The 576,716-nt window shown below is 43.0% G+C and overlaps 4 protein-coding genes and 1 non-coding gene across 8 annotated transcripts; 2 read left to right on the top strand and 3 right to left on the bottom strand.

Moving 5' to 3' along the window:
• Positions 1-100,796: 100,796 nt before the first annotated feature.
• Positions 100,797-317,960, top strand: syt12 (synaptotagmin XII). Of its 2 annotated transcripts, none has more exons than XM_080190463.1 (9): positions 100,797-101,218; positions 256,298-256,411; positions 262,169-262,228; positions 270,022-270,215; positions 284,941-285,333; positions 303,639-303,854; positions 304,335-304,455; positions 307,207-307,340; positions 309,604-317,960. In XM_080190463.1, the coding sequence occupies exons 3-9, from the start codon at positions 262,195-262,197 to the stop codon at positions 309,775-309,777; spliced, it is 1,266 nt and encodes a 421-aa protein (XP_080046589.1). In that variant the 5' UTR covers positions 100,797-101,218; positions 256,298-256,411; positions 262,169-262,194; the 3' UTR covers positions 309,778-317,960. The 2 variants fall into 2 exon arrangements, with proteins under 2 accessions (XP_080046589.1, XP_080046588.1); XM_080190462.1 differs by having other exon boundaries at positions 256,295-256,411.
• On the bottom strand, positions 242,758-242,949 carry LOC145344678 (U2 spliceosomal RNA). Its single transcript, XR_013886961.1, has one exon. It is a non-coding gene; the product is annotated as a U2 spliceosomal RNA (small nuclear RNA).
• A 7,477-nt stretch (positions 317,961-325,437) lies between the features above and the next one.
• ighmbp2 (immunoglobulin mu DNA binding protein 2) lies at positions 325,438-390,246 on the bottom strand. 2 transcript variants are annotated; one of them, XM_080190461.1, is made up of 16 exons: positions 390,195-390,246; positions 386,383-386,461; positions 383,013-383,182; positions 380,163-380,358; positions 377,058-377,158; positions 376,455-376,618; positions 374,539-374,739; positions 374,151-374,298; positions 370,319-370,493; positions 361,049-361,231; positions 349,188-349,306; positions 346,443-346,537; positions 342,835-342,958; positions 336,217-337,155; positions 330,724-330,908; positions 325,438-329,854 (listed from the first exon to the last, which is right to left on the bottom strand). In XM_080190461.1, exons 2-16 carry the CDS (start codon positions 386,451-386,453, stop codon positions 329,660-329,662), a joined length of 3,066 nt encoding a protein of 1,021 aa, XP_080046587.1. In that variant the 5' UTR covers positions 386,454-386,461; positions 390,195-390,246; the 3' UTR covers positions 325,438-329,659. The 2 variants fall into 2 exon arrangements, with proteins under 2 accessions (XP_080046587.1, XP_080046586.1); XM_080190460.1 differs by lacking the exon at positions 390,195-390,246 and adding an exon at positions 389,673-389,887.
• A 122-nt stretch (positions 390,247-390,368) lies between these two features.
• On the top strand, positions 390,369-408,968 carry mrpl21 (mitochondrial ribosomal protein L21). The gene is made up of 7 exons (XM_080190459.1): positions 390,369-390,521; positions 397,539-397,599; positions 405,567-405,652; positions 405,987-406,150; positions 406,347-406,399; positions 407,772-407,875; positions 408,690-408,968. Exons 1-7 carry the CDS (start codon positions 390,467-390,469, stop codon positions 408,752-408,754), a joined length of 588 nt encoding a protein of 195 aa, XP_080046585.1. The 5' UTR covers positions 390,369-390,466; the 3' UTR covers positions 408,755-408,968.
• Positions 408,969-409,911: 943 nt separating this feature from the next.
• LOC145343922 (EF-hand calcium-binding domain-containing protein 4B-like) lies at positions 409,912-573,534 on the bottom strand. 2 transcript variants are annotated; one of them, XM_080190455.1, is made up of 18 exons: positions 573,073-573,534; positions 508,925-509,177; positions 482,192-482,303; positions 476,651-476,822; positions 474,066-474,212; positions 473,447-473,537; positions 470,382-470,477; positions 459,595-459,782; positions 455,192-455,263; positions 453,812-453,866; positions 437,640-437,719; positions 430,435-430,714; positions 425,419-425,554; positions 422,382-422,463; positions 420,379-420,493; positions 417,416-417,523; positions 414,590-414,666; positions 410,134-412,938 (listed from the first exon to the last, which is right to left on the bottom strand). In XM_080190455.1, the coding sequence occupies exons 2-18, from the start codon at positions 509,120-509,122 to the stop codon at positions 412,851-412,853; spliced, it is 2,097 nt and encodes a 698-aa protein (XP_080046581.1). In that variant the 5' UTR covers positions 509,123-509,177; positions 573,073-573,534; the 3' UTR covers positions 410,134-412,850. The 2 variants fall into 2 exon arrangements, with proteins under 2 accessions (XP_080046582.1, XP_080046581.1); XM_080190456.1 differs by lacking the exon at positions 508,925-509,177 and having other exon boundaries at positions 409,912-412,938.
• Positions 573,535-576,716: the final 3,182 nt, after the last annotated feature.

The following is a 576,716-nucleotide window of genomic DNA, read 5'->3' as shown; positions in this document are numbered from 1 at the left end:
TGGTACCAATTGTCCAGCAATTTGTAGCCATTTTTATTTGATGGCATACCTCCCCTTCGCACAAATTGCTGAACTTTTTACATGCTAATAACTTTTTCCAGTAAAGTCTGGATTAATATCCACCCAGGGCATGGCACCTGGAATAAGATCACATGGCAACAGTAGTCCTCATTGTGTGTGACTTTGTAAGTAAGTTAAGCTATAGAAATTTGAACAACATTCCAGTGTATAATGACATAAAATTTAATTTAAAAAAATTGAAGCACTGAACAAGGCCAAAGGAAACAGGGACATAAGGAGGGCTTTGTTTCAATACTTGTGGAGGTTACAATTACATCTCAGATTGGATCCTACCACATTTGAGAAAAATGACCGCAATGCTGAAGTACTAGATTCCTACTCTGTAGAGGAGCCCATTTACAAACCATCATAGCGAGTGGCTGTGTGTAGATTTTCCATTTCATTTCCTACCTTCACTTCTCACTGAAGTTCTCTGCTCTCCCTCTGCATTTTGTTTTTTAAAAAATCTGATTAATGAGATTAGATCAAGGCTGCACAGCAAGTAGTGAACACAATTTATATTCGTGGCCTGTGAAAAAAAAGAATGTCTTTTATTTTTAAAATATCAACTTCCATTGCAAAGTATGGTCACAATACTACTGCACCCTGGTATCATGAAATCAAACAGCAAAGAAGGAAGCCATTCAGTCCACTGTGTGCTGTCTCTGTGAATGTGTTATCCAAATAGCCCCATTCTCCAGCTCTTTTCTTGCAGCCTTTTGAATACATTTCTGACTATTGAATCTATTTCTGCCACATTTTCAGGCAGTGCATTCTACCTGTTAAACACATTGCTGCATCGAAAATCTCCCAATTGGTTATTTTGCCAATTATCTCAAAATTGGCAAATTTTAATAGGATTATAATTTCATAGAAACAATCAGAGAAACCCTACAGTACAAATGAAGGCCATTTGGCCTATCAAGTCTACACCAACAACAAACTCACCAAGGCCCTATCCCCATATAGAGTCATAGAGTCATAGAGGTTTACAGCATGGAAACAGGCACTTCGGCCCAACTTGTCCCTGTTGCACTTTTTTTAAAAATGCCGAAGTTAATCCCAATTGCTCGCATTTGGCCCATATCCCTCTATACCCATGTATCTATCTAAATGCTTTTTAAAAGGCAAAATTGTACCCACCTCTACCACTACCTCTGGCAGCTTGTTCCAGACACTCACCACCCTCTGTGTGAAAAAATTGCCCCTCTGGACACTTTTGTAACTTTCCCTTCTCACCTTAAATTCATGCCCTCTAGTTTTAGACTCCCCGGTCTTTGGGAAAAGGTATGACTATCTAGCTGATCTATGCCCCTTGTTATTTTATAGACCTCTATAAGATCACCCCTCAGCTTCCTACACTCCAGAGAAGAAGTCCCAGTCTATCCAGCCTCTCCTTGTAACTCAATCCATCAAGTCCCGACAGCATTCTAGTAAGTCTTTTCTGCACTCTTTGTAGTTTAATAATATCCTTTCTATAATAGGGTGACCAGAATTGCACACAGTATTCCAAGTGTGGCCTTACCAATGTCTTGTACAACTTCAGCAAGACATTCCAACGCGTGTATTCAATGTTCTGACTGATGAAACCAAGAATGCTGAATGCCTTCTTCACCACTCTGTCCACCTGTGACTCCACTTTCAGGGAGCTATGAACATGTACCCCTAGATCTCTTTGTTCTGTAATTCTCCCCAACACACTACCATTAACTGAGTAGGTCCTGCCCTAGTTCAATTTACAAAAATGCATCACCTCGCATTTGTCTAGATTAAACTCTGTCTGCCACTCGTTAGTCCACTGACCCAATTGAGCAGGATCCCATTCCAATTGGAGATAACTTTCTTCACTGTCCACTATGCCACCAATCTTAGTGTTATCTGCAAACTTATTAATCATGCCTCCTTAATTCACATCTAAATTATTAATATAAATGACAAATAACAGTGGGTCTGGCACTGATCCCCGAGGCACACCGCTGGTCACAGGCCTCCAGTTTGAAAAACAATCCTCTACAACCACCCTTTGGCTTCTGTATTTACTCTGCTAGTCCTCCTGACACTAAGAGGCAATTTCAGCATGGCCAATCATCCCAACTTGCACATCTCTGGACTATGAGTGGAAACCGGAGCACCTGGAGGAAACCCACACAGACATGGGGAGAATGTGCAGACTCCACACAGAAAGTGACCTAAGGCTGGAATTAAACCTGGGTCCCTGGTGCTGCAAGGCAGCAGTGACCGTAATGCTTAGATGCTAATTATCACACAAATTCCTTTTGCTGGAATTTCACAATGTCTATGACATCACAAAGCATGATGTTATAACTGAACGTATCCGTGTTCTAGCAACATGACTTTGAAATAGCATTTGCTTCTCTCCAACCCATACATGTTCCATGGTCCTCTTAACTGAAAGCTGGACGAGAGCTGGATAATACTGGTGCTGCCAATGTAGAACCCAATATTTGTTGCCATTATAGTGCCCATTTTGTTTTCAGGTCACGCGCTTGACCAAAGTGATTTACTCAAAGCATTTGACTACATGTTACTGCATCTTTCAGAATGGAAGTTGTTTTCAAAAATATTTGGCAGTCCTCAGAGTTTGAGAAGGGTGAGATCGAAGAAGCATGGTCAAATCCCAAGGCCCAACAACTATCATATGTGGAGTCTGAAGAAACCTTGGCTGTTTTGAACTGGTACTCGACTTTTTTCAGGGGAATCATAAATAATCGAGAGTAATATTTGTATGAAAAGTATGAATGAAAATAATGGCAGCTTCTCTATCTCTCACCCCTTTTCAATTAAAATGCATTTTTTCTCAATGAGGGATCAAGAAGTATATTCGATTCTACTTGAATTATTGCCAAACACCATTGGCATCTCAAATTTAATCATTGGCAGGAAATATAGTTTACTGAGAGCTCAAAAGGACTTTTAACTAGTGGAGCTGAATTTCTTTTGAAGAGACAATTAAAATCGCGGAGACAATTAAAATTGCTTTCTGAGACAATTTCAACAAAAGATTATGGAGTCACTGAAGGATACCTCTAACATTAGTATCATCTTCTTTAACAGGCTGAACAACTATACTGTTGGTTCGATTGCTGACCCCTTGGATGTCATGTGGGTTGGGTTGAAACGAACTTACGGGTGCTCAGATATTTCAATTAAAAATACTAAAAATAATGTCAGAAACAAAAATCAAGAGGTAAGTACAGCAATCTTTGGTACGGCACCTGAACTGAGTTGTAAAGAAAGTGTATCGTTGATTTAACCTTCCTGAAATTAACTTGGCAATAGTACCGTTTGTTCCTGTCTTTTTCCAAACCTCTTCACCCCTTCTGCATTTTCCTCTTTCCATCATGAAGCATCTCACTGAGATATTCTTCTTTGTGTTGACTGGAAGGTGCTGTTGATGGGGACTTGGCACATTGCTGCATGGCACGTCAGTGGGAGAGGGAGAGAGTGCTGAAATTGGTGGCTGGAATATTCCGCATGTTCACGTCCAGCCGCCGCTGCTAGCAGGGATAGAGAATTTGGTACTGAGCCAAATCTGCACCCACTGCAGCAGGACCAGAGAAACTCGCTGGCATGAACAACGGGAGACTAGAGTCAATTGCTTTATCCTGGATGGTGTTGAGCTTCTTGATGGTTGTTAGAGCTACACTGATCCAGGCATTGGAGAGCATTCCCGTGACTTGTAAAAATCTTTGATTTGTAAAATGAGATAAAAAATGAAAATTGTTGTTCATTTTGAAGTATTGTTTATTCATACAATTCAGCAATATGTAGAATGAACCCTAGGTTATTTTTGACTGTGCAAACCCCCATGCACTGGAAGCCGACTACACCATCTCAAAGTGCAATATTAAAATAGCTGAGGAATTCTCAAACCCAGAGCATTATGCAATATTTAAACATAAAGGTGTTGGCATATCTGATGACGTGCCTAAATAATCCAAATCTTTGTTTCAACATTAATTGAGAATGTTTGGTCACACTTTGAGCCTGTTTTTGCCATTTCCTTCTTAGTATGACTCTGAAGATGTGGAAGCATCGGTAGATAGCATCCAACGAAAAGCAGCTGCTGTAAGGGAAAACTCTTCCCTGCTCGAGGTAAGCATGCTTTTGTTGTGAAGCAGCCAATGTAAACACAGCAAACTTGCACAGGCAGCAATGAGCCACTGACCTGTTGATCCGTTAGTTTCATTTGTTCATGCAATGTGAACCAGAATTTATTTCTCATCCTTAGTTGCCCTTGAAAAGGTGGTGGTAAGCTGCCTTCTTGAACTGCTGCAGTCTATGTGTATCAATAAATCTACAGTGCAGTTAGCCAAGGAGCTCCAGGATTTTGGCCCAGTCACCATGAAGGAAACTTTCAGGTGTCAGCATTCCCATGCTGCCTTTATCATTCTAGGCATTAGAGTTGTGGGCTTGGTAGATACTGGTGAAGGTGGCCTGGCATTTTGCTGCACTGCAATATATAGATGGTGCATACTGATGCCACCATGTGCCAGTGGCAGAGGGAAAGAATGCTGAAATTGATATATGGAGCATCAATCAAATGCTTTATCTTGGATGGTGTTGAGCTTCTTGATTATTGGTGGAACAACGTTCATCAGATAACTGGAAAACATTCTTGTGACTTGTAAATGGTGGACAGATTCTGGGGAGTCAAGAGGTGAGTTACTCTCTGTAGAAAATTCAGCCTGTGACCTGTTCTTGTATTAACAGTACAGCTGGTTTCATTAGATTCTGGCCAAAGATGTTGATAGTGAAGGGTTGGTGATGGTACTGTTGAATATGAAGGGAAGATGATTAGATTTTTTTCTTATTGGAGATGGTCATCGCCTGGCATTTTTATAGCACAAATGTTACTTGTCATTTATCAGCCTAAGCCCAAATGTTTTCCAGGGTCTTGCTGCATGTAGGCACAGACTGCTTCAGTATCTGGGGATTTGTGGATGAAACTGAACAATCATCAGTGAATGTTCCCATGAGGACACGTTTCAGGAGCAAGGAAGTTATTCCCAGAATCTTGCCAGAGCACAAGTACTGCACGTACTGCATGGAGCTGTTGAGCTTAGGGATAAAGTGTCCTTGTAGGAAGTCGTTGATGTCGATGATTTGAGGAACCCACAACATTCCACCTGATGTTGGGGATGGCAGTATGGCGCAAGGACTTTGCTGCATTGACCCATTCGTCTTTGATGAAAACATTGCAAATAGTTTTGAAAAATTCTACAAGGATTGGCATATTGACCGCAGTGCTGCACTCTCTGACATGTTTAAAAAAGTACAGGCTTTTACCCTATTAAATCACATGGGGCCCGAGGCCATCGAAAAATTCAAGCCATTTGTCTTCCAGACAGAGGAGGAGAAAGAAGACCTGGAGATAATACTGAAATAATTCAAGAACATTTTTCTCCGAGTAAAGAGCTTATTCCTGATAGACATGCATTCAATTTCACGAACCTGAAAGCAGGTGTGTCGATGCAATCTTACATGGTCACCTTAGAGATATTGGCAAAGAAATGTGTATTCACAGCACTCACTGAAGACCTAATCAGGGATTGAATAGTTTGTGGAATATATAGCAATTTAATCTATAAGCAGCTGCTGTAAGGAAAAGACTTAACTTTACAAGCAACCATCAATATCTGTATGTTAAATGAATTCTAGGTGAGAAACCAAGGTATTTGCAATATAGGCGACAGCCCGATCCAACTGCATCGGCCAGCAGAACAGCTGGTTTTGCATATGGTAAAAGATGCAATGAGTTCAGGAGCCACTTTGCTAAATGCTGCACATCCAAACTTCAGCAGCCCTCCTCTGCCATCAGCAACATAGCAGTGGCTTGAACCTCTGGGGTAGGAGCATCAGTAAGGTGAATGAATTGGAGTTCAACCAAGGGAGTGAAGCTAGAGAGCCTCCAACAATAAATACTCTGTTGCGATAATGTTGACAATGTCACAGGAAAGAATGAGATCTTCACCACTCTGAACAAAATTAACAGTAACACCAGATTTAAAGTCAAGATAGATACTGGAACAAATGATACTGTATTATCCAGCCACAGGTTAAACAGGTAGACCAATTTGCAGCACCAGATTGCACCTCATGGTTTATGGTGGACAGACAACCCACACTGAAGATGTAGCAACTCTCCACTGCAGACAGGAAAATTTCAAATTCTATTTAGTTGACCTGAAAGTAAATGGACTTCAGGACAACAATGCATCGGGGATGATTCAACTCAGACCAGAAGTGCACAGTCTACAACTCCAAGCCCCAGAGATGACAACATATAGAGACCTCTTCAACTGTGACATCATCACTAAGCTGCCAGTTGTATACCACATGACACTAGATGATTCGGTACCACCAACAGTTTGTGCTTTGAGAAAAGTACCAGTGACCATGAGGCAGAAGATAGTTAATGAGCTGCATTCGATGACGACACTAGTTGTTATAACTCCTACAGACAATACAAAGGTTTCAGCAATGGTAGCCACGGTAGAGAAAGATGGCACTGTCAAAATTTGTATTGACCCAGCACTTGAACAAAGCGCATCACCCTATGAAGAGAGTGGAACAGGTGAAAGCAGATGTACCAAATGTCAAGGTGTTAAGCATTCTCAATACAAAATGGCAGCTCCCGCTTGATCAGGAATCATCAACAATAATCACATTCATATCACCAACAGCAAACATTGTTTTCTTTGTATGGGATCTGATGGGATCCAATGGCAATGAGATTTTCTAGCGATGCATGGAGCAACTCTTTGCAGGCCAATCTTGTAAGTTTATTGTTGACATCCTTCTTTGGGGCCATACGATTCAGGAACATGATGCATGTCTTTGACTCATCCTTGATAGAATCAGAATCATCCAATTAAATTTTAATCCAGTTAAATGTAGATTCAGGGTCAACCAGGTTCATTACATGCACCATTTACTCACAGGCAATGGTGTAAAGCCTGATCCAGATAAGTAAGAAGTCTCACAACACCAGGTTAAAAACCAACAGGTTTATTTAGAATTACAAACTTTCGGAGCACTGTTCCTTCCTCAGGTGAGTGAAGAATTGGATTCACAAACAAGGCATATATAGGCAGGGACACAATTGCGAGATAATGGTTGGAATGCGAGTCTTTACAGGTAATCAAGTCTTTACAGGTACAGACAATGCAAGTGGAGAGAGGGATAATCACAGGTTAAAGAGGTGTGAATTGTTTCAAGCCAGGGCAGTTAGAGAGGATTTTGCAAGCCCAGGCCAAATAGTGGGGGTTACACGTAGTGTGACATGAACCCAAGATCCCGATTGAGGCTGTCCTTATAGGTGACCAACATGGCTATCAGTTTCTGCTTGTCGATTTTGCGTTGTTGTGTGTCTTGAAGGCCACCTTGGAGAACGCTTATCTGAAGATCGGAGGCTGAATTCCCTTGACTGCTGACAGGAAGGGAACATTCCTGCCTGGTGATTGTTGCACAGTGTCCGTTCATCCATTGTCATAGCATCTGCATGGTCTTGCTGATGTACCATGCCTTGGCACGTTCTTTCCTGCAGCATATGCGGTAGACAACGTTAGTCGAGTTGTGTGATCACATCATGATCCAGGCAAGATAAGGGTTTAGTTCAGACGACCATTCCTGTGGGGAAGCAGGCCTTACAGTGCTTTCTTGGTATGACAAATTTTTTGCCTAAGTCCATCCTGTGCTATAGTGAGGTCATTGTACTTCTTTGTTAAATTCCCCACCATGACATCAAATAGTAATGGCAAGAGCACCACACAACAGTCTTCAACAGACTCAAACAAGCACTCGCAGCCCCACTGGTGCTACAATACTTTGGTGTTCGAGCACCTGTACTCATTTTGGAAGATACCTCTCAGCATGGACTTGGTGCAGTCTGCATGGCAGACCAATAGCCTTTGCTTCAAGGGCCATCACTCACACTGAGACCCTTCATGCACAAATCAAACTCGTCGAGAGTAAGAAAAAGAGCCTGTTATAAATTTCATGATTTTGTATAAGGTACCCTGCAATGGTTGAAACAAATCACCAGCAACTCATAACTGTCTTAAAGAAGCCTCACCACAATGTATCAGCATGGCTGTAACGCATGAAATGCTACAACTTCAGTGTTGTCTACAAACATGGCAAGGAGCTGGACTTGCCTGATGCCCTCTCCAGAACCTTCTCCACCACTGATTAACCAGAAGATGTAAACATTATGACAATCAAGATGGTTATCTTCTCGTAGAATTCAGGAACTCAGGTAGGCTTTACGGGTAGACATCACATGCAGGCATCCCACAGAGGCTCATGACAGACAATGCTCGCCAATTTGTCACCGCTGAATTTCACAACTTTGTGTGCATATGGAACTTGGAGCATATCACGAGCAGCCTCCATATCCACAGTCCAACAGTTTGGCAGAACGGGCAAATTGCTGAGCTAAGCATCTTCTTGAGAAATGTGCACAGGATTGCACAGATTATATGCTGCACACAACCTGTGAAATCTACCATGGCAACGCCTGCCCTTGTCAGCAAGACATTTTTTTTTCCAAGCGAACCACAATTTCTACTGCCAATGCTCTGCTGCAGTCAATTTTAAAGCTTCCCACATCCATACTTCTAAATATAGGTCACTACTCCATCATCTCTACAGGGTCTTTTCTGCATTATCCAGGGCTGATAATGATGGTGTCTTGTGTCATTGCCTGTATATATATTTCAGGGAGTATGACCATGTCACACTGTTGCTTGATTAGACTGTGGGACAGGTCTCCAATTTTAGCACAAGTCCACAAATGTTAATGAGGATTTTTCATGGTTGATTGGGCAAAATATGAATTTGGTCACCCCTGAACAACATGTTGTGAGATAGATTGGTCTGTGGAATTAACAATGTGACAGTTCAAAGAAAATTATTGGCAGAATCCAATTTCAATCTGAAGAAGGCTGTTGAGATAGCCTGCATTGGAGAATGCAGAGAAAGGAGCTCTGGAACTCCAGGGGATATCAAATAGCAGTGTCATCCAATTGAGAGAAGGGGCTTCATGCAACATCCATCCCTCAACGAAGAGCAAGGGTATCAGGCAAACATCCCAGAATCCCTTATGATGTTGGAGCCCAAGTCGCATCACCAGGCAGTCAATGAAGGTCAGAGACAGCCTTCAGACTTCTAAGGAGCATATTCCAGAAGGTTGTAGATGCTAGACAGTGGACTTTTGAAAGCGCTGCAAAAGAGCTGAGGCTAAGATAGAGGGACAGTCAAAGCACATGCTATTTCACAAAAAGGCGAAGGCCAATACCGGACTGTATCTTGCAAATAGACCCCCAGTCAGGAACATGGACAATGCAATTAAATTGCCTCTCCATGACACATGTTGCCCCAAAATGGTGGAGTTGTTATTAAATGAGCTCTGCATATCTTCAACTTGAACTGGACAAGCCTTCCCAAATATATAAGAACATAAGAAATAGGAGCAGGAGTAGGCCATCTAGCCCTTCAAGCCTGCCCCGCCATTCAATAAGATCATGGCTGATCTGTCGTGGCTCAGTTCCACTTTCCCGCTTTCTCCCCATAACCCTTAATTCCCTTGCCTACCAAAAACCTATCTACCTGTGTCTTAAATATATTTAGCAAGGTAGCCTCCACCACTTCAACGGGCAGAGAATTCCAGAGATTCGCCACCCTTTGAGTGAAGAAGTTCCTCCTCAACTCCGATCTAAACTGCTCCCCCCTTATCTTGAGGCTGTGCCCTCTAGTCCTGCTGTCCTTTCTGAGCAGGAAGAATCTCTCTACCTCTACCCTATCCATCCCCTTCATTATTTTATATGTCTCTATAAGATCCCCCCTCATCCTTCTAAACTCCAACAAGTACAGATCCAGATATGTGACAATTAATGCACACAAAGGGCTATACAAGTACATTCGCCTGCCCTTTGGAGTCTCATCTGCATATGCCATTTTTCAATGGGTTTTGGAGAACACGCTCCAAGCGTTACCTCAAGTAATGGTGTAACTGGACAATGTCTTGGTCATGGGGTCTTGAGAACACGAACACCTGGCAAACTTGGAAGAGGTCTTATGGCAATTCATGGAAGATGGGGTACAGCTGAATAGAGAAGACTATATCTTCCAAGCAAGTGACTTGTTTGGGCTATTGGGTGGATGGAAAGGGCGTTCATTTAGTGAAGGACAAGGTGAGGGCCTTTAAGGAGGTTCCAACCCCAAGGAACCCCATGGAATTGAAATCCTTCCTTGGGTTAGTGAATTATTGTGAGACGCTTATTCCTAATTTAGCTTCTTTGTTGCACTTCCCCCTCCCCCCGCCAACCCCGCCACCACATGCATTACTACAGAAACATCAGTGGTGGTCTTGGGGGATGCAACAGCTGGAGGCTTTCAACAGTGTTAAACAGCAACTTTGTCCTCCAGTTTATTGGCTCATTTTGATCCCAAAAAGGACTCATGTTTGACATGCGCTGCTGCCCCTTATGTGGTTGCAGCGATACTGGCACACCGCTGTGTGGAACAGAGAAGTTTATTGAATACGTTTCCAGGACACTCTCAGCCGCTGAATGAAGGTATTCCAAGATCGAGAAAGAAGGGTTGGCAGTTGTCTAGGATGTTAAAAAAATTCCATCAATATGTCTACAGTAGATGCTTCATCATAGTAACGGATCTTAATATATTGCTGGGACATTTTAATGAAGACAAGGCAATGCCCCCCCACCCTCCCCCCATTACCTCTGCCCAGATACAGCATTGGGCACTGTTACATGCAGTTTATGCGTACCTCTTAGAGCACCATCCTGGGACCTGAAAGCTAATGCCGATGCATTGAGTCTTCTGCTCTTGCCCATAAGCCCAGCTGTGGAAGAAGTTGTGCAGGCCCTCAATTTTTTAAACATGTTGCCTGTGTCTAAAAGGCAAATCAAGGTCTGGATGCAAAATGACCCTGTCCAGTCCAAATTGAAATATATAATATTACATGGGAGATTCAGAGGACATCCCTCAGGTGAAATAAAAAACTAGTGGACAAAGAAAAATGACCTTAATGTTGAGGGTGGCATCATCCTCTGGGGTTCCTGTGTAGCTGTCTCTTGCCCAGGGCGACATCCGGTACTTATGGAATTCCACCATAGCCATCCTAGGATTTCAAAAATGAAAATGTCAGCCAGAAGCTAAGTATGGTGTCCTGGCCTTAATGCAGACATTTCCCGACTTGGGTCAGACAAACTGAGTCTTGCCAAGAGAATCAAAACCTACCTCTCTCAGCCTCCCTACATTCATGGGGGTTGCTTGGTAGGCTCTGGGTATGAATGAATGTGAAATTCACCAGACCTTTTTTGAGCTCCATATTCATAATTATAGTCAATGCACATTCTAAATGGTTGGCAATACATCGCATGGGTTCTACCGCTTCCCATCGTATCATTGAGAAACTATGACAACATTTCTGCATGCACAGGATACCTGAAGTCCTGGTATCCTGACAACGACACTGCCTATACTACCACAGAGTTTCATGCTTTCCAGTGAAATCAAACACATTAAGACCACACCCTATTATGCGTTATTGAATGGGCTGGCTGAAAAAAGTGGTACAGACTTTGAAGCTCAGCCTGAAGAAGCAAACTGCAGTATCCATAGAGACTAAACTGACTACAGGACTACCCCTCACACAATGACAGGAATTGCCCTGATGGAATTGTTAATGGGATGGAGGCTTCGGACAAGATTAAGCCTACTGTTCCCGAATCTGGCGGGGAGGGTAGAGCCCCAACAAGAGAACCAGAAGAAGAACCATAATTCTGCAAAATCAGAAAGAGCATTCAAAATTGGCCACCCAGTCCACATGTGGAATTTCAGGGATATCTCTTTTGGGTCCCCAGGATCATAACAGAGAAAACAGGGCCCGTGTCTTTTAAGGTCCAAAGTTGTCAGAAAGCACCTGAATCTTTTCAGGAGTAGGGAGCCCATGCCAGTACAGGACTCATTGCCAGCCCTGGAGATAACCACTTCTAGCATTGAGCCATGACTGGAGGTCAACCCCATGCCTATCTCTCTGGGTGATAAGGACACAGATTCTAAGATGGATGTGGAAGAGCCCAGTACCCCTGCTTAAATGAGAAGAATTAGTGCTGGTGGCTTTACGATGTTCCCTTCGGAAGTGAAGGCATCCAATTCGCTACACGCCGCTGCTCCTGTCCTGCCTCCAATTGACTCCAGGCCAATCACTAAGTGTCAGTAAAGGCTCCCCCTGCTGAGGCACAGGAGAAGAAATGGTTTGAGGGGGGAGGGATGTTATGATGGCCATGAGGGATCATCAATATATCTCCCCGTTGCCCTCATAGAGTACAAGCTCCCCTATTAGGTGACTGGAGGCTCGCCCAGTAAAGAAGGAGTGGCGAGGGTGTGGGTCAGAGGGGTGAAGGAGGTATGGGTGAGGTGGGGGAGAGAAGGGGGGTGTAGGGCGGAGGGCTGTGCATGTGTTTAAAACCAGCTGGGCTCCACTCAGGCTGACTGTCGAGAGACCCAGAGCTGACCTGCACTCTGTAGCCACTGAATGTTCTGAACACACTAAATAAAGGGTGATTGGTGACGGAATACTGACCTCAGTAAGATTATTACACATAGTATCTGCAAGAAGTCCCAAAATGTTTTATAACTAGTGCAATTTCAAAGCAGTCAAAGTTGGTGCTTAGGTAATTCAGGAATGAATCATAGGATTGTAGAATCCCTGCAGAAAGAGGGCATTTGGCCCATTGATCCTTCCCTGAGAACAATCCCATCCAGGCCCTATTCCCATAACCTTATTAACTTACCCTGCTAATCCCCCTGACACTAAGGAGCAATTTAGCATGACAAATCAACCTAACTCACACATATTTGGACCAGTAAAAGATGGACCAATAATGCATCCAAAAATAGATCCAACAGTGAAAAGAGCTTTTCCTAAGAATTCTGCTGGCAAAGAAACAACAGCAAGTCCAATACATTTTCCATTTGAATATAAGTGAAATCATAGAATCCCGACAGTGCAGAAGGAGGCCATTTGGCCCATCGAGAGTGCACCGACCACAATCCCACCCAGGCCCGATCCCCATAACCCCACATATTTACCCTGCTAATCCCCTGACACTAAGGTCAATTTAGCATGGTCAATCAACCTAACCCACACATCTTTGGAGTGTGGGAGGAAACTAGAGCATCCAGAGGAAACCCACGCAGGCATAGGGAGAACATGCAAACTCCACACAGTGACCCAAACTGGAAATCAATCCCGGAACCCTGGCGCTGTGAGACAGCAGCACTAACCACTGTGCCATTATGCCACCCCAGGTAAAGCATATATTTATCGCTGGATTTCCTTTGGAAGTTTCTACTTGTTCATTGCTGTGTAGAAGTGTTACTTCCTGTGTTCATTGCTATCACACTGACAGTGTTCACAGTATCCCAGAAAAAGGCCTACCATGTGCTATGCTTTTTCTCTTGTGTCAGCTTAAATTACGACAGCTTTGCAAACGAATCAAAGAGGATACCATCAAGAAACACAAGAAGATCAAAGTCGATTTGAGCAAGAAACTCAGAAAGAAAAGCCTAATCAATGAGATTGGCTCACCAACCAATTACAACCCCAATGAAAGTTTATGCCAGACACTTGAATACGTTGTCGCCACTATGTCTGATCTGGAGGTGATGATGATGGACATGATAAGCAGCATCGAGGAGCATCCCAATGCAGACAGAATGCTGGAGAAGGACCCCTCAACATCCAAGAAAGAACCAGAGACGAGAAACCTGCCCCACAAGCCCAAATCTTTATCGTCAGTGTTGGAGGAAGTCAGGTAACCCCACAGTAAGAACATATGTCTGAAAATGGTAGGACTGTTAAAATGATATTGAATCTACAATAAGGAAACAGGCTCCTTGGGCCAAGTGATAAATCCTACCTGAGGCTCTGATGGAGCTCTGATCAGCTTTGACAAAGGGTCATCCTGACTCAAAACATTAGCTCTATTCTCTCCCCACAGATGCTGTCACGCCTGCTGAGATTTTCAGGCATTTTCTGTTTTTATTTCAGTTTCCAACATCTGCAGTACTTTGCTTTTGCTTCCTACTTCGCTTCATCTCACTCTCTCAACATTTCTTTCTAATCCTTTCTCCCTCATATAATTACCTAGTTTCCCATTAAATACATTCATGCTATTCATATCAACTTCACCTCTGATAGTTCGTTCCACATTTGGCTTTTTGGTTAAAAAGATTTCTCCTTAAATTTCTCTTGGATTTATTAGTGACTATCCTACATTTATGACTGGAGGTTTTGAACTGCCCTATAAGGAGAAACATTTTCTCTGCTTCTACCCTACCACGCTCCTTCATAATGTCCAAGACCTGTATTAGGTCACCCACTAGCATTCTGTTTTCTAGAGAGCAAAAAGCCACCTTTTCAGTCTTTTCCAGATGGTTATAACTTCTTTGTAAATCTTTTTCATACCTTCTCTTTAGTTTTATATTTTTCTATATTAATTTTGTAATGTGGAGACTGGACTGCATACATCTCCTAATGTGCACTAACTAAAATTTTATACAAATGGAGCTCATCTTCTTAGTTTAACTGTTCTATTCCTCAATCCCAGGAGGGAGAAAAAAACAGGGAAATACTGGTCTGAACTGGCTTTGTATACTTTAAAATGGAACACCAGTAAAATGGGAAGATAAGAATACTGCTCCGAACTGGTCTTGGATACTTTAAATTTGAACACCAGTAAAATGGGGAGATAAGAATACTGGCCTGATCTGGCCTTGTATACTTTAAAATGGAACACCAGTAAAATGAGAAGAATACTGATCTGAACTGTTTTCTCCTTCTGGGGGAGTAGAATGCTGGGATTGGAATACTGGATCACAGAGCTGTCTAGGAATGCAGAAATTGAATGTTCATATATTTCTTATAAGAATTCCACCTCTCACACCACTGACACTTTTCACCTGTATCATCAAATGATCCTAACCATTTACCATCACCATAGAAGGTGATTACAAGGATGAGTTTAGTACTCATCAAGCACTCTATTTTGGGCTTATAAGAAGTGGAAGTTTTGTCATCTTAACGTTGCTAGTTACCACCAGGTCTTTTTATTTCTCTGCAATTGATTAGCTTTGTAACAAGAAGCGTAACATATGTTGAATTGTTTCAATATGTTGTGATAATTAGATGCCACACAGAAACGCAGAATAACTGGGAGAACTACAATAGGTAGCAACAACAACTCGCATATACGGAGCACCTTTATCATAATAACACATTTCAAAGTGCTTTGCAGGAGCATATTCTGACAAAGCTTGACACTGAGTCAAAGGACACAATAGGATAGGTGACTAATAGATTGAGAATGTGGGTTTTAAGAAGGAAGGAGAGTGTGGGAGAAACTGAGAGGCTTGGGGGAGGGGGAATTTCAGAGATGGAGACCTGGAGTTAATCAACTTGTATACATACCTTAGCAGTTTTACAGTGCACTCCCTATAGCAGATGAAACATTGTCAGAGCAAGACACCCACTATAAATGGTGGACTTGAATTTTTGAGCTTCTCCTGCTGCAGATTGTCAATAATGACAAATAGACCTCTTTTCATTTTTGTGATGCAACATCCGTGCTCAAGCATAGAACAAACTACTCCAACCCTCTCCCAATGGACAAAGGACCCATCCATGAACCCAGTGTGAAAGCTGCCTTTTCTCACATCAGTCTCATTTATCAGCCTGGCATAACTGTGGTAGCGTGGCCCCTTTAAGGGGGGTGGGTGTGTTCCTGAGGGCTGCGTGGTTAGGCTGGACCCTATGGAGTGTCAAGGCGGGAAGCTGAGCCAATCAAATGCAAGGACGAGTATCCTGGGTCAGGAAGGATCAGCTGTTGAAGCCAGGGAAGCATAGTGTGCAGCCACGTCGTTATTCTGTCAGACCCTATTTGTATATATAGTTAATTATAGCGCAGCAATAAAGCCCCTTTGTTCTGAATCCTCACTGAGTAGCCCTTGGTTTATTGTAGTAAGGGTCCTAAGAGACTGGAGTCTGGGCAGGCCCAACCAATGGATCTCCATCCAGAACAATTCTAATGCGAAACACTGGTGTGGAAATGAGAAATCTCCTGCAACTGACACTGTGGAAGGAGGAATGTTCTTCTGCAGTTAAGGCTAAAGCATGTTGTTGAGATTAGTGCAATCTCTGCTCTAAATCTGGGCCATGCTATCCCCTGAGTGTGATAACTGCTCAAATCGTAGCTGCAATATTTTCCGTTGTGAGTTAATTAGGAACTGAAGATGTTCCTTGTGCCAACAAAACATACACATGGGATTAAGTTGTATCCATCAGGTGGGCTTTTTTAATCTGTGTTTCTCATCCTGTTGCCACTGATGCAGCTTCTAGTTCTATTGAGTTATTAATAGAATGATTGAATCATATCCCCTGGTAAGCTGATGCTTGGCTCAGCTGGTAAATTGTTAATGCGTCATGTAGCTGCTTAGCAAACATTTCCCCTACTGTGAGGACTTAGACAGGGAGACAGTGTTTAGAGATCAAAACAAATGGAGGATACTTGATGAGTGGTGGCCTCCAAAGATGTCCCTTTTAAAATTGATGGCCATCTCCTCATACTATGACTGTTCCTTCAGCACAATCCTTCAATGCTGGATTGATAACTAAGGGTAGTCAGCACCATAGGCCAGAAAGCGGAGAACATGAATGAAAATGCTAGCTAATGCCTGAGCTTCCCAAACCCCTTGATATGTCAAAGCCTTCTTGTCTGGACCAGGTCAACTCCCTTTCATTTGTACCATGATTTTTTTCTCTGATGTGATTTCTTCTGCTGATGATTTATTCACATGGTTATTGTCAGCACTTTCCCACTCTCAGTCACATTTGATGAAGCTTGTGTTGCTGAGTAAAACTGTAGATTGGCATCCTAGAGGCAGATCATGAATATTTAGACTGATACAAAGAAGGGGTACTTATGTATACAGGGATACCAATCCCCCAGCGTAGACGTCTACTGTTACTGTTGAATGTTTGCCCATGTCTTATAACCCATTTGATTGTGGCCTAGTCAGGTCAAGCTGGGGGAAGTCGGATGGTGGAAGATAGGCTGAGGTGGGGAGATTTAGATGGTTGGGTCTAATTAAGTTGGGTTGGGGATTTGGGGGACAGTAAACAGAGTAGTCAAGGGGTCAGGGGAATAGTCAAGTGGGGAAGTAGGGGGGACGGGCAGGTGGTTCAGTGGGAATGACTTGGAGAGGCGAGTGTCAGTCCTAAAGTTACTCAGGAGTTAGACTAGGATTTTTCTGTCCAATATTTCCTGGTAAGTAAGTCAGAATCATCCAAAGTCTCTGACTCTTAATTCAGAGATTTTCAGAGGATACCAGAGGGCAGAGGAATTGCCCATTGGGCGTTCAAACTTCCTGGTCTATCCCCACGGATTCCTTGCATTGGGACTTCCATAGATCATCTTGTTAGGGCTCCTTCCAAAAACCTTAGAGCTGGTCTTTGAGTGGCCATCCTCCTGATTTGAATGAGAGTGAATGCTGTGGAGCTGTTTAAGTGCAGTGCCCCCTGAATGAAGTGCTCAGATAACCCCTGGGATACATGAATCAGACACTTTGCGCCTATAGTGCGGCATTTTTCACATGCCAAAAACAAATTCTTTCAAACTCCTTAAAGATCATGTTCTGGATCATGCCATCTATGGTGACGGGATTCTGCCATTTGTTAGGAAAATTCGCCCATTGTTTCACTGTCCGCTGGTGGCACTTGCCCTACACCCTCTTCCATTGGTATTACCATTTCTCCCGACAGGTTATCTTTGCTTCCTAAATTTCCCAAAATCCATCATCTCATAAACCAAGCCAAAATCTCTTAAAAATCAAGAGTTTTGATATAAGGATCCTTATATCAAGAATGAGTTGCTATCTTTTTTTCAAACGTAAGTCAATATAGGACAAAGATACTTGATAGGACATGAGAGAATTGACAAAATGGAAAGCATATTTTGCTCTAAACTGTAGCCAAAAGTGAACAGGATAGGAACTAAGGACCTAATTTTCCCCTTAGAGAAAATACCACAATAATATGGAAATCTGGGCAGTATTCAACAGCTTACAAGGGGAAATACTAACAAATTAATCTCTGGGTTCAGTGATCCAATGGAGAATGCACTGAACTGGAAAAACGGAAGTCAATGCAGCTGAGAAACTTGCTGAATACAAACTGAAATAGTCCTTCCTCTAAGGGCTGCTTCTCAGTCCAACAAAATGCCCGATTGTTTGCACTTTGCTGTATCATTCTGAAAATATGTGCGCCATGGGGCTCAGGAATCTTTCACTAATATTTCACGGTGTAATGTAAACAACTCAGAGAAAGTGAATAAAACCAGCCTGGAGTCTTACAATATTTAAAACTTCAGGGCCAGATGGTGGTACAGTGGTTAGCACTGCTTCCTCACACTCCAGAGGTCTGGGTTCGATTCCTGGCTTGGGTCACAGACCTCACAGCTGCAGAGACCCGAGTTCAATTCCCGGCTTGGGTTGTTTTGTGGAGTTTACACATTTTCCCCACGTCTGCGTGGGTTTCCTCCAGGTGTTCCGGTTTCCTCCCACTGTCCAAAGATATGAAGGTTAGGCACATTGGCTATGTTAAATTCTCCTTTAGTATCCTGGGATGCACAGGTTAGAGGGATTAATGGGGTAAATATGTGTGGTTATGAGGATAGGGCAAGGGCGGGATTGTTATCAGTGCAGGCCCAATGGGCCGAATGGCCTCCTTCTGCACTGTAGTGTTTCTATGATTCTGTTCTATGATGCAGATCTGATCACTGGATAAAGTAAAACTGCACTGACAGTGAATTACTGGAAGCTGCATCACTTTCTGTAGATAGTCAGTATATGTTAGTCTTTATGGCTTGACCAAGGCTGGTTAGGGCCCTAATATGCTGCTCCCAAGTCTCCATTGCTTTCAGAGGATAATGCAAGTTCAGCAGGTCATAAGGAAGGCAAATGGAATGTTGGCCTTTATTTCAGAAGGAATGGAGTATAAAAATAGGGAAGTCTTGCCAAAACTGTACAAGGCACTAGTTCATCCACACCTGAAATACTACGCACAGTTTTGGTCCCGTTATCTAAGGAGAGATATACTGGCATTGGAGGCAGCCCAGAGAAGATTCACTAGTTTTGATTCCGGGTATGGAGGGATTTTATTTTGAGGAGAGGCTGAGTAGGTTGGACCTGTGCTCAGTGGAGTTCAGAAGAATAAGAGGCAACCTTATCGAGACATATAGGATTCTCAGGGATTTTGAGAGGGCGGATGCGGAGAGGTTGCTTCCCCTTGTGGGAGAGTCTAGGACCAGAGGGCATTTCTCAAAGTAAGGAGTCATCCATTTAAGACAGCGATGAAGAGGAATTTCTTCTCTCAGAGGGTAGAAAATCTGTGGAATTCTTTACTGCAGAGGGCTGCAGAGGCTGGGTTGTTAAGTATGTTCAAGGCTGAGACAGACAGGTTTTTAATCAGTAAGGGAATCAAGGATTCTGGGGATAAGGCGGGAAAGTGGAGTTGAGGATTATCATAGCAGGGCAATCATGATCTCACTGAATGGTTGAAAAGACTTGATGGGCCAAATGGCCTACCTCTGCTCCTGTGTTTTTTTGTCCCAAGCTCCACAGCATGAATTAATATGGTTTGTGTGTGGATTTTGGTGATTGGGCAACAGCAACCAGTGATTGAGGTGTGGACGGGATGGATAGATCTAGGGGAGAGAAGATAACCATGCATAGCAGCCAGTAGCTCTATTCCATTCACACCAACATAATATAACGGGGGCAATTCTCCCAGCCCACTGCGTTGCCAGGAGATGTAAGCAGAAGCCATATCGTAGGCTTCCTGCTGGCCGCCATGATTTCCACATATCTCCGAACGCCGGATTTCCAGCGTCATCAGCTCTGCATTCAAAATTGGGATGGTCCAGGGGTGGCAGGAGCCAGGACTGGCCCAGACACGTCCAGAAGGCCAGTAGACGGGCATAGGGACAGGGGAGTCAGAGGGGAAGCAATAGAGGGTTCTGGTCAGCAATTGAACTGGCCCACAATTGGGAGGCTAGCATGCAGGGCTAGCGCTGAAGCGCCGATCTCGGTATTGACAGATTGGCACATACGCAGTGGCCCGCTCAGCACTATGCTGCCGGCCTCTCCAGTGGGAATAGGCCCCAACCTCTGATTTTTATCAAACTTCATGCTGACGGCACTCTGTAACATACAATGTGGGAGATTCATTTTGAAAATCCCGCTAAAAAACCTCTGGGATATACTCCCGTTTTCACTCAAATTCAGCACTTAGAATTATTTGGGAGAATGCCACCCAAGATTTCTTAGCACTGAACAATAATGAAGAGAGAAAGAATAGAGAAAGAAACATGTGGGGGTGGGGGGGGGGGGGCGGGGGGATGTGATTAGAAGTCAACACAGCAACAACCTTAAACTACAAAACACATTGTAGAATTTAGTTTCCAAAACACTTGACAAAACAGGGCAATCATTTATGCAAAAGGTTTCCAGAGTCAGTAAGTACCATGCCATTCTGTCACAATAGCCCAATGCTCATTTGATCATGACATAAAGGTTATCTTCAGGTCCCCGTTGGTCACAACCCTGTGCAAGCTGTCCGCCTGCAGTCAACATCCAGGTAAACTTTGGGAGAACTTTCACAAGCATGTGTGTGTGTTGAGGAAATAAATTTGCAAGATTTGACACCGCTAAGGTAAAATGAGTGAGGTGCAGAAATTGTGTCCTTGTGATGAATTTGTGAGAGTTGGCTTGACTGTTACCTGTATTTCCTGGACAGTATTGTTAACAATGAGAATGCACCAGAGAAAACCATTGATTTGAACAGCATGGCAGTACAACTGCATTCAAGACCTTAGTAGACAGGGGATCAACCATCCAGTCAATTCCAAAGCATTACACTCAGTCCTGAAACATGCTGTGGTTGATGTGCATGAATGAAAGTGAAACAAATTGAACTTTTTGATTTTAAGACTTGAAGAAGAGCTATTTTGATGTAGCTTTGGCATTTCCTTGGGCCCTGATTGTTGACTTTGACTTTCACTGAGTGATGCCCATTGTAAGTTGTAAGTAGATCTGGAGGATTCTTGGGTATATCCTGGTATTGGTAAAACGGGGACACCTTTGCTGCAACCTCCAGATAGTGTCCACGGGAAAAATTAAAATTCTGAAATTTAGGGTGGGATTTTCCAGCCCCACCCGTCATCGGGATCAGCCATTAAAAGTCAATGGGTCTCACCACAAGAAGGCCAGAAAACCTGGCCTTAAACAATACATGGGAAATTTTTCAAATAGAGTGTGGCAGCATGCAGCCAGGCCAATGACAGGCGGTGGCAAGTACGCTCCCTCCATTCAAAGGCCTGTCATTTCTGGTAGAATCTTCAGGAATTCTATTGCTCTCAGCTTATTCATGGCAGCTCTCAACTTAACTTATGCACTTTTAATCAATATCCTTAACACCTTTAACAAACAACAAAAATTATCGATCTCAATCTTGAAATGTTCAATTGAACCAGCATCAACACGGAGAGAGTTTTACGTTTACCATCCCTTGTATGAAGAAGGATTTTGAGATAACACTCCCAAATGGCTTGCTTCTAATTTTAATGTCAGGCACCTTGTTCTGATCTGCAGAAATAGTTTCTATCCACTCTTATTAATTCCTTGAACCATCTTAAGTCCCTCAATTAGATTCTTCTTTAACCCTTAAAATTCAAGGGAACAGAAGCCAAATCTCATCATTTAACCCTTTTAACCTGAGTACTAATCTACTTCACTTCATAGAATCATAGAAATCCTCCAGTGCAGAAGGAGGCCATTTGGCCCATCAAGTCTGCACTGACAACAATCCCACCCAGGCCCTATCCCCAAAATCCCACATATTTACCCTGCTAATCCCCCTAACATATACATTCCAAGACACTAAGGGGCAATTTAACATGGCCAATCAATCTAACCCACACGTTTTTGGACTGCGGAAGGAAACCCATGCAGACATGGGGAAAATGTACAAACTCCACACAGACAGTGACCCAAGCCTGGAATCGAACCCAGGTCCCTGGAGGTGAGAGGCAGCAGTACTAACCACTGTGCCACTGTGCCACCCCTTCTATCCTCTTTGTATCTTTTACTGATTTACGTTTGCCACCTTTGCCATAGTGCTTTCTCGTTCTCTTGCTTGGCCAATCTGCATACATTCTAGAGCCATTTTTCACTTACTTCCATCTGTTTTACCAAATCTCCTTGCAGGTTATCAAATCCATTCATTATGCTTAGTGGCAGGCATCAACACTCCTAACTTTTGGCCCTCACTCACCCATTTTTGTCTGCCATCTGTATTTTGTTTAGGCTGACAAAAGGCATTCGCTGATAGTTTCTGACAAAGGGACCAGAGGCCTAACATTGTTGTCTTTACAGATGTCGATTGACCTGCCTCACAATTCCACCATTTTCTATTCTTAGTTCAGAATGGTTAGGTTTGTACTTTTGTTCTGCCTTTGTTTTCAGTACTGTCACACCTCTTCTATAGACAGTTTACTAACTTCGCCATCTAGTGGTGGAAGGACCATATTAAGGAAACCAATAAAATATTACCTCAGCTTGCAGTTTATTTTTAATTTGTAAAAAGGTATAAGCCATTAACCAATTTGAGGCTGTTCATACTCATAATTGTTCTTCAGTCTAGTTCCCTGCCATCTTGTTCACATATCAACAGATGGGCTTCAAACTTCTGTAAAGTATTGAGGTCAGGCCGACAAGGCGGTGTTCCAGTTTCAGGATTTTACCTCATGAAAGCGCGTATCAGACACAGAAATCAGCTGGCCCAATTCACAACTGTCTCTCAGTGTCCAGTTGTTTATCTGAATGATTGAAAACCTGGGTGAAGATGACTCAGGCAGACAGACTAATTGTCACATCAGCCTTCAGGCAAGGCTCAGGGAAGAAGCACCAAAATGTATGCTATATGTCAGAAGCTCTTGCTGAGATTAACTTCCTTCCAGTTTGGCAAGCTGGAAACCTTCCCACTTCCGAACATGAGAGGGACTAAGGTTGAGAACTGACCAATTAAGGCATTTCTTAGAATCCCTACAGTGCAGAAGGAGACTATTTGCTCATCAAGTCTGCACCATCTCTCCAACAGTGCATCTTATCCAGGCCCAACCCCTGCCCTACCCAGGTAACCCACACATTTACCCCGCTAATACCCCAAACCTACATACCTTGGAATACTGGACACCAAGAGGCAATTTAACATGGCCAGTCAACCTAACCAGCATGTCTTTCAGACTGTGGGAGGAAGCCGGAGCACTCAGAAACGCACACAGACACAGGGAGAATGTGCAGACTCCACACAGACAGTGACCTGAGGCCGGAATTGAACCTGGGTCCCTGGCGCTGTGAGGCAGCAGTGTTAACCATTGTGCCATCATGTGACCCTATTTCTTTAACCTATCTCTGAAATGGGGGCATCTCATTACCTTTTTAATGTCTCTTGCGTTTTGTCTTTCTCACAAAAGATTATTCCAAAGACTGCACACATGGAAGTTCCTGCAAAGATTTTTCAACTAATAACTCTGGTGTTAATTTTAATATAGATATTCTTATAGTCCTAATTCTTGGCTGAGATTATTGATAGGCTAACTAAGTCTCAGTGTTGGCAAGGACGGGGCATTATATCAATTTCAAGCACCTCTTATGCCAATTTAAAAGAATCTTTGACTGTTCTAGGAAGACGCTGGTGGATTTTAATTCAGAATACCACCAGGATGCTGTCCTTACGGAAGAAATGTTCAAGCAGACAGACAAAGTCAAAGAGAAGATGAACAGTCTACTGCACCAGTGGGAAATTAGTCAGGAACAAGAATCCAGTTTGCATAAAATGCTTGGTGACTTCAGAACTGAAACGAATGATGTATCTATCAGGTAAAGCAGAGAGATCCATTGCCTCATTCCTCACCTAGTGTGTAACTGAAAGTTTGCCCCCATTACTTAGAACTGATGGGCACACTAACACAAGGGAATAAGAATCTTTATTTTGTTTCATTCGTTCGTGGGACATGGACATCACTGACTGGCCAGCATTTATTGCCCATCCCCAGTTGCCCTTGAGAAGGTGGTGGTGAACTGCCTTCTTGAATCACTGCAGTCCATGTGCTGCTGTGGGTTGACCCACAATGCCATGAGGGATGGAATTCCAGGATTTTGACCCAGCAGCTGTGAAAGAATGGCAAAATATTTCCAAGTCAAGATGTTGAGTGGCTTGGAGGGGAACTTGCAAGTGGTGGTGTCTCCGTGTATCTGCTTCCTTTATTCTTCTAGATGGAAGTAGTCATGGGTCTTGGTGGTTATTTTCCAGACGTCGCTGGATTCCGGGGAAGTGCCGGAAGATTGGAAAACGGCTAATGTTACGCCGTTGTTTAAGAAGGGTGCCAGGCAAAAGGCGGGGAATTATAGGCCGGTTAGTTTAACGTCTGTGGTAGGTAAAATGTTAGAATCCGTCATTAAGGAGGAAATTGCGAGGCATCTTGAAGGGAATTGCTTGACAGGGCAGACGCAACACGGTTTCATTAAAGGGAAGTCGTGTCTGACAAATTTACTGGAGTTCTATGAGGATGTGTCTAGGGCGGTGGATAGAGGAGAGCCGGTGGATGTGGTCTTTCTAGATTTTCAGAAGGCGTTTGATAAGGTACCTCACAAGAGGTTACTGCAGAAGGTCAGAGGACATGGAGTTGGGGGTAGGGTGTTAGCATGGATAGAGGATTGGTTGTCAAATAGGAGGCAGAGAGTGGGGGTCAATGGGTGCTATTCGGATTGGCGGTTGGTGACTAGTGGGGTGCCCCAGGGGTCGGTGCTGGGGCCTCAGCTATTTACCATTTATATAGATGATCTGGAGGAGGGAACCGAGTGTAGGGTGTCGAAATTTGCTGATGACACCAAGATTGGGGGAAAGGCAAATTGTGCGGAGGGTGTGGAGAGTCTGCAGAAGGATCTGGATAGGCTGGGCGAATGGGCCAGGAAATGGCAAATGGAATTTAATGTTGGCAAGTGTGAGGTGGTCCACTTTGGTAGGAAGAATGGTAGGAAGGACTATTACTTACGTGGCGAAAAACTGCAGCAGGCGACGGTGCAGAGGGACCTCGGGGTCCTTGTGCATGAGTCGCAAAAACCCAGCCTGCAGGTGCAGCAGGTGGTCAGGAAGGCGAATGGGATGCTGGCCTTCATAGCGAGGGGGATTGAATATAAAAGTAGGGAGGTCTTGCTGCAGCTGTATAGGGCATTGGTGAGGCCGCAGCTGGAGTACTGTGTGCAGTTTTGGGCGCCGCACCTGCGCAAGGATATTTTGGCCTTGGAGGGAGTGCAGAGGAGGTTTACTAGGCTGATACCGGAGTTGAGGGGGTTGAGCTATGAGGAGAGGCTGAATAAACTAGGCTTGTACTCGTTAGAGTTTAGAAGAATGAGGGGAGATCTCATTGAGACGTATAAGATGATGAATGGGATGGATAGGATAGAGGTGGAGAGACTCTTCCCGCTCAAAAAAGACAGTAGGACTAGGGGGCACAGCCTCAAGATAAAGGGGGGGCGGTTTAGAACGGAGTTGAGGAGGAACTTCTTCACTCAAAGGGTGGTGAATATCTGGAATTCTCTGCCTGTTGAAGTGGTGGAGGCTGCCTCGCTAAGTATTTTTAAGAAGCGGGTTGATGGGTTTTTGATAAGAGAGGGGATTAAGGGTTATGGGGAGAGGGCGGGAAAGTGGAACTGAGCCACGACAGATCAGCCATGATCTTATTGAATGGCGGGGCAGGCTCGAAGGGCTGGATGGCCTACTCCTGCTCCTATTTCTTATGTTCTTATGTCTAGAAGATCTTTGGTGAATTGCTTGTAGATGGTGCACATTGCTGTTACTGAGCGTTTATGATGGAGGGGATGGATGTTTGTGGATGTGGTGCCAATCAAGAGTGTTGCTTTGTCCTGGACAATGTAAAACTTCTGGAGTGTTACTGGAGCTGCACCCATCCAGGCAAGTGGGCTGATTTTAATGGTTACCTGCTTACCTGGTGGATCACCATTAAAACATTTATGAATTCAGGCAGAAGAGCGGGGACCAAATTTGGATGATGGCATCAAGTGGCGATTGGAATGTTCATTGCCTCTTTAATTGAGGATCCAATTAAGGCCCAAAAATGCCCTCCAGCCCGCCAGGTAACTTGGAGTTGTTAATTCAAAGTCAATGAATTGCAAATTCAGAAGGGGTGCAAAATGGATATCTGGTGTGAGTTCTCCTTTTCCCTGCTGGTTAAACTTCAGACTTGCACCACCTAAATCTCTTACAATGATATGTTTGGACACACACCTCATTCTGATACTCTGCTTGCATGTCTCACAGCCTCCACTGTAATTTTCTGAGGGCATATCCCACACTTCTCACTGTAATTCTCTTAAGAGGACTAAACTCACATCCTTTTTGGACCATTATTTTACAGCATCCACCTCCCAATCCTGCCCTGGGGTGGGCGGGGCAGGTAAGGGTGAGACATAAAATTAGGCACAATAGTACTAGCCTAACTATTCCTTCCCTGCCAGCCTCCATTGCAATTCTACCAGTAGCAAGGGAGGGGTCAAGTGCCTGCCTGCCTTTGGGTCAGCGGTGGCCACTTAGAGCATCATCCTGTATCAAATCACCAAGTGTGTCAGAGTGTGTCACATGAAGGTAAGACGCCCCCCCCTCCCCCCCCCCTCCCGCTCCCCCCCCCCCAACCTCCCGCTCCCCCCCCCACCCCCCCCCCCCACCTCCGTGGGGGCAGCAAGACCTCTTCAACCAATTAATCCAATTAATGCCCTGACTGACATTAAATAGATGATCAAGCGGAGGCCTGCCCTCACCGTAAAGTTCAGTCATTCGGCCCTTAGAGTGAATATCTCACACTTCTCTGTAATACTCTGAAGGTATTGTGCCCTGAATGTCCCACAGCCCTTATTTTAACACCTACTTATACTGTTCATCTCATGCCTGTACTATAACACACCCATAGTTCCATGATACTTAGTCTCTCTCTCCCCTCAACCACCAAGCTTTCCTCTCTCTCCCCTCTCTGCTCAGAGGTCTACGAGTATGGCTCTAGCCAGACCCAAAGGCAGGCAGGCACCTAACTCTTCCCTCACTGCTGGTAGAATTGCAATGGAGGCTGGCAGAGAAAGAATGGTTAGGCTAGTACCATCATGTCTAATTTTATGTCTCACCCTTACCTGGCTCACCCACTCCAGGGCAGGATTGGGAGGTGGATGCTACAAAATAATGGTCTAAAAAGCGATGTGAGTTTAGTTCTCTTAAGAGAATTATAGTGAGAGGTGTGGGATATGCTCTCAGAAAATTACAGTGAAGGTTATGAAACACGCAAGCAGTGTATCATTAAGGCAGGGATGAGGAGAAATTTCTTCTCTCAGACTGTTGTTAAGCTGCAGATTCCTCGATGCCAGAGAGTAGAGGAGGCAGGTTCAGGTGAGTGAGACAGACGTTTTGATCAACAAGTGAATCAAGGTAGGAAAGATGGAGTTACCCAGGTCAGCCATGATTTTATTCAATGGTGAAGCAGGTTTGGGGGGCGGGGTGCTTTGGTGGCAGTGTGGGGGGCAACGTGACACATGCCTGGCTCCTACTTACTATGTCAAGATTTTCTCTCGCCACTACTAGGATTTTACCATGGTAAGAGAGGCCATTGCCAAATATGTAGTTCACAATGCTTTCATGGTCTCTCCTTTGTGGCACCCCCCATTGCCCTTTGGAAGCTCCCAAAATGTGAATTATCCCATGGCATCTAGATTCCTCCCCAAACTGGCCTTCCTCACTTCCCTAGCCACTTAGAGGCCTGCTAGTCAGGCTCTAGCAACACTCTGAACTCATTTTAAAGTCCAGGCCTCATTGCTGAACACCTCCCTCAGGAGGTGGGATGCCCTCCTCAATGGGGGCAGAGGGTCTCACTAGAGCCACACTAGCAGGCCTCTGAGCAGCGAGGATAGAGAGGGAGGAAAGCTTGGTGGAGGGTGGGGTGTTTGGGGTGACTAAATACCATAGGATAATGTGTGTATTATAGTAAAGGCTTGAGATGAACAGTATAAGCAGGTGTTAAAATGACGGCTGTGGGATATTCAGGGATACAATACCTTCAGAGTATTACAGAGAAGTGTGAGATATTCACTCTAAGGACTGAATTTTACAGTGAGGGCAGGACTCCACTTGGTCAGCTATTTAATGACAATCAGGGCATTAATTGGTTGAAGAGGTCTTACTGTCCCCATTGAGAGGGCGTTCTACCTTCATGTGACACACTCTGTGATTTGATACACAATGACACTCTGATGTGGGGCACTATGATACATATGATCATATGACACTCTGTGATGCACTAACCCACCTCAACAATTAACACACAAAATGATAAGAAATAGCAGTAGGGTTAGGCCATTTGGCCCATTGAGTCTGCTTGGCCATTCAATAAGATCATGGTTGTGGCTTTAACTCCATTCTTTGGCCTGTTCCCTATAACCCTCAACTGCCTTGCTGATCAAAAACCTGTGGAACTCAGCCTCAAATATTTTCCATGATCCAGCTTCCACTGTTTCATGGGGTAGCAAATTTCGTAGATGAATAATTGTCTGTGAGAAGAAATTCCTCCTCATCTCCATTTTAAATCGGAGATCCTTATTCTGAATCTGTGGTCCCAATCTACTTAATCTTACTGAAACATCATGATGAGAAGGGAGCTTTGATGAGAGATGGCAGTTTTCTTGAATCCCGATGACTGATCAAAACTGCTGAAATATTGTTCCTTATGAAAAGACTTAAAAATAATTGATGTGCAGTAAAATTAAAAATTAACCAAGCACATGTAAACATAACTTTCAAGTGTAAAGTGACTTAATACAACAATTAAGCATTGTGTCAAGTGAGCTTATCAGATACCCATAGCTTCTATGTTTGATGCTCATTTTGTTAGACATCCTCTCACAAGTCTCTGTAATATAGCTCAATCATTTTCTTAATGTTATGAAGCTAGGATAATTGCATACAATCCTTGTAAAGCTCACCATAAACATATCAATTAATTTAGCATGCACATCAAAGAAGCTGAGGACACTTAGACAATCAAAGAAGGGAGGACGTTTCCAGAATGTTGTTCATTTTGCTTAATAGCAAACAAGAACAAAAGCCTTAGAGATTCAAAGCGTGTAGTGTATATTGATCAATCGTTCTAGTATATAGGACACAGTTATCAATCGTACAAACATTGCCAGGTTAAATGTTCCAGTCAAGCTACTTGCCAGCTTAACTATTGAGACACCATGGCACTATTGGCACAGACAGCACAAAGGATGGAGTGACAACAGTTTCAGTGGTCTGGACAGTGGAGTGCAGGGATGACTGAAGAATTCAGAAATGTGGAAACTCAAGAGTCCTAAAGGATGAAGAGTAAAGTAGGAAAAACAACACTCCTGGGCATAAGAGGTTCAGATAACAGGTTCAAAAGTCTGAGGTCACAAACCAACCGACTCAAGAACAGCTTCTTTCCTGCGACTGTCAGACTTTTCAATGGACTTTTCTTGCATTAAGTTGATCTTTCTCTACATCCTTGTTATGACTATAACACTACATTCTGCACTCTCTTCTTTCCTTCTCTATGAATGGTATGTTTTGTCTGCATTGCACACAAGAAACAATACTTTTCACTGTATGTTAATGCATGTGACAATAATAAATCAAATCAAATCAGATTGTCCAGACAATTCAGCAAAGAGACCTGTTAATACGCTTATTTTAGGCAGGCATAACTTTAGCTGACTGTCCAGAAAACTAAGTGGAATCCCTGAGAGAGTCAATCATAACTTATGAAAGTTATGAAAAACGTGATAACAGATTGTTACACACCCCTCCATTGGCTTAAGTGGAAAAGAAAGCTGGGTAGTGTGTCAAGAACCATCGGAACAGGGGTAGGCCTTTCAGCCCCATGAGTCAATTCAGTTATATCCCGGTGATCCTCAATATTAATCCCAACTTTGTTCTGTAGTCTTCAAACCCTTGCTTATCTAGCAGTCTTAGTTCTGAAATTGTATTTGACCTTGACAGATATTACAAAGAGAGTGTTCCAGTATCCTTTGTGTGGGTAATGCTTCTAGACATCACCCCGAATGGTTGATTTTGAATTTTACCATTACACCTCCTCATTCTGGACTCCCTTATGAGCTGCAATTGTCCCTTTGGAGACCTCTCTGACGTTGTGTTTTACCACCTTCACGTAACATCAAAGTAGAACCTCATCAAGCTTTTGCAGTTACTCAAGTACAAAATGCAGTAACCAAGCCAAGCAGAAAAACATCAGAAATACACTGAATATTTTAAGTTTACAAGCAATGCTGAAGAACATGCTTAGATAACTTTCTCTTGTGCAAAACAAGATGGCACTAACCAAGAATATTATCACTGATTTTTATTTTAGCATGAATGAGTCATCTGAAGCAGTGTCAAAAATTGCAGCAGATACAAATGATCTTGCAGGGATCCATTCGCTGTTAGAAGCTATCCTGCTCGAACTACACAGAGCCAATGACCTGAGTCATAAAAGTAGCTATCTACTGACCAAACCCCAGAGTGGAAAGTAAGCATTAAAGTAAAGGAGCAAATCAGAAGAATTACTAACATTTTACTCTGTATTCAATATCGAGAAATTCCGTGTTATTAAAATATTATAGTTATATGATAAAATACTGATATTATTCATCTTAGATTTGGGCAAATACTGTGTTATATTAATATACTCTATATTAGATCAGGGGTTATACAATATTAGTAAAGTATTCCATGTAAAGGGGACAATATTGGTATACAAGTAACTCGGACTGTAGCAATATTATAATATGAATACTTTCTACCTCACCTCACCTCTGGTTGAGAGGAAAGTAGAATCATTGAATCCCTATGGTACAGAAGGAGGCCATTCAGCTCCTCGAGTCTGCACTGACCAATATCCCAAGAAACAACTATCCCTGTATTTACCCTGCTAATCCCCCGGCACTAAGGGGCACCAGAAGGAAATCCACGCACCCTGAAACTGCCCACCGGGCAACAGGCAGTGCCAGGGGCAGGGCCAGAGGCAGCAAGGCATACTGGGGGACAGGGCCTACTGGGGGGGAATGTTTGGTGGTAGTGATTTGGGGGGGGGGGGGTGCCGCTGCCACTCTGCATGGGATTGGTGGGGGAAGTAGGGAGGGGAGGGGAGGGTGACCGGGGCTGGCCATCGGGGATGGGTCGCGGCTGGCCATGGGGAGCTGCAATTGTGTCTGGCCTGGAAGGGGTCGGGTAGGGCAGCGATCGGGGGTAGTTCAGATAGTCCAGTGATTGGGGGTGGGGGGGCCTGCAAAGAAATTGAGTGGCTAGTGATTGGGAGGCCAGTGATGGTGGGGTCCAGTGCGTATGTGCCGATCTTCCCACTGACAGATCAGCACTTGCGCAGTGGTCCACTTAGTGATGCCGGCCTCTCGGGTAGGATTAGGCCCCACCCCCTCCTTACTGGCATGAATCCCTTTGAGGTACTCTGTGATGCATAGAATGCCGGAGATTCGTTCAGGTAAGTACGCCCAAAGATTGGGCGAGAAATTCTCCCATTTTCCTGACTGTTGGGCACTTAGTTTCTTTTTTGGGAGAATCCCAGCCATTATCAATAGAGTCATAGAACCCTACAATTCAGAAAGAGGCCCTTTGGCCCATTGAGTCTGTACCGACCACAATCCCACCCAGGCCCTACCCCCATATCCCTACACATTTACCTGCTAATCCCTCTAACCTATGCATCTCAAGACATTAAGGGGCAATTTTGGCATGGCCAATCAACCTAATCTTTGGACTGTGGGAGGAAACCAGAGCACCCGGAGGAAACCCATGCAGACACAGGGAGAATGTGCAAACATCACACAGACAGTGACCAGAGCCAGGAATTGAACCCAGGTCCCTGGATCTGTGAAGCAGCAGTGCTAATCACTGTGCTACCTTGCCACTCCCTAATTGATCATGTATGGAGATCAATGAAGTTGTTGCTGAGAAACTTCCATTTTATGTTGTTTTTATCCCCAGCTTGTGCCTTTTGGGAGACAGGTTGATATGGTCAAGTTACCTGTGCAATTGTTATTACCTTGCTTAGAGAATAATACATGGCTTTCAGTGAATTGGCAGCCCACAACTTAATTGAAGCTTGTAACTAATGTGAGGACTCATGCTTCAGAGCTTTACACATTCAGAATTAGAAAGTGAATGTACAGATTGACAGCCTTTTCCATTGTGGACGTTTATCATAATATCAACAGGAACCATGATCTCACTGAATAGCAGAGCAGGCTCGAAGGACTGGGTGACCTACTCCTGCTCCTAATTTGTATGTATGTCCAAATGTAACCTGCACATTAGACATAAAAATACTTATATACTTTACATTCAATTGTCCAAAGATGCGTGTGTTAAGTTGATTGACCATGCTAAACTGCCCCTTAGTGTCCCAGGATGTGTAGGTTGTAGGTAAATGTGTGGGGTTGTGGGGTAGGACTGGGGTGGGATTGTTGTTGGTATAGATTTGATGGGCCAAATGGTCTCTTCCTGCACTATAGGGTTTCTATGATTAGATGCAATAATAAAAAGAATTTTAACATATTATAAACCCTCTATAAATGTAAGAATATCAATATATGCTTTTAAATATAAGCATTCAATAATATGAAAAAATATCAGTAAACAGTTTTAGATAAAGGAATATGATATGTTCTGAATTAGGTGTTAGAGGAGGAATATACCCAATTATTTTAAAGAATAATTCTATTAACATCATATATGAAGCAATTGGGTTGAATTGTGGTTATGCTTTTGGACTAGAAATCCAGAGTAGAGAAATAAATTCTAAAGAAAAGTTGCACTGGACTTGAAACATTTGCTGGAATTGTACTGTCCCGCCCACCACAAGAATCAGAGCAGGCAAGGGGTAGAATATGGAAAGGTCTGTTGACCCTGGGCGAGACGTTATGGTTTTGGGACAAGTGAGGCTGTAAAATCCATCCATCAACTCTGCTTCTCTCTTGTTGTAAACGATCCCTGGGCCAGGTCCCTAGTTGTTATGATTCTGGACAAGATATCCCCAGATGTTGTGCTCCCAGGTGAAGAGGGGTGAACTGGCTCCCTGTCTTTACTAATTCCCCTGGTTAGTCACAACATGAAAGGATTCCTTCCCTTGTGGACACCTTTTCCCAGTCTAAGTGTAATCTTAGTTAAAGAAAGACTGAGTTTGTTAGTTACTACAACACAAGAAGAAAATAAGAAAATGCAACATACAAATGCACAGATTAGAAATGAGAAGCGAATCCAAAAATAAAAGTTAAAAAAGATATTTGGCTTAGCCATGAGGAGTAGATAGTGAAATATTGCAGCCATCACATTGGGTGATTCTGGTAGCACTGACTCTTAGAGTTCAGTCATTGGTTTGGAGATTCTAATTCTGCAGGTTAGCTGAAAGGATTTGCCATGTTTCCTTTTTGACTGTGTCTTGGTTGACTTGCTTTCAGCAGCCAGAGAAAGAGACTTTATCTGCCAGTGCAAGCGTTCTGAGTGAATGGTCTTCAGCTGTGATCTTCACAGCACACACGAGCACAGTGGAACTGGCAGACTAGCATGTCAAGTCCAGAATTGGCATTGGTTTTTAACCCCTATTTTGTGTATTCTTGGAAGGGGAAAAGCACAAACATGTTTGGGATATAACATAACATTTCTGCTGAGATGGTAATCAGAATCCATTGTCTGCATTAGAGGTTATCGTTCAGCTTTTGCAATGTATCTCTTCCATTGAAATGTTTCTGCCTGAACAAGGTGCAATATTCCATTGTCTCTCTCAGGACTGAATGTAATCCAAATAGGAATTCCAGCAAGTGATTACTTTGCGTTTTCTGCCAGATTTTGCATGTTTTTTTGTTTGAAAAACACATCTTATTTAAAAGTTAATATGTTCACATGTAATTTGGGGCTATGCTCCATTACCTTGACACTCCCCACAGATGCTGCCAGACTTTCTCAGTTTTTCCTGAACTTTTTATTTTTATCTCAGATTTCCTTCATCTGCGGGGTTTTCCTTTTATTATAGAAATCCAGAGGTTGGACTATTAATCTGGAAGCGGGAATTCATATCCTATGGTATGACAGTGGGGGAATTTATAGAATCATAGAATCCTACAGTGTAGAAGGAGGTTGTTCAGCCCATCGTGTCTTCAATGACCCCAATCCCACCCGGGCCCTATCCCCAATGCATTTACCCTTGCCAGTCTCCCTGACACAAATTTAAATTTAGCACGTCCAACCACCTAACTCGTGCATCTTTCGACTGTGGGATGAAACTGGAGCACCACAGGAAACTCACACAGACACAGGAAGAATGTGTAAGCCAGGAATTGAACCCGGATCCCTGGTGCTGTGAGGCAGCAGTGCTAACCATTGTGCCACTGTGCTGCTCAATTTAAATTCAGTTAACTAAAGTTAGTTAATGATATGAATCTTTAATGCAAAGCTAGTATCAGTTGGGTGACCATCACTTCACTAATGTTCTTTGGTGACAGGACATGGCTCCTCTTACCCATTCTTGCCTCTGTGTGATTCTAGATCCACAGTAGTATGTTTGACTTCTAATTGCCTTCTAATATGGGCTAGCAAACCACCACCATCTTCTCACAGGCACCTCAGGATTGGCAATAAAGGAGAACCACATGTGAACATTTCAGATTGTGGCACAAGATGAAATATTACAGATGCGAGGAATTGCAAATATAACAAGAAATGCTGGAAATGCTCAGTAAATCAGGAAGCACAGGTGGAGAGAGGACATTTCAAGTTTGAGACCCTTCTTCAGAGCTATCGAGGTTGTTTTATGAACATTCATCAGGAACTAAATTTTGATTTGATTTGATTCATTATTGTCCCATGAATTAGTATACAGTGAAAAATATTGTTTCTTGCATGCTGTACCGTTCATAGAGAAAGAAAGGAGAGAGTGCAGAATGTGGTGTCGCAGTCAAAGCTAGGGTGCAGAAAAAGATTAATTTAGTACGAGGCAGGTTCATACAAAAGTCTGATGGCATCAGTGGAATGAGCTGTTCTTGAGTTGTTTGGTACATGACCTCAGGCTTTTGTATCTCTTTCCCGACAGAAGAAGGTGGAAGAAAGTATGTCCAGGATGTGTGGGATCCTTAATTATGCTGGCTGCTTTTCCAAGGCAGTGGGAAATGTAAACAGAGTCAATGGATGGGAGGTTGGTTTGTGTGGTGGACTGGGCTTCATTCATGACCCTTTGTAGTTCCTTGTGATCTTGGACAAAGCAGGAGTCATACCAAGCTGTGACACAACCAGAAAGAATGTTTTTTATGGTGCATCTGTAAAAGTTGGTGAGAGTCATAGCTGACATGCTAAATTTCCTTTGCCTTCTGAGAAAGCAGAGGCATTGATGGGCTTTCTTAACTATAGCTTTTTGTGAAACCGGTTTTTATTGAACTTCTGAACTGCGTTTGCATCTTCTATGTTCTATGTTCTACGTTCTTTGTTAAGATACCTTGATCCCACCGACCACATCCATATAAAAAGCAGTAGTGCCGTGTGCCCCCACTGTGTAGGATGGAATGAAAAGTACCCCCATTTGTCAGTGTTGATGTGTGCATAAATGTCAAAAACAGTGCAAAATGGCTGAAAGACAGGGACATTAACACTGTACTTAAACTGAGAAGTGGTATCTTTGTTTCTGTGCTATTGAATAGGACGGCATATCTGTTTTTGTTGACATTCACTCCATTTCTCTTTTCACCCGTGACAGTGTGATGGAATGCTGTTTCAGCGCAGAGGCTGTGCAGCAAGTTCTGAAAAAATCGACATCCTCTATAGCAGAGGAGATTCATCGCATGGAGGACAGCACGTATAAGGAAGTCAAGAGCTGGAGGCAGAAAGTCGAGGTGACTGTTAACCTTCAACAAACAGGAACTGGAGTACACCATTGAGCCTGCCCAGCATCCAGAAAGATCACGACTAATCCTTACCTCAGTTCCCTGCCTTATCTCCACATCCTTTGTTAGCCATGCCTGACAACAATCTCAATCTTGACCTAACGTCCACAGCTTTATCAGGCAGCAAGCGCCAGATTTCTGCTACCCTTTATGTGAAGAAGTGTAGCCTAATTTGATTGCAGAATGACTTTGTTCTATTTTTAAGGTCATACTTCCTCATTCATGTGTTCCTCCCATTAGGAATTGTTTTTCTGTGTCGACCCTTTCAAATCTCTTTAACATTTCAAACACTTTAGTTCAAACAATCCCATACTTCAGAACTCAAGGGAATTCTAGCCACCTTTATGCTACCTTATAATTTAACCACCTTAACCCCAGATTAGGGTGACACCTAGCGCAGTGGTTAGTGCTGCTGCCTCACAGTGCCAGGGATCCAGGTTCAATTCCAGCCTTGGATGACTCTGTGGAGTTTGTATATCCTCCATGTGTCTGTGTGGGTTTCCTCCGGATGATACGGTTTCCTCCAACAGTCCAAAGATGTATGGGTTAGGTTGATTGGCCATGGTAAATTGCCCCTTAATGTCAGGGGGATTAGCTGGGTAAATACATCGGGCAATGGGGATAGGGCCTGGGTGGGATTGTTGTCAGTGCAGGCTCGATGGGTCAAAAGACTTCCTTCTGCACTGTCGGGATTCTATGATTCTATGCAGCCTTACAAAGGCTCAGTATGAGGGAAGCATTATTTATTTATTTACTGCCACAAGATGGCTTACATTAATGCTGCAATGAAGTTACTGTGAAAACCCTCTAGTCGCCACTCTCCACCGCCTGTTCAGGTGCACTGAGGGAGAATTTAGCATGGCCAATGCACCTGATCAGCACATCTTTTGGACTGTGGGAGGAAACCTCAACACCCCGAGGAAACCCACGCAGACACGGTGAGAATCTGTTCCTTCCACATAGACAGTGACCCAAGCTGGGAATGGAACCCGGGACCCTGGCGCTGTGAGGCAGCAGTGCTAACCATTGTGCTGCCCATTATTCCTTGTATCTAAGAATCTTGGTTTTTGCAAATGAGAAAAAGAAAGCATACGATAACAGTGCATTAATGTGGAGCATGCAGAAGGTTGCAATGGTGTGTAAGAATGATCATTACCCCAACACCTATAGTCTCTGCAGCAGCTATTTTACTGTGTATGAGAGCCTGTGACCAAGATTTGCTACTCTGGCTAACATGATGAGTGATAGGATGAGTGAATAAACCCAGATGCCATTATCTGACTTGTTGCCAGCACCATTACTTGTTAAGTTTTCTCTTTGGACTGACCACAGTTATTGAACATGCCTGTGATTTGAGTGGGCTCAATCAAATAACCCTACAATAACTCTATAATTCAATATGTCTCTCATTGTTGCCACCATTGGGAGGCTGACTGCCAGGACTCCAGAAACCACCCCCCACCCCTCCCCCAGCACATGAGGCTGACACTGGGTACCCAACAGAGAAAATGCTCTATTCCACAGTGCCAATAGCCTTCAGTTTGATCAGTACAAAAGCAGTTTTAAGAGCTAATAGAATTATATTTGTCAGTACAGCCATCTGCCATGCTGGAAAATCATGGTGCAGCTAGTAGTGAGTTGTAAGCTGGCAATGACATCCAAGCAGTTATCTGCAAAGCATAGCCAGATCATCCAGTCCCATCTGAGCCCTATCCATCCCATCTCATCCTGTACCTACCATCCTATCCAATTCAATCTTGTCCCATTCCATCCCATCCCATCTCTGCCAAACACAAGGAGAGAAACTAGGCAGGCAAGAAAATCCTTAATATATTAATTTGTTAATATTTTTTAAAATATCAGAAACTGCCCTGCATCCACATATTTAAAGGAACAAGAAAAAGTATTCAGAGTTATTCAGTTGGGCGGCAAGTTAGCTTGGCTGCCTCACAGCACCAGAGACTCGGGTTCAATTCTGGCCTCAGGTAACTGTCTGTGTGGAGTTTGTACATTCTCCCCGTGTCTAAGTGTGCTTCCTCCAGGTGCTCCAATTTCCTCCCACAGTCCAAAGATGTACAGGTTAGGTTGAATGGCCTTGCTAAATTGCCCTTTGGTGTCAGGGGGACTAGCTAGGGTAAATAGCTAGTTATGGGTTTTGGGGGTAGGGTCTGGGTGGAATTGTGGTTGGTGCAGATTTGATGGGCCAAATGGCCCCCTTCTGCACTGTAGGACTCTGTGATTCTATAGATCTCTGCCTCTAGAAGCAAGGCAGTAATCTGGTGGAATATATTGCATGTCATTTATAGGAGGCATCATTCTATTGAACACTGGCTTGTTTTACAATGGGTGGAGTATCCATTCCACTGACACAGCACCTAGACACTGAAGACACAATTCAACCTCATTAGTCACAGTAACAAAAATCAGTTACTGGACTTTTCCAGCTTCACACACAACATGAATTGACCTCATTGTTGTGCAAATTGTTAAAACCAGTTTTGAACAAATTTTCCACATATGAGGTGAAGAATTCTTTTACATTTATGGAGACCATACAGAACCTTTATATAAATAGCAATGCCATGTCCATGTGCTCATTTGACATCGCTAGTCTATTCACCAACATTCCAGTTAAGGAAGGCACTGATGTTTGTAGTGAAGCACTATATCATGACCATCTACAGCCACCACATTGCATGAAGCAGTATTTGCCGAACTTACGAATTTGACAACTCGCAAAGTTAATTCAGCTTTAGTGACACTATGTTTGGCCAAATAAATGGTGCTGCTGTGGGATTCCCTCCAGGCCCAGTTTTCGCAGACATCTTTGTTGAGTTCCATGACAAATCTGTCTCTGATGGAATGATGCCTAACTCCTACACTTTACATATTTCCAATATGTGGATGATACATTTGTTATACTTAATATGCTGCTGCATATAATAGTTTCCTTACATGTACTACTTACATGCTAATTATATTGATACATAGGGCACTGTTCCTTGCAGACAGTAAGAACACGCACAATTTGCATCTGTTTCAGCTGAACAAAATAAGTGACAGGCATTTGCTGGCTCATTCCTCAGGGCAATGCCTTGACCAGAATAAAGCTGCCAGATTTAAATTTCAACTATGTTTGGTGGTTAACTGTTAGTCACCATCAACATGTGCATTCTCCATGATACACCTCTATCAATCAGTCCATTTCAGCACTCTCTTCTCATATAGTATAAATTTGTCTTTTTATCCCCCTTACATTGGTGTTCTTGTGAATTGTCCTGATGAGTGGAAGATAAAAAGCTTCAACAAAATGTCTATTTTTTCAGCAATACTCAAGTTCTGTACCATCAACTGACTATTTTCCAACTGTTGCCTTTAGGACCTGCGGCACCAGCTGCACCAGGAACATTTCCGTTGCTGCACCATGGAATCTGAAATCCGTCTCCTCAGAGATGAAATAATGCGGCTGCAGAAGCATCTATTCTATCAGCAGTCATCCGAAAGGTATGTACTGTGTCCCTCGGGTGAGTGAGCATTATCCCAACACCAAGACTTTTTGCCTGCAGCTTTGCTTCTTTACCGCTTGGGTTACACCTTGGGTTGGTTGTAAGACCCCAACTGCTAGTATGGCTGAGATTGGTTGAACTGGGATCTTCCTGGCCTGTGTTATGCAGTCGAAATTCTTGGGCTTTTGTACGGGTGGAGCATTTGATGAAATGAAGCTTGTGGGTGGGAGGCTTGGGAAAATCATTCCTCCTGGCCCACAATCAGTTCTGTAGGTGCTTCCTTCCTCCCCAAAACTCTATTGGTGTCCCTTCAGCTGCCAGGTTACTTGAAGTCTAGGAAATCAAGCACATGAAACAGTTTAAATCAGAGGCTAAAACCTTCTTTCAAATATTTCAATTGCCAACCCACCTCCTGGGCATAGCTTGGCTGCATGCCCCTTGTTCTGCTTCCAGTGGGGTGGGTTTCAGAGTTTTAAAACATAAACATCAGACAATGGTATTTGGTGTAGTGCTAATGTCCCTCAACTAGTAATCTGATAAGTCTGAGCTCATTTGTTCAAGCAACAAGCTCAAACCCACTGTGGCAACTGGTGGAATTTAAGGGGTGGCGCAGTGGTTAGCACTGCTACCTCACAGCGCCAGGGACCTGAGTTCAATTCCAGTCTTAGGTGACTGTGCGGAGTTTGCATGTTTTTCCGCATCTGCGTGGGTTTCCTTCCACACTCCAAAGATGTGTAGGTTAGGTTGATTGGCCATGATAAATTGTCCCTTAGTATCCGGGAGATTAGCAGGATAAATATGTGGGGTACGGGGACAGGGCCTGGGTGGGATTGCAGGATCAATGGATTGAATGGCCTCCTTCTGCACTTATAGATTTCCACAATTCTATGATTATGATCCCTAACACATTCACTTTTGGCCATTAAAGTTCACCCTCCTGGATGGATGAAGCTGGCCAAAGACGGAGCCTAATCAGATTTGAGAATAATGTTAAAGTTATAGGAAAAACTTGGGCTTTATAAAGGAAAATATTGTTATTGTATTTGGATTGTTAATACCAAAATATGAAGCCATTTGGCAGTCCCTGGTGTGGAGAGGAGGTGGGGGGCACATTCGGAAAGAATTGGAGCAGTGCTCAGTTACAATCTCCCACGCCAAAGTCTCTTTGCAGATGCCACTTGAACTTTATAAAGTGAGTGGGCGGAATGACCTATTATTTGCAACATAACGACAGGCAGTTTAATATAAAAATATGCAGTAGAACTGCTGGATTTTTCCCAGCTAAATGCCACACATGTTAGATAATAGTTGGCAAACAATTGTAATGGGCAAGTTGTAGCTTTGCATCGGCTGAGAGTGTTTAGCTCCCACTGCAACAAGGAGTAGAATCCTATAGGAGAGGCAGGAGGAGAAACACATTAAAAAACGAAACTTTAGAGTAGATATAAATAGGCAACAAAAAGAAGACAGAATTTGCATTTATATAGCATCTTTCAAAACTTCATAATGTTCCAAACTGTTTTGCAGCCAGTTAAATATTTTTGCTATTGCAATGTATCAATCAATTCCGCTTACTGTGAGGTCTCACAAAAACCACATGATAACCACCAGATCAATTCTTGATTGTGATGCTATTTATGGGATAAGTATTGTGCAGGTTACCTGGGAGAAGTCTTTGAAATAGTGTCATGGGATCTTTTAAAGCAGCTAACAGAGCAGACAATGCTTCACTTTAACTTCTCATCTATAATATAGCACCACCGACTGTGCAGCACTCTGTAGAGTGTCAGCCTAAGTGTTGTCTTCAAGTCTCTGGAGTGGGGCTTCAACATGGAATATTCTCATTGCGGGATGAGAGTGTCACCCACTGAGCCAGGCCTGAAATTTATACCCTGCAGCTACTGATACTCAGGGGGTTTGATTTTAAAATATCCAACCACAGTTTGTTCCCTTCCAGTCTGAATGTTGAAAGAGAACAAATCCTTTTAAACCAGTGCAGGATTGATATGAATCGTGAATGCCTGTGTCTGAGGTTCAGATCCTGCCCTTTCCAAGTAACGTTCTTCGCTTTGAGGATAGTGAATCTATGCAATTCTTTACCGCAGAGGCTCGAACGTTAAGTATGTCCAAGACTGAGATAGACAGGTTTTTAATCAGTACGGGGACAAGACTGAATGATGGAGCAGACTTGATGGGCCAAATGGCCTACTTCTGCTCCTTTGTCTTATGGTCTTATTGTCTTTTTATGGTCTAACTGCCATTCCACCTTTGAGAGGAGAGAGTTAAACTTTAGGTGTCAATGATATAAGGGCTATGGAAAAGGTCTTAAGAGTTGAAACAAGAAAATAATACATTGAGTTTTGGTGCTGCTAGGAGGGATAGATTGTAGAATGGCAAAAGTAGGATGGGGAAGGAAACTTAGGGGCTGCATTTGGCAGGGACGCAAATGGATCACTCCCTCTGGAAGGAAAATCTCAGTGCAAGGCCAACTTGCAGACTTAATATGCTGTGGGCAGGCTATCTAGTCTTAATAGTGTGCCTTCTGCCCCTCATTGGAGAGAATGTCCTGCCAAGCAAATCAGGCACCAACTCCAGAAGGGTTGCTGAGTTTTGGAGAGCAGGCAAATAGAAAGGAAGGGGGGCACAAAGACCTCCTCCTCCTGAAGTAACAGCCCCCTGTTCCTTCTCAACCTTTAAAAAATGAGTTCTAGAAAATGGCCTGCCCACTCCTGCCTGCCTACCCATGCAACCATGTTTTAGTATGTGCAGTATGTCATCTGATTGGCTAATTAACAAAGAAATTGACACTTTAATTATTTACATAAGGCAGACAGGCAGTCGCTTTCAGCATCCGTCCCATCCACCATTATAGGGGTGAGCTCAGGACTAGGTGCGATGGGCTGGGCATCTGCCCTATTTTACGTGCTTGGTGTGGGCATATAAAATCCAGCACCGAAGTGGGTGGATGGTGTGTATGAAAACATAGGGATTAGTAACAGGAATAGGCCATTCAAACCTTTGGAACCTGTTTCACCCATTTAATTGGATCCTGGTTGAGCTGTACCTCACCTCCTGGATGGTGCGGTGGCACAGTGGTTAGCACCGCTACCTCACACGCCCAGGTTCGATTCCAGCCAGGCTCAATATTGGTGTGGAGTTTGCACATTCTCCTTGCTTCTGCATGGGTTTGCTCCAAGTGCTCTGGTTTGCTCACACATTCCAAGGATGTGCAGGTTAGGTGTTTTGGCCATGTCAAATTGTCCCTTAGTGTCCAAAAGATGCGTAGGCTATGGAGATTAGCCAAGGTAAATAACTCATACACTTCATTAATATCTTGAACTTTTCAATTGACTTAGCTTCGACAGCTTTTTGGGGTAAAGAGTTCCAGATTTTCACAACCATTTGTCTGAAGAAGTGCTCCTTGATATCACCCACTGAGTTGTCTAGTTGTAAACTTCATATTTTCCTTCTTTCTTCTGCCCCTGCCCAACCTTTGTTGCTGCAGATTGCAGAAGTTCTTTCTAATGACCTCCCTATCAATACAAACATCTCAATTGGATCCCCTCTTAATCTCTCCTACTCAAGGGAAAACAAGCCTGGCCTCAGCAATCTGTCCTCATAATGTAATCTGTTCAGCCTTGGTACAAGTCTGATGAATCTGCAGAACAGTCCCACTCAGACTAGTATATCAACGTCAGAGAGTGTAGAGAGTTCCACATCAAAGTTGTTTCTAAAAATAACAAGTTTTTTAAAAAGTTTATTTATTAATGTTACAAGTATTTTTACATTAACACTGCAGTGAAGTTACTATGAAAATCCCCTAGTCACCATATTCCAGCGCCTGTTTGGGTACACTGAGGGAGAATTTAATACAGCTAATCTACTTAACCATCACGTCTTTTGGACTGTGAGAGGAAACTGGAGCACTCAGAGGAAACCCACGCAAACACGGGGAGAACGTGCAGACAGTGACCAAGCTGGGAATCGAACTTGGGTCCATGGCACTATGAGGCAGCAGTGCTAACCACTGTGCCAACGTGTCACCCCACAGTGGGCAATTATATTGAAGTAGTCTATTATTTTATTCACTCCAGTAACTAGTTACCGCGATCCTTGAAATTATGCACTCTCTCTCTTTTCTTAACAAGTTTAAAAAAATCTGACACTGAGGACATCTTTAGAAAGATCTGTGACATATGTGACCGAGTGCAGGAGCTCAGTCAGAGGACCAGCCTCTCCTTACAGGATAAGAAAAGTAGCTTCACTGTGCCTTCATTGCACCGGGCTCGGCTTTCAGAAGAGCTAACTGGCGAACTCTCCGGTGATAAATAGGTCCAACTGCCAACAGACAGCATCAAGAGAATTTGAGATCCCTGTGTTGGCACTGCATGTTGAAACCTCCTTGTGCTGACCAGCAACAGTGAACAATGAACTATCATCATTCTATATGTTAATGACCAAGGTCAGATGATTATCTGCAATAAATCTTCTCATAAATAGCCAGTGCAACTGAAGTATTTTCTAACGCATTGTTGAAATTTGATATTTAATGCCTCCAAAATGGGACTGCAGAATGGGGTGAGTGGGAGAACAGGAGATTTAATATAGAGAATGCAATAGGATAATACAGAAAAGAATACATCAGGAATTAATATAGGGATTACAACATGACTTTGTGTGGGAAATGACAGAGGAATTAGTATAGAATGCACACTAGAGTTAAAACAGATCAATGCAAAACAAATGATAGGATTCAGTATAGGGAACAATATAGAGATACAATGAATATGAAAGAGTTAGAATAAAGATTACAGCATGAAATTGTACCGTATAGTAGGACTCATTTCAGCCAATACAGCAAAAGATATTACAGCTAATATAAGGGAAGCACAGAAAACACAACATGACTTACTACAGAGAATACGTGAAAGTTAGAGCAAAGAATAGATTGAGAGAGTGCCCACAATACAGTGGGATTTATTACAAGCATATAGCAAGACTTAGAATATATCATATGGCAGGACCTGTGGTGCAGAATGCAGCAACACTTAAAGTTCAGGATAATCATGATGTGGAGATGCCGGTGTTGAATTAGCGTGGGCACAATAAGAAGTCTCACAACACCAGGTTAAAGGTCCAACGGGTTTAGTTGGTATCACAAGCATTTGGAGCGCTGCTCTTTCATCAGGTGAGTGAGTGCTCCGAAAGCTCGTGATACCTGTGATGACTTCAATCAGGCAAATGAGGTTGGCCTACTACAGTATGAACTCCCTGCTTGAGTCCTCCCCCACACCCCAGATCACATGCCCCATAGCTTGAGCCACCTCATGGAAATGCCCCTTATGCCCTTTGCTACTGCACGGAGGTATTCCCTGCATGGGCTGCTGCTGTACACCTTCTACTACCACGTCCTTGCCTGGCCTGGATACACCTCGCTGGGCCTTGTTGCTGCCAGGCGGCGAAGGTCCCCAGTGGAGGTCCCTCTACAGAGGGATTGCACCCCCCCGCCTCCACTTTTTTGAGGACCTGGGGTGGAGGGTGCTGCATGCAGCATATCTGTACAACCATAGGTTCTTCCAGTTCACAGGCTCTCAAGCGTGCCCTTTTTGCAACCTTGTGAAGTCCATGGACCATGTCTACGTTTTGTGCTATAGGCTGCACAACCTTTTCAGTTTTCTCAAAAACCTTTTATTGATGTTTTATTGCACTTCAGTCCCACGCTCCTGATCGACAGGCACCTGGTGCAGAGGTGGGGGGCAGGGGGCAGGGAAGGAGGAGAACCTCCTCATGAGCCTGCTCTTTGGCCTGGCAAGGTGTTCCATCTACAGGGCCAGGCAGTGGGCGCTCAAGGGGATCGCCCAACCGGACTGTCTTCCCCTCTACCGCAGCTACATTCACAGCCGAGTGTCCCTGGAAAAGGAGAACGAGGTGTCCGAGGGCACAGTTGATGTGTTCCATGCCCGCTGGGCACCGCAGGGGTGCATTATCGACCCCTTTAATCATATATATTTTAATTTGATGTTTGAAGTTTCCTTTTTGTTTTGTCTTTTGTTTTGGGCTGTTCCCGTCCTTTCAGGGAGTTGTCTCTTTTGAGTTGTCCTTAAGTTAGTTTGATTTCGTTTATTTGTTTCAACAGGAAACAAGTTTCCCTGATTGAGTAGTAATTGATGGCCCAATCAGGGAGCCTCATGTTCCCTATCTGTTGAAGAAAGAAGCACATAGGGAGCACACCATTGTGTAGTATGTCTTGTAAATGAAGGAACTTTTGGTGATGGGACCTTCACCACCATGGATTAATTACAATTCCAAGTAAATGTGTTGGACTTTAACCTGGTGTTGTGAGATTTCTTACAGTGCCCAGGATAATTAAGCTGCAGTTTTAGAATCCTGGGTTATTTTGAGTTTAATGTTTAGAATCTGGAACTGAGGAGGTGAAGAAAGGGAAACATTTGACCTCCCAGAAATGGCATGAATTCTGAGAAAAAAATAAAGACCAGGTTTGATTTGGAACGTGACAGTTAATGAAATGGGAATGAAGTCTGCATTGAGCCGAGCAGGACATTGTTCCTGAAAAACAGTCACTGATATGCAACATAGCACAAGTATCAATTTTGCAATAAGAAATGTATAGTGCAAGGCAGTGAAAAAATCAGGTGGGAGAAAAAAATGAATGGATTCAACTCTTTAATCCTACAATTTTTTTCCTCCTTGCTTGCAGTTAGACATGATTGTGGAGAAGAACATTAGGGCCTTGAGAATCATCGGAATGCAATCTGATGAGTTACCTTGGGATCACACCTGCCTTTAAAGCAAAAATCTTGCATTTATACAGTGCCTTTCACACCTTAGGACAGCCCAAAATGCTGCACAGCCAATTAATTACTTTTGAAATGCAATTGTTCTTCTAATCTACAACTTTCTATTGTTGGCGTAGTGGAGTTACGGAGGACTTCGCGGTCAGAATTCTCCTGTCTGCCAATGCTGCCAGTGAGAATGGAGAACTTGGCACTCAACCAAATCTCCATTCTCTGCAGCAGGATTGGAGAATCAAGTGCAGGACCTCACTGTAGGCGAGGTCGGAGAATTCTGGCCTACATCACAAAAGCAGGCCACTCAGCCCAAAACGCCTATCGTGGTGTTAATTCTCTATGTAAACCTTATCTCACCTGCCTACTCCTTTCTCGATCATGAATTTATCTAACTTTCCCTTAAATCCAAGAGGGCTTGCAGGGATAATGGACGGGTGGGGAGGGGAGGGGGGTGGGCGGTGGGGGTGGGGGGGGTGGTGTTGGTGGGGGAGGGTAGGTAGAGCAAGTGGTTGACATGGCCATGTTAAATGCAAGCAACAATAGGGGTGCACCTTTGGCCTCCACCTGTCCCACAAAGGCTGATGATTCTGTTGTGTGGACACTTTCTGGAAAAGGGCTGGGGAAGAAGTTGCAAAGCAAACCCGAGACCTCATTCAGACTTTCACTGGTCCTCCATCTATGGGTGCCAGTTTTCTTTTTACTGGTCATTCTTTGGATATCCACTGCTTGGACTACCCTTAGTGGGTCTTGCTACTGCTCACCTGGAAGCTGATCTTCCTCATCCTACCCACTATACTGCTCCCCAGCCTAACCTTGGGTCTAGGCTTGGATTCTGACCAAACTGGGAACTCCTGGCATGGAAAGCCCCTACCGCTCAACTGTCCTGGTGCCTATACCCTTTGTAAGGGGCACTCAAACTTCCATTCCTTACAACGTTGGTAATCAACTGACATCCAACGCAATTGTGGGTGGTTGCTGATTTCTGCTGTGTCCCCCATTATGTTTGGAAAATATTGCAAAGCCTCAAAAATTCCAGATCCAAGGATTTACAGGGTCAACCTTTCTTCATCAAGTTGGCACAATGTCATCTGTCCGTGAACACATCCTTTCAACACAAAAGTTTTCTTTTATTTCTTTTTTTACCCCTCTTGTCCAGTCATGGCGTCAAATTTACAAAATGGCCCATAATGAAGCAAAACAGAAATTTCAAATAGGCTCACAACATGGAAGGGAAAACATTAATGGACTGAATTTAAGAGGTAGAGAAACTAATTGGATGATAAAATACATCTGAATTAAACTATTATTTGCTTTCCCTGTAAGTTAATTCTTAATGGTGTAGGAGAAGTAGGCTGATAGACAAGAAAAGCCCAAATAAGGAGTATTGACTTAAAAACAGAAAATGCTGGAAAATCTCAGCAGGTCTGACAGCACCTGTAGGGAGAGAACAGAACCAATGTTTCGAGTCTGGATGTCACTTCGTCAGAGTTGAGAACATAGAGAATCAGCGGAGATTTATATTACGAAGGTGTAGGATGTGGAGTGGGAAAATGGGAATACGAATGAGGATACAGAAGGCTGAGAAGGTGCTAAAAGGTGTCCATTAAGTGATCAGAATGTGTGAATGGCAAAACATAGACACAGATTGTTAAAGGACTGCCTGAGGAATGTGGCAGTAACCCTGAAGGGGAGGGAGAAAGGGGGGAGGGGGGCAAGAAGGAGAGCTGGAATGGAAAGTGGAAAAATGGAGGTGAGAAAAAAGGATACAGTAAGAAATCTCACAACACCAGGTCAAAGTCCAACAGCTTTATTTGAAATCATGAGCTTTTGGAACACTGCTCCTTCAGCTGATGAAGAATCAGTATTCCAAAAGCTCATGATTTCAAGTAAAGCTGTTGGACTTTGACCTGGTGTTGTGAGATTTCTTACTGTGCCTACCCCAGTCCAAATCAAAAAGAAGAATGATAAAATGCATGAATGAGATGAAACATAATGAAATAAAATAAATGGAAATGGGGTGAAAGTGGAAAAGAGTGTTCATGCTCTGAAGTTGTTGAACTCAATGTTCAAGTATTGACCAATGGTTAGTAAGTAGGAGGGGGACCCAGGGTTCACAGCTGATAAATGATTTCAGGTTTACACACTGAGTGATAAAGTCATTGAGAAGGTACGTAAGGTTGTGTAGTTGGAGCAGTAGAATATAAAACAGAAATGCACTTGGGTTATTCAAGTTTCCAGTACACCATGGTGACAATTCTTCAGGAGACATAAGCAGAGGCTGTTTAGGGGGCTCCCTGCTGGGTACCATGGCCTTCATGTGTCTCCAGCTGCTGGATTTCCGGCATTGTCAGTTCTGCCCCAGAAATCCGTGTGGAGCTGTTTAAAATATTTAAATTCAAATTTAAGTTATGTGAGAAGGCCCAGGACTGAAGTCTCCAAGCCTGCTAGCCACTCCACACCCCCACACCACCCCCTCCCCCCCAGCCCATGCCAGGAGTGGTTCATCCTAGTGAGATTGACAACAGCTCCCCTCTAATGGGAGCTGGTGGTCCGACCCGCTGAAGTGAAGGGAGGTCATGGAGGGCCCTCCCAGGAGGTTGGAGATAAGGAAGGCTCCCCCTGGGCATTGCCAGCCTGTCCCCCTGGTACTGCCCAAGAGGGAAATGTGGCAATGCCCACGAGGCACCATGGCACTGCCCACTGGGCATCAGGCAGTGCCCAAGGGGATGGGGCCAGTGGCGATAAGTTTTGTTGGGGGTGGGGCCTATGGAGGGGGAGATCAGTGGGGTTGGGAGAGGTCCCACTACCACTCTATGGTCAGGATCATGGGCAGAGGGAGGGTAGACAACAAACAGGGCTGGCAGCTGGTTGGGGAGGGTCAGGGCTGGGGAATGTATTGAGATTGTGGGGTGGGGGTAGGGGCTGCTGGTAGGGGGGTGGGGGGAGAGGGGTGCAGGGGCGGAGGGGGGGGCAATTGGGAGTCTGAGACTGCAGGTAGGGAGAATGGGGAAGATCGAGGCAGGCTTGGCTGAAAGGGGCTAGGGGGAGCCCGGATATCAGAAGGGCAGTGATTGTGGGATTGGGGGGGGGTGGGGTGCATGGTGATCAGAGGAGTAGATGCAAGGTCATGGGGTTGGCCAATGATATGGTGGCCAGAGATCGGGAGGTTGGCAGTGCAAGACTACTGTGCGTGTGCCGATCTCTGCTATGACAGATCAGCACTTGCACAATAGTCCACTCAGTTCTATGCTGCCAGCCTCTCTAGCAGGAATAACCCTGCCTCCGGTTTTTATTGAGATTCGTGCTGAGGCACTCTGCAGTGCACAGAGTGCGGGAGATTCATTTTTAAAAAGTCCAGCGGAATTTACTCCAGTTTTTACACAAATTCGGCCCTTATAATATTTTAGGCAGAATCCCAGCCTACATTTGTAGTCTGTTTTTCACATTTGATCTTAATACATGGCAAGGAATATGAGTTGAGGCCCAGGAGAAAGTACAAAGAAGGGCTCATAAAATTCAAGACAGCTACAAAGCCCAAAGTAAAATACTGCCGATGCCAGATACTTGGATCTCTATTTAAAAAGCAAAGAAACATTGCAGAGCTATGAGGAAGGGCTGGGGAGTGGGACTAATTGGCGACCTTTGCACAGGACTGGGAAGGGATAGCAGACCGGACAGCCTCCTTCTCTTTTATCTAGTGCCATGATTCTATGAAAGTTTATCTGCCTTTTAAATGTAATTTTAAGGAAGAGATTTCTGTTTTTTTTGTCTTGTTAAAACCCAGGCCAGAAACTGCAAGCTGTTTTAAGAAGTTAGAGCTTAAGTTTATACATTTGACATTAGGGTGAGCATGAAGTGTTTCTCCCCAGGTATGATTCAAGTGAGCCACTAGAAAGCTCACTTAAGAACACAGTGAAAATATAATAAAAAGATTTAGCATAACTTTGACCAGTTACAAGAATCAAACATGATACAGTATAAACCTTTACAGCTAGCTATCTATGTTATTCCAAGTCAATCACCACCCTATAGACATACACCCTTTCTAGACTGAGCACAAAAAACAAGTATGCTCACATGATGCTGGATCTTCAGCTTTTTAATAGCTGCTCTGAATTAGTCCTTTGAATGTTGGATTAAATCTCTGAGGCTTCCCAGCACACCTCTGGAGAGAGAATAACATAGACACAGCCTGCTTCCACCAGCTTTTAACAACAATTCACAAGCAATAGAATTTCCAACTCCAGAGAGAGGAAAACAAGAGACACTGCTTCCTGTCTCAAGGCCAAACAGCATCAGAGAAAATGAAACTCAAGAATCCAACTCCAGAGAGAGGGGAAAAACAATGTTGCTGTTCTCCACTTTAGGATACTACCGAAAATTGAAAGTAAATACTTTGAAAAGTATTTCTGTGGAAAAAAAAACTCCCCAGGCATCCCCTGACATGTCAATCATGTTCCCCCCAGCAATCACAAGGGATCATTAAAAACACAGGACCTTGCATTATTCTAGATTAAACTCAGCATGATATCAATTATACTGCTTCAGTAACAGTTAGAGGACACCAGTACCAGACATTACGGCATCAGTAAGAAGCTTGGACCTTCTTGCAAAACCTTCAGATTTAAAATAATTTCTTAGAGGCATGGTGTCATGACAATGGGGATAATGTATCCGTTGTGCTGCATGGTGAGCCGATCACATTTGAGTAAAGCACATTCGATATATGAAGCTAGATGGGGGTCTGAGTTTCAAAAAGGTATTTGGGATGGATACTCAATAGGGGAGAAAATGCAGCAGTATGGGGAATGGGATCACTTAAATAGTTCTTTCAAAAAGCTCCTTCAGGCAGAATGGGTCAATCATCATCATTCTATGGCACACTTGGAAGCATTGCACTAACGGCCAAAAAAAAGGTTTCTGCACCAATATCACATTTATCCACCAGATGGCGATGTTGCACCCTAAGAAGCTATTTCTCAGCTTGTTCAGCATAGAAAAATTTGAATAGGAATAAGCAGCAATGTCAGGAGGTCCTGACATTCCTGCCCAATGAATTCTCCATTCCCACATGCAATGATGAAGACAAATAGAACAGAAATTCGTAATAAACCCTGTCGCCTTCATTTTGTCCTATGCTTCATGGAGCTTCCCATGTGGTGGACAACTCTTTCCCCCTTTGTCTTTCTATGTGGTTCAGTGTCAAACCCTGTCTGTTTGCATCCCTGCCTCAGGATGTTTCACCGCTAAGATACAAGAATGCCAGCACCCCCCCAGATCTGCTCCCTCCACCCCCCACACCAACTGCTCTGACTACAACCAACATCAGAGTGGAGTCTGAAGGTGAAACAAAAGGCTTGCATTGATCTAGCACTGTTTCATTGCCACAGGAAGTCCTAAAGAATTTCACGGCCAATTCAGTACTTCTGCAGTGTAATCACTGTTGCAATGGAGAAAAAATAATTGATTTGTACACAGTAAGCTCTCACAGACAGCAATACAATAATGACCAAGTAATCTATTTTTTGAGGTCAATTGAGTGATTAAATACTGGCTAGGAACAACTGCTCTTCTTCAAACTAATGCCACACATTGGTAGTACAGCACTAATTCCGCGTTTATCTGCACTCTGATCATGGACCGAATACACAACTTTCTACCTCAAAGGCTGGAGTGCTACCAACTGAGCTACAAAGCAAGGGACAAAAAGACAGCTGAAAAATAATTGCGAGAGTCAGTGTTTCTTTTGCTGTTCCATTCCAAAACAATTTTGCGTTTATAGTGGACCTTTAGCTGAGTAAAATATCCCAGGACAATTCACAAGAATGTACTCAGACAACAAGTCGCATTAAGCCCCATGTCAGGTGACCAATAACTTAGTCAATGGGCGACTTTTAAAGAGCAGCTTTGAGGAAGCAGAGAGTACAGAGACAGAGGGGAAATTCCAGAAATTCAGACCCAAGCAGCTGAAGGCATGGATAACAATGTTGGAGCAATTTAAATCCATATATACAAAATTGGCCCATTGGAATGGGCAAAGATTTGGGAATGTCATGGGCTGGGGTAGGATGCAGAGATGCAAGGGATTTGAACAAATGGATGAGATTTTTTATTGCTATTTTTTCACGGTGTTTGAGTATTACATTCATTGCCAATCTCAAAACGTCCTTGAGAAGGTGATGGTAGGCTGCTTTCTTGAACCACTGCGCTTCATTTGGTGTAGTTACACCCACAGAGCTGTTTGAAAGGAGTTCCACAATTTTGACCTAAAAGCAGTAAAGGAATGGCAAAATAATTCCAAGTCAAGATAGTGGATGGGTTGGAGGGCAATCTGCAGGTGGCGATGCTGCATGCATCTGTTGTCCTTATCCTTCCAGGTACTGGAAGTCATGGGTTTGGAAGGTGCTGTTGAAGATGGCAAGTTGTCATAGCACATCTTGGATATGCTGCACATTGCTGCCACTACCCATCAGTGGTGGATGTTTAAGGTGGTGGATGGGATGCCAGACAAGTGGGTCACTTTGTTCTGGATGGCACTTCCTAAGTGCTGTAGGAGTCACAGTCATTGCGGCAAGTGGAGGCTATTCCATCACACTCCTGACTGTGCCTTATAGATGGTGGACAGGCTTTGGAGAGCCAAGCATATTGTGTACAGTTGTCCTTACCAGGGATATTAAGGTACTCAAGAAGGTGCAGAGATGAGTCACAAAGGTTATGCCAGAAGTGCATGGGTCTTTATCAGGAAAGGTTGGGTCTCCATTCTTTTAAAGAAAGAAAGCTGAGGGGGTGAACTAATGCAGTTCTGGAAACTTATTAAAGGTTTTGATAGAATGAAGACAGAGAGAATGTGTTTCCACTTGTGCAGAAGAGCATAAAGTAAGGAGCACCATCTAAGATAGCCGCCGAGAAATCCAAGACGGAATACAGTGGAAACTTTATTTTCAAAATGTGATAAGAATGTAGAACTCTCGCCCACCAGGAATGCTTGAAGCAAATGATCAAGCTACTTCTAAGGAGAAATTAGACAAACATACGAGGGAGAAAGGAGAGTTATGGCGATAGATTTAGATAAAGAAAGAAAACAAGTGGCTCGAGTATAGCTTGGACTGAATGGCCAAATGTCCTATTTTTGTGCCATATATCCAATGTGTCCTCTGATCAGCTGCAAGGTACGACGCAGATCACTGTTCTAATGGGTACATGGGATACAAATTTATCTCACTGCCATATAAGACTCCCACAATAAGATAACCCATGCTGTGAAGACATTTTAATGATTTGGAATAGAAACTCATAACTGGTTTATGTGGGAGAGGATTAAAGTAGAGAAAAGAAAAGCATTCAAGTGAAAATATTTCTGAAAAGGAAATGCCAATAGATTGTGACTCTGCCTTAGGTGCTGGCAAATCGAATGCAACGTAGCTGAACTTCAGTGTCAGGACAAATAGACCTCACTGATTTAATTAATGTCAAATGATCGCGATACTTTGTGCCGATTAATAACGTGACTCCCTCACTTGTCTGGTCTCATCTATCCACTCAATGATGCATCCATAGAATAAGAGACTCCACAATAAATTCTGCGAATCCCACTGTGTTCAGTGCAATCCATTGTTTAAGCCCAGCAATTCTGCATGAAGTGTCCAGGAGATCATTTCTGAGTAAGATCAGATCAGTCAGCAGATCCATCATATATATGAATCATCTGGGACTTGTTAATATAGGCCTCTGCCTAATGAAACCTTGGTCACTCTTGTCTCTACTTCCAGGAGACATTTATCTCTGCTACTTGCTTTTATGAGTGGAATGATTCAGCCATATCATTTTGTAACTGTCACGTCAAAAAGATCTTGGGCATCAGCAGGGGCAGTGCTGTTACAGGATGTCTGAACCATTCATTATGAAGAAATGTCCTCACATGGATTAGACTGTAATTGTAATTAAGTGGTGATTTTAACCTGGTGTTAATCAGGCAATTTAATGGCCTAGGTTATGAGCCTGCTGTTATGCCATCAGGAACTCATTGTTCTAACAGACAGGAACTCTTTCTATAAATATGCATTTCATGGTCAGATAATATCATAGAATCATAGAATCTCTACTGTGGGAGAAGAAGACCATTCAACCCATTGAGCCTGCATTGACAACAATCCCACCAAGCTCTGTCCCCGTAACCCTTTCTGTTTATCTTGCTAATACCCCTGATGCTAAGGGGCAATTTAGCATTGCCAATCAACCTACCCTGCACATCTTTTAACTATGGAAGGAAATCCATACAGGCATGGGGAGAGTGTGCAACTTCCACACAGACAGTGACCCAAGGCCAGAACTAAACCTGGGTCTCTGGCACTGTGAGGCAGCAGTACTGACTGCTGTGCCACTATGCTGCCCATTGGGACCCCAACTGCAATTTTAACTGGATTTTTAAAAACTTATTTTTTCGTGGGACATGAACATCACTGGCAAGGGGCATTTGTGGCCCTTAACTTATCTTGAGCCAAGTAGTTTGTTAGCCCATTTCACAGGGCAGTTCAGAGTCAACCACGTTGCTGGCATCTGAAGTCTTTATGTGGCATGACAGATTTCTTTCCCTAAAGGGCACAAGTGAGCTAGATGGGTCTTTACAACAATCAATGATAGTTTCATGGGTTACAATGCGGAGGTGATGCTTCCCTCTGCATGATTTTGGAAGCCTCCAAAGGGATATACCTCACCTTGTAATCTTCAGTAAGTGTGCGAGAAATAGTAGAAAGCTATAGGTTTTGGTAAATTAAAATGGGATCTGACTTCTCTATCAGGAACAATTGACAGGTCTTTATTTTAAAACTGGTGACAACCCTATTAAAATAATTAACAAACTGAATAAAATCCCAATAAAATACTGTTCCAATTACAAGATCCATCCAGGAGTAATGAAATAAATCATTACAGAATATAGACACTCTCAAATAATATAGCACCAGGTGTTTGTTGGAAGTATGATGCTTCTGTCTGGAATCTGAGATGGTTTCTCCTTCTATTTAGATGGTGATTTGATGAAGCTATATATTAAAACTGCAGCATTTCATAAGAGAGCCTATTATAAGATAATATATTATAAGATTATATATTATAAGATTTCATAAGAGAGCCTTGCTACCGAGAGGTAGCAAGCATATTCTGTCGTCTCCTCCTTGTCCGGGTTTAAATACATGGAATTACCTCACAGTATTCCTGAAATTTGAGTGGCTTGAGGCTGTCACCAACACTCTAGTTTGAATTCAATTTGTTCTGTGTCTTTAAACTCATGGCTTCAATTTCAAAGCCTATTTTGCTCTGCTGGAACTCTGGCTGCTGCTTTGGACACAAATGTTGCCATATTGGCTTCTGCAGCCTGCTTTCTGCAGTTTAAAATCCCAAGCACAAAGATACATGCTTTTTAAAGCGATAATGTTGTATGATTTCTTTTGGTTTTCTTAGCATTTGTTAAGATGCAATAGTTACGTTTGTCAAACACCACATTTTCAACCTTATATATGCAACTACATAACACCTCCCTCCCCATAAGGAAAAAATGAACCATCATCATCAAAAGATGGCCAAGCTCACCTTTTACTTGGTGCTGGCAGCCACTATTAAAGCCCCAAGATTTTCCACTGATCCCCCGAGGACTTCTTCCCATGAAGTTTCCATATCATCTCCTGACTCGTAGGTACTGTATACCTGCACTCATACTCCCAACTGCAACTCTCCTGTTGACCTTATGCTACGTAACACCCAAAACAGGATCAGGGTTATGATAATGGAGTAAGTCAAATTGCACATTTTATTGCACAGTATATTATAGTAGCAGAGGGGACTAATTAGCTAGCATGTTGTTCAAAATAACACCATTAGCATGAGTTGAATTCACATTTCAGCCAAACTACATTGTGACTTGTCTCCTCATCTCGCTCCGTGCTTGGTGTGGAGTGTTTTTTTTTAGCATGGCCAATCCACCTAACCAGAGCATCTTTCAGACTGTGGGAAGAAACCAGAGTACTCAAAGGAAACCCACACAGACGCAGGGAGAACATACAGACACCACGCAGGCAGTAACCAAGCCAGGAATCGAACTTGGATCCCTGGCTCTGTGAGGCAGCAGTGCTAACCATTGTGCCACCATGGTATCCCTTAAGCTCTATTACCAATTGTCTCTCTCTGTCACAGAGCTGCCTTTGGTCCCTCATAGAACATAGCGTGGATAGAGGATTGGCTGTCAAATAGGAGGCAGAGAGTGGGGGTCAATGGGTGCTATTCGGATTGGCGGTTGGTGACTAGTGGAGTGCCCCAGGGGTCGGTGCTGGGGCCTCAGCTATTTACCATTTATATAGATGATCTGGAGGAGGGAACCGAGTGTATGATGTCGAAATTTGCTGATGACACCAAGATTGGTGGAACGGCAAATTGTGCGGAGGGTGTGGAGAGTCTGCAGAAGGATCTAGATAGGCTGGGCAAATGGGCCAGGAACTGGCAAATGGAATTTAATGTTGGCAAATGTGAGGTTGTCCACTTTGGTAGGAATAATGGTAGGAAGGACTATTACTTACGTGGCGAAAAACTGCAGCATGCGACGGTGCAGAGGGACCTCGGGGTCTTTGTGCATGAGTCGCAAAAACCCAGCCTACAGGTGCAGCAGGTGGTCAGGAAGGCAAATGGGATGCTGGCCTTCATAGTGAGGGGGATTGAATATAAAAGTAGGGAGGCCTTGCTGCGGCTGTATAAGGCACTGGTGAGGCCGCAGCTGGAGTACTGTGTGCAGTTTTGGTCGCTGCACTTACACAAGGATATTTTGGCCTTGGAGGGAGTGCAGAGGAGGTTTACTAGGCTGATACCAGAGTTGAGGGGGTTGAACTATGAGGAGAGGCTGAATAAACTAGGCTTGTACTCATTAGAGTTTAGAAGAATGAGGGGAGATCTCATTGAGCCATATAAGATGATGAATGGGATGGATAGGATAGAGGTGGAGAGACTCTTCCCACTCAGAAAGGACAGTAAGACTAGAGGGCACAGCCTCAAGATAAAGGGAGGGCGGTTTAGAACAGAGTTGAGGAGGAACTTCTTCACTCAAAGGGTGGTGAATCTCTGGAATTCTCTGCCCGTTGAAGTGGTGGAGGCTGCCTCGCTAAACATTTTTAAGACGCGGGTTGATAGGTTTTTGACAAGCAAGGGGATTAAGGGTTATGGGGAGAGAGCGGGAATGTGGAACTGAGACACGACAGATCAGCCATGATCTTATTGAATGGCGGGGCAGGCTCGAGGGGCTAGATGGCCTACTCCTGCTCCTATTTCTTATGTTCTTATAGAACACTACAGCACAAACAGGCCCTTTGGCTTACAAGTTGCGCCGATCACATCTATACCTACCAAGCCATAGAACTATCTGTAACTTCCAATGCCATTAGATCCCATGTACTCATCCAGAAGTCTTTTAAAAGACCCCAGCGAGTTTGCCTCTACCGACGGCAGCCAATTCCATTCACTCACCACCCTCTGAGTGAAAAACTTTCCCCTAACATCTCCTCTGTACTTGCTTCCCAGCACCTTAAACCTGTGTCCTCTCATAGCGACCATTTCAGCCCTGGGAAATAGCCTCCAAAAATCCACCCTATCTATTCCTCTCAACATTTTATAAACCTCTATCAGGTCGCCTCTCAACCTTCGTCTCTCCAGGGAGAAGAGACCTAGTTCCCTCAACCTATCAAATTAGTCATAGACTTGACTAATTACCTACTGATGGTTGGTGTTTTGGCTGAGATCAAGCATCAGATTATGGACAAGATTGGGTGCAATTCCTTATCTTGTCAACTTGGATCTTGTTTGTTTCTCTTGAATGGGATTCAATTTGAATTTGTTTTTTGGAGCAAGCAAGGAATGAATTTGGGTTGGCTGGTCCATTCTGAGCACTGGCTTTGTAACTTTAAGAATGGAGTAAAACAAAAATTAAAAAATTACCTAATGATGTTATAACAATATTAATAATAATTTCAACACAGCAGATGTAAGACAATCTGCACATTAGTATCCAAGTTCTAATCTACTAGTCTCGACCTTTATTAAAAAATTGTTTCATAATATTATTAGTTTGATCTGTTTCTTCCTTTTAAAGTCCAGTGTACTAAAAAGAATATACAGGGGAAGGTATGTCACAGGTAGGTTGAAAGAATATAGCAGTTGGTGTTGTTCAATAGTTTCGGGACTGTGTTTCTGGGGTCAGGGAGATAAGCCATGGATGTAGAGCCTTCGAAGATTGAGGATAGCCTGCTTGAGGTATAGGATGCAGTAAGGCTGGAAAAGGCAGTGTTTGTGAGGTGGGGAGAGAGTGCGGAACCTCTGCTGGTTGTGGATTTGCTGGGTGGTGGCTGCTGGATGTGAGTGGACTAAGAGAAAGATTTTCTTGTTTACATTTAACATCCAACAGTATGGTTGTCCTGTAAAAGACCTATTGTCAGAAACTGTGACAGGACAAACATAATGGATATAGGTTGATGAGAAAAGCTTTATTGGAAGTATGTGTAACGCGAAATAATTCTTTTCATACAATATCTGCTTTAGATTATGATACCACTAAATGTGCATAAATAATTGGCACAATCCTCTGGTTTTGCTCTGGCAGGATCCCTTACGACTGAGAATGGAAGATTTGGCGCTCCAGTCAAAACTCCATTCACTCTCAGCTGCGCCGGAAAATCTCAGACATGACAAGGATAAAAGATTTCAGCCAATTCTTCCAATTTTTGTGTCACCTGCAAACTTTATAATATACAGAGGCATAATGTCACATAAGAACTGGCGGAGGCTATTTAGTCCTTTGAATGTGTTCTGCCAGTTAATGAGATCAAGCTTCATTTAAATCCTAACTCCTATCACACGATAAGAAATCAGTGCTTTATGAATGATTGATGTCTCAATTGAAGGGATACTCCTCTGCAGGACAATGATGTCTCACTTTAAGAGCCCCTGTCCATTATGTGAGAGACATTTCACTCTGAGATCTCTCCTCTACAAATGGTTGTTTGTCTCTTCAATTCTCAACCACTGCTATTAACCAGTGGTCAGCACTAAACGAACAATCACAAGTTGGATTCTTACTTTGGGGAATAATGTAAAGCAGGTGATATCAGATCATCTGTCCTCTGAGCTATGCACTTCTCCCAATTTTTATTTCAATGGAAGTCCAAAGGGAGGAGTGTCCACTTGTGTGCAATGCACTGTTGGACAGAATAGGTGTGAGTGTATGCAGAGAACATGTGGATGCCTCCTGAGAAGATGTGAAGGCTCCTTGAGGACTCCCTGAGACGGTGGTTAGGATCAGTTGATCTACAGTTGGATCATTGTCTATTATTGATGTCATTGAGATGTTGGGGTCCACTAGAAAGGTAGAAAAGCAACAATAAACTCCTTCCTCACCTCACCCCAACAGTCAAAATATAACAAGTTATTTCTGAAAGTCAATTGTTTTGCAACATTTTGAGATAAATGATCTAGGATGCCTCCATTCCTCCTCGGGGAACTCCCCCATCTTCTCAGCTTGCCTCCATGCTGCATTAGCATCTCCATAGGGTGGCACGATAGCTCAGTGGTTAGCACTGCTGCTTCACAGCTCCAGGGACCTGGGTTCGATTCCTGGCTCAGGTCACTGTCTGTGTGGAGTTTGCACATTCTCCTTGTGTCTGCGTGGGTTTCCTCTGGGTGCTCTGGTTTCCTCCCACAGTCCAAAGATGTGTGGATTAGGTTGATTGGCCATGCTAAAATTGCCCCTTAGTGTCCTGGGATGCATAAGTTAGAGGGATTAGCAGGTAAAATATGTAGGGATATGGGGGTAGGGCCTGGATGGGATTGTAGTCGGTGCAGCCTTGATGGGCTGAAGGGCCTCTTTCTGCACTGTGTGATTCTATGATTCTATGATCTTCTCAGGAAGCAGTCATACCTTCTCAGAGAGTCTAACCACCTTCTCAGGTAGTCTTCCCAAGCAGCATTCATGTCTTTTCAGGAGACCTCCACATGTTCTCTGGGTACATTCACACCTACTCCACCCAACAGTACATCACACAGGACTGCATACCCCTCCCTATGGACTTCAATGGAAATGAAAATTCGGAGAAGTGTAAAGGACAGAGGACAGATGATCTGATATCACCTGCTTTACATTATTCCCCAAAGTAAAAATGCCCACTTTTATATTTTATGGAAGCAGACCCCTTTGAAATATCCAAGTGTTAGGTTTATTGCTATGCAAAATTGCCTCTTAGTGACGGGGGGATTAGCGAGATAAATACATGGGGTTACTGGGATAGGGCCTGGGTGGGGTTGTGGTTGGTGCGGACTCGATGGGCTGAATGGCCTCTTTCTGCACTGTATGGATTCTATAATTCAATGATTCTATCACAGGTAGTGTTGCTAACAGTGAAATTGTATAGTCGCTATACATCTGTATTCCTCGGTTATCCTGCTTGCTCTCCTGTGACAGTAATTACATTACTCATTTTCAGATTTGACCTTGTTGTATTACTTGTCTTGATGTGCCTGCACAACAAATTCCATTGTGTTCCTTGAACTGGTTAACAGTATTAAGCTACATCAGTCTCATAGAGTCTGGTTATATTCAAAATAAAATTTAAGTTGCTAGGTTGCAGAAAGCCTAGTGATTGCTGGCTGGCCTTGACAATTAATATTTTAAATGTCCCCCCCCCCCCCGCAGCAATCTAATTAAATCAGCCGTACTGTTTACTCTGAGAATTGAGGGCATTCTCCTCTCACCCACGCTAAATTCTTCATGTTGAGAGGTGTGCACTGATCCATCAGTGGCTCTGCCAACTGCTAAGCTATTACGCAGCAAGTTTTTGAATCTTCAATGTGCTGAGGATTCTTCCATAAATCCCAACCATAAAACATAGTACGGAGTCTGACAGGTTGAAGTGACGCTTGTGGACCCAGTGATTGATTGGTTATTTATATAAGGGCAAGATCAATGGTTACATTGTTAAACAGATTGGATGCAGTTGACAAATGGGTATTACTTTCTCCATCTATTCTGCTCACACTGCCAATTAAACTTAAATTGTTGGGTCGATTTGGATGAAGATTCGTGGAGTGTTGTACAACTTTGGAACACCTCGCCATCCACAAAGAATTACAGATTGCAGCATTCGACACTGTGCTGCAATCAAAAGATTATTCTTGAGGGCGCATTATGAGATAAATCCATCTGTAGATTTTTCAACATTTCCATTTAGGAATTTTGTAATGTGTGAGGAATACATTGATAGGTAGAAGAACAAAGGGAAAATTTCACTTTAAGTGCTGGCTCAGGTGAAATAGGAGCACGCACTCAATGTCAGGTCAGCAAGGGGACTGATCCCAATATGGGAAGACAATATGGTGGGGAAGCCTTACAATTAGATGTTAATCTGGCACAGTGGGTTAGCACTACTGCCTCACAGCACCAGGGACTCGGGATCGATTCCCATCTTGGGTCACTGTCTGTGCGGATTTTGCACATTCTCCCCGTGTCTGCGTGGGTTTCCTCTGGCTGCTCCAGTTTCCTCCCTCAGTCCAAAAGATGTGCTGGTTAGGTGCGTTGGCCATGCTAAATTCTCCCTCAGTATACCCGAACAGGCGCCGGCGTGTAATGACTCGGGAATTTTTACAGTAACTTCATTGCAGTGTGAACGTAAGCCTACCTGTGACACTGATAAATAAAGTAATCTGATTTAATGAGGTTCCCAAACTTGCTGGGCGGGTGTGGAATTCCAGCCATAGTGCCTTAATACATTGATACAGGGTCTTAAATCTGAACAAAGGAACAATGAAGGTATGAGAGGCAAGTTGGCTATGGTGGATTGGGAAAATGCATTGAAAGGTTTGACAGTAGACAGGCAGTTGCTTGCATTTAAAGAAGTCACGCAAACCAGCCTCCCATACTTTGACTCTGTCAAAGTATAATGGGCAAATATGGATCCATAACAGATAGAGACAGGAGAATTTAAAATGGGGAATAGGAAAATGACAGATAAACTAAACATTTACTTCATGCTTATCTTCATGGAGAAAGATACAAAAAATCTTCAAGGAATGCTAGAGAACCGAAGGACTTGGCAACTGAGGAACTAAAATAAATTAATATTAATAAAAAGGTAGCAATGAAAAAAATAATTGGATTGAAGATTGATAAATCCCCTGGACCAGATACGTTGCATCCCAGCGTGTTAAAGGAGGTGAATTATACAGATAATGGATACAAGGGGTTATCTTTCAAATTCCTATGGATTCTGGGATGGTTATGTCAGATTGGAAAGTAGCAAACATAATCCCACTATTTAAGAAGGGAGAGAGAGAGAGACAGAGAGAGAACTTGGGGAAATATAGACCTGTAGTTTGATACCAGTAACAGGAAAAATTTTTGAATCTATTCTAAAGAATGTGATAACTAGACACATGGAAAATAATGATATGATTAGGTAGTCAATCTCGATTTGTGAAAGGGCAATCATGTTTGACAAACCTGTTGGAGGTTTTTGGGATGTTACCTGTAACATAGATAAAGGGGAACTGGTGGATGTGGAGTATTTGGATTTTCAGAGGGCTTTTCATAAGATCCGACCCAGGAGCTTAATAAATGTAATTGGAACACATGGGTTTTGGGTAATATACTGGTTTGGATTGAGAATTGGTTAACAAACAGAAAACAGAGAGTAGCAATAAATTGGTCATTCTCAGGATGGCAGGCTGTGATTAGTGGATACCCCAAGTGTCAGTGTTGGGGCCGCAGCTGTTCACAATCTATATTAATGATTAGGTTGTGGGGACCAAATGTAACATTTCCAAATTTGCTGATAATGCTAGCCAACATGGGAATGTAAGTTGTGAGGGGGATTTAAAGAGTCTTCAAGGGGATTTGGACAGGCTAAGTGAATGGGCAAGAATATGGCAGATTAGATATAATGTGAAGAAGTGTGAAATTATCCTCTTTGGTTGTTGTTGTTTATCCATTGTCGTCGATGAGGATCTCGACACCATTAGTCACTTTGAAGCTGGGTGCGGTGTATCCGGAGATGACTGATCAGGCCAATTCGGACACGGAATGCCCTGGCATATATTGGGCAGACTTGTATAGGCACTGCAGTTGTTGCGCTGGTGGCTCTGGACTTGCACAGCTCGCGCTTATGTGGTGCTTCAGCATTGCACCTTGCTTCGTAAGACAGCCCTTGTGGATGAGGCAGCGCCAGGTAGGGCAGTTTTGTGCCAGCGTTTCCCAGGTGGTCGTGTCTATGCCAAGAGACTTCAGGGAGGGCTTGAGAGTGTCTTTGAAACGTTTCTTCTGCCCTCCATGCGAGCGTCTTCCAGCAGAGAGTTCCCCAAAAAGGAGCTGCTTGGGTATGCGCTCGTCTGACATACGGATGACATGACCTGCCCACTGAGTCTGCGCTCTCATCAGCAGTGTGTAGACTGATGGTAGACTTGCTCTAGAGAGAACTTCAGTGCCTGCTACTTTGCCTTGCCATCGGATGTATAATATTCTGCAAAGACAAGTCATGTGGAAATGATTGAGCTGTCTTGCATGCCTTCGATACACAGTCCACGTTTCACAGGCATACAGGAGGGTAGTGAGTACCACGGTGCTGTAGGCCTTCAGTTTTGTTGCTGGGCTGATTCCTCAATGTTCCCAAACAGTGGAGCGCAGTCTACTGAAAGCAGAACTTGCCTTTGCTATTCTGCAGTTAACTTCTGCATCAATAGTCACTGCTTGGGAGAGGGTGCTGCCTGTAGTTTCTGCCCTTTGATTGTGAATATGGGTTCTGTGTATGGTGCATGAGGAGCAGGCTGGCGCATGACTTCGGTCTTTTTAATATTGATGGTGAGTCCAAAGTCGTCACAAGCTGTGGAAAATTTGTCCATACTGACTTGCATCTCTGGCTCTGAGCCAGAATACAGGGCAAAGAGGAAATCTCTCAGAACAGTCTCCTTCACTGTGGCAATAGCTTGAAGTCTCCTTAGGTTGGAGAGCTTCCCATCCATTCTGTACTTGAGGCTGATTGGTGGAAAAAACAGAATGGCAGGGAATTTCTTAACTGGTAAGAGATTGGAAAATGTTGATGTGCAAAGCACACAGGAGTCTTTGTTCATGAGTCACCAAAAGCTAGTGTGCAGAAGCAGCAAGCAATTAGGAAGGCGAATGATAGGTTGTCCTTCATCTCAAGCAGATTTGAGTACAGGAGTAAACATGTCTTTACATAAAAGGGTGACAAATAGGATATGCTAATATATGACATCAGTGATAATGTACAACGTTAGACTCGTGACAAGATCATTCAGAGCAGCCACATGCCTACTCTTTAACCTGTTTCGATGTAATGCTATTTAACGAATGTTATGTAGCTACCAGAGTCTGAATACAATCTGTCCAAGAATCAAGTCTCACAGCTTGAGTGCAAAATGGAAGAATACATTTCAGACCATTCTTGCTGTAATTATGCACAGTGTTGGTGAGACTGCACTTGGAGTATTGTAGCCTTATCTCCGGAAAGATATACATACTGTAGAGGGAGTACTACAGGGGAACACCAGTCTAATCCTTGAGACAGTGGGATTGTCTTACGAGGAGAGATTGAGGAAATTCGGCCTGTATTCTCTAGAGTTTCAAAGAATGACAGATGATCTCATTGAAGTCTACAAAATTCTTAAAGGACATAGCAAGACAGATGTAGATAGGATGTTTCCCCTGGCTGGTGAGTCAAGAACCAGGCAAAACAGTCTCAGAATAGGAGCAGGCCATTTAAGATTGAGATGTGGAAGAATTTCTTCACACAGACAGTGGTGAAACTTTGGAATTGACTGCCCCAGAGGGCTGTGGGAGCTCAATTATTGAGCATGTTCAAGACAGAAATCAATAGATTTGTGAGTAGTAATAATATCAAGGGATGTGGGGATAGTGGGGAAAAATAGAGTAGAGGTTGATGATCCGCTATGATCTGTTTGAATGGTGGAACAAGTTTGATGGACTGAATAGCCTACTAGGGTGGCACGGTGGCATAGCGCTTAGCACTGCTGCCTCACAACACCAATGCATCGGGTTCGATTTTGGCCTTGGGTCAGTGTCTGTGCAGAGTTTGCACTTTCTCCCCATTTCTGCATGGATTCCACTGGGTGCTCTGGTTTCATCCCACAGTCCAAAGATGTGCAGGTTAGGTGGATTGGCCATGATAAATTAAACCCTAGTATCAGGAGGTTAGCAGGATAAATGTGTGGGGTTATCGGAATAGGGCCTGGTTGGGATTGTGGTCAGTACCAACTCAATGGGCCGAATGGCCTCCTTCTGTACTGTAGGGAATCTATGATACTCCTGCTCCTATCTTCCTATGATGATTCCAAGTAGTACTTATCACAGGCTTTATGACTGACTTTCAACAAAGATCACTTAATTCTCCAGTGATTCTTTAGAGGAGTAACAGGTTAGGGAAGCAAGATCGACGATCAAGTGTTCTACAAAGAACAGTATTTCCTGTTTAAATAAGATGCTCATTGGCAAAATACAAACAATCCAGGATTCTGTTTGGACCATTAATTGATACTCTTGAGTTTAATTTCATTATCTGTGAGCATCATCAAGAAATCTGAGAGTTTCTACTTGGTGGCATTTTTGCCTCTGGTTGTTCACTTGGGTTAGGAAGAGTCTTTGACAGTGAAAATTCTCCCTGGAAGAAGTAAAGTCATCAAATGCAACAGCATTTTCCTTTTGCAGTCTTTTCTGTTCCAGAGAGATTAATGTTCCTTTTCAATCAATCACAGGACCCGGAGCTTATTCATTTTAACTTATTTACTTGTTGTCACTAAGGTTTAGTTCCAGGGCCTGTGGAGAAATTATGACCTCCAATCACGTCCTGATTACAAAGGCCTACATTCCCATTAACCCCATATATCTCCCATTGCTCTCACTCTTTAATTCACTATTACTTTGCCACACCATTTCCTTAAAACCTATTCTTCAGATGTGGGTGTTAATGGCGAGGCCACTGGCACTGTGGTCAGCACTGCTGCCCCACAGCACCAGGGACGCAGATTCAATTCCTGGCTTGGATCACTGTCTGTGCAGAGTCTGCATGTTCTTGCTGTGTCTGCGTGGGTTCCTCTGGTGCTCCGGTTTCCTCCCACAGCCCGAAAGACATACTGTTTAGGTGCATTAGCCATGCTGAATTCTCTCTCAGTGTACCCGAACAGGTGCCAGAGTGCGGTGACTAGGGGATTTTCACTGTAACTTCATTGCAGTGTTAACGTAAGCCTACTTGTGACAAATAAATAAGCTTTCCTTTCCAGAACTTAATCCCAAATCATAGTGCCCTTGAGCAGGTGGTGTGTCCTTGGAATGATGCAGTGTGTGTGGTGTAGGTCCATCCACAGTAGCATTTGACCCACCAGTGAAAGTGACTTGAAGGGGAACCTGCAGGTGGTAGCAATCCCATGCATTGGCTGCCTTTATCCTTCTAGGCGGTAACGGTTGCAGGTTTGGAAGGTGCTGTTGAAGAAGCTTTGACAAGCTGCTGCAATGCATCTTGTCGATGGTACATTCTGATGCTATGCTTAAGGTGATGTATAGGGTGTCAGTCAAGACAGTTGTGTTTATGATATTGAGCTTCTTGAATATTGTTGGAGCTGCATTCATTCAGGCAAATGGAGTCAATTCCTACACCTTCCTAATTTGTGTCTTTATATGGTTTGGGGAGTCACTAAGTCAGTATTGGGTCCATTCATTCCTTTGAACAGATGAGGGGACAGCACTGGGACGGGATTTTAAAATGAATTTCCTTTATTGAGCAGAACTTAAGAAAATTAACATGATAGAAGCAAAAAGGAAAAGCAAATCTGGAGACTGGCTACTAAGCCAGTCCCTGAATTGATCTTGAGCAGGATCATAAACCTGAACTGAACTGAACTGAACTAAAAACGCACACAAAAATCCACAGTATCTCAATCCTTATCTTGTTATGTATATGTCCTTTGCAAACTCTCTCCAACTTAGAAAAACAATCCTTGCAGCTGCTGTTACGGAAAATTTGTTTGCCTGCTGTTGTGTACTCTTCAAGAATGCAGTCAACTTTTAGCTAACCCAGCATGCCTTCTGAGTTTTAAAATGTATTCGAGTCAGCAGTGTTAGTTAAGCCCTACAGTCTAGCATTTAAATGTATTTGCATAGGCAGAAATATCTTAAAATGAAGTCTTTGCATAGACTGAAGCAAACTGGGCTAAGCATACATAGGATTTTTCAGTGAGTTACTCACTGCAAAATACTCAGTCTCTGACCTGTTCTTGTAGCTAACATATTTATGCAGCATATGTAGCTCAGTGTCTCATCAATGGTAGACCCCCAGGATGTTCATGGTGGATGATTCAGTGATGGTAATGCCGTTGAATGTTAAGAGGAGGTGGTTAGATTCTTCCTTGTTGGAGACCGTCATTATTTAAATTTATGTAACATGAATGTTATTTGTCACTTGCTGTTTGTCCAGTCAGAATACGGGCACTGGCTGCTTTAGTATCTGAGAAGTTGTGAGTGGCATGGAACATTCCACTCATCCGTGAACGTTCTGATCTTATTTTGGGAGGGAAGGTCATTGACAAAAACAGCTGAAGGTGGCTGAAGGGCCAAGGGCACTTCTCTGAGGAACTCCTGTAGCAATGTACTGGGGCTCAGGGAATGACGTCCAATAAACAAAGCCACAACCATCTTCCTACGCTCTCGGTCTGACACCACACAATAGGAAATCTACTCTAGTAGCTTGTCAGGTAGCTTCACCAATTTGGCACCTCATAGTTAGATATTCCTGGTGCTGCTTTTGGCATGTACTACTAATAAAAGGGAACATTTTCAGATCAGGAAACATTTGTAGAGAGGGAAGCAGAGTTAACATTTCAGCTCTGCAACCTTTCGTTGAGAATTGGCAATCAGTAGGAGCTTTCTTTGGCCTTTTTTTTTCCAAACCATGAGCCTTCATGAGGTCGGTTGTCAATGTTGACGACTCCCAGGGCCACATCTACCCAACTGAATGCCACTGTGCCATGCCCTCTGTCCTGCCCTAACAGCAAGACAGACCCAAGTATGGTGATGGAAGATTCTGGAACACTGGCTCGAAAATATGATTTAATGACAATGATTATGTCAGGCTGTTGCTTGACTGGTGTGTGGGATAGTTCTCCCAATTTTGGCACCAGTCCCCACATGTTAATGAGTAACACATTAAAGAATCAATTGCATTCATCATGTGCAGTGCTTAGGTCAATGCTTGGACTGTCTGGATCAAAATTCTGGAACTCCCTTGCTAAAACAACTATGGGTGCACCTACAAGCAGTTCAAGAAGGGTGGCATACTGGCACAGTGGTTAACACTGCTGCCTCACAGTGCCAGGGATCTGAGTTCAATTCTGATCTTGGGTGACTGTGTGGAGTTTGCACATTCACTTACCGGCAACATGCAAACCCCATGAATGAATCTTTACAAATGTCACACATTCAGCCAGCCCCAAAGGACATTCGTAAAAAAAGTGTTTATTTTTTGCAACAATCTTGTTATTTCACTTTCACTGTGCTGATGCTGGCTATTTTTTTCCAGATTTAATTAATTGATTAACTGAATCTAATTTTCCCAGCTTCTATGTGGGATTTGAACTCTTGTCTGCAGATTATTGATCGAGATTTTTGGATTCGACATCCAGTAAGATAAACATTATGCTCCTGCACATATGTACTTTAAGAGCTTTGTCAGCCTCCAGTTCAAGTTGAAGTTCAAAATCAGGCCACGAGCCTGTGTAAAATTCATAAGGTGAAAGAGAAATGGTACTGAATAATGAAACAACTCAGAACCAATTAAATCTGTACCATGCTGCATGAGAAAGACAACAAGAGGAAAGGCCATAGGTTGGGTGGATTGGCCATGCTAAATTGCCCTTAATGTCAGGGGGGACTAGCTAGAGTAAATCACAGGGTTGTGAGGTTATGGAGATAGGACCTGGATGGGATTGTGATCGGTGCAGACTCAATGTGACAGATGGCCTCCTTCGGCACTGTAGGGACTCTATGATCCTATGATTCCATGAAGAGTGAAAGGAAGAGTTTAGAATTATTTGCTAAAGAATGAAGTTCACAAAATGCTTTTACTAAAAAGTTTATTATTAGTCACAAGCAGGCTTATTTGCAGACTTACACTGCAATGAAGCTACTGTGAAAATCCCCTGGTCACCATGATCCGGTACCTGTTCGGGTACACTGAGGGGCAATTTATCATGGCCAATGCACCTAACCAGCATGTCTTTTGGACAGTGGAGCAACCCGGAGGAAACGCATGCAGACACGGGAACATCATGCAGACTCCTCAACTGACTGTGACCCTGGCCAGGAATCAAACTCAGTAAAAGGACTGGCATGAGGGTTTTATATGCAATCCACTGACAATTAGTGAAGCAGTAGGAGTAGCAACAGAATGTTATATTGAACTCTTATACAAATGTCTCCCAATCACCGTGCACAACACCCCCACCTCGATATCATAGATGGCTTCGTGCCATAGGATATGGGAAAGCAGACCATTACCAGAATGGTCAGTCAGTGTAAAGACTGGGGGCGTTTTACTTCCTAGCTGTTATGGGAATTCTTTAAAAGAAATACAGAAAGGGAGAATTACTTTTGCACAAGACGGAGTAAAACCCACTTAACACAAAATGAGGCAGATGTCCGGTGTATGAATCAACCAATCAGATTCCACCGTGAGGCCGTGTCAATTGGCACTGAAAGGAACATGCCGGAATCTGTTGAGGGGTGTGATGTTGTATAGACGACAGAAAATAAAAAAGACGCAGTACTCTGAAAATTCTGCTCTGTAGTATTTGCCGCTTCATTCAGAAGTGTTGTGACAGTTATAATTCGGCCTGAAAAGCATCCTTCCCCCGCACATTACATCTTCAATGATATTGTGTACTTCGAGAAAGACACTGCCTAGCTGGCATAACACTACCTCTGTTTAGCCTTTGGACAAATCTGCCATGCACCATCTCTAAGCTCTATCCAACTGGTGTTAATGAAAGCATTCTACTGGCTTTGGTGGATAGCTGTGAGCTGAAGTAATAAAGGGTAGTAATATCTCACAGTTCTCTCAGATAGATATACAAACTATCTAATTGGCAGGGGACACTGGCAGCAGAAGGAAATAACATTGGAAACTGATGGCCAGACAAATATGATAATGCCTCTCTAATGTCTGACCAGCTTTACCCAATTTATATGTCTTTTTCTGAAGGGACAAACTGATCAGAAAATAAGAGTCAGGACGGAATTTTCTGCTTTTGATACAGTAGGCCACTCCGATACAAAAAATAAAAGCAGAACACCATCCTATCCCACACACATCACACATCTCATGCACTCCACCCCTTCATGCACACCATCTATTCACACACCACCACCCGCCCAAGTATATCACACACCCCCATGAACAACACCCCATCCCATTCCCTCCACACACCACACCCCCCTACACACGTTATCCCACTCCATCATATGCACAGCCCCAGCCCCACACACATCCCCTGCAATATCCTCCCCTGAAACTGCCCCCTGGCACTGCCTGTGCACTGCCTGGGGGAAGTGCCAGGGGACAGTGCCCTTGCGTACTGCCTCTGTGCCTCTCTTTTCTCTCTTTTTCTCTCTTAAAGATTAAGGGAATACTCAACATTTTGTATTGTGAACCAGTACAAATCTGATTCCAACACAGTGACATTTCTTAGGATTTATTCAAATTCAGCTGGATTAATTTGTGGGGCTATTTGATCGATATCACTTGAATAACATTTTGCTTTAACTTGCAGTTTTGTCTCGAAGGCTTTTGAGCCAAGGCATTTTGCAGTTCCTTCCTATTGCACACAAAATGAGAAACTCTCTGTACAGGCAATGTCACATTGCATTAAATCAGTCTTTCCTTTAATAACAAGTGCAATTAATGTTTAATGAAAAAATGAACACAACGGTGAATCCAATAACTGTAAGCATAGCTCTCTCTCTTTTGAATAAAGGAGCAACCAGCCTATGGCAACATCATGCAACTTTGTCAATCAAACCATCAAAACTGACACTAACTCTTCATTATTTCTTCGTTATTTCTATAGCACCTTTAATTCCCTCAGGGCATCATAAAGCACCTTACACTTCAGTACACTTGATACATAGGAAAGTTGCCTGCCAATTTATAAACAGCAAGCTCCCACAAACTGAAATGCGACAATGACCAGATAATCTGTTTTAATAACTGACCATCCAGCTACACTCACATCTCAGGGATGAATTGACAAATATAAATAAGCTGACCGTGCATAATTGGACATTACTGGTTCCTTTAGCAAGATGCATGGCACAGTGGGACCGTTGGAGGGCACGCTGGCACAATGGTTAGCACTGCTGCTTCGCAGTGCCAGGGACCCGTATTTGATTCCCAGCTTGAGTCATTGGCTGTGTAGAGTCTGCACATTCTCCTCATGTCTGTGTGGGTTTCCTCCAGTGCTCCAGTTTCCTCCCATTGTTCCAAAGACATGTTGGTTAGGTGTGTTGACCATGCTAAATTCTCCTTCAGTGTATCCAAACAGGTGTCAGGACTGTGGCGACTAGGGGATTTTTCACATTGTTAATGTAAGTCTACTTGTAAAACTAAGAGAAATATAACTGTGAAGTGATGAGGTACCTGGACCTCAGACAAGTGACTCCTTGGTGAAGGTATATTGAAACAGAATCTTATCTATTCAAGCATTGCTGAATTTGTTTTACCATGGCCCTGGTGATGCTTTATGTCTCATTCTATTGCTTTTTAGCTTTTGCTCGTCGCTTGCTTACTGAAATCATTGCCAGGACTGAAGAGAATAGTGTCCTTGAGGGGCCATCAATCAAGTTTTTCCATCTCTTTTCAACAATTGTGCTATGCTGGCCATTGTGCCAGCACAGATGGGTGTAAAATGAAGGCGTCATGAATGCTCCCAAGAGACATTTGTTCACGTATACACTCTGTTCATGAAGACCTGTGCTGACACATACGAATGCCACTAATAATGGTTGTGCTCTGCAGAATCTGGCTGCATGGAACAAGTGCCGTGTTGCCTTTCACTGCTGTCTTGTTTTCCACTGGGGAAAGTAATGAAGCTGTTTTCTCTGCAAAATGAGGGGTCTGCCACCTGTTTAATGCATTGGCTGATTGAGAAATTTTGCACATGTCCCCCGCGCCAGTTTAAAGGATGTCTGTGGCATACAAATTTGAAGTTGTAATAATCCTGTCAGCCACCAGCAGAGCAGTCCCTGTTGCAGCACTTGTCAGTAGCTCTGGTTTGAGGAGAGGGCATAATTATGTCACTGTTCTTCTCTGATTCAATTGAGTTGGCAAAGACAGCTCTTGTTAGTCATGCTTTTTGATCGATAGTCAAACACGATTGGGTAGGGATAGATGAGGACAGATATAATTAGGGTGGCACAGTGACACAGTAGTTAGCACTTCTGCCTCACAGCGCCAGGGACCCGGGTTCAATCCCAGCCTCAGGTCACTGTCTGTGCGGAGTTTACACATTCTCCCCGTGTCTGCATGGGTTTCCTCCGAGTACTCTGGATTCCTCCCACAGCCCAAAGATATGTGAGTTATGTTGATTGGCCATGCTAACTTGACCCTAATGTCAGGGGATTAACAGGGTAAATATGTGGGGTTACAGGAATAGGGCCTTGGTGGGATTATGGTCAGTGCAGACCCGATGGGCCGAATGGCCTTCTTCTAGGGATTCTATGATAACTTCTATGATTCTATGATAATTGCACCTCTTGTTCATTCCCTCCACATACCCTCCTCTAAAAATGTGCTGAAGGGAAGTATTTGCAGTGCGTTTCCATCACTGTGGAGGGGACAGGTTACAGATAGAAAATATGAGGCTTAATCTCTGAGCAATAATTGAAAAATGCAAAACGTAGGTCTGGACCAAAAGCCTATTCAACTGAAATGTGTGAATGAAGGAATCTGATAATAAATTGTTTCTAGAGGAAAATGAATGGGATTCACCTTTACGACTACACTCACAAAAATAGCTAACAAACCTGCTGTTCATTACTTGTTTTATTTTGGTAGGGCCTGGAAGATGACAGTATAAAAGTCCTTCACATACAAGATCGAGTCTGGAACACAATAGTAAGAACTGGGCTGAGAAGAAACATAATTTGTCACAACTGTTCATCCTCCGGACAGCAGCACAACCCTGCTGAGCCAATCAAGTTAATAACCTTTGTGACTGGTGGTTGCATGTAGGTTTACAGGCAGAAATTATGCAGTAAGTGTAGCCATTGCCATTGGTCCCACCAGTTTCCCAGTAGAAGCTATCAAATCTCTTATAGAGAGACCACAAGAGACTTTTCTCATTAATATCAATAACCCAATTTTTCTCTCACTTCCAACCTGTGTTTCTGTCTATCCCGCCTTCCTGAACTGTACCAGTCTGACTATATTATCATCCTGCTAATCATCCTCATTCTGCTCCTCCTGAACTCCAAAGGTGGAGAATAGAGGGATCAAATTTGGCTTGGGAAAGGGTGGAAAATAGGTGGTAGCAGGTTGGACAGGCATTTGACACCCAGGGTGGGATTTTCCATCTGTGCTCACCCCAAAACCGGAAAATCCCTTTCAAGGTCAATGGACCATTGTATAGTCCAGCCCCTGCCTGCTACGATTCCCATGGTGGGTGAGACGGTAAAATTCCACCCTCCCCCCCCCACCCCCGCAGTTTAACTTTCTGTTAATTTCATTGGAAGAGCCAATGAGGAGGTATGTATCATGGGCAGCAGAATTAATCCCAATGGTCTTGTATTTCTGTTGATTGAAACATTGTCCCTTCCTCTCATTGCTGCAGGGGAAGTTTTTCAGTTAACTGGAACTCTACCAAAGCATCAACCTGAACAGTGAATCATGGAATCATAAAATCCCATAGTGCTGAAGGAGGCCATTCGGCCCATTGAGTTTGCAGTGAATACAATCCCACCCAGGCCCTATCTCGATAACCTCATTCATTTACCCTAGCGAGCCCTCCTGACACTTAGGGACAATTTAGCATGGCCAATCCACCTAACCCACACGTCTTTGGACTGTGGGAGGAAATCCGAGCACCCAGAGGAAACCCACACAGACACGGGGAGAATATGTAAGCTCCACACAGACAATGACCCAAGCTGGGAATCAAACCTCTGCAACTGTGAGGCAGCAGTGCTAACCACTGTGCCACTGTACTTGTTCTTAAGAAGTTTGATATTTTGCCTTCGCTAGCTGTTAGACAATAGAGACCATTGAAAAAACATTCTTGTCGGTCTAGTTATACTGAAGATTCAGTGCCTGCCTCCTACAGGGGGAAGTTCAGTGCAAATCCTGGGCCAGCTTGAACTCTATTTCACCAAGGACTTCTCTTATATTAACACATACAGTGCTGACATAATCTCCTATTCCAGCTCTTTATTTCCTCTCAGGATTTCAAGACTAAGGAAATTCTTCAGTTCTTCCTTTCACCAAGATGTATAAGATAATAAAACTTGAACAAATGGTGGGATTTTCTGGCCTTTTCCGCTATTGACCATGGTGGGACCAGAAGATCCTGCCACTGGCCAATGGTGGGCCACCTCCACCTCCAACTCTGCAAAGCACGCCATGGATTGGTATCAATTAATTAGGACTTTCTGAGTTTTCATTGATTATTACAATTAATGACTACCTCATCTTTATGCTTTTCTCAAAACCAGTACACAAACATTGCACAGTACCAGCTCATTAGCTATTTATGTAAGGTATTTATGGCGTTCATCAGTCTGAACTTTAGTATGCTTGAGCCCTGAGCTACTAGAACGGATTTCATTAGCCCTGAATCCATTGTAAGTGAGATTCTTGCAGCTTCTTCATTGCTGCTTTGTAGAGGAGAGATGTGATCAATTAGCAAACCCCCTGAGACCGAGGACGGGGAGCACTGTGAAAAAAAGCGCACATTGAATATGTTCATGAATTTAAATAAGGCATTCCAAAACAGCAAAATAGCTGAGGGCTATCAGTCCTATTCTAAGTCAGTAAGATGCTCTGAATCCAATTTAGACAATTTAAAAAGGCATTGGTGCTTCACAGAAACAGATTCAAACAACAAGATGTTGCTACTGGAAATCATAAAATCAAATCATCCTCTGTGCTTTCTCTGTCACGATATTTTTGTGTTCTTAAGAGCTGAGTTGCAGCGTTCTCATTTCGTACAAGTCCAAGATCCACTGATGAAAGGAAATATTTCATGGGTCCCTGAAGCCTTGGCAGATTGCAATAGATTCAAGGTGAAAGGATGTCACGACCATGGTTGTCAACCCTCCTGGATTATCCTGAAATCTCTGAAAATTGAGGATACTGCTGTGAAAATTTGGGGGCATTAAAGAATTGTTTCATTTCTGTGCTACTTGGGGAGGAGCACAGTAATTTCCAGCATTGTCATCAGTGGATCTTCATTCCTATGTCAGTGAATGACCTAGATACTTTAGCAAATTTTTAGTCTGTACAACGTTTCTATAGAGATGCCTCTTCACTTTGATTTTGCTCCCTTCATCACACACCGTCAAATGATCTTTTTGACTGCTTAAGTCAAGGAAGATCATATGAATATAATCCAGTGTGAAATAATACTACACACTACTGCACTCAGACATCAAATGATTGAACTCCCTTCAGTCTGAACTAAGCTCTTTTTCTTTGCTCCTTGTGTTGAGCTTTCAGGCATGGTGGTTGATAGTAATGATTTAACCTTAAGGTACTATCTTTGTAGTTCCCTGGGAAGAATTGTGTTGCCAAGTGGCCAACAGCCTGAGCAACTAGGCCTTACACAGAATTGGACAATATAAATTCAACAACAGTCGACAGCCTCCGTAGCCAGACCTGATGTGAATTTGGACAGACAAAGTTTAAATGTAATTATAGGTCAGAAACGAGCAAGGGCAAACCTGGCCTTGCCCTGGATACTGGAACCAGAGGTGCTCAGCCTTGACCAGATAAAGACAGCATTTGTGTATTCCTGTTTTAGCCAGACTCTCTGGATTCCCATCATTACCATACATACAAAAGGGTGACATGCACCCCATGCATCTGAGGATGGACACCTAGGAGGCCCTGGCATCTTCCATATATGGAATCAGCAACCTCACTGGGTCCTTCGATCGCCATCCGGTAACCTCATTGACTGGAAGCAGAGAACCTTCCGAAAGGTCGTGAAGAGGGAGATAAGAAGAGACACCTGGAAGTCACCCTCAGTGATGACTTGACTTACAGCAAAGACAAGGCAGAGGGCCAGTGATGACAAAAGAGGATGTGCAAGACCAATCTTCAGGAAGAAGGCCCTGAGTTCAAGAGACGACAGAGCTCAGCGAATTGGACCTGGCAGCTTGGTTGAGTTCATCGACATGGGTAGTATCAGAAATCTCAGACAGGTAGTAGGAAACATTGAGTTATTGTGGAAGAGTTATTGAGAGTTGTTTTCACATAGAATTTATATAAGGATTTGTTAATAAAATTGGGTTAACAATTAATCGACTCTTGTCCTTTGTCTATGTCATGAGTAAGAGCACCTGGGTAAATGAATTTTACTGGAAACTGGTCAAAGTGTCTAAGTCTCTGGCCTAAGTTGTACATGCAGAGAAGTTCAGATTGCTGGGGCTACAAGAAAGGAAGGGTTAAGTCATGAAGCATGAGTGAAATGTTGACCATGTCAGGTTTAATGTGGTTGGACCTTGATCTAAGATGACTGTGAGATCCTCTTCAGCAACTGTGGGCCTGACCGGTGAACTTGTTTTTTGATGAAGTAATCTGTTCTGGGGTCCACTGAGATTCAGATAAAAGGCAAAATGTCTCCCTGTTAAACATCCAGTAACTCCAGTTAGAAATGTCTTGTATAAAGCTTGCAAATCAGATGACTACCCATTCCCTTCATGTGGGACAAAGAGTCCGACCTTTGATGACGTGCTAGCATCTATATTTGGAGCTTAGGCAAGATATTGTAATTTCTTGTCCTGATTTGCACCCATTTGTCAGGAATAGTAATCATTTTCTCCTGGGACGGTAAAGGGGAGTTGTTTATTGATTAATATTGCTACCTCTCTGCTGCTCATATCACTTTGTGACAATGAGTAGCATGATTTTTGACCCATATAGTTACATATGGGGGTTAACCGATACATTCCAGAAGTGACAACTGTTAAGTAATCACTCATGATGCATGGATTTACAGACATAATCCACTACTTGATTGGTGTATCTCAACTTCTGACCAAAACTGAATGTTGCAAAGATGTGGTGTGAATCCAGGATGTTTTAGTTCCATTAATGTCACCACTATTTGTGAATCGACATGGTGAATCATTGAGAATTTCAGTTAGTGTAGTATTACCACACATAAAGGGAAATGAAGATCATGTCCATTCCCCCTTTTGGAGAAGTCTGGATAGGCAGTAAGAGTACATTGCCTTGCTTCTGTTTACACCACCCGGGCATTATTAGATCAGATCATTGTAAGATGCTATATCCATTAGTTAGCTACCTTATACTCAGAACCTTGTTGTGTACTGCCCTTTGGTTCCTCCACTTAATTATACCTGCAAATGTCTGGAATTGTCCTAGTCCATCTAATGATCACCCCTTATTCAATAGGCTGGGACACCACCAGTAGGGACGATAAATCTCAATTGCTTCATTTGATGTTTCAGAAGGTGATAAATATTGGTTTCTGTACAATGCCATCTGCAGAAAAACGTTCTTTGATGGTGTAGTGGCATTCTACCCTTATTTTATTGGTTCTTCGAAAGGTTGTTGCTGCTATATAGTGAAACATGAACATGAGGAGACAAAACCCTTTAGAGAATAGGGGGAACCTGACTTTTCTTGTGATTTCTGGCTGCTTCAGACATTGTGAAGGGGCTTGAGTTGTTTTGTGGGCTTATAAAAGTGCATGCTTTGCACACAATGGATCTCTTTCAGAGTACAGGTTTCAGTTTACCAAATATTCTGTGTTATCTTAGACTTGTAGGGACAGACTTTCACAGATCAATATGTAACACTTGGACAGCTGTACCCTGTTTTTAGCTGATATCGACACAGTGGAGCTATTCTTAGAGATGTTGTCATAGTTGGAGATTCTGGATCATATTTCCTTCTGTTGATTGTAGGCTCCCCTTCTTCCCAGGTCAGCAAATCAGCTGAGCCTGCAGATGTACATTTAATCGTTGAGTCTTGCTTGTTTTGAAGCGCTCAATAGGAAATCTATTGAGTCCTAGAAGCCCGACTGAGAGCATATCTCTCTTGGTCATTGTAATAATCTTAGCGAGGCCAGTCTTTCGTCACGATCACTGTTAGAAGGATTTGAAATACCCTGGGACTGAAACACTAAGAAAGACTATTAGAGCAGAGTGGATTAACTTAGAATAAGAATCATAGAGTGCTTTATACATGTATTTTACAGAGGTACGGTTTGCATAGAATCACATATAACCACAGTTAGAGAATTTAAACATGCATTTCTGAAAAGTGTTTTATTGAAAAAGCAAATAGCCTGGCTAATAGCACAGAGTTCTAAGGCATCATGGGAAAATAGTCAAATAAAGTGAACCACATTCTTAATAACAATATACTCACAGAAGCTTTGGTCTTATCGGCATGGACTCTAGACAGTCCTTATGAATATAAAGTTCATCAGCCAAGAACAAAGCAAGCAATCTCAGACAGCTTAATGAATAGACAAAGCCTTCAACCAGATAAGATGGTCTAGAACAATAACAAGTGGCCATGGGAAAGACAATCACTTGTCAGAAATCACTTGTAACCACTGTTCCCATGCTGTCAGAGAATAAATGTAGTTGGCTAAGGTATATAACATTTACCAATAATGTCTGACCTATACTAATGATGATTGGTTCATTTCTGACTGGGATGAGCCAGTGTGCATGTAAAATTACTTTTAGAAATTGTATAATTATGTATGCAATGTTATGTAACTTCAGGGAAGTGTTAGATTACCCAATCCTTTTCTCCCAGCATACTTTCATCAATAATGAGACGAATTTAACCAAGATACTGTGGTCACGAGTCTTTGTGTTAGCTAAAATTATGCTCAATACTTAAAAGTTTCTGAAAACCCCCCAACAATTATTTTATTTATAAGATGTTGAAAGTGCTGATCAGCAGCTGCAGTGTGCAGATCAGCACGAAAGTCCTTTAGCTGTTGGCCTGGGTAAAGCCAATCAAGGAGGGTATTAACACCTCCCCCTGCGCTCCTGCTCTCCTTCCCAATGGGCAATCCTCCACTCGCCTAATAGAGGAGCTTTACAAGGCCCACAGGGAGATCTATTGATGGTTTACCCAGGGCCATCATAACATCCCTTCCCCTGCAAGCGTGTTTCTTAATCAACAACCCCACCACAAGAGGGCCTTTTCCACTGCTTAGCGATCGGCCCGGGATCAATCAGAGGCAGGACTAGAGGATATGAAATGAATTGGAGACCCTCATTTCCAAAGGGAATGTTGCAAAGCCATTGAGTTCTTACTGAGGTCTTGCTCCGGTTGGGGTGCCAGTTCCTACTACTTCCATCTCAGAATCCATGTCCTTATCACCTGTGGGGGCAGGCATAGGTCAACTTCTGAAGTCCCTTATCCCTGGAACCACGCTCATAAATCTTTCCTGCACCTTCTCCCATGCTTTCACATTTTTCCTACACTGTGGTGCCAAGGACTAAACACAATATTCCAGTTAAGGCCAAGCCACTGTTTTATAAAAGTTCATCAATCTGTCTTCCCATTTTCAATGGTTTGTGCACACTTACCCACAAGTCCCTCTGTTTCTGCACTCCCTTAAGAATTGTATCCTTCTTTTTATATTGCTGTTCTTTGCTCTTCCTACCAAAATTTATCACTTCATACTTCTCTACGTTAAATGTTATTTGCCATGCACCCACCCATTTCACCAACCTATGCCCTCTTGAAGTCTATCATAATCCCTCTCACAAGTCACCAAATTTCCAAGTTTCGTGTCACCTGAGAACTTTTATTTTGTGCCTGATCACCCTTCATAAAAATCAAGAAAAGTCGAGAAAATCAAACTGCATCTTCATTGCGCCCCTCTCCAGTGATGGGATCAGGACAACATATGCAAGGCGGGAGAAAGTGCTGAACAGTTCCCAACTTCGCTGTCTCAGGCATATCCTTGGCATCTCGGCAGGGCACGGTCAGCAACTCAGAGGTCCTGGAATGTGTTAATTCCATCAGCATCCAATTATTGCCAACTAATGATGCCTTGGCTGGCTTGGCCGTGTTCTCAGATGGGTAATGGCCAAATACCCAAAGACTTTCTGCAAGATGAACCAGCCACTGGGCATCCACACCCCCACAACATGGACACCTACAAGCAAAATATGAAGATGGCAGATATTAGCACTGATAACTCGGAGACAGTTGCCAATGTTCAGGACCTCTGGAGGCTGACACTTTGGAAGGGCATTGGAAGGGGTGAGCAGAAATAAGAAGCTCAGCTAGCTGAGAAGAGGGCGCAGAGAAAATAGAGGCCAGCAAATTCTGTACCATCTCAGCTCACTGTCCTCCTCTACACTGAATATAGCAGAGACTGCTCTGCCAGAGTGGGGCTCCTGAGACACACCAGACAATCTTTAACAGAGAGTTGGCCACTACAGCACCAAACCATCATCTTATGAGATGGAAGGTTGCCAGCAATGATCATTATGCAGTGCAAAATCTGATACAGCAGCAATAATCAAAAGCATTGCAGATAGGATTATTTGTGTCAGCATATTTTGGGAAAAAGTGCCTGAGGTGAACTAAAAGAAGGTTTTTGTTTGATTCTAGTATGAGTTGGAGTTTTTATTTATTAGTGTCACAAATAGGCTTACATTAATATTTGAATGAAATTACTTTGAAAATACGCTTGTCGCAACACTCCGACGCCAATTTGGGTATACTGAGGGAGAATTTAGCATGGCCAATGCACCAAATCTGCACATCTTTGGACTGTGGGAGGAATGATGTGGAGATGTCGGCGTTGGGCTGGGGTAAACACAGGTGACAAAGAGTTTAACCTCAAAAGCTTGTGAGTTTACTATCAAATAAATCGGTTGGACTTAAACCTGGTGTTGTCAGATTTCTTACTGAGGGAGGAAAGCAGAGCATCCAGAGGAAACCCATGCAGACACAGGGAGAATGTGCAAACTCCACACAGACAGTGACCCAAGTCAGGAATCGACCCCTGGCCCCGGCACTGTGAAGCAGTAGTGCTAAACACTGTGCCATCCTGCCAACTATGTGCACCGTGCTGAGTTGGACTTTTTGTTGCTGTTTATGCCTTTCAACTTTTGCTGCATTGTTTTTCCACCTGTGAATACCATGCTCATTTCTTGGATTATTCCAAAATTATTTCTTAGCTCGTTATGCTGGCAAATCTTTGATTATTGAATCAAACCGTTTTACGGGTATTGGGTTCTGAAAGAGGAAACTGCTTATTTTTATATTCCTATATGGAATGTTCCTTTAGATCCATGAATTGTTTTTACAAGCTCTGGAATATGCTCCTTACACTTTGCCTCCTCTCCACTCACTTTACTTTATTAACATGGCCTGGTGGCACAGTGGTTAGCACTGCTGCTTTGTTGCGCCAGGAACCCGGGTTCAATTCCGGCCTTGGGTGATTGTGTGGAGTTTGCTCTCCTCACGTCTGCGTGGGTTTCCTCTGGGTGCTCCTGTTTCCTCCCACAGTCCAAAGATGTGCAGAGTCAGTTGATTGGCCATGCTAAATTGTCCCATAGTGTTCAAATATGTGTAGGTTTGCGGATTAGTGGGGTAAATACATGAGGTTATGGTGATAAGGTCTTGGCAAAATGCATTATCGGAGAGTCTGTGTGGACACAATGGGCCCAATGCTCCCCTCTGCACTGTAAGGTTTCTAAAACATTTCTTAAATCCTACTTGTGTGGAGTTTGCACATGCGCCCTGTGTCTATGTGGGTTTTCTCCGGGTGTTCCAATTTCCTCCCACACTCCAAAAATGTGCAGGTTAGGTTAATTAGCCATGCTAAATTGATCCTTAGTGTTAGGGGGATGTCAGGAAGATTAGCATGGTAAATATGTGGAGTTATAGGGATAGGGTCTGGGTGGGATTGTTGTTGGTGCAGGTTCAATGGGCCGAATGGCCTCCTTTTGCACTGTAGGTATTCTATGATTCTATTCTACCTCTTTTACAAGTCTTCTTAATATCTTCCATCATGGCTTGGGATCATTCCTTGTTTTATATTGCCCCTGTGAAGCATCTTGGAACATTTCATTACATTGTAGGTGCTAAATAAACATAAGCTGTTGTTACAATAGAGAATGGTCAAACAAGCACATACAAATTTGTGCATCTTGCTTAATTCCTTCAATGCCAGGATGTAATTTATCCTAACATGGAGCTAAGTAACGGTACCATCATAAATCTCCAGGATGCCTTTCTATCAGGAGATAATTGTCTGGGTGTTCACCTTTCACAAACCTGAAATGGACTCATTCTTTCTTACAAACTAACCAATTTCTGAACATGAATGAACACTGCAGCCTCCTTTAATACCTGATCTTCCTGAAGTTCAACAGAATCAATCAATGTAATTACACAATAATTACAATTTAGCATGATATTAAGCAGAAAAAAAGCCTATTGATCCCAATAAGAAACGAACTGATTTACAAGCCCAGGGCAGAATTTTACACCAGTGGGATTGGACTCTTGAATGGGTTGCTGCAATTTACAGCACCCCTCCCCCGATTTTGATTTGATTGATTTGATTTATTATTGTCGCATGTATTGCTACACAATGAAAATTATTGTTTCTTGCTCGCTATACAGATAAAGCATACTGTTCATAGAGAAGGAAAGGAGAGAGTGCATAATGTAGTGTTACAGTCATAGCTAGGGTGTAGAGAAAGATCAACTTAATGCAAGGTAAGTCCATTCAAAAGTCTGATGGTAGCAGGAAAGAAGCTGTTCTTGAGTCAGTTGGTACGTGACCTCAGACTTTTATATCTTTCCCACCGGAAGAAGGTGGAAGAGAGAATGTCTGGGGTGCGTGGGTGTTAATTATGCTGGCTGCTTTGCCGAGACAGCGGGAAGTGTAGACAGAGTCAATGGATGGGAGGCTGGTTTGCGTGATGGATTGGGCTCCGACAGGGAGATAATGTTCCGCCCCAGATGTGCTGCAAGCAACTACAGCACCATGGATAAATATTTATACAGCAGGGGATTGTTTCACCGAAACTGCCAATCATTGCGGAAATAATCTTGGATGGTAAAGAGGAGGTAAAGTGTTCAGTGGGCCACCTACATGTCAGGAGACTAATTTGACAAGGCATCAAATGAAGGATCAATAATAATTTAAACTGCCTCTGAGCCAGGCTGGCAGGGGTGGTGGGAGTTGGCACGGATGTTTACAACATCTCAACAAAAGCTGCAAAGTAGAAACTATTCACAACCATCAGGGGTGCAACACCACAGCTGTTGGGGCATCATAGAAAGTCTTGAAACCAGCAGGAAAGCCCGTTTGGCCTGGAGGGTTTGGATGTTCTGACTGAGTTGGGGATTGACATTTGCACTGGGAAATCTATTCAACGTCCATCTTTCAATGTCAGAATCAGCACTCCTCTCTACTCGATAGGAAATGACCTGGAACACCTGTTGCAAAATATGCCATGAACTAGACAGTTTATTTCAGGAATTTTGAGGATGGGAGGGAGGGGAGATTTTTTTTGGGTTCGGATGTGGATGGGTGCTTAAATCCAGCAAAAAATGTAATCTTGTTAGGAGACTTCAATTCTTGAATTCTGTGTTTAACTCAGACGCTTTCAGTCAAAACACACCACGTGGTTATGGTGATCACTCAGTGATATTTCAGCACTGAGGTGCAATAGGCCTGCAGCAACTCCCACAGTAGCAGCACTAATACCAGCATTCTGCAGGGTGCAGCCTGGACTGCAGAGTATTTCTGAAAGTGCATGTGTGATTCCCTGCTGAAGCCTGTCAGTACATTCTCTGCCTCTGATCAGTGACTTCACCTTTTTGTAGATGATTCTCAGGTCACAGCATCTGTGTCCAGCTGAGCAGATCTTGGACAAGACTAACCCTCAGGGTCAAATTACCATCACCCTGCAACCCCATCCCCCCACCCTCAAAGTTCTTGAAATAACTTGTTTAGTTTGTTGCATATTTGTCTAACTCATTGCATAGGGCAGCACGGTGGCACAGTGGTTAGCACTACTGCCCCATAGTGCCAGGGACCTGGGTTTGATTCCTGGCTTGGATCACTGTCTGTGTGGAGTTTGTGCGTTCTGCCCATGTCTGCGTGGGTTCCCTTCAGGTGCTCCGGTTTCCTCCCACTGTCTGAAAGATGTGCTGGTCGGTGCATTAGCCATGCTAAATTCTTCCTCAATGTACCTGAACAAGCCTGGAGTGTGGCAACTAGGGGGTTTTCACAGTAACTTCATTGCAGTGTTAATGTAAGCCTACATGTGACACTAATAAATAAAGTTTATATTTTGCAACTCTTGTCCAGGTCATTTCCTCTCAGATAGAGAAGAGTGCAGATTATGACATTTAGTAGATCTGCAAGTGCAAATGTCAGTTTCTAGCTTGGTCAGATCATCCAGACTCTCCAGGTCAAACCAATTTTCCTGGACACTGCCCACGCCGCGCTGCTGCCCCTGCCACCACCGACTGTTCTTGCTGAATTCTGAAGTCACCGGGTGAAAATCCGACTGTCTGTCAAACTGGCGCCACCGAAGTGCACGTGTTAGTGCACATGGTAAGCATGGATCCTCGAATGGTGTACTCACAAAACCACCCATTCTCTCCAAGGAATAATAACTTGGATCCTCCATTGACACCTGCTACACTTGGTGAGGATAAAATATACAAATTAATACTGGCAAGGTAAGGATAGTGCAACCTAACAGTATGAAATTGATTGTATTTCACTCATTGCTGAATCAAATCAGTATGACATGTGTATGCACTCGACTTGGGAGCTGGGAGAGCCCAGTCTCCAAATCCCTGATGGCCAGGGATGCCAAGATGCCACTGATCTTCATTCCTTCCTCCCTTGAAGTTGTCAGCTGTGAGACATGTAGTGAACATCCTCCAGCTACCACCCTTGCCTTTGCTGCCTCAGATCCTTGCAACAATACACAAACGTGGACAATGTATTCCAGACAATCGAGTTTCCAGGAGATCTAAAGGTTTGTGTGTTGCTGCAATGTTCTTGAATTGAATAAAACCACAAGCCAATTTTTATTAACAGGCAGTTTATCATCTACTCTGTACTGGAGTATATGGACAATTTTATTAACTTCCTGTACCTTTACTTACAACATTTTCCTATCAGTTTGTTTAACATATTCCAACATGCTTTGTGTGATTTTAAAGTATGCCCTGATTCAGATATTTTTCTTTTAAACCTCTAAATTTTGCCTGAAAGCTCCCTTCCCACTTGAAATAAGCCAGCAAGGCATATGATCGATATCTTTCTTACTTTTGTTTCCCACTGGAGAAGAGGAAATCTCCTTTTATTTCAGAGCTGGTAGCTGCTGACACAGTTTGTTTTATTGATACTCTGTAGTTTAAACTTCTGAATTAATTGTTTTCCTGCCATCTGCAACTTTCACTGAATCTTATCTCCCTCCCTAACAGCACTGTGTGTGTACCAACACCATAATCAAGAAGGCAGCTAACCACTACCTTCCCATTGGCAATTAGGAATGGATAATGAATGCTAGCCTTGCAACTGAATCCCTTGAATGAATAAAAAAATCAAATTTAATGTTTCCATTAATTTAGCATTTTCGTTTCCCAGACAGTCACCTACTCTTTCTCCTCTGATTACTCTAAAGATTGCACATTGTTCAAGTTCAAAGTTCATTCAGAACCCAAATCCTTGGCACTGCCCACCTTACTTTTGGAGACCAGCAATTAGTATTTGTTGATCTCCTTCAATATATGTCCCAAAATGTTTAGCAAGGCCAATGTTTCAATGCATTGTGAATCAAAATATGACTCTAAGTTCATAAGAAGATATTAGGGACAGATGACTGAGAGTTTGCTCAAAGAAATAACGTTTAATAAGTCCTGAAGGCAAAAAGTGAAATAGGGAGGCACACAGGCTTAGAGGAAATTCCAGAGCTTAGTGCCTAGACAACTGAAAGCGAGACTAGCAATGGTGGAGCAACTATGGACGCTCAGAAGGCCAGAATTCTAGAGATGCCAATATCTCACAGGGTTCTTTTTCCTTTATTCATTCATGGGATGTGGGCATCATTTATTGCCCATCCCATATCTCCCTTGAACTGAGTGGCTTGCTAGGCCATTTCAGAAGGTAGTTAAGAGACAATTACTTTGCTGTGAATATGAATCCACATATAGGCCGGACTATGTGAGGGTGGTAGATTTCCTACCCTACAGGGCATTGGTGAATCAATGACAATAGTTTTATGATCACTATTACTGAGATGAACTATTAATTCCAGATTTTATTAATGGATATCGAATTCCACTGGCTATCATGGTGGGATTTGAACCCCTGTCCCCATAGAGTTCGCCTGGCACTCTGGATTACTAGTCCAGTAACATTACCACTATTCCACTGTGACTGGAAGAGATCACAAAGATGGGGGTGGGGGTGTTGCCTAACAAGGTGCTAAGGTTGGTCAACCAGCAGAAGAGTGGTAGGTGAATAGGATTTGGTGTAAGTTAGGGGATGTGCAGCAGAGTTTTGGATGGCTGTATGTTTATGTAACATGGGAGCCAGCCAGAAGTGCAATGGAATATTCAAATCCAGAAGTAACAAAGACATGGATGAGGGTTTCAGCAACAGGGGTAGAGTTGGGAAATATTATGGAGGTGGAAATAGACAGTCAAAGTAATGACGAGGATATGCAATTGGAAGCTTATATCTAGGTCGACTATACTAAGTTGCCAGGGAGATGGATGGAATTGATGGCTCCAGAATGGAGTTTATAATGGGGATAGAAGACAGACACATCGGATCCATAGAATCCATAGAATTCCTACAGTGCAGTAGATGCCATTTGGCCCATCGAGTCTGCACTGACTCTCTGAAAGAGCACCCCACCAAGGCCCATATCTCCACCTATCTCCATGATCCTGCACATTGATCATGGCCAGTCCCCGCAAATCTTTTGGACACAAAAGGGCAATTTAGGATGGCCAATCCACCTAACCCACACATCTTTGGACTGTGGGAGGAAACCAGAGTATCAGGAGGAAACCCACGCAGACAAGGGGTGAACGTGCAAACTCCACACAGACAGTCACCTAAGGCCGGAATCGAACCCGGGTCCCTGGTGCTGTGAAATCGCCAATATGAGAAATTGCTTGGTGAGGAGGCTGAGAAAAGAAAACAGTGAAGATATCTCAGTGAGAAAAGCTTTATGATATTCCGGTGGACATTAGCGATTGAGACTTCTAAATGAGAGGTCGGGGTAGGACCATCTGGAATACTCTATAGAAAAGAAAGTGTCCGAGGAGTTTGGGAAAAGGTATGATTTAGTGATGAGAGCCATACCACTCCTGCACTGGTCTTGGTGGGGCAAGTGCTGGAAGGTATGGCCAGAATGGCTTTAAGAATAAATTATACATCCACTGCTTCTATCATCAGCAGGCTGATTGTAATATATCCAGGGACAAGCTGCACCACGGCAGCTCACCCTGGGAAAGGCTAGGTGCAGCTAGAGAGGTTGGAAAAAGGGAGGTGCTGACCAAACGGAGGGTGCCAGCTGACACTTCTAACGTGCTCCTCTAGAGAGATTGCAAGCTGCAGATCAAAATAGATTGCAATGGGAAAACTATGCAAAGAGTGTCTAGGCAGCACATTCAAACACAAACCTCAGTCCCCAGACACCTTTTTAAATTCTGGTTCAGTTCTGACAGTTCATCCCACAGTCTCGCACAATTCCAAATGCTTTCAGGTCAGGCAAGGGCCCATCTGAGCATTGTAAAATTCTAGCATCTCATACAAGCATCTAATAAAGTGGATGAGGATCCATCCGAGTGGTCGCCTGGACTAGTTTCAGTCCCCTGAGGGGATCGAGAAAGTGATCTCCAGGTTTATATTTTTCATTTTCCCTAACTTGCTTGGGTTTCAATCTTTTGTTCTCGATTCAATGGTTCTTGATTGAAATGTGGAGTGTATGTATTGTGATGTACAACTATTACAATTGTATGGTACAGCCTGGATGGGTCAATAGACATCTCTTCCTGTTTGTCATACTGAGTTTTCTCGTAAGTGGCATATTTCTGTCAGCTCTAATTATAATGAAGTTCAGAAGATCGATACATTGCATTCCTTTACCCAATGCAGATTAAATGATTCGCTGAGTGGGATTTACTGTTTCTGTTTGTAGAATTCTCTACAAAGGGCCCAATTTTACCATTGCGTTGTGCCTGTTTTGGGCAAAAAAATGTGGTAAAGTTGGGCGTGAGGCCATTAACGCGATCCACGCCTATATCAGCGCAAATGCCCACTTTACCGAGGCCTGAAAATGGCCGTGATCCGATTTATACTTGAAATGGGCACAACGGCAAGCATGCATTTACATTAAATTAGTGAACTGCCCGCCCAACTTTCTCAGCATTTCCCCCTTTACCATCGCGTTTGCGTCCAGATTCAGCGCGAAACAGAGATGTTCAGCAAAGGTCTGTTTCGGGCGCGCCAGCTGCTGAAGAGGTAAGTTCAGAGCTTCCAGCGGCTCTCTGACTCAGATCAGTGGTGCGGGGGGTATGGGGGCAGGCAGGCCAGATCTTTCTCTGGTGAGGTGGAGGCGCGGGATCATTTTCTGATCGGGTTGGGGGGAGGGGGGGAAGGAGGTGGGTCAGATGTATCTCAGTCGGATAGGGGTGAAGGAGGAAGGAGGCCCGATCATTGTCTGGTCGGGGGAGGAAGGGGAGGAGGGCAGATTGTTGTCTGGTTTGGGGGGGGAGGGGACGCAGGCCTGATCATTCTCTGGTTGGGGGGTGGGGGGGAAGCAGGAGGCGGGTCAGATGTATCTCTGGTGGGGGTGGGAAGGCAGGAGGGAGGCCAGAACGTTGCCTGGTTGGGGGGTGGGGGAGGTGGGGGAGGCAGTGGGGGGGCGGTGAAGGAGGGAGGCCCGATTGTTGTCTGTTGGGGTAGGGGGAGGCCTGAACGTTCTCTACTGGGGGGGAGGGGGGGAGCATCATTCTTGGAGGGGTGGGTAGGGGGGAGTTAATTCTGTCCCATCTTATTTCTTATTCTGATCATTCCTGTAATAAATGCTTCTTAAATTACATTTCACTTGCCATGAATGTTGTTTTTTTTCCCCTACACCAGCAAGCTTACAAGAAATAGAAATTATCTTATTATCATTTTCCAAATTATCTCCTAAACTTGGAAATGCAGCTCTTCGAATTTACTGCAAATTGGCTGTTGCTAAACACAATTGCAAAGATAGTTGATTCAAGCAACGGTTATTTGTATTTGTTTCATTACACAACTTCAATAAAGGCCTGGATATGTACCTCAGTGGATTTTGCAAGTACAGGCAGCAGAGTGGAGGGATTCCACAGCTATATGGTGCACATGCACTTAATTAGTGAAACTGTCAAAGTACCCAACTGTGAGTGTGTGAAATATGCTGGGAGGCAGGCCAGATAGATCTCTGGTAAGGGGTGGGGGGGTGGGGTGGTGGGGAGGGGGGACCACTGCCACTCTGCGGGCGTTCGGTGAGCGGGAAAGGGGCCAGAGAGTCGCAATCGGTTTGGTAGCGGGGGTGGATAAGGGGGAAAGTTATGTTGTGGCAGTGGAACGATATCTGTGGTGGCCATTGCTCCTGCTTTTTGCTCCAGGCCGCTTTATCTGCTCTTTGCGGCCCAGGAGCAATGTGACTGTGGCACAATTTTCAAATTTTTTTTCTAACTGCGCATGCGCACTTCAGAGCTCCGATCATTTCAGGCACGCTAAGCCTCGCCCAAAGCACCATTCAGACCCGCGATCTTTCTTCCAGCCTAAGTGCGTATTGGGGTGCCTGCCACATCCAATCATGGTGGTGGTGGACAGTTAAGAAACTAACTGGAGGAAGAGGCTCCACAAATATACCCATCCTCACTGATGAGGGCAACTAGCAGATCAATGCAAAAAATACTAGGTTGAAGGACTTGCAACCATCGTCAGCCTGAGGTGCTGAGTGAATGATCCATCTCAGCTTCTTCCTGAGATCCATAGCATCACAGACGCCAGTCCTCAGGCAATTTGATTCGCGCCACGCGATATCAATAAACAGCTCAAAGCACTCGATACTGCAAAGGCTATGGGCCCTGACAACATTTCGCCAATGGTCCTTAGGATTTGTGCTCCAGCACTAACTGCGCCTAGCCAAACCACCAATGGGGAAAATTGCCCAGTTATGAACTCTCCACAAAAAAACCAGGAAAAATCCAATTGAGCCAATTACAGCCCAATCAATCTGCTATTGATGATCAGCAAAGTAATGTAGGATGTCATCAACAGCACCATCAAGTGGCACAATAACTTGATCACTGACCTCAGTTTAGGTTCTGCCAAGGCCTCCCAGCTCCAGGCATCATTAGAAGCTTCATCCAAACATAGACAAAAGGGCTGAACTCAAGGGATAAGGTCAGGATGACTGCCCTCGACATCAAGGTAGAATTTGACTGAGTGTAGCATCAGGGAACCTTCACAAAACTGAAGTTAATGGGAATCAGAGGGAAAATTCTTCACTAGTTTGTATCATATTTGGTACAAGGGAAGATGGTATGGTTGTTGGAGGCCACTCATTTCATTTCTAGGACATCAGTGCAGGGGTCCCTCAGGTTAGTGCCCTAGAACTAACCATCTGCAGCTGCTTCATCAATAGTCTGCCTTCCATCATAAGGCCTAAATTGGGGATGTTCGCTGATGATTGCACAATGTTCAGCACAATTCACGACTCCTCAAATACGGAAGCAGTCCATGTCCATTTGCAGCAAGACCTGGACAATATTCAGGCTTGGGCTAATAAATGACAAATAACTTTCAGGCTACACAAGTGCCAGACAGTGACCATCTCCAACAAGAGAGAATCTAACCATCACTCCTTGACATTCAGTGGCATTACCATTGCTGAACACCCCCCACCCGCCCCCCCCCCCCCCCCCACACACACACACACACACACACACACACACACACACCGCCCCCCCCCCCCCCCACCACCACCACTATAAGCATCCTGGGTGTTACCATTGGCCAGAAACTGAATTGGACTCACCATATAAAGACTGTGGCTACAACAGCAGTCAAAGACTAGGAATTCTGTGGCAAGTAGCAAATCTCCTGACTCCCCAAAGTTTGTCCATCATGTCAGAAGTTTGATGAAATACTCTCCACTTGAAAGGGTGAGTGCAGCTCCAATAACACTCAATGAACTCAAAACCATCCAGGATAAGGCAATTCACCTGATTTGCACCTCATCCACCTTAAACATTCACTCCCTCCACCACATGGGCTGCAGCATTTCAACAAGGCGGCTCACCACCACCTTCTCAAGGCCTGTGAGGGATGGGAGACAAAAACTGGCCACCATCTTCAGCATTCATTCCCTCCACCACTGATGCACAGTGACAGCAGTGTGTACCATCTACATGGTGCACTGCAGCAACTCAAAGGCTCCTTCAACAGCAACTATCAAACCCACAATCTGTATCACCTAGAAGTTCAGCAGATATATGGGAACACCACCATCTGAAAGTTCACCTCCAAACCACACACCATTAGAAGCGTAACAATGTTCCGTTACTGTCACTGGATCAAAATCTTGGAACACCTTTTCTAACACCCCTACCTTCTCGAGGGAAATTAATAATGGTCAATAAATGCTGGCCTTGCCAGTATCACTGCCACCCCATGCAAAACTAAATTGAAAAATATCCTAACTGTAATTGATCACCACCTCCTTTCAGTTTTTATTACCAACACCACTCACCTTGCTTGTTCAGTACTTCAAATTTCCTCATGTATTTACACATGAAAAAGGCACATATTAACCATTTCCATGGAAATGAAGTAGTTACCCATCCTATGTCATTTTCCTAGTTTCATTAGCCTACCCCTTCAACTATTTGGTGCTCTCACTATAAAATATATGATCGCAATACTCAAAATCTTCGATTTTCCCTTGACCAACTATTCACTTCTGTTTCCATATATTCACTTCTTCACTTTTCCAATCCATTCAACCTCTCAAATCATGATCAAAGTTCCTTCCCAAAAACCAGGATCTGGATTCTCTGATCTTGTTCGCTTTGCCATTGCTACCGGTGAGAATGGAGAATTTGGTGCTCAGCCAAATCTTCATTCACAGCAGCAGGACAGGATAAAACCCAGCTGTGGGCGAGGTTGGAAAATTCGGCCCATATCAGCTCACTTATCATCAATGGCATCATCCCCAGTGCCAATACCTTTTTAAAACACACTATTGTATCAAACAAAGGGGCTGACATTCACTGGGAGTCTGTGCTTGAAGCCAAGGCCTGCAATATATTACATTGGTTTTTGCTTCAGAGCATCTAAATTTGATGAACTGGATCATTAGTGTGATAATACTGTGCTATTTTGCTATCTGTTGTGTTTAAGAAGGGTTTTCTTTAAGGGGTAGTGTTTTGTTAGTTGATTTGTTCTCAAACAATATTTCTTGATTGAAATGTGGAGTGTATGTATTGAGGCATACAATTATCACAATTGTATGATACAGCCTTGATGGGTCAATACACATCTTTTCCTGTCTGTCGTACTGAATTTTCTCTTCTCGATTTGTCTGGTAAACATACAACAGATGCTAAGAATGCAGGATAATAATTGATTTTAACTAGGAATGTGTTACTTTGTAAAGTTAATGGATCTCTTGTTCACTTAATTTCCCCCGAAGTTTTATTATAGACTTTTGATTGGGTTGATTGACAGAGACAGAATCATATGGTTAATGGGAGAAACTAAGCTTGCAAGAAAAGAAGTGGTTCAGTTTCATTTTAAAATACAAGCAGTTGCTGCCTGGGCTGCCTGAAGAAAGCAGTGTCTTCCTGTCTCTCTCTCTCTCAAAAGGCTTTCTAAAAGCTCCAAAATCTGGTAAACTAAGTCAAAGCAAGTATGCCTGTCATTTGCAAACCAATTATAAAGAGAGGTTTAAGTCTATAAATTAAATATTGCTTGATTGGAACTCATAGTGATAGATTAGCAATTAAGAATTGTGCCATGCCATGTTTAAGTATTGTTCAATTGTTAAAAGTTAAACAAGTACATTTGTTACAATTAAACTGTGTTATTAAAAAAAGTTTGTTTTGTTAAAAGCTTCATAGTTTGTCGGCAGAACCTCAACTGGAGTGAAACAGCTCAGAATAACGCTATAATAAAACATTGTTGGGGTCTAGTCTGGCATATAACATACCTTTGGATTTCTGATCTGGTATCAGAACATTAGCATCAGAGGCCAACTGCTGACTCCTCGGTCAAAGCTAGCGTTGAGGGACTTCCAGAAGACCACCAGCTAATCCCCGGAACAATGTCTCTCAGCCGAAATTGGAACTGCAGGCCTCTCTGATCTTCTGCCTTGAAGGCTGCGAGCAAGGAACTTAAAACCAGTGGAACTACAGCAAAGTAAAATAGGATGTGATAGAACCATGGCATGGGTGGACGCACCCACTGATTTACCTTTCATTACTGTGGAGAAGTATCTGTCCTCATGAATATCTCTGTTCTGTACGCTCATCAACATAACATGTAGTATTCACTTGGAAGAACTTGTGCCGATTTGGATTTTTAAAATTTCATTTTAAGACTGAATTTTAAATAACGTGTTTGATATAATTGAATTCCAGTGCTCTGAATGTTTCATTATAATGGATTGCAGCTATTACATTTTTTATGCTCTCTCAGAGCGCACCCTACAAAACTGTAGGAGTTAAATGAAATAAATGAAAATCGAATAAGGAATTGCAAATCTCATCCATGGTTGATACAGGAGTAGACATGTTTACAGATCAGCGTCTTGAGCAAAAATGCATCTCCTGCTAAAGCCCAGCCACTCGATCTTAAATGAGGATAGTTGTTGTGCTCAGTGCAATGGATTTGGCACGGAAGACTAACCTGATTCCTCAACTAGCTAATCCTTAATCTCAGTGGATTTGATGCAATTCAGATGTGGCAGCAATCTGTAGGATGGATGAATTACTGGTGGAGTGTCCCCAAGACAATTCTCAAGCAGTGGGAATAGCCAAGGATGGTTAAAAAAAGGAGCAAAAATAAACTTAAAAATGAGAGGGCATGAAAAACAATTAGGAATGAAGAAAATGGGCTTTTTCCCTTCATTCTCTTTTTTCCTCTTTCTTTCTCTCTCTGTGCTTGATTTGACTCTCATTCACCCACTTTAATTCAATTTCCTTTTCTCTCTGTTATTCCTCTGTATCTTTTTACTCTCAAGCACTATTGATTATGGAGACCCATTATTAGTCCGCTGCTCACTGAAGACCCAGATACCCCCTTGTCTTCACCAGGCTGTTATCAGCTTGCACCTTTGCCATGCCATAAAAAGAGCGTCAGGCTGAATGAAGGGCGCAGGATAAAATCAAACCAACAGCAGACTCTCCAGCAAGATTGATGAAATTTATATTAAAAATAACAGAGAATGCAACAAAAGGTTTAGCATGTATAAATAAGCTGCAACTGTTTTGATAACAGAACTGTGTTTGCCGTAAGATATTTCCCACTCGGTGACAAAAGGTAGGGTGGCGCTGACTGACAGTTTGATAAAAACAGTTGCCAGTAAATTGCACCGCAGTTATAGTGAACAGTTAGCTAAATTTGAAATGGCTCCCTGACTGGCTCTGATTCAACCAACTATTTCAATAGAGGCTCTTATCAAAGCAATGAACTGTGTCCCGGACTCTGACTGTCTCCTCTAAATGAATACACATTGTTGAAAAAGAACCAAGCAACTGCAGCCTTGAGACTGATTGACTCCTGTACTAGAGTTAGGTTGGCTCTTTTAAATATAATTAGGAAGTTCAGTTATTATGTAGAGAGATAAAACACTTTCTGAATACTGGGTCTGATTTTTATTAATTTTTATTAACACATTCCACTGGCAGATATGAACTGACCTACAAAAAGCTAATCCTCGTTTTATCATTGAGCGTCTATAGCAATTTCAGTATTAAGTGAATATTGCCATTATACATTTGCCCAGAGAAGTAGGGTTTTCCATTATAAATGGGGGGTGGGAGGGGGAGGCAGTGGCATAGTGGTATTGCAACTGGATTGGTAATCCAGAGACCCAGACACAGGTTCAAATCTCTCCACAGCAGATGGTGAAATTTGCATTGGATAAAAATCTGGAATTTAGATAATGATTTCATGCTGACCATGAAACCATTATTGATTGGTGTAAAAATGCATCTTGTTCACTAATGCCCTTTCAAGAAGGAAATTTGCTGTTACATTTGCCTACACATGACTCCAGACCCACAGCAGTGTGGTTGACTCTTAAAAAAATCCCCTCTGACATACACTTAGTTCAAGGGCAATTAGGGATGGGTGATAAATGCTGGCCCAGCCAGTGATGAATGGAAAGAAAATCAGAGCTTCACTATATCTGTATTTAGGATGCGCATGGTGTAACTCTATCTCAATCTACTAAATATTTAGTTATAGGCATAATTTCAATTCATTTTATTTCATGGAAGTGGATTTTCAATACATTTACTGTGGACAGTTATCACCACAAGCAGAATGTCAGCAAATCCCCCACGTGAGTAGAGTTGTTGTGTTTTAGTTCACTGCAGCACAGGACTATAAATTGCTTAATTTCAAAATACTTGCAAATGGGGTGTCAGTGTATACGAACTTGTCCAAAACAATGTTCCATCATAGCTAGCAGGGGCAATAAAATAGCAATTACATTGAAATGTTAAACTGCCACATTCTCTTATCACAGACTAATGGACTGGCTGCATACTTCCAGCAGTTTTTGTTATTAATGCTGCCGCATTTCATTTTGCCGCTGTACATGCACACTTACTTTCAGTGACTGATGTACGAGGACACCAAGGTCTCGCTGAGTATCCACATCTCTCAATTTGCACCCATTCAAGTAATAACTTGTCTTCCTATTATTGCTACCAGAGAAGCACGAGGGCAGCCAGGGGAACCCCCTCCCAAAGTGGTTCCCCAAAGAACTTGCCCTGGCACTGCCAGGGTGACAATGCCAGGGTGGCATTGCCAGGTTGTCACTGCCAGTTTGGCACTGCCAGGGTGACACTGCTAGTCTGACACTGCTGGTCTGACAAGGTGCAGTGCCAGAGCACTACAAGGACATGTTCCCCCACTAACCCCTACTCTCCCCGGGGGAGGATGGGGCGGGGGCTATACTTACCTTTGCACGCCAGACAGGTTTCCTATAATTGTTTTGTGTAAACCTACTGACATGATGCCATGTCAGTGGGGGGGAATTGTTTAGGTGGCTCTTAAGTCGTACCTCAATTTATTAAAATGAATTTAAATGGCAGGGTTCCTAGTTCCATCACAGGCAAGGAGCAGGGAAGATCTGAGACTGAGATCTCGCCATGGAGTTGATTCTTATCACCGTGGTTTCACAGGATTTTTAGCCAGCATTACTACTTCTGCTCATGTAGAAACCCCCCTCCATCACCCCGCACATTGAAATTAATTACAAAACATTGTGCTGATATAGGCTATGAACAGAAAATATCTATTGTGTAGATTAGTTTTACATCAAAATTTAGAAAAATGAGCTTTCACTTTCTTGAAATAAACTGTAAACGGATTTCACTTCTAAACAAATGTCTACTGTGCATCTGATTTTGTTAAGAGTCATTTCATTGGTCAGAATTCTCCCTTCCTGGGCCTAACTCCCATGTGGAGCAGTCCCTGCTGTGGAGACAAGTGGGAAAACACACCAAATCTTCTGGCCCTGACCTCATTAATTATGCAACTGGAGTTTTCGCACTGTATTCCTTGGCAGACAGGCCTGCATAGCCTGACGTCCTATCCAGGTGCCAAAACGAAAAGGTGTCCAACTTCACTGACCCACTACTGCAGAAAGGAGTTGGACTTCCTGAAGGTGAAGATGGATCTCAGGGAGCACCCAGAGGACAGAAGATGGACCTTGTGAGAAAGAAGTTGGGTTTTCAGGAATATTCTTAAGCTGGAAGGGGGGCCCTTCCAGAACATTGAATCAAGAAGGTCCACCTGCAAATGATCCCTCACCCACTGCTCTGGTGTTCCAGGGTGCGAGTTGCCAATAGCCTCCATCCTGAACTCTGGAGGCAGTCCCAAGCGTAGTTGCCATCTGCAAGTTACATTGTTCCAGTTTAAGTTTTAAGTTCATTTATTAGTGTCACAAGTAGGCTTACATTAACACTGCAATTAAGTTACAATGAAAATCCCCTCATTGCCACACTTTGGTGCCTGTTCAGGTACACTGAGGGAAAATTTAGCATAGCCAATGCACCTAATCAGCACATCATTTGGACTGTGGCAGGAAACTGGAGCACCCAGAGGAAACGCAGGCAGACGGGGGAAGAAGGTGCTGATTCAGCACAGACAGTGATCCAAGCCAGGAATCGAACCAGGTCCCTGGCACTGTGGGGCAGCTGTGCTAACCACTGTGCCACCCAAAGGGGTTTCACATTGGTGTGTTTTCCCACTGGCATCACACAGATAATTGGTCATGGATGGTCAGGTTTTCATCTGCATCCCATTAGCATGATGCAAGTAAGGTTCCCACTGGCCTCCAATGGGTTTCCTGATCCTTCAAGGCTTGCACCAATGGATGATCCCATGGGAATGTCATACCAGTAAAAAAAATTTTGGTCCTCCTAACTATTTCTTCCCCCACCGCCTGCCACTGAGCCCACCAATGGGAGAACTCAACCCATAGAGTGCACCCTTTATGTCTCCATTAGTCAATGGGTATAACTTCTCTATTCACTGCCCTCCAGGTTTGTGCACATCAGTATTTGTATCAGTGTGTATAATCTTTGTTAGTTGTGGCACAGTGGAGAGTGAGCCACCTCTGAATTGAATAGTTATGGATTCAAGCCCCAGCCAGAGATTGGAGTACAAAAATCCAGACTGCTACTTCAATGCATTGTAGCTGCACTGGCAGAAGTGCCATGTTTTAGATTAAGTGTTAAAGTGAGGTCATGCCAGCTTTTCCAGCTGACTGTACAAATACCACAACAGTGTTTTCTTAGGCATCCTCACCAATAAGTATCCCTCAATGTACATCACTAACATAATCGGATCATGATCACATGATTATTAAAAAGAGGTGATGGCGTAGTGATAATATCAATGATTTGGCATACATGTGATCCAAGCTAGTAGAAATGTGGTTGACCCAGGAATGGCTTCATAAGCTACTCATGTCGAGGGCAATTAGGGATAAGGAACTAATGTTGGCCTTGCCAGTGATGCCCACATCCCATGATAGATGATAAGTTGGAGCTTATTGTGCACAAATTCACTTCTGCCTTTCCGAGTGTAAAACAATTCTGAAAAACTGAATCAGTTGCATAATACTTTGAGACATCCTGTGGTCATGAGCGACACATAGAAATGTGAACCTTTCTTTGATTCCATGCTTTTTTTCTCAGTATTGTAAGTTTCTTTCTGTGAATGAGTATCTTTGTCTGTCAATGGGTTTGATGTAAATACTCCATCGGTTGTACATTACTCTCCATGTTTGCGTCAGAATGCCATGTCTCAACTGACTGATTTCTATGATGTAGTTCAAGAAGTGTATGTGTCATTCACTGATTTCTTTAGCATTTTGTCAGAGTGTGTGTCCCTGTCTCGGAACTGTCTGTGATTTCTGTGTCAGTGAGTGTGTGTCCCAATGTGTCAGTGTCTGTGATTTCTGTGTCAGTGAGTGTGTGTCCCTGTGTGTCAGTGTCTGTGATTTCTGTGTCAGTGAGTGTGTGTCTCTCTATCAGTGTCTGTGATTTCTGTGTCAGTGAGTGTGTGTCGCTGTGTGTCAGTGTCTGTGATTTCTGTGTCAGTGAGTGTGTGTCTACCAGTGTCTGTGATTTCTGTGTCAGTGAGTGTGTGTCTCTCTATCAGTGTCTGTGATTTCTGTGTCAGTGAGTGTGTGTCGCTGTGTGTCAGTGTCTGTGATTTCTGTCAGTGAGTGTGTGTCTATCAGTGTCTGTGATTCTTGTGTCAGTGAGTGTGTGTCTCTCTATCAGTGTCTGTGATTTCTGTGTCAGTGAGTGTGTGTCGCTGTGTGTCAGTGTCTGTGATTTCTGTGTCAGTGAGTGTGTGTCTCTCTATCAGTGTCTGTGATTTCTGTGTCAGTGTGTGTCCCTGTGTGTCATTATTTGTGATTTCTGTGCCAGTGTGTGTGCGTCCCTCTATCAGTGTCTGTGATTTCTGTGTCAGTGAGTGTGTGTCCCTGTGTGTGTGTCTGTGATTTTTGTGTCAGTGAGTGTGTGTCCCTCTGTGTCAGTCCCTGTGATTTCTGTATCAATGAGTGTCTGTCCCTGTGTGTCAGTGTCTTGTGATTTCTGTCAGCGTGTGTGTCCCTGTGTGTCAGCATCTGTGATTTCCTTGTCAGTAAGTGTGTGTCACTGTGTGTCAATGAGTGTGTGTCCCTGTCTTGTCACTGTCTATGATTTCTGTGTCAGTGTGTGTCCCTATGCGTCAGTGTCTGTGATTTTCCTGTCAGTGAGTGATCCTGTGTGTCAGTGTCTGTGATTTGTCTGTCAGTGAGTGTATATCCCGCTGTGTGTGAATTCTCTGTCAGTGTGTCCCTGTGTGTCAGTGCCTGTGATTTCTCTGTCAGTGAGTGTATGTCCCACTGTGTGTGAATTCTCTGTCAGTGTGTCCCTGTGTGTCAGTGTCTGTGATTTCTCTGTGAGAGTGTGCTTGTTTCACTGGCTGTGTTCCCGGTTCTCTCTCCAGTCCCTTTTCCCTCGGTTATCATCGCCTTTCTCTCTTTCTCAGCCTGTCCCTATCTCTGTCTGCAAGTCCATTTCTGTCAAAGCAACGCAGGGCGGTCCTTGCGCAGTTAGATTGTCCTGAATGCTTGAGAGGGAGGCGGTAATTCTCCATTCAGTTCAGGGTTTCCAGCCCAGACTCCGGGGCAGAGTGCAGCTCCCTTTGGGGGAGCGCTGGAGCGGTTATTATTTCAGCGAATACCTTTCGGGATCCAAAGTGGGCGGCGAGGTTTTCTGCATTCAGACTGGGCTGAGTTTCGCACCGGGAACCGGGCTGATCATAAAACTGTCAGGAACCCACGCTCCCGGAGCACCAACTGCTACCGCCAACCGAAAAAAAAACTTGTGCGATTTGTACCTGGGAGGACTTGGCTTTAGCGACACGAGCAGGCGGATCTGCAGCCTTGTGGCGGCTGAGTTCTGCGGCACTACCCGGAGATTGTGGGACCGCAGAGGAGAGAGAGACTCGCTTCGCCCAAGCTGCTTTCGCTGCTCTGACTGCTCTCACTTCCCCCAAGTAAGTGTTCCTCCTGAACAGCGGCGGCAAACTGCTGCCTGACAATAATTCCCCTCCCCAAAAAAAACCCCAGTGAAATAGACCAGCAGCCAGCGTGGCTTGGCCATCTGTACCAGCTTCCTCCTTTTGGCCAGGATACTAGTTGGACTTGGATTTATTTCTGGTTGTGGTTTGGGGTTGGGGAATGAAGGGTTGCCGGGGATATGTTTTGCTTGTCATTATTGCTGCTTGGGAGGGGGGGAGGGAAGGCGGGATACGTGGTGGGGGGCTCTTGTTGATTTGGGGATGTGTCCAGTGGACTGTGCACTGTTTCAAGCTGGGTTGTGGAGACTGCTGCATCTCGACTAGGGATGCCGGAAATAATGTTCAGTTTGCTGCACTAGCTCCATTTAATTTACAGTTAGCCTGGCTAGTAACGCTGTTTTCGGAATTGCTGTGCTTTATATGGGATGGCTCTTTGCACGAGTGTACTATACTGAGTAGATTTCCAGCTAGAATTTTGAAGAATTGTGCTGGGAATTGTGTGTGACATTTGGATGTGTTTGCTGATTGTGTCCATTTGATTTATTTTAACTGTACTTGATTGCCCTGTAGTTAATGCAGGATCCCCGGGTGATTTACATTTCCTATACTGTGGGACGGTCTCTATTTGTCTGTCAGCAGCCTCTTTCTCTGTGAGAACGACTTTCCTGCACTAGGAGTGATTACATCTTGCAGCGTGCTTGTCCTGTACTTTCATAGGGTTGTATTTCCTCCAGGGTTTCCTGCAGTTGGAGCGATTGCATTTGGAGACCTGACCCTATCCTTGTGTTGGATGCGCCAACACAAGAGTTTGGGCTGACTTTGCACAAGCAACCTCCCTCCTTACAGAACAAACCTGTTTAACAGAGCAACGCCAAATCGGAAGGATTGGTTTCCCGGAGATTGTTAGTTCAACGACTTTCCTCGGGAGGTGTTAATTTAGGCACGTGGGTTTATTTTAACCCACTAGAACAATATTTAACGATAAGATTTCTGCTGGTGGAATGAAACACCGAATGAATGGGACACTGCTGGTCTGATGGCTCTGCACACCGTAAAAAAAAAGAGCAAGGTTCGAAAGGAGAAATGTTGCACGCTTAACTGGCACTCGGAGTTTGCTGCACAAGAACACGCAAAATGCAAAAGATTAACAGCTTACTATTTTTAAAGACAGCACCAGGGTCCGGGTTCAATTCCTGGCTTGTGCGTAGAGTTCGCACGTTCTACCCGTGTCTGCGTGGGTTTTCTCAGGGTGCGCCAGTTTCCTCCCACAGTCCAAAGACATGCTGGTTAGGTACATTGGCCATGCTAAATTTTCCCTCAGTGTACCCAAACAGGCGCAGCAGTGTAGCAACTAGGGAAATTTTACAGTAACTTAGTTGCAGTGTTAATATAATACAACTTGTAATTAATAAATAAGTATTCTGAATGAATGATGGCTAGGCGCTTTTTTATAATGAAAAGCAGCTGTTTCTGTGCAGTTATTTATATTTATAATATGTGTTCCTAGCCCAATAAGTGAGGAGGGGTCTGACGAAGGAACATCCAAACTGGAGACACTGGCTGTATTCTCTTTCCACAGATACTGTCAGACCTGCTGAGATATTCCAGCATTTTCTGTTTTTTGTGTAAGTGAAGAGGGCAGTGGGTGAGGGCACACACTTGGACTTACCATTCTGGCTGCCTTCTTAGGAAAAAGATATGTGGGCACTGAAGAAGGTGCAAAAATAGAAATCATTGCAATCAGAATATTGAGTGGGCTGGGTCACTTTCCTCTGGAAACCAGGAAGTTTGATCTGATAGAGATATTTAAAATGATGTAGGTGGTTGTAAGAGTAGGTGTAGTGGAGCTATTTCCATGACTTGAGACCAGAACTGGGACAATAAATTTAAGATAGACACATACAACACAAAACATAGGAGTAAATTATTGACCCAGACGTTAATTAATATGTGGAATTCAGTCGAGGTGACTGGTGTAGATGCATGTAAGAGGATGCACATATGAGAGAGATAGGGATTGGATACATCAAAGAGGTTGGTTGAAGGATAGGACAGAGACACAGGCAAGGATCTGCTATTCCAAATGCCCTATGCATGTGCTGTATTATGCAATAGCATGTAAAACATGCAGTCTAAGATCCTGCTCAGGAGATACACTCTTGGGGAGCAGCAGATGGTCATGATATGTGTTTGGAACTGGTTAGATGAGAGGGTTTGCTCTGTACTTTGGTGGATAGAACAGATGAATGCAGATTAGCATGTTGCTGATTTCAGGCAGAGCATTTGAGTGAAGTGTACAAACATTCAGTCCCACTGCAGGGGCTTCTTGCTCAGGCATAACACTAAATCCTCTAATCCCCACACCAGTACAGCATAGTCTTTTCTTATTTCCATCTGGAATGCAATGTGGGTCAAAACCAAAATATCAAGCAGAAATATGGGGGAAGTTTACATCTATTCAGTTAGTTTATCAAAAGACCATATATTGGTTCCAGCATAATGTCTGTAAGGGTATTCCATGTTTTAATAACCCTCTTAAAAATCTCTACTGTTCAGTCAATTCTTTTTGCAATGTTCTTAAACTTACGCACTATAATTACTGAGTCACCAACCAGTGATTTACCTCAGTAAAAACTCACATCACATCATTTTGAACCTTTCAACCCATTAACCTAATTCACCTGTTAACTTTCTTTGTTCTGGAGAGAAAAAAAAAACAGTTTCTCCTTGTATTTTCCTCGTAACTAAAGTCCTACATTACTGAGGGAGTGCTACAGTGTCAGAGGTGCCACCTTTCAGATGGTCCAAGACTCTTGCTGCTTTCCCAGGTGGATGTAAAAATCCCATGCCATGATTTGAAATAACAGCAGTATGTTCAGTAGGTATTATGAAGAGGTTCTGATCCTTTTGCAGTTGAACCTTAAGTGTTTATTGATAGGGCACTTGATAACAATGTGCAAATTTTACTGGCTATAGCCCAAGCTATGAGCTAAATCCATGCTTGCATCTACACAGGTCTCTGTTCTTTCCAGAATTGATTCTAACCCCAACTCAGACATCTCTTTGCATTACACTGTGGGCGATACTGTTTCCCAGTCACATATTAACCTTTGCAATGCCAGATTCCTTTACACTACAATAATCACATTGTTGCTTGCGGGAGCATTCTGTACACAAGTTGTGCCATGCTTCCTGCATGACAACAGTCATTGGCTGTAAAGCATTTTGGGATGATTTGAAGTTATCATTGCACATGCCAATTGTAGCCTGGCATGATTCAGCTGTGCCTTGGGTGCCACAAGAGACAGACACTCAGCTAAACAGCCATCCCAGCCTCCCCTCACTAGTGGTTATGCCGTAACTGGTGTCCAGTCAAATAGCACAGTCATTTAGTGGAGGTCACCTTTTAGCTCTTTGCAAGCGTATGTCCCAAGCATTGACCTGACATTCCCAGAAAGGTTGCAACATCACACAACACTGATGTGAACCCTGATGCAAAACGCGATGGTGATGACTATCATCACACAACCCAATCGAGGTCATGCCGGGGTGTTTCGGCGAGGTCCCCCATTAGGATGCAAACAGTGGTCCCAACCATCCATCAAGTTTCTTTGAGCGGGGCTTGGGAGCTAGGGGAATGCAGGGGTTTGCTGCCACTGAAACTCTGGCGCGTCCACGCACTGCATCCTGTTGTAGTTGACAGGGATCAATCTGGAGATGTGGCTATAGTGTCTGAGTGGAAGGTGTGGGGGATGGCATTGAGGCACCTACAGAGTGTGCTGTGATTGGGTGGCAAGCCCAGAGGAGTTGAGAGGGAAGGACCAAGACTGTCTCACAGACCCTTACAGCTCACTGTGGTTTTCTCTGCTTCAGTGCATGGTCTGGACGATCATGGAGCCTGTCGAGTTGGCTATCATACTTGTTGGCATAGAACAGCAGCAGAGACATTCGTGTGCTGTGATACTTGGCCAGGATGTGGAGATGCCGGCATTGGACTGGGGTAAGCACGTAAGAGGTCTCACAACACCAGGTTAAAGGCCAACAGGTTTATTTGGTAGCATAAGCCACAAGCTTTCGGAGTGCTGCCCCTTCATGAAGTGAGTGGGAGTTCTGTTCACAAACAGGACATATAAAGACACAAACTGAAAGTAAATTGAGTTTGTATCTTTACATGTCCTGTTTGTGAACAGAACTCCCACTCACCTGATGAAGGGGCAGTGATCCAAAAGCTTGTGGCTTATGCTACGAAATAAACCTGTTGGACTTTAACCTGGTTTTGTGAGTCTTCTTACTGTGCGTACCTGGCTAGGATCAGTGCCCTGCGGAGGAGGGAGAGGCTGGGCCCGTCACTGCTCCAGAAGCAGCATCACAGATGCGTAGGAACCGGCCAACGGTATTCCGACATCGGTCATCCTACCAGCAGATGTCAGCGAGTCAGTGCTGTAGAGAGCTGTGTCTGTCCCAGGGGACAGTGGGCCATCTTTTCCAGACCCTGCAAGAGCTGGCACCACATGGAATGGGAGGACACCACTGCCTGTGGCTCTTAAACTAACAGCTGCTCTGAATATTGATGCAAGTAACTCATTTCAAGGCAACATGGGTGACCTGTGTGGCATCTCTCAGCCAACCACACACAAATGCACCCAGGAACTCATAGATGCCCTTTATGTGAGAGCTCACATGTATGTTAACTTGGACCTGGAGCAGGCCTACTAAGATGACAGGGCCATGAACTTCACTACCTTAGCAAGCTTGCCCCAGGTGCAGGTTTGATTGACTGTACCCATGTGGCATTGTGTGCTCCAGTGGCACCACATGCTGCCCGCCATCCATGAACCGCAAGGGATTCCAGCCCCTCAATGTGCAGCTCATCTGCGACAACACAATGAGCTTCATGCATGTTTATGCTCGTTTTCTGGGAAGCAGCCATGACAGCTACATCTTGGGGCTCTCTCAGAACCCAGTTGTCTTTGAGGAAGAGCGGCAGCTGGAGGGATGGCTTCTCGGGGATAGGGGGGTAACCAGTCAGAAGGTGGCTGGTGATGTCAGTGCAGAGGCCGCAAACACACAAACACCAGCGGAGACTCATTACGCAGTGTGTGTGCTAGTCAAGCCAGTGACTGGCCTGCTGGAGAAGTGGTTCAGGTGCCTGTACCAGCCAGGGGGGTGTCAGACAGTACAGTCCCCAAGAGGCTGTCCTGCATCACAAGCTTTTGAGTCTGCTGTACTCTCCACAACTTGGCACTGCAGAGGGGAGACCACATGGACGTGGAGGAGATGGAGGAGCGCTACATCTCTGCTGCTGAGGAGGAGGATGTCAAGGAGGGCAGTGAGGATGATCACACAGAGGAGGAGGCAGAAAAGTCCTGGGCAATGCACAGGACTCGACTGGGCCAACGCGCTAGAGACGGCCTCATAGTGTCTCGTGTCGGGGTAAGCAGAACTAGGGAGTGAAGAGCTCTCCCCCAAGAAAACTAACATCTAACCATTGGTATGCTCCCATGTTGTTGCCAGACATCATGGGCAGGGCGGTGAAGCCATTGGCCAAACTCTGCAGGAGAATGATGACAACTTGCATTGAGGACAGTGCAATGCTCCTCTAATCCTCAGCGATACAGTCTGACCCCCGAGATGGCTGGGTGAGAGATGGAGTTGGAGGTGGGAAGGGATGTGAGGGGGTCCATTGGGAGACGTGGGGGTGATTCACTTACCCTGGCTGAGCGGAGATCATTCATCTTCTTCTGACACTGCTGCCCTGTCCTCTTTTGTAGTGAGTTGGCATTCACCAGGCGGGGTTGGTAGCCCTGCTGGATGACCTCTCCTGGACAAGGGGATAGAAAGTATGCCACTTCTGCTACTCCCCATCAGCAGTCTGATGCGGACTCTCTCTGGAAAGCAAAGTGCAGACTTCCTGGCTGCCATCCCTTGCAATCGATCTGGAATAAGTGCTGGGGAGCCGTTTATATGGAGCCCTCCCAGTAATTGCAGTGATTAAGTTGTTGCATGGCAGGTGATTCAGAGGGAAGGTCCCAGTGGTGTGATTCTCATGGGCATTTGGTCCGAAATCATGCCATCGAGGGGAATCAGTCCGTTTTCCGTGCCGGAACCAACACTCTGCCATGTTTTGGTAAGATTCCGCGCACCGTATCTGAATCCCAGTTGCTTTATTTTGTGCTTCTGATTGAGATTAAGGTTTGGATTTCACAATGGGGACAATGACAAAGTGTGTCCGCGCTTGAAAGGAAGGGGTTGGGTGAATATGGTACCAGGATCATCCCCCATATTTCACTAAAAGCATCCATGTTATTTCAGATAGTACATTCTGTTGCGATCTGAAAGCAATTTGCTGTTTGAAAACCATATGCTAAAGTTTTTTTTAAGTTTATTAAGCTCAAGTAAGGCTGACATTAACACTGTAATGAAATTACTGTGAAATTCCCCCAGTCGCCACAATCCGGCACCTCATCAGGTCAATGCACCTAACCATGCTAGGATGCTGGGATGCTAAGTATAACTGAGTAAGAATTTCCCTTCATTCAAATTATTTTAACATCAAGGAACACACAAATCTTTCTATCAAAAGAAATTAGAATTAGCAAACTTTTTGTTGTATTTCCACTGCTTTTGTCATTTATATTTCAACACTGAATAAAGAGGAAATGATGAAAGACAAGACAGTAGTAGAAAACCTATGAATTAAATTAGCATTTCACACAAGTTTATCTTTTACCCTTTGCAGTAGTATGTACAATAAGGAAAACATAATATGTATAAATGTGTTCACCAATTGCATAGTAAGCTATACCCAAACTTTCACTCTAATGTACAAATGTGCAGTGCTCAAATGGAAAGACATCGAGCTGTCTGTGGCAATAAAATTACTTGTACATATACGAACGTATATCAACACGTTCATGACAGTAGATATTGGTCCTTTCATTTACACATACAAGCTGACATCGTGGCACAGTGGTGTGAATATTATTCTGTAACCCCAATAGCCCTTAACTTGTGTATTAATCGGGTGGCATCGTGATACAGTGGTAAACACTGCAAACCTGCAGTGCCAGGGACCTGGATTCAATTCCCAGTTTGGGTCATTGTCTGTGCAGAACCTGCACGTTCTCCCCGTGTCATTGTGGGTTTCCTCCATGTACTTCTGTTTCCTCCTACAGTCCAAAAGACATGCTGGTTAGGTGCGTTGGCTGTGCTAAATTTTCCCTCAGTGTACGTGAACAGGTGCCGGAATGTGGCTACTAGGGGATTTTCACATTAACTTCATTGTACTGTTAATGTAAGCCTACTTGTGACAATAATAATAATACTAATAATCATGTGGGTTTGAGAACATGACAGGATGCAAAGTGCAAAACACCAGCCTCCTGCATAGAGCTTGCTGAAAGGATTTTAAAAATAATTGAAGATATTTGCTGGTTTTATTTCATTTAAAGAAATATTTAAAGAAAATCCCAGCAGTAGTAGTTTTGACGAATAGGAATGAACTTCTAAACAAACACTTCTTCTTAGATTTTATTTTTCTAGAACAACTGTTGTGTATTATTGGAAGTGATGTACTTCTGAAATGAATGTGCCAAATCTATCACAAAATATTTTTCTCACAATAAAAATCCAATTTTTTTGGTAGGGAAAAGTTGACAAACTGTAAGGGCAGTCCAATGCAGTTATTCACCAGTTGAAATCAGTTAAATGACTTGTACAAGTCGTATTTCATGGAGCTAACCTAATAACTCAGATTTCCATGAAATAACACAGAAAGAGGCAATTAGAGATATGCATATAAGCACCAATGTACATAGGTGTTAATGTCAGCACATTACCTCTTCTCTGGATTTGCTGACTTCTGGTAGGGTACCATTTTAGGGAAATGCCACTTTTATTTGGCCTCCAAAATTGCAGCTTGATTCTAGGGGAGGTGACTGTGTGTGTGTGTGTTGGGGGGGCGGGTGGGGAGCAGTGGCATTGTGATATTGTCACAGCACTAGTAATCTAAAATCTAGTCTAATATTCTGGGAACCTGGGTTTGAATCCCACCGTGGCAGATGGTGAAATTTGAATTCAGTAAAAACCATCTGGATTTGAAAGTCTAATGATGACTATGAAACCATTGCCATAAACCACATCTGCTTCACTAATGGCCTTTAGGGAAGGAAATCGGTCGTCCTTACCTGGTCTGGCCTACATGCGATTCCAGACCCACAGCGATGTGATTGACTCTTAAATGCCCTCAGGGATGGGCAATGAATGCTGGCCCAGCCAATGACTGCCATATCCCATGAGTGAATAATAAAAAAAATTAATTCCAGCATGCTTTTCTCTTCAATTAGAAATCCATGGGACTAGCCTGAAGACCAAGGATATAAACATACAAATCTAGACTTATACTTCAGGATAATATTGAATAAGTTGGATTCTTCAAATGTTAAGCACTATTCTCTCTCCACAGGTGCTGTCAGGCCTGCTGAGATTTTCCAGCATTTTCTGTTTTTGTTTCAGATTCCAGCATCCACAGCATTTTGCTTTTTTTGAAGATGTGCTACACTGTCTTTTAACTGGTCATTTACCTTATTGTCATTGTTAAATTTACACAGGCACACAGACACACCCACACACACACACTTACAGGTGCACACGCGCACACACACACACATACACACATATATATACAGGCGCGCACACACACGCATGCACACACACAGGCGCACACACACACACATACATATTCACATACGTACACACACGCACACACATACATACGTGCATATGCACGCACACACATAGACACACACAACAATCGTTCTGAGATTAATTCCTTTCTCAGCCACCTGTGGGTCAGACATTCGAGTGTTAGTCTAACTGTGCAGATAAATTCCTCAGAGCCCAGATAAACCAGCACTAATAGCTATTTCAAGTCACTCTTAAGTGATCACTGCAACCATCCATAAATTTGTGGATTAGATTGATTGGCCACGCTAAATTGTCTCTTAGTGTCGGGGGATTAGCAGGGTAAATACATGGGGCTGTAGAAATGGGGCCCAGGTGGGATTGTTGTTCGTGCAGACAGGAGTGGGGTGAATGGCCTTCTTCTGCACTGCAGGGATTCTATAATTCTATGATTAGACACCACCGGAATTTGAACCCAGAATCTTCTGCTTACCTGACAGGCTAATGATAGATGCCAATGAGTAAGTGTCAGGGAAAGAACAGACACTACAATTGAAAATAATGATTTAGTTGCATTCAATTAAATAGAGCACCATGCCACCTCCTCAGTGTTACCTAGACTGTGCCATTCTGTGATCCATTTCTATGAACAAGCAAATGCTGCAATTGAAACAATTTAGAACTTTAAATTCTGTGGACAGATTGCTTTAATTTCCACATACATTCATTTAGACAGTGAAGAGATTGATCTGACTGAGACTTTCAGAAGGATAGAGGCATTTGGTAGGGATAGATACAGAGAAAGCATTTTCTCTGAGGGGCAACCAGAACACAGGGACAAAATCTTAAATCTGACTGCCCTTTTCAATCATTAGTTATAGGAAATTTAGATTTTGCTCAACCATCCCTCACACCAGAGATGTGTGTGGATGTTGCTTCAGTTTTAAAACTGTTATTGATAGAGCAAGGATGTTAATCCCATTCTGTTCCAGATGTAAACTGCCCTGCATGTACAGGTCTCACCTTCCCTAGAAATGGTCCCAGTGATCCAGGAATCTAAAACCCTCCCCCCTGCACCAACTGTTAAACCATGCATTCATCTGCACTATCGTCCTATTTCTGTGCTCGCTAGCACATGGTACACAGAATAACCCCAAGATTACAACCCTAGAGGCCTTGCTTTTTGGCCTACTGCCTAACTCCCTGAATTCTTGATGCAAGACCTCACCCCTCTTTGTATCTATGTCATTGGTACCAACATGCACCATGACCTCTACCTTATCACCCTCCTTCTTCAGAATGCCCTGCAACCGTTCAGTGATATCCCGGACCCTAGCAGCAAGGAGCCAATGTGCCACCCTGGAGTCAAGTTCACAGCCACAGTAGCACCTATCCATATGCCTGACTATAGAATTTCCTATTATCATTGCCCTGCCTCTCTTCCCCTCTTCCTGTACAAGATAGGCTGCTTGTGGCGCCAGAAGCTTGGCTCTGCCTGCACTCCCTGGAGGAATCTGCGCCTTCATTAGCCTCCAAAATGGAATACTAATTTGTGAGTGAGACCCCAAGGGATTCCTGAACTACCTGCCTACATCTCTTGGACTGCCTGATGGTCACCCATTCCCTTCCTTCCTCAAGTCTCTTCAACTGTGGTGTGACCATCTCCTTAAATTGCTACTCACAAAGCTCTCAGACTTGCGGATGCTCCATCGTGTCCCCAGTCGTCGTTCCAGCTCCGAAACTCGAGCTTTCAGGAGCTGCAGCTGGGCACACTTCTTGTACAAATGCTGGCCCCGGGCATTGGAAATGTGCCTGGCCACCCACAACTAGGGGACTTAGTTTAAGAATAAAATGTCTTCCTTCTGAGAATGAGATGAGGAGAATTATTTTTCTCTCAAAGGGTAATTTAGTATGTGGAATTTGCTCCCTCAGAGAGCAATGGAAGCTGAGTCATTGAATTTATTAAAGACAGAGTTGAAAAGATTTTTGGTATGTAAGGGAGTAAAACACTTTGAGGGTGTGGTGGTGGGGCAGAGAAGCAAAGTAGAATTGAGACGACTACCAAATCAACCGAGATCTTATTGTATGGCAGACCAGGCCCGAAGGACCCAATGGCCTATTCCTGCTCCTAAGTCTTCTGTCACTGTGCAACTTAACAGATTGGAAACAAATTCTTCCTAGTGTGAATTTTTTGCTCTTGGCTCCATCAATTTTTAAAATGTGGTCAGTTTCATAAGATGCTATGGGTCAGTCATGCCAGGCTCTACTGCACTATGGATTATTCCTATTCTCCAGAGCTTTGGCAGTGCCAGCATTTCACACAATACTATTCTGCACTCTGCAACTGATGTCAATTTGCATATTGTAATAGCCTCACTAATCTTTCCACTGCAGTTGTATGCGAGACCACAGTAGCAGCATGATTGCAGTAAGTCAATAGTACACACAAAATCAAACCCATTTGATTTCAGAGCCTTTAAGGGCTATCTTTGAGGGGAAAAATCCAATTGCTGTGTACAGTTTGTTCTCCATATAAACTGTGATTGCTACTTTATCTTGAGAAAGCGAATAGTGGAAATTGGTGAGGAGATGTTGACCTAGAAAGTCAATGATGTCCCATCTGTTTTTTATTACGGGCATGAATTGCACTGACCACCATATGGACTGAAGAGATATCCAGAACTCATGTATGAAACAGCCATTAGGCGTTTGACATAGGAAAATAAAGAGGCTTATTAAGTGTTTTCTTTACCAAATTAGTTTGCCCTCAATGCAGCCAGCTCCCATTATATCTTCCTGTTCTGGGACGTGTTAGAAAATGAGAGAATCTCTCTGCACTTACCCCATCAAATCCCATAATCATTTAGGCCACACTCATTCTCCTAAACTCAAGCAAATTTGTCGACAACATTTCTCTTTTTTTAAATTCATTCATGGGGCATGGGCGTCGCTGGTTGGCCAGTATTTATTGTCCACCCCTAGTTGCTCAAGGGCAGTTGAGAGTCAACCACATTGCTCTGTCTGTGGAGTCATATGTAGGCCAGACCAAATGAGGGTGGCAGATTTCCTTCCCTAAAGAACATTAGTGAACCAGATGGGTTTTTCTGACAATCGACAATTGTTTCATGGTCCTCTGTAGATTCTTAATTCTTGATATATTTTATTGAATTCAAGTTCCACCAGCTGCCATGGCAGGATTCAAACCCAAGTCCCCAGAACATTAGCTGAGTTTAGTCTAGCGAAAATACCACTAGACCATTACCTCCCCTAAAAGGCTTGGCAGGATGCCTAGCAGTTTGTGCCTTAAAGCCTCCTTGAAGCTGCGTGGCGTCACTGCCAAGACCAACATCCATCCCCCTGAGGTTCAGTGCACAAAATTGGATGCATTAGTTCTGACCAAGGAGCTATGTAGCTGAAGCCTAATTTAAAAGCAGAATATGGCAGATGCTGGAAATCTGAAGAAAATGAACAGAAAATGCTGGAAAAAAATCACAGGCTGGGCAGCATTTGTATGGACAGAATCAGAGTTAGTGGGTGGAATTTTGTACACTGTGCAAAAGGGCTGGCTGAGATGAGAAAATCATTGTGCAGCTTTCCAGCTGCAAAGCCGAGTTTTCTCTCCAAATCCTAAAGCACACTGTGCATGAAAAATCTGGTGGTGTGTTTACGCTGCCATGCAACGCTGGATCCACAGAGCTCGGGGCCTCCCTCCCCCACAATCTGCACTAAAATAATACTCCCCACCCCAATGGGTGCAAGGAACCCCACCTCCCTCCTCACCACCGCCCCCCCCACAAGCACTGGGGCAACCCCGACCATGAATAAGGTATAAGGTGAATCCCTCCCTCTCCCAGATGGACCAGGACACATTCCCTCCCCCCCACAACCACAAGCACCGGAAACCCCTCTCCCCCCAAGGCAATCCTCCCACAGGCAATCCCCCCACTAGTGGCAACAGTCCATTTCCCACCATGGGTTAGGGGAACCACACACAACAAACACCAGGGGGGGAAATGACTTCCCCCTCCCCAAGTGGAGTTCCCTGGAGGGCCCAATCTCCAATGGCACTGCCAGATTGGCAATGCTGGGGAAGTGTCAGGTTTCAGGGAACAGTGCCAGGACACTGCCAAGGTATGTCCCGCTATATCCTCTCCATCCCCTGCCCCGGGGAGGGGTGGGTGGGGGGGGGCAGGGGGCTGGGGGGCTATACTTACACCTCCAGGGGATGTCCGTCAACTGGTTCACATTTTTCAATACCTGTTATAAACTTTGCCAATGTGCCATGATGTCAGTGAGTAGGTAATTCTTTATGTAGGGGGGGCCTATGGCCAGGAAATCCTTGAAGCAAAGTAAATTTATTAAAAAGAATTTAAACGAGAGGGGCACGGTGACACAGTGGTTAGCACTGTTCCCAGGTTTGGTTCCAGCCCCGGGTGACTATGTGGAACCTGCACGTTCTCCTTGTGCCTGCATGGGCTTCTTCCATGTGCTCCAGTTTTCTCCTACAGTCCGAAAGACGTGCAGGTTAGATTGATAGTGTTAGGGGGATTGTCAGGGTAAATATGTAGGGTTACGGGGGTCGGGTTTGGGTGGGATGGTTGTTAGTGCAGCCTCCATAGGCTGAATGACCTCCTTCTGCACTGTAAGGATTCTATTATTCTATGATTCTTGCCCTTTCTGGGTGGGAACCTCATTACATTAATGGTGAGGAGTGGGAAAAATCAGAGAGCAGGATCTCGCTGCAGAGATTCCTGTTCCCGCAGTCTTGCAAGATTTTCCAGCACTGTTGGCATTTACTCCCTCTGTGACCAATGGCAGGACATACTCCCAAGACTTTTCTGGTTTTATCAGAACCGGGAAGAATTAGAGGTGTAAAAGATTTTGAGCAAGGGTTGGGTGTGACAAGGGCAAAAGTGGTGTCTGTGAGAAAGTGGAAGACATGAGAGATTGAAAAGAGAGTAAGTTAGTCCTGTGGGATCAAGAGGAATGGTAATGGAGCAAGGAAAGACAGAAAAATTATGCCGAGAGCAAGTGGACCGCTAACAGAAAGAAAGAAACCGAAACAAGAAAGAGAAACAAAATGGGAGATAGAGTTAACTGCCTGAAATTATTGAGCTCAATATTGAGTCTAGAGAAGTGTCTAACTGGGAGATGAGGTGTTGCTTTTGAATCTTACTTTAAGCCTCACTGGAACAGCACAGCAGGCCAAGAACAGAGATATGAGAACAAGGTGGAGAATTAAAATGACAAGCATGGGTCCTGCTTGCAGACAGAATGGAGGTGTTCTGCAACGTGGTCACCCAATCTGCATGTGGCCTCCGCAGTGTGGAGGAGACCACACTGTGAGCAGTGAATACAGCAGACTGGCTTGAAAGAAGCAACATGTAAGTCACTGCTTCACCTGAAAGGAGTGCTTTTGGGGCCTTTGACAGTGAGGAGAGAGGAGGTAAAAGGGTAGGCGTCACATCTCCTGCGTTTCTATGGAAAAGTGCCATGGGAAGGGGTGTTGGTCAGACTAAGGGCTGGACCAAAGTATCACAGAGGAAGAGGCCCCTGTGGAATGCTGGAAGGGGAAGAGCAGGGAAGGTGGCTTTGGTGTGGCGTCATGCTGAAAATGGCAGAAAATCATCCATTAAATATGGAGACAGGTGGGGTTGGTTGAACATTAGTTTGACAACCTCCTACCAAAAATGTAAACACAGAAATCATGGAAGGGAACCATTGGGAAGAAGGAAAGCCAATTTCCTTTCTTCAGTATGATAATTCCCAGTCCCTTAACATTCAATGGCTTTGCCTTTACTGAATCCCCCACTATCAATATCCTGGGGTTACTATCGACCAGAAATTGAACTGGACTAGCCATATAAATACTGTAGCTGCCAAAGCAGGTCAAAGGCTTAGAATCCTGTGCTGAGTAACTCACTTCCTGACTCCCCAAAGCTTGTCCATCATTTACAAGGAGGAGTTTGATTGAATACTCTCCACTCTCCTGGATGGGTGCAGCTCCAACAACACTCAAGAAGCTTGACACCATCCAGGACGAAGCAGCTCACTCGATTGCTACCCCTTCCACAAACATTTAATTCCTCCATCACGGTGGTAGCTATGTGTACCATCTACAAGATGCACCGTAGGAACCCATCTGTAGGCAACACCTTCCAAATTCACAACCACTACCATCTAAAAGGACAAGAACAGCAGATACCTGGGAACACCACCATGTTGAAATTCTCCTCCAAGTCATTCACCATCCTGACTTGGAAATATATTGCTGTTCCTTCACTATTGCTAGGTCAAGATCCTGGAATTCCCTCCCTAACAACATTATGGGTGTATCTGGGTGGAGCAGTTCAAGAAGGCAGCTCACCACCACCTTCGCAACAGCAACTAGGGATGGGCAATGAATGCTGCCTAGCCAACAATGCCCATATCATGTAAATGAATTTAAAAAATAGATTTATATTTGGAACTGTGCGCTGGTGATTTGTGTACATGGAACCTAAATCGTTTTACTCCTCCAGAGCTCCTCGTCTCTCACCATTAAGAAAATATTTTGATTTGTCTTTCTCAGATCCAAAGTGGATGATTTGATAATTCACCACAAGAATGATCAGCTTGAGATTGGGGTGAAAGTTTCACAGGTCAATTCTTTGTCTATCTTAAACCACTATCTTATACAATTTGCTCATAGCATTTCATTTTGATGCAGTGGTATCTGTCAGTATAATCATTTCAACATGTTCTGATGTCCTTCTGGAATTTCCTAAGGCTCCTACTGGATTAGTTATGATTCATCTACTGGTTGATGTTAAAATTGGTAAGGGAATTAGGTTTGCTAGGACATTAGATATTTATGGAAATCCTTTTAAAAGGTTCTTCTTGAAGGTAGGCAATTAGCCACTGTCCACCAGGGACTGTAGGCATCCCTCTCCATTGCAAAGTGAAGGCACCATTCCACAACAAGCAGGCGAAGGCTAGGAAGTACATTCCAAGTTTACCTCTACTGAAATGGGAATCAAACCCACGCTGTTGGCTCAGCCTGAACCATGTGCAAGCTGTCAGAGAATCCCTACAGTGCAGAAGGAGGCTATTCAGCCCATCAAGCCTGCACTGACAATCCCATGCATGCCCTATTTCTGTAACCCACTGGCACTAAGGTGGGATTTTCAGATGTGCTTACCTGGAAAATCCTGCCCAATATCAACAGACCTTTGCATGATCCGTGTCTCGTCCACTATGATTCCTTTGGCAAGCGGATGGAAAATTCTGCCCTAAGGGACAATTTAGCATGGCCAATCAACCTAACCCACGCATCTTTGGAGTCTAGCCAACTGCTTCCCGAAGGCTGCAGAGAAAAATTACAGTACCTTTTAAATATTCTTCTCGTGGTCACTTAGCTGTTGACGTACGATCCCCACGGCAGTTGTTGTGCTGCTGCTATTTCTTTTCTCTTCAATCTCATTAATAGTAGCGTAATGAGTTCTCCTCTGGGAGTTCACCAGTCTTTGTTTTTGGAGGAACAAAATGCCAGAGGCATCCTGTGTGCCAGTCCATGGGTATCCTCACACCTGTGGCTTCAGAATAAGGTGCATGCAAATCAAAATGTCACAGCAGCTGTGCTTTCATAGACAGCCATTCGCAAGGGAGACTGCATTCTGCAAAGTGATGTATAACCAGAAATATCTCCAGTTATTGCAACAGTGAAAATCATCTTTAGCTTTTATGCCTCCAATTATTCCAAGATGCCAGTGGTGACATCTGCCACATCGATCAATCTGAGGTACTTAAATGTGTAAAGGAAGTGGCAGCTGCCTTGTTTGCTCAAGTGAGGAATTTCAGCTTCGTCCTTATGGACAGCCCTGGGGTAGATTCCCAGTGGGTCAGGGAATATAAACTGCCCCCATGTGGACTTAAGCACTCATGTGCAGTAACGCCATCTATATCGCATTTGAAGGATTGCACTTTTCCAATCAGTCTGTTTATCATTGAATTGTACAGTGCAGAAGGAGGCCATTCAGCCCATCAAGTCGGTACCAACAATATTCCCACCCAGACCCTATATCCAAAACCCTGCCTAGTATCCCTGACACTAGTGGGCAATTTAGCATGGCCAATTCACCTAAGCTGCATATCTTTGAAACTTGTGGGAGGAAACCCACACAGACACGGGGAGAATGTGCAAACTTCACACAGATGGTGACCCAAGCTGGGAAACAAACCTCGGTCCCTGGAGCTATGAGTCGGCAGTGCTAACCACTGTGCCACCATGCTGCCCAATGATCATCAGCATGGATAGACATAGACATAGAATTCTTACAGTGTAGAAGGAGGCCATTTGGCCCATCGAGCCTATACAAAAATAATCCCACCCAAGCCCTGTCCCCATAACCCCACGTATTTACACTGCTAATCTCCCTGATACTAAGGGACAATTTACCATGGCCAATCCACTAACCAGCACATAGAAACCCTACAGTGCAAAAGAAGACCATTTGGCCCATCAAGCTTGCCCCCACCAACGATCTCACCCAGGCCCTCTCCCTGTAACCCAACGTATGATTCCTGCTAATCCCTTTGACACTAAGTGGCAATTTACCATGACCGATCAACCTAACCCACGCATCTTTGGACTGTGGGAGGTAACCGGAGCACCCAGAGGAAACCCACGCAGACACAGGGAGAATGTGCAAACTCCACACAGACACTGACTCAAGCCAGCAATAGAACCCGGGTACCCGGAGCTGTGAGGCAGCAGTGCCAACCGTTGTGCCAGCAATGCCACCGTGCCTCCCAAGTGAGCCAGAAAGCTTCCACAATTGGTACACCATCTCACAATGCTTAACCCCAAAAGTAAATGGCAGAGCGGTTCATGCACGATCAAGCCTATCATCAACAGCTATGGCAATTCTTCTATAACAACACCAGCTGAAAACAGATATAATGTGGTGCATGTGTCTAATTTTAAAACAGACCATTTATAAATGAAGTAATGCTTTAGTTTGCTATTAAAAATATAAACACAGCCCTGGGGTTCATTTGTAAAGAAATAGAATTGATCAGCAGGGAAGCGATGCTATAAAATACAAAAACTGCGGTGATATAACACTTCAGTCCAGATTTTCATCATGATGAATGCACTTTCCGTCATGGCAGAAATCCCGGATATGGCTAAAAATTCAAATTCTCACCCCTGAACCCAGCAGGTTCCATATTCACAAGCTTAACTGGCATTGGGCTAGGGTTCCTGCATGTCCGGTTTGCAGAGGCAGCTGGCTATTTAAATCATCAGCTGCCTCCACTGCAGTGGGATTTCGCTGCTGTAGGATGTGAAACCTGGAGTGTACAGATTAAATCAGGTAGGAGGAGTTTTGGACCTGATGAATTCATTTGTAGCCTTGGAAAGATAAGGTATTCCCTTGGATCTAGTCCCAGGACCTCTTTTAGTGAGTTAAGGCACCCTTTGAGATTGTCAAAAGTAAACATGAGTATATACTTCTAATGCACAAATCATGGGAACTGTCAAAAGATTGTCAAGCTGTCAAGGAACTATCAAGCTGTCAAAAAACTGTCAATGGATACAAGATGAGTTGGCACAGAGGGGATAAGGCAAAGTGTATTAGGTGGGGGCATATGTTGGCATGAATTGGCATAGGGCCTATAAATGGCAATGGGAATGTAGGAACATGGGGCCATAAGGGGCAATGGGGGTGGGTGAGCAGAGGGCATGGGTTGACAAGTTGGCACAGGAAATATGAGGGGCAATGAGTGGTGGGACTCATTGGGTGGTTTAGATTCATATGAGTCGGACATAGAGAGTGTCTTGGCATTTGGGGTGGAATGAGGGCTACTTTCTCTTCTCCTCAGGAATGAATATCGGAATTGGGGGCCACCATTTTTAAAAGTCAAGTCCACAGAAACAGGAACTCTCCTGTTTGTGTGCACAGGTTCCAGAAATCTGGGCCTTAAGGCACTGTGCACGGTTTGGTCTCCATGTGATAAAAATGATGAACGAGGGACTGGAGAAAGTGCAAGAAAACTTAAAAAGAAAATACCAGCATTGAGAAGATACAATTATAATTGAGAAGGGGCTCTTTTAATCTTGAAAGGAACAGACTGAGGAATGACATGACAGAGGTTATTAAAATTAAATGGGAATGTTTGCGAGGCTAGATGTAGAGATGGTGGGAATTCTCTCACCTCGTCCATGGCTGGGATTCTCCAGTCCCGCTGCAGTGAATGGAGATTTGGCTGAGCGCCAAGCAGGGTGAACAAGATCGGAGGATTCAGCCCAATGTTTCTGCTTGTGGAGGAATCCAGAACTAAAGGCCATATATCTGAGATCATCAATCCAATAGACAACACAGGAAGAACTTCTTCATTCAGAAAATGGCTAGAATGTGGGACTTGCTGTCATACGATGTGGCAGAGATGAATACCATTTATACATGGGAAGGGAATCTAGATGCATGCATCAAAGGAATAGGAGGATCAGCTGATAGGATGAGGTCAAGTAACATAGAAGCAGGTTCAGGTGGAGCAGTTGGGCTGTAAATCCTGTGTAATTCTTGTTGTTTAGAAGGGTTTGAAGGTGTCCTGCTCTACAGCCTAGCTAAGACATGAAGGATTGTGGTGAAATCTGCTGCATATATGTTCTACAAAGAGGTGTCATGGAAACCCTGGAAATGGAATTAACAGTCACAGTAAGGGCACCAGCATGAGAAACATGAACAAGTTCTGGACAGGAAAATGTTGCTGCAGTGTAAGTTGATCACCTCCTTTGAAAAAAAATGCCTATTGTACCAACTTTCCTGACTCAGCCTTCTTCATGCTCTGTGTCATTCAGAAGGTCCCTGCAGGATCTGACTAAATTTCCAAGCGCAATTTTTAAAAATACCGTTGTATGTCTACCTGCTGTGGCTCAGTTGGCAGCACTCTCACCTATGTGGCAGAAGGTCCTGGGATCAAATGGCTCTCTAGGACTTAGTGTAAAAATCAAGATTGGCGCTCCTGCACTGTTAGAAATACTGTCTTTCAGAGGAGGTGTTAAACTAAGACTCTGGGCGGAATTTTACCAACATGTCTGCCCAAAGTTTGTACGATCCCGCATGAAACCAACAGAGAATACCATTCTCCAAGCCTCCGTGCCGGTAAAATTCTGGCCTCTGCCATCTCTGCCATAATGTTATTTCAAAGAAAAGCTGGATGGTTCACCACAGTTTCCGATTTAATATTCTCTCAATTCACATCTCAAGTATCTTGCCATTATCACATTGCTGTTCGTGGGAGTTTTCTGTGTACAAATTAGTTGTCGCATTTCCTATAGTACAACTGTGACTCCACTTCAAAACTATTTCACTGGCTGCAAAGTGCTTTATGATGTTTAGTGTGGCGACTAGGGGATTTTCACAGTAACTTCATTGCAGTGTTAATGTAAGCCTATTTGTGACAATATTATATCAAAATAAATCTTTTTCTATTCATTGATGATAATCTCTATTGGTTGATCCAATGCGCTGTTCCATCTCAATGCTCCTTTTGATGGGTGACTAGCTGCTGTATGTCTGCAATGAAACTGAGCCAAAACTACTTTGATTCAAGATACATATGGTGTCACATAATTGCTTTGTCTAAAATTGATTGTTAAATTTTGCATCCACAAAAGGTTTCTGATAAAATTACCAAAATATTTTAGTGAGTAAGGGATTTCATTATAGAAATTTGGAAGTGAAGCAACATCAATGACTATGATACATTTTACAGTATAGAACCAGAGTCTGTATTGATTTAGAGTTTCATTAGGTGATTCTTCCAATTATTGTCCATTTAGCATCTATCAAAGGAAACTGGAGCTGCTTCAGGGTTATCTGCATCCAAACAGAGATGGGTAGATTAACATGTCAAAAATAGAACCTTCATATGAATATCCAGCATATAACAGACAGGGAAAGACTAGGTCATGCATCAAGCCTATCCCACTTTGAATATACCTGGAGCATCATAATTAGATGCAGCTTGCATTCCCTGCCTCTTTTTGCCAGTCTAATAAAACCATAGAATCCCTGCAGTGCAAAAGGAGGCCATTCAATCCATCGAGCCTGTACCAACTAACCCCACACATTTACCATGGCTAATTCATCAATCTTTTGGGCACCATGTCTAATCATTTAATTTACATATCTTTGGACATCAAGGGACAATTTAGTATGGCCAATCCTCCTAGCCTGCACATCTTTGGACACAAAGAGGCAATTTAGCATGGCCAGTCCTCTTAACCTGTGCATCTTCGGATGCTAAGATACAATTTAGCATGGTCAATCCACCGTAATAAGAACATAAGCTATAAGAGCAGGAGCGTGCAAGCTTGCTCTATCAATCATTAAGACTGTGACTGATCTTCAAACTCAACTTCACTTTCCTGCCCTATCCTATAAACCCTGATTCCCCTGGAGTTCAGAATTCTATTGTCCTCAACCTTCAGTATGCTCAGCAGTTGAACATCCACAGCTCTCTGAAGTACAATTCTGAGTAAGGAAATTGTTTTTCTTCTCAGTCTCAGTACAAATGGTTAAGATTATGATCCCTAGTCTAGACTCTCCAGCCAGGGGAACCAACCTCTTAGCATCTTCCGTGTCAAGACAGTTGTTTCCAAGTCAAACAGCCATAACTTCTGAACTCTGGGTGGCATATGGGGGAGGGGTACCCCAAAAATGCACTCAAGATCCCCTCTCGGAACTTCACAGGTAGGGGTTTGCAAATATCACTTGGCAATTACCCTGCTCTGGGAGCCATCCATAAATGTGAATTAAATCGTAAATTTTGGGTGGTTCCAACTGAGTTACAGTTTACATCAATAGTTACCTGAACAGTTATCCTCAAAACCCATCTTTAGATTATTCCCATTTAAAAGATTTCATTATCAGAACAACTATCCACGTAGGTTGTGCTTAGTTCAGGTAGCACTGCCAAATAAATGTTGTTGGATTACAAATACTAGTCTGTAATGCTGACACAACAAAAGGAGAGCACAGTAGTGAACAACTTCACTTTTTCCACGTTATCCTCTTATTTGCCACTTCCTTTGCCTCTCAATTAATCTGTCTGTGCATTTCCCTTTGCAGCCTCTTTGCATCCTCTTCAAACATTACTGTCCCAAATAACTTTGCAGTGTTATCAAATATCCTTACTTTCAGTCCCTTTATGTAATTTGTTGATATAGACTATATAAAGCTGAGGTTGCAGCATTCACTCTTGCGGCACGCAACCAGTTATAGCTTACCAATTTGAAAATGACCCATTTATTCCTATACTCTGCTTTCTGTTTGTTAACCAATCCTCTGTCCATATGAATATTATTCTGCAACCCAATAGGCCTTGTGTATTAATGGGGTAGCAAAGTGGTTAACACTGCTGCCTCACAGTGCCAGGAAACCTGATTTGACTCCCGGCTTGGGTCACTGTCTACGCTGAGTCTGCATGTCCTCCCCGTATCTGCATAGGTTTCCTCCGGGTGCTCTGGTTTCTTCCCACAGTCCAAAAGACATGCTGGTTCGGTGCATTGGTTATGCTAAATTCTCCCTCAGTGTACCTCAACAGGTGCCAGAGTGTGGTGACTACAGGATTTTCACAGTAACTTCATTGCAGTGTTAATGTAAGCCTACTTGTGACAATAATAAATAAACTTAATCCAATAGACTACATCCATAGGTTTCCCTTTATTTATCCTACTAGTTGCTTCCTCAACAAACTGATAAACTTGTCAAACACTTTTTCTTTCACAAAACCATTTGACAGTCTAATTATATTAAAATTTTCTGCAAAAAAATACATTTTGTCAAAAATTTTCATCTTGCACTGATCAGGAGTCTCAAGAATGCCGATTCCAGCAGAGGAAACGACTGAGGACCGTCTTTTTATAGAGTTTTAGAATCCATACAGTACAGAAAGAGGCCATTCAGCCTATCGAGCCTGCACCAAACACAATCCCATCCAGGCCATGTGCACACAATTCTTTATCAATTGGGTCTCATCAGTGTCAATTCAAGCTGTTGTGACACAAGATCGGAAGAATTGATGGGATTCCACTGGGCAGTTGCTTTAATGAGCATTCATGAGACCATTTTCTCCCATTAACCTGCTATTGAGAAAAATGCTGCAGATTTTCAATAGAGTCCCTACAGTACAGAAGGAGGCCACTTGCTCTGTCGAGTCTGCACTGAAAACAGTTCCACTCAGGCCCTATCCTTGTAACCCCATGTAATCCTCCTGACACTAAGGGTTAATTCCACTCAGACCTGTTCCCTGCAATCCCAAGTATTTACATCAGTAATCCCCCTAACCTACATATCTTGGGACACTAAAGGTCAATTTAGCATGGCCAATCCACCTAAACCACACATCTTTGCAGGGGGGTCTTTCAGGTCAACCACACATCTTTGGAATGTGGAAGGAAACCGGTGCACCCGGAGGAAACCCACACAGACACAGGGAGAATGTGCAAGCTCCACACAGAAGTTTTACACTGGCACTTTACAACGTTTTGACTCCCACTAGAATCTCTGCTTCTGCCCACCAGCAAACCCAGCACAGGGGTGGGATGGGAGATTCCCACCCAGCAGGTTTTGTTTGATAATGTTCCTGCATGGGACTTGAAGGGAGAGGTGGATGGAATGATGAAATTGGATAAGTGTGGTTAAATGCAGGGACAATTATTTGGTACAATTTATTGGAAAGCTACAAAATGAAGATTCATTGGACTTAGAAGGCAGAGTTTTAGAAAGTTTTTAGGCCAATTTAAATAATACAATAGTAATGAACCTGTAGAAGAATAAATAATAACAGTCACTAGCTTCCAGTGTTTCTACACAACTAACTCCAATGGGTTTAAATTTAGAATCAGTGATTAAAGAGTTATAATATCACTACAAAACTTAAACAAGGACTTTATTGTGGAACAAAGGCCAGAATTCTCTGGCCAGTCACGCCCTACTGCCAGTACTAACGGATAATTTGGCACTCAGCCAAATCTACATTCATTGCAGCAGAACTGGAGAATCCCAGTGTGGAAAATCTCGCTCATTGTGTTTAGTCCTTGTATATTACTGAGCCTGTCAGATGTGACTGTGCTTTTTCCAGTTCAAAGGAAAACAGTTCCAAATTAGACTTTCATATTCTTTGACTATAAACAAGTCTCAAGGCCAAGCTCAAGACACAATTGTCTTTATATTCTTAGGTTTGTTTTTACACATGGACAGCTTTGTGCAATTTATTTTCCCCAGAGTGAGAAGTTAGGATTCTGTTAAAGACTTTGGTGAAGAACTAACTGCAAATCCAATAAAAGATACCGGATGGGATTTTCGCACTTTTCTGTGATAGTGTGGCACAGCGGGTGAGAAAAACGGTGTGGAAGCTGCCAGTCCCAAGGGTAGATTCCTCTGCTATATTTTTGGGGTCATAGTTAAATAAAAGGGGCAATTCCCACAAGGTTATGCTGATGGTGTGGGTTCTGACTGAGACCATCCCTCCAACAGCTTAGTTTGGAAAAAGAAATGGGAGGGCATCCCGATTTTGGAACTCCCCTTTACAGAGCTTTGCCCCACCCCTCCCATCACAAAGCCCCTGCCATGGAAACACCCACCCCCCAAGAAAACACTCACCCAGGCAACAGCACCGCCCCCTCCCCCCCGACATGGAACGCCACCTAGCCTGGTAATGGCAGGGTACTGTCCGGGCATGACTCTCTCCACCTACCCACTCACCCACCGACCCCCCCCCCCCCCCCCCCCCGCCTCCCCTTCTCCTCCTCCTCCTCCCTCCCTACCTCCCCCTCCCCTTCCTCCCTCCACCCTCCCCACCTCCCCCTCCTCCCCATTCCCCCATCCCCTCCCCCCTTCCCTTCCCCTCCCCTTCTCCCTCCTGGGATGTACACATCTGCACACCGCTGGCAGGTTCTGCTCACCAGGTGTCCAGGTTGTGGGAGATCTGTTGTGATGACAGGTCGATGTGAATGGACATTGTAATGGGGGTAGGGTGACCCTTCAGCCTGAGAAAGGCCTGATGGTGATCTTTAAATGCATTCCAATGGGGATCCTGACGTCCAACATCTGGATTCCCATTACATCATTGGCGTGAGCGAAGACGATGGGAACAGGAAATTCCATTAGTATAAACCGCATTTTGGGACTCCCTCAGGATTTCCTGCTCCTGCCACAAGTCCTGCTGCCCCCCAAAAACAGGAGCATAAACTCTTCCCCCTTTCATTTGACTGCAAATGTTTTGCAGTTCAGTGCTAGTTCATCTTAACACTGCAAGTAAGAACAAAATTAATTATTCAGAATTACTTAAATGAAAACACATAAACTATCTTGTACCACTTCTTTGAAGTAAACTTGCTTTCAGTTTCAAACAAAGCCTTAACCAGTTTGTCACGTAGTTTTTTTTTGTCTCTTCATGACTAGAGGTATACAATGCAATAGTTACAAATCACATTTGCTGTCAAAGGTATTCTGAAATTGATAGCAATAATTTCTTGCAACTTCAGATGGACAAACATTCATTGAGGAACTCGGTTTTTATGGTGAGCATTAAGGAATATGAACTCTGCTAAACAGGAATACAAGTACTGCTGCAACACTGCGCCAGGGACCTGGGATTGATTCGGGCATGGGTCACTGTCTGTTTTTGGGTCTGCATGTTCTCCCCGTGTCTGCGCGCGTTTCTTCCAGCTGCTCCTGTTTCCTCCCACAGTCCAAAAGGTGTGCTGGTTAGGTGCATTGGCCATGCTGAGCTCTCCCTCAGTGTATCCGAATAGGCGCCAGAGGGTGATGACACAGGGATTTTCACAGTAACTTCATTGCAGTGTTAATGTGAGCCTACTTGTGACACTAATTAATAAACTTAAAAAACTTAAGCTTGAGATTAAAATCGTTTGCATCTTTCCATCTGAAAATTGATAGAGGAAAACAATGAAATTAACATCTAGTTAGTCTAATATTTGTTGTCAGGAAACTATAAGGAGTCTATAATTAAGGATTAAGTGACTGCATACCTTGAAAATTTTCAGCTGATCAGACGGAGTCAGTAAGGATTTGTAAAAGGTCAGTCAAGATTAATGAGGTTGATTGAATGTTTTGAAGAGGTGATTTAAGTAGCGGAAAGTATTGAATGTTATTTATATGAACACTCAGGAGAGTCTTGATAAGCCCCTCACAAGAGACTGCCAGCCCACAGAATGGAAGGGAAATTATGGACCTGATTAGGAAATAGGCTGATGCAGAACAACAGTAGGGATAATGGGAAAGTGTTCTAATTGGCACGATATGTCTTGTTTAAAGTGCATTTATTATTGTCACAAGTAGGCTTACATTAACATTGCAAGAAGTTACTGTGAAAACCCTCTGGTCGCCACACTCCGGCACCTGTTTGGGTACACTGATGGAGAATTTAGCATGGCCAATACACATAACCTAATTTTCAGACTATGGGAGGAAATTGGAGCATCCAGAGGAAACTCATGCAGATATGGGAAGAAGGTGCAAGCTCCACAAAGAAAGTGACCCAAGCCGCAAATCGAACCTGAGTCCCTGGCACTGTTAGGCTGTGGTGCTAACCGGCGGGCCACTGTCTAGTGGTATTCTCGAAGAACCTGTATTAATGCTTCAGCTGCTCACCAAATTCATTCGCAAATTTGATGAGCTAGAAAGTTACATATCAGGATAGATAGAAGCATAAAACTGCAGAGATGTTGATAGGTTTAGTGAATGGGCAAATCAGTGGCAAATGAATTTCAAAGTAGGCAAATTAGAGGTCATTCATTTGGGACCTATAGAACAGGGTATGTTCCAAATGATGAAAAGGTAGAAACAGTGGCAATTGAAAGAGACTTCAGGGTCCAGGTACATGGAGCATTAAAATGTCATGAGCAGGTACAGAAAATAATCAAAAAGGCTAGGGGAATGCTGGCTTTTAAATCTAGAGGACAAGAATACCAGAAGATTATAGATGCCATACTTCAGCTGTACAAAGCCTCGCCAAACCACACCCGAGGAACTGTGAGCAATTCTGGGCACAGCGTTGTATACTGGCCTTGGAGAGTATACAGTGTAGATTTACCAGAATGACACTTGGGGCGGGGTTTTCCAGTCACGCTCGTTCCAAGACTGGAAAATTCCATTTGAGGTCAACGAACCTTTACATTGAACCTGGGCTTCCGCTTACCCTCTTCTCCTTTCCCCACCCCTCCATTTCCCCCATACCTGCAACAGCAGAGGCCACCATCCATTCGTCGCCAGCAGGATTTTCCAGTCCAGCTAAAGTCAATAACAATTTGCATTGCTTGCCTGCACCACTGCAAGGTAACCCACCACCGCGGGGAGGGAGGATTACTTTTAGCACGACTGGAGGATCCCACCAATGGTGGGGCGGGAGGGGAGAACAGAAAATTCCACCTAAGGAACATGCCTTCACACAAAGAATGATAGAAATTTGGAATACTCTTCCATGAAAAGCAATTGATTATCATAGAAATAGAAATCATAGAAACCGTACAGTAAAGAAAGAGGCCATTCGGCCCATTGAATCTGCACTGACCACAATCCTACCCAGGCCCTATCCCCATCCTACATATTTACCCGCTAATCCCTCTAACCTACGCATCTCAGGACAATAAGGGCAATTTTAGCATGGCCAATCAATCTAACCCGCACATCTTTGGACTGTGGGAGGAAACCGGAGCACCCGGAGGAAACCCACACAGTCACGAGGAAAATGTGCAAACTCCACACAGACAGTGACCCAAGCCGGGAATTGAACCCAGATCCCTGGAGCTATGATTATTGTTAATTTTATATAAAAGTTTGATAATTTTCTTTTAACCTTGGCTCCCTAGTGTTAACACCCTTTCCTAATATCACATTAATCTTTTTCCTGCTGCATATAGAGTCTACGGATCCTATAAGGTGCTAATTGTGATATTAGTGTACAAAAGCGTAACATGTTCACTGTGACATTCCTCTCATTGATGTTTCAATGCAGTCAAGAACCCAATCACTTTAAATGTCTTCATAACAGAAGTGGATAAAGCGGTGCCTTACAAACGCAGTTTTACAAATGTTGTTTTCCAGGCTACTGCTTTTCAAGTTAAGATCGCTGGAACCACAGTGGGTCTATGAAAGGGTCCCAGGATGTCTTTGACCATTCGCTGTTAACCAACAGTATGCAGGGTTAAAGTGCAAAAACAAGGCTGTGGAGTTAGGTCGCAGATCAGCCATGGTCTCATGAAATGACTGAAATGGCTCAAGGGGTTAAATGGCCTACTCCCATTCCTATGTTGAATGTTCCTAGGCTGCATTCATTCTATGGATATCCGTACAACAGTATATAGTGCAATTAAAAGGTTTTGTTACATTAAAGATGTTTTAATTCAAAATTTGAATTCAAACTTGACCAATGAGAGAGTTATTCCAGAATTTATAAAATGATCTTTTCTCCTGATTGAAATTTCTTTCAGAATCAAGCATGTATAAAAAAATACATTGGCACAAATTAATGAAAATGCTGTATAAAATATATCTTAGGTTAAGCAATGCCAAGCTCCTCCATATGACAAATATATAGAAACTCCATACATGTATTAAAAAGTATTTAGACAGTTACATGGTTAAGATGTGTATAGAGGGTTATGGGCCAAATGCAGGCAATTGGGACTAGCTTAGTGGTAAAACCTGGGTGGCATGGACAAGTTGGGCCGAACAGCCTGTTTCTGTGCTGTAAACCTCTATGACCTCTATAACTAAAAGGGCTGGATCGTCCAGCCTCAGAATTGGAGAATCCCACTCAAGCTCAACAGATATTTGTGCGGTCCGTGTCCTGCTGCTACGATTCCCATGGTGGCAGGATGGGAAGATTCCGCACAATAAGTGCTGGGGGAACACGCAGTAAAATCTTTTTTGGATTTCTATATGGGATGCGGGTGTTGCTGGCAAGACAATCAATTATTGTTCATCCCTAATTGTGGTGGTGTGCTGCCTTTTGCATAAGTGCAATCAGGGAAGGTGCTCCCCCAGTATGACAGACAGGGTAATCTAGGGCTTTGACCTTTCAACGATGAAGGCTAGTGTATGTGAGTTAGGTGGTAACTTGTCGGTAGTGGTGTTCCCCTGCACCCCTAGCCCTTGTTCTTCAAAGAGTTTACATAACCACAGTAGAACAAAAGGCCTCCTCTGTGCATCATGATTCTGTGATTTGTTGCTTTTTCAGAAATACGACTTTTGAGCCAGTAATTTGTGTCAGGCGTCTTTGCATATGCAACACTTTCAAGTGTGATGGTTTCCAGCATGAAAGTATTATATACATGAGCTGTGGACGTGAACTGGATGCTTGACTTTTAATTATAGAGATGCATCTGACAGGAAGCACATTCCACTTAAAGAAGAAAATTAAAGACTTGAGGGCATCAAATCTCTATCCAAGCCCCACAGAAAGGTACAAATTTTAACTATACAACAATGTAAAATAGATGATATTGTGTGAACTAGCTGATTTATGCATCTCACAATTTATATTTCCATTGACTTTGGTGGCTAAGATGTAAAACAGGAAGCCGATGCAGCCAATAGAGCTTTGACTCAAAGTCAAAAATCTATCTTCAGAGTTCTGTATTTTATATTTTCTGGTCTTTGTGTTCCACAATTTATCCAATGTGCACTATTTTATTCGCTGTGTATCTTCCACTCCTTGCCTAATCATCAGACATGTACATAATCAAATTATTTGGGCCAAAATTCTTTGCATTCTGCTTCACTAATAGAAATCTGGTAGAGCAAAGTCCCAGATAGAGAGCCAGACCCCATCTCTAATCCTGTTGATAGACTCATCTGTTTGGCTAATACTCATACAGACACACTAGTGATGTTCACGCCAACAGAGGAGGTGTTGTAGCTCCATCCTCCTGTGAGGGGAAAAGAATGGCTGAGGAAAAGTGGCACAGTACGCTTTGGGGTGGGAGAGTAAGCAGGGACATATCAAAAAGCTGAACACGCTTCAGTTCCAGAATTTTTAGGCTCACTGTAAAGACCATGAAATCCTGGCCGACCCAAACTCTGTAGCCCAAACTTTTGCCCTTGATGCAAGACAGTTGAATATAGAGTAAGGCATGATATGCAATGGGAAACAAAAGCATTTGATTTACAGAGGGTGAAAATGCAGAAGTAAAAAGTTGAGCTGCTTCAACAAAAAAATTTTTTTCAGTGTGTTTCCAAATAATTTTAAACCTAGCAGGATGAGATGAGATAGAGATGCAAGGGAAGGCTAGAATACCTGATGAGTATTTTGATTCAATGTTTCAGACGCTGACAAAACACCAGTAGAAACAGCAATGGTAGAGGTAATGGATGGGGTGAAAATTGAGAGGAGGGATGTACTGAAAGGGCTGGCTATGCTGAAAGGATTAGTCACCTTATCTGGATGGCTGGAATCCCAGGATGATAAGGGAATTGGGGTGGAGATAGAGGAAAGGCTCAGCATGACTATCCAATCTTCCTTTGGTGCCAGAGGATTGGAGAGTAGAAAATGCAACTGTCTTATTCAAGAAAGGATTTAAGGACATTCCTAACAACAATAGATTTGTCAGTGGCAGGTCAGGTTTTAGAAATAATAAAAGGGAGAAAAAATATCAGACCATTAAAAAGAACCAGCATTGATTTGTAAAAAGTGCATTGTGCTTGATTAGTCTACATTGGATTGCATCGGGTATATAGCACAGTAAGCCAGCCATTTGGCCCAATCAGTCTGTGCAACTGTTTGTGTTCTAGTCAAGCCTTCTGCAGTTTTTCTTCATCTAAGTCTATCATAATAACCCTCAATTTCTTTCTCTTTCATATGCTTGGCTATCTGCCACTTAAACACGCCAGTGCTATTCACCTCAAGCTACAGTAGCAGATTCTACAAATTCACAACCTTAGGTAAAAAAGTTTCTTCTGAATTACCTGTAGAGTTTCTTGGTAAGTGTCTGATATTGATGGCCTCCAGTTATCTTCCTCTCCATAAGAGGAATCAATCTCTCTACATCAACCCATTAAAACCTGTCAGAATTTTAAAGATGTTTGTCAGATCATCCCTCAGCCTTCTTTTTCACAAGAATAGAGACCCAGCCTATCATTTCCTGTATATCCACACATTTCTTAATCACCCTGGTAAACCTTATCTGCAATGTCTCCAAAGCATCTATATCTGTTTTATAATATGATGACCAGGGCTGCTCACAATATTCTAAGTGAGAGCTAACCAAGGTTTGATACAGTGTTAGCATAACTTCCCTACTTTTCGATTCTAAGCCTTTAGAAATAAAGCCTTGTGCTTGATTTTTTAAATAATCTAACCTATGGCACAACTTTTAGTGATTATTGTATTTGCACTCCAAGGTCCTTTTATTCCTCTACCCTTCCTACTTGTACCTTCCAAGTAATATGTGACCTCCCTATTCTTCCTACCAAAATAGACTACCTTGCATTTATGTATGTTAAGTGTCGGGTGTTGTTAATTAATGTCTTCCTGTAATATGTTTCAGTACTATTTCCAGGTTTCTGTGTCATCTGCACATTTCAAAATTGTGTTCTTGATTCCAAAGTCTGAATTGTTAATGTAAACTGTGAACAGCAGTCACCCCAGCACTGATCCTTGTGGTATATCACTTCTCACCTTCTGCTACTCTGAATTAAATTTATTCAATATCACGTCTGCCCTTTCTATCTCCCTGATAAACACTAAAGCAAAATAATGATTTCATATTTCTGTCAACTCTCCATGGTTATCTGTAATATTATATTATCTATCCTTAATGGTCCTATTTTCATCTCAGTCTTCCTTTATTATTGATGTGCTTGTAAAATATTTTACTATTTTGTTTCGCGTTCCTTAATAATTTAATTTCATTGTCCCTGTTTGCCTTCCTATTTGTTATGTTTTTATTTCTCTCCTAATTTTTTCATATCTGTCTGACCACGCGCTCCTTTGCTTTCTATGTTAGGATGGTTAGTTAATAGTGAAGAAGAAGGTTGTAGGTTACAGGAAGATATAGATAGCTTGGTCTAATTGCAGAGCAGTGGCAGATGGTATTTAACCCTGATAAGTGCAAGGTGATGCACTTTGGAAGAGGCAACAAGACAAAGGAGCGTTTAATGAATGGCAGGACACTAGGAGGCAGAGAGGCACAGATGGATCTTAGGGTACTTATTCACAGATCCCTGAAGGCGGCCAGAGCAGGTGAATAGGATGGTTAAGAAGGCATATGGGACATTTGCTTTTATCAGTTGTGGCAGAGTATAAGGACAAGGAGGTTATAGAACATAGAACATTACAGCACAGTACAGGCCCTTTGGTCCTCAATGTTGTGCCGAGCTATGTCTAATCCCAAGATCAAGCTATCCCACTCCCTAAAGTTCTCCCTACAATTATGTTGGAGCTGTACAGAATGTTGGTTAAGCCATAGCTGGAGTCCTGTGTGCAGGTCTGGTCACCTCACTATAGGAAGGATGTGATTGCACTGGAGTGGATGCAGAACAGGTTCACCAGGATGTTGCCTGGAATGGAGCGTTTGAGTTATAAGGAGAGACTGGATAGGCTTGGATTGTTTTCTCTAGAAGAGAAAAGGTTGAGGGAGAACAAGATTGAGGTGTATAAGATTATGAGGGATATGGACAGGATGAATAGGAAGCAGCTGTTCCCCTTGGATGAGGAGGTCTATCATGAGGGGGGCACAGTTTTAGGGTGAGGGGCAAGAGATTCAGAGGGGATTGAGAAAACATTTTTTTTATTCCGAGGGTGATGGGAATCTGGAATGCGCTGCCAGGATGCCGGAAATCTTGCAACCTTAAAAAAAGTATTTGGATGAGCACTTAAAACATCATAACATGGGATATGGGACAAGTCCTGGAAAATGGGATTAGTGCAACTTTAGTGGTAGTTATTGTCAATGTAGAGCCTTTTCTGCGCTGTATGATTCTATGACATGTCTATAATGTAGGAGAAGTGTGGAGATGGCCCAGTTAGAAAGCCCAACTTGGTTCTCCCAACACAATACCCCAGCTCCCAACAGTATATAAAGGCTCCCTATACCTTATCTCCTGGGGTGCAATGGTAACACCCCTACTTCTGAACCAGAAGTTCCAGATTTGAGTTCCATCCCAGTCAAGGAAAGTACATTCATAATGCAGTCATACAGGTTGAGTGTCAACCTGAAAAATCCTTCCAATATGCCAATGGCTGACAGTAAGAGTGGGAGAGACTCCTGATCAGCCCATCCCTGATGTCGAGACATGCCCCTTCATGCTCTAAACCCCTGGTGGACAGACTAGCAATCTGTTCCTGGAATTGCTAGCAATGGATATGGTGCACCAAGAGAATTGGAATTGAAAATGTTATTACTTAACTTTCTCACCTATCCAGGCCGTGCCTCCTAGATTGCTCATTCCACTCCCCTGTCACCACAGTGCCCTGAGGTATCCTTGTGCCCCCTCAGATCACCCATGCCATTTCCATGTCCCCCGTGCCATTCATTGGTATGCATTGTGTACAGTCCTCAGACTCTATGCAATATGAATGGAAAATATTTTACAAATAGATGTCGCACCACCTAATAAAGACTTCCATATTATTGATACTTAGAGAAAAGGAATGTGTTCTGACATTTGAAAAAAAAACTTGTAATCCTACTATTTTATGCCAACAAACCAGAAACCACAGCAAGAGCACAACCTGGTATTATAACTTCTTGAAATTGCCGTTCATTCTCAGGTGAATGGAAGACGTACTGCATTGAAACCTATTTGAAACTCAATCAGTTATTGATAATGGCCATATTTGTCCAAACAATAAACAAGTTGTACTCATTAGCTGATAGTACAAGGATTGGAGGACATATGTTCAAGATTTTGAGCAAGAGATTCAGGTCCAATGCGAAGAATAACTTTTTTATGCACTGGGTTACAGTGACCTTAAACTCAAAGCCCATAAGGCTGGTAGCAGCAGACATAGCGGCTAATTTCTAAACAAAATTGAGGGAAATAAACTTTCAGGCTATAGGGAGACAGTGAGGAATGAGATTGACTGGGATGCTCTGCAGAGAGTTGGCATGGACTAGATGGGTTAAATGGCTTCCTTTTGTGTGATAATGACTCAGCGGATGGAATGCTCTCCCCAGTAGTAAGTTTGATGTTTGGGGGCATTTAGTCAGCAGGGAGAGCAGCAGGCAGGGATCCTGCCTTCCTACCACAACCAGTCCAATTACATCCATGGCTTAAATGCCCTTGGATGGCCTTCCCATCCTACCTCCAATTAAGACAATTAATTTCTGTTTAGGTCTTCACCACTGAGTGGTATGAACCCAGCAACTGGCAGTGATGTTTGCCGTGTAGAGATCACAACTTGCAAATCAGTGCAGGAAAGCTTCTTGTTTATAGAATCCCTTTGGTGCAGAAGGAGGCCATTTGGCCCATCAAGCCTGTACTGACAACAATCCCCCCAGGCCTATCCCTGTAATTCCAATAGACCCCTGACGCTAATGGTCAATTTATCATGGCCAATCCACCAAACTTGCACATTCTTGGACTGTGGGAGGAAACCCACATATCCATGGGAAGAACTTGCAAATTCCACAGAGTCAATCGCCCAAGACCAGAATTGAACCTGGGTCCCTGGCGCTGTGGGGCAGCAGTGCTCATCACTGTGACATCATACCGCCAACTTCAAAAATACTCAGAGACTGATCAAGGGAACAGGCTTCCAGGAGGGCAGTAATACCACTGAAAGCCAGCTCCTGCCCATGTTGCCAACCTACACAACTCCCACCCTGCAAAGACTCTTCCACTATCACTCACCTGTGGCTTGAGATCTGCAGCGATACCAGGCCTGGGCTGGGTGTCTTACCAGCAGCAGACACTGCCTTTCTGATGGCGCAGCTGTTCACTAGATTGGCCAGTGGTTGCCAGTGGGCAGGGCTTCCAACCCTGGGGTCATTGATCCTGGGGAAGGCCTGCGGCTGTCCAATTAAGTGGCAATTAATTTGATAGGCCTTCCCTAAAAGAGGTGAAGCAGGGCCTTCGCCAACTCTCCAGCCAATGGCCAGATCCACCTCACCTGCACTAAATACCTACCCATTACTCAAGAAGGTAAAGACTAAAGACAGAATATCTAATGAACTAAATGCATTCAGGAATGGCAGTAATACCTCAGAATCAGTAATTAATCAGACAGAAAATTCAGACAATTTTGCAAAATTGAGACAAATGAAGAAATAACTATCAATAAAGTTAAACAATTAAAAATTTGTGAATCAACTGGCCTGATAGACATCATCCAAAATACCTGAGGAATTGAAAGAATTATTAGCTGCTCAGATTGAAGGTTTCCTTGGAAACAAGAGAATACTGAATGTCGGAAAGAATTTTTATGTCACTGGCATTTTCAAACAAAAGGTTAAGATACAAATCTGTAAACTAATAAGCTAGTTTTGTTGACACTGACAATAGATAGGATGCTAAATTCTGTCTTATGAAAATAGGTAATCTGTGATTATCTGCTGGTATTAAAAGTAATAAACAAAAGTCAAGATGGACTCACGAATAACGGCAACAACTCTGGATAGACATATTCCTGAAGATTTCATCATATGATCTCCCGTCTTCAATTTCCCCACCCAATATTTATAAATACAAGTGTTTGGTGAAATTGAAGTAACACCTTGGACGGGATTTTTCGACAGCAGAGGCAGCCTGCCATTGGCCAATGGTGGGATCTTTCAGTCCCACCTCTGTCAATTGGGTTTCCAATTGTAGACTCTGTCTACATTCCCCGCTGCCTCAGCAAAGTTTAATAAAGGACCCCATGCATCCTGGACATTCTGTCTTCCACGTTCTTTCTTCAGGAAAAAGATACACATGTCTGAGGTCACATACCAACTGACTCAAGGACAACTTCTTCCCTGCTGGAAGGATGGACCTCCCTTGCATTAAGTTGATCTTCCTCTGCGCCTTAGCTATGACTGTAACACTGCATTCTGCATTCTCTCCTTTCCTTCTCTATAAACAGTATATTTTGTCTGTATAGCGCACAAGAAATAATATTTTTCACTGTATGTTACACATGTGACAATAATAAATCAAATAAAATAAATCAAATCAAAAATCAAAAGGTTATTTTCCCATTTCTGTTACCATTTGACTGTTCTACACTGAGGCGGGTTGAAAACCCAGTGAGTAACATAGCTTGGGCATCGAGTGGGAAAGGGGGAAGGGTGCCTCCATTTTCAGCCTCTGTTTTGATTGCAAGCTGCCCCCCCCTCATACCGCTGAGAGCTCCAGACAACTCACAGTTCCCCTCCCGCTACCTTTGCCTTGTTCTTCCCGACGTTCTATCCTTCCTCGCCGTCCTTACCAGAGCCTGACATCCTGGCCCCGGGCCAAATCCCCACCTCCACTTGCCTTGGAGCTGGCTCCAGCAACAAAGATTGTTCAGGACTGGATGCAGTCCCAGCAGTGGCCATCACTCCAAGTGGCGCTGCTGGGATCAGAGAGCTGCCAGATGCCTGGTGGTCCACAGTGCTCCAGATGGAGGCAGAAGTCTTGCCCCAATTAGTAGCTCACTGTAGGCCTGGGCAGGAGCAGAAGATCTTCCTACTTCCTCATCTGTCCATGGCACCTGCTTGTAAGACATAAAATCCAGCCTTCAATTCTTGGAGATTCCAGGGCAATCCTGGAGAGTTGGTAACAAGCTCCATGTAAGAGGAACTCTGCCTAACAAATATGTTGAAGATCATGTGATTGAATAACACTTGGTTATTGTTACAGTTCTTGATTTTAGAAAGACATTTAGCAACATTTAAATGAATCAAATCAGGGTGAAGTGAAATGTTGACTTGAACTTTTATTTGAAAACAAATATTGAATTGATAGGATTGGCTCTATGGGACTTCCTGTAAGAACAGTGTTCGCCTCAGAACCATCCTTCCTATAAACTCTGATGGAATGAGCTTTTATTCTCAGTGGCCAAGACACCCTAGTGGAGCATTCTGGAATTTTCATGCAGAATGGTGTGACTTAGCTGGTGTATTTTCCCTTCCAATTTTAGTGGTATATGTAATTTTATTCTGTGATGCAAGATAATGCACTCAAGGCAAGAATTTCCCCAATTATATTCTGACACAGTTCATTTCACCTCATCCATCAATATTAATGAAGACCCGGGGGATACTATTCCAAGCAAAGCTTTTGAATATCTTCCCTGTTAATTCACTTCCCCTGCCTTTGTTATTTTCCCATTTCTTTGCATTTCTCTGATCCTCTGGCGTTCCTTTCTGTTTGCATTTCTGTGTCTATTAGTCTCCTCATTTCTCTCTCTCACTTTGGGCGAGGTTTTCCGGCCGCATTCACCCCGATACCAGAAAATCCCGGCCAAGGTCAACGGACCTTACCATGGTCAGCCCCTACATGCTATGATTCCCATGGCGGGTAGAACAGGAAGATTCACCCCTTTGTGTTTCTTCTTTCTCTGCTATTCCTACTCTGTCTTTGTCCTCCTGTTTTTCTGTGTTTCCTTTGCTCTCTTCCATGCTCTCTCCATTTTCTCCACTTTTCTGTTACTGCCATCTACATTATCTTTTGTTGTCTCTCTCTGTGTTTCTCGCTCTCTTGTTTTCTGATGGTTGGCACTGTCTCTCCAGTGATACTGAATTTTGGGCCCATTGCCCACACACCGCAGGCCCAGAATCATTGTATCATATCATAGAATGATAGAATCCATACAGTACAGAAGGAGGCCGTTCGACCCATCGAGTCTGCACTGGCAATAATCCCACCCAGGCCCTATCCCGTAACCCATTGTATTTACCCTGCTAATTCCCTGACACTAGGGAGCAACTTGGCATGGTCAATCAATCTAATCTGCACATCTTTGGACTGTGGGAGGAAACTGGAGCACGTGATGGAAACACACACAGACACAGAGAGAATGTGTAAACTTTTCACAGACAGTCACCCAAGGCTTGAATTCAACCCGGGTCCCTGGAGCTGTGAGGCAACAGTGCTAACCACTGTGCCACCGTGCACAGAGGCAATTGCAAAATTGTGGGCGATTTCACGTTGGCTAGCAAATGAATGGGCAGTCAGTGCGAAACACACACTGAGGAAGGCTCAGCACTGCTGAGGAAGGGGGATGGGGGGGTGGGGGGAGCACAGGAAAAGGGAAGGCACCAAAAAAAAGGTGCCGGCTCTTCAAATGGGCTCCCTCAGGGAAAGGACTGCTTTGGAGCTGTCTCAGCAAGCTACAGGCTTCTACATATTATATGTGAGGAAAAAAAAACGCAAAGCACATTCAAACAGACAGCAGAACCTTTTTTTAAATTTATCTCAACTCTAACATTTTGTCTTGCCCTGGATCAAGGTTGTAGCCAAAATGTGAGGGCCGCCTGGCCAATTGGCCAACCCAACAACTGTAAAAGTAGACGGGCCACATGAAGTGACTTTTAATTGACTCCACTAATAGGCCTAATTGCCCTAGGCTTAATTGCAGCTAGGCATGCTTTCGACTCCTGCATGAGCCTGAAACATCACGTGGGTGTGTAATAATGCTGGGGCGCACGCCCAACGCCTTCTCGTACAACTTCATCTCCTTCCAGGTTGGGCGCTTGCCCGCCTGAGCAATTTAGAATCCTGGCCTGTGTTTTTTTTATGTTTACATGGCCTTTGCCTCCTGCCCTTTCCTGCAGTGACCTCTCCCACTTCTACAGCCTTACAGTGCTCAAATGAGAATAAGATTCTCATGCTGAGCTAACTGTTCCCTTTAGAAATCAATGCATTTAGATACCTTTGTCTTCTGCTTCCCAAATCTCCAAAAAACTGACGAATGTGCTGCTTGTAACTTAAGATTGCGAAGATAAATCAGAGCAGCATCAGATTTTGCAGCTCAGTTGCTGCATGAATGGACATAGTTCTTGTGACTTGCGAGTGCCTTGAGCTCGTCCTGTCAGTTGGAATGATGAATTTAACATGGTAGAAAGCTCATTTTTATTTCGAAACCCTAGGCCAAGAGCTGTGGTGTAGGATGCCAACAAATTGAGGAAAAATGATGAGAGAAAAAAAGGGTGATAGTTTAAAGGAGATGTAAGAGGCAGGTTATTTACACAAAGGGTGGTAAGTGCCTGGAATGCACTGCCAGAGGAGGTGGTAGAAGTAGATACAATAGTAACATTTAAGAGGCATCTTGACAAATGCATGAATAAGCAGGGAATGGAAGGATGAGAACCATGTAGAGCTAAAAGATCTTTAGTTTAGAAAGGCATAATGTGCCAGCAAAGACCTGGTGAGCTGAAGGGCCTGTTCCTATGCTGTACTGTTCCTTGTTCCTTATTCTATGAAGTTGTTTAAGCATGGATTTTTGGTGGCAAGTTTGGGTTTGAAAAGTGGATGGAAAGAATGAGAAATTTGAGAACAATTTGAAATAAAAGTCCAATGGAAAGAGAGAATTTTGGTTTCAACATTAGTAAAGAGACATCTATTAATAATAGTATTTATGAACACTTGAAAGAAGGTATTATAGGAAGTAGACCCAAGTTGTCATACTAAATTGTGAGAGAAGGCCAACGTGAAGGATTTCTTCCTAATTAGGAGCAGGAGTAGGCCACTTGGCTCCTCAAGCCTGCTCCACAATTTAATATGATCATGGCTGATCTGATTGGGGCGGCACGGTGGCACAGTAGTTAGCACTGCTGTTTCACAGCGCCAGGGACCCGGGTTCAATTCCCAGCTTGGGTCACAATCTGTGTGGAGTTTACACGTTCTCCCTGCGTCTGCATGGGGTTCCTCTGGGTGCTCTGGTTTCCTCCCACAGACTAAAAATGTGCGAGTTAGGTTGATTGACCATGCTAACTTGCCCCTTAGTGTCAGGGGGACTATCTAGGGTAGATGCATGGGGTTGTGGGGATAGCATCTGGGTGGGATTGTGGTTGGTGCAGACTCGATGGGCCAATTGGTCTCCTTCTGCATTGCAGGATTCTATGATTCGATGAATCTCCTGCCTAACACTGATTAAAAACACTTTCACCCCTTTGTTTATCAAGAATCTATCTAGCCCTGCCTTAAGAATATTCAAAGACTCTGGGGGTGATTCTCCCATCACCAGGAGAATTGTGTGTGGACCGATTTGTGGGATTCGTGCATGCGTTCCCACTACACCACACATCTCCAAGCGTTGGATATCTGGTGCGATCGGGACCATGCTGAAAACTGGCAGGAACAGCAGATAAGTGATTTGAAACTTATTTTAATGTTATTTAAAATAATCCTGGGACTGAAATCTCCAGGTCTGTCAGGATCTCCCACCCCCATCAGTATAATTTCACTCTGGCAGGGTTCAGACTAGCTCTCCACTTTCGGGGAAGTAGTAGAAACCCTACTGAAGTGAAGAGGGGATAATCGGGATTCCACATAGGGTGGGGCAGTGAGGGGGCGTTGCCTCCTGGGCTTCAGCACCCTGGCAGTACCAGCCATTGCTCCCTGGCACTGCCCAAGGGGCAAAGTGACCATGCCCAAGGGTATCTTGGCACCGCCCAACGGACATGGGACAGTGCCCAGGGATGGGGCCTAGGAGGCGGGGCTTGCTGGGGTCAGGGCCTAGGGGGCAATCGCTGCCATTCTGCATGAAGATCAGTTGGGGCTGGAGGGAGGCCAAAAATCAGGACGGGCTGGGAAGTGGTCAGCTGGGAGATGCCAGCCTCCCATGGGGATAGGGGTATCTGCCTGTGGGGTCTGCTTCCCATGAGGTGGACCTGCGGGGCAGTGGGGGGAGAATTGTCACTGCTGGATGGAGGGTGTTGGAAATAGAGGCACTCTGAGGCCACTGTGCATGCGAAAAGGCGCCCCCCACCCTCCCCCTGAGCTTTCAATGATATTTACGATTGTGACCTCTGCATTTACAGAGTGTGGGAGTTTCAAGTCTGAACTCTCACTGAACAAGGAATCGTGATTTATATCAGTTTTCCCACAAATCCAGCACTTAGAACTTTTCTGGGAGATTGGCCCCCTCTATTTCCATAATCCTTTGAGGAAGAGTGTTCCAAAGGCTTATGACTCTGTGAGAAAAAGTTTCTCCTCATTCTGTCTTAAATGAATGACCTCGTATGGAGGGCATTAGTTATGGGGAGAGTTTGGAGAAACTTAGTTTGCTCTCACTGGAACGACACAGGCTGAGGAACGACCTGATAGAAGTCTACAAGATTATTAGAGGCATGAACAGAGTGGATAGTCAGAAGCTTTTTCCGAGGGTGGAAGAGTCAAATACTTGGGGGCATAGGTTTAAGGTGCGAGGGGCACGATTTAAAGGAGATGTATGGGGCAAGTTTTTTATACAAAGAGTAGTGAGTGCCTAGAACCCGCTGCCAGGGGAGGTAGTGGAAGCAGATGCGGTAGTGACTTTTAAGGGGCATCTAGACAAATATATGAATAGGATGGGATGAGGGATATGGTCTCCAGAAGGGTAGGGGGTTTTAGTTCAGTCGGGCAGCATGGTCGGTGCAGGCTTGGAGGCCTGAAGGGCCTCTTCCTGTACTGTAATTTTCTTTATTCTTTGCTCTTTGACCCCTTTTTTTAAAACAGTGATCTGCAGTTCTAGATTCTCCGATGGGAGGAAATCTTCTCTGCATATCCACCTTGTCAATACCCTTCAGGATCTTAAAGATTTCAGCCAAGTTGCCTCTTCCTCTTATAACGCCCAAAGATACAAGATGAGCCTGTCCAATCTTTCCTCATAAGACAATCTGCCCATTCCAGGTACTAGGCTAATAGACCTTCTCTGAACTGTTTCCAATGCATTTACATCCTTCCTTAAATAAGGAGACCAATACTGTGCAATAATCTGGATACATGTTCACCAGTGTCCTTACAGCTGAAGCATAAATTCCCTACTTCTATATCCAATTCCACTTGCAATAGTTAATAACATTCTATTAGCTTTCCCAATTACTTGCTGTACCTGTGGACTAACCTTTTGTGATTTAGGCACAAGAACACCCGGATTCCTCTGAATCTCAAAACTCTACGATCTCTCACCTATCAGATAATATGCTTTTTATATCCTTCCTGCCAGAATGGACAATTTTACATTTGCCCACATTATACACCATTTGCCAGATCTTTGCCCATTTGTTTAACCTGTCTGTGTCCTTTTGGAACTTCCTTATGTCCGCTTCACAACGTAATTTCCTAGCTATCTTTGCTGTCAGCAAATTTAACAACCATAGCTCCTTTCGTCCAAGTAGTTTATATGTTGAAGCTTCAGCACTGATCCCTGTGGTCCACCACTCATTACCCTCTGCCAACCAAAAAATAACCCATTTATACCCAGCCCCTGTTTCTTGTTGGCTAGTCAATCTTCTGTCAATGCAAATATGTTACCCCTTACACCGTGAGTTTTTATTTGCTGCAATAATTTGATGTGGCATCTTGTGGCACATTGGCACAGTGTGGTATGGTGGCATCGTAGCTAGAACTGCTGCCTCACAGTGCCAGGGAGCCGGGTTCAATTCTGACCTTGGGTGATTGGGTGTGTGGAGTTTGCACATTCTCCCTGTGTCTGCATGGGTTTCCTCTGGGTGTTCTGGTTTCCTCCTATAGACCAAAGATGCGGCGGTTAGGTGGATTAGCTTTGGTAAATGTGTGAGGCTACAGGGATAGGGCAGGAGTCGGGGCCTGGCCAAGATCATATGAGAGTCAATGCAGACTTGATGGGCTGGATGGCCTCCTTTTGCATTGTAGTGATTCTATGAGGCTGAACAGTACATTATATTCACCAAGTCCCCCTTATCCACATGTGACTCCTTAAAAGAACTCCAATAAATCTGTTAAACGTGATTTCCCTTTCATAAAACCATGTTGACTCTGTCTGATTGAATATTTCTAAGTAGCTTGCCGCAGCATCTTTAATAATAACTCCTAACAATTTTCCTGTGACTGGTGTTAAGCTAGCTAACATGTAGTTTCCATCTCACTCCCTTTTTGAATAAAGGAGTTACATCTGCTTTTTTCCAATCAAATGGAACCTTCCCAAATCTCTGGAATTTTGGGCAATTAAAGCATCAACTCTCTCACTAGATGCTTCTTTTAAGATCCTAAAGTGAAATCCGTCAAGACCCAGGGAATTGTAAATCCGCAGCTCCAACAATTTGCTGAGTGCCATTTCCCTGCTAATGTACCTGAGTTCTTCCTTTCCTTCCAATACCTGCTATACAGCTATTTCTGGGATGTTACTTATACACTCTCTAGTGAACACTCATGCAAACTATCTGTTCCATTCATCTGCCATCTCATTATGTCCATTATTAATTCCCAGATTCACTTTCTATCGGACCAATTCACGCTTTGTTGACTCTTATTTACATATCTATAGAAAAGGGTCTATAGATCAGCACCTGTGTAGGTGAATGGCAAATGGCATTCAGAATCCAAAAACATGCATTAGAAATGATAAGCTTGTGCTCAGGAGGAATACTGAAATGCAGGAAATGATTCAGAGCAGCTTTCATCAGGGAGTCAACACATCAGTGAAAAGGGCTTTAGAATATGAAGCAGCGATTGTCAGTGAGAGCCGAGATGCGTCATCAGATATGTGGACTGCAAGCTTATGGTTCTCCCTGGAGTGTTAGTAGAAAAGATTTAGTTTATTGCATCTAGTTCTGGTTATTGTACTTACAAAGAGACCTAAGATAAGAGGAAAGCAAGGCATAACCAAATAATAGGAAAGTGCCTTTGTTTTCATGTTGAAAGGCTGAGGGAGATATGATTCAAATGTCTAAAATTGTTGAGGTGCAAATTGACCTGCATTTCTTGTAGAACTAGGGTCATGATTGGACCAGCCAGAAAGCTGTCACGAGCCAAGGTTTTATGGGTTCTACTATTCAGTTATAAACTTTTCCGATAGGCAAACTTGATGAAGGTTGAAGTAAATAAATAGGTTGGAAGTGGGAACACTCAGACTTTTCTCAGAGAAATAGTCTGGAAGATGCATTTCTAGTCAGGGAGAACGAGGAGATAATGGCTGGGAACCATGAGCAGGAGGAGGTCTCAAGGGCTGAAGAGAAGGGAGGATGGACGACTGTGAGGAGGGGAAAGAGGAAGAAGAAGAGTAGTCAGGTTCCCCTGGCCTCCCCAGAGGCCCCCCATGGTTCATCGACAGGGGCACAGAAAGATAGGCAGGAGGAGGAGACTGACTTAGAGGGACAGAAGGGGGCTGGCAAGGTGATAGTGGTAGGGGACGGGAGGGTCAGAGGTTTCGATAGGAGGTTCTGTGGACAGAGGCGTGACTCCAGGATGGTGGTCTGCCTCCCTGGAGCAGGGGTCAAGGATGTAACGGACAGGGTAGAGGGAATTTTGAAAGGGGAGGGGGCACAGGCTGAGGTCATAGTACATGTAGGGGAGGGGGACATAGGAAGGAGGAGTAGGGTAGAGGTCCGTAGGCAATTTAGGGAGTTGGGGGCCAAACTAAAGAGTAGGACCTCCAGGGTGGCACTCTCTGGGTTGTTGCCAAGTACCAGCAGGGCAAAGAATGACGAGATCATGCAGCTGAATGCATGGTTGAGGGATTGGTGTAGGGTAGAGGGCTTTACTTTTGTGGATCACTGGGAGGTGTTTAGGAGAGAAGGGCAATTGTACAGGAGGGGTGGGGAGAATTTGAACGGGAGGGGAACTAACGTCTTAGCGGGGAGGTTAGCTGGGGTGTTTATGAAGGATTTAAACTAATATGGAGGGGGGGTGGGGAGGTGGCTGGGAGAGAGTCAGGTGAAAGGAAAAGTATCAGGGAGAAGGAGGTTCCGAGGGACACTTGTGGGTTGAACTGTGTCCGTTTCAATGCTAGGAGTGTGGCAGGGAAAACGGATGAGATTAAGGCCTTGATGTTTGTGAGGCAGTTAGATGTGGTGGCTGTAACAGAGACATGGTTAAGGGAAGGGCAGGACTGGCAGCTGAATGTTCCTGGGTACAAGTGTTTTAGGTGTGACAGAGAAGGGTTGAAGAGAGGTGGAGGGGTGGCACTGTTAGTGAAGGAGAACATCACAGTAGTGCAGAGGGAGGACAATATAGAAGAGATAGGGATTGAGTCACTGTGGGTGGAGTTGAGGAATAAAACGGGAGAGATTACGTTGCTAGGGGTGTATTATAGGCCACCCAACAGCCCGAGGTCAGTGGAGGAAGGCATTTGCAGGGGCATTTTGGATAGGTGCAGGAAGAATAGGGTGGTTGTAGTGGGTGACTTTAATCTTCCTGGAGTGAATTGGAGGGGGCCTAGAGCTGGGGGTACGGAGGGAGAGGAGTTTGTGAAATGTGTTTTGGAAGGGTCTCTAGAGCAGTATGTAACTAGTCCGACTAGGGGAGGGGCTATACTGGATTTAGTGTTGGGTAATGAGCCGGGGCAGGTGGGTGAGGTAGAGGTAGGCGAACATGTGGCTAATAGTGACCACAAGTCCGTCTACTTTAGGATAAAAATGGAAAGGGACGAGTGCCGGCCAAACGGGAGTGTGCTGAACTGGGGAAAGGCGAGCTATAGCAGGATTAGGAGGGAGCTGCAGGACACTGATTGGGAAGGACTGTTAGCTGGCAAGTCCACGGTTGGCAAGTGGGAGGCTTTTAAGGGCAAAATGAAATGGTTGCAGGGGAGGTATGTTCCGGTTAAGCGGAAGGATGGGAAAGGTAGGATTAGAGAGCCGTGGATTACAGGGGGTATTGAAGACTTGGTCAGGAAGAAGAGGGAGGCGTATGTTAGGTCAAAACGACTGGGTACAGAGAGTGCGCTGGAGGAATATAGAGAGAGTAGGAGGGAGCTAAAAAGGGGAATTAGAAGGGCGAAGAGAGGGCATGAAATGGCTTTGGCTGGTAGGATTAAGGAAAATCCGAAGGCATTTTATTCCTATATTAGGAGCAAGAGAGTAGTTAGAGGGAAAATTGGTCCTCTTAGGGACAAAAGTGGGGAGATATGTATTGAGTCAGAGGGAATGGGGGAGCTCCTGAATGAATACTTTGCGTCGGTATTCACGAAGGAGAGGGGTTCAGAATCTTGCGGTCTCTTGGAGGGAGCTGAGGATCAGCTGCAGGAAATATCTATTACGAGGGAGGAAGTGCTAGGGCTTTTAGGTAGCGTAAGGACGGATAAAGCTCCGGGGCCTGATGGTATTTATCCCAAGCTGCTTATGGAGGTGAAAGATGAAATTGCTGGGCCTCTGGCGCAAATCTTTGTCTCTTCTTTGGACACAGGTGAGGTCCCAGAAGACTGGAGGGTAGCAAATGTGGTACCGCTGTTCAAAAAAGGTAGTAGGGATAACCCTGGAAATTATAGGCCGGTGAGTTTGACATCGGTGGTAGGGAAATTAATGGAAAAAGTACTTAGGGGTAGGATGTATGAGCATTTGGAGCGTTGCGGTCTGATTGGGGATACGCAACATGGCTTTGTTAGAGGGAGGTCTTGCCTTACGAATCTGGTGGAATTCTTTGAGGAGGTGACAAAAACGGTTGACGATGGGAGAGCCGTTGATGTCATCTATATGGATTTCAGTAAGGCGTTTGACAAAGTCCCTCATGGTAGGCTGGTAGAAAAGGTTAAGGCGCATGGGATACGAGGTCAGGTAGCTAGGTGGATTGAGAACTGGCTGGGTAATAGGAGACAGAGGGTAGTTGTGGAGGGGACTTTGTCCGGCTGGAGGCCAGTGACCAGTGCTGTGCCGCAGGGCTCAGTACTGGGACCTCTCCTCTTTGTAGTCTACATAAATGACTTGGAAGAGAGCGTAGGTGGTGTGATCAGCAAGTTTGCTGATGACACCAAGATGGCAGGGTTGGCGGGTACCGAAGTGGATTGTGAGGTGATACAACAGGATATAGATAGGTTGGTGCATTGGGCAGATAGGTGGCAGATGGAATTTAATCCTGACAAATGCGAGGTGATGCATTTTGGAAGGAATAATGTAGAGAGGAGCTATGTGATTAAAGGTAGACAAATTAGGAGTATAGAAACACAGAGGGACCTGGGAGTGCAGGTTCACAAATCCATGAAGGTTGCGACACAAGTGGAGAATGTTGTCAGGAAGGCTTATGGAATGCTAGCCTTTATAGGAAGGGGTATAGAGTTTAAAAGCTGCCGTCTAATGCTTCAGTTGTATAGAACGTTGGTTAGACCGCATTTGGAGTACTGCATCCAGTTCTGGTCACCTTACTACTGGAAGGACGTGGAGGCTCTGGAAAGGGTGCAGAGGAGGTTTACCAGGATGTTGCCTGGCATGGAGGGGCTGGGTTACGAGGAAAGGTTGGAGAAACTGGGACTGTTCTCCTTGGAAAGACGGAGATTGAGGGGGGACATGATAGAGGTATATAAGATACTGAAGGGAATAGACAGTCAATAGTGAGAGACTGCTCCCTAGATTGGTTACAAATACAAGAGGACATGATTTAAGGGTGAGGGGGGAGAGGTATAATTTGGATATGAGAGGAAGGTTCTTTACGCAGAGAGTTGTGGGGGTATGGAACGCGCTACCGAGTAGGGTGGTGGAGGCGGGAACGTTGGACTCGTTTAAGGCTCAGTTAGATAGGCACATGAGTGAAACGAGGATGGAGGGTTATGGTAGGGGTTATTAAATAAGGGTTAGAACCTCGGGAGACACCAGAAAGGCAGGCTTGTGATTAACGTTTTTGTCTTTTTATTCCGCAGGTGGAGGTCCACCTCGTTGTCAAACAAGGGGCATGCACACGGTGGGTCGTGCGTGGGCTGCTCTTGGAGGTTCCGGGAGTGGCCTAGTACTTCGTGTCGGTGTGTGTGCTTGATCCTGGACCGGTAGACGGGCGCCGCAACAGCTCGGTGACTAGCACTGCTAGCTGTGCAGATACATGGATTTGGGCCTGTGTCTGTGGGAGTTTGTGCATTCTCCCTGTGGATGCGTGGGTTTCCTCTGGGCGCTCCGGTTTCCTCCCACACCCCAAAGATGTGCTCTTAGGCTGATTGGTTTACCAAATTGACACTATTCTCCCCTGAATCTGGCTAAGTCAGGGGTTCTATTTGTAGATACGCAGGGTAGAATAGGTGTAGGGTGATGCGGCGGCGCGGGCTTGTTGGGCCGAAAGGCCTGTTTCCCGTGCTGGGTTGTTCTTTGTTCTTTGTTCTTTGTAGGAATAGGGATTTTTCACTGCAATTGTACAAGGTGTTGATGAGTCCGCACCTGGAGTATTGTGTGCAGTTTTGGTGTCCTTAGGGGGGAGTTTTCCCTTCCTACCCATCATGGGAATCATAGCAGGTTTGCGGGTTGGGGGGTGGGTTTGGTGGGGGGGGGGCGGGGGCAGCCGTTGTGCAAAGATCCGTTGACCTCAGGCGGGATTTTCTGGTTTTGGGGTGATCGCGGCTGGAAATTACCTGAGGAAGGATGTTCTTGCTTGAGAGGAAGTGCAGCGAAGATTTACCTGGCTGATTCCTGGGATGTCAGTTCTGCCACATGAGGAGGGACTAAGTCAGTTAGGATTATATTCATTGGAGCTTAGAAGAGTGAGAGGGGATCTCATAGAAACTTATAAAATTCTAACAGAATTAGACAAGGTAGATTCAGAAAGAATGTCGGGGGAGAGGAGAACTAGGGGTCATAATTCGAGGATATAAGGGATAAACATTTTAGGACTGAGGTGAGGAGAATTTTCTTCACCCAGAAAATGTTGACTTTATCGAATTCACTTCCATAGAAAGTAGTTGAGGCCAAAACGTTGTGTACTTCCAAGAAGAAATTAGATATAGTTCTGGGGGCTAAAGGGATCGGGGATATGAGTGGGAAGGCAGGATCAGGATATTGAATTTGATGATCATCCATGATCAAGATGAATGGTGGAGCTGTCTCAAAGGGCTGAATGGCCTACTCCTGCTTCTAATTTCTATGTTTCTATACTGCTGTGACCTCAACTAGAGTGTGATGGAAATTCCATTGACATTCCAGCACACTTCCAACAAACTTACGTAGACCGAGCCAGAGCAGCTGAGAGGCAATTGCCAATTGCTAACTTACTCTTGGAACAGGAGATAGTCCAATAATGGCCTCCTTGTAGCCTGTACATTTACTTGCCTATACTGCTTGTTGCTTGGCAAACTTGGGCACCCCAGCTGGATACTGACAAGACTGTGAGCCCCAGCAACAACCTGATAGTAATGAATTGGCCATGCCCTTAGCCAAGCTGTTCAAGTACAGATATGAAAGAAAGATTTTGCCTTTCATAGAATCTATACAGTGCAGAAAGGGGCCATTTGGCTCATCAAGTCTGCACTGACCCTCTGAAAGAGCCTCTCTGCTCTGCCCTATCCCTGTACCCCTGTGCATTTACTATGGTTAATCCCCCTACAGCTACAACCTTCCCAACATTATGGACATTGCCCAGATAAGTCCTGTCCAGAAAAAGCAGGACAAATCCAATCCCCAACCAGTTACTGCCCCATCAGTCTGTTCTCGATCATCAGCAGCGTGATGGAAGGTGTTGTCAACAATGCTACCAAGCTGCCCTTACTAAGCAATAACCTGCATACTGACGTTCATTTTGGGTTCCCCTGGGGCCACTGAGCTTCTGCCTTCATTACAGCCTTGGTTCAAACATGGACAAAATTGCTAAACTCAAGAGGTGAGTTGAGAATGACTGCCCGTGACATCAAGGCAATATTTGATGAGAGTGGCATTAAGGTGCCCTGGCAAAAATGAAATCATTGGGAGTTAGGGGAGAAATCTTCCACTGGTTGGAATGTTACCTAATACAGACTGAGATGGCAGTGGTTGTTGGAGGCCATCCCCACCCACTCTCCTGACTTGAAAGCCCTACCCCACCTTCCTAACCCCACTTTCTATCCCACTCCTGCAGGCCCCATAAAATTCAACCTTATGAGTGCCACCTTAAATAGGAAGAATGATTCCCTAGCCTTGGCTGCTGATCCAGTATTCTCCAACATATTGCTAGCAGGAAGTGTGAGTGGGCTATGAAAGAAAGTACAGAAAGAAACCTGTAATCTGAACGCTTTTAATGGATGTCACTATGACATGGTGAGCACATAATCTTCACACTTATTATTATATTAGCATGGCACTGATACTAAAGGAATGGAGCTTCCAGAAGCTATGATTAGTCATCTGAAAACATGATTCTCTTGCCAGTTGGTTGCATTTCCTGGTTCATCTAGATATCCATGGCCGGAGATGATTCAAAATAAAATGATACGCATTGGTATCAGTACAATGGTGCAATACACAGAAGTGAGATCAAGATTTCCTTTTTTTTTGGCCTCGCAAATAGGTTATCCATATCCTTTGCTTAATTCGACCAGTTTGAACCAGCTTTACGGTCCATTTCTTGCTTCTGATGCCTTCTTGCTATGGGGCGAACAGGATCAAAGATTATGGGAAGAAAGCAGGCTATTAAGTTGGACAATCAGTTATGATTGTCATGAATGGCAAAGCAGGTTCAAAGGGCCAAATGGCCTCCTCCTGCTCCTACCTTCTACCTTTCTATGTGAGCATTTCTAACACGTCACACAGAAAACTCAAGTTGAGGTACTGCTGAGTGAGGTGTGAATCATTTTGTGGTGGAGGGCTATAGTAATATCACCTTAACTTTGATTCCTTGGAGAGGTTAAGAGTTAGGAGCATGCATGTTGGAGAAACATCAAATTCTGGAGCTTCTGACTGAGTCTTCAGGAAGCTTGTGAAGAAGCATTGGGTTGGGGTGTATGGGTTAGATAAATCATCATGCATCATGTTCACCTGTGCTTGCTTTGTTACTGAATATCTTAAATAGTAGCTAAATTGGGGAGTGTCATGAATCAATTAATAAATCCCTTTAAGATGTGCTTTTTCCTGACTTGTGAAGTATCTAGTTAATTTTTTTTTCGTTAAGCTTACTTATTAGTGTCACAAGTAGGCTTACATTAACACTGCAATGAAGTTACTGTGTAAAATCCCCTAGTCGTCACACTCTGGTGCCTGTTCAGTTACACTGAGGGAGAATTTAGCATGACCAATGCACCTAACCAGTACATCTTTGGACTGTGGGAGGAATCGGGAGCACCTGGAAGGAAACCAACACAGACATAGGGAGAACGTACAGACCCAAGGCGGGAATTGAACCCAGGTCCCTGGTGCCTTCAGGTAGCAGTGTTAACCACTGAGCCACTATGCCACCTGCTCCAGGCTAGCTCTGGAATCTGATTCCATACTAGCTTTGTTTCAACTTAATGTAGTTCAGTGATACTGTTAGTATTACAGTAATGCTGTTAAATAAATTATCTTAAAGCTTGCCCTGATTCATAATAAACTTGTTTTTAATTTGTTCCTACAGTGTGGATCTTGCTGACACAGCCATGTGTACTCTCTTTCTCAGGGTCTTTTGACAATTGTTCCATTTTGTAGTATTGCTAGACAGCTTCAGAGGATATAGTGAGTCAATTGGTTTGTGAAACTGGATCCACATGTAGGCCAGACCAGGTAGTGATGGCACATTTCTTTTTCTGAAGGCCATTAATGAGCTTCTGCAACAATCCTTTCTGTGTTTTTTTTAATATATGTTACTTCAACTTGCTTTTCTCAGCTCACCACACTGAATTTTAAACACATGAGTCACTAACTAGCCCAGTATCATCAACATTAGACTGGTGTACCCTCCTGAAATTTGTGATGGAATCTGATTTTGAGAGCTCTGTGCCAAACTTTCCTGACTGACTTAACTAAGTTCTTACAAAAAAAGAAAGCAATAAAGATAAATAAATCTGAGTCAGTTAGAGATGGGGAAAGGAGTGGAAGGACATGGGGGAACAAACAGCAATGTATGTGATCCCAGATCAATCATAAAGACAGCAGTACAAATGGGGGAGGAGGGAGATAGTCAACTGTAAAGATACAACAGTGCACAGGAGTCCCAGACTGAATATAAAAATGCAGCAGTTCAGTTTTGCAGATCCGCTCAAAGTACCACTTATAGATTGTACACAGCCAACAATCTCTGTAAAGTAATTTGACCCCAGGTCTACCAGCGAAAGTGGATATTGCTGATCAAAGGCAGCAGCCAATTTATTTTTTAATGAATCTGTTTAATCTCCCAGATTCGTTCTGCAGTCAGAACTTGCACTGAACTCTGCACTGTCCATCTTAGTGATTGGTGGCTAATTGCACTGTAAAGCTGCCTCTTCCACCCTCTATGTGGTACAAGTACATGTTGTGGTACATACATTGCCTTCATAATGATGACATTTGTTCTCTCAGCACTGGTAAATAAATGTGAACTCTATACGATGAATAACACTTATTCTCCTGAGCCAACATAGCAAGTAACCCTTATTCTGCTGACAGAATAATGAGAAATCTTTACTCTGCATGCAAACAGGAACTCGGGGCATCCTTGCCCAACTGAATCAAGGCAAACAGCAGAGTTATACGGCAAATAATTCTGATTCTGCTGAGTAAACAGAACTTCCACAGCAAATGATCCTTATCCTGCTGAACAAGCAGGGCCTGCATAAAATCACATATTGAGTCAGTTTTTATCCTGATGACTGAGGTTAACTTTATAATATTCATCTCATCATCATAATTCTACTCACTGTGAGCAAAGAGAAATGTTTTTTGGTAATGCTTCTTGTGGGTTCACACCACCAAATTAATATTGTTGGACAATTTTAACACATTAATAGATCATTTTCACTTCGGGAAACTGTTCTTTCCTTCGCAGAAAGTTTTCACAATGTGTACAATCTGGAGTCAACTGCATTTTTGTAATATCATAGAATCCCTACAGTATAGAAAGAGGCCATTCAGCCCATCAAGTCTGCACCGACCACAATCCCACCCAGGCCCTGGATATATTTAAGTATATTCCAAACCCAACTCTACTGTAAAACGATCAAAAGACTTCCTTCTGTGCTGTATCAAGCCTGTACCATCTTCCAAAGGGGTGATCCAATTAATCCCATTCCGCTACCCTGGCCCTGCAAATTTTCCCCTTCAAGTATTTATCAAATTCTCTTTTTAAAGCTAGTATTGAATCTGTTTCCACCATCGTTTCAGGGCATGCATTCCACATTGTAACAATTCACTGCGCTAAAACATTTCTCTTTATCTCACAATTGTTCTTTGCCGATTATCTTCAAATCTGTACCCCCTGGTTATGAAGCCTTCTACCACTGGAAATAGTTTCCCCTGTTCACTCTAACAAAATCTTTTATGATTTTGAAGGCTGAAAAAAATCTCCCTTTAATCTTTTCTGCATAAAGGAGAACAATCTAGTCTCTTCATGCAACTAAAGTCCTGCAACCCTGGTACAGGCCTAGTAAATTTCCTCGGCACCCTCACTAGAGTTCTTGACATCCATCCTAAACTGTGGCACCCAGAACTGAACATGATTCTCCAGCTGACTCCAACCAGCGATTTATAAAGGATTACTATTACTTCCTTGATTTTGTACTCTATGCTTCTCTTACAAAATTAAGGATCACACATGATTTTTCCCCTGTCTTCTTAACTTGTCCTGTCATTTTCACAGACTTGTGTAGGTACTTCCACAGTTCTCTTTCTTATTGCACCTACTTTAAAATTGGACCATTTTTCACATTGTTTTTCTCCATTCTCCTGACCATTAAATTTCATCTCCCATATTTACATAAGAACATAAGAAATAGGAGCAGGAGTAGGCCAGCTAGCCCTTCGAGCCTGCCCCGCCATTCAATAAGATTATGGTTGATCTGAAGTGGATCAGTTCCACTTTCCTGCTTTCTCCCCATAACCCTTAATTCCCTTGTCTATCAGAAACCTAACTACCCGTGACTTAAATATATTTAGTGAGGTAGCCTCCACCACTTCAACAGGCAGAGAATTCCAGAGATTCACCATCCTTTGAGTGAAGAAGTTCCTCCTCAACTCTGATCTAAACTGCCCCCCCACCTTATCTTGAGGCTGTGCCCTCTAGTCCTGCTATCCTTTCTAAGCAGGAAGAATCTCTCTACCTCTACCCTATCTATCCCCTTCATTGTCTTATATGTCTCTATAAGATCCCCCCTCAGCCTTCTAAACTCCAACGAGTACAAACCCAGTCTATTCAGTCTCTATTCATAGGCTAACCCCCTCATCTCCAGTATCAGCCTAGTGAACCTTCTCTGCACTCCCTCCAAGGCCAATATATCCTTCCGCAAGCGCAGTGACCAAAACTGCACACAGTACTCCAGCTGCGGCCTCACCAGTGCCCTGTACAGTTGCAGCAAGACATCCCTGCTTTTATATTCTATCCCCCTCGCTATAAAGGCCAGCATCCCATTTGCCTTCCTGATCACCTGCTGCACCTGCAGACTGGGTTTTTGCGATTTGTGCACAAGGACCCCCAGGTCCCTCTGCACCATAGCATGCTGCAGCTTTTCGCCTTTTAAATAATAATCCCTCCTACTATTATTTCTTCCAAAGTGGATAACCTCACATTTGCTAACATTATACTCCATCTGCCAGGTCCTTGCCCACTCGCTCAGCCTATCCAGATCTCTCTGCACACTTTCCACACCCTCCACACAATTTGCTTTTCCACTCATCTTTGTATCATCAGCAAATTTCGTCACCCTACACTCAGCCCCCTCCTCCAGATCATCTATGTAAATGGTAAATGATAAATGGTATTTCTGACCCTTTCACTTCTCTTTATGTCATCCTTAAGTTTGTACTATTCTCTTCATTAGTTCCTACATTTCAAATCTCTTTCAAGCCACTGAATAAAATATATATAATATTGTCATGCAAATAGTGTGCACTTTGTGTAAATGTTATGCTTACTTCCTCTAACACTTGCCCCAACATACACTGCAAGTAATATTTGATCAATAATACTTCGATTGTTATCAAACAGCATAATCCACTGACAGTTAGCAATGCCAAAAAAGAGCTCCTTGCAATATATTAAAACCCTTGCATGAAGTATGCATCTCTTGTACATATTGCATTGAAACCCTGCAACATTTTCTATAATTTGTCATGCGTAAAATAATTATTATATAATGATGACTCTCCAGCACATACTCAGTTCTTCAAAGTCCATCTTCCTCAGATGTAGAAAAATCAAACCTCATACGCAGTGCTGCCTCTCTCCTTTCTCCACTTTCCCACAATGACCTCAGGCTCTGACCCCAATACTATTATCTAATCTCTTAAACATCTCAAATGCCAAACATTACATGGTGTCAGCCATGGCTCAGTTGGTAGCATGCTGGTATCTGAACCACAAGGTTCTGGGTTCAAGTCCTATTCCAGGTCTCAAGCACATGAAACAGGACTGACATTCTAATGCAGTACAGAAAGAGAATTCACTGTCAGAATGGTTCTCCTCCAGATGAGATGCTAAACAGAAGCCCTATTTAGCTGCTTGGGTGGATGTAAAGATCCCATGCAATTATTTTGAAGAAGGTCAGGGTAGTTATTCCCATGATCTGGCCAATATTCATTCCTCAATCAACATCACAAAAAATGGTCCTGTACAGTTATGGAACTAGGCAAGAAGCTTGCAACCCAGACCTCAAAAGCTGTAATATCTGGATTACTCCTGGTACCATGTGCAAATTAATATAGAAATAAGAGGAGAGAGCGTTGCTGGAGAAATGATGCAGAAGAGAGGGATTGAGATACTTAGGACATTGGAATCAGTTCTGGGGAAGATTATACATATTTAGGCCGAAGGGGTTCACCTAAACAAAGCTGGGATTTCTTTGAAGGGCAGTTTGATAATACTGTTAGGGAGGGTTAAGCTAACATATTGAGGTTTGGACAACAGTCGGTAATATAAGGGAGGGATACTAAGGTGCAAAGAAGATTTGGAGAGACAGATAGTGTTAGAGTAGGCAATAGTAAAGAATTAGGTGGATTCATCATCAGAGGGAAAATAATAAAGTCTAAATCAGGGTTACTGTGTGTGAGTGTGAATGTATAGAATGTGGTAAATAAGATTGCTATCTACATCTGCAACTAACCAATGTAGCAGTGTGATGTTATGGCAGTAACAGAGACCTGAATCAAAGAAGGTCAGCATTGGTGTCTAGTAACAGCAGTAACAAGAATTTAATGAGGCATGATAGGATGTTCTGCCCAGCAACAGTAGGAATCTGCCTACCAGCACCAGTAGCCAGCATTCAAAAGATGTAATTTTTCCCAGCAATGAGATAGCAGGCATCCAGACAGAACCAGGTGTAAATCATCCGATTAGTAGGAAACAGCTTATCCCCAGTGACTGAGAGATCAATGCAGGTATACACATGCTAATTCTAGAGTCACAGAATTTGAGAGACGCAGACTGTCAAATACACAGAAGGAAGAATCAAAGAGGAAAAATTGTATAATTGCCAGCACCTTCACAAGCATGCGGGCTGGTTTACAGCTGGCGGCTGAGAAGCTAGTTCGCATCTAACAGCCTGAGAGGCCAGTCCACAACTCACAGCTGAGAGACAAGACCTGCATTTAAGTCTTTGATCCAAGGCATTGCAGAAACCTTTGTGAAGACATTTTAAATATCTTTGCTGGGCCGGAAAAGATATTGCCCAGATTTGATCCTCAGCCCTGTACTGTGTGGTAACTATAAGCTGGATATGACTTTCAGATTTATTTAATCTGGATGTTGTTCGGGAAAGGAGAAGTCATAAGGAGTTCAGGGATTATAGATATATTCTGGAACAAGGGGATAATTTTTTCATTAACTTTTTGCATGTTTGGTGATTTATATATTTAATTATCTTAGCGTACTGTAGTCCTGTTTGTGTCTTTTCTTTAATATAGTATATAGTCTTTAATAATTGTTATTCAGCTGGTCTGTTTCTTTCACTGGGGTTTCGGTGCAGAGGGACCTCGGGGTCCTTGTGCATGAGTCGCAAAAACCCAGCCTGCAGGTGCAGCAGGTGGTCAGGAAGGCGAATGGGATGCCGGCCTTCATAGCGAGGGGGATTGAATATAAAAGTAGGGAGGTCTTGCTGCAGCTGTATAGGGCATTGGTGAGGCCACAGCTGGAGTACTGTGTGCAGTTTTGGTCGCCGTACTTATGCAAGGATATTTTGGCCTTGGAGGGAGTGCAGAGGAGGTTTACTAGGCTGATACCGGAGTTGAAGGGGTTGAGCTATGAGGAGAAGCTGAATAAACTAGGCTTGTACTCGTTAGAGTTTAGAAGAATGAGGGGAGATCTCATTGAGACGTATAAGATAATGAATGGGATGGATAGGATAGAGGTGGAGAGACTCTTCCCGCTCAGAAAGGACAGTAGGACTAGGGGGCACAGCCTCAAGATAAAGGGGCGGGGGGGGCGGTTTAGAACGGAGTTGAGGAGGAACTTCTTCACTCAAAGGGTGGTGAATCTCTGGAATTCTCTGCCCGTTGAAGTGGTGGAGGCTGCCTCGCTAAATATTTTTAAGACGTGGGTTGATGGGTTTTTGATAAGCGAGGGGATTAAGGGTTATGGGGAGAGGGCGGGAAAGTGGAACTGAGCCACGACAGATCAGCCATGATCTTATTGAATGGTGGGGCAGGCTCGAAGGGCTAGATGGCCTACTCCTGCTCCTATTTCTTATGTTCTTATGTTCTTATGTTTCACTTGGCTCCTCAAACCATTCCACAAATGAAACTACACTATCACAAACAGGTATTTCAAGTTGGGACACCGTCGCAGATAACATCAGCATGGTTTGTGACATTGGGTTTTAAATATTCCTGGAGAGAGGGCATTCAGGAAAGGCAGGAAGGAAAAGAAAGGAGGAGAGGTGGCAGTATTGACTAAGAGAATATTGCAGTGCTGGAGAAAGAGGATGGCCCAGAGGGATCAAGGATCGGATCAATTTGGCTGGAACTAAGAACACAAAAAGGCACAACTGCAGTGCTCAACATAATCTGTAGATCCCAAAATAGTGGGAAGGATGTAGAAGAACGTATTTGCAAAGAAATTACGGAGAAGTTCATGAATTATAGAGGAGTTATGATGGGTAACTTTAATTATCTGATGGTAGACTAAGGTACTTGTTGTGCTAAGGGCAGAGAGGAGCAAAGTTTCCTGAAGTGTGTTCAGGAGAATGTTCAAAAGCAGTATGTTTCTCATCCAATCAGAAATTAGACATTTGGTCTGACTCTTGGGCATGAGGTGGACCAAGTGAATCAATGTCAGTTTAGGAACATTTAGGAGACAGTGATTGTTGTGCCGTAAGTTTTCAGCTGGCTATGGAAAGGGACAAAGAACCATCAAAAGTCAGAATAATTAATTGGGGGAAAGCCAACTGGTGTCACTAGTAGACTTACGTAAACACTACAATGAAGTTACTGTGAAAATCCGCTAGTCGCCACAGTCCAGCGGCTGTTCAGGTACGCTGAGGGAGAATCTAGCATGGCCAATACATCTAACCAGCACATCTTTTGGACTGTGGGAGGAAACCAGAGCACCCAGAAGAACGGACACAGACATGGAGAGAAGGTTCACACTCTGCACAGGACCCAAGCCAGGAATCAAGCCCAGGTACTGGTGCTGTGAGACATCAGTGCTAACCACTGTGTCACCATGCCACCCACCACTGTGGAGGCAGTGGTCATAATTTTCCAAACTTTCTTAGAATCAGGGGTGGTTCCAGAGGCCTGGGAAGTACAAATATTACGCCTTTATTCAAAAATGGATATAAAGATAAGCCCAGGCCTGGTTCATTGGGAAAATTCTAAACAAAATAATTATGGATCAAATTAATAAGCATGTGGACAAATACAGATCAATTAAGGTAAGCTAGCATGGATTTTTTAAGGGAAAGTCATGTTTAATTTGCTGGAGTTTGTTGATTAGCTACCAGAGAGGGTTGATGAGGTCAGTGCTGTTGATGTGATGTACATGGACTTCCAAAAGACATTTGATAAAGTGCTATACAATAGAATCATAGAATCCCTATAGTGCAGAAGGAGGTCATGCAGCACATCGAGTTTGCACCAACCTCAATCACATCCAGGCCCTATTCCTGCAACCCCACATATTTACCCTGCTAATCCCCTAACATTAAGGTCAATTTAGCATGGCCAATCAACCTAACATGCACATCTTTGGAGTATGGGAGAAAACCAGAGCACCCAGAGAAAACACATGCAGACAGGGGGAAAATGCAAACTCCACACAAACAGTAACCTAAGCTGGGATTGAACCCATGTCCCTGGCGCTCTGAGGCAGCAGTGCTAACTACTGTGCCACTGTGCCACCCAATAGACTTGTGAGAGTGGAATAAAAGAGACCTTAGCAACATCGTTATAAAATTTGCCGAGTGACAAAAAACAAAGAGTTTTTTGGACTGAGGAAATGTTTGCATTGGAGTTTCCCAAGGGTTGGTGGATGAAACAAAACGTTGAAGTATTGTGAACTATGAGGATGAGGCAGTGGCGTAGTGGACTGTCGCTAGACTAATAGTCCACAGGGTATTGCTCTGGAGACCCCAGGTTTGAACCCCACCACAGCAGGCGATGAAATTTGAATTCAATAAAAATATCTGGGTCTAATAATGAAAATAATTCTAAATCCAGACATTACACCTTTGTTCAAAAATGGGTATAAAGATAAATAGTTCATGGGGAAATTTCTAGAAGAAATAATTATGGACCAAATTAGTAAGCATGTGGACAAATGCAGATCAATAAATGGAAGCCAGTATGGATTTCTCAAGGGAAAGTCATGTTTAATGTAAACACCTCTCTGGTACCTTAATGTCCTTTAAGGAAGGAAATCTTCCATCCTTACCTCGTCTGGCCTACACATGACTCCAGTTCCACATCAACGTGATTGACTCTTAAATGTCCTCAGGGTTGGACAATAAATGCTGGCCCAGCCAATGATGCCCACATCCCATGAACAAATATAAAAAAGAATAGTGTAAAACTTGGAATGGTACAAGTGACCATTGAAATTTAATTCAAAGAAGTGTGAAGTGATTCATTTTGGTAGAAAGAATGCAGAAAGATAATATAAAATAACGGGTACAACTCTAAAGGGGGTAGAAGAGCAGAGAGACCTGGGTGTATTTTTAAATAGAAGGTGGCAAGACAGGTTGAGAGAGCAGTTACTATAGCAGGCAGTGTCCTGGGCAATAGGGACATAGAGTACAAAAGAATGGAAGCTATGTTAAACCTGTATAAAATATTAGTTTGGCCTCATCTGGAATATTGTGTGCAGTTCTGGGCACCACACTTTAGTAGGAAGGATGTGGAAGCAATAGAAAGAGTACAGAAAAGGTTCATGAGAATGGCTGCTGGGATGAGGAACTTCAGTTACAAAGATAGATTGGAGAAGTTGGGGCAGTTCTCTTGGAGAAGCCAAGGTAAATTCAAGCTTTTCTAGAGGTGTTTAAAATCATGAAAAATCAGCTCAGATTGAGCCAGAAGAAATTGTTTCCATTGGTGGAAAGATTTAGAATTGCATGCCAGAGATTTAAGGTCAATGATGAAAGAAGCAATGGAGAGTGTGCTTTTTCACACAACAAGTGGTTAGAATCTGGAAAGCACATCCTGACCATGTGGTGGAGACAAAATCAGTGAAGACTTTCAAAAAGTCATGACGTGGAGATGCCAGCAATGGACTGGGGTAGGCATCGTGAGAAATCTCACAACACCAGGTTAAAGTCCAACAGGTTTATTTGGAATCACAAGCTTTCAGAGCGCTGCTCCTTCATCACGTAAGTGCCTTCAAAAGGGAACTTAATCATTATCTAAAAAATAAATTGCAGTGTTTTTGGAAAAGGCAGGGGAGTGGCACAAGATAAATTGTTCCTTCCAAGTACTGATACAGAAACAATGGGCCAAATTACCTCCTGTCCTGCAACCACTCTATGATTCTATTATTTTGCTATTAATGGATTTTGCTGATTGTCCTTCATTGGCTGCAATTCACTTTGAGACATCTGGTAGTCATGAACAGTGCTTTCCTTTTTCTTTGCTTCTTCCAATTTCCTTCTGCCCCCTGTCCATTAACCTATCTCTGCCAATATTGAAAGAACATATTTTGTGCCTTCAGTTAACCTATAGTCACTGATTGACTATTCAAAGAAAACCTGATAAATAAAAGGAGCGATGAGGACTATGGGAAGAGTGAATAGGGGCACCAAGCATCTCAGAATGGTCACTGGAGATCAGCCACCTTCATTAATTCTGCCAAAGCTTTATTCTTCCTTAAAAATGCCAGATATCAACCTGCAAAAACATTACCAGAACCTAGACATCTTCTTTCAAAACTACAAATTCCTAGTATCCTTCAATATTCTGGCAGTCATTAGCCCCAGTATCTCCTCCACAACATTTCTGCCTTCCTAGACCATGAGCAAAAGTTTTCAAATCTTGCAAAACCCCTCCCATTATACATATTCCTTGACAGCACATTCCAAATCCACAATCCCTACCACCTAGGAGGATAAGGGCAGCAGAAGCATGGGAACATCACAATCTCCAAGTTCACCTCCAAGGCACTCACCATCTTGATTTGGAAATTCATCACCGTTCCTTCACTGTTGCTAGGTAAAATTCCAAAACTCCTTCCGTAACAGCACTGTGGGTGTATCTACACTTCATGGACTACCGTGGTTCAAGAAGGCAGCTCACCATCACCTTCTCAAGGACATTTAGGGATGGGCATTAATATGCTGGCCCAACCAGTGCCCACATCCCATGAATGAATAAATAAATTAGAAAATGCCATAAGACACCCTTTTCTCTCTGACATCCTGAGATCTTCCCAAAACGGCCTCCTGTAACCCCCTGTCTAGCTCTTCCAGCCATCACATCCTTGCCTAATCCTCCCACATTACATGACATTCTCAGATTCAAGAACTTTTATTCCAATTCTTTCCCACCTTTTCATCCTCCACACCTCATGATCTCCATACTCAATACCCTCAAGCCCTGGTCTACTCAGCATCTCCACCCCATTATACAAACTTTTTCCCACTACGCCTTATAGCCTCCATTCCTCCCATCATTCCAACACTCGGTGACTGTTCTGAACCCAGGCTAACTGCCAACCACTGCTTGCATACTGCAGAGTCACTTTAGCCATGTAAGTAAATGGGATAACTCCACACCTCATTGTACTGCTACCTCCAACCAAACTCTAGTATCATCAACCTATAGGACAACTTTTCTAGCATTTTCCTCCATATCCCACTCAAAAACAGGAGTAAAAGATTAAGGCACTTAAAAAATAATTAATGTCATTGACAAACCATTTTCACACAAGTATTGAAGTAACTGTGGAACATATAGCTAAAAATACTGCAACAGTGCAGTGTAAAAATGCAACTTCACTTAATCAAGCACCATCAATCAGTGACCTTGATAAAGATTTGCATTTTACAGGGAAGCAACCAATGTTTCTTCCAACTCATCATGACTGATGAATAACAAGCCATAATTACAACAGCAACAAATGACATTGAGATAGCAGATCTCAAAATAGGGAAATATCCCAAGCTGCTTCATAGAGGCATAACCATAAACATCACATTTGGTTGTGTACCAGTGGGTAAGGGAGTCATTATTTTTCCGGAGTAAATCAGAGAACACTTCACTCACTTGCCTCTGATCTCTTTGCAAACTATTTCAGTGGATACATGCATATCCCTCACAACCCAGATATCTCTCTGCTGAGCCATGAGCAATTGCACAAGGGACTTGCTAGTATTTAAACCGAAGGCAAGTGTAGATATTCAATTCCTGCTTTTAAGTAAAGTAGTTAAAAAGAAATTGTAGTTATTGAGAGTGGAGACCTAAAAGAGTAGGATTCTTTGGAGAAGGGAAAGATCACCAGCTTTTCAAATATTTCTCTAGAATTATACATTGCCTTTTCTTTTGAAGAGGCCCAGAAGAACTTAAAGCTTTTGGCAGGTGTAAGCTACACACTTTGGTTGGAGCTCCACAGTAATAGAATACTTCAATTAGCTGCATAATGATTTCCCTCCCAAGAATCACAGCCTACAAGGTAGAAAATCCTGAACTTGTATTTTTTGCCAAATTGGCATTCGTACAAAGACACTAACTGCAGCATTTCGATGGGGCTGTTGGAAGACCAAGAATATCAGGCATTTGCCCATTACATACTGAGCCTATTGAGGCACTGGGGAAGGTGCACAACAGAATTTTTTTCAGGATGATATCAGTACTTAGAGAATATAGCCATCAGTAAAAATGAAACAAGCTGGAGCTGATTTCTCTGGGAAAAGAGAAGGGGTGACCTAACAGAAGCCTTTAATAACATGAAGTGTTAAGAGGATAGCACAATAAGTGGTGGGTTTACAGAGGGAGCCATTGAGGAAACTGAATCCTTGCATAATTCTACATCTTAAAGAGTGACAGACTGGAGAACTTGATGGCTATGCAAACCAGTTCAAAGCAACTGATGACAAAGATAGGATGTTGTGCTTTCTGGAGATAAACCCGAGAGGCACTGTATTCCTGGACAAACAGTTAATGAAACTGGACCCTGAATTAATACTCTATTAATAAGGGGAGGAAATGACATATGGTATTATCGCTAGATTATTAATCCAAAAACTCAGCTAATGTTCTAGGGATCCGGGTTCAAATCCAGCCATGACAAATGGTGGAATTTGAATCCAATTAAAAACTCTGGAGATAAGAATCTACTGATGACCATGAAACCATTGGTCTATTGTCAAAAAAACTCTTCCGACAATAGACAATAGTTTCATGATCATCATACATTCTTATCTCCAGATTTTTTTATTGGATTCAATTTCCACTATTTGCTATGGCTGGATTTGAACCTGGTTCACTAATGTCCTTTAGGGAAGGAAACCTGCCATCCTTACCTGGCCTGGCCTAGATATGACTCCAGAGTCGCAGCAATGTGGTTGACTCTCCACTGTCCTTGGACAACTAAGAATGGGCAATAAATGCTGGCCAGCCAGTGATGCCCATGCCCCACAAATGAACAAAATTGGTTCAAATCAGTAGCCACATGTACCCCAGTTGTTTACAGTTGGTCAGTAAGGTAGGCAAGGAAATGTTCTGATTGGTGGGAGAGATTTCAATCTTCTGCTTACTCAAGGAACTTAATTCATACAGAAATTGCCTTCTGTGTCTGAAATGTTGGACCCAGTGTCCAACCCTCCCCCTCACAATTTCCCAGGTCACCACTGCGCACAATTTTCCCAGGAACTTTGGCTGGAGAGGGAATGACGCTGGCACCCAAAATGTCCAAGTACCGGGAGCCACTGGTGTTGAGCAGCAGCAGGAACTGGAATGCGTGGATGTCTAGCAAGGTGGATCAAAGCGTGGTCAGCAGTGTCGGATGATGTGGACAAGTGTCGGGCTGTGTATCCAAGATTCCATTAAAACAGTATGATCACCTTGGAACAAGAAACGGTGAGAGAATTTGAGGCATAGAATTACGGAGAACTGACAGCACAGAAACTGTTTTTTGGTCCACCTGGTCAATGCAGGTGTTCAGGTTCTATATGGACTTCCTCCCACCCTTCTTCATCCAACTCACACTAATATATCCTTGTGGTCCATTAAAGAATTTTCTCCTGAATTCTTATTATTGGAGAGTATGTTAGAAATTTGAGGCCTGGGCTTGGACACAAGCAGAAATATCTACATCATTAAGCGAACCATTCATGATTCCAACTTCACCAGCAGGTACAGCACCATGGAATTTTGCGTAAGTTCCTGTGCCTGTGATTCATTGTGGGGTGATAGTTTCGTTGTGAGCACTATGGGTCCCAGGATATTTCAGAGCGTGAAGCAGTGCAACCTCTGTAAATCATTTTTGACCAGAGCACTTAGGGACAGCAAGGTGAGGTAGTTAGAATATCACCTCATGGTACACATTTCTCACTCTGGTGGTGGTGGTGAGGGAAGGTGCACAATATGGGACGGTTGGACAATAGCATTGTGTGGGGATTCTAGAGTGTTGCCAATGTCACGTCTCAGGGCTGGGTAGATCTAAGAGCTGCTAATGCACCAGCCTCCCAGCTGATCATTGAGCCTGCCCATCCAGAGTCCCAGTGGAAGTCCTTGTGCCAGATATAAAGCAGCTTCTCAGGACTGCATTGCTTTGCTAAATTTCACGCAACATGTTGCCAGCGAGCGGATGGTGGAAGATGAGACCAGGCTGTCTTGCAGCTCCTTTCTGAGTTGCACTTAGCAGCAAATCACTGAGAGGTACTAGCTGCCACGAGTCAAAGGCCATCTCCTTCCATAGAACTGGTGGAGTCACCCACCATCCTGCCTGCCTGGCCCTGAGGTGGCACATATAGGCAGCTGATGAAAGGGTAGAAAGTGTCGCTTGATGAGCAGGGTGAGCGAGGGTGCTAATACAGAGTACCGAAGAGTTTCAAATGTAACGTGTATTTTCTTGTACTTACACATTGAGGTTAAAGTAATTTTTAAAGGGAAGTATTCAGTTGATGTGAACAATATACTAGCACAGTCCTGAGGGGACATTGAAGACAGTTAAGTGTTAAATGGAAGCAGGTCAGGCTGTGAAATAGGAAACAAGACAATTCTTTTCCTTGATGGTAGCTTTATTCACAAGATGCTGCCTTTCAGATCCCTGCCTCCTAACTACTACCTCAGTGTCCCAGCTGACTCTGTTTGTACTCTTTTGAAGAACATGTCTTTTTAATACTCTTTCTTGAGCAAACAACAAATAGATGAACAAATGGACAAACTAACAAATCCCTGGCTCTTTTTATTTGCAATCCCAGTCCTGAATTAAACAAAGCGCGTCACCAGTGTATCTCAGCATAATCAACATAATCAACAAACTGTTAGCATCCAGCAGTCATTGCTATGGCTGGCACTGTTTGAAACTAGATCATATTCTTGGCAACTAACACAGAAGGTGGCTGTGCGGTATTCTGCTGTCGGCAGCCAGTCCTTGAGCAGGTCCTGTATTGTCACCTGCAAGCAGCTAAGGATGAAAGCTCTCATTGTTCATCCTCCCAGATTGTTGAGGCCAGCAATTCCTGTGGTAGCACCAAAACCTCCTCATCAAAACTGAATTGTTGGCCTTCTGAGGATGTTGCCAGGACAGGAAGATTTATTAACTATTATGAAAGATTGAAAGGGCTGGAGTTGTTTACCTTGCAACAGAGGAGGCTGAGGCGTATCTTAACTGAGATGTTTGACCTTATGAAGGACCTAGACAGAGTATCAAGGCACAACCTACTTACCTCCGCGGGGAGGTATGGGGAGAGGGTCAAAAACTACGGGGAAAAATATATAGTCAGTGGCAGAAGGATTAGAGGGGAGTTGAGAGAATGTTTTTTCATCCAGAAGGTGGTAGGAATCTGGAAACAGTCACGACATTTTAAAAGTATTTGGACATCAATGTGAGGAACCATGACCTAAGGACTATGGACCAGTGTAGAAAGGTGAGAATAGGCTGAGTAGGTCTTGGTTGAATGGCCTCCTATGTTTTGTGACATTGGTGTAGCTTTAAGAGTTTTTTTAAATCATGATTTCTACAGCTCTCATGGTCAGGTTTTCTCAGCTCACAGCTTTAGCTGATGTCATTATTGTTGCCGAACTGACTACGATGAGTCCTTTTATTGAGAGTTAAGTGGCTTAAATGGGGTAGTTTGTGTTTGCTCTGGAATTAGTTTTACAAGGCTGCACTGTTGGGAGGACAGTCATGTGTTTTTGGACAGTTTTTTTTTCACTTTCAGTTTGGAGCTACAGGTTTGAGCTTTAGTTTTAGAAGGGACAGCAAGCTTAAAAAAAAGTGTTTCCTCCCTCTCCCCGTTCTTCTTTGGAAATTCTGTTGGTTAGCTGAAACCAGGATCTTGTTTTTCTGAAGGGTGAAAACCTGCTGAGAGCTGGACCAGAGTCTCACTGGTGCTTTGGGAAGCTGTCTAATCTTCAAGCTGTTTGGAGTGAATCCGGAGAACTGCAGACTTCAGCCAAAGAACGCTATGTATCGTGGCAACTGTTGGCACGCCAGGCATTCAGAGGCAGAACTTTTGATTTGCATTGGATGCAACACTTAGTGAATGTAATGGCTTCTTCTTTACGAAGGCGTAATGGCATGGTGGTTAGCACTGCTGCCTCACAGCACCAGGGACCCGGGTTTGATTCCTGGCTTGGGTTACTGTCTGTGTGGAGTTGGCATGTTCACCCCATGTCTGCATGGGTTTTGTCCAGGTGCTTCAGTTTCTTCCCACAGTCCAAAGATGTGTGGGTTAGGGGAATTGGCCGTGCTAAATTGTCCCTTAGTGTCAGGGGGACTAGCTAAGGTAAATGTATGGGGTTGTGGGAAGAGGGTCTGGGTGGGATTGTGGTTGGTGCAGGCTCAATGGGCCAAATGGCTCCCATCTGTACTGTAGATATTCAATGATGAATGTCAGGGAGCCATGATAATGGCATGGAAGGTACATACTGTAAAGTGGTTTGCAAGTCCCAATGAGAAAAGCTGTGGGAGTAGCAAAACAGCAATGTTTGTGAAGGCAGAATTCAGGAAGGTAAGTGAGCCCCAAGCTAGGAAACCACTTGCTGCAGCTTGTATTAGGTGACTGGAGAGTAGCTTTGGCTCATTTATCTGAGTCCAATTTAGTCAGCATGAACTGGTGCCAGTAAAACAGCAGAGTCTCACGCAGAGCACCAGTAGCCGATTGGCATCTTTATACAAATGAGATATGGGAGGGCTCGAGTGGGCAGATACTCAAAGCTGCCAAGAAGATCAAGAAAATTTGAAAAGCAAATTCTGTTGATTTTTTCACCATGACAACAGCCGAGCTACAACATTGCTGCCAGAATTGTGAGGAATATCCCCCCCAGGGGTTCAAGGCTATCCATCAAACTCCAAGCACTATCTTTTCTTTGACTTATCGAGTCCAGTACCGATTTTTGGGCCTTGTATGATTGTATTGTTAGTGACGAGAACCGAGAGAATTACTCCTTACAAAAGGCAATGACCTTAATCTGTGTATCCCATGCAGAGAGGTCAGAAGATGGCAGACGTGGAAGATTGAATTGTCACACAGGGCAGTCGGAACAGCAAGGAGTCGAGACTGCAAACAAGGCACTCCACTAGGCTAAAGTAAGCAAGCTGTACCCTGGGTGTGTCCCACAGCCACCATGAGGACATTTAACGAAAAGCAGAAGAGGATACATCATTCCCGTCCGAAGGCAAATCTTATACTGGCAAGCAGAATTTTAAGAAAGATGTACAATAATAAGTCATTGCAAATGCTGCTACAAAAGCAAAACACTGCAGATGCTGGCAATCTGAAATAAAAACAGAAAATGCTGGAAGTTCTCAGCAGGATTGGCTGAGAAAGGATTAGAGTTAACGCTTTAGACCAATGGCCTTTCACCAGGGGAAGGCAGGACAGGGGGAAGGAACAAAAGAGAAATTTTGTGTTCAGATGGAAGACAATAATTACAAAAGGGTTGATGGTGCAAGGCAAAAGGAGATGGTAATGGGGCAAGTAAAGAAGCAAAAAATAGTGTGACCTAGAACTACAGGAGGTATAAATGGCAAAAATCATTCCCAAGTGCTGCTGACTGAAAAAATATGAATATGTTGGTTACGATGTTGTTAAGCTCACTGGTGAGTTAGAACATAGAACATAGAACAGTACAGCACAGTACAGGCCCTTCGGCCCTCAATGTTGTGCCGAGCTATGTCCGAACCCAAGATCAAGCTATCCCACTCCCTACCATTCTGGTGTGCTCCATGTGCCTATCCAATAACCGCTTGAAAGTTCCTAAAGTGTCCGACTCCACTATCACAGCAGGCAGTGTATTCCACACCCCAACCATTCTCTGAGTAAAGAACTTACCTCGAACATCCCTCCTATATCTCCCACCATGAACCTTATAGTTATCCCCCTAGTAACAACTACATCCACCCGAGGAAATAGTCTCTGAACGTCCACTCTATCTATCCCCTTCATCATCTTATAAATCTCTGTTAAGTTGCCTCTCATCCTCCTCCACTCTAAAGAGAAAAGTCCCAGCTCCCTCAACCTTTCCTCATAAGACCTACCCTCCAAACCAGGCAGCATCCTGGTAAATCTCCTCTGCACTCTCTAAAGTTGGTAAGAAGTCTCACAACACCAGGTTAAAGTCCAACAGGTTTATTTGGTACTAAAACCCACAAGCTTTCAGAACGCTGTTTCTTCGTCAGGTGAGTGGAGAGTTCTGCTCACAAACAGGGCATAGAAAGGCACACACAATATGCCTTTATATGCCCTGTTTGCAACAGACACCTCCAGACGCTGAAAGATGCCCTCATAAGAACAGGATATGGTGCTCAACTCATCGATCGACTGTTCCGACGCGCCACAGCGAAAATCCACATCAACCTCCTCAGGAGACAAATACGGGGCAAGGTAGACAGAGTACCCTTCATTGTCCAGTACTTCCCTGGAGCGGAGAAGCTACGACATCTTCTCTGGCGTCTTCAACATGTCATTGATGAAGACAAACATTTCGCCAGGGCCATCCCCACACTCTTACTTCTTGCCTTCAAACAACCTGACAACCTCAAACAGACTATTGTCCACAGCAAACTACCCAGCCTTCAGGAGAACAGTGACCACAACACCACACAACCCTGCCACAGCAACCTCTGCAAGACATGCTGGATCATCGACATGGATGCCATCATCACACGTGAGAATACCATCCACCAGGCACATGGCACATACTCTTGCAACTCGGCCAACATTGTCTACCTAATACGCTGCAGGAAAGGATGCCCCAAAGCATGGTACATTGAGGAGACCATGCAGACACTACGACAACAGATGAATGAACACCACTCGACAATTACCAGGCAAGACTGTTCCCTTCCTGTTGCTGAGCACTTCAGCGGTCATGGGCATTCAGCCTCTGACCTTCGGATAAACGTTCTCCAGGGCGGCCTTCACGACACATGATGGCTCAGAGACGCTGAGCAGAGACTGATAGCTAAGTTCCGCACACATGAGGATGGCCTCAACCGGGATCTTGGGTTCATGTCACACTATCTGTAACCCTCATGACTTGCCTGAACTTGCTACATCTCACTTCCTGTCCTGTCTGGAGACAATACACATCTCTTTAACCTATGCTTAATGCTATCCCCACTCACATTGTCTGCACCTTTAAGACTTGAATAGCACATTAGCTGTAAAGACTCGCATTCTAATGAGTATTCTGTAAACTGTGTGTGCCTTTATATGCCCTGTTTGTGAGCAGAATTCTCCACTCATCAGATGAAGGAACAGCTTTCCAAAAGCTTGTGGGTTTTAGTACCAGATAAACCTGGTGTTGTGAGACTTCTTACTGTGTTTACCCCAGTCCAACGCCAGCATCTCCACATCGCTCTCTAAAGATCAGAAGGCTGTAAAGTGACTGATTGAAAGAGGAGGTTCTGCTCCTGGAGCTAACGTTAAACTTCAATGGAACAGTAGCATGTTGGGGCAGAGAGGTCAGAATCGGGAGGGGGGGGTGGAGTCAAGAATTGAAATGACAGGAAGCTCAAGATCGTGCTAATGAACAGAAGTGTTCAGCAAAATGATCACCCAGTCTGTGTTTGGTCTCTTTCATGTAGAGCAGTGAATACCGAATACTAAATTGAAAGAAGTACAATAAATCCATATTTCTTCTGGAAGGAATATTTGGGATTTTGGAGGATGAGAAGGAAGGAAGTTAAAGAACAGGTTTTGCATTTCCTGCACTTGCATGGAAAGATGGCATTGGAAAATGAGGGAGTGTTGTGATGGGAGGGTGATTGAATCATAGAGCCCCTACAGTGCAGAAGGAGGCCGTTAGCACCAACCACAATCTCTCTCAAGCTCTTTTCCTGTAACCCCATATATTTACCTTGCTAGTCCCCCTGACACTAGGGTCAACTTAGCATGGCCAATCAACCTAACCTGCACATCTTTGGACTGTGGGAGGAAACCAGAGCGCCTGGAGGAAACCCACACAGACATGGGGAGAATGTGCAAACTCCACACATACAGCGACCCGAGGCTGGAATTGAACCCGGGTCCCTGGCACTGATGAGGCAGCAGTGCTAACCACTGTGCCACTGTGCTGCATTCTTTTGCAGAGTGGACCAGGGTGTGTCTTTGGACTGCTGAAAGGGGAGGGCAGGAAAAGATGTGTTTAGTGGTGGCCTCACATTGGGGGTGACAGAAATGGTGAGAGAGTGATCCATTGAATGTGAAGGTTGGTGGATTGATAAATGTGGACAAAGGAAGTCCTATATTCATTCTGAGAAAGTTAGGGAAAAGATTTTAAAAAGTGTTGTAAATTCACCATCAAGGAAGTGATCACCCCGGTCAAAAGGAATACTCAGTTGAGGAGTCAAGGAAGATATATCAGAAATCTTAGTCTGAGGTTTGAACAGATGCGACAGAGTCAGAGAATGGGATAGAAAAGAAGGCAATGCTGTTCTGCATTTGATTTCCTGCAATATACAGAACTGAGATTTCTCATCTTACAGATCACAGCTGAGTTTAGCAGCCATGAGATACTCTAACTCTTCAACCTTCGTCGTGCCAAGATAAATGGCCCAATTGACACATGACTCCCTGATGTTCAATTAGCACTGGAAATCAATGGAAAGAATGAAGCCATTGTTTTTGGTGCCCACTCCAAACTCCGTTTCTTAGCTACCAACTGCATCTGTTACCCTGGCAACAGTCTGAGATTATTCAGTCTCTTTGCAACAGCGGTGTCACACTTAACCCCAAGATAAGCTTCCAGCCTCATAATTGCACCATTATTTCCATCTGACACATTGCCTGATCTTTGCCCCTGTATCAGCTCATCAGCTGATGAACTTTTATTCATGCCTTTGTTACCCCTAGACTTCACTATTCTGATGTACTCCTGGCTGAGCTCCAATATTCTACTAGATGTGATGTCTTCGAAACCTCTGTTGCCAATCCAACGCCGGCATCTCCACGTCAAGCCTGTAATTCATACTAGTCTCATTGCCTGATCCCCACTCTGCTTGTTGATCTACCTGGCTCCTGGTTAAGAAACATTTTGATATTAAAATCCCATTCTTGCTTTCAATTCCTTCCGTGCCTTGCCCCTTCCTATTTTAGAAATATTCCCCAATCCTAAAAGCCTCTGAGATATTTGCACTCATCTAATTCTGACCTTTTGAGCATTCCCAATTTTAAATACTCCACCATTTGGCCAATCCTGAAGTTGTCTAGGTCCTAAGCTCAGGAATACCCTCCTTACACCTCACCCCTGAAATAACTCCTCAGAAGATGGTATCCCTTCTCCAGATTCTCGTTATTTACAAATCTATCTCCACTCCTAAGCATGCTTTAGATACAAAGTCAAAATGCAGAGTGTCAGTAGCCCACGCAGGTGAGGGTCCCTGATTGGGCAGCCATTCATTACCTCAATCAGGGAGCTCATACTCCAAAAGGCCACCCTCATGGGCCTCGTTGAGAACATTACCATCTTTCTCCCACATTTCTCCTTTAAAACTCCTGTGAAGGACCGTGGGATGTTTTGTTATGTTAAAGGGATTGCATAAATATTAATTGTTTTTGAAAGGTATTTGAAGGAACATCCAATCTGCTTCAAACGTTGTGAACAGGACAAGTCAGCTATTGTCAAAGACACTCAATTTAATAAACACCACATCTATCACACACACTGGCATACAGGAGCTGTGAGTGAGGCTATGGAGAACCATCAGCACTACATCAGCCCTCAAAACACCAGCCTTCTCATTGGTGACATGTGGCTATCCTTGGTCAGGAAAGACTTTATCAGCCATTCTATACAGCCAACCAGTCAGCGGCCAGAATGTTAATATGTACTAATATAAAACTTGCACTTGCACAGGAACTTTAAATGTTTTTTAGGTGGTAGCTAGGTACAGTCAAACTCTGAGGACATGGGATGTAGATTTAAACTCCCATCCTTGCAGATGTGAGACTTCACATTTTAAGTTTTTCCCGTGCTGTCTGCAACTCCAATAATCAAATGTTAACTTCCTGATCTGAATTCAATTTACTTTCTCCTCTCGAAATGCAATCTAATTTAATCTGATTTTTCAATGACTCACTATCTTTTTGCAACCTTATGAGGATGTTTTTATTTGAGACTAATCAATGATCTCTAAGTTTTTTAATCAATGACTTTATTTTGCCATCTCAGCCCAAATAACTTCCATCATTTTAACTCCTCGATTCCGAATGGAAATTAGATCCCATACTGAATTCATTTGCAAAGAACAAAATCCAAAAGGCCGAGAAGAACGTACCTGCATATAGTTCCTCACACTGGAATTCACTGGCTATGAGACACCCTGCATACACTGGGATTCACTCGGGATGTGATATTGCCTCATTTGGGATGTGATATTGCCTCACTCACTGGGATTCACTAGTAGTGAAAACATTTTCCGACATGCTGAGATACACTGAGTGTGGGATATTGCCTCACATACTGGGATTCACTAGCAGTGAGACCATAAAAATCCATAGAATACCTACTGTGCAAAAAGAGGCCATTCAGCCCAACAAGCCTGTACCAACACTCTGATAGAGTATCTCAACTTAAACACAATCAATTCCTGAGTATTGCCAAAACAAGATATTTTATCAAAGTTCTTCATCTTGTGCTCATCAGGACAATCTTAAGAATACCAATGTGTGGGGAAATAACAATTTTATACTGTATGCGAACAGAGTGCTGATTAGCAAGTAGGCTCTGATTGGTAGCGGTATTCCCATAGAGAAAGCACCAGTTAACAATGACCGATATTTAACCACCAAGCCTTGCATGTATTGGAGGCTACACATATTAATATAGAGGGCCTAGCTTTTGAAGCAGAGAGAACATGTAAACACACTACTCCTGTTTCAGCAAAATAAAATAATTGCCAGCTATTCACCAATTCATTCCTTAGGACAATGCCTTGACCAACCAGAATCAATCAGCCTGGTTTAAATTGGCAGTTAACTGTCAATCACCATGAACTGATGCATTCTTCGTGGCAACATCTCTACCAATCAAAGTCCACTTGCCAACCAATCAACACTCTCTTCTCATATAGCATAACCATATTGTTTCCTCTGGCATTGGTACACTTGCAATTGTCCTGATGAGTACAAGATGAAAAGCTTTGACAAAACATATTTTTGAGCAATAAGATCTGTACTATCAAATGACTATTTATGAATACCCTGCATCATCTTGTAAATGTCAATCAGATGGCCCCTGCTTTTCTAAAATGTAGAGTCTCAACTCTTTATCCACCCGGATAACTAAAATACTCTGAAATGGGAATTGGTCTGGTGCCTCCCCACCACCCTTTCTGCAACCTTTCCAACACTGAATTACGTGTGGAGATAGAACTGGACAGGACATTTCAAGAGAAGCCTAATCAAAGATTTCCTCAAGAACAAACTAATCATCAATTTTCCTGAGTGCGTCCAACAGTCTATTCACTCAAGCATGGCCATGAGTCTTTAGTATATGTTCTCCAGAATGCTGAACATCTTTTGTTACCTGCAGCTTCTTCAATGCTTTTCCCTGAAGGATATATGCATGTTAAACGTTCTTCCCGCCCACATACATAACACTGCACTTTCCAAATTAAACAACATTTGCCAGTCACGGGGCAGGATTTTCTGGCCTCGCTTGCCCCAAAACCAGAAAATTCCACCCAAGGTCAATGGAGCTTTGCATGGTCTGTCCGCTATGATTCCTGTGGTGCGCAGGACAGGAAAATTCCCCCCCGTAAGGTCAATCCCCCAACCTAACAATGTCCACCCAAGGAAGTAGGACATTGTCAGCACTGCTGCCTCATAGCGCCAGGGACCCCGGTTCAATTCCTGGCTTGTCTGTATGGAGTTTGCACGCTCTTCCAGTGTCTGTGTCAGTTTTCTCTGGGTGCTCCGGTTTCCTGCCGTCCTGGTTAGGTGCATTGGCCATGCTAAATTCTCCCTCAGTATACCTGAATAGGTGCTGGATGAGGTAACTAGGGGATTTTCACAGTAACTTCATTGTGGTGTTAATGTAAGCCTACTTGTGACACTAAGAAATAAACTATAAACAGTCCTAATGCTCACAAAGTTCTCTGTATCATCTGTGTGACCCTGACACCTACATTTAGAGCATTAATAAAAATAGTAAATAGCAATGGCTCTAATGCAGTTCCTGTGTGACTCCACTGGGGATCAATTTCCAGTCAGATTAAATCCATCTGTGACTACTTCATGTCTACATCTTTCTCTCCAATTTTCAACCCAGCTCAATATCAATTATCTTAAAAACTAGAGGCTTGGATCTTGTAGAGGAGCTTCTTGTGTGGTACCTTATCAAAGGCATTTTACATGCCCAAATAAAACTGTCCCCTATGCTTCCCATTCCACCATCTTCAAAACATTTAATCAAATGTTTAAAAAATGACCTCCTTTTTATGAAGCATGTTAGGTGTCCCTAGCCTGTCTCTCCCAATAAAATCAATCACATATTCTGCCTCTAATGATTCTTTCAAGTACCTTCTGTTACTGACATCAAACATTTGCACCTGACATTACAAACAAGGTCCATTTTGTGATCCTGTTTAAAGATGATCCACTCCATTATCCTCCTTCCAGACTACAGGAATAATCCCAGGCTGCACATTAAAAATACAGGCGAAGGCTTTTACATCACATCTCACCGAGGACTCTCCAGTCGATATTCGTTGACCTGGCAACTCTGTGTGTTTTCAGGTCCTTAATTTCATACAAAATAGGGATGTTCATCTGTGTTAATATTGCTAGCTTTTATGATTGCACAGTGATTAGTACTGCTACCTCACAGCGCCGGGGATCTAGGTTCGGTTCCCGGCTTGGATCACAGTCTGCGTGGAGTCTGCACATTCTCCCCTTGTCTGTGTGGGTTTCCTCCAAGTGCTTTGGTTCTCTTCCACAGTCTGAAAAATGTGCTGGTTAGTTGCATTGGCCATGCTAAATTCTCCCTCAGTGCACCCGAACAGGTGAAGGAGTGTGGTGACTACGGGTTTTTCACAGTAACTTCATTGCAGTGTTAATGTAAGCCTAATTGTTAAACTAATAAATAAACATTAATTTTTAGTAATCAAACATCTTCAAGAGTGAAAACCAATATAAAGTATTCATTTCATATTTCTGCCATATCCAGTGAGGCTTTGTAAGCTGTTCTTCAATAGTCTTGAAAGGCAAACAATCTTTTGACAATTCTGACTCTAAATAATTGAAAAAGCTATTCCCATTACTTCCATAATTGCCTACAGCCCATTTCTCCATTATCCTTTTAGCTAAATTTCAATAGCAGCCTTTGTTCTTACCTGCTGATCTTCACAGCAGCAACAAATTATATTTACATAATATACTTAACATGTGTCCCTAGGTGCTTAACAAGAGCAATATCAATCAAAACACTAAGCCACAACTGGACACAACTGGACAGATGCCCAAACGTTGATTTAGGTTTTATGGAGCACCGTAAAAGAGGAGAACTGGATAAAGAGGTTTCAGGAGGGAATTTCAGAGCTTAGGCCGAGGCAGCTGAAAATATGGTTGCCGGTGGTGGAATGATAAGAACATAAGAATTAGGGGCAAGAGTAGACCATTTGGCCGCTCCAGCCTGCTCCACCATTCAATAAGATCATTGCTGATGTTTTTGTGGACTCAGCTCCACTTACCCATCCACTCACTATAACCCTTAATTCCTTTAAAAATTGTTCAAAAATTTATCCATCCTTGCCTTAAAAATATGGAATGAGGTAGCCTCAACTGCTTCACTGGACAGGGAATTCCACAGATTCACAACCCTTTGTGTGAAGAAGTTCCTCCTCAACTCAGTCCTAAATCTGCTTCCCCTTATTTTGAGGCCAAGGTCCCCCCACCACCCCCCTCCCCGGCTCTAGTTTCACCTGCCACTGGAAACAACTTCCCTGCATCTATCTTATCTATTCCCTTCATAATCTTATATGTTTCTATAAGAGCTCCCCTCATTCTTCTGATGGGATGCTCAGTGGGCCACAAGTGGGAGACAGCATTGATAGGACATGCTCTGTGGACATAGAGAGACTTGAAAACAAGCATGGGAATTTTTAAATTGAGGTATTGTTGAAACAGGAACCAGTGAAGGTCAGCAATCACTGGGGTGATGGGTGAACAGGATTTGAAATGAGTTTCGGATATGTCCAGCAGAGTTTTGGATGAATCCAGGTGTGTGTAGGATGATGTTCATTGGTGGTGAGATATCCTTTTACATGAGGATTAACAAACAGGAGCTGAGAGACTTCCTCACACATTGGTGGTAAAATCTACTGATGCCCCAGAGGGTGAGAAAAGAGGTGGGCTGGGAGATTTAATTGTGTGCAGGGCAAAACGTACTCTTCCAAATGGCAGGATGAGGGGAGGTGATGGTCAAGTGGTATTATCGCTAGACTATTAACCCAGAAACTCAGCTAATGTTCTGAGATTGAATCCCACCACGACAGATGATGGAATTTGATTTCAATAAAAGAAAAATCTAGAATTAAGAATCTACTGATGACTATGAAACTATTGTTGATTGTCGGAAAAAGCCATCTGGTTCACTAATGTCCTTTAGGGAAGGAAATCTACTGCCTTTACCCAATCTGGCCCACATATGACTCCAGAGCCACAGCAATGTAGTTTACTTTCAACTGTCCTCCAAGGGCAACTAGGGGTTGGTAATAAATGCTGTAAGAAGTCTCACAACACCAGGTTAAAGTCCAACAGGTTTATTTAGTAGCAAAAGCCACTAACTTTTGGAATGCTTACTGCTCTTTCGTCATGTGAGTCAGATTTCAGTTCACAAACAGGACAAGTAAAGGCACAAACTCAATTCACAAAATAATGGTTGGAATGCGAGTCTTTACAGGTAATCAAGTCTTAAAGATACAGACAATATGAGTGGAGAGAGGGTTAAGCACTGGTTAAAGACATGTGTATTGTCTCCAAATGCCACTCTCCAGATACAATTTTACAACTCATCCGCTTCATCCTGGACCACAATATCTTCACCTTCAATAACCAGTTCTTCATCCAGAGACATGGAACAGCCATGGGGACCAAATTTGCACCTCAATGTAACAACGTCTTCATGCACAGGTTCGAACAAGACCACTTCACCGCACAGGATCTTCAGCCAATGCTATACACTAAGTACATCGATGACATTTTCTTCCTTTGGACTCATGGTGAACCATCACTGAAACAACTATATGATGACATCAACAAGTTCCATCCCACCATCAGACTCGCCATGGACCATTCTCCAGAATCAGTTGCATTCTTGGACACACACATCTCCATCAACGACGGTCACTGCAGCACTTCACTTACTGCAAGCCCACGGATAACCTCACGATGCTCCACTCCTCCAGCTTCTACCCTAACACATTAAAGAAGCCATCCCCTATGGACAAGCTCTCCGTACACACAGGATCTGCTCAGATGAGGAGGTTTGCAACAGACACCTCCAGACACTGAAAGATGTCCTCAAAAGAACTGAACGTGGCCTTCAACTCATCAATCGACAGTTCTGATGCACCACAGCGAAAAACTGCACCGATCTCCTCAGAAGACAAACACAGGATGGTGGACAGAGTACCTTTCGTCGTCCAGTACTTCCCCGGAGCAGAGAAGTGATGACATCTTCACCGGAGCCTTCAACATGTCATTGATGAAGACGAACATCTCGCCAAAACCATCCCCACACCCCCACTTCTTGCCTTCAAACAGCCGCACAATCTCAAACAGATCATTGTCTGCCACAAACTACCCAGCTTCAGGAGAACAGTGACCACGACACCACACAACCCTGTCACAGCAATCTCTGCAAGATGTGCCAGATCATTGACATGGATGTCATCATCTCACGTGAGAACACCATCCACCAGGTACACGGTACATACATTTGCAACTCGGCCAACATCGTCTACCTGATACGCTGCAGGAAAGGATGTCCTGAGGCATGGTACACTGGGGAGACCATGCAGACGCTACAACAACGGATGAATGAACACCACTCGACAATCACCAGGCAAGACTCTTCCCTTCCTGTTGGGGAACACTTCAGTAGCCACGGGCATTCGGCCTCTGATATTCGGGTAAGTGTTCTCCAAGGCGGCCTTCATGACGCACGGCAAGACAGAGTCGCTGAGCAGAGACTGATAGCTAGGTTCCGCACACATGAGGACGGCCTCGACCAGATTCTTACGTTCATGTCACACTATCTGTAACCCCCATGACTTGCCTGGGCTTGCAAAATTTCATTAACTGTCCCAGCTGGAGACAATACACACCTCTTTAACCTGTGCTTAACCCTCTCTCCACTCACATTGTCTGTACCTTTAAGACTGGATTACCTGTAAAGACTCTCATTCCAATCATTATTTTGTAAATTGAGTTTGTGTCTATATATGCCCTGTTTGTGAACTGACATCTCACTCATCCGAGGAAGAAACAGTGAGCACTCCAAAAGCTAGTGGCTTTTGCTACCAAATAAACCTGTTGGACTTTAGCCTGGTGTTGTGAGACTTCTGACTGTGTTTATCCCAGTCTAACACCGGCATCTCCACATCATGATAAATGCTAGCCAGTCACCGTCACCTATGTCCCACAAATGAATAAAAAAGAGAACAGCTTTTGAGAGATGATAAGAGAATGAGCAATATACACTGTCTTGCCAACAATGTTCCAATCTTCTGAACTAGCAAATGTCAAGAAGCTCAGAGTTGCCACTACCTCTAATGCTCCACAATAAATAACGTGTCCATAAAAAGGGTGGCACGGTGGCACAGTGGTTAGCACTGCTGCCTCACAGCGCCAGGGACCAAGGTTCGATTCCTGGCTTGAGTCAGTGCCTGTGTGGAGTTTGCATGTTGTCCCAGTGTTTGTGTGAGTTTCCTTCAGGTGCTCCGGTTTCCTCCCATAGTCCAAAGATATACAGTTTAGGTGGATTGGCCATGTTGCATTGCCCCTTAGTGTCAGGGGGATTTGCTCAGGTAAATGCATGGGGTTATGAAGATAGGGATTGTGATTGGTACAGACTTGACGGGCTGAATGGCCTCCTTCTGCACTGTAAGATTCTATGAATATATGTCTACAAGTAACCCCTGCACAGGCATCATTAGGTTTCAATGAGATTGTCTTGTGGTGCTGTGGTCATGTCCCTATTACTGGACCAGAAGCTCTGGGTTCAGGACCAAAGCCAGGATCTGTTTGCCATGGAAGGTGCATTCATAACATGGTTCAATGAGCTGAAAATCAACTCGGGAGTTCTTTTATCACTTCCCCAAAAGAAATAGAAGTGTGGATATGAAGATACACTTAGAAAACGGTGAGTTTTAATGAAGCACCAAGACTTTAAAAGCCCCCATTCAGTTGCAAATGTTCTAACAATGACCATTCAACACACATTGTCACAATTGATGACCTTTGTGTCTTTAGCAGGTTTCTCACTCATGCTTTCTATCATTGAGTTCAAGTAGGACCTCAACATCTGCAGCTGAGATGAAGGCATCCTGCTGAGTGCAAAGCCTTATTGTCTGAGGTGACCTTAACGGCCACCTTCTGACGTTCCGAGGCCTAGAGGGCTCTGAGCTGCTGAGGATCTTCTCCATTAGGTGCACCCTACAGGCCTGACATACTGGAGGCACGAGGGTCACTGGCAGAGCAAGAAGCAGCAGCTCACCTTTGAAGCACCCTGAGGCAAATTGCTGGTATTCATCCATCCTATAGGTGTACGATAGCACCTCCCTGAATCCAGGAAGAGAAGGGACACCTGGAGGGAAATCTAAGTGCCTTATTCCCCTTCTGCCCAGACGGCTGTGTACAGCACCCAAGGCCAGATATAGAAGGTTGGTTTGAGCACATATCTGGCAGCCACTGAATGTTCTGCTGGACCTGGTTCTCCATGGTTGTCGCCAACCTTTGCACAGAGGAATTCATGTGCTCACATGTCAGAAGCATGACAGAGGTCATGGCATGGAGGGATTCCACCAAATGTTCATTCAAGGTTGCAAATCTTTGCCAGATGTTGCCCTCATTATCTCTGTATCTCCAGCAAATTTTCATGACCATTCCCAGTTGTATGTCATCAGCATAGCACACATCAATGGACCTGGTCTCCAGCCACCCTCTGACTGTCAGGGTCCTTGACATTCCCGTTCCTCCATCAACTACTCTTCCTCCCCCTGACATATCTGTGATGTGTTCACTAGATGGTGACCTCGAGTCTAAGTACAAATGCATTCTCAGTGAGGTAACTGTCTGCATTGGCAGAAGATGTGGGACAAAGATGTGATGGTGCATTCTCTGGATGTTCCATGCCATCATCCTCAGAGGTGAATTTTTGACATGCTGTAGATTGTAGGAAGCATGTCTCCTGATGTAATGGAGAACAGAAAGAATTAACTTGAATTAATGCGCAGCCACTTTTCCCAGTGCCCATTGACAGGACAAGGTGTGATTACCCCCAGGACTTGCATGGGGAATCATTGATTGACTTTCCTGTAGGACCTGTTGAATACAAGCTGCCCGGGGGTTGGTAATTAACTAAGCAGGTAGAGCTTGTATACCGAGCCCTGTATAAAGCAGGCCTCTGAGTGGGTCCAATATTCCATTGTCCTGGTTGGGGCCTTTGTGTTCATCACAGGCTTGTGGTTTTTGCTGTACTTTACTTTGTGCAATAAACCAGTGTTCCATTACAGCCAACTCCTGGAGTTGTTACACAGAGGAAATTAGAAGAAAAGTAACTGTTGCTCATAACATTGAATTTTCACCCAGAAAATACATTCCATCAATTCGTGCACCTCTAGAGCAACCACACCCTCCCCCCCAGCTCACTCAGTTGTTTTCCTCCTAGATTTAATTCTTGCTGAACAAAACTTCAGAAACTTCCATCAGAGCACAGACAAAATCAGTGCTCGCTTTTGCACGTCAGGAACAGGGCAGTTAACTTCAGTGAGTATTAATGTGTTAAGTAGATAATTGACACTGTGCAGTCTGTTCTGTTTAACAGAATAAAGAGAGCTGTACCAGCAGTTGTTTCACTTGTGTGAATCACATAATCATAATTGTCTATCACTCTTGTTGAAGGAATTGGCAGCAGGCTTACGACAGCTGCTATATCTGACCTATATTTACATCCTAGAACATTCAGTGACCAGCTTGAATTTTCGCTAAATTTGTGCAGTAAAGGAATGACCAACATTGAACCAGAAATCTTCTTATTAGGCTTTGCTGACACTGACTCTCTGCACAGGCTCTTCCTTACTGAACACATCAGTTCACTGGATGTGTTGACAAAGGGCGGGTAACTTTGATCTTGGCTGCTAGTGTAAAATGGGTGATGTCAGATCAGCTGCATGTCTATATCTCTCTGATTTTTACTTTCTATTGGCTCGTCCAATGACAGATCATCCCAATGATCCCTCTTGACAGCCATCTCTTAACTGCCAGCTCATTCATGGGTTCATTTTCACTGAGCCTATAAATAAGGCCATCTTTGGGGTGGCACAGTGGTTAGCACTGTTGCCTCACAGCACCAAGGTTCGATTCCTGGCTTGGGTCACTGTCTGTGCAGAATTTTCCCCATGTCTGCCTGGGTTTCCTGCAGGTGCTCCAGTTTTCTCCCACAATCTGAAAGACGTGCTGGTTAGGTGCATTGGCTATGTTAAATTCTCTCTCAATGTACCCAAACAGGCACCAGAATGTGGCGACAAAGGAATTTTAACAGTAATTTCATTGCAGTGTTACTGTAAGCCCACTTGTGACACTAATAAATAGACCATAAATTTTGTCAACTTGGACCAACAGCTAGGTCTTTTTTTCTGATCACCATGATCTTTTTTTTATCTATTCTGCATTTGGATTCAGTCATTCTGAACCTACAAACCACATCTTTAAAATGACAGAAACCAAATGGTGACATGGACAGCCAAAGGAGCCAGAGGGTGGGATGCTTACCATTGTGGGTAAGAACACTACATGTCATGGTACCAATAGAAAGGGCTCCAGCTCTACTCTGACTTTGCTGATTATTGTCATGGGTCTTGGTTGGAGTAGAGACATTGTCAGTGTTGCTAAGGTAGGGAGGATAAAATGAAAAACGGTGGTCTCAGCCTAATGGCTGTCCAGTGATGACTGCAGGCAGCATTGGAATGAAGAATGAGTATATTGGGCAGAGAGTGGCCAGGATAGCAAGAGAGTGATGCATAAGTTGTAATGTTGGTTTTACACAAATAATGAAAAAAAGTGGTTTGCACGAGTTGATTCAAACAGCAAGAAATTGATTCGAGTAGTTTTGGCCTGTACAGGAGACAAACTGAAACTAAGAGCTTGAGCAACTCTCTAATGATATCACCATCAAATCATGTGATCAGCTCTTAAAGCAATCATGTAAACATTTAAATATATAACATAAGCAGAAAGGAGACAGGATAGAGTACAGGGAGGACAAGAAACAAAATGATAAAAGTAGTTATGCAAGAAACAAGACCAGATGGAACAGAAATTCAATATAATGAAGATTGGATATGCTGCTGGTGGAATTGGATGAGGTATAATGTTATGTAGCTTAGCTATTAGCAATAACAAATCTCAGTAATAAACAAAAGTAGCTCATTTTAAGACAAATAATTAGAAAGGAGAAATGTGATTAAGATGGTGTTAGGGAAAGCACTCACAAATGGGCTATTAATCTTACAGAAATGTTTCCATTGCTTATTTGAGATCACATTTTGTTACAAAACTTTGGGGAATGCACATTACACAATGGAAAAAGAATGTAATCTTTAAACAATATTCTAAATGCAATGAAATCAAAGAGATGAAATAATTATTTTAACACTAGGTAGCCAACATTCTTTACCTAGATTGATTGAATGAAATAAAGAAGTGATTTCAAGCACTTTCAAAGAATTACATTTGTGCAGAAATTGTATTCATTGGCATACTGAAAGTGGCCTGAGATTAAAACAGTCAGCACTAATCCCATCTCTGAATGGATTTTATTATTTTCCATTCGATCAATGTATGCCTGTGCTTCTTTCTTGATCTGTTTCTTCCTGTCCTTGAACAATATTTCCACAAAATATGCTTTGCATAACGACTAAAGAAAGGTAATTCCAACCACCATAAATCACTGTTCTTTTCAAGGGCAAAGTTACAACCTCCACATATCGATAAGCACAGGATTCCATAATGCTAGCCATTGTTGGTGAAGGTAGCAAGGCAGATCATTTTATTCCGTTTTGCTGCTGTGTTACCCATGTCTGAAGCTTGTGGAAGATAAAGGTAAAAACCATGAATGCTGAAAATAAAAAAAAATAGACAATTGTAAGACTATTGACTCCAATGGAAAAGAAAATGGTGTTGAGTGTAAAACAGACTGTCAATGTGGCATGGGGCATTTTCTACTAGCAGCCAATTTCTTCACTGCCTGGGCCCTGGGGTTGGATTGATAGCAAAAAGGTAAAATTTGGTTACTGCCAAGTCCTGGTGAAGGAATGAATGAAGCCTGTGTGAGTCAATGGGGAAGGAGAGACCCAGATTCACATCACCTTATTTGTGTTTTATTACAATTCTTCATCATTTGTCCTCCAGACCTACCTGAATATCCACAAATCTCTCAGATTTCCCTGCGTGTGTCACTTCTCAAGATCACAATCACACACTGAGTGTCCAATTTTAGTTTTCAGAAAGGTACAAGTTTGAAACAAATTAATGATTGTCACACATGACCAATTTAACAAAGTGCCTTGGTACTGACAGCACTTTACCCTGAGTGCCATGATTGAGAACAACATCAAAGTTAAAACACTGGATATTATGGGAAAAGAACACCAGAGGAAAGAGGATGAGAATCAACATAGAAACTCGGGACCGAGGACTGGATTTCCACGCACTAGGGAAAATTCTGTGGATCACGAAGGTTGGCAGCCCAGGATCCAAATGCAGAAGTCCCCACCCTCATTTATGACAGATCCCACTTTAATCAGTAGGGAATGGGAGTGGGATTCAACCCAAACTCAGTCCAGCTATTTCACCTCAGTGCTGAGTTCAAACTGTCCCCACTTTTGCTATTGCAAAGGCCTTAATGCAAAATGTGAGAGTCATGAATTTAAGGCTTAGACCCACGTGCTCTTAGAAGGTGGAAGGTCTGTTAAACTGTCATGACTTGAAGTTTTTTTGAAAATCCCCCTGCTTTTTAAATTTTTTTAAATGGCTGCGGCAGTCATAGAGTCATAGAGGTCATAGAGTCATAGAGGTTTACAGCATGGAAACAGGCTCTTTGGCCCAACTTGTCCATGCTGCCCTTTTTTTAAAACCCCTAAGTTAATCCCAATTGCCTGCATTTGGCCCATATCCCTCTATATCCATTGTAACCACGTAACTGTCTAAATGCTTTTTAAAAGACAAAGTTGTACCCACCTCTAGTACTATGTCTGGCAGCCTGTTCCAGATACTCAACACCCTCTGTGTGAAAAAATTGCCCCTCTGGACACTTTTGTATCTCTCCCCTCTCACCTTAAACCCATGCCCTCTAGTTTTAGACTCCCCTACTTTGGGAAAAGATATTAACTCTCTAGCTGATCTATGCCCCTCATTATTTTATAGATGCCTATAAGATCACCCCTCAGCCTTCTATGCTCCAGAGAAAGAAGTCCCAGTCTATCCAGCCTCTCCTTATAACTCAATCCATCATGTCTCGGTAGCATCCTAGTAAATCTTTTCTCGACTCTTTCTAGTTTAATAATATCTTTTCTATAAAGGGTGACCAGAATTGCACACAGTATTCCAAGTGTGGCCTTACCAATATCTTGTACAACTTCAACAAGACATTCAAACGCCTGCATTCAATGTTCTGACCGATGAAACCAAGCATGCTGAATGCCTTCTTTGCCACTCTGTCCACCTGTGACTCCACTTTCAAGGAGCTAAGAACACGTGCCCCTAGATCTCTTTGTTCTGTAACTCTCCCCAACGCCTTACCATTAACTGAGTAAGTCCTGTCCTGGTTCAACCTACCAAAATGCATCACCTCGCATTTGTCTAAATTAAACTCCATCTGTCATTTGTCAGCCCATTGGCCCAATTGATCAAGATCCCATTGCAATTGGAGATAACTTTCTTCACTGTCCACTGTGCCACCAATCTTAGTGTCATCTGCAAACTTACTAACCATGCTTCCTATTCGGGGTGTGGACAGAAGTTTGTTTTTATAAGAGATTAACCTCTTGAGAATATTTGAAAACTTTGATGCTTTCATGAATGGGAGGTTATTTCACTATTAATTCTGCAAATTGAGAACAGTATTGTATTGGAAGTTTATTGTATTTCACCCCTACATGAATCCTTCAGTCTACTGATAGAAGCTTAGTGAGTGGCAATGGAGTTGGCAATGTAGGGTATGAGGAGCTTGGGGGAGTGCGTGAATGCATGGATTGGCATGGGGTGTAGAAGGAGTCATGGGGCTATGTGAAGGATGAGATATCAGGGTGGGGAGAGAATTGGAGGGCCTCAGATCTTCTAAAATAACTGGGGTGAAGTCTCAGAGAACTGAGGCAGCTCTCCTAACCAGCTCTCCTTGATACTCTGCCAGATTCTATGGCTGCCTATGCTCTGTTTCTGGAGTCACGGCTCCAACCTATACCCGTCATCTGCCCTCCAGTGCAAGTATCTGACAATTTGGGGCACTTTTAATCAGGAGTTGGTGCAGTGAGTCAGAGATTTTTCCAACTCAAGCTACCTATCTCAGTAGCCAAAATCTGTCCATAAATCTAAAGCAGGTCTCAATGACATGCTCGTTGTGAGCAAAATAATAAAAGTATCAGTGACAATAATAGTACAGTTGAATGAGTCACAGTGTGTTAAATATACTGAGATAATTACAGGAGTAGATTATATTAATAACACGGAATAAAATAACAGCACAACACAGCATAGCAAACAGTAAGTGTAAAGTTACGCCATACATATCAATGATTTGGAACAAGGAATAGAAAATTGTATATTCAAGGGCAGAATTTCAAGGCCCACCACTGATGGGTTTATACATTGTAAAATTCTGTGGGTGTCCTTCGTGCCCTCCCCAGTTAAGTGACCAGTTAATAGCCATTTAAGGGCCTCTTTGAGCCTGGCTTCAATTTCTAGGTCAATGATGGGAACTCTGGGAAAGAGGAGGAAGCCAATAGGTTGGCTACTCAGGCTCCATTCAGGAAGTAAAAAGGCCTTGCTCACAAGCCTGCATTCCTGATCAGCTCCCCCTCCCACCCCCCATCTCCCATAAAATGTCTGACCCCATGGTGACACCCCCTCCCTGGACTTTGCAGCCTGCCTTCCACTTCCCCCGGCCCCATTCTCTGCCACTGGGGCCACAGCTACTGCCGCTGGCAAAAGACCTCCAGACTTAACAGCATCCTGAGTCCCCTATCTAGCAACAGATCTAGCAACTGCAGACTGGACACCCATGAGATACTGTGGACTATCGGCTGCAGCAGAATTGGACTCAACCACAATCTGTAACCTCATGATCCGGCATATCCCCCATGCTGCCACTACTACCAAGCCAGGGGATCAACACTGGTTCAATGAAGGGTGCAGGACGGCATATCAGAAGCAACATCAGGCATATCTCAAAATGAGATGTCAACCTGTTGTTATATATAGGACTACTTGAGTACCACACAGCATAAGCAGTAAGTGATAGGGAGAGCTAAGCAATTCCACAACCAACAGATCAGATCCAAGCTTTGCAGTCCTGCCACATCCAGCTGTGAATGGCAGTGGACAAATGTTGGAATGCCGGCGTTGGACTGGCGTAAACACAGTAAAAAGTCTGACTTCTTACTGAGTGGACAAATAAACAGCTCACTGGAGGCGGAGACTCCATAAATATCTCCATCTGGTGGAGTAGCCTAGCACAGCAGTGCAGAAGAAAAGGCTAAAGCATTTGCAACAATCTTCAGCCAGAAGTGCTATGTGCTTGATCAATCTCGGCCTTCTCCGGACGCCCCAGCATTACAGATGTCAGTCTTCAATTCACTCTTTGTGATATCAGGAAATGGCTGAAGGCAATGGATCCTGCAAAGGCTATGGCCCCTGACAATACTCCCAGCAATCATCCTGAAAACCTATGTGCCAGAACTTGTTGTGCCCCCAAGCCAGTACAGGTACAGTACTAGCATCTACCCAGCAATGTAGAACATTGTCCAGGTATATTCTGCACACAAGGAACAGGACAAGTCCATTTGCCATCACACCAATCTACTCTCAATCATCAGTAAAATGATAGAAGGGGAAATCAACAGCACTATCAAGCAGCACCTACTCAGCAGTAACCTGTTCACGGACGCTCAGCTTGGGTTCCGCAAGGGCCACTCAGCTCCTGACCTCATTACAGCTTTGGTTTAAACATGGACAGAAAAGCTGAGAGTGACAGCCCGTGACAACAAGACAGAATTTGACAGTGTGGCAACAAGGACGCCTAGCAAAACTGGAATCAATGGGAATCAGGGGAGAACTACTGTTTGGAGTCATACCGGTCATAAAAGAAGATGGTTGTGGTGACGGTTGATGGTTGTGGTTGGTCTCAGCTCCAGGACATCACGTCAGGAGATCCTCTGGGTAATGTTCTAGGCTCGATCATCTTCAGCTGCTTCATAACGACCTTCCTTCCATCATAAGGTCAGAAGTGAGGATGTTTGCTGATGACTGCACCATGTTCAGTACCATTTGCGACTCTTCAGATACTGAAGCAATCAATGTCCAAATGGCAGCAAGACCTGGACAGTATGCAGGCTTGTGCCAAGTAACATTCACAACACACAAGTGCCTGACAATGACTATTCTCAGCAAGAGAGGATATAACCATCATCCCTTGACGTTCAATGGCGTTGCCGTCGTAGAATCCCCCACTATCAACATCTTGGGGGTTACCATTGATCAGAAACTGAACTAGACTAACTATATACATAGCATGGCCACGAGAGCAGGTCAAAGGCTCAGATTCCTGTGAATAGTATCTCACCTCCTGACTCCCCAAAACCTACCCACCATCTACGAGGCACAAGTCAGGAGTGTAATGGAATACACTCTACTTGCCTGGAAGACTGCACTTAAGAAGCTTGACACCATCCAGGAAAAAACAGCCCACATGGTTGCTATCCCTTCCACAAACATTCACTCCCTTCACCACTGACAAACAGTGGCAGCTGAGTGTACCATCTACAAGATGCACTGCAGGAACTCACCAAGGTTCCTTAGGAACCTTCGGCACTTTTCAAACCCACAACTACAACCATGTAGAAGGACAAGAGCTGCAGCCACATGAGAACACCACTCCTTGGAAGTTCCTCTCCAAATCACCCATCCTGACTTTGAAATATATTGCTGTTCCTTCACTGTCGCTGGGTCACTGGGAACTCCCTCCCTAACAGCAATGTGGGTATACTTGCAATACACGGACTGTAGCATTTCAAGAAGGCAGCCCACCACCATGTGTTAGATGTAACCAGTGACAGCTTTGTATTGGATGTAATGTGACCAAAGGGAACAAGATGTAAGGGTCAGCTGACTCAGTAAACCATGAACCAATCACAGAGTGATGTAACAGTCAGCTGACCAGCTGATTCACCATAAATAGGAACCTGTGTAGCATTGTGGGGAGCTTGGAATGGTTTAGGGTGAGGTTCCAAGTTTGGAATAATGATGTTTCCTTATTAAACCCTTCCTTTGATTTATAAGTTAGAGTAATTTTTGGTGAAATTTTTATCTGCATTTTTGAAGAGTTCTTTCTGATGAAACACCATGTATTCATGGACAACTGGAGATGAGCAATCCGTGCTGGCCTAGCCAGCGACATCCACATCCCTTTAAAAATAAATGAATATAAAGAAATTAAGTTGCCAGCTCGCTGAAGCAGGGCTTTCTACCTAGATGGGGGTGCCCACCTCCAACTAATTAAATTTCCACAGAGTGTTAAGTATCAGGAACTGGGGTGTGCTCGCTTTTTCAGCGGCGGGACGAGAAACCCTGCCTTCTGAAAAATTCTGCCCTAAGCTTGCAGATGATATTGTGAGGAGGCAGAGTAAGTTGTGTAGATGGGGGTGGTGTCGGATATTCAAAGGGGCTGTGGACAGTTTAAGTTGGTTAAGAAAACAATGACAAATGAAGCCCAATGTTTGGAAGTGTGACATTATCTACTTTGGATCAAAGAAAGCGACATTGGATTATTTTCTTCATGGCAAGGGAATTAATTCCTGTGAAGTAACAAAGGCTGCCCGTGTCTGTCATTTTACTAATGTCCTTCTCTAAATAAATCACATCCAGTTAGTGGATAGGTACTAAAGGTTATCATATAGGCTAAAGAAGTATTAATATTTGGGGACTGGAGTTAAAAAGGGAATGAGATGATGCTTCAGAGTGCAAAGCCTTGCTTAGGCCTCATCTGGAGTACAGGCAGCACACACTAGGGAAGATAAATTCACAGGTTCACCATAATTAAACATGAGCGTAATGAGTTAAATTTTGATAACAGATTACATGAGCAAGGTTTATATTCACTTCAGTTTAAAAAGGCTGAGAGGTAATCTAGTGGTGTTTTTTAAAATGACATAAAAGGATCAATCGGGTAGATACATTGAAACTGCTTTCAGCAAAAAAATTCCAGAGCAAGGGGACATCGGGCAGGATTTTATGACCGCGCTCGTACCAAAACAATAAAATCCCACCTGAGGTAAACAGACCTTTCCATGGTCTGCCCCTCATCTGCTCCGATTCCCATGGGGGGTAGGACGGTAACATTCCAGCCAGCATCTTTAAATTAGGGAAACATCCACATGATTCTGTAGTCTTGCCATGTGGTAGTCCTCGAGGTAAGCTGCTAAGCATTTGTTGTTCCTGTTGTTTCACTTTACAATGTGTCTCTTGGCTTTCAAATTGGTCCCTGTGGTGACATTTCAAAATCTTATTATCGTTTTAGCTCGCTAATTCCGGATGTGACCTCAAATTCAAAACTTACCTTTTATTTCTACCTCCTTCCACTTCCCTCTTTCGTTCTGCAACTTATTTCACAATTGGCTTTTCATTCAGGCCAAAATTCTCTGGTCTCACACTCCCTGCTATCGTTGCCAGTTGAGAATGGAAACTTTGGCATTCAGCCAAATCTCTGTTCACAGCAGCAGGACCAGAGAATCCCAGCCGCAGCAAGGTCCGTGAATCCCAGCTGCAGGCGAGGTCCGTGAATCCCAGCTGCAGGCGAGGTCCGAGAATCCCAGCTGCGGGCGAGGTCCGAGAATCCCAGCCACAGGTGAGGTCAGAGATTCCCAGCCATGAATGAGGTCAGAGAATCCAAGCCACAATCTTAAAAAGCAAAAATGCTATTTTAGGATTGGAACAATCAGATTTTTGCAAAGAATGGGCAGATAGTTCATGATCTGTTTGCACAGATTGATCTTTTTCATTGCAGATTTTTGAATGGAACACAATAGCAGCCAAAGTATTTAGTGGAATAATAAGTGCGGCCAGATTCAGGTTTTTAAACTGAAGCCTGTGCTGTGGTGATAAACCTCAGTGCTTCTCAGCAGCATTCATAAATTCGACATGATTATAAATCCCCCACTAAAAAAGAAATGCGCTCACTGCAATGCAAGGTATTGACTTATAGTGATATAATAGCATGAGCTCATTTACAGTATGAGGCACCAATTGCTCATAGGAGATTGGGTAAATACATTGTGGGTACATTTCTTAAGACTGGGCACATGAGAACAGTTATACAAAGACATAAAGCTTGAAAACATCAGAGCTGTGTGAGTGTGCTCTACTCAAGGTAAAAGTGAAACTAAGACTGGATTACATGGTGCACTTTCCTTCAAGGGAAGTCATGCTGATACCCTCAATCTCTGGAATTCTCTGCCCGTTGAAGTGGTGGAGGCTACCTCGCTAAATATTTTTAAGATGCGGGTTGATGAGTTTTTGATAAGAGAGGGGCTTAAGGGTTATGGGGAGAGGGCGGGAATGTGGAACTGAGCCAAGACAGATCAGCCATGATCTTATGGAATGGCGGGGCAGGCTCGAAGGGCTAGTTGGCCTATTCCTGCTCCTATTTCTTATGTTCTTATATTACAACAAATGGCAGCTACCTGGAGTCCTGGTGCTGACCTCAGGAACAAATGAAATAAACTCAGCTGAATAGAATTGATTTGGTTGCACAGATTGTTCAAACAGATCCATATTCATGGCGAAATGTCATTGTGTTCTGCAATGCTTGTATTAACAATTAGCACTGGTTACTGTCAAGCACTTGTGTTTTAGTATGGTAAGTCATATTAGTAATTAATAATGCAAATTTAAGCCATTAATTAAACAACAAAGTAAAGATGTCTCTAATGGCATATCTGGCAAGTGCAGAGTATGTTCGAAACTTAAAAAAGCATGGTTTGATTTCCCCGCTCTATCTTCGAACACAAGAAGCATGAAAAAGGGAGAGGCAAAGGCAATCCATGATGTCCAAGATGTATGATTCAGACACTCTCTACCTACCCAAAGCTATATAATGTGCTGGGAGAGAGTTAAAACCATGGCTACTTAGGAAAAACATGACCAGAAAATTCCACTGTGATCCTATTAGACAATTGAGACTCGGAGAACTAACCCTTGAACGACAGAGAAAAATTATCACCAAGGGTTTCTTCTCCTAATCATAATCCACTAATCCTGGGACATGTACGTGCATGGATGCCAGATGGATATGGGTTCAGACACAACTATCAGAGTCACTGACAAAGAATAACCACTTAAGAAATTCTTTGAAAGCTGACTGATCTGGGGGAATCATACCCCAAGCTTCAGGAGATATAAGGAGCCACAGAATGAGACATTAGGACCGGCGACCAAAGGTTTGGTTAAAGACATTTTTTTTAACATTACAAGCCAATGCTCAGGATAGACCAGACAGTCCTGAAACTAATCCTTGCTTTCTCCAGAAACCAAATTCAAATTCCAATTGAATCCAATTCATGGTCTGCACAAAAGAAACAAGACTCAAGCTGACAAGATAAGACATTACTCCCCACCTTGGGCTTGATCTGATGCTTGACCTTAGCCAACAGGCTGAGAAGCGAGTGACGGAGGTGGACCAGCAGACAAAATTAGGGAGGAATTTCTGGAACCTCGGGCCTAGAAAACTGCTGGCACTGCCAGACCATATCTGGCCTAGCAATTTTTATTGCTTTCTTTTTCACTTCTAACCTTGTGAGCAATTAAGAGTGTTCTAAAGCACATTTTAATAAATCCTGCCTCTGTAAGAAGAAATAATGAATCAAAAATCTGTAAACCACTATATTTGAGCTGCAGTGATTTACAAAGCTATTAGAATTCATTGCTAATGGCTGGAATTCAGAGTGGAGCTCAAGAAATTGTTAATAGCATGGAACTTTGTTTTAAGATGTTACAATAATTGTGTTATGCAACATACTAATATTGATTGTAAAACATTTTACGTAACATGAAATTACATACTGTTCAATCATTGATGAATAACCGAGGTCACTTGTATTTAATTAAAGAACACTGCAGTGAATAGGGTAAGGAATAATTACAAATGTACCAAAGGCAGCTAAACAGGAACGTAGACGACACATACACATTGGTCGACCTCCCACAATATTGAACATAGGGTGTCTTCAGGACCACCATCACGGACCTCAGCAGAAGTCTAAGGGCTTGTCCTTGATTCACTGCTCTCCTAGCCTGACCTTTCGCCCTCCATGAATTTCATCTGCCTATCCAAACTCGTGCTAAATCCCCTCACCTCTCTGCTCACTGACCAATGCTTGCACTCCTTGAGGCAATATTTCTTTCTTATTGCCCTACAATTCCTGCCATGCCTTCAGCTGGCCTAAGCTCTGCATTTCTCCCTGCCCCTCTCTACCCTTCTCCTTTTAAGATGCTGCTTAAAATCTACCTCGATACCAGGCTTTTGGCCAATTGGATTTTCAACCTTGAGGCGGGTGGCAAAAGCAAGAAAAATCTCTGGCTGGGCTCGCCTGTTTGGGAAGAAGGACCTGCCAAGACACCATTTTCATTCTGGTGTGGGAGGAGGGGGTTGCACTTCAGGCCAGAGTCAGGATACCTGTTCCAGGAAAACATTTGAAAGCAATCACAGGGCCTGATGGTTGCCAACAGAGGCTATTTAAAACTCCGTTTCAGTGCTCTAGGGCTTTATCCCAGTTACAATATAAGCAGAAAGGCCCTTCAGCCCTCACCCTTCACACCCTACTAACCTCCCAAAAATCTCCCACACCCCATCCATGTTACTTTCTACCCCTTACCAACACCAGATAGATCCACACGCCCCATGCTCCATGTATGTTCCTATCCATGATCTATGGCACGTCATGCCCCCCAGGTTAAGGTAAGCTCCCCCAACCAACCTCTATAGCTCCTTATGCCCACCCATGCCAATCTATGGCATTTCCATGCCCATTCACTCCATATATCAAAGGTGTGCAGGTTAGGTTAATTGGCTATGATGAATTGCCCCTTAGTGTCCCAAGATGTATGGATCTGTTTTTAAAACTGCTTCAGGGTCACATTAACTGACAACATTTTATTTCATTTCCAAATTTGGGATTAGCAGGGTAAATACATGGGGTTACAAGAATAGGGCCTGCGTAAGATACTCTGTTGGAGAGTTAGTGCAGACTCAATGAACTGAATGGCCTCCTTCTGAACTGTAATGATTTTATAAATCTATGATATATATCCTCCAAGAAAAGTTTAAATCATCAGTTCAAAATATCAGTAGCAGCAACTGCAAGAACTCAAAACATCATTAAATAACCATTGTGCATTCGACAGAAGGGATCATTGAGCCAGAGCTGTCAATCAAGCAAGCTTTTCCCTGGGGCTCAGGTGTTTCAGTACTCTAAGGGATTTCTGGGCTCTTAGCCAGCCTGCACAATGTTTATTTACACAAGATAAAGAGGTTTTAAATGTTTGCATTCTCTGCTGTTGATACTTTGAAGCGTCTGATGATTGAGACTTTTATTAGTCTGTAGGAAAAAGAAGGGTTTTGTTGGAAAGTTATCAGTGAAGAACTTTTTCTTAAATAAAGTTTTATATAAAATATGGTTTTGTCATGATACACTGTACTACACGCAGTGTATTTTGGGTGAATGTGCATGGAGGTGCCATAAATTAGTATAAGACATGAAATATTCGTTTGAGGCATAGCTTGACACGTGGGCATGCGGGGCCATAGAGGTTTGTTGGGGACATACTTTGGCATGAGGGACTTGAAGAGGACCGTCCGAACTTACTTTTCAAAAGGTTCCCTCAATCAGATTATAGTTGAGGACATCTCTGAGAGGCTGTTAGCTATGAATCTTTGAAAACTTGGTCCAACTCATGAACATTGCAGAGAAGGACACGTTGTTTCCACAACAGAACCAGCCAGCCTGCCTCCTGCCTAAGAAGATGAAAATCAGCAATTCTGGAATCAGATTCCAGCTGCCATTTTAAACCCACCACAGAATCGCCCCGTCTCAACAAAAATCCAGTCCAAGATCTCCATGTGGTCTCAAATTCTGGGCACTTCACAGCCTTCCAGACTGAACATTGAGTTCAACAACTTCAGAGCATGAACTCTTCCCTCCACATTCACCCCATTTCCAACTATTTTGTTTCATTTCTTCTTTTCATCTCATTCATCCATTTTTTAATTACCTTTCATTTTTACTTTTATCCTTTCACTTCTCCAATCTTGCTCTCCATTAGCACCTTTCTCAGCCTTCAGCATCGCTAGTTACCAGGGCGACATGGTGTCACAGTGGTTAACACTGCTGTCTCACAGTGCCAAAGACCCAGGTTCAATTCCAGCCCCAGGCTACTGTCTGTGTGGAGTTAGCACATTCTCCTCATGTCTATGTGGATTTCCTCCGGGTGCTCCGGTTTTCTTTTACAGTCCAAAGGTGCATGGGTAAGGTTGATTGGCCATGCTAACTTGACCCTAGTGCCCAGGGGATTAACAGGGTAAATATGTGGGATTACGGGACTAGGAGCTGGGTGGGATTGTGCTCAGTGCAGACTCAAATGATTTTCTTCGCTTTCAGCTCTGATGAAAAGTCATCCTGACTCAAAACATTGGCTGTATTCTCTCTCCACAGACGCTGTCCGACCTGTTGAGTTTTTCCAGCATTTCCTGTTTTTGCTTCAGATTCCAGCATCCAGAGTATTTTGCCTTTGCCTCAGTGTCAATTGCTGTTGTTGCATTCGTTTAGCCTTACCGGATTGCAAGCAGTCCAGCAGCACTCTAATGGAATAACTCCAGTGATACTAAACCTCTAGTTTCATTCTTCTGATCTCAAAGCTGCAAGTTGCCATTTTTTATTGCAAGTTTTATTGAAATGTACACCTTCTGCTCTCAGTCTATAGCAGAAAATCAATATGGGAAAATAAAATCTCCCTTGGCGTTCAGAGAAAGACAGAATCCATTTTTATTGGCCTTTGGGATTCTAAATTTTAAAAGTATGACGAGAAACAGGTTCTCAGTCTTCAACACTCAGATTACGCAGCACTTGGAGACTGTTTGATGGTGGAGTGAGGATGTGACAGAAATCTAGAAGCTACATCCAATATTAAAATGGCCAAGAGCATTGAAATACCACGTAAAGGGTTTAAGTGTCTGCAGTTAGTTGCTATAAGCTGTTATAAGCAGATATTATGCTATATTTACCACACAGAGGAAGTCCTCCACTTCCTCGCCCCAAGCCCCCGACATCAGCCAATCTAATAACATGCATCGATCATAAGGTTTCCAGTCTCTTAGCAGGCAGGCAGACAGAGACTCCAAGATCCAGGGCAAAATTTCCAGAGGGTTACACACAATCCTACACCATAATCTCGGCATAAACCCAAAGGTAATGGCACAAACAGCTAATCTTCCTTTCAGAGAATGGCCAGAAACTTCAATAGGATCAGCAGTTAATGCTATGAATTGACTGCTTCAACTGCCCAACTGTACACAAACATACAAAATCAAAGGACAGGGGAAGACTGGCGAGTGGACACAGCCTCCATATTACCATGATGAAGCATCACGAGCAAATACTTTCTATCCTACAGCGTTGCTCAGTTATGATCTGAGACGAGCTGGAATGGTAGAAAGAGAGTCAATGTTCCTTCTGTAAAATACTTTTGTAAACACGCCTTGAGGCAATCTCCAGACTACTACTAATCCTATTGCAATTGGGAAGTGCTCTTTCAAGTGATAAAGTTACTGATAGCCTTGTTTCCTGGCCAAAACCAACAATGTTAATACCTGTTGGGCTGGTTATTGGCCCTTGTTTATTTAATTGATTGCTCCTCTTTAAAATTTGCTGTTCAATCAATAAAAAAAGAATATTTTGTTTACCAGAAGTGCCAATTTAGCCACATTTAGTTTGACATTTAATATTATTTGTAACTCCTTAAGCCAATAGCACATTTCTGTCAGATTTCATTGCTACATTCAAACCAAATGCTAGGATAAACTTTCATCTTCATTGCCTGGGTTAATGTCAATTTTTGCACTCACTTAATTTTCATATATTAACATGAAAATCTATCCCATATCTTCCAACCTATTTTCAGACAGTCATTTCTTTCATTAGTGGATGCTTAACTACTAACTCTGAGGAACAGCAGGTTGTATAGCAGAGGTTAGCAAAAAGAAGAAGGGTACACAGTGTAGGGGAAAGATAGACTCATACGAACAGTTCCAGAAGCCACTTTCGAATGGTTTGATGGAGATCAAAATATAGTCTTGGTTAACCACAGAAATGTGCAAGGAGATATTACTGTAATAACGGGGGGCAACTCGAAGGGCCTGATTTTACCATTGTGGCGCAGAAACATGATAAAGTCAGGTCTGAGGCCATTAACGCAATCCCCGCCAGCATCTGCGCAGATGGCCACTTTACCGAGACCGGGGAATGGCAGCGATCTGATACATGCCCAAAACAGGTGCAAGGGTGATTCAAATGCATTTCAATTGAATTAATGAACTGCCCGCCCAACTTTATCAGCATTTCCCCCTTTACCACTGCATTCGCCAATCTGGAACCACGCCAAAATGAACCTGCTGAATAAAAGCCTGTTTCGGGCACTCCAGCTGATGAAGAAGTGAGTTCAGTGCTTCCAATGGCTTTCTGACTCAGCTCGGTGGTAGGGGGGAGAGGAGGGAGGCCCAGTTGTTGTCTGGTTGAGGGGGAAAGGGCCGATCATTGTCTGGTTGGAGAAGGGTGTAGGGTAGATCATTGTCTGGTTGGAGAAGGGTGTAGGGTAGATCATTGTCTGGTTGGAGAAGGGTGTAGGGTATATCATTGTCTGGTTGGAGAAGGGTGTAGGGTAGATCATTGTCTGGTTGGAGAAGGGTGTAGGGTAGATCATTGTCTGGTTGGAGAAGGGTGTAGGGTAGATCATTGTCTGGTTGGAGAAGGGTGTAGGGTAGATCATTGTCTGGTTGGAGAAGGGTGTAGGGTAGATCATTGTCTGGTTGGAGAAGGGTGTAGGGTAGATCATTGTCTGGTTGGAGAAGGGTGTAGGGTAGATCATTGTCTGGTTGGGGGTGGGGGGAGCAGTGGGCGAGATCATTCTCTGGTGAGGGGGTGGGGAGGGAGGAGGAGGCAGCTCAGATTATCTCTGTGAAGGTGGGGGGAAAGCGGAGTGAAGCCAGATCATTCTCTTGAAGGGGGTGGGGCGGGTGGTGCAGGGGCTGATGCTGGAGCGAGGCCAGATCATTCTCTGGGCGGGGGAGTGAGGCCAGATCATTCTTGGGGGCGGCGGCGGTGGGGTGGGGGCGGTGGGGGGGGAGGTAGGAGGAGGGAGGCATGTAAGAGGTATCTTTGGTGCGGGTAGCAGGGGGGGTCCGCTGCCACTCTGTGGGCAATCAGTGGGGGGAAGGGGCAGGGGGTCGCGATTGGTCTGGGTACCGGGAGTGGGGTTGGGTGGGTGGATAAGGGGACAGTGACGTCTGTGAGGGCCATTGCTCTGGAGCTGCTTTCTCCACTTTTTGCGGCTCAGGAGTGACCTGACACGGGCACGCAAGCGCGGTTCAGAGCTCCAATTGTTTCAGGCACGCTAAGCCCTGCCCACAGTGCAATTCAGACTCGCAATTCTTTTCAGGCTAAGTGCGTATGGGGGCGTCTGAAAGCAGATTTCCAAGTCGGATCTGAATTCCGCCCAGATTCAGCACTTAAAACGAAAATAGTAAATGGTAAGGCCTGATGTGTATCCAACAACAAAGGATTTCTTCAACTAATATAGCTATATACAAGATAAGGGCCTGACAAACACATGCATGGGTCTATACTGTTCTCCTCCCTGACTCCAACTTAAGGTCCTCCCTGTCCCTGGATACATTCCTCTCTCCTGACTGGCCCAATTTCCTGCACTGCCACTCCATAGGGTCCGGCCTGATTATATGGCCCACAAAGGATTGCCTCTTAAAGGGGCCACGCTACTTCACTCCCTCCCCCAACACTTGAGTCCACCTGCGATTGAAAATAAAAGCGAAACGACAGTTTACATAGACACATAGATACAATATCACATTAGGGACACCAAGGAAAAAGTCCAATCTTCTGAACAAAGACTTCTGTACTCTTGCAGGATGCCACAACTCAACACAGAGTCCTTCAGCAAGCAATAAATCCAGTCCGGCTGAAACAAAAGGCAAGTCATTAATTCAGAATCAACATCTTCCCTAGTGGATTCTCTTCCTTGGCTACAGAAGCTGCACAGGTTCCACAGAGCGTGCAGGTATCCTTGTCTCCGTAGCTGGCTCACTGGAGTCTGCAGCAGGACACACCTGTTTGTCCCCTGGTTCAGGCCCAGCTCTCTTCCTCAAATGATCCATATGTTTTTTCGTGTGGTGACCTTGCAGTTCCATACATATGAAACTGGTCCTGTTCTCTCTGCAATTCTTCCCACCACTAAAGTTTCTCAACATGGCTAGGTCATTGATCTCAAATGCTCTGTCCTTTCTTCAAGTCATGGTGTTCTTTCTTGGAGGCTTGCCTAGTCTCCATCCTTATCAACAAATCTGGAAACACCAAACCCAAGCGGGCTCATAAGCATTGTCCCATTAGTAGCATTCGGGCGAAGAAAAAAAAGCTTGCCAAATGTAAAGACAGTGGCCTGTGAGCTTGTTTTTTTTCTACCATGCAGGAGAAGGCCATTTGGCTCATCAAGTCTGCACTGACCACAATCCCACCCAGGCCCTATCCCCATAACCCTATGCATTTACCCTAAGGGGTAATTTATCATGGCCAATCCACTTAACCTGTACACCTTTGAAATGTGCGAGGAAACCAGAGCACCAGAGGAAAGTCATGGAGATTTGGGGAGAAGTGCAGACTCCACACAGACAGTCCCCCAAGCCAGGATTCGAACCTGGGTCTCTGGCGCTTTGAGGCAGCAGAGCTAACCACTGTGCCAGCATGCCACTCAACCACTGTGCCACAGTTTGTACAGCTCACTCTCAGTCATTCGAGACTGGATGGGAAGAGACTAAGCGAAAATGGTATATTCCATTTGCCTTGACAAATTGGCGGAACTCCTCAGTTGTAAATGCTGTGCCATTGTCAGACACAAAGACCTCAGGGATGCCACAACGGGAAAATGCACCACAATCTGTTGATGGTGGCAGTGGCCATTGTAGAATTCATTAGCTATTTTGAATGTGCATCAACCAGGATGAGGAACATATGTCCCATGAATGGTCCAGTAAAGTCTATGCATAAATGCAACCATGGTCAACTCCCATGGATGAGTATTTGCTGATGGTAGCAATGATTGCTGGGTTTGACAACTCAGGCACTGGCTAACCATTCTTTCAATCTCCTTGTCAATGCCAGGCCACCAGACATAGCTTTGGGCCAGCGTCTTCATCCTATTCTGCCCAGAGCTGCATCATGCTCCTCCTGTACTAAAAACCCCTGAGATGGTATTATATCACAAAACCCCACAATAACATGCCATCCTCACATGTTGGGCAGGATTTTGCAGCCTCTCTTGCCCTGAAATTATATATTCCCAGAGATCAATGGACTTTTCCATGGTCTGCCCCTTGCCCGCTCCGATTCCCATGGCAGGCAGGATGGTAAAATTCCAGCCATTATCTCTATGCTACACTGCAGGTGGCATCTGATCTGCTGTGACTTGTCAATATCTTCCTCTTAACTTTGGAGACCAATGGATTCCTCTCAGTCTAGGACATTAAATGGGCAACTGAAACCAACAATGTCTCTAACATTTGCAACACCAACATTTTTTCTTGTGGCACAGGTGGTGACAGTACTGTCCGTGGCAGAATGAGTGCACCCACAGGCGATATTTATGTCCCTAGTCTATGCTGGAAGGAGTGGCCGAATGCAGCCAATAACAAAGCCCCATCTATGTACCCTCATGGAGGCAATCAATGGCAAAGGCTTATCCTCTCAGGAAAATGAGGCTTGTGATTGGACATAATGATGAAGTGCCTTCCGTATTTTTAGATTTATTTATTAGTGTCACAAGTAAGGCTTACATTAACACTGCAATGAAGTAACTGTGAAAATCCCCCAATTGCCACACTCTGGCACCTGTTTGGGTACACTGAGAGAGTATTTAGCATGGCCAATGCACCTAACCTTTCGGGCTTTGGGAAGAAACCGGAGCACCTGATGAAACCCATGCAGGCACAGAGAAAATGTGCAAACTCCACACAGGCAGTGATCTAAGCTGGGAATCGAACCCAGGTCCCTGGCACTGTAAGGCAGCAGTGCTAACCACTGTGCCACCGTGCCACCCCATATATTGATGAAACTTCTTCAGTGTATAGATTACAGTAAGACTCAATTTCTGAATATTCCTTCTCAGCCTCGGATAAGGCTCATGGTGCGAATGTAATTGATCTCACGATTCTGTCTGACATGTTGCCCAACTTCACGTAGTAACCCATCGCAGGTAACCAGCAATAGTTTGATTGGATCAAAGTGCACAAGTGGTGATTTCAGCAGAGTTCACAGGGTCAACATCACTTCCACCTCATTCATCAGTGTAGTGTGTCTGGATTTATCGGAACAGGATAAGGAAGTGTAGTATTAGTCAATGTGGACCTCTACCTGTTAACCATAAATGGGTGGAAATCTAGCTTATGATTCACTTTTTCACTGTTCCTATATGTATGTATGTAAGAAATCCCACTGTGCAAGTGGATATGGTTCATAGTGAATGACACTTGGCTCATGTGATGTCCTGGATTGGTTTTGATTTTTTAGTTATTTTGTAAATTGAGTTTTTGTCTTTATATGCCCTGTTTGTGAATAGAACTCCCATTCACCTGACGAAGGAGCAGCACTCCAAAAACTACTGGATTTTTCTACCAAATAAACCTGTTGGACTTTAACTTGGTGTTGTGAGACTTCTTACTTGGTTTTGATTGCCAGCAAGTGTCACATAGGAATTTACCAGAATTTTTTTTTCTCCTCCTGGCCCTGGGGATTTTACTATTTTTTCTCTCTCTCTCCCGGGAGGTTACAAAGCTGCAGAGTACAGTTGAGGAGGCAGTGTCTATCCATGATGTTTCATCATGGTGTGATGCTAGGTGGGTTAACTAACTGGCCTTTTCTTGTCCAATAATTATGTGTGTACACACACAGTTGGGCTTTGAAGCTGTCATTTCATGCCCTTGACTGTTGTAGAAGGATCTTACAGCAACAATCATCCAAAACGCCCGGAGATTCCATGGTATGCTGAATGCATCACATTCTCAGAATTCACCCTGACATTACTGACGAATAAAATTGTTCCTCAATTCCAAACAAGACAAAACTGCCACAGCCTCAGCCTGGAGTGATGATCTCACACTGCCAAGAGACATATAACAACATCATTATGTGTCACTTCCACTGATCACCTCGATTTTCAGACTGATGTTGTGTTGGTAGTTCAACATTACAGAAATGCGTACTCTTGCCAACTAATTTGTGGCATGAAATAAATGGATTTGAATTTATAAAGGAGATACATTGCTTTCATGATCATTTGACTGAAATCCAGTGGAACAGCAACCTAAAAATGAAGACTTTCCATTAAAATACCCCCCCCAGGCACTCCAAGCACTCCACAGCCAATAGTGGTCTGGTGGCACAGTGGTTAGCACTGCTGCCTCTCAGCTCCAAGGACCCGGGTTCAGTTCTCAACCTCGGGTCGCTGTCTGTGCAGAGTTTGCACATTCTCCCCATGTCTGCATGGATTTCCTCTGGGTGCTCCAGTTTCCTCCCACAGTCCGTAGATGTGCAGGTTAGGTGGATTGGCCATGCTAAATTGCCCCTTAGTGTCATGGGGATTAGTGGGTTAAGTGAGTGGGGTAATGGGGATAGAGCCTGGGTGGGATTGTTGTCAGTGCAGGCAGATGAGCTGAATGGCTTCCTACTGCATTGTATGGATTCAATAATCTAATGGACTTGTTCTTTTGAAGGGTTGTTGCTGCTGTATTTTAGGGAAAGACTTGTGCACAGAAAGGTAAATGACCACATCATGAGATAGTTGAGGGATAAGTATTGGCCAGGATGCCATGGATAACTTCTTTGCTGTTTTCGAAATAGATTAGATTTTGTTCATTCATGGGATGTAAATGCCACTGGCAGGGTCAGCATTTACTATTGGTTCCTAACCACCTTTGAGCTGCTGCCTTAAACCACTGTAGTTTGTGTGATGTAGGTATCTCCACAGTGCTGTTAAGGAGGGCATTTCAGCAACAATGGAGGAATGGTGATATATTTCTGAGTCAGGATACTGTGTGACTTGGATGGCAGCTTGCAGGAGGCAGTATTCCCCTTGTGCCTACTGCCTTTGTTTTTTTTGATGGTAATGGCTGCTGGTTTGGAATTTGATGTTGAAGGAATCTTGGCATGTTACTTGAGTACATGTTGCGCATGGCACTCACTGCTGCCACCCACGTGCCATGTGGGGGGCATAAATGTTTAAGATACTGAATTGGATACTGAAAAAAGTGGCCTATTTTACCCTTAATTATGTTGAACGTCTTGAGTGTTGTTGGAGCTGCACTCATCAGGCAAGTAAGGAAGACTCTATTGAACTCCTGACTTGCGGATGGTCGACAGGCTTTGGGGGGTCAGCAGGTGAGTTACTTACTGCAGAATACTTTTGACCTGCTTTTGAAGATACAGTATTTATGCAGGTAGTCCAGTTAAATCTCCAGACCGTAGTGACTTCCATGATGTTGATGTTTATGGTGGAGGATTGGTGTTCAGTCATTGGAATGCTATTAAATGTCAAGGGCAGCAAGGTGGTACAGTGTTAATCATTGCTTCCTCCCAGCGCCAGGACATTGGTTCGATTACAGCTTGGGTCACTCTCTGTGTGGAGTCTGCATGTTTTCCCCGTGTCTGCATGGGTTTCCTCCTGTTTCCTCCCACAGTCTGAAAGACGTGCTGGTTTGGTGCATTGGCCATGCTAAATTCTCCCTCAGTGGACCCGAACAGAGTGTGGTAACTAGAGAATTTTCATAGTAACATCATTGCAGTGTTAATATAAGCCTATTTGTGAAGTCAGAAATAAGCTTAAACAAGGAGACATGATTAGACTCTGCCCTGCTGTGGACGAGGGTCATTGGCTGGCATTTGTATGGCATGAATATTACTTACCAGTTAACAGCCCAAGCCTGGTGTTGTCCAGATCATGTTGCTTGCAAGCATGCTTCAATTTCAGAGGAGTTGCAAATGGAGCGCAACACTGTGCAATCATCAGTGAGTATTCCTGCTTCTGATCTTATATTGGAGGGAAGATCATTGGTGAAGCAGTTGAATATGGTTAGTGTTACATACGGGGGTAAAACAGTAGAATTATTCCCCTCTTCCTACCGCTCAAATTACTTAAGACAGCATTTTGTAAAGATGTGTTAATCCCTGTAATCATTAGGAACAGATAAATGATAGGTTTTCTCATACGTTTTAAAAGAAAGATAAATATTTATTGTTCAACATCTGACTACATATGCAACCACATCTACCAACACATTTGTACAAACATACAAACAAGAGAAAATATTGTGATTACAAAAGATAACATGCGCTTAGGTTTGAGAGTTCATGAGTTCTTTGTGACTTTTCTTGGGGTGAAGACTTTGAAAGAGCTTCAGATCTGTAATCCTTTCTTTGATCCGCTGAAGTAAAGGATCTCTAGGTTTAGGAAGAGGGATTCACTGTAGTTTATTGTTTGCAGTAGCTGATTTCTCTTATTCCACTCCAGTCAAGGTTCAACCTGCAACCCTCATCTGGTTCCTCAAATAGCACAGTCAGGGCCAACTTGAATCTATAAAAGATTGGCAAAAGGACAAGACCCTGCCTTTAGTGCTTCTTAGTAAGAAGTCTCACAACACCAGGTTAAAGAGCGTAAGTTCATTTGGTAGCAAATGCCACTAGCTTTCGGAGCACTGACTGCCCCTTCGTCAGGTGAGTCAGGTACGTGTTTCTTAGGCACAGTCCTATCCTTTCGTTGACCTTTTCGCTCTACACCAAAGATGTACCTTACTAAATCTCCTTATGAGAAACCTAGACCAGAACCTTCCAGCCCCAATGGGGTTCTTCTGTGGCGGTGGGTCCAGTGAGCCATTAAAATTTCCGTCCACATCAGTGGGACAGGAAGATCCTGCTGGCATGAGGGGCTGGAAAATTCTGGCCTAGTTTCTCTCATGTGACCAGAGCATCTTTTTCCATTGTCCTTACAAATGATTTCTGATGGCTGGGCCATTGCCAGACAGTGGGAGCCCAAGCGTTGCTCATTCATGTACCATCATGAAAAAAGGTTTTTTTCACAACCATTCTTTTGATTTCAACTCTGAAGTTAGAAAGCCTGCAAACAGTATTGTTTCAAAGGGGAAGGTAATCTTCTCTGAGAACTAACACTCAACTACTCAAAGATAAGTACCTCCCTTTCATAATCTTTTAAAGAGTCTGTGAGAAATGGCACAATTTGCCTACAGCAATTTTTAATGGTTAAATCAAAAATAACTACTTGAGAGTCTCTTTGAAAGAAACAGGTAACACTTTATTTTCTAACTGTAAACAGGTTAACTGAACTATTAACAAATTAAATAAATACCATTCTAATGGAATGCTGTTTGGATAATTACAATGCCCACTTACTAACACATAAAAAAAATAACTTTTTAGTCACATCAAAATATAGTCAAGTTTGCTGTCTTCCCATATCTTCTTTTCTTCTGTTCTTGTGTCCTTCTGAAATGAAATTAGGCTTTCTTTTAAAGACATAAAATGTGGCTTTTACACTGGCTGAGAATTGTCTGTCTGTGTCTCTCTGGCTGGCTGTTAGCTGTGGCAGGCTGTTGGCAGTGGTCTTCTTGTGGTTTCTTGCAGTCTTCTGGAGTTGGGAGAGGTTTTACACTCCTTATGATGTGAAAATCTCACTATAGGATTGGTTTATAAGTTATTGAAACCATCAAAATTCAAATCCAATAGGCTGCTGTGATTCAAATGCTTATTTAAAATTGATTGGTTAATATTCAAAAACATGTTTTGATTCGAATGCTAAAGGCTGTTACGACAGCAACCCTGTTGTTTTGCCTCTCAATACAATGTTTCCATCTGCACTGGATTCTTGCACCTGTACCTTCTTAGCACACAGATAAAACTAAATCATCTTTTAAACAATTTTTACAACTCTTAGCATATTACCAGTATTTATAATGTTTAGAATTTTACGAACTTCATAATAATTTTGAGAAATAAGTTTGCTGAATTACTTGGAGAAGGACAGCCATTAACCACAGGAAAGGCTTTTTACACCTTTTAATGACTTCTCAAAGATGTGTCCAGAAAGTTTGTTTGCCTTTCATGACAATGTCAAGACTTGTCCAGGCATGAAAATTAGCTCAGGGGGTCTTGTCATTCCATCTCTGCTCCAGGGAAAGCTAAAGAGTCACCTGCCATTTCAACTCCATTTTGTTTTAAAGTAACATGTAGACTTTAAGTTTTTAGTTCTTTAATCCATATTGTGTGAGTGTGGCATTTAGGTCTAGGACACTATCCGGAGGAATTCCTGCTACAATGTCCTGTGACTGAGATGATTGGCCTTCAACAACCACAATCATCTTGTGATGCTAGTATATCATTAAGAATGTTTTAAAATCATGTTCTATGCTGTTTGTAAGCTGGCCTTTTGATTTCATTGTGGCACTGGCTGTCTGTTAAACATCCTTTTATTGTTGCTTCAATGACTTAAATGGGGCTTTGTTTATTGTTACTCTGGGCCTCTGGCATTTGTTTTATGACCATGCAGGGGGAAGCTTGGGTGGCAGGTCATGTGTTTTGGATAGTTTCTTTTTTCTTCACAGTGAATTCAAGACTTCACTTTCAGCTTTGAGGCTGCTAGCTGCTGGTCGATTTAGGTGCTGTCCTGGTTGTCAAGTGGAAAGCAATGTTTTTCTGTCCCTGGTATTGGAAATTCTGCTGGCTAGCTCGAAGCAAGGTTTCCGGCCTTCCTGAAGTGAAAATTCTACTGTTGGTGGTTCGCTAGCTAGTAACTAGAATCTGTCACTCTGGTGTTTTGTGAAGCTGTTCTGACTTCAAACTTGTGTGTGTTTGTGTGTGTGTGTGTGTGTGTGTGTGTGTGTGTGTGTGTGTGTGTGTGTATGTGTGTGTGTGTGTGTGTGTCTGTGTGTCTGTGTGTGTGTCTGTGTGTGCATGTCTCAAAAGAACTGCAGCATCTAGCCAAAGGACTAAGTTCCAGCATCACGTGAGCATTCATGTTTAATATGTTAATCCTGTGGCAAAGGCTTTGTTTATGGGATTTGTTCAGTTGGAACGGTGTTTAGCTATTAAGGGTTATACAATATCATGATTGCTTCTGTTTGTAATTGGTAAAAGCTATTACTGATTTTCTTTCTATACATGTTAGCTGTATTTAAAAAAAACTTTGTTTGATAAAAGCTCCCTAGTGTGTCATTTGAATCAACCTGAGGTGAAACATTTCATGCTTATCCTAGCCAAATTCAGAGTGATCCAGGTGGACTTCATAAAACATTTTGGAGTTTCTGACCTGAAATATAACAATCTTCTTTTGTGACTCAAGTCAATGGGGACATTTCATTGAATTTCCATTGGCTTCAATTGTGCCAGGACTCCTTGATGTCACACTCAGTCAAATGTTACCTTGATGCCAAGAGGAGTCAGTCTCACCTTGCTTACCAAGTTTCAGATCTTTAGTCCATCTTTGAACCAAAGCTGTAATAAGCTATGGAGTTGAGTGGCCCTGTGCAAAACTGAAACTGAGCCTCGATGAGCAAATTATTTGTGTGTAACTACCACTCAATCGTACTGTCAATTACACATTTTTATCTCCTTGCTGATGATTGAGAGACTAAAATAGAAGCAAAATACCACAGATGCTGGAAATCTGAAATAAAAACAGAAAGTGCTGGACAAACTCAGCAGGTCTATCAGTGGAGAGAGGAACAGAGTTAATACTCTGAATCTGTATAACTTCTTCTTGAGAGAAGAATGATGGGACAATTATTGATGGAATTGGATGTCCCATGCTTTTCATGGACAGGTCAATTTTCCTCTTTGTTGGGTGTCTGTGGCATAGTTATACTGGAATAGAATTGTTAGAGAGGTATCTAGTTCTGGAACTCAATTCTTCAGTAAGACAGCTGATGTGAGCCTTTGCTGTATCCATTGTCTCTAGCCATTTGGAGAGGGTCCGGGGAGGTTCACGAGAATGATTTCGGGAATGAAAAGTTTGATGTCTGAGGAGTGTCTGAGGACTTTGGGTCTGTACATGATGGAATTTAGAAGGATGAGGAGGGATGTCATTGAAACTTACAGAATAATGAAAGGCCTGGATAGAGTGGACATAGAGAAGATGTTTCCATCAGCAAGAGAGACAAGAATCCAAGGGCATAGCCTCAGAGTAAAGAGCCAACCCTGTAGAACTGAGATGAAGAGGAATTTCTTCAGCCAGAGGATGGTGAATCTGTGGAATTCAGCCACAGAAGGCTGTGGAGGCCGGGTCATTGAGTATATTTAAGACAGAAATGGGTAGGTTCTTGATTGGTAAAGGGATCAAAGGCTACGGGGAAAAGTGGGAAAATGGGATTAAGAAAATTACCAGCTATAATTGAATGGCAGAGCAGACTCAATGGGCTGAATAGCCTAATTCTGCTCTGATATCTTATGGCCTTATCTCTTGATATCACATAGAATGACTCAAATTGGCTGAACATTGGCGTATATAACATAACCTCAGGAGAAAGCTGAGACAGATCATCCACTTAGCACATCTGGCTAGAGGTAGTTATAAATGCTTCAACCTTGTTGTAGAATCCCTACAATGCAGAGGAGGCCATTCAGTCCATCGAGTCTGCACCAACTCTCTAATAGAGCATCTTACCCAAGCCCACCCTCTGCCCTATCTCCATAACCCCACACATTTACCTCACTAGTCCCACTAGCATATACATCTCAGGGCAAGCTGCATAAAGGGAAATTTAGCATGACCAATCCACCTAACTCAGACAACTTTGGAGTGTGGAAGGAAACCGGAGCCCCTGGAGGAAACCCACACAGACATGGGGCGAATGTGCAAACTTCACACAGTCACCTGAGGCCGGAATTGAACCCAGGACCCTGGAGCTGTGAAAAATTCCAATATGTAATAAAAAAAGTTATGTTCCACCCCATTAAATCTCTCACTACTGTATATGCTATATAATCAGGAAATTAGCTTGAGTTCTAATATTTCATACGTTGGGTTTTCTTATTCACAATACCTAAATTGCTTCACTTGTATTTTCCAGTCAAAGAGAAATTAGCTAGTGATCAAACCAATCAATCGATAGCTGATCCATTGTACAGATGAGTAAGCAGTGTAACTTTTCAAAGACTGAGATCCATGAACTATTCAAAGACAGACATCCATGAACTATTGGAACTTTATTCAATACTAACTAAATGACCCAGTCAATACCACTGCAAGAGTAAGTACAGGTGACTGAGGGAAAGGTAATTTAGTTCCCAATATACAGCAACAGAATCTAAGTCATACGTAAAGTAGGAACAGGATTGTAAACTTCACCATGTTGCAATGTTAGTTTTACTCAGTATAACCAATTTATATCCCATGCCTAAAATTGCAGTACATACTTTGCAAGTGAAGTTTCCAAGCACAAGCTTCTAGTAGTAAGATTGTTTTCAGTGAAGTTCATATAAGACCATACAAATCTCATTGAATGACAACCAGTTGTGCTGCTGAACATGGGCACTTCCTTTGGGGATGGTCTTTGATTTGATTTATTATTGTCACATGTATTAGTACACAGTGACAAGTGTTGTTTCTTATGTGCAATACAGACAAAGCATACTGTACATAGGGAAGGAAAGGCGAGAGTGCAGAATATAGTGTTACAGTCATAGCTAGGGTGTGGAGAAAGATCAACTTAGTGTGAGGTAGGTCCATTCAAAACTCTGATGGCAGTAAGGATTTTTAGTCGGTTCGTATGTGATCTCAGACTTTTGTATCTCTTGACGGAAAAGGTGGAAGAGAGTATGTCTGGGGTGCATGGGGTCCTTGATTATGCTGACTGCTTTTCTGAGGCAATGAGAAGTGTAGACAGAGTCAATGGATGGGAGACTGGTTTAAGTGATGGACTGGCCTTCATTCACAACCTTTGTAGTTTTTTGCAGTCTTGGGCAGAGAAGGAACCACACCAAGCTGTGATACAACCAGAAAGAATGCTTTCCATGGTGCGTCTGTACAAGTAGAAGTTGTAGCAGACATGCCAAATTTCCTTATTCTCCTGACAGAGTAAAGAGAGAAAGAGAGAGACAGCAGTGAAAGTACTCCAATGACTCCTTGAGAGAATGGGCTCCAGTTAACTTTTCTCAATGAACCTATTAGAGGATTTTCACAATAACTACATTGCAGTGTTAATGTAAGCCTACTTGTGACACTAATGAATAAACTTAAGAACTTAAGCTTATTTCTTTTTAGTTTAGTTAACATGGCAATGTCCTCTGTTGACTGCTTGATGTATTTTTCTATATGTTAGGGAAGCTTTGTTATTCACACTTAACACTCTCCAGGAGGGAGAAATGGGCAATACCAGACTGGTGTTGAACCAGCCAAGGATGAAACTAAAATAAATTTAGGAAGCTTATCTTATTCAATACTTAATGCATCCAAGCAATGCAGTGCAGCAATCAACAAATAGATTTGAACTGTGTCATCATAGCAGGAGAATATGTCAGAAGAAGTTACGCAGAGAGAATTATATACAATGTGCAGCACAGGAAGGTACCTTCTGGCTCGATTGGCATATGCTAGTATTCATATTCCACACATGAGGCGCTTCCGCCTTTTATCTTAAAATAGAATCATAAAATCTCTATAGTGCAGAAAAAGGCCATTCAGCCCATCAGCTCTGCACTGACAAAAATCCTACCAAGAGTCATAACCCACATTTTTACCCCGCTAATCCCTCTAACCTATGCATCCCGAGACACTAAGGGGTGATCTATCATGGCCAATGCACCTAATCCACACAGCTTTATCCAATTCTATCAGCATAAGCTTTATCCCTTCTTCCGCAGCTGTTCATCTATCTTCCCTTTAACTGCCTCCACCTCAACTATTTGCTGGGGTAACAAGTTTAACAAATCACTCTTTAGTTAGACATATCTCCCAAAGTCCCTGTCAAATTTATTAATAACTATCCTACATCTCTGGCCCCCAGTTGTTGTCTCGCCAGAGGTGGAAATATATTTATCCTATCAAATCTGGTCATAAGGATCACTCCTCAGCCTCCTTGTTTCCAGAGAAGAGGCCAGCCTCTTCAATCTTTCCTGGTTGGTAGTTGGTACTAGTTGCAATCAATTGATATAGTGCTCAGTTCAGGTCTAGTGTCCAGTTCTGGTCACTTGGAAACAGGAGATAAAGTAGTAAAGCATTTAGAAAAGATAACATCCAGAACAGTACTTCAAATTAAATCATGAGAGTAGAACAAAAAGCCTTAGGTTCAAATTAGGGAATTCTTCACACAAAGCGCAATTAACACATGGAATTAGCTCCCAGTTCAAATGAAAGGGATGTATACTCTGGAATTATTTAACAATCAATTGATGATTAATTGGACGCTGCAGTAGAGTGACTTCTGTTTCATCTGGATGGATGACTCTAAACGGGTCAAAATATCTTTGCCATTTGTAATGTTCTGTGTTATCTTATAAATTTTCAGCAAACTTTCAAACAATTTCTAAAACGTTAAGATCATAGCAAACTCTCTACTGAAAATCTTCACTCGACCTTCACTTTTTAATCAGCAGGGTCAATGGAGCCTGACCTTAACTGCTTTACACACCACAAAGAGAATCTTGCCTCAGGCAACCGAATCAACAAAAGGTCACCATCAATAAAGAAATCCAAAAACATGAAAAGATTTAACTATCTCATCATTGTTAAATGTTTGAAATCTGACCCACTGTGGTGGTGCCATCAGCATACTTGAAACATTGCATTGACTAAATAAGTATTCCAGGCAAAGTGGATCATTAGTTTAAAGCCATCTGGGAGGATTTTAGGAGTAAACTGATCAGTCCATGTTGGGGGTGACCATTGGGGTCATGGTCACTGTACAAAGTCTCACAAAACCAGGTTAAAGTCCAACAGGTTTATTTGGTAGCAAAATCCACTAGTTTTCAGAGCACTGGCCCTTTGTCAGGTGAGTGGGAGTTGTATTCACAAACAGGGCATATAAAGACACAGACTCAATTTACAAAATAATGATTGGAATGCGAGTCTTTACAGGTAATCAAATCTTGTGAGTGGAGAGAGTGTTAAGCACAGGTCAAAGAAATGTGTATTGTTTCCGGACAGGATAGTTAGTGAGATTTTGCAAGCCTAGGCAAGTTGTTAAGGGGGTTACAGATAGTGTGACAAGAACTCAAGATCCTGGTTGAGGCCGTCCTCAGGTGTGTGGAACTTGGCTATCAGTCTCTTCTCAGTGACTCTGAGTTGTTGTGTGTCATGAAAGCCACCTTGGAGAATGCTTACCCGAAGATCAGAGGCTGAATACCCATGACCACTGAAGTGTTCCCCAACAGGAAGACAACATCTCGCCTGGTGATTGTCGAGCGGTGTTCATTCATCCGTTGTTGTAGCGTCTGCATGGTCTCCCCAATGTACCATGCCTCGGGACATCCTTTCCTGCAGCATATCAGGTGGACAATGTTGGCCGAGTTGCAGGAGTATGTAGCGTGTATCTGGTGGATGGTGTTCTCATGTGAGATGATGGCATCTGTGTCAATGATCCGGCATGTCTTGCAGAGGTTGCTGTGGCAGGGTTGTGTGGTGTCATGGTCACTACCCTCCTGAAGGCTGTGTAGTTTGCTGTGGACAATGGTCTGTTTGAAGGGTTGTGCAGTTGTTTGAAGGCAAGAAGTGGGGGTGTGGGGATGGCCTTGGCAAGATGTTCATCTTCATCAATGACATGTTGAAGGCTCCAGACATGTTGTAGCTTCTCTGCTCCGGGTAAGTACTGCACGACGAAGGGTACTCTGTCCACCGTGTCCCATGTTTGTCTTCTGAGGAGGTCAGTGCGGTTTTTCGCTGTGGCGCGTCAGAACTGTCAATCGATGAGTCAAACAAGACCTCTTCACCGCACAGGACCTTCAACCGATGCTATACACTAGATACATCGATGACATTTTCTTCCTTTTGACTCATGGTGAGCAATCAGTGAAACAGCTATATGATGACATCAACATGTTCCATCCCACCATCAGACTCACCATGGACTACTCTCCAGAATCGGTTCTGGAGTGCCAGCAATACAGGTTCGTTTCCAGCTTGGGTCGCTGTCTGTGCAGAATCTGCACATTCTCCCCATGTCTGCGCGGGTTTCCTTCGGGTGTTCTGGTTTCCTCCCACAGTCCAAAAGATGTGATGGTTAAGTGATTGGCCAAGCTGAATTCTCCCTCAATGTATCCGAACAGGCACGGAGTGTGGTGACTAGATTTTCACAGTAACTTCACTACAGTATTAATGTAAGCCTACTTTGTGACACTAATAAATAAACTTAAAACTTAAGCTATGAATTAGCAAAGATTTCTGCATGACTTACATTACTCCGTTGTTAGAATTTTAACAAGTGGAGCTCACTCTCAACCTCCTCATACATGTCAACAATCATGTATTTGCATGATTAAAACACAATAAAAACACATCCAAATAAGTTAGGATGAATGTTTTGCGGCATAAAGACACAATTAATGGTGTAATTTATGGTCCAATGGCCTTGCATTTTGAAATTAGTTAGCAATTTTAATGAGAATTGTTCTGCATATGCTGCATAAAGCACAAGAAATAGGATGCCAGTTAAACCAGGGAAAATTATGAAAGGAAATAAACCTTTCACAGAGGAAAAGGTATATATATATATATAGGGAATATAGCCAAATGATAGAATTGTAAGGGAACAAGGGGAGTATGTACTGCACATGAGTGTGCTGATTGAGAATATGTGGGCTTGTAACTGACTCATGTAGCAAGAAATTTCGCTGCCCAGCAGAGAAGGATCAGGAAATTTAATTTCCTGTGAATTGCTATAAAATATAGAGCTTTTGAGCGTTGGCAGCAGCTGCATTTAGTTCCTGAATTTAAGGAATAAGAAACAATCTGAGCAATGGACAGGGGGCAATCTTATTCAAATGTTTATGTGTCAAGTTCCATAGGTGACACATTTGGAACAGCACATTTACCTGTGGTGACAGCTGAATAATTTGTATTTTAAATAATCGGATGTGTATGCTTCCACATCAAAGCATTCCAATCCTTAAATCTCATTGGTTCCACAGATAGATGATTCATCCTGCCATTCATCAAGGTTCCAAGTGCCACATTGGCCGCCCCCCGCACCCCCCCGCCCCCCCTCCCCCACCGCCACCTCCCCCCCACCTGCCACCCACCCACCCCCCCCACCCCCGCACTGCATTATTTTCAATTTGCACTATTGGCACTATCTGTGTGAGAACTTCAATGTGATTGATGAGAATCATTGAATTATATAATCCCTACCGTGCAGAAGGAGGCCATTCAGCCCATCAAGCCTGCAACGACAACAGTCCCAACCAGGCGTTCTCCCCATAACCCCATGTATTTATCCTGTTTGTTACCAGATACTGAGGAGCAATTTCGCATGGCCAATCAACGTAACCCGCACAACTTTGGACTGTGGGAGGCAACCAGAGCATCCAGAGAAAACCCACACAGACATGGGGCAAATGTGCAAACTCCACACAGTGCCCGAGGCCGTAATTGAACCTGGGTCTCTGGCACTGTGAGGGAGCGGTGCTAACTGCAGTGCCACCTTGCCACTCTGTGTGTTGGCATCGCTGCTGCTGGATGCCCGGTTATCTCCTCGATCTGGTGGCATATCTGAACTGTCTTTGGAAAAAGAGAGATTTGTGCCCCAGAGGCTGCTAGATCTTACTTCGAGGTCATCAGAAAGCGATGTGGTTGTTTTACTGACTGTAATACCTAGCCCACTGAGTGTGTTAATGGAGTGTTCTACCAGCTCATGGCAGCACACTTGGATGTCTTGATATCCATCGCTGTTCTGGGATCACACTTTGCATATTCAATTCTCTAAATCCAACTCTCTTCTAATCCTCTCCAGCATGGGGACTGGAAGCAGTTAGTATTGCTTAATTCAAAATGTAAACTAGATTTATTTCCTTAGGGAAATAACATTTTGCGAATCAGTGATTTGAGATATAGTCCAAAGTTCTCTGACCTCTCCCCCCGGGATTCTGTAATTCCGCTGCAGTGAATGGAGAACTGAGCGTCAAATTCTTTGTTCTCGCTATCAGTGGTGGTGGGGCGTACAACATTGGAGAATTCCGGCCATAATGTGCGAAGTGTAGTGTGTTTAGGATGAATAAGTAATTTTAGGCCTAGGAATTCCAAAGCATTCCAATACTGGGGTTTTCCTCGCCATATGTGTGGATCTCTTGTAGACAGATTAATAGAGTGATTGCTATGCTTAGTCAACAATCCCATAATCATTGGAGCATTCAACTTCGAGTATGATAGGAAACAAACTCAGTGCAGTTTTTTTATTGATCTCACAATTCCTTTGTCCCTGCACTTAGAAGATATCTTTGCTTTGATCCTACTTTTAAAAAACTATTATTCTGTTTTGCATACCAAAGAGTCATCCTATTTGCAGACCTTTTTACTACACACCAAATGCTAATTTTGTGTCGTGTAAATTAGATATTAGGGCCCAAAGTTTGTTTTATTTGTTTGTGGGATGTGGGCATCACTGGCTAGGCTGGCACTTATTGCCCACCTCTAATTGCTCTTGCGAAGGTCATGGTGAGCTGCTTCCTTGAACCACTGCAGTCCATGAGGTGTGGGTACACCAACAATGCTGTTAGGGAGGGTGTTCCAGAGCCTTGACCCAGTGACTGAAGGAAATTTCTCTCCAGAGTGAATCAAGGTGAGACTGTTTTAAGGAACCTTGTTCTTTCTTGTGCTAGTATTTGTTTGGGCCCCGCAACTTTAGTGCTAAGAAACACCGTTTAATTTCAGTGATATGGTTGAAATTGGAAGCACCTACACTATAGATTTCCTATCCCAGATGATTAGCCCAAGAGAGTCTAAAAGTGTGAAATGAGCCAGTCTGGTTGACATAGTCATTAATATATTTTTCTTTTATTTATTTGTGAGACATAATTTTTGCTGGCTGGCCAGCATTTATTGCCCATCCCTAGTTACCTTTGAACTGAATGACTTGCTTGGCCACTTCAGAGGGCAGTTAAGAGTTAACCACATTGCTGTGGCTCTGGAGTCACATGTAGGCCAGACCAGGTATGGACGGCAGATTTCCTTCCCTAAAGAACATTGGTGAACAAAATAGGTTTTTATGACAATCAACAATGGTTTAATAGTCAACTGTAGATTCTTATTTCCAGATACTTGTTATTGAATTCAAATTCTGCCATTTGCCATGTTGAGATTTGAACCTGAGTCCCCAGGACATTAGCTGAGTTTCTAGATTAATAGTCTAATAATACCACTCGGCCATCTCCTCCCCCAGTAGGTCAAATGAAATTGGTCAAATAAAGGCTCTGCTTCTTTAGTGTTCAGATGCCTCTTCTTAATGTCTTTTCTCACATTGGCTTTTATGACTTTCCCAATGTTTCCTGAGCGTAGCGAAACATTTCTGAAGTTTATTTCACTTTGGAAACAAATGATATTGGGTCTATGTGATAGCACCTGAGGTCTTATTTTCTGAATAGACTTTTGCCTTTTGTCTTTGCTCTGCTCTCAGTTCATATAGAGATAAACACACATTCTTTCAACTTAATATCACACCATTACTCTTTGCAACTCTCCTAGATTAATGGCAAAGCTTCAAAAGACTTGGTGAATGTTGATTTGCAGTTACTGGCTCTGCAGTAATCTCACTAAGGGAAGCCAATTCCTCTGAAAGTATCGCACAGAGTAGTTTAAGAATTCTTCGTTTTCATCTATTTCTCTGTCTTGAGCCATAATTCCTTCCCCAACTTCAGATTTTGGGGAATTGCAGACCAATCTCCAGGACGCTGGAGAAAAGTCATTGGGACATGAAAACATTTTTGTTTTGGTCATTCTCTTTGCACATTTCTCTTCACCAGATATAAAGATTGAAAATTGGAGGAAGAAAAGGCTGCTTAAATGACAGATAAGCATCATCCAATTGAGTCATGAGTCTTTTTATTTTCTAATGGGTGTGGTGTAAACATCCTTTTCTCCACATGGCTGGGTCTCGGATGCTACTGAAACTATGGGTGTCTCACTCTCCTGCAGGGGTTCAACCCACAATCTGAGACAGCTTTGCAAAAGAGGGGAAGAAAGACTCACTGTTTATTCCTGACCAGTTTATGCCACACGAGTTACACTGGCTGCCACCTACGACCGTGTGTCTCTCTTTCTTGTAGGTAGTAAAATACAACCCAGAAGGGTCAACCTGAGACTTCATGAGAGAGAGAGAGAGGGACCACTGTTTATTCCTGATCAGTAGACCCTCATGAGTGAGCAGTTTCGAAGTGTTTGGCCTTCACGATTCTGTGCCCCGGAATTATGTTCTGGCTTTTTAGTGACTCACAAGATGGATGATGAGAGAGAAAGACTCTAGTCAAAGATAATTTAAATAATTTATTCAAGTATAACTCCAACCAAATTCAGTTGATACTACAATACTATGCTATGGAAAGAAAATTCTGTAAGGGCACAATGTAAATTCTTAGCATTACACAATTTACACAACTTTTACAAAAACAAGAAGAATCCTCCTCAACCTTTACCTAACTGGGGGATTTCTGAAGGCTGAGAGAATATACTCACCACTCCTCGGATTATTTTAAAAACAAAAGTCCTTGCTATTGTTGAGAAAATAGTTGATGTCTTCCCTGGCTGCTGGATCTTTCTTGATCTTTCCTCTGCCATGAAATAGTTGAGTTCACTGCTTTCCGACATTGCACAACTCTTCTTCATTGAACTCCTTGCCGAGTTAACTGCTGAAAGGTTAACCACTTCTTCTCTTGTGTCCTCTTGGCCAAAGTTTGATATTTTTTAAAAGACAGTTCCCTGAATCAAATTGGCTGACTTCTCCCATCAGTTCTAAACAATGGGGTGCAAAGTACTCACAGGATTAAACTGACCTGATCAGTTTCAATGATAAAGAACCTAAACTGTTTTAGGAGGTATCTGAGGGATGCTCTGAGGTGGTTTCCTGGAATGGCTATATGTTTTTCTATTAGTGGAGGCATTATTCTACATAGCTGGGGTAAACTCATTACCATTTCCATTGTCTCTCCTGTAGTTGGTCAGGGCTATCGATAGTCCTCTGCATAATCTTAACAGGTAGCTTTGCCACAACTCATGGTCCCCTTTGTTCACTCCTTGGATGGTCTGGTGGTGTTGGATATTCCAATGTCTGGTTTACAGCCATTTTACTTGAATGTAACCTTTTAAAATAATACTGTCTATAAAGTGTCCGTTGTTCCACTTGAAATTGGCCATGTTATATCAGGTTTAATATAATGTCCATGTATCCTATGGAGTTCATCCAAATGATGGATTTGCTATCTCTTACAGAAGGAAGGCAATAGGTCACAAGGATGGATAGATGTGTTGGCCAATTAGTGGCTGCAGAATGGGGTAGGTCGTGTGATGAGATCGCCATGAAAACATTTCACCTCATTTGACAACCCTAGTCTGACTGCCGCCTACCCCTGCTGGGTCAAATTGGAGAAGAAACCAGTCTCCATATCAATTAAGGGCTCACCCCTGTGAAATTTTCAATCATTTTCCCATCAGAGATTGGTTTCTGACCTGCAAACACCTCCTGTTATCCACTCCCTTGATGAAAATTCAGCCCTTGATCTTTTTACCGAGGTATGGGATGATTCAGTGGACTATCGTATTAACAGGATGCGGAATTTTCTCTTCCTGCCCACAATGGGAATTGTAGTGGGCAGTGGGGGCAGACCATGCAAAGGTCCATCGACCTCAGGCAGGATTTTCCAGTCTTGGGGCGAGCACAGCCAGAAAAATCCCTACCCTAGTGTTATTCAGGGAGATAGCAAGAGGAAGAACATATTTACATCTAAAGATGTGGGGGTTTGGTTGATTGGCCACGCAAAATTGCTCCTTAGTGTCAGGGGGACGAGTAGGGTAACTATGTGGAGTTATGGGGATGGGGCCTGGGTGGGATTGTTGTTGGTCCAGTCTTGATGGACTGACTGGCCTCCTTCTGCACTGTAGGGATTCTATGTGTATAGCACTTTCACAACAGTCTCTAGGTATCCCAAAGCTCTTTATTACCATTGAAGTATTTGTGAGGTGTAAATACTGTTTTAATACAGAAAGCAGACAACTTGCAAATGACAAGATTACACAAACCAATGAGAGAACAAACCAATAAACTGTTTTAGTGATATCAGGCTAAGGGATACTGGGCAGCTCTCTTCTGCCAAATAGTGCCATGGGATCTTCCACCATTTACCTGAGAGGCCAGACAGGGCCTCAGTTTAATGTCTCCAACAGTAAAGGACTCTCTCAGTGCTGGACTTGGAGTGTCAGCCTGGACTTGGTGTTTAAATCAATTCAATTCAATCAATCATTGCACATCAATTCAAATTAAAAGAAGAGCAATGCTATATCTCAAATGTCAAAATATATTTGCTAGTTACATTAATCCAGGACAATAGGGTCTGAAATGTTGGTCTGTTGGGTACACGCATTCAGTGGGGCCAGAAGTGGGTGCAAAATCCACTTCTGGACGTGGTTACCCTTAAACACGATTTCACACTGGTTGGCCAATTAACAGGCAGTCAGCATAAAACATGAGGTGGAAAAGACTCTGGAGCTGGCAAGGGAGCGGGCACGGAGAAAAGGGAAGGTGTAGACTCACCCTGCTAATGTCCTCCCTCAGGGGGTCACCTTCTGGCAGCACAGTGGCACAGTGATTAGCACTGCTACTTCACAGCGCCAGGGATGCTGGTTTGATTCCCGGCTTGGGCCACTGTCCGTGTGGAGTTTGCACATTCTCCTCATGTCTCCATGGGTTTCCTTGGGTGCTCCAATTTCCTCCCAAAGACATGTTGGTTAGATGAATTGGCCATGCCAAATTCTCCCTCAGTGTACCCACACACGCACCAGAGTGTGGCGACTAGGGGGTTTTCACAGTTACGTCATTGCAGTGTTCATGTCAACCTACTTGTGACTAATAAATAAATAAACTTTAAGAATCAGAGCTCTGAAAAATAAATAACATTGGAAAAACTATGCAAAGAGTGTTGAGGCAGTGCATTCAAACACAAACATCAATCCCCAGACACCTTCTCCATTTTATTTCAGCCCCGACAGTTCACTCCGCCATTGAGCGAGGTTGAAGCGGAAACAAAGACCTTTTGGCCAGTCGGCCCACCTGCCAATCAGAAAATCATGAGCCATGTAAAATTGCATTCAATTGGCCCCTTCATGGATTAAATTTCCAGCTTGATTGTCAGCGGGCACACTTAGGCTCCCTACCATGCCAACTGAAATATTGTGCAAGTGCGCAATGATGTCAGGACGTGGGCCCAAAGTCTTCTTGCACGATTTCACGCACTTTCAGGTTGGGCACCCATCCATCCGAGCAACATAAAAAACTGACCTAAACTTTTTTTTAAATTATTGCACCAACAAGCGACAAATGTAATCTGAGAAAAATCGATGGAATCTTCCATAAGAACAAATACAAGCTGTAGCGCAATTGATTTAATTAATTGCTCATAAATCATTAACCTTAAAGAATGGCTGGCTTCCTCTATCAGCAGTATCTGGATGTCAGCAGTGCACAATCATCGATTTTATTTAGCGCTCTTGAGGAATGTAGCCCCATCCACTGCTGAGCAAACGTAAATCTTTTCTTTTCTCCTCATATGAATTCTACTGAATTACAGAAACAGGCCACATTGGCCCATTAGGCCCAGACTGAACTTAGGTTCCGCGCCAACCTCCTTCACCCTTCTTCATCTAACCCTGTCAGCATATCTTTCTCTTCCCTGCTGCGCCCTTGGTATAGTTTCCCCTCAATTGCATCAATGCTATTCATGTAAATTCTTTCATGCTGTAGTGAGGTTCGCATTCTCTTATGGCAGGGAGAATGAGTTGACCAAAAGAGAAAATGCTGGAAAGTCTCAATAGGTCTGGTAGCATCTGTAAGGAGAGAAAAGAGCTGATGTTTTGAGTCCCGACGACCCTTTGTCAAAGCTGAGAAGGAGTGGATGTTGTTTGAAGAGGACTGCCATCCTTAGAACAGCAGAGCAGCGCAGAGCAGCTGATTACAGTGTAATCTACTAAATGTATCTCCAACAAAAAAAAACACTTTCAGCGAGGCACTTAATCACAAAACAAGCTTTCAATAATTAACCAGCATGCATGTCAGTTTTAAGGTATTGCTCATAAATCTTATTAAACATTTATAAATAACCCAAAACCTAGTTTTTGCTGCAGTCAACCTTGATGGATGTACTTTCACCGATATTGTAAAACAAAACAAAGCAAGACAAAATGCTTTCACTAATTAATGAAATTAAATAGTGATAGTGGGGAGATGTGTGGGGGGGAGTGTGGTGCGGGGGGTTGGGGGTGGAGTGGGTGGGGATGGAAAGAAAACAATCATTTGTAACAAACGTCATGAAATGAAAATAAAAATTGCTTGTGGGGATTGAACCGTAAACAGATAAAGAGCGGTGAATTTGGAATCATGTTGAATCATGAATCAAAATTGAATCTAACCGCAGGGAAATTTTTAAAAAAGCAGCAGGGAGAACAATCGGATCAAAATTGCCTATTTGAAGGCACCACTGTTTAAATAAGAACACTTCAAACTGCTTATGCCCCATGGTGGACACTGGGGCCTATCTGAGGGAAAGTTTTTCATAATTTCTCAACTAATTGCTTTTGCACGGATAAGAAGCAATGGAGGTTAAGTACAGCGATTAATGCTTTGTGTAAACCTTCATCATCTTTGGCATTATTCTCGTGAGTTATCTTTTAATGAAAATCAACTCAGATTAAAATTTCATGAACGCTGGCTTTGTGAGTCGGTTAGGAGCAATTCTCCAGCCTGTGCAACTGAGAGAATCACCGAGCATGAAGTGTGGACAGGAGAAGTGGGTCACCTGCTGGCAGATCCATTACAGAAGCAAAATACCGCAGACGCTGGAGATCTGAAACAAAAACGCAACTTTCAGGAAATACTCATCAGATGGGCCAGCATCTGTGGTGAGGGAAATAGAGTTAATATCCCGAATTTTACTGTCCTGCCACCACAGGAATTGGAGCAGGTGAGGGACGGACCATGGAAAGGTCCGTTGACTTGAGGAGGGCAGAGAAAGAACACGAAGGAAAAGGCTATGTTAAGATAGAAGAGACAAAATGATTGGTGGTGCAAGGCCTACAGGAATGGTAATGGAAAAAGTATTGAAACGAAAGACTGCCCCAAGCAAGTACAAATGACAGAATGAACAGCTGCTCTCCCAAAAGCATAAATACCAGAGAAAAATGTGAGTAAACCAAAAGCTGTGTAAGCAAAGTACTCCAGTTGGTTCTTTCCATCCCTGTCATATCAGCTCAGGGCCCAAGTGGGTCCATGAGCCTGTCATTTTAATTCGCCATCTTGTTCTCTAGCTCACCTTTCTATCCTTCAGCTCCTGTGGAGTTCTAATAAAGTTCAATCTAAGCTTGAGGAAACGCACCTCACTTCTGATTAAGCACTTTCATAGAATCACAGAATCCCTACAGTACAGAAGGAGACCATTCGGCCCGTCGAGTTTGTAGTGACCACAATCCCAAACCAGGCCTTATTCCCATAACTCCACACATTTACCCTGCTAATCCCACTGACACTAAGGCCAATTTAGCATGGCCAATCAGCCTAACCTGCACATTTTTGGACGGTGGGTGGAAACCAAAGCACCCTGGAGGAAACCCACGCAGACATGGGGAGAACGTGCAAACTCCACACAAACAGTGACCCGAGGCCAGAATTGAACCTGGGTCTCTGGCACTGCCACCGTGCCGCCCCATGCCACTGTGCTGCCCGCTTTACAGCCTTCCGATCTCAACATTGAGTTCAACAATCTGAGGCTTCAACCTCCACCCCCATTTAGTTTTCTTTTATTTTGCAGGATTTGGTTTTATTCTCGTTTTTCTCTTGTTTTTGCTTTCTATTCAGCATTCTGCCATTCACGCCTTCTCTAGCTTCATCTTTCCCATTTCCACTCTATTTGGTCCTAACCTACCAACTGTTTTGTTGATTTAATGTCTTCTGTCTTCCCCCTATCGCAGACCCTTGCTGCTACTCTTTCTCCACATCCTCCTCCCTTTCAACTGCTTTAAACCTGAAATATCTCACACTTTTCCTAGTTCTGATGACAGGTCATCAATGTGAAATTCTGTTTCTCTCTCCTCGGATGTTACCTGACCTGCTGAATATTTTCTGTTTTTGTGACAGACTGATTAGTGCAGCGTTAAGCTGAGACAGGAGTTCCGCGTCATCAGGGAGGTTCGTGTTCAGGCACCAGTGCTGTAATTATTGAAGATGACTTGGGACATAGTTGTGATATGGTCTAAGACAGATATTGATTTTATGGGCTCAATTTTCCTGTCCAACCCACCACAGGAATCATAGCAGGCGTGACATGGACCATGCAAATGTCCACTGACCTTGGGCAGGATTTTCCAACCTTGGTATGAGTGCAACCAGACAAGTCTGCCCTATATCACAGTGTGTGTGGCTCAGGATAGGTGAGGTTACCCCAGAATGACATAATTTACCTTGGGATCCATCCCATGTAGTTTTGAGTAGAAGGACAATTCACTTTGATATATCTCATGAGTAACCATTACTGTATCTCTTGAGGGACACCATCAGGTGGCTATTCACTGTGACGCACCACTGAAATAACAATAATACTTGCACCTGAGTCTTCTGCCTTGATGTGTGGAAGCATTTCCTAGTGCTGCATAAGAAAATGATCTTGAGTGATGCATTCAGGAAGCTAGTTCACACCTTACATATACAACATGCACCAATGACCTTGGCTCCCTTACACATTCAGGGGCAGCACAGGAGTTAGCACTGCTGCCTCACAGTACATGGGATGATGATGAGTACATGGGATTTAATGGGATTGAGGGTTATAGATAGGCCTGGTAGGTAGGGATATGATCGGCGCAACTTGTGGGCCGAAGGGCCTGTTTGTGCTGTAGTGTTCTATGTTCTATGTTCTGACAGAGTCAGGGAAACGGGTTCGATTCCTGGCCTCAGGTCACTGTCTATGTGGAGTTTGCAAATTCTCCCCATGTCTGTGTGGGTTTTCACTGGGTGCTCCACTTTCCCTCCACAGTCCAAAGATGTGCGGGTTAGGTGAATTTGCCATAGTAAACTGTCAGGGAGACTAGCTAGGGTAAATACCTGGGGTTACAGGAATAGGACCTGGGTGGGATTGTGGTCAATGTAGATTCGATGGGCTGAATGGTCTCCTTCTGCACTGTAGGATTCTATGCTCCTATGATTCCATTAGGAACCAGTCCGAGATGCAAACGCAAGCGCAAAAGGTGAAAATGGGTATCAAGACAAAGAGGGAAATATTAGGAGGAAAAGTAACCAAAACCTTGGTCAAAACGGTGGCTTTTAAGGAGGACCTCAAAAGAGGAAAGACACATGGAGTTCCTCAGGGAGTGAATTCTGGAGCCTGAGGCTTCAATGGTTTAAAACGATGCTTTAGTTGGGGGTGTAGGGCTGGAACAGATTTGTAGAGATGGAGGCTGGGATTTTGCGGCTGCTCACACACTGCCACCACTGCAAGCAAGGATGGAAAATTTGGCACTCAGCCAAATTTCCATTCACTCAGCGGGACCAGAAAATCCCACCAGCATGAACCACTGGAAAATTTCTCCCAGAAGCTGAATCCCACAGTAATATGGACAAAACAGACCCGAAAGAAAACTACAGCCAAAGTAGTGGGAGAGCAGAAAAACAATACAGAGCCTCTTGAGCTGCATTGCCTACAGCTAGGCCAGTGTGTAATCCTGCTATGCGGATGCCTTGTACCCAGCCTTCATGCTTGAGATGTATCTGCTGCTCAGTGTCTGCTCATACAGTCTGATCACTGAGCCTCCCTAAAAGTTAAGTTTGGATGGACAATGAAAGATACAAGGTGCATCTCTGGATTCTTACGTGATACCGCAGCTGAGAACGCAGCCCTCTAATGCCTCACACTTCAAGCTCTAGCCTTGCTCCTGACAACATCACATCAAGATGGATCTCAGCTGCCCCCCCCCCCTTCATTATTATTGGTTAAAAAAATTATAATTTTACCTTTCTTTTGGAGTTCTGCAGTGTATAAAGACACACTGAATCATGTACATGTGTGAGTCAATATAGTCAAGAAGTATTCATATGTGATATATGCAATACATGGCAGACTCAAGGGTGTCACTGCTCATACGCTACATATACTGTTCCAGGCTACTGATCCTTGCCTGGCCAAGACTCTGCTCATGCATCTACTCCAGATGCTGCTTCTGCTCTCTCTCCATGAGGTTGGTCAACCTCTCATGGTCAGAGCCCAATGGAGCTCATGACAGTGATGGACTCCTCCATTTGCAGTCCTAGAGCTCCCATCGCCTCAGGGAATTCCACCAGATGTCTACACATCTGTTACCGACTGGACAAATACTGTGCTACAGAAAGTCACTTCACATTCCTGCCAACTGGAGCATCTCGGTGATTTTCCTCTCTCTTCCGAGTGGGACTATGCTTAGAAATCTCTGACTCTGGCAACTCCTCCTGCACTGTGATGTGGTGACCTTCAATCTGTGCCACTGACTCTCAATGACACTATGCCCCTCAGATGTACTGGTACCTGAGTTGGCAGAGTGTGGGCTTGTCTGATGTAACTCTGCCTTCTCAGACATCTCTTCCTTCTCCTGATGCCCAGGGTTGAGTTGACCTGGGGGGAGGGTCCAGCAAGCTGAGCTGGGGCTGTGTGTGATAGAAAAGGAGCTATGGCAAAGGTGGCATGGTGGCATAGTAGTTAGCACTGTTGCCTCACAGCACCAGGGACCCGGGTTCAATTCCGGCCTCGCATCATTGTCTGTGTGGATTTTGCATGTTCGCTGTGTCTGCATTGTCTTCCTTCGGGGTGTTCCAGTTTCCTCCTGTAGTCCAAGGATGTGTGGGTTACGTTGATTGGTAAATTGCCCCATAGTGTCAGGAGGAATAGCAGGGTAAATACATGGGATTAAGGGGTTAAGGCCTGGGTGGGATTGTGGTCAGTGCAGACTCAATGGGCCGAATGGCCTCATTCTGCACTGTAGGGATTCTATGGGAAGGACACTTCATATGGTGACAGCAAGCTCTGATGCACACCATTGCCTTTCCCTTTGCTCACGCTGTACTTATGACACAACCCCCACCCTGAAACACACTCTCATGCTAACATTGCCATGTGCTTAGTGAATTGACAGCATGAACATGTGCCCATTACATATGCCAAGGTGATTTTAATAGTGTTTTTATCACTTACTACTGGCCAGTCAACTGATTAGGCATGCTGGCAATCTCCGTGATCATCTGTTTCACTGAGTGAATTGGTCTTAGCCAGGTTGGTCTTTGCCTGGGCCATCTCCTTAGCATTTTTCACCTTTTTAGACAGGAACTACGATTTGAATTCATGTTAGCCTGGTACAGCAATATTTCTCTTTACTAAGTCTGCACATCGCAGTGCTCATTCACATCAGTTCTATGCACACTGACATAAGCTTATTACATGGAAATGTCTCAGCACTGTGGAAGCAGAGATACGTGACAGGCCTTGCACCTTAGCTGCAGTATGCAGATATGACCCTCCTTCTGGAGCTCCGTGTGGATATGCCAAACTGCACCAGGCCCACCTCTGCTCACACCACACCCCCCCCCCCAGCCCCCTATCCCAGACTGAAAATCTGAGGCAGGGCAAATATTTTAAACGACGGATTCATGGAGCCCAGAGTTCCTCCAACTCTCTGCAATCAGCCCACGGATGAAAATCCAGGCTCAAAGAATCACAATATCTGTCAGAGCCCCAGAGAGCTGACCAGGCTCCAAGTGAGGTATAAACACAGATAATGGAGCCACAGCTGATGCTTAGTCATAGATACTTTAATTCAACAATAACCACCTCCCTCTACAGTATACATCTATAATAGGGTTAGATCAAATAGAGTGGGAGGAGGCTCATGTGGAGCACAGTCATTGGCACAAAACAGTTGAGCTAAGTGGCTCTGCACCAGCAATTTGCATAATTGTATGCCATTTCTGTTTGATTATACTCTACAATATTATATGCCAGCAATCTCTTAAATCTTCCATTTTCCATCAGCTGCCTTAAACATTTTATCCATTTATCCAGCAGCGTCCATTCACAGATTCCTCCTGGATCTTATAAAAATCCACCTCACGACAATCACAAGGAGTGCCAACATGGGAGGGGTCAACAGAGCCTCATTTTGACAGTCCTACTAAAATATCCATACAAACTAGAATCACGAGTAAGCTATTCGGCCCTTTGAGTCTGCTCTGCCATTCATTTTGATCATGGTTGACCATCAATATCCTGATCTTCCTTCCTCCCATTCCCTTGATCCCTTTAGCCCCAAGAATTATGTCTGATTTCCTCTTGAAATCAGACAATGTTTTGGCCTCAACTACTTTCTATCGTAGTGAATTACACAGATACACCACTTTCTGGGTGAAGAAATTTATCCTCACCTCAGTTCTAAAAGGTTTATCACTTATCCTCAAGCTATTCGCATTCATTCATGGGACATGTGTGTCACTGGCTGGCCAGCATATATTGCCCATCACTGGTTGCCCTTGAGAAGGTGGTGGTGAGCTGCCTTCTTGAATTGCTGCAGTCCATATGGTGTGGGTTGACCCACAGTGCTGTTAGGGAGGGAATTCCAGGATTTTGATCCAGTGACTGACTGCGAAGGAACAGCAATATATTTCCTAGTTAGGTTGGTGAGTAGCTTGGAGGGGAATTTGCAGGGTGTGATGTTCCCATGTTTATTTATTAGTGTCACAAGTAGGTTTACATTAACACTGCAATGAACTTACTGTGAAAATCCCCTAATCACCACATTCCGGCTCCTGTTCGCATAGACGGAGGGAGAATTTAGCATGGCCAATGCACCTAACCAGCACGTCTTTCAAACTGTGGGAGGAAACCGGAGCGTGCAGAGGAAACCCACGCAAACGCGGGGAGAACGTGCATATTTCACAAAGACAGTGACCCAAGTTGGGAATCGAACACCGGTCCCTGGTGCCATGAGGCAGCAGTGCTAACCACAATGCCACCAGGTGATGCCCTTGTCCTTCTAGATGGAAACAGTCATGGGTTTGGAAGTTGCTGTCTAAGAACCTTTGGTGGAAGCAGTCATGCTCATAGTTCGGTGGTCCATTCATGGTTGTTGTCAAGAGTTAAGGCATTGTCAAAGCAGCTTTTTGTTTAAAAGAAAGCAGTGTGCCTTTTTTTGCCGCACCTTGCTCTCAGAGTCTGCCAGAAGAAGAATCCCAGAGGGGAAAAGAATCCATTACAGGCGACACAGCCCACGAGCCATTAAAAGGAGAAAAGAAGAAGAAAAGAAAACAGCCATAGATCTGGAGCAGAAGGCGGGGATGGATAAGAATTGTTCACCCGAGCAGCACGGTTTAAAGCAAGAGCTGAGGGAAAAGAAGCAATAAAATCTATGGCAATTTGCCCAGTCACCGAAGGAAAAATACTCCTAAAATCCATCTCACATATGTCGAAGACATCTCCAGATGCAGAAACTTGAGGGCCGTGAATTTATTCAACATAAATTGAGTTCAAGAAAAAAAGTCCCTACTCCAATAGAAGTATCCAGGTCGCTGTCAGCACTGCACAAGCTGCTTGATACCAGCCACTTGACGCCACAGTGAATTGACAATATATATCTACACCAGTTAGAATTTTAACAATGTAATGTTTATTCGAAATGCTTGCATTTATATAGCATTCTTCATGATCACTGGGAGTCTCAAACTGCTTTACAGCCAATTAATTCGCTTTGAAGTGTAGTCACTGTTGTAATGTATGAAACAAATCAGCCAGTTCACATCGAGAAATCTCTCACAGACCGCACTGCGATGATGGCCGGCTAATATGCTTTTTGTGGTATTTATCAAAGGAGATAACTTCCCTCTGCCCGTCTTCCAAATAGTGCTGTGGAATCTTTTGCACCCACCGGAGAGATCAGGGCCTTTACTTCACATCTCCTCAGGAAGACTGTAGGCAGAATCTAAGAACTAAAAACAAGTACTGCGGATGATGGAATCTGAAACCAAAAGAGAAAATGCTGGAAAGTCTCAGCAGGTCTGGCAGCATCTGTAAGGAGAGGGAAGAGCTAACGTTTTGAGTCCAGATGACCCTTTGTCAAAGCTGGCAGAATCTAATGCTCATCCCATGGTGAGATTGAAGGCAGGGGGACACTAGTAAGGTGTGAGGTTGGGGGCCCTACTACCTTCCTGCCTCCACCCCAATTAAGTCTCCGGTAGGAAGGCCTTCCCACCCCACCATCAATTGAGGCCCTTAAATGGGCGATTTATGCCGACTTAAAAGCCTCAATCCACTGGAATTAACGCAGTGCTGGTGAGAGAGAGTGGCTTGCTATGTGGCTAATACGACAAGCAAAGCCTAAAGCATTTGCTTGCGGGCTGTCAGAGGTGTTCAGAGGCAAGGGGAAGAGAGCCACTTTCCAAACCCAACCCAACAATTCCTTTTGTACCATCACTCACCTATGCCTCGGTGCCTCCTCAAAGCAAGGTCTCAGGTAAATGTCATTACAACAGTAGCCACCAACTCCCTGGTGGCGCTGCTGAGTACAGAAGAGCTCCTGGCCTCTAATTAGCAGCTGAAAGGCAGGATCTCCACCCTCCCCAGGGAAGGCCCACAGGCCTGTTAAGTGCCTGTGTGGAATAAAATGTGGTGGATGGCAGCAGTGTTTGGCCAGCGGGTGTGATGCCCATTACCTCTACAGGATTCCACGCAGTATCTCCAACAGTGCAGCAGTCCCTCAGTACCTCTGTGGAGCATCGTCCCTGATTCTTTTGCGCAGGAGCCGTAAAATGGATCTTAATTCGAACCTGGTGATGTAGAACTGAGAGTACTACCAACTGAGTTACAACTAACACACACCATTAAACTTGATAACATTTTTGATGCTTTTAACATCCAATCTGCTCAGGTTAGATCAGCTGCAAAATTGAAAATGATTTTACAGACTATATTGAACCATTTAATAGTTTCATTGGTAAACACAATTGAGGTTTCTTAGTAAATTAAACACTTTTTCATCAGAAAGAGCTTTGAGAGTATCCTCCTGATTCCTGAGCACCTAAGAAATTGAATTAAACTTGTAGAATCTTCCAGAACCGACACACTGATAGATCCTCACAGATTCTAACTGTGGGCGTGGCCAGTCTTGTGGGCAAGACCTGATTTGGGTGAATTGAATCAAGTGTAAAATATCACATTAGTACTGAACTTAAGTGGTTTTGCACATAACCCCCTAGTGCTTAGAATTCCCCAATCTTTTGCACTGGTTCAGCCATTTCAATCTAGGTTTAAGATTTTAGTTTATTTATTAGTGTCACAAGTAGGTTTACATTAACTCTGCAATGAAGTTACTTTGAAAAGTTGCCACACTCCGGCACTTGTTCGGGTAACATTGAGGGAGAATTTAGTGTGGCCAATGCACCTAACTAGCATGTCTTTCAGACTGTGGGAGGAAACCAGAGCACCCCGAGAAAACCCGTGCAGACATGAGGAGAATGTGCAGATTCCACACAGATAAAACCTGGAGCTGTGAGACAGTGGTGCTAACCATTGTGCCACCTGTGCCGCTGCACAGTATGTGGTGCTGTGAACCAGCAGAATCCCTACCCCATGAAGACTATAAAGTTTCTATTTCAGCTGAACCATCTGTGAGGTTTTGAGAATTTAGTTTGGCAGCAGGAACCGCCTGGTGGAGGAAGCTGAAGTGGTGAGAGACTGGCTGACGGAGGTGTTCTCACACTGTTGCGTTACCTCCAATCTGGGTTGCTTCACACATGAGTCGTATAATAAATGTGAGGCAGAAGGCATCACACTTCAAGGAAAGGTGTTGTGTAAGTGACCCAGTAAATGTATCTGTCATGGTGCCAAATATTTGAAGTCTCACTCCCCCACCCCCCTCCAAAACAAATCAGCTAACATTCAAACTCTGCAGAGAAAATAATTAAGTAGGATGTATAATTTTCAATATGCTGTTATAACAAATCTAATTAGTGGTACATTTTCAAGCTTTCAGACTAATTTGTGTCGGATAAACCCCAGGATTGTTTCAAACTCCAAGGAGGCAGATACCTAAACAAATCCCATTTCCAAAGCTGGGCCTCAACGTATTAAACACTAAAGGATTACTGAACTTCCTTGATTATCTTCTGCAAAATGTCTGTCATTGTGGCATTACCTACTAATCAAACAACTAATTCTTAATGACTTTTAAGAATTAAAAATGTTCATTCTGCATTAAGTTTGATTTGATTTGATTTATTATTGTCAGATGTATGGAGGTACAGTGAAAAATATTGTTTCTTGCCCGGAATATAGACAAAACATACCGTTTGTAGAGTACATAAGGGAGAAGGAAAGTATAGGATGCAGAATATAATGTTGCATAGGTATAAATAGGGCGAGGAGAAAGATCAGCTTAATGTGTGATAGGATCATTCAAATGTCTGATAGTAGCAGTGAAGAAGCTATTCTTGAGTTGTTTGGTTTGTGTTTTCAGACTTTTGTGTCTTTTTCCCAACGGAAGAAGGTGGAAGAGAGAATGTCCAGGTTGTGTGGGGTCCCTGATTATGCTGATTGCTTTCCTGAAGCATGTGCAGATTCAGGTGATTGTTTTGTCTCTGGGTTTTGTGACCCTATTTTTTGCAGCAGCTGTCTGGAGAAAAGGGGGTTACATTTTAAGGGCTGTATTTTAAATCAAATTGGACGGTATATGGGGTCAGGGTATGGGCAAATGAATTAGGAACAGGGATAGGCCACTCAATCCATCGGGCCTGCGCTGCCATTCAATAACTTCATGGCCCATTTGATTTTAATCTCAACTTTGTATTCCCCGATAACCTTTCACCGCCTTGCTTATCAGGGGCCTAAAGCCTATTGAGGACCTAAACTGAGAGTCAGATTGGATGCCAAGCTTGCAAACTGTAAGGAAAACATGAAATCAATGGTGAGCATATAGGTTGTGAGGCAGGAGACAGAGCCAATGGAGTCAGTTTTAACCAAACCCACTCCATGGAGATTAGGTGCAATGCTAGTTTTATATCCTCGATTCTACTCTCCATTGAAGTCAGTGCAGAGTCAAATTTGTGGATAATAATTTATTCATTCGTGGGACATGGGCACCGCTGGTTGGCCAGCATATATTGCCCATCCCTAGTTGCCCTTGGGAAGATGGTGGTGAGCTGCCTTCTTGAATCGCTGCAGTCCACGTGCTGTGGGTTGTCTCACAATGCCGTTAGGGAGGTAATTCCAGGATTTTGACCCAGCGACTCTGAAGGAACAGTGACATACTTCCAAGTAGTAGAAGGCTCCTTTTCCAATTGGAGGTCTGTCACCAGTGGTGTGCCGCAGGGCTCGGTACTAGGACCTCTTCTATTTGTGGTATATATTAATGACTTGGAAGAGAGGGTAGGTGGTGTGATCAGCAAATTTGCTGATGACACTAAGATGGTTGGATTGGCGGGTACTGAGGAGCAGTGCCTGGCAATGCAACAGGACATAGACAGGCTGGTAGATTGGGCAGATAGATGGCAAATGGAATTTAATCCGGAGAAATGCGAGGTGATGCACTTTGGCCGGAATAATGTGGAGGGGAGTTATACGATAAAAGGTAGAACTATCCGGAGTATAGATACGCAGAGAGACCTGGGGGTGCAAATGCACAAGTCCCTGAAGGTGTCGGTGCAGGTGCAGAATGTGATGAGGAAAGCGTATGGTATGTTAGCCTTCATAGGAAGGGGTATAGAATATAAGAGTAGGAGTCTGATGTTGCAGTTGTATAGAACGTTGGTTAGGCCTCACTTGGAGTAATGCGTCCAGTTCTGGTCGCCGTACTACCGGAAGGATGTAGAGATCCTGGAGAGAGTGCAGAGGAGATTTACCAGGATGCTGCCTGGTATGGAAGGGCTGTCTTACGAGGAAAGATTGAACGAATTTGGGCTGTTTTCCCTTGAGAGACGACGGCTGAGGGGGGATCTAATAGAGGTTTATAAGATTATGAAGGGGATAGATAGAGTAAATGGTGGTAAGCTTTTTCCGCTATTAGAAATGGATAGAACGAGGGGTCACGGGCTTAGGGTGAGGGGGGCTAGGTATAAGACAAATATTAGAGGGCAGTTTTTCACGCAAAGGGTAGTGGGGGTGTGGAATGCACTGCCGAGTAAGGTGGTGGAAGCAGGCACGCTAGGGTTGTTTAAGAGTCACTTAGACAGCCACATGAGCGGTCTACAGATAGGGGGATATAGCAGGCCTTACTAAACATTGTAGGCTTGGGATTACGTTTTTGCCTCAGGGATGTTACAGTCTTTGCCTGTTTAATAATGAAATTTTTGTCTCCACAGGCATTTAAGTCCACCTTGTTGACCAGCAAGGGGCATGCATGCGGCAGGTTGTAGTGGGCTGCTCTTGGACGTTGCTTCAGGAGTTGCCTATTGCTTCATGTCGTTAGTGTGCTTAAACTGGACCATCTCGAGGGCAACATGACAGCTCAGAGACTATCTCTGTTGCTGTGCGGACACATGGATTTGGGCCTGTGTCTGTGGGAGTTTGCATGTTCTCCCCGTGGTTGTGTGGGTTTCCTCCGGGTGCTCCGGTTTCCTCCCACATCCCAAAGATGTGCTTTTAGGCTGATTGATTGGGTAACAAATTGTCCCTATATTGGACCTCCCTGATCCTCGCACATTAGGCGTAGACTAAAATCATGAATAGGTCACTGAGACAATGGGACGGCGGTGCGGGCTCGTTGGGCCGAAGGGCCTGTTTCCCGTGCTGTGTTGTTCTTTGATGGTGAGTGGCTTGGAGGGGAACTTGCAGGTGATGCTCTTCCCATGTTTCTGCTGCCGTTGTCCTTCTAGATAGACATGGTCGTGGGTTTGGAAGGTGCTGTCTAAGGATCTTTGGTGAATTGCTGCTGTGCATTTTGTAGGTAGTACACCCTGCTGCTACTGAGTGCAGTGGTGGAAGGATTGAATGTTTGTAGATGAAGTGCCAATCAAGTGGGCTGTTTTGTCCCGGATAGTGTTAAGCTTCTCGACTGTTGTTGGAGCTGCACCCATATAGGCAAGTGGGGAGTATTCCAACACACTCCTGACTTGTGCCTTGTAGATGATGGATAGACTGTGGGGAGTCAGGAGGTGAGTTACATGCCACAGTATTCCTAACCTCTGATCTGCTGTTGTAGGCAATGTGTTTATGTGGTGAGTCCAGTTGAGTTTCTGGTCAACGGCAACCCCAAGGATGTTGACAGTGGGGAATTCAATGATGGTCACATCACTGAATGTCAAAAGCCCTAAAATTCATGAAATTCCATTTTATTTTATCTTGGGGGCTTCCCACCTGATGAATCAGGTTCAAATGACCTGTAATGACTTTAGTCTTCCCAAGGTTTAACTGGCCTTTTGGAAACAATATTTCAGCAAACATTTGTAGCTCCCTACCATATGTTAACCATCACCCCAAACAAGCCCAAATGTGCTTTGTATTTTCAAGCTCATTATCAGCACCCTCAACACTACTCACAGCAGACTGATGTTTAAATCTATCGACCATTTGCTCCTTAGCTGTAGGGAGTGTACCACAATCAGGATAGCTTGTGTGCCTATGTGAAGTCCCTGCTCTCTCATCAGGATAGAGGTTACTAGTGTGCCTGTGTAACATTTCTGTTTATTCAGCAGGGTAAAGATCGTGTGTGCCTGTGTAATGCTTCTGCTTATTCAGCAGGATAAAGGTCGTGTATATGTCTGTGTAAAGTTTCGGTTTCTTCAGCAGGATAAAGATTGTGTGTGTGCCTACGTAAAGTTTCTGTTTCATCAGCAGAGTAAAGGTCGCATGTATGTCTATGTAAAGTTTCTCTTTAATCAGCATGCTAGGAATTACACACTGCACGATGTTTGGAAGCTTATATTTGTTCACTGGTGTTGGCATTAATCTCTTTGCAAATATGTGATGTCTGTTTATTTAACATTCATTGGTTAATGTTAACTTATTCCTGGTGATTCAGCAGGGAAACACTTGATTTGCTATATACAGTGTTTGCTGTGTATTTGTATGGCATTCATATAAAAGGAAAACACTCAGGAATTCTATTCATTCAACAACATTACTGTGCATTAGGACAAAGTTGCTATTTGTTCTGTACACTAGATTTCTTACTGTCCAACAGTATGAATGTTCTAATCAGCCTTCTTAATATCTACATGTAAATTTTCTTGATGTTTATTTGTTGATCAGAGTAATAAACAGCATTTGCCCTGTTGTTCTGATTCTATCTTCAAAACCTCTCTTGGATGTTTAAGAGACATTGGGAGCTGCATATTTTCTTGTCTCTTTTATTACAAGTGACTTAAGCTTTCCAGAGAGAGTGAGAGGTGATATGAATTTGATCTGTTTCAAATGTGTCTTCTGGTTTAAGGTAAGAATCCCAAGCAATGGGAAATAAACCTGAAAGTACAGAAGAGTGAATGAACTGAACAAAGGATGGATCGATGCTCCTTTCCCTCTTGTGTAATTACCACTGCATTAAACATGCTGCGCGATTGCTACCAAATGTTTCATTCAACTGAAAGGAAAACAGTTAAGCCAGCGGAAAATAAGTAAGTGTGGAAGGTAATGATGAAAACCAAGAATCAGATTGTCAGGATAATCCACAAAATAGGGTAATTTATATGAGGAAGATCCAATTGCGTTTTTTCCTCCCGAGGAGAGCAGTCTCCCACTGAACGTGTTTGGCTGAGCTGCAGAAATAGGATTAAACACCCACGCACTAACAGGCCTGCTTTTAATGGAGAATGTCAGTGGATAGAAAGCTGTATAATTGCTTCCATAGCAGTGACCGCCCCCAATCTCCCCATCCCCCCATATCATACACTCTGCAGATAACTCCTGTATCTGTTTGAAAGTTAATCAAATTTGTGTTGATTATTGGCAAGGCTGAGAAACTTTTGTGTTACTCTTTTCATTAACATGCCAGGTTGTGTATGAGGGAGTGCCCTCTGTGTGTCCAAGTTCACATTAGAAGTGTCATCTATGCATACTACATACAGGTATATCCAGAATGTTAATATACAACAAGTGTTTGCCTGTGTATGTCTATATAATATGGTTTGTGTTGTGTACATGAACAATGTGCACAGAGAGAGGACAACCATACATATGCAGAGGCCCAAATTTTCATCTAGAGCTCAAGAGGCTCCAACCTGTTTCCTGTTTCGAAAATCCATTCCCAACCTTCAAATACCATTCCCACCTTTGTACACCATTCCTATATTGAACACCATTCCCACATTGAACCCCATTCCCACATCTGTACACCATTCCCATGTTGAACCCCATTCCCAAATCTGTACATCATTCCCATATCTGTGCACCATTCCCACGTCTGTGCACCATTCCCACATCTCTACAACATTCCCAGCTCCAAACACCATTCCCACATCTGTACACCATTCCCACATCTGTACACCATTTCGGTCTGAACACCATTCCCATGTCTGTACACTATTCCCATGTCAGTACACCAGTCCCATCTCCAAACACCATTCCCACGTCTGAACACCATTCCCACATCTGTACACCATTCCCACGTCTGTACACCATTCCCAGCACCAAACACCATTCCCATGTCTGTACACCATTCCCAGTCTGAACACCATTCCCACGTCTGTACACCATTCCCAGTCTGAACACCATTCCCACGTCTGTACACCATTCCCAGTCTGTACACCATTCCCACATCTCTACGCCATTCCCAGTCTGAACCCCATCCCACGTCTGAGCACCACTCCCACGTCTGTACACCATTCCCAGTCCGTACACCATTTCCACCTCTGAACACCAATCCCACCTCTGAACATCATTCCCATCCAGGTCCTATCCTCATGACCCCATGCTTTAACCCTAGCTAGTTCCCTTACACTAGGACAATTTAGCATGGCCAAGCCACCTAACCCGCACACCTTTGGACTGTGGAGGAAACCGGAACATCCAGAGGAAACCCATGCAGACACAGAGAGAACATGCAAACTCCACACAGACAGTGACCCAAGCCGGGAATCGAACCCAGGTCTGGCACTGTGAGGCAGCAGAAGCAAATTCATCAGTCTGGGCTAAGAATCCTGTATAAAAGGCAGAGAATAGTCACAGTCAGGTTTGAATCTATCCCTCACCTTCCCAGCAACTGTGTGACCTTCTGATTATCCCCTTATTATTCAGTCACTAACTGAGTTACGCTTAACAGCTGCTAGCTGCAGTAAGTCAACACACAACACCCATTCAAATTCACTGCTAGAAGTGTTTTCTGAAGTTAAATAGTACTCTAAGCTCACCATCTGCCTCATGTTGTTTGGCAAATCGATCAAGTGAATCCAAGGCTGTCCCACCAGAGCCTCTAGCTGCCTCCTCTCCACAATTGCCATTACTGCTCGAAGGTGGGCCAAGCTCACAACCCCAAATATGACTTCTGTGACCCCATCAGAGTCCCACTGTTTGGGAAGCCCTGCTGTATTTCTGGCATACGAGCTGATGGCTGGCAAGCATCAGATTGAGTGATGGCGCTTCTTCATCTGACCTCCTGCTCCTATTGAGGTTGCGCTGGCTGGCCATTGGAAATTAAAAATGCCGTAGAGAAGTGTTGGAGTGAAGGAAATGGAGCAGGGTCCAAAACAAGAGACCCATCACCTGTAGCTTGCATTTCATGCCAGGTAGCAGCCTGGGGGTGGGGAGGTTGGAGGGAGGGGGAACATGACATGCGATCTGACAAGGTACATAAGGAAAGAACATGTCATCATCCTCAATGTTTTCAGCAATGGTGGGTATGACAGCCTCAACGGCTGCTGGCCTGATAATGTGGGGAATCGTCTCCTCCAAAGGGCTCAAGAAATATGGTCATGCTTGCCTCCCTTTGATGTTCTGTTGCTCCCTGTGATCATACCCAACTTTGTCCTGCAACAAAGAGGGAAGAATGTCAGCCTGTGTTTTACAAAGTATTTGGGTGATGCGCCTGCCATAGCCAAGCCACTGGAAGTATGTGTTTGCTGCGAGGGATGGCTGTGAAGATGACAGCGTTGGGAAGCGTGTGAGGGTGATGTGAGGTATCCACATGTTCGACATAGATCCTAGTTGCTGATGGATAAGTGATGGGGCTGTGATGCATTGAGTCATGTGAGAGGTTGGTGGCATGAAATGTTACACGCGGTGGGTCATGCGAGGGCTGCTCTTGGATGTTGCTTCGAGAGTTACCCAGTGCTTCACGTCGTTAGTGTACGCTTAAACTGGACTATCTGACAGGCAACACGACAGCTCAGTGACTATCACTGTTTGCTATGCAGATACATGGATTTGGGCTGGTGTCTGTGGGAGTTTGCACACTCTCCCCGTGATTGCGTGAGTTTTCTCTGGGTGCTCCGGTTTCCTCCCACATCCCAAAACGTGCTCTTAGGCTGATTGGTGTAACAAATTGTCCCTAAATTAGTCTTCCCTCAATCTTCTCCAATAGGTGTAGACAAAGGTCATGGGTAGCGGAGGGCACTCATAATGTTAAAATGGCGGTGCGGGCTTGTTGGGCCGAAGGGCCTGTTTCCCGTGCTGTGTTGTTCTTTGTGCTTTGTCATTTGAAGATTATCTTGACCACCTGTGCAAGATCATTGAACTTTTTCCAGCATTGCAGCCAGGTCCTGGCAGACTTTGGCAACTGACTTACCTGGTCACCTGGTCCCATTCCTTCAGAGATTATACCTTGAGGGCCTCCTGGAACTTGTGCAAACATCACCTGAGTCTTCCTTCAACCTCCTGGACTAAGACCTCCATCTCTGCATTAGTAGAGTTGCCAGCCAGAGAGTGGAACCCAAGGTGGCTATTCGTCAGTGCCCAGTGTTTAGTGTCCAGGGCTTTGGACTTTGCCACCTTAAAAATACCCTCCCCTCCCCCAAACAGATGGACACACCAATTAGAAGTGTGCCACTAGCATTCTGTGATGTTATTTCACTGCCACCTCTCAGAATATGCCCAGACAGTGTTGGCAGCCCTTTCTCTAGCCTATTGCTCCGTTTGCAGTCTCCTTCAAATACTTTTTGACACGCTGCCTTTTAAGAGGAGAAGGCTATCCATAAAAAAGAGTAGGTTGGCATACGTCATGCTCATGTGCCCCCTGCTGAACATCCAGTCTGTCAGCATGAATTTCACACTGGGCTGCACGCTACAATCACTGAAATGAACAGACACCGTGAAGATTACCTGCTGTCTTTCTCGACTGGAATGGGTGTGGGGTAAACAAGTATTGCCACTTCTGTGCCCTCAAATAAGTCCAATCAATTTTTTAGCCCCATCCTTTAATGATATTGAATGGTGCAATGCAGCATTCCATTGACAGCATTCTCAATAGATTGTAATCTTTCAAATTTCTGATAAAGTTCACAAAACAAACAAACTAAAATGCTGTGCTTATAGAAAGGATGCAAAACAATCGTGTTCATTGAGAGCAAAAGGCAGGAAAGCACAATGTAGATTAAATAAATGTTAGTTCAAATATACATCAGGCAGCATATGAAATTCTATGAGTCCACAAAGCAGTTCATTCCCATTGAACACCATGATTTAATCAATCACAGACCTAATTCACTCACTTATTTTGTTAGAATAGGTTGTAAGCAGCAGAAGATGCCATCTCATATTTAATTTATTTTAATGTGAGTTAAAGGGAATATCCTTAGGGAAGAGAAGTTGAAGAGGAGATTTGATAGATATGTGCAAAATCATGAAGAATCTGGACAGAGTAGATTGAGTAAAGAAACGGTTCCCACTGGCAGGATGACTGTGGACCAGAGGATATTGGTTCTTTTGCCAATCACTTTAAATCAGAGGCAACATGAAATAAGTGGTCAAGATCTGGGACATGCTGCCTAAGAGTGTGGTTGTGCCAGATTCAACTGTGGTTTTCAAAAGAGACATGAATAATTTTGGGAAGACAAGAGATAAACTTTATTTATTAGTGTCACAAGGCTTACATTAAAAGCAAATTACTGTGGATGGTGGAATCTGATAAAGGGTCATGTGGACACAAAACGTCAGCTCTTTTCTCTCCTTACAGATGCTGCCAGACCTGCTGAGATTTTCCTACATTTTCTGTTTAGGCTTACATTAACACTGCAATGAAGTTACTATGAAAATCCCCTTGTTGTGGCGCTCCGGCACTTTTTCGGATACACAGGGAGAATTTAATCTGGCCAATGCATCTAACCAGCACACTTTTCGGACTGTGGGAAGAAACTGAACACAAGGAGAGAACATGCAGACTCCACACAGATGGTAACCCCAGCCAGGAGTCAAACCCGGGACGTTGGTGCCATGAGGCAGCAGTGCTAACCACTGTGCCACCATACCACCCCTTGGGGGGACTTGTTTTGAGGGTGTGTCTGATTATCCAAGTTCATAGCGAGTTGGCATGAATGTTCTCCTTCTGTTCTTTGAGCCTTCGATGGGTGGGATTTTAAGGTTCCGCCCCTTCCAGGATCGCGCAGTCTTGCTGACAGTTGATGGACATTTGGCAGAATCTCCCATGGTGGGATCCACCTTGATGGGGCTGGAAAGTCCTGGCCTATGATCTTACCTTTCTCATTTGCAGCTCTTTCATTAGAATGTATTTTGTATGCATGTTAACACTTGGAGGATGATATTGGTCTTTGTTTTTGTTTTGATTCCAATTCAATCCAATCAAGTCCAATTCAGAGTCCCAACAAGTTGAGACATTCCCGATCCAAGCTGATAAGACAGGGCTCTCACCTCCTGTCTTGGGCTTGATCTACATGATCCAAGCTGATTGGAGTAAAGATAGCTCCTCCTCCAAGGCTTGATCTCATTTGCATTTTAGCCAAAAGTCCGAGATGCCGCTTTTAAAAATTGCTTCAAATGAAGCTAAAACGTAAACTAATGACTTCAACCAAGCGCAGCATGTCGATACTACACTTGATCTTAGCCAAAAGGCCAAGAAGCAAGTGCCTTTGCTACAAGACAAATGCCCTGTGATTATTAACTGTAGGATCACAACAGAATAAAATACACAGGATGAAGATAAATGGAGCTTGTTCCCTGTGTCCACTTCAGACTGATGAGATAAAAAACCATTTAGGTACCTCTGGAACGGTTTTGGGCACTCTTGACACTCAATTGGAAATTCTGCTCAGTGGCAACATCAGAAAAGTGATTCTCGAAGGCTTTCTCACCAATATAGCCTAGAGCTCTTTCCTTCTATAATTGAGGTTGTACCACGATGAGAGAAAGTTTCCTTTGCTCACTACTCGCTTTATGACCCTGTCAAGGAGAGGGTGAGGCTGAAAAAGGCGGAAAGCAGGAGTGGAAATCTCAACAATAGAAAATTCCACCCAGTGCATGGAATTTTCCATAGAATCCCTACAGTGTAGAAGGAGGCCATTCAGCCCATCGAGTCTGCACTGACTCTCTGAAAGAGATCTTACTCAGGCCCACAGCCCCAAATTATCTCCAGCACCCTGCACATTTACCTTGGCTAATCCCCCTATCTGAGACGGCTGGGGACACTAAAGGACAATTCAGCATGGCCAATCCACCTAACCCATACATCTTTGGATTGTGGGAGGAAACCAGAGCACCCGAAGGAAATCCACGCAGGCACGAGGAGAATGTGCAAACTCTGCACAGTCACCCAAGGTTGAAATTGAACGTGGGTCCCTGGTGCTGTGAGGCAGCAGTGCTAATCACTGTACCATTGTGCTGCTCCATTTTCTGCCTATTCCCGCTTTCTAGATCTTCTGGTTCTGCTGACAGACCCCCACACTGGCTGGGGGGGTGCAAACAATAAGAAACTTCACTACCAACGCCAGGACTGGTAAATCCCACCATCACATCAAGACACGTCGCAGTAGGGGATGGGGGGCGGTGGGGGGGAGTCCCATCACATTAAGAGAGAGTTGACAACATCACTGCAAGTGGGATATGGAAAAAATCTGTTCTTCTTTTTCGCAAAGGGAGTGGGAGCATTATGCTATATATGGTCATAATTCATCTGATCTGGTGTGTCTGTGTCAGGCTGGAATTCTCCAGCTGTTCACGCCAGCAGGATTCTCCTATCCCACCAGCAGTGCACCCCCGCCCCTGGGTTTCCCACCGGCATGGGATGACGTCAATGGGAATTTCCATTGACAGCGGCGGGACCAGAGAATCCCGCCACTAGCAAACAACAAGCCACCTTTCGCCAGAGGGTAACACGTGGCTGGGAGAATGTCACCCTCAGTATCTGCAATAAACTTGTTCCTTAGAACTGACCTTGAGAAGCATAAAAGCACCAAAAAATGTGGACTTTGAACAAAAGAAATCTAATCTGGGCCTGCTCCATTTTAATGATCTAATCAGAACCTGTCATCTGTTCCTTACGTGTGATGGCACAGCCAAGGCATTTAAACAGCATAGCTCACTGTCACAGACAGGACAATCTGGACTCGGTCAGAGCGCTGCCTGATATCCTCCAAGGATGTATGCTGATCTCACTCAGATTATTAGCTCCCAGTAGCAAGCAGAGACAGGATTCCTCATCAGAAGGGCATGAAATCCACCATAAGGTTTTGCTTGGCTCACACTGAAGTGCCACTTTTGCCAGCTGAGTATAGAACAAGATTGGCAGAGCCCGTAGTCACGATGCTACTTCTTACGTCGCTTCTCTGCCAGTGTTCAGGGTTCACAGAGATAAAATTGGCAGAAAATGAATCGAAACATTTACAAAGCAACCGGTAACCAAATCTGTCCTCCAGTCAGCAATATGTGAATAGTTTTATACAGGAATATAATTATAAATAGAATTATAATATTGAGTATGGCTGAAAAAAACACATGCTATTGAAGCTTTTCGACTTGTACTTATCATGACTCATCACCTAGTCATCAGTGTAGTGTAGCTGTATTTCAGGCAGACATATAGGGTCAATGCTACCAAAAAAATTATAAGTGTTGAATTCATGTGAAAACCACAGTAAATAACTTTTTTCAGCGGGACTTTCAAAATGAATCTCCCAAACTCTGTGCACTGCAGAGTGCACTAGTGTAAATCTCATTAAAAATCAGTGGGTGGGGCCTATTCCCACTGGAGAAAGCATAGCACTGAGTGGGCTACTGCGCATGCACCAATTTGTCAGTGCCGAGATTGGCGCATGCACAGCGGCCTCACGATTGCTGGCCAACTCAATGGCTGGCCAGCCCCACGATCTTGCATAGCCAGCCGTTCCCCCCCCCCACCTACAGCCCGATCGCTGGCTGCCCAAACGCATGCAGGGCAAGCCTCGAACTGCCCCCTTCTACCCCCACCACAGCCCTGATCTCCCGCGCCCCCCCCACGTGATTCCTCCCCCCACTCCCACTGACAATCCTGACCCCCTTCCCCTGCAACCCCGCAGTGCCAACCCTCCCCCCCTGCAGCCCTAGCAGACTGCCCCCTTCACCCTGATGGCCAGCCTCGATCGCTGCCCTCCCTCCCTCCTCACCATCACCGATTGCCCACCCAGAGACTCTGCCCCCAATAGGCGCTGCCCTCATTAGGCCCTACCCTCTTAGCCCCGCCCCATGTAGGGGGGGACAGGCTGGCACTCCCAAAGTGCCAATGCCCAGGGAGCAGCCCCCTACTGCCCAACCTCTGGAGGGGGCTCGGGGGGCAGGGGCGCGCTATGATTGACCCCACTTTACTCCAGCGGGGCCGGCCACTAGCTCCCTGCAAGTGGGGAGCTATAATAATGCCCGCTGGAGTAAAATGCTCCTGGCGGGGCTGGAGAGGCTAGTGAGCCCGGAGATTTCAGTCCTGCTAATGCCATTTAAATGATATTCAAATTACCTGCTGCATAATTTATGCACCTCAATGCCAATTTCAGGTACGGAGCTGACAGCGCTGAAAATCCAGTGCTGGGAGACACATACAGGGCTGGACACCTAGCACGAATTATGCATTCAGCTAGTGCTTGGATCTTCCGGTTCACTGCATGGGTTTCCTCTGGGTGTTCTGGTTTCCTCCCACAGTCCAAAGATGATTGGCCAAGGTAAATTGAGCCTAGTGTCAGGGGATTTAGCAGGGTAAATATGTGTGGTTATGGGAATAGGGCCTGGGTGGGATTGTGGTTGTTGCAGACTCGATGGGTCAAATGACCACTTCTGCACTGTAGGGCTTCAATGATTTATGTTAACTTCACCTAAATGAGAGAATCGCAGCCATAATATTTCTAAATTAAATAAATAAATTTATGTAAATTGAATTTTAAATTAGTTTCTATATTAGAGTGGCATGGTTAGCACAGTGCCAGGGATTATGGTTCAGTTCCCGGCTTGGGTCACTGTCTCTGTGGAGTCTGCACATTCTCCCCGTGTCTACATGGGCTTCCTCCGGGTGCTCCGGTTTCTACCCATAGTCCAAAAATGTGCAGGTTAGGTTGATTGACTATGCTAAGTTGACCCTGGTATCAGGAGATTAACAGGGTAAATATGAGCGGTTATGGGAATAGGGCCTGTATGGGATTGTGGTCAGTGCAGAGTCAATGGGCCAAATGGCCTCCTTCTGCACTGTAAGGATTCTATGATTCACAGTAACTTCACTGCAGTGTTGATGTAAGCCTACTTGTGACGCTAATGAGTAAACATTTTAAACTTAAATTACCATTTTTAAATATATCTCAGTAACATCGGACATCTGCACTAACCTCCAATTGTATTAATATATTTAATATCATTTCAAATATAGCAAATCATTCTGTTTGAAATTCTCTCTAACTTGTGGTCACATTTCATGCATTTTACATACAGCTATGATAAACAAATCCAATAAGCAATTCAGGCAAAACTTCTTTTCCCAAGAAAGTGCTGAGAATGGGGTCCTTACCTCTACATGGAGTAGCGGAGACAAATAATATCTTTGAATGCAGTAGAAATCTAAATAAATGCAAGGGGTGGGGGAAGAATTGGAAGGATTTGCTAATAGTTTGAGATTGAATAAGAGGCTCATGCAGAGCCTGAACACCAGCATCAATCAGCTGGGCCAAATAACCTGTTTCTGTTTATCTAGCCATCTATGCAAAATCTGGGCTAATATGAATTATGAGCACAGGGATACAAATTGTATCCTGTGGATTTCCATGAGGCATTCTGTTCATACTATATGTGAAAATGAATGCTGCTAAAGATGTAGGTCAGCTTAATTAGGCAGTTTTACCAACAGTGCCAATACACCATGTTTCTTTGGAGACAAGGTCTATTGCAGTCAGAGGAGTAATGAGTACTAGGAAGACTGCAAATTGCAACACTCAATTTTTAATTCCCTTCATATGCATTTTTAAGGGAAACCAGTTGTTAGGATATAAGGAATAATTCACCAATCCTGTGCTTGTGATGTTGTGACGTAGAGATGCCAGTGTTGGACTGGGGTGAACACAGTAAGAAGTCTCAGAACCTACCATATACCTGACGAAGGAACACCATTTCCGAAAGCTTGTGGGATTACTGTCAAATAAACTGGTTGGACTCTAACGTTGTGTTGTGATGTCCCATGTTGTTCCATATTTATCATTTATCCAGACACGGTGGCACAGTGGTTAGCACCACTGTCTCACCGCGCCAGGGACCTGGGTTCAATTCCAGCCTCTGTTGGGTGACTGCCTGTGTGGAGTTTGCATGTTCTCCCTGTGTCTGCATGGGTTTCCTACTCCGGTTTCCTCCCACAGTCCAAAGATGTGCAGGTTAGGTTGATTGAACATGCTAAATTTCTCCTAATGTCAGGAGAATTAGCAAGGTAAATATGAGGGGTTATGGGCATAGGGGTTGGGTGGGATTGTGGTCAGCGCAGACTTGATTGGTCAAGTGGCCTCCTTCTGCACGGTAGGGATTCTATGACTCCGTTTAAGAGCAAGTTTGAAAATCGGAGCTACATTTTTTGAATCCTGAACTCTGAAGTGTCTTCTTTGAGAACATTTCTTGATTATTAAGTGTGCAGAATTGGTGCATTTTCTCTTCCAGTTTGATATGATGTCAGCCCCATGACATCTATAAAGAGCAATAATGCTTGTACAAATTGAACTGTGTTTGGAAATGACTATACAGCAATATTCTTTATTTCCCTGGTAGATAAAAAATAGGTTGAAGTTTTGAATTGACATCTTTTTATTTCAAAAATATACTTTATTCATACATTATTTGGAAACCAGTACAGAAACACTTCCAGTCATTACAACATAAAATGCGATCATATTTACGTTTTCCCTAAGATCAAAATTTACACTGTATTCAGTCGAAGAATGTCACGTATATTTCAATACAAGTCCAAAGGTCTTTGTGAAACAGTGTACATTAGTCAATTGAACTTTGTGGTGCTTTAAAAAAGATGTGATGATGTGGAGGTGCCAGCATTGCACTGGGGTAGAGACAATAAGAAGTCTCCCAACACCAGATTAAGGTCCATCAGGTTTATTTGTTATCACAAGCTTTCGGGGTGCTGCTGCTTCATCAGGTGAATGGAGAGGTGCCATGTTTGTGAACCCACCTCTCCACTCACCTGATGAAGGAGCAGCGCTCTGAAAGCTCATGATACCAAATAAACCTGTTGGATTTTAACATGGTGTTCTGAGACTTCTTAATAGAGTTACTCACAGTTAGAGATTATCAATGGTCCAAGGGCTTTATCCAGTTGCTGGCCCTTCAATCTACATTGGCTGAAAGGCCTTACACCATGGCCTTTCCCCATTGAATCCACACCAGTTAGTCCAATGTATAATTCCAGCATTATTTTCATAGAATCATAGAACCCTACAGTGCAGAAAGAGGCCCTTCGGCCCATTGAGTCTGCACCGAACACAAACCCACCCAGGTCCCACCCCCATATTCCTACACATTTTACCCACTTATCCCTCTAACCTACACATCTCAGGACACTAAGGGGCAATTTTTTAGCATAGCCAATCAACCTAACCCACACATCTTTGGACTGTGGGAGGAAACCAGAGTACCCGAAGGAAACCCACACAGACATGAGGAAAATGTGCAAATTCCACACAGACAGTGGCCCGAACCGGGAATCGAACCCAGATCCCTGGAGCTGTGAAGCAGCAATGCTAATCACTGTGCTACTGTGCCACCGTGTTGATTTTCTGTTGAGATTTCCTGTATTTTTAATATTTTATCCTCATTTAAAGTCATACTAATGATCAATGCGTCAAGATACCAGCAGTATCAACGAACAGAGTTCATCAGCTACAGAGAATCGTGTTAATCTGCATTATGTTCTAAACCTTTGTCATGAGCACTACTAGTGGGTTGCAGATGACAATGAGCAGCGGAGAAGTAAATAATCATGAGTAATTAGCACTGTGTAATTGAATGGGTTCCAATCAGCACTGTTTAACTGCGCATGTTAAATCAACACTAGGTTACTGAACACTGTCAAAAGAACACTGCACAAGTGAACTGCCTCAAAGCTGCACAGTGTAACCAAACAGTTACATGGATGAATGACAATGAAGGAGATGGTGGAGATACAGCAGAAGTGTGCAACAAAATCCAAAAAGACATTAAGAAATTTGCAGAATGAGTATACAATTGGCAAATGAAATTCAACGCACAAAATTGCAATGGGGTGAATTTTACAGTCCCATGTGCCACGGGAATCAGAGCGGGTGAGGGGTGGGCCATGGAAAGGTCCATTGACCTCGGGTGGAATTTTCTGGTTTCGGGCCAAGCAAGGCTGAAAAATGCCATCCAATGTGTTTGCAGTAAAGACAGATCCATGTCCGCATTTATACCTGACAGAGACTTCTTCCAGTCCCTCTTCATTTAAGTTCACCAACAGATCCTTATATACCTTTTTTCCCTTCATATGTTTGTGTAGCTTCCCTTTCAATGCATCAATGCTAGTTGGCTTAACCACTCTTTGTGGTAATGATTTCCACACACCTCTGTCTCATTTGGCCACTTATTTTCCAAGTGGAGTGATACCTCAGCCAGCTTAGCAATGTTTCGGGGGGCAATTTATTGAGGTGGCTGTGAGACACTGCAAGCCCCTTTATGCATTGGTCTCAAAACTATGAGGGCAGCTACCTGAGCCAGCCTGGCAGCAAGCTATGCTTGTCTGGCACCATGTGAGCTGCCACTGCAGCTGTGAGACTTTAGTGGCACATTGAACTGCAAAGAAACTGTGACTTTAGCCATGGGACTAATGCTATATCATACACAGTTTCACCCTCTGGCAAACTGGCACTTGCCTGACCCTGTCTCCCTGCCTAGCCTGCAGTTCACTTGTACCCAATGGCACACAGTGTACAAATCCTGTTTCTGCACCTTCCATGCAGTACATTTTCAAAGTTTAAAATTTATTTATTGGTGTCACAAGTAGGCTTACATTAACACTGCAATGAAGTTACTGTGAAAATCCCCTAGTTGCCACACTGTGGCACCTGTTCTGAGGGAGAATTTAGCATGGCCAATGCACCTAACCAGCACATGTTTCAGACTATGGGAGGTAACTGGAGCACCCAGAGGAAACCCATGCAGACACAGGAAGAATGTGCAGACTCCGCACAGTGACCCAAGCCAAGAATCAAACCCGGGTCCCTGGCGATGTGAGGCAGCAGTGCTAACCACCATGCCACTGTGGCACCCAAGTGCAGTGCAGTGTGAATGTGAGCATCTGAGCAATTGGTCGCGAGAGGCAATAGTTTATTCTTCACTGTCTTCCATCTTTTCTTCCACTACTGCCAGGCCAGGTTGCAGTTCTTACCTGAAAGGACAAGGTACAAGAGTAGGGTTATATTGAGGGGAAAGCAAGGGCTGCTGGCTGAAATCATCTACAGAAGATATTGTGAAATGAGGGAGAATCGGGATGTTAATAGAAGAGTGAGGTATAAGTACAACATAAAATTCTATGATTTAAACATGGCCAATGCCTGAGTTATTTCTGCTGCAATGATGAAAAACCCAATGGGTGTAATGACAAATGGAGGTATCTTTTCCATTGGTTGACTTCTTTTGCCTGTGGTTATTCCTAACCTCACCCTTCAGGAGAAGTGCAGTGCAATGTATTTGCCAGTGTAACTGACTTGGCTGATTAGCTGATAGAATGTGCAAGTTGTGAACTGTGGGTGTGCAGCAATGCTGTGTGTGAGGGAGAGGAGAAGCTCTGAATGTGAGACATGAGTTGTGATTGATATCAATCATGGACAGGTGGATGATGAAGGTGAATATTGAGCAGCATGTAAGGCTAGTGGAGCTGTTTGGTGGGATATGGCCTTTGAAAATGCATTCATTTACCAAGAAAACATGGGAGAAGTAAGTGAATTCCTTTTAACACAGCATTCAGATCCTAGGAGCTGGCTGCCATTGACCAGCTAATATTCCCACTGTCTTCCCAGAAATTTTCTGGATGACCTTCTAGCCTCCTGCTGACAGATGATGCCACTCCTCCACTGTATCTCTTCACCATAGCCTCCATTTGGTCAGAATTTTAACACTCAGCCTGTTATGGGAATTAGAGCGGGCGAGGGGCAGATCAGGGAAAGGCCGTTGACTTCTGATGAGATTTTACAATTTTGAGATGAGCAAGACTTCTTCTGATGCCCAATATCTTCTGAAATTAAAAATATCCATCCTTTGACATTGGTATTTTTTATATGTTTCCTGGCTTTCTGCTATGCCTGCCTTTTAGCAATGGTCATTGAGGCCTGCATTACTTCGGTACCGACTAACTCCTTAGGATGAGATTTTACAGCCTCAGTCGAGCGACACAGGAAAATCCCACCCAAGGTCAATGGATATTTCTGTTGTCCGCCTCTTGCCCACTCCGATTCCTTGGCAGGCAGGGCGGTAGAATTCTGGTGTTAGTCTTTTGCACAAAAAATGAACATTGCTTGTCCTTATCTATTTCATCGTTTGTCATTCAATGCTTCTGTAAATTGAAGATTCATTGGACAGTACCAATGCACACATTCCATAATGATAGTGAGGTGTATTTCCGCTTCCAATACAAATACAGGTCGTGTATATATTATCTGAAATCCTCAGGGCTGATTGCATTTCGGATTACAGACACTTTAGTTTTTGAATACCATGTATAAGTCTAGGCCTACTTACATAACAATGGCTTAAGCCTAGGTTTATTATAGTCTAAAGTCAGTACAATGTCTAAAAAAGTAAGATGTGGCCCTGAATAAAAAATACAGGCTACCAGTAATAATTTCCCAAACATAGTACCATAGAAAAGTTAGCAAAATGAACAATGCAGACAAAAATAACATAAAAACTAGAAGCAGGAGTAGGCCAATTCCAGCCTGTTCCACCATTCATTATGATCATGACTGATCATATTCAATGTCCCGATCTCACCTTCCCCCCATATCCCTTGATCCCTTTAGCCCCAAGAGCTATATCTAATTTCTTCTTGAAATCTGCCAACGTTTTGGCCTCAACTACATTCTGTGGTAGTGAATTCCACACGTTCACCACCCTCCGGGTGAAGACATTTCTCCTCACCTCAGGCGTAAATGGTTTACCGCTTATCTGCAAACTATGACCCCCTAATTCTGGACATCCCCACCATTGGGAACATTCTTTTCAAATCTATCCTGTCTAACCCTGTTAGAGTTTATAAGTTTCCATGAGATCGTCTCTCGCTCTTCTAAATGAATACAATCCTAACAAGGTAAACAGTGCAGACAAACACAACACTTCCCGCGTTAAAGGTCAGACATTGTTGGCGAAGTTGGTGACGGCTCAGGTCAGAGACTTGCCACACTGAAGGCCGATGATGTTCAAAACAAAGTGTGGTTTTTGGATGTGTTCTCTTTTCAGATTTATTAATAAAGAATACGTGACCTGTAAAACTCAAATTTAAGTAGCTGCCTTCATATTTCCTTAACTGTTCAGTGTTAATGGTGCTTTTATGTCTTTTAATCAGTCATTTAGCACCAAAGAGATGTTCAGCCCTACTTGATGAAGAAGATCTGTATCATTGCTCATTGGGTTTGATGTTTCGAAGTTGATGATTTCATTAAATATTTGTCCATATCTGATATTTATTGTGTGCATTTACAATTTTCTTGCTCATGCTAAAACCTTGCATGAAGGAGAATTTAAGCCCTAAATTTACGTTATCTGCCAAGGAATGCTTCACCCTACCAGCAAACAAAAACTCAGGAAATAGGAACAGATATAGACCATTCAGCCCATCGAGTCTGCTTCACCAGTCAATATGATAATGACCAATTTTGGGCTTCAACTCCATTTTCCCACCCACTTCCCATTTCCTTAATTCCCTGAGATACCAAATATCTATCTATCGCAACCTTAAATGTATTCAACAATGGTGCATCCCCAACTTTCTGGGATAGAGAATCCTTTCCTACCTTTAATTGAAGTAAGGTCTCCTTATCCCAGTCAACCGTCTGCTTGATAGGAAATGAACGAGGGGTAACAAGCTCAGCACCCAATATAAGCTCAGTTTGTGCACACAATTTTAGAAAGGACTAAAATTCTCAGTCCATGTCCTCCATTTTGGAAACCGAGCTTTCTTCTTGTTTGGACATTAGCTTTCAACACTGTATTGAAAGCTATGGATTTGAATTAAACTTACCGGTATTGGCAAATGGCATGAGAGAAATAGAGAGTAAGTGGGGCCCTGACTTAGTTATGTTCCTTTTCTTAATTCGCTATTTGTAGCACTGGTGTGTTGGAGTGTTGGATCAGGGTCTGACAGTGGGGCAGCATTCAACTGTCCTTCCCTTCCTGAGGTCATTGACCCTCACTTGGTCCTGAATCCTGGTTCATGGCGCCATGCTCCTGCTTATGACTGTATCTATCACCTCCAGTCCATGCCTGTTTGGTCTGAGAAGCTGGTTTCTTCCCCGTCTCTGCGGCAAATGATATTTCCCATTCCCGAGTAGGACTTCCAGGGACGATCAGAGAACAGGCAGGGAATCAGTCTTCGCACATTGCTTTCTGAAGCTCTGGAAGCAACGTCGATTGCAGCTATTCTAAAGAGTCCCCTTCAGGAGAAATCCTTCCATTGACAAGGGTCTGCACTCTATGATTGATTGAAAAAATTGGATGTTAATCGTGCCATGACTGAGTTCACCAGTCAGGGGAAAGTCCCTCTCTGACAAGAAGTTCCAGCTCCTCCCTTCCCCCACTAAGTGGGTGGGTTTGGTAAGGAAAATCTGCCTCTAATGCTCTCCTCAGTGGTCACATACCCTCTACCTTTTGTAAATTTTATTTTGTTCAAAATCCTGCTGTCTCCTATTCCACACCAGGTACTGACTTTCATATCTGCCCAAGCTGGGGGAAATTGGGGGGGGGTTTGGCACAATGGCAAGTGGAGGCATAAATTTGTGCGCCCTAGCAGCAGCGCCATATCTGTCACCTTCCTGCTCCAAACCCCCAACATGTGGGTATTTTAACCTCAGATAGGGAGGCATCAAATTTGCCCATTGGTCAGTTGAGCCCTTAAATGGCAAATCAAACCTCTTAAGGGTGTCCTCCCACTGTCACTGGGATTTGTCCTATGGTTGGGGAGCCCCATGCCAAGCGTCCAGGCTGCCTGGTAAAAACTGGCAGCCTGGTGACCAGACCAGAGGGGGGGTGCTTCCTGTTTGTGCATCATGTACACATTGGAGCTCTCCCCCCCGCCCACATTTTGCTTGTCTTGCCCATCCCTGCCAGCTTAAAAGACTGGTCTCATATTGTTGTGAGCTCCTGGTTCCTTATCTTCAGCGGACTTGTTGCAGTTCCAGCAGTAGCCAATGCCCCCATTGGTGCTGCACAGTCAAGACATTCAATATTTGATTGGCTGGCAGCTTTCAGAGGCAGGACTTCCTCTGAATTGGGAATAGAAGAGCCGTTACAAGTCAATTAAATGTCCAATGGCTAAATGCAGGAGGGCTCGCCCCCAACGTTTATGAGGTGATTGGAAGGCGGAGCACCCTCCCTTATAAAATTCAACCCCAAAGCTCATTGACCTATTACCCCACCTTTGCTGATTTACATTAGCTGGAATGGAATAGTCTGTTAGGCGCCACCAAATGTCTAGAAATCAGTAAAGGGGAAAGAAAGCAAGGGGTTTGAACTCCAGATATTGCTATGTTTAAGTTGTTGCTCGGAGAATGGGGTATGTAATTAAGCAAAATGCAGGTTTCTCTTTTGCTTGTTGCTATATCAGGCCAACCAAGAAATGCTGAAGTTCAGCCGATCATTCTGAGACTTTAGCCCATGACTTTCTGACCAAGATTACTTAATCACCTCAGGTTGCAAGGGCTCCACTTTCCACTCTTGGCATTGAATTGAGTGGATTACACTGGAGTCCAGGAAACACAATCACACTCCTGCAGATACAGGGATGATCTTCAAGGAATTGCTGGGTCATGGGGATTGCTTTGTGAGACACTATCAGTAGGAGTGTGGGAGATTTTGGATGGCTCAAGGACAGATTCACAAGGCAACTGCCCAATAAAAGGCCATGTAATCTGATTGTAAATGAGGGATGCTCATCATGTGCGGGTGAGTGGAGGTACACCTACCTCATTTAGCCCTTAACCCTAATTGCCAGGGAAACCAGTGAGTCTCAGCCAATGATGTGGTAGGGGTGGAAGGGGAGATGTGGGTAAAAATTCACAATCCACATTCAGCAATGTAATCAATCCTGGAGTAATTAATTGTTTATTTATTTATTTATTAGTCACATGTAGGCTTACATTAACACTGCAATGAAGTTACTATGAAAATCCCCTAGTTGCCACATTTCAGCACGTGTTCGGGTACACTAAGAACAAAGAACAAAAAAACAGCCCGGGAAACAGGCCCTTCGGCCCAACGAGCCCGCGCCGCCATCTCAAAACCACCAGTCCCCCTCTCCATCCATGACCTTTGTCTAATGTTTTATGGCAGGGAGGATTTAGTATGGCCAATGCGCCTAATCTGCACATCTTCAGACCATCGTATAGGAGCTAGTGGAATAAAGAAACCAGCCTATTTGAGCACTATTCCTCTTTCTCAGAGCACTGCACACACTGCTGGTGCTACAGCAAAGGTCTTCCCTCAGCCACAATCTAGGCAGCCCACATGTTGTCTGCGCTTCACATTAAAGTTTGGATAGGTTTGGTAGCACCATGGCGGAAGTTCTGCTCCTCCCCAGAGCTCTGCTCACCCATTCCCAGCCCTCTCAAGGCTTCTGAGGTGTTTAGATCTTGTTTTCCCCCAAGATGCTGGCATCTGTTGCATCTCAAAATGGCATTGTCTCCTGTGGATTCCTCAACACAGTTTCCGGTGTGAAAAACAACTCCACACAATTTTTTTTTCTCTACAGCAGATATGCCCGCCAGTGATTGGCCTGAGACTGCTGCCTGACATCTGAACTGAGGAGCAGGGATTTTATGTCTCCAGAAGCACTGGGAGGACATTTGAATCAGTGGACCATTGTAAGGTAGGTAGAATATTACTGAGCTACTATGACTAAGTCTTCAGTTCCTGAAAAAAACGCAAGCCTGGGCAAAACTAATAAACATCTTTTCCAATCCAAAAGATGTGCTGGTTAGGTGCATTGGCCATGCTAAATTCTCTCTCAGTGTACCTGAACAGGTGCCAGACTAGGGGATTTTTATAGTAACTTCATTACAGTATTAATGTAAGTCTATTTGTGACACTAATAAAAAAAAGTCTAATTCATAGAATCCCTACAGTGCAGAAGGAGGCCATTCAAATCTCCACCAACTCTCTAACAGAGTATTTTACCCAGGCCCATTCCCCCACCCTATCCCTGTGAACCCACATATTTTACCATGGCTACTCCCCTAACATCCTAGGACACTAAAAGGCAATTTAGCATTGCCAGTCCACCTAACCTGCACATCTTTAGACTGTGGGAGGAAACTGGAGCAGCCGAAGGAAACCCACAGGGAGAACGTGCAAACTCCGCACAGACAGTGGCCCAAGCTGAGAATCAAACTTGGGTCCCTGACATTGTGAGGCAGCATGCTAACCAGTGTTAGGGAAGAGGGAGGAAGGACTTTGCCATACGCTATGGACATCTCTCTCTGTGTACAAATTTACACAGAACAACGTGACCTTGTTTTCTGAGGCTGGGTTGAAGGTCTGCATATAGGATGGGGCATGTCAGGCACTGAGGCCAGCATGCTCAACTTGTGTTCCTCCACTAGCTTTAATTAATTTTTTGCTCTCCCATCAAGTGAGGCTCCATGCTGGAAATTCCAACTTATATAATGTATCCACTCTGGTCACACATTTTCTAAAGTAAACAGTTATTGATTGAATGCTCCTTTCAAAGGAACTGCATATCCTTTCCATATACATTGAGACGCATCAGCCAAACCACTTCTTGAATGGAAATAAATACAGAATTTTTATAGCAAGATAGAAGTAACTGATAATTATTTCTGGAAGTGAATCATAAGAGTGTGTGCTTGTCCCCTGCTGTATACTTAATGAGATCGCTAAATGTTCAGGGGCGTGTTAAGTTGGGAACCAAAATCTTTTGCACGCACTCACAAAGTCAGCTGGGGATGCCTATTTACAGGTAGCAACACGTAAAGCAAATATCAGTGACGAAACAGTAATTGTATTAATAATTTCAGAGATTTACTTATCAGGCTGTTCAAAGATATGGTGGACTGGATTTTCATTCATTACTCTGATCCATGTTGAATGGTGCAAATATTGGGAAATTAGGACAAGGAGGCCTATTCGTAGGAGGCTCCCAGCTTTTCTCAATACCTAGGAATTTCCTAGAATTGGGGATGCCCTCCTAGAAATCCAAGAGATCAGGATAAGGAATAGACTAGAGAAAAGAGCAGGTCAGAGAATGAGGGATGTGGAAGGGAACAGGAGATGGGAATGGGTATTCTGGGAAGAGCAATGAAGACTAGGCAATGGAGACTCCAGGAAAGAAGAAGATCAGGAATGGGAAATTATGAGATGCAAGAGGAAGGAATTGAGGAGAGATCGTAGTTAGGGATCAGGAGATTGGGCTCAAATAGGGGGCACGGGGAAAATGGGTTGGGACTGGGCATTAAGACCAGCATTGCCCGCAGAGCCAGGAGCAATTCAGTGAAAACAATCCTTCACCAAGTCTGAAATTCAGAGAGCAGTTTTGAAATGTTGATGCTGAGCTGAGTGTAGAATGAAACGCTCTGTGAGAACAGTCCCAAACATTGGCCTTGGTGAGATCTCTCAGCTTGCTTCAGGTTATTCTGTGCCTCCAGGTTCCACAGGTCAAGTCCAATCACACATCAGTTCTGACTGAAGTTCCAAGTTCAGAGTTGTCATCCTCACACAGATCCTGAGCCCAAACCAAAGTCCACAGAGGCAGCAAGAGAAATTGGGCCTTTAAAAATGGCATTGAGCAGGGAGCCTGACTGCACATAGAGTAGGGGGATTCTTGTTATGAGTTCAGGGTGAATATCAGTGGGTTATGAGATTAGTGCTAGTTTCAAGTGGGATCACAGAATCATAGAATCCCTGCAGTGCAGAAGGAGGCCATTCGGTCCATCGACTCTGCAATGACTGTCTGATATAGTGGGAGGAATTTTCCCATCCAGTCTGCCAAGGGAATAGCAGCAGGCGGAACATGGAGACCATGCAAAGGTTCGTTGATCTCAGGCGTGATTTTCTAGCCTTGGGACGAGCAGGTAACCCCACACATTTACCTCACTAAAGCCCATAACCTATACATCTTGGGATACTAAGGCACAATTTAGCCAATCCATCTAACCTGCACATCTTTGGACTGTAGGAGAAAACTGGAGCATCTGGAGGAAACCCACGCAGACATGGGGAGAATGTGCAGAGTCTGCACAGACAGTCACCCAAGGCTGGGATTGAACCCAGGTCCCTGGAGCTGTGAGGCAGCAGTGCTAACGACTTTGCCATCCAATAATCTGCAGGATTTACAACATTCCCATTGGGATATTGGGGCAGTACACATAACTACCAGTTACATTTAGATTCCTAGTGAATGTTAACCATTAGATAACATGAATTACTGAAGGAATCACAATTCCTCCTATTTCTAGATGTTTCTCTATGAGTTGCTCTCCAATTCTTGGTTTCCCATCTTGGTTTGCTCATTGGTGATTCCCTGATTCATGGAATTGTTCCTCAGCAGCTGGTGATGCAAAACCCACAAACAAAAATGTCATGTGATCAGGTTTCCTATGATCAGGATGGGATTTTGCGATCCAGGTCAGGCAAGGCTCGTAAAATTCTGCCCGAGGCCAATGAAGAATTCCATTCTGCGAGCCTCACCTGCCCCGGAATCAGGGCAGGCGAAGTGGTAAAGTTCTGGCCCAGGTGTCACTCGGTAAAAAGTGGCACATGTGAAACCTCCAAGAGTGCCTCCAACCAGATTGGCAACCTTGTCTCCCTGCCATCTCTGTGCCCCAAACTAGGTTGTCCTCTGGCCCTGGCTCCCACTGCCCCTTCCCCATGTATTAAATGTAGATACCCATTTGGGAGATAGGACTCAATGCACCAACCCAAATCGCCATTGTCCACCTCTCACACTAGTTCTCCCTGGGACTGCCTGTGGGAAGCTGATAGGCCCAACGCAGCAATAGTAAAATCATAAATTCTCCTGACATAAGGAACTGGATATCTCTCCCTGAGTTTACCTTTGGAAACTTAGGGCCCTGCCAAGGTCAACAGAATTGAACACTTTTGGGGTTCTTTTGGACCATTTTAGAAGAAATCCTCAAACATTGTGGCCATGTACCTGCTGGAGTGCCACAGAATTCCTCTTATTTGCAGCCACAGGCTCCTGTTAGATGGTAAGAATCCTAGGTGGACATTGGTCAGCATATCTTAGTTACCCAGTGTTATGGACACAACGGGATTAATTTAAACAGTCCTGAATTCTCTTCTCACAACCTGTCTGCAAACAGAAAGGTGTTTTTTATTTTTGACTTCCCCTTTATTTTAATTTCCCTCATGTGTCCATGGGCAGCATGGTGGCACAGTGATTAGCACTGCTGTCTCACAGAGCCAGGGTTCTAGATTCAATTCCAGGCTTGGGTGACTGTGTGGAGTTTGCATGTTCTCCCCTTGTCTGTGTTGGTTTCCTCCGGGTGCTCCAGTTTCCTCCCACACTTCAAAGATGTGCAAGTTAGGATGACTGGCCACACTAAATTATCCCTTATTGACAGGGGTATTAGCAGTGTAGATATGTGGGGTTACAGAAATAGGGCCTGGGTGGGATTGTTGTCTGTGCAGGCTTGAATGGCCTCCTTCTACACTGAGAAATTCTATGAGAATCAAAAAGTCTAATGTAAATTTCCTTACAAGTAAGGTTGATTGTTACAGGGTGATCCATCTGTTCAGAAGTGAGACTTTCTTGGGCAAAAGCAGCATATAGAGTTGAGTTAGTGAAGGCACAACTTCCGATGTTCCAGTAGTTTGCAGATTTGTTAAGGGCCAGAGTTCTTTTTGCTGCTACCTACTTAGTGGTAAAATGGGTAGACAGTGCAGTCTGCTTGCCTGGAGCTAATGTTGTCTCTTCAGAGGTCAAATAGTGATAGCCTAGAACTTCTAACAGCTTGTTAATTAAAAGCAGTTCAGACAGCTGAAGCCTTGGCCATGAGATACTGGTTTCAGGTTGTTAAATAAGGCCCCCTGTTGAAAATTAGGTTGTTAGCACCAGATTGGAGCCTAGGAGTTGCAAATAGCCATCTTTGTTCATAACTGACCGGGGAACACATCTCGTGTGTGAGACCATTGTGCTGGCATGCCAGATATATTTAATCAAAATGTGGAGATGCCAGCATTGGACTGGGGTAAGCACAGTAAGAAGTCCCTCAACACCAGGTTAAAGTCCAACAGGTTTATTTGGTAGCACAAGCTACTAGCCAAAAGCTGTTGGAGCACTGCCCCTTCATCAGATGATTTAATCAACACATGGAGTGTTACATTCCGGGAGGTACGAGGTGTTAGCATTTTGTTCACCTTTAGACTGATCAGAAAATTCCAGAAGCTAGCATGTGATCAGCTGGAGCCTTTTTGTCAGCCCAGCAATTATCCATTTTGAAAGACAGAGAAAAAATAAATTTCGAAAGTATTCTAGCTGATGGAAATAGATATATATCTGTAGGTTTTCCATCTCGTCTCAACCGGGACACTAGAACGATGAACATGAATCAAGATTTTTGTTTTATTCATTCATGGGACATGGGTATCGCTGGTTGGCTAGCATTTATTGCTCCTCCCTAATTGCCCAAGGGCAACTGAGAGTCAATCACATTGCTGTGGCTCTGGAATCACATATAGGCCAGACCAGGTAAGGAAGGCAGATTTCCTTCTCTAAAGGACATTAGTGACCCAGATTAGTTTTTCTGTATCGACAATGGTTCCATGAACATCAGTAGGTTCTTAATTCCAGATATTTTTCTATTGAATTCAAATTCCATCGTCTATGCGGTGGGATTCAAGCCCGGCTCCCCAAAACATTAGCTGAGTTTCTAGATTAATAATCTAGCGATAATATACCACAAGGCCATCACCTTATGGAGGAATGACTCAATTTGTGGACCCACAGTCCAATGCACACTTAAATACTGACAACTTAATGAGGCAGCAAATAGGACTTCTTGTGACTAATGTGTTTACCAGGCCTGAAAAGGCCTACTGAAGCTACATTGTAACCTTTCAACCTCATCTTGCCACTGTCGTGAAAGCAAATGGCCTTCATTCTGAACCCTCTCCATAGTCTAACTCAAAGTCCAGATTTACTCATTCACCTCACATCTCTAAGTGCCTGAACTTGAACTTGTTGTTACCTCTTCCCCTTAAAATATTCATGAAAAATTGGCTGCCTTTCCCAGGAGAGCAATATGTTGCCCAGGCAACGTGATTTTAATATAAAAGGGTGCCAGGTGTTGTTTCATTATAAACACAGTCTTCAACAGCCAATTATGGTGATCTGTGGCCTAGGGAAGACATAGGGGAAAAAAATGAACCTTTTTTCCTTAGCTTACAATCACCAGCAGAGGCTGCCATTCCTTCATTGTCCTCCACAGCAACCTGGGAAGGAGGGCAACTGAAGGACAACTGTGTTAAATTATTTTAACTTAATTACAAAATATTAACAAAAAACAATTACATTTCTACTTCACTTTGTGAAGCACTATTTGTTAGATTTCTGCTGATTATGCAATGTCCTGTTTCTTATTCACAGGCAAATTCAAAAGCCGACCATCCAGTATGGAAGAAAACTCAGCAGAATATCACACAAGTGGTGAGTAATGCAGGAAGCCTTTAACACCAATCAGTATTGCTGCTCCTTCAGTAAAGATACATCCAGATCTTTAAGAAACTTTCAGATGATCTGTCGCCCTCAAAATCCGGTAAAAAGTCTGACAACACCAGGTTTCAGTCCAACCGATTTATTTGATAGTAAACTCACTAGCTTTCGGGTTAGTCCCTTCGTCAGGTGAATGGAGAGTCCTGGCCTCAGACAGAGCATATAAAGCACAGACAGTCTGTGAAAGCTAGTGAGTTTACTATCAAATAAATCGGTTGGACTGAAACCTGGTGTTGTCAGACTTTTTACTGTGTTTACCCCAGTCCAACGCCAGCATATCCACATCATGCCCTCAAAATCATCAGAGCAAAATACTGTGGATGCCGGAATCTGAAACAAAGGCTCTGATGAAGGATCTTCCTGACTCAAAAAGTTTTGCCTTTATTCCGACTCCACAGATGCTGTGATTTCCAGCATCTTCTGCCCTCAAAGTCATGTTTGGCCAGTGGAATCTGACTTTGGCAGGAGGGTGGAATAGCAAATTGGCTGCTCCATTTCCTCGCCACGCCCATACTCTTTTCCACTATTCAAGAAACAAAAACATGTGAGGAGAGAAATTAGAAAAAGAAAAATATCACACGCACAGATCAGGGTTACTTTTGTGCACGAGTGTAAGAGGAATGGTAATGAATCATTACCATTACACCTCTTGTGGCCTTCACTGGAAATAAAATACTGGAGAGTTGTAAAATGGGCTAACAATTCAGTATCATCTATTTCACACTATTTATTGAACAAAACAAAGCTGTATTCCACACTGTGGGATATAGCAGAATTGGAGGGCAAAGGAAACCTTGCAGGTTTCACAGGTTAAATTAAGTGAATCCACACCCACCTCTCCCGCCAGTCACAAAGGATGCAGTATTCCCCCCCTCCCTGATTGTTGGTTGCAGACTGCGCAGCGTTCTCTGCCCCTGTTCCCGACGTTCCGGGGGGGGTCTCAATGGTTTCTGGTCTCGCTGGTGAGGCCATCACATCTGATTCCCATTGATGGGGGCCACACATGATTCTCACCGATGAGGAATTTCACCAGCGAGGCACAGAGGCAAGTGAGCCTGGATGATTCCGTCCCGGGTCCACCTGTAATACGTAAATTCTAATTTGAATCGAACTTAAATATTACAATCAACCTCGTGCCCTTTTCCAGTGCCAGGCCGATCTCGCCAGATATCCAGTGCCTGCATGATTGCGAGGGGCAAGAAATCCCATTTCTCGGCTCTCTCGCAATGTTAGCAGTTAACCCTGTCCATCAGCTGGTGGGGTGAGATGGTAAGCGGTCACAATTTAACCTCGCCTCCTCCATCCTGCTAAGTTGGGAGATTCCCAGACTCGACCCTCCTTAACAAAGATCTGCCCTGAGCTCTCCAATGGAGAGGGTTCTTTTAGGGCTTCCAAGACCCACACAGTCCACAAAAATAGCAGGAAGAGGGGAAATTCAAATTCCCAACAGGCCGCATGATGGCGACCTCCCCAACCTCCCCCCCGCCCCGATCAATTGAATCAAAAATGTGAAGTGAGATTGCCTTGTGCCAGAATGGATCCTAATGCTGAATTCAGCCTGCATTTCCACAAGACTTTGAGAATCAGTGTATCATAGAATCCTACAGTGCAGAAGGAGTCCATTTGCCCCATCAAGTCTGCATCGACTCCGACACAGCATATTACTCAGCTCCTATCCATGTAACCCCACGTATTTATCCTGCTAACCCCCCTGACAATTTACCGTGGCCACTCAACCCAACCTGTACATCTTTGGAGTGTGGAAGGAAGCTGGAGCATCCAAGGAAATTGACGCAGACATGGGGAGAACATGCAAACTCCACACAGACATGGAAAGAACATGCAAACTCCACTCAGACAGACACACAAGGCTGGATCGAACCTGGGTCCCTGGTGCTGCAAGGCAGCAGTGCTAACCACTGTGCCGCCCCTGTGTAATGCCAGTGTAACACCAAACTGCTTCACTCTGTTGCAGCGCTTGATGTGAACACAACAGCTCATTCCAGTAGGTTCTAGTGCATTTACCAGGAGAAGAATTCCAATTAAGGCAAGTGTTATCTTCAATTTAAATTTTACCAGTTGATTACAAGACTGAGGAATGTTTCCCTGGTGAGTTTTTTTTTGAATGTGTTTTAGCTCATTTGCAATAAGAAACAACGCCAGTAGGAATAGAGGTTCTGTGTGTTTCTGATTCAACTTTAATAACCTATTAATAGTTGATGCTTCACTGCTGGATCCGAGATTCCCAGATTAGAATTTGTCACCTTCGCTGGCCTTCAAAAGCAGTGCAAAACAACTATTTAATGTGAAAGTCGCTATAAGGCCATCTAAAATGTGAGCCGTAAGAGGTTCATTAAAGGGCCGCCTGAGGAACTAATGGCCCATTTTCAGTCACTGTAAAATATGTTATCAATTTAAAATGCACAGAACCTATTTTCCCAGAGGCGTTTGTTTTGCATTACAACAGACCAAGAATCCATTAAAGCAAAATTAAACAGGGGAACATCCCATAGACTTGAAATCAACTGAGTTAAATTTATATTTAAGATTGTGCTTGCCTTAATCAGAATTTTACTCCTGGACTTCACTGGATTAAATCTCTGAATCAATATTACACTGGAAGCAAACTCCAGTTACAATGAATTAATTTTCCATTGCAAATCTGGTGTCAATTGAAGATTAGGTGGAGCAAATTGGATTTTTTAAAAACTATTAAAGACCCTTAAATTTGATCAGTAATCCTGTAGTTTGGTCCAAGGTGGCCCTGGGATCCAGCCTGCGGAAATAACTCACTCCTAAGTCTTGGTCAAGGACTCAAGTCCTTATACAAATGCAACTTAAATTCAGCATCATCGCCCATCAATGAAGATAGGTGATGAAGTGATATGACAAGCAGAGCACAGAGTGTGTTTGACAGAGACTACTGGAAATAAGGCATTCCAGGCTCTTCCAAGTAAAAGGACATTAGAACATAAGAAATAGGAGCAGGAGTCGGCCTTCTAGCCCGTCAAGCCTGCCCTGCCATTCAACAAGATCATGGCTGATCTGAAGTGGATCAGTTCCACTTTCCTGCTTTCTCCCCATAACCCTTAATTCACTGGTCTATCAGAAACCTATCTACCCGTGACTTAAATATATTCAATGAGGCAGCCTCCACCACTTCAATGGGCAGAGAATTCCAGAGATTCACCACCCTTTGAGTGAAAAAGTTCCTCCTCAACTCCGTTCTAAACTGCCTGCCCCTTATTTTGAGGCTGTGCCCTCTAGTTCTGTTTTCCTTTCTAAGCGGGAAGAACCTCTCTGCCTCAAAAGTAAAAGTAAAGTTTATTTATTAATCTCAAATAGGTTTACATTAACACTGCAATGAAATTACTGTGAAAATGCCTTGGTCACCACACTCCAGCGCCTGTTGGATACACTGAGGGAAAATTTAGCATGGTCAATGCACCTAACCAGCATGTCTTTGGACTGTGGGAGCAAACTGGAGCACCCGGAGGAAATGCATGCAGACACAGGGAGAATGTACAGACTCTGCACTGACAATGACCCAAACCAGGAGTCAAACTCAGGTCCCTGGGATTTAAAACCAAATAAAGTGACCGATCAACATGAGATTTTCACAATAACTTCATTGCAGTGTTAACGTAAGCCTACTTGTGACACTAATAGATAAACTTTAAAATGTTAACTCTTTCCAGAGGCATCTCTCTCTGCGCTCTAGCGACATGTGATCTGATATCACCCGTGATGTAAAATACATTGCTGTTAAACCCTTATCCGATAGCTAAGACCACCAGGGCAGGCAATCCCATTGTGGATTCCGCTGAGGCCTAGGCTTCAGTCCAGTATGTGAGTGAATTGGTTTCACCCCTGCTCCAATGCTGAATGAATGGAGTGCGAATAATATATCCTCCAGTCCCAGTCAGAAAAAGCTTCATTCCTCTCTGCAGTCTGAATGTAGTATATTCGCAGAGCAGGACTTCTGCTAGGGAAGTGGAAAATAGGTTTCTTTTTGTCAGAAACCTGCCTCCAGTGGGAAACTGACTGAAGTTTTAAGTTTCGCAGTGACAGATTCTTAGTTGACATGGCGATAGGCTTCCTGTCCGGTTAAAGCTAGTTGGGGGCAGGAATTGAAGCAGATTTCAGACACCAAGGCAACCACCATTGAGATTACTAGCTGTCCTGAGGAAAAGAGTTTGTGCCAAAGTCTTCCACTGCGGCACAGGGGAGTGAGATGTCACAGAGTGACTAGCGCTCTTGAGGGAAAGGGGGTTCTCTTCCTAGAGGGTGGCAGAGGCGAGCATCTCATCATGCAGCAGAGCACCTCTCTGTTCATTGCCATCTCCCTCTGCCTCTGATTCCTCCCCCTCCTCTATTTCTGCCTCCTGTCCTGATGAGCTGTCCTCTTCCAGGGCTTCTCCGTCCCTAAGTTCTATACTGCCCTGGGGGACCATGTTATGAAGAGTGCAGCAGACCATCGCAATGATCAGGAGGGTATTGCAGAGTTGCAGTCCAGGCACAGAAACTGCAGTGCCCCATCAGTTGTAAATCTGATGTGTTGTCCAGCCTTGATGAAGCAGTTAACTGGATGATGCGGCAATGAGGTGATGCAGAGGACTGCACTAATGTGGGTACACGTGACAGTAACCATCTGCCAAGAGACTCATAATCTCCTTTGGCACTGGATCTCAGTCATCTTCAGGTATCTTCACCTCTGCCTGTAGATGCTGTGCTGAGATTAGTGTCACCTTCTCCTCCATGCCCTTCATTTGTCTCCTCAGGCCTCCTGGTGTCCACTGCTCTGCCATTTCTGTGCAGGCTACTGCTCGCATCCCCACTGGCCTTGATTTCTTGTATTCAGATAGGGTCCAAGCAGGGTTGCCCGCTACTCCAAAGCCCACACAATGTGAGGAGGCTGATGACCCCCTAAGTTGGCAAAGTACTTGATGCTGACCTGTAATGGGCTGCATTACACACTCATTCTGTACGCTTTTTCATGTCACCATGTACCTACAGTGGTTCACATAATCAGGACTTGGAATTAAAGCTCTATGAGACATAAATTCATTGGTGCCATTCAAACTCCATTTGTGATAAGGGGGCAAAAGCTTTGCCCTACTGAACAGAGGAGCTAAGATGGCACTGTGTTTATCATGTGAGCTCGTTCAGACTGATACCTATTTTAGAAAAGTAAGAAATGTTATGTTTCCTAGGAAGTGTTAATAATTGTTCTTATAAAAGCCAATTCATTATTTATTTAAATTAAAGGATGTCCTGTTTATTGTAACCCAGACATTGGCAATTCCTAGTTAACTATCCAGATAAAAGAATATTCCATTGGAGAGAATGATAGATGTTAATTATATGTCTGATTTATTTAATCTAATTTGTTCCTTGTAGAAAGGTCTCACAATTTAAGTGCTTCTTCCCTGCAGTCCTGCTAGTTCTCTATTTCTCAGATTCTTGATTGGGAGTGGGAGCGCACATGAGATAATAGGTAAGACAGCCAAACTATTGCTCCAGTTCTCCAGACTCACATGGGCAACTTCTTGCCTTGGAGTCTGCAATCATGGTTTCATTCCCAAGAGTATTGGCATCAGTCTATTCCTCAGTCTTTTGGTTAAGATCAAGCGTAGCATCAAGCCCAAGATCAGGAGAAATGCCTGTTCTTGTCAGCTTGGATCTAAAAGATTCTTTTATGGTGACCATGAATTGGATCCAATTTGTATTTTGGAGCAAGCAAGGAGATGAATTAAGGACTTGCTCTGTCCACTCTGCACACTGGTTTTGTAACTCTGAGAGAGGAATAAATTTTATTGTAAAAATCTGTCTGCTACTAAAACTCAATTGTTTTATTTTTACGGGATTCATTACTGCACCCGTAAGTTTTATATATTCTTTTCATTGGCTTTACTGTCTTTGTAGTTTTATTTATTCTTTTGTAGTGCCCACAGCACCAGTCTTTCGTTCTCTTTTATTTTTCATTGGTGCCACTTATCTGTAAGTACACCTGTAAACATCTGCCTTCACGTATTTCACCTGTGTACATCACCTGGCCATATAAGCACAGCCCTGCAGTTTTTATACTGGGCTATGTCAGCACAATGCTGTGGTATGTACTTGTAAAAACAGCCCCCAAAGAACCTAACCTGAGTCTTAAAGGCCTGTTGTGAATATTCAGGTGCAGCTGAGTGAACAAAAGATTCTCTTTGCATGTCCATATTATTAACCATAGTAATGGTTAATAATAATGGCTAATGTTACGCTGCTGTTTAAAAAGGGTAGCAGGCAAAAGGCAGGGAATTATAGGCCGGTTAGTTTAACATCTGTTGTAGGAAAAATGCTGGAATCCGTCATCAAAGAAGAAATAGCAAGGCACCTTGAGAAGAATTGTTTGATAGAGCAGACGCAGCACAGATTCGTTAAGGGGAAGTCGTGTCTGACGAATTTATTGGAATTCTATGAGGATGCGACTAGTGCGGTGGACGGAGGGGAACCGGTGGATGTGGTGTTTATCGATTTTCAGAAGGCGTTTGATAAGATGCCACACAAAAGGTTGCTACAGAAGGTTAGGGGGCATGGAGTTCGGGGTAAGGTGTTAGCGTGGATAGAGGATTGGCTGTCAAATAGGAGGCAGAGAGTAGGTATCAACGGGTGCTATTCGGATTGGCGGTTGGTGACTGGTGGAGTGCCGCAGGGATTGGTGCCGGGGCCTCAGCTATTTACCATTTATATAGATGATCTGGAGGAGGGAGCTGAGTGTAGGGTGTCAAAATTTGCTGATGACACAAAGATAAGTGGAAAAGCAAATTGTGCGGAGGGTGTGGAAGTCTGCAGAGGGATCTAGATAGGCTGAGCGAGTGGGCGAGGACCTGGCAGATGGAGTACAATGTTAGCAAGTGTGAGGTTATCCACTTTGGCAGGAATAATAGTAGGAGGGATTACTATTTAAAGGGCGAAAAGCTGCAGCATGCTATGGTGCAGAGGGACCTGGGGGTCCTTGTGCATGAGTCGCAAAAACCCAGCCTGCAGGTGCAGCAGGTGATCAGGAAGGCAAATGGGATGCTGGCCTTCATAGCGAGGGGGATTGAATATAAAAGCAGGGAGGTCTTGCTGCAACTGTACAGGGCACTGGTGAGGCCGCAGCTGGAGTACTGTGTGCAGTTTTGGTCGCCACACTTGCGCAAGGATATTTTGGCCTTGGAGGGAGTGCAGAGGAGGTTCACTAGGCTGATACCGGAGTTGAGGGGGTTGAAATATGAAGAGAGGCTGAATAGACTGGGCTTATAATCGTTGGAGTTTAAAAGGATGAGGAGGGATCTTATAGAGACGTATAAGATGATGAAGGGGATAGATAGAGTAGAGGTAGAGAGATTCTTCCTGCTTAGAAAGGACAGCAGGACTAGAGGGCACAGCCTCAAGATAAGGGGGGGCAAGTTAGAACGGAGTTGAGGAGTAACTTCGTCACTCAAAGGGTGGTGAATCTCTGGAATTCTCTGCCCGTTGAAGTGGTGGTGGCTACCTCGCTAAATATATTTAAGACACGGGTAGATAGGTTTTTGGTAGGCAAGGGAATTAAGGGTTATGGGGAGAAAGTGGGAAAGTGGAACTGAGCCACTTCAGATCAGCCATGATCTTACTGAATGGTGGGGCAGGCTTGAGGGGCTAGATGGCCTACTCCTGCACCTATTTCTTATGTTCTTATGGTTCATTGTTTCCTCCAACAGTGATCAAAGATCCACCAGGCTGGGAAATGGGAATATATGGATCAGGAGTCCTGATTATCCTGATGATTGTTGGAGTGAATTTATGGAAACTGTGGAGATCTGGAAATTATCCTGCCCCCTCTCCTTTCCCAAACTATGATTACAGATACCTGGAACAAAAGTATGGAACTTCATACTCTGAAGTTCGGCAAAAGGTAAGCCTACTCGTTAATGGTAAGGTGCCACAAGGTTATCCTTCACTTCTTGGGTAGTGATCTGGGTGAGCAGATTAGACACACCTTATGCAACCCGCCCAATTTTTATTCTGTTAACTTTTCCAAAGGGAATTGGAGGAATTGATGGCATAGTTGTAATGTCACTGGATTAGTAATCCAGTGGCCCAGGCTCTTACTCTGTGTTGCCCACATTGGCAACTGGAGGAGTTAAAATTCAATTCAAAAGTTTGAATTATAAACCTATCCTCAGGATTGGCATACTTGATAAGCTGTTTTGATGGCACTTAGTGCCTCACAGCACCAGGGACCTGGGTTCAATTCTGACTTTGGGTGACTGTAGAATTTACACATTTTCCCCGTGAGTGTGTGGGTTTCCTCCGGGTGCTCCAGTTTCCTTCCACGCTCCAAAAGTGTGCAGGTTAGGTGGTTTGGCTGTGGTAAATGTACAGCTTATACGGATAGGGCAAGGGTGGTCTTTCAGAGAGTTGATGCAGACTCAATGGGCTGAATGGCCTCCTTCTGCACTGCAGGTATTCTATGTTTATCGATTGTTGTAAAGCATTGTTATAGCAAACCTATCTAGTTCACTAATGACTTTCAGAGAACGAAATCTGCTGTCCTTATCTTGGTTGAAAAGTGAATGTTCCAGATGCCGTTCCATTCATTTGGAGTGTCCCTTGTCAGCAATGCTCCTGGCAGATTGCAAATGCATCACAATTTATTAAAACTGGGATATAAACAGAGAGAAATTGTCTGGAAAGAGCATTTGAAGCCAATCAGAACTAACAACTACTCTAGCTCACAGACCTGAGATAAGGACTACCATTAGTTAGGCAAAATTACTGCCAATACAATATTATTTTTTAAAATATTATTTTATGGGTGTCGTTGGCATTTGTTACCCATCTCTCATTGTTCTTGAAATGTCTGGCTTGCTAGGCCATTTTAGATGTTCGTTAAGAGTAGTTAAGACCATTTTAGAGGATCGTTAAGGATAGTTAAGAACATTTTAGAGGATAGTTGAGACATTTTAGACGGTATTTAAAGGTAGTTAAGGCCATTTTAGAGGACAGTAAGGGGTAGTTAAGAGCATTTTAGAGGCTAGTTAACAGTAGTGAAGCCCATTTTAGAGACTAATTAAGACCATTTTAGAGATTAGTTGCTGTGGCTGAGGTTCTGGAGTCACATGTAGGCCAGACCAGGTAAAGATGGCAAATTTCCTTCCATAAAGGACATCAGTGAAACAGATAGGTTTTCACAACAATTGATGATAGTTTCGTGGTCACTATTAATGAGACTAGCTTTATATTTCAGATTTTATTAATATAATTCAAATGATGTCCCCATAACATTAGCCTAGGCCCCTGGATTACTAGCTCAGTGACATTCCCACTACGCCACCATCTCTCACTGTGAGGAAATGATCCAGCATGTGAGTTAACTACTGCCCTTCCATCTCTCAATCACAGATTTGAGCATCTTAATAAGTTCCAAATATTAGTGTGCTGCTTCTAGACCCTTTATGCAATAGTAAAATATTTTAGTTTATGAAGCATGGTTAAAAAAACTTCATGATATAATTTATGGAGTAAACAGACACTGAGTATATTTGTTATGTTTTTCCCGATTTACATAATTAATTCAACTTTTTCACCATAAATACATGATTCAATCTTAAAATGACATTATTTTATAATTTGTTATGGACTTAGATTAAATACCCAGCTGTGGGACTTACTGACACCATCAGTATTAGCCCAATATTTTAACACCACAACCTTTAATGTGATATGACTCTGGCAGTGACAGGCTCACGAGTTTACTTCTCACTTATGTAAAGACAAAATACTGTGCATAGATATGTGGATAGGAGAGTAGAGTGGTGTGTTGAAATGGCAAGTGACAGGAGTGCCTGAATCCTGCTTGCATGATGTGGAGATACCAGCGTTGGACTTCATGAAACACGACAGCGCTGAGTCGCTGAGCAGAGACTGATAGCCAAGTTCTGCCCACATGATGACGGCCTCAATCAGGATCTTGGGTTCATGTCACACTATTTGTAACCCCCACGACTTGCCTGAGTTTGCAAAATCTCACTTACTGTCCTGTCTGGAGACAATACACATCTCTTTAACCTGTGCTTAATGCTACCTCCACTCACATTGTCTGCACCTTTAAGACTTGATTAGCTGTAAAGACTTGCATTCTAATCAATATTCTGTAAACTGAGTGTGTGTCTTTTTATGCCCTGTTTGTGATCAGAATTCCCCACTCACCTGATGAAGGGGCAGAGCCCAGAAAGCTAGTGGCATTTGCTACCAAATAAACCTGTTGGACTTTAACCTGGTGTTGTCAGACTTCTTACTCCTGCTTGCACACAGACCAAAGGATCGGGTTCCCCTTGTCCTCAGTTTTCACCCCCAGCCTCTGGATTCAAATGATCATCCTCTGCCATTCACCAAGTCCAACATGATGCCACCACTCAACACATCTATCCCTCAATTCCCCTTCTGCAGGGACTATTCTCTCCAAGACACCCTGGTCCATTCCTCCTTCACATCCAACACCTCACCCCCTGCCAAGGCACTTTCTTGTGCAATTCCAGAAGGTGAGAACCTGCTCCTTCATCTCCTTGGTGCTCCCATCCCAGGGCCTAAGCATTCCTTTCAGATGAAGCAGTGCTTCACATGGACCTCCTTCAATCTGGTCTATTGCATTTGCTGCTCCCAATGTGGTCTACTCTATGTCGGAGAGACCAAACACGGACTAGATGACTGCTTTGTAGAACACTTTTGGTCCATCCACAAGCAGGACCCAGACCTTCCTGTTGTTTGCCATTTCAACACACCACCCTATTTTCCTACCCACATGTCCATCCTTGGTCTTTCAAAATGTTCCAGTGAAGCCCAAAGTAAACTGGAGGAACGGCACTTCATCTTCTGATTTCTCCCTTTGTCTTTTTGCCTACACGAATCCTATCAATTACAGTCATCCAACCCCCCAATGGGAGAGAATAAACCTTGTCCGATTTTCCTTCTCTTCAGCTCTGACGAAGGTTCATCAAGACTTGAAACGTTGACTCTATTCTCTCTCCACACATGCTGTCAACCCTGCTGAGATTTTCCAGCATTTTCTGTTTTTACTTCACACTTAACAGGACACTGAAAGAACAAGTGCATCTGCTGTTCTCCTCAGTCTTTTTGGCTAAGATCAAGTATCAGATCAAGCCCAAGACGGGGTGCAATGCCTCATCTTGTCAGCTTGAATTGTATTTGGCTTTCTTGAGGGGACTGTTAATTGGATTCAATTGGAATTTGAACTTGATTTTTGGAGCAAACAAGGAATGGATTTGGGTTTGCACAGTCCATTCTGAGCATTGGCTTTGTAACTTTAAGGATGGAGTAAAAATTTTAAAAAATCACCTCTTACCAATAATGGCACCTACCAACATCATTAACACTTATTTATAGCCCTCTAGATTGCCAGTCAGTCACAGATCTGGATATTAATAATTTGTCATAGTGCTAGCTTAATCAATGAACTGCAACTGGGGCTGTTCTTATTGCAGCATTTAATGTTAGTCCCACACTAATGACACTACATTGAACAAAATCCTGTGGAGAAAGAGAATGACAGGAAATTTTAAAGTCTTGATGAGAAAGTGCTTAGTATATCTTTTCTTCATTTGGACAGGCAGGAGATAGGACCAGAACAACAATATATCAATCCCCATGGTGATATGATACATTGAGGTTGTAATTGTCTAGCAACAATCCCCCACCCCCACCCACTCCTATGGCATGTTTACCTGTGGCAGAGGTGGCTCACTGTTGCAATCTTCCAGTCCCATCAAAGTCAGTGGCAGTTTGCAATTTTAAAGTTCATTTGTGGGACATGGGCGTCACTGGCTGGCCAGCATTTATTGCCCATCCCTAGTTGCCCCTGAGAAGGTGGTGGTGAGCTGCCTTCTTGAATTGCTGCAGTCCATGAGCTGTGAATTGACCCATAATGCCATTAGGGAGGGAATTCCAGGATTTTGACCCAGTGACTGTGAAAAACGACAATATATTTCCAAGTCAGGATGGTGAGTAGCTTGGAGGGGAACTGCAGGTGGTGGTGGTCCCACGTCTCTGCTGCCTTTGTCCTTCTAGATGGAGGGTCTTGGGTTAAGAAGATGCTGTCTAAGGATCTTTGGTGAATTGCTACAGTGCAACTTGTAAATAGCACACACTGCTGCTTCTGAGCGTTAGTGGTGGAGGAAGTGGATATGATGCCAGTCAAGTGGGCTGCTTTGTTCTGGATGGTATCAAGCACCTTGAGTGTTGTTGGAGCTGCACCTACCCAGGCAAGTGGGGAGTATTCCATCACACTCCTGACTTGTGCCTTGTAGATGGTTGAAAGGCTTTGGGGAGTCAGGGGGTGAGTTGCTCGCCACAGTATTCCTAACCTCTGACCTGCTCTTGTAGCCTCTATTGTTTATGTGGTGAGTCCAGTTGAGTTCCTGGTCAATGCTAACCCCTTTACAGTGGGGCAGTGGTTAGATTTTTTTTAATTATTGGTGATGGTCTTTGGCAGGACTGAAGGGGAGGGCCAGAAAATCTCATCCAAAATGACATTGTAGCACATTTTGGCACAATTTACATGATCATCCTACCGATGGAAAAGGAGATTCCGCAGGCATCTTTTCTTGGAGGCAGTGAAAGAAAAACTTTAATTATGTGTAGCAGTTTTCATGAGCTGGAAATGTCCCAAAGCATATCACAATCAATACTTTTGAACTGTACAGTAAGACGTCTCACAACACCAGGTTAAAGTCCAACAGGTTTATTTGGAATCACAAGCTTTGGGAGCACGACTACAATTTTGAATTGTAGTTACTGGTGTAAAGTAAGACCACAGGCAGTTTGCACACAGCAAGATCCCACAAACAGCTGTACAATAACGACCAAATAATCAGCTTGCGTGATCTTGATTGAGGGATAAATATTGACCAGAATGGCAAGGAAAACTCTTGTGTCTTTTTTCAAAATAATGCTATGGGGTATGCTGAGAGTCATGATGTGGGAATGCCGGCATTGGACTGGCGTAAACACAGTAAAAAGTCTGACAACACCAGGTTTTAGTCCAACCGATTTATTTGATAATACTCACAAGCTTTCGAGGGGACTGCCTCTTCGTCAGGTAGGCAGTCCCCTCGAAAGCTTGTATTATCAAATAAATCGGTTGGACTAAAACCTGGTGTTGTCAGACTTTTTACTGTGTGTATGCTGAGAGGGCAGACAAGGGCCTAAGTTTAACATCTCACCTGAAAGATGGCATCTCCAGCAGTGTAGCACTCCTAATACAGCATGGTTTGTTAGTCTACATTTTGTGGAACTTGAACCCAGAATCTGCTGACTCAGAGCTTGCAGTATTCCTTTAGTTCACCTGTAGACCTTCAGTGTTACAGGATCACAGTCTTGGTTGGGGTTGACTGAAAAACATGACAGTAACTTTCATGCTATGCACTAGACCATTATCCTTTGTGGTTTATATTGCAATGCCAAAGATAACAGCCATACATTTCTTGCACCTTCATAACTTGGACGGTATTAGTATGACGGCATGCAAACTGTTTGTATTAGTTGTGACAACAACACAGAATTATAGAATTTTACAACACATAAGGAGGCCATTCAGCCCATTGTGCATGGGACAGCTCTTCAGAAGAGCTCTCTAATCAGTCTCATTTCCCCAGTCTTTCCCTTTTCTCTTGTATATTTTTACTTTTATTTTCAAGCATTTGTTCAATTCTCTTTTGAAAGTGACTATTGAACCTGCTTCCAGCACTTTACCTATAATTAGGGGCTGCACAATAGCACAGTGGTTAGCATGCTGCCTCACAGTACCAGAGTCCCGGGTACAATTCCCAGCTTGGGTCAATGTCTGTGTGCAGAGTCCGCACATTCTCCCCACGTCTGCATGAGTTTCTTCCAGGTGCCCCAGTTTCCTTCCACAGTCTGAAAGATGTGTTGGTTAGGTGCATTGGCCATGCTAAATTCTCCCTCAGTGCACCCAAACACAGAATTATACCCTGGTGTTGTGAGGCAGCATGCTAACCACTGTGCTATCGTGCAGCCCCTAATTATGGGAAAAGTGCTGGAAGCAGGTTTAATAGTAACTTTCAAAAGAGAATTGAACAAATGCTTGAAAATAAAAATAAAAATACACAAGAGAAAAGGAAAAGACTGGGGAAATGAGAGGCGCTAGAGGGTGGTGACTAGGGGATTTTCACAGCAACTTCATTGCAGTGTTAATGTTAGCCTACTTGTGACTAATAAATAAACTTTAAATTTAATGCATTCTAGATCATTAAAGATTCAGCGAAAAAGAGCGTCTTCATTTTAGTCTGGTTCCTGCGACAACGGTCTTAAATCTGTGTCGAAAAATAAAATGCTAGTAAACCTCAGCAGGTCTGGCAGCATGTTAGGAGGGAAAAGAGCTGACAGTTCGAGTCCGCATGACCCTTTGTCAAAGCTTCATTAAATCTATGTCCTTTGGTTATCAGTCCTTTTGCCTTAGGAAAAGGTTCTTCTTATTTAAAGAGAGAAAATGCTGGATAATCTCAGCAGGTCTGACAGCATCTATAAGGAGAGAAAAGTGCGAACGTTTTGAGTCCAGATGATTCTCTGTCAAAGCTTTGTCAAAAATCCTTAAGATTTTCCAGCATTTCCTCTTTTGATTTCAGATTCCAGCATCCACAGTAATTTGCTTCTTGTCTCTTTATTTACTCTAAGAAGCATACTAAAATTAAAAACAGCTCTATTAAATCTATCCTCTACCTTCTCTGCTCCAAAAACAATGCCTCTCCACATCTCTGCTGTCCTTCTGCTAAATTGGCTCTGTAGACTCTTCAAGGGCTTTCCAAAGTGCTGTGAAGTAGCAACTTTCAAATGGGAATTGGATAGATATGTTAAAGGGGACAATTTGCAAGTCTAGCAAGAGCAGGGAAGTTAGATACTTCTTTCGAAGTATAAGAACATAAGAACATAAGAAATAGGAGCAGGAGTAGGCCATCTAGCCCTTCAAGCCTGCCCCGCCATTCAATAAGATCATGGCTGATCTGTCGTGGCTCAGTTCCACCTTCCCGCCCTCTCCCCATAACCCTTAATCCCCTCTCTTATCAAAAACCCATCAACCCGCGTCTTAAAAATATTTAGCGAGGCAGCCTCCACCACTTCAACGGGCAGAGAATTCCAGAGATTCACCACCCTTTGAGTGAAGAAGTTCCTCCTCAACTCCGTTCTGAACCGCCCCCGCTTTATCTTGAGGCTGTGCCCCCTAGTCCTACTGTCTTTTTTGAGTGGGAAGAGTCTCTCCACCTCTATCCTATCCATCCCATTCATCATCTTATACATCTCAATGAGATCTCCCCTCATTCTTCTAAACTCCAACGAGTACAAGCCTAGTTTATTCAGCCTCTCCTCATAGCTCAACCCCCTCAACTCCGGTATCAGCCTAGTAAACCTCCTCTGCACTCCCTCCAAGGCCAAAATATCTTTGCGCAGGTGCGGCGCCCAAAACTGCACACAGTACTCCAGCTGCAGCCTCACCAATGCCCTATACAGCTGCAGCAAGACCTCCCTACTTTTATATTCAATCCCCCTCGCTATGAAGGCCAGCATCCCATTCGCCTTCCTGACCACCTGCTGCACCTGCAAGCTGGGTTTTTGCGACTCATGCACAAGGACCCCAAGGTCCCTCTGCACCGTCGCCTGCTGCAGTTTTTCGCCACGTAAGTAATAGTCCTTCCTACCATTATTCCTACCAAAGTGGACCATCTCGCACTTGCCAACATTAAATTCCATTTGCCATTTCCTGGCCCATTCGCCCAGCCTATCTAGATCCTTCTGCAGACTCTCCACACCCTCCGCACAATTTGCCGTTCCCCCAATCTTGGTGTCATCAGCAAATTTCGACACCCTACACTCGGTTCCCTCCTCCAGGTCATCTATATAAATGGTAAAAAGCTGAGGCCCCAGCACCGACCCCTGGGGCACTCCACTAGTCACCATCCGCCAATCCGAATAGCACCCGTTGACCCCCACTCTCTGCCTCCTATTTGACAACCAATCCTCTATCCACGCTAACACCCTACCCCCAACTCCATGTCCCTCGACCTTCTGCAATAACCTCTTGTAAGGTACTTTGTCAAACGCCTTCTGAAAATCCAGAAAGACCACATCCACCGGCTCTCCTCTATCCACCGCCCTAGACACATCCTCATAGAACTCCAGTAAATTTGTCAGACACGACTTCCCTTGAATGAAACCATGCTGCGTCCGCTCTATCAAGCAATTGCCTTCAAGATGCCTCGCAATTTCCTCCTTAATGACGGATTCTAACATTTTACCTACCACAGACGTTAAACTAACCGGCCTATAATTCCCCGCCTTTTGCCTGGCACCCTTCTTAAACAACGGCGTAACATTAGCCGTTTTCCAATCTTCCGGCACTTCCCCGGAATCCAGCGACGTCTGGAAAATAACCACCAAGGCATCCACTATCACCTCCGCCATTTCTTTCAGAACCCTCGGATGCATTCCATCCGGTCCTGGGGACTTGTCCACAATCAGCCCCTCCAGTCTGTCGAGCACCGCCTCTCTAGTAACAGTAATGTCATTAAGACCCTCCAGTCCTACCACCTTTCCATCACTAACACCTGGCAAATTATTCATGTCCTCCTCCGTGTAGGCAGAAACAAAAAAGTTATTCAATACCTTAGCCATATCCCCATCCCCTACCACTAGGTCCCCTTTCTCATCCTCTAAAGGACCAATGTTCACCCTAGCCAGCCTCTTCCTTTTTATATATTTATAAAAACTCTTGCTATCCTTTTTTATATTAAGCGCTAGCCCAGCTTCATAGTTTCTCCTACCCTTCTTTATCAACTTCTTTGTCAATCTTTGTTGACATTTAAACCTCTCCCAATCCTCTTCTCGCCCACTACTCTTAGCTACTCTAAATTCCTCCGCTTTTAATTTAACACTTTGTATGTTCAAATGACCATGATCCAAGAGTCACTTTAAGTAATCAGACTTATCCATAGCCCTCAGTCAAGACTTGAATTCCATTTAAAATTGAACTAACCATCTTAGACTTTAGTTATCACATTGAATTGATCTCTGTGTCTATCAGCGTCTGCAGTTAATTAAAAGTTAACAAAGGGCATCCTATTGTTGAAAAAACTGTTTTAAACTCTTGGTACGCAACCTCGTTAGTGGACTGCTATCCATAAGTAAGAACCTCCCAGTTATCAATGCCTCCCAGTGAGTCAATTTGAGTCAATTATTATGTACCAGTATCTTGAAAGAGATTTTAACACTTGTTTCAGCTCTTTCTACAATACTGTTGTCAATCTACAGAAAGATTAAGGCAATGAATGCACAATGTGATGCACAAGCCTTGTGTGACATAATTCCATACCTGTTCAAATATGCAACAGATTGGAGTCCATTTGCCTGCCAACACACTGTCCAATGAATTAACCGTGCTGAAATATAAAGCAAAAACGACTTTTTAAATGTTCTCAAAGGATGTTAAAGTGGTTGATTGATCAAATAAAACTTCACAAGTCCTTTATTTTACAATCAACCGTAAGTCTTCACTACTCCTCCTCGAGTCAAAGAATGAAGGAGTCTATAAAATCTTCTTGATCACTATCCCTGGCATTGACTGCAATTAAATTTGATCTTTTGTCCTGATTATCAAAATTGTGGAGTGAGTTTAACAACACAAGAAGCAAAGTTTGGCATTGAATTATATGAACTACAAATAAATGTTTTCGAATGAAAGGCTCATGTGCCTCTGGGTTGACTCGCCAGAATCCTTTAGAAAGATTTCTCAGTAGTTCATTTGTTCCATTTCCTTTTGATATCCAAGTGCTGCTGTTCTTCTGTGTTGACAGACAGCCTGCTCTGTGAGTGCAGCTGTAAAAGTCAATCTGCAGCTGTACACTGGGAGCTGTGCACGAATTGCCAGTTTCCCAAGGTGGAAATGGGCAACCTCCACCGAGTGCTGACTGTACAACCAAGATGGTGAACCCTTCAAGCTCATGATGAGGGGAGGGAGGGGTTAAAAGCCTTAGGTAGTGTTACGTTTAGAGAAACATGTCTTGATGGGGTGAAGCTCAGATTCACCAGAATACAACGGAGGCTAAATGAATTAAATTATGAGGAAATGTTGCATAGAAAAGGCCTGGATTCCCTGGAGCACAGGATATTAAATAGTAATCTTATCGATGTTTTGAAGATGATTGAAAGATTTGATAAGGAAAGACCATTTCCTCTGGAAAGGGAGTCCTTTACAAGGCAGTATAACCTTAAAATTAGAGCTAGATCATTCAACAATGATGTGAGAAAACATTGGCACGGTGGCACAGCACCAAGGAGCCACGTTCCATCCCCACCTTGGGTGACTGTCTGTGTCGAGTTTGTACGTTCTCTCTATGTGTGAGTTTCTTCTGGGTGCTCCAGTTTCTTCCCACATTCCCACAACGTGTAGGTTAGGAGGATTGGTGGGATAAGTAGGTTGGGTTCTGGCGATTAGACTTGGGTAAGATGCTTTGCAGACTCGATGGGCAGAATGGCCTCCCTCTGCACTGCAGAGATTCTATGAAATAAAATATGTTTGATTTAGTTTCCTTCACTTCAAGGTGGCATGGTGGCACAATGGTTAGCGCTGCTGCCTCACAGTGCCAGACTGGCGTGCAATTCCACCATCTGGTGACTGTGTGGAGTTTGCATGTTCTCCCTATGTCTGCACGGGTTTCCTCCAGGTGCTTCGGTTTCCTCCCACAGTCTAAAGATGTGTGGGCTCGGTTGATTGGCCATGCTAAATTGCCCCTAAAAGTCAGAGGGTAAGTAGGGTAAATACATGGGGTTATAAGGATAAAGCCTGGGTGGGATTGTGATCGGTGCAGGCTCGATGGGCCGAATGGCCTCCTTGTGCACTGTAGGGATTCTATGATTCTCCTGTAATTCTGAGTTCTTCCTCCAAAGGCTGGTGGAAATCTAGAACCCATCTCTCCTAAAATGCTGCTGAGACTGGGTCAGTTCAAAGTTAAAAACTAAGATTGATTGCTTTTATTTGGTAATATTGTGGGGATATAGAACTAAGGTGGGAAAGTAGGTTCACAATACAGATCAAACGTGATCTAATTAATTGGAATAGTAGCTTCAAGGGGATGATTGGCCTACTCTTATATACCTGTGTTGGAGATCATTGTTTGTTAACTCATTAGCCAACAATGCAACTGATCTGAAGTTGATAAAAGCAAAAACTGGCTGAATTGGTTCTCTCATTCAACAATTTCTCCTTTAACTTGTCTCACTTCCTCCAAATAAAAGGTGTGGCTATGGGCATCTGGATGGGTCCCAGCTGTGCCTGTCTGTTTATGGGTTATGTGAATATTCCTTATTCCAGTCCTGCTCTGGCCCCCTTCCCACAACTCCTTCATCAATATATCGATGACTATTTCAGTGCCACTTCAGGCACTTGTCTGGACCTGGAAAAATTCATCAATTTTGCTTCCAATTTCCACCCCCCAATCCCCTTCACGTTGTCCATTTCTGACACTTCCCTTCCGTTCCTTGAGCTCTCTATCTCCATTTCTGGTGATAAACTGTCCACTTGTATCCATTAGAAGCCCACCGACTCCTACAACTACCTTGACTACAGTTCTTCACACCCCGCATCCTGTAAGGACTCCATCCCATCCTCTCAATTCCTTCACCTCCACTGCATTTGTTCTGATGATGCAACTTTCCAAAATAGCATTTCTAATATGTCTTCCTTCCTCAAATGTGTTTTCCACCCAATGTTGTTGACAGGGCTCTCAACCCAAATCCAAACCATCCCCCAGGCCACTGCTCTCACCTCCCCCCCTCCCTCCCAAAACCCAGATAGGGTGCCCCTTGTTCTCACTTTTCACCCCACATTCCGCATTCAAAGGATCATTATTGGCCATGTCTGCCAACTCCAACATGAGACTACTACTCAACTTCATCTTCCCCTCACCCTGGCAGCATTCCGCAGAGATCGTTCTATCTGGGACACCCTAGTCCATTTTACCATCACACCCAACACCTTGCCCCCTGCCCATGGCACCTTCCCAGGCAATCATAGAAGGTGCAACAACTACCCCTTTACTTCCTCCCTGCTCACTGTCCCAGGTCCTGAACACCCCTGTCAAGTGAAGCAGCGCTTCACATGCATCGCCTTCAATCTGGTCTGTTGCATTCGCTGCTCCCAAACAGGCCAACTGTACATCGGAGAGACCAAACACAGACTGGTGACCGCTTTGCTGAACACCTTTGGTCCTTCCGCAAGCAGGACCCAGACCTTCCTGTCACTTGCCACTTCAACACACCACCCTATTCTCCTGTCCACATGTCTGCCCTTGGCCTTTTGCAATGTTCCAGTGAAGTCCAATGTAAACTGGAGGAACAGCACCTCATCTTCCGATTGAGCACTTTACAGCCTTCCGGACTGAAGATTGAGTTCAACAATCTCAAGAGCATGAACTTTCTCTTCCAACTTCACCCCATTTTCATTTATTTTATTTTATTTTATTTTATTTCATCTCATTCATTCATTTTATCATCCTTCTCGCTCACTTCCATTTTTCCACTTCTCCATTCCAGCTCTCCTTCTTGCCCCCTTCTCCTGTCCCCACCCTCTTCCCTTCAGGACAACTATCACATTCCTCAGGCAGTCCTTTAACAGTCTGCAGTCCTGTTCTGCCATTTCCGCATTCTGATCACTTAATGGACACTTTAAGCACCTTCTCAGCCTTCTGTATTCTCATTTACATTCCCTTTGTCCATTCTGCACAACCCCCATCCTCATAGTATAAATCTTTGCTGAATCTTTTTGCTCGCAGCTCTGACAAAGGGTCATCTAGATTTGAAAAGTTTGCTTTATTCTCTCCCCATAGATGCTGTCAGACCTGCTGAGATTTTCCAGAATTTTCTGTTTTTGATCTAAGGTTGAACCTACTTGAAGCGAACCTGTTTGAATGCTCTTTCACCAAACCATAAAATTGATAATGCATATTGAGTTAACTGTTCATTTTTCTCAAGCATGTCAGACCTTTAAATGTTTGGTGATAACTATAACTGTACAAGCTTATTATCATGTGGCTGTGAGTTGCAACGAGGCCAATCCTAATGCAGATAAAGATTCCTACCAGAGAGATTTTCAATCAATATTTCTTTAAACTCAAGATATGATGGATTGCGTTTCTAAAGGAACGATATGGATTGCCTTTTTACAAAAGCAGTCTGAAATAACTAGGGCCCAAAGGCACAAGATAATCTGTCAACAATATGTTTGATGCAGGACCTTTACCTGCAGTGAACAACAATACTGTAAAGCCTCATCTATGCTGGATCTTTGAAAGAGGTACCCAATTAGTCCCCATCTCATAACCTTTTCCCATAGCCCTGCAAGTTCCTCCCTTTCAAGGATGTAGTCAATTCCCTATTGAAAGTTATTATTGAATCTATTTCCATCATCCGTCCAGCTCACTGTGTAAAATGGTATCACATCTCCCTCTGGTTCTTTTTGCAATCACCTCTGGTTTACTGAATTTCCTGCCAGTGAACACAGTTCCTCCTTATTTATTCTGCCAAAACCATTCATAATTTTGAACACTTCTATTAAATCTCCCTTTAATCTTCCCGTGATCTAACGAGACAATTCCTGCCTCTTTCCCCCAGGTTGTGTGTAACCTCAGTCTCACCTCACCCTGCGGGATCTGTGCCTGACAGGAATCTTCTTTTATTGTCCCAAAGAGCAGATTTTCCCCCCAAAAATTCTAACAGTGTGAAAATGGGAGTATTCCATGCCAAGCGGGCTCAGCGCTGTACTGTCAGTTTTTGTGACAGCTGGGAGCTTTGTGCCATTGGTTTGGGGAGGGTGGGGGAGGTGCTATGCTCCAGAGCACCCAGATGCTATTGCACAGGGCTCCCCAATCTCCTACTGATCCGAGAGACCTCCTCCCGCTACCCCCCACTCTCCATAAACATCGGAGCATCATCAGCAGCATTGTTAACCCCCCCCCACTCCCCGCCACTCCAAAATGGGTCACTGGCATTGGGGCATCAGGATCCTCCAAATGAGTCCTCGGATGGACTCCCATTTGACACGAATCCGGTTTTTGGCCACCCACACGCTATCTTCCTGGCTCACCACACTGGTTGACTGGCGTGGCAAGCCAGTAAGGGGATTTTCACAGTAACTTCATTGCAGTGTTGATATAAGCCTACTTGTGGCACTAATAAAGTAAAAGGTTGCACCTAAAGTATCTGAGTTTTAAAGAGAAGAACCTGGCATCACTTTTGATTTTTTCTCTGAACTACAGTCTAAAAAAGAGGCAATTAACAGACCAAAGAAAAATGATGGGTAATGAAGACACATTTAAAGAAAGTTCTGCATAAAATTGCTTGAATGGCCTCCCTCTGTGCCATAATAATGCCCCTCAACATTTCAATAAGCCACAACTCCACAACGTTATTCATGACAAAGGGAACTGTGAATACTTGGATGTAGTAACCTGATCTATTAAGCCAGTTTCAGACTGTGAAGTTAAATATTCACAACAATCACTTAAACTCCAGACAGAAATATACATCAAATTAATTTCTCTTCTTTCACTCCCCAGAGAACAGTGGCTTCAAATTATAAAAAGCACACAGAGAAAGGTCTTCCCAGCCGCCGATCAAGCCTAAAGATAGACGAAACATATGAAACCATCAACGAACTCGGGACTCTGGAACTGATGACTAAGGATATGGAGCTGACATCCTATGGACCCATGAAAAAATCTGTATCTACAGACTCACTGAATTCCATATCTTCCATCGGTAATAACTTTGGCCATGATTTCACAGTTGGACAGATTGAGATGTGCTTAGAGTACGACATGAACTCAAACACCTTGCACGTCACCCTGGTACAGGGGAAAGACTTGCTCGAGAAAGAGGATGTCAATTTTGAGTCTTGCTTCGTGCGCATCAGCTTGCTGCCAGATGAACAGATCGTCGGGATTTCTCGGGTAGGTTTGGATGAATTTTTGCTTTTGTACTTAACTGTGGGGGAATGAATGTTCTGTGGGTGATGATTTAATCCTTCAGACAGCAGAAGGAGTCTGATGCTCTGTCCAAGGGAAAACTGCCAACTTTATTTCACTGGGGATTAGTTCCATCTGACACTCGTTGAGTTAATGAGAGGCTAACTCACAAAATAGAAGAAATTTCAGGACTAGTTCAGCATGAGGAACAGATCATGAAATGAAATCAACTGATTACAGCAGCCACTGTAATGACAGTGAGAGTGCAAAGAAGGTTCACCAGGATATTGCCTGGTCTCAACAGTGTTGACTATGAGCAGAGGTTGAATAAACTAGATGTGAATTATACTGTAAATGGCAAAACCCTTAGGAACATTAATGTACAGAGGGATCTGGGCTTGTAGGTCCACAGTTCCCTAGAAGTGGCAACACAGATGAGCAAGGTGATCAAGAAAACACATGGCATGCTTGCCCTCAGCTGGAGCATTGAGTACAAGAATTGGCAAATCTTGTTGCAGCTATATAAACCCTTAGTTAGGCCGCATTTGGAATATTGTGTGCAGTTCTGGTCACCACATTACCAGGAGGTTATGGAAGGTTTGGAGAGAGTGTGACAAAGATTCACCAGGATGTTGCCTAGTCTCGAGTGCGTTGTCTATGAGGAAAGGTTGAATAAACTAGGATTGTTTTCACAGGAAAGACGGAGGCCGATAAGAAACCTAATAAAGATCTACAGACTTATGTAAGACTTAGACAGAGTGGACTTATGTAAGACTTAGACAGAGGGCTTTTTCCTCAGGTAGAAATATCAATTGTAAGGGGGAACAGGCTCAAGATGAGAGGGGGAAAATTTAAGGGCGATGTGTGGGGGAAGCTTTCCACGCAGAGAGTGGTAGGTGCTTGGAACACAAGCAGGCACATTGGCAACATTTAAGAGGCATCTGGATGGGTACATGAATAGGGAAGGAATTGAGGGATATGGACTGAGTAAGAGTAGAAGGTTTTTTTTAGTTTACTTTGGGCATCATGACTAGCACAGGCGTGGAGGGCTGAAGGGCCTATTCCTGTGTTGTACTTTTCTTTATTCTTTGTAGTAACTAGCAATATGTTGTTGATTGATTAGTTGTTATTTTTCTGTTCAACTTAGTCCTTGCTGCGACTGTTTTGCAATGTGCTACATCTCATTGTCAATTGTTATCACCTTACTTAGCTTCAGACAGATAAATAAGTTGATTGCTTTGAATTAAGTGCCAGCAATAGAATTTCATCATTGGTATAACCGTAATGTGCCATCTCATTTAACTAAAGATTGAATTCTGTGGATCATTAGGTATAAAGTATTCATACTTGAATGTTAAAAAAATGCAAAGTTGTGTACAAGAAAATTAATTTCTCAGGAAGAGTTTCATGAATCTGTAAGCACAGACCCAGAAGTGGGAGATGTATAAAAGCTGAGTCCTTAACGCCCCAGTTTACACTATCACACCAAGTCAAGATCATCATGTGGAATAGATTCCAGGGTACTTTGGTGGAAGTGATAACCCTGGGATTATTTAAGAAACAATTAGGTGCCTTAATGTGAAGCAGGGTGTCCCTGGATGGATGAATTAAGATGTCTCACTCATCCATAATTGCCATAAGTGCATGAAGAAGAGTACTGAGACAGAACAACGTGGACAAAGGCAGAGACAGGAAACAGTTGAAGAAGAAAGCAACATAAGAACAAACAGTAAACTAAAAGTGTCAATTTAGAAATATGAAAAAATTGAATATTGTCACATGTATTTAAAGAAAAAGCAGCCCATGGATGATTTAACAAGCTGGAAGAATTGAAAATCGTTGCTTTGTTCTATCTCTGTGTTATTATTTTAAATGCAAATATATTCCTTCTTCAAAACTAAGCAGTAAGAAAGAAAGAATTGCATTTATTTGGCACTCATAATGACTACCAGATCTGCACAACCAATGAAATACTGAGTTATTGACGTCACTGTTGTAATACAGAATGCAGTGTCAATTTGAGTGCAGCAAACTCTTATAAATAGCAATGTGATAATGACCAGATAATATGTTTTATGTGATGTCAATTTATGGGTAACTATTGGCCAGAACATCAGGAATAACTCCACTGCTGTTCTTCAAAGTCAAGCTGTGGGATCTTTTACATTCACTGGAGAGTGCAGACAGGGCTGTGGTTTAACATCTCATCCAAAAGATGGAGGAGTATCTCCGACTATGCAGCATTCCCTTGGAAATGTACTGAAGGGCCAGCCTTGATTTTTGCACTCAAGTCCTGGAGTGAGACTTGAACCCAGAAGCTTCTGACACAAGAGGTGAGAGTGCTACCAACTGAGCCATGACTGAAATAGATTGGGAGGAAAAGCAAAATATGATACAGAATTAATCCAGATTCCTAACCTTATCACATGACCTGCAAAAAAATTGCAAAAAATAATTTTAGGTTTGTCCCTCCACAAAATATCGTGTCTTCCTCACTCTAATCATGAATTAAGACCAGAAGAAATAGGACCAGGAAATTTTGTCCTTTGAGCCAGTTCAACCAATCAGAATCCCTACAATATAGAAGGAGAACATTCAGCCCATTGAGTCTGCATCAACCATAATCTCACCCAGGCCTCATTCCTATAACCCGCCATATTTACCCTGCTAATCCCCTGACACTAGAGTCAATTTACCATGGCCAATCAAGCTAACCCACACATCTTTGGACCATGAGAGGAAACCGGAGCACCCAGTGGAAACCCACGCAGACACAGGGAGAACATGCAAACTGCATACAGACAGTGACCCGAGGCCGGAATTGAACCTGGGTTTCTGGCGCTATGAGTACCACCAGGCCATCCACAATTTACAATGAAATCTAATGGAATCTTGGCATTTATTGCTAGAGGAATAGAATATTAAAGTGTTGCTGCTACTGTTCAACGATGGATGATCTGATTCTGCCCTTAACTCCACTTTTCTGCCTACCCCCATATCCCTTGACTCTTTTCTTGGTCAAAAATCCATCTAAAACAGCCTTGAATATATTCAATGACCAAACCACCACTGCTCTCTGGGACAAGAATTCCAAAAGCTAACCAACCCTTTGAGGGAAAAAAAAACCTCCTCATCTCTGTCTTAAATGGGAGATTCCTTGGTTTTAAATTTGTGTTTTCTAGTTCTAGGCTCTCCCACAAGGGGAAACCACCTCCCAGCATCCACATTCTCCAGTCCCCTCAGAACCTTACATGTTTCAATAAGATCATCTCTCAATTTCCTAAACTCCAAGGAGCATTGGCCTAATCTGCTCAACCTTCATCCCAGGTATCAGTTGAGTGAACCTTTTCCCAATTACTTCCAATGCAATTATATCCCTCTTTAAGTGAGGAGACCAAAACTGTAAACAGCACTCCAGATGCAGTCTCACCTGTACAGATGTAACAACACTGATGAATGACTTGGACGTAGGGATAGCAGGTATCAGAGACAAATTTGCAGATGATGCTAAAATAGGTGGGATAGTAAGTTGTGATAATGAAATAAATTTACAAATGGATATAGGTAGGTTAAATGAATGGGGCAAAATTTGGCAGATGGAGTTTAACATGGATAACTAAGAGGTTATCCATTTTTATAGGAAACATACAAAGGCAAATTATTATTTAAATGGAGAGAAACTGCGAAGTGCTTTCGTACAGAGGGATCTGGGTGTTCTTGTGCACAAATCGCAGAAAACTAACAAGCAAGGAAAGCAGGTAATAAGGAAGGAAAATGAAATCTTGGCATTTATTGCTAGAAGAATAGAATATAAACATAGGGAAGTGTTGCTGCTACTGTACAAACCATTAGTGAGACCGCACTTAGAATATTGTGTACCGTTTTGGTCCCCTTATTTGAAGAGGGATGTAGTTGCATTGGAGATGATTCAGAGGACGTTCACTAGATTGATTCCAGAGATAAGGGGTTGTTGGCATGAAGAGAAATTGGGCAGATTAGGCCTACACTCCCTGGAGTTTAGAAGAATGAGAAGAGATCTAATTGAAGTGGATAAGGTAATAAGATGTGAAGGGGAGGTTTCCTTTTTGGATAAGGGGTGGCAGATTTAAAACAGGGATGAGAAGAAATTACTTCTCTCAAAGAGTCATGAGTCTGTGGAATTCACTACTCCAGAGTGTGGTGGATGCCAAGACTTTGAGTAACTTTAAGGAAAAGATAGATTTTTAACTAGTAAGGCTTTAAAAAGCAATGGTGAATGGACTGGAAAACATAGCTGAGACCAAGATGAGATCAACTATGATCGTATTAAATGGAAGAGTAGGTTCAAGGGGTGAAATTGACTACTCCAGCTCTGAGTTCTTATGAACGCTTGCCTACTTTTATATTCCATCCTCTACTGCAATGAAGGCCAACATTCCTCTTGCCTTCCCAAACTACAAAGACCATTAGTTTCCAAGACAATGGGCAGGATTTGTGGTGCAATCTGCCACGTGTTTTGTGCTGGTGGGAAATGGCTCAATGTTGACTGGTGGCAGGAACGTCTGGTCCTGCTATTTTCAATGGGTTCTCCTGTTGAGTGCACTCCTCGCCGCCCATGGTGGGGGTGCGCCTTCGGCAGGACTAGAATATCCCAGCAGCATGAAGGGCCAGGAAGTTCCGTGTCAATCTATCAACAATCTTTCTTTCTAAGGACAATCCCATAATGCAAAAGCTGCTAAAGGAATAGTAAGAAGTCTCACAACACCAGGTTAAAGTCCAACAGGTTTATTTGGTAACAAAAACCACTAGCTTTCAGAGCGCTGCCCCTTTGTCAGGTGAGTGGAGTTCACCCAAAGTGCGGTGGATGCTGGGACAGTGAGCAAATTTAAGGAGGAGTTAGACAGATTTTTAATTGGCAATAGGTTGGAGAGTTCTGGGCAGAAGGCAGGAAAATGGGAATGAGGAGCATGTCAGCCATGATCGAATGATGGAGCAGATTTGATGGACCAAATGGCCTAATTCTGTTCCTATATCTTATGATTTTATCAGAAAATGTAGATACCATCCACTCACTGAGGGGGAAATTTGACCCTGCACTCTCCATGCACCTGATCAGTGGATAGGGGCCAAAATCCCATGAGATTCAAAAAGCGTGGTTCAGTCCAGCGTGACCGCACTTTCCGATTTTCATTGGCCCTCGCCAATGATGTATTCAGGTTCACACCCATAATCTGCAAGAACCTGCTGAATACATTTGAATATTAGAACCAAATTATTGCCCCTCGCAATAAACCCATGATTTTATGTTGGTGAGGTTATACTTCACAGAATTCATAGAATCCCTACAGTACGGAAGGGGGCCATTCGGCCTATCAAGTCTGTACCGATCACAATCCTATCCGTGCCCTAATTCCCATAACCTCACACATTTACCCTGCTAATCCCCTGAAACTACGGTCAATTTGGCATGGCCAATCCACCTAACCCGCACATCTTTGGATTTTGGGAGGAAACCAGAGCACCCGGAGGAAACCCATGCAGACAGTGGCCCGAGGCCAGAATTGTACCCGGATCCCTGGAGCTGTGAGGGAGCAGTGCTAACTACTGTGCCACCATAATGTAAGGAGGAACTTTTTATGCAGAATATAAGGATGGCCTGGAATTCACCTACCTACGAGGTTGGTGGCAGCAGATACGATGAATGATTTCAAAAGGAAAGTGAATGCTCTTTTGAGGAAATAAATTGGTAGTGGTGTGGGGATGGTGTGGGAGAATGGAGCTGATTGCTATATGGAGAGCTGACAGGAGTTTGATGGGCTGGATGGTCTTTTTTTGTGTTCTAAGGACTCTGAACGGGACTTTATGGCTCACTTGAGTGAGACCAGGAATTCCTACCCAATGTTAACAGACATTTCTGTTTTCTGCCCCTCGCCATTCCGATTCCATGGTGGGCAAGAACAGAGTATTCAGGTGTCTGAATGGGATTTTCGGGCCATTCCCTAATCTTCTGATCCTACCGACAGCGACCCCCTCTCATGAGTTGCCCAGTGACGATGCATGCAAACTGGGGACAACGGTGGGACAAACAGATCCCGCAGCTGGCCTCTGGTGCCCCACATCCGCTGCCGCAAAACATAGCAGGGATTGGGGGGTGTGGAGCCATAAAAAATCCTACCCAAAAACTCTGTGGCTAGAATTTTCACAGAGGAGGTGATTGGGACTATGATCTCAGTGAAATACCAGCAAATGGTGGAAGTAGGTCCTTTAGTGGCCATTAGTTGGGCTTTATTGACCCAAGGCCAGGCGGCCTGTCCAATATCTATTCCTTGTAGGCAGATAGACAACGTATATAGTGCCCAGTCAAACCACCTGTTTTTATAATCCTTCCCCCCACCCCTTGTCTGCGAGCTCACTCTATTATAATCCTGACCTTTGATTCGGACCCTCTCTCCTTGAAGAGGCAAAAAAAAGAAAAAAGGAGGTCTATTTATGATTATCCATCCCCTCAATACCTAGATTTTGCTTAGGACTGAAGCAACAGATCAGTGAAATCCTAAGCCTATTACATATCTGAGTTTACAAGTAAAGAGGGTGAATATTCACATCTAAAACATTGCCATTAGTCTAACAACCAGACATGTCAGAGAGGTTCGGAATAATTTTAGGTTTTAGCTAGCCCCACCACTCAACCTTCAAACTCATTGCTAGATTCACTGGGACAGAAATACTTAGGAAGTGGAGTATATTTTCCCAATATACTGTATCTTTTTGCAACCAGCTGCCGAGAGATGTAACGTGTCTGATCTGATCTCTCACAATATGCAGGAGTAGAAATTTTGTAGGTATTAGTGATGTAAAACGATAGCTTTTATATCAGAAGTACTTTCCCTATCAAAAAATTGCTATCTTTTGAATGGCAGTAAGGAACTTTGGATCAGATGAAAACGAACTCCATTACCAGGTTCAATAAATATTAAAACTCACATCTGAAAGAAGGCTTCTTCTGCTTATTAGTGTCTGGGAAATGCACTCTACAAAGCGAATCTCCTCTCCTCTTATAATGAGCAGTAACATTGAAAAGAGGATGTGTCTAGGCGCTGTTACCTGCAGTGTAATGGCAATTCTCAGTTAGAATGCTGTTTTCCCATTGAACATTGATTTTGAGTGGTCCTAAGCCCACGCAGCAGAATTGCTGCAATAGATCTGACTCCGCAGGCCTACAGCAAATGTGACTCAAGTGTTTCAGCAGCAAGACCAATAGTCAGTGGTCATACCAATAATCTAGAAATGGTAGTGTAGATTAATGGTGTGTATTTACTTTACTCTCAGGGAACTCGTCCCTTAACAGCCACATTCTCACATTGGAGTCTGTAATGCGCAAAATGAACACAATTGAAGATATGCATGAATCAAAGACTTGTCTAACTTACTTGGAAATGAGATAAAATGAGCTCACTCAGCTCCAGTATTTGGGGTAGCATGGTGGCACAGCAGCCCCACAGCACCGAGGACCTGGGTTCAATTCCAGTCTTGGGTGTCTGAGTGGAGTTTGCATGTTCTCGCCATGTCTGCATGGGTTTCCTCCAGGTGCTCCAGTTTCTTCCCACAGTCCAAAGATGTGCAAGTCAGTTGGATTGGCCATGCTGAATTGACCCTTAGTGTCCCAAGATGTGTAGGCTAGGGGAATTAGCAGGTAAATATATAGGGTTACAAGGATTGGGCAGGGTTGGGCCAGAGTAAGATGCTCTGTCAAAGAGTTGGTGCAGACTCGATGGGCTGAATGGCCTCTGATTCTCTGATTATATGATATTATGGTGAAATTGGTGGTTTGCTATAATGCATTTTGTATCTGAGTTATTTTTCCTGATTATTTGACTGTTCTGACAGTTGATGCTCCAATTTGCCCTGTTCAAATCCCTTTTTAGCCATTGCCAATTAAGAACTGCTATTCGTCAAAACACTATTAATTCCTATTTTTATTTTGTAACCTGTGTCAGTATGAACTAACTCACCCAGGTCAGATATGTCACAAATTAAATGCAATGCCATCACAGTCTTGACATGGAACATACCCTTGTAAGTTCTGAGTCGTCTTGTTTCTTCGTGTCTTGCTTTCCAAAGACCTACGCCTGCTGCTTGAGTATGGTATACCTTCAGTGTTTCATGCGTACTTCCAACTAGTGCTGCAGACTGATTGGATGACATAAAAAGAAGCCAAACAACCTTCCACTACTCTGGCCTTGGGAATGGAGAAGACAACAGGAATTGTACAACTCCAGCGCATTTCCTTCATTTATCCCGACATTCAGTTGCAAGGGCTTAATTGAAATGAACTTCACAAAGTGCTGACTGCTTTCTGAATGTTTCCCATTTGCTACATTGAGAGGAGTTTAATTATTTTAACCCACCAAAGCCTACTCTTCCCAACTCTCCCCATCTAATCACAGAAATGCATCAACTTCAGTTGACCTTTCAGCAATAGATGGTGGGATTTTCTGGCAACGCTTGCCCCAAGACCAGAAAGTCCCACCTGAGGTCAATGGACCTTTGCACGGTCCACCGTCTGCTCCTCTTGCTCCACCCATTACGATTCCAGTGGCAGGCAGGACGGAAAAATTCCCTCTAGTCTTTTTAAAAATTTGTACTTGGGACATAGATAATGCAGACCAAACCCGATTGCCCTCAAGAACATAGAACATGATGGTGATGATTCTCCTTGTGGTGATGGTGCTCCCACCATGCTGTTAGGTAGGAAATTCCAAGATTCTGGATCAGCATCAATGAAGGAACATCCGTATATATTCAAATCAGGATGCTCCATGACTTGGAGGGAGACTTGGCCATGGCAGTTGCTCCCACAAAATTGCCACAATTGTCCTCTTGGCCATAGTGCTTTCAGGAGCTGGGAGAGTTACAGAAACATAAACATAGCAATGTAGAAAATAGATGCAGGAATAGGCCATTTGGCCCTTTGAGCCTGCACCACCATTCAATATGACCATGGTTGATCATGCACTTTCTGTATCCCACTTCCATTTTCTCTCCATACCTCTTGATCCCTTTAGCCACAAGGGCTACATCCAGCTCCCTCTTGAACATATCTAATGAACTGACCCCAACAGCTTTCTGTGGTAGAGAATTCCACAGGTTCACAACTGAGTGAAGAAGTTCTTCCACATCTCAGTCCTGAATTGTTTACCCTTATTCTTAGACTGTGACTCCCTAGTTCTGCACTTCCCCATCAGGAACATTCTCCCCGCATCTAGTCTCTCCAGTTCATGAGGATTTTATATATTTCTGTGAGATCCCCTCTCATTCATCTAAATTCCAGTGAGTATAAGTCCAGTCAATCCAGTTCTCTTCATATGTCAGTCCTGCTGTTCCAGGAACCAGTCTGGTGAGCCTTCACTGGACTCCCTCAATAGCAAGAATGTCCTTCCTCAGATTAGGAGACCAAAACTGATCGCAGTACTCAAGAAGGCCCTGTACAATGACAGTAAGACGTCCCTACTCCTATACTCAAATCCTCTTGCTAGGAAGGTTAGCATGCCATTAGCTTTCCTCATTGCCTGTTGTACCTGCATGCCGATCTTCCACCATAATACCCAGGTCACATTGCATTTTCCCTTTTCCTAAACTGCCATCATTCAGATAATAATTTTCCTTCCTGTTTTTGCCACCAAAGTGCATAACCTCACATGTATCCACATTATATTGTATTTATCAAGTATTTGCCCACTCAGCCATCCAGTTCAAGTCACCCTGCAGCCTCTTAGCATCCTCCTCACAGCACACACTGCCACCCAGTTTAGCATCATCTGCAAATTTGGAGACATTGCATTCAATTCCTTCATCCGAATCACAAATGTATATTATGAATAGCTGGAGTCCCAGCACTGAACCCTACAGTACCACTAGTCACTTGCCTTCCACTCTGAAAAGGACCTGTTTATTCCACTCTCTGCTTCCTGTCTGCCAACCAGTTCTCTATCCATGCCAATAATTTACCCCCAATACCATGAGCTTTAATTTTGCTCACGAATCTCTTATGTGGGACCTTGTCAAAAACCTTTTGAAAGACCAGAGATGCAACATCCACTGGTTCACCTTTGTCCACTCTATTGGGCACATCCTCAAAAAATTCGAGAAGATTTGTCAAGCACGATTTCCGTTTAGTGAATCCAAGTTGACTTGGACTGATCCTATCACCACTTTCTGGATGCTCAGTTATTACATTCTTAATGACTGACTCCAGCATTTTCCCCACCACCAATGTCAGGCTAACCAGTCTATAATTCCCTGTTTTCTCTCTCCGTCCTTTTTTAAAAAATGGGGTTACATCAGCTACTCTCCAATCCACTGGAACTCTTCCAAAGTCTCAATCACCAATGCATCTATTATTTCTAGGGCCACGTCCTTGAGTACTCTGGGATGCAGAGCATCCGACCCTGGGGTCTTATTGGGTTTTAATCCCAGCAATTTTCCAATACAATTTCCTGATTGATAAGGATTTCCTTCAGTTTCTCCTTCATGCTGGACTTTCTGTCTCTGAAAGGTTATTTCTGACCTCCTTAGTGAAGGCAGATCCAAAATATTTGTTCAGTTGGTCTGCCATCACTTTGTCGCCCATTATGAATTCACCTGATTCTAATTTTAAGGGATCTCTGTTTGTCTTCACCGTTGTCTTTCTCTTCACATATCTATAGAAGCTTTTGCAGTTAGTTTTTAAGTTTTCTGCAATCCCACCTCCCCCAGGACCAGTTCCAATGTCCAAGGAATTTGAATTCCTCCTTCTTGCATCATCCCTCAAGCCATGTATTCGTCTTAGCTATCCTGACATTCCTACTCTGAGATTACTATCGTTAAGAACATAAGAACTAGGAGCAGGAGTAGGCCATCTGGTTCCTTGACCCTGCTCTGCCATTCAATAAGATCATGTTTGACCTTTTTGTAGACTCACCTGCCTGCTCACCATAACTCTTAACTCCTTTACTGTTCAAAAATTTATTTATTCTTGCCTTAAAAACATTCAATGAGGTAGCCTCAACTGCTTCACTGGACAGGGAATTCCACAGAGTCACAACCCTTTGTGTGAAGAAGTTCCTCCTCAATTCACTCCTACATCAGCTTCCCCTTATTTTGAGGCTATGCCCCCTCGTTCTAGTTTCACCTGCCAGTGGAAACAACTTCTCTGCTTCTATCTTATCTGTTCCCTTCATAATTTTATATGTATCTATAAGATCTCCCCTCATTCTTTGGAATTCCAATGAGTATAGCCCCAGTCTACTCAGTCTTTCCTCATAAGCCAACCCTCTCAACTCTGGAATCATCCTAATAAATCTCTGCTCCCCTCCAGAGCCAGTATATCCTTTCTTAGGAAATAAAGAGAAAAAAGCAAAGAAAAACAACTTACTAGTCACTAGCCAATCAATTAATCTGCTGGCTGTGGCATCACAGTTCAATTTCTTTCTACTTCTCACTGCTCTCAAGTTTCCTTCACCAGTCCACCTCTCCACCCATCCCAAAGGTGAGCGCCTCTTTCCACTTAGCACTGAGGTCCACTCAGCTACAACTTTCTGATGCCCTCACACTGGCTGAATCTCACTCCGGCTGCAGTCATTCTCCACCAGAGTGCATTGCCAGTGCTTCCTGTAGATCATATAGACTGCAGCCACAGTGCACCACTATCGAGTCCAGAAATAGGGGCTTTTCTGATGTAGTCCAACCAAAGTTATTGAATTCTGTCCACTAGGAGAGTCCCAGTATCCGGTCCCTGTAGATATTCTGGACTACTGGGGTCCATACTTTAGGATGATTGGCAAGCTGCAAGATGATTGGGTAAAATATTGGGTCAAACATTGGCAGCTATGGTTTTGGTCAGTTGAACTAAACCCAAGGCAGATTCTTAAGGACGTGGAATCTACCCGTGTAATTTTCAGGTACCTTAGTTGTGGCCATTACAAAGATTAATGCAAGTTAGAAATCCCAAATTAAATAAATTAAGATAATGGATGAGATTTTCCAGCCATGTTCACCCCGTAACGAGAAAATCCCACCCAAGATCCATGGGCCTTTGCATGGTCAGCCCCTCGCCCACTACGATTCCCATGGCAAGTGGAACAGAAAGATTCACCCCATGTTTTACTCAAGGAAAATAATTCACAATCTCTGGGCCATCTTTATAATTTGAAAATTTGTCACCATGGGCCTGATTTTACCATTTTCATTCTAAATACTGAATCTGGACACAATTCAGATCCAACTTGGAAATCTGCTTTCAGGTGCCCCGATTAGCACTTAGCCTGGAAAAATCGCCAGCCTGAATCGCGCTTAGCATGCCTGAAATGATCGGAGCTCTGAACTGCGCATTTGAAAAAGCGCGCCCGTGTCAGATCGTTCCCGAGCCACAAAAAATGGAGAAAGTGGCCCAGGGTGAAAAGCAGGAGTGACGACCCCACATACATCACTCCCACCCCTACAACATAACTGTCCCCCTTATCCACCCACCTTGCCGCTACCCAGACCGATCGTGACCCCCTGCCCTCTTCTCCCCCCACTGATCACCCACAAAGTGGCAGCGGACACCCCCTGTCCTCCTTACCAGAGATACATCTTATTCACCTCCCTCCTCCCCTCCTCCAAACCAGAGAATGATCTGGTCTCACTCCCCGCCACCCCCCCACCTCCCCAAGAGAATGATCTGGCCTCACTTCACCCCTCCCCTCCTCCTCTCCCCCAGAGATACAACTGACTTGCCCCCCCCCCACCACCACCTAAACCAGACAACGATCAGGCTTCCCTTCTCCCGCCCCCCCAACCCATCAGAAAATGATCTGACCCACCTCTCTGCCTCCACCCCCACTACTGATCTGAGTCAGAGAGCCACTGGAAGCTCTGAACTCACCTCTTCAGCAGCTGGAGTGCCTGAAACAGACTTTTATTCTGCATGTCCATTTCGGCGTGATTCCAGATTGGTGAATGCAGTGGTAAAGGGGGAAATGCTGATAAAGTTGACGGGCAGTTCATTAATTCACTTTAAATGCACACAAATACATTTAAATCACCGTTGAGCCTGTTTTGGGAGTGAATCGGATCTCGGCCATTCTCAGGCCTCAGTAAAGTGGCCATCTGCATGGGCGTAGATAGCGCTGATGGCCTCACACCTGAATTTAATGCATTTTCACGCCGGAAAACAGGTGCGACGCAATGGTAAAATCGGGCCCCATGTGTCTCCTTTAAAACTGGTTGCAGTGTATTCAATATCATCCCAGATAAAGAATTTCCAGATGAAACTGTTAATCAAAATAGCAGTTGAGTAAATCAAACTATTTCATTGGTTTGCAAATTGGACTATGAAATGCCTTACGATGTACCTTAAAGGCACTTCTTTTAAAATCCTTTATATATTTGGCATGGTGTAATAAAATTAGCAACTTATGTTAATTAAGATATTTCCAAAACTCTGGAGAATGGGTTATGGGGCTAACTAAAACAGATTAAAAGATTTCTAATTTTTCAACAAATATTATCACTGGACGTTTTCTCACTACTGGTCATACTTCCACTGGGAAGTATATAACACCTGTAGCGTGGGACTCGTGCTGATTTTGGGCAATCATACAACATACTTTATCAGTAAGCAGATGATACGTAGGCAAGGAAACAATAGGATAGTTTATGTTTGACCTCCTCTTGGAGGAGAAAATGACTTTGTGGAGGAGAAATTGCTCTAATAATGGGATGTTTGTGACACGGTACGGACTGGAATGATTATGGGTTGTCACAAATCACGCAAATTGGCTTATTACTGCTTGATATTATTCGTTATCACCACAGGTGATGTACCTCGATAGATGGAATCTGTCTGCTGATGGCAATTCCTGTAGGATCACCGCTCGGATAAATCACTAATGAGATCACATCTGAAGGATGTAGCTGAGGAAATAAAAGGCGTAGGAGAGTAGTTGACAGTATTCCCATGCGGACCACCAAAGAGCTGTGAAATTTAAGGAATAAGAAATGAGATGTTGTGCGGCTAATGTGGTTTTTAGAGAATGGACAGACTCTAAAGTTAAGTAGTAAATTCATCAATCAAACGCAACAACATGGTCATTTGGAGTTCTAATTTATAATCTACTTTTTGGTAGTACTTTCATCATCATTCCTCTGAGGCCCCATTTGTCCTCTCAAGTGGACATAAAATATCCCATGCTATTATTTTGAAGAAGACTACTATTTGGGGTGGCTCAGTGACAGTGGTTAGCACTGCTGCCTCGCAGTGCCAGGGACCTGAGTTCGATGCCCGACTTCGGTCACTGTCCGTGTGGAGTTAGCACATTCTCCCCATGTTTGCATGGGTTTCCTTTGGGTACTCCAGTTTCCTCCCACAGTCCAAAGATGTGCAGGTTAGATGGATTGGCCATGTCAAATTACATCTTATTGTTACAGGGACTAACTAGGGTAAATGCATGGGGTTATGGGGATAGGGCCTGGTTGGGATTGTGGTCGGTGCAGACTCGATGGGTCAAATACCTTCCTTCTGCACTGTATATTCTATGATTCTAAGAGAGGGGAATTTTCCTCAGTGTCATGGGTCATATTTATCCCTCAATCTACACAAACAAAGCTTTTTATCTGTTGAAAGTCACACTGCTTTTGTGGGAGCTTGCTGTGCACAAATTGCTGCCAAATTTCCTACATTATACAGTGACTACAGTTCAAAAGTACTTCATTGGCTGTAAAGTGCTTTGTGACATTCTGAGTTTGTGAAAGGTGCTATTATAAAGACCTTCCTAACAACACTGCAGGTGCACCACTACCGAATGGACATCAGCAGTTCAAGAAGCCAACTCAGCACTACTTTCTCAAGGGCAATTAGGGATGGGCAGTAAATGCTGGCCTTGGCAGTGATGCCCATATCCCATGAAAGAATTTTAAAGACTTTCTTTCCAATATCAAAGAAGCAGCCATAATTTCACTTCACCATCTGCATTAATTTCTATGATGATTGATTCCAGAATGAACAATGAATCCCAAATGTTCTAGATCATAAATCTTAATTGTTCAGCCAAGTATTCCTCAGCTGGCATTGTCAACCAATAAGACCTCATAATATAAGGTAGTTTTGTGGTTGGCTTCTCACCATGCTTTCTTACCTTGTGCCAGTTGACTCTATTGCAGTATTTCAAGCAGTGTTTATATCTTTATTACTGACCACCACAAAATTGCTTCCCACTTGTCAACGCATCATAAAAGGACTTGTTGAGTTTCAGATATTTGCACATTCAGGGTAAATTAGCGACAATCACCCCTCAACCTCCTGCCAGCTCTACAAATCATACTTTTAGACAGAAGGTGCCTTAAAAGACAAGGACCTCAAACATAGCCAATCATCAAGCCTCAAGGAACACCATGCCCATATGTTCAACTTGGCTGGGGGCAACCAACTGAGCAACTTGGTTTTCTTAGTCTGCTGTCCATACCACAATTACTGCCCCTCTGCAGCTCAGGAATGTTGTCAGCAAACCCTGCCTGGAGTCCCCTGTTGAGACTGATCAGATAAGCTTATATGCTACAATGAAATAACTAAATCTTCTGGAAAAAGAACTTGATATGCATCCTTCCAGTGCATACCCCAGTAAGATTTAATGTATATTATTTTAATAGAACATGGAACATAGAACAGTCCAGCCATCAATGTTGTGCCGAGCTTTGTCCGAAACCAAACTCAAGCTATCCCACTCTCTATCATTCTGGTGTGCTCCATATGCCTATCCAATAATCCCTTGAAATTTCCTAAAATGTTCGACTCCATTATCACAGCAGGCATCCATTCCACACCCCAATCACTCTCTGAATAAAGAACCTATCTCGTACATCCCTCCTATATTCCCTACCATGAACCTTATAGTTATGCCCCCTAGTAACATTTACATCCACTGTAGCTATGAACGTCCATTCTATATATCCCCCTCATCATCTTATAAACCTCTATTAAGTCGCCTCTCATCCTCTTCAACTCTAAAGGGAAAAGCCCTAGCTCCCTCAACCTTTCCTTATAAGATCTACCCTCCAAACCAGGCAGCATCCTGGTATATCTCCTCTGCACTCTCTCCAATGCTTCCACATCCTTCTTATAGTAAGCAGAACTGCACACAATATTCCAAATGTGGTCTCACCAAGGTCCTGTACAGTTGCAGCATAACCTCACGGCTCTTAAATTCAAACCCCCTATTAATAAATGCTAACACACTTTAGACCTTCTTCACAACTCTATCACTTGAGTGGCAACCTTCAGAGATCTGTGGATATGAACTCCAAGTTCTGTTCCTTCACATTCCTCAGAACGCTGCCGTTGACCCTATAATCTGCATTCAAATTTGTTCTACAAAATGAATCACCTCGCATTTAACAGGGTTAAATTCCACCTGCCACTTCTTGGCCCAGCTCGGCATCCTATCAATGTCTTCTGCAGCCTACACCAGCCTTCTACCTTATCCACTACTCCACCAATCTTGGTGTTATCAGCAAATTTACTGACCCATCCTTCAACCCCCTCCTCCAAGTCATTGATAAAAATCACAAATAGCAGAGGACCCAGTACTGATCCCTGTGATACACCACTGACAACTGGTCTCCAGTCTGAAAATTTTTCTTCCACCACCACCCTCTGTCTTCCAAGAGATAGCCAGTTACTTAACCAATCGGCCAAATTTCCTTCTATTCCACACCTCCTTACTTTCTTCATGAGCCTACCATGGGGAACCTTATCAAATGCCTTACTAAAATCCATGTATACAACATCAACTGCTCTACCTTCATCTACACACTTAGTTACCTCCTCAAAGAATTCAATCAAATTTGTGGGGCAAGACTTACTCTTCACAAATCCATGCTATCCCTGATTAAGTTGCATCTTTCCAAATGGTCATAAATCCTATCTCTCAGGACCTTTTTCATTAACTTACCAACCACCGAAGTAAGACTAACCAGCGTACAATTACCAGGGTCATTCCTGTTTCCTTTCTTGAACAAAGGAACAACATTTGCCATTTTCCAGTCCTCTGGCACTATCCCTGTGGTTAGTGAGGACCCAAAGATCAAAGCCAAAGGATCTGCAGTCTCATCCCCTGCATCCCAAAGAATCCTAAGATATATCCCATCTGGCCCAGAGGACTTATTGACCCTTTGGTTTTTCAAAATTGCTAATACATCTTCCTTCAGAATATCTACCTCCTCCAGTCTATCAGCCTGTATCACACATTCATCCTCAAAAACATGGCCCCTCTTCTTGGTAAACACTGAAGAAAAGTATTCATTCATCGCCTCTCCTATCTCTTCTGACTCCATGCACAAATTCCCACTACTATCCTTGACCAGCCCTAACCGCACCCTGGTCATTCTTTTATTTCTCCCGTAAGAGTAAAAAGCCTTGGGGTTTTCCTTTATCCAACCCATTAAAGACTTCTCATGCTTCCTCCTAGCTCTCCTAAGCCTTTTTTTGTAGCTCATTCCTTGCTAACTTGTAACCCTCAAGCGACCCAACTGAACCTTGTTTTCTCATCTTTACATATGCATCCTTTTTCCTCTTGACTAGACATTCAACTTCTTTTGTGAACCTCACAATGGTTTCCTCACTCCACCATCTCCTCCCTACCTGACAGGGACATATCTATCAAGGACATGCAGTATTTGTTCCTTGAACAAGCTCCACTTTAGTGATTAAAACAGGATATATATTGTAATAGAACAGTTAACACTACAGATAGTTATGCTATTGCAATTGTTGTTGGGGTATTTACTGTGCCCTAATAAACTGATGGTACTGTCATGATCATGTTCCAATACTATTATAATTTTAAATGTGTTAGTTGCAACTCTCTGAGATTGCTAATTCAACACAGAAAGATGACAGATTAGAAAGATAGTATCTTGCATCTGAATGAAAAGAGATTTTAGTCCTGGCACTAACTGTAAGATTATGCATCAAGGAACAGCTAATTGGTTTCACCGTAAAAGTTTGTTTTGCGACAAAGAGTCCAATTTATACTCTTGGAAGGCTAAGAAGGGTCAAATTGAGGCAATGAAGATAGGGTTTGGTTAAAAGGTATGTTCATTCCTGAAAGCTGGCACCTAGATGTAGCAACACAGTGGAACAATATTGGCATAGGTCATAGATTTCTTTTGCAGCGAGTGTATGAATGCTTTTGGATGATCTGGAACTGAGTCAGGATGTTCCCAAATCCTCCAATTCACTATGGTTATGACCCAAATTGTAGATTATTTCAAACCAAATCCTTTCTTTTGTGTAGATTCAGAGGAATGCATTCTCTGTGTTCTTCGATGAGAGATTCTCCATCCCACTGGATCCTTCCGCTCTTGAGGAGAACAGTCTGCGGTTTTCTGTATTCGGAATCGACGAAGATGACAGAAACATCAGCACCGGTTTGGCAGACTTGAAGCTGTCAGATCTGGATCTCAGCTGCCGTGCCTTCAATGCTTGGCTCTATTTACAGGATGTCAATAAGGTGAGGGAAGCATAAAAGAGGGAAAATGCAGCAAAGGCCAGTTACTCAGTGCAAACCATTTCTGACATTGCAGCGTGAGTTTCTTAAAAAGGGTCCAGAGGTTTCATTCATAATTCTTAACCTGCTCTGGTCCTTTTAACAATGTAATATAAGTTGAAAATGCCCCAAGTTTATAGCTAGAATCATTCTACGTGAAGTATATAATAATGATTAAGATTGCAATAAGACTTAAGTACATTGACGTATAACATCTTGATTGTGAGTTAAACATACAAATCGTAGCTGGAAGGACTGCAAGATAATTATCTGATGGTGAGGGGGTGTAACTATTTTGTAGTTATGGAGGCTGAGATATAGTCATTGTCAACGTGATGGCTACGGTGAAGTCGACTGACTAACTATTGGGCAAAAAATGTAATTAACAGCACTTGTCAATCAGCACAGCTCTGTCTGCAATTGTCTTTTATTTCTGTCTGACAGGCAACAGACACGGTTGGAGAAATCCTTCTCTCTCTCAGTTACCTGCCTACAGCAGAGAGGCTGACAGTGGTGGTCGTCAAAGCCAAGAATCTAATCTGGAACAATGGAAAGACCACATCTGGTAAGCGAAGCAGCCAGTGAAGTGAACTAGTTAGAAGGGAAAATGTTTGAAAAGTCCAGCCGTGTTCAACGCAGTACTTGATGCTTCATAAATTCATTTGAATTGTTGGTAGATGATCAAAATCCAGCAGTTATTACTTCCTTAGAATAGAATCTCTACAGTGTAGAAAGAGGCCATTCAGCCCATCTGTCCAGCAGAGCATTTTATCTAGGTCTACTCTCTGCCCTATCCCTATAGCCCCACACATTTACCGCACTAATCCCACTAACCTACCAATCTTTGAACACTAAGGGGTAATTTAGCATGCTAATCCATCTAACCTGCACATCCTTGGAGGAAACCAGGGCACCTGGAGGAAACCCACACAGGCATGGGGAGAACATGCAAACTCCATACAGTCATCCAAGGCTGGAATTGAACCCAGGTCTCTGGCGCGGTGAGGCAGCAGTTCTAACCACTGTGCCACACAAACCCTTCACATTGTGTGTATCATTTTGTCAATTCCAATGACGAGAACGTCATTCCTCTTACACAAAGACCAGGTACACAGGATATCAAGCCTCATAGATTTAGTAACTAAATTAGTTAACTAGATTGAAAATTGTTCTGGTTGACTAATAATTACCTGAATAAATAATGTGGCTTAGAATTGTTCACATACTGCAAATCTACAGATTGCTTCAGGTAATATGGTGAGGTGACAAGAATAGCTGGTGGGTAGGATAATGGCAGCAGATAGATTTTAACATGGATGATGTTTTTGCATCTCTCTTCTCAGAAGTTAGATGCATATTCTATCGAGGTGATAGTGAAAGAAAAAGGTAAGTGGGTGAATTAATCATCTGCAGAGACGCAGCCCAAACAAGAAAATCAGGAGACTGTACTTTCATGCAAGTGTAGAATCTAGAAAGAATAATGTGACCTTCATCTAAATTTATTATAAAAACACTTTTCAGCACTTTGGATGCTAAGGAAGGAACTGTAAAATGGTAAGCCTACTAGTTTTACTATTTCTTCCAGTCAATTTTTATACATTAGCTGCAGGTTAAAGTGCTTTTCAGTGATGTGAGTGCAAAGTGCTCATTATCATCTTCAGTTTGCCACTGTAATCCAGGCACCAGAAAAGCTCAGAGCAGCTTTGAACCAGCAGCTTCAGTTTATCTGTTTTTCCATTGTAGGTGCCATGCTTTTAAGTGTAACTCGAAAAATAGGCACAAACAACCATCCACTAATACCTATCAACCACAGGGCAATTTGGCAATGCTAATACAATGGGCTGAATTTTACAGAGTTTTGGATGGGGCGAGAGGTAGGATGGCTGACAAAATGGTGGCAGCAGGTGTCCGTCGAGGGCCCAATATCTTCCTGTGTTAGGAGCTTGCTTGCCCACTGGGAGGCCAACTGAGCCACTTAAGCAGCCAATTAAGTTCAACTTTGCACCTTACCAGGTATTTTGCTCACATCAGGAGTACCCACCACTATGTGGGTAGACTGCCAAGGTGAAACCTGGTGGCCTCACAGCCACGGAGGGGCCACTTGGTGGCAGTGGCTGCACTCATGATATGGTTGCTGCTAGTGTTTAGCAAACCCCAGCCTTTCCCATTCCAATTGCTGGAATCTGCCCTGGCCACAGTGTCCCCTGGCAAACACTTGAGGCTCACCATTGAGATGCTCTCACTCTGCAGCTGAACCTTCAGCACTGGCCATCACTAGCGATGACACAACTGAAGCTGTTAGATCTCTGCTTGGGTCGACAGCTCTAGGGAGGGGTGTGGGGTGGAAGGGGTGCTGGGTTGCCATACATAATTGGACAGTAGCCCTGGTGCCAGTCATATAATTAGTGGCAACTATATGACTGGCACCATATAGTGGTCCTGCTGCCAGCTAAAACAGGGTCACTGTGCCCTTTTGGCCTTTGCAGTGGGTCTTCCCATTCCCAGCAAAATTCTGTCTAATTAAACCATCTAACTCTTGGGAAGTGCAAACTAGCACTGAAATTCCTGTAAAGTGAGACTGTTTAATTCATTGGCAATTCGTCAATGCTGCATTTGATGTAGTTTTATCACGCTGGTATTTAATGTATGGAGTGTGATCTTACTAGTACTCACTGAATGTAATGTTGATCCTCGGAGTATTCAATGTGTGGGCTGATCCTGAGAGTGTTCAATGGTTAGTGTGGGCTGATCCTGTTTGTATTCACTGTGCATAAGTGTAGGTTCATCCTGTCAGTATCCACTGTCTGCGGCATTAGTAGTCCCATTGATAGATGTTTTAATCAGTTAATTTGAGCAGCTTTCACTAAGTTAGCTTTGCATCTTTTAACATGGTTCCCACTTCGTAATGAATAGTTTCAACAAAGGGTTTTTGAAATGAATTAATTTAGTTTTTGTAACTAAGTGCAACATTTCATACTGTTTAGGTATATGACACATTCAGTCAAAACAAAAGTTAGGACACAGCTTTGGAACTAAATTAATATATTATCAAAAAGATATATAATTAGGCTGGCAGGATTTTATATAAATTGAAAGGTTCCAGAAACCAGTTCTGCTATTATCCAATGGAGGATCGTGAACAAATTCACAATAATGTTACTATTGGAGAAAAAAAAATTTTCCTCCACCTTAGTAATATCCAACAGATCAGCCTATCGTGTATATCATACAAATATGCTACTGAGAGCAAGTGATGGATGGATTTTAATTTTCATATAAACGTCTCCTGCTCTGTATTCTTCATGACTTGGCACAGATCCATTTGTGAAGGTTTACCTCCTTCAAGATACGAGGAAAATAAGTAAGAAAAAAACAGCAGTGAAGAGAGATGATCCTAATCCTGTTTTCAATGAAGCCATGATATTTTCAGTCCCTGCGATTGTTCTGCAGGTAAGAATCCAACATTCTGTTGACACTTTTACCCTCCAGAATCTTCATAGAGTTCAGTATTTAAACTGAGCATGTAACAGTTGACAAAAGGTGTTTGCCTTTTGTCCCAAATTGGACTGGAGCCACTGAGGCATCCAAAGACAAGATTATCCTTGCTGCTCATTGGCAAAATATAGGGTTCTTGTAAGTGTCATTCAGCATAAATAACTGGTAGCGCAAAGCTGATTGATGTCGGCACTTCAATCTCCCTTGCTTTTATTATATAGCCGACACTGCTAATATTTCACACCACAAGCTACTGTATCATCATTGTCTTGCAACAGAGTCAATATAGGTGAATTTCTATTTCATTATATATAGGCGACGACATAAAAAAAAGTTGAATTAAACTGATTTATAATGATAGTTGTAGAAATTGCAGCCAGTGTGGTCTGTTACCTTTCAGAGACGGCAAATGTGGTTGCTTATATTGGGTGTCAAGAGAAGCATTCCTTTTCTAGGCCATTGCAACAGGGATTTGAAGCTTGGAAATATGTATATAAATAACTTTATCACATAAATTAATGCTGTTGTTGATGGAAACACGTGGCACACTGTTTGGAGTTTTGATCAGGTGACTGAAGTCCCAGTTGTGGAGGGACAGTCCTGGTTTTTCATTAAGTGTTCTGCTCGCCTGAGAAATACCTAAAAATAGTTCATCTTTCCCCTTTTTGTCAAATATGAACTGGGCCTGGGAAGAGAAAATCTGTGTGAAATTCCATCCTTCTCTCTCTAAGCTCTCATTAGATTGCATTGCATGTGGCAGGCCTGTGTTCCCACTCCCATCCCACCACTCCCTTGATCCTTGATGCCACCAAGGTCAGTACACTCCTGGCACTGATGGTCCATTGCTGATAACTCCTTCTGCAGAATAGGACTGCCAACTCTAGCTGGCCATGTTTTGGGAAATGTCATCACATGACCCCCCCAACCCCTTCCCCTGACTCCTGCCATTAGTCACTCAACATGTCAATCATCTTAATAATAAAAATAAAAGCAAAACACTGCAGATATTGGAAATCTGAAATAAAAATGGAAAATGCTAGAAAAACTCAGCAGCTCTGGCAGCGTCTGTAGAGAGAGAAACAGAGTTAATGTTTCGAGTCCATCAGTCATTGAAAAGCCATGGGAAGGCAAGACATCAAATGTGTCTACATATTAACTTTTGAAAATCTGGTCATGCTAAGTCTCGATGCACAGTGCAATATAGGGTGAGAGTCCACTATTGTGCTGCAGTGAAATCCCTAAACTTACTTATATAGCAGTGAGGCACAGACAAAATTTCTCATACCTTCAGTCAACGTAACTTGCTCCGGTGCTGAGCATTGATTAACACTGAAGTATTAAAATAATCATTACAAACATCCATGCATAACTCAGATAACCACCTATATAAGGTAAATAATATTTTCTGGTATAAATGTCATTTAGGGGGATCACTTATTATGTGTACTGTTGATTTTGAGCAATTCTTTCCATCTTATTGATCCACTGTACAGTATTTACTAATGGACAAGATTGGATTTTATCCTCAATGAGAATCCCAATGGGCATCTGGTGTTGTTGCAGGTCTCTGCAATGACTCTCATTGTTGTTAGACTCATTTTTCCGCTGGTGCCTCTTTCAGACAGTACAGGAACTAAATGGCAAAAGCAACCCAAAGCAATCATATTTTAATGATTAGTCGGGATTGCAGCAGCAAAGGTTGGTTTTAACCATCTTTCAATTAGAGCAGGTAGGATGACACAATGGCACAGTGGTTAGTACTGCTGCCTCACAGCTCAAGGGACCCAGGTTCAGTTCCAGACTTGGGTGACTGTCTGTGAGGAATTTACATGTTCTCCCTGTGTCTGCGTGAGTCTCCTCCAGGTTCTCCAGTTTCCTTCCACAGTCCACAAATATGCAGGTTATGTGGCCATACTAAATTGCCCCTTAATGTCAGAAGAACTAGCAAGGTAAATAGGTGGTGTTACAGGCCAAATTACTGTCAACGAAGACTCGATGGTCGAATGACCTCCTTCCACACTATAGGATTCTGTGGTTCTATGATAAATCATGGTAACACTGATGCACCTCCTAATGAATGGCAAGGATAGTATCCATTACACACATCTCTCCTTTAATGGAAGATGTCTTTGAATTGTGAAAAATATTTTAACTGGATACTGCAATTCACAGTTCCCTCTTGAGAGTTTGAATATCTCTTGCTTTCCTTGTTGCACAGGAATTGTCGCTGAGAATAACAGTGGCTGAATGCAGTGAAGATGGAAGAACTGAGAACATAGGACATGTCATCATTGGTCCTGAGAGCAGTGGAATGGGTGTCACTCACTGGAATCAGATGCTGGCAACATTAAGGAAACCCGTCTCCATGTGGCACGCACTCCGGAAGAAATGAAGCAAGGGAACAATGTTCTTGGCACTTGTGTAAATATTTTGCATGGTGACTTAATTCTTACACATTATTGCTGGTGCTTTGGGAAATTCAAATTGGAGACACTATTTTTCCCTATACTTTACTGACTCACTTGCATCAGCCTGGTACTGGATCCAGGATCCATAAAATGTGTAACAGGATAGTAGAAGGACCAGTTAACAAATGAATGCATCTAGAACAAGAGCTGCTGCTGTGATGCATTCATTCTATTGAATGCTTCATATCTGAATGGTACATATACTGAGAAAGAATGGTCAAAGATAACAAAATGGTAATTCACCTGATGCTGTTACCTGTCCAGAAAGCACAGTTATGTTAGCCCCAAATCTACAGGAAAAAAAACAGTCCCACATACTGACATTGGACTAAGTCCTTCCGAAAAATGTTGTTTTCTTTTCAAAATATTTAAGCTCTAAGAGAAGGAAAGAGTTGCAAGTAATGACCGATGCATTGCAATGACCAGACTGCGTAGGTTAAGCAGGGATCTTGAACGTATGGGAAATGCAAAACAACAGAATCTACATGACACATGGGGAAAAATCATGTGCATATTCTGACATTTTATTAAGGTATTTTGTCCAATTTGTAAGAGGACAAAGCTCACTGCTAATATCATGAATGGAATAGTAATAGTTTGTTGGGTCGCATAAGAGGTTTGTGTGGTTTTGAATTGGTTTGCAGTGTGTAAGTATACAGGTACCGGTACAAATATATTTGAATTAACCGTTAGATTGTGCTGATTAGGTCAGACATATTTTATATGTAATTCCAGATCTTTCCTTCAGACATTTCTGTTGAATGTGCAACTTATGAGAATGTTTTTCAAAGAGGTGAAGACATACTGTGATTTCAAAATGTGATTGCTTTACCACAAAATGTAGGAAAAACTGGTACTCTTTCTAGTCTGTGCCAATGGCCAATCTTCTCTTTCTGCTAACTCCACTTTTCCTGCTTTTAGCAACTCACATGGAAGGAATGGATCACCTGTTTAGAGTTTTCCTCATGAGATTCTATTTGAGGTCATTTTTGTCTGGTGTGAACACCTATTACTGACTGTCTGGCCTCCTACAGTGAACAAGAGAGAAATTTAACTTATTTTTAAATATATACTAAAAATAACATATTTCATAGTATGGGAAGACAAAGGCTTCCCCATCAAAATTTCAGAGCCCTCCCTAGAGATCTGGCAGTATCCTCTGCTGTAGGAAAGCAAGATCCAGCCAAGCACCATGATAGGTATAAACTTTTTGTTCGCACCATGCTTGCTGCAAATTCCCTGTGTTGGAATGCAACATACTTTATACTTGTTGCCTTGAACAATAATGAGCATTTGGTAATGAATTAAAATAAATTTAAGCAATAATAAACAAAATATATTAATAGCAGACAACCTCAAATATCTTGGTTCAGTGCTGTGAAAATATTGAATTAATAGCGGTATAATGGCCCTTTCCTGTGAAACATTAGACCATACCCACAGCTGGGATTCTCCAATCCCACTGCAGTGAACGGAGATTTGACTGAGCTTCTCCATCCTCGCTGGCAGCGGTGGTGGGGTGTGAACGGCCGGAGAATTCCGGCCATTGAGTGTGATTGTTACATGTAGGACAGGATAGCAACAAAACTCAAAAAAATGTTGAAAGCACTGTTCTATAGCCACTGCTTGGTTAATTTAACAGTATTTTAAATATTACCATATAGTATTCATCAGTGATCAATTTTGCACAACTGTATTATCACCTTATATTCACTGCAAAGAAATAGTGGCTGCTAGGGTTGCTGCTGTTTGCCATTAAACAAGTGATTTACAAGTATCTCTTAACCAAAAGAAACTTGGAGATCACCAGCTTCACTTCACTAACTTTGTGTGAACTTCTGCTCTCTTTAAGAATGATTATAGGGGAACTAAATATATCTCCAAGCTTCATTCAATGATGAAAGGATTGGGATTTTAAAGATCATACCCAAGGACAGCTCAGCAGATTTTCATTCTGTCGGTGTTTCCATTTTGCACTCCTCTTTTATCTAGAGATTGATTTTGTGTGCTCCATTAAGCCATTAGCGCCAGCACTTTACTGAGGAGAGTTTTCTTTACCATTGGGTGAGTGAGTTTCTCAAACTAATGGCACATAGACATTTTTGGGCAATCAGGAGGGGCAAATCTAATCGTCTGGTGGAAGATTGGATTGAAGCGCTCAGCCTTCGAGGTCAGTGGTAGCTGTTTTTCCAACAAACTAGGTCAGCTATTCTTTATAAAAGAGAAAAAGCCTTTATTTTTCCTCTCTAGGCTAGATCCTGTTTACAAATATAACTGTTATCCCTATATCATGGAAATCATAAGTTCAAGCCCCATCCAGAGATTTGAGCACGTGAACTCGGCAAATATTCCGTTGTAGTACTTATGCACTGCCAGATGTTTGGAAGCACGACCTTTCAGATGATAAGTTGAAATAAGCCCACCTTTGCCTTCGCAGCTGGATGTAAAAAGATCACATGGTAATGTTAACAGAAGAGGCACGGTGGTATAATGGTTAGCACTGCCCCCGTGTCTGCGTGGGTCTCCTCCAGGTGCTCTGGTTTTCTCCCACAGTCCAAAGCTGTGTGGATTAGGTGGATAGGTGATGCTAAATTGCCCCTTAGTGTCAGGGGAACTAGCTAGGGTAAATGCAAGTGGTTATGGGGATAGGGCCTGGGTAAAATTGCAGTCAGTGCAGAGTCGATGGGTCAAATGGCGTCTTTCTGCACTGTATGATTTCTCTATGATTTGTAAGATAAGAAATGGTCAGGAGCACAGTAATTACCTTTCAGCCAACATCTAGCCATTCATCCCATTGCTGTTTGTGGGACATTGATATGTGCAATTTGGTAAACATCATTCCTACATTACATGATTGGCTATGAATGGACTGACCTGGATGAAAGATGCACTTACTTGCAAATTCTTAGTTATAACAATATTGACCAAAAACCTCAAATAAAGTGTTATTTTCTAATCCAATCATTAAATGAGGATGGACGCTTGACACAGAAGTACAATTAAACTGCACGGGAATTACTTTTAAAACAATCTGGCAACTGAACCCAAGGTACATTATTTTGCTCTTTTTGAAGAAATGTTACAACAGGATTTAATAGTTATAAAAGGATTCAATATAGTACAGCTATCTTCTCCACTAAGAGAAATCCAGAACAAGGGCCACAGCAATAAAATTGGAGCTAAGCAGTTCATGATACCAGGCTGCATTCTTTCATATGGAGAACAGTGAAAATCTATCAGTCACACTCTGAAAAGGCTTTGGAAGCTGGGCAAATTGAAACTTCCAAGACTGGGAGCATTAAAATGTCCCTAACGGAGGAGATTGAGTTATAAGGATCAAAGGTGAGCTAAATGGGGTTGAAGGCAGGCATAATCTAATTGAATAGCAGCACATGTTTAAGGGGACTGAATGCCCTTCTGTAGTATACCCTTAAGAATACCTCAAGGACATAGAGATTGATTACTGTGAGGAGCTAAGAAGAGCCTGCAAAAAAACATTTTATGATATAGAAAAGAATATTATGATTTTGTAAGAATATTTCCATAAAGTAAGAGCTTGAAGATTAAATGAAGTGGCTGTTTTGTAGATTTTAAATGAAGAAGTTGTACATAATAAAAAATGAATGAATTTCAAAGATGCAAGTTACCACTCACGATGCAGAAGACATATATGGAGCTGATGTTAAATGGTGGTTGCTTATTAGATGTTCTCAAAAGCCGAAAAAAACTTATGAAAGTCATGAGAGAAATTCATTTCCATGTGCTGAATCTCATCCCATTTTAATCCACCACATTCATTTGTAATGGCAGTGCAGAATAAGCAGCAAAACTAGTGTTGGATCCCTCAGAAAATACTGTGCATTTCATGCAATTAATAATGAGGGAGATTGTAGAGTGTAAAGAGTGATCTCCCATTGACTAATCTTCCTGTGAAGATCGGGGAGCCAGAATCACTGGCCACATTGAAAGATAGTTAAATGGCATGATGTGAGAATAAATGTTTGCCTTTATTGTGGATGGGTGGACTCAGGCGAGGTCAAAACAAAAAAGTTTACAAGTTTATTTATTAGTCGCAAGTAGGCTTGCATTAACACTGCAATGAAGTTACTGTGAAAATCCCCTAGTCGCCACACACTGGTGCCTGTTCAGGTGCACTGATGGAGAATTTAGCATGACCAATGCACCTAACTAGCATGTCTTTAGGACTGAGAGAAAACCAGAGCACCCGGAGGAAACCCATGCAGACACGGGGAGAACATACAGACTCCACATAGATGGTGGCCCAAGCTGGGAATTGAACCCATATCCCTGGTGCTGTGAGGCAGCAGTGCTAACCACTGTGCCAACATGCTGCTCGTAATTTTATGATATTAATCATGATTTATGCCATTTGCTAAGTGACGTGTACAAAATCTATGTGGATGCCTAAGTGCATAATTGTTTATCAGTAATTCCAACACAGTACCAGATGAAGTGCACTCATAGGGAGTCACCTTTCTATGAGGGATTCCAAGCTCCTGCCAAAATTTCACCATTTCTACAGAGTTTCTGACAATTTTCCACTGAGACTGGAAGAAACCTGCAGAAATTCTAGGTGGTGATGTCCATTTTTCTTCTCTCCACAAGAACAGAATCCAGAGCTTAGTCAGAAGGGAGCAGTAATCAGAGCTAAAAGAACAATCTCTGTACAGATTTGAGATTCCAACTGGAAATAGAGTATGACAGTACTAACAGAGTCAATGAGTTGATGAAGATAAGCAGATCTAATGTGCTTACTATCCTTCGTGAGATATTTCACATGACAATCCTTCATAGGCCTCCTTTTGATGCAGAATGTTAGAATATGAGGACCATGTTGGGCCATCACCTTCCACATTGCTTGACAGTAGTTGCTGGTTATGAATAGGTGGAATGTGGCTGATTTCAGTACTAATAGATAAGCATGAGGGAGAAATTCAGAGAACTCAGAGCTGCCCATTATTCAGCATTCAATGGGTGTGATGAAGAATCAGCCTCAGCCCTGGCATCACGGAGAAGTATCATCAATATCCAAGATTAGATTGGATAGGTGGATAAAGCAAGAAACAAATATGGAAACAAAGTAACTGCAAATGGCAGATTCGACTAGTTGAGCTGAATGGCCTGTTTCTGTTTTGTAACTTCTACATATTGAGTATATATCAAAAGTGTCTAATTAATGCTTGTTAGTGTTAGTTCTGTTCTTTTAAAGATAGATACAGTAACTGTGTACAACGAGTCCCTCAATAGTGAGATATCTGACACTGGGGCAGATCTCTCAAAAGAAGCTAAAAGTAGTGGAGCTGCGGGAGGGTGGCGGAGTGGGTGTTTGGAACCCTCTGCTACTCACAATTTAGCTGACCCTGCACTTTCCTCAGGTATGAAGGCACTTAACAGTAGACCACATGTACAGGCACATGTATAAACACATGACTAAAATCAGATAGATGCAATAGAAAAGCACATTGCCCATATACATATTATTGATTCAAATTTAACATGCATCTGAAAATCACCCTATTTTTAACAAACTTTGCAACCTATTACTTTCTTACACTGCAGAAAGGAGACCATCAATTGTCCAAAAATAGATTCTAAACCAGTTAAGCAACTAACAATCTTCTGCTTCCAAACATGTGCAGTAGGAAACCATAGTGACCAAATGCAGAGCTCAGTGAAACAACTGTGTCCCTGACTGAGGTGACTGGTTTGCTGTGCCCGAGTAGCAAACTTGCTATGGTTTGCTGTTGCTTTTCATTCAGGTCCATGGTAGCATACATCGCACTGGCATAATTCTATCAACCTTCTATTGAAAAGGACTACTAGGCACCCTCCTTTACTCCTTACTCCCACTGACCAGCGCAATCATTAAAGTGTTGTTTAATATCCTAAATGAGAATCCTGTTTTGCCCATTTGATTTGTAACATCTGCACCATGCCATGTAATGTCAACAGCAATGCTTACACTACACAGCCCATATCTTTGAAAAACCAGGCCTCACAAGAGCCTCATGAAGTTTGATTGCTGCTAAAGTGAAGTATTCCCAAGGCTTTTATATTGACGTATAAATTAGGGTGGAGTTGCTATGTAACTTGGATGTAGATGAACAAATTAGCCCTTCTGAGTTAGTTAACCTGCAGTATTGTCAGAAAGCACTGGAATGGATATCCTATATGGTCATGGTGATTCAGCTCATCAACAGGGCAAGATTATAACTTCCTCATCTGATTGTTGCTGCTGTCCACTGCAGATGTTGATACAAAAACAGCCTTAGAGTTACTTTATTTAACTACAATGCAAATGATTTCTGAAAAGGGGATGAACCAGAAAGTCGGATTCATTGGACAGCTCTTCAAGAGTTGATATAAATATAGTGGGCCAGCTGGTGTCCGCTCGTGTTCTATGATTCAATGGTCTAGAAATTTAGCAGCTTCTGTTGTTGGGGCAGCAGGGTGCCAACAGTTTGTGCTCAGAGAGAAAGCTCTGAGGAGCTCATGAGTCTGCTATCTCATTAATACTTGGAAAAACTGGGGTAGGAAATTGTACGGTTTCCTGTGCCAATGTTTGGGCAAATGTTTGGGTCAGATCACGAGAATCTGCAGTATGATTGGCTGGACTTCAAAATGTGATTGGAATGGTGTTGATGGAGTAGGGGGACTGGGAGCAAGAACCGACATCTCAGCATAAGGGTGTAGTTTTGATTAAAATGAGTACTAACCTTTTATCCATGCTGTTGGCTTTCCTGGAGATAATTAGTGTCTACCTCATGTGCAAGCCAAGATTGCAAGAAGGAGCAAAAGCAGACCCTATTAGACAATTATTTGTCTATGTTAATAGCCCACCTGCTTCTCGCGTGGGTGAAAGCCATCTCCTGGCCCTTACCAAAATAATGATTGGTACAGCCCATCCCATACTTCTGTGCACATACATACACAGATGCCATTTTGGACATGAAACTGCATCAATGATGATGAAAACCTAGGCACAATTTCTAGTTAAATTTCTTCATGGGATATTGGAAAGGACACTGCACATAAATATTATTGACCTGCAGATGAATGACTGTCATGGAAGGTTTTCATGCAGCCTTAAAAACCCCACCATGCTGAATCTGAGCCCCATCCCCAGTATTCCCAAGTATTTGAAGTTGATATGACAATCCACTAGTTTGTTTTACAAATAAAATACCTCCTCAATACCCATATGGCTCCTGGACAGCCTTCTCCTTCTGATCCTCAATGAACTAAGCTATGCCTGGCACCAGTCAAGATATACATGCTGCATTTAATTTCTCACAGTTAGCCTTTGATAGGGTCTTACCATGAACAAAATATTTTTGCTAATTTCCATTGGCTCATTCTAAGCCAGGAGCAAGACTCTAAATAGCGCTTACAGATTTAGATGAAAAATCTGCTGCTATTTCCTGCTGCTCTTGCTTCTGTTATGCATGCAAACATTAGAATTAAAATTTATACACAAGGATTATCAGTAGGATGTTAGCTTCTCCTTTACGCATGCTTATTAGCACACAATTTTGTAACATAATTAAGATTTATACATTATATATAAATAAGAAACATATTATCAGGAATGGATAAACTTATTTGTGTAACTCTACACAATAAATAAGTATGGAGGCTAGAATTATGGTTTGAAGGATGGCCAACTGTATTGCCAACCTATTAAACATAGTGGCCCATCAATGATGTTTGTAGCTCAACTCAGATGATAATAACTAAGTGTTTTTGAGTCACCGATGAGATGTGGAAAGCTGTGACGTATTCAGTATAGACTTAGCACATAAGAGATTGAACTAGAGATAACAGCACAAGGAGAATCTTTGAAGGGTTCAGACCCAACAAAACAACTGGGCTTCTAAGATTTGAATCTTCAGGTCTGTGAAATGTAATAGTTATTTGGCATTTGCCTTGAATGACGTTGACATGCCAGAACCAGCCCCCAAGGCACTGCCATAAAAGCTTTTTTCTCCCTTCCACAGCAAAATTAGAACCATTCTCACTGCATGAAATATACTGATTTACCTGTACCTTTTGCTGAATGTAAACCTGTGAGTTTTCTTTTCAATTAAATGGCATCTTTCAAAAAGAAACCTGTGGTGAATTCTTCGGCTGGTGTGCAATTTTGTAAACAAATAACCCCCGTTGTGATTTGAAGCTGTTAGTGTGTATTGTAGACAATGCACCTTCATATTATTTTGACATGTTGCCACTTTGTCCTTGGATTTGTGCTAACATTTTTGCCACCAAGAGGATAGCAGTGGCCTTTGGGGTTCTTATGACTGAGCTAACCCAACAGGACGACCCTTCTCCTAAACGTTGGTTGGAGCTATTCCTGTAGGTTGCATTATATGACCATGTGACCCAAACAGACAAATAACATTATAAAATGAGTAACAAGCTAACTAGGTGTTGTAAAACAGAGGATCGTGCTTACTGATAATAGATCCAGTCATGAGCAACTAAGGCCTAACCTGATTATACAATCATATAATCCTTACAGTGCAGGAAGAGTCCATTTGGTCCATTGAATTGGCATCGTCTATCCAAAACAGCATCCCACCCAGACCCGCCACCCAGCCCCCACCCCCACCCCGTGGCTAATCCATCTAACCTGCACATATTTGGACACTAAGGACAATTCAGCATAGTCAATCTAGCTAATCTGCACATCTTTGTACTATTGTGGGAGCACCCGGAGGAACGCAGACACAGGGAGAACGTGCAAACTCCACACAGACTGTCACCCAAACTGAAATCAAATGTCAAGCCCTGGCACTGTGAGACAGCAGTAATAACCACCACCCATATTATGCTGCCCAGTTATGATTCTGTAATCTCGCCATCTTCCATCACCATAATGTTTTACTCACAAAACGGAAAAGAGTGACATTCATGGCTGACAGCACACAAGCCCAAGCCCGGAGACCTATAGAATAATGGTACAGGCTGAGGCAGCCAGTTTTAAGCCCCTGGTGCTCGTTTCCCATCGGGCAACCCCTTATTCACTCAATTCAAACTCTGCAGAGTCCATAAGGAGATCTATTGATGATTTTCCATGCCCTTCGTGGCCACCGTAACAGTTCCCATGACTGAAATAGTATTGCAAACAGAGGGCTATTACTTCAGCTTTCTCAATGACACAAATTGAAAACATTGGGAAATGTGGCCGATCTTAAGAAATATATATGTGCTAAAAATACCAACGATGATTTAATGATATCCCATTTATTGTGTAAAGTGCAGCAGAAATAGCACAATGGTGTTTCTCATGTTGAAAATGTCTTCAAGTACATGACAGCACCTGCCATGAGAAATAAAACATTAGAATGACTAAGTAAAGCCCCAGACTAAAAGGGCAAAGGAGGAATGCTATCGGAATGCTGTCAGAGTAAAGCACTGGTGAGCATACAGATTTACTGTATCCAGTGCTACTGGCACTGGATGCAATTCAGCTGCAAGGATCACCGTACATTGATTTACAACCAGATAAAACTCCAGGATAGAAAATCTAACTAGAAATACAAAATGAAGCAGGTAACTAAGGCAACATGCAAAATATTTTAAAATTAGGATCTAAAAAGGATCTTAAAAGATAGATATTGGGAATTTAGGTAAGAAAACAAGAATGTGTGGATACATGCTACAGAGCTAAGTATAATATCTGCAAACAGATACATGAAGCTATGCAGAATAGCATCCAAGTGTGGTGCATGGCAACTCAACTTTGAAATAGAAAAAGAATGCTCAATTCAAAATGATAATAGGTCCAGTCATGAGCAACTAAGACTGCTTTAGTATAAGCAGATGAACATTAATTCTGCAGATCGCAAAGAAAATTATATACAATGAAAAGACCTGGCAGGCAGGAGGGTGGTTTGAAGTGCATATACTTTAATGCGAGGAGCATACCCAATAAGGTGGACGAACTTGCAGCCTGGATTGGTGCCTGGGACTTCGATGTTGTGGCTATTACAGAGACAATGGATAGAGCAGGAACAGGAATGGTTGTTGCAGGTTCCAGGGATCAGATGTTTCAGTCAGAGCAGAGAAGGTGGTAGAAGAGGGGAAGGCGTGGCATTGTTAGTCAAGGACAGTATTACGGTAGCAGAAAGGACGTTTGATGTGGACCTGTCTCTTGAGGTAGTATGGGCTGAGATTAGTAACAGGAAAGGAGAGATCACACTGTTGGGAGTTTTTTTATAGGCCTCCAAAAAGTTCCAGAGATGTAGAGGAAAGGATTGCAAAGATGATCCTGGATAGGTGCGAAAGTAACAGGGTAGTTGTTATGGGGGCCTTTAACTTTACAAATATCGATTGGAAAAGCTATAGTTCAAGCACGTTAGAGGGGTCAGTTTTTGTCCAATGTGTGCAGGAAGGTTTCATGACACAGTATGTAGATAGGCCAACAAGAGGTGAGGCTACGTTGGATTTGGTACTGGGTAATGAACCAGACCAGGTATTAGACTTGAAGGTAGGTGAGCACTTTGGTGATAGTGACCACAATTCGGTTACGTTTACCCTAGTGATGGAAAGGGATAGGCATATACCGAAGGGCAGAAGTTCTAGCTGGGGGAAAGGTAATTATGAGGCTATTAGGCGAGATTTAGGATACATAGGGTGGAGTAGGAAATTGCAGGGGCTGGGAACATCTGAAATGTGGAGCTTATTCAAGGAGCAGCTACTGCGAGTCCTTGATAAATATGTACCTGTCAGGCAGGGAGGAAGTGGTCGAGCGAGGGAACCATGGTGTACTAAGGAAGTTGAATCTTTGGTGAAGAGGAAGAAGGAGGCTTATGTAAAGATGAGACATGAAGGCTCAATTAGGGCACTGGAGAGTTATAAATTAGCCAGAAAGGAGCTGAAGAAAGAATTAAGAAGAGCTAGAAGAGGACATGAGAAGACTTTGGCAGACAGGATCAAGGAAAATCCTAAAGCTTTCTACAGGTATGTTAAGAATAAAAGATTGGTTAGGGCAAGATTAGAGCCAGAGACAGCAGTGGGAAGTTGTGCGTGAAGCCTGAAGAGATAGGACAGGCACTGAATGAGTATTTTTCGTTAGTATTCACACAGGAAAAAGTCAGTATAGTCGAGGAGAATACCGCGATACCAGGTAGTAGACTAGAGGGATTGAGGTACATAAGGAGGTGGTGTTGGCAATTCTTAAGAGTGTGAAAATAGATAAGTCCCCTGGGCCGGATGGGATTTACCCTAGGGTTCTCTGGGAGGCTAGGGAGGAGATTGCAGAACCTTTGGCTTTGATCTTCATGTCATCATTGGCTTCAGGTGTAGTGTTGGAAGACTGGAGAATAGCAAATGTTGTCCCCTTGTTCAAGAAGGGGAGTAGAGACCATCCTGGGAATTATAGACCAGTGAGCCTTACTTCTGTTGTGGGCAAAGTTTTGGAAAGAATTATAAGGGATAGGGTTTATAATCATCTAGAGGGAAATAAATTGATTAGGGATAGTCAACACGGTTTTGTGAAGGGTAGGTCGTGCCTCACAAACCTTATCAAGTTTTTTGAAAAGGTGACCAAAGAGGTGGATATGGGTAAGGCAGTTGACGTGGTGTATATGTATTTTAGCAAAGTGTTTGATAAGGTTCCCCATGGCAGGCTATTGCAGAAAATGCAGATGCATGGGACTGAGGGTGATTTAGCAGTTTGGATCAGGAATTGGCTAGCTGGTGGTTGATGGGAAATATTCAACCTGGAGTTCAGTTACAAGTGGTGTACCTCAAGGATCTGTTTTGGGGCCACTGCTGTTTGTCATTTTTATAAATGACGTAGATGAAGGTGTAGAAGGATGGATTAGTAAGTTTGCTGATGACACCAAAGTTGGAGGAGTTGTAGACAGTGAAGATGGATGTTACAGTTTGCAGAGGGACATAGATAAGTTGCAGAGCTGGGCCGAGAGGTGGCAGATGGAGTTTAATACGGAAAAGTGTGAGGTGACTCACTTTGGTAAAAATAACAGGAGTACAGAATATAGGGCTAATGGAAGGACTCTTAGTAGTGTCGACGAGCAGAGAGATCTCGGTGTACATGTGCATAGCTCCCTGAAAGTTGGCACCCAGGTTGATAAGGTTGTTAAGAAGGCGTACGGTGTGTTAGCTTTTATTGGTAGAGGGATTGAATTTCGGAGCCGTGAGGTCATGTTACAACTGTACAAAACTCTGGTGCGGCCGCACTTGGAGTATTGCGTACAGTTCTGGTCGCCGCATTATAAGAAAGATGTGGAGGCATTGGAAAGGGTGCAGAGGAGGTTTACCAGGATGTTGCCTGGTATGGTGGGAAGGTCTTTTGAGGAAAGGCTGAGGGACTGGAGGTTATTTTCATTGGAGAGAAGAAGGTTACGAGGTGACCTGAATGAGGCATACAAGATGATCAAAGGATTAGATAGGGCGGACAGTGACAGCCTTTTACCTCGGATGGTGATGGCTAACACAAGGGGACATAGCTTTAAATTAAGGGGTGGTAATTATAGGATGGATGTCAGAGGTAGGTTCTTTACTCAGAGGGTAGTAAGGTCGTGGAATGCCCTGCCTGCAGCAGTTGTGGACTTGCCAACTTTAAGGGCGTTCAAATGGTCAGTGGATAGGCATATGGATAACATTGGAATAGTTTAGGTTAGAGGGTCATTAGATTGGTTCCACTGGTCGGCGCAACATCGAGGGCCAAAGGGCCTGTACTACGCTGTAATGTTCTATGTTCTAAATGAAATAGCAGCATTTTTATTCAGTACTGTTATCAGAAATGTAGAAAAAAGATTGAAGAAAAAAATTAAATGATACGTGTACATATCCTTCATGTTTGGTGCACTTCCATAGCAAATGCATTGTTATTCCTAAAATCAATCTGTCTGGCTTTACCGCCTTTTGAACAGGTTTAGCTGCTTCCAACAGTCCCCTTTGCAGTGGTCTTGGTTTGGACTATTGCTGGATAAAGTTGGCTACACTTGGCACCCATGTCTCTGAATCATAAGGTTTTGGGTTCAAGTTGTTGAATTATACTTATAAACCAGTGCAGTAGTGAGGGAGTGCTGCACTGTCAGAGATGCCATCCTTCGATGAGATATTAAGCTGAATCCCCAGCTGTTGGACTGGGTGGATGTAAAAGACCCGATGGCATCAGTTCAAAGAAGAACAGGAAAGTAAGATATCACTGGTGTCTTGGTCAATATGTATTTCTCAATTGATGTTACAAGAGATAGATTATCTGATCATTATCAAACACTGAGTGCATATGGAATGCACATTGCTGCTTTCAACAGTGACTGCACTTCTAAAAGTACTTCATTGGCTATAAAGCACTTTGAAACACTTAGCTTTATAAATGCAACCTGGTTGGTGGTTGGTAATGGAAAACACAAATTCTGATTGCTATTTCTGGCAACATCAATATGCTAAAAAAAACTCTTTCACTCAGATAGGTTTCATATCTTCATGGCCCATGGTACCACAGAAAATTGAGGTCTTTCACATAGTCACTGTTGTTATGCACGTAATTACGCACAGCAAGTTCTCTCAGAGATAAACAGCCACTTAATTGTTTTGGTATGGCTGAATAAGAGATATTATTGACCAAAAAACTGGGGAAGCTCTAAGCTTCTGCAGGACTGTTGGTGCAAACACCGCCTACTTTCTTTGGCAGTTAAGGTGACAAGATCTGGAGAGAAAACTGGCCAGTGGAGTTGCAGTGTTCCAAGCCAGTTTTCTCACTACAACTGACACTCTGCCAAATTCTCAAAATATTCTGCCCATTATCTAAGAAGCCTTGGTAACTTGCTACAGTGAATTTTCTAGATGGTACACATTGCTGCTACTGTGCACTAATGGTGAAGGAAATGAATACTTATTGTGGTCAATGGAGTGTCAATCACGCAGGCCACTTTTCCTGGATGGTGTGAAGCTTTCTGATGTTTTTAGAGCTGTACTCATCCAAACAAGTGGAGGGAATTCCGTTATACTCCTAATTTATGCCTTGTAGATGGTGGACAGGCTTTGGGGGAGTCAGGAGGTGAGTTACTCAGTGCAAGACTCCGAGTCTCTGACCCATTCTTGTAATCACCATATTTATATGGCTAGTCCAATTCAGTTTCTGGTCAATGGTAACCCCAGAATGTTGATAGTGGGGGATTCAGCAATGGTAATGCCATTGAATGTCAAAGGGCCATGGTTACATTCTTTATTGTTGGAGATTGACATTGCCTAGCATTTGTGTGATACAAATGATACTTGCCATTTATCAGCCCAAGCCTGAATATTGTCCAAGTCCTTCTGCATAAGGACATGGACTGCTTCAGTGTTTGAGGAGTCGTGAATGATGCTGAACATTGTATGATCATTTGTGAACATCCCCTGACATTATTTGGTGGGGGGGGGAGGGGGGTATCATTGATGAGACAGCTGAAGATTGTTGGACCTAGGATGCACCGAGGAGCTCCTGTAGCTACATTTAATGACTGAGATGATTGACCTTCAACAACCACAACCATCTTCCTTTGTGCTAGGAATGACTCCAACCAGTGGAGGGTTTTGATCCCGATTCCCATTGACTTCAGTTTGTCCAGGTCTCATTGATGCCACACTTGGTCAAATGCTGCCTTGATGTTAAGCATAGTCATTCTCACTTCATCCCCCTGGAGTTCAGCTCTGTTGCACTTCAGCTGTAATGAGGGCAGGAGCTGAGTGGCCTAACTGGAACTCAAACTGAGTGTCAGTGAGCAGGTTATTTCTAAGTGTCACTTTCCCTCGTTTTGCTTACGATTAAGAGTAGACTGATGGGACAGTAATTGGCCAGGTTTCATTTGTCCTGCTTTTTGTGCAGGGACATACCTGGACAATTTTCCATACTGCTGAATAGATGCCAGTGCATCAGTGAAACAGCATGACTAGAGGCATGGCTAGGTTGGGGAGTACAAGTCTATAGTAACATTGCCAGAATGTTGTCAAGGCCCATAGTCTTTGCAGTATTCAGTGCCTCCAAACATATCTTGCTATCACGTGGACTGAATCAAATCGGCTGAAGACACATCTGGGGATATCAGGAGGAGACCAAGATGGATCATCCACTTGGCATTTCTGAATGCAGATGGCTGCAAATGCTTCAGCCTTACCTTTTGCAATGTATTGGGCTCTCCCATCATTGTGAATAGGGACATATGTAGAGTCTCCTCTTCCATCGAGTTGTTTAACTGTCCTTCACCATTCATGACTGGATGTGGCAGGACTGCAGAGTTAACCGTGATCCACCAATTGTGGATCACTTAGCTCTAGCGCTTGCTGCTTTCACTGCTTGTCATGCAAGTTCCTGGAATGCCCTCCTGCAAACTTCATTGAATCAGGGTTGATTCCTGGCTTGATGGTAATGGTAGAGTGGGGGACATGTTGGGCTACAGATTGTGGCTGCTGCTCTTGGCCCACAGGGTGTCATGGATGCCCAGTTTTGATTTGCTAGTTCTGTTCAAAACTATTTAGCACGGCGTTTGTACCACACAACATAAAGCAAAAAAAAATTTTAAAGTTTATTTATTAATCACAAGTAAGGCTTACATTAACGCTGTAATGAAGTGAAACTGTGAAATTCCCCTAGTTGTTCGGGTCAATGCACCTAACCAGACGTCTTTCAGAATGTGGGAGAAAACCAGAGCACCCGGAGGAAACCCACGCAGACATGGGGAGTATGTGCAAACTGCACACAGACAGTGACCCAAGCCAGGAATCGAACCCGGGTCCCTGGCGCTGTGCTAACCGCTGTGCCAACATGCCACCCCCAATGGATGGTATCCTCAATGTGAAGAAAGGCTTTAGTCTCCTCAAAGACTTTACGGTGGTCACTCCTACCAATACTGTCACGGACAGATGCATCTGTGACAGGTAGATTGGAGAAGGTGAGGTCAAGTTGATTTTTCCCTCTTGATGGTTACCTCACTACCTGCCAAGGATATAGTCTGGCAGCAATGGCCTTACGACACAGCCAGCTCCGTCAGTAGTGGTACTAATTCTTGGTGATGTACATTAAGCACACCACCCAGAGAATATTCAATGCACTAGGCGCCTGCAGTGCTTCCTCACAATGATGTTCAACATGGAGAAATACTGACTCATCAGGTGAGGGGGGATAGTACATGTTAATATGTGGAAGGTTTCCTTGCCCATTTTTGACCTGTTGTCATGAAATTTCACGGGGTCGAGAGTCGATCTCAAGGGCTCCCAAGTAACTCCCTCCCATCTGTGCTGTCACCTCTGATGGGTAGGTCCTACCCCACGGACAGGGATGATGATGGTTGTTTCTGGGACTTTATCTGTAAGTATGACTATGTCAGGCTGCTGCTTGATTAGTCTGTGAGACAACTCTCCCAATTTTGACACAAGCCCCCAGACGTTAGTGAGATGGACTTTGCAAGAGCAATAGGGCTGTTTGCCATTGTTTCTGGGGCCAAGGTCAATGTCAGGCGGTCCATCCGATTTCATTCCTTTTCAACTTTATATTAGCTTGATACAACTGAGTGGCTTGTTAGGCCAGTTCAGAGGGCGATCAAGTCATTGCTGTGATCTGGAGTAGGCCAGACTGGGTGAGGAAAGCAGATTTCTTTTCCTAAAGGACATCAGTAAACCAGATGGGTTTTGTTTAAAGCACAAACAACAATAGTTCTGTGGTCACCATTGGACAAGCTTGTAATTCTAGATTTATTAATTGAATTGAAATTTCACCAGATGCAGTGGTGGGATTTAAATTCCTGGAGCATTTGCCTGGGCCTCAGGATTATTTGTCTGGTGACAGGACCACTACACCACCACCTCCCCAACAGACAAATAACTGAATTCTTCTTTTTTTAATAATAATTTCTTAAATAATTGAGTTTGTGTCTATACGTGCCCTGTTTGTAAACTGAACTCTTCACTCACCAGATGAAGGGGAAGTGCTCCAAAAGCTTGTGCTACCAAATGAACCTGTTGGATTTTAACCTGGTGTTGAGACTACTTATTGTTCTTTCTTTAAGTTGGCATTTTATCACTTAAATTAAAATGGCCTCTCCTTGTTCACCCTGACTACACACCAAAAGGTAATCATGTAAAAGAGGAGCAGCTTGTTTTCTGAAATATACTTATGTGATATACTGCTCATACATAGATATCTTTGCTATGTTTCGCCAATCTTGCTATTAGATAATTGACAAAAAATTACCACCCTGATGTTTGGCTCATCCAAAAGACAAAACAATCAATTTGATTGCATATGTGTAAAATCATAGAAACCCTACAGTGCAGGAGGCCATTCTGCTCATTGAGTCTGCACCAACTCTCCAATAGAGCATCCCACCCAAATCCTATCCTCATATGTATTTACCCTGCTAATTCCCCTAACCTACATATTTTTGAACACTAAGGGGCAATTTAGCATGGGCAATGCACTTAACTCGCACAGCTTTGGACTGTGGAAGATTTAAGAGTTTTAATAGAAAACGAGATTAGAGACAAGGCTGACTCTTGAATCTATTGTATTGCTTTGAACATCAATGAAGAACGGTGTTTGAAAATGTCATGAAAATCCACTGGAGCGTGCCATTCCAAATCCTGACCGAAGATCCTACAATAGATCCTCTGAGACTCAAAGCAACAGCAATTGTGATGGGAATGCTATATCAGGATCAGCCTCACAAAAATTAGGTACAGCCTTTGTTGGAAGCTATTACTCTTCTTAATTAATTCATCCCATTTTCTCAGAAGTTGCAACTGCTTCATTATTTACAAAAAAAAGTTCCATTTCTAATTAATTTAAATTCCGGATTAAGTTTTCTTGCCGCCTGTGAAATTTATTCAGAGACTGTCTTGCCAAGGCGTGACGTGTAAATTCAATCTAGTGGGAGTGAGACAGCACACACTGCTACATCAATGCACAATATAATCTACTGTGGCATTAAGGCATAATCCCTGTCTGATGTGGAAATGCTCAGCAGAAATTGCGTCATATAAACTGGAATGCATTTGGTTTGCTGCAGCAGAAAGCTAATTTTAGACCATGCCATTATACCATCAAACAAATTTATTCCGACTGATGGCTCATTTCTAGCGAGAAAATTTAAAACAACAAAAAAAAATTTCAGCAAATCAATTGCAGAAGTCCCACTGAAGCTAGACTGCATCATCCAAGATATTAAGTTTAAGCTTATTTATTAGTGTCACAAGTAAACTTGCATTAACACTGCAATGAAGTTGCTGTGAAAATGCCCGAGTCGCCACACTCTGACAGCTGTTTGGTACACCGAGGGAGAATTTAGCATGACCACCACATCTAACCAGCATGTCTTTTAGACTGTGGGAGGAAACTGGACCACCCAGAAGAAACCCATACAGACATGGTGAGAACGTGCAGACTCCACACAGACGATGATCCAAGCCGGGAATCAAACCTGGGTCCCTGGCACTGTTGGGCAGCAGTACTAACCACTATGCTGCCCATATTAGTAATGAAATCAACAACTGACAGGGTGAACTTCCAGTTTATTGACTAGTCTATTATCAAATCTTTGCCATTTGCTTTCTTATCATACAAGGTAGTAAGAGGAGTAACATCACTTAATATTCTGTGGGGAATGAAACGTTTCATCATGAGTTATGGGACTGCAGACCCGCAGCAATGTAGATGCCTCTTAATTGCCTTCTGAAAAGGCCAAGCAAGGCACTCGGTCGTCACCACCACCTTCTTAAGGGCCAGTGACAGCCACATCCTATGAATGAGTAAATATAATCAGTGTAGACCTGCTGGAAAATTTTTAATTGTGACACCGCAGGACACTGGTTTCTCAATAGGTTCCACTTTCTTAGTGAAAACTGAAAAAGGCAGATGATAAGTCTAGCTCGTTAAACCTGGATAGTATTAGGAAGCAAAGCATGTTTGTGCAGAAACACTTTTCATGGTCAAAGCATGTGGTTAGGATCGGGCCAACATTTCCCCCCTGGAGCAAGCCAGATAATTACCCAGAAAATGCATAATAAATTTTTAAAATACTGGCTACCTCGATTGCCCCATAATGGCTAAATTATACAGTTATAGTCTTCCACCAAACTGAGATGCTTCAAACTTGGAAGGGGTTTGGTGGGGGGAACTACATACGAATATTCAATGTTTTTCTTTAATATGAACAAATGAAATACACTCACCTGACAACTGGCTGTGTCTGTACACTGACATAGGTGGCACAGTGGTTAGCACCAATGCCTCACAATGCCAGAGACCTGGGTTCAATTCCCAGCTTGGTCACTGTCTGTGTGGAGTTTGCACATTCTCCCTGTGTCTGTGTGGGATTCCCCTTGGTGCTCTGGTTTCATCCCACAGTCCAAAGATGTGTAGAAATACCAATTAAGATTGAACACAATAAATGATTACTGTTTCAGTAATCCATCATTCTAATCTACCTTTCATAGAGCTATCCCCAAATGATAGTATGGAATCAGTCACTGAAATAATCAGGATAATCATTTATATTGCAGTAATCTTTTCACTTTTTCCATTGTTTTGAAAAAGAAACTGACAGTAAAAGGATGAAGATTAATTTCTACACATCAGTAGCGTCTATACTACACAATCTGTAACACCCACTGCAAGGCTACCAAAATTGCATAGCTTTCATAATTGGTGTGAAGTCATTTCAATTCCTGAGTTTACTACTTTGCTCCATAAATTATTTTTATAATACATGAAAACCTCCTGAAATAAATACACACACTTACACCATCTCAGTTAATTTATACAGGCCATTTCAATTTTTACTTTTTAGCTTCCTTTTTGGCACCCCGCTGGCTCGCTAATTGTTCAATTTTCTTCCCTAGTTTTCTCTGCAGATGGGCTTTCTTCACTGGATCTAATGAGTGGTCTTTATTCCCACTGCCTGCATACAGAATACCTTCTCTGCTGATGAGTTTTCGGGCATGAGCTTTGGCACTTCCACCACAGCCATGAACCTAGAAGAGGAAAAAGGCACAATTATTCATGATAACAAAGGTGCAATCTGCTGAATAAATCAAGAACGAATATCATCAGATGCACACAGACAAAACAGGTGGCTGTCCACATTTTAAATGCAATGCCAATTAATAACATGAGCAAGACCAGGTTCAAAGCTTGTTTGAAAGGGAATTGGAAGGTAGTTGAGATAAATGATTTTAAATGGCAGTGGTGAGGTAACTCCAAGATTGGATTTTTAAAAGCCTATGGGTTTTTAGGACGAAAGAGAGAGGGTGACAAAAGGTCTCACAGTCCTTCCAGTATGTTAAGCATCCACTCTCTTGACCACTGTACATTAGGGTGGCAATGTGTACCTACTACATGATTCACTGCACTAGTTTGGCAAGGCTTCTTCAACAGCATCTCCCAAACACGCAGGTTTTACATCTAGAAAGAAAAGTGCAGCAGGTGCATGGGAACACCACCAACTCCAACTCACACACCAACTGAACTTGGAAAAGTATCATAATTTCTTCATCATTGCAGGGTCAAAATCCTGGAACTCCCTAACAGCACTGTGAGAGTACCTCCATCACACAGACTGCACCCATTCAAGAAAGGAGCCTTTCCAAGGGTAAATTTGGAATGGGTAATAAATGCTGACATTGCAAATGATACTGAAATGGCCAAAGCGATCTTTCATTCAAAAAAAAACTAAGATCCCTGGGTAAAAATACATTAAACAGAAGTCTTTATTTTAGTAAAGCATAGAGTGTTCCAGCATCTAGATCCATCCAGTCTCTTCAGTATTCCTATCAACAATTTCATGCTAAACATTGTTGAATTAACTGAATTAGCATTTGCTTTCTCTCTGCACAGCTCTTACCTCTGGGACGTGATGGCTGAGACAGTAGTGTTTGTTACAGTGAATGCAGTGCTGTCCCAGGGTGACAATACTTCCTTTGCACTTTAAGAAAGCACAAACGCTGTTCGCCTTTATTGACGCAGCAATAAGCGCATCAAAATCCTCTTCTGTACCACTTGCAGCAGCATCTTTAGTTGAGGCTTTCCCTGTTAAACAAGCAATTAGAGCAATGTTTCATCCCACCTTATCTAAACTGAAACGGTTGGAAATCCAATAACCAATTCATTACAGGTCCATTACCAAGTTCCTACACAGTGGCACAATGACTCTTCACATCACAGGGCTGTCCGATTAATAAAAACGGTTCAAGCGTAACCATTTCAGTGCACTGAGGAAACTTTGCAATCATGCAATGCTCAATAATTTTAATTGCAGCTGAAACAGCTCTGCACCTTCTTTCTTAACTCAAGACACAGATTAATGGAATGAAACAAGTTCCTTTTAATTATGATGCTCTGTGCCAAGTAGTTTTGTAATTGAAGTAATATAAAATTACGTGCTATTGTGTTTTATCCCAAAATATACAGACATAGTAATAACAACAATTGCTGCAACAATATTTTTACGGAATCTGCATTGGACAAACTCCAGGTTTCTTGCTGTTTCTATTTTTCATTCAAAGGGACCGCTTTTAGCAAAGTTAATTTAAGGTTTAAATAGATTTGACGAAGCACCTTGAAATAAACATATAAACTACAAAGAAAAATGGTTTCCAAACACCAGATAAAGCTTTTGGGAAACCATTAATTTCTCACAACAAAGAATCAATAACAGAATTGTAAGACATCTCAAACTCTTTGGAGTAAGCTTTCACTTAAGTTGTGGCTGCAGGAATCAATGTTAAAGCCAGAGTAAAGATTCCTCCAGATACTCAGAGTTGAGGAGGAACTTCTTCACTCAAAGGGTGGTGAATCGCTGGAATTCTCTGCCAATTGAACTGGTGGAGGCTACCTAGCTGAATATATTTAAGTCACGGATAGATAGGTTTCTGATAGACAAGGGAATTAAGGGTTATGGGGAGAAAGCGGGAAAGTGGAACTGATCCACTTCAAATCAGCCATGATCTTATTGAATGGCGGGGCAGGCGCGAAGGGCTAGATGGCCTACTCCTGCTCCTATTTCTTATGTTCTTATGTACTCCTCACCCAAAAAAAAATACGTTTTGAATTTCTGTAGCATAAGGGTGCAGAACTGTGCATTGCTAGCTAAAATAACTCGTAAAATAAAATGTCACTAAATATAAAATTAATACAATACACAAATTAAATACTTACAAAAAGATAGGAGGCATACCTGTTCAGTACACAGCACTTTTAGATTGAGCAGTTTCCACCTAGTGGGGGAAGTTGCTCAGTGCAGTTAACAGTGACCTACATTGACTAACATTTGTCACTAGATATAGACCGGGATTTAGTGAGTGTTCACGAGTGCAGCCAGAGGCAAAAGTCAGGAGCCAGCAAAGAATAGGCACCGAGGGCTAATGGCAAAGCAGGGGAGGAGAACAGATTAGTCTGTGGTCAACGGAAGGCGAAAGGTAGTGACAGATCAAATGAAAGTCATTTGTACAGGAGGAGGAAAATTGGATACTAAAACAAACTTAAACGCTTTGTATCTGAATGCCCAAAGCATCTGGAATAAAATTAATGAATAACAGCACAAATTGAGACAAATGACAATGATTTAAGGGTGATTACTGAGACATGATTTCAGGGAAACCAGGTTTAAGAATTGAATGTTCATTTCAGAAGGACTGGCAGGAAGGAAAAGGAAGTGCTGTAACTTTGTTAGTTAAGGAAGAGATCAGTACCGTAATGAGAAATAATATAGACAGGTAAGAGTCCAAGACACAGAATCAGTCTGGACAGAAATAAGCAGTGGCAAGGGGAGTAAACTATTGGACCCAAACAGTAATTTAGCAGTGGGACACCACATAAACCAAGAAATACTGGAGGCTTGCAAGAATAGTACAGCAATATTCATTGATGATTTTTGACATATTGATTGGAAAAATCAAATTGCTAAGGGCAGCTCTGAGGGAGAGTCCACTGAATGTATTAGAGATTTGTTTTTTTAGAGCAATATGTTGTGGAATCAACCACGGAACAGGCTGTTCTAGATTTGGTATTATATAATGAGGTAGGGCAAATAAATGATCTCATAGTTAAGAATCCTCCAGAGAAGGGCAATCATAGTATGCAAAACTTCAAATTCAGTTTGAGGGCAAGAAGCTGGAGTATTGTTGTGAAGTGTTGCTGCTACTGTACAGAGAGACCACACTTAAAATATTGTGTACAGTTTTGGTTGCCTTACTCAAGAAGGGATGTAGTTGCACTGGAGATGATTCAGAGGAGGTTCGCTAGATTGATTCCAGAGATACGGGGTTTGTCTTGAGAGACTGGACAGTTTAAGCCTATACTCCCTGGAGTTTGTAAGAATGGGAGGAGATGAAGTGACAAGATGATAAGGGGGATTAACAAAGTAGGCGAGGAGGGGATGCTTTCTTCTGGAGAGCAATCTAGAACAAAAGATCATAGTTTAAGGATAAGGGACTGCAGATTTAAGACAGAAATGAGGAGAAATTACTTCTCTCAAAGAGTCATGAATCTGTGAAATTCACTACCCTAGTGTGTGGTGGATCCAGGGACATTGAGTAAATTTAAGGACGAGGTGGACAGATTTTTAATTAGTAAGGGCTACGGTGAACGAACAGGAAAATGGAGTTGGGATCAGCCATGATCGTATTAAATGGCAAAGCAGGCTTGAGGAGCTGAATTGCCTACTCTTGCTCCTAGTTCTTATGGTTCATATGGAGAAGGGGGAAAAAGGGAATGGTAGGGGGAAAGCCAATGTGGGGTGGGGTGGGTGAGAGGCTGAGGTGTGGGTGAGAGGCAAGGAAGAGTGGGTAAGGGGCAAGGCCAGGGTTGGCAAGGCTGGAGGAAGGAGGACTGACGGCCAGGGTTAGATTTACCGTGCTCTGGCGCAGGATCCCCAAACAATGAGGGGGAGGGGGGGAACCCAAAATGAATGAGGTTCAAAAATTTGCTCCTTTTAATTCTCAGACCAAAACAGAATTTGCTCCTCCTCAACCTTCCCACAAACAACCTGAGGTCTCTGAGTATCAACATTCCAGACTTTCCCAGGCATTCATGACTGACTGACTGATCTGCTATTTGAAAATGTGGTGAAGTTGTACAATTGCGGGCTGATTTCTCCATGCATTTGCTGCTGACAGGTTGATACCTCCCTAGTGAGCATGTGATTGGCTAAATGGCTTCACTCATGGTTTTCAAGGGCAGACTTGTTGGAAAGTGAAACACTCTCCCAGCTTGTGACCCTGTTTGACTCTTCCACAGGGAATCTTGACTCCCACCTTTCCTCGATCTTGTCCTATATTCCAGACTAGAATATTTGAGATTTCCTTGGGCTGGAACATTTGGGCAAAATTGAAGCTTTCAGCCAGCCAGAAATGAAGTAAGATTGAAAGTTAGCTTTGTCTGGAGCAAATGGCAAGATGAGCATTGGTCATTGTGGTATGAACGAATCCTCTTTCCCAAGGATCGGGGGTAGAAAAAGAGGTGGTGGCAGCAGATAAATGTCAAATTGTGTGGATTGAACAGTAGATAGGTTTAAGAAATTAGAATCGCTATCTGCCTTCTGCTTGGGAATCAAGCGCTTTGAAGAATTGCATTCTCAGCTATTCATGTACACTTGTGAGTGCACAGGCCCAGTTTCCGCTGAATAATTGTTTAAAGCTGATCTAAAAGGGAGGGATTAAATTTGCAGGCATCTCATTGAGAAACTGGGGACAGGCTCTTTAACCCTCCCAAGCAGCAGATTTCATTCTTACAGACAGAATACAAGTGTCCATCAAAGCGATTCTCTACTCCACCTTTAATCTTCCCAGTGTTGAGAAAACCACACTGTGAGCAGCAAGCACAGTATACTGAGGAAGGAGAAGGGCTAGTAAGTCCCTTTCTCATCGAAGTGTTCGGGAACCTGAAAGATGGAAGGGCAAGAGGTGAAAGGACTGGGGTCGTATTGCCTGCAATCAAACAGGAAGGGAACAGGTGTTAGAGATGAGGGAGCAGTGGACCAGGGTGTTATGGTGGAAATGGTCACTTCGGAATGTTGAAGGGTGAGGAGGGAGAGATATGTTTGAGGGTGGAATTGCGGTAAAGGTAGCAGAAAAGGCCATCAAATACAGAGACTTGTAGGGTGGATGATGATAATAAATAGATCTCCTGTTTAATTTGGGTGGGAATTTTAAATATTTCTTGCCAAGCTATGGGTGCATCAGTTGGAGCTGGCTCAGGAAACAAATCCTTCTGAGACAAGTTTCTGATCAAAGAATGTTATGAGAAAACTACATATGTCTGTATTTTCTTCGAAAAAAATCGCAAATTGTGGCGCTGGATTGAGGGGCTCTTTTTGAGAAAGTGAATCTGAGGATGTCTCCAAGAGAAAAGTTTGGAGAGGATCTTATTCAGAACTGCTCTGAGGTGAGTAATGAGACTGAGATCTCATTTAGAAAAGCTTCTGAGAGTTTCCATTCACTGAGTCATCTCTGGGATCTTATTGAGAAAGCAGATCAAAGAGTAGTGTTTGGGTGCAAAGCGTTCTCATTAAGTGAATAAATGAGGAAAGTGTTTTGTGTTTAAAAAGATTATTGTGTGTAAATGTGGATTATTGAGAAAGCAGGCCCAAAAAGATTTGAGGCAAGTGAGTGGAGGAATCACTGAGCAGATTGAAGGGGAACATATTGAGTGAGTAGGTTTGAGGGGATCACATTCAAGAAATAAACCAAATAAAAACACTGAATTGTGCTGGTTAATCGCATACAGTAAAGGCAAGTCCATGTTTGCTCACCTCGCAAAACCATCTTTACCATCATTCAGACAAGAGGCAAGCGTGGATTTCAGCAAGGCAACTATTTATACAGACATGTTTTCACAAGGGAAGAAGCACTGGTAAATTTGTGAATTTTTTTGGCTTCGATTTTGGAATCCCATTAACTGTAAATCCACCACTAGTGAGGCAAAGGTGGAAGGACTGACAAGTCGTGTGAGCAGAGAGGCTACAGAAGGGGAAGTTAAATGACAGTGAAGTGAAAATGGCAATGTTAATCAGGTACACTATTAAGAATGTTAAAGTGAACCAATGTTAACTAGCTGATTTTAAGTGAGGACTTACTGCGTTGGAATCCTTCCATAACTAAGCTTTGACAAAGGGTCATCTGGACTCAAAATGTCAGCTCTTTTCTCTCCTTATAGATGCTGCTAGATCTGCTGAGATTTTCCAGCATTTTCTCTTTTGGTTCCTTCCACAACTACCGGTCCAACCCAGCTCTCACAGGAATTAGGGCTCTCATCTAATAATCAACGCTGTCACTTTAACATACATTTTTAAAAAATCAGTAACTCTTGACTTTTGAATTTTAAAAACAGTAGCACGTACCCTTTTCTGCAGGTTTCTTATTTTTAGATTTCAAAGAAACAGAAGTGCTGGACTGCTGCTTCTGTCTTGCCTTTTCCTCTCGCTTAGCTTGCTCCCGCTGCATCCTTTCCAGATACAAAGTCTTTAAATCCACCTTTGACTGAGAAACACAAGGGATATGGTCTTGCGGCCCGTCCATTTCAGGAAGAGCCCGTTCTTTTGCTTTTTCCTGGGGAATCTGTAGGGCAAGATCACTGGATTTCTGGGTCACTTCTGGACTCTTTTGGTCCAGTTGGCCATCAAATTGGTTTTGTGCTTCCAAAATACCTGACTTGGCTACGACAATAAAGCGGTCTTTGCCTTCACCAGTGCTAAAATGCTGAAGTCCAAGCTCTTCCGCTATCTGGTGGACTAACAACCGATCATGAGAATTCAAAGAAGTTGGGAATTCAAACTTGGTCCTTGCACTATCCTCGATAAATCGCATTATTTGTTCCTTAAGTTTCTCAGAGTTATCTTTTACAACACTAGTTTTGGTGGCTTGGTTTAATATTCCAGCACTAGCATCCTCTTTCTCAACTGAGTCACTACTGGTATTTGCAGCCTTCTTTTTACAAGCAGGCTTTTGAGTGAATTGGTTTCGTGTCTCTTTGTGTATTTTTGCCAACATTACATTCCTGTCACTGGTTGAGCTGCCATTATTTTTGCATGCTGCTGAAGAGTCTTTTGTTCTCCTTTGCTCAGCCTGAGGGGTTGGCCGGGAGTAGTTTTCGGACACAATGTCGTCACAGTACTCAAACGCAGTCCGCATTTCCCCATGTTCAGTCATGTAGTCAACCAAGGATTTCAAAAACAGATGCGTGCTGACAGTGCGTGTGTCACAGACCACCATCAAGTGGCGACGCGCACGAGTAACTGCCACATTTATTCTTCGGTCTTCAGCCAAGAAGCCCACCTCACCTGGACAACAGGATTCAAAATGTGATTAAACTGAACAAAATGATTTGCCAGTGAGACAATGAGGCTAAAATCGGTCTTGGCTAGATGTACTAAATGGATGGTTTTGCTTGGATTGCAAGATATACATCCCATTTGATATTCAATTCTCTCAAAGTTAATAGAACTGAAAATAGTAAAGAATATACAACAGGTAGTTGATGTGATACCAGGTTGATATGAAAACCATAAATTTTGTGCTACAGCCCAAGACAATTTCTACCCCATTAAATTTTAATTATTTATCAGGGGATGATTTGGAAGGGCTCAAAGTGAGACATATTTACATTGCAGAATTTCTACTTTATATTCTTGATAAACAGGTCCAGTTTGGGTGAGGGATTAAGACCAAAGACTGCATGCACGTCTGGATATACAAGTTCTTCTATTTTGACCGTTACTGTAGTTCCTGCTTTCCTCAACTTAAGATATCAGGGCAGTTCAGCAGCAGATAGGGGGACTAGAGGTTGGGGTATACTAGTCAGGCAGAGAGGATGTAAAGTTACTTAAACAACAAAGAGAGATGCAACAATGACAAACAAATACCAACAATCAACACAGTTCTGTTGTGCCTCTCCTGAATGGCGCCAGAACACACCGATTGTTGTCTAGAATTGTCGCTTACTAATTGCAAGTTGTAATAACTGAATTTTACCTCTCAAGTGAAGGCCAAATACCATACAAGACATAGAATTGCAGGTGGATACAGCAAAGGAGGCTGTCATTTCTCCCAGCTATCCATTTAGTACCAAACTCCTCACTTATTCTCCACAGCCCTGCAAACATTTACTTTTAAAATGAAAATGGCTATATGCTTGAAGAGTTACTATTGAATTTGCTTCCACCACCATTTCAGGCTGTGCATTCAAGATTACAACTTACTACACAAAAACAAAACATTTCCCATTTGGTTCTTCTCCAATCATTTTCAAACTGCAAGATCTGGCTATTGACCCTCCTGCCATTAGAAATAGTTTTTTCTTATTTATTCTATCAAAACTCCACATCAATTTTGAATACCTTTATTAAATCTCCAACAGATTGTCCAAGGACATTTCACTAGCTGTCAAATGCAGACTGACTCTCCTTCCATTTTGCTTCGGTTTTCCTCAACCGTAATCCAGAGTGACATTTATTTGTTTCCCTCACCCCTAACCAAAGCTGTGAAGTTTCGTGCTGAGTTATGCCAGTTTAGGTCATATTAAGTCATGCATGACCACAGAAACCTGGACCTAGAACAGTGCAAATGTAATCCACGTAGAAGCCCTTCAGACAGCAGACAAGTAAATTTTCACCCCAGCAGTCTGCATTGACAGGCTACTGAACCACTCAGATCATCATTGCTGGAACCTACAGCTTAAATTGAGAAAATTCTGCAGCTTAATGAATGAACAAGAATAGGACAAATGGAATATAATATGGATAACTGTGAAGTTAGCTACTTTGGTTAGCAGGAACAGAGGTGCAGAGATTTTCCCAAATGGTGAGAGCTTGGGAAGTGTTAGGGGCCCGGATGTCCTTGTTCCAAAGTCACTAAAAGCTAACATGCCGGTGCAGCAAGCAATTAGGGAGGTAAATGATATGTAGGCCTTTATCACAAGAAGATTTGAGTACAGGAGTAAAGATGTCTTGCTTCAATTATATGGAACCTTGTTTGGACCACATCTGAAATATTGTGTACAGTTTCGATCCTCTTACCTGAGGAAGGACACGCTTGCAATAGAGTGTGGCAAAGGTTCACTTGGCTAATGCCTGAGATGACAGGACTGTCCTGTGAGGAGAAATTGAGAAGACTGGGTGTCTAGAGTTAGAAGACTGAGAAATGATCTAATTGAAAGTTATAAATTTCTTAAAGGACTGGACAGTGTCGATGCAGAAATGATGATTCCCCCGGTTGAAAGGTTCAGAACAAGGCATCACAGTCTTGGAAAAAGGAGGAAGTCATAGAGATGAGGAAGACTTTCTTCCCTCAGAGGATAGTGAATCTTTAGAATTCTCAATCCTAGAAGTGTGGAAGCTCAGTTATTGAGAATGTTCAAGTGAGAGATTGATAGATTTCTAGATACTAATAACATCCATGGATTATGGGGATAGTGTGAGAAAATGACATTGAGGTAAATGACCAGCCATGATCTAGTTGAAAGGCAGAGTAGGCTTAAGGGGCTGAATGGCCTACACCTGCTGCGACATCCTATCTTCCTAAAAGCAAACAACAGGTAAGATTTGACTTTTGAAAGAGTTTTAAATTGCATTTCTGCAACAAAAGCTCATGTCGAGATGGTAGCTCCTATCAGCAGTTATTTTTAATCTAATATTCTTTCTTCATAGCCACTGAAATTTATGGGAAATTATATCATACTGAATAAATGTTGGGTTATTTCAGGTACATTTGTGTAATATCTACAACATACACAAATAATTTTTTAAATTATGGACAAGTTCAAATACATTGTTTCCGATAAATGTTAACATTTTTTATTTCTCTCATATTGTTGTTTTCCTGAGGAACAACCCTACGTCTTCAATTAATATTCAGTTTCTCCAGTGAATCAGCAGTGATCAATAATGTGCAGCCATGAGTCGATTTCTGATGGAATAAATAATTCTGACTTATTACTCTGTGCCAGAGCTGGAAACAATGCATTCAAGTTAACTTTGCTCACCAAAAACAAAGTCCAGGAGATTAATTCCACAGTAAGGCACATGAACATTCACATTCACTTTTTTCAATGGTGTATTTGAATCACCAACCAAGTTGCAGATTTAAAAGCAATACAGGTCCAGACCTTTCATTCTCCAGATGACCAGAGAATGGATGTATCCTGGAAGATGTTTAGGGGACCCCTCTCATCCCCACACAAGAACTCTGTGGGAATTGCCAAGGAAGTGTCAATTTCCGATGAGCGAATTTCCCAATTCCCTCCAAAAAAGTCTGCAACTCAAAGTCGGAGACTTCAGACAATTCTTCTTTCATGTACCTAGGAAATGTTAGACTAACAAAGCCTTACCCTTGGGGAACTATACAACTGGCCACCTGCCGACCAGACACCGACACACAGCAGCTCTAGTGCTGTAAAAGGGAGCTTGGCTTAGGTTCCCCGAAGATCTTGCACAACGAGGAAGAACCTCTAGAACAGGTATGCTCCACATTCACAAAGGGGCCAGGTTCAGAAAACCAGATCAGAAATACTGAGCTCCAACACTACGTAAAAAAGTGTGTGGAATCACAATCTGATGGTGATTGCCATTCCAGATGAGAAAACATTAAAGATGTAGTGCAGGGTACAAAGTAGGCCATACTCCTCCCAACATAGGGACATGGATTTTCATGACCTATTATTTCTGGGTGTACATGCATAGTGCAAGCTTTCCCCATTCTCCTTTTTCAACTAATTTCCATTGCGATTGGAGATCACCATGGCACCAGAGTGAGCTCCAAGACTAGTTTCAATTGCCTAAAAATGTTGAAGAAGAATGTTTGATTTATTTTCTCCCAAATGGTCGTGCACATTGATCTATTTCCTTGCTCCTCCCAGAAGATTATTATTTTCTTTGGGTGGGCTGAGGAACACATATAGGAGTACCACGATGCAAAAAGTACTGCATAAATGTGGCACGAACTGGATGAATCAGATGACTGTTTCCTGTTTCTTATCCTTTGTAATTTTCTTCAACTTTTGAAGGCAATGACTCCTTGCTAGGGCACAACTTTGAGGGGCACCTGAGTCAGTTGTGTGAACTTTGACAACAAGAATCAGCAAGTTATTTAACTGTAGGAAGCATTACAACCTAGGCCAATCCAATTCTTATTTTGTGGATGGGAGTTAATATGACCTCAGCCACAATCATATGTTTTCTCTATTCATCCCAAAATATCAATAATAATGAAAGCAATGAGAACAGAGCAGAGAATTCAATTGCTTGCACAACTGGATAGTGGGACTTGGGCTTTCACCATTATTTTGTAGAGAAGCAGAATCAATTTCAATCCTTCAAACACATTACCAGTGAAAGATTTCTCCATACACTTGTATCTAATAAGGTGTGTCTTATTAGATACAATTGTGTCATGAATTGTCTCTTTCAGGCATTCTTTAGTTTTGCATATTTCATCACTTCAATGTGATTTACAGGGGCATAAGAAATAGAAGTAGGCTGTTCAGCACCTCAAACCTGCTCCACGAATCACTTGAGAGAAGAAATCCGTCCTCATCTCTCTTAAATGTTTAATTTAATATTTTAAGGCTGGGTCCCCTACTTCTAAGTTGCCCATCAAGAGATGAATAATCTTCTCAGTATCTACCCTGTGAAGATACCTCAGAATCTTCTATTTTAATAAACTCCAATAAGTATAGGTCCAACCTGCTCAATCTTTTCTCATCAGACAATCCCCTTCAGAGACTGCCATGCCAGAGTGGGAACTCCTGAGCCGCACCAGGTAAAGCATAACACAGAGCTAACTACCGTGGCACAAAACATTATTTTTAATGAGATGGATGGCTGCTATAGCACAATCCAATCTCCTTTTCCTTTCTTCCTGACCTTCCAAAATGTCAAATCCCTTGTGGATTCAGTGCCAGCCTTGATCACATGTTTGCAAACACGTCTCTGTAATGGCTATCATATCTTATCCATTTATTTCTATTTGTGCTACCAATTCTTCCACCTTGATACAAATGCTGTTCGCACTCAGGTAGACACTCTCATTCAGTCTAATTTCCACTATTCCCTACTTTGTGAACTATCCAATGAGCAACATTTTGCATAATTTTTGTAGACTTTTTGTGCCAATCAAAACATGATGCTAAAATCTGAACAAAGACCATATTCAAGAATCTCTCAGTAAATTATTTACACTGGCATCTAGGAGCATCACATTAGTTCAAGAAATACAATACAGCATCAAAAGTCATGTTGGGATCAATTTTTCTTTGACTTAAGGCAATGGATTTCCATAATGGGGTTTAATTCAAATACAAACAGTGAGGAACTCGTACAAATTGCACTGCTTATAGGCAGCTGGCTGTTTAATAGTTGGAAATCCAACAGGACTGCTGCTTCTTAAATGGGCAAAGGGTTGTCCAGCAAATTAGCCAGCAGAAAATGAGAATGGTATCTAGACGTTCATTATATTTTGCTCAGTGTCCCCTCACACCTCTACACAACCTTTCAACATGGCAGAGACTACTCAGTCTTCTTTCAGAAGTCTTTAAGAACAAGTGGATAGCACGCCAAATGAGGGCGTGATGATGCAACATCATTAGGAAAAGGACGTGTAGCTTTGGAGATGGTGAGGCCTGGGAGCCATGCCTAATAGTGATGTTTGGGCAATTTCCATTTCTTTCCTCTTCACTGTTAACTCTCCAACTCACACACTGTGACAATGTTGATCAATATGTATGCTGATGACAATGACTGCACTTCAAAAATATTTCATTCGCTGTAAAATACTTTGCGATATTGTGAGGTTGAGAAGGGCGCAATATAAATGCAAGTTCTTTATTGATTATAGATATGTATAAAGCTCAACTAATACAAAGCAACAAATCCAAAAGTTGCAGATTCCTAATAAATTAATTATTGCCCACCTATTATTCAAGTGATGAGCAGCATCATACCAAATGAAAGGCCAATAACACATACCTGTCCTGTTGGATCTCACAAGTGATAAAACAACAGCCTCCTTTTCTCTTCCTTGAAAACCATCAACGGACTTAATTTCCAGCTCTGGATACCTGCTCGACAACTCTTTCCTTAGGAGTTGCACCTGTTTAACAAACAATTCCCTTTAAGTTCAGCCACAGCTTCTGCATCCAACACCATCATAATTTGGATCATCACTTTTCTAAGTTCCTCTATTCCATCCCTTAACCAAGAAGCCAACCTGTTTCCATCTCTGGGACACCACTCTTCAACCAGGCACCAGGGCACACAGGAACAGTCTAATGGGACTGTTGTCCCGTTATTTTTAACAGAGAAGCATCCAACTTATGATTGTGCCTCTCACATAAAACACAAGCAAGATTGCTATAAAAAAAGGTGTGTCGAAGCTTTTTGTCTTGCACCCATCAGGACACATTGCAAGAATGCCAGTATATGGGGAAAACAACAATTTACACTGTATGAGAAGAGACGAGTGAACTCTGATTAGTAGAGGCATTGCCAATGGAGAATGCACCAGTTATACAACATTTGCTGAATAATCCTCAGAGCGCTAAGGATTAAACTGAAAACCAATTTAAGATTGTCAGTCGGGCTTGCAATGTGGTGCGTTTTTGTGTACTGGAAGCTACATATGTTAAAACACAGGGCCCCACTCTTTACAAACAGAAAGCACATGTATACATATTGCGACAGTTTCCACTAAACAAAATAAGTGACAATTATTAACTGATTTACACCCCAGAGCACTGTCTTTACTAATCAGGGTCAAGCTGCCTGCTTTAAATTTCAAACAATGTTTGGCAGTTATCTGTCAGTCACCATCAGTTGGTGCATTCTCCATGGCAACACTTCAACCAATCGGTCCATTTGCCAACCTATCGGCGTTCTCTTCTCACACAGTATAAATTGTTCTTTTTCTCTTGTACTTGAATTCTTACAAAATTTCCTGATGAATGCAAGATGAAAAAAAACTTCAACATATCTCTTTTTTCAGCAATACTCAAGTTCTGGCCTACCAAATGCCTACTGGCAAGATTGGCTCGAGTCTACACTGACTCTCTGACAGCATATCTTACCCAGGTCCTGTCCCCTGCCTTACCACCATAACCTCACACATTTAACATGGCTAATTCATATAACCTACACATCTTGGGACACTAAAGGGCACTTTTTTTAAAATCATGGCCAATCTACCTAACCTGCACATCTTTGGACTGTAGGAGGAAACCAGAATATTCACAAATCCACGCGGACATGGAGAAAATGTACAAATTCCACACGGTCACCCAAGTCCAGAATTGAACCCAGATCCTTGTGCTGTGAGGCAGCAGTGTTAACCACTGTGCCCAAAAAGATGGACACTATTTTAGAAGCACCACATCCAATAAATTTGACGCAATTGATGTCTTGTCTAGGATTAGTGAATTATTATGGCACATTTTTTCCTAACGTAGCTACAGTGCATAATTTACTGGGTGTAAAACAGTTATGGGACTGGACAACAGACTGAGAAAGCATACAAAGATGTCAAAGATGCTTTGCAGAAGTCTTAAGTATTGGTTCATTTTAATCCGATGCTTGCTTACAATGCTTCGCCATATGAAGTAGGGACAATAATTTCACATACTATTCCTTTGGGAGAAGAGTTACCAGTATCTTTTGCTTCATGCACTCTGACTCGTGCTGAATCTAACTATGCTCAGTTAGGAAAAGAAGCATTGATTATAATTCTTGGCCTATGAAAGTTTTATTATTTACATGGTCATCATTTTACATTATTGGCTGATCATTGACCATTAACTACTGTTTTTGGGCCATATAAAGGCGTACATTGTTCGCTGCTAGCCAATTGCCAAGATGGTCAATGACGTTATCTACACACTCATACCATATCAAGTATTGTCAATCAGAGTTCCACGCTAATGCTCGTGCATTATCAGGCCTACCTTTATCTATTGAGCAGATAATACCAACTAGTTTTGCTAATACGTTTCATTTTTCACTTGCAGATTATTTGCCTGTGACAGCTTCTCAAGTCTGGAGAGTACCATAAATGATCGCTGAATAGGGAAGGTGATGGATATGTTTTGAAAGGAACAATAGTTGGAACACATTATCTGGTTTCAAATCAAGATATGTCAAGAAAGCTTGAGCTGACCATTCAAGGTGGATGTCTGTTTTGGGGATTCTGAGTGATCATTCCTCCTAATATGCATATAGGAGTTCTTGATCAACTACATGACGGACATCCTGGAATAGTCTGGATCTAAACTACACGTCTTTGACACAAAGGGCAATTTTAACATGACCAATCCACCTAACTTGCACATCTTTGGACTGGGGGAGGAAACACATATAGGCATGGATAGAATGGGTAAACTCCACACAGACAATCACCCAAGGCTAGAGTTGAACCCGGGTCGTTGGTGCTGTGAGGTAGCAGTGCCACCATTCCATACCTTCTTCACTCAAGCTGGCTTAAAATGTTGGGTCTATTTACTTTACATCTATGTAAACTTAACAGGCAGAAAGACTCCTATTCCAAATGAAACAGGTAAAGCAGCATTGAGATCTGCAGATCTGTGAATAATGTTGGACAATTCCTTGGAAGCACTCTAAATGGAATTATAAGAAGAGTGAGACAACTGACAGGGTAACAGGATGCCTTCAGGCCCTGGCACATCAATCTACGTCTTGTGTTGGGAGTCCACATCAAAAAAGAATCAGATGCAGAGATGCGCTGCTGTCTGCTGAATGTACAACTACAGCACAGGATGGATAATATTGCACTGTACCATGGAAACAGCCTTCAAAAACTGAGCTATGAGGATGGCGTAATGCAGAAGTTAGAAAGCCCATCTTCTCACAACCTTCTTGTATGGTACCTCTTCCATTTCAGTAACAGTTAACCAAGATGTTATTTGCTTGCATACTCATCTTAGATTTCCTGCCCCTTCAATTTTATCATTCACTTTCCAGACACCATAGTTGTGTATTCGCTATGTATGTGGGCGGCATAGTTGCACAGTGCTGCCTCACAGCGCCAGAGACCCGGGTTTGATTCCAGGCTTGGGTCATGTCTGTGCAGAGTCTGCACTTTCTCCCCGTGTCTGCATGGGTTTTCTCCAGGTGCTCCGTTTTTCTCCACAGTCTGAAATGATGCGCTGGTTAGGTGAATTGGCCATGCTAACTTGTTCCTCAAGGTACCCAAACAGGTGCTGGAATGTGGCAACTAGGGGATTTTCATAGTAACTTCACTGCAGTGTTAATATCAGACTACTTGTGACACTAGTAAATAAATAAAATGTCAAAACCTGAACCTTAGCAATGATAAACAACCAAATACTGAAAATTGGGTGTAAACGGTTCATTATGTTTTTTACTTCTGTGTACTGCCCCTTTCAAGCCATTAGGAAACAAACTGCATTCATAATCAGAAAACTTTGGGATTCTGTTAAGAACTTACATTCTGTTTTAACTGAATTAAGATATAACTTCTAAAATTTGCATATTTCAAAATCAACAATCAAGAACTAAATGACTACTTTGCCTGTATATAAACATTGGAAAGTGATCAGGACATATACCTGCAAATTGTACGGTGCTATCACAGCAATATCCTTTGGGTGGACACCAGCCGCAGTCAGGGCTTGAATGTGCATTGTCACAATTTGAACTTCACCTGGAATAAAAGCAATACGAGTTATGACAGACTCAGGTCTATCTTGTATATTTTTTCATTTGGCCTTAATTACTTTTGAGTGTGGATTCCAAGCCCCACGCTAAAGTTGGCTGGTTTTGCCCATATCTACTATTACAATGGTACAACCCAAGGACAAATCAATTGTACTCATCATCAGATACTTGTGACTCTCCAATCTTTTCAAAGGTGGACTGAGAAAGCATCTGACAAGGTAAGGGCAGATTTAAGAATGTGAGCTGTTTTACTTCACGCCCAGTAAGCATACACAGCAACAGTTATTTAACTGTTGGGAAAAGCAATGGCCTAGTGGTACTATATTGGATTATTAATCCAGAAACTCAGCTAATGCTCTGTTCGAATGCCATCGTAGCAGATAGTGGAATTTGAATTCAATGAAAAAAATCTGGAATTAAGAATTTACTGATGACCATGAAACCATTGTCGATTGTTGGAAAAACCCATCTGGTTCACTCATGTCCTTTAGGGAAAGAAATCTGCCATTCTTACCTGGTCTGGCTTACATGTGACTCCAGAGCCACAGCAATATGGTTGACTCTTAACTGTCCTCAAAGGACAACTAGGGATGGACAATAAATGCTGGCCAGCCAGGACACCCATGTCCCACACATGAATTTAAAAAAAAATGCAGTCAGGACAAATAGTCTCGAAACATAATACAAGGATAAACTGGTTCTGCTTCCTTGTATTGGCGGGTTGGCAGGTTTGATTTAAACAGAATAACTGCACTCCTCTATACTATTTATATCTGGCAATAACTTGGCATTGCAGCTATCTGCTTTACTGACATTGACATAGTATTTTTATTCTCTCATGATCACAATCCAAGAGAAGGACCTGCTAGAGAACCACTGCCAATGATTTGGAACTAAAGACTTCTCAATCCAACAGGTGAGATGTTCAATTTTGCAGCATTATTGCAGCTTTAGAGGTGACAGTATTAACCTTAGACTACTAACGTTCTAGGGCCACAGGCCACGATTTTACCGGCTCACTCCACCCATTGATGGACAGGGTGAGCCAGTAAAATCATGCAAGAGCTGAAGAATCAGGATCATGCTCAATTTCTCAGCTCTCGCGATCTTACTGGCACCGGATTTCTGGCACGATCAGCCTCTCACCCATTTCTGCCATAAGACTGAATATAAAATTTAATGTAAAATTTATTTTAAACGTCATTAACATGTGTTTAGTGAGCCCAGGTCTCAATTGTCTGGGCTCACTGTCTTTATAGCCTTGCTAGGGAGATCGTCTCCAGTGAGGGAAAATAGCCAGTCCCCATGAATGGGGAACAGTCATGCTGGCCTTGCCAGTAGAATCAGAGGACGTCCAGGGGCCTGCTGCACAATCTGCAGCTGTGATCAGTGAGGCTGTTGCCACTCTGCAGATGATCAGTGGGAGGGGGAAGTGATTGGTCTGGGCGGAAGAGCAGTGGGGGGTGTGTGGGGGGAATATTTCCAGGCAATATGGGACTCATAATTGGCTGCAGGCCCCCAGCTGTGGGGGTGGGGGGAGAGGGGTGCGTGGTTTGAGAGCAGCTGCAACAGCAGAGGCCTGAAGGATCTCTCTCTGTCAGGCCTCTCCACTGAGGTCTGCATGTGTGCAATAGCTCTGTCTACTGCTCCAAACAAGCTGGCTGACGAATTATGTCCTGTCCACTGCCACTAGTGGCTGGAAATGGTCTAGTCTATCTTTTCACGCACTAAGTGCATAAGATTGGGAGTAAAGACTCAGCTAAAAATCAGATCTAAAACTACTATTTTCATGCTAACTGGACAGAGTCATACTACATAGAATGAGGTCCTTTGGTCCATTGTATCCATCAAATATCTACCAATTCTAATCCCACTTTTCAGCACTTTGTCTGTAGCCTTGCATGCTATGATGTTTCAAGTGCTTCCCTAAATGTTTCTTAAATGTTGTGAGGGTTCCTGCCTCTATCACCCTTTCAAGTAGAGAGTTCCAGATTCCCACCAGCCTCTGGGTGGAAACATTTTCTTCAAATCTCCTCTAAATCTCCTGCCCATTACCTTAATTCTATGCCCCCTTATTATTGACCCCTTTACAAAAGGGAATGTTTCTTCCTATTTGCCCCATCTATATCCTTTATAATTTTGTACATCTCAAATCAGGTTTCCCCTCAGCCTTCTGCTCTAAGGAGAATAACTCCTGCCTAATCAGCCACTCTTCATAGCTGAAACACTCCAGCCCAAATAATTGATGAACGATAAATTCCAAGAATATGTGGAAAGAGTGGAACTAACTGGATTGTTCTTTGAAAAAGCCGGCACAAACTCATGAGGCCAAATGCACCATATCATTCTATATGATTCATTTTAAATCAGTACAAGATGTCACACAGAAACAAAACGCCAGTCAAAGAAGCCAAATGGTTGGCTCAGTTTAGCTTGGTGTGTGGACAATTACAGATTCAAAATCAAACTGTCAAAATAGTGCACAAAGACATTTGGTTTGGCCTCTTTAGCTGATAAATATCGGTGCAAAAAGGAGTTTTAGCTCCAGGCAAGTTACTTTGGTTTAACAGCCCAGCTGCATAGCAAAAAGCTATATCGGTGTGATTACTTCCAACCTATCACCAATCAAATGGCACCTTTATTTCCTTTAGATTGTTCATCTTCTTCATCAAGTTCAAGTAGACCACATCCTGAGGTGTCTATTAAAAGCAGCGGAAGCTTTGTCTCTTCTGTGCAAGCAACCCCAGGCAGATCTCTAAGAATTATGGGAGCAAGAGTTAATACCACAGCATAACTACAGTTGCATAAAAATAGTCATCCATCACAAAGCTTGTATTACTAAACAGAGAAATCAGCCCACACAAAACAGTCAATAAAGAAGATTAATTGGAGTGCATGTCTATGTGTACGGAATCTGTTTCGCTAAAATTGCCACAGTAACATTCTGCAAGGATGCAATTAATTTTTGGGTAGTACCCATGTCTTCATTAGCCTTTGAAGCTCAGAAAGAATGAAAATAATTTCATCCCGCCTCCCACCTCCTCCTCAGTTCATCACCTCACAGTTGGCGGAGCTATTTTCAGAGAGGTGTTTTGATCTCATATTTTAACAGCTTAGTATTGGCAGAAAGGCATTTTACAATTCTTCTTCAATCTCATTCTCACTTATTTGTCTGTAGTACACATACACACTTACTGACTAACAGTGCTTTTTAAAAATATTACCCAGACCTCAAAACAGGATTCTTATATGTTATCAAAAGTCAACCAGATTACCAAGGTGTCACCTTGCACCACAAATAAACATGATTGAAAGTGGCAGGCATTATGTGCAAATCAGTTTGAGGTGGTAAATGCCAGGCATCTCCAGCTGCACACACCAACGGGATCTTCTGGTCCTGCCAACAGCACACCCCCATTGCAGGTTTCCCAGCAGCTTGGGGTGCAGTCAATAGGAAATCCACCTCCTGCTATGAGAAGGGAGGCCAGAGGAGTCTGACACCGCCACACCACCAACCCACCCCCACCCTAAAACACCTCCCTAAGTCACAATGGGAAGGATGGTCATTTAGCAAGCAATTTGTGCAAACCCAAAAACAAGTCAGCTTTTTCTTAAAATTAGCTCCGAGAAACTGTTGAATCAGGTTTCACATGTTAATAATTTAAAAAACAATCAATTTCAAATTTCTAGGTGTCCAGATCACCAACCTGTCCTAGTCCTTCCACGCTGATGCTATATTTAAGAAACAAAAGCAAAAAATGCTGGAAAATTTCAGCAGGTCTGACAGCATCTGTGGAGCGAGAACAAAGCCAAAATTTCGAAGGGGCGTTGAAACTTGAAACATTGGCTCTATTCGCTCTCCACAGATGCTATCAGACCTTCTGAGATTGTTCAGCATTTTCTGTTTCTGTTTCAGATTCCAGCAGCCACAGTATTTTGCTTTTATCTATGGTTAAGAAAGCCCACAAACGTCTCTACTTTCTCAGGATGCTAAAGAAATTTGTCACCTCCTCTATGACTCTCACCAACATTTACAGATGCACCACAGAAAGCATCCTTTCTGGTTGTATACAGCTTGGTATGGCTCCTGCTCTGCCCAAAACCACAAGAAATTACAAAGGATCATGAACAAAGCCCAGTCCATCATGCAAACCAACTTCCCATCCATTGAATTGGTCTACACTTCCCGCTGCCTCGGAAAAGCAGCCAACATAATAAAGGACCCTATGCACCCCGGATATACTCTATTCCACCTTTTTGTATCAGGAAAAAGATACAAAAGTCTTGAGGTCACGAATCAAACAACTCAAGAACAGCAAGAATAGGCTGATACCGGAGTTGAGGGGATTGAGCTATGAGGAGAAGCTGAATAAACTAGGCTTGTACTCGTTATAGAGTTTAGAAGAATGAGGGGAGATCTCATTGAGACGTATAAGATGATGAATGGGATGGATAGGATAGAGGTGGAGAGACTCTTCCCGCTCAAAAAAGACAGTAGGACTAGGGGCCACAGCCTCAAGATAAAGGGGAGGCGGTTTAGAACGGAGTTGAGGAGGAACTTCTTCACTCAAAGGGTGGTGAATCTCTGGAATTCTCTGCCCGTTGAAGTGGTGGAGGCTGCCTCGCTAAATATTTTTAAGAAGCGGGTTGATGGGTTCTTGATAAGAGAGGGGATTAAGGGTTATGGGGAGAGGGCGGGAAAGTGGAACTGAGCCACAACAGATCAGCCATGATCTTATTGAATGGCGGGGCAGGCTCGAAGGGCTAGATGGCCTACTCCTGCTCCTATTTCTTATGTTCTTATGTTCTTCCCTGCTGCCATCAGACTTTTGAATGGACCTACCTTGTATTAAGCTGATCTTTTTCTACACACTAGATATGACTGTAACACTACATTCTGCAGCCTCACCTTTCTTCCTCTATGAATGGTATGTTTGTCTGTATAGTGCATAAGAAACAATACTTTTCACTGTATACTAATATTTGTGACAATAATAAATCAAATCAAACAGGAACATGAGAATACACCACCCAGCCCCTTTGAGCCTGTTCCATCTTGGAATTCAACTTCATTTACCCATCTTTGATCCATGTCACTTCACCATACAAAAAAAACTACTGATCACAGTCAATAAAATTTCAATTAAACCAACATGCACAACCCTTCAGGGGAAGTTCAAGGTTTCGATTAGACTTCTCATAAAAATGTTTTCCAAGTTCACTCCAAAACTGTTACGTTTTAATTTTAAGATTCTGCTTTTGCTAAGCAGGGAAATAGTTTTTCTGTACTGATGTATGTACTTTATGGTTTACAAAGGAGAATTGAATGTCTTGTCAAGAGGAAAAAGAGAGCGTATGTAAGGATGAAAAAAAAACAAGGTTCAGTTGGGTTGCCTGGGGGTGACAAGGTAGCTAGGAATGAGTTAAAAAAGGGCTTAGGAGAGCTAGGAGGGAGTATGAGAAGTCCTTGGCAGGTCAGATAAAAGGAAACCCCAGGGCTTTTTACTCATGTGAGAAATAAAAGAATGACCAGGGCGAGGTTAGGGCCAGTCAAGGATAATACTGGGAACTTATGCATGGAGACAGAAGAGATAGGTGAGGCATTGAATGAATACTTTTCTTTAGTGTTCACTATGGAGAGGGGCCATGTTTTTGAGGATGAGTATGTGATACAGGCTGATGGGATGAAGGAGGTAGATGTTCTGAGGGAAGATGTATTAGCAATTCTGAAAAACCTGAGGGTCGATAAGGTCACTGGGCCTGATGGGATACATCCTAGGATATTTTGGGAGGCAAGGGATGAGATTGCGAAGCCTTTAGCGTTGATCTTTGGGTCCTCATTGTCCATGGGGATTGTGCCAGAGGACTGGAGAGTAGCGAATGTTGGTCCTCTCTTCAAGAAAGGAAATAGGAATGACCCTGGTAATTATAGGCCAGTTAGTCTTACTTCAGTGGTTGGTAAGTTAATGGAAAGGGTCCTGAGAGATAGGATGTATGATGATTTGGAAAGATGCAGTTTAAACAAGGATAGTCACCACAGTTTCATGAGGGGTAAATCCTGCCTCACAAATTTGTTTGAATTCTTTGAGGAGGTAACTAAATGTGTAGACGAAGGTAGAGCAGTTGATGTCGCATACATGGATTTTAGTAAGGCGTTTGATAAGGTTCCTCACGGTAGGCTCATGAAGAAGATAAGGAGGTGTGGGATAGAAGGAAATTTGGCCGATTAGATAAGTAACTGACTGTCTTATAGAAGCCAGAGGGTGGTGGTGAAGGGAAAATTTTCAGACTGGAGGCCAGTTAGCATCGGTGTACCACAAGGATCAGTGCTGGGTTCTCTGCTATTTGTGATTTTTATCAATGACTTGGAAGAGGGGGCTGAAGGGTGGGTTAGTAAATTTGCTGATGACATCAAGATTGGTGGAGTAGTGGATGAGGTGAAGGGTTCTTGTAGGCAGCAAAGAAACATTGATAGGATACAGAGCTGGGCAGAAAAGTGGCAGATGAAGTTTAACCCTGATAAGCGCGAGGTGATTAATTTTGGTAGGACCAATTTGAGTGTGGATTACAGGGGCAATGGCAGGGTTCTGAGGAACAGAGAGATCTTGGGGTCCATAGCCACAGATCTCTGAAGGTTGCCACTCAAGTGGATAGAGCCGTGAAGAAGGCTTATTGTGTGTTAGCGTTTATTAACAGGGGGTTTGAGTTTAAGAGCTGCTGGGTTATGCTGCAACTATACCTGACCTTGGTGAGACCACATTTGGAATATTGTGTGCAGTTCTGGTCACCTCACTATAAGAAGGATGTGGAAGCACTGGAGAGAGTGCAGAGGCGATTTACCAGGTTGCTGCCTGGTTTGGAGGGTAGGTCTTATGAGGAAAGGTTGAGGGAGCTGGGGCTTTTCTCTTTAGAGCGGAGGAGGATAAGAGGCGACTTAATAGAGGTTTATAAGATAATGAGGGGGATATATAGAGTGGACGTGCAGGAACTATTTCCTCAGATGGATGTAGCTGTTACTAGGGGGCATAACTTTAAGGTTCATGGTGGGAGATATAGGAGGGATGTCTGAGGTAGATTCTTTACTCAGGGAGTGGTTGGGGGATGGAATGCACTACCTGCAGCGATAGTGGAGTCAGACACTTTAGGAACTCTCAAGCGGTTATTGGATAGGCACATGGAGCACACCAGAATGATAGGGAGTGGGATAGCTTGATCTTGGGTTTGGGCATAGTTCGGCACAACATGGAGGGCCAAAGAGCCTGTACTGAGCTGTACATTTTTATGTTCCTATGTTTACCATGTCAATCCTTTTATTGTTCTAAATACCTTGACCATATCAACCATCAATCCCTAATCGCAAGAGAATACAAGTCAAATTTATGCAACGTGCCTTTACAATTTAACCATGGTATCATTCTGATGAAACTATGATCTGCACCTTCCCCTGCCAATCCATTTTTCCTAAGGTGCGATGCTCAAAACTAAATGCACTACCAATAGGACTTGTCGAAGGCTCTGTTCAACTGAGACATAATTTACTCACTTTTTAATTCCAACCCCTTTGATATAGACCAACATTCCATCAGCCTTATCAAATGCACCAGCCAACAATATGTATTTAGATAGCATCTTTTAACATGGAGAAATAAATACAAACAGCAAACTAGTAACTGATTAGATTTGAGTGACTGGAAGCTGGTCAAAGAGGGGCAGCACGGTGGCACTGTGGTTAACACTGCTACCTCACAGTGCCAGGGACCCAGGTTGGGTCACTGCCTGTGTGGAGTTTGCATGTTCTCCATGTCTGTGTGGGTTTCCTTCAGATGCTCCAGTTTCCTCCACGGTCCAAAGATGTGCAGGTTAAGCGAATTGGCCATACTAAATTCTCCCTCAGAATGCGGCGACAGGGGCATTTTCATAGTAACTTTATTGCACTGTGAATGTAAGCCTACTTGTCAACTAATAAATAAACTTTGAGATGGGTTTTAGAAGAGGAGAGTAACTAAAAGGAGAAAGATTAAGCAAGGGCAATGGTAGGGGTTTTCACCCAGGGGGTGAAGGCATGAAGTAAGGGCGGAGGTGGGGAATGAAAAGTATCCAGCTGAGGAGGTGGCTGTCAGAGATTGGGTATGACAAGGCAATGGCATAATTTAAAGATAAAGATAAGGATTTGGTATGTTGAAGTAAATCAACCTAGTCCAATAGAATTTCAATGCTTGCCAAACTTATGGCCATCAAGTCATCATATTCAGCACAATACACAAGTTATTTGCAATATTAATAAAATGCTAAATCTTTTCAAAGCAAATTTGACGTTTTAAACATCCTGCAGTCGGGACTAATACACTTCCTGCCAGAGCCAAAACAATTTCAGAAGGTTTTGTAATCCATCTGCTTCACAATGCAAGCCTGCTGCATACAATCTCAAAGGGTGGCGACCATCTGTTAACCAAAATGTTCTGTTTCTGATGGGGCATTCCAGTGTATTTAAATAATATTGTTCAACAATAAACTGTCTGTATTTTGATTTGATTTATTATTGTCACATGTATTGCTATACAGTGAAAAGTATTGTTTCTTGCGCCCTATACAGACAAAGCATACCATTCACGGAGAAGGAGGAGACAGTGCAGAGTATAGTGTTACAGAAATAGCTAGGGTGTAGAGAGAGATCAACTTTATGCAAAGTAAGTCCATTCAAAAGTCTGATGGCAGCAGGGAAAAAGCTGTTCTTGAGTTAGTTGGTACACAACCTCAGACTTTTGCATCTTTATCCCGATAGGCAAAGGTGGAAGAGATGCGTAGGGTTCTTAATTATTCTGGCTGTTTTTCTGAAGCAGCTAGAAGTGTAGACAGTGTCAATGGGTGGGAGGCTAGTTTGAGTGATGGACTGGCCTTCGTTCAAGACCCTTTGTCATTTCTTGCAGAGTTGGACAGAGCAGGAGCTATACCTAGTGGTGATATGATCAGAAAGAATGCTTTCTATGGTGTATCTGCAAAAGTTGGAGAGAGTCATTGTAGACATGCCAAATTTCCTCAGTTGTCTGAGAAAAGAGAGGTGTTGGTGGGCTTTTTAACTATAGCATCGGCATGTTGGGGGGATACAGGACATGTCGTTGGTGAACTGGACACCTAAAAACTTAAAGCTCTCGGCCATTTCTACTTCGCCCCCATTGCTGTAGACAGTGGCATGTCCTCCACTATGCCTCCTGAAGTCAATGACCATCTCCTTCATTTTATTGACATTGAGAGATAGCTCATCAGATTCTTTTTTCTCATCAGTATTAGAGATCTGACCTACTGAGGTGTCATCAGCAAACTTGAAAATTGAGTTGGAGGATATTTGGCCACACAGTCATAAGCATATAAGAAGTATAGTAAGGGGCTAAGAAAACACCAGTGTTGAGGATGATCATGAAGGTGGTGTTGTTGCTTATCCTTACTAATTGCAGTGGTGGGTTAGGAAGTTCAGAATCCAGTCACACTGGGAAGAGCCAAGCCTCAAGCCACAGAGTTTGGAGCTGAGTTTCGTAGGAATAATGGTGTTGAAGGCTGATATGTAAGCGATAAATAGGAGTCTGACATAGATGTCTTAGTTATCTAAGTGCAAAAACTGAATCGGGAAAATCTGTCAAAGAAAGTCATGCAACGTTGGTCTGAGGAATCGGATGATTTTCTATTGGACTGCTTACAGTCAGTAGACTGGCCAGTATTTAAAAACTCTGCAACTAGCCTGAATGAGTATGCCTCTACAGTAACTGACTTCATTACTAAGTGTGTAGAAGACTTTGTACTTGTGTATTTTAGACACAGAAAACTGAGTACTATGCATTTTAGACACTGAAGACTGGAGACTGCGTATTTTAACAGAATTCATAAATAAGGAGACTTGGGGAAAGAAATGAACAAATCGCTACAAATTTGCTTTTGTATTCAGACTCCCTTTGTTTAAGCTCTGTAGCCTGTCATTTCAGAAGTTACTATCTGGACATTTAATAGACTTTTGGCTAAAGACCAACCTCCAGTAAACATACTGTGCCAATAACGCCCTATTCATTTCAATCGCAGGCTTCAAAAATATATTAAATTGAATTCAGAACATACTTGAATGTTGCTGCACTATGCCATCTTGCCAAAAATGCACATTTCAACCCTCATTTACAGTCATGCAGCATTGTTTGTCACTCATACACCTCAATTACTTTGCAAAATTCATCAACACCCAGCTAAACAAAACCAAGTTCTTCACTTAGAATCCCGTGTCACCAGATTTCGCAAGAAAACTTTGAGAGGAATCGCTGCCTTTCCAAAGATTGGACCTACTTTCACAGCACTTCCACAAATATAGATGTATCATCAGAACAGGAACAGAAGGTAAAGAATGGTGGATTGCTTGTTTCACTGAGCAACTGGTTCTTCAGCTTCCAGGTCACAAAAAAAAATCAAGATTACTGTTTTCAATTCTTCATTTTCAAGGATGTTTGACAATTTGTCACAGAGGCAAGAAAGGAAAAGGATGAAGGACAGTACTTTTAGATCGATGCTATCATGAAAAGTGCGGTTAGCACTGTTGCCTCATAGCACCAGGGACTCAGGTTCGATTCCCAGCTTGTCTGTGCAAAGACTAAGTTCTCCCCCATGTCTGCATGGGTTTCCTCAGGGTAGTCCGGTTTCCTCCCACAGTCCAAAAGATGTGCTGGTTGGGTGCATCGCCCACGCTAAATTCTCCCTCAGTGTGCCTGAACAGGGGCTGGAGTGTGGCGACAAGTAACTTCAATGCAGTGTTACTGAAAGCCTACTTATGACACTAATACATTTTAGAAAGTGATCTATCTTTGGAAGGTCAAAATGCAGCAACAGTTTGGGTGGAAATAAAAAATTGCAAATGAAATAAGCCACTGGTGGGAGTTGTTTTTCGAAGCCCTTAATAGTAGTTGCTCAGTGGGACAGACTCTCAATCAAAAATAATGGGGGCTTGTTAAAAAAAGGTACTGCAATAGTTTGTAATTTTCATCTTCATATATATTGGACAAATCAAACTAGCAAAGGTAGTCTTGAGAAAGAGTTCAGAGAGTGAACTTGGGACAGTTTCTAAGAAAAATACATTCTGGATCCTTCAAGGAAACAGGCTTTTGTGACCTTGCAATGTACATAAGACAGGATTAATTAATAGTCTCAGTAAACAAAGGCAAGAGTGATCATAGTCGAGTGGAATTTCATAACTAGTTTTGAGAGTGAGAAACATGGATCCAAAACTAAATAAAGGCAATTGCAACAAAGCTGGCTAATGCAGACCAGGGAAACAGGTTAAAAGATGGTAAACAGTGACTGTCATTTAAAGAGATATTTCATAATTCACTGAGAAAGAAAGATCCACAAAAAGATGCATCATCAATGGCTAATTAAAGGTGTTGTCAAATTAAAGAATATGTACAATGCAGTGAAGATTAGTGGTAGACCAGAACATTGGAAAACATTGTAGGAATCAGCAAAGGATGACAATAAAAAGAGAACTTAGAACACTACAGCACAAACAGGCTCTTCGGTCCACAAGTAATGGGCATAAACTAGCAAGAAATAAACAAAGATGATCAGTTTCTACAAGTATATAAAAAAGAGCTCTGGCATGTCGGCCTTCATTGCTGGAGGATTTGAGTTCAGGAGCAAGGATGTCTAATTGCAGCTGTACAGGGCCTTCATGAGATCACACTCAGCAAAATGTGTGCAGTTGTGTCTCCTTATCTGAAAAATGATATACATGCAGTTTGCAGAGAGACATAGATAAGTTGCAGAGCTGGGCTGAGAGGTGGCAAATGGAATTTAATGCGGAAAAGTGTGAGGTGATTTACTTTGGTAAGAGTAACAGGAGTACAGAATATAGGGCTAATGGAAGAACTCTTAGTAGTGTCGACGAGCAGAGAGATCTCGGTGTACATGTGCACAGCTCCCTGAAAGTTGGCACCCAGGTTGATAAGGTTGTTAAGAAGGTGTACGGTGTGTTAGCTTTTATTGGTAGAGGGATTGAATTTCAGAGCCATGAGGTCATATTACAACTGTACAAAACTCTGGTGCGGCCACACTTGGAGTATTGCGTGCAGTTCTGGTTGCCGCATTATAAGAAGGGTGTGGAGGCATTGGAAAGAGTGCAGAGGAGGTTTACCAGGATGTTGCCTGGTATGGAGGGAAGGTCTTATGAGGAAAGGCTGAGGGACTTGAGGTTATTTTCATTGGAGAGAAGAAGGTTACGAGGTGACCTAATTGAGGCATACAAGATGATCAGAGGGTTAGATAGGGTGGATAGTGAGAGCCTTTTTCCTCGGATGGTGACGGTTAACACGAGGGGACATAGCTTTAAATTAAGGGGTGGTAATTATTGGACGGATGTCAGAGGTAGGTTCTTTAATCAGAGGGTAGTAAGGGCTTGGAATGCCCTGCCTGTAGCAGTTGTGGACTCGCCAACTTTAAGGGCATTCAAATGGTCAGTGGGTAGGCATATGGATAACATTGGAATAGTTTAGGTTAGAGGGTCATTAGATTGGTTCCACTGGTCGGCGCAACATCGAGGGCCGAAGGGTCTCTACTGCGCTGTAATGTTCTATGCCATAGAGGGAGTGCAGCAAAAGTTGACCAGACTGATTCCTGTGATGGCAGGATTGACATACGTGGAGTGATTGGGTCAGCTAGACTTGTACTTACTGGAGTTTGGAAGAATGTGATGGGATCTCATTGAAATATCCAAAATTATTACAGAATTGGACAGACTGGATATAGGCATGATGTTCCTCTGACTGGCGGGAGTTCTAACAAAGGGTCACAACCTCAGGATATGGGGTATTCCATTTAGGGCTGAGCTAAGGAGGAACTTCTTTATATCATGGAGTGGTGAATTTGTGGAATTTTCCACCACAGAAGGCTGTGAGAGGCCAAGACACTGTGTATAGTTAAGAAGGAAATAGGTAGATTTCGAGACACCAAAGACGTCAAGCAGTTTGGGGAGAAAGTGGGAGTATGGCATTGAGATAGAAGATTGCCTACAATCATACTGAATGCTGCAGCAGGCACAAGGGACTGAATGAATACTCCTGCTCCTATGTTCTATGCTTCTACATGTGATATGCACATAACTTAAGGGCAAGTGAAGTGAGGTGCTTGCTGATTGCACACAATAATGCCTGCAAGAGCTGTGCATTCCCTCTGCATCCAAAGTTTAAATATTTATTCTGTTTTTACCATTTGAAGTTAATGATAATTCTAATAATATACAGATGATTAACATTTTCTACAATTTGTTATGAAATGTTTGGCATCTATTAAATGTATTTAATCTTATTCATGGAGTCACAGTTAGTCAACAAAACTGATTTCAATCCTGTGGTCTACTGAGTTGAAGGAAATGCAGCCCACTCACCCACAACTAAGTGGGCCATCATTGCTCTGTTGCAAGGGAAATAGACTATGAATGTAGGAAGTCTTATCATAACCACATAGGTGAGACTGCACCTGGAATACTGTGCACAGTTTCGGTCTCCTTAAGGTGGGCGGGACGGGGGGGAGGGGGGGGGCGGATACTTGCAAGAAGGATCATTTGACTGATTCCCGGAATGAAGTGATTGTCTCATAAGGAAAGGTTTAGCAGGTTGGGCCTGCACTTGTTGGAATTCAGAAGGGTGAGAGGTTATCTTATTAAAACAGATTAGGTCCTGAGGGGATTGACAGGGTGAACGCTGTATGTTTCTCCTCGTGGGGGGGACTATAACTAAAGGACACAGCTTCAAAATAAGGGGTCTCTCATTTAAGATGAAGATGAGGAGTAATCTCTTGTCTCAGCAGGTTGTTGATCTTTGCGATTCTCTGCCCCAGTGAGCAGTGGGGGCTGGGTCATTGAACATATTTAGGATTGCATGACACAGATTTTTGATCTACAAGGGAATCAAGAGTTGTGTGTGGCAGGCACGTACGTGGAACTAAAGCCACATCAGATCAGCCATGATCTTTATGAATGGTGGAATGGGTTCAAGAACCAAATGGCCTAGTCCTGTTAATATTTATGTTCTTATAGTCCTACAACATTCTGAGGCTTTTCTTAGGAGCTTTATCAAACTAAATGCTGACATTACAGGCCAGAATGGGAGATGCATAGAGTGTATGATGCTTGTAAATTGGGAGAAAATTACTGGAATAGGAAGTGGCGGCACCTTGGAGAGATTTGAAAAGACTTTTTGACCAGGAGCTAAGGTAGGTCAGTGGACTAGGGTTAATGGGTGAACAGGACTTGGTGCAAGTTACAGTACGGGCAGCAGAGTTTTGGATGAACTCACATTAATGAAGGGTGGAAAATGGGATGCCAAATAGAACACACTGGGACTATTAAAGTTGTATATTCTACATCTTCTGGTTAAAGTTTATCAGCCTGCATTATTCACCATTGTTCTCTCCAGGGATGTTCCCTGGGGTTTTGTTTTAGCATTTTCAGCTTTCATTTCACTATCATACTTACTTTAGCAAATGTTCTGCCACCATCTTGTGAGCTGTGAGTCGTCCATAGTACATCTGCTTGGAGGCCCATTGCATTATGGCATCATTCATTCGATACTGCACAGTCAGCATTGTCACCACCTGCTCACCAAATCTTTGGATTAGTCGCTCCATCAAACTGAGCGATAGCCCATTAGCTGCAGCTCTGTTGGGAGTGTGCAAAGAACAGTTAAACTGCAAAGAAAACCCAAAAGCGACAGACAAATATATTCAATTAAGGATAGTGCACAACTCAGGAATTTTTACACTCATGCTAAGTTGTCAAATTTGCAGACAATCCAAAAAACTTATCACACTAAGAAAACTGACTCGACTCCATTAGATTGCAGCAGATACTGTGAAATAATTAAGCATTTCAAAGTGAACACAATCGATCACACAGCTTTAACGGAGCTTTATTACGGAATATTTCCCTTTAATTCATCATCCAAAACATGCCTGTAATTTCAGCTGCTGCTGTGACAGGCTGATAATGTGAGCTCTGACATCATTACTGAGAAGGGCTTACAGGTTAGCCAAGCAACAGCAAATCATGATTACTTTCACCAATTTTTCTATAAAATGTTTTCACTTTTACAATTAAATTTACATCACGACTGCCTGAAAATGTTCTATCTAACCCAACTAACAGCCCCTGGTGAGGTCCTCCATGTGATTCCTGGTGTGCAGCACAGGCACTTACTTCCCCAGGAGGTACTGAACCTTCAGTGTTACCCACTTAGTTAAGAAAGGATAAATGGCCTGCTCCCAGATCTTCCTAACACTACTCTTAAACCAGAAAGTGTAAGACTGGAGTCTTCGCTTTTAATTCATTCGTAAGGTGTGATGGTGTTAGCAAGAGAAGCATTTGCTGTTCATACCTAGTTGCCCATGAGAAGATGGCAGTAGGTTATCTTCTTGAACCACTGCAGTCCTTCTGGTGGAGGTACTCCCTCATTGCTGTTTGTTAGGAATTTCCAACGTTTTAACCTAACAATACGTTTCCAAGTTGAGATGATGGGAACAGAAATTCAAAGTGATAACGTTCCATGTACCTGCTGACCCTTATCCTTCTACACGGTGTAGACAGTAGCACGATTCTGCAGGCCCATTTGCCGCAAACACAAATCCTCTTACGGCCGCTAAATCTAACAAGAGGGCCATAACCAGATTTACGACAACAAGATCTCAGTTTGAGATCTTCCTTATCCCTCGGCAACAACACATTCAGGTTAATGCCCATTGGATGAATTAAAATATAATCATATGGCTTAACGCTGTAGCTTCTGGACACGTTATAGGCTCCCCTCCTCCTGGCACAACCTCATGCTGGTGAGAATCACTCTTGCTGGTCAAAAACCAGTCACGATGACCATGCCAGAGGCACGGAGTATAGCCTTCAGGTGGTGACAGACGTAGCACTGCCCTGTCACCTTGGCAGTGCCAACCCAAGAAGATGGTGGGTGGGGTCAGCCTGATGTCAGTGTGGGTGGGGTGCCCTAATCATTGAGTGATGGGGGGGGCGGGGGGGAGATCGTCCCTCTGCGTTCAAGAGTTGAGGGTGTTTGGGTCCCAATGTATGTGATGGGGAGGGAGGGGTTAACTTTACTTTGACATCTGTGGAGCCAGCCTTACAAGCTCTATCAGGCTCGTCCCAGCTCCCCCCCAGTTTTTTGACAAAGTGTAAAGTGTGAGAAATTATGGTGATAAAAATTGGCTGTATTTTTGGAGAGAAAAATGCCAATTCTCAGTCAGAACCTGACACTTTTTTTGGAAAATTCCACCCAGCGGCTTTTGCATCTATCATAATTCAGCATCACGTGGTGTGAAACCTTCTGGCGAGATGCCCAACATTCAAATCAGCACTTCGTCTACAAGGGGGATGAAGAGCTCACCGTGTGAATGAAAACCTAATCTTGTACTTTGAATTATTTGCTCTGATCCCTTTCCTGAAGACAGTGGCTCATGCTGTGGTAAATTTCAAAGGCACCAGCAGTACCTCGTTCATTGGATCACAGAATGGTTACAACACGCAAGTTGACCTTTTGGCCCATCCTGTCCATTTCAGCTCTCTGCAGTAGCAGCTGACCTAGTTGCATTCACCAAATCCTACATTGCCGAAGGAGGTCATTTGGCCCATCAAGTCTGTACTGACTACAATCACACCCAGGCCCTATCCCCATAACCCCATGTATTTACCCTGGCTAGTCCCCCTGACACTAAGAGGCAATTGAGCATGGCCAATTCACTTAACCCATATATCTGTAGTCTGTGGGAGGAAAACGGAGCACCTGGAGGATATACATGCAGACACAAGGAGAATGTGCAGACTCCACACAGACTCCCTTGTAGACGAAGTGCTGATTTGAATGTTGGGCATCTCGCCAGAAGGTCTCACACCACGTGATGCTGAATTATGATAGATGCAAAAGCCGCTGGGTGGAATTTTCCAAAAAAAGTGTCAGGTTCTGACTGAGAATTGGCATTTTTCTCTCCAAAAATACAGCCAATTTTTATCATCCAAGCTGGGAATCAAACCGGGTCCTTGACCCTGTGAAGCAGCAGTGCTAACCACTGTGCCACCAAGGCACTCCCCTGCCTCTTCCTGGTAGTCCTACAAATTTTCTCTCCTGAAATATTTATCCAATTGCCTTTTGAAAGCAACTATTGCTCCCTCCACCATCCTTCACGCATTCCAGATTATAACCATTCATTACAAAAAAACATTTTCCTCATGTCCCTGTTGTCACTTATACCATCCAGCCAGTTACTCTTCATGTGGAAGCTTGTGGAGCTTCAGCAAGCTATTCAACTATCAAGGAACCACAACCAAGTTCAATTCTGACCTCATTCACATATACACTCCAGCATGGATATCAAGAGTAGAAACTCTGCTTGTTTTTCACCAGTCCTATCTAGGGATGCTGACAGCATCTATAGGGCACTTACTGTAATTCCACAGTTAATTAATTAAATGGCCTGAATTCGATAGTCAGCAATTCATTGCATGCCATTGCCCCTCCCTATCTCTGCAATCACATTCAGCCCTACAAGCTTGCAAAACATTTGTGGTGCTCAAATTCTGGCTTCCTTTGCATCCCTAATTTTAATTAACCTGTCATTAATAGCTGTGTCTTAAGTTGCCAAAGTTCTGGAATTCCTTCCCAAAGCCCCTCTGTTCTCTTTTCTCCTTTCAGACACATTTTAAAACCTATCTTTTTGACTAATGTTTTAGTCAACTGCTCTAATATCTCTTTAGTTGACTCAACATCAAATTTTGTTTGGTGATGTCCATGGGAAGTGTCTTAGGTCATTTTACTAAGTTAAACATGCTATAAAAGTACAATTTGCTATTATTGTAAAAAGTTCACTTATAATTAAGCAGACACGCCCGGAGTTCTTCTGGCTTGTTTACTGGGTATCTATCGGCAAGTACCATAAATTTAAGCCTTTGCATGTATTTGAATGCTGCATCTTCCAGTGAGGTACTGGTACAGTGATGTTTCTGGAAGAATGCAAAACAATTCAGACAGCAACTTTCGGATTTTCAAGTTTAACCGCACGTGATTTAAAGCTGGAGATTGTCTGAATTACTCATTAAGAACAATGAGCTCTGACAGCTTTACCATTATAGCTACCACAAAATCTGGGCCATATTCAACTTTGTTACCTTATAACCTGCTGCCCTGTGTGGCTCGTAGCCACAGTTAGTTCTAAACCCACTAAGCTAGCAAAGGAACTGGAATTAAAACTTCTACTCAATCTGTCTCTAACTTACATAATTGCAGCATATGTTCATAACACATCAACTAAGCACCACAACAAGACTGGGAATATTAATAGCCTTGTGAAACATTATCTCAAAGCACTCTTGGTGGCTGAGCAAGTTATCTAATGAACGGCTGAAGCCTACAAATCAGTTCAATGCTTGAAATAAAGAGAGAATGCTGCAAATACTTAGTAGATCAGGCAGCATCTGTGGAGAGAGAGAAATAAAGTCAAGGTTTCAGTTTGATGATCATTTAGCAGGGTTCCAACGAAAAGTCATAGATGTGAACTGCTAATACTGTTTTTCTCTCTCCACAGATACTGCCTGACCAGAGTGCTTCCAGCACTTTTTGTTTCTATTCCAGATTTCCAGCACCTGCAGTATTTTTTCTGTGTCACGTCCAATGTTTGATCTGGGTGTGTGCACATTCAGTTCCTCTAATCTAACTCAGATAGCTAGAAAGGCCAGCAAATTGGCCTATGAAAGCCTAGAAGCCCACCCTTGCCCCAGTTGAAGCTGTTTAGTAGCCATGGCCATTTCCCACCCAATCTCAGGCTGACAGGACGATTGAAGCTCTGGGGGAGAAGGTCAGAAATGTTCAAAACAGGGGGCAAATCATGCCTGGTAACCTCTGGATCTGTCCTCTCTCCCTCCCCTCCGCAACTCCTGCACAGGCATCTCCACAGGGACCCTGATATTCCATCCTCTTCTTTGAGACTTCTGATACCTTAACACTTGCCTTTTTTACACTTCCCAGACGTGGTCAGTTGCTGCAGAGACCAGAGAGATGACGGCCAATCTGACCAGCTGGCAGCTCTCTCAGATGGGACATCTTCTCAAGTGGGGCCATAGTCTTGTCTAGTGCCAATCAAAGCTCATTACAGCATAAACTGGCAGCCAGTCAGCCAGAATCAGTAAGCCCTGCCATTTGAAAATTTCTGGCCGGGGAATGATACAGTGCAGCAAGAGACCATTGGGTCCATTGTATCCATGCCAGCTCTTTGAAGGAGCTATTCAACTAGTTCCACTCCTCTGCTCTACCTCCATAGTCCAAAAAAAATCATTTTTATATATTTATCTATGTCTGTTTTGAAGGAAATTAAATGTGTTTCCACCATGCTTTCAAGAATTGTGTTCCATTTAATTGTATGAAAAAACGTCTACTGATGACATCCCTGGTTCTTTTGCCAACAACATAAATTTGTTTTGTCTGCTTACTGACCCTTCTGTCACTAAAATCAATTAATCTTTAGTTACTCCTGTCAAACCACTTCATCATATCTCTTATTCACCTCATATGTTCCAGGGAGAACAACTACAATTTCTCCTGCCTCTCTAAGTAACTGCAGTCTTTCATCCCTGGTACCATTTGAGTAAACCCTCTCTAAAATCTTGACATACTTCCTAAAGAATCCAATCAAGTTAGTCAACACAATTTACCTTTAATAAATGGCTTTCATTTTGAACTCTGCCCAAAAAAGCAGGGGAAACAGTATCTTTGAATATTTTTAAGGCAGAGCCAGAAGGTTGATAAGTGAGGGGAGGTAGGGTGCGAAAGGTTATCAAGAGTAGGTAGGAACGTGGAGTTGAGGTTACAATCAGTAAGCCATGATCTTATTGAATACTGGAGCAGACGTGAGGGATTGAGTAGCCCAAGTGCCACTCAATTCTGCCCCAGATTAATATAGTTAAAATTCACCGACATTAGGCTGATTGGCTTTGTTTTCTGAGCTGCACTGGAACATTTGCAACCCTCCCGTGCTCAACCACCATTCTCATGCCTAAGGGAAACTGAAGGTTGCGGTCAATGCCTCTGCAATTTCCACCTTTAATTCCCTCATCAAGCTATGATCTATCTCATCCAGATAAGCTTGCTTTTCTACTTTTGAATCTGCCACCGCATTAAGTACCTACCCTTTTTTTGTATTCTATCCGTTTATCTACCATCTCCTGCCTATTGTGACATTGGCAGCATTTTCTTCTCTCATGAATACAAATACAAAGTACCCAAATCATGCCCTCGGTCTCCATGGGAAAATCTTTTTGGACCCTAATCTGCCCCATGCTTCCTTTGACTATCCTTTTCTTTTATATGATTACTTTCTACTCCTACACAAAAACACTTTTGTGGCCCAAAGAGCACTCACCAAAATGCCATTATGATAATTCTCATCTCCCTGTTGTGTAATATTGAATAATCTTGCAAACTGTTCAGACATTCTACGCTACACCAAATTACACTTTCAGAATGCCACTAAATTGGCGTCCTTGATTATTTCCTTAAGCACAGGGACAAGTCAATATTCTTTTATTGATAGCCTCAGGAAATTGCAAATAAAGAGTTATCATGTTTACAGTGGAATTTGCCATCAAGCTAAATTCATAGCATGTGGGTTATTGTAATGTTGAGAGGGAGCTCCAATTATTCTTTCATACAAGCAAATATTCATCACTCACAAGTAGCATGGGCCTCAGTGAGTCACAAAGGTCACATTCTCATAACTGGAGCACTGCATGGTCCAGAATGACAATTATTTACTAGGTGTAGCTCGCAAAGCTGGGATGTAAAACAAATATGGAACACACTGCATGGTGAGTAGAAATTGCTCAAATGTAATAAGATTTCCTCCTCCCTTGTGTTTGGTGATTGAAAACACCAGCTCACCTGGAATACACACTTAAGTAACCATACCTGAAGTAATCAAGTGTCCATCAATCACTTTGTGAACAATGTCAAGCACAGCATTTGTTTAATGTGTGTAACAGTATGGGTCACAGTGTAATAGTTCTTTCTACTCAATATACTGTCCTCTTCCACCAAGTATTAATCATAATAACGTGTACTCATATATATAACAAAACATAACATCCTAAGGCAATCATCCAGGAAAGTTATCTAAAAATTTAACACCACGCCACATAAAGGGATATTATCAACCAAAAGCTTGTCAAAGAAGTGGAGTGGCCATTGCACAAAGATTACCACAACGTCTCAGCAGTGCGGGGCCTTATTCTTCGCTCTCAACTGCAAAAGTTCATGGAGCGTCCTCCTCAACTTGGCTCAGAAATTTGTCACCATCCTCTACCTACTCTATGGTGACCAAATCGTGATCTTCGTGAATGGAACCATTACAAACGCTATCTCAGTGAAGACTGGGGTCAAACAAGGCTGTCACTGCATCAACTCTCTTCTCCATTTTCCTCACAGTAAAACCACATCTCACCTCCAGCACATTATCCACAAGCTTGAAGATAACCTGCAGAGCAGATGTGAAACTGTTCAAGCTACATTCAACCCAAAACCAAAACCGCTCCAATCTTAGTCACAGAGCTCTAATGTGCATTTATGTGTGCCGCTCACTCAGAAACTGAGCTCCACGTCTTGTCCACTTTTTCTCTGAAGCATATGGATAAATAGGCCTTTCTCTAAACACCCAGAAAGTTTTCACAGTACACCACTTGCTCTCATAGATTAAGATCAATGGCGATATCCTAGAAAATGTGAAATATTTTCCATACGTTGGTAGCCTCCGGTCAGTGCAGGCAGGCAGGCATAGGTGACAATTTCCATCATTGCCTCCAACATGGCAGCTTAGCCTTTGGTCGACTGAGGAAAACAGTTTCCGAGGACCAGGATCTCAAACCTGTGTCATGGTTTACGGAACAGCAGTGATTCCTGCATTCCTATACACTTTAGAGACTTGGACAAATTACCTCAAAACACTGTAGAAGTACCACCAATCATGCTGGCAGAAGGCTCTCCAAACGTGATGGCAAGAAAGGGGGTCTAACAGCACTGCCTTTTTCCTAACCAGTTTGTTCAGCAACAAGGCGCTAATGACTCAAACCCAGCTCCTCTGGAAAGTGTATGTAACTTGTCTGCCTGACATTAGACTTACAAAACAATGGCTCTACTCAGAATTCAACTCAGTAAGAGAATTCCAGGATAACAGTGGAAAAGCTTTAGGGATGCCCTCAAAGTATAGCTGAAGATGTCAAATATTCCCACCGACTCATGCGAGTCCTGGCTTGTGACCAAACAAAATGGAGAAGGCTCACCAGGAAGGCGCAAAGCAAATCAAGAGATTTCACTGGAAGCGGAGACAAAGTCGAGGTGCGGAGGGAGCACACAAATATCCAAAACAACCCATCCATCAACCCTTCAATCACCATCTGCCCTACATGTGGCAGAGTCTGCAGATTGCAAATTGGGCTAATCTGCCATCATAGAACCCACTGAACCAATGTGGAAGCAAGTCATCTTTAATATCAAGGGATTGCTTAAGGAGAAGGTCAAAAAAGTAGATAAAAGGAGACAGAGCCAGATAAAGAGATGAGGTGAAAGTGACTACCCTTCACATCAAAGATGCATTTGAGCAAGTGTGGTATCCAGAAGACATAGTAAAATTTTTAAAAAGGGAATCAGGAAGAAAACTCTCCATCAATCAGTATAACAAGGATAAAGAAAGATGGCTAATCTGTGAGGGTCGTAGGACAAGGAAGCTACAGAGATAGAAAGGAGTAAGGCCATTGAATTGAATACATAGATGAGAATTTTAACATCAAGGCATTCTGGACCAGGAGCCAAAGTAAGTCAGTGGAGTAATAGATGATTAGGATTGGTTCAAGTCAGGACATAGCAGCAAAGTTTGAACGGTTCAAGTTAATGAGGGTGGAAAATAGAGTGCTGGCCAGGACATCATTGGAATAATCCAGTCTGGAGATAATAGGAACAGGATTTTGGCACAGGCTGAACTGAGGCAAAGGCAGACTGATTCTGTTACAAAGGTGGAAATAGGCAGTCTTGGCAATGATCAGAAGCTTATCCCAGGGTCAAATATTATGCCAAATGTATCAGCAGCCTAAGACAGTAACCAGGAAGAGGGAAGGAGTCTATAAGTAAGGAACAGAGTTTGTGGCAGGAACTGGAGACAATGATTTCAGTCTTCCCAACACTTAATTGGAGAAATTTATGCAGCAATAGGACTAGCTTTACATTGGTTATAGAGGAGTCCCCACAGTGCTAGCCCCAAAATGGCAAAATCAATGTAGAACTGCTAAATTAGATACATCTGATAAATTTACATTGGGATTACAGCTTACTGTGCATCATCCATGCAATGATAACAAGCATTGCCAGCATCTTGAAGGAAGAAACAGATACAGAATATTGGACACAGACTGGACTCCCTGATTTGAACTATGAAAGAGATGGAAATTGTTGCATTCAGGGAGCACCACTGGATTATGCAGCTGTGTAGATTTTCCAAGCTATTTTTGAACATATTTTTGCATAATTAGGTTTATAAACATTATTAGCCCCTTAGATTAAAATCATGCTCAGAGCTGTGCTCCCATTTTTGTGCAAGGATCCTGTCATTTCATTTTGCCAGGGATGTCCATATGTAGACAAAGTTTGACATTTGAGCAAGGGAGAGGGGTTTTGGTATGTAGAGAGCCTCTTACTACTTTTAGTACACTTACTTGTGAGAAATGATGGTCGGAGGAAGTTGTTTGTGGTCCCCAGCCAGGATACATTTTGGGGCTTTCAGTAATGGTATCCAGCAGCTTGCTTCCAGAGCTTGAGCACATTCATCAATCACCACAAGGTCAAAATAATCATCAGAGAGCAGCTTTAATGGGCCATCATTAGAAGCACCTGGAAATCCCAAAGAGCAGAAGGGAATTGTAAAACTGCATCAATGGCTAAGCTGGGCATTTTGATCTACTATACAATAGTAGGACTGCAATTCCAATATTTGCAAACCTCAATTATTATCCTGCCTTGAATTCAGAGTCAGAGAATTACAGACACTTTTGAAGTTCTCTTTATATGCAACGTAGGCATAAATGGTTGTTGTTGTAACTGCGACCTTAAGTCTAACTTTTACATGCCATCTCTAGTGGTCCAATATGTAAACTATTTCTTCACAAATGTGTGGTAATCTGCTATTCTGAAGACAGTTCCCAAGTCTGAACAATTTGGTGAAAGAGCAGAGGACAATATTGACTTGCCATTTTCAAACCATGGCACACAAAGAAATTGGAGCTATGCAAAAAGACCCTTAAAACTAAATGTCAAAATAATGGATCAGCTTGGCACACTTCTTGAATCAGAAGCTTGTGATTTCAAATTTCACTTCAGGACATGGACACACCCACACTTTAGAACATAGAACATAAAAAAATTACAGCACAAATAGGCCCTTTGGCCCACAAGTTGCAGTGATCATATCCCTACCTACTAGGCTTACCTATAACTCTCAATCCTATTAAGTCCCATGTGCTCATCCAGAAGTCTCTAAAGACCCTATCGAATTGCCTCCACTACCACCGACAGCAGCCGATTCCATTCACCCACCACCCTCTGAGTGAACTACTTTACCCTCTGAGTGTATTACTTTAATGTAGCACTGACCTAGAACTGCACTGTCAGAGGGCCTGTCTTTCAGATAAGCATATTAATCTGAGGCTCTGTTTTCAAATCCCGATTTTTGAAAATTATTCTTGTACAAGATGTGGTCATCACTGTCAGGGCGTCCTGAATTGCCTCTGAGAAGGAGAGGTGCCACATTCTTGAACCACTTTGGGTCCATATGGTGTAGATACACCCTAGTACATCCTAGGGAAGGAAGTTCCAAAAATTTGACGCAGCAACAGTGAGGATGGTGTGGGGCTTGGAGGGAAACATAAAGATGGTGATTTTCCTATGTATCTGCTGCCCTTGTCCTTCTAAGTGGTAGAGGCCATAGGTTTAGAGAGTGCTCTCGAAGCAGCCTACTGCAATGCATCCTATAGATGGTACACACACCTTCCAGTTTGCACCGGTGGTGAAGCGAGTGAATGTTGAAGGTGCTAGGTGGCATACCAGTCAAGCAGGCTACTATATCCTGGATGGTGTTGAGCTTATTGGAGTTGCACCCATCTGGGCAAGTGGAGAGTATTCATCACACTCTTGAATTATGGCTTGTAGATGGAGAGGCTTCAGGGAGACTGGTGGTGAATTACTTGCCCCATAATTCCCAGCCTGACAGTGGCTCTTGTAGCCAGTCTTTCTTTAGTTGGTTCAGTTCAGTTTCTGGTCAATCATAACCCCTACAATGTTGGTAGTGGTGGATTCAGCAATGGTAGTGAATACCAAGAGGAGATGGTTAGATTCTCTCTTGTTGAAGATAGTCATTGGCTGGCATTTGTGAGGCACAAATGTTACTTGACATTAATCAGCCCAAGCCTGAATGCTATCCATATCTTGCTGCACAGGGCTGCTTCAGTATCTGAGGAGTCATGAATGGTGCTAAACGAATCATCAGCAGATATCCCCACATCTGACTCCACAACGAAGGGAGGATCACTGATGAACTAGCTGAAGATGGTTGGGCCGAGGACACTCCTGCTGCGATGACCTTCAACAATACAACCAACTTTCTTTTTGCTAGGTATGACTTCAACCAGCGGAGAGTTTGCCCATTGATTCTCACTGACATAATTTTGCTCAGGCTCCCTGATGCCAAATCAGTGTGAGTATTAAGGAAAAACAAAGTACTTTTGAAGAAGAAAACACAAAACACAACCAAAATATAGAGAGAACACTACAAATTTTAAAACAAAAGTAGAACAGGCTGGAATTCAGTAAATCTGGAAGGACCTAAGACCTCAAATTTCAAGAGCAGGTCCACAGATGCAGCCTGACCTATTGAATAGTTTCTGCTTTTTCATTTTTACTTTGCAGACCAAAAAACATTAACAGGTCATTCATCTCACTGCCATTTATGGGAAATTAAAGATAAAACAGCCAACATATCCAACTAAAAAACAATGATTACTTTTCAAAATAATCTGTTATTAAAGTAAAATTCATTTATTAGTCACAAGGGAGGCTTACCTTAACCCTGCAATGAAGTTATTGTAAAATTCCCCTAGTTGCCACAGCCCGGCACCTGTTCGGGTCAATGCACCTAACTAGCACATCTTTCAGAATATGGGAGGAAACCAGAGCACCCAGAGGAAACCCATGCAGACATGGGGAGAACATGAAACTCCTTACAGACATTGACCCAAGCCAGGAATTGAACCCGAGTCCCTGGCACTGTGAAGCAGCAGTGCTGACCACCATGCTACCAGGAAATAGTGAAACATTTGATATTTTTCAGATATTGGGAGAAGCATTCAACTAATTCAAATTCTTTGCTGTAATCTACAATTAATTTTTTTCTGCGCTTTAAATCTATAAAGCAGATTTCGAAAAAGTACCATACAACAAAAATGGAAACACACCCAATCACAGGCAACCTAATCAATTATGCCAATTACTATATTCCACATGCAATAAAGCATTTTGAAATCCCATTATTCTGATTTCCCTTGTTTTACTCAAGGTTCTCAATGGTGTAGAATTTTTCACAGTTGAAAACTTAAAACTGGAAAATCCCGCCTGGGGTCAACAGACCTTTGCATTGTTGTCATCGCCCCACAGCAGGCGGAACAGGAAAATTCTGCCCACTGTGTTTGCTGGTTTACAAGGTTGATCCCTGAGATAAGCGGCTTATCTTATGAGGAAATGTCAAGCAAGTTGGGCCTATACACATTTGGAATTTGGAAGAAGAAGAGGTCATCCTAATGAAACATATAAGATTCGGAGTAAGCTTCATAGAGTAGATGCTGAGGAGTTTCCCCTCGAGGGTGAATCTAGAACAAGGGGGACACAGTTTCAAAATAAGGGATCTCCCATTTAAGAGTGAGGTGAGAAGTAAATTCTTCTGTAAGAGGGTTGTTGATGTTTTGAATTCTCTTCCACACAGAACATTGGAGGCTGGGTCATGAAATATATTCAAGGATGAGTTAGACAGATTTCTGAGCTCCAAAGGAGTCAAGGAAGGAAAGTGGAGATATCAGCCATGATGTTACAGAATGGTGAAGCAAATTTAAGGGGCCAAATGGCCTACGCTTCTGCTCTTGTGTTCAGATTGTGTAGCCTTGATCTTTGGGTTGGATACATATGGCAGAAAATCACCAAATAGTCCTATTTCCAGCAATAGTTACTATCATTACTGAAGGGGAAAAGAACATCAATTTAAAAACCTAAGTTGACGGTAAAGGCTTCTAGTGCAAGACGTCAAGATTAAAACCAGTGAGAAGGAAGGTGAGCCAACCCAAGAAATAATGATCAAGTGACAGCAAATTTGAGCTTTTTACAAAGTTAAGACTTAAAGGGATAAAGAATCAACTAATTTTGAGATTGTGTGGAAAGAGGGAGTTATTTAAAAAATTGCTTCTCAAGTAAATCCCACATTCAGTCTTTATTCCTTATGTGGTTTACCTGTGTTAGTTGCCAAGACAACACTGGCTTTTTTTAGTATTTGTACTATAGCCGCCTCCTCCCTTGTTTTCAGCTCCTTTTTCAAAGTCTTGATCTCACTACGAAAGTGCACCTTCTCTCCTTTCTCCTGTGCCTTTTTCAGTTTTCCCTTTGAACAAAAAATAGTGATCATTGTTTTTTGCTCTCTGCATTGAACATAATGGCTTGTTAACATAAAACTTTCAGAAAGTAAACCAGTTTTTGTAGAGCAAGCAATAAGAGACAATTCAGTTGGAAAAGTCATAGATTCACAGGAAATTATATAATTGTAAAAAGTACAATTTTGAACAGGATTTAAAACAAACCAAAATACAAATACAATCTAGTTCCCTGTTCTGGAGGTACTCACAAAAGCTTGATCGATGTCCTTCCGGATATCCATTACTATCTGGGTGTTGTCACTATGTGCCAATACAGCATCCAAAGAATGGCGATGTATGGACTCAAGCAGTCGTGCAGGATGACCTAAACGCAAAACCTGTGCTTTAAATTGAGCCAGGCGTTCGACAAGGTTGTCAACAGCAACGTTAGAGGGCGCACAGCACAGCACCTTGGAGGATACAAAAAAAACTCTTTTGGCATCCAGATCACTAAAACAAACAAATTAGTATAAACTACCCAAACTGGAAATGTAAAGTTGACAGGAATCACAAATACTTAAAGTTCATAAACATGTCATGTATTGAGATTTATTTTTATGATACCACGCCTGAGCCAGACATGGTAATAATGCAGAGGCAAAGACTAGCTGACCTATACTCCTGGCTCCAATGAAATGTGCCCTATAATATCCAGAAGGACAATTTTCAATTTAATGTTGGACAAATATACAAAACTACTCCTGATTTTTAAGAAAATACTGCAATTTCAACTGTAAATTTCACTATAATTGTATCATGATGTGAGCCAGCATTGAGATCAATGCAATTGAGTAAAGTTGCAACACTTACCTTCTAAACTCATCAGAACAAGTTGGTCTGGTCCATTCAAGTAATAGCATATATTTAATGGTGTGCTAAGTTATAATTGCTGTCAACCAACCTCTCTGGCCCTGAAAATTTTATTTTACGTTTGTGGAATTTCATCCTTTAGTTTAATTGGTATGAAGATTTTTTTCAAGTGTTAAAATAATTTTCAAAACTTTTTCTTTGTGGCTCTAATCTCTCCCTCTCTCACTCACAACTACATCTTTCTTTCCAATCTTTATTTAGTTTTCTGTGCGTTGTTTAAACCTAATTTATACTTCCTCGTTAGACACTGCATGGATAGTGAGGATTCCTCAATCTGACTGAAGAAGAACGTTTTTCTGTTTTTATTTCAGATTTCCAGCATCCGCAGACTTTTTGTTTTTGGATTTATGTCACTGTTGTTTGCCTTGCTCACAGACAGCCCTTTCAAAGAGCTGGCCTCAGACTAATAAGCTAAACATTCATCTTCTAATTCAATGAATACTTGTCCAATTCACTTTATTTTCCCAGTGTGTTTTTTGTAGAACCAAATCTAAATGTCCAAGGCCAACATGGGCATTATCTGCAGCCACACAAAACCCTGACTCTGCCTCTTTAGTTCTAGTCGGTACACAAAAAGGAATTTGGCCTGCTTGATCAACCAAGCTCTAAATGAAGAAATCAATTTTTGCTTCCAATTATAGAATGCACGGCGAATCAGCTTCCACCTCAGTTTTCCTGGGTTTATCATGTTTTTATCTGTGGGTGACTTGTCATATATGTTGTCTCAACAAATGTCATGCTTGTTTATTCATTAAAAGGACTTTTCAGTTGTATTATTCAAAACAGCCCAATACAATAGGCACCAGCTATGGAATCTAGCATTGCGGAATGACCATCCTTTTTATACTTCTTTTCAATTTATCCCTTTCACTTGGAGCCTGCAATAAAATATTTTTAACAATTACTGAAATATTCAGAACAAAAGAGAGCAATTCAATCCATTACATCGATGTTGGTGCTCAGCTTTCCACTTAGCCCCATTCAGCTGCACATTTAAATACCCCTTTAACTTTTTCTTTTTTGAAATATTGAACCACTTCCCTTTTAAAATCTATAATGCTTTCTTCTTCCCTAAAATGTCCAATCCTCAAGTGTACAAAAGAATTCTCCCAACCTCTCCCTTTCTATTTTGTTGCTCTTCAATTTCCTGAAAAACATTTTGTTAAAGACAAAAGTACTCTGATTTATAGTTGCACTTTCACCTTGTGTATAAGTCAACTAAAATATTCCACTTCCAATACAAACATTGACGCACCTTCAAACCTTGTTTTACAGCCTGTAGAATTATTTCCACAACTGTAGTCGTCTTTCCAGTACCAGGAGGCCCATGGATAATTGCAACTTCCTTCTGTGAGAGCGCAAAATGTACAGCTTCCTTCTGAGAGTCATCCAGACAAGGGTTGTACAGCTCTGGGCTTTCTTTGAAAAAAGCAAACCAGCAACTAACACTTTTTATTAAAGGAAACAAATCACATATACAAACATGAATGCTGTTGTACCTATATATGCACAGTAAGAACAATAAATTAAGCTAAAACTACCCTTCATTTCTGAAAGTTGCAATATCTTCATTCTATGGGGAGGTTAAAAAAAGATAAAAATTAAATGATTTCTCAGTTTGTCTCGCCTAGCCACTTGGGTGAGCTTGCAGCTGAGCAAAAGAGAATGAACGGTTACTTTGCTCTGAAAAATGATAGGTTACGATCATTCTACATTTAAAACTAGTCACAGGAGTCATAGTGAATACATTCTGCAAAGGTTCTCAATGCTAGTGTACTGCAAAGCTAAACTAGAATGAAATCTGCATTTTCTGATGGTCAAGTCAGCAAGCAAATGACGTGAAAGAAATTGGTCTTACTTTGATTTTCTGACGGAGAACTTGGCTCAGAAGCACCAAACAGGACATCAATGAGATTAGAAGTAGGTCCAGCACGATACTGGTCCAAGGCCTTTAAAGCACTGAAAAGAAAATAATAAGTGAAGGAAAGAATTAAGTGGAGCTTTAATGGAACCAGACCGTTTCACACACAATGAAGCACAGATTAAAAACACTAATTAAAATATCAGGGGATTTTAACACTTTATGGAGTGCAATGCAGAGAAGAATCTGACGCTTTACAAGAAAAAAAAATTCACATTCGGATGCTTCCCACTGCTACTGAAAAAGATATAAGAGATAACATTAGACTAAATAAGAAACGCAGACAAGAACGCATAAAGGTACAGATCCTGGTGAGTGGGAAAGATACAAAGAAACAGCAAATACCTCATACCACATTGTAAGAGTTACAAAGAGTGCACGAAAACAAACCAACAACCAACACTTATTGTTAAGGGAAACAAATCGCATATACAAACATGAATGCTGTTGTAGCTATATATGTGCAATAAGAACAACGAATGAAGCTAAAAACTACCCTTCATTTCTGAAAGTTGCAATATCTTCATTCTATGGGGAGGTTAAAAAAAGATAAAAATTAAATGAATTCTCAGTTTCAGTCTTGCCTAGCGGCTTGGGTGGACTTGCAGCTGAACAAAAGAGAATGAATGGTTACTTTGTTATGAAAAATGATAGGTTACTATCATTCTATATTTAAAACTAGTCACAGCAGTCAAAGTGAATTCATTCTTCAAATGTTCTCAATGCTAGTGCACCGCAAAGCTAAAATAGAATGAAATCTGCATTTTCAAATTTGCAAAATTAACATTAAAAGATTACTACAGCTACATTGCAAAAGTAGGTGGCTAAGAGCAATGGGAATCCCTTATAAGTTACCAGCGGTGGCATTAAGGATGAAAATGCGGATGTAATTACTTAGTAAATTACTTTGCATCAGTATTTACAGTAGAGGAAGATCAAGTGTAGTATCGACATGCTGTGTTTGTTTGAAGTCATTAGGTACATTTTAGCTTCATTTGAAGCAATTTTTAAAAGCGGCATCTCAGCCTTTCAGCTAAGATGCAAATGAAATCAAGCCTTGAAGGACGAGCTACGCTTCCTCCAATCAGTTTGGATCATGTAGATCAACCCCAGGACAGGATCAGGAATGACTCAACTTGCTGAGACTCTGAATTGGACTTGATTTGATTGAATTGGAATAAAAACAAAAAAAAAATATGAAGAGAAAGGTGGATATCTCAAAGAAACTAGTACTTAAACAGGACAGTGCCTCACCAAATTAATGCAAGTTAATAAAACAGCAATGAAGAAAATTTAGATAACGAATGATAAATCCCCAGAACCAGATGGCTTCCATCTCAGGGCTTTAAAACACATTGATGGAAACATTACAGATACCTTAACAATGATGATCCAAAGTGCTCTTGATTCAGAAATCATTCCTTTAGATTGGAAATTTAATGAAGATGAGACAGAGAAACCAGGGCATCACAGACTAGTTTTTATTTATTTAGTTTATTTATTTATGTGATGTGGGCGTTGCTGACAACAGTAACATTTATTACCTATGCCAAATTACCCTCAAGAAGATGCTAAATGTCATCTTATTAAAGTGCTGCAGTCTTTTTTATGGAGGCACACCTACAGTTATAGAGTGAATTCCAGGAATCCGGAAGGAATGGTTTCAAATCAGGGTAGAGCACGGCTTGAAGGGGAACACTCAGTGGTGGTATTCCTATGGAGCTGTTGCCTTTATCCTTCTAGGAGTATACGTCATGGGTTTGGGACATTCTGTCAAAGCAGCCTCAGCAAATTGCAGGAGTTTGACTTGTAGACCCATGGTGGGGGTTCCCATTATGAGGTGGTGGGTGGGGGGGTTCTGATGCTCAAGTCTTTCGACCTCACCCCTCATGTATGACAGCGCAAAACACACTCCTGGTGTGGAATCAATAGGAGACTCCATTGACAGGACCAGTGCGCCTCCGCCACGTGAAAGATGTTGCGGGAGGACACAGAATCCCATTCTTTGTCATATTTGGGAAAATTCCGCCTTTCAGGTCCAACAGCAGAGATTAAAATATCATGAACAAATACAAACAAAAAAGAATTTTTAAACACTTATGGAATACAGGCCTTTATATCTAAAGGACTAGAATATAAGCAGTGAGTAGTTAGGTTGTAACTATACAAAAATCCTCCTTAGACGATACCTGGAGTAGTTTGGCGCATTACACCCAAGGTAAGGTATATCGGTCTTGGAGGGAATGCTGTATATTATTCGAATGATGCTGGGCTCCAAGGATCAAGTTACAAGGACTGATTACACAAACAAGGATTGTATTTTCTGAAATTAAGATGATTATGGTGTGATTTGATTGAATTTTTCAAGATATTAAGGATATCTCATAGAATTGATAAAGAGAAACTATTTCCAGTGTGTAGTGAATCTAGGATTAGAGAACATTAGCTAGAAACTGCAACCAACCCATCAGGAGAAAAATTAGGAAAGCTATCTATATACAAAGAATGGTACAAGTCTGTATCCCGTAAATGGTGGTTAATGCTGTGTCAATATTAATTTTAAACCTGAGATTGATAGATTTCTGTTAACCATAGATATTAAAGGATATGGGGCAATTACATGGACTTCGGTCACAGATCAGCTGTGATTTCAATGACTGGTGAATAAGATAAATGGCCTTGTCCTGTTCCTATCTCCCTATGAAATTAAAATATTGATCTGAACTTGTTGCTGGTAGATTAAATTGATTCCATTGTAATAATGCAAGGACCTTCAGCAATCTCTTGTGCACATCTAAATATATTAACACATAAGAAATTATTCACTTCCATTCCTCTGGGCCTGTATGTAATTTGAATAGTCATATTCCAGCTGAATCAAATGAGGAAAACGTGAGCTGTTTAAATACAGCGTAAATGACCCTGGTGTACATTGTTGTTGCATTTAGCAGATATCTACCTTTAATTATTTTATTGAAAAAAGAACAATATTAATGCATTCACCTTTTGAACTCTATTGAAAGTTAGATAAATCATGCTTACTCTTTCAGTCTTTTGTAAGTGACATCATTAGCCAGCTTCAGAAGTTTATAGGAACAGTTCCCATCAAAGCTCAACTGGTCACTGGGCTCATCGAAAGCTACAGTGATTGAGTTCTGTGTGATGCGCGTTACAATGCCAGAAGCAAGCTGGTCCAATGGGGCAGAGCCTTGACTGTCATACAGACCCACAATATCCCCTAAACAACAACAACAAAGAATGTTAATGCATTTTTTTTTATCTCTACCAAGATATTATCAATTCCACAATAAAGAAAAGTTACATTAATCCACTGACACCAAATGGATTGCAGCTGTTCAAGAAGGTGGCTCATTCTCAGGAGTAATTGGGGATGGCATCAAATGCTGGCCTTTGATGCCCACATTCATAGATGTTGGCATGTAAGTTGAGTTTTAAAATCTCCTAAAATTGTCCCAAAAACAGATGTCAACTTGTATGCAGCGTGTAAAATGTGAGCTACTTGTATGGGCAATCGGCATTTTGAAATGTGGAGGGAGAAAAGCATCAATAATTCATATTAAATTAATGTGGAATGGTTTACTAAATAAATTAACTGTTCAAAGATGCCTTTAACCACAACAAAAATGTTTTGCATCCCGTCAAATTCATTGTCTTTGGCACCCGACTCAGAGTTCATCAAATTCATTCTCAGTCGCTTGGGCACATCATCTTAAGGATCCCGTTCTGGATCTGATGTGGTACTCTCAGTTTCAGAATCATCCCTCCGAGTCAAATCATCCCTCCACAACAAATCATCTTCCTTTCCATCCACAAAACTGGATGTTCTGCATTTTTTGAATAATCAGCTGATAGTTTGTGCACTAAAAGCATCCACGATTTGATGACAAAACCATACAAAACATCAAGTGGGCTGGCATGCATATTTCCACTCTTCATGACGGTTTTTATCCATCGACCATCCACTTGTTCTATTCGGCATTAACATGATCCTTTAATGGCATGTTGAGTTACATACGCAAAGGTTGAACCATGAAGTTAGCCCCCCAGTATAACCATAATTTAGGTGTAATTTCTTCAAAGGCGACTCTTAAACTCATTGGTTACATCGGATTTGAATATGTTTCACAATGACTTATTTTCCACACATTATGGATCCACAAGTTTTTTCCATCATCATCTATCAAACTGTTGTCATGGAAATGTTTTAAAATTGCCATTGGCTTTAATTTTGTTCCATTAGCAAGGCAAAGCTAATATCACCACGAGTCTCATGTTTCTAATTTTCCCCTATAATTTTCATCAGATATTTTCAAACCTTTCAAACAGTTGTCAGGCATATTGGAATTCTTAGACGTTTCATTCATGTTGCTGATCCAACTTCAAATGATACCTGTATCTTTGTTTCTATCCAATGAATCTTTGGAAACTGGTAATTTTGGCAAAGATCATTTGGTAGTCTCAGGGTGACTTCTATTGGTCTTCTATTGCAACACTAGCCATTTCAGTTCTATAAATCAGCTAGACTAACTAGCTGTTGCTCTGAAATCTTTGCTGGACTCTGGGTTTGATTGACCTCACTTGAAAACACATATGCACATTACTTTTCTGATGATGATGAGACCACTTTCAAGGGCATATTCCAATACATGCTTCTGAAGATCAGCCTAGTCACTGGTCCCTATTCTCATGGCACATCTAATCTTGGGCATTTTCTTCAGGGCACTTTCCTTCTTCATCCATTCTCACACCAGTTTTTCTTTTACTGATATGGAATTCCCTCGCTGCAGTAGTTATTTTAATAAGTTAGCAAATTGACTTTTAGCTTGTTCTGTTGGAAGACACATTCTCTTCAACATTCACCACATGGGATCTTACCTGTGGGCATGTCTTAAAACGGCTGTGCATCTTTGCAACACAGCCTTGTACCGAATTATAAGTAAAATGTCAAGGGTGAAAAAATTGAGGCTGACTATTAATGTGAGTATAACACGTAATGGTGTAAAGGTTGAAAAGATTGCGGGGGCGGGGAACCAACTTAAATGCACAGTATATGCAAAATCATGATTTTTGGGACCAGAAATATGGAGCAGTATTTTACAGTTTCATTTGGGCAAAATCGGAAATTCCCATCTGAGGTCAACGTAGATTTCCAATGTTGGACCCTCGTCTGCTCCGATTCCGTAGCAGGCAAGATGGTAGAGTTCCAGCTATGGAGTCATCCTAAATACCACATCACGTTATAACTCAATCTATGGCAACTAAAAAAAAGCTCCAGTACAGCCTAAAACATTTGTATAGCAAACAATAGAATTGTGCTATTTCAATTTACTCCACAGACTTTTAAAACTGTCTGACCTATGAAGAAAGCATATACTGGCCATTTGATTTGCAACATTTTGAACTGTAGTTTCTAATTCCCTGCCTGGTACAGTATAGAGCTGCACTTTTGGATCTCCATCCTGTGGAGCCTCTAATCTCAGCAGTTCATGAGGAAAACTAAATTGGTACTACTCTGCAGGAAAAGGAAGGGGAGAAAGAAATTACAATTCTGTGGCATCTTGTTGCCATGGTCAACACTCATGACCTCCTGTGCACAGTGCAGTTCATTCGATCGAAAAAGAGAAAAATGCAAACTAATAAGGTTTTAAAGGAAATGACTGGTGGCTGTACAAACAAGAATGTAGTTGTCGACCTGACTAAGCAAACATAAAGCCCGAGAAACACTTTGAAAATCTGTACACATGAAGCTGGCTATTTTGAAATCTTTGTGAGAAGAGATGAATAAGACTGGAATTCAGTTGTTGCAGTATTCTACATTATAGACTTTCATTGTAATGAATGTGACAGCATTAAAGAACAAATGAATCATACCAGAGCTAAAGTCATTGCTGGGTAGTGTCGTGTTGACCTCATGTTTCCTCGGTTCGAAGTTAACAAGAAAGCGTCCATATAGTCCAGTTCTCTGGCTCACCACCTGAAGCTTCAGCAGACAGACACCACGCCGCTGGAGCTCTTTAACAGAGATGTTTTCCTGCCAAGCCCTACGAGACAATCACATGATGATAACTCTGTAAAATATTCAACAACACTTGTACGCACAGTGCTTTTAAAGTAGTAAAACCTTCCAGAGTACTTCTTAGGAGCACAGAAACTTAGAAAGGATATTAAAATCAGTGCAAAATTTTTTTTTTAGAAAAAAAGGATAATCAGAAGCAAATAGGTTCCCATCCCAAATTCTGAACAGAAATAGGCGAGAACATTGCAGATTCTATAACTTTGTTCTTCCAAAGTTCTCTCAATTCAGGAATTGCTCTTACAAAATGGAAAATTGCGCACATCACTCAGCAATTTAAGAAAGGTGAAAGAAGGAAAAAATTACTCGAGTGCATTTTAAGGTAGTGTGACTTAGATCTTGGAACAAATAGTGACCTCAGATTGTTGTACAGAGAGGATGAAGATGATCTGCGCAGGATCTGAGTGCATGTTTGAGTACCTCATCCTGGCAGTTGCTTTCCATGGGTTGAGCTTCAAGAAAGCTGCTCAGACATCTGCAATGGTTCTTTAATTGTTATGTATGAACAATTTAGATGATGGGATAGAAAGTCAGCTATTAAAAGATAAATAGTACTGAAAGTGGTGTGGATGGAAGTGTAAAAATCACAGAGTTAACTGAATGGTTAAGACTATGGCACATGAATTTCAAACATGAGGACATCCACTTTAGATATAAAACTGACAGAACAAGGTAGAGAACAAGTGGAGATCCAAAGAGTCTTGGAGATCCGGGTATATAGATCATTAAAAATGTCATAAACCAAGACAGAAAATAATCAGAAAGGCTAAGACAACATGGAATTCTAGAGGATCAGCATAACATAGAAATCATAGAAGTTTACAGCATGGAAGAAGCTTTTTGGTCCACTGCGCAAGTGCCAATGGACAAGTAAACATTCAGCCTAATCATATTTTCCAGCTCAGTCTGCAGCCTCATAGTTAAAACATTTAAAAAGTGAGTTTCCCAAGTACTTTTTAAACATTTACAATGCTTCTATCACCCTTCCAGGCATTTGTCACAGAAGCAAAAGACCTGGAGCACTGCAAGCAGGTCTAGGCACCACACTAAAGGATATATTAACTGTGGAGGGTGTGCAGCATAGGCTTACCAAAATTATATCTGGACTCCAAGAAATAAAAAGCAAGGAAAGATTCCACATTCTAGGGTTGTAGTCCCTGGAATTTAAAGTTAAGGGGAGATTTGTTTGAAGTTTTCAAGATGTTTAAGAGAATAGATAGGGTAGATGGAGTGAGATTAGTTCTACTGTTTGAGGAGTCTTGGATGAAGAGGCATATTCTAAAAATTAGAGCCAGACCTTTCAGGATGAAATGAGGAAACGCTTCCACATGCAGATTGCAAAAGTTTAGAACCCCCTTTCACAAACAAAAATTGATGCTAGGTCAACCGTAATCTTAAATCTGAGATTAAAAGATTTCTGTTAGCCATAGGTATTACGGGATATAGATTTCAGTCACAGAGCAATTTCCTTCAATGATGGAATAGGCTCAAAACCTAAATAGCCTACTGCTATCCTTGTGTCGCTATGGAAATAGAGTATAGATCTGAATTTGCAACTGGTAGATTTAATCGATCAAAGTGAAATAGTGCAAGGACCTTCTGCAATCTCAACTTGTATGTCTATATGTATTAGTACAGAAGCAATTATCCATTTTGATTCCCTCCACAAGCCTGGATGTAGTATGCATAAAGTTATATGACAACTGAATCTAATAAGGACAAAATGAGCAATTTATATACAGTATAAATCAGCCTGCTTTATATTACTGACGCATTTAACGGGTATCTTTAACTTTATTGCTTAAAATAGAAAATATATTAAATGCATTCGCTTAAGGCGTAACACTGTAGAAGATAAAATAAATCATGTTTAACCTTTCAGTTCTTTGTATATGGAGTTAGGTCACAGGTCTAATCACATTGAATAGGATTGAGGAACTGATGCCAGAATCTGAAACAAAAACAGAAAATGCTGGAAAATCTCAGCAGGTCTGGCAACATCTCTGGAGAGAGAATAGAGGCAATGTTTTGAGTCTGGATGACCCTTGGAGATCTTCCAGAATTTTCTGTTTTTGTTGAAGAACTGAATGATCCCTTTCTTTTGTTATATGGTTTTGGGGAGGGCTGAAAAATAGAGTTGAAATATTTGGCAGCTAAAGGCATAGTTGCCTATGGTGGAGTGATTAAAATTAGGAGTGCACAAGAGGCCAGAATTGGAGAGGCATAGAAGGTGTAGGCTAGAGGAGTTAGAGATACAAAGGGGCAAAGATGTAAAGTGAGTTGAAAACAATGATTAATATTCTAAAATTTACATAAAATGGAGCAGGGAGCCCATGTAAAACTGCAAACATAAGAGCAATGGAATTTAGTGCGAATTACGATATGGGCAGTACAATTTTGGATGATCTGAAGTCTCATCATTCCAAGCCTCCGAAAAATTTATAGAACTCTGGGTGAACTACTGTTCCGCTGTAGAAAGGGGTCTCAATTCAAAATTAGACCTCAGCTGTTTAAAGGTTGGAGCCAAAGTTGCAACACACATTCATCAAAATTTCCAAATGAACATCTTTGTTACTTCCTTCACAGTGTGGATTATCGATCGACTGCTTTCCATTTCGTAGGTATGTACGTTCTAAGAGTTCTGGAAATTGCAGTGAACCTCCCATTTCATGAGAAATATTCCATCAAACAGTTAGAACCCAGGGGGAGCACACTGCAAACTGTTCAGAATTCTGTGCTTTTATGAACTAATAACTCTGTTGCACAAACATTTAACACTAAAATCATCCTAGTAGGCTGGCTGAAAGCAGTGCTATTACAGGGACAGATCAATATTTATTATATCCATCAAGGTATGTATATGAGCACTGCTATCATTTAGAAATGTACTGCAAATTATAGATAATGGGGCCAAAATCAATATTAAGTCTTCTACAAATAATACATTCATGAATATTCAACAAAGCAGGTGGACTTGAATCAGAAATCCTCGGTCAGTGATTTTAATTCCTGGAACAATTAAGTTAGAGGTATTGGCGAAACTAAACTGCCAGCCATAAATTATTCCATGCTTGGTTAAATTTATAGGTTGGGGCTGTGGGGCTGAATATCACATGCTTGGAACTCATTAAAGGTAGGAGATGAAAGGGCAATGCTGAGAAAGTATACCTGGTCTCTTCAATTTCAGCCGCTCTTTCTTCTTGTAATAGCTCTAAATTTTGAGACACAAAGACCTCCATTGCTGCTCCTATACAAGAAGCAAGAAAAAGAAAATGGCAATAGTTAAAATTAAAAACATCAAGTTACTTACGAGGGAGGAAAGTAAGGCACTATTATTGCTACAATTAGAATCTGTAATGGACAAATAAAACTTCACACGTACAAACAAGGCTGGGAAAGAGTGTCATGTCACCAAGGTAGAGATTAAATGTGAAGCAAAGCTTATCAAAATAGGATGTCGAAGAACATTTGTGAATGGAGTAGTGGAGGGGAGAGTTGAACCAGTTTAGGGAGGGTATTCCAGGAGATGGGCCTAAGGCAACTGAAGGCTCTGCCAGCAAGAGGAGAGTGAAGGGAGGGGGACGCTGAGTCCATGTATTAAAAAAGGTGGTAGAGACATAGGTGGTCACCTTAAAAATAAAATCACTCAGAAAATGACTGCTCTGGTAAGTATAAACGAAAGAAAACCAACAAGAGTTCAGCAAACTAACCCTACATGACAGATTGAGTAGGTAGATGAAGTCTAAGCCCACAAGTTTACATTTTATAGATTGTTAGCAAAACTTGATGCAATACATTAATGCAACCAACGCAGTGCAGAAGGTAGTAATAGTGATAAGCTCAGTGAGGGAACTTGCTCTGGTAAATAATAGTTCCTCAAACAGAAACAGTGGTTTACAGAGTCAAAACTATGAGACACTAGACAACATTCGGACTTGGATTGATAAGTGGCAAGAAATGTGTACCATACAAGTGCCAGACAATGACCATCTCCAAGAGAGAATCTAACCATCTCCCCATGACATTCAACAGCACTGCCATCTCTGAATCCCTCACTATCAATATCCTGGGGGTTTCCATTGATCAGAAACTGAACTGGACTAGTCACATAATACTGTGGCCACAAGAGCAGTCAGAGGGTGGGAATTCTGTGGAGAGTAACTTAACTCCCGACTTTCTAAAGACTGTCCACCATCTGCAAGGCACAAGTCAGGAGTGTAATGGACTACTCTGCAACTCTGCATTTTTCTGGATGAGTGCAGCCCCAACAACATTCAAGCAGCTCAATATCATACAGGACAACGTAGCCCATTTGACTGGCACCCCATCAACCATCTTTGTAATCCACTCCCTCCACCACTAACATACAGTAGCAGCAATGTGTACCATCTCCAAGATACACTGCAGCAACTCACTAAGGCTCCTTTGACAGCACCTGCCATCACTACCACCTAGAAGGACAAAGACAGCTGATGCACCACCACCCTTGCAAACTCTCCTCCAAGTCACACACAATCCCTACTTGAAACTATATTGTTGTTCTTTCACTTTGTTGAATCAAAATCCTGGAAACTCCCTGCTTAACAGCACTATGGGTGTACGCCCATCATATGGACTGCAGCAGTTCAGGAAAGCAGCTCACCATTATCCCCCAAGTACAATTAGGATTGGGCAATAAAAATGCTGGCCTGGCTGGTGACTCCCACATCCTGTGGGAGAATCACTGTGCTTTCATTTTGAAGGGCAGTATTTCTACTGGGCAAGACAGAGACAACATGATGATAATCAAGCAATGCAAGTATTTTATGAAATGATCAGCTGCCAGCCAACCATTTCATCACATGGGAAAGGGAATATTAGTGTGACATAGAATCCTTACAGTGCAGAAGGAAGCATTCCGCCTATTGAGTCTGCGCCGACCACAATCCCACCCAGGCCCTATTCCCGTAAGCCCAATATTTACCCTGCTAATCCCCCTGACACTAGGGTCTAACCCGCACATCTTTGGACTGCTGGAGGAAACCAGAGCACCCAGAGGAAACCCATTCAGACCCAGGGGAGAATGTGCAAACTCCACGCAGCTACCCAAGCCAGGAATCAAACCCAGATACCTGGCGTTGAGAGTTTGCAGTGCCAACCACTGTGCCACCATGCCATCCTGTCAGAGTACCTTTAAGAAATCCTTTTTTAAAATCATGTGCTCTGCAGCTATAAGCTATTTTGATTTTATTGCTGCCGGGCCATCTGCTGGAACTCTTTTTATTGTTCTTTCAGTGTTTTAAATCTTTTATGACACTGCATTGTTCAGAGGAAAGTCACATGTTTGGACAGCTTTTATCTTCCTAGCGAATTTATGGTTTCATTTTACTGCACAAGGCACAAGTCAGGAGTGTAATTGACTACTCTGCACTTTTCTGGATGAGTGCAGCTCCAACAAGATTCCAGAAGGCGATTCCAGAAGGCAATTCCTTCCCAGGATGTGGTAGTCAACAACCAGGCTAGTATTTTTATTGTCCCCTCCTCCCCCACCCCCACCAATTGTGCTTGGGAGGACAATGATGAGCTGCTTTTTTGAACTGCTGCAATAAACAATGATGAGACAGAGTACAGGAATGAGATAGAGAATCTGGTGAACTGGTGCAGCAATAATAATCTCTTCCTCAATATCAACAAAATGAAGGAGATGTCATTGACTTCAGGAAGCTTAAAGGAGAACATGCCCCTGGTACATCAATGGGAACGAAGTAGAAAGAGTCAGGAGCTTCAAGTTTTTAGCTGTCCAGATCACCAACCTGTCCTGGTTTCCCCCCACCATGCCAACACTATAGTTAAGAATGCCCACCAGTGCCTCTAGTTTCTCAGAAGGTTAAAGAAATTTAGCATGTCAGCTATGACTCTCACCGACTTTTACAGATGCACCATAGAAAGCATTCTTTCTGGTTGTATCACAGCTTGGTACGGCTCCTGCTCTGCCCAAGACTGTAAGGAACTACAAAAGATTGTGAATGTAGCCCAATCCATCACACAAACCAGACTTCCATCCACTGACTCTACCTACATTTCCCGCTGCCTGAGCAAAGTATCCAGCATAATTAAGGACCTCACGCATCCTGGACACTTTCTCTTCCACCTTCTTCCATTGGGAAAGAGATACAAAAGTCCAAGGTTACGTACCAACTGACTCAAGAACAGCTTTTTCCCTGCTGCTGTCAGACTTTCGAATGAACTTGCTTTGCATTAAGTTGATTTTCTTTACACCCTAGCTATGACTCCATTCTGCACTCTCATTTCTTTCTCTATGAATGGTATGTTTTGTCCACATAGCACACAAGAAACAATAATTTTCACTGTATGTTAATACATGTGACAATAATAAATCAAATCAAATTTCATGTTATGGCTAACTGCAGTTTTTAGTTTTAGAAGGGATATCAAGCTGAAAAGTGCTTCTCTCTCACCCTAGTCTTGGAAATTCTTGTGGTTCACTGAAAGCAAGGCTGTTGATGGCTTTACCAGAGTCTCTCTCTGGTATTCTAGGAAGCTGTTCTGACTTTAAGTTGTTGTGAGTGTGACCAGAGGGCTGCTAGAAGTTACAAGGCTGAGAGATCAGAGTTTCAGTTCTCCAACCAAAGGACTCCATTCCAGTATCACATGAGGATTAGTCTTTGTTGTGTCAAACCTGTGGAAAAGGTTTTTGTCTATTGAAAGTTTTTGTTTGATTGGAATAGCTTAGATATATTTGTTAAAGATTATACATTATCTTGGTTTTGTTTGTAATTGATAAAAGTTATTGCTAATTTTCTTACTATACATGTTAACTATATTCTTAAATAAACCTTGTTTGATAAAAGCTTCTTAGTACAACTCCAAAAGGAGCAAATCAACATCCTGCACTCCAGAGTACAACTCTGCCCAGCACGTTTAGATTCACAAAATCCACACACCAGCCCTCAGAGTTCCTGAAGCCCGGCCTCACTTACCCTGCCCCTGCTCATGTCCGTCCCTCTATCCCCTCCCCCGGCCTCACGCTCCGCGTCCGTCCCTCTATCCCCTCCCCCGGCCTCACGCTCCGCGTCCGTCCCTCTACCCCCTCCCGCGGCCTCATTCTCCGGGTCCGTCCCTCTATCCCCTCCCCCGGCCTCACACACCGGGTCCGTCCCTCTATCCCCTCCCCCGGCCTCACGCTCCGGGTCCGTCCATTTTGTGCTTCCCCCGGAGCTGTGGCTATTTTGCTCCCTGAGGCCGGGGGGCGATGGCGCTGAGCTGTGGGCGGTTTCTCGGCAGCTGGAGTCGAGTCCGGGCGGCCGGTAAGAGCGGGGACCGCGGTAGGGCCCCTGAGCCTTGGAAGCCGGTGTTGGTGGAGTGTTAGCCTGGGTTATGTGTTTAAGTCTCGAGTAGGACTAGACTCTGCAACCTTCTGTCTTAGAGGCCAGGTTCTATTTAGGACATCCTGCCCTGGCTCCACGTAAATTGTAAAATTAAACCAGAAAATAATGGCAGTACTCAGTAGGTCCGGCTGGAGAGAGAAACAAAGTTCACATTCAGTTCGGTGACCTTTCAGCAGAACTAGAAAAAGCTTAAAATATAATCGGTTTAATGCAAGAGAAAGGTGGGTGGAGAGATGGAGGGAGAGAATGTAAGAAGAACAAAGGGGAAGGCCTGTCATATAGAATGCTTCATGGTGGCAGCACTCTGGAACTGGCAGAGACTGATGGGTCGATGCAGACAAGAGGAATAAATGGCACGGTAGCACAGTGGTTAGCATTGCTGCTTCACAGCTCCAGGGACCTGCGTTAGATTCCTGGCATAGATCACTGTCTGTGTGGAGGTTGCATATTCTCCTCGTGTCTGCATGGGTTTCCCCTCTCAGTCCAAAGATGTGCCGGTTAGTTTGATTGGCCATGCTAAAATTTCTCCTTAGTGTCCTGAGATGTGTGGGTTAGAGGGATTAGCAGGTGAATATGCAGGAATATGGGGGTAGGGCCTGAGAGAGGGGTTGTGATTGGTGCAGACTTGATGGGCCAAATGTCCTCTTTCTGCACTGTAGGGTTTCTATGAATGTACAGAAAATGTTGAAAAAATCTCAGCAGGTCTGACAGCATCTGTGGAGAGAGAGTAGAGTCAACATTTCGAGTTTGGATGACCCTTCATCAGAGCTGACAGTACTGAAAAATATATCATCAGAATACGTGTGACAGAAATTAGGAAAATGAAATGTAGTCCTTGGAGCAAGTAGTGTGAGAAGAACCATAGATATGGTAGTTGCAAGAGTTGATTGGCTTATGAAAAACATGAACTCCAGTTATCCTCCACAGCTTGGGACAGGAAGGCAGGGATGTGGTCAGGTGGTCATTTCACCTTGCGTGCCTTCAGAACATCTCAAGGTGCTTTGCAGCAAATGAAGCATTTTTGAAATGTAGACATTGTTGAGGTGTTGGAAATATGGCAGCCAACTTGCACCCAGCAAGGTCCCACAAACAACATAATGCTAGTGACCAGATATCTGTTGATGAATAAATATTTGTCTACACTGGGAACCCCTCCCCACCTTTAAAGTTGTGCCTGGCATCTATAACATTCATCTGAAAGAACAGAGTCTTGGTTTAACATTTTGTCTGAAAGTTAGCACCAGTAACAGTGCAGCAATTCCCACAGCACTGGCACTAGAGTGTTAACCCGGGTTATGTGTTGGGTGGCACGGTAGCACAGTGGGTAGCACCGCTGCTTCACAGGTCCAAGGACCTGGGTTCGATTCCTGTCTTGGGTCACTGTCTGTGTGGAGTTTGCGCATTCTCTTTGTGTCTGCGTGGGTTTCTTCCGTGTACTTTGGTTTCCTCCCTCAGTCCAAAGATGTGTGGGTTAGGTTGATTGGCCATGCTAAAAATTGCCCCTTAGAATCCTGAGATGCGTAGGTTAGAGGGATTAGCAGGTAAATATGTAAGGATATAGGGGTAGTACCTGGGTGGGATTTATCAAAATTCGCTGGACTCCAGGGAAGTGCTAGCTGATTGGAAAACCGCTAATGTAACGCCACTGTTTAAAAAGGGAGGTAGACAAAAGGTAGGTAACTACAGGCCAGTTAGCTTAACATCTGTAGTTGGGAAAATGCTGGAATCTATCATTAAGGAAGAAATAGCAGGACACCCGGAAAAGAATGGTGCAATCAAGCAGACGCAACATGGATTCATGAAGGGAAAGTCACGTTTAATGAATTTACTGGATTTTTGTGAAGATGTAACGAGTGCGGTTGACAGAGGGGAACCGGTGGATGTGGTGTTTTTAGATTTCCAGAAGGCATTCGAAAAGGTGCTTCACAAAAAGGTTGCTGCATAAGATTAAGGTACACAAAGTTGGGGGTAAAGTGTTAGCGTGGATTGAGAATTGGCTATCTAACAGAAAGCAGAGATTTGGAATAAATGGGTGCTTTTCTGGTTGGCAGTTGGTGACTAATGGCGTGCCACAGGGGTCGGTGCTGGGGCCTCAACTGTTTACCATATACATAGATGATCTGGAGGAGGGGACTGAGTGTAGGGTAACAAAGTTTGCGGGTGACACAAAGATGAGTGGGAAAGCAAATTGCATGGAGACCACAGAAAGTTTGCAGAGAGATATGGATAGGCTAAGTGAGTGGACAAGGATCTGGCAGATGGAGTATAATGTTGGCAAGTGTGAGATTATCCACTTTGGAAGGAATAATAGTAAAATGGATTATTATTTAAATGGTGAAAAATTACAACATGCTACTGTGCAGAGGAACCTGGGGTTCCTTGTGCATGAATCACAAAAACCCAGTCTGCAGGTGCAGCAGGTGATCAAGAAGGCAAATGGAATGTTGGCCTTTATCGCGAGGGAGATAGAATACAAAAGCAGGGAGGTCTTGCTGCAACTGTACAGGGCACTGGCGAAGCCACACCTGGTGTACTGTGCGCAATTTTGGTCCCCTTATTTGAGAAAGGATATATTGGCTTTGGAGGGAGTGCGGAGAACGTTCACCAGGCTGATTCCAGAGATGAGGGGGTTGGCTTATGAGGAGAGATTGAGTAGACTGGGCCTGTACTCAGACTTCAGAAGGCTGAGGGGAGATCTTATAGAGATGTATAAGATAATGAAGGGGGTAGAAGCAGAGAGATTATTTCCACTTACACTGGAAACAAGAACTAGAGGGCACAGCCTCAAAATAAGGGGGAGTCAGTTTAGAACAGAGTTGAGGAGGAACTTCTTGTCCCAGAGGGTAGTGAATCTTTGGAATTCTCTGCCCATTGAAGCAGTGGAGGCTACCTCGTTAAATGTGTTTAAGTCACAGGTAGATAGATTTTTGACCAATAAGGGAATTAAGGGTTATGGGGAGCAGGCGGGTAAGTGGAACTGAACCACTACCAGATCAGCCCTGATCTTATTGAATGGTGGGGCAGGCTCAAGGGGCTAGATGGCCTACTCCTGCTCCTATTTCGTGTGTGGTCGGTGCAGACTCGATGGGCCAAATGGCCTGTTTCTGCACTGTCAGGTTTCTATGATTTCTATGATTCATAAGTCTCGAGTAGGGCTGGACTCTGCAGCCTTCTGACTTGGAGGCCAGAGTGTCACCACTCAATTTAATTGTCCACACCAATGTTTTATTAAAATTGTTTCCTTTTCATTGTAGAAATCTACTTGATATTAAATTTTATCATGTCTTAGATTAACAGATATCATTATCACTGCCTTCAGTTAACTCTCTTACTATTTTAGTATTTGTAAATTTTTTAGCAGTCAGTTACTTTGACTTTTAGAGCATCATGTCAAGTGTTTTGGTGGTCATGGTCTCAGTGTATTAATGGGGTCAGTGATTGACAACCATGCAAGTACAGCAAGGATATGTGCATCCTATTTTCTGTGAGTACTTCACGATACTGGACACAGATACACTGGGAATGGCACAATAGTTAACACTGCTGCATCACAGCGCCAGGGACTCAGGTTCGATTTGCAGCTTGGGTGACTGTGCAAGCTCCGCACATTCTCCCCGTGTCTGCGTGGGTTTCCTCCAGAGCATGTTTTCTCCCACAGTCTGAAAGATATGCTGGTTAGGTGCATTGGCCATACTGAATTCTCCCTCAGTGTATCTGAACTGGTGCCAGAGTGGGATGACTAGGGGATTTTCACAGTAACTTCATTGCAGTGTTAATGTAAGCATACTTGTGACTAATAAATGAACTTTAATAAATGACTGCACACGGGAAAAAGAAAGAGTAGAAATGTAATCACAGAGGTTTTGATAAGAATGCGGGTTGTTCTGTGATAAGACTGGAAACAGGTAGAAGTATTGGCCCATGTTGGCACTAATGAAATTACTTGGGTAGAAAAAGTATTGCAGTCCTTCAGGCTGAGTTCCAGGTGAAAGAAAAAATATTAAAAATTTGGCCTAAAAAGGTAGTAGTCTCAGGGTTGCTGTGAGTGAGTAAGGTGCTGGTTAACACATGACTGGAGAAGTAGTTCACAAGTGAGGGTTGCAGATTGCTGGGATGTTGGAGTCTGTTTCGGGGGCAGTGATGGAGTGGGAGTAACATCTGCACAAGATGCATGTGTTGCATATGAACAATGCTAGAATTTATGTTCTTGCTGAGAGCTTAGAGTACTCAATGTTTTAAAAGTACTAGGAAGCTTTGAGGAACACAGAGATCTTGGGGTGCTTGCCCACAGATCCGTGAAGGCAGCAGAATAGGATTGTTAAGACATACGGAATACTTGCCTTTATCAGTCATGATATAGATTATAAGAGCAGAGAGATTATCAAATCAGAGAGGTTTACAGCATGGAAACAGACCCTTCAGCTAAACTTGTCCATGCCCATCTTTTTTTAAACTTCTAAGTGAGTCCCAATTGCCCGCATTTGGCCCATATCCTTCGATAACCATGTTAACTGTCTAAATGCTTTTTAAAAGACAAAATTGTACTTGCCTCTACTACTATCTCTGGCAGCTTCTTCAAAACACTCACCACTTGCTGTGTGAAAAAATTGCCCCGCTGGACCTTTTTGTATCTCTCCCTTCTCAGTTTAAACCTATGCCCTCCAGTTTTAGACTCCCCTACCTTTGGGAAAATATATTGACTATCTAGTTGATCTATGGCCCTCCTTATTTTATAGACCTCTATAAGATCGCCTCTCAGCCTCCTATGCTCCAGAGGAAAAAAGTCCCAGTCTGTCCAGCTTCTCCTTATAACTCAAACCATCAAGTCCTGGTAGCATCCAGTAAATCTTTTCTGCACTCTTTCTAGTTTAATAATATCCTTTCTATAATAGGGTGACCAGAACTGTACACAGTATTACAAGTGTGGCCTTACCAATGTCTTTTACAAATTCAACAAGACATCCCAACTCCTGTATTCATTGTTCTGACCAATGATCCAAGCATGCTGAATGCCTTCCTCAACACTCTGTCCACCTGTGACTCCACTTTCAAGGAGCTATGAACCTGTACCCCTAAATCTCTGTTTTGTAATTCTCCCCAGTGCCCTACCATTAATTGAGTAAGTCCTGTCCTGATTCAATCTATCAAAATGCACCACCTCACATTTATGTTGGAGCTGTACAAAACTTTGGTTAGGCCACAGCTGGAATAATGTGTGCAGTTCTGGTTGCCTTACGATAGGAAGGATGTGATTGCACTGGAGAGGATGCAGAGAAGATTCAGCAGGATGTGGCCTGGAATGGAGCATTTGAACTTTGAAGAGAGGCTCGCTTGGGTTGCTTTCTTTAGAGCAGAAAAGGTGGAGAGAGGACCTGATTGAGGTGTATATGATTATGAGGGTTATGGACAAAGTGGATAGGAAGCAGCTGTTCCCCTTAGCTAAAGGGTCAATAATAAGAGAATATAATTTTAAGTGAGGGGCTGGAGGTTTAGAGGGGATTTGTGGAAACATTTTTCATCAGAGGATGGTGGGAGTCTGAAATGCACTGCCTGCAAGGGTAGTAGAGATGGGATACCTCACAACCTTTAAAAAGTACGTGGATGAGTACCTGAAATGTCGTAACATTCAAGGCTATGGGCTAAATGTTGAAAAGTGGGATTTGTGCAGATTTAGTGTAGTTTTGTCGGTGCAGACTCAATGGGCTGAAGGGCCTCCTCTGTATTGTAAGACTCCTGTTAGTGAAAGTTTAAATTAATGTGGCAGGATGAGATAAACCAGAATCTAGCACAGAGGAGCGGTATCTCATGTGCCTTTTCAGTAATAATTGTGCACTTTGTTTGATGTTCAGTGACATGAGTTGTGGACTGTATTTGAGCATAATGGACCGTAATAAATTGTAGGTATATTAATCAGATAATCAAATCTTATGAAAATACGGCACAGGAGGTTGTCATTTAGCCTTTTGTGCCTGTGTCAGCTCATCGATAAGACAATCCAATTAATCCCATTCCCCTGCTTTAGCCCTGCAGCCCTGCACAGTTTTTTTTTAAGTATTTAACCAATTCTGATTTGAATCTGCTTCTGTTGTGCTTATAGCATTGCATTCCAGAGCACAGCAAGTTTTCTTCTATTGTTTCTGGTTCTTTCACCAATCACTTTAAATCTGTACCTTCCAATTACTGACTCTTCAGGCACAGTTTCTCCTTATTTGCCCTATCAAATGGTTTTGAATACTTCTATCAAATCTCCTCTTCGTCCTCTCTGCTCAATGGAGATCAACCTTAGATGCTCCAGTCTATCCACACAATCAAAGTTACTCATCCCTGGTATCATTCTAGTAAGTTTCTTCTATATCAAGGCTCCAACGTCCTTCCTAAATTGTAGTGCACTGAACTGAACACTATTCCAGCTGAGTCCTAACCAGTATTTCAGAAAGGCTTAGCATAGCTTCCTTGTTTTTGTACTTGATTCCTCTAATAGTAAAGCCAAGGGTTTCTTATGCTCTTGTGTAATGGCCAGTGTTATACAGACAGTGCAGAAGATGCAACTGTGTACGGTATAGGACAACTTAACATGTAGAAGAAAATATTCTCCATAACGAACAGACCTCCATCTTGAATTTAGCCTTGGCTGCAGGGTGGGGAGGTGGAGGAAGAAGTGAACAAAATAGTTTTATTCTTGAAAACAAAAGACTTTGAACATTTCATTGGACTGAAAGAAGCACAGTAAGTGTTCAGAATTCAACAAAGGAAGACACAAAAATAGAAATACTTCTTTACTATAAATGTTAAATGTTCAAAGAAGCTACAAGAACAGAACATGTTTTATTCAAAAACAAATTTGACTTGTGTTGTTACAAAGATTCAAAAAGCAGTTTTAGATTTAGATTTGTTATATACACACACTGTGTAACAAATAGTATTCTCTTTTCTTAGTGTCTTCATTGTCGTCCGCAGCAAGATACCAAAGTTCTCAAAGCAGTGTGATTCAGCCAAGGTAACCAGTTATTTAGTTGCTATTTATAAGTCAATGTTTCTCCATGGTTGTCCAACTGGAAGAGATTGCTCTCCGTAAGACCATAAATAGGAACAGGAATAGGCCATTCAGTTCCTCAAACCTGCTCCTCCATTAAATAGGATCGTAGTTGATCTGACATTCCTCAGGTTCACTTTCCTGCTCTCTCCCCATAACCTTTGGTTCCTTCACTGATCAAAAAATCTATCTGCCTATCTCAGCCTTAAATATATACAAGAACTCTGCACCACCGCCCCCCCCCACCCCAGCTCTTGATGGCAGAGTTTCAAAGACTCTCAACCCTCAGAGAAGAAATTACTCCTCATCTTAGTCTTAAATTGGCATCCTTTATTCTGAGACTATGCCCTCTAGTCCTAGAATCTCCCATGAGGGGAAACATCCTCTCAGCATTTATCCTGTCAAGCCCCTTAACAATCCTATATATTTCAATGAAATCACCTCTCTTCTTCCAAATTCCATTGCATAGAATCCCAATCTGTTCAATCTTTCCTCATAAGATAATCCCTCCATACCGGGGACCATCCTAATGAACCTTCTCTGAATTGTCTCCAATTAAGTTATATCTTCCCTTAAATTGGCACCTCACTGCACGGAGGACCCAGGTTCAAGTCCCTGTTTGGGTCACTGTCTGCATTTCTCCCCATCTTTGAGTGGTTTTCTTCCGGTGCTCTGGTTTCCTCCCATGGTCTGAAATCGTGCTGGTTAGGTGCCATGCTAAATTCTCCCTCACCCGAACAGATGCTGGAGTGTGCCAACTAGGGGAATTTCACAGTAACTTCATTGCAATGTTAATATAAGGCTACTTGTGACACTCAAATAAACTTAAAAAAAACTTAAATCAAGGGACCAAAATTGCTTGCGGTACTCCAGATGTGGTCTCACCAGTACCTTGTACAGTTACAGCAAGACTACCCACTCTTAGACTCCCACTCCCTTGAAATAAGGACCAACAATCCGTTAGCCTTCTGGATTAACCTGCTGCACCTGTGTGCCAGCTTTCTGTGTTTCATGCATAGAAAGCCCCAAATTCCTTTGTGTTGCAGCTTTCTGCAGTTTTTCTCCATTTAAATAACACTCTTCTTTTGTTCTTCCTTCCAAAATGAACAACTTCACATTTTCCCACATTATATTCCATTGGCCAGTTTTTTGCCCACTTATTTAACCTATCAATATCTCTCTGTAAGCTGTTTATATCCCTCTCGCAATTTGCCTTTCCACCTGTTTTTGTCTTGTCTGTTAATCTGGCTCCAGTACATTCACTTTCTTCCTCCAAGTCATTAATATATTTTGTAAACAATTGCAGTCCCAGCACTGATCCCTGTGAATCTGTTAGTTACAGATCACCCCCTATCCCCATTCGCTGTTTCTTGCCCATTCTTGTTTATCTAATCATGGCCAGTGAATCACTTACAACAGCTTCTGTTCCTATTGCTGCACCATTTCTTCTGGTGTGCCTCAAGGATTCATCTTCCTATTTCTCAGCTACATGCTATCCCTTGGCAACATCATCCAAAGGCACAGTGCTAGTTTTTACATGTGCACTGATGGTGCTTCACAAGCACTTCTTTCAACTCCTGGATTGTTGCTAAATTCAGTAAGAAGTCTCACAATACCAGCTTAAAGTTCAGCGGGTTTATTTGGTAGTAAACGCCACTAGCTTTCAGAGCGCTGCTCCTTTGTCGGGTGAGTGGGGAGTTCTGATCACAAACAGGGCATATAAAGGCACACACAGTTTACAGAATACTGATCAGAATGTGAGTCTTTACAGCTAGTCAGCTAATCAAGTCTTAAAGGTGCAGACAACGTGAGTGGAGATATCTTTTTAACCTATGCTTAATGCCATGTATTGACTCCAGACAGGACAGTAAGTGAGATGTTGCAAGCCCAGGCAAGTCATTGGGGTTACAGATAGTGTGACATGAACCCAAGATCCTGGTTGAGGCCATCCCCATGTGTACAGAACTTGGCTATCAGTTTCTGCTCAGCAACTCTGCCCTGTCGTATGTCGTGAAGGCCCCCTTGGAGAACGTTTACCCAAAGATCAGAGGCCGAATGTCCATGACCGTTGACATGTTCACCAACAGGAAGGGAACAGCCTTGCCTGATGATTGTCGACCGGTGTTCATTCATCCGTTTTCGTTGCATCTTCATGGTCTCCCCAATGTACCATGCCTCAGGACATCCTTTCCTGCAGCGTATCAGGTAGACAACGTTGGCCGAGTTGCAAGAGTATGTGCTGTGTACCTGATGGATGGTGTTCTCGTGTGAGATGATGGCATCCGTATCAATGATCCGGCATGTCTTGCAGAGGTTGCTATGACAGGGCTGTGTCGTGTCGTTGTCACTGTTCTCCTGAAGGCTGGGTACTTTGCTGTGGACAATCGTCTGTTTGAGGTTGTGCGGTTGTTTGAAGGCAAAAAGTGGGGGTGTGGGGATGGCCTTGGCAAGATGTTCGTCTTCATCAATGACGTGTTGAAGACTCTGGAGAAGATGTCGTAGCTTCTCCACTCCGGGAAAGTACTGGACGACAAAGGTACTCTGACCACTGTGTGCCTCCATATACACAGGATCTGCTCAGACGAGGAGGATCGCAACAGACACCTCCAAATGCTGAAAGATGCCCTCATAAGAACAGGATATGACGCTCGACTCATCAATCAACAGTTCCGACACGCCACAGCGAAAAACCGCATCAACCTCCTCAGAAGACAAAAACGGGACACGGTGGACAGAGTAGTGTTCGTCATCCAGTACTTCCCCGGAGCAGAGAAGCCATGACATCTTCTCCGGAGTCTTCAACACGTCATTGATGAAGACGAACATCTCGCCAAAACCATCCCCACACCCCCACTTCTTGCCTTCAAACAACCGCACAACCTCAAACAGACCATTGTCCGCAGCAAACTACCCAGCTTCAGGAGAACAGTGACCATGACACCACACAACCCTGTCATAGCAACCTCTGCAAGACATGCCGGATCATTGACATGGATGCCATCATCTCATGTGAGAACACCATCCACCAGGTACACGGCACATACTCTTGCAACTCCGCCAACATTGTCTACCTGATACGCTGCAGGAAAGGATGTCCCGAGGCATGGTACATTGGGGAGACCATGCAGACGCTATGACAGCAGATGAATGAACACCACTCGACAATCACCAGGCAAGACTGTTCCCTTCCTGTTGGCGAACACTTCAGCGGTCACGAGCATTCAGCCTCTGATCTTCGGACAAACGTTCTCCAATGCAGCCTTCACGACATACGACAGCGCAGAATCGCTGAGCAGAAACTGATAGCCAAGTTCCGCATACATGAAGACGGCCTCAACCGGGATCTTGGGTTCATGTCACGCTATCTGTAACCCCCATGACTTGCCTGGGCTTGCAACATCTCACTTACTGTGCTGACTGGCGACGACACATCTTTATAACCTCTGCATAATGCTATCTCCACTCACATTGTCTGCACCTTTAAGACTTGATCAGCTGACTAGCTGTAAAGATTTGCATTCTAATGAGTATTCTGTAAAATGTGTGTGCCTTTATATGCCCTGTTTGTAATCAGAACTCCTCAATCACCTGACAAAGGAGCAGCGCTCTGAAAGCTAGTGGTGTTTACTACCAAATAAACCTATTGGATTTTAACCTGGTGTTGTGAGACTTCTTACTGTGTTTACCCCAGTCCAATGCCGACAACTCCACATCATTGTTGCTAAATTATCAGACTGTTTACTGATCCAGTACTGGATGCTTCATATAAATTCTTCCAATACTGAGAAATCTTGTTTTCAGTACCCAGTCAAAACTCTGTTCCTTAGCTCTCAATCCTGTCCCATGTATCAGTCCACTCCTGCTCCTAATTTGCATGTTCAAATAGATAGATTCTTGATTGGTAGGGAAGTCAAAGGATATAAGGGGGTAGACAAGAAACTGAATCTGAAGCCACCGTCAGATCAAGCACAAGGGGACCGGATAGCCTACTCCTGCTCCTAATTCACGTTTGTGGGAGAATAAGCCAAGGTTCACAACCTTGGTGTCGCAATTGATCCGAAGATGACTCAATGACACACTTTGTTTTATAATGCTTCCATGGAGTACCTTGAGATGTTTCATTTCACTAAAGGCACAATCAAGTCGTCGTAATTGCCAATTATACAGTAAACAGTAGAAGGAGAAACTATTTGAAGATGGTAACAGATTTAAGATAATTGGCAAAAGAAGCAAAGGGAAATTTTTTTTTTATAAACGCAGGAAGTTATGGTCAGAAATGCACGATCTGAAAGGATGAAGGAAGAAAATTCAGTTGTAACATTCAAAGGGAATTTTAAAAATAATTGAGAGGAAAATTTTCAGGGTTATAGAGAAAAAGCGGGCAATAGGACAAATTGGATAGCTCTTTCAAAGATAAGGCACGGAGGTCCAAATGATATCTTTCAGTGCCTTATAATGCTATCTCAGTAATAATGATGGGCTAATTTAATGTTCACTGTTTCTAAGATGTTTCAGTGGGGTATATCCTGTAACTCTCAAACATCTGTTGTTCCATTTGCTGCTTGAGTTACACAAAATCACAAGGAAAGTGTAACCACATTGTTCAAAATAAATTCCCTTTCCCCAAAGTACTGCACTGTAGAGTGATTGGTAGTTTAAATCTTTTTGCTGCTTCTGCATCTAAGTGAACAGCTTTCAAATTTTTCTTTTTGAGCCCCATTATAAATATTGGCATGATTATGGATTCACTCAGGTCTAATTTCAGAAAAGAATGGCCCAGAATTTCCTCAAAAGTGCCTCCACGTAAAAACATTTTTCCAGTGCAAAAGTCCGAAGAAGGTGTGACATGAGTTGCACGCTACGCTGTAATTTTCTATGCAGTGCTTCATCAAGACCCCCTCTAAAGCACCATTCTCACTTCCAAATCAACTGTGAGTGCAGATTTCTTAGATTAACTTCCAACATTCAGTTGTGGCAAGAAATCTTGGCATAAGTGATTGGAGGTCACCTATTAATAATGCAATTATGGCTGTCACGTATTTCCCTTCCAGAGAGGACGAAACAAGCTTTGCAACTTTATCTCTGGGGTTTAGATTGATTTTTCTCTTCTTTTGGCATACTTTTTTGCTGACATCTTCAGATTGTCAGCAAAATATTAACAATACTATTTTGTTTCCATGTGAACTCTAACAAGAGATGTGACAAGATTTCAACCATTAGTGAATCAGTGTAGAGATAATTAAGCATCAAAGATCAAGTTGCCAGCAGTGGATTCTGCAATCGCTGTGCTGGAAAGTGTACAAATCACAATCGATAGATTTGCTATCTTCTTGGTGCATTCTTCTCATCAATCAGTCATGCCACTAATGAGGTTTCGCATCAGGACAACCGGTACACAAACTAACAAGAGTTATGGCACAGCTTGTCGCTGGCAGCATTCCAAAATATCCCCAACCAATGTCAGCTCCCAAAAGGAGAACAATTCAGAAAACATATTCCCATTAGCGACTAGAACACAAAACACAGCTAGCAACTGAATGAATAATAAGAGTTATATAACTCTGGATACAGAATTGCTCTGGAGATTAGGTGGATCTTGCTGGTATTCATCCAATTTGAAATCCATTTAGGAAAATGATTTACTGTATACACTCGTGTAAAAGTTAGATATTTGAGACCAAAAGTTATGAGGTTGACTTTTACACTGATAATGTTGTTGAAAGCTTGACATGCTTGCTCGATTTGGACCCAAAAAGACAGTCGTGATGGAATAAAGTAAAAACCAACAGCACTGAAGAATTCATATTAATTATCAAACATTTATTTATAATATTGCAAGTTACAGTAAAATATCCATTATATGGTATTCTACCAAACCAACTTCTTTAATGACCGAAATTCTGGGATTGAATCTGTTTTTTGAATGGAGATGTCAAACTTACCAATAATAGTAATTGGCTTCCTGAACTTGCTCTGTAACACCATCATCCCTCAGTGCTGTTCACTCCATTCACACGCTCCCACACCTCTCATGAGACCTCAATATCCACAAGATGATCCAGGAGCTTTCTCACTAGATGGAAACACGGAACTCAACCTCCATATCGGTTAACTGATATATTTGATTCTACCTCCGATTCCTAGAGTGTGCCAGAGAACAGAGATTTTCATGTGTATACATTTCATCCAACATATACCGTAATACAGTACTCACATTGAAAACATTCTGATTATCATCTGAATCATCAAACAATTCATCCCAATAGCTTGGTTATACAGCAACATCATATGGATCTTCATGGTCACCATCAACATGGTTAATATTGGTAACATTGGCATCAGCATTCCCTAAGTAATCGTAGTCGGTACTGTCAAGTACATTTCGTTCATTTATGTCCCATTGGCATGATGGTGCTGGTAAGGGTGCTTGCATATTTCCAGCTTTAGTGAATGTTTTTCCACCTTACACTGTCCTTGAGGGGTTTATTTATACACACTTCCAAGAGCTGACCAACACTTGTAGGATCTTTGGGAACAACTGCTTCACTGGTGTTGGCTGATCTCACATCATGGACCATATCATCGATAAGATGGGGTTTGAACATGTTCCAGATCAGGAAATGTTTTTCTTTGCAGAGTCTTATTGGTGTTAAATTCTGCACTTCTGTGATCCATCTTTGTCCATCCAGTCTTTCTCATGAAAATAGATGACAACCTCTTTCTCTCTGGGGAGATCTTTGCACTTGAATATCACCTTCAACTCTAATTTGTACCATCACGATGGAACTTCTGTAAACCATGTCTTCTTGTGGCCAGTCGTCTTTACTTGGACCATTTTTTCCAATAATCTTGCTAATGGCTTTGTTTGCTGGCATGTCGAAATTCATCATTATTTCATCCATGTTTCCAATACAGTCCATTCTTCTCTCTATGTCTAGTGACCAAACAGTGGAATGTAATGATTTTAGCGCCGAGTCCAGGTAGCAGACATTGAAGTTTTTGTTTTCTGCCTGAGTGCTAAATCATGTTTTTTTTCTGAATCTTGTGTGACACCTGGCACTGGCCTTGAATTCTGGGAATGCCATCTCGTTTTCTCTGCGAATATAAAATCGAATGACTCTTGATGATAGTATCATTTTGCAGATGCTCATTAACCCATTCTGCTACCTTTTTTTACTCAAAGTTAACTTGGATGGTCTTCTCCTGCTGGCACATTTATTTTTTGGCTTTTTTTTAGTGTATTGGATAATATTGGAATAGTGCAGGTTAGATGGGCTTTAGATTGGTTTCACAGGTTGGCACAACGTCAAGGGCCGAAGGGCCTGTACTGCGCTGTAATGTTCTATGTTCTATCTTTCTCCAGTCTCTATTTATTTTCTGAAACATTAAATTCTCTTGCTGCTGCAGACTTGATATTTTTTCTCAAAGACATTATGATAGACTGTGCAGAATTTATCAGTCAACAGTGGGATTGCTGAGAGAATTGGCAGAGGCAAAATCTGAAGGTTCCATGTGTACCTTTTAGATTAATAAATGATGCTACTTACCAGGTATGTAACTAATAATCACAATGTGATTGGATTTCTGAAAAACTGGGGTCAACTTTCACACAAAATATCTGCATGTAGTAACAAGTCTTTTTGCCATGATGAATGTTTAATGTGTCAGAGTGCTTGTATTCACTTCAAGTTATTGAGACAATTCAGTTAAAAGATTATACATGTAGTATTTACCATTCTACCAGAAATAAAGCCTGTCATTTTTTAATTGCAAGATCGCTTGGTACCCTGTCACAATGGCTTTGAATGTTATTAGTCTTAATAAATGTGAAAGCTTCATAGTTTCATAAATTTTGTGTTTTAGCAAAGAATATGTTAATTAAATTTACAGGTGATTTACAGTTTTTTGCCATTTTAAATTAAATCTAACAGAAAGGAAGCAATAACATCATTGTCAAAACCACCATGGTCTGAGGTCCAATTGCCAGATCCTGCAGAAGAGGCCAAACATCACATTGGTAAAAGTTGAAATTATGCATCTTGACATTATCTGATAGATTGTACCTTAATGGGAATGTTTGAAAGACTTTTCTTGTACAACATTTCTGGGTATAACCTAATGATCATTCTCACAGAGCACTTGAGACACAATCTCATATTAACAATCAGTGCCAACACAGCACTTTAATGTAATCGGATACTCCTTCCTAATGAAGGATCTAAAAGATAGCTTATTTGGCTAAATGTGATGCTATCTTGGAGCTGATCAGCCAGACGCTGAGAAGGTTTCTGAAAGTCATAGTTGTGATGCCAAAAGGCTAGTTTGATCAGTTATCTGTATTTTGTTTGCAGAGATTGTACAGAATGTAAAGACTCTGATCTCCACGGGAGCATATGGCAGACTATTTGCAGTCATCCATTTTGCTAGTCGGCAATGGAAAGTAACCAATGAAGACTTGATCCTAATAGAAAATCATATTGAAGCAGAATGTGGAGACAGGATCAGGTTAGAGAAGGTAAAGAATGAGTGACCTTATGAAATGCATATCGTCCATCTAATCAGATGAAAAGTAACTTCAGCTTTACTGGGAGCTCTAATCATAATCTGATCAACACCATTGTAAAGAGCAAGTGCATTACGATAAATGTTGACAGTGTCCTTGAGATAATTTGTTTTTTTCAAAATCACATGATGCATGTAATTTCTTTCAGGTTCTGTTAGTTGGTGGAAGTGACTTCACGCTAATTGGGCGGCCACTTCTTGGGTAAGATTGTAAAAATCAACAAGATTCATTCATACACTAAATCTTGTTTTTAGATTATCTACACACTCACCGTGCAGAAAGCACCTTTGACTTTTGAAGTGTGTCTACAAAGTGCTAAGTAATGAAATGAGTTTGAACATGTAGAAATTATTCTAAAATTTTTTTTAATGCCACATTGTACTTAATTTCCCCTCTCATTTCCTAATTGGTATATTGTTCTGAATTAGGGAGAAAAGATCAATGATTTGTTCACAGCTCTTTACTTGCGCTGAAGTGCTTATTGGATAATTTGGGAGTCATGATTTGCAACTAGTCTGATCTAGGGGATGGAGATCTGTTTTTCTCAAAAGTGATTGCTTTTTGTTACAAAAGGGGTCTGGAGTACAAACGGATCCAGTGGGTAATCTTCACTCATCAGGCCGTGTGCATGAGTTGGAACCATTTCTGAGTCCCAACCCCACTCTGACTGTTAGGTCAGCTCTGAAATCTTCCTGAACGTGGCCTCTGGAGGCCCACTGTCAGAAGGGGTGCCTCCATCATGAAGTGTCCTCTGAAGAGCCATTAAATTTAATTATATAAACAGTGGCTTCAGGTGTAAGACCACCCATCTGGAGCGGAAGCACTGGTGGGACAGGCGACCTTGAAGCTCCCCTCTGCCACGCCCCCCCCACCACCACCCCCAAGCCAGCTTTTAAGCAGGCTGCCTCTTGAGGCTCTGCCCTCAATGAGGGGGCCCAATTAGCCTGGACATGGGTACTAAACTGTAGAAATGCTGCCAGGTGGGTAGTCTCTGCAGGTGATGACCGCTTCTGGCAAGTTTACTCAGAGGGAGGAACATGGGGTCAGTGGCCTGATGGGTATTTCACAATCCTTCCAGTCCCTCCTCGAAACCCAGGAAGACTCCATCCACTGGGAGCCAACAGTTTGCATTTAACCATTGCTTTGGCAGTGGAGAAGTATTTTGAGTTTGTAACAATACCGCAGAGATTCTGATTCACCTCCAGGCTTTGGCATTGGACACACATTTGCAGCCAGTGAAAGCAATTAGAGATGTCTATTAAACATCTACAATAACCAAACTCAAAGGCGACTTTTGATCATCAAGTATGATTGATGAAGACATTTTAATGAGTGGTTACTTCCTATTTTAAAATCTGTAAATATTGAGCAAAGCTTTCTCTGGCTCAAAATGGTTAGTGCAGCTTGTTAGAATGTATAATCCTTTTAAGGAATTAATTTTGTCTGATCATGACGGTATGCATGTTGTGATTTTGAGTCATGGTGAGGCTGGTGTATTTCAGTTCTTGTGAAGCCCCTGGGGTTTATATTATTACATTAAATGTGCTATATGAATACAAGTTGTTGTTCGTAGGCGAGACCTTGTGCGAGTGGAGGCAACTGTCATTGAGAAGACAGAATCTTGGCCAAAAATACATTTCAGATTCAAAAGAAGAAAACGTTACCGTAGAACAAGGAGTAAGTATAGATCCTCAGTGGAGGATAATATTAACAAGACTTTCAGCTTTGATATATTGTAGCAAAAATTAGCATTTAGTATTTAGAAGATTCTTCAGCAAAATGCAGTGTACAGTTTTGCTGCTTCTACCACTTCCTTAGCAACCAAGAATGCCTGCAGACAAGCTTATATATAGTATATTTCTGTCACTTTCTGCATGTGACAGTATATATGAATACATACACTTTGAAGCAACAACAATGATTTGATTTTAAATTTTTTATAAACTTCAGTGCTGGTTTGCATTCTATTTATCACCGAAAATGTTTTCTTTTCCTTTTATATGCCATCCCTAACTTCGTAATAATTTCATGCAGTTTTGTACTGAATCTATTCTCCCTCTTGGGTTTAAGTTTATTTATTAGTGTCACAACTAGGCTTACATTAACATTGCAATGGAGTCGGGTACGCCAAGGGAGAATTTAGCATGGCCAATGCATTTAACCAGCACACTTTTTTCAGACTGTGGGATGAAGCCGGAGCATCCAGAGGAAACCCACGCAAACACAGGGAGAACGTGCAGACCCTGCACAGACAGCGACCTAAGCCAGGAATTGAACATGAATTCCTGGCACTGTGAAGCAGTAGCACTACCTTGTTTGAAGCATTTTCCTTTCTTTACTCTTCATGCTCCATGGTCATAACCACAGCATCCTTATTCTTGATGCTAGGCTTTTCATTTCTAGATCTGGTCTTAACCTCTTAAAAGTTTTCCATTGCTCTCATCAGACTTTGTTTAACTGGAATCATCACACTTTTTTTCCTCTTTCACAGTAAATGTGCAACCACAGACTGTTCTTCGGATCAACACAATTGAAATTGCTCCAGCTCTGGCTTGATGGTACAGACAATTTCATATCATCCGGATAGCCTTGGTCACATCATGAGGTTAAAGGGGCACCATTTTGTAAACCCAAAGATCCAGGCACAGGATCTATATTCCTATGGACTCTCGATCATGTAGTATTATCTAATGTCACTTGAAGATTGTCAAGAAGAATTATGTTATTGGCTGTACTACATGTGAAAATAAATTTTTTTTCAATCAAATGATTCCAGGTGACCCTTTTAAACATTGTTCGGTAGCTCACTTATCATGGAGGGGAGGAGAGACTCACTTGTCCATCCTCAGCAACAGAGGGGTGGGTGCAGAATTGCAGGTGTTGATAAGTGTGCAAATCTTTATACCAGGATCCTGCAGAAGAGTGTTTATGTTCTGTTTCATTGGAATTCGTAGAACTTTGTGTTATTTCTAAACGTATGTATGCACCCTAAACTGTAAACATTAAAGGATAACAGGGAGAGGGGAGAGTCATTAACATACTATGAAACAAAAAAGAAAAAGTTAAATTCTAACCAAACTGGGGAATTAAGGGTCTCTGTGGTGCATTTGTCTCTGTTCAGTCATGGTTTCAATGAGTAAAACAGCAGTTAAGACAAAAAAAATTAATTAACACCCTTTATTATTTGTCTGCACTTTTAAAATAACTATTTTGTGATAAGATCAATCCCTCCTAGACAAGTTGAAATAGAATAAATAAGGATCCATGAAATATATTTTCAAATACTGTTCACTTTAGCATGTTACAATGTTAAAATAAAAGAACTTGGATTTATTTGGGTCTTGTCACATCAGGTCACAATTGTAAAATCCAAACAGCAAATGAAATTAACAGGAACCATTTAATCAATATTTGGCAGTAGTGTTTCAGAAAGAAATATTAGGAAATGATTGGGGCATGTAGAGTTCTCTGCTCTTCTTCAGATAATGCCAGGGGATCCTTAGGATCCATCAGAACAGACCAGAATTGCTTCAGTTTAATTCAGAATGTAACGTAACAACCCTTCTTTCCTGCACTGAAGTGCAAGCCTTGATTAGGTGCACCAATGCTTGGGGCTTGAACTCGCAACCATCATTCGATCGTATCAGAACAGAATGGAAAAGCCATTGAAACTTTTAAAATTTAAAAACTGCCTGAAGTACCTTTCAAAGGATGTTTGTAACACAAAGGCAGAGTATCAATATGGACTTGTTTCATTTTTGAAAATGTAGATTGTACCATGTTTCTTAAGAATAAAAAAAATGTTTTCCCATATTGGACACTTGTGCCCAAATACCAAGTCTCCCTACTACTGGTTGTGCAGTGCTTTGGTGGTCTCCAAGATATGATAAGGTGCTATATGAATACAAGTTCTTTTATACAAAGATCAACACTAGCACGCTAACACAGCTGAAACCAAAGCATCTGCAAAATACAAAATGAGTGTTTGTCAACTAATTCCACGTTACTGCAAGTAGAGACTAAATGTCTCAATGACTATCACACAGTGACTGTTAAAGCACAATGATATATCAAGTTTAAGGAAGAAAGATATTTCAAATCACTTTCTGACAACTAATGAGTGGTATATGTAAAACATTAAAATGAACATTAAGGTAAAGGCAAAATATTGCAGATGGTGGAATCTGAAACAAAGGGTCATCCTGACTCTCAATGTTGGCTCTATTCACTCTCCACAGATGCTGTCAGAGCTGCTGAGCTTTTCCAGCATTTTCTATTTTTGTATCAACTGCAGGAATAGGTAGTATATTATCAGTTATCATAAAATCCCTACGGTGCAGAAGGAAGCCATTGGCCCTTCGAATCTGCACCAATCACAATCCCACCCAGGCCCTATTCCCATGACCTCACATAGTTACCCTGCTAATCCCCTGACACTAGAGTCAATTTAGCATGGTCAATCAACCTAACCCACACATTTTGGATTAGCTAGCTGATCTATGCCCCTCATTATTTTGTAGACCTCCATAAGATCACACCTAAGCCTTCTACACTCTAGAGAAAAAAGTCCCAGTCTATCTAGCCTCTCCTTATAACTCAAACCATAAAGTCCCGGTAGCATCCTAGTAAATCTTTTCTGCACTCTTTCTAGTTTAATAATATCCTTTCTATAATAGGATGACCAGAACTGTACACAGTATTTCAAGTGTGGTCTTACCAATGTCTTGTACAATTTCAACAAGACGTCCCAACTCCTGTATTCAATGTTCTGACCAATGAAACCAAGCATGCCAATCAAGCAACCACTGTCCACCTGTGACTCCATTTTCAAGGAGCTATGAACCTGTACCCCTAGATCTCTCTGTTTTATAGCTCTCCCCAGCACTCTACCATTAACTGACTAAGTCCTACCCTAGTGCAATCAACCAAAATGCATCACCTTGCATTTATCTAAATTAAACTCTATCTGCCATTTGTCAGCCAAATTGGCCCAATTGATTAAGATCCCATTGCAACCCAGATCACTGTCCAATGTGCCACCAATCTTAGTGTCACCTGCAAACTTACTAACCATGCCCCCTATATTCTCATCCAAATAATTAATATAAATGACAAATAACAGTGGACCCAGCAATGAAACCTGAGGCACACCACTGGTCACAGGCCTCCAGTTTGAAAAACAACCCACTACAATCATCTTCTGTCTTCATGCCAATTTTGTATCCATTTGGCCATCTCACCCTGGATCCTGTGAGATTTTACCTTATGCAATAACATGTACCTTGTTAAAGGCCTTGCTAAAGTTCTTGTAGACAACATCAACTGCACTGCCCTCATCTACCTTCTTGGTTACCCCTTCAAAAAACTAAATCAAATTTGAAAGACATGATTTTCCACTCACAAAGCCAAAATTGGCTTGATGGCTGGTTTGTGATACAGAATAATGTCAACAGTGTGGGTTCAATTTCCATACCAGCAGAGATTATTCATGAAGGCCCTGCCTTTTCAACCTTGCCTCTCACCTGAGGTGTGGTGACCCTCAGGTTAAATCATCACCAGTCTGCCAATGGTAATCTGGGATCATGGAGATGTTTTAATGAGGGCCAGTTAATCAGCAAGTTAAAGCTATATTGTGTGCACTTTTCTGGAGTCTCCAAATGTTTCAGGAGAGCTTTGTATATTTGGGCCTTTTAGTGGAACTCTTTTTACAATTTGTTCATTCAAGCAGTTTCAATCACTAGAAGATTTATTCTACCTGGCTGCGTACTTGAACTTATTAACCTCCTAAAGGCATGCTGCCACTACATTATTGTAAAGAGAAATAATAGTAAATGTCAAGACTATCTTGAATTTTTTTTGGAATCAGTCGATGCATTTGTGGAGCAACGTTTCAGCAAATGCATCTTGTGTCACAGGATAGCTTAGCATCATTGAATAATCTGTACATTGAAAATGAAAATACTCTATACAACTTAAACTGGTTCATTCATGAATGAATGCTACTTCAAATATCAACCGCAGGAATAGGTAGTATATTATCAGTTATCATAAAATCCCTACGGTGCAGAAGGAAGCTATTGGCCCTTCAAATCTGCACCAATCACAATCCCACCCAGGCCCTATTCCCATGACCTCACATATTTACCCTGCTTATCCCCTGACACTAGAGTCAATTTAGCATGGTCAATCAACCTATCCCACACATTTTGGACTGTGGAAGGAAACCTGAGCACCCGGAGGAAACCCACACAGATATGTGCAAACTCTACACAGACACTGACCCAAGCCAGGAATCGAACTTGGGTCCCTGGTGCTGTGAGGCAGCAGTGCTAACCACTGTGCCACCATGCCGATGAAGTCACGTTGCCTTGTAACAATATATAGTCATATTGATTCTAAAGTCACACTACTTAGAATGAATCTGGCATCAGGATCTTTACGACAGTGTGCTGCACAAAGTAGAAATTGGTGAGTCACTGAAAATGAGGTACACATCAGCACAATACATATCAAGGATTCTAAAGGCAAACGTGGTTCTAAAGGCAAACATGGTAAAACAAGAGCAAGTTCCTACAGCTCAGAAACAGTGAGGCCACCGATTTATTCAAGCACCTGTTCTCTCACGACAGTATGGAGTGAACTTTGTTCATATTCATTTGCAGCAGCCTTTTTTCTTGTTACAGTCATCATCTAAATGCAAAGCGTCTTCTCTCTGTTTGTCTTCTTGCTCGCTCAGTAATCTGCAAGTAGATTTTTTAAAAATGAAATGACAGTCACCATTCCTCTGCATATTTGCAATGTTTTGTCAAAAGAGTATTTTTTATAACCATCTTTGAATTACTAAGTACCCATGCTCTCATTTCAGTAAAATACATTTTCACATTAAATGCCAGCTGATTGGGATTTTGAAAAGTCTTGTTATGTAATCTGCATTATTTCCTGTGGTGTTTAAATAATAATTTGCTGCAATTTGAATCACACAAGTATCACTGTAGTTCTGATGACATAATCCGATATCACCACAGCCTAAACTTTTTCCTCATATTTAAAATACTTAATAACCAATGTATAGTTCACCAAGTTTGTGACCTGTCCTAATGTTTCCTTCTTTGACTGAATGTTAATTATCTGTCTGATTGTACCCTTGTGAAGTGCCTTGAAATGGTTTGCTATTTTAAAGATGCTATATAAATGCCAGTTGTTTTAATCATACAGACCAGTTGCTGTTTGAATCAGAGGATGCAACTTCAAGTACAATTTTGTCTGGTTTTGCCTGTTCAGTCAAATTTTGCTCAGTCTACTAATCCATATTTTGATAAATTAGTTATCAACTTCACTAAATTAAATGTTCAGCCTCTGCATGGGATTGAAGAAAATCAGGTGGACTGGACCTATATTCGGAATGGGATTTTCCAGACATGCCCCATCTTGAGACTGGAAATTCCCACCCAAGGTCAATGGACCTTTAAATGATCCATCAAATTTTCCATTCCGCCCAGGACAATTCCCATGCCAGGCAGGACTGGAAAATTCACCCCTTGGAAGGTTACTCAGCACAAACTGTTCCCATCCTCACACCCTGCACAACCATTTGTGTGCAGGCCCTTCTTCCCTACTCCTGATCCCCAAGCCAAAGAAATTCCACAGAAACCATGAATAAGCAGGTTGCCTCAACACTTTGACCTGCATCATCAACCTCTTGCACACATCACTCCCAGCACAGTTATACAGAGATACCTGGATGGAGCAATGCAGTCTGCAAAGTGAACAGTGGCTTTACTAAACACATATAAATGACAATACCAGAATCTATTTATCATTAAAAGCCGCACTAGTCATTTTACTTCCTAGTAGCCCTATGCACTCAAAAAACATTAAGGTATTTAGCTTGTTTGAAATGATGGAGGTGCCAAAGCTCCACTTTCATGAGCTACAGCAGTCCAAACCTTCAAAACTTTCATTCATTCCCACCTTGTCACGTCCATGTGGCTCTTTGACCTCCTTATAGACAAAAGAAGTTTGAAATTTCCACATGCTGACAATGCCAGAGTCATGTGTTCCAGTGAACACATAATCTGGGCTGATACTCAGTGCAGTACTGAAGAAATGCGTCACTGTTGGAAGAGCCATCTTTTAAACGAGACATTACATTGAGGCTAGCCTGCCCTCTCAGTGGATGCAAAAGAACCCTCGTAAACTTAAATGTTTGAAGTCTTTGTCTAATATCTACAGACTATGAAATGCTGGATAATCTTTATTCTTTCTTTTACTCCTTTACTAATGGCAAATCTGACAGATACCATGGGAGAACAGATGGATTTTCGACAGCTTCGTTTAATTAAGCAGACATATTTTCAATGCACAAATAAAGCCAAGGGAATAACACTTTACCTTGCCACATGCATCAGAGGTTCCATTATGTTGTATCCTGATTTGGCACTGCATTCATAGAATACTGCATTGTATTCCTAATTTAAAAATACAATTTTATTATTTTTTATATAGATAGGTTTAATTCCGATTTCCGCTTCCAAAAAGGAACAACTGTGTTCCTTGCAAATGCACTAGTATGCATGGGCCAGAAGGCCTGTTTCTGTGCTGTACCTCTTGTTTAATTCAGGTGAAAGATTAGATCAAAATTCCAATAAACTATTAAATAAACTGTTTATGCTTCAAGTGGTTCAAGGATATATTTCAAATGCAATCATTTCCACCATGAGATTTATTTATAATGTTTCACTAAGTCAAGTCACATTGTGTTAAGAATATCATTCAGGAATACCCAACACCACTGTCTCAACAACAAGGGATGAGGAATAAATATGGCCTTACCAGCATCATCACATCAGAGAACAAATAATTTTTAAAAAATAATAGGATTAGTGATAGGATTGTATAGGCCTTGGTTGAATTCAAATACAAGTTCCTTGTAGTTCTCATCACTAAGTCAGCATCTTTATCACTGATACTGCATTGATCCTATAAGGGCAGAAACAGGCTATTTGGCCCAACTAGTCTCTGCCAGTGTTAATGTTCCATATGTGCCTCCTCCATTTATTTAACTCTATCGACATAACCTGTCTATTTCCCCCTGAGTGTACCTCTCTAACTTCTTAAAGGCATTCACTTCAATATTCTTCATCTCAACCATTCTGTATGGTACCAATTTCTGGGTAAAGCAATTTACAAAGAACAAAAACAGCCCGGGAAATAGGCCCTTCGGCCCAACAAGCCCGTACCACCATTTTAACATTACCAGTCCCCCCCTCCACCCATGACCCTTACCTATTGTTTATGGCATTCCACATTGAGGGAAACTAATTTAGGGACAATTTATTACCTCCAATCAGCCTAATAGCACATCTTTGGGGTGTGGGAGGAAACCGGAGCACCCAGAGAAAACCCACGCAAGCACAGGGAGAATGCGCAAACTCCCACAGACACAGGCCCAAATCCATGAGTCTGCACAGCAAACAGTGATAGTCACTGAGCTGTCGTGTCACCCAGCATCTGGTCCAGTTTAAGCACACACTAACGACATGAAGCACTAGGCTACTCTCGACATCCAAGAGCAGCCCTAGTACGACCCATCGCGTGTGTGCCCCTCGTTGGACAACAAGGCGGACCGACTTTCTCCTGAATTCCTTGGTTTTTTTTTAAATAGTCACAAAGGATTCTGTGTACAATGAGTTTCTCTGATTGGGGTATGTCAATCACAGCAAATTCATTCAACAGAAACATCCACAAATATGTATTTAGTTCACTGCTGGTGACTTTTGTTTTTTAAAAAGAGTGTATAAACAGCACAATAAGTGGTTCTTACATGCTCATTAATCTTGGCAGAATGGGAGCATTGATGATAGTAAGAAGTCTCACAGGTTAAAGTCAACAGACTTATTTGGCAGCACAAGCTTTTGGAGTCTCAGGCTTCTGAGGAGGCTCCTGAAGGAACCTGAGACTCCAAAAGCTTGTGCTGCCAAATAAGTCTGTTGGACTTCAGCTTGGTGTTGTGAGACTTCTGACTGTGCTTACTCCAGTCCAACGCCATAGCATAGATGATCCCAGAGAAGGCTGCAAAATTCCACAGCTAATTCACATTCTACACCCCCAAAAAAGCAACACAGAAAAAATGGATTACAGATTCACCAGTCAACTGGAACCAGTATCAATAATACTGTTATGACACAGAGGTTAGTCTCTCAGGGAATCAAGGGAGTGGGCAGGAAAGTGGGATTGAAGCCCAAAATCAGCCATGATCATATTGAATGACAGAGCTGGCTCTCCTTTACCTTGCATCGTAATCTGATAAAAATATTTAGGAAGGTGTTAACTGTTCTTAATTAAGGCTTAGAGGGTCATTAACATTAAGGCCTGACACTCACTTTAAGTGAGTAATTAACAAGATAATTTATTTAAATACAGGAACTTTAACTAAACAAGTAACATATTAATTAAAGTACCATTTGACTGAAATGCTATTCGAATAATACAAAGAATATTCATTACCAAAACAGTGATAATGGAATTTTAGTTAATCTCAAAGAAATTATACAACCAGGCTTGATGTTTTTCGAAAATTTTGGAGTTCTTCGGTAGTTATCCACTCTCTGTAAGCGCTGTCTGATTTAGTTACAGAGCAAGTTAACTTAAGACCTATCTGAAGATGGCAGAGTTAAGAACTAACTGCTCCAGTTGATCTAATTGCATTTAACTGCTTCAGGTGTTCTGGCCCTACTTCTGGTTGAACTCCTGGCTCAACCTCCGGTGGAACTGAACTCAAGGCAGTCGGGTTCCTTTTCATAATCATAATGACCTATCAACATTCCTATATTTGGATTGACCTGAGGTTGACAACAACAACAAATTCAAATCTGATAGGTTCCCTTTAGCTGAGTGTCTTCTTTAAACTCATCGGCTAACAAAAATGCAAAAACCCACAGAGCCCGTTACCAAGGCAACCCTGATGCTTGGTCCTTTTGAAACAAATGTTGCAACCTGGAGTCAGTGTGTACTCTGCATTTTATCACAGATCTCAAAAACAGCTTTTAAAGGACCATGCAATGTTTTTGTTCCCTCTACCATTTTTTACAATTCTTTTATATCTTCACAAACTCAGCTTCACAACAGTACCAATCAATGTAATTGACTGTCCCACAATTTTTAATTGCAAAATAGTCCAAAATATAGTTGCAGATTTGAAGTCAACACTCTGCTTACCTCTGCTAATCTTTCACCTTCTGCTTGTGACACCTGTCGTGGTTCATAGTCCAGAGCATCTATCTTGTTGCCAAGTAAACAAATGGCTGCCCTCTCATCCATTCCTTCCTGATTAACCAGAATAGTAAGAAACTCCATTTATTTTGGGTGGAAGCAACAGGATGTTATATTCATTTCCACTCCAGAAACCTTGATTTAGTTTAATCCAAAATGGGAATAAAGCAGATAAGTAAACAAAGAAAAAATGAGAAGAGTTGAGTGAAGTCTCATAATACCACAGTATAGTGCTCATTTCTCAGCTGATAGGGCACAGTTTCAGCAGGGACGATTCTGCAGCCCCGCTCGCGCAAGTGCAAATGCCATTATGGCCAGAAAATCTCATGAGAGAGGCCTTAATGTAATTTGCACTGGGACGAACTCATTTTGAGATTTGAGCCCGAGTGATCTTGGACATGGCTGGGCAGAATCCTGGCACCCAGGCAGTGCCAACCTGACTGCTAAATGCCAGAGGGCAGTCCCAGGTTGGCACTAAGGGACAGGGCAGATTCTGTAGGGGGGCCTATAGGCAAGCCCATAGTGGGTGTTTGCACACATAGTACAGGGTGGGCTGGATGCTGGAAATGTGGGGGATGTCCCATTGATGATAGCAATTAAGAGCTATTTGATTCCACAAGGGGTCTGGAAGGGAGGCATGAATGGTTGGCAGAGGCCTTAAAGGTTAATATGAGACCGGGGTACTTTTTATAAATGGCACCCTGATCTCTGAGCAGCAAAATTCTCTAGCATCTTTAGACCCTGCCCCTTCCACTCATGGCCCAAATCAGCCTCCCCCCACGCCCCCAAATCACACTCCAGAAAATGAGAGATGGATTGTGATCAGAATCGTTCTGACCAATGCAGCAGGAAGCACCCCGCATCCCACCAGAAATGCCGCTTAGGGCGTGATTTCCAGGCCGTGCTCGCCCCAAGACTGGAAATTTCCACCCGAGATCAACGGACCTTTGCATGGTCCTATCCCATCCACTACAATTCCTGCGACGGGTGAGATGGGAAAATTTCGTCCTTAGTCATGTTTTTTTGAGGAGAATTGCACCCAACATTCCCTATCAGTAATTTATTCATTCGTCCTTAGTCATTTTTTTTTAGGAGAATGCACCCAATATTTCCTGTCAGTCAGATCTATATCTGGAGGATCTCCATGTTAGGATGGCAACACAGGTAGCTTGAACACAAGAAATAGGAGCAGTGAAGCACATGGCCTGTGAGCCTGCTCTGTCATTCAATACAATCATGGCTGATTTTGGGCTTTAATCTCACTTTCCTGTTCACTCCCTTGATTCCCTGAGAGGCCAGAAGTTATCCCAACTTTAAACGTAATAACCTTTGGAGGATTCACAACCCTTTGGGTTAGAGAATTCCAAAGATTTGAGTGAAAACTCTTTTCCTCATCCCAGTCCTCAGGCATCACATAGAATCATAGAATCCGTATAGTGTAGAAGGAGGACATATGTCCATCGAGCCAGCAATCCAATCCAGGCCCAACTCCTGCAACCCCACACATTTACTTTGCAACACCACACATTTACCCCTGCTAATCCCCCAACACCAGGGTCAATTCAGCATGGCCAATCAACCGAACCCGCACATCTTTGGACTGTGGGAGGAATCTCGAGCACCCGTAGGAAACCCACGCAGACATGAGGTGTAAATTCCACACAGACAGTGACCTGAGGCCAGAATTGAACCTTGGTCCTTGGCACTAGAAGGAAGAGGTACTAACCACTGTGCTACCCATTTGGCAGTGGTGGTGGCAACAGGAGAAGAAAAATGGTTATCATAGAAACCCATCATAGAGTGCAGAAGGAGGCCATTCAGCCCATCGAGTCTGCACCGACAACAATCCCACCTAGGACCTATTCCCATAACCTCACACATTTACCCTGCTAACCTCCATAACCCCACACATTTACCCTGCTAACCTCTTTAACCTATGCATCCTAGGACACTATGGGACAATGGCCATTGCACCTAACCGCACAACTTTGGACTGTGGGAGGAAACCCACGCAGAGAGAACGTGCAAACTCCACACAGGCAGCGACCCAAACCAGGAGTTAAACTCAGGTCCCAGGAGCTATGAGGCAATCGTGATAACCGCTGTGCCACCATGTCGTCATTACCATTTTCTACAAAAACCATTAAGCAAAATGGTTGCGGATGCTCAGCCCTTGATTATTGTATTCTAAGAAGCCTGCCCCTTGACTTACAGCTGAGATTCAAAACTCACAACAGAGGATGGACCATTGAGTTCAGAGGCTAATGAGGTGGAAGATGAAGACCAGGGGAACACTAACACAGTTCTGAGAAGAAGGGGAAGGGGATAAGAGAAGTGTAGGAAATATGGTGGACAGAGTGGAGGGGCCTGTCAATAGTCACAAAATTTTCAAAATGGATAATTATACTGATAAGCCCATCTCGACCACACATCTAATGCACCAAATGTTCTGCACCAGAATGATTTTAAAAATAGCAGTTCCATGCAAAAGCAAATAGCTGCTTTCTTCCTGCAGCCACTCTCGTAGAATCCCGAGAGTGGAGGAGGAGGCCATTCAAGTCTGCAATGAGAAGAATCCCACCCAGGCCCTATTCCCGTAATCCCACATATCCACCCTGATAGTGTCAAGGGGCTAAGGGGCAATTTAGCATGGCCAATCAACATAAACTGCACATCTATGGGAGGAAACCGGAGCACCTGGAGGAAACCCACACAGACATGGGGAGAATGCGCTAACTCCACACAGACGGTGACCCAAGGGTGAAATTGAATCTGGATCCGTGGCACCGTGAGGCAGCAGTGCTAACCGCTACACCACAGTGCTGTCCAAAAAAACACTTCTTCACAAAGCATTTCCTCAGTGTTAGAAGCACACTGCCTGCATATTCACAAGTTCTTTACTCTCCTACCTGGACACTGGTCATCCAATTCCTAACAGCAGTGAACGAGGCCTCAGACGTGACATCGTACACCACCAGCACACCATCAGCTTTGCGAAAATACTGCTTGGTTATGCTGCGAAACCTGGAAGTAACAAATCACAACATGTAATCACTGAACCAGAATCTGCCTCATAGTTTTCTTAGAAACATAGAGCAAGGAGACTGCTTTCCTTGTCACCAGGATGAATTTAATTATATTATATGTGAAATGTATAATTTCCAGTCAGTGAAGTTTTATATCAGGCTATTATACCTCATGAGATTACTGCCTTGCCTCTAAAACATCTTCTATATTTATGTCAGGAACTGGTAAGGTAGCTGAGAGTGGATGAGATAAATAACACTTGAATTTGTAAATTGGAACCTATTGGATTTTTCAGTCAAAGATTTAACACATTGGCTACAAATTTAAGATGTACAGCTGCATTTTAGAAATGCTAAAAGGACTTTGTAACTAGTTTTATTTTCACAATAAAGTTTTACTCGTGCACATTGCTCATTAACATTGTATAGTACGCACTAAAGTAGATCTTCAGTTTATAGAGATACAATGTGCGTAAAGTTGAAGTTTTCTTTTTGCTACGGCTCAGGTATGGATATTGGTCCGTTCACATTTTTTTCACGTGCAGTTAACACTACTACCAATTTTCCTCTTACCCACAATCCCCATGGCTTACCCAGGTGCCATCTTGAAAGGGCACTCAGTGTCACTGACCCATTATTGCTGAAAGAAGGTGGATGTCAGGAAAATGAAGACAGATCTCTAGGAGCACTCTGGCAGCTGGAGGATGGACCCCCTCCAGGAAACTGAGGCTGGTAGGTCTACCTGTAGATGTTCCCCCCAACCACTGATGTGATGTTCTAGGGTCCACCAAACTCTGGAGGAAACAGTTAAGTCCTGACCTGCACACCATGTTGTTCCAGATGTGTTTCACACTGGTGTGGGTTTTCTTGCATGGCACCATGGAGAATCAGGGTTGGGTGGTCAAGCCTTCATCTGCATCCTATTAGTGGGATGCAAATGAGGCTCATACCTCCCATCTCCAGCGGGTTTCTTAATCCACCATAGCAGGCACCAGTGGGAAATCATGTTGGAGATTCACATTGGGTGTAAAACAAATTTTTGGGCCTCCCACCAGATTCTCCCCGACCCACACCCTGTGGAACCCGTTGCTGGGACTGGGGTGGATTCCACCCGCAGCCACTTAAATCCCAAATTAAGAACAAAAAGAGTTTCCAATTTTTAACAAATAGGAAATGTAGACCTTAACAGGATACAATCATCAAGGATTTCTTCAGACCCTCATCAACTTCAGTTGATCTTTCTCTACACCCTAGCTATAACTGTAACACAACATTCTGCACTCTCCTTTCCTTCTCTATGAACAGTATGCTTTGTCTATACAGCGCGCAAGAAACAATACTTTTCACTGTATACTAATATATGTGACAATAATAATTCAAATCAAATCACCTCTTCCCCTTCAGTACAGTAACTTTGGCAGAAGTGTGTCAGACACTGTGGATATGCGTAAATGACATTTGAGGCAAACAGAAGACTTGAAGCAATTTCTGGTAAAGACCTTAACCACTGCGAATTTCCCACATTGTGCATAATAAGCAACACAAGGCTGCATCCAAACTGCACACTATAGCAATTAATATATTAAAATGGTGTCAGTTACAGTGCAGACAGATTTAAAGAAATACATTTTTTACACTGATGTCCATTGGAAACAACATACCCAAGTATACCTTATAACATACGCCTCCAATGACTGAGATAAACTTTTGACCTGCTACTTTATCAACAAGGATTCTCTCTCCAACTCCCAAAAATACAGCAAGATAGGGATTTAAATCTGCTTTTTTTTAAAATCAGTCAGCTTCGATCCTAAAGCTAGTCGTGCTCGAATATTTTCCCTTTCAGTGAATAGTTAGTCAGGGTGAGAGAGTTGGGTGTTAGGTACCTTTCTTGCCCTGCCGTGTCCCACAGCTGTAATGCCACACGGGTTTTGTCTACAACCAGACTCTTCACTTGGAAATCAATGCCTAAAAATAGAAAGAAAAAACATTGAAAAGAATGGCACAGAAGAAATTTTAGCACACTGTTCATTAGAGAGAAATAATATTGTCCAGTCACTTCAATACATTTATTCCTCAGCCAGGGCCTAATATGGGTGCCTCTGGGGTGGGGAGTTCTGCCTCCACTCTGCACTGGGGGGGGGGGGGGGCGTTGTTGAGGCTGGCCAGACATGTTCAGGGGGGAGGTCAATGATGAGGGATCACAGGGCTGGCCAGCAACCGAGAGGCTAGTCGTGCAGGGCTACTGCACATGCACCAATCTCAGTGCTGACAGATCGGCACATGCACAGTTCTCTACAGTGAAAATAGGCTTCACCACTGAATTTTCATGAGGTGCCCAATAGTGCACTCTGCAGTGTACAGAGTGTGGGAGGTTCAATTTGAAAATCCCACCTGAAAGAAACAGCAGGATTTACTCCAGTTTTCACACAAATTTGACACTTAAGATTTTTTTGAGGAGAACTATGTCTCCAGCTCTTTCACCAAGCAAGACCACAAGCCATTTTATGACCTTCACTCTGGATTAATCCAGTAAACACTTTTTGAATTGTAATTATGTTAAGTCTGTGTGGGTTGCCAGCCTCTGGATGGAAACCAGAGATTTTCCTAACTAAATTACATTCAAAATTGAATTTCTAAAATTAAAAAGCTATGCCTCTAAATCCTATGAGCTATGATAGTAGACATACCTACAATTGAGGGGTAAGTATTGGCCAAGACACTGAGAAAATTACCCTTACTCTTCTTCAGTATAGTGTCATAGGATCTGTTCTGTCCGTGTGAGAAGGAGGATGGGAGATTGATTTAAGGTCTCATCAAAAGGCGGCTTTTGATGCTACAGCACTCCTTCGGTACTGCACTGGAGAGTCAGCCTAGGTTTTGTGCCCAGGTTTCTGGGGTAGAATTTAAATCCAAAACTGCCTGCATCAAAGTTAAAAGTACTACCAGCGCCACAGATGTCACCCCTTTAATTTATGCATCTATCATGGGTAATTTTTATTTTTAAAAGCTCTGAAATGAATCTTCACAATGTTGCTGTAGGTGAATTCACTGCCAAGACACACAGAACAAAAAGCTCTCGAGTTTGCACAAATCAGTTACTTGTTCGTGGTCAGAGAAAGACCTGGTTACTGTGGCTGCAGCAAGAACAATATTGACAAAACAGCTAGGGCCTGAAGTGTTACCATTGGATATGTGTTTATAAATGCTCCACAAATTAATCAAAAATTTCTCTCTATAATCTAATTGGACGACCTCTAACAAAACACATATGAGGAAGAATTTTACACACATGTATTAAGCACTTGTGCAGCATACTTCGGTGGCTGAATATTTAGCCAGAAAGGGCATCTCTCTGAAGCATTTGCTAAGGATAGAATGAGACTTAAGCATGACACAAGTAAGATAGTCCATCATAAGAACATAAGAAATAGGAGCAGGAGTAGGCCATCTAGCCCTTCGAGCCTGCCCCGCCATTCAATAAGATCATGGCTGATATGAAGTGGATCAGTTTGATTTTCCTGCTTTCTCCCCATAATTCCCTTGTCTATCAGAAACCTATCTACCCGTGACTTAAATACATTCAGCGAGGTAGCCTCCACCACTTCAACGGGCAGAGAATTCCAGCGATTCACCACCCTTTGAGTGAAGAAGTTCCTCCTCAACTCTGATCTAAACTGCGCCCCCCCCCTTATCTTAAGACTGTGCCCTCTAGTCCTGCTATCCTTTCTAAGCAGGAAGAATCTCTCTACCTCTACCCTATCGATCCCCTTCGTTATCTTATATGTCTCTATAAGATCCCCCCTCAGCCTTCTAAACTCCAACGAGTACAGACCCAGTCTATTCAGTCTCTCTTCATAGGCTATCCCCCTCATCTCCGGTATCAGCCTAGTGAACCTTCTCTGCACTCCCTCCAAGGCCAATATATCCTTGCGCAAGTGCGGCGACCAAAACTGCACACAGTACTCCAGCTGTGGCCTCACCAGTACCGTGTCCCTGCTTTTATATTCTATCCCCCTCGCTATAAAGGCCAACATTCCATTCGCCTTCTTGATCACCTGCTGCACCTGCAGACTGGGTTTTTGCGACTCATGCACAAGGACCCCCAGGTCCCTCTGCACTGTAGCATGCTGCAGCTTTTCACCCTTTAAATAATAATCCCTCCTACTATTATTTCTACCAAAGTGGATAACCATCGGCAAAGAAAGGCTTCCATTTATATATCGCCTTTCATGACTTCAGGACACCCAAAGCGCTTTAGAGCTAATTAAGTCCCTTTTGAATTAAGTTGAAAACACAGCAGCCAATTCACATAGCAAATATTAAAATAATAATATAATAATAATAATATGTTTTATTCAAAAACAGAAAATGCTAGAAAAACTCAGCAAGTCTGACAGCATCAGTGGAGAGAGAATAGAGCCAACATTTCGTGTCTGGATGACCTTCCATCCTGACGAAGGGTCATCCAGACTCAAAACGTTGGCTCTATTCTCTCTCCACAGATGCTGTCAGACTTGCTGAGTTTTTCCAGCATTTTCTGCTTTTGTTTCAGATTCCAGCATCCGCAGTGTTTTATTCATTGATTAGAGGTAAGCAATGGACAGGACCCATGGGATAACACTCCTGCTCTTCCTCAAATAGTGTTGTGGTATCCTTTGTGGCTTCTTGAGACAGCAGAGGAGGTTCCGGATTATTATCTTATCTGAAAGATGGCTCCTCTCAGCATTCCTTCAATTTTGAACTGAGGTGTTAGCATAGATTATGTGGGATCCAGGATCATGGCTGAAGAATGGTCACTTTGGTAGGACATATTAGCTATTGGAGTAATACCCCAGTACAGTTCAGACCCTTCACAATGGAAGAGTCAAAGAAAGTTATTTTCTATACATGAAGTTGTACAGTTAAAAATTCAATGTTTACCAATTGTGGCATTAATTTCTGTGAGGAATCGGTCGTAGCAGAATCGATGGATAAAGGAGCTCTTCCCAACTCCGGAGTTCCCAATAAACACCACTTTAAATATTCTATCAGGGGAAGATGCGAGTGCCTCAGACTCCTGGATAAAAAGAACAAAAGAAGAATCAGTTGACCTCCTTCATATCCCACCCATTCCCAGGTACAGCACACTACATAGTTCCATTTCTCACCCATTCCCAGTTATACATACTTCTTCTTTGTACCATATCCCACCCATTCCCTGGTACAGCACAATTCTTCATAATACCATATCCCATCCATTCCCAGGCACCACACACTTCTTTAGACCCATATCCTACCCATTCCCAGGGACAGCACACTTCTTCATAGCACCATATCCCACCCATTCCCAGGTAAGAATACTTCTTCACATTACATTTCCCACCCATTCCCAGATAAAGCACAATTCTTCATTGTTCCATATCCCACCTTTTATTATTCCCGGATATCCCACATCTTCTCATGGTCCCATTTATATATAAGCTTTGACAGCACCAAATTTTACTGCATCTCCACTCTTTATTAACTTTGCTGTCTTTACTACATCAATAAATTTAGAAGTTAAATGCTGCACTTGTCCAATATTGAATGAGTACAAGAATCAAAATTTATCACAGCAATCTGTTGTGAAAGTAATACTTTGAGCTTTATACAAAGAAAAAGCCCAAAGCAAACATAACAGAAAAGACAATAAATCAAAGAACTTTGTAAAAGGCATTATTTGCAATGCAATTGTTCCAAGTGGTGTCATTAAAAACATAATTAAAATATAATGCAACCATGTGAAAGGAAACAGATTGTGTTTTCTTATGAATTGATATATTGATGGGAAATTAATTTCAACTCAGATAAAAACCTCCTCTGGAATTTGACTTTAAGAAGAGAATAGTAAGGACCCAATAACTCATGCAATAGAGAATAAACTCAGAGCCAAAAGATAAGGGACAAGCTAACACTTGCCATTACCCATAGACTTTTTACTGGCTTTAGATTAAGAAGTTCCTCTGAGCTAAAGAGAATATCACCCTCTGAAAGCATCAGGAATCTATGTACCATTGGGATTGTTTGGCAGTATTTAAGACTTGTCACACTATTAAATGGGTGCATGCACTAGAATGATCAAACTCTAATTTTCAAGGCAGTTTAGCATGTGTGTATCAGACAAGTCCAGCAAATTGATACAATTCAATGTACCTTAATGATGAGGTTTTCAGCAAGATAGCATTATCATGCAGCCTCTAGAGGGACAGGGCAGCTAAGACAGCAGCTTCTTGATTGGTAAATTTAACTGTGCATATATGATCACGAGATGCAATATTGTCCAATTTACAGGTTTATGCTGGTGAAACCTATCAGCATCACTGTCATTTTGACCACAATTCAGCTCAAGCATTTTGCGTCAGTCACTCTATCTCACTTCACTTAGTTCTCTGCTGCACAGCCTGGAAGTTTAAATATTAGGAAAAAATCATTCAATATTGGAGGGGCATGGAGTGGAGGTGGGGGGTAGGGGAGAGGAGTGGACGCGGGTGCGGGAGGGGAGCGGAGGGGACACGAGGGGAGCGGAGGGAAGAGGAGGTGAGAAGGGAGGAAACAAGAGGATAGGAGGGCAAGTGAATGAAGTGGGAGAATGGAAACGAAAAGTGAGGTGGAGAGGGGTGGGGATCATTGGCAAGGTGAGTTGAGGTGAGACATGAATAGAGAGCTGAAGCGGCACAGTGACACTATGGTTAGCACTCAACGCCAGGGACCCAATTTCAGTTCTGGCCTTGGATGACTGTCGATATGGAATTTGCACACTCTGCATTGTCTGGGTGCTCTGGTTTCCTCCTACAGTCTAAAGATGTGCATGTTAGGTGGATTGGCTATGATAAATTCATGGGGTTACAGGGATAGAACAGGTAGCTGGGGCTAGTTAAGATGCTCTTTCGGAGAGTTGGTGCAGACTTCATGGGCTGAATGGCTTCCTTCCACAGTGTAGGGATTTTATAGGACAGCGGTGAGGTTTAAGGATGAATGGGCAGCAGTGGAAAGAAGAAAGAAATGGCGATGAATCAAGAACTGTGGGGATGAATGGATAGGAGAGGATAACAGAGGAGATGAATGGAGATAAGAGAAGTGGAGAAAAGAGGAACAAGATGAGGAGAGGTTTAGTGAACCTTCGCTGAACAGCTTCCAATGCATTTACATCTTTCTTTAAATAAGGGGACCAAAACTGTTTGATATTCTAGATGTGGCCTCACCAATGCCTTGTACAACTGAAGTATAACCTCCCTTCTACATTCCTTTTGTAGCTTCCTTGTGTCTTTACATCATACTATCCCACCTATTTTTATGTCATCAGTAAATTCACTAACCATCTCTTGAATCCTTTATCCAAATCTTTTAAATGAATGGTAAAAAGTTAAGGCCCCAGAACTGATTCCTGTAGCATACCACACATCATATTCTTCAACTACAGAAGGACCAATTTATGCCATGTCTTGATTTCCTGTTATCTATTCGATCTGCTGTCCATGCCATATGTTACCCCCATACCATGAGCTTTTATTTTTTGCAATAAACTTTGATGTGGCACCTTATCAAATGCCTCTGAAAGTCTAAATGCAGAACATCCATCCACCAGTTCCTCTTTATCTGCAACAGACATTACTCCCCTCCCCCACCGCATCCACTCCCAATAAGTTAGGTAAACATGGTTCGCTTTTCACAAAGCCATGTTGACTCTGCCTGATTATCCTGAATTCTTCACTGCCTTGCTATAACATCTTTGATAACAGCTTCTAACATTTTCCCTATGACAGATGTTAAGCTAACTGGCCTGCACTTTCTTGCTTTCTGTCCCTCTCTCTTTTTGAATAAAGAGTTACTTTCACTACTTTCCAATCTAATGGAACCTTTCCAAATCTCGGAAATTGTGGAAAATTAAAACTAACACATCAACTATCTCACTAGCTACTTCTTTCAAGATGAGGGAGAGATTGAATGTTGTGTCAATTAAGTGGACTGCTTTGCCTAAATGGTGTTGAGTTTTAAATGTTATTGGAGCTATACTCATCCATCCTAATCTGTGCCTTTTGGATAGTGGACAGGCTTTGAGGAGTCAGGAGGTGAGTTCCTGCAGAATCCCCAGAATTTCATTTGTTATTGTGGTATTTATATAACTGAGCCAGTTCAGTTTCTAGGTCAGTGGTAGCCCTCAGAACTTTGATATTGGGGGATTCAGGAGTGGAATTCTATTGAAAGTCAAGGGGAGATGTCTGTAGTGTAAACTTTACCTGCCATTTGTCAGATCAAAACTGAATGTTGTTCACATCTAGCTGCATGCGGATTAGGATGCTTCAGAACCTGTGAAGTTCCAAATGTTACCAAACATTGTGCAATCATCAGCGAAAGTCCCCACTTCTGACCTTATTATGGAAGGGAGGTCATTGACAAAGCAGCTGAAAACAGATAGGCCGTGGGCACTACCGTGAGGAACTCCTGCAGAGGTGTCCTGGGACTGAGATGATTGGCGTTCAACAACCACAATCATCTTGCTTTGTGCCAAGCATGACTCCAACTAGTGGAGAGTTTTCTTCCCGATTCCCATTGATTCCAGCTTTGCTAGGGCTTCCTGGTGCCACACTCAGTCAAATGTTGCCTTGATATCAACGATAGTCACTCTCTCCTCACCTCTCACGTTTAGCTCTTTTGTCCATATTTTGACCAATATTATAATGAATTTTGAAACTGGATGGTCCTGACAGAACCCAAACTTCAGTGAGCAGATTACTGCTGAGTAAGCAACGCTTGATGGTCCTATCAATGACACCATCCATCATTTTACAGATTTTTTGAGTTTGTGCTGATGGGGCAGTTGCTGGCTGGGTTGGATTTGTACTGTTTTTTGTGGACAGAATATACCTGGACACATTTTCCACTTTATCTGGTGGATGCCAGTTTTGTATTAGAAGAACTTGGTGGCGCAGGTGGTTCTGAAGCACAAGTCTTCACTACTCCAGTCAGGATGTTGTCATAGCTTTGCTGTATCCTACTCCTACATAGTCGATTCTTGATATCATGTGCAATGAGTTGAATTTGCTGAAGCTGGCATCAGTGATGGTAGGGACCTCAGTAGGAGGCGGAGTTGGACTAGCACATAGCATTTCTGGCTGAGAAGTGGAGAGAAGCGGAGGGGGGACAGAGAGAGGGAGCAGAGGAAGCCAGAGATGGGAGGTGATAGGGAGTGGTGAGCGGGAGCAGGGACAAGCAGAGGAGAGCAGAGATGAGTGTGGAGATTGGAGTGGAGAGGGTGGCAAGAAGAGGCCAAAGAAACAACATTGGAAGAAATCAAAACATTATTAGAGGCACATTTGTTAGACAGGGCATCTTTTCCAATCTCAATTACAGCAAGATAAAGAATGGAGCAATTAATTTAAATCATATGTTTATTCAATCCAAACTCTACATACCAAAAGAGATTGGAGCATTAAATGGTACAATTAGATACAGAACATAGAATCCTACAGTGCAGAAAGAGGCCCTTCGGCCCACAATCCCACCCAGGGCCTACTCCCATATCCCTACAGTATTCTATTTGCCAATCGGTAGTCAGACAAAGAACACGTCTCGGAAAGATTGAGGTGCATATCCATTGCTTACCAATATGTTGAGCTTCATGAGAATGGCAATGCTGATATATCTCCTAATTACAATGTAAAATACCAAAAAAATTCACTTAGCTGAAACCATGGACTCTGCAGAACAAATGCAAACTTTGAAAAATGACACATCCCTAATCTTACTGAATTGCTACTTCCCTTCTCTTGGCAAAAGAATCATTCTGATTTTTTTATATAAACTCTTGCTGAACGGTAGCACAAACTGAAGCAACCACTTACTTTGCGCACGGGTGGTGTTGGAACAGTAAACTTAGGAACAGTGGTCAACATGTAAAGTACAGCCGCCGCTACTCACCGCTGTGTCTATGCCAATAGGCTGGCCTCTGGGTGAAAGTGGAGCCTCATCCAATTCTTCATCTTCTTGTTCCGAGGCATGTGAAGGTAGTCCACCCACCCTGCAGCCTGCAGCCTCAGCTGGCAATCTTTGGCCTTCTGTTGATGTTGGACTGCGTGGCCCTCCGGCACCAGCTTTGTCTGTGCCCATCTCCTTGGATACATATTTACAGTTCTTCTTACTGGGCTCCAATGTCACTTCCTCTGCGGTGATGAGAGATTGATCTGCAGCAACGAGCTGTCTGCGCAAAAGTCCATTTGTCACAGATACAGAAATGAATATGACAAAATCAAAAACAACTCACAGTACGTTTGAGGTTCAGTTCCAACCAAATTCAGAAACATATTCTATGCAGGTAATTTAAAATTAAAGTCCATTCTAACACGTTTAATCAGAACGGTTATTTGCTAATGCCAGATATCTCCATTTCTGTTTTACAAATGATATGTCCAAGAATAAGGGTGAATTGACTATAGTAGTTTTTACAGAAGACTTCTGGAAGCATTTAGAAAGGGAATGGATGTGTGCTGCTGTAGCTTATTTAGATATAGGTACAGAAATTAGATATAGAATCCCTACAATGCAGAAGGAGGCCATTCAGCCCATCGAGTCTGCATCAACCACAATCTCACTTAGGCTCTTTCCCTTTAACTCCACATGTTTACCCCGCTAATCCTTCTAACCTCTGCATCCCCAGACACTAAGGGATAATTGGGCAGCACAGTGGCACAATGGTTAGCACCGCTGCTTCACAGCGCCAGGACCCAGGTTCAATTCCCAGCTTAGATTACTGTCTGTCTGTGGCGTTTGCACATTCTCCCCATCTCCGCATGGGTTTTGTCTGGATGTTCTGCTTTCCTCCCACACTCCAAAGATATGCGGGTTAGGTTGATTGGCCGTGCTGAATTGCCCCTTAGTGTCAGGGGGACTAGCTAGGGGAAGTGTACAGGGTTATGGTCTTAGGGCCTGGGTAGGATTGTGGTCAATGCAGACTCTATGGGCCGAATGGCCTCCTTCTGCACAGTAGGATTCAATAATAAGTAATTTAAAATTAAAGTCCATTCTAACGCATTTAATCTGACCAATTATTGGTTAATGCCAGATATGTCCATGTTTTACAAATGATATGTCCAATAATAAGGATGAGTTGACTATGATAGTTTTCACAGGAAGACTTGTGGAAAGCTGAAAGCATTTAGAAAGGGAATGGATGTGTGCTGTTGTAGCTCGTTTGATTAAAACAACAACAGTAATGGCACAATATGAAAATGCAGAGGAAGCAGGGGTTATACAGCCAGTGTGATTCAATTCTAGAGGAAACTTGTAGAGGATCTCAAATTATCTGCAGGTTCCTCACATAATGTGTTCATCTGAAATCACTTTTTAATATGTTAGCCAAGACGGGAGGACATTTATTTTAGGCAGATGAATAGACCTCACTGAAGTAACAAAGTGTAAAATTCCAGAGCCAAGGAGTTTTCCTTCAAACAGGCTACCTGCAAATTCTAACAGCTGAAAATGATATCGAAAAGATGTTGAAGTCTTAAAGTCATCCTTAGTCTACCTGATGTTTGATATTGTTGGTGTCATTGAACCATTTTAGAAATTAAGCTAGTCATTTGATTTTGACTTCAAATACTTGTGCATTTTAAGAGTAGAGTGGGGAAACAGTAACACATTTTGGGCTGTCTGGCTCAGGCCTCCCTCCCCTGGCTTGTGGGTGTCAAGTAGATGGGGAACGGGGATTGAATGCACATTTTCCAGTCCATCCAACTTCTTGTCGGGAGGGGCAAGTGCACTAAATATATGTATGTATATGTTTAAAAATATGCAAATAGCAAAGATACACTGTTGACACATTTAAATCTTGGCAACGTTTTGAACATCTGTTATTATGACAGTGAGGGAGGGCAAGACTAAAATCTTGCATTCAGAAGGTCTCCCAAACCTACATTCACAACTCTGTCTCCAGTTTTCAGTCAGACTTCCTGTGAGGGCCAGGAAGCCGTCAATTGACCTCTGAAAACGGGAGATCACTCAAGGTCAGGAGAATATCCTTGCACAAGGCCCGAGTTTGCAATGATGTGGCGATGCACCCAAATTCCAAGAGAGCCAAACATTTGAGCCACTGCATCTCAACTGGAATTATAGCTATCAACCTTCATTTTAGATTAATTTGAATTTCAGGCATTTTACCATCTTTTTCTCTTTTAGAGAAGTTAAAATTCAGAATCAGAAAGATAATCAACAAACAGCCATAAAAGTTTGAAGTTATAATATCAAATTTCAGAGCATTGATATTTCCAAAATTGAATTGCCTAAGAAAAAAACTCAGATATTTAATTTGAATTGACATTTATTGGCAGAGATTTAGCAGGGTGTGTTCACGACATTCATATGGTGTTGGGAGAGTATTCCAATAATGTAATGTTTGGGAATACCAAAGCTTAAACAGCATTGGCCAGGGTAAGCTTAGGAATGAATCCGTAATAAAGTTGCTTTTGTTACAAATGACACTTTTTCACCCCCCACCCCAACCCAACCACTCCCCCATAGTCCATGCAGGCAGGTCAGGTCCTAGGTTCAATCTTTAATCTACACCCAGCTAGCCAATGTCATCTTAAATGGTGGGTGAAACTACTTGGCTCTGTGTACCTAAAGCAAGTGTAAAACATCAAGGAAAATTGGGTATTATACCCATTTCATCAGGGTGCATGTGTAGAAATTAGGTTTGGCCACGTTGCCATGTTTGACCAATGTTCTGCAGTCCCTAGTTCTCTGCCTAGCAGAAGTACTAACATTTGTTATTGTAATAATGTAGTAACAAGGGAATTCTTTAGAATGAGATAAAGATCCCTGTTGTAACCTGTAAATCTCATGTCAAAGGGGAGCAGAACCAGGCACCAAGCAAAAAATCATTGGCTAGATTTTCTATTCATTTGTAGTCGAGATAGAAAATTCAGTCTCCAAACGTTAGCAACACGGTTTCATTAAAGGGAAGTCATGTCTGACAAATTTACTGGAGTTCTATGAGGATGTGTCTAGGGCAGTGGATAGAGGAGAGCCGGTGGATGTGGTCTTTCTAGATTTTCAGAAGGCATTTGACAAGGTACCTCACAAGAGGTTATTGCAGAAGGTCAGGGGACATGGAGTTGGGGGTAGGGTGTTAGCGTGGATAGAGGATTGGTTGTCAAATAGGAGGCAGAGAGTGGGGGTCAATGGGTGCTATTCGGATTGGCGGTTGGTGACTAGTGGGGTGCCCCAGGGGTCGGTGCTGGGGCCTCAGCTATTTACCATTTATATAGATGATCTGGAGGAGGGAACCGAGTGCAGGGTGTCGAAATTTGCTGATGACACCAAGATTGGGGGAAAGGCAAATTGTGCGGAGGGTGTGGAGAGTCTGCAGAAGGATCTAGATAGGCTGGGCGAATGGGCCAGGAAATGGCAAATGGAATTTAATGTTGGCAAGTGTGAGGTGGTCCACTTTGGTAGGAAGAATGGTAGGAAGGACTATTACTTACGTGGAGAAAAACTGCAGCAGGCGACGGTGCAGAGGGACCTCGGGGTCCTTGTGCATGAGTCGCAAAAACCCAGCTTGCAGGTGCAGCAGGTGGTCAGGAAGGCGAATGGGATGCTGGCCTTCATAGCGAGGGGGATTGAATATAAAAGTAGGGAGGTCTTGCTGCAGCTGTATAGGGCATTGGTGAGGCCGCAGCTGGAGTACTGTGTGCAGTTTTGGGCGCCGCACCTGCGCAAGGATATTTTGGCCCTGGAGGGAGTGCAGAGGAGGTTTACTAGGCTGATACCGGAGTTGAGGGGATTGAGCTATGAGGAGAGGCTGAATAAACTAGGCTTGTACTCGTTAGAGTTTAGAAGAATGAGGGGAGATCTCATTGAGACGTATAAGATGATGAATGGGATGGATAGGATAGAGGTGGAGAGACTCTTCCCGCTCAAAAAAGACAGTAGGACTAGGGGGCACAGCCTCAAGATAAAGGGGAGGCAGTTTAGAACGGAGTTGAGGAGGAACTTCTTCACTCAAAGGGTGGTGAATCTCTGGAATTCTCTGCCCGTTGAAGTGGTGGAGGCTGCCTCGCTAAATATTTTTAAGAAGCGGGTTGATGGGTTCTTGATAAGAGAGGGGATTAAGGGTTATGGGGAGAGGGCGGGAAAGTGGAACTGAGCCACAACAGATCAGCCATGACCTTATTGAATGGCGGGGCAGGCTCGAAGGGCTAGATGGCCTACTCCTGCTCCTATTTCTTATGTTCTTATGTTCTTATGTTAGGCAGCAAAGAGGAAAGAGAAATTTAATTAATTCCATTTGTAAATTAGGGCAAGATATCTGACAGTTTCTAACCCAGCCAATATGTACCCAACCCATATTGTAGACAAAGGACAAAGAACAGTACAGGACAAGAACAGGCCCTTCAAGCCTGCACTGATCACGATGCCTGCCTAAACTAAAACTGTATGCAGTTATGGAGTCCATATCCATCCATTCCCATCCTATTCATGTAATCGTCTGGATGCCCCTTAAATGCCACTATTGTACCTGCTCCCACCACCTACCGGGCAGCACGTTCCAGACATTCACTACACTTTGTGTAAAAAAATTGCCTCATACATTTCCTCTAAACTTTTGCCAGTTTGAGGGAACTGTGGACCTGCAAGCCCAGATCCCTGCATCAGAAAACCTCAAATTTGTCTGAGCATCGACAAGTTTATACAATCTAAATTACAGTACAGCACTCCTGCAAAAACATCCAGCGACCTAAAGGTCAAGAACTAGAATGGGGTCCTGCCCTATTTAGTTGATTTACTCTTCAAGTTGTCAGATCTTCAAACTGAAGAATAGGAATCCATTCTTGGAACCTAAAGTCTTCATGAAAAAAGTCAGTTAAATCATGCGAGTTGGTTGCAAGGTCCTATATCTCAATTGTCAAACACCTATCATGCTTCTAGTTGCTATACTGGATTCTGAGGGGTCTTGACAGGCGAGATGTGGAGAGGATGTTTCCTCTTGTGGGAGAATCTAGAGCTAGGGGTCACTGTTTTAAAATAAGTGTTGCCCACTTAAAACAGAGATGAGGAAAGCATTTTCAGTCAGAGGGCTGTGAGTCTTTGGAACTCTCTTCCTAAGGCGGTGGTGGAAGCAGAGCCTTAAAGGCAGAGATGGATGGGTTATTGGTAAGCAAGAGGGTGATAGGTTATCAGCTATAGGCAAGATGCAGATCTGAGGTTATCAGCCATGATTTTACTGATTGGTAGAATAGTCTTGAAGGGCTGAATGGTCTAATCCTGCTCCTTGTTCATATGCTCATATTTCTACTACACAAAAGCAGCTTCTACTCTACTAATATGACATTACTCATATGAAATTTCCTCCACCTGCCATTAGTTAATTCCCCTCGGAGTGAGACAGCCAATTTAATTTAATTTTGACTAATTTTATGCACAATCCCATTACCACTTAAAGTGGTCTAAAGCTGTCCCAAATTTGTTTCACTTTGGCTCCTTACCTATGAAAACCTTAGGAAACACTCATCTCATCTGAATAGGCCTGGATCTAAACCAAAAAGGCAAGGCTGGTGTGCCAACCATAACATCCAGTCTCAAGAAAAGCGCCTTGACCTAACAAAGAATCACACCTCAAATAGTAACTCGTCTTTTTAGTCAAGTTGATATCCATTTCCAGCATTTTCCGCTCTTGTTCAAAGGATAGAGGTTGGGATTTTTCTAACCCCACTGCGGCAGGATGAAGGACCAGCCAAATATCTTTTGGCTTTTAGCAGCACGGGACGATGTGGTGGCAGGCGGGACTGGAAAATCTCACCAAGAGACTGAGCACTTCAGCAAATATAAAGATGATTGGAGAAAGAGGTGCCTTTGTTCAAGATAAGTCCTGTCTGGCTAATCTATTTGAATTTTGAGGATGTCATAGAATCCCCATAGTGCAGGAGGAAGCCATTCAGCCCATCAGGTCCCACTAACTGTCCAACAGATCATCTTACCCAGGCACTCTGCCCGTAGCTTCATGTTTTTACCCTGCTAATCCCCCTAAGCTACACATCTTGGGACACCGAGGGGCAATTTAACATGGCTAATCCATCTAGCCTGTACATCTTTGGAGTGTGGGATGAAAGCCGAACACCCAGACGAAACCCACACAGACACGGGGAGACGTGCAAACTCCACACAGACAGTTACCTGAGGCTGGAATCTAACCCGGGTCCCTGGCACTATGAAGCAGCAGTGCTAACCACTGTGCCACCATTAATCTAATTATTCTCTCTGACGGGGAATCACAAAAATCTGGGCGTGAGCATGAGGTTACAGTCCGAACATTTAGGAGGAAAATCAAGCAGCATCTTTTCATCACAAAATGAATTGGAAATTGGAAGCTCTTTTCTTCAAAATGCTATGAATGCTGGAATCATCAGCAAAATGGGAGCAGCCTTGAGGGGCTGAATGGTTTGCTCCTGTTATAGGGTCCTAAAACAAGCATGTGTTGATTTTTTAAAATGTTGCATTCACATTGATTCTTTTTCCTGTACTTTCGGAAGGCGTTTACTTTCAAATGTCCCATCCACATTTTAAAGAATTCACACAAAGTTTCTTCATGTCTCCAAATCCCATTCTACGATGAGAGGTTAAAAGGGCAACTTACACTCCAGCTTGTACCATAACAGCTCTTATACCCAGTCTCTACAAGTGCCTGAGAATAACCTAGAGTCATGGTTCCACATTTTCCTTCCTCACCCTGACGGCGCTGCAGAGTTTTGGATCTTGCTGTGCCAGTTCATGGTAGATGTGAACATATCTCCAATCACTTCCAAGGGCAGCTTAGCAGAGAGCAGCTGCACCAACAACTCACCTTACATCAAGAAAAGAGACTTTTTTTTCGAAATTTGCTCACTATTCACTTGAAGAATGTCAAATGGTCTCCATCTTTGGGCTTTTGGCTACTTGGATCTGTAAGCGCAAAGCCTTTTGGAACCAGTAAACTACACACTCATGAAATGTTGACAAAATAGGCAGTGACAGGAACATCTCATGCAATACTACAGGTGAAGTAGCAGCAACATTAGGAAACACAAGTGACACCACCAATATGGGACACAATTCATCACATGCATTTATATTTGCATTGGCAAGGCTCTAACCGTTTAATTGGCTTGTCTTCCACCAGGTAATTCCCTATCACTGAACCTCTCTTCAAAAGAGGCTTTTTGCTGGGGGAAGTCTGCAAATCAAAATAAATCCACAATAGTTAATCCAAGCATATCTGTGATGGAAAAAGAAAGAAATAACATTATTCTTAGCAGACAATAGTACTTAATTACTGACCAAAAAGAAGCATATTCAACGTCCCAAAGCTTTCCACTGCCTAGCATTCAGTCACTTCTCATTCATTTTCTATTGGTACTGATTGTTGCCATAAGGTTTTGTGCCATCAGACTAATTATGCCATTTAAGAAAGTACTGAATAGGTCACATCGACCTGGCAAGCAGGGCCACCGTTGCCTCTTATTGTTGTTATTCAAGTAGTTTTACCAATGTTTGGAAACAACAACAGAATTAGAATTACATAAATCTTAGAATCCCTACAGTGCAGAAGAAGCCATCACTAACAATCCTACCCAGGCCCTATCCCCGTAATCCCAACCAACCCCTGCTAATCCCCTGACACTAAGGGGCAATTTATCATGGCCAATCCACCTGACCTGCACATCTTTGGACTGTGGAAGGAAATCGCAGCACCCAGAGGAAACCAAGGGAGAATGTGTAAACTCCACACAGACAGTGACTTGAGGCCTAGGTTCCTGGCACTGTGAGGCAGAAGCGGTAACCACTGTGCTGCCTATTTAATTCTATCCTGGTCCAGAAATGTCATCAAGTTTCTAGACATTGTAAAGTTATGCTGCTCTTCAGAAAATGGCAGGGATCTGCGAAGGGAAATCACCTCCAGCTTGCCGGTGTGTTATACAGCCAGCCCTTCTTTAAACACAAAGGTACAGGTTCTACCAAGCACATTCAGGTGAACAATTTTCACTCAGTCTCTGTGCTACAATAGCTTAAACAAAAATTAATCTGCCAAGGTGAGATCAGAATTTGGCAGGATGAAGCTGAGGAATTTTGATTTGATTTATTGTCACATTGTATTTTTTTTATTAATTTGTTAATTAAATTGTGGTTCATGGACGTTGCTGGCTGGCCAACATTTATTGCCCATCTCTAGTTGCCCGATGGCAGTTGAGGGTCAACCACATTGCTGTGGCTCTGGAGTTACATGTAGGCCGGAACAGGTAAGTTTGGCAGATTTCCTTCCCTAAAGGATATTAGTGAATCAGAAGGGTTTATCTGGCAATCGACAATAGTTTCATGGTCATCAGTAGATTCTCAATACCAGATTTTTTATCTGCCATGGTGGGATTCAAACCCAGGTCCCCAAAACATTAGCTGAGTTTCTGGATTAATAATTTAGTGATAATGCTACTAGGCCATCGCCTCTCCTAATTAATATACAGTGAAAAGTATTGTTTCTTGTGTGCTATACAGACAAAGCATATCATTCATAGAGAAAGAAAGGAGAGAGTGCAGAATGTGGTTTTACAGTCATAGCTAGAGTATAGAGAAAGATCAACTTGATGCGAGGTAGGTCCATTCAAAAGTCTGATGGCAGCAGAGAAGATGTTTTTGAGTTGGTTGGTATGTGTCCTCAGAATTTTGTATCTTTTTCCTGATGAAAGAAGGTGTGTGAAGTCCTTGATTATGCTGGCTGCTCTTCCGAAGCAACGGGAAGTCTAGACAGTGTTAGTGGATGGGAGGCTGGTTTGAGTGATGGACTGAGCTTTATTAACGGGAGAGTAACATATATTTAAAAATCCTGCCCTTCAGTTCTGCCTTCACTACAGTTCACAGATTACTAGTGGAGATCAACACAATATAAATCCATACCTTCATCCCCCTCTCCCACTAAAAAACAAAGGGAGGTCTATAGAGAATGAGAAAGTCATAGGAACCAGTGTGAAAACTGATGCAGACTAACAGCCACACATTGGCTTTTTACACCAGTTTAAAGCTATCAATTTATTCAAAATTGGTTCTCTAGATTCCAGCATTATTATGCAAGTAAATCCAGGCAGTTGGAATGGATGTTTGCTTTGAGAAATACATCAACATTTAATAAAATGGATTCTTTGAGAGAGTCACTATTTGACATTGATATGATCAGAGAGTGCAAGAACACATCTCCAAGCCACTGGCTCGAGGCTAACACTGGCAAATACCTAGAGGATCAACTCTTCAACTGGGAATGTTACAGGGACACAGAAGAACAATAAGATAAATCATTAACAACACAAGATGTAACCTGCAAAACAAAAATACAAAAACGCATAGCAAATTAGCCTTTTGCTGATAAACAGCTGTAAAAGAACTGCAACGGTGGAGACTTTGGGTTTGTTTTGCCCATTTCAAAATCAGGGAAACAGTAAAATATTCCATCTGCTGGAAATATCAAAAAGATCAAGGAGCATCTGTGGAGAGACAAACAGAGTAAACATATCAGGTTGACTCAAGTTCTTGTACAAAGAAGGATACCAGCTTCTTTTAAATACTTGAAACACTTAAAGATGGCAAGAGTAGTATTTTGCAACTCATCCAAATTTAGCTTTCTTTCCTTAGAATCAATGATCACATCCAACACAAGTTCTAGACCTTCAATTCTCTGGAAACAGTCTCCATTTTGAATCAACATGCTGTTGATAACATCTGATTAGAATCCTGTTTGCAGCTCACTCATGACCGTCCAATATCCAATGTATACGAACTTCTGAATCCTCAGTTAGATCCCAACCTGTAATATCTTCCTGAGTATCCATTATACAGTAGAGAAAATGGGCCTGATTTGAAGTCATTTAAATTCCACCCACTTGTACAGCGTTGGAATTGGACTCAAAAGTTCTGACTTTATATTGCCTGTGGAAAACCTTTCCTGTTGAAAGCACAGTTTGGAAAATTTGGCCATGAAATGCGTACAATTAACTCTGACCAAGAAAACAGACAAGGCAAATTCAGAAAGTCGGACATAAATGGATTTCAATCTACAAATTAGTCAACATGTCAGGAATCAACTCTTTGATCTTTGAAATGAGCAGGCACCTTTTTAAAGCATTTCCCTAATTTAGTATCTCAACTGGCTTGGTGTCAAATCTTGTCCCGCGAGTTGGGATGTTTACAACATTAAGGATGCTATATGAATGCAGGTTGTGATTGTTGATAAGAACATTCAATTGGAAATAGATCAAGATTTTACAGTACCACGTGGAACCCATGCTATAAGTGTGGCAAATTAAAACAAACATTGCAAGGTTTGTTAACATCAAAAATTTTTATTATCAAAAAACCAGCGTATTGGGGGTGCTTCCCTCAAATAGGTTTACACATGGAGGTATTCATTTATAAATCCTTCATCAAAATGTATACATGTTATGCAGTTCTTTCAATCTTCGTAATGATTTAATATTTCATGCAATTAAAAAATAAGATAACCTAGTATAGTTTAAATAATTTATGTCTAGAAATTTATAAACTTTTAGCTTGCATTATATAATAAACAGTTTGATTTTCATTGCATTTGACTTCACACAATCAATTCACCATGACTGAGTGTTGGTCAGACCAGTAGACATTGGGAACGTGTTAATGTACCTATTTTGTTCGTGGTGGTTGAAGCAGCTCTCTAGCTATGGCGGGGAAGGGTAAAGATGTAATTTTGAATTGTAAATATACAAGATTTCTGAGGTAGATTAGAGGATGTTCTTTATGCTGAGAGTGAAGAGAATAGGAAAACAGGATTGCAAGCAAAAGATAGTTTAAAAAAAAATCACACAGTGTCCTAAGGGAGAAACTCAAACCGCCTGGGGGTTGACACCACATAGTGCACCAGAGTCATAACGGCCATGATTTTACTGGCTTGCCCTGCAAATCAATGGGTGCAGCAAGCCGGTAAAATCATGCGAGAGCCGAGAAATCAGGACTGCGCCTGATCTTGCGATCTTACCAGAAGCAGATTTCCGGCGAGAAGCTAGATAAATTATTCAGTTAAATGATGATTGACATGTCTTTAGTGAGCTTAGTCATCTGGGCTCACTTGTGGCCTCACCGGGAGAGGGTCTCTTAAGCGAGGAGAACACCTGCTCCTCATGAACAGGGCACAGTCGCATTACCCTTCGCCGGTAGAAGCAAAGGGCATTGAGGCTGCTCAGGGAGGCCAAGGGCAAGGGGCTGCCTTTGGGCAAAAAAGGGGGGGGTGCCCATGGGCAGTGCCAGACTGACACCTTGGCACTCCCCATCAGGCAGTGATAGGAGCAGGGTGGCCCACTGTGCACTCTACCAGTGATCGGGGTTGGGGGGAGGTCAGCTGCCACTCTGCAGCTGCTTTCAGTGTGGGGGTATGCGACTGGTCTATGCAGCAGGGGGGTGGGGGAGGGCATTGGGGGCTACATGTTCAGGCAGTGTGGGGCTTCCCTGATCACAGTTGAGGGTGGCAGGGGTTGGGGGGGGGAGGTATTTGATTCAGCCTGGCTGCAACAGCAGAGGCCTGACAGCTCTTTCTCTCTCTGTGGCCTTTACTGTTGGAATTGCACAACATTTGCAATTGCTCCCCCTGCTGCTGGCTGCCTGTAGTTGCTAGAAACAGTCCAGCCCATTTTTTCATGCACTATTTGCACAAGATTGGGAGTTTAAAAAAAACCCAAAGAAAAGATCTGCAACTCTCCCATTTTCATGCTAGTTGGACACTTAAAATTTGTTTCTCGTAAAATTCCACCCATCGCATCAAACATGATTAATAAAAAGGTTATCAGCAGGTATCCTAGGCCTCCAGAGCACTTTACTATAAAATCTATCTGGAGTTGAGAAAAGCAAGAGTATAGTCACTTCAAAGTTCTCAGAACATCCACATTGTAACTAGCTAGGCACTGGAGCTCTGTCTCAGAAAGTGGCTGCTGTGTAAACATCTGGGACAAGTTCATCGGTTATGTACTGTTAGGATCTGCTGCACAGCTGAATGTCTGAATATGAGAAGAATTGGCAAACAAATATTGACTAAAATACTCCCTTCCTCGGTGTAAGGGTGGGAATAAAGGATGAAAGAATCTATTGTTCATGGTCTTGAAAATGGAGCTGTTGCAACTGGACAGCAGCTCTAGGAGCTACAGTACATGAATATGTCCTAATCTTTGAAACTCCTAGAAAAATCATCTTATTTCCTATGGGTGTCTTGTGGGTAGTAAGTCATTGGCATGAATTACACACTTGTCGCACAAAGTCGATGGGGCCCAAAGCAGATGTAGATCTGCTCCTGGACAAGACTGCGTTGTCAATGCAATTTCCCGCTAGGTAGCCAATTAAGGCCAGTCAGAATGCAAGACCCATTGGGCAGGCCGGAAAAGGAGTCGGGGCAAGGATGAGCTGGGTGCCAAGGTCAATGGGGGCCTACAATTCTGGCAGCATCACCCTGAAGACTGCCAGGGGTTGTGGGGAAGACTGCGGGAGCATTCTTCATAAGATCAAAGAACAAATATCTGCAGCGCTAATTGCCTCAGCGCCCGACGGGCACAGAAGGCAAGAGGGTAAGTGCGGCAGGCACTTTGTCCCCCATTTCACAGACAAGTGCCTGGACATCCTCACAAAGAAGGTGACATTCATGTGTCCAGGGGTGGAAGAGGAAGTTGCCGCTCATCACAAAGAAGTCATGGATAAAGGTGGCCACCCAGGTCAGTGGTCACGATGTGATGTGCCAAACATGAATACATTTCTTCAAAAGGTTTAACGATCTACTGCATTCGGCAAGAGTGAGCACTGAGATGGCATAGAACAGTATGGGTGGCCAATCCTCATCACCCTCAGGGGTGTAAGAGTGTGTGTGTCAAATTGCACTGAAGTCTGCATCAACCAAGGCTGAGCGACTGACAACTTGTCCTGAATGTATTAAAGGTGTGCCCAGAACCTGGCTCTCAGGGGCACTGGGTCCAGACTGGAAAGGTGCTGCAGAAAGAGGGAGCACTAATAATAAAATCTCTTCTTCCCTTTCAGCAGACAAGTCTTGCTGCAGCAGAACCACACAGAATGGTTGGTGAGGAGGCCAATCTTCTTGTACTCGGTCACTATGAGAGGGACACCCGAGGACTAGAACGCCATTGCAGAGCTCGTTTCATCAGATGTAGTCAGGCAGGGGTCTCGGAGAAAGGTAAGAATGCAATACACAGTGAGACAAGGAAGAGCAAAAATTGCTGGGTCTACTTAGCTGAAATGGAGCTGTCAAAGCGCTAGTGCCATTGATCAAGATGACACTATGATTGCCGTGCTCCATTGTCTCATTAGCCTGTCTAGCACGCACATTGACACATTCTCTTCCTTCTACAAATCCGCAAGAGGCTCCAGGGACCCCGAGGATCTCCCTTTAATCCCAGAGGACACACTCACATCTGCACCCACGTCACACTCTCCCTCTGAACCAGGCAGTAGTGCAAAGACCAGCACATCAGTGAGCTTAAAGTTCATCGGCTCCCATGGTGTTGCACAGTGAGGAGTGGGTGCCAGCTGGAGCCCAGGAATATGCTGGTGTGAGGGAGATGATTAGCCTCTGGAGTAGTCCATCAGGTGCAGAGACTTGATGTCCAGTGGGATGTTGTGGGTAGATTGGGTGGAGATCTCAGCGTGCCTGCATGCCACGGTCTTGGTCATGAAGAGAGTGAGCCATGCATTCACACTAACCTCAGCCTGCTCCATTGAGAGTGGGGCGACTCTCATGGAGAGGCAGCCCCATCAGGCTTCCGGAGGTGGAGTTCGAACCTGCAGGCTCTCACACAGGCAATGATCTTAGGAGGTCACTGCCAGTGTGCGAGATGGTTGAAGCAACAAGTCTGCCTGCTAGGTGCCATCCGTCAATGGTCAGCAGGGAGATCCAAATATATCTCATGCAGGCGGACAAGCTGAATGCTGCCTCTGAGGACACTTCTCAGGGTGCTCTGGAGGAGGGCAGCAGATCTTCTGCGCCTTCTTCTGGTAACAGTCACATCTGATGATCGAGGGCCCAGCCATGGGCCTGGATGCTCCTCCCCAGGATCAGGTTCCACTGGCCAGAGGATGGCTGCCAATGTAGAAAATCAGTTTAAGACAACTTGAGCATAATCAAGGCTAATCACTAATGACTTTATTTCAGTCCATATTTCTAAACTCTCCTGATGGTAAAACACCAAAAAATTACAAGTTTATTTTTGTTTCTTTGAATATTACATAAACATTGATCTTGCTGTACTGGCTTGAGTATGCATGATGGTTCTTGTAGGTGTGGGTGGGTGGAAGGGGCTTTAATTGCAGAGACTGCAGTTGGAATTGGAGATCTTGAGTTTGTGCATCACAATGTCCTGTATGGAGACAGCGTCCTTGACATGAGCTGGAAGCAAGGTACCCATCATCAAGACCGTCCTGACATCCCTGCCTCTCTGAAGTTTCCGAACTTGCTTCCATGTCTTCACCTTGTTCCTCCTCGGCTCCTCATCAATCCCATTAGTAGATTCATCCTCTGCAGTTGCCTTGTGATCCTCAGACTCCAGAGGGTTCCCCTTGACAGAGCCAAATTGTGCAAAGCACAGCAGGCAATGACTATAAGCGCCACGTGCTCTGCAGGATACTGTAATGCTTTGCTTGATCAGTCCAGGCATCTGAACTGCATGTTCAGCAGACAAATGGTCCTCTCTACCACTGCCCTAGTGGAGGCATGATACCTGTTGTATCTTTCGTCCACCTCTGTCCTTGGGTGCCAGAGTGGATTCATGAGCCACCCATTTCAAGGAATAGCCCTGGTCACCCAGGAGCCATCCATCCAAACAAGAAGAAGCGATGAACAGCCTTGACACTTGTGCGTGTCACAGAAGGTAAGCATGAAGTGAGCTACCAGCGTAATGGGTACAGGCTTGCAACATCTCTGTCTTGTGGTTGCAGATAACCTGAATGTTCACTGAATGTTCAATTCTGGTTCACAAAGTTTCCTGGCTCACCTGCAGGTGCCTTGATGACCATGTGAGGACAGTCAGTGGCACACTGAATACGGGGAACGTTGCTACAAAGCCTTTGGTTCTCTCAGCCTGGCTGTCCTGTCAGGAATGGATGAATGTCATCACCTGCCATAACAGAACGTCAGTAACAGACTTGACACAACTTCACTATGGATTCACTACACAGATCTGCCACTGAGCCTTGGAAAGAACCAGTGGGCATAGAAGTTGAGGGCCACTGTGGCCCTCTCAGCCACTGGCATGGCATGACCACCCATGCAGTTGGAAGGCCACTTTTGGTTTAATCATCTGGCAGACGCGGGTTGATGGGTTTTTGATAAGAGAGGGGATTAAGGGTTATGGGGAGAGGGCGGGAATGTGGAACTGAGCCACGACAGATCAGCCATGATCTTATTGAATGGCGGGGCAGGCTCGAAGGGCTAGATGGCCTACTCCTGCTCCTATTTCTTATGTTCTTATGTTCTTATATCGTGGTGATAATATCTCTAGAGGGGCAGAGCCTCATTCGGCACTGAACCTCAGACATGTTGAGGTAGTCAGAGCACTTCCTGTAGACGCTGGCTGCAGCGTAGTGGCATCTCCTGCAGACCCTTCTGCCTCACCCTGCCTATGGGCCCCGCACTCTCTTTGCCCGTGTCTCTCCTCTCGCTGATTGCTCCCTGGGATACTGCCTGCCTCCTCTCTCTCTCAGCCCTCTCTTCTTTCTTAGATGAGATTGCAATAGCTGGGTATACAATCTCCATGATCAGAAATGCATGAGGCTCTATCTCATGCACATAATTCAGGTGAAATCTTCAGACAAAGAGGGCAAGAAAAAGTATTCCAAAAGAAAGCCCGTCACACATGGAATGCACCAAAAATGACAGAGAAACTCCTCAAGTCACACAGGTTTCACAGCAGAAAACTCTAACCTGAAGACACAGCACTGGATTTTCCAGCCACACTTGGCCAAAGATCGGAAAATCTCGCTTGCAGTCAATGGACCTTTGTATGGTCCGTGTCTTGCCTGCTACAATTCCCTTGGCGGGTGGGACAGGAAAATTCCGTCCATGGAGTCTTTGCACTGAGGGTCTTTTAACCCACCCTTGGATGAGAAATCAAGGAAAACATGTTGGCCACAAAAATGCACAGCAATGTAAAACTGTTTTCAATTGGGAAATGAACAGCCTTAATTGATCCTTTAAGAGTCAGTGGCACCTTTCTCACTCCCATGCATACCCAGAGACAGTAATATCACTCACATGCATAATGATGTCGGAACACTTGTCTTATCACATAATTTCACTGGAGTTTGGTTTGGGCATGTGCCCATTTTCTTCACATTAAATTCTGCCCATTACGTTTGCATATAACTTGCCTTTTTGCCTCTGCAGTTATCATGGATTCTTAGGTCAAAAATAATGTAGGTAAGCAGCTGCCGCACAGTTCTACCCTCAAGTAGCTATAAAGAAGCAGTTTATACAAGGACACTTGCACCAGAAGATAATATACCAGCCCAATCGTTGACAAATATTCAACAATGAATGCTGAATTTTTGAGAAAAACCCTATCAGGAATGTAAATGACCACATTTGATGTGCTGAGAAAAAAAGAGGCAAAAGTTAAAATAGTTAACAATTTCACCCCGGACAGCCAGCGACTGAGACTGCTGTCGGAAACAGTCAGTGAATCAAAGCCGCGATTCAGAATAAGGTTTTGAACACAGAACAGAAAGAGTTGAGGGAAATCACCAATTCAGAATGGTAGGATATGCATCCAAATTTCTTAAAGAGACAGAGTGATGAGATGATATTCTTCCCTCCTGTAATGTCCTTGTGCATGAGTCGCAAAAACCCAGCCTGCAGGTGCAGCAGGTGGTCAGGAAGGCGAATGGGATGCTGGCCTTCATTGCGAGGGGGATTGAATATAAAAGTAGGGAGGTCTTGCTGCAGCTGTATAGGGCATTGGTGAGGCCGCAGCTGGAGTACTGTGTGCAGTTTTGGGCGCCGCACCTGCGCAAGGATATTTTGGCCTTGGAGGGAGTGCAGAGGAGGTTTACTAGGCTGATACCGGAGTTGAGGGGGTTGAGCTATGAGGAGAGGCTGAATAAACTAGGCTTGTACTCGTTAGAGTTTAGAAGAATGAGGGGAGATCTCATTGAGACGTATAAGATGATGAATGGGATGGATAGGATAGAGGTGGAAAGACTCTTCCCGCTCAAAAAAGACAGTAGGACTAGGGGGCACAGCCTCAAGATAAAGGGGGGGCGGTTCAGAACGGAGTTGAGGAGGAACTTCTTCACTCAAAGGGTGGTGAATCTCTGGAATTCTCTGCCCGTTGAAGTGGTGGAGGCTGCCTCGCTAAATATTTTTAAGAAGCGGGTTGATGGGTTTTTGATAAGAGAGGGGATTAAGGGTTATGGGGAGAGGGCGGGAAAGTGGAACTGAGCCACGACAGATCAGCCATGATCTTATTGAATGGCGGGGCAGGCTCGAAGGGCCAGATGGCCTACTCCTGCTCCTATTTCTTATGTTCTTATGTTCTTATGTTCTTATGTTCTTAATGTGCATTATCAAATGAATTCCTTGCTGAAGTCTTCACAAATAGAGGCTGAGTATCTTTCAAATCCAGTCACTTCAGTTGAAAAATCTGTAATAACTACAGATGGCAATAAAGTAACATAAGGAATTATTGCCTGCAGAAAATTAGATTTTCTTTTCCCCCAGGGATTTCTTGTAATGTACTTTCTAGAGCTGGGAAGTTAAAACAAGCCTTGCTTCAATTCAGTGAGTAATGGATTCTTACCTTCCTTCCCACCCTTACAATGATTAAGGGCAGATTTTAATCAAAATAAAAGTGAAATACTGCAGATGCTGGAATCTGAAACAAAAAATGCTGAAAAATCTCAGCAGGTCTGACAGCATCTGGGGAGAGAGAACACAGGTAAAGTTGAGAGTCTGGGTTACCCTCCAACCAGGCTCGAAACATTACCCCGCCACAGGTGTTCTCTCTCCCCAGATGCTGTCAGACCTGCTGAGATTTTCCAGCATTTTCTGCTTTTGTTTCAGATTTTAATCGATATTTGTTTGCCAGTACCTTTTTATTAAAATCAACTGTGAACCAATTCCTAGAAATGCATAAAAAGTGAAGCCGTCCTGGGACATTTGTACATCGGCCACTTTCACGGAGAGCGAAGAGTTGGAAGGAGTATTATTTTCAGATATTGCAATTTGGTGTCCCACTAAATTTTGAGCTATATGACACATTGGCAAATTCATCAATACTGAACCTAGCTACAGCTCTGGATATATCCTTTCTCATGCATCTTAAAAGAGAGGGACTGACGTAGAATATAATAATACACTTGAAGCCAGACTATGATCTTCCCAAACTGTCCTCTATCCACAATTACCAAAAATCTTGCCTTCTGGAAACCGTTAGGGAGATTAAAAGAAAATGTTAAAAACAATTGTTCTTGCAATGCTTTTTGAAAACTCCAAAGTGCAAGGGAATAAAGTTGATACAATCAAGACTGTTGAATATAGTTAGCTATCTTCTAGCGAAGACTATCTGTGAGGCACATCGTTATGAGATTTGGTTTTTATTTTTCTATCTTCCTCTAAAGGATTATCCTTCATGTCAATCAATCTTCCTCATCTGCGAGGACCTTAAAATATACATGACTGGGCATACAGCAGTGATATATTTGTCATGTAATAAACATAACAGGTTAATGACCCAATATGAACTGTACCCATCCAGCCATGAAATATCCCTTCTACATAGCCTGAAGCTGTGGTTATGGGATAGTACATAAAAATACTCTGAAAAGCTCTGCTTTACACAGGAAAAGTGGGAAACAGCAAACAATTTCTTTCAACAAAGCAATTTATTGCCAGTGTCCACTCTTCTCCCAATGGAAGACTGTACTTGGCAGCGTCCCACTAATTTCAGTTGTTAACATGTCAGACCGAATGATCTTGAGATAGATTTGAGCTAAAATCTGGTGGCAAATTATGAATGGAGATCATTAACATCACTTAACCATCACCTGGACCTTCTCAGCTTTACTTCTAAAGAATAAATAGAAAACAATTAAGCCCTCTCTTCGAATAACAGGTTGATTGGGTAAAACAGTTATATCATACTTGAAAATGTCTGGAGAACAATTAACGGACTTAAAAGCAAATGACAACCATAGTTAATAGCTCAATTTAGATGCCATGTTTCTGACAGTCACCATCACTCTCTTCCTAAACTTAGGGAAAAGGATTTAATCCTCATGTCGACAAAATAAAATACTACAGATGCTGGAAATCTGAAATAAAAACAGAAGATGCTGCAAATATTCAGCTTGTCAGGCAGCATCTGTGGACAGGAACAGAGTTAACGTTTCAGGCTGATGATGACTAAGGACGGGGAAGAAATGCCAGTGACACTCACATCCCATGAATGAATAAAAATAACTTAAATCATAAAATCCCCACAGTGCAGAGGGAGGCCATTTGGCCCATCAAATCTACACTGACCACAATCCCACCTAGGGCCTATTTCCACAAACCCATATATTTACTCTGCTAATCCCCTGACACTAGGGTCAATTTAGCATGGCCAATCAACCTAACCTGCACATCTTTGGACTGTGGGAGAAATCGGAGAACCCAGAGGAAACCCATGCAGACATGGGGAGGATATGCAAGCTCCACACAGACAGTGACCCTAGCCGGGAATCATACCCGGGTCCCTGGTGCTGTGAGGCAGCAGTGCCACCCCCTGTGCCACCCATTGGGCATTGAATGTTAAGTGAAAAACAATGTGAACCAAATTGAGTTACTTTTATACGTATGCATAATTTATATTGATAGGCCAATTTGTATGATACATAGAAATCATGCCATAGCTGATCCCAAAACAGGATTGAAACAAAGGGCATGGTGGTAAAACCAGAACCCATCAGTTCAGCTACCAAATCTGATATGTTCAACTTGCAAAGCAATTTTGTGACAATTTGCTCTACTTTTGCCCATCCATGTAATATGATATTTTAACAAGGGAGCAAATAGAGCTGGGGTCCTAGTTTGAAGGAACAGTCCATTGTGCGATATGAGTCACCATGTTTTTCTGTATGGTATATAGCTGTCACTTCAAAAAGTGAAACCTTTTCTGCCTCTGAAGAATCTTAGGTGGAGAGAAAGGTTTGGAGGCATTGCCCTTGATTAGCAGTTGCTTTTGCTTTCACCTTGCTCTGTCCCCTCTCCAGTCCAGTCTTGGCTGGAGTTGCTCACATCACCACTGCCGCTCCCCACCCAAAGATTCACCACATATCTTCCTTGCGCCTTCTCCTCATGGTGGGAGCACCTGGCCCTGTGTGCCTGTGCCCTGACAACAAAGAGCTGAAAGGCAATGGCAAGAGGTGACTCTTACATTGTCATCCCTGTGACCAGAGCTTTTCTGCCTATCAGCAGCACCAGACTTCAGTGCAAAATGGAAATGTGCTCCAGAAAGATTCCCTTGAGACAAATGTTAAAAATACTTGACAATTCTATAAAATACCGAATGGTTGCACACTGTATCAGGGTGATCAAAATGCACCCATATAGGGCCCGATTTCACCAATCGGAGCCTAAGGGCCGGATCCGGGCGTAATATGGAAATAAGCCCGGAATCCTCTGTGTAGGTCCCCCTTACGCTTCGTGCTGGCTCTGATCCAATCTGTACTGTGGTGGGGCTTAGTGCTGCTGGAATGCTCGGAGCTTTGAACTGCGCATGCACAGTTAGAAAAAAATCTGAAACAGCGCGCCCAGGCGTGAAAGAGAAAAACCGCAGAGAGAGCAGGTGTTGCGGGAGGTGATGGACTTAGGAGATTCTTGCAAACTGAAAATAATGTGGCATCTTCTTTGTGCTGCCTAATTATCTATGGGAAAGGTAATTAAATTACAACGTCCTAGTGAGCAATTAGTGACCTGTATAATACATTTGTGATCTGTAACTGGATTGTTGATGTCCCTGTACCTATGAGCCAGGTGCTCAAATGTTCAGAGCCATGTGGTAACTTGGAAGAATTGTCCCCTGTGGTGGAACTTGACTGGAAATAAGATTCAAGGAGATTACTAAATCTGGGAAATCAACCAGAGTGAAAAGAAGTTTGTATTGGCAACTCTTCTCTCACATTCCATGGCAGATGTGCCCCTACTTATGAATGTAATTTGTATGGGCAACATTGGGTGCAGCTAATCTGCCTCTGGAGCAGCCTTGGATCCTTTCTTTCATCTTGTTTCATCTGAGCATTGCACAGAATTAGAGGAATCCCTTTTGGAAGATAATGTCAAAATTATAATTGCAGGAACTAAAAACCCAACAGTCAAAAACTTGGGAAAATATTTCAAAATATGGATGGGGGGGGAGAGGCAGATTTTGAAATATTTTCCCAAGTTTTTGGCTGTCGGGTTTCACCACATGACTCTGAACATTTGAGCATCTGGCTCATAAGTGCAGGTCACTAATTGCTCACTAGGACATTGTAGTTTAGTTACCTTTCCCATAGATAATTAGGCAGCACAAAGAAAATGCTACATTATTTTCAGTTTGCAAGATTCTCCCAAGTCCATCTCCCCACCCCCCAACCAGAGATCCATCTGAGCCCCCCAACACCCTCCTCCAGCGGACGCCAGCGGAAGGACAGAACGGTGCTGCAGACTCTCAAAGGACCGCAGGTCGGAAGGATAGTGAAGGGAGACCAGTGATCGAGGTAGGTTAGGAGTGTGCTCTGCCAAAGGGGGGCCTGCCTCCCAGGGGGGTCCAATCGGGGATGGGGGTCTACCAGGATGGTTAGCAGAGGGTCTGCGAAGGATGGTCGAGGAGAATGGATTTTGGAGGTTCCCCTGTCGAATAGGAATCGGCTTCGGGTTTTTATTTTGCAGGTTGCTTACAGCGCAGATGTGGAACCGATCCGATGACAGTAAAGTGGGATTTGGTGGTAGAGTTGGGCGCGCTGTTCATTAAGTCGATTTAAATGCACGCTAATGTATTTAAATTGTCGGACTTCCTGTTTCGGGTGCGGACCAGATCTGCGCCCAAATCAGGCTTCGGGTGCAAATCGTGTTAAAGGCCCAACGCCCGAATTTACCATGATTTTGTGCCCAAAAATGGGCACAAATGTTTGGCAAAGTCGGGCCCGTAGTGTGCAAAGCGCATTGGACAGCAAAGATGTGCTGTGCATGTACCTCCAAACCTACATTCTGGATAGAGAACAATAGGGAAACATTAGCAAAACCAAGGAAATGAAGGATGGAGGGAAACTTCCAAAGCTTATGGGAAAATCAATTTGAACTGGAATCCTCCAAAAGTTATCCAAGAATTTACTGGTGAAAAATAGGATCTTAATGGTCTCTAGTTGAAGAGGAACAAAACAGCTCATGATGTTGCGTTATCTAAAGTGTCTAAATCATCCAAAAACAAATAGCAGCAGAGGCTCCACTGGTATATAATCTGGCTCGAATTTTCCAGAAGATCCCACAAATGGCGAGCCACACCTGCCACTGCAAAACACATGACCGGGGGTGTGTCTCTCTGTCAATATGCTTTAAACAAACATCAATGTATATCTTCAACACTCTCACTCAAATGGCCTTTGATTGTTATGCAAATTAACCCACTTAATGTCTGTAAAATGTTTCAGTGGTGGAAGATAATAAAAATCTCTCGGCCATACATTGTAAAACCGTCACATAACAAATGCCTTAACAGAATTGCAATTCCTCTTCCAAACAAATATGTGCATCCTTAAGGAGATAGCACCCCTTAAAGTTAGTGTACAAAACAAACAGGCTCGACAAACCAGAAAGAAATCTGTGCTGACCAAAAATGTCAGTTCAAGATGTTCTGCTCCTCGTTGTGCATTGATACTGATAACGATCCCTCCTTGTGACTGAGGGCACTCTATCCGTAAGTACAAGTAACGTGTTTACATTTGTCAAAATGAAGCTGTCCTAAAGCTGATCTGACACATCTGTCCTCCTTTGGGTTAAAGCAGGTTGAATCTGCTTATTGTGTCTAGCTCTGTAAATAACCAAATAAACTAAACCAGTTGGTATTAATCAGTCCTGCTGTTTTCTACCCACACAATGATTCAGCTGGAAAGGTGTGGAGTTTGGTTTAGACTGGCCCCAGGGAACATAGCGTGGACACCCGGGAGGACAGCAGCAGCAACAACAGCAGCAGCAGCAGCATTTGTCACGTCTCTGCGCTACAACTCGATTTTTGAGACTAACCAGCTTCTTGGCTTCATAGGCATCTCTTTCATCTCGGAGTTTCTTGTTCATCTCCCTGATTGAAAGAAAAAAGGATTGATTTGCAGTCAGCAGTCATGGACACGGCCCTGAACTACACTGGTCTCACTCACTCCATGCAGTTCATCCCACTAACCGTGAACACTAACAAGTATTCATAGTTTATCCCTGCTGAGTAGCTACGCGGGGATAAAATCTCAATTTTCAGATCCACACCCATTGCATTGGTGTTAGCTTAAAAGCTTCATTACTCTGCTGTGGCACAGTGGTTAGCACTACTGCCTCACAGCACTAGGGACCTAGGTTCGATTCCCAGCTTGTCACTGTCTGTGTGGAATCTGCACTTTCTCCCCATGTCTGCGTGGGTTTCCTCCCACAGTCCGAAGTACATGCTGGTTAGGCGCGTTGGTCATGCGAAATTCTCCCTGTGTACCCAGTCGCCAGAGTGTGGTGACTAGGGAATTTTCATAATAATCTCTAATATAAGCCTACTTGTGACACTAATAAAGAAACTTTAAAACTTTAAACTGAGTTAAATGGCCGCCATGGTATAGATGGTCATCTGAATATGGACGGTCAAACTTTACAGACCCCTCATGAGGGGGTGGGGCCATAAAATGCAGCAAACTATTCAAAACATCCTTTGACTTCAGGGGTACTGGAAAATTCCACAAGTGGGAGGGGCTGTAAAATTCTACTTACAAGCGCAGCTTGATGCTACAAGATACACCCATCCATCATTTGAAGGACACAGTTAAGCTATAACCAGGGTGAAGAGGAAAAGCTGCATGAACAGTCCATAGTGTCTACGTGGGCATCGCTGGCTGGGCCAACATTTATTACCCATCCCTAATTGTTCTTGAATGGAATGGTGTGCTAGGCCATTTTCAAAGGGCATGAAGAGTCAACCGCATTCCTGTGGCTCTGGAGTCACATGTTGGCCAGACCCAGATAGGAATAACATGTTTCCTTCCCCAAAGGACATCAGCGAACCAGATGTGTTTTTACGACAATCAATAATGGTTTCATGGTCATCATTAGATTTTCATTGAATTCAAATTTCACCATCTGCTGAGGTGGGATTTGAACCCAGGTCCCCAGAGAGTCTTTGTAATATTAATCCAGTGACAACTCTACACCACCACCACCACCACTCCTCCATTACTTGCATTAATATTTTACTAAATTTAATAAACAAGATGAAAAATACCCGAACACTAGTGAGAAAATAACCTATCAAATGTAATATCTATTGCAATCATCACTTTGTTATTACCAACGTGGAGAAACATTATGCAATTAACTATTTAGAAAATCAACTTTTGATATTTGTACTGTCACTTTGACGCTGACCATAATTACCTGAGAAGTTCCAGCTGTTTCAGTAGACTTTCTCTTTCCTTTTGCATGTTTTTTGACACATTCAGGACATCCCTGTTCAGAGAAAAGCTTGTTTAATGGTTTCAAGATTTTATTCCTGCAGCAGATTAGCCAAATGAGGGGTTGATGGAGGCTAATAGAGACATCTGTGCTCACAGTACAAGGAGTTATGTTACAGTTTCACAGCAAGCATTCCCAGCTCTCCCATTTCCCTTCAGGCAGTCCATTGCTCACTATAGAAATAAAGCCAACCTCAACTGAACTGTAAGGAGGCCATGTGGCACAGCATTCCTGCATCTGATCTAGAAGCTCCTGGTTCGAATCCCACCCCAGGATGTGATGGACAAGGAAGGTGTGTCAACAGTGTATCAACCTGCAAGATCCTTCCACACACGCAAATAGCAGGTGGTAAAAGTGGGAGAGTGTGCTGGTCAGCTATACTTGATGCAGAGTGGCACCCCTCAAGCCATAAGCCTCCGGTGATAGGCTAGCAACCTCTTCTAGGAAAGGCATTGCAATTGGAACATATGAAAGTCTACCTTCTGTGCCACAAGTTGCGGGGAGAGAAACAACAACTAGAAAGTGTTAAGAGAATTCTGTTATCTTTACCTCCTCACCTCTGTCCTGGTAAGGATATATCTCCCTTTGAGACTGTTAGATTAAAAACTCCTTAACTAAGAAAAATTCTGAAATATCATGAGATTAATCACCAGGTTTAACGGCAATTGAGTCATATGATAATCAGTCTTCCTCCCAGACATTCCCTAAGTAAACAAAATTATCTGAGGAAAAAACATACGTCATATATTTATAATAAACTTGAATTTCTTGAAGAATCCCTCACTTAGAATCTTATATCATTAAGAGTTCTAGAACATGTTAAGGATTCATGGGGTTTGCAGGATGAGATTACAGCCTGTTTAATGAGTAATATAACTCATTTCTTTTCAGTTTCAATATATATTACATATATGGCTTAGATTACATTGAAATATTACTTTGAATTTGACAAAGTTCAAATACAAACTATATTAGTTCCCCTAAGAATACTAACGAATTCTTGAATGCAGTTAAAAATAAAAATCAAAATATCCTAACAAATCTTAAAACAGCTTACAATCCAAAGTGCAAAAGAGGCTCACAAATCAAAATTTACAATGCCTGCAAAGCGGCTAACAAACTTATATCACACCCAGGACGGTCGAGGTCTATTTCAAAAGGGAACCAAAGGAATGTGATTTGCGTCTGATAAGCTCACCTTGCCAGTGGAGTCAGTGGCTCTGCCGAGACAATGGCTTCTCAACTCCAGACCCGCAAAATGGATGATAACTCTTTCAACAACTAATGACTGGAACATTATCAGTTGAAAACAAAGCCAGTTCCAGATAGTAGATAATCATCCCTTTTAAAGTTATTGTGGAGAAAGAAGGTCACATGACTCGAGACCATTTTGAAATCCTTACATGTCTCTTGAGACTGCTGTTTCAACATCAGCTGGACACAACTCCAGCAAGATGGCAAACTAAGTAATCTGTTACCATCCCTGAATTCCACAAAGCTTACTTGATTTCAAAAGTCTCTGATCAATGCCTGCCAAGTGGTCTAAGCATAGAGAGCCCACACATTTCAAGGATTTAACCAGAAATGCATCGGAAATGAACCCTGCCACAAAGAAAGCATCCTGTAGAATTTGACTTCTCTGACTCATGAAATCATGTGACCTAATATTCACTTCTGTGGTTCGTGTATTGGAAACCTTCATTTTTCAATCGTGTGTGCGTGTGCAGTCATGCCTGTTTGTGTGTCGTGGATACTTGTTCCTCGGGTTTTCTTTGGCTGTGAAATAAGCCAGCCTTCTGCAACAACCATAATGCAAATTGGATGCAGATTATTCATGAACTGGATGACACAAACCAAGGGATTGGGAAACCATACCACCACATACTTTAAAAGCAATTCAAACACCTTCTACTTAGAGATATGTGGTAAGATGAAATAAGTTTTGCCTATTTGCTTGTATCTCTCTTGTCCGTAACCGTATTCACATATAGATAACTAAACATTGGTGCAACAATTACCTTCCAATATCATCTCCTGCTAATTTGGTTTTTTTGACAAGGGTGTTCTAGATGGTATGGGACTAAAGGCAGTTAATTAATATCCCATCAATTTTAGACATAATAGATGGGTTGGCAATTTAATGTCACGGTATACAGGCTGAATATATTTTAGATTGAAGGACAGATGCTAAAAGCAAATTAAACGAAGCCTTTTAATCCTCTTGACCAAAAAGGACAACCAGTACTGTTTGTAACTCAAGGCTTTGTACATATAATTAATTACAACTGCGCTTGTGATGTGATCATTAATGTTGTCCTTAATATGTGGACTATTATTCGGAGTCCTTTCATTACCATTTGGTAGTCTTGATACGATAAAACAGATTCAATTAGCCTTAGAGTGCTCCAGCTCACTCTTTTGTACATCAGCATCGAGTACAAAACATGAACAACATGGAACACAGATTACTAAATCATTTAATGCATTTCAAACCTAATTCTGTTATTCCAAACTTGTATTCTTTGGGGGATGGAGGTTGAAATAAAATTACAGCCAAATATTTAAAATGCAGGATAAGTAATGTGGATTAATAAAGGTTGTTCAATTTAGCTAGTGATAAATTTAGGCAAAGGTTCTAAACAGTAGAGTTGTTCTCTGTTTCTCACAGGGTGACAGAGTGAATTTTGGAATATCAATTTTGGGAGAAAAATTATAACTGTGTATTATTAGGTGTTAGTATAATCTCAATCGTGGTGTTTCAGAATGTGGCAGCTAGGGCAATAAAATTTTGCTTAGCCTCGAAGAACAGTTAGGTAAAATTGTAACAAAACATTCAGCAACCTGCTGCAATAGTTTTCATCGACACAGTCCTGGAACATTACCACAATCTGCTGCTTAGCTTTCTCCAGCTACTATCCTTTGATCCACTTCATCTCCTCTGCTACTCTCTTCAACCATTTATAGCTTTCTGCATGAATGCCCCAGGCATTCAGCAACCTGGCTGTTCAAAGAGTCAATGCCGTGAGGAACAGCTCAGCATTTAAATTTATGAAGCTGCATACTGCAGGCCAAAGAAATCTGGAACTTAGATCTTGAGTTATGAGGAAAATGTGGCTTTTGTAAGGATTTAATCCATCTATGGGTAATGTTGTAAAGCCTATTATCAGCGAACGGAATATGAAGATTATAGCGGTTAAGAACGGAGCAACAGATGATCAAATACTCTCGAGGAAATGATAATTACTGTTGCAACTGGTCAAGATTAATATAAACATAAACTAAATTAGAATGATGGTTAAATGATCAATGGAAGAAGGCACTAATAAGTCATAGAGAGTTCCAGATGAATTCACATTTTAATCTCTGCATGGTGATAAATAAGAGACATCTAAATGGCAGCACAACATTTGGCACAACACTCATTTCAGTTGTACTGTTGATTAGGTTGAAAAAAGAACTTCCACATATTTAGTGCCTCATTATCACATTAAGTTGTGCCAAAGAGCTTTTCATTCAGATAGTTTCATAATCCACCTTAAATATTAAGATGATCCCCAGAAATCAACTTTACAACTCTGTTATGTTTTTCAAACATAATTTTTGTGACCAGACAGCTTTAAAGGAGAATACTACTTGAAAGCCAGCAGTGCCCAAATAAAGGGTAGATGGAGGGGTAGATGAAGATAGAGAAAAGCAAAGCGCTTGTTTCTTTCTTCCATGAGGCAGTTACTTAAAATCTAACCCCAAACCATAGACTATTCTAGTGGGTACTAAACAGGACCTGTCAATAATCTCCAAGAGCTCTCCCTTGGGCCATCAACTCTGACCGGACGTATTCCCAGACGTTTCATAACATAATCCCCTCTAGCCAACTGCCCTGTCCCAAAGTTTCCCACAAGGATCATCCAACATGTCCATCCTCATGCTATCCCATCTTCCCGTGGTTAACAATTATGTGCAAAGCAAAATTTTAATTTGCTGATTGGATGATTCCTCACCGTCAATTAAACAACCATTCCCCCCCACCCATCACTAATAAAGTTTGTACTTAATAAACAAAATTGTTGAAAGTATTTGTTTTTAAATGTTTTTATAATTCTTCTCCCCAGGTTTGGTCCTGGCAAAATCCTGAGGAGTAGTATTGAATTCCCAAAGACTCCGGGGAATCCTAGCTGGCCTCTGAATGACCAACTGAAACAGGAGCTGAGGGAGAAGTACAAGATATGAGGTAAGTGTAGGAGCTAGCCTGAATCCCACTATAAGTTATTCATGATTGTATTTTGCCTATAGAAGATGAGTAATAAAGCGACAGTGACTCAGCCTACCTGGCTTTCTGCTGATGATCATGCCGTGCCTCATCCTGGAGAATCTGAAGGTTGAATCGCGTAGTCTCCAAGTCCTGCTTGGTCCTATCCAGCTGTTCCTGCAGGTCTTCATTCATCTGCCTCAACTTTTCATTCTGAATCCTAGTTTCTGTGTGTTCATAGTTAAACTCCTCAAGCTGTTGTTCCAACTGTAAACACAGCCAGCCAGTCAGACAAGGTCCGTTGATGCAATGTCATAGCATCCATTTTTTTATTTAGTGGCTTTTCCTCTCCCATTTCCCCACCCTACTTCTCTTGATCCTTATTTGCTGCTGATTTCTCCCTTGCTGATCTATACAGAGTTACTGAGGGATCAGCAATCAAACACTGACCCTTCTGGACCCATGTGGCTGAGCTCTGCATCAGTTATGACCATTGGAGCCCACACATCTTTTTTTTAAAACTTCATTTATTAGTGTCACAAGTAGACTTACATTAACACTGCAATTAAGTTACTGTGAAAGTCCCCTAGTTGCCACACTCCAGCGCCTATTCAGGAAAACTGAGGGAAAATTTGGCATGGCCAGTGAACCTAACCAGGTCAGCAAGCAGAGGGTGACAGGTGAATGTGACATGGTGTGAGTTATAAGGAGCAGAGTTTTGGATGGTTACACAAAGCCTGTCCCACCATCTACAAGACACAAGACAAGAGTGTGATGGAATACTCTCCACTTGCCTGGATGAGTGCAGCTCCAACAACACTTGAGAAGCTCGACACCAACCAGAACAAATCAGCGATTAACCAGCTTAAAGATTCACTCCATCCATCATCAGTGCAGAGTGGCAGAAGTGTGCACCATGTAAGCGCATTGCAGCAACTCATCAAGACACTTCAACACTACTTGGCCCTGCTAAAGAGAGGGAAGTGTGTCAGTGAATGCTGTGCAGTACATTTGGTCAAGTGACTGTCATGGTTGACCATGTGTGTGTAAGCTGTAGGATTTGAAAACAGTATCAAATGTTGAAGCTATGCATGTTGCATACGAGTGATGATTGATATAGATAAGTGAGTTAGAGGAGTGTGTTGAATTGAAGAGTGGTAGGCTAATGGTAAGATGTGGCATTCATTGACGTTGACCATCTCATGGGAAAGCATTGGACTGCTTGCAGCACTGTAAGTAAGTCCTGGGGGTTAAACCTTTTGCGATGACTTCCTTGACGTACGCGCTCTCCCATGCTCACAGATTGCTGTTTGTTTTACAGTTCAGTTACATGTGATTTCATTGCTGTCACAAGTTGCAATGCACCTTTCTTTTAAGAGGTGCAGGCCAGCTTTAAGTATTACAGGGTAGCTTTAAGTAATGCTAGCACGTAGCAATATTGGGCCCTTTGCTGATGTGTGCAGCCAATGAATAGCATGATTATTGCTGGCTGCACTCGACTATTATTACAATGAGCAGGTAGTAGAATGTGTGCTTGCTGCTTGTATTACATTGAATAGGCATGGAGTAGCCAATGCCAACTTTCAATAGCTGTCCAACTTAGGCCAGTCAGTAACTTGCCTCATGTTAAAACTTGACTAATAGGAGTGTCCTTCAAAGAACATTGAGAAGTGTGCATTTGGAATATGAATGCACATCTCCATTGTCTCACAAATGTCACACCATTCAACAGTTCAGCTTTATTATCCCTCCTATAAATACAAGGAAATTTCTAAGTAAACAACTTGATAGACTTAAATTAGGAAGTAGTTAGATGCGATTCGCTGCAAATTAAATATTTGCCAAGCACCACTTCAGTTTTTGATTTCTAAGCATTTGTTTCCGTTAAGGATTTTTCCATCCCGCCTTTGGTCTCACACGAGGCTGCTTCATAGCTAATTGCTTCTTCAGTCTGCAGCATCTTTTCTGATTGTTTCACAGTACCCTCATACTGGGAAGTTTTAGCACTGCTGCCTCACAGCGCAGGGACCTGGGTTCAATTCTGGCCTTGGGTGACTGTGTGGATTTTGCACATTCTCCCCATGTCTGTGTGGGTTTCCTCCAGGTGCTCTGGTTTCCTCCCACAATCCAAAGATGTGCACGTTAGGTGGATTAGCCATGGTAAATGCATGGGGCTATGAGTATAGGACAAGGGAGTAGGCTGGGTAAGATGCTCTTTTGGAGAATGGTGCAGACCTGATGGGCTGATTGGCCTCCTTCTGCAGTATAGGGATTCTGTGGCTTAAAACTAGTAATTTAAGGGATCATATCTTCCTAACTTCATGCAGCTAATAGGGATATTATTCTTTCTTCCCCCACAACTTTACTACTTCATATCTGGAAGATGTTGGAGGGTATATGAGATGTCAGTTGCTCTCTGATGTCTTTCACAAATGACCAGTTTTCCCTATATGAGCCTAAACACTGGGTATAGCAAATCCTTTTAGACCTCAAGATGGCACGACAGACTACAAGCCAACTCGGTCTAAACCGAACTGCATTCATTGGAATAAAAGCAAAGTATTGAGGTTGCTGGAATAAAAAAGAGAAAGTGCTGGAAATACAGCAGGTTCCTAAGAAAAGTCACACTGGAGTCAAAATCTTAACTCTGTTTAATTCATTGGAGCTCTGAGTGGATCTCCCTCTCCCTTCCCTGAGAGCACATTAACTGAGATCAATTCATTCAACACCAACTTGCATTTATGTATCGTAAAACATCCTGAAATGCTTCATAGGATTGATAAACAAACAATATTTTGACATCAAGCCAGAAGAGATATTCAGGAAAGATGACCAAAAGACCAAAGAGGTAGGTTTTTAAGAATTGTCTTAAAGCAGAGGAGAGGATTAGAGGTGGAGAGAAGTTTAGGAAGTACACTTAAAGCAGGAGAGAGAATTGGAGAAGTGGAGAGGTTTACGGAGTACGCTTAAAGCAGAAGAGAGGATTAGAGAGGTGGCAAGGTTTAGGAAGTACACTTAAAGTAGGAGAGAGGATTAGAGAGGTGGCAAGGTTTAGGGAGTACATTTCCTACATAGAGCAGAGTTATTAAACCCAAGACTTTTGAATTCTGTAGAAGGATATTATTAACTGTATTCACAAAGTGAACCACTGGGGGCTCGAATAATTTTAAAATCAAATGGTCATTCCCTCAGACCTCAATGAACTTGGAAAGTAAACGTGCTGCCAGTTTTTGTATTTATTTAGATTGAGGTGTGTTACTTCCATAAAGGAATGCTTTTTATTCACTATGTATCAAACATAAGGTTTTATTCACTTGTTTGCATCATCATCTTTGGCAGTCCTAGATATCAGTCTATTTGTTTGATAGGTGAGGACCATCCATAAGAACATAAGAAATAGGAGCAGGAGTAGGCCATCTAGCCCTTCGAGCCTGCCCCACCATTCAATAAGATCATGGCTGATCTGAAGTGGATCAGTTCCACTTTCCCGCTTGCTCCCCATAACCCTTAATTCCCTTGTCTATCAAAAACCTATCTACCCGTGACTTAAATATATTTAGCGAGGTAGCCTCCACCACTTCAACGGGCAGAGAATTCCAGAGATTCACCACCCTTTGAGTGAAGAAGTTCCTCCTCAACTCTGATCTAAACTGCCCCCCACTTATCTTGAAGCTGTGCCCTCTAGTCCTGCTATCCTTTCTAAGCGGGAAGAATCTCTCTACCTCTACCCTATCCATCCCTTCATTATCTTATACATCTCTATAAGATCCCCCCCTCATCCTTCTAAACTCTAACGAGTACAGATCCAGTCTATTTAGTCTCTCTTCATAATCCAACCCCCTCATCTCCACTATCAGCCTAGTGAACCTCCTCTGCACTCCCTCCAAGGCCAAAATATCCTTGCATAAGTGCGGCGACCAAAACTACACACCGTACTCCACCTGCGGCCTCACCAGTGCCCTGTACAGTTGCAGCAAGACCTCCTTGCTTTTATATTCTATCCCCCTCGCTATAAAGGCCAGCATTCCATTCGCCTTCTTGATCACCTGCTACACCTGCAGACTGGGTTTTTGTGACTCACACACAAGGACCCCCAGGTCCCTCTGCACTGTAGCATGCTGCAGCTTTCCGCCCTTTAAATAGTAATCCCTCCTACTATTATTTCTTCCAAAGTGGATAGCCTCACACTTGCTAACATTATACTCCACCTGCCAGGTCCTCGCCCACTCGCTCAGCCTATCCAAATCCCTCTGCAGACTTTCCACACCCTCCGTGCAATTTGCTTTTCCACTCCAAGTATATAACAGCAAACATTCCATTTTAAATTATTACGTTACTGATGTCTCCACATAAATTACTGTGAATAATGACAGCCTAGGAGATACTAGCAGTGGCACGCCCATTGCAGAGGTGGAAGGGCAGGTTTCTGTAAAAATATTGAGATATTTTTACATTGCTTTCATTTTTAAAGAGAGGGAGCCTATAATGTGGAAGGGATTTGTTTGAATCAAGTTCTCAAAAAGCCCTACTTGGAACCACTGATAAGGAAAGTGCTGGAAACACAGGCTTTTATCACAGCAGGGTTGGCATGAGCACATGAATCAGAGGATTGTTTACATCCTTGGATGGTTTAGGGACCAATAAATGAGAAGAAGCACTGTGGCATAAAACATGTATGAATGAGGCCTCTCACTTCAACCATCTGAAACAAAGGCACAGCTGTAAAACATGTTGCATTCAGCAGAAAGAGAACCATAAACTAAAACACAGCAAGATAGATGGTTTATTGGAAATCCTGGAAGGCATGAAGCCACCTTCACAATTTATTACATGTAAGCACGCTAAGTTTTGGACAGAGGGCTAACGTGCTTTTCTGTATGCTTGGTAGCGGGTTTACAGTGATTTAAGATGTTTAAGCTGAAGGAATTCATACAGGACAGAAAGAGGCCATTCAGCCTATCGAGCCTGCACCATCTCTCCGAAAAAGCATCCCACCGAGGAAGAGGCAGGGGCACAGTGAAATTATCACTGGACTAGCAATCCAGAGACCCAGGGTAATGCTCTGGGGACCTGGGTTCAAATCCCACCACAGCAGGTGGTGAAATTTGACTTCAATATAGAAAATCTGGAATTAACAATCTAATGATGACCATGAAACCATTGTCAATTGTCAGAAAAACCCATCTGGTTCACTAATGTCCTTTCAAGAAGGAAATCTGCTCTCTTTACCTAGTCTGGCCTACATGTGACTCCAAACCCACGGCGATGTGGTTGACTCTCAAATGTCCTCTGAAACGGAGGGCAGTTAGAGATGAGCAATAAATCCCGGCCCAGCCAGTGACATCCATAAAAATTAATTTTGAAAAAGCCTTTCCCTTCCACCCTATTTTCTTAACTCCAAGAAAACAGTTGTTAAATCATATCTTTGTTAAAACAATTTGGTTTGAATTTCTCTTGCTGCTGCATGCACATTTTACCTTACATTTTGCAGGTAGCACTTGTTTCAAGTACAGGTGAGGGGCCTTATTCATATTTAACAACTGTCCAAATCTGTTAAGAGGTTAAGGAAAGGAGTATCCAACCATCTCCAAAAGAGGAAAGGAAAGATTGAAATATTTGCTGCCACAGAAGAGTAAAAGCCCATTTCACAGAGGAATATCGCTTTTCAAGAATAGTTAAGATTTACTATATTTACCTCAGCACAATGTTATTTTCCAAATCCGGCCTCAAACAATTGATGCTCCATTGCTGCTGCACCCTCCCTCCATCACACAGAAACATTAGATATATCAACTAGGACTTACACCTACAGGCCTTTAGGCTTAGCTCACTGACTGGTAGCAGTGGTATTGAGCATCGCCCAAAAAGGAAAGAAAATTAAGTATTCCCAGGTGACCTTCTCACAACAAAATCACTATTCAGATCTTGCCTTTGCCATTCTCTCTGCTGTAGCAGTGCTGATCAACTCCAGGAAAGCAGTCTCTTTCCTGTTTCAAAGTGTATCCAAATTACCCAATATCTAATTTTACAATAATAATAGTATCACTTTGCAGTCAGAACTGAATAGGAAGTCTTTCAGTCATGCCCCTATATATAAACATATAGAAGGTAGACAGAAAAAAAACATCTAATGAGGCAAAGCTAAAATTTTATAATACACCCACCTTGTTTGACTTAAACAAAGCTACACTCTCTTTTTAAATTGGTTTCACATGGTGTTGATGTTACTGGCTAAGGCAGCATCTGTTGTCAACACATAAATTCCCTTGTGAAGGTTCTGTAGAGCTGCCATCCTGAACAACTGTGGGGTAGGTACATCCACATTATTGTTAGGAAGAGAGTTCCAGGATTGAGTCAGTAACAGTGAGGAACGGTGAAATATTTTCAGATCAGGACAGTGAGTGATTTGGAGAGGAACTTGACAGTGTTGGTGTTCCCATGTATCTGCTGCTCTTGTCCTTCTAGGTAGGAGCAGTCACAGGTTTAGGTGGTGTTCTCTAAGGAACCTTGATGAGTTGCTACAGTGCATCTTATAGATAGTATTCTCAAGTATTGCTGGAATTGCACTCATCCAAGCAAACAGAGAGTATTCTATCACACTCCTGACCTTGTAGATGGTGGACAGGCTTTGTCGAGACAGAAGGTAAGCTACTCTCTACAGAATTCCCAGCATCTGACCTACTCTTGTAGCCACAGTATTTATATGGCTGGCACAGTTAATCTCTGGTCAATGGTGACGACCCCCCACCCCCCCCCCCCCCCCCTCTCCCCAAGATGTTGATAAAGCAGGCTTCAGAGGTGGTAATGTCAGGAGAGATGAATAGATTGACTCTTGTTGGAAATGGTCTTTGCCTGACACTTGTATGGTGCAAATGATATCACCACAAGCATGGATGTTGTCCAGGTCTTGCTGCATATGGACATGAACTACTTCAATACCTATGGACTCACAATTGATGATTAACATTTAATCTTCAGCGAACATCCCACTTCCGACCTTGCAATAGAGGGAACGTCACTGACAAAGCAGCTGAACGTGGTTGGGTGTAGGACACTACCAAAGAACTCCTGTAGTGATGTCTTGGGACTGAGATGAGTAATATTCAACAACCACAATCATCTTCCTTTGCAAACCATAACTCCAACCAGCACAGAGTTTTCTCCCTGTTACCCACTGACTCCAATTTTGCTAGAGCTCCTTGATGCCACAGTCTGTCAAAGACTGACTCAGTGTTAAGGACAGTCACATTCACCTCACCTCTTCAGCTCAGCTCTTTTGTCCATGCTGAGACCAAGGCCTCAATGAGATCAGGAACTGAACGGCCCTGTGGGAACCTAAACTGAGCATCAGTGAGCAGGTTATTTCTGACTAAGTGTCTCTTGATAGCACTGTTGATGACACCTTCCGTTACATTGTTGGTGATTGAGAGTAAACTGATGGGACAGTAATTGCCCAGGTTAGATTTTTCCTGCTTTTATAGACAGGACATATTGGGCAATTTCCCACATTGCCAGTATTGTAACTGTACAGGAACAGTTTGGCTAGGGTAATGACTAATTCTGGAACACAAGTCATCAGTAATATTGCTGGAAAGTGTTCAGGGGCCATAGCCTTTGCAATATTCAGTGGTTTCAGCCATTTCTTAATATCACATGGAGTAAATCAAATTGGCTGAAGACAGCCATCAGTGACACTACATCCTCAGGAGGAGGCCGAGACACAGTAACTTCATTGCAGTGTTAACATAAGCCTTACTTGGACTAATAAACATTTTTTACTTTAAAACTTATTCATTCAGTACTTCTGGATGAAGATGGTCACAAATGCTTCAGCCTTGTATTTGGTACAGATGTGCTGCGCTCCCCTATAAGGGAGAATGGGGATAATTGTGGGACTTCCTCCTCTTCCTTCTGTTGTCATAGAACATAGAACATAGAACATTACAGCGCAGAACAGGCCCTTCGGCCCACGATGTTGCGCCGACCAGTTACAAACACAATGACCCACTAGCCTATACCAATCCCTTTTCGTCCATAAACCTATCCAGAGATCTCTTAAACGCCCCCAAACTAGACGCATTTACAACTGCAGCAGGCAGGGCATTCCAATCCCTCACCACCCGCTGGGTAAAGAACCTACCCCTGACATCCGTCCTGTAGCTACCCCCCCTTAATTTAAAGCCATGCCCCCTCGTGCTAGCTTTCTCCATCCGAGGAAAAAGGCTATCACTATCCACCCTATCTAAACCTCTAATCATCTTATATGTTTCAATAAGATCCCCTCTTAGCCGCCTTCTTTCCAACGAAAACAACCCTAAATCCCTCAGTCTCTCCTCATAGGACCTCCCCACCATACCAGGCAACATCCTAGTAAACCTCCTCTGCACCCTCTCCAACGCCTCCACATCCTTCTTGTAATGCGGGGACCAGAACTGCACACAGTACTCCAAGTGCGGCCGCACTAGAGTAGTGTACAGTTGCAACATTACACTGCGACTCCTAAATTCAATCCCCCTACCAATAAACGCCAAGACACCGTACGCCTTCTTAACAACCTTATCTACTTGATTCCCAACTTTCAGGGATCTATGTACACACACACCTAGATCCCTCTGTTCATCCACACTATTCAAAGTCCTCCCGTTAGCCCTATACTCGACACATCTGTTGCTCCTACCAAAGTGAATTACCTCACACTTCTCTGCATTAAATTCCATCCGCCACCTCTCGGCCCAGCTCTGCAACCTATCTAAGTCTCCCTGCAGACTATGACACCCTTCCTCACAATCTACCACACCTCCAATTTTGGTGTCATCAGCAAATTTACTAATCCACCCAACTATACCCTCATCCAGATCATTAATAAAAATTACAAACAACAGTGGCCCCAAAACAGATCCCTGAGGCACACCACTCGTAACTGTACTCCATGATGAATATTTACCATCCACCACCACCCTCTGTCTCCTATTATGACAGAATGTGGCAGGGCTGCAGAGATGGATCTAATTTGTTGGCTGCAGTTTTTCTGAGCTCTGTCTATTACTTGCTTCTTCCTCTGTTTGGCATGCAAGTTGTCCTGTGTTCTAGTTTCACCAGGTTGACGCCTCATTGTTAGGCATGCCTGGTAGCACTCTCTGAATGCCTTCCTTCACTCTTCATTGAACCAGGCTCGATCCCCCAGCTCAATGGTATGCTAGAACGGGAAGTATGTTGGACCATGAGGTTACAGATTGTGGTTGAATACGATCTTGCCGCTGCCGACGGCCCTCAGTGTCACATGAGTGCCCAGTTTTGAGTTGCTGGATCTGATCAAAATCTATCACATTTAGCATGGCGGTAGTGCCACACAACACAATGGAGAGTATAGTCAATGTGAAGACAGATTTCATCTCCACAAGAACTACATGATGGTCACTCTTACTGATTCTGCCATGTAGAGAAAGCTTGCCCTCAAAGCCATTCGATTGTGTCTATAGGTATTTCTTACAGTTTATAGTCAGAATGAAAGGCTGGCAAAAATCACCTACTGAGCAACCTGGACCCAAGACTTCAACAAAATGGGCATCTGGTGCTTATTGTAATAGGCTAACAAATATGTAACTTACAGTTTTGTGAACAATTTTAACATTTGGAGCAATTTACATTATAGCTGTCTTTCATCCAGATACAATTGTTCAGATGAAACACTTGTGAATGAAATTTTTTAAAAAATATTCATTTGCAAGATGTGGCTAGGCTGGAACTTATTGCCCATCACTCATCACCTTTCTGAAGGTGGTGGTGAGCTGCCTTCTTGAACCTCAACAACTGCTGAGATGTAGGTACAGCTATAGTGCTGTTAGGGAAGGAGTTCCAAGATTTGACCTAGCAACAATGAAAGCGTAGCAGCAATGGTAGCACAGTGGTTAGCACTGATGCCACACACACCGGGGACCCAGGTTCAATTCCCAGCTGAGGGCACTGTCTGTGCGGAGTCTGCACATTCTCTCTTTGTTTGTGTGGGTTTCCTCCCGCAGTACGAAAGACATGCCAATTAGGTGGATTGGCCATGCTAAATTCACTCTCAGTGTACCCGAACAGGAGCCAGAGTGCGACGACTAGAAGATTTTCACAGTAACTTTATTACAGTGTTAATGTGAACCTACTCGTGACAATAATAAATAAACTTTAAACTATATATTTCCAAGTAAGGATGGTGAGTGACTTGGAGAGAAGCCTCCAGGTGGTGGTGTTCCCAAACACCTGCTTCCCTTGTCCTTCTAGATCGTAGTGGTCATGGGTTTGGAAGCGATGCCCAAAGTACCTTGGCGTGTTCCCACAGTGCATATTGGAAACCATTCGGCCCATCGAGTCTGGTCCACCACTCAATCATGACTGATATGTTTCTCAACCCCATTCTGCCACCTTTTCCCCATAACTTCTGATCCCCTTACCAATCAAGAACCTGTCTATCTCCATCTTCAGTACACTCAAGGCCTCTGTGGTAATGAATTCTACAGATTCACCACCCTCTGGTTGAAGAAATTCCTCCTCATCTCGGTTCTACATGGTCACCCCTTTACTCTTAGGCTGTGCCCTTAGATCCTAGTCTCTCCCACTGATGGAAACATCTTCTCCACGTCCACCATATCCTGGCCCTTCAATATTCTGTACACACTGCTGCCACTTTTCATCGATGGTGGAGAAATTGAATGTTTCTGGATAGGTTAGCAATCACGCAGGCTATATTTTAAACTTCTTAAATGAAACTCTATTTCTCCCCCTCCCACAACATTCTCTCTATGGAAAAATTGTCAAAAAACATCCCATAGTTAACCAATACATTGAAAAGACCTGTGAGCTTTCACATAAGTCACATCATACCTTCTTCTGCTTAAGAATTATATTTTCTAAGTCCTGCTCCTTACTCTTCAGTTCTCTCTGCAGCTGATGGTTTCGATCGTTGTGCTTCCATATATCCTGCAGGGATGTATTGCAAGAACAATCAATTAAAATGCTGCAGTGTACTAGTTAGCCTTTTTTTTAAGCATCCTGCAGTAAACGGAGCTGGTTAAAATACTCTGTCCTTCCTCAGAGTAACCATATTTTTTAAATCAAATACAGGAGCACAGCCCATTTGCCCACATTACCCAAGACCACTGAGCATGCAGTTCCTGAGACCTCCACATCTAATTCAGTTCCTGGGACATCCACACTGCCTCATTCCACTCACTGCCCATCAATCCTGTTACTAGCAGCTACAGTACTTGGCCAATTTCGCTCTGGGGCTGTTTTCTCTTCAAACAAATTTCAAAGGAAACACATGCAAGACCTGGTCATGATCCAGGGACTTGATCCCCTCCATAAACTGAAATGCCTTTGTGAGTCCACCCTTCTTCCTCTTGAAGAGCGATTGGCATCTCTTCTGTCAATCCGAGCACTCCTTACCACACAGCCCCAGCCACTTTATTGACTAACCCCAGGGCAGCTTGGGATCACGAGGTTTTCCAATTTGAACCCGTGTAGTCACTAATTGTATTTGTTTGGGGCTGAGTTTCATTAACTGGGGTCTATTCCAGAAAAGTTGGTTGCCCAGGGATGCAGTATTTCATCTGGGACTGTCCTTGGAATGCACAGACATCTCGGTCTATTAAATAATGAGGGGCATAGATAGTCTTGATAGTCAACATCTACAGGGGAGTCTAAAACTAGAGGGCATAGATTTAAGATGAGAGGGGAGAGATACAAAAGGATCCAGAGGGGCCATTCCTTCACTCTGAGGGTGGTGAGTGTCTGGAACGAGCTGCCAGAGGCAGTAATAGATAATTTTGTCTTTTAAAATCTATTTAGACAGCTACATGGGTAAGATGGGTATAGAGGGATGTGGCCAAATTGGACTAGTAGTAAAAACAGGGTGGCATGGACAAGGTAGTCCACAAGGCCTGTTTCCATGCTGTAAACCTCTATGCTCTATGACATCTGGCCACCCTCACCTTGGTTAACCTGCTGTAAAATGCATCATCTGTTCTCTGCTTGTGGCCAGTTAGGTTCCAGGATAATCATTCCCTCTGTCTCCAGTACAAGATAGTAAGAAGTCTCACAATACCAGGTTAAAGTCCAACAAGTGTATTTGATAGTAAACCCACAAGCTTTTGGAACGCTGTTCATCAGGTGTGTGGAAGGTTCTGATCAGAGAAGGGCATATAAAGGCACACACAATTTACAGAATACCGATTAGAATGCAAGTCTTCACAGCTAATCTCACAATGCTCCACTTCTCCAGCTTCCACCCTAAACACGTTAAAGAAGCCATCCCCTACGGACAAGCTCTCCATATACACAGGATCTGCTCAGACGAGGAGGATCGCAACAGACACCTCCCAGATGCTGAAAGATGCTCTCATAAGAACAGGATATGACGTTTGACTCATCGATCGACAGTTCTGATCCGCCACAGCGAGAAACCGCACTGACTTCCTCAGAAGACAAACTCGGGACACGGTGGACAGAGTACCCTTCGTCGTCCAGTACTTTCCCGGAGCGGAGAAGCTACGACATCTTCTCCGGAGTCTTCAACATGTCATTGATGAAGACGAACATCTCGCCAGGGCCATCCCCACATCCCCACTTCTTGCCTTCAGACAAATGCACAACCTCAAACAGACCATTGTTCACAGCAAACTACCCAGCCTTCAGGAGAACAGTGACCACGACACCACACAACCTTGCCACAGCAATCTTTGCAAGACGTGGATCATCGACATGGATGACATCATCTCACGTGAGAACACCATTCACCAGGTACACAGTAAATACTCTTGCAACTCAGCCAACGTTGTCCACCTAATAGGCTGCAGGAAAGGATGTCCCAAAGCATGGTACATTGGGGAGACCATGCAGATGCTAGGACAATGGATGAATGAACATCGCTTGACAATCACCAGGCAAGACTGTTCCCTTCCTGTTGACAAACACTTCAGTGGTCATGGGCAGTTGGCCTCTGATCTTCGGGTAAGCATTCTCCAAGGCGGCCTTCACGACACACGACAGCGCAGAGTCGCTGAGCAGAGACTGATAGCCAAGTTCAGCACACGAGGACGGCCTCAACAGGGACCTTGGGTTCATGTCACACTATCTGTAATCCCCATGACTTGCCTAAACTTGCAACATCTCACTTACTTACGAACAGCATTCCAAAAGCTTGTTGGACTTTAACATGGTGGTGTGAGACCTCTTACTGTGTTTACCCCAGTCCAATGCCAGCATCTCCACATCCAGTACAAGATGCCAGCCTTGGCTCAGTGATTACATTCTGCCTTTGAATCAGAAGGTTGTGGGTTTAATCTCCACTCCAGAGATCTGAGCAGGTAAACTCGGTTGATGAGTCAATGAAAAACCGAGATGGTGCTGCATAGTACGAAGTGACATTTTTTTCAGAAGAAACATTAAGGCACCATTCTGGCTGCCTGCTCAGTGAATGTCAGCAATCCCATGGCACTACTTGAAGAGGAATTTTCCCAGTATCCCAACCAAAATGTATCCTTCACCTAACATCTTTCAAAAGGTTTTCTAGTCACTTTAAGGAAAAGGGAAGAACTTGAATTTATATATCACCTTTCACAATCTCACGACTTCCCAAAGTGCTTTCACAGCCAACACAGTACCTTTGGAGTGTATTCATTGTTATCTTGAGGGAGACACCTGTTTGTGTATAGTAAGCTCCCACAAGCCACAATGAGATAAATGACAAGATTATCTGGTTTATCAATGCTGGGTGAAGGAAATATAGATGCCATGTGCCAAATTTGACATATAATGAATAGATTCCTTGGGATACACCAAAACATAAGTTCATATCCAGAGTTCTGAGGGAATGATTATTAAAAACCGTTTAGCAGAAATGGAACATAATTGAATTATTGATGCCTCCAAAACAACTCAACAGTTACCTGACTCAACAGCTTCTCTTTCTCTCTTTTAATCTGTTGCTCCATTTCTTCATACAGGTATCGGACCTCTCGGTCATGATCACACTCCCTCCTGGATTTAAGGGAAAGAAAGGAGATTCAGACTAGAAAATAGAAACTCTCTGCACACTTTCACACTAATTGCGGCAACAGACAGATTCTGAACAAAATAAATCATCTTGAAATAATCTTCTTTTAATTTAACATGGAAACAGTTAGTGACCGAACAAAGAAAAATAGCATTTTAAGTTAATAGCAGGAAAGCAAAAAGAGTCAAACATTCAAACAGAAAGCTTAAGATTTCATTTCTGACACCTTTGCATGACATTTTGATTCTCTTCTTGCTATTTTCTCTCCTCCTGTCAAGAATTTAAGACCCAAGTGTACATACTTCCTTTGCCAACCTAGACAGTTAGTGCTGCCCTATTCACTATGGGTGTAGAAGACATTATGGCCTAACTCAGTGTCTGTCTTCACCTGAAATCTGTAAATAAACATTTTTCAGTGGGGATTGCTGGATAATCATCAGGAACCAAGTCAATTTTTGCAACCTTTGAATGCAAGACACAGTCCAAGCTTACTAAAGATTGCAACGGATTACCGCTTCAATGCTTGTTCCATAGTTTCCTTGTCATGCTGCACTTCCTGGATGTGCGTCGAAACTTTCGATAAAAACTGTTCAAAGTTAGCCAGCAGCTCAGGCTTGTCTCTCCTTAATCTGGTCCATAACTCCCTCACTTCACTTTGGCTGGAAGGGAAGAAAAGGAAGACTTTACCCACTCATATCCAATATGAACAGTAGGTTAATGGATCACTCCAATGCTGTCATATGAATGGATTATGTCAGTGTTCTAAGCCATAGATATTCCATCAGCTACAATAGTGCTGGTCAATCTGTGAAATAGTTGGATCACATTATGTTTTGGATGTGCTGTGCTGCCTAAATGTTAATCTATATAGACAGGTATCCCACCTGTCGAACAACAACTTTCCCTGATCTGAACTTACTTCTTTTACACATGTGCAATCTTTGAAGGCAGTTTGAGCAAACATTTGGTCATACAAGGCCAAGCCCAAATCACACCATGTGAGCAGAGAGGACACCAGCCAATCAGGCTCACCAATTTCAAGTGGGTACAGCCTTTCCTTACCTTGTCATACAAAATTATCAATGCGCTTTGCTTCCCCACATCACTGAGTTATTTATCTTAACTTAAAATAACTCCAAATTGACCACATTCATTTCCCTCTTAACCTAACTGTATCCTTTGCAAGATCTAAAGGCTAGCCTTTCATTGCTGCTTTTATCACATACCAAATTTATAAGTTGTTAACCTGTCCATTGAATAAAGTACTGCCCTACTGCTTTTGTTGTGATGCCTTGTGACCAAAAGATGAACAGTGGTCAAAGTTGAATCAATTTTCAATGACTACCACTTACTCCAAACCAAACCAGAAATAAAGTTATATTGTACACAGGATAAGTTCTGCTGACTTTTGTTAATATTTACAGTCCTGGATCCAATTTTACAGGAGCTCATTAAAAAGCCAAGTAAATTCCCACTAACATGGTTAGATTTCCAATTATGTCTTTGTCTCTTTCAGTCTGTACAAGAGTTCTTCATCTCTCTCTGTCTCTCTAATACATGCCAGTATATTAAACTTTCTAACAAAACCATAAGGGTTTTTTCCTTCAGTTCCCACTTTCCTCATATCCTGAAAGCACAAATTGTTGGGAGTAAAGTTGGTGGGGGGATGGTGGCATAGTAGTGATCTCATTGGACTCGTAATCCAGACTAGTGTTCTTGGAGAACAGGATCAAATCCCACCATGGTGGTAGATGGAATTTAAATTTAATTACTTCAAATATCTGGAATTGAAAGCTAGTCTCAGTAACGGTGGCCATGAAGTGATCGTTGACTGTCATAAAAACCTATCTGGTTCACTAACGCCCTTTAGGGAAGGAAACTGGCACAGTGGCATAGTGACTAGCATTACTGCCTCACAGTGCCAGGGACCTGGGTTTGATTCCTAGCTTCAGTGACTGTGCAGAATCTGCACGTCCTCCCTGTGTCAGGTCCATTTGTGATTCCAGATGCACTGCAATGTGATTGACTCTTAACTGCCCTCTGAAATGTCTTAAGAAGTCACTCAATTCAAGGGCAATTAGGGAGGGGCAACAAATGATAATCTTGCCAGTGATGCTCAAATCCCATTTCGTATAACCTCTTCGGTATCTCTTGTACCAGAAGTCAAAGGTAAGGAATGTCAGCACAATTGCCTGACATGGAAAGTTGCCCAGTGAAACCTGATTTGATTATCAACCAACACCTACACACAAGATATCTCCCAGGGTCAGGTCTCAAACAATAATGAGACGGAGTACAGGAAAGAGATAGAGAATCTGGTGCAATGATAATTATCTCTCTCAATGTCAGCAAAATAAAGGAGATAGTCATCAGAAAGAAGATAAAGAAGCGTAGTGAAGGACATGTCCCTACACAGACCAGCCTCCCATCCATTGACTCTGCCTACACTTCCTGCTGCCTCAGAAAAGCAGCCAACATAATCAAGGACCTATGCATTCCTGACATATTTTCTTCAACCTTTTCTCGGTGAAAAAAAATACAAAAGTCTGAGGCCACATACCGACCAACTCAAGTACAGCTTCTTCCCTGCTGCTATCAGAGTTTTGAATGGACCTATTATATATTAAGTTGATCTTTCACTACATCCTATCTATAACTGTAACACTATATTATGCACTCTCTCCTTTTCTTTTCCCTTATATACTCTATGAATGGTATGCTTTGTCTGTAGAGCACACAAAAAGCAATACTTTTCACTGTATACCAATAGTACATTCCACAGACACATCCATGGTCCACGCCTTGCCCACTCCAATTCTCGTGGCAGGTGGGGGCGTGGAAAATTCCGGCCCATAGTTTCTCAATGGGATAAGGAATAGAGCTTTTTGACAGTTCATGAAGTGAAGCATGGTGGGAATTTTAATTTCATATTTAAAAACAACAATACTGGCACTACAGAAATGTTCAACCAAAGAGGAATAAAACTTAACGCAAAGATATTCTTGTGGTTTGGTCCACTTGTTAAGAATTTGACTCTGGACAGTATTGAATGCAAGAGACAAAATGAATGACTGAACCAGAATTGTAGAATACTTACTCCTCAAAGATCTGTGAAGCGCCAAGGTGCTGCATCATAAAACAAAATCGCTTCTCTTCCTCATCGTCTATGATATCCAGGTCGTCAGACCAGCCAGACTCGAATGTTTCCTCAAGCTGGGAGCTTTCTAGCCTCTCTGTTGCTGGCGATACCTCGACGCCTATAAATTGACCTGTATATCCAAGAAACACTCTTACAAGCTACTCACCAATAGATCAAGAAGAACTCAAACTTAGACAAGCAAAGCCCCTGGGGTTGCTTCTAGTCAGACAAACAGGCCAGCTTCAGAGAAGGGAAGTTGGTTGCATAAGATGAGTGACCAAGTTGTTTGCAATTATCTGATAAAGCCATGGTTGCAAAATCCATCATACTGACACCTGGGCTTTATAAATACAGGCATAAAGTTTTTCCAAAGCAATATAAAAAGTTTGGGCACATACTGGGTGCCCAAAGGATGTGGGGGTCTAAAACAGGAGAAACACTAGAGCCCCTGATTTGTTTCCTTGGCCCTACCCCCTGTATGCTGCTAGTATGGGATTCATGACAACATTGCCGTTGAAAGTCATGGGCAAATGGTTAGATTCTCCCTTGTGTGATGTGAATGCTACTTGCCTCTCATCAGCCCAAACGTAATGTTAGCCAGTAATTCTGAGAATCGACAATGGTTTTATGGTTACGCTTACCAAGACTAACCTTTTAAAATTCCAGACTTATTTACCAAATTCAAATTCCACTAGCTGCCGTGGTGGGATTTGAACCAATTGCCCCAGAACATTAGCCTGGGTCTCTGGATTATTAGTCTGGTGCCATTACCACTGCATTCATGTCTCCCTTTGCATGATAAAGTAATAATTCTATCAATAATGTTCAATTCCAACACTTCATAGAAATCATAGAAACCCTACAGTGCAGAAGGAGGCCATTCAGCCCATCGAGTCTGCACTGACCACAATCCCAGGCCCTACCCCCATATCCCTACATATTTTACCCACTAATCCCTCTAACCTACACATCTCAGGACACTAAGGGTAGTTTAAGCACGGCCAATCAACCTAATCTGCTCATCTTTGGACTGTGGGAGGAAACCGGAGCACCCAGAGGAAACCCATGCAGACATGACAAGAATGTGCAACCTCCACACAGACAGTGACCCAAGCCGGGAATTGAACCCAGGTCCCTGGGTTATGGTTAATCAATGTGCAGTTATCATATTGACATTTCCTTCTGAAATGTTAGAACCCTGCCATCAGGGTCAAATAGGGATCAGCAGCCACCACACTTGAAAATGACCACTCAGTATGATCTTCACTAGGGTGACCAACTAATTGCCAGGAGGCAGGCTCCAGCTCTTGAAGCAGCAGATCAATCACAGGCCTTCCAGTTTGAAAACAACAGCAGGCTGTGCTGGTAGATAAGAGAGGTAATTTCAAAATGGAGGTGCCCTCTCTCCAGCTTATATGTGTTTCAGTTAAAAATGCATTTGCAGCCAGGCTACCACTAGGGGGAGGTTGTCTCCTGAAAGGGTGGCCTGCGGCTGCACCAGGAAGATAGGTGGGGAGGGGAGGGGGCATTGGGCTTGTCTGGAGTGCTGGCATCCCAATATGTTGCTGGAAAGCAGCTAAATTGGTCGCCACCATTTGTGGAACCCGGAGGCCAACTGGAAAATCCCAGTTAACTTCCTTTAATTACCTCAAATGGCCCTTAGTGAATGGGAGTACCGATCAGGACGGAAGCAAGGAACCTTCATCCAGGCCAGTGATATATTTTAGTGCCTGCCTCTATCCAATTCGCACTCCAACAGGAGCTAAAAATCAAGCCCTAGGTTTTTCATCAAGCTTCCAGCAGAGGCATAGAGTTTACTGGAGGTCAGTTATTTGGTACTGCAGAGAGATAGAGAAAGTTTTCCTAAACATCCAAATAAATCATAAACTTTTCATTTTGTTACAAATGCTGAGCTTTACAAGACAGTTAGGTTTTAGAATGTCCCCTTTAATTGAACATGAGACAGGATGTTCATAGAATAGAATCACTACAGTGCAGAAGGAGGCCATTTAGCCCATCGAGACTGCACCAACTATCTAACAAACCAGGCTTCCCACCCTATACCTGTAATCCCCCCTCCCTCATTTATCCTACTCAGCTGTCAACCTACACATCTTTGGACACTAACGGGCAATTTAACATAGCCAATCCACCTAACCTGCACATCTTTGGACTGTGGAAGGAAACAAAAGCACCCAGAGGAAACCCATGTAGACACAAGGAGATTGTGTAACTCTACACAGATAGTCACCGAAGGCTGGAATTGAACCTGGGTCCCTGGCACTGTGAGGCAGCAGTGCTAATCACTGTGCCACCCAGAAAGAATTACTTTTTAATTCCTTGACTCTGGATGAGCGGGATGGTAACAGGTCAATGTGATCTGCTTACCATGGGGAAGAAACTTCAACAGAAACCTTTTGAAAATCAAGTGACAGTTTTCACAGCTTGACAAATATCTCACACAAAGAGGACAACTGCTTTGTGAATAGACAGACCAAAGAACAGAGTATGCAGAAACTAACAGCTACTGTTGTGAAGAGCAGAGAAGGGCTGTTTTAGTGTTAGCAACCAAGCAGGATGCTTGTGAGCGCTGGTTTTCTCTTCAAAACGAATACACAGAACAAATGGGACTTCTGGAGATTTAAGGAACAAGGAAACACAGGTGTGGGTCTAATGAATGTCAATTCTAGAAAACTTAGGCTAAGTGAGACAATTTTCAAATGCCACTCAAAGTTTTGCCCTAGTACAGCAGGTAGAATTGAGCCTGTTGGCAAGCTGGGGGTAAGTCTAGAACTTATTTTCATGATGCTACACATCTGTCTCAGCACGGCACAGAAAAGGTTTGTAAGTGCTGATTGTGTTAATTAGTTAATGCAAAAGTTCCTTTCCTTTGATTGGCATATTGGTTGCCTATTAACTAAGGTCTGATCTATGCTGATTTTAGTTTGTTCATTACAGTATGAAGAGAGACTGAATAGACTGGGTCTGTACTCATTGGAGTTTAGAAGGCTGAGGGGGGATCTTATAGAGACGTATAAGATAATGAAGGGGATAGATAGGGTAGAGGTAGAGAGATTCTTCCTGCTTAGAAAGGACAGCAGGACTAGGGGGCACAGCCTCAAGATAAGGGGCGGGCAGTTTAGATCAGAGTTGAGGAGGAACTTCTTCGCTCAAAGGGTGGTGAATCTCTGGAATTCTCTGCCCGTTGAAGTGGTGGAGGCTACCTCGCTAAATATATTTAAGACACAGGTAGATAGGTTTTTGATAGGCAAGGGAATTAAGGGTTATGGGGAGAAAGTGGGAAAGTGGAACTGATCCACTTCAGATGGCGGGGCAGGCTTGAAGGGCTAGATGGCCTACTCCTCCTATTTCTTATGTTCTTATGTTCAGTAGAAGTCCCAAAAAGTGAAATTGTTTCCTTCCGGTTACTTCCATCGGCCACTGGGAAAGTCACCTCTTTAAAAAATATCAATCTCCACGGAGATCGTAGCAACCTGCTTTATTTTATATTTCATTTCTTCTTCAAAACAAGAGATGAAAGGATCGCAGTCATCAACAACATATTCCAACTACAGCAGAGGGCTAATGAAGATTTAACATGTGCACTAATTTCACAACTAATTAATATTGAATCTGTTCTGAGTGACATCAGGGACATAAAAGGAAAATTAGGGTGAATTCAGAACTGCCAGTGTTGCCAATGGTTTCCAGCATCAGTGAGGCTATCCTTACGTAACATACCCTATTCAAAATATGCCTGCTATTTCCACACAGAACCCATAATTATAACCTGTGTGGGAGTTGAAAGGATCATTCCAATTATAAGAAGAATTGATTTGTAGTTAAGTAGTTCTACCCATATTACCTTTGTTTTCACTTAGAGGGAAAGTGCGTCTGCTTTTTGTATAGAAGAGACAAAAGGTATAGTGACTGCTGGTTTATTCATCCAATTCTATCCATTTAAATTCAATAAACTTCCTACAATCATTTATTATGGTACTGTGAGGCTTAGTGGATATAACTTCCTGTATCTGGCCCAATATTATTTGGGCTTTTAAAAACTCCAATCATCCTCTGCTTTCAGAATGCTTTCATTTCAATTACTGAGCAAATGTTGAACTTGTCAGTTCTCTGTAGGAGGACTTTCAGCAATTTGGGGTGAAAGGCCACAAAGCATTTTCTGCACAGACTCAGACCATTGTGGCTGCACAGCGTTTTTGCTAAAGGAAACAAAAACTAATTTCTCTGGCCAATCAACACAGCCTTTCAAATACTAACAGCAGCTTTTCCCTCAGAAGAAACAACGTTGTCTATCTCCACCACACTTCGTGGCAAAGAATTCCACAGAAAGAAATTCCTCCTACTCTCACTGGCTGATGACCCTTTTGGCATTGAAAGTGTGGCCATTAGCCAACATTGTCTATTATAGCAACTGGATTTATTAAATTCCATTCCAACCCTCTTTATTCCAAGATCTACGAAGGAATGCCCTTCCGGAGGCAGGAGAATGTAGGGTGGGGACTTTGCCATCTGCCCATCTCCCCTACATCAAGCTCAGAATGAGAAGGGTGCATGGCAGATGCCCCATTCAGAGGCCCTTAAGTAGCCACTTAACAGCTGGCAGTCCCAGCAAATCCTTGCGGCTTTGCCTGCAGCCTGGTAGTGAGGAGTTCTCAGGCACTCAGTTTTCGATTGAGGGACCCAGCATTAGAAAGGGAGCGATCACTGCTCCCAGTGGGTGGGGGCAGCATGGTGGCACAGTGGTTATCACTGCTGCCTCACAGCGCCAGAGTGCCAGGTTCAATTCCGGCCTCGGGTCACTGTCTGTGTGGAGTTTGCACGTTCTCCCCATGTCTGTGTAGGTTTCCTCCGGGTGCTCCGGTTTCCTCCCACAGGTATGCAGATTAGGTTGATTGACCATGCTAAGTTCAGGGGAATTAGCAGGTTGAATATGTGGGGTTACGGTAATCGGGCGTGGGTGAGGTTGTGGTCAGTGCAGACCCAATGGGCCGAATGGCCTCCTTGTGCACTGTAGGGATTCTATGATTAATTTCGACCACCCACCCCTGCCCAGAAATCCCGTCCCTGTGACCCCTCCTCCCATGCCCACAATCACCTCTAACTGAGGATTCAGCTGTTATCCTCAGGACCTGCCCGAATGTTGTACCAGCAGTGCTGATCTCTCCAGCCTCTGATTGGCTGGCAGCTCTCAGGGGCAAGATATCCAGCCCAGCAATTAAGTGACTCCCATGGAGCTGGAACCCCTGGTGGCAGGTTCCCGACTGCCAATTAGGCACTCAATCTCAACGGGGCTCCAGGAAATCAGGTTAGTGAGGCTGCCACAAGTCTCTGTTTCAGCATTCAGGCCCCTTGCCATGTGCATTAAATCCTGTCCTTAGAATCCAGTCTTTCCACTCAGTGCACTGAAGGTAAAAAGTCATGGCCAGTTTATATCACAAAACTATTTTGAAAATTTACAAGAGGGCTCACGTTACGTACCAAGTCCCATGCTGAACTCTGCTGGTGTCAAGTAACCATTGTTATCCTGATCCAGACTGTCAAAGACAGCTTCCAATTGCTCTGGAGTCAGAGGCAGTTCATTCTGCAATCTCTGCAACAACACAAAGCACAGTTCCATAGAAGGTGATCAAGTCGTTCAACAACACTTCGCAAAATCAACACAAAAATGATCGACCACATTGAAATAAATCAAAATATAGAGCAAAGGCCCTTTGAACCATTCCTGATACTTAGTGTTCAGTAAGTGTACGCTTCAAATGGGGAAAAGCATTTCCACTTTAATAGCTTTGAGGAGGACTGAGTTTATCAAAACTAATCTAGAACTGGAAGCAGACATTTACTTTTGTTTAAAATGTCTCCTGAAAGGAACAAGTACTTTACATTCAAAACAATGTGCTATATAATGATTGCTGCAAAATAAAGTATTGTGTTGTCTAATCATCTCTCGTTCTCAATTAGCTTTTGCATCAGAAAATTGAGAGATTTTATCTGTGCCTCTGCTAACTCTGCGCTCAAGTATTCAAAATCTTTCCTTGCAGCCCTCCTATTAACCATCTTTGTAAACATCAGTTGATCCAAAGCAATGCTGCCCATATTCCATCTCAAGGCAACCCTGCTCACTGATCACCCTACTCTCACTGAAATACAGCAGCCCCTGGTCCCCCGTGCCTCTAATTTAAAAGTGTTCTTTCTATGGTCTTACACATTCTCCATTTCTGTAATTTTATCCAGTTATACAGAGTCCCAAACCTATTTTTTTACTGATTCTGGTTGCTTGTGCATCTCTTCCTCTTTGCCCCACCATTTGTGAACATGCCTTCAGACATCTAGATCCAGCGTTCCTAACAGCTTTGCAACTCTCTCCCCTTCTCCTACTTCAAAACCGTCCTCTTTGACCAAGCTTCCATCATTCCACTGCCTCTCTGCAATGGCTTTCCCCAACTCTCCTTCCATTTTTGTCAAGCACTCGGAGCAATATTGTGTAATTATAAGTTGTTGTCACAGTCATTCAATATTCCACATAAATGATAATAAAAACAATTCAACTTTTTTAAAAATTTATATGCATTCATGGGACGTGGGCCTCGCTGGCTAGGCATCCCTAATAGTGCAGAGAAAGTGGTGGTATGCCTGCCTTCTTAAGCTGCTGCAGTCCATATGTTGTATGAACACCACAGTGCTGTTCAGAATGGAGGTGCAGGATTGTGACTCAGTGACAATGAAGGAACAGTGATGAAGTTCCAGGCCTTGGAGGGAACTTACTCCCGATTGTGTTCCCATCCACCTGCTGCCCTTGTCCTTCTAGGCGGTAGAGGTCGCAGTTTGGAAGCTGCTGCCAAAGGAACATCTGAGTTGTTGCAGAGTATCTCATAGATAGTGCACGCTGCTGCCCCTGTGCATTGGTGGTGGAGGGAACGAATGTTTAAGGTGATGGATGGGGTGCCAATCAAGTGAGTTGCTTTGCCCTGGATAGTGTTGATTTTCTTGAGTGTTATTGGAGCTGCACTCATCTAGGCAAGTAGAGAGTATTCCCATCACACTCCTGATGTGTGCCTTGTAGATGGTGGACAGGCTTTGAGGAGTCAAGAGGTGAGTTACTCGCCACAGAATTCCCAGTCTCTGACTTGCTCCTGTAGCCACTGTATTTGTATGGCTGGCCCAGTGCAGTTTCTGGTCAATGGTAATCTGTGGGATCTTGATCTTAGGATTACAGCAATGGCAGTGTGATCAAATGTCAAGGGAGGATACTTAACTTCTATAAATTATTAGAAATTCAAACAACAGCAGCAAAAAAAAACTACTGTCAGGTTTCAGATAAATAGGGCAATTATAATGGGACATGTACTTTGTTAGTGAGTCCTCTGAATCCCTGGATTACACAACGAACCGCAATACACTTATAACCACTATATTTATTTATATTGCTACAATGGTGTGAGCTGGAAATAGAAACGTTACATTCACAGCCTTCATACTGGTGCTGAACACCTCCCAAGTACAAACTATCAAATTAAATCTTTCTTCCTACAATCCTTAACCTTCTCCCATGCCCATACAAAATTCCCACCTATTTGGTTCAATTAGATATTTTGCAATGGATTTAGCACTGAGCAGTTAACCGTGGTGGCTTCCATTTCATAATCAACTGTAAAATTGTACTAATCACTCGGTGTTTGCTTGCGAGTCACACAGCAGGAAAATACTGCACACAGTTTCAGATGCGGAGGACTGAGAAAGAGATTTCAATTTTATTTTGTAACTTTTCTCTGCCACTAGATGTCAATAAATGCTGCAAGAGTACAATCTGCAACAACAACACTGAGGCAAAATTTGGGAAAGAGCAGCTGAAATTGTGTTTGAGCCACAAGTGCGGCTCTGGAATGTTTCAAGCCCCTCACCAAAGTGCACATTGAAACACATATTCAAGTGCAGTGCGGAGGGAGTGCTGAAATCTTAGGTGAGATGTTAAATCCAGAGTTTGAATTTTCAGGATGGTGGGTGCTAAGCACTTGCCATCCTGAGAGTCAGTAGAGAATACACCCCTGTTGACTCTGACAGGCCTATTTGCCTTTTTACGGTGAATGGAGCATTGATTGACAGCAGGTGGGACTTGCTGCCATTCTTAAATGGAAGTTCCACCTCAGAGAGCTGTAGTCAATCAGATTGGCCAATGGCTCTCTACCCACTCCAGGCACAGCGCTGCAGTGTCCAGAAGAGGCACTGCAGCGTCCAGAAGAGGCACTGCAGCACAGTGCCTGCTTCCAAGTCCCAGGACTGCACTTCAGGTCAGTATCCAGGGTCCCAGAGGCTGGGAGGGTACGGGATGCCCTGGGGGCAAGGGGGAAGAGGCATTACAATTACTGTGTCAGGGTATGCTGAGAAGCGAGGGAGAGACGGAGCTCCCAGGTCCTGGATGGGAGGGCACCCCAAATCTGAAGATTAGGGTTTCTGTTTAGTGCTCAAATCCAACTGGCACGCTCCAACTTAAAAATTGAGGTTGGTGAGGAATGGTCCTGAAAGGACTTTAATAGTGACATGGGTGGGCTTCCTCTCCGAGGCCCTTCCCATCCCATCATAATATTGCATGTTAGGAGGTGAGCGGAATCCCAGAACAAATCCCATACTAGCACTTTTACACTCCCACCACTTCAGGAGTCAGTGGCGGGGGTAGGGGTATTTTAACATAAGGTTCTGGTCCAGCCCTCATCAGTTGCTCTACACATCCTGCAGCATTACTGAGGAAGAGTGGGCAGTAATACTATAAAATCAACAAACTGGCCTGTAATGACTTTAACAACACCACAAAACCCACAATGTGGATCCCTCTTAGAATACAAACTCCCAGATTAAGGCAGTAACGGCTTGTCCAATCAAGGATCCCTGTATGTCTATATAATACTGAGTGTCAGGGTTACTGGCACTCAGGGCTTAGACTCTGTATGAGGAACAACCTGTCTCAGTCTAGTTCACAATGTAAATAAATCCAAATCTGCTTAACAGACACCAGCCTTGGAGGAGTCATTTCATGGCCCTTCATTTTACAGCTATTGGGGATGCCGCTACACTGAAATATCTTGCATAATTGTCCAACCAGAAGTATTTATGTCAAAAATAAATGTAATGTTATATACTACTTTTAAGGTGTTTCAGTTGGAAAGTAGATTGCTTTCCACCTGTCACATATTGCCAAACTTTACTACCACATTAAACATTAAACAAAAATTAAAGAATGACAAAGACTATCATTTGCAACATGATGTGGAGATGCCAACATTGGACTGGGGTAAATACAGTAAGGTAAGGCCATCCCCACACCTCCACTTCTTGCCTTCAAACAACCACACAACCTCAAATAGACCATTGTCTGCAGCAAACTACCCAGCCTTCAGGAGAACAGTGACCGCAACATACAACCCTGCCACAGCAACCTCTGCAAGACATGCTGGATGGCATTGACACAGATGCCATCCTCTCACATGAGAGCACCATCCACCAGGTACACGGTACATACTCAGCCAATGTTGCCTACCTGATACGCTGCAGGAAAGGATGTCCCGAGGCATGGTACACTGGGGAGACTATGCAGACGCTACGACAACGGATGAATGAACACCGCTCGACAATCACCAAGCAGGAGTGTTTTCTTCCTGTTGGGGAACACTTCAGCAATCATGGGCATTCAGCCTCTGATCTTCAGGTAAGCGTTCTCCAAGGCGGCCTTCACAACACACAAGGTAGAATCACTGAGCAGAGACTAATAGTCAAGTTCCGCACACACGAGGACGGCCTTAACAGGAATCTTGGGTTCACGTCACACTATCTGTGACCCCCATGACTTGCCTGGGCTTGCAAAATCTCACTGTCCTGGCTGGAGTCAATACACATCTCTTTAACCTGTGCTTAACCCTCTCTCCACTCACATTGTCTGTACCTTTAAGACTTGATTACCTGTAAAGACTCGCATTCCAACCATTATCTTGTAAATTGAGTTTGTGTCTTTATATACTCTTTTGGGAACACAACTCCCACTCATCTGATGAAGGGCCAGCACTCTGAAAGCTTATGGATTGTGCTACCAAATAAACCTGTTAGACTTTAACCTGGTGTTGTGATTCTTCTTCTCAAATTGCAATGTATACAGTGAAATGCTTAGCAGATGAGAATAATGGAGTAGAATGGTGAAATCAAGAGGCAATGGACAACAAAATTCAAAAAAAAATGTGACAAATCAAAGTTTCTCACAGAGGGTTCAAACAGCAATTGGACTCTAAATGACTCTCATCCAGTTTATTTATTGGTGTCACAAATAGACTGACATTAGCACTGCAATGACCTTACTGTGAAAATGTCCTAGTTGCCACTCCAGTGCCTGTTCGTGTACACTGAGGGAGAATTTATCATGGCCAATGCACCTAACCAGCACATCTTTTGGACTGTGGAAGGAAACTGGAGCACCCAGAGGAAACCCACAGAGCCACAGGGAGAACGTGCAAACACCACACAGACAGTGACCCAAGTTAGTAATTGAACCAGTTCTCTGGCGCTCTGAGGCAGCAGTGCTAACCACTGTGCCACCATGTTACATCCACTGTTTATTTAAGAATCGACTCTGTGGCCTCAACAAATTCCCACTGCCCCACAGTAACACATTAGTTTGATGTGCATTACAAGACACAACAGATCGTCTTCATTAAATGGCATATTATCTGATTTATGATGAGCAAGGCTGTACAATATATTAGAATCTAAACTGCGACTGCCATAATTCTCACGCACAAACACAGGATGCAAGTTAAAGAGAATAGTGCACTTTTACATCTTATGACAAGAATAGTTCGTAATTCACGTGATCAGCTGATGAAGAAAATGTCTTTCATTCCTGAAGCGTAGTTAGGTGAATTCAATAGCTTAAAAGTTTGTTTATCAGAATCACTGCAAGATTCCCTCAAAGAGATGGACTTTCTGCAGGTCATGGAGTTACTTACTTGCAGTCTTATTACCAGTTTGCTGGACTTGAAAGGGAATAGGCTTGGAGACCTTATGATATAGAAGTCCCAAATAAGAAAGAGTGTTGCTACCCTTACTACTGCTGCAATTGTTGTTGTGTATTAGTGTAGACAACACTTAAAAATATAAATTGGGAGACCAACATGGCTGCCTTACTATTTGGTTTCTGAGAGCTCCCTTCCAAAGACCAGTGTTGGGCTTAAATTCTTTATCCACAACCTGCATTATTGATTGTAGACATTCATCTTTGGAGGTTTGAAATAATCACCGTCTGGTTTCAGAACAACCCACTCAAATCAGGAAATATTTCTTTGAAAGGTTTCAGGACTTGGGCAGTCTATTCTGGAACGTGTCCTTTTGAAACAGTATGCAGTAGGTGAATCCACAGACCAAGTCAGGTGATGAAAGGCAGCTATCTTTTGTAGTATTTATTGTCCCTTTTTTGGGCCCAGATTCAGTTCCAGAGGGGTCCCGATTGGGTTTTAAAAGTTATGAACATGATATGCCTTTACTGGGCATGATATAATCCAGAAGGGAGCAGCTGTTCCCCTTGGTTGAGGGATCAATCATGAGTTTTAATGCAAGGGGCAGGAGAATCCAAAGGGATTTGAGAAAAAAAACATGTTCACACAGAGTTGTGGGAATCTGGAATGCACTGCCTGGGCAAACAGTCAAGGCCAAAAGCCTTACAGCCTTTAAAAAAATATTTGGATGAGCATTTGAAATATTGTAACACTGAAGGATATGGGACAAGTGCAGGAAAATGGGATTAGCGTGAGCCTTTAGTGATAGATATTGTCAGTGCAGACTCGATGGGCTGAAGGGCCTTTTCTGCACTGTATGATTCTATGGGAAGAATTTTCCCACCCCGTCCACCACAGGAATCATCGTGGGAGGGACAGGACCATGCTAAGGTCCATTGACATCGGGTGGGGTTTTCTGGTCTTGGAGCGAGCACAGCCAGAAAATCCTGCCCTATGATTCTCAAAGCTGAAGTTTACTTCTGAGTGATCACTGTTTTATGGACTCAGCTTACCATATTCTGGTTCAGATCAAAAGCCGGTAAGTTTGCTTTGCTCGGCCAATTTTCAAACGATCCGCAGAACTCTTGCCAATAAGATTGCAGCCACTTAAAATAAAACCTCCTCCGTTTTCTGCACTGCATCAGAGCACTAAGGAGAAGATGTTGAAAGGAACAAGTTGGGCAATATATGAGCACTCTAGCTTAATTGGCAATGCAGGAGAGCAGCAGTAAACTGACTGCTAAGGAACGTGGACTAGAATAGCAAAGGCCATATAAAGAAACTAATTTACAATATGCATAAGTTTTACGATATATAAAGGCTAATATTAGGTAACTGATGAATTGTATTGAATTACAATGCAATTCTTAAACTTCTAACAGTGCTAGACAGTAAGGATTGTTTACTGCCTGAAAGAATCAGCCGCACTTTTCTATGCTTTATCTCTTAATATTTTCTATATCCCTTTCTCCCTTTTTCTCTGCAATATACTGCCACATTTAACCATTCTTCATGTCCGCCAGGCTAGTAACATGTAAGCTGTGGGTAGTATAGTGGCACAGTGGTTAACACTGCTGCCTCACAGCTCCAGGGACCTGGGTTCGATTCCCAGCTTGGGTCACTGACTGTGTGGAGTTTGCACGTTCTCCCCATGTCTTCATGGGTGCTCTGGTTTCCTCCTACAGCCCAAAGATGTGCAGGTTGGGTTTATTGGCCTAGATTGATGCTAAATTGCCCCTTAGTGTCCTGGGATGTGTAGGCTAGAGGGACTAGCATGGAAAGTGTGTGGGGATAGGGCCTGGGCTTGGATTGATGTTGGTGCAGACCCGATGGCCAAATGGCCTCCTTCTGCATTGTAGGGATTCTATGTTTCTTTCCATGAAGTCAGTTAGGAAAATCTATGCCATGAGGATGGATGGAGGGAGGGCATGGAATGAAGGAGTCCTTATGGATAAGTGCAATCCTACTCCCTATCCCACAATACCACCATTTTTGGATTGTTCCTAATTCCAGATACTTCATTAGGGCACTGAGCCTTTCTATTCATCATGTGGGTATGCTGGCGTTGGACTGGCGTAAACACAGTAAAAAGTCTGACAACACCAGGTTAGGTTGGACTAAAACCTGGTGTTGTCAGACTTTTTACTTTCTATTCATCACCAGGGGGAAGAATTTTGAGCTGGTTACAGATGGTGAGACCTGTGTTTGTGAGAAGTGAATCCAACAACAGCGAGTAACATTTGGCTGTAGTATTGTGTGCCTAATGCTACAAGCAAGGTTTTTTTGTTTGTTATGGATTAGCAGGTAACAGGCTGAACATTATATGGTAGACTGAGAATAATCAGAGATGAAGCAGTAGCCATAGAATCATACAGCATCTTTGAAAAGAGCTAACTAATTATTTTTTCCCCCGAGCTTTCCCCATAGCCCTGTGATTCTTTCCTTTTTAAGTATATATTAAATTCCCATTTGGAAGTTAGTATTGAATCTGCTTCCACCAACCATGCAGTGCATTCAAGGTCATTACACACTGCTTGATAAAAAAATTCAATCTTCCACCCTGGTTCTTTGACAAATTATCTTAAAATTTGTCTCTTTTGGTTAGTGACCCTTCTGTCAGTGGAAAGAGCAGTGTAAAGCCCCGAGGACCAAACTGTGTTGTTAAATTACATTTGATACGTGAACACTCAGTTTAAAAAAAAATAGTTTAATTTGGTCCAGAAATTTCTAATTATATTTTGAGTAATGCTGGTAGGCATATGGTGAGCAAGAGGTCAGGAATGTGCAATCACATCCCAGAAACAATCACACGATCCCTACAGTACAGAAGGAGACCATTCAGCCCATCGAGTCTGCACCACCACAATACCACCCAGATCCTATTCTCATAACCCCACACATTTACTGTGCTAGTCCCCCTGACACCAAGGGGCAATTTAGCATGGCCAATCAATCTAACCTACACATCTTTGGACTGTGGGAGGAAACCGGAGCACCCAGAGGAAACCCACACAGACAAAAGGGAGAAAGTGCAAACTCCACTTAGACAGTGACCCGAGGCCAGAACTGAACCTGGTCTTTGGCGCAGAAAGACAGCACTGCTAACCACTGTGTCAGCCATGTGAACAATTTTCATTAAGTCGAAGGCATGGTATAGCAGTTGTGTTGTGTGGTGTATTTACAAACCAGGAATGTAACTGAAGGGGTCAGAAAATGTACATTCAGATTCTCAGTGTGACTTTTTTTTTGGGGACAAAAGCTTACTGAGAGGTTGAATTTAAGGAGCATCTTAGAAAAAGAGATAGAGTCAGAGAGTTTTAAGGAGGGAATTTCACAGCCAAGGACCAAGGCAGCTGAAGGCCCAACCCCCATTGTGGAGCAATTAAGACTGGGGATGTCCAAGACATTAGGATGAATGCAGGTATCTTGAGATTGCAGATCCAGAAGAGGTCACAGAAATAAGAGGACATGAGATTATGGAGAGATTTGAAGGATGAGAATTTTAATATCAAGGCATTGCTCAACAAGGAGTCAACGCAGGTCATGACCACAGGGTTGACAGGAGATAGGACTTGGAGCCAGAACGAGCAAAGTTCTGGATGACTACAAGTTTAAAGAGGATAAAATGCAGAAGGCCATCCAGGTGTATATTGGAGTAGCCAGGTTTAGAGGTAACAAATGCATGGGTGTGGGTTTGAGCAGATAAGCCAAGGTAGGAGCGAAGTTTCAGAGGTGACAATGATATAGATGCATGTTCAGAAACTCAACTTGAGGTCAATTGTGACACCCTGTTTGCAAAGTCTGTGTTAACCTCAGTACACTGGCAGGGAAAGGGATGAAATCGGTGAAGCTGGGGAATGAGGTCCAGCACAAGGATCCATAGATAACGATTTCAGCCTTCTCAGTATTCAATTGGAGGAAATTTCTGCTCATCCAGTACTAGATGTTGGACAAGGAGGGTGAAAGGAATGGTATTTAGAGATCTGAGCCTTCAGTAAAAATGTCAAAACTAAATGCTGTGCTTTTGGATGATGCTGCTGAGGGCAACATCTTGTTGAGAAATAGGAGGGGACCAAGTATAGATCCTGCTTGAATTAGTAAATGGAAAATACTTGGGACACTTCATTGAACAATGTACACAAATGCCAGTGTTCGAGATCATCTAGACAGCTACTTATTATCCAATCCATTCTCCATAACAAGCCTCAAAATGGCCTATGTTGTGCGTGACCATTAAATAATCTATTTGGAAAGAGACTTCCAGGGATCTATTTTTGTCACCCACCATGAAAAAGATGATCTGATTTCTCTGTCCCTCATACCAAGTCAACCAGTGCTTTGCTTTCCTTTCCTTTGTGAACCTTATTGGGCTAGCCAGGGCCTCGGCCCTACTTGGAAGGTGTTTCATATTAATAAGGACCACTGTACTTTTTTGGTGCATCTTAGGAAGATGGCTTTATTGATGTGCTCTTAAAATGTTTGCCTCCAGAGGCAGCCTTATGACATAGTCACATGACGACAGAAAGCCAGCTATGTCAATCAGATTAGTTACATTTCAAATCCGAACCATCACCCATTTCAAAAGACATAAACATCCCCTTCTCCTGGTGAGCAATAGACACATTTGCATGCACAATCCTGTATGACTGCAAGTTACCCAATATACACTCACTGCTCTGATGTACTAACAACTGTTAGTTCTATGAGTCAGTTAATACACATACATCGCACACATAGGAATCTTCCAATCTAGCCAATGGTGACCCCTGCCTCAGGTTCGCTGATATCAGAGAGTGTGAACAACGGGAAACCCATTAATAGCAGGGGGAACAGTAGATCCCACTGTCAGCCAATGGCAGGCTGCCTCCACTGCTGCAAACCACACTGCGGGGAAGGGGTGGCAGAACGTGTGTGCTGATAACATTAAAGACCATTTCTGTAATCTACCAACGGCTAAAGAAGGAACATCTTAATATGGCCTGAAGATTGTTCTTGGGGTCGGTGATCAGTCAAAAGTGTAAAATGACAGCCATACAGGTAGAGATGAAATCTTCTTGCTCTAAACATGATACTCAAAGCTTCTTTTTCCAGCTGAGCATAATCTGTTTCCACACTAATAAAAGAGTTTTGAAACGAAAGCCATTGGTTGCCTTTCACTCGAAAGCATGATGTGATTGAAGTGCATTAATAGCTTTGACTTCTTTAAGGCTTCTTTTACCTTTTTGTACACTCTTACGCAATCCCCCTTGACAGTTTGACACATGGCAAAGTATGCAGTGGCTTCAATAGCATTGCTAAGTTTGGAACAAATTTACATAATAGTTTATCAATCCTAAAAAGAAACAGTTGTGCCACATTTTGAGGAAATGGTGCTTGTAAAATTGCCATCATCTTTTCTGTTCGTTATGTAAGCCTTCTTTATCAACGATGTGACCCAAGTAGTTTATGGATATATTGAAAAAGTCACAATTTTCCTTTTTGACCTGGAGATTATGCTTTGCAGACATTGCAATGTGGTGTAGGTAAAATGTTAGAATCCGTCATCAAGGAGGAAATAGCGAGGCATCTTGAGGGGAATTGCTTGATAGAGCAGACGCAGCACGGTTTCGTTAAGGAGAAGTCATGTCTGACAAATTTATTGGAGTTCTATGAGGATGTGTCTAGGGCAGTGGATAAAGGAGAGCCGGTGGATGTGGTCTTTCTTGATTTTCAGAAGGCGTTTGACAAGGTACCTCACAAGAGGTTATTGAATGGTGGGGCAGGCTCGAAGGGCTAGATGGCCTACTCTTGCTCCTATTTCTTATGTTCTTATGAAAATTCACCCATAGTCTTTAAATTGTGCAAGTCACTTATAGTCCATGTGCACATTTACATTGGTTGTACATCTGGGTGATATTCCTTGCAAGAAGTCTCAACACCAGATTAAAGTCCAACAGGTTTATGTGGTAGCAAAAGCCACTAGCTTTCGGAGCGCTGCTTCTTCATCAGGTAGAGTGGGGAGTTCTCCCACTCCCACAGCTCCAGCTGTCTGCCTGGATTTTTGCCTAGCAGTGTTAAAAAGCTGGAAACCTAGCACCATGTGAGCATAATTGTTTTTATGCTAACTAATTCTGAGGAAGGGTGTATGTCTATGGGAATGTTGCTTTACATAGGAACAGTAGAGATAGCTAGCTGTTAGTAACTGTAACTTGTCCTGTTTAAGTATTTAAATTGGTAATAATACTAATTCTGTTATAATACTAATACTGTTATACTCTTTGTTCTGAAATAAATTTTGTTTTGATAAAAGTTTATTAGTGGGTCAATTGAGTGTACCTGGACCAAGATATCCTATGCTCCCCCTAATGCCAAAATTAAAGAGAAAAGTTAGGGTCTAGGCTAACTTCGTAATGTGTCTTGGAGTTTCTGACCCGGTTCCTAACAATAAGGACAGCTGTACTTCAAGTGCCTCTCAGTGAGTGATCTTTATTGAACTGCTCTTCAGGTGGCTGCCTCCAGAGATAGCCTCATGGCACAGTCACATTCCTACAGAAACCCAGATGTGTCAATCAGACTAGTTACATTTCAAAACCCAACCAGATGGAAATCCATATGACCAAATACCTTGGGACCTTTACATAATTGTGTCTCGGTGCAATATTTCTCTTGATTCAAGCATGTACCATTATTAATTCAGTTTAGCCACCATTAGTGATTCCTGGATTGTTTGTTTTTAACCTGTTAAACTGGTGGTAAACTGCATCAGTTTTATCACCACGGTGTTTCTTATTAGAGCAGGTGGCATGTAATTTCTGCAAAGACCAATAATGATTACAAATTCCATTGTAAAGCATAGCTGGCTAGAACATGGAATTCCTTGTTAAGTAATCTTATTGCATGCTTAATCATGAATTTGAATTATATCTGAAATGAAACAGCATTGCTTCCACTAAAGGATTTAATTATTAACTAGCTGTGGTAGTGTTATGGAGTCCCTTGAACCAATTCAGCATCAAATCTGCATGCAATGTAATTGAATTAAAAAGGAACATGCCAGATGTTTAAGTGTTTTGCAATGCCTTCACATTCTCTCTGCAGGGAAGGGCCAAGCTCCCTTCAGTAGATTTGTGTTTATTACTGTAAATGTATTTAGCACTCTAGGCCCAAGGCTGTCAGAGTTTATTAGCTGAATTTTATAAAACCTCTCATGCTGCTGGATTTTTATATTTTCTTTTGGAATATTAGCTTGTGACCTCCCTCATCAAATATCACTGCCTAATTACACAATATATTTCAGGTCCACGCTCGATGTTCCCTCAGGTTCAACATCTCCAGACAAGGCCAGAAAAGGCCTCTTGTTCTCTACAAATTGACAGCATACCTTGCAGCTCATCTGACTAGATATGGTGCAGTATGTGTTACCGGAACATCTTCATTTCCGATTTCCTCCCTCAAGTTACATACCATCCTGACTGAAACATGGATCACCATTCCTTTAGCACTGGATCAGAATCCTGGATTTCCCCAACTAACACCACGTTGGAGCCTCGTCATCACAAGGACTGCAGCAGTCATTTTTACAAAAAAAAAGTGACTTAAGAGTTTAGAAAAGCGAGTGTGATTCTCATAGAAATATATAAAATTCTAACAGGATTAGATAAGGTAGATTCAGAAAAAATGTTCCTGATGGTGGGGGAGTCCAGGGCTAGGGGTAATAGTTTGAGGATAAGAGGAAGCCTTATAGGATTGACATAAGCAAAAATTTCTTCACCCAGAGAGTGGTGAATGTGTGAAATTCACTACCACAGAATGTAGTTGAGGCCAAAATGTTGTGAGATTTCAGGAAGAAATTAGATATAGCTCTTGGGCCACAATGGATCGAGTGATAAGGGGTGGGGGAAAGAAGGGGGAAGGTGGATCAGGATGTTGAATTTGGTGACCAGTCATGATCAAAATGAATGGCAGAGCAGGCTCGAAGGGCTAAAACTCCTGCCTCTAATGTTTGCAATGAATATTACATGTATCACAATTATATGAAAGCAGCTCAGAGCACAGCATGATCTATGTAGGCAACTTGAATACAATGACAATTTTGAAATAAATGCAACACTTCCTTGACTGTATTGAAGCACCTCAGAGTGCAAGATGGTATACGCAAGACATCTGAATATTATTTCACCAGGTGGCACAGTAGCACGGTGGTTAGCACTGCTACTTCACAGCGCCAGGGACCGAGTTCAATTCCTGGTTTGGGTCTCTGTCTCTGTGGAGTTTGCATGTTCTCCTTGTGTCTAAGTGGGTTTCCTCAGATGCTCGGGTTTCCTCCCACAGTTTGAAAAATGTGCTGGTTAGCTGCATTGACCCGGACAGCGCCAGACTGTGGCAACTAGGTGAATTTCACAGCAAATTCATTGCACTGTGAAATGTAAGTCTTCCTTGTGACTAATAAATTAACTTTGTGTGATGGTCACTTTCAAATGTTTGTGATGTCCTTCAAGGTGTTTAACGAATAAAGTATTTTTGCAAAAAGAAAGCTGCTGCAGTCCAAGCCTTTTGACCAAGGTCAAGATCAGGTGTAATGCCTGTTCTTGTCAGCTTGGGTCTAGCATGCCCTTTTGTGGGGACCATGAATTGGATTCAATTTGAATTGGTTTTTGGAACAAGCAATGAGTTGGGTTAAGGACTTGCCCTGTTCCCTCTGCACATTGACTTTGTAACTCCAAGAAAGGGCTAAAATCTTTAAAAAGACTGCAGCAGTGCAAGGAGAAGGCCTAACAGTTCCTTCACGAGGCAGTGAGGAAAGAGCAATGATCACAGCCCTGGCAGCATTTTCCACTTCGCAGGATTGAATTTGAGAAATTAAAGATGATAAAAGACCATTGTTGCATGTATTGGATTCAACTGACTTTTGCTCACAAATGAATAAACAGTCTAGTGAGACAAGTTCGGCTGCAAGCAAACTGATTTATTTTTGCATGCAATTCATGAGCAAAATGTGAAACTTAGACATTTGTAACATCAAAAAATAATAATTGCTCAATTTAACCCATAGCATTGGAATGGCTTCATCTTTCAAATCAATTTCTGCTGGAAAAACACAGGAGCAAAAAATCTCTGCTGATAGTTCATAAGATATAGGAGCAGAATTGGACCATTTGGCCCATCGATCCACTCTGCCATTCGATCATGGCTGATATGCTCCTCATCCCCATTTTCCTGCCTTATCCCCATAACCCTTCAACCCATTATCAATTAAAAGTCTGTCTCACTCCTCCTTAAATTTACTCACTGTCCCAGCATCCACTGCACTTTGGGGTAGCAAATTCCACAGGTTCACAACCCTTCGGGAGAAGTAGTTTCTCCTCAATTCTGTTTTAATTTTGCTACCCCTTATCCAAAGACTATGATCTCTCATCCTAAAATGCCCCACAAGAGGAAGCATCCACACTACATCTACTTCATCCATACCTTTCATCTTGCATACCTCAATTTGATCTCCCCTCATTCTTCTAAATTCCAGAGTGTATAAGCAACAATGCTGACTCGCCCCAGCTCACTGAGGAGGGCTGGCTTCTCAAGTGGTGCCTCAAATCAAACGCCCTCTCTAAATCACTTTGATGACTTGTTCAGCCAAGACTCTACTGTGCCGTGAATTTACTCAAAAATACTGGACTCCGAGGTTTAAGGAGGCACTTAAGAACTAGGGTTATGCTCAACCTGCCTCTCCACTTTTTTTTTCATGTGTTCAATCTATTCATTTAAATATGCAGGTCCTTAAATTTATTTGCATAACCACATTCTGTGGCTGTGTGGCTTATTGGTTATATTCGGTAGAATTTATAAAGTTAAGAGGTGCTTTGATTGAAATTTAAGATAAAAAGGGATATAGATTGGGAGGAACTATTTCCATTCGTTGGGGTGGGTGGAGCCTAGGTCTAAAAGTTAGAGCCACACACATCAGTTGTGAAATTAGGCACAGAGGGTGATGGAAGTTTGGAACTCTCTCCCATAAATTGATGCAAGACCAATTGTCCATTTTAAATCTATATTAATCGACTTTTATTAGCAAAAGATACTCAGGAATGAGACAGAGGTAGATGGTTAGGTTGCCAATCAGCCATGATCTCAGTGGATGCTGGGACAGGCTCCAGGGGTTAGCTGGTCCCCTCCTCTTTCAATGTTCCGAACATCAGTGTGGTCAAAATGGGGGGCAAGATCATCAAAAGTGATTTCCCCGCAATGCTCAGTGGCTATTTGTTGTGCTAGTGAACGCTCCCCATTAAATCATAGGAAATTTACAGAAAGAGGCCACTTGGCCCATCACACCTATCCTGTCCAAAAAAAGCCAGCCTGCCTAATCCTACTTTCCAGCATTTGGTCCAAAACCCTGCAGGTTGAGGTGCATTTCCAGATATCTTTTAAACAAGTTAAGCATTTCTGCCTCCACTATGCTTTCAGACAAGTTCCAGACCTCCATAACACTGAGCATAAAAATGTTCCCTCATCTCCCCTCTAATCTTTCTACCCATCTCTTAAATCTATGCCCCCCTCGTTACTGACTTCTCTACTAAAATAACAGGCCTTTCCACTCCATCCAGGTTCCCTACAATTTTAAACATCTCAACCAAATCTTCCCTCAGCCTCCTCTGCTGCAAGGAGAACAATTCCAGCCTATCCAATCTTTCCTCATAGCTGCAATTTTCTAGACTGAGCAACATCCTCGTAAATCTTCTCTAAGTTCAAGAGTCACACGGATAAGAACTGTGTTAAAAAGTAAGTTACATTTTATCTGTCTAATTTGTTTAAACAGTAATGTTGCTGTCCCTTTAAAGGGAGGGAGATGTTGAGTCACGATGTATTGTGCTAAGCTCAACTGCACCATCACACCTCCTGCACCAACGTACCTTACCACTTACCTACATGAAAATCCAATTGCCATTCCTTAGCCACACATCTTTTCTCCCTGGATCTTTTCAAATATCAACACCTAGTCACGTAACTTGGTTCCATCATTAAGTAAATCAAGTCTAAGAATTACAATCCTCTAACTTATTCACATTAGTAGTAGCAGATTGAAACTGCAGAACTCCAGTGGTCATTGCAATGTACTCTTGAACACTTTCCCATTTCCACCACCTTGAACTTTTTTTATTCATTCATGGGACATAGCGTTGCTGGCTGGCCAGCATTCCTCATTGCCCAAGGGCAGTTGAGAGTCAACAACATGGCTGTGGATCTGGAGTCACATGTCAACCAGACCAGGGAAGGATGGAAGATTTTTTCCCCTAAAAGACATCAGTGAACCAAATGGGTTTTTCCAACAAATCGACAATGGTTTCATGGTCAGCAGTAGATTCTTAATTCCAGATATTTTTTATTGAATTCAAATTCCACCATCTGCCATGGCAGGATCAAACCCAGGTCCCCAGAACATTAGCTGAGCTTCTGGATTAGAACAACAATAGCCTAGCAATAATCCCACTAGGCCATCTCCTCCCCCAAATGGGGAGTAACAAAGGCCCCACATAAATACATTTGAATTAAGTTTCCAAGAAATAAGGAAGCATGCTACTTTTCATGTTGTCACAAAAAGACTTCTTGGCTGCATCAGAACATTCCATGCTCCACACTGACCATTGGCTTAAAACCTAAATGTCATTGGATCCAAGTAAATAGGACTTCCCCAACTCACAGACCTAAGGTATACCGCTGCTTTGTGGATAGTTCTCAGTGGTGCGCTTGTTCCCATTGGTGATCCAAGTTCATTAGCTTTTCATTATCAGTCATGACAGCAATTTGAGATTTTATTGGGCAGCTGCAGCGGCACAAAGGCAAAGTCCTGCAGGCCTTTCACCAATCTCGCATGGTACGATTGCCTTTTGGGATAATTTAAGTAGGTGCAGGACCTTCCAGGAGCAGCATACGACATAATACAGCAATTGGGAAAGATGATTTTTTAAACAGTGTACTCTATGTAGGGAGATTGTTCATCTTAAAGAGTCATTATGAAAATAATTCTTGGGATAGCAGGGAAGGAAATAAGGTTTTGCAGCTGCTAATATGCATTAAAATAAAATAGAAATGCCATTGTGGTGCAGCACATGTGCCAGACATTAATCATAGAATCCTTACAGTGTGAAGTAGGTGATTTGGCATATTGAGCCTGCACTGATAACAATCCCACCTAGGCCTGATCCCAGTAACCCTGCGTATTTACCCTAGCTAGTCCCCCTAAGAGGCAATTTAGTGTGGCCAATCAACCTAACCCGCATATCTTTGGAGTGTGGAAGGAAACCACTCAGACACGGAGAGGATGTACAAATTCCATAGTGACAGTCATCCAAGGCCGGAATTGAACCTGGGTCCCTGGCACAGTGAAGCAGCAGTGCTAACCACTGCTGCCCTAATGGCCTAGATTCTGCTAACAGTGGCAAAGAAATGGATTTCACTTTTCACACTGTGTATAGTTATCCAATTACTTTTTGTGTGTTTGACAGCTGGGATTTCCACTAGTTGGGCATCTGATTCACTGTGGCACCCTCTACAAAAGATCTGTGGTGTCTGACCAGGGAAAGCTGCAATGAGGTTCTTTAATCAGTTGGTTTAAAAAAACCTCACTGTGACATGCAGACTGCAAACCAGGAAGTTCAAAATAAAAGAATGAAATATACATTACATTTAAATCATTGCACAAGAAGCACAAAAATGGGGCATCCAGATGGGATTAAGAGAGAGAGAAAAAGAAAAAGAGACATTGCACAGGACTTTCCATCCCTTCCCACCAGTGGGATCTTCTGATCCTGCTGAAGGTGATCCCCTATGACAGATTCCTTGGCAGCAGGATGGGTGAGCCATAGATATCGGAGGGACCACAAGGTCCAAAACATCTCTTCCTCAAGTCTTACTTTGCACCAGGTCCCATTCCCCTATCATCCCAGTACTCACGGTATACATTGTGGCATGGGCACAGTTAAACAATTATATATCATCCTCATTTTCAAATCCCTTCACAGCCTCACCCTCTGTCTAATCATAAAATCATAGAATATCTACAGAGGGAGGCCATTCAACCCATCAAGTCTCTGACTGAATATCTTACCCAGGCCATCTACCCTGCCCTATCCCTGTAGCCCCATACATTTACCATGGCTAATCCATCTAACCTACAAATCTATGGACACCAAGGGGTAATTTACCATGGCCAATTCCATCTAACTTGCACAACTTTGAGGTACGGGAGGAAACTGGAGCACATGAAGGAAAACCACATAGACATGGGGAGAATGTGTGTGTGTGTGTGTGTGTGTGTGTGTGTGTGTGTGTGTGTGTGTGTGTGTGTGTGTGTGTGTGTGTGTGTGTGTGGAGTTTACACAGTCACCCAAGGCTGGAATGGAACGGGGGTGCCTGGCGCTGTGAGGTAGTGGTCTCGTTCAGCCCCTCATCCTTCAGGAGATATCTGTGATTATCTCATTCTGGCCTCTTGCGCATCACTAATTTTAATCCCTCCAGCTGCCTAGACCCTAAGCTCTGGAATGCTCCCCCTCCACCTCTCCACTTCTCAACCTGGCTTTCCTCCTTTTAAGGCAGTCCTTAAAAGCAATCGCTTTGACCAAGCTTTTAGATACTTGACCTAATACCACATTAAATGGCTCAACATCACCTTTCAGTTTATAGCACTCCTATGAAGTACAGTGGGATGTTTTATTAGTTGAAGGCAATAAACAAATAGAAGTTTTTTTATGTCATAGTTCAGATCCTGAGAAAGCAACTTCAGAAAAGTGATACATCACTGTCAGCTTAGTGAGCCCAATACTCACTATGCACATTGCCTGCTGCTTCACACCACCTACTGCTCCATACAGCCCACACTGGTCAACTCTACATACTCTTCAACTGATCCTTGCCCTCCATAAAATGACAAACCACTTTTAGTTTTTACTCCATATTATGGAGCATTAAACATATGTCTCTGAAAATGCCGCTTCAGCGTGACTTGCAGTTGTACAGAAGGACCCACCACCATTAAATCATCTTCAAAGGTCACAAGGCCACACTTGAATATTGGAAAAATCAGTATGCTCCACTTGTCGACTGCTGTTGACTTAGATTATCTCAGCTAAGCTACTTCCTTGTGTCACACCTGCCTTACACGTGATAATTCAAAGTGATTTCATGAACTAGGAACACTTTGAAGTATCCTGTATTCCACACTAAGCAACATACACAACAAAATGTGAACTTAGGACTAAACAAAATACAGCTATCATATAATTTCCAAGCGACTTTCAATTGAAAATATAAGCAAAGATGGATAGAAAAATAAATGGAAAATATTGGAGATGAAAGCATTGCGAAATAGCATTTGAAGAGGCACTGGGTGAAATAATTTACATGCAAATACTAAGCCAACGCAAAATACATGAGCCTCATCAAAGCTGTACTCTCTATTCAATGACCTCTGCTTAATAAATTCAGAACAAGACAATCGCTTCCCATGCAGATAAATGATGGAGTGTACTACACAGAACAGCTAACCTTTTTGAATGCATAACACATTCTTTCCAAATTAGTCTAATAAAGGTCTTCCAAATGGATAAATTATAGGCAGATGGAGTTAGATCACATTAAATAAATGGGTTTTCTTCTGGTCTTTCATGACTGCAGAAGTACAAAGAACAAATTATTTCATGGTCAAAGTCTGCGGTACAGTCTAAATGCATTGCCAATGGCACAAAACACCACATAAGCTCAGTAAAACGTGGCAAGACATGGAGGACAAGATTACCTCCCCCCACCACACACACACACACACACACACACACACACGGCTACAATGGTGAAGGGACAACGTTTTACAGTTGAGCAGTCACCAATATTTGCTCACTTGCAAGTCAGGACACATTGACCTACAATGGACAAATAGGCCACTGGGTATGATATAAAGCCTAACAGATGTTTTAAAGTCTCACCTTTAGTTTCACATCTCTCCCCCAGACTTCTAGTCTATACGGACTTGTCTTAACCAGAGCATCAATTTGAGCATTATGATAGTTCCAGAGACCTTGGATGAGGCAAAGTGAGGTTAAAAAAGAGCCTGCTGTGAAATTGGACGTTATGAGAAGATGAGATAGATTCTATGATGCCCTCCAATGTCAAATAGCCTGTCAACATTCACCAGGCCAGGCTCACACATGGAGAATGGCTACCCCAGGTGAGATACTGTACTCCTGTCACAGCAACATCCTGTAGTCAGAAGCACAGAAAGAAGAAAATAACCACTCTCTGATCTGATCAACCCATTTATTGGAAAGTCCTTTCAAGGGAATTTGAGAAAGTTTCACTTCCTGGTCAGACATCTCAAACGTGCCAGCAGCTGGGGGAATTTAAGCATATGTTGAAATAGGTTACAACAAATAAACTGACACCACAAAGTCACTAAAATGTAATCACCTCCCTAATACCCAAGAATTTAACACAAGCAAGTTACCTCATCTCATGAGCAAACCAGCCTATTCAAGGAGGTCAAGCAGTATCTGTGGAGACAAAAACAGATCTAACATTTCAAGTCAATAGGAAAGCAGAGATGCCTTCAGCAAGAGAAGGGGCTGGGGGAAGAAGAAAAGATAGCAGGCAGGATTCTCCAATCTTATTTCGTTCCCACCCCGCTGCCAGTGAGAAGGGAAAATCCCACCCAGCTAACCTCCATTCATTGCTGCGGCACTGGAGAATCCCAGCCATGGATGAGGTCAGAAATTTCTGGCAAAAGTCTGTGATAGGGTGGAAGGCAAGATCGATAATGCAAGGTACAAAAGGGAGTGGTTAAGGGGTGAGTAAAGAATCAAAAGTTGTGTCTAGAGGTGGTGTTAGTGGCAGAAATGGGCAGCACGGTGGCACAGTGGTTAGCACTGCTGCCTCTCAGTGCCAGGAACCTGCCACACCATACATTTCAGCTCTCAATGCTTCCACAATAGAGTTCCCATTATCCTCACCTTCTACCCACCAGCCTCTATATCCAATGGATCACACTGTCTGCGTGGACTTTGTGCATTCTCAATGTGTCTGCATGGGTTTCCTCCGGGTGCTCCGGTTTCCTCCCACAGTCCAAAGACGTGCAGGTTAGGTGGATTGGCCATGCTAAATTGCCCCTTAGTGTCGGGGGTTAGAAGGGTAAATAGATAGGGTTATGCTTGGTGCAGACTCAAAGGGCCGAATGGCCTCCTTCTGCACTGTAGGCATTCTATGATCTATGAAATCATGAACATCTACTCTCCAAAAGCAAAAGCAAAGAAAGCAACAAAACCTGGAAAAAAAAGGAAAAAAAGAAATCAAAATGGAGGGAGGTTATGACCTCTAACTATTGAAGTCAATGTAAAGCTGTACAGTGTCTGATCAAAAGCTGAGGAGCTGCTACTCTAGCTCACATTGGAACACTGCAGGAACTCAAAAGGCAGAAAGGTCAGAGTGGGGGTAAGGCGGAGAATTAAAGTAAAAATGTGACTGGAAGCTCAGGGCCATGCTTGCAGACTGAATGTACGTGTTCTGCAAAGTGATCATGCAGTCCTACTTCTGGTCTCACCCGAACCCCATCTCGACTCCACATTGTGAGCAGCAAAGACAGTGTATGAAATTGAAAGTAGAACAAGCAAATCAAGGAGTGTTTGGGGCCTTAGACAACAAGAAGGGAGGACATAAATGAGGAGCTTTTGCTTCCCTTGCACTTGCAAGGAAAAAGTGCCATGGAAAAGAGGGGGAATGTTGGGGAGGACTGAAGAGCTGATCTGGATGTCAGGGGGAAATGATTCCTTCGGAATGCTGGAAGAGGAGGGGAGGAGAATGATGGGTGGGATTTTCTGCCACGCCATACATTTCAGCTCTTGCTGCTTCCACAATAGAGTTCCCATTGTCCTCACCTTCCACCCACCAGCCTCTACATCCAATGGATCATCCTCCACCATTTCCACCCAACTCCAGTGTGTCTACAAATATCAGATTAATACAGTGGAGTCCATAATCACCAGGATAGATAACCAGAGTGGATCAAAGCAAAACCATAATGGTAGCATGAGGAGATTTTGGGATTGATGCACAATGAAATAACAGATGGATGTAAGGCTCAGATCAAAGTGTTCTTCAGAAAACGAAAACTCATACCGCCCACAACTAGCTTATTTAGCAGGGAAATCATTTTACTGCAACATAATTCCAAGTTAACACCACAGTTTCACAGATGAGCTAACTTTTAATTTGCTTATAATAAAGTGAAGATGCCAGCATTGGACTGGGCTGGGCACAGTAAGAATCTCACAACGCCTGGTTAAAGTCCAACAAGTTTATTTGGAATCATGAGCTTTCGGAGCGCCGTTCCTTCATCAGGTGAGTGGCGAAGAAGGGCCAGCGTTCCAAATAAACCTCTTAGCTTTAACCTGGTGTTGTGAGACTTCTTACTGTGCAATAAAGTGGTTATTGCCACTATTCCCAGACATGTGGAACTTTTGTGGTCATGACAACTGAAAGAAGCAAAAGTTGGCACCACCAGCACAGAACTGTAAGGTGATGAGGCTCCAAAGCAGAAAGGAGATGTTAAGTAGCAAACAAAGTAAAGAATACAGTACTAAAGATGCACTACACTTGTATATTAGATAACTAACTGGCAATGCCGGATTTAGGCTTAAACTCATTAAGCTGCAGTTTAGGGCTTCACAAAGTAATGGGCCTCAGTTCTCTGCCTGGACAAACATAAAGAGGCTACTTCAACTGTAGCTGACAGTTATGGCTCAATCATTGGTGATCTTAATCATCATCATCACACTGAAGACAATGAAACAGGTGATAGGAGAGAGGTTGGCATTCTGGTATGAGATGCCAGTCTGTCTTTCAATTTCTCGTCTCCTTAACCGTCTCCGGCAAGATCCATTTCAAAATGGAATTCAGCCCAGAAAGATTGTTTAGATCTTGGAGATGTGGTTCATGAGCTCAGGTGAACTAGTCAGAGCATCACAAGCATGGAGCATTTTACAGCAAAACCAGCAAGCTGGCAGCAAGCATCAACATTTCTGGGCACAAGACAATCACTGATCTCTTCTTGGCGGATGCTCTCATGTTACTGAATGATTCATGTTTCCTGTATTTGTATCACTAACCTGTCAAGACTTCTCCATCACCCTTCACTAGACTGCATAGTACACCTCCTAGAACTTCCGGTCCTGCTCCCAATGCCATGCACTTCCAGATATTTGATACTGCATTTGCCTAACACCCATTCACATCTGAACCAGACCTTAACCATCCAGGATCTTACTGTGGATTTCATGGCTTTGACGGCAAGTTTCCTCACAGGCGGCAAAACCTGGCCCATTACCCAAGGCTTTGCACCCAGCTATACTTTCCACCATCTGCTCCATCAAAACCATCATGGTGACACCGTGCCACCAATCATCAAGTTGCAATTTAGCCTTTATCTATTCCTCTGGCAATTCTCTCTTTACCCAGTCCCACACCTTAGCAGAATTTCTAGTATTTCCCCCTTAGCCTCTGGGTGCAGAAGCTGCTGAACCAGCGATTACAACCCAGCTCAGCTCCCTTTCCTTCTCCCATGTAGAATCTATAGAATCTCCACAGTCCAGAAGGAGGCCATTCAGCCCATCTAGTCAGCACCAACTACAATCCCACCCAGGCCCTATTCCCATAATCCCACATATCTACTCTGCTAATTCCCCCGACACTAGGGTCAATTTAGCATGGCCAATCAACCTAACCCACACATCTTTGGTATGAGGGGGGAAACTGGAGCACCTGGAGGAAACCCACACAGACATGGGGAGAAGATGCAAACTCCACACAGACAGTGACCAAAGGCCAGAATTGAACCCAGATCCCTGGCAGTGAGGCAGCAGTACTAACCACTATGCCACCCTTCCCATTCCCCTAAAGCTCCATAGGAATTCTCCCACTCATATTCACAGCTATCCTCTCAATCTTGCCAAATCTCTCCTTTCAAAGTCTCTATCACTCATCCCTCTGCATTCTCTGAGCAACCTGATAAAATGCATCAGTAAATCTGATCACAATGGGGACAAGATCCTATCCTCATCTGACCAGAAGCAGGAACATGACAAATTTACTTCTTCCTTTCTTCTCCTCTGATTACAACAAAATTAATCATTGCTACCCACAAATATTTGTAAAAATCCCAGAGAATAAACAAGCACTCGGGTAGTCAAGGCTCGATGACCATTATAAACTGGCCAATGTTCATTTCCATTTGTTATAATTTGTTCAGTAACTTAATACAGAAACATCCCCATTGATTTCAGCTTCTTTCAATATCAGCTTTCATCAGAAGATCTTTGTACACCTAGATCTGTTTGTCAAATAGTTCAATAATGAATATAATGCAATATGCTTGGATAAAGCTCACTTTAGCATCCTTATGCTAAATTATTCTTGCTGCTACTTCAGATCAAGAACATGGTTAAATATTATTTGCAGCTTTTCCTAGATTATAGGGAGAACTTGTGATTTTAATCCCCTAAAGTGCTTTATTCCCTAAAAAAGATTATGATCACAAGCGACTTGGATTTCTGATCAACAGATGTTGAGAATCAAGGCTTGAAGATGCATGAACACTATTGTAACTGCGGCTCTTGAGTATATGTACGTAGGTGAACCAAAACTGGAATAAATTAGTTCAGTTGGGTACTATAATATCACATGAATACACTAGTGTTTTTGCCCTACCATGATATAACAACATTGAAAAATGAGCTTGCTCTTTTAACGCCTCAGCATATCCAAACCACCAGTGAATTCAGTTGGCAAATAGCAAGATCCCATAAATAATAAATGAAATGAATGACATCTCTCTATCTATTAGGTCATGTGGGTCAGGGAAGAGTATTGGCCAGGATACTAGGAGACCTCATCAAAAAAAAACCCCTCCACCCAATCAGGAAAACAGACCCTTGATTTAACACCTTGTCCTCAAGACAATAGCTCCAACAATACAACTGTAAAGCAGCATTCAGGAGTTACTACACCTGGATTGAATGTTAAAGAGACTGAGCAGCTTCTCCTGGATAGGATCAGCCCTACTACAGCAGTACAGACTGAAAGAGAAATGTCTTTCTGGTAGTCAGTGTGGTAATTACAAAGCACAAGGCATTTTTAGTTTCGGTCGGTCACAACCACTCTTCGACAGCATATATCTAATGGAGTGATGCTTGAGATTTAATTACCCATCTAAGCTCTGTTAACTGCATTATAAGCAGCTTCCTTGATTAAAAAAAAATTAAAATCTGCAAAGAATCATAGAAACCCAACACTACCATTCGGCCCATCGAGTCTGCACTGACAACAATTCCATTCAGACCCTATCCCTGTAATCCCATATATTTACCCCACTAATCCCTCTAACCTACGAATCTTGGGACACTAAGGGGCAATTTAGCATGGCCAATGCACCTAACCTGCATATCTTTGGACTATGCTTTCTCTTTAAAATAATTGAATGAGTTCAAAATTTCTGCAAACAAACTCACATAAACAGCAATGTATTAAAAATTTGCTTTTTTTTAAAAGGTGTTTGGTGAGGATTGAATATCGCCTAGAATACCAGACAGATCTCTCTTTGAATTGTACTATAAAATCTTTTCAGTCCATTCAAGGGTACAGACTGGTCTCCATTTCACAGCTCATCCCAAAGATTGCACTTTGAGCAGTGAAGCATTCCCTCTGTACCGAGTGTGTCAGCATAGATTTTGTACTTAAACCACTTGTCAGACTTGTACTCACAACCTTCAACTCAGAGAAAGATGCTACCAACTGAGGTCAGGTTGATTGGCCATGCTAAACTGACTCTACTGTCAGGGGGATTAGCAGGGTAAATACATGGCGCTATGGGGATAAGGCCTGGGTGGGATTGCGGTCAGTGCAGACTTGAGGAGCCGAATGGCCTCCTTCTGCACTGTAGGGATTCTATGATTCTACGATCCAAAGCTGATATCTGAACACACAGCATGGAGAACTTTCAACAAAAACTGTTCTTTTTACATGCGCTCCCACTCTTAACCAGTCTAAGATTCCAGGAAGAAGAATGCAGAATGGCTAACTTCAAACAAAAACCTTAACAATTAAAAATATCAAATATTATTTCTGAAGATTGGCAATGGCAGGAAAATGGGAATATATAGAGTAAGCTCACTACCTGCATGTCCCGCTTGGTGATAAAGCCCTTCTCCTCTTTGTCACACAGCTGGAAGAGCTCATGGGCCTTTTCCAGTGTCTCATTGCGAATGCCTCGTCCATTTGGATTTGCTCTGGTGCCCCTGGTCGTCCCTCCAGAATTGGTATCCGCTCCTCCTGTGGACCAAGCATCAGCCCGGGTCTCTCTCTTCCTGGACATCACCTGCTTGCTTCTCCAGCCCAGCAAACAGCACGAGAGCTCTGCGAGCTCGCCACTGTGAGGGACAACAGATAAAGTGCATGTGTTTACATCATTCATTGAGGCTTTCTGATATTAAGTAGCATCACTTAGCAACAGCCCACTTACAGCCGTTCTAAAGGTACTCCGTGCATTGCTGTTAAATTAGTCTTTTTTCCTTTTGTCCAGCAGAGAAGGGGAAGGGGAAATGCACAGAGGAAAACAGGATGTACAGCTTTGTCAGGAACAGACAGAGCAGAATTAGGGAGCTGGTAATCTATGTTCTATTTCGAAGCAAGCACTACATTTAGGGAACATCTAAAGCAAGGAATAGAAATTGGACATTTAGCCCCCTTCTTCCACCATGTAGCTCAACACTTAAACTCCATCCACCTGCACCAGTTCAGTTTCTGTCCTTCCCTCACAGCTTGGATTTGACATTTACCACTGACCTAGCCTTAACAGGTTTTTTATCAGAAATGATTCAAGTTATCGCAACTCTTATGTAAAGAAGTGTTTGCTGACATTGCCCCTATACAGCATAGCTTTGTGTTTTGAGCTTAGCTGCAAAGGGATGGAAAGAAATGTGAAAACAGGTTATTCAGGGACAGGGAGAGATCCTATCCAAATCCGATCTGATATGCTACAACCAAAGGCAAACCACACTGTGCAAACTGAAAGGGCTGACAGAATGCCCAAGACAGAATTTATGTAAACCTTATGTTCACATGCCCAGGCATTGACATGAGTAAGGCTTCACTGCTTGTGCCATGCAGTAAGTACTTCCATCCATTACCACTAACTTTCAGAATCAGAATCACAGTGCAGAAGAGACCCTTCAGCCCTTCAAGTCTGCACGACACATAAAAGACCCTGACCTGCCCATCTAATCCTACTTGCCAGCACTTGGCCCATAGCCTTGAAAGTTATGGCATGCCAAGTACTCATCCAGGTACTTATTAAAGGATGTGAGGCAACCTACCTCCACCAGTCCCCCAGGAAATGAATTCCAGACCGTCACCACCCTCTGGATAAAAAAGCTTTTCCTCAAATCCCCCCTAAATCTCCCACTCCTCACTGTTAATTTGTATCAACTCATAACTGCCTATTCAACCGTAACTTAAATGTTCCATCTCTTCTGCACCACTTCTGGTGCAATCGCATCCTTCCTGTAATGTGGCAAACAGAACTGCACACAATACTCCAGCTGTGGCCTCACAAGTTCTCTACAACTCCATCATGATCTCTCTGATTTTGTAATCTATACCCCAATTAATAAAGGTGAGTGTGCCATACGCCTTTTTCACCACCCTCTTAACCTGCCTTCAGAGATCGCCAAGGTCCCTTTGTTCTTTGGAACTTCCTAGTGTCAGGCCTTTCATCATGTACTTCCTTTACAGGCTTTAACATAGAAAATATCTGGGGGCTGGGTGAATCCTGGGCGCAGCCACCCATTTTGTGGTGCTGTGAATGGTGGCAGTGCTGTCATATTGCTCTGCGAGTACATTCAGTCGCCAATTTCTAATGAGTTGAATTGCACACAAAATGGTTATCATAGATAGAGGTTTCCAGCATGGAAATAGGCCCTTTGGCCCAACTTGTCCATGCTGTCCTTTTTTTTTAAAAAAAAGCCCCAAACTAGTCCCAATTGCCCGCATTTGGCCCATATCCCTCTATACTCATCTTACCCATATAACTGTCAAAATGCTTTTTAAAAGACAAAATTGTACCCATCTCTACTACTACCTCTGTCAGCTTGTTCCAGACACTCACCACCCTCTGTGAAAACACTGCCCCTCTGGACCCTTTTGTTTCTCTCCCCTTTCACCTTAAACCTATACCCTCTAGTTTTAGATTCCCCTGCCTTTGGGAAAAGAGATTGACTATCTAGCAGATCTATGCCCTCATTATTTTATAGACCTCTAAGATCAACCCTCAGCCTCCTATGCTCCAGAGAATCCAGCCTCTCCTTATAACTCAAATCAAGTCCCAGTAGCATCCTAGTAAATCTTTTCTGCACTCTTTCTAGTTTAATAATATCCTTTCAATAATAGGGTGATCAGAAAGGTACACAGTGATCCAAGTGTGACCTTACCAATGTCACAATATGGAATCCCAGCTGTGGGCCACAGGCTTTCAATGTCAGACCCACACATCAGATCTAAAATCCAAGCTTGGTAAACAGTCAGTCAGTCAACAACTAGAGCTCCTTGTGGTTCTGTCAGTGTATCAACCAGGAACATCCTGATTCAGTCTCTGGGGCTGTGATGTTGCATATGCTAATCATGACCAAGATGTAGTGTGGACATTACAGTATGCTGGAGAGGAAGTGAAGAGGGATGGCTTAGAAAAGTTAACCAGGATTCCTGCTCCTGATGCTTATCAGGAAGTGTTTGATAAAGTCCCACATAAGAGATTATCGTGCAAGATTAAAGCACATGGGAATGGGGATGTGCATTGAGATGCATAGAAAACTGGTTGGCAGAGAGAAAACAGTAGGAGTCAATGAGTCCTTTTCAAATTGGCAGGCAGTAAATAGTGGGATGACATAGAGATCGGTGCTGGGATCTCAGCTATTCACAATATATATTAATGATTTGGATGAGGGAACAAAGTGTAACATCTCAAAGTTTGCAGATGATACCAAGTTGGATGGGAGGGTAAACTGTGAAGAGGATGCAGAGATCCTTCAGAATGATCTGGACAGGTTGGGTGAGTGGGCTAATCAATGGCAGATACAGTTATAATTTGGATAAATGTGAGGTTATTCACTTTGGAAGCAAAAACAAGGCGGCAGATTACTACCTGAATGGATGTAAATTGGGAGAGGGAAGTGTGCAGCGGGACTGAGTGTCCTTGTGCACTAGTCACTGAAGGTAAGCATGCAGGTGCAGCAGACAGTAAAGAAGGCAAGTGGCATGTTGGCCTTCATTGTGAAAGGTTTGGAGTACAGGAGCAGGGATGTGTTGTTACAATTATACAGGACCCTGGTGAGGCTACACCTAGAATACTGTGTGCAGTTTTGGTCTCTTTTTCTCAGGAAGGATGTTCTTGCCCTCGAGGGAGCAAAACAAAGGTTTACCAGGCTGATTCCAGGGATGTCGGAACTGATATGAGGGGAGATTGACTAGGTTAGGATTATTTTCACTGGAGTTCAGACGAATGGGGGGTGGGGGGGCAGAGGGCAAGGGTGGAGATCTCAGAATTTTATAAATTTCTAACAGGACTAGGCAGAGTAGATGCAAGCAGAACGATGGGAGTCCAGAAACAGGGGTCACAGTCCGAGATAGATCATTTAGGATGGATATGAGGAGACATTTCTTCACCCAAAGAGAGTGGTGAGCCGGTGGAATTCATTACCACAGGAAATAGTTGATGCTAAAACAAGGTGGCCAGATGTAAACTTGGCACGAATGGGATCAAAGGTTATAAGGAGAAAGCAGGATTAGGCTATTGCATGAACAGCCAAGACTGTGGTGAATGGCAGAGGAGACTCGAAGGGCCAGATGGCCTCCTCCTGCTTCTATGTTTATCCAGATACTCCTCCTAAAATTGTGCATGCGAGCTCCACTTTAACAGCCTATCCATACTCACTATCTTGGCTGTTCCATTTGAAAGAGGCAACACAAAGTTTGTAAGCATCTCTGGATATGTTAGTCCAATTAAGAGTCAGCAGCTTCAGAGGAAAAGCAGGTGAGAATGCAGGGAAAGGATGGGGGGGAATCTCTTATGTAAGTGGCCTGCTATTGAGACTAATAATAAACCACAAGGTCAGTAGCAGCAAACTAACTGGAACGGTTTATTAACATGTCTCAATCCCAGCACAGTCAGCTCAAGACTGATTAACCAGGATCCACCCAGGATGCAGTTCAAGTCCCATGGGTCACCCTTTTTTTTTAAAAAGGGGCATGCCCCAGCATACATAATAAACTCCGCCTGCGGAGTGGAGTATCCTTAAGTTACGAATGTAAGAGAAATAAAGGAAAGAGACAGATGATACCCTCGCTTCTACAGTAATGGATACAGAGAAGTGAATCACCGAGTAAGATTTGAGGGAAGTATCTGAGGGGGGAGCAGAACGGAGCCAGACAAGAAAAGGAGAGAGAAAAGAAGAGAGAGAAAAAAAAAGGGATGGAGAATTGCACAATTCATGATCTCGGAAAATACCAAAGTGTTTTCCAACCAGTGAAGCATTTTCTGAAATCTCACCACTGTTTTGGTGTATGCAATGTAACAAATTTGCCTATAGCAAATTGGCAGAATCAGCAATAGGATAATGACCAGATTTAATTATCTGGTTTGGATTACAGAAGGATCTAGATAGGCTGGGCGAATGGGCCAGGAAATGGTGAATGGAATTTAATGTTGGCAAGTGCAAGGTGGTCCACTTTGGTAGGAATAATGGTAGGAAGGATTATTACTTACGTGGCGAAAAACTGCAGCAGGCAACGGTGCAGAGGGGCCTTGGGGTCCTTGTGCATGAGTCGCAAAAACCCAGCTTGCAGGTGCAGCAGGTGGTCAGGAAGGCGAATGGGATGCTGGCCTTCAAAGCCAGGGGGATTGAATATAAAAGTAGGGAGGTCTTGCTGCGGCTGTATAGGGCATTAGTGAGGCCGCAGCTGGAGTACTGTGTGCGGTTTTGGGCGCCGTACTTACGCAAGGATATTTTGGCCTTGGAGGGAGTGCAGAGGAGGTTTACTAGGCTGACACTGGAGTTGAGGAGGTTGAACTACGAGGAGAGGCTGAATAAACTAGGCTTGTACTCGTTAGAGTTTAGAAGAATGAGGGGAGATCTCATTGAGACGTATAAGATGATGAATGGGATGGATAGGATAGAGGTGGAGAGACTCTTCCCGCTCAGAAAGGATAGTAGGACTAGGGGGCACAGCCTCAAGATAAAGGGGGGGGCGGGTTAGAACGGAGTTGAGGAGGAACTTCTTCACTCAAAGGGTGGTGAATCTCTGGAATTCTCTGCCCGTTGAAGTGGTGGAGGCTACCTCGCTAAATATTTTTAAGACGCGGGTTGATGGGTTTTTGATAAGCAAGGGGGTTAAGGGTTATGGGGAGAGGGCGGGAATGTGGAACTGAGCCACGACAGATCAGCCATGATCTTATTGAATGGCAGGGCAGGCTCGAAGGGCTAGATGGCCTACTCCTGCTCCTATTTCTTATGTTCTTATGTTCTTATGCATCAGTTGAGTGTTAAATAAAAATCAAAACACCAAGGAGAAACTCTCCTATTCTTCTTCAGAGAAATGACGTGAGGTTTTTCATCTGAGGAAGTTCGGGATATTTCCTTGAACACCACCTCCATTACTATTCCAATTTAGCCTCATCCAACTGTGTGTGTCATTTAAATGTAAAGTGAATGGTAACCTAGGAAACTGAATAAATAGCAGTGAATTTTAACATTTTAGAAAATTCAATTTCCACTTAAGAGCGATGAACAATATCAGATGGTATTTTACAAGGCCTAGTGATGGTAGACTGCCAGCGTTTACCATCTTTTTTTAGTTTTAAGTTTGTGTCATAAGTCGGCTCAACACTGCAATGAAGTTGCTGTGAAAATTCCTTAAATCACCACACTCCATGCCTGTTCAGGTACACTGAGGGAGAATTTTGCGTGGCCAATGCACTTAACCAGCATATATTTCAGACTGTGGGATGAAACCGGAGCACCTGAAGGAAATCCATGCAGACACGGGGAATTGTGCAGACCCTGCACTGAAAGTGACCCAAGCTGGGAATCGAACCCAAGTCTCTGACACTGTGAAGCAGCAGTGCTAACCACTGTGCCACCATGCTGCCATTGTTTCCAGGGTAACCCGGCATGTGCAGATTAGCAGGGAAATCCTGACTTTGCAATCAGTCACACAGGGCTCTGTCAGACTGCACCGTGGACCCCCACCCTTTCTGGCAATCGTGGAAAATCAATGAGAGTTCTAACTTTCCTGCTGCCATTTATAATCCCTTTCCACCTTGCTCAGAACAGGTTGAACTGGGTTTTCAAACAACAATGTGATCAATAACATTGGTTGAACTAGCCCTGGTGGACTGCGGTTAGTGATTAATTAGTTTGATACTTTAAAACAATTTATTTTAAATAATCTTTTACATTTTTCCTGAGTAATCTAGCTCCTATGTTTCCCATGTGTACGTCCCACCTTCAAGTTGTTTGGTGAAAAAAAATGTTTCCCCAATTATCTCATGGAGCTGGTTAGTCTTGTGGCTCACTGGCGCCCTTCAGCCATCTTCGCTTAGTGATGTGCCTCACGAGGACCTCCCCTGCCCTGCCCAAGCTCCATGTCGAACAGCAGCTGCCTTTGGAATGGAGATCTGAGAATTTATTTTAAAAAAGGTGGAGCAGGAAAATGGAAAAAGCAACGGGGAGGAGGTTCCACTTGATAGACTGACAAAGTTCATTTCTACTTTATCCAGCAAGAGCAGAGGATGAGTGATGTTGCTTGGTTAAAAATGCCAGTTAGCTCAGAGTTCAGTTCTTTCCCCTGGGTGACACTGGTGCCAAGGTCCTGCAGAGGCGCAGAAACAGAGGGCACAAATCTAAAGAGTGCAGCATTGTACTGCAGAGGCAGAGCTGTGAGAGGCTGTGATGAAGGGTCATCCAGACTCGAAACATTGGCTCTATTCTCTCTCCACAGATGCTGTCAGACCTGCTGAGATTTTCCAGCATTTTCTGCTTGTGTTTCAGATTCCAGCATCTGCAGTATTTTGCTTTTAAGGTGGACAAGTCGGTCCCGATTACAATTGTGTTAATTGTAAACTATCTGGCACTCAGAATGGAGGTGGACATGGGTGCCCCCATTACAGTTGTTGGAGAACAAACGTATCATTATTTACAAGGGGGGGGGGTGCTCAGCCCCTAAAACTAAAGGGGGCAATGGCCAGGGTAGCCACGAATACCGTGGAAGCTTTAAGGATCCGAGGAACAACAACAACGCCCATAAGCTACCAGCGTTAGTCAGCTCAATTACCTCTGATAGTAATAGAGGACAAAGGGTCAAATTTGATGGGCTGAGATTGGCTTTGCCAAATTAGATTTAGATTTAATTGGCTAAAAATCTTCAAAACTAAGGATAGAACTTCCAAGATGTCTTAAAAAAAACTAGGCGGTGCTCGAAGATTAGTTAGGTAAGATTCAGAGCATTTAATTATTTATGTGGATCGTGAGGCCATGCCATAGTTTTACAGAGCCTGACCTATGCCTCACGTAAGAAAGTTTAGTCTGAATTCAAGTGGCTGGAAGAATTAGGCATCGTCAAGACTGGACAGTTTTCAGAGTGGGCAGCTCACATCGTGCCTGTAATTAAGCCAGATAGGGCCATTAGGTTATGTGGGAACTACAAAATAACCATCAATCAAGCAGGAAAATTGGATCAATACCCAATACCATGAAGATTTGTATGCCAAATTAGCAGGAGGTTTATACTAAACTTGACATGAGCCACGCATATCAACAATTAGGAATTAGATGCAGCATCTAGAGAATTTGTCACAATAAATCAGTTACATGGATACGATGGTTATAGAGGGATATGGGCCAAGTGTGGGCAATTGGGACTAGCTTAGTGGTTAAAAAAGGGGTGGCATGGACAAGTTGGGTCAAAGGGCCATGCTGCAAACCTCTATGACTCCAAATACCCACAAAGTCTTAGGCCAACAAACTCAGTTGCCTCACACCATGTGCAATTTTCCAGCTCATGATGGCAAGCTTATTACAGAACCTACCAAAGGTTGCTGTCTATCTACATGATGTACTGATTATAGGAGTATCTGAAGAAAAGAATCTGGCAAATTTCGAAGAAGTTTTAAAGAGATTTAAGAAGGCCAGAATAAGACTAAAAAATTAGGAATGTACATTCCAGGATCAAGAAGCAACGTATTCAGGATTCAAAGTGGATGCAAACGGACTGTACCCTACGGAGAAGGAGATGAAAGCAATTAAAGAAGTACCAGGCCTCAGAATTTTACTGTCCCGCCCACCACAAAAATCAGAGCGGGAGAGGGGCTGTGGAAAGCTCCGTTGACATCGGGTGAGATTTTATGGTTTCAGGACAAACAAGGCTGTAAAATTCTACCCATAATCTTTTTTTAAGCATGGTGAATTATTATGGGAGATTTATTCCTCCTTTTTCTAGTGTTGACACCACTACTCACACTGCTCAGAAAGCACCAGAGATGGTATTGGAAAGAGAGTCAGAAAGAAGTCTTTGAACGGGTTAAATTGGCATTACAATCATCCACTCTCTTCGTTCATTTTGACCCCACAAAAGAGATCATTTTTATCTGTGACACATCCCTGTACAGAATCGGAGCAGTTTTATCACACAAGGTGGAAGATGGTACACGAAAGTCCATCATCTCTGCCTCGAGGACTCTGACAGATGCTGAAAAGGTTACTTGCAAATTGACAAAGAGGGACTAGCCATCATCTTTGGAATGAAGGAGTTCCATCAGTATGTTTATGGATGGCATCTCATAACAGTTACACATCACAAACTGCTATTGGGGCCTATTTAAGGAGAAAAGGCCATTCCTCCCACAGCTTCAGCGTGAGTTCAACACTGGGCTCTCTTGCCAGCAGCCTGTGAGTATACTTTTCAACATGGGCTAGGCCAGGCACACACAGGTCAAATGCGGACGCTTTAGGCCACTTTACCAAAAAGTAAATCGCCTCCACTCGTACTACAGGAAATTGTTCTTGCCCTGAACTCTCAACACAACAGGTCAGGTTTTGAACTCAAAGACCACATATTATCTAAAGTTAAGCACCTAGTCCTCCAGAACTGGCATCATAATGACAAATCTGAGCAATTCAAGCCCATCCAGATAAGATGAGTTAAGCTGTGAGGGTGGTATATTATTATGGGGAGAAAGGATGGTCCTTCCCACTCCTGCTAGCAAGTTATTGTTACAAGAGTTACACTGTTCCCATCTTGGGATGACAAAGATAAAGATGTTCATACACAGTTGGGCCCAGGGAAGATAATGACATCAAGAGTCTGGTCAAACAATGTAACCAATGTCAAATGCAGCAAAAATTGTCATCTGGGACCCTAATGCACCCTTGCAAATGGTCAGGTGAATCACAGGTGTGACGACACATTGATTTTGCGGGCCCATTCATGGGCTCCAATTATGGATGTGATCTCCAAGTGGTTAGACATACATGAAATAAAGTCCATGACTTCATAGGCAACAGGCAAAAAATTGTGACAGACTCACAGAATCAAAAGCACCAAGAAGCAGCAGTCATCAACCTCTCTACAAACCAAACTGGCCAGTTTCCTCATCACCTTTAGAACAACACTGCACGTTGCCACTGGTGTTACACCTGCTGAGTTACTAATGGGCAGACATATTAGAACAAGGTTGGATCTGGAATTTCCAAATTTGGCAGGGAGGGTGGAGGCAAAACAGAATGCAAAGAAGAAGCATGACAACTGGACAAGCACAGAGAGGATATTTCAGATGGACAACTTGATATATGTAAAGGATTATCTTACTGGTCCAAATTGGATCATTATAACAGTCATGGCCAAAACAGACCCAGTGTCATGTAAAATAGATATCCAAGGAAAAAGGGTGAAGAAGCACCTGGATCATTTGAGGAGAGAATTGCACACAGAACCAGTAGGGCAGTCCTCCCCTAGTATTCCTGTCAGTGACACTGCTACAGATGAAAATAATACAGCAGCGAGCTGCTATTAGGAAGAGCTAAGTATTGTTCCAGTGGGAACAGGAGAAGTTATCTGCACTGAAGCATCTTCGCAACTCCAGAGACAACCCATTGAGGTTCAAACCAAAGTTACCTCTACTGCTGGAGAACCTGCTAATGAATTACAACAACACCAAAAGTTTAGCCAATCCCTGAACTGACTTACCTTATAAAGGACTGCGTTTGAGATCGATTTGTGCATAATATTGTAAATAGCTTAATTGTTACGGGGATGGGTTAATCAGGAATTTAAAGGGAGGGACAGGTGGCGGGGCAGGTGCTCAGAGTCACGTGACCCATTCAGCTAATCGAGATAGAGCGTGTGGGGGAAAGGCAAATTGTGCGGAGGGTGTGGAGAATCTGCAGAAGGATCTAGATAGGCTGGGCGAATGGGCCAGGAAATGGCAAATGGAATTTAATGTTGGCAAGTGTGAGGTGGTCCACTTTGGTAGGAAGAATGGTAGGAAGGACTATTACTTACGTGGCGAAAAACTGCAGCAGGCGACGGTGCAGAGGGACCTCGGGGTCCTTGTGCATGAGTCGCAAAAACCCAGCTTGCAGGTGCAGCAGGTGGTCAGGAAGGCGAATGGGATGCTGGCCTTCATAGCGAGGGGGATTGAATATAAAAGTAGGGAGGTCTTGCTGCAGCTGTATAGGGCATTGGTGAGGCCGCAGCTGGAGTACTGTGTGCAGTTTTGGGCGCCGCACCTGCGCAAGGATATTTTGGCCCTGGAGGGAGTGCAGAGGAGGTTTACTAGGCTGATACCGGAGTTGAGGGGATTGAGCTATGAGGAGAGGCTGAATAAACTAGGCTTGTACTCGTTAGAGTTTAGAAGAATGAGGGGAGATCTCATTGAGACGTATAAGATGATGAATGGGATGGATAGGATAGAGGTGGAGAGACTCTTCCCGCTCAAAAAAGACAGTAGGACTAGGGGGCACAGCCTCAAGATAAAGGGGAGGCGGTTTAGAACAGAGTTGAGGAGGAACTTCTTCACTCAAAGGGTGGTGAATCTCTGGAATTCTCTGCCCGTTGAAGTGGTGGAGGCTGCCTCGCTAAATATTTTTAAGACGCGGGTTGATGGGTTCTTGATAAGAGAGGGGATTAAGGGTTTTGGGGAGAAAGCGGGAAAGTGGAACTGAGCAGCGACAGATCAGCCATGATCTTATTGAATGGCGGGGCAGGCTCGAAGGGCTGGATGGCCTACTCCTGCTCCTATTTCTTATGTTCTTATGTAATCCTGGAGCTGAGTGTGGGTTGTCCCTGCCAGTCAGGAGTCTGGAGAGTACTATAGCCTTTATATCGCTCTGTACATAGTTATTTAACTTAATAGACCGTTCATTTGTTAATCTACTTGGTGGTTGCCCATCTTTGCAGGATGCTATGCTTCGGCACTGAATGCAAATCCTGGGCTGTTCTGCCTTTTTAAGTCTCCCTGTACGGTAACTCCTCATTTAACGCAATTGTATTTTAATGTCCCTAATAATGTCAGTGGATCCATTTAATGTTGCCAGTTTCACTTTAACATCATTTGCTGTTATGTGGTCTATCTGCTCACGTGATTTTTCCCGTACGGCTTCTGCCTTCACCCGCAGTCTCTCTTCCTCCAGCTCCTGCCCTTGCCCCTCCCGACCTTTCCAACTCCTGGCCCTCGGGGTCTGGTCAACTCCCAGTTTCTGCCGCCTCTCCAGAACTCGCACTGAAGTCCTGGTTTCCATCTAGTGGCAGAGGCTGGTCAGTGCAGGTAGTCCAAGAACTCCAGCTACTACTTGCACCGACCAACTTCTGCCACCGGGTGGAACCTGGTGAATCCAAAAAGCAGTGCACTAAGGTGCACATTGTAATTTTTAAAAACAATTAATTCTGTTGTATTTCTTTTAAATACTATGGTTTATTTTTCAAGTTATTTCAGCTATTTGAGTTATCACTGTTGCACATTTCAATTTGTACATCGATTTTTTTTCTGGATGAGAAATGCCCAAAGGAACCAACTTCTGGCGTTAACATAGTCTCCCATAGGAATCAATGAGTCACAAGATTTTGTTTTCCCGAAGGGTGAAAATCTGCTGTTGTTGGGGCTAGACCTGACTGTCTCTGGTGTTTTGGGAAGCTGTGCTATCTTCAAACTGTTTGGAATGAATCCAGAAAAATGCAGACATCAATCCCAAAGGACTCAAATTTCCTTATCACGTGAGCAGTAGGTTTTACAGTATTGAACCTGTTTAAAGGATCTTGTCTATGGCAAGGATTTTGGTTTGTTTAGAACACATCAGATATCTTTGTTAAGGGTTATATATTGAGTGGTTGTTACTTATTTTTTAATTGATAAAGGTTCTCGCTAATTTTCTTACTATACATGTTGAGTATAATCTTAAATAAACTTTGTTTGATAAAAGCTCCCTAGTGGGTCACTTAAATCATACCTGAAGTTAAACATCTCACGCTCATCCTAGCCAAATTAAAGATGCAAAACTTGTGATTCAGGCAAGCTCCATACAATACTTTGGAGTTTCTAACCTGAACCAAAACAAAGCAAGGACTTACTGTGTCTTAATTTGTGCTGAAAAACATCCAAAGGGACCATATTCTTGCTTTAACATTGATTAATTTAGGAAACTATGTTTCACATAAAGTTGCTTCACTTAAAGTTGTGATATTTAGTAACTCAACCACAACCTTAAGCTGTATCCTGATTCATACTGCCACCCTGCACTTCCTATCTTATGGTGGGTGTCACATATCAATGCACAAGCACTGACAGTAGGATTAGGGGGCACAGCCTCAAGATAAAGGGGGGGCGGTTTAGAACGGAGTTGAGGAGGAACTTCTTCACTCAAAGGTGAATCTCTGGAATTCTCTGCCCGTTGAAGTGGTGGAGGCTGCCTCGCTAAATATTTTTAAGACACGGGTTGATGGGTTTTTGATAAGCGAGGGGATTAAGGGTTATGGGGAGAGGGTGGGAATGTGGAACTGAACCATGACAGATCAGCCATGATCTTATTGAATGGCGGGGCAGGCTCGAAGGGCTAGATGGCCTACTGCTCCTATTTCTTATGTTCTTATGAAATTTCATTTCTGTACCTTAAATATTTTATTTTGCCCTTCCCTTATAAAGGTAATAGTCTAGTTTTGACTACCTTTGAGAAAGAAGTGTCAAGTGCTCCCAAAAAAAAGATTCAAATGAAGCAAAAGTGAATGAAAGAACGATAGCAGTCAGCACAGCGACATAGGGAAAAAGTCGTTTCAAAATAATGGTAAAACACAACATCATGAAATATTTCCTGATGTTATTAATAGAAATAAAAGTAACCCATACTTCACCCTCTCTAGAGGCATTCTTTTATAACTACCACAGAAATCAACCCTGGAATACATTTAGGAAAACAAATGTGGTACTTGTGTTAAATATATCAAACAACTGATAAAAATCTCCCAGTTGGCAGAGGCCATTAAAATCATTCAGTAGCTCAAAAATCTGAAACAAAACCATTAAACAAAGTCATGCTTGGACACAAACTTCACAAACTCAAATGCTTATCAGCACTGTGCCCACATATTGTGCATGCTACACATTAACTAAGATTCATAATGGTTATTTTAATTCCCCTTCACTCAGGAAATCTGCAGCTGTGCTCCACCTTTGTAACACAAGTTTTTTTTTCCCCCTCCAGAGAAGAGAACAAAACTAACTTGTGAGGAAATCCAGGTCAGAATATTTTCATCAGCAAAATCAGTCTGTGATTCGTCAGGTAATTTATTTTCATTATTTGTTCTCAGGAGCTGGATGCCAACACCACAATTATTGCCCATTCGTTAGTGGTGGTGGTGAGCTCTCTCCTTGAATCACTGCTGCCCTTGTGGCAATGGTGCACCCAAAATGATAGTGTGATGATAGCTAATTCACAAGCACCTTCCTCTTGGCTCACCTCCACATTATTTCAATTCCTAAACCAAATACATACTGGGGGAGACAGTTGGGGTGGGTGTGGGGGTGAGGGTGAGATTTTTACGACACTGATTATAAATAACCTCAATCTTTCACTTGTGAGCTACATAGCCCATTCAAGGCATAAATGAAATGAATAGACCAACGGTTTCTTTCATGGCACTACTACACAAATATTAAAGCTAGTTACAAATATTAAAGCTGGTTAACGGTGATTATTGTGGAGATACTTTAAAATCTCAGACAGATGCAGTCATTTTAATATTGCAAACGTCCTATAGAAGTGTGAGAGGAACAACTGATTTCTTGGCAATGTAGCTGCAGGTGATACAGCACATCTTTTTTTCAAACAAATGCTCTTTGTACTTGCAACACAGACAGACAATACAGTACAGCAGCCCTCAGCATCAACCACGTGATGTAGAACTGGGCTGCAGTTGCAGCTCCCTTCCCTGAATGACCTTATTCAATCCGTTGGGTTTTCACAAGAACTCAATTCAAAATATGCGTCATATCTGAGGGAGGCATGGTGGTGCAGTGGTTAGCACCGCTGCTCACAGCACCAGGGATTCAGGTTCAATTTCAGTCTTTAGTGACTACCTGTACAGAGTTTGCACATTCTCCCTGTGACTGCATGGGTTTCCTCTGGGTGCTCTGGTTTCCTCCTAAAATCTAAAGGTGTGCAGGGTAGCTGGACTGGCCACATTAAATTGTCCCTAAGTGTTTCAAGATTGTAGGTTAGGGGGATTAGCAGGATAAACACATGACGTTACAGGGAGAGGGCAGGGATGGGCCTGAGTAAGATGCTCTGTCAGAGCCAATGCAGACTCAAGGGGCCAAATGGCCTCCTTCTGCATTATGATTTATTGATTTCATTTTCAGAAACTGGTCACGGTGAGATTTGAACACTGGGCTGCTTGTCTATAATCAATGGATCAGCAAGCTGTCCTATGGGCTCTGTCCTCATCAAACAAATCCATTTACCCCAAAGGTGAAATGTTGAAAGTTACTACATAACCCAAGCACAAGGTGAGAATGGTAACATAATGTCACTGGTCTAGCAATGAAGAGGCCCAGACGAGTGCTCCAAAGACAAAATCCCACCAAGGAATGGGGCGGGGGGGGGGTTAAAAAATTAATTTAATAATTCTGGAATCAAAAAGCTAATCTCGGTATTGATAATCATTATGTTCGCCAATGTCCTTCAGGGAAGGGCATGTGTTGTCCATGGTCTGGCCTATATGTAACTCTGGACTCCCAGCAGTATAGCTGACTCTTCACTAACCTCTGAAATGCCACTCAATTGTACTGAATGGTGACAGAAAAGTCAATTCAGAACACTTGCAGCAGTGATCTGAGCACTGGAAATGACAAAGATTCGTTCAATTAGCTCTGCAAAACATCCTCATTGCTAACATCTATGAACCCGCACCAAAGTTGGTAGAACTGATTCACTGACAGTCAAGAATGACCAAAAATCACCAAATGATACTTAATGCCATCATTCCAGGTTCCACCATTACCATTCCAGGTAAATCCTGTACCACCAACCAGAAGTAGTGGTGAGGCACACAAATACAGAGAGGAAGGGGAGGGGGAGACATTGAGAGTCCACAAGCAGCTGAATACTTTCTGCTTATATTGAAGACCCCTTCTGGTGGGGTCCAGCTTTTCAGGGTTTACTTCAATCAAACTAAAAGCCACGTCTCTCCACAGACATTGCAAACTTCCCCAAATGCACACAATTCTGGTTGAATTATAGTAAAAAAATGACAAGCCCCTAATTCAAGTCCATTGAAACAGGAAAATGCACAAACTTCAGCCATGAGTAAATTTGAGCAGACTATAAAAATGCCTAGATATTTACACCCAAAAGAGTGTGGCAGCTACTGAGCAGTTTAAGAAATGTGCATTTGAAAGGTGATGATGCAATGTAACAAATTAACTCTTGCACTAAAATTAGCAGCATCTTGGGCCTTATAAATAAATCCCTGCTAGGAGGAGAGTAAACACAGTCCGGGTGTTTTCCAAAAACAGATATTCCCAATCATTCAACCATTACAATGAAGAGAAATCTGCTCTTGTGACAGTGCAATCCAGCACCAATCCATTCTGAAAGGGTGTATTAAGCTACAGCAACAAGAAGCGATCCTCCTGCCACACCAGGGATTGTGACAGCAAATCTGTGCCTCTAAGCACACATGTACCAGCATATTTTTCTAATCCAAAAAAAATCAAGATTTCTCCAATTACAAGAAGTTAGCCACTTTACAACACCTTTCAAAGGTGGAACAATCTTTGAATACAGGCCTCTCGATATCAAATTCCTTCAAGAGATGCAATTGAGACAGGTCGAGATTGCTGATATGAGCAAACAAGGGGAAAAGTGACCAAACTCAATGACTATAACTGAACAGAAATATTCTGTCATACCAACGATATTCAAAAAGAAAAATCCTTATAGCCAGCAATCCTGGGAATGTCACATGAGATCTGATTATTCCAGTTTGTAAAATCATCACTGATAGCAGTTCCTGCAAAAACTCTCTCATTAAGCTAGAAAACGTTTGTAAACTGCAGCCAACATTCGACACCCTCTTCCGTTCTGCCATCTGACACCATGCATCTGACACAATCACAAGATAATGCAGCCAAGAGAGGCCATTCGGCCCATCTTCAGTCATCCATCCAAAAAGGTTTGAGTCACCGCGAATTGTGACTCAACCTGTGAGCTCGTTTTATATTCATGACGTTCCTAACTCCTGCTCAAAATGTGCTTTCACTAGTTTGGACTGGTTTCCACCCATTTTAAGCATTGTAGAGCAACATCCAACCAGTTAATCTTTTAACATTTAATTAGGATATTTAAAAATGTTGCTCGCCTTAAAGCTATTAGTGTCAGATTTCAATGTCAGGTCATCTGTCTGCTCGGCTTTTGCAATCAGTCAAGTCTCAGAACAAATTTGCATTAAATTTCCCTCAAGATAACCTGTTTGCCCTTCAACTTAAAAAACAATTGTCGTCTCGCACAAAAAAAAACAATCCAGCAGTTTGAAACAAGGGTTGGTTTCCCCCATGCTGCCACAGTCTAGCCCCATTGAACAACCTGTTCTTTTGAAATGAGTGCCTACCATTACTATGGGGCGATACGGTGGCACAGTGGTTAGCACTGCTGCCTCACAGCCCCAGGGGTCCAGGTTCAATTCCAGCCTCAAATGATTGTCCGTGTGGAGTTTGCACGTTCTCCCCGTGTCTGCACAGATTTCATCCGGGTACTCTGGTTTCCTTCCACAGCCCAAGGATGTGCAGGTTAGATGGATTGGCCATGCTAAATTGCCCCTTGTGTCGGGGGACTGGTAAGGTTAGTACACGGAGTTATGGGGACAGAGCCTGCGCAGGATTGTTGTTGATGGGCTGAATGGCCTCCTTCTGACTGTAGGGATTCTATGATCTATTACCAGTGCATTCCGGCAATAATAAGGAATGCAATGCATTTGCAGGCTAACAGACGATGATAGGTAGTAGATAAGATGAGAGAGTCTACCTAGAGACAACTGCAATGAAGTCATGGCAGCATGGTGGCTACGGTGTGGACTTGTATTTCCAAAGGTCAGGACAAACAAACAATCTGGAGACATAAGTCCGACTTCCACCAGGGCTGTTGAGCAACTTAAATTCAGTTAATTAAATAAGTCTGGCTCTGTAATGGTGGCCATGAAGCGAGTAGACTATTATAGTTTCTGGTTCACCAACACATTTTTAAAGGAAAGAAAATCTTCCCACCCTAACCCCTAATGTGATTCCACAGCAATGCAGTTCACTTTGCTGCCCAGCAGCAAACCAGTTCTACAAACCCACTACAAACTAAACTATTCTAAAAATTGGACGGGCTTCTTGGCATCAACCTATGCACCAGACACGACATGGGTGCACCACATGCAATTGGTCCTGCAAAATGTCACCCTGGCTAGCACCTGGATAAGTGTCCAAATTTGGGAGAACTGTCTCACAGGCAACTGGTCAAATAATTGCCTACCATAGTCATACTCACTGAATCATACTTTTCAACCAATGCCCCAGACTCCTCCATCACCATCCCTGGGTATGTCCTCTTCCATGGGGAGGTGTTGGAACAGAGGGAGGGAGTGGCCTAGGGAGTCCTCAATACTGATGCTGGACCTCATGTAACTCCATTGCAGTGGGTTAAATTTGCTGCCGATTACCATCCAGCCGATGCATCAATGCTCTTCCATGCTGAACCCTATATGGAAAAAGCAACTTGGGTAGAAAGGGTATCAATTGTATACCAAGCGGGAGACTTCAATGCCCATCATTAAGACTACCTCAGCAGCCCCACAACTGATCAAGTTGCTAAATCCTAAGGAACCTAGTTGCCAGTCAGAGTCTTAAGTAAGAGGCAAGGAAACCTACAAGGGGAAATCCCTTTTAACATCATCTTTACTAGCTACTTGTCACAGATGCACAGAAGTTGTCCATGGTAGGAGCAGCCACCCACAGAATGTATGAAGATCAGTTTTTGTCTCTACGGAGGACAATTTCCAGTTTGTTGTTTGGTAGTCCAATCATGCCACAGGGGATAGATAGAGAACAGATTCAACAGCTCAAAACCAGGCATCCATGAGACACTGGGGTCATTAGCTGCAGAATTGTTATCAACCACAATCTACAACCTCATGGCCTAGCATACTCTTCATGCTAACTGATCAAGGCAATGGATCAGCTCTGGTTTGAAGAAGAGAGCATGCCAGGAGTAGCATCAGACATATCCAGACAGAATCACATAATCTCACCCATCACTTAAAAAAAACAAGCAACATCAAGGTCTTGGGATGTGAATTTGTGCTCAAGATTCCTCACAAGGTGAACCTTCTACAAGAACACTTCCATCTCAGCCAATGATTCATGGATAAAGCCCCCTCAGTGGATTGAACCAGAACATTGTCACATTGGAGGCCAATCAGACAGTGCTGACAGAGGCTTGGGAGGTACTTTTCTTCAAACTGAGATAAAAAAGGCCCCAATTTGATGCACTCTTCCCACTCTCCATGACAAAGTGAGTGCTGTCAGGTGAAATAATGATGGAGGCCACTAGGTGTTCTGGCTCAGATTGGCCAGAACTTGGGAACAGAGGGCTACTGGTGCATGTTCTTATCACCAATCACATCCCTATAAAATGGGCACCCAGGCATCAGCTGGATGCTTTCCAAAAAGTTAAAAAAGAGAGATAGTCCAAGTCAGTTCCATTTTTCTTGTGTGCTAGATCTATTCCTTTCTAATATAAAGTGCAAGAGTTGGGCTTTGTCCATTTCATTCTGTGCCCATAACATATTGGGCTATACAACTGGAATCCTTAAACATTATTAGGGGGAAGAACAGTAGGAACAAAAGGATCAGAGGCAGACAAGTTTGCATCAAGGGTCTCCTGCTATCCTCCAACCTGTAGAGCAGGGGCAGAACTCCAGGACAGCACAGCTAGAATGAGGATTATCAAAGACATGTCACTGGCATCTTCAAGCTGCATTTCATGAACGTTAATGGGTTGGCACTGTGTCGCAGGACAATTCAATGTACATCTCCCAGATTATTGGTATCTTTGGCAAGTTGCTTAATGTTATCATCTAATGAGGCATAAGTATGCAGTGTTAGAATTTAACCAATGATAACATTGAATCTGTGGAAATGTGACCAATGGTAATAAGCTGCAAGGGTCAGCTGACCCAGTAAACTATGTAACCAATGACAAGATGATGTGGTGGTCAGCTGACTCAGTATAAATAAGAAGCTGCTGAGGTTTGTGGGAGCTTGAAATGGCCCAGGGTGAGGCCTGAAGTGCTGGAATAATGAAGTTTCTTAACTAAACCTTTTGTCTTTGATCTGTCAGTTGGAATAAGTCTTGTTTTATTTTATTGCCTACAACTGAAGAGTTCCTTCAGATGGATCAACATGCAGCACGTGGAAAATAAGAACTATAGAAGCATATTAGGGGTGATGTGGCCCATCTCCTTATGCTACCAACAGGATGATCCTGGTGTATATGGCCACATGCCTAACTGGTGGTCATGTTTAGACCTGCATGCTTTCTAACATGTTGCAATCAGTTGAGTGTAGAAGTACTCAGATGTTCTGCGGCCTGAGAAACAGCCTCTCTGCCAAGGCTCCACTGCTGAGCACCACCTCACCATGCCCACTGATCTATGGTATAACTGATACCACCAATGAGATCTGACAAGGTCAGAGTAACATGAAGAGTTGAGGATTAAATGAATGACCATTCAAACAGCATGTTCCTTCTTCTGTGCACTCAATCCAGAGACCCTAGCAAGTTCACATCAGGAAATCGGTCCAAACCAGAAAGCATGGTTAAAACATACCATAAATGAGCTATTTGAATATTTTATTTACTAACCTGACAGCTGGATGGAGGGTTCCCAGGTCACCCATTTAAAACAGACTTGAGGTGCAATTTTTTTTTCCTCAGAGGATCAAGAGTCTTTGGAACTCTCTTCTCGTAAAAAGAGGCTTTGAACATTTTTCAGGCCAAGATGGCTAGGTTCTTAGTAAACAAGGGGGGTGATAGGTTATTGGAGGTAGGAAGGATGCCAATTTGAGGTCACTATCAGGTCAGTCATCATCTGATTAAAAGGTGGAGCGGGCTGAAGGGGATAAATGGCCTACTCCTCCTCCTTATTCATATGCTTACAAACCCAGAAGAAGGCAGAATGCTGCCACCTTACTGACATAACAGTATTTGAGGATATAACCTAGGGTAGCTGAGATGCTTTTCTACATTTATAAACCCAATCATTATATTACTCCATTGAAGCACCCAGTTCTTTAGTATTCAGGAATACCTTCCGCCAGCTTTCGAATATATTCTACAGAATCTGATTATATTATTCATCCATGTATGGCTGTAAATTGCTACCTTCTAGCTTTTCTAAATCAATCAATAAGCCAGTTACTGAAAGAGGTTCTATAGGACAGTCTGCTACTTCAGCCATCAATAGTCTAACCATTCATAACTCAGGAAAACAGCCATATGTATCAGAGCATTGCACATGTGCCATTTAAAAAAAGCACTTATCAATAATGGTGCACTTAACAACCTCTCTAAAGAGGTGCAAAAAAAAACAAGAGAACATTCATTTTGAGGCAACTTCCCCTGTATTGAGGGTTAGGTTTCCCCATCATCACATAGGGAACATTAAAGAGCAATTCTGTGCCTTTGTGCTCCAAAACTCAAAAGAAAATTACATTTCAGACAACAACCACATGATACACAAGATAGCGGGCAAAGTCCTACTAATGCGCTTCACTGTATCTCAACCACCTGCGTATTGCGTTGTGCTTGGGAAACTGCCGGTCCAAAGCATCATGTATCTTTTCTGCAGGACTTTCCACAATACATTATTGTAACAGGAATAAAATCAAATTACTGCAGATGCTGGAAAATCTCAACAGCATCTGAGGAGAGAGGATAAAGCCAATGTTTCAAGTCTGGATGATCCTTTGTCAGAACTGAAGACAGGAGAAATATTGCGAAGAATGGACTGCTGAATGATAATTCAATACTGTTCAATAATTAGCTCCATTGACACTGCTCACTAAGAGCTCTGACCTAAACTTCTCCTCCTGCTTTGCCCCCAATCGGCAGTTTGTAGACACAGCGTTGATTTTTTTAAAAATTCATTCATGGAACATGGCTGGCTGGCCATTATTTATTGCCCATTCCTAGCTGCCCCCGCAGGACAGCTGAGAGTCAACCACATTGCCGTGGCTCTGGAGTCACAGAGTAAGAGGTCTCACAACACCAGGTTAAAGTCCAGCAGGTTTATTTGATAGCACAAGCCAGTAGCTTTCGAAGCGCTACTCCTTCATCAGGTAAGTTCACTGGCCTGATGAAGGAGCAGCGCTCCAAAACCTAGTGGCTTGTGCTATCAAATAAACCTATTGGACTTTAACCTATTGTTGTGACACTTCTTACTGTGTTTACCCCTGTCCAACGCTGGCATCTCCACATCAGGATCAGAGAGGCCAGCCCAGTTAAGGATGGCAGATTTCCTTCCCTAAAGGACATTAGAGAACCAGATGGATTTTTTCAACAACCAATGGTTTCATGGTCATCAGTAGATTCTTAATTCCAGATACTTTTTATTGAATTCAAATTCCATCATTTGCCATGGCAGGATTCAAGCTCGAGTCCCCAGAAAATTAGCTGGGTTTCTGGATTAATAGTCCAGTGATAATACCACTAGGCCATCGCCCCCTCATATTGATATTTAGACATTGAGGCAACAAGGAGATTGATTTACTGTTAAGATATTCTTCAACACCAAGAATTTTACATTTTATCATCATACACAGTGTTAGCACTGCTGCCTCACAGCACCAGGGACCTGGGTTTGATTCATAGGTTGGGTCACTGTCTGTGTGGAGTTTGCACATTCTCCTCGTAACTGCATAGGTTTCCCCCCTGGTGATCCAGTTTCTTCCCATAATCCAAAGATGCATGCGTTAGGCTGATTGGCCATGCTGAATTGCTCCTTAGTGCCACAGGGACTATCAGGACAAATACGTGGGGTTACAGGGATGGGGTCTGAGTGGAATTGTTGTTGGTGCAGGGTCAATGGGCTGAATCGACTCCTGCACTGTAAGGATTTTATGATTAATACCTGATGCATGGGCTCCACCACAGTGGCATCTTTTTTTTTTATTTTAATGTATATTAAAGGCTGCAAGACCCTTTTTCCTTTCCTGCTATCCCAGAAATTATTTTCATAATGATTCTTTAAGATGAACAATCTCTCTACATTGGGAGGAAATTGGAGCACCTAAGTGTGCGGGTTAGGTTGATTAGCCATGTTAAGTTGCCATTTCTCACCATGGGGATTGGCAGGGTAAATACATGTGGTTACAGGTATAGGGCCTGGGTGGGATTGTGGTCAGTGCAAACTCAAATGGGCCAAATGGCCTCCTTCTGCACTGTAGGGATTCTATGATGACATTCTCTGCCCGTTGAAGTGGTGGAGGCTGCCTCGCTAAATATTTTTAAGAAGCGGGTTGATGGGTTTTTGATAAGAGAAGGGATTAAGGGTTATGGGGAGAGGGCGGGAAAGTGGAACTGAGCCACGACAGATCAGCCATGATCTTATTGAATGGCGGGGCAGGCTCGAAGGGCTAGATGGCCTACTCCTGCTCCTATTTCTTATGTTCTTATGTTCTTATTTCTTTAGTAATCATGGGAAAGCTTAGAAAAAAACTAAACTTGGCACTCTCCACATATATTTACTGTAGCATTGCACATGTAATTTAAAACTGAAACAGAAACACCCATTTACACAATCACCCAACAGTGAAATTATGCGGTCACTTGGAGTATCAAATTGAAATTTGATAATTAATCATATGGGCCTGGATATTAAATGACTAAAGTTTGAGTGATTTTTAAATTAGTGCAGTTATTTTAAGCTGCAGCAAATCTGGAAAATTGGACTAGTGAGCACCAGTTCTGATAGACTTAACCTTGCAAGTAACCTTGGAGAGTTTAGTGCAGCAACTGTCAAAGCATACGTGATGCAATAACTATTTATAACAAGGTATTTTCCAGCTTCAGTAATGTGACTCTCAATGAATTATTCTGTTGCATTATCTGAGGGCATGTTTGTCAAAGAGAGATAGGTGTCACGAACAATGATGTAGAATAAAGTGAAACATGCTGCTCTCCCCACATAACAGCATCAGACTGAAATCATTGCTATCTCACCATCCCTCCCTCACCCTGCCACAATATTACATTCATCCATGGAACATCCTTGACGACAAGCAGCACTGGATAACATGGCTCAGATATGTGCTTAGCTTGCCCCAAGAATAAAAACTAAAAGATTGCTCTGAGACAGACACCAGCTGGAAACTTGGCTGGGGCAGGTCAAAAACCTTATGGCATAGGATTGTGTTGACTGAACTGGAAGGGACAAGGCTTACATCACAGAATACTGCAATGGGGAAGAGGCCCTTTGGCCCATCAAGTCTGTAATGACGCATGAAAGGCACTGATCTGCCCACCTAATACCACTTGCCAGCACATGGCCCATAGCCTTGAATGTTATGGTGTGCCAAGTACTCATCCCAGTAAGTGAGGCATCCAGCTGCCACCATCCTCCCAGGCAGTGCATTCTAGACCATCACCACCCTCTGAGTAAAAAAGATTTTCCTCAAATCTCCCCTAAACTTCACACCTTACTTTTAATTTGTGTCTCCTTATAACTAACCCTTCAACTAAGGGGAACAGCTGCTTCTTATCCAGTCTATCCATGCCCCTCATCATCTTGAACACCTCAATCAGGTCACCCCTCAGTCTTCTCTGCTCCAGAGAAAACAACCCAACCTATCAAACCTCCCTTTATAATGGGGTGAGGTACATCACAAGGCAAGGGGGAACATTGTTGCAGCTTATGTCCCAGCAGAGATAGAGAGGATAACTCACTAATCCCACTTCCTTCACCAATCAGTCACCTTAAATATGCTGCTGCCTCCCACATCTTTCCTTGAACACCTTGTTTGAGTTCCTCTAATTGGATGTCCAACACTGGCACAATGCTGAAAGGGCCCTCATCAGTCACCCTTGGGTGACTGGTGATATCTTGGGTGACTGTCAGATGATGGAGGCAAAAGCTATCCCTCCATGTCTGCAGCTTTTGACACAGTAGACCACAATATTCACCTCAGTGCCTCTTCATTATCTCCAGCCCTGCCTCCACTCTTAACCATGGTGGCCAGAATATCAGCTGCAATGGCTCCTCTTCCTCCTCATATAGCTTTATCTCCATATACCTCAAGGATCTATCATTGGCATTTTTCTATCTCTCACCTTGTGCCTCCTGTCATTGACATCACCCCAAAAACACAATCGCCAGAATTCTACCACCCCACCTGCCACGGAATCAGAGCGGATCGGGGGGGAAAACAAATGTTGAGCGAGGCCATAAAACGCTGCCCAGTATTAGCTTCTACAGGTTAGTATCACCATCTCTCTTAATGCCCCCCTCTCCTCACCCAGTGGCTCTTGTCAGACTACTTGCCTTGACATCCAGTACTTGATGAACAAAAATTTCTTCCAGCTAAATCTTGGAAGGCCCATCCCCGTCACAAACTAGATACCAACTCCATCTCTCTACCTGACAACTGTTTGAGGTGAACTTCAGGGGTGGCAGCATGGCACAGTGGTTAGCACTGATGTCTCACAGCACCAGGGACCCGGGTTCAATTCTAGCCTCGGGTGACTGTGTGAAGTCTGCACACATTCTCCCCCATGTCTGTGTAGGTTTTCTCCAGGTGCTCCAGTTTCCCCCCCACAGGAGGTGTGGGTTACGTTGATTGGGCACGCTAAATTGTGCCTTAGCAATTAGCAGATGATTAGCAGGTAAATGTGAAGGGTTACGGGAATAGGACTTGATTGTCTTGGTATAGACTTGATTCTATTCTATGAAAGAATTATGAAAACCTTATCGGAAATCAATATGGACTTCATAGTCAACTTCACAAGCAGCTTTGTGTAGTTTACCACCCAGAGTGCTGCTTATCTCTCCTGTGTCTAGGTAAACATACTGCGACTCAGAAGTTAAACAGAATACTCATGATACTGTACTCCACCCTCCATGGATATATCATATGTCACCACATAATCCAATCTTAATTATGCAGCACTAAAATGATAGTAAACCATTTGACTGATTTATTGAACAGGTAAATGAAGAATGCCTGCTACAAACTATTTATTTTAAAATATTAATAAAGGCTGAGATTAGCGAATGTAAACATAGGTGCATTGTAGGCAGGAGAAATTATAGTACAGAATAAGGACATGGGACGTGGCAAAGACATTAAACAAGTAATTTGTCTCAGTCTTCCTGTTAGAAGCAACCAAATAAAAACAATCTAGAAATCGTGGGGAAATATTCGTAATGGAGAAATTAAAGTAAAAAGTAAAGTTTATTTATTAGTCAAAAGTAAGGCTTACATTAATACTGCAATGAAGTTACTGTGAAATTCCCCTGGTTGCCACACTCCAGCGCCTGTTCAGGTCAATGCACCTAACCAGCACGTCTTTCAGACTGGGAGGAAACCAAAGCACCTGGAGGAAATTCACATAAACACATGGAGAACATGCAAACTCCATACAGACAGTGAATCAAATCCACGCCCCTGGCGCTGTGAAGCAGCAGTGCTAACCACTGTGCTGCCCACGGTGGGACTATAGGCCGATAAATCCCCTGGATTTGATGGCCTACATCTGAACATATTAAAAAAGATGGTTACAAAGGCAATGGATGAAATAGCTTTAATTTCCAGAACATGTTAGGTGTTGTCCCCACAGATTGGAAAGCATCTTACAGAACTCCGTTATTTGTGTCCATTATTTTTTTTTCTAATTACACCTCCACAAATCGCTTGGGACTTTTTTCCATGCTAAGGGTGTCATACAAATGCAGAAGAATATCAAGTGAAAATAAGTCTGGGTAATGTTAACTCAGTCCCAGCAGAAACAAGCCCACAAAACAAAATTGCTCTTACATTGGCACAAATCGAAGTTAAAAACTGATAATCTCTCACAAAGGGGGATTGGGTGGAATGTCAGTTTTACAGCCCACCCAATATACTGGCTGCAGTGAAGAGTAAAACCAGGAAGGATGTTTTTTTTAAAAAAAATTAGTATTGTACACGATCTCATCAGCTTGACAGACAGAAGAGTTTAAAATTGCGACTGATCTGGGACATGGAAATATCATGCCAGCTCAGTAAAAGAGCTAAGGCTCATCCCTCATTCAGAGTAGAGCTTTAATATAATATTTGGCTGTGCTAACCCTCGCCTGAGAGGAATCAATGTCATCTCCAGCTGCCAACATGGCCAAGTGTTCTATTCTCCAGGACTGATCGACCTTGTGTGGAAAAACAATTGAGCGTAGCAGACGTAGCAAACCTCTGATCAAAGCTACCTATCTGAATAAATTCTCCTGTGCATGACTGTTAACCTCACAGCTGAGGATCAGAGTCAATCTGCACTGGGAAGCCCCAAGCATCGAATGATTCACAGCTTGCTGGAGATTTTCCAGGTTTTCAATTAATTTGTTCTGAAGCCAGAACGGCTGAAAGATTAGATGTCATGGTCATTCGTCAGCAGTGGGTTTCCCAGCCACTTATGATTATAAATGTGAAGGTTTCATGCTGGCAATAGCACAGAACCTGTTCACTGGAAAGCAGCCCTCTAAAGCAGCTGTTACTAAATCCCTTCTCCTCACGCACTGACCCACTTCTGTTCAAATTTGCCATCATCACCCACCTCCTCAGAAAACCCGTTCCTGATTCTTGTCTTAGCCACTACCCAATTTCCTTTTGAAAGGCCTGGAATGTGCCAATGCCTCCCAAATCTTTGCACAATGTTCCCACATTTTTGCACCTGCCCAATCAGGTTTCTGCCCCTTAGGGCAGCACAGTGGTTAGCACCGCTGCCTCACAGCACCAGGGACTTGGGTTCAATTCCAGCCTTGGGTCACTGTCTGTGTGGAGTTTGCACATGCACATTCTCCTCGTGTCTGCCTGGGTTTGCTCTGGGTGCTCCGGTGTCCTCCCACAGTCCAAAGATAGTCATAGAGATTTACAGCATGGAAACAGGCTCTTTGGCCCAACTTTTCCATGCCGCCCTTTTTTTAAACTCCTGAGCTAGTCCCAATTGCCCGCGTTTGGCCCATATCCCTCTATACCCATCTTACCCAAGTAACTGTCTAAATGCTTTTTAAAGACAAAATTGAACTGTCTCCACTACACTTCTGGCAACTTGTTCCAGACGCTTACCACCCTGTGTGTAAAAAAAAAATTGCCCTTCTGGACCCTTTTGTATCTCTCCCCTGACGTGCTGGTTAGGTGCATAGGCTATGCTATATATTCCCTCAGTGTACCCAAATAGGTGCCAGAGTGTGGCAACTAGGGGATTTTCACAGTAGTTTCATTGCAGTGTTAATGTAAGCCTACTTCTGACTAATAAATAAATAAATGACAGTCACAAATTATATCCTATGTCACAGTGACCATTGTGAAATATCCCTCCTCTTCTTGATCTCTCTCTGCAGCCTTTGACATTGCTGGCCACACTATCCTTCTCTATTAACTGAGTGTGATCATCCTTTCAAGCATCACCTTTGCACTTGCTGACCTTCATTAGCTGTTGATCCACGAATGTCCCCATTTCAAAATCTCCCATCCTCATTTTTTAATTCCTCCATGGCCTTGCCTCCCCTCCATCAGTATAACCATCTGATAAAACTCTTTTCAATTCTGGTTTCTTATGTAGCCTTGAATCCCATTGTCCCATCACTGGGGAACTTTGCCTTCAGCTGCCTTGGCCCTAATCTACAAGTAGAACCATAGAGTCCTATAGTGCAGAAGGAGGCCATTCAGCTCATTGAGCCTGCACTGACCACAGTCCCACTCATGGCCTATCTCCACATGCATTTACCCTAGCTAGTCCCCTTGATACTAAGGGGCAATTTAACATAGCCAATCAACCTAGCCCGCACACCTTTGGTCTGTGGGAGGAAACTGGGATAACTGGACGCAGACACAGGGAGAATGTGCAAACTCCACACAGACAGGGACCCAAGCCAGGAATCAAACCCTGGTCCCTGGTGCTGTGAAGCAGCAGTGTTATACATTGAGGGCATGCATGGTGGGACAATGTGGGGCCCCAACTTTGACATTAAAATGACCACTGTGCCACTATGCGTCCCGTCCCTCCATAAATCTCTCAGTCATAAGAACATAAGAGCATAAGAAATAGGAGCAGGAGTAGGCCATCTAGCCCCTCGAGCCTGCCCCGCCATTCAATAAGATCATGGCTGATCTGTCGTGTCTCAGTTCCACATTCCCGCCCTCTCCCCATAACCCTTAATCCCCTTGCCTATCAAAAACCTATCAACCCACGTCTTAAAAATATTTAGCGAGGCAGCCTCCACCACTTCAACGGGCAGAGAATTCCAGAGATTCACCACCCTTTGAGTGAAGAAGTTCCTCCTCAACTCCATTCTAAACCGCCCCCCCTTTATCTTGAGGCTGTGCCCCCTAGTCCTACTGTCCTTTCTGAGCGGGAAGAGCCTCTCCACCTCTATCCTATCCATCCCATTCATCATCATATACGTCTCAATGAGATCTCCCCTCATTCTTCTAAACTCTAACGAGTACAAGCCTAGTTTATTCAGCCTCTCCTCATAGTTCAACCCCCTCAACTCCGGTATCAGCCTAGTAAACCTCCTCTGCTCTCCCTCCAAGGCCAAAATCGGACTATCACAACAAGACTCTCCAACTTTTAAATCCCTTCTTTAAAACCTATTTCAGCCATGCCTTTGGATACCTGTTCTAATTTCCTTTTTGGCTCATTGCCAATTCTTGTATGGTTACGCTCTTGGCAAGTACCTGGGAATGTTTTACTATGTTGACGGCACTACAGATATGCAAGTCTCTGCTGTTGTAAAAATCCTTTCCGGAGATGCCACAAAGTGAAGGAGCCAGCTGCATTCATTTCAACAGACAGCATCATTTTGCAGCATTCAGACAAGCCTGGCAGCGAATTCAAAAGCATTTGACACAGGCACAGTATGTGGCAGTTCACAGCTAGGAGCGTGCAATTGCCTGGCAATCAGCCAGTGCAATAATTTCACTTCACCCCCTCCCCTGATAGCTCTAGTAAACCAACATTCGGGTAGATGGCACAGAAAGCTCACAACTGACCACATGATATGATGAGTAATGATATATAATTGTGTCAGTCAATAATGGTACAGTTGCATAGATCTTTTAATTAGTAACTGCAACAATGGAAATTTGAACAGCAGGCAGCCTTTGAACCAGATAAGCGGTTAAAGAGGACTTGCATATCTCTTACTGATAGTCAACAACACTCTTTCCAACTAATATTACTTTCCAGTTTCACAATTAATTCTGATAATTTCCTTCTGCTTTAATTGACACTTGTGACAATAAGACGTTTTGGCACCAGTAGCTATTAACAAGGACATTCTTGTAGAAAAACCAGAGCGAGAGACAGAGAGTGATTTCACCTGCTGGATTTAAAAGTAATGCTATAAAGCCATGGGCTCCAATTTTGAGTAGTTAGCATAGTTGCCTTATAGCACCAGCGACCTGGGTTCGATTTCTGTTTGGGTTACTTTGTAGAGTCTGCACTCTCCCCATGTCTGCATGAATTTACTCCAGGTGCTCCGATTCCTCCCACAATCCAAAAGATGTGCTGGTTAAGTGAATTGGCCACGCTAAATTCTCCCTCAGTGTACCCGAACAGGTGCCGGAGTGTGGCGACTAGAGGATTTTCACAGTAACTTCACTGCAGTGTTAATGTGAGCCGACTTCTGACTAATAAGTAAACGTATTCTCAGCTGCTTGTCAGTTTAATTGAGAAGAGCCTTCATACTGTCTTCCTCTCATCATACCATCCCATGACTATCACAACAACATCAGACTGGAGTTCAGTGGCCTGCCCATGGCCGCCAAATACAGCGGCCACCAATTTGTTTAGTTTTCCTCACCCCCAATCTAAGAACTGAGAACCATATATTTCCACACCTTCCAAGGATAATTTAAAAAAAGAGAGAGAATACAAAACTGATCCCAGTACGATCATTTTAGATTGAGAGTACAGGAGTGCAATACTATTCCAACACTTAGCTTTACTTCAGAAGGGCTCTGAGCATTTTGTCATTGTGTTTGTCTGAGCCTTTGACCTGGGTGTGACCAGCCAGAGGGCTCAGCAAATTTAGCAAGGTTTGTGTATTTTCATCTGTTCATCAAGGGCTGAGAGCCAGAAGCACTGGCCATGTCAATAGCCAGATGTCACTGTTAAATATTTTTCTTCTGGGAAGAACTGCAAATGAACAATGACACAGGCACTTCCCAAATAATCAACAGACATAACTCTGCGGTAATTCACAGGACTGCACACCACACAAGATGTTTCTTTCATCCTAATTATGAGTTATTAGCCATGCAAATATCTACAGACCTAAGAACAGACTCAGAGGGCATTTAATGAGATAGTTTGTCCTTGGTTAACACAATATTGTGGGCTTGATCTCAATTCTGAAAAAACTTGGATAGAACGACCTCCACTTACCTGGATGAGTGCAGTTCAAATGCAACTCCCCCTCCAGGACAGCACAGTGGCACAGCGGTTAGCAATGCTGCCTCATAGCCCCAGAGACTCAGGTTCGATTCCAGCCTCGGGTGATTGTCTGTGTGGAGTGTGAACGTTCTTCTCATATTTGCGTGCGTTACCTCCAGTTTCTCCCCACAGTCCAAAGATGTGCAAGTTAGTTGGAATGGCCATGTTAAGTTGTCCCTTCGTGTCACAAGATTTGTAGGTTTGAGGGATTAGCTATGATAAACATGTGCTGTTACGAGGATAGGGCCTAGGTAAGATGATCCGTCAGAAAGTCGGTGCAGATTCTATGGCCAAATGGCCTCTTTCTCAATTGTAGGTATTCGATGATTTTATGCCTGAAAACATTTGATGTTATCAATGGGATAATGGGGCGGTGATGGCCTAGTGGTAGTATTGCGAGACAATTAATCCAAAAACTTAGCTAATGTTCTGGGGACCCAGGCTGAAATCTCACCATGGCAGCTGGTGGAATTTGAACTCAATAAAAATAATCCGGAATTAAGAATCTACTGATGAACATGAAACCATTATCAATTGCTGGAAAACTCCACCTGCTTCACTAATGTCTTTTTAGGGAAGGAAATCTGCTGTCCTTACCTGGTCTGGCCTACATGTGACTCCAGAGCCACAGCAATGTGATTGCCTCTCAACTGCCCTTGGGCAACTAGGGATGGGCAATAAATGCTGGCCAGCCAGCGACACCCATGACCCACAAATGAACGAATAAAAAAAACTGTCCAGGACAATGCAACCTGCTTGATCGACTCCCTCACTCTCACCACCTTCAACATTCACTCCCTCCACCACTGAAACACAATGAGAGCAGTGTGTATCATCTATAAGATGCACAGTAACAATTCACCAAGGCAGCATCTTCCAAAGTTGCAACTTACACTACCTCAAAAACAGCTGCAGATATAAAGGAACACCACTACCAGCAAGATCCCCTCCCAGCCGCACACCATCCTGCCTTGAATGGTGAGTATGGTTGGTGGCGTTACGGCAAATAGGGTCCAGGTGAAGGCTGGGATGAAAGCGCTTTATCTGAATGCACGAAGCATTCGGAATAAAGTGGATGAGCTGGTGGCGCAGATCGACACAAATGGATACGATCTGGTGGCCATTACAGAGACGTGGCTGCAAGGTGACAGGGACTGGGAGCTGAATGTGCAGGGGTATCAAGTGTTTAGGAAGGATAGGCAGGAGGAAAGAGGGGGTGGCGTAGCTCTGCTGATTAAGGATAGCATTAAGGTGGTAGCAAGGGATGATATTGGAGCCAAAGAGCAGAAAGTGGAATCGTTGTGGGTGGAGATTAGGAACAGCAAAGGGAGGAAGACGCTGGTGGGTGTCGTCCATAGGCCCCCGAATAATGATCTGGAGGTGGGGCAGGCTGTTAACGCGCAAATAAGTGCGGCGTGCAGGAATAGGACGGCCGTAGTTATGGGGGATTTCAATCTGCATATTGATTGGTCGACCAATGTTGGACGCGGTGGGCTCGAGGAGGAGTTCTTGGAATGCTGCCGGGATAATTTCCTTGAACAGTGTGTGTTGGAGCCGACGAGGGAGAGAGCTATCTTGGATCTGGTGCTATGTAATGAGGCAGGTAGAATTAGGGACCTTGCGGTGAAGGATCCTCTTGGAGAGAGTGATCATTGTATGGTGGAGTTTCTGGTGCAGATGGAGGAGGAGAAAGTGGGTTCCCGGACACGCGTACTTTGTTTGAATAGAGGGGAGTACGGTAGGATGAGAGAAGAATTGGCGAATGTTGACTGGGGGAGCGCGTTGGAGGGAGGGTCTGCTGAGGAGCAGTGGCGGATCTTTAAGGAGATCTTTCTTGGTGCTCAACAGAAATTTATTCCGATGGTCAAAAAGGACCGTAGGAGGAGAGGTAATAAGCCGTGGATAACGAAGGAGGTGAAGGGAAGTGTTAAATTAAAAGCGGAGGAATTTAGAGTAGCTAAGAGTAGTGGGCGAGAAGAGGATTGGGAGAGGTTTAAATGTCAAAGATTGACAAAGAAGTTGATGAAGGAGGGTAAGAGAAACTATGAAGCTGGGCTAGCGCTTAATATAAAAAAGGATAGCAAGAGTTTTTATAAATATATAAAAAGGAAGAGGCTGGCTAGGGTGAACGTTGGTCCTTTAGAGGATGAGAAAGGGGACCTAGTGGTAGGGGATGGGGATATGGCTAAGGTATTGAATAACTTTTTTGTTTCTGTCTTCACGGAGGAGGATGTGAATAATTTGCCGGGTGTTAGCGATGGAAAGGTGGTAGGACTGGAGGGTCTTAATGACATTACTGTTACTAGAGAGGCGGTGCTCGACAGACTGGAGGGGCTGATTGTGGACAAGTCCCCAGGACCGGATGGAATGCATCCGAGGGTTGTGAAAGAAATGGCGGAAGTTATAGTGGATGCCTTGGTGGTTATTTTCCAGACGTCGCTGGATTCCGGGGAAGTGCCGGAAGATTGGAAAACGGCTAATGTTACGCCGTTGTTTAAGAAGGGTGCCAGGCAAAAGGCGGGGAATTATAGGCCGGTTAGTTTAACGTCTGTGGTAGGTAAAATGTTAGAATCTGTCATTAAGGAGGAAATTGCGAGGCATCTTGAAGGGAATTGCTTGATAGAGCAGACGCAGCACGGTTTCATTAAAGGGAAGTCGTGTCTGACAAATTTACTGGAGTTCTATGAGGATGTGTCTAGAGCAGTGGATAGAGGAGAGCCGGTGGATATGGTCTTTCTGGATTTTCAGAAGACGTTTGACAAAGTACCTCATAAGAGGTTATTGCAGAAGGTAAGGGGACATGGAGTTCGGGGTAGGGTGTTAGCGTGGATAGAGGATTGGTTGTCAAATAGGAGGCAGAGAGTGGGGGTCAACGGGTGCTATTCGGATTGGCGGATGGTGACTAGTGGAGTGCCCCAGGGGTCGGTGCTGGGGCCTCAGCTTTTTACCATTTATATAGATGATCTGGAGGAGGGAACTGAGTGTAGGGTGTCAAAATTTGCAGATGACACCAAGATTGGGGGAACGGCAAATTGTGCGGAGGGTGTGGAGAGTCTGCAGAAGGATCTAGATAGGCTGGGCGAATGGGCCAGGAAATGGCAAATGGAATTTAATGTTGGCAAGTGCGAGGTGGTCCACTTTGGTAGGAAGAATGGTAGGAAGGACTATTACTTACGTGGCGAAAAACTGCAGCAGGCGACGGTGCAGAGGGACCTCGGGGTCCTTGTGCATGAGTCGCAAAAACCCAGCTTGCAGGTGCAGCAGGTGGTCAGGAAGGCGAATGGGATGCTGGCCTTCATAGCGAGGGGGATTGAATATAAAAGTAGGGAGGTCTTGCTGCAGCTGTATAGGGCATTGGTGAGGCCGCAGCTGGAGTACTGTGTGCAGTTTTGGGCGCTGCACCTGCGCAAAGATATTTTGGCCTTGGAGGGAGTGCAGAGGAGGTTTACTAGGCTGATACCGGAGTTGAGGGGGTTGAGCTATGAGGAGAGGCTGAATAAACTAGGCTTGTACTCGTTAGAGTTTAGAAGAATGAGGGGAGATCTCATTGAGACGTACAAGATGATGAATGGGATGGATGGGATAGAGGTGGAGAGACTCTTCCCGCTCAAAAAAGACAGTAGGACTCAGGGGCACAGCCTCAAGATAAAGGGGAGGCGGTTTAGAACGGAGTTGAGGAGGAACTTCTTCACTCAAAGGGTGCTGAATCTCTGGAATTCTCTGCCCGTTGAAGTGGTGGAGGCTGCCTCGCTAAATATTTTTAAGAAGCAGGTTGATGGGTTTTTGATAAGAGAGGGGATTAAGGGTTATGGGAAGAGGGCGGGAAAGTGGAACTGAGCCACGACAGATCAGCCATGATCTTATTGAATGGTGGGGCAGGCTCGAAGGGCCAGATGGCATACTCCTGCTCCTATTTCTTATGTTCTTATGTTGAACTATATTGCCATTCCTTCACTTTGCCAAAATTCTGGAACACTTTCCTAATGGTACAATGGTGTATCTACACCACACGGACTGAAGGAGGTGGTACGTAGTCATCTTCTCAAGGATATCTCACCTGACGAAGGAGCAGCGCTCTGAAAGCTTGTGACTTAAAGTAAACCTGTTGGACTATAACCTGCTGTCATGTGACCTCTCATCTTTCCATCCCCAGTCCAACACTGGCATCTCCACATCATTCTCAAGGAGAATTAGAGATGGCGAATAAAGCCTGATCTAACCAGCAATAGCCACACCTCACAGAAGAATTAAAAATCTCAAGTCTGCTTGCCATGGGTTTCCTTTTAAGAATTGAAAACATGTTTTTTTCCAGTGTCTACAGGGTGATGCTGCCGTATTTGATGGGGAAGTCGGGGATAAATGGTGGTGAAGGTGTGGTGAGGGCAACATGGTGGCACAGTGGTTAACACTGCTGCCTCACAGCGCCACAGACCTGGGTTCAACTCTGGCCTCGGTCACTGTCTGTGCAGAATGTGCACTTTCTCCCCGTGTTTGCGTAGGTTTACTCCCACTGTTCAAAGATGTGCAGGTTAGGTTGATTGGCCATGCTAAATTGACCATTAGTGTCAGGGGGATTAGCACTGTAAACGTGTAGGGTTACAGGAATAGGACCTGGGTGGGACTGTGGTCAGTACAGACTCGATGGACCCAATGGCCTCCTTCTGTACTGTAAGGATTCTATGCTTCTGCATGAGACTGAGGTTGAGGAATCAAAAGCAAAAAAAAACTTGTTTCACATGAGTAGATTCATATTTCAGATCACACCCATTCCTCTTCAAATATTACCAAAAATACTCAGGGACCTTTCACAAGATACAACTAAATACAATTGCTGGTTCCAAGATTTTTTTCTCCCCTCAAGCCATATTGAATCATAACAAGTGATAATACATTTTGTAACTAATTGCAGATTATCTCTTGGTAAAAATAGATGCGCTGTACTTGCTCCAGCGGGAAGACGGGTTACTAGTAGGCATGCATTCGCTTTTCTAAAAAGGAACACGCTCCTTTGGTCTTAATCTCATCCCTACTATTAGTTGGCTCCATAGACAAGATTAATATTCTGGACACTTCTGAGAGTGTATACATCCTCCCCATTTTCCATGGGACGTTTCTTCAGAATGTATTAGCTTTCTAAAAATGAAGAGAGGGTGAATAGAAGTTGTTTGACTGAATGGATCAGTTGAAGGTGGGAGATAACTAGGTGAAATCATCAGGAATACCTCCAACCAGAGTTAATGACTGTATTTTACCCTGCACTGTGGAAACAGGGAGGATCCCCCTTCGTTATAGGGCTGTGTTCTGGACAAGCAGGGAGCACCATTTGAGATGTGTTGGGTGGCACTATGCATAGCAACTTGGAATATGTCCCAAGGGAGGCCATGTGCTCACTGATCTGTCTCCTTGCAAAGGAATTACATCAATCCAATTTTATGCCAAAAAATTTCCAAGTTTAGACAGACCAAATTGGAACAGATGCATTCGTGCATTTTCCTGACCTATTGAAGTGGACACCCCAAAGCTCATTTATATAACCAGCAAGGTGGATAGTGGGGAACCTATGGATGTGGAATATCTAGATTTCCGAAGGTGTTTGACAAGGAGCAGCATAAAGACTGCTGCAGAAGGTGAGATCGCAGGGGACTGGGGATGGAATACTAGATTGAATTGAGGATTTGCTGACTGACGAAAGCAGAGGATCAGGATAAATAGGTCCTTCTCCGGCTGGTGAAGTGTAACTAGCAGAGTGACGCAGGGGTCAGTCCTCAACTGTTTACAATCTATATAAATAATCTACAGCCGGGGACAGAGTATAACATAGCAAAAATTTGCAAATGATACTAAAATAGGTGGAAAAGCAGGCAGTGAAGAGGATATAAAGATTTTACAGACAGATATAGAAAGCTTAGGAGAATGGGCCAAAATTTAGCAGATGGAGTTAAATGTGGATAAGTGTGAGATTGTCCATTTTGGCAGAAAAAAATAGAAAGGCAAATTATTACTAAATGGAAAGCAGATTCAAAATGTGTTCAGGGATCTGGGTGTCTATGTTCATGAATCGCAGAAAGTCAGGATACAGGTATTGCATGTAATAGAAAAGGCAAATGGGATGTCATTTATTGCAAAGAGACTGAAGTATAAAAGTAGAGAAGTGTTGCAATTGTATAGGGTGTTAGTGAGACCACATCTGGAGTATTGTGCCCAGCTTGCGTCTCCTTATTTGAGGAGGAACGTGGTGGCATTGGAGGCAGTTCAGAGGAGGTTCACCAGATTGATTCTGGGGATGAAGGGGTTGACACACGAGAAGAGATTAAACAGTTTGGGCTTGTAATCACTGGAGTTTAGAAGGAGAGGGGATCTGATCGAAGAATAAAAAATTGTAAAAGGGATTGATAAAGTAAATGTAGACCAAATGTTTCCTCTTATGGGGCAATCTTGAGCACAAGAGGTCACGGGTATAGGTTGAGAGACGATGGATTTAAAACTGAGATGAGGAGGAGCCACTTCACACAGAGGGTGGTGAATTTGTGGAACTCACTGTCCCACAAGCGTGGCAGAGTCTGAATTGTTGAATAGTTTCAAAAAGAAGATAGATACATTTCTAATTAAAAAAAGGGATAAGGGCATATGGGAAACAGGTGGGGAAGTGGATTTGATACCAGGGAGAGATCAGCCATGATCTTACTGAATAGCAGAACAGACACAAAAGGTTGAATTTGCCTGCTTCTGCTCCTAATTCCTGTGTTCCTATGTTACCTTAACCGTGGTGATTTATACTTTGATTTTCAGAAGAATCCCAATTATGAGATCTATTTTTAAGCTGTGGATTGTGTACATTGACACAACTTGAGAGCTGCCATCTCAGTGCAAAGTTCACTGCCAGCCAATAGCACAATTTGTGTAATCTCTCCTATGTGTTTGGAGCCCAGCCTTACAACTTCTAGTGAGGTCATTCCTTCCCACTGTTCGTGGAGTTGTGACTAACAGACATCCCCAAGCCTAAAGCTGATGTTTCTCTTTCATAAGAACATAAGAAATAGGAGCAGGAGTAGGCCATCTAGCCCTTCGAGCCTGCCCCGCCATTCAATAAGATCATGGCTGATCTGTCGTGGCTCAGTTCCACATTCCCGCCCTCTCCCCATAACCCTTAATCCCCTTGCTTATCAAAAACCCATCAACCCACGTCTTAAAAATATTTAGCGAGGCAGCCTTCACCACTTTAACGGGCAGAGAATTCCAGAGATTCACCACCCTTTGAGTGAAGAAATTCTTCCTCAACTCCGTTCTAAACCACCCCCCCTTTATCTTGAGGCTGTGCCCCCTAGTCCTACTGTCCTTTCTGAGAGGGAAGAGTCTCTCCACCTCTATCCTATCCATCCCAGTCATCATCTTGTACGTCTCAATGAGATCTCCCCTCATTCTTCTAAACTCTAACGAGTACAAGCCTAGTTTATTCAGCCTCTCCTCATAGTTCAACCCCCTCAACTCTGGCATCAGCCTAGTAAACCTCCTCTGCACTCCCTCCAAGGCCAAAATATCCTTGCGTAAGTACGGCGCCCAAAACTGCACACAGTACTCCAGCTGTGGCCTCACCAATGCCCTACACAGCCACAGCAAGACCTCCCTACTTTTATATTCAATCCCCCTCGCTATGAAGGCCAGCATCCCATTCGCCTTCCTGTCCACCTGCTGCACCTGCAAGCTGGGTTTTTGCGACTCATGCACAAGGACCCCGAGGTCCCTCTGCACCGTCACCTGCTGCAGTTTTTCCTGCAACATGCTTTCAGTCTCCAACTCGTAAACCTTTAATGGCACTACACAATCATAAAATCCCACCCAAAGACAACGGATCATTCCATGGTCTGCCCCTCCCCCTCGCTGATTCCCGTGGTTGGTAGGACAGTAAAATTCCAGCCACAGAGTCCAGATTAGCTTTGAGTCAAGCAGTAGATAATTGAACCAAGCAATTTTGGAAGTGGAGTTGGTTTAAAAATAGGCATTTCTCTGCAGTGCAGGATGAGTCATTTCAATGTCATCACCAAGGAGATTGTCACTTTCCTCCCATCAAATCTGATAGTTGCTAATGGCTGCACAATGTTCAGCATCATTCATGAAGCAGTCCCTATCCAAATGTGGCAAGACTTGGACAACCTTCAGGCCATAAGACACAGGAGCAGAATCAGGCCCATCGAAGCCTGAGCAGCCATGATTGAACAGTGGAGATGTTTCTCAACCCCATTGTCCTGCCTTTTCCCCATAACCTTTGATCCCCTTACCAATCAAGAACTATCTACCACTGTCTTAAATATACTCGATGACTTGGCCTTCACAGCCTACTGTGACCACAAGACTGTAAGACATAGGAGCACAACTGGACCACTCGGCCCATCGAGTCTGCTCCACCATTCAATCATGGCTGACTTCTTTTCTCATCCACATTCTCCTGCTTTTTCCCCCAAAACCCGAGCCCCTTATTAATCAAGGGCCTATCTATCTCTGTTTTAAAGACACTCAATGACCTGGCCTCCACAGCCTTCAGTGGCAAAGAGTTCCACAGATTCACCACTCTCTGGCTGAAGAAATTCCTCATCTTGGTTCTAAAGGGTTGTCCCTTTACTCCGAGGCTGTGCCCTTGGCCCTTGTCTGTCCTACTAATGGAAGCATCTTCTCCATGTCCACTCTATTCAGGTCTTTCAGTATTCCGTAAGTTTCAATGAGATGCCCCCCTCATCCTTCTGGAGATTCTGGGTTTATCATTGATAAAGTAACATTCCTCCTACACAAGTGCCAGGCAATGACTATCTCCAATAATCTAACCTTGACATTCAAAGGCACTTCCATTTCTGAATGCCCCACTCTCCTAGGGGTTACAACTGAATTGAACCAGCCACATAAATACTGTGGTTACAAGAGCAGGCAAGAGGCTGGGTATTTTGTGGAGTGTGACTCACCTCCTAACTCTCCAAAGCCTGTCAACAATCTACAAGCATGATGAATATTCAGCATTTCTAAAGGGAGGATCTTTGACCAAATTTCTGAGGAGGTAACCAAGAGAGGGTAGACAAAGGTACTGCAGTAGATACAATCTGCATTTTCAAAAGGCTTTCTAATGGAATCATAGAATCCTACACTGCAGAAGGAGACCATTTGGCCCATTGAGCCTGCACCAAATACAATCCCATCCAGGCCCTATCTTCATAACCTTATGCATTTACCCTAGCTAGACCCCCTGACACTAAAGGGGCAATTTTAGCACAGCCAATCCACCTAACCTGCACATCAGAGAATGTGGAGTCCAGGGACAAGTGGCATAATATATGGCTTCAGAACAGAAAGCAGAGAGTGAGAATAAAGGATAGTTATTCAGAGTGATAGAAGGTGGAAGTGGGATTCCACAAGGCTCAACTGCCACTTGTCCCCAGACTCCACGTCCTCTGACCTTATTCATTAGTTCTACAAACATGCCAGCACTGACACATTAGACCAAATGGATATCTTGTGCCTGAAGAACTAATCATACTGGAAAATGGATATCAATAAGCAGAAGGGAGTAACTTTTTGAAATACTGATGATTACAGGAGATGATCAACTAGCTTTCAGTCTTGCTCTGGGTGAAAGCACAGTTTCCATTAATGTTAAAAATAACATCCAGTAAGTAGAAACTTTCCAGTCTCTAAGAATGCTTTTATTGATTAACATTGGGACAATGAGGGAGCCTTTATTGTTTCTGATGTGAAGACTACAGCCATAACATTATTAAATTAAGCTGGTTAGATCTGCTCAGTTGTTCCTATTATTTCAATACACAGCACTTGGAAACACTTTTGATTCTCAATGGGAGACACAAATGAGTCATTAGAAATTGTCTTGTAGTTCCTAACCTCAATATTAAGTTGCACTTAATGGAGGTCAGTTAGCTGGATGGCTAGTTTGTCATGCAGAGCAATGCCAACAGTGCAAATTCATTTCCCATACCAGCTGAGGATAACAATGAAGCACCTACTTCTCAACCTTGCCCCATGTCCAAGGTGTGATCATTAAGTTAAATCACCACCAGTCAGCTCTCTCTCAAAAGGGGACAGAGCAGCCTATGGCCCTCAGGGACACTGAATTTTTCCATTTTGGCCAAGTAGTTATTGAGAAGTTTACATTGGAAGCAATTAGTGTGAATTTATTTTTTCAAAACAGAAAGGCTTCAAGGCAGCCCCAGTTACCATGGAAACACTTCTGACTGAACTCCTAAGGGACAAGTACAGGGAATGAAAAAAAAAGTACCTTGCCTCTAGGTAGCGATGGTTTTAAAAGCCTCCATTAAGCTTATTCTGCATTAATGTAATTGTTTGGGAAAGAGCTGTAAGCCATACAGATTGGAAGACAATGGGAGTTTTCAATATATAAAATTTCTGTAATTTATTTTTAATCTGAGGATTCCCTCAGATTGTGCTTCAGATCACTTCATAGAACTTAATGATAGAGTTAGCTAAATTTTCAATTTGCTAATAAAACAAAATTAGTTGGGCTTACATATCTAGATATTCACTTTGAAATTGCAGCAACAACTGCAATATTGGCAGACAAGTGACACACCATCACTACCTGCCCCACCCCTGCCCACATCCTTTATCTCTTCTATATTTATTCAAACTCCGCTCTGACTATCTCCTTCCTTCCACTCACCACTGATTCTCAGGCTTTCAGCCGTTGAGACCCTGCATACTGAAATGCCCTCATTAAACCTGTCCATCTGTCTCTCTCCTTGAAACCTACCTCCTGGATCGAGCTGTAGACCACTCCTCCCAATGTCTCCTTTGTTTTAGGATTTATTTCTTCTTTGACGGTGCCTTTGTGAAGGTCTTTGAGGTATTTACTATTAAGCGTACAATATGCAAGTTACACTGAACCATTAGGGGAGCTCATCAATTACCCTGACATAAACTGCAGTGAGATTATCACAAAATCCCTCTGGAAACTTAATGGGAGAAGGCATAAGCGTAGCATGAGGTCAATTACTTTTTCAGGGAGCCAGCACAGATACATTGGGCCAAATGGATGTAACAATTCTGTGATTCTATGTTTAATGTTAATATTGTATGGAAAATTTATGGCTCAAGTTTGTGTGGAAAATTACATAGACAAGAAATAGAAGCAGAAGTAGGCCACCAGGTCCTTCAAGCCTGTCGACCACTTAATACAAGCATGGCTGATCTATGCCTGCCTCAGATCCTTTTCAGTGCTATTTCCCTAAACACTCTATTCCGCGATCTATCAAATATTTATCCACCTCCACGTTTAATATTTCTACTGATCCAACCTCCACTACCCTTTGAAGCAGAGAATTCCAGAGATTCATCACCCTCTGCAAGAAGAAATGTCTACGCACCTCAGTTTTACATCTTGCATATCTTGTAGCAATGTTCCCTTGTTTGAGGCTCTCCCCCTAGAGAAGACATCTCACCATCCACTCTCTCAACTCCCCTCAGGATCTTATATGTTTAAATAAGGTCATTCCTAACTCTTCTAAATCCAAGCAATACAGACCCAGACTATTTAGTTTCTCTTGATAGGGCAATCCTTTCATCCCAGGAATTAGCCTGGTGTATCTCCTCTGGACTGTCTCCAATGTTATTATATCCTTTTTAGGTAAGAGAACCAAAACTGAATGCAGAATTCCAGTCAAGGCCTCACCAACACTCTGTACAATTGTAACAAACCTCCCTAACTTTATCTCCAACTCCTTTACAAAAAAAGGCCAAATTGCCATTTGCCTTCTTAATTACTTGTTGGACCTACTTGCTAGCTTTTTGAGATTTTTTTCACTAAAACATCTACATCCCTCTATACTTCTCTCTCCATTTAGATAATAATCTGCCTTTTGATTCCTCCTACCAAAGTGCATGACTTCACACTTCTCCACATTAAATTTCATTTGCTAGGTTTTCACCCAGTCACCCACTCTATCTATATCCCATTGCAGAATCATAATATCCTCATCATGACATGCCCTTCCACCTATCTTCGTATCATCGGCAAATTTGGAACCTTTCATTCTGTTACTTCCTCCAGATCATGAATGTAAATAATGTGAACAATGCAGGGCCAAGAACTAATCTCTGAGGTACTCTCCTAGTTACATTTTTCCCACTCTGAAAAGGACTCAACTTTTCTAACTCTGTTTTCTATGTGCCAGCTGGTTTTCAATCCATGGTAGCACGCTTCCTCCAATTCCATGGGCTTTTATTTTATGCACTAGCCTCGTCAAATGCCTTTTGGAAATCTAAATGCATTACACCTACAGGTTCCCCTCTATCTATTCTCTCTGTTGCATCCTCGAAGAATTTGCGTAAATTTGTCAAACATGATTTACCTGTTCTAAAACTATGTTGACTGTTGACTAAATTTGATTATAGTCTGCTTTCCTAAATGACTAGCTAATTCCTCTTTAATTACTGATTCCAACATGTTGCTAAAAATAGATGTTACATCAACTGGCCTATTGTTCCTTGCCTTCTGACTTCCTCCTTTTTTGAACAAGGGCATCACATTGGCTGTTTTCCAATCTTCTGGCACCCTCCCAGAATTTAGTAATTAACCAATGGATTCACCATCTCTGCAGCCACTTCCATTAAAACCCCAGCATGCAATTCATGGGTCCTAGCAACTTATCCACCTTTAACCTCTGAAGTTTCACTAATACAATAACCCCAATCACAAGGGAGAGTGTAAGTTCTACCATTTTTTTTTCAAATCAACCAATCTGATAATTTAGGGATATTTGCTATGTCTTCCACAGGGAAAACTGATGCAAAAAATTATTTAGCATATCTGCCATTTCTTTGTTTGCTGTTATCAATTCACCCACCTGGTTCATCTTATTTATCTTAGCTACCCACTTCCTATTTATCCATAGAAACTCTTTGGCTGGAATCTTACCACTGTGAATGCCAGCAGTATTTTCCTATCCCACCACAGTGAATAGAGATTTGGCTGGTCACCAAATTTCCCGACTTTTCTCCTGCAGAAGTGTGGTGTGAAGGGCAGATAAGATCATGCCCTTACTGCTCGTTTTTAATGCTGCATTCAAATTTCCTCTCAAAATTCATTTTCTCCCTTTATATGAGTTTTTTACTCTTTTGCTGCTAGGTCCTAAAACATTCCCACTCCTCTGGTCTACCTTGCCACTTTGTATATCCTGTTTTTCAATTTAACATTATCCTTCACCTCCTGTGTTAACTATGGATTTTGTCTCTTTCTCATGGAATCTCTCTTTGTGATTGGGATAAACTCCTGCTGAGCATTTTGGACCAACCATTTGAATATCTGCCACTGCTCAGCTACTGACCTGTATCTTAGTTTACCCAGTTCACCTTAGACAACTCCTCCCTCATACCATTATTATTGCCCTTATTTCAGTTGAAGACATTGGTTATGGGCCTATGGTGTTCACCATCAAGCTGTATCTGGAATATTGTGGGCACTACTTCCTAGGGGGTCCTTAACCACAAGATCCCTTATTAATCCTTCTTCATTACACAAAATCAAATTTAAAGTAGTCCGAAGCTGGGTAGGTTCCATAACGTATTGCTCTAAAAAGCAATCCCTGATACATGCCACAAATTCTTTTTCTATGCTACCCTTGTCAGTTTGGCTTCTCCAGTTAATATGCAGATTAAAATTTTCCATGATAATTGCAGTTCCCTTCAAATATACCCTTGATATTTCCCTATTTATGCTTTGACTTCTTGAGAGATCACACTTGAGGTCTACAGACTACTCCCAGCCTTGTCTAAGCTTTTCCTGCTATTCATGATTTCAACCCAAACTGATTTTACATCACTATCTGCTGTCATTATATCACAGCTCAGCACTGCTCTGAAACCTTCCAAGATTAAATGCTATCCCACCTCCTTTCCCCCTTGGCTTGTTCTCTTGGAACATTTTGTACCCTGTAATGTTGAGTGCGCAGTCCAGGTCATCCTGCAACCACGGAGCTAATACATCATGCACATACGTTGCAATTGGTATTATCAATTCATCCAAATTGTTGCAAATACTTCATGCATTCAAATAAAGTACGTCAAGTTTTGATTTTTTTTACAGTTGTTTAGAACTCTGGATTTGCTCTGTGTTACATATTTTTGTTCATATTTCATGCCCCAGCCTGTCACACCATGACAGGCAAAATCCCCCTCACCAAGCAGTGCAAGTAGTCTCACAACACCAGGTTAAAGTCCAACAGGTTTATTTGGTAGCACGAGCTTTCAAAGTGCTGCTCCTTCATCAGGAGTGTGAAGAGTTTGGTTCACAAACAGGGCATATCTGGACACAAGCTCAATTACAAGATAATGGTTGGAATGTGAGTCTTAACAGGTAATCAAGTCTTTATAGGTGCTGACTATATGAGTGGAGAGAGGGTTAAGCACAGAATAAAGGGGTGTGAATTGTCTCCAGACAGGACAGTTAGTGAGATTTTGCAAGCTCAGGCAAGTCATGGGGGTTACAAGATAGTGTGACATGAACCCAAGATCCCAGTTGAGGCCATCCTCATGCACGCGGAATCTGGCTTTTAGTTTCTGCTCAGCAATTCTGCGTTGTCATGTGTCGTGAAGGCCACTTTGGAGAAGGCTTACCCGAAGATCAGAGACTGAATGCCTTTAACTGCTGAAATGTTCTCTGACTGGAGGGGACCTCTCCTGCCTGGTTATTGTCGAGCGGTATCCATTCATGGGACACAGGATCTGCTCATCTTATGTGAGAATACCATCCACCAGGTAGATGGTACATAGTCTTGCGATTTGGCCAACGTTGTCTACCTGATACGTTCCAGGAGGGACGTCCCAAGGCATAGTACATTGGGGAGACCATGCAGATGTTACGACAATGGATGAATGGGCACCGCTCGACAATTATCAGGCAGGAGTGTTCCCTTCCTGTCAGGGAACACTTCAGCAGTTATGGCCATTCAGCCTCTGATCTTCAGGTAAGCGTTCTCCAAGGCAGCTTTCATGACACTTGACAATGTAGAATCGCTGAGCAGAAACTGATAGTCAAGTTCCGCACAGACAGCCTCAACAGGGATCTTGGGTTCATGTCACAATATCTGTAACCCCCACGATTTGCCTGGGTTTGCAAAATCTCACTAACTATCCTGGCTGGAGACACTTTACACCTCTTTAACCTGTTTAACCCTCTCTTCACTCACATTGTCTGCACCTGTAAAGACTTGATTACCTGTTAAGACTCTCATTCCAACGATTATCTTACTATTGAGTTTGTATCTATATATATCCTGTTTGTGAACTGAACTCTTCACTCACCTGACGAAGGGGCAACACTCCAAAAGCTCATGCTACCAAATAAACCAGTTGGACTCTAATCTGGTATTGTGAGACTACTTACTGCGCCCACCCCAATCCAATGCTGGCTAAGCAGTCACAGCATAAGCTGCATAAGAAGCAACAGCTTCCAGCATGGTGGTAAAAGCAGGAATCTGGGAGAAAGTCTTGCAACTCTTGCTAAGTGGCTGTGTTTGGCATATTGAGTACGAGAGACGTCAGTTCTTCTTCTGAGGAAACTACTCAACAAATTTTGGATATTCTTTAGCCTTATGCTTTTGATCTTTGATAATTCAGTAGGGGTTGCAGATGGTCAGGGTGCAGGGGTTGGAGGGTACAAGTACACAAGGAGTGTGGTTAATCCAATGAACTATCCGCACTGGGGCCTGGCTAAGACTGCAATTCACAAAGGCAACATGTAGCGTTCATGGATAATGCTCAAGGCTCTTGCTGACGACTGAGCAGGGAGTAGAGGGTTTGGCATTATTGTTACTGTTTTTAAAATTCATTGTACAGGACATGACCATTGCTGGCTGGCACAGCGTTTATTGCCTGTCCCTAACTGCCCTCCATCTCAGTGGACATTTGAGAGTCAAGCACATTGTTGTGGGTCTGAAGTCACGTGTAGACTGGACCAGATAAGGATGGCAGATTTCCTTCGAGGGACCTCAGTGACTCAAATGGGTTTTTCTGACAATCATCAATGGTTCAATGATCATCATTTGACTTTTAGTTTTTTATTGAACTGAATTTGAACCTGAGTCCCTGCATTAAAGAAATGGCGGAGGTGATAGTGGATGCCTTGGTGGTTATTTTCCAGACGTCGCTGGATTCCGGGGAAGTGCCGGATGATTGGAAAACGGCTAATGTTACGCCGTTGTTTAAGAAGGGTGCCAGGCAAAAGGCGGGGAATTATAGGCCGGTTAGTTTAACGTCTGTGGTAGGTAAAATGTTAGAATCTGTCATTAAGGAGGAAATTGCGAAGCATCTTGAAGGGAATTGCTTGATAGAGCAGACACAGCACGGTTTCATTAAAGGGAAGTCGTGTCTGACAAATTTACTGGAGTTCTATGAGGATGTGTCTAGGGCGGTGGATAGAGGAGAGCCGGTGGATGTGGTCTTTCTAGATTTTCAGAAGGCGTTTGACAAAGTACCTCACAAGAGGTTACTGCAGAAGGTCGAGGGACATGGAGTTGGGGGTAGGGTGTTAGCGTGGATAGAGGATTGGTTGTCAAATAGGAGGCAGAGAGTGGGGGTCAACGGGTGCTATTCGGATTGGCGGATGGTGACTAGTGGAGTGCCCCAGGGGTCGATGCTGGGGCCTCAGCTTTTTACCATTTATATAGATGATCTGGAGCAGGGAACCGAGTGTAGGGTGTCGAAATTTGCTGATGACACCAAGATTGGGGGAACGGCAAATTGTGCGGAGGGTGTGGAGAGTCTGCAGAAGGATCTAGATAGGCTGGGCGAATGGGCCAGGAAATGGCAAATGGAATTTAATGTTGGCAAGTGTGAGGTGGTCCACTTTGGTAGGAAGAATGGCAGGAAGGACTATTACTTACGGGGCGAAAAACTGCAGCAGGCGATGGTGCAGAGGGACCTCGGGGTCCTTGTGCATGAGTCGCAAAAACCCAGCCTGCAGGTGCAGCAGGTGGTCAGGAAGGCGAATGGGATGCTGGCCTTCATAGCGAGGGGGATTGAATATAAAAGTAGGGAGGTCTTGCTGCAGCTGTATAGGGCATTGGTGAGGCCGCAGCTGGAGTACTGTGTGCAGTTTTGGGCGCCGCACCTGCGCAAAGATATTTTGGCCTTGGAGGGAGTGCACAGGAGGTTTACTAGGCTGATACCGGAGTTGAGGGGGTTGAGCTATGAGGAGAGGCTGAATAAACTGGGCTTGTACTCGTTAGAGTTTAGAAGAATGAGGGGAGATCTCATTGAGACGTATAAGATGATGAATGGGATGAATGGGATGGATAGGATAGAGGTGGAGAGACTCTTCCCGCTCAAAAAAGACAGTAGGACTAGGGGGCACAGCCTCAAGATAAAAGGGGGGGCGGTTTAGAACGGAGTTGAGGAGGAACTTCTTCACTCAAAGGGTGGTGAATCTCTGGAATTCTCTGCCCGTTGAAGTGGTGGAGGCTGCCTCGCTAAATATTTTTAAGACGCGGGTTGATGGGTTTTTGATAAGAGAGGGGATTAAGGGTTATGGGGAGAGGGCGGGAAAGTGGAACTGAACAGCGACAGATCAGCCATGATCTTATTGAATGGCGGGGCAGGCTCGAAGGGCTAGATGGCCTACTCCTGCTCCTATTTCTTATGTTCTTATTTATTTCCTATTTCTTATTATTAATCCAGTGTCAATACCACTACACTATTGCCTCTCCAGGAGGAGCTTTGAAACAGGAGTTTCCTTTCATTTCTGTTGAAATTGGGCTTTATGTTGCATATCTATTATTAGCAGTGCCCCCTTGACACAAAGTGGCACATGCAAATTCATTACTGTGTGGGCAATCCATGTCATCTTTGTGAATTAATTATAAAAGGCAGAACCATAACAGGGTAACAGGAGGCCCAGAAAATTTTCTATATAAAAGTCCCAAGTGTTACCAACAGACAGCATATAGTCCATCTCTTGGGTCACTCAGGCACAGGCCACACTGAGGAAGAAAGACTGGCAAACAGGAATGGTGGTGGCATAGTGTTACAGTCACTGGACTAGTAATCCAGAGAGCCAGGGTAATGCTCTCGGGACCTGGGTTCAAATCCTACCATGGCCAATGCTGAAATTGTAACTCAATAAAATTCTGGACTTAAAAGGTCTAATGATGACCAAGAAACCATTGTTGTCCTTTAGGGAAAGAAATCTGCTGTCCTTATTTAGTCTGACCTATACGTGACTAGTGAGCCTTTCAGCAGCCAACACAGAGAGAAATCAGCCTTTGACTGGACAAGCTGCTTCACAGCATTTTAGGTGGCACAATGGTTAGCACTGCGGCTTCACAGCGCCAGGGCCCAGAGTGTGATTCCAGCCTTACAGCACCAGGGACCCAAGTCTGATTGACCTTAGGTGACTGTCTATGTGGGTTTCCCACTGCGTCTACGTAGGATTCCCCTGGATGCTCCAGTTTCCTCCCACACTCCAAAGATGTGCGGGTTAGGTGGATTGGTCGTGCTAAATTGCCCCTTAATGTCAGGGGGATTAACACGTGGCGTTACAGGGATAGGGCCTGGATGGGATTATTGTCAGTGCAGGTTCAAATGGACCGAATGACCTCCTGCACTATAGGGATTCTGTGAAGCAGCCAGTTAAATCACCTGCTCTGCCCCTATTCTGTATAATAGACTATCCTAAATTATGGCATTTCAGACCATCATTTCGGATAATTATGAAAAGAAGAAGCACGGCTGGGAATAAAAGTTCTGAACAGAGATAGTTCTGAAAAAGTTCTTTACTAAGATAAGGTACGATTTGGCCCAAGTGGACCGGGAGTAGCTACTTGCAGATAACATTGTGTCAGAGCAGTGGGAGGCCTTCAAGGAGGAGACAGCAGGAGTGCAGGGCAGGTATGTTCCCATAGAGTCAAAAGGTGAGACCAAAACCAGAGAATCTTTGGTGTCAAGGCACATAAAGGTCAGGACAACAGAGGAAATAAAGAAGCTTTTAGCAGATACTGAGGACTCAGTACAGCAGAATCTCTAGAGGAGATTAAAAGGTGCAAAGAGGCATGGGCAACCTAAAAAGGAAATTAGAAAAGCTAAGAGAGTGCAAGAAGAAACTTTAGTGGGTAATATGAAAAGCAAGATAACAATTAGGGGAAGAGTAGGGCCAATTAGGTACTATATAGGTAACCTGTAAGTGGACCCAGTCCTCAATACATTGTGTCAGTCTTCACAATGGAAAAGGACAATGCAGATAATGACATACAGGGTGGAGGACTGTGAAATAGTCAAGGAAATTCACAGAGAGAGAGAGAGAGAGGAGGTACTAGTAAGTGGAGCAGCCTTAAAGGTGGATAAATACGCAGTCCCAGATGAGATGTACCCCAGGCTGTTGAGATTCTCAAGGGTGGAGATATCAGGACACTGGCAGTAATTTTCAAATCCTCTCTAGCCACAGGTGAAGACAGCTAACATTGTCCCATTAATAAAAACCAGAAGTAAGGACAGACCAGGAAACTATAGGCCAGTCAGTCTAATCTCGATGGTGGGGAAGTTACTAGGAAATGCAGCAGGACAGGATATATCTACACTTGGATAGACACAGATCAATCAGTGATAGCATGGATTTGTTAAGGGAAGTTCATTTTTGATTAATTTAATCAAATTTTTTGAGGATAAGGAGTGTTGATGAGAGAATACACTTCATATGGTCTATATGAATTTTAACAAGGCTTTTGATAAGGCCCCTCACGGTAGACTGGTCAAGAAAGTAAGGGCCCATGGGATCCAAGGCAAAGTGGCACACTGGATCCAAAATTGGCAAGAGGCAGGAAGCAGAGGATGAAGCTATTTCTCTGACTGGAAATCTTTTTCCAGTGGTGTTCCACAGGGCTCAGTGCTGGGGTCCTCATTATTTGTGGTATACATTAATAATTTGGACTTAATATAAGGGGGTATGATCATGAGATTCATGGATGACACAAACATTTGCAGGATGGTAAATAGTAAGGAGTATAGCCATAGACTGTTGGAGGATATCAATGGACAGGTTAGGTGGGCAGAGCAGTGGCAAGTAGAACTCAATCTGGAAAATTGAGAGGTAATGCACTTGGGAAGGCTAACATCGTAAAAGATTAAATGATGAATGGTCAGTCACTGAAAGTACTTAAGATCAGAGAAAATGCTTAACTATAGGTCCCTGAAGGTGGCAGGACAGGTTGATAAGTTGGTTAAAGAAGGCATATGGGATACTTGCCTTGCATAGAGTAAGAGCAGAGAGGTCATACTAGAACTGTATAAAATGCTGGTTGGTCCAGAGCTGGGGTACTGTGTCCAGTTCTGGTCATCACATTACAGGAAGGATGTGATTGCACAGGAGAGGATATAGAGGAGGTTTACCTGATTCTGCCTGGCTGGAAGATCTGCTGTGGAGATGCCAGCATTGGACTGGAGTAAACGCAGTAAGAAGTCTCACAACACCAGGTTACAGTCCAACAGATTTATTTATCTGTAAAGACTCGCATTCCAACCATTATTTTGTAAATTGAGTTTGTGTCTTTATGTGCCTTGTTTGTGAACACATCTCCCACTCACCTGACGAAGGAGCAGTGCTCTGAAAGGTAATGGCTTTTACTACCAAATAAACCTGTTGGACTTTAACCTGTTGTTGTGAGACTTCATACTGTGGAAGATCTGAGCCATGAGGAAAGATTGGATAGGCCGGGGCTGTTTGCCTTGGAGCAGCGAAGGTTGAGGTGCGACTAGATAGCTGTGTATGAGATTGAAGGGCATAGATGGCGTGGATTGGAAGGCACTTTTTTTCATTAATAAAGGAATCAATAACCAGTGGACATAGATTTAAGGTAAGAAGTAGCCTGCTAAGAGAGGGAGTGAGGAGAAGTATTTTCACCCAGAGGGTGATCAGAGTCTGGGACTCACTGCCTGACAGGGACGTTGAGTCAGAAGCATCTCATAACATTTAAGAAGTTTTTAGATATTCACTTGCACTTCAATAACATAGAAACCTAGAAAATAGGAGGAGTAAGCCATTTGGCACATTCAGGGCTATGGGCCAAGCACTGCAAAATGGGATTACTGTCATCAGATCTTTGTTGACATGATGGGCCGGATGGCCTCCTTCTGTGTTGTAAATGTCTGTGAACCAAAGAATGCATTTCAATAACCTCCAACAGCGCCTTTATAAAATCCATTGTTCCACATGCATATAACCACCCTTACAGCACAAAGAGAGACATAAGATGAAACTTGTTTCCCACCATACCAAACATTTGCTCGTGATTCTAATGAACTCCAATCCATCTTCACTACCTAGCAACAAGACAATCAGGCTCCTCGTGATCCCTTACCAGCTTAAGCCCAGAGAAAAGCTGGTTGCTTTGACAGCTGGCTGCAGTTACAAACCAAGGAGGAGATGTCAGCTGCAACTTTTAATAACAAATACTTGTAATGATCAGGTGACTACATTCCTCTGTTGCACCTGTTATGCACAAATGCCAACACCTATTTACTTTTCAATGAAATCACTCCAGCCAGCTCTACAAAAGAACCAAATGGTTTTATTAAAAGTTGATGGTTACAGTGAAAAATCAGTCCTCAACAGGTTAGCAAGGCCTTTATAAAATACAGTGCCAGCAGTCAGCTGTGACTGAAGTTAGCCAAGGATATTATGGTATAGGACTCACAGCATCACTCCACAGGAGGATGTTAAAGGATTTGTGAGGAAGGGATATCTTTCAAACAGGCTGGCTGCACGCTGTGCCCTGAAGTGCATGACTCACTTCCCATTGTTCCGCAGCGACTCATCCCAGTTCATTGCCCATAGTTTTATATCCTATTGAAAGTTTCTGTGGAGATGGAGTCTCCGTGGTTGGACGAAGCCAGGAGTTACTTTCATGAAAACAAAATGCTAGAAATACGCAGCAGGTCAGGCAGTATCTGTGGAAAGAGCTCATCTTGGAGGTAGATGACCAAGTCAACACAAGTTCTTACGAAACATTAATTCCATTTCTCTCTCCACATGCTGCCAGCTGGCTGAGTATTTCCTGCATTTTGTGTTTTTGTTTCAAATTTCCACCATTCATAGTATTTTGATTTTCTAATAAAGGTGCTTTCATTCATTGACTTTTTCCCTCCAGCTATTGATAAAAAGTCAGATATCAAGTGTACTCTTGCTAAAGTTAGATGTCCAGTATACTCACTATTGTTAAGAGTTACAGAGATCGAGTGTTTTAAAGTTTATTTATTAGTGTCACAAGTAAGCTTACATTAACATGGCAATGAAGTTACCGTGAAAATCCCCTAATCGCCACACTCTGGTGCCTTTGCGGGTACACCAAGGGAGAATTTAGCAAGGTCAATGCACCTAACCAACACGTCTTTCGGACTGTGGGAGCAAACCATTCAGAGACGGGGAGAATGTGCAGATTGCACACAAACAGTGACCCAAACTGGGAATCCAACCTAGGTCCCTGGCGCTGTGAAGCAACAACACTAACCACTAATCACCGTGCCGCCTACTGGAGTAGGAAGAGAAATATGCAACCTGTTCATGTATCCAGATGCTCAGCAGTCATAGCAGGGGGAACAGAGGATTCATCATTTCACCTCCCTGATCATGAATCTAATTCCAGGAACATGTGAATGCAGCACAGAACATTAACTGTAGATTGGCTCCTATCCCTATTTAAAAAGGGAGGTAAAGAGAAAACAGGGAACTATAGACCAATGAGCCTAATGTCAGGACTGAAGAAGTTGCTGGAGTGCATTATCAAGGATTTCATAACTTGGCATTTGGAAAGCAGTGGAATAATCAGACAAAGTCAGCATGGGTCTATGAAAGGGAAATCATGCTTGGTGAATTTACTGGAATTCTTTGAGGATGCAACCAGTCAAACTGACCAAGGAGAACCAGTGCATGTGATATATTTACATTTTCAGAACGCTTTAACAAGCAGGCTATTGTGTAAAGTTAAAGCGCCTGGGATTGCAGGTAGTGCCTCGAGATAGTAGGTTGGTTAGCAGATAGAAAGCAAAGAGTTGGCAGGCAGCGACCAGTGGGGTACTTCAGGGATCTGTGCTTGGACCCCAACTATTCACTAAATATATTAATGATTTGGAAAAGAGAACTAAGTGCATCATCTCCAAGTTTGCAGATGTTACAAAATTGGGTGGGAGGGTGAGCTGTAAGGAGGATGCAGAGATGATTCAGTGCAATTTGAACAGGCTCAGTGAGTCGGTATATGCACAGCAGATGCAATATAATGTGGATAAATGTGAGGTTATCCACTTTGGTAGCAAGAATAAAAAGGGCAGATTATTACTTGAATAGTTGCAAATTGAGAGAGGTGGATACTCTGAGACGTTGGTGTCCTCGTGCATCAGTCACTAAAAGTAAGTGCACAGATACAGCAGGCTGTAAAGAAGGCAAATAGTATGTTGGCCTTTATAACGGGAGGATTTGAGTATAGGAGTGGGAATGTTTTACTGCAATTGTATAGGGTATTAGTGAAGCCACACCTGGAGTATTGTATGCAAATTTGGTGCCCTTATCTGAGGAAGTTCCTTGTTGCTACAGAGGGCATGCAGCAAAGGTTTACCAGGCTGATTCCTGGGATGGCAGGTCTATCATGTGAGGAGAAGCAAAGTTGGTTAGGATTATATTCTTTGGAATTTAGACAAGTGAAAGGGGATCTCATAAAGTCTTATAAAATTCTAACAGGATTGGACAGGGTAGATTCAGAAAGAATGTTCCTGATGGTCAGGGAGTCTAGAGCTAGGAGTGATAGTTTAAGGATAAGGGGTAAACGTTTTAGAACGAAGGTGAGGAGAAATTTCTTCACCCAGAGAATGGTGAATGTATAGAATTCATTACCACAGAAAGTAATTGAGGCCAAAATGTTGTGTGATTTCAAGAAGACTTAGATATAGCTCTCGGGGCTAAAGGTATCAAGGGATATGGAGGAAGGCAGGATCAGGATATTGAACATGATCAGTCATGATCACAATGAATGTCAGAACAGGCTCAAAGACCTCCTAGTTTGTATGTTCCTATATCATAGCCTGATCTTCAACCAACATTTCCCTCCAGCAAAGCTCTCTTGTTGGGAATGCAGATTATACAATTGGCTATCAATTTTCCAGCACTGTAACAGGTGGAAATTCTGCCTGTTCTAAAATCAATTTTTTCTTTGTAGTATAAGGGTCTGACATATAAAGGATTATCATGAGACTCCGCATTACTGCCATAATGATATAAGAGAACATGTGACACATCTAGGGGTCGGTCTAGTGTTGGACAAGGATCTGTGCAGAAGCAAGCAAGGAGACAGCACTTCGCTTTAACCCTGTACTGTACATATGAATTTGTATTTACATAGTTAACAAATTATGAAGACTTTATTAAGACTGACCAAATGGTATCCAACAACATACAACTCATGGAAAACCCAGGACCTCAGCTAGAGCAGAAATTCAAAAGCTAGAAAATTAAAGGAGCAGCATTCTGACCCAACTGAAAACACCTTAAAGAAAAACTCAGAGGTTGATGGCCTGAGAGAAGCTCCATATCCAGATTGGAAGCAGGAAGCAGAAGCTAAACATCAACTGTGCAGCAAACCCCACAAGGCCATGCAGGCATTCAGTTTGAATATCCATAGACTAAAGGGTCAAAGGACTTAACAGGGGTGAGCTAAAGCTTTTAAATTTCAGGATGAAGCAAGTCCTGAGAAACCTTTCAATAAAGATGATCAAAGATTCCCATTTAAAATCTGTCAGTAAAACCAAATTCCTGAGATAGCACCTGAACACATGGCATCTGAACCCCTCAAAGTCAAAATAAATATGGGAAGTTAATCAACAACTCTGGACATTATTTGCAGATCACATAACATCACAAGTCAAGAATTCATGTTGAGCTCTTGGGGGACTTCATTGGACAGCGGTTCAACACGAGTTACCAACACAATAGTGATAGATTTAGATCGGCTAAAACTTGTATCACATCACCTTCACCCCTCACCCATTCCTAAAGCTTAGGAATAGGAATTTTAACTGTTTCTGTGATAAATTCTGTTCCAAGTTATTAACCACCACAGCTATGAAATTCTGGGATGCATTCCTTTTATTTTTAACTGGATTGGAAAACTGAAACCAGTTATCACAGAGATTCCCAAACTTATTTCAGTCACCTTATTCACATTCTTTAAAAAGTGATTCAGACGCAAACACCGACACTACAGACCCTGAATAATAAACAGCAGCTCCATTACAGAGCATGAAATCCAGATGAATTACTGTTGCTCTGAAAAATCACTACAAGATTCTCAACATAAAATTAACCATTTCAGAGGGGAGAAGTGGATTGGTAACAATTTTGGAAGGAGAGACACAAATACAAACCAAAAATGCTGGATAACCTCAGCTGAAACCTTCTGTAGAAGAGTTACATTAGACTCGACACGTTTCCCTTTCCACAAATGCTGCCAGATCTGCTGGGTCTATCCAGCATTTTCTATTTTTATTTTAGATTTCCAGCATCCATTGTATTTTGCTTTAATTATACACATCCGAAATAGACAGGCAGAGGCATCACAACCCCCATGAGAGAAAGGAGATTCAGTCATAGAGAAATACAGCACGGAAATAGACAGCTCTAATTCTCAGACAACCCCATGCAGTGAAAGATGGTGCATCTTTTTGTCTGTTGTTACAGTAAATACAAAGAAGCATTCATGGAAGCGGTGGCCCATATTATCTTGGCAGCAGGTTTTACCAAGTGTCTCAAGGGACAAAATGACCTACTCCTGCTCCTATTTCTTATGTTGTGGAGGCTGGCTTTGGCCCTAATTGCACAAAACTTATAAAACTTTTTAACTGTGTAAAAATATCTTTGGCAAGTCTGACAGTCTAGTGTGATCCACGGTCTCCAAGTCCAAAGGTTGTGAGCTCAAGAGCGAAGGAGATCAGATGGAACCGGCTAGTTTCAAAAGATGAGTTTCATTTCCAGCCGTAGAACCATAGAAATCCTACAGTGCAGAAAGAGGCCATTTGGCCTATCGAGTCAGCACTGACAACAGTCCCACCCAGGCCCTTTCCCCATATCCCTACATATTTACTCGCTAATCCCTCTAACCTACACATCCCGGGAAACTAAGGGGCAATTTAGCTTGGCCAATCAACCTAACCCACATATCTTTGGACTGTGGGAGGAAACCGGAGCACCCGGAGGAAACCCACGCAGACACAGGGAGAATGTGCAAACTCCGCACAGTCAGTGACCTGAGCTGGGAATCAAACCCAGGTCCCTGGAGCTGTGAAGCAGCAGTGCTAACTACTATGCTACCATGCTGCCAAGCCAAGTTAAAAGTTTATAAAACAGTTTCTCGTGGACGTACTGCCCCAGTGAAAGGAGCTCCTGTTCCCCATTTTGGTCTCAGCTATGCAGAAAGAGTATAAGGAAGATTGGAAGTGCAATAGTAATCTGTGATAATTCAATAGTTGGGGAATAGACAGGTGTTTCTGCAGCTGCAGACATGAATCCAGGATATTGTGTTGCCTCCTTGGTGCCGGTCAAGGATGTCACTGTACAGCTGAATTACCCCAAGGAGAGAGGTGAACATTGGCATGAATGTGGTCCTGCATTCAGAATTTAGGGAGCCAGGTAAGAAATTAAGAAGCAGGACCTCTGGATTACTCCCAGTGTTGCGGGCAAGAAGAGTATAGAAATAGGAGGATACAGCAGATAAAAGTATGGCTGGAAAGATGATGCAGGGGTGAGGGCTTTAGATTCTTGGGATATTGGGACCAGCTCTGGACTTGTACAGGATGAACAGTTTGTACCTAAATAAAGCTGGGACTGGGCTCATTGCAAGGCGAGACATTGTAATTACCTAAATGTAGATGGGATAGTAGTGGCACAAAGGGCCGAGAACGGCAAAAGTTCACAGCATTATGCTTCCAGTCCAACAAGAAAAGAAGCACAAGGGATGAGGTGGGCCAAGTGGATCAAGTGTCAGCTGGGGAACACTTAAGGGACAGTGATCAGTGCATCTTAAGGTTTAGGTTGGAAAGGGATAAGGAAGAATCCAAAATAAGATTAATTAACTGGGATGTGATATCTGAAAGGATTGGCAACCACCAAGTTTAGTAACTAAACAAACTATTTATTATACAAATAAGCTATGTACAGGGTGCAAGAAATGCACTCCCAACTTCAGTGTCAAACTGACTGGAAAAGCCCACAGGTTTCAGCCCAATTGGCCAACCAGGTCATATAACCTCAGAAAAGCCAACATCAATGGGGTAGGGAAGAGTCTGGGCCAAATAAATTGGAATACAAAGTTGGCAGGAAAAACAACAGCTGAACAGTGAGCTACAAGCAGAGTCAAGGAATATTCCCTTGGAGGGGGCTGGTTAAGACAAACAAATCCAGGCTTCCCTGGATGACAAAGAGATGGAAAGTAAGATAAAGAAGTAAAAAGTGTGCTTATACAACTGTCAGCTAGAAATTACATATGAGAATCAAGTTGAATGTAAAAGGTTCAGAGGAGATGTGGAAAAGTGGACAAGGAAAGAGAAAGAATGAAAAGTGACAGACAGCTAAGGTAAAAAATATCCCAAAGTCCAAGGACAGAATGGGGGTCATCAAATGAGAGGTGAGAGGTTGGGGTGGCATCCTAGGACAGGATGCTGGGGAGGGGGGCTTCCAAGCACAGGACAGGGGTGTTACATCCAAAGAAAAAGGTAGGATGGAAGGGGGGAGGGTTTGGTAGGGGAAGCACCTTAATGTGGGGGTAGGGGAATGTTCACAGGGAGGGAAATATGTTGTCAATGTGGAAAATGTAGTGGGGCAAAGTATAGACATTGGTGGTGGGAAGACGGAGGTAATGGGATGTGGTAAGATGACGGAATGTCTATGGCATGTGTAGGTCTCATCTGGATCAGAGGGGATATGAGGTTTAAATGGATCTTGGGAGTGGGCAAGATCAGGATGAACATGGAGATCAGAGAGAGAAGGCTTTGAAGGATGATAGGGAAGGGTTTCAGGGTGGTAGGGCAAGATTCAATGGAAGGGTGAAGGTTGAAGGGGCTGAGTTACAGGACGAGTGTAGGTGGTGTTGGGAGTCAGTTTGGAATGTGACACACATTATCTCCATGTGAAGGCACACCCATGTCCACAGCTTCAATGTCCCATTGAAAAAATTGCTCAGTGGGAGGAGGGTCATCAGGTGGGCAGAGCTGAAGGTCAGCTCACTGAACAACTGAAGAAGAAACTTTATAAAATCAGCCTGGACAAGGCAAAGATCTCTATATACATTCCATATGACAGTGGAGAGAAGGGGCATATTGGGACCTGAAGGCTTCTAACACATTGCTCATAAGAGCCTCGGAAAAGAGCAATGCCTCCATGCGGAGAGATGATTCAGGGAGATATAGATCCCTAGAAGGGGTGTGTGTGTGTGTGTGTGTGTGTGTGTGTGTGTGTGTGAGAGAGAGAAGACAGAGTGTGTGTGCACATAGGCGATGACATTAGCAGTAGCAATAAACATCCATGAAATGCAATGATCAATGCATTTACAAAGATTCAAATCACAGCGCCAGGGACCAGGGTTCGATTCCCAGCTTGGGTCACTGTCTGTGTGGAGTTTGCACGTTCCTCCTGGGTCTGTGTGGGTTTCCTCCCACAGTCCAAAGATGTGCTGGTTAGGTGGATTGGCCATACTAAATTAATCCTTAGTGTCAGGGGAAGTAGCTAGGGTAAATGTAAGAGGTTATGGGTTTAGGGTCTCAATGGGCCGAATGGTTTCCATCTGCACTATAGGATTTTATCAATGAATGATTGTACACTCACGCCACCAGTGTGAATTTTTCTTACCCTATACTATATCTGGATGCTTCCCAGCACATATGGAAACAGCCTGCTAACTAACCCTAACCCCTTTATCTCTGATGCCTTTGGCGGTTGTCCTCTGGAGAGTCAGGGCCTGGAGGCCCCAGCTTTCCTTGGATCTTCCTGTCTGGGACAGCTGCACCCTTGGCAGTTTCAGAGGCTGAAGCTGATGGAATCACAGGCAGGGGGGACTTGGAACCTATGAATACCTTTGGAGAGTCCTGTGCGGAAACCCAAGGAGTGACTGCCAAATGCTCCTCCTCCTTTTGGGTGCCCGAGCTACCCTCCCCAATTCCTTGAGGAGAACATAGAACATTACAGCGCAGAACAGGCCCTTCGGCCCACAATGTTGCGCCGACCAGTTAAAAAACAATGACCCACTAACCTAAACCAATCCCTTTTCGTCCATAAAGGGACACTTAGAGGGGGGTTAAGGTGCATTACAGCGAAGAGTGCAGGTCTGAGCACATCTCCAGCAGAAACCGGGTGTTCTGCTGGACATGGTTCTCCAGAGAAACTTCAATGCACTCACATTTCAGAGCCACAGCATCAGAGACCACACAGACACATTCTCCCATCTTGTGGGTCACTTTGTTGAGGGTCTCTGACAGTCTGCCCTGAAGTTGTCCTGCACATCGCTGATACTCTAGCATTTTCTCCACAATGCTCTCAAAGGCAGACTCAAACTTAGCAGAGGCTGATTCTCCTGAAATCCTCCAAGTCTAAGAAGCCTCGGTTGACACCACCTTCCTCTTGCTGAGGACACATCTGCCATGACAAACAGGATGTAAGCCCAAACTAAACTAAGTCTATGAGCCACCAAGGAGAGTGTCTCTGGACTCTTAGAGGGTGCACTGTGGACAGTGTGACAAAGCCATCTTCTTCTGAGGTCTCCTGGGGCTTTGGGCTGATTTCAGGTGCACCTGCAAGGCACAAATGAGGATTTTTGAGGGAATATTTGTCCATTTGTCTTGTTAAGTGTAGTTCTAACAGAACACAGGGAGCTGGGCACCATCCAGCACTTAGCTGACACGGAATCCAGCACCCTCGACACTCAGTCACTCCACCACCAATCCACTGGGAGCTATGTGCTATGTGAACATTTTACTGCAACTCGTCCCGAAGGTTCTGTTGGCCTCTTTTGAGGAACCTCCTCCAAACCTGTGAGCTCAATTAGTTAGAAATTCAAGGGCAGCAGAGACATGGGATCAGCAGCATCTGCAAAGTTGCCCACTACTCAAACTATTTCCTCCTATAAACATCTGTAAAGCTGCGACAGAACCTGAGACAGTTACCTCACTATCAGCAGACCACATGGATTTCAGTAGGGCAGTAAGGTGATACCCCAGCACCTTCTGAAGGGATGGGCCTTGTCATCAATGCCCACATCCCACAACAAGCTGAGAGAAATGTTTAGGTGTGTGTATAATGGGTTCACTCACTCTACCAGCAAGGATCAAGTCATTCATGCATTTACTGTACAGCTGTTCCCCTGTGGCACTGACACCTTGGCAACCTCCTCCCAGGCCACTGTGGTGAGTTGGGTCAGCTTTTTACTCCCATCACTGGGAAAGAGAATGTCCCTCCTGTCTGAGTGCTTTTTAAATATGGTACTTGGACATGAGAGCGGGGTATGTGACTTCCTGCCCATCATGCAATGCAATCCTCCTGCATGGTCAGGTGTGCAAAGCACAATTCGACATGCTCACCCACCCAACTCTACAAACGGAGTACCTCCAACTTCCTGCTCCTGTCATTGGGCTTGGGCCGGGGATGCAAAATCCTGGCCTGGATACTTATCAAGCTGGAGGCAGGTTTGTAATGGAGTTCCCTAAGGATCAGTTCATAGAATCTCTACAGTGCAGAAGGAAGCCATTCAGCCCACTGAGTCTGCACCGACCACAATCCCACTCAGGCCCTATTCCCGTAACCTTACATATCTACCCTGCTAATCCCCTGATTCTAGGGTTAATTTAGAAGGGTCAATCATCCTAACCTGCACTTCTTTGGACTGTGGGAGGAAACCAGACCACCTGGAGGAAACCCACACAGACACAGGGAGAATGTGCAAACTCCATACAGTGACCCAAGACAGGAATCAAACCCGGGTCCCTGGCTCTGTAAGGCAGCAATGCTAACCACTGTGCCACCGTGCCAGCCCTTGTGTTGGGATCCTTGCTTTAATGAGCTAAACCCTGGTGTATAGAGCACAATTTCAAAATTTGCACATGATACAAAACATGGAAACATTGTGAACAGCGAGGACACAGACAATTTAGTGGAATGAGCCAACAGGTGACAGATTAAATTCAAAGCAGAGAGATGTGACGTGGTTCTTTTTGGTAGCAAGAGCAGAGATTGAGAATATATAGAAAAGAATTCTGAAAGGACAGAGAAATCTGGATGTACATAAGCTACTGAAAGTGGCAGGACAGGTTGACAATATGGTTAATAATGCATATAGTATCATAGGCTTTATTAATAGGGGCATAGGGTACAGGAGCAAAGGAGTTATAGTAAAACTTGTATAAGACACTAGCTCAGCCTTGGCTGGAATATGACATCAGTTCTGGGGGCTGCAAAGGCTTTGGAGAGAGTGCAGTAAACATTCACGAGAATGGTCCCAGGGATGAGGAACTTCATTCATGTAGATTTGGCAAGTTCAGGCTGTTTTCTTTGGAGCTAAGAAGGCTGAGAAGGATTAGATAGAGATATTCAAAATCAAGAGGATGTCTGGACAAAGTAGATAGGGAGAAACTATTTACAACCATTAAGGGATCAAAACGAGAAGGCACAGATTTAAAATAATTGGCAAACAAAGCAATAAGTGACATGAGAGGAAACAGTTTTCACATGGTGTGCAGTTAAGGTCTGAAAGGGACTGCCTGAGAGTGAGGTGGAGGCAAGTTCAATTGAAAGTCTCATTCTCTTTTGAATATCATCTGAAAAGCGATGTGGACATTGCTGGCTGGCCCAGCATTTATTGCTTATCCCTGACCACCCTCTATTTCAGAGGGCATTTAAGAGTCAACCACATTGAAAGAATCTCTCTACCTCTACCCTATATAGCCCCTTCATTATCATATGTCTCTATAATTTCCCCCTCAGCCTTCTAAACTCCGATGAGTACGGGCCCAGTCTACCCCCTCATCTCCGGTATCAGCCTAGTGAACCTTCTCTGTACTCCCTCCAAGGCCAATATATCCTTACGCAAATAAGGGGACCAAAACTGCACACAGTACTCCAGCTGCAGGCTCACCAGTGCCGTGCACAGTTGCAACAAGACCTCTCTGCTTTTATATTCTATCCCCCTCGCAATAAAGGCCAGACTTGCCCCTGGATTCTGAATTACTAGACCAATGACAATGCCGCTATGCCACAGCCTCCACTTTACAGGGTTATGAGAAGGCAGGATAATGGCACTAGGTGAATTGCACATTTGGAGAGTCAGTACAGGCACAAGGGGTCTCCTGTGTTGTAACAATTCTGTGATTCTGTCACTGAGTGAGTTTTACCCCCCCCCCCCCGCCTTTATTATGACCCAACTGAAGAAAAAGTGAGCAGTTGTCAATAAACCTCAGATTGTGTCCCAAAGCATACCCCAGCACACTGTAGGAACTGCTTCTATAATTCCTACAGCACGTCTGACCCTTCTTACTCCATTCTCAAAGCCACGGGGGGGGAGACCAAAGACAGCAAAGGTGAAATACAAAATTTCACAAAAGTTAGGATCGCTTCGACCCGTACTTTAGCAGACCATCATTTTACTACGTTGTGTAGTTTTCAAACAAAAACAAAAAGGTTAACATTTGAATTTTTACTGAACTTCAAAGCAGGAGATCTTCGCAACTTGTGACTTTGTAACGTTAGCGGCGATAACTGACAATCAGGTAGCTCTCGTTGAAATACCCCCAGAAGGGAACGAGACACAAACCAGAGCTAGCACAGCCCCAGCTAAAAAGGAGTTGGGGACAGACTGAAGGGAGATCACACAGACACAGAATCAAAGCAGCACGCTGCAGTTTTAAACCAGTAGCTGCCGGCGATGTTAGCAGCAGCGCGGCTAAGTGTGAAAGAAATGAGTGGTTTTATTTGAAGTCTTACCTGGCTGAGCACTCGTAGTGCTGCTGTTCTTGGTTATAGAATGGGGGAGTTAGTGCAGACTCCTCTCTACTGAGAGCACCGAATCCACCTCTCCCAGAAAGGAAACACAAGCCACTCAATTTGCAAAGCAGATTATTGCTGCCAATTTCCGGAAATGGGCCGTACAAACCTGGCAGCTAAAGACAAATATTCCCCCTCCGCGCTGAAACATTGTTTTAACATCTCAAGGTCCACACAACTCGGTACCTCAAAGACATGCACCTGTGCTACTTCCCCTGGCATTTTTAACAGCGGTCTGGAAATTTGCATTGGATTAGCATTCAAATTGGTTTAATATTCAAATTGCTTCATTAATTTGAGAATATTTATTTCTTGGCACGATTCCTTTCACCCTCAGTCACTTGAGCACTTGTTTATATCCCAAGCGACCATGAAAGTCACAGAGGGGGGAGGGAGATGAGGACAAAGGTTTGACCCTTTGAATTCTTTGACTTGCCTGCCTGTCCCTTTCACTGTCAGGTCAGATTACCCCAAGATGCTGGGGATATGGTTCGGAGTGGCTGGGACATGTGCCAAACACTGGGAGGAGCACACCACCAAGGTAAAGCAGAAACTGGGCATGTGGAAACAACACTCCCTCTCTATCCCTGGGAAAAACCTGGTGTGAGTAACTCTCTGTTTTAGTGTATGTAGCGCAGCTCTGGCCCATTTCCCAGTCCTGCCCAGCAGCAATCACCCAGATCACCTTCAAATTTACCTGGAGATCCAAGATGGATCATGTTCAACACCGTGCATAAATCTCTGGAGAAGTGAGGGAAAAATGTCCCCAGTGCTGCCCCCATCCTGCTGGCCCCTTTGCAGCTGCATCCAGCTATATGTAAGTCCTTGGTACGCAAACATAATTTTTGAGGTTCTACCTGTTCACAGTGTTGTGGAGGATGGGTCTGGCCACACTGCCAAGAAATGCTCCAAGTAGTTGGATCCTATTGCATCACCTGTTCCTTGTGGAGAAACTTACTCAGAAACATAAGGCGATCAAGCAGTGGTCAGCACGTAATGTCCTTGAGGCCCTAAGGGAAAGTGTCGGTGAATTCTAACAAAACTGTCAGTGTCATCTAGCAGCACGCCTCATCATCAGAACTTTCAAATAGGCACCAAGACCTAGATTGGCTGGCAATGAGAAAAGCACTCTCCATCAGATCCTTTATGCATACCTGAAGTCTCAGTGCCATCGCACGCTGCCCTCGAAGCAGCTGCGGGGGGGGGGTGCAGAGAAGGTCGCACATCTTCTTGTAGAATATACCTTTGCAAATAAGGTCTGGAGTGTAATGCAATGGTATTTGTCGAGGTTCACCCTGAGCAGCTCTGTGAAGCAAGGCCCTGTGCTCTATGGGCTGTTTCCAGGGATGCACACTGAGAGAAATATCAGCTGCTGCTGGAGGGTCATCAGCTCTGTGAAAGACAATCTTTGGTCTGCCCAAAACCTGCTGATCATCCAGTGGAAAGTTTTGCCCTCCATCGAGTGTTGCAGACTGGCACGTTCCAAGGACTACGTGCTGAGGGATGTTCTCAATCTTGGGGCTGCCAAGAGGCACAACAGGGAAAGGCCACCACGTAAGGCCTTTCAGCCAATGTAGACTGAGGGGCTAGTAACTGTAAAAAATAACCTTGGTCTGCATAACTGTGTAACGCTGTAACAACACCACAAAGGGCAATGTGACAAATGTATATAGTTTGACAAAGAACTTTGGATTATACAGTAATAAATGAAACATTTTTGAACTGAGCAGTGTAAATTTCATTGTCAGGGCAAATATAAATATGACTTTTTCACTGTTTGCAATGATTGAAAATGTTTTCCATAATTTTTTTCAGATTATATATGAATTAAGTATATATTTGAAACAAAAAAATTAACTGAACCAGCTCTTTAAAAACCAGTAGACGTAATGGGTTGAATAGTCTCCTTCTGTTATGTGGCTTCTAACAATAGATACAAACACTGAGTGTAGGCCACGGAGTGCAGCGTTGGCCTGAATTTGGACAATTATGAGTTGAAATGAACAATGTAGCCTTTAGTTTGGAAAGAAAAACAGAAAATGCTGGAAAATCTCAGCAGGTTTGAGAACATTTCGAGTCTGGGTGACACTTCATCAGAACTAATTTAGAAAGGTTGGCCATGACTCTATCTCTGTTTTTAGCTGATTTTTGAGGTAGAAATACAGACTTCACTTCCCTCGATGCATATCTCTTCACTCATACCAGTAGGAAAACAGTAAGAAGTCTCACAACATCAGGTTAAAGTCCAACAGGTTTATTTAGTAGCATGAGCTTTCAGAGCATTGACCCTTCACCAGGTGAGTGAAGTAGGATGTGGCAACATTGCACGTGGACAATGGTCAACAAAATGTTTTATAGGTTGCATTCAGAATCTGGATGGGCTGTATGTGGCCCCTGGGTCACAAACTGTCCACTGCTGATTTAGTCCAATTCTGGCATGTTGCAGCTTGCTACTCCCATTCATAGAGTCATAGAGTCATAGAATCATACGGTTCAGACGGAGGCCACTTAGCCCATTGACCTTGCATCAACCACATTCCCACCCAGGCCCTTTCCCCATTTTCTGTTTTTCTTTCCAAACTAAAGACATAGGTAGGAAAAGGGATGGGGATGTAAGGCAGAAATTCAGGGAGTTAGGGTGGAAGCTTAGAGCTAGAGCAAACAGAGTTGTTATCTCTGGTTTGTTACCCGTGCCACATGCTAGCGAGGAGAGGACTAGGGAGAGAGAGCAGTTGAACATGTGACCACAGGGATGGTGCAGAAGTGAGGGATTCAGATATCTGGATAATTGGGGGTCATTCTGGGGTAGGTGGGACCTCTACCAGCAGGATGGTCTATACCTGAACCAGAGAGGTACCAATATCCTGGGGGGGTGGAATTTGCTGATGTTCTTCGGGAGGGTTTAGACTAATTCAGTAGGGGGATGGGAACCTGAATTGTAGCTCCTGTCTGCAGGAGGTTGCAAGTAGTGAGGTCACGAATAAGGTTTCAAGGCCGCAGGAGTGTACCAACAGGCAGGAAGGTGGTTTGAAGTGTGTCTACAACAACGCCAGGAGCACCTGGAATAAGATGAGTGAATTTGCAGCAGGGGTTGGTACCTGGGACTTCGATGTTGTGGCCATTTCGGAGATATGCATAGAACAGGGACAGGAATGGTCTGCAGGTTCTGGGGTTTAGATGTTTCAATAGGATCAGGGAAGGTGGTAAAAGAGAGGGAGATGTGGCATTGTTAGTCAGGGACAGTGGCAGAAAGGACGTTTGATGAGGACTCATCTACTAATGTAGTACGGGCTGAGGTTAGAAACAGAAAGGAGAGGTCATCTATAGGCCTCTGAAAAGTTCCAGAGATGTAGAAGAAAGGATTGTAAAGATGGCGCTGGATAGGAGCGAAAGTAACAGAGTAGTTGTCATGGGGGACTTTAACTTCACAAATATTGACTGGAAAAGCTATAGGTCAGGTATTTTGGATGGGTCAGTTTTTGTCCAACCCAGTATATAGATGGGCCAACAAGAGGTGAGGCCACATTGGATTTGGTACTGGGTAATGAACCAGGCCAGGTGTTAGATTTGGAGGCAGGTGAACA

This window comes from Carcharhinus amblyrhynchos, chromosome 6, assembly GCF_965287045.1.
Source record: "Carcharhinus amblyrhynchos chromosome 6, sCarAmb.v2.hapA, whole genome shotgun sequence".
Taxonomy (NCBI): domain Eukaryota; kingdom Metazoa; phylum Chordata; class Chondrichthyes; order Carcharhiniformes; family Carcharhinidae; genus Carcharhinus; species Carcharhinus amblyrhynchos.
The sequence above is the reverse complement of the archived record's forward strand: the minus strand, read 5'-3'. Positions and strand labels throughout refer to the sequence as shown.

Excerpts from the sequence above, each read along its gene's own strand:
- syt12 (XM_080190463.1), top strand. The coding sequence starts at position 262,195 with ATGGAAGAAAACTCAGCAGAATATCACACAAGTG. Across the intron at positions 270,216-284,940 it reads ACTCTGAAGTTCGGCAAAAG|AGAACAGTGGCTTCAAATTA; the intron begins GTAAGCCTACTC and ends TTCACTCCCCAG. Across the intron at positions 307,341-309,603 it reads TCCCTGCGATTGTTCTGCAG|GAATTGTCGCTGAGAATAAC; the intron begins GTAAGAATCCAA and ends CTTGTTGCACAG.
- ighmbp2 (XM_080190461.1), bottom strand. The coding sequence starts at position 386,453 with ATGGAGGTCTTTGTGTCTCAAAATTTAGAGCTATTACAAGAAGAAAGA. Across the intron at positions 376,619-377,057 it reads TTCTCCGTCAGAAAATCAAA|AAAGCCCAGAGCTGTACAAC; the intron begins GTAAGACCAATT and ends CTTTTTTCAAAG. Across the intron at positions 346,538-349,187 it reads ACAATCTAAAGGAAATAAAG|GTGAAGTTCAAATTGTGACA; the intron begins GTGCCATTTGAT and ends CTTTTATTCCAG.
- mrpl21 (XM_080190459.1), top strand. The coding sequence starts at position 390,467 with ATGGCGCTGAGCTGTGGGCGGTTTCTCGGCAGCTGGAGTCGAGTCCGG. Across the intron at positions 390,522-397,538 it reads GAGTCGAGTCCGGGCGGCCG|TGTCTTCATTGTCGTCCGCA; the intron begins GTAAGAGCGGGG and ends CTCTTTTCTTAG. Across the intron at positions 407,876-408,689 it reads ACGTTACCGTAGAACAAGGA|TAAATGTGCAACCACAGACT; the intron begins GTAAGTATAGAT and ends CCTCTTTCACAG.
- LOC145343922 (XM_080190455.1), bottom strand. The coding sequence starts at position 509,122 with ATGTCCAGGAAGAGAGAGACCCGGGCTGATGCTTGGTCCACAGGAGGA. Across the intron at positions 473,538-474,065 it reads ATGGAACAAGCATTGAAGCG|GAGGGAGTGTGATCATGACC; the intron begins GTAATCCGTTGC and ends CCTTAAATCCAG. Across the intron at positions 459,783-470,381 it reads TAATTCTTAAGCAGAAGAAG|TTGGAACAACAGCTTGAGGA; the intron begins GTATGATGTGAC and ends CTGTGTTTACAG.